This window comes from Mytilus californianus, unplaced genomic scaffold (assembly GCF_021869535.1).
Source record: "Mytilus californianus isolate M0D057914Y unplaced genomic scaffold, xbMytCali1.0.p SCAF_10, whole genome shotgun sequence".
NCBI classification, from domain to species: Eukaryota; Metazoa; Mollusca; class Bivalvia; order Mytilida; family Mytilidae; genus Mytilus; species Mytilus californianus.
In genome coordinates this window covers 73,649,818-74,134,467 of record NW_026262582.1, presented here as the reverse complement: position 1 = coordinate 74,134,467, position 484,650 = coordinate 73,649,818, and the positions used below count along the sequence as shown (strand labels likewise).

The following is a 484,650-nucleotide window of genomic DNA, read 5'->3' as shown; positions in this document are numbered from 1 at the left end:
CTTAAGGAGTTATTGCCCTGAATAGTCAATTTTTAACAATTTTTCGTAAATTTTTGTAATCTTTTACAAAAATCTTCTCCTCTGAAACTACTGGGCCAAATAGAATCAAACTTGGCCACAATCATCATTAGGGTATTTAGTTTTAAAAATGTGTCTGATGACCCCACCTGCCAACAAAGATGGCCAATGTGGCTAAAAATAGAACATATGGGGTAAAACGCAAGTTTTGTCTATAATTTTATTCTGATAACCGTTATGAATAGAGGAAATCTGAACAGGTTAAAATTGTTCAGAATGTTGAGCTCTATCAATTGTCCATTTACGTCAAAACTGTGAGACGATTTTCTGTAGAAGTTATTGCCCTTAAATGACAAATTTTACCACTTTTTATACGACCGCAAAAAATTTTTGCGGTCGTATATTGGTATGACGTTGGCGTCGTCGTCGTCGTCTGGCGTCGTCCGGCGTCGTCCGAAGACACATTGGTTTTCGCACTCTAACTTTAGTTTAAGTAAATAGATCTCTATGAAATTTTACCATAAGGTTCAATACCACAAAAGGAAGGTTGGGATTGATTTTGGGGGTTATGGTACCAACAGTTAAGGAATTAGGGGCCAAAAAGGGGCCAAAAATAAGCATTTTTGTAACTTCCAGACATAACTTGTGTATTAGTGTATGGATCTCTCTGACATTGTACCACAAGGTTCCATATCACACAGGGAATGCTGGGATTAATTTTGGGGGTAATTGCCTCAAAATATTAGGAATTAGGGGCCAAAAAAGGGGCAAAAAACAAGCATTTTTCTAGTTTCATGACAATAACTTGTGTGTAAGTGTATGGATCTTTCTGAAATTGTACTACAAGGTTCCATATCACAAAGGGAAAGCTGGAATTGAGTTTGGGGGTAATTGCCCAAAACGTTTAGGAATAAGGGGCCAAAAAGGGGCCAAAAATAAGCATTTTTCTAGTTTCCAGACAATAACTTGTGTTCAAGTGTATGGATCTCTCTGAAATTGTACCACAAGGTTCCATATCACACAGGGAATGCTGGGATTGATTTTTGGGGTAATTGCCCAAAAACGTTTAGGAATAAGGGGCCAAAAAGGGGCCAAAAATAAGCATTTTTCTAGTTTCCAGACAATAACTTGTGTTCAAGTGTATGGATCTCTCTGAAATTGTACTGCAAGGTACCATACCACAAAGGGAAGGCTGGGATTGAGTTTCGGGGGTGATGAATCATAAGGGGGTTCAAAAAATTTGGGGGGGATTTTTTTTTTTTTCCTTTTTTTTTTCTTTTAAAATTTTCCATTTTAAGTTGGTTATTTCTGTTTTATATTTAAAAGCAAATAATAACGATATGGTAGGAGATATACACCAAACAGGATGTGTAAATTATTATAAAATAAGTGTTGTGCAATAGCAAGAAATTTTCAATTGCACAGTATTGCACAATAGCAAGAAATCTTCAATTGCACAGTATTGCGCAATAGCAAGAAATCTTCAATTGCACAGTATTGTGCAATAGCAAGAAATATCCAATAGCACAATATTGCGCAATAGCAAGAAATTGTCAATTGTACAGTATTGCGCAATAGCAAGAAATATTCAATTGCACAGTATTGTACAAAAGAAGATACTTCGTATAAATTGCTTATTTCTTGACCAATTTCAATGGGGTTTTATTCTTGAATTCTTGGGGTTCTTTAATATGCTGATTCTAACCGTGTATTAAGTTTTTGGATTTTGGGCCCCGTTTTTAAATTGGTCCACATTGAGGTCCAAAGGGTCCAAAATTAAACTTTGTTTGATTTCATCAAAAATTGAATTATTGGGGTTCTTTGATTTTGATTTTAGATTTTGGATATTGGACCATAATAGTTGAATGTCCAATTTAAAATTTTTAAGTTCTTAGACCACATTCATTCTGTGTCAGAAACCTATGCTGTGTCATATATTTAATCACAATCCAAATTCAGAGCTGTATCAAGCTTGAATGTTGTGTCCATACTTGCCCCAACTGTTCAGGGTTCGACCTCTGCGGTCGTATCAAGCTGCGCCCTGCGGAGCATTTTATTTCATTTTTGCCTTTTATCTTGAAAACTATAATAGATAGATAAACTTTAAATTGCAAAAATGATTAGAAGGAAAAGTTCTACAAATAAGTTTTATGGTTGAAATCGGCAGTTGACTCCTTATTGGAGTTATTGCCCTTTGATGACGATTTGTTCATTTTTTTTGTGTTTTTGTCTTATATCTTAAACTTATAATAGATAGAAAGAAACTTAAATAAACAAAAATGATCAACAAGACAAGATCTACAATTAAGACTAATGGCGAAAATTGTCCGAAGAATCATTATTGGAGTTATTGCCCTTAAATGACGATTTTTACCATTTTTTTTTGCGTTTTGCCTTAAACGATAAAAATTATAATAGATAGATAGAAACTTAATTATTAAAAAATGAAAAGCAAGACAAGACCTACTAACAAGTCAAATTTTGCCGATATAATTAGTAGACTGTTACTCTTGATAGTAGGTATTGCCCTTAAATTAGGATTTTTTTTACCCTCTTTTTGTGTTTGGAGCAAAAGCTAAATAAGATAGAGAGAAACTAAACAGACTTCAATGATCAGCAATATAAGATAAAAAAAAAACCAGATTTTTGTCATTAATTCTATTCTCGTCTACAATGATGGAGTGTGTCCTTTGTTGAATATGCATATAGACCAAGGTGAGCGACACAGGCTCTTTAGAGCCTCTAGTTTTTGAATGTGTTAGATACTCTTTTAGATTTTTATGTCTTTTGAATGCAATAATCAGATTTTGGAAACAGTATTTTTGCTTTTCTGTTTTGTTTTGATAAGGTGCCAATGTTTTCTTATAGCTCTGCCGATTGCTTTAAATACCGGATTAAATCTTGTTGCAAAAACGAGTGGTGGAGCCGCTTTCTTATTTTTATAATCATATTTTAAAGATTCTTTTCTTTCTTTCTTTTTTTTTCTTGTTTTTGTTATAATATTGTCGACCTTATTTTCGCAATGTCCTTTTTTAAGTAGTTTAGACATTAAAAATTGCACTTCTTCATAGAATTGTAAGACCTAATAATTTCTCAAGTTATGAAGCTTTGAATACTGACGTATGTCATGTATGTTGGGCTGATGTTCGTTCAAAATATTGAAAATTATCAGTTGATTTTTTATATAGTTTAATGTATTAAATTAGATTTTTTTCAAATCTTTCACCTTTGTCGACAGTTATTATAAAAAAGAAGATCTGGTATAAGTGCCAATGAGGCAACTCTCCATTCAAGTCACAATGTGTAAAAAACAGCAAGCTTGGTGAGTATTTATACACCCCAACACCATAATATTGAATTAACAAATAAAGAACAAAGATATAATAAACATGTGAAAGCTCTCTCACAGGCAAACAACCCATAATTGTAAAATATAAGTTACGTCTAGAAATTTGATAATAACCCCATCCAACTCATTTTTGGAGGACATGAATTTGATATTTGAAATGTACACATTATGACCTTTAGTATTCCCATACGTAAAAATCAAATTCGAACAATTCTTAATATTACAAAAAGGAAAAGATATGATCAGGGATACCTGATGAGATATGCCTAGGTCCATACGACCTTAACAGAAACACATTTTATATAATAAGGAACATATACTCAGCTCTCTGATTCATTTCTAAGAATACAGACACTATTAAAATTACAAGCACGTCAGAGTTTCTTTAAAAGTACACAAATAAATGCTGAAAAAAGTATTCCATAACAATAAATAACCAGTCCCTTGTTTACTAAAAATGAAAAAATCATACTATAACAGTGCAGAAAATTCGATAAGATGAAAAACATTATGTACCATTTAATCCAAATTAATCATCATTTCCTGGAAGTGAATCTTCTGAATTCAAAACTGCATATATCACATACGTACAAAAAACAATATTGGTTAAAATGGGAAAATGTATTAAAGTGAGGTAAATACTCATGAGACAATATACCTCAAGTGAAATGAAACCCATTTCAAACATTTCATAAACATTAATATCTATATATGGTGTAGTTTATATATTATCAAAATATTTGGGAATTTTTTCCTGAAAAAATATGAAAAAAGACGAATTTTGTTAGAATATGCTTAGCTCTGATTTCTTTCCGGATTTTTTTCTGATCTTCAAAGTTTGCTTTAGGTTTTGAACTTTCAAATATGTTCACGTCGAGCATCAATGAAGAGATATGAATTGTCAAAATTTTACTTTGGTACAGTAACATCGTTACCATTGATATTGTTACTTACATCGATGTCGTGTTCGTGTTTGTAGTCTTATGTGCACTCGCCAGGCATTGGAGCCCCAATTTTGCGAATGCATGGTAAATTACTTTTTTCATTCCCCTTTTCCTTCAAGAGATTCTCTCTCTCTATATATATATATATAATCGACTTACAAATAGCGTCATAAGTTTCAAGTATCAATCATTATTTTGGTATCTGTTATGAGCCACTGAACAATGTCTTCTTTGATCTAGGACGCCCGCACGTTTGACATTTTTATTTTTTTTCCCATAGCGGATTATCTGTCAGATAGTCCTTGTTTTTTTCGGGATTGACGTATTCTCAGTTGTCATATGATTTTTCCATGTTATGGTTATAAGTAGGAGATACAGTAAAAATTATCAGTGATGTCATTGCCAATATTGAAGCAGGTCAAACTTCAAACTTCATGTTTGACCATTGTACGACTAACATAAAATCGACACAATAAATTGAGCTAAAAATCAATTATATTTTGAATGCATGTACAAAACTATTGTCCACATATTTGAAATATTAAAAGAACATATCTTTTTATCATTTAAATTTATTAAAATGTATAAATTCACATCCTTCGCTATGAATTAAATGGCAATAAGATAGAAATAGAACACAATGTGACGTAGCAAATCAAAGACCCCCCCTCATCAAATAACATATGACTATCACAATCAGATGAGAATATACACTTGCAAAAGTGTTGTGTGAAATTCATTAACAAAACGAAAAATGCTTAGATTTTACACAATACCTCGAAAATTCAAGATAATCTATTTTAATAATTGATTTAACAACATGTAAAAAAGTTCAGCCGAAAAAATGTGTTCAATGAGTGTCATTGTGCTAAGTATTTAACTCCTGATTTCTGTTGGAGATATAAAAACACAACAAAAAAGTACTAACAATCAGTATATTTCCATGTCGAAATACTTTGCAGATCAATCATCCATGTATCATGTACTTGAAACATTGCGTAGTCAACAGGAAATGACAATAAGTTTACTGACGTCACAACTGAAGCAGAAATTGGAGACAACCATCTCTGAATAATCTGTTTTTTTTTGCTTTATCTGAAGTACATTCTTAGCAATCTTTAGAGAATTGGCTTTCATCTAGTGTGTTACACTATTATATATATATTTCTTTATGTTAGTAATTATTATTCCTTTTACAAAATTTATACTGAACCTAACAACACAAATAGTGCTAAGCCATTAAAGACAACTTCTTGTCAAAATTTTCAGATATCAGATATCTTTTTTTCATCTTTTAAATATGAGCACCATCATGATATTTTATACAATGAAGGATATATATTGTCCTTTTTTCTAGATTTGGATATTTCAGTTTCACATGGGAAATTCCATACAAAAAGTTACGAGAAAAGAGACGACTTTTCGTTCTCGGTTGTTAATTTTCCATTCTTTGGACGGTGGTATTCTTTTGGTCGCTTCTTACGGTGTGTTTATTTCGCACGTGTTCGTTATACCAAAGTCTGTAGTCGCGTTTTAGATGTCAATGAACGTATAATAAGTGTAGAACTGGTTAATAATTAAGACAGGGATTTCGTTACTACAAACTGATTAAAACAGTTACCAGATTCTTTCATAGGATCATATTATTATAAATTTTCACTTCTTCGTACCATGGAAATCAAAATTATTTATTTTGTAAAAATATTTCCTTTCTCCATTTGAACTGTACACGTATACCTAACAACAAAATTATTTTCATTTACCTGTGTTTAAAGTAATTGCAAATGGCTGATATTTTTGTTCAAGCATATTGTTTTTCTTAAATTGTTTAATATTTCACAGCGGTATAACATGTTACTTTAATTATTCTTCCCTTAGTTTATTTATTTTGTATTTACATTGTATCATAGATCAAATTTATTTGTTCAGTGTATGTTCACTGGTGTTAATATGTCTTTTGAGTTAAGCCATTTCAATTGATATTTTATAGTGTGTCTTTCTATGTTGTGATGTTACACTATTGTTTCAGATAAGGGTGAAGGTTTTGGTACCATTAAAACGTTTAAACCCGCTGCAATTGTTTGCACTTATCCTGAGTCAGGAATCTGATGTTCAGTAGTTTGTTGATGTGGTTCATAAGTGTTTCTCGTTTCTCGTTTTTATATAGATTAGACCGTTGGTTTTCCCGTTTGAATGGTTTTACACTAGTAATTTTTGGGGCCCTTTATAGCTTGCTATTCGGTGTGAGCCAAGGCTCCGTGTTGAAGACCGTATTTTGACCTATAATGGTTTACTTTTATAAATTTTGACTTGAATGGAGAGTTGTCTCATTGGCACTCATACCACATCTTCTTATATCTATAGATTCGATAAGAAGTTTGCGATTTTGGCAGATACCATAGTAAAAAGAGAGGAATTGGAGATATTAAAAGAGTTAAACAGGAGATAATATGTTTGCTAAAATATATTGTAGTCTACTAGTTAGATATCTTTACTTAAGTCTTTTAATTGGGAATCATATTGATGATATCATTAAATGTCATGAATATTCTAAGAAGAAAAAAAAACAAAAAAAAATCTAAACCCTATATGAAAATATGTCGTTTAATTGTGTGCATAATAATCCCATCCAAAGGAATCATGGAAACTGTTCATCCATGGAATATAATGAATGCAATACTTAAAAAATATTCATATATCAATGATTTGTAGAATAGTTATCTTGGGTTGATACAGGTCATATTTGACATTTCTGAGTCGACCAAACTTTGGACAAATTATTTAACATGTCGCACAAGTGAAATTACATTGAAAGGACAAGTTAAGTAAAACACAAATGCCGAACCCTAGAATACTTGCATGATCTCTAAACGGTGTTAGACCAGATCGTGTGTGCTAATATGGTTAGCATGTCCTGCCATACATGCGTTAGATATTATAAACAAATGATAACAATGTAAGTGTGCATTGTACGTTTCTTGTATATATAACTATCAATTAGTTAAACTCAACACCAAATGTGAAAGCATGAAAACAAAACGTACCTAAATTGAAAAGCCAAATATAAGTTTGCATAAATTTACACAATGGAGGCCCAACCATAGTATATAGAGATTCAAGGAAGATAACAAAACCAGTAACAGTATCAGATGGACATCATGATCAGTGTGATCTATAAGCATATAGTGTTATAAATTTTATGAGTCTCTAATTTAATATAAAAGACCACATCGAAGACATTTCTTGTAAGTTCAGGAATGCTGAATACTGGGCTAGTGATTCTCTCGAGGACGAAACATCCTCAAGTAATGGAATCGACCCAGCGGTTGTAAAAAGTTATCATAGATATAGCACAAGCTTATAATTTCAGTACGCCAAACGTGCGTTTCGAATGAACATTATATAAATATAAAACAAGATAGCATTAACAAAAAAGTCCAATAATTTATTACACCATTCGTCATTGACATGTTGCTCTCTGGGTTATCTAATATTTTAATCATTTAAAACTACTATAGACTTTGAGTCATAAGATAAATTATTTCATACATTCATTTTAATATCATTATAAAGTTAAGTTTGGAAAAACATGTGTTTAATCAGAGTCATTGTGTTGTTTTCAGTTTTTGTTTTTAACTTCGGATTCCTATTGGAGGACAAAATTCCACAACAAACTAGTACTAGCAATCAGTTTCCTTCTATTTCGAAGTACCTAGCAGATCAAACGTCTATTCACCACGAACTTGAAACATTGCGTAGACATCAAGAAATGGAAATGAGCTTACTAACGTCACAACTTATGCAGAGACTGGCGGAAATGGAAACAAAATGTTCCGAACAATTATCACGAAACGACACATGCAGAGGTTGTTTTGAAGAGTTCGAGCAAAACTTTCAAGACGTTAAACAAACCAACTCTCGTTTGGCTGTTGATCTTGAAGTATTACAGTTCAAATATAATCTCCTTAATAAGGTATTTGAGAACTCAACCACAGAGCTGAAAAGCAGTCTTCAGGAATTAAAAAAGATGAAAAATATTCAACAGCTGCAGTCATTGAACAATTTACAGGAAACAGTACAAAAGATCGATTTGTCCGTTACTACTTTAAAGGGTAACGAACAAGCTCGAAGCCAGGACTTTTTGGCTTTATACAATATAACAATGCGTTCAGAGGTAGCAATTAGTCGTGTTTCTACTATGGTGAACAAATATCAAACAGATTTGCAAAACGTTGACAAAGAAATGAATAATACGAATACAGAACTTCAGCGTGTTTCTATTCAGATGAACCAATATCAAACAGACCTGCAAAACGTTGACAAAGAAATGAATAATACGAATACAGAACTTCAGCGTGTTTCTTGTAAGATGAACCAATATCAAACAGACCTGCAAAACGTTGACAAAGAAATGAATAATACGAATACAGAACTTCAGCGTGTTTCTAGTAAGATGAACCAATATCAAACAGATTTGCAAAACGTTGACAAAGAAATGAATAATACGAATACAAAACTTCAACGTGTTTCTAGTAAGATGAACCAATATCAAACAGACCTGCAAAACGTTGACAAAGAGTTGAACAATACGATTACCGAGCTTCAGCAAAATATTGCAAACAAAGGTATCTTTAGTAAATAATTACATTACATGTATGTTTCACGAGAGTCCGAAAGTTTGATTGGCTAACAACAATCGCGCGTCATTCAAAAATTAACCTTTATATCAAAATGAAATGTTACATTCTTGATGACACGTGCTTCCACATAAAATTGCACAGGTAAATAAAAGAAAAACTTGGTAAAACTTTTTTTCATGCTCTTATTAGCATAAAAATGTAATTATAAAAATGGATGCTTCTTTTTGTAATTTTATTGGGGTGCAAAAGTGTTGATCGTGCACACATTTTTAGAATTAAGCGTTTCCGTGCTTCATACATAATGTGCTTCGGTCACACCCCAATAAAATTACAAAAAGAAGCATTCATTTCTTAAATTAATACAGTATATATGCTACAGTGCATTTGTAAAATTAGGGATTTTGTACATTCTTTGAAATTTCAGAGTTTGTAAAATCACTGAATTGATTAGTGATTTTGTAAAATCCAAGATTTTGACAAGAGAGTTTAGAAGATTTTAGAAAATCCCTGAAATAATTAAAAAAAAAATTGATTCACTGATTTTATTCATCAAAAAAAAGATAAATAGCCTTTAACAGTAACACTGAACAATTTCAATTGGTCCTAGTTAGAATACATGGCGAGCAGTTTTTAAAAGAACTGAGGGTAAATTAAAATGTAATTTTGGAACCGGGATAAGTATGAGGAAATTGTGAAACATACTGCAAAAGACCAACAAAACAGACAAATTTTGTTATCATTGATAACGTAAGTATGAAGTTCTTCGATGTGTGAGATCAGAAAAATAGATGTGCCTGTTGTAAAGCAGAGCAATTAATGTAACAGCAGATGTCACCCAAACTATGTGTAAAAATAAATAAATTATAGTCTTTATATCTGCACATATGCCTTTTTATTCATAGTCATTTAAAAGAGTGCAAACCAGTAATGTCAATTAAATAAATATTTTTTAAAAATAATAGTCTATCTATATTAAGACCAACACATTTCTGATATTAATATAAAAATTAGATGTGGCATGTTTTCCAATGGGACAACTATCTATCAGAGTTCAAATGAAGTGAATGTAAATACTTACAGACAACCGGTCGGCCATCAACAATGAGAAAACCCATACCGCATAGTCGGCTATAAAAAGCCCAGACATGAAAAATGTGAAACAATTCAAACAAGAAAACTAACAAAACTAATTTATAACAAAACAATTTACATAAACAAATACGACACACATGAACCATCCTGACTTGGGACAGGCATATAAAAAAGGTGGCGGTGTCAAGCATATTTGTGAGCCCTAAATCCTTCCCTTAACATGGAACAGTGGTGTAACGTCACAACATAAGAACAAGCTGTAAAAATCAGCAGCAACTGGCTTAACTCAAAAGATCGGTACGAGGCACAAAAAAAACAACTAACATAACAACAGTAGACAAAAAGCACCGAAATAAGAGTACGCGAAGGAGCACCGAAATAAGAGTACGCGAAGGAGCACCGAAATAAGAGTACGCGCAGGCTGTTACTGAAACCTAGTGCAAAGCAAATTACAATTAATAAATAAATCATGTTATCCCATACTAAAGTATCAATGGGTGCATATCCAACGGATTAAGTTAAAGCTTGTTTTTATTGTTCCAGTCTATAATTGAACTGGTATCAATTTTACTCTTTACTTTAAGCGTTTATACTAAATATTTATCTTTTTTTCAGTTGCACTTACTGCATGTGTTGATACTCATATAAACTTTTCTCCCGATCAGGCAATCCAGTTTACAGATGTAAGAACAGCCATAGGATTTGATAGTAATGGTTTTCGGACAACCGGCCAGTTTGTGTGTACTGTTTCTGATCTTTATCATATTTCTGTGGTGTTAATGTCGCTTTCAAAGAACATTCAAATTAAAATCTTAAAAAACAACCAACAAATGGTGACCAGTTGGATAGATAATTATGATACGACAAGCTCAGGCACACATTATTATCGTTCTGCGGTAGCAGTGACAACAACATGGTTACATGTTGGGGATACAGTCAAAGTCACCGGTGATCCCAGTGCTAAGTATGAAGGATTTCAATCTTCATGTTTTACCATTGTACGAATTAGCTAAATTCACCAAAATATTGTTGTTTTTTAAAACTTATGATAGGGTTTAGTCATAAAACCCAATATCAATTAGTCAAAATCTTTTATAACTATATTACAAATCTCTTTTCATTTCATAATGAGCAATGAAGACTAAGAAAGTTTTGTATCTTTAATGAGTTTTGACAATTAACTATCAAATATCATAAAGGCTTAAAATTTGATGTCTTACTAGATTACTCTCAATGGATCTTTATATTTGTACTTCTTTTAGAATAAGAATAAGAAATAGAGATGTGCTGCTTATTATGTTATCAACAGGGTAATTAATTACATATTTATTGTTATCATTATCTTATAAACATTACTTATCAGTGTACTTTATTATTGCGTGTTTATTAGAAAAATAGAGAAAAAAAAATATTGATATTGATTTATTCTGTTCAACTTTAAAAACTACAATTTCATTATGTTTGATTTTTCTGCTCATCCTTGACTATGAGTATGCTTGAAAAAAGTAAATTCTATTATCTCCTCTACAACATGTTGGACTTGGACTATATTCTTTTAAGCACATCCCCGTGTAGTATTATACAGCTGTGAAAAGTTTCATCTATATCGGTCTTGCCGCTTAGGAGGAGTTGTGCTGATAGGCGGACATACAGGTTGTTTCCTATATAAGTGGGTATAAAAAGTCGACAAAATAAGAATAGCTTGAGAAGTTTAAAAAAGATGATAAGATAGAAACAAGAAATTAATAAAAAAAAATCATAGGATTAATTCGTTTTCTTCAAATTTACCACCTTATCCAATTTTCCGTAGGAAAACAGCTGAATTTGGTTTTCCTAAAACTAACGATTTTATGTGTACATATTGTATTTTTAAAAATATATCTTGAAAGTTTAGCACTCTTCCCTTTTTAGATAGTTATATATTGGATTGTTACTTGGTTAAATATTAAAATGTGTATTGTCCCGTTTTAGGCTTAGGGGAAGCGGGTACAATGAATGTTGACTTGGTGGTCTGTATGTTTGCATCGTTGATATGACTCCTTTTACAGTCCAATTAACCTACGGAAACCGGTTATCAACGTTTATCGCACCGCGGGTAAATATTCGGCCTCACCCTCTATGGATTTTACTAACCCTCTATGGATCCGTAGGGGTCAGTAGCGAACCATATAACTTATAGTATTTTCTGTTTCCCGCCGTGCATAGGGGATATGTAAATGATGATGTCCGGCTTAATAACATTGTTTGCGCAAATTCATTTCAAAGGATAATTAGATTAGAAAATCAGGACCAATCGATTATTTTGAGGGAGTTATGTCCCTTTGAAAAGTAAATACTACGAAATTTGACATTGTTAGCGCTCTTGCACATACAGTTCTCTTGTCAAGAGTCAATCAAATTTGTATCAGATGTTTATACGAGCAATTTTTATGATGAGTTCAAAAAACCTGGCTGAGCAATCATTTGGGGGATTATGATACATGTAAATTTTACGGAAATGACATCTTAAGCGCTCTCGTGCCATAATTTTTTTATCTAAGTTAAGTGGAATTCATGTCTTAGGTTAAAATCAGCAATATCTCGAGTGAGTTCTAAAATAAGAGTTCATAGAATATTTTTGGGGGAATTATGCCGCTCATTTTGAAATGGAAATTATGTGGACAATAATAAATATTATTTGTCTCATATTAACTTTTTGGTTAAAGTTAGTTTCTTTTGTTACCTATTCTGACATCGGATTCGGACTTCTTTTGAATTGAGTTTTACTGTGCTATGTGTTTCTTTATTCTACATTGGCTAGAGTTGTAGGGGAGGGTTGAGATCTCATAAAACATGTTTAACCCCGCCGCATTTTTGCGCCTGTCCTAAGTCAGGAGCCTCTGGCCTTTGTTAGTCTTGTATGTTTTTAAATTTTAGTTCATTTATATGTTTTGGAGTTTAGGGTGACGTCCATTTTCACTGAACTAGTACACAATTTTATTTAGGGGCCAGCTGAGGACCACCTCCGGGTGCGGGATTTTCTCGCTGCGTTGAAGACCCATTGGTGGCATTCGGCTATTGTGTGCTCTTTGGTCGGGTTGTTGTCTCTTTGACATATTCCCCATTTCCATTCTCAATTTTATCTTTGATAGTCCTGCTAAGTTGATTCATAACTTGTCTGGACTATGCCGAATTAAAATTTGATACTTTAAAAATAATTATATATATATACATTTGGCGAATTTTATTTTTGTATCTATTTTACAGCATCATGATATTAATGTGTACAAAGAATTTAAGTTTGCTTTGTTTGCTAGGTGAACCTTTGGAACATGAGGTCAATACTAGCTTTTGTTACTAATTAGGACCAACTGATATTATGAATTCAATGGATCACTTAACAAAAAGGCTTGAACTTAAAGTTTATGCTCAAATAACAAAGGAAAAAGTGCTGAGCTGCAAAAGTATAAGTATTTAAGGGTATACAGTTTTTGCTGGGCTGTCCAAGCCAATGTAGACAGGATTCTTGGCATCAGCGATAACTCGTACACCAAGATAGGAAATAAAACCATCGATTGAGAAATTAAGTCCCATAGCATCAACGATCTTCTTGTAGGACTCAGACTCCTTCTCATACTGGGCAATTATGGCCTGTGCTTCAGTCTGTGCTCTGAAACAGAGTAATGTAAATCTATAAAAGCGTGTGTTCTTGAAACAAGGGGAATCTGAAATTTTTCGTATCTCGGGGCGATTTGACACTTGTCTATTATTGAAGCACATGTTGATTTCTAAATATATTTTTTTGGTGTTTTATTGTAATGATCTTTTACGAGGGCGATTTGTGGTTGTCGTTATCTTGATTTTTCGATGACGTCATACGTCTTCTTTTATCGATATAAAAAGGTTAATTTGAGCATCATTACCAATTTATTTTATTTTCTTAATAAAAACAAATGTATGATTGTAAACAAAACAATACTGTCAAATTTTTCTGTACATACTTTTTATTTTATTTCTAAGGTTAGGTTTAAATCAAGAAGACAGACAAATTGTACATATGGTTAAAGTAACGAAACCTACGTTAAGTTGAAGAACCCGGATAAAAACACTGTTCCTTTGCTTTTTTTGTCAGGTATTAATACACCATATCCCTTCAATTTTAACTGTTGCTACAACGCGTTTAGAAATTCAGTATTAACTGATTAACAGGTAAAATAACTCTTGGTAAGATTGAATGAGCGTTAAAAGATTGACAGATTCGAGACATGCATCGTTTTGTTGTACAGAAAATTTTCAATCGGTTACATACGATGATTTTTCGTCTCGTTCAACCTTACCGTAGCGACGAGGTGCGAAAAACACAACCACAATGCGTTCACGCCTGATAATCAATTGACATTTTTAAACGTGAGTCCACCTTAATTTACAAAGATTACCATTTTTCCAGCCGAAGGTCGCCGGATGGTTCTCTCTGGGTACTCCGGCTACCCTACCAATAAAAACTTGACGCTATAATATTGCCAAGGTCGCTGAAAGTGGCGTTAAAACAAACAAACAAAACAAAAAACAAACTCGCCAATGATTACCTTGGAAACAAGTACCGACAAGTTCAACTGCACTTAGTCATCAGTAATAAGATTTTGAGATTCCAATGGTATTTTCAAACGCGTTGTACATCTTACTTGTTAGCTAAAATACGAGCATCCGATTCCGCTTTATCAACAATTATCTTTGCTTGTGTTTCAGCCTCACGTTTCTTTGTATGTGCTTCTGTCAGGAGTCGTGGACGTTCATTGTTCGCTACCTGAATGTCTTCTCTAGCTCTTTCCTTACTCCTTATTGCACTTTCATACTCAGGTGGTCTTGCTATGTTGCTCACCTAAATAAATTAATCAATGCTTATCAATCTAATTAAAATAAGATTCCCAAAAGAAAGAGCGGGAACCTTATTTTAATTAGATTACATTTTATATTCTATGTCTAATTGTATTTGCTTAAGAAATTAATTTAAAATAGAATTTAAAAAATCCTGCGACAGTTGACTCCATGCATTAGAAAAAAGGTGTCTGTTGGTATGATTTTCGTGCTCTCAACACGTATTTTGAAAAAATAAACTAATCAGGTACTTTCGTAACAAAAAGTTCAGAAAGCCAAAAAAAAAAATAAAAACGCTGGAGAGCATAAGAACCGAAAAGGAACACGAGAAAAGCCAGATCGTTCAAAGTCAACTTTGCTTGATGGAGTTAGTTTGGCACATGTTTTAAACAAAAATTTGTTTTGCATTATCTCAAACAAGATATTCTTACTCCTGCATTTGGGTGATTGGTTCCAACTCGCCAACACTATGAATGAATTATTTGCCACTGAACTTTGAATAACACTGATTAGTTGGTCCTAAGTCTCCGGCTTCCGATTCCCCTTGTTTGGTATATTTTACCTTTTGTTAAAGTTCTCTTACCTGTAGGTCAGTAACATCAGCCTCAAGTTCTTTATATCTCTTGATTATTTGTTCTCGGACTTTTTCCTGGAAGATTGCGCGTTCAGCCTGGAACTGTGACGTTTTGAAGAAGCTACAAGCTTCATGTAAAGCTGATCTTCCTAAAAACAAGAATTTCTTGTTTATGGTGAGACAATCTAGTTCTTATTTATTCAATGGTTATTTGCTAATCTCAGAATGTTCAATGGTTCTCTAGGACTAGAAAAGAATTGGGGATGTCGTCGGGAACAAAGACAGCATTTGTCACTCGACGGACAACAATGACTCGGGATGTCGTCGTGAACAAAGACAGCATTTGTCACTCGACGGACAACGACAACAATGACTCGGGATGTCGTCGGGAACAGACAGCATTTGTCACTCGACGGACAACAATGACTCGGGATGTCGTCGTGAACAAAGACAGCATTTGTCACTCGACGGACAACTATGATGTTGTCCTTAACAGCTAATTGGAAATTCAAGTAATAGTTAATAGATATATGAAGATGTGGTATGAGTGCCAATGAGACAACTCTCCATCCAAATTACAGTTTATAAAAGTAAACCATTATAGGTCAAGGTACGGCCTTCAACACGGAGCATTGGTTAACACCGAACAGCAAGCTATAAAGGGCCCCAAAAAAAATTACTAGTGTAAAACCATTCAAACGGAAAAACCAACGGTTTAATCTATATAAACCCTGTTTACGACTTAAATGAAGTTATTCCTCAACCATTAAATTCAAAAGAAATTAAGAAAATCTATGTGTATTTCTCACAATGCAGTGTTTTGTATCCCAATAACGGACTTAATCAGTATTATTATTTTCAAGTCTAACTATAACAAACTTAATTCATTTCTGTTATTGAACATGATTTTAACCCAATATGACCGTTGCAGCATTTGACGATTTTAATCTGATATATATTTTAGTTTGTAAAAAAAAATCAAATTTTATAGTCGATGCCCGGCGAATAATCTTCACTAAACTATATGAAGGGTCGATAAAAACTGAAGGATTAAGACATACCTGCATATTCAAGGACTTTAATGTAGCCAGTTTGGTTCCTGAAGTCTAAAATAATTTTCTTCAGGTTGGCAGATCTGACTTTATATTGGTAGGTAACGTCTAGGGTTATTTTAATGCCATCTTTGTTGTAACACTGGAAGTCAAAGGTCAAAATGAATGTAAATGAATAGAATCAACGCATAACATCTAGCAACAGTTAATATAAAAATAATGAGATGTATTATGATTGCCGATGAGACATCTATCCACAAGAGTCTGTAGGTCAGCAACAAAATGTCACCGAACTGCCTTCAATAATGAGCAAATCCCTTTCCGTATAGTTAGCTTCAAAAGGCCCCGACATGACAATAAATTTAAAAGTTACTACGTATGTGTGAGCTCTGTATGGTCACGTGGTATCTTATTTACGTAAGACGTACCTTATTTTTCAATATGAACTAAATGATGATTTAAGGGCTACATTTGACTTAAGTTCCGATGTGTCCTTAAAAAAAAACGTTTTTTTAAACTGAAATATTTGGTGGGTTTTATTTTGATATAGAATTCATTAACAACATGTGAATGCAAAGTAAAAAAAAATAACACACAACTCATTCTTTAAGACACTGTTGCAGGTTGCAAAAAGTACAATGATGTTCTGTGTCATCGTAAGCTAGATAATTAAGTTTCAATGGTGTATTTATACTGTTTGTAAGTTGAGGGGAAATTAAAAAAAAAACCAATGGAGACAAAATTAAGGAAACTCAGAAAACAGACGTTTGCACTTACTTGTAAGTCGTCGAATGTGATTGATTTGTACACACTTGGAAATATGATAAAATTGTATCCAGGAGGTCCCAAGTGTAAACCTTCTCTGTCAGTGGTATCATATAACTTTTTCTTCAGTGTATCGTACTTTAGACCGACTGTAATAAATAACCCAAATAATATGGCATGTTATTAATATTTTCCCGCGTTTCGATCAGTATAGCGGGAAAATGTTGTATTCTCGGAATGTAATCGTTAATTTTCGGTAGGCCGATGTTGAACTGTCCAATCATTATGCATTGTTGTCATATTTAAGGTGTTTTGTGTAAGGTAGCTTCACTTTCTAGCCGTCGTATTGACTCCATTATTTTAAATGTTTATATATCTATTGTTAGACAAATGTTTTTGCTTATCGTAAACTGTTTGTAACGACGAGGTCCGACGTCATTATCCTGAGATAAGCTCGAGCATTGATTCGGATACAGGTTTCCGTAATGCGGTTTTTCCTGGTCGGCCTTGGCTATCAATGGTCATCAATGAGGGGTAATTTATCAAACGTACAGCTTCCAATATTTTGCTGTGTTTTGTCTACATAATGATATGATTGGTGAATGAAAATGCCAATTGATTACTGATTTATATGTTTATTTGATGATATGTCACGATTATATATTATATACAATTATATCGCGTCCCGGCAGGGGCGGATCCAGCCATTTATAAAAGGGGGAGATCCTAACCAGGCGGGGTGGTTCCAACTATGTGTCCCCATTCAAATACATTGATCGTCAAAAAATAGGGGTTCCAACCCCCGGAACCCCCCTGGATCCGCCACTGCGTCCATCACGTACGACGGGCTGTCGGCAAATTTGAATTTGCGTTTAAGTTTATTTATTTTTCTGCCATGCGTACAAAGTAGGTGTTGTTGGTGTGCTGTCAATGGCAGAAAAGGGTGTCATTTGTGTGTCTGTCGTCTGTAGTATAGAGAATACTAAACGTATTACTGCGTTTACAAATACAAAGTGACCGTGAACTATCTGACGACAAATAAGCACACATCACGTGACTGTATTGTCACTTCTCATTCCAATGAGAAAGATTTATTAACAAGTCTCTATATTGTTTTTGATTGACCGTTTCAGAATCTAAAGGACTGTGGGCCGGTAACAAGAAGCATTCTTATGTCTTGCGAACGTCTAAAGAGCGTCTTAAGATTTAAGAGTGTAACAAGACCCAACCTCAGACCTATCTTAGAATGATTGACAGCCCTTAATGTTTTGAAAAAGTGCATGATTTAAGAACGATTCTTAAGTCTACCTTAAAGCGATCTTACCAATTCTGGTAACACTAAATCATTCTTAAAATTTGGTCAGTTATTAAGTGTTCTTAAAACAAACTTAGCGACTTAGGGGTGTACCAAGAACAACTCGCAATAGCTTCTCTTGATATTTTTTGTAAGAGTGGTCCCGACTACTCTTAGCTGCACATTCACTTGTTTAAAATAATATAATAAAATGGCGTTGCTACTGTTTGTATGTCAAAAAGGCTAAACTAACTTTACTGAAACTTTCTTCGAAAAAAATCACGCGCAATTTTGTGAATGAAAGCGGAAAGAAGATCCTTACGCGGTGCACCCGCGCATGTAAATTGCTTACTGACCCAATAATTTTTTATCACGACCAGTCAACTGATATTGACATTATCAGAAAGTACACATCAAAGGAAAAATGCACAAATTACCGATAAATTGTTATATATGATATTATAGAATTAAATATGTTTTATTACAAAAAATGTGTTCTCAATCTTGTAGACAGATATAACAGGATGTCGTATCAGTACCAAAGATAACTCTCCATCCAAGTCACAATTTGTAAAAGTAAACCATTATAGGTCGAAGTACGGTCTTCAACACGAAGCCTTGGCTCCCACCAAGCAGCAAGCTATATAGTCTATATCAATCATGACAATAAACATAAACAAATAAAAGTATAACAACTATCGCTTACTAATAATCCTGTCTATATGTATAACATGAACTGGTTGCCATCAGAAATGGAAATATAAATATTCCAACTAACAAAAGCATATGCTTACACATGCAACCAAATATAAAGCACTAAATGCTAATACCAATATGAAGCTCTCATCTATAGAACTTACAAAACAAAATGTCAAGATTACAAGCCACAACGTAATATATCAAAAGATATAAGAAGCCAGCTGACAACATGTTCTAGAAAATTATTTGCAATTAATATTTCATTCCAAATCAATTACAACAAAACATTTTCTTACAGTATTACTACATCTGGAAATTAGTAACCTGTACCGTCAAATCTAATTGCTTCTTCTAAGACAAAAAAACCAGATAAGATATTCATCACTTATATACATACAAGATGTAATATTCTTATATTTTAACGGCCTTCTGTAGTAGTCCATTTTGTCAAGCATTAATTCTCAAAAGTAAATAATACGTTTTTCTTATCAAGTTGATTATAGTAACCTCACAAACTATTACATAACTGTCCAGACACAGTATGCATTTTAAAACTACTTCCATTGTCATAAACAGTAAACAATCACATTCCTCAAAACAAAGATAAAAGTGTTTGTATTGCTACTCTAGCTATTATATATATATACTGTCTGAAATGCTGAGAAACTGGGAGAAGTGCTGCAAATGTTGCCTACAGATGCATCACTCATCAACTTTTCACAGTAAGGCAACCGAAAATAACTGTAGGATATTTTGCAATGTTACCTGGAAAAGTATGAATGTTATTTACATTCTAGAATGTTTGTGGCCTCCAATATGTTGGTGAGTCAAATCAGCCTTTCCGCAAACGCCTCAATGGCAATAGTAGTGATATCTCTAAGAAGCCACTTCTTACAGTTTCTCAGCATTTCAGACAGTCGGGTCACAAACATGATGACTTTAACCGCATGAAAATCCTAGTGATTGAACAGAACATTCACTGGAGTGATGCCCAGCGACAGGTTCGGGAAAGCTTTTGGATAAAGGAACTTAATGTACATCATCCAAACGGCATCAAAAAGAAATACTAACAGTTTTATTTTTCACTCATTTTGGGATGTAAATATACTCAGATACGTATATCTGAGTATTGAGTTTTGTTTTATATTATGATGTTCAAGATTTTGGATTAAATCAATAGACCAAAACTTACCTGTATTACTGGGCTATTTTACAAATACAATTAGTATTGTTAAAATTATTGACACTGACGAAGGCTATTTTTCTTTAGCCAATATATTTATCAACACGATTTAATAACAACATGTTTGTGTAATATCATCTTATATTAGTACCGTTGTGCAAATTTTTAGACTTATATACATAAAGTACAATAGTATGCAATTTTATCTGGATATAAATATAAATTATATCATATGAGACTATAATTCCTCCTTCCATCATTACCCTGATCCACCAATACTACAACTAAAAACAAGAACCAGGAGAGATAAAAAAACACTATATATTCATATTGCTTGGAGTGCAAGATTCTAATAAAAAACCTATACCCACAAACCACCGATCTCGACATAATCAGCTAAAATACGGCAAGCTTTTTACAAAAGCTATTACTTGTTAGAATGAACCGTTAGACTTCCTTACGTTAAATTGGTAGTTGATTATTGTGCGCATTTTATCGTTCATTAAAACGTTTGTATGATTCATTTGAGGCGATTCTAATTTCTTTGCGAGGAGCCTAACACGGAGACGCCGGAAAATTATTAAGAATTCGTAACATGAAAACTATTACGATGCAAATTAAGGGGGAAATAAGACCGATCTACGAACAACCTGAGGGAGCTTTGATTTACACTCTTTGAATGATCTTAGGATTATCTTATCTTCCCCTTAATTCAATACTTACGACCTCTCTTTATAAAATTTCTTGTTACCGGCCCCAGAACTTTACCTAATAATGTCATGCAATAAAATCTGTTCAATCTTCTGAAGTCACATCCAAATAGTTGTTCACACCTCACAAACGTATAGTTAAGATTGAACTTTTTTAAGCCGTGCATTGCGTTTTATTATTTTTAGATTTTGAATTTTGTGTTTATATTTAAATTGCAAAGGTATTTTTAAATGCGGTGTTACATGCAATCAATTGTTGATTGATACTTACTTTCCTCAGACGCCAGTTTTTTCAATGAGACAGCTATTAAAACTATACTAATGAAGGCTATAGCTACGACTAAACCACACACACCAAAGCAGATTATACGACCTACACTACCATTTTCACCCATCTTGATCTACAACTAATATTTAAGTTCTTAAAATTTAATAATTTCATAGTTCCCCCGAATAGTACTATCACATATTTTAAGTTTGAACATTACAAAGCGTTTAGTAATACCATTATCTGATCAACAAACCACTACGTGCAGTTGCATTCTGTGCCAGTTGTTATGAAAATATGCGAACCCGATTAATGCAGGACTTCCCCGTGATAGACTCTCCGAGCACACGCACTTGTCTCTGAAAAAATTTACCTTTACACTTTAATTTTTTTTTTTCATTTTCACCTGTTGCTAGGCCGGCGATTTTTTTCGCACAAACCCGAGCGAAAATTCATTTACACTTTTGAAATTTGAAATTGTTCTCGAGATTTTCACGTAAAACTCACGTGAATTAAGATAATGTGAATGTATTGTCTTTAAACAAAATATAATTCTTCTGTTTGAGTATGTCCTTTCAAGGATTTGTATAGAAATCTTTCATCCTTTGATACAAAATTTTACAAAAACAATTTAATATTGTATCAAAACTGTCTTCCGCTAACGTGATAAGTTATTACATTCAAGGACAATATTGTTATTTAATGCGCAATTATGACAATGTGAAGGCGTTGAAGCGAAAAACCATAGACAGTTGCAAAATTTTGCTGTTCCAGGACTGATTTTGCGATTAGATTTCTTTTTTGTAATTTTATCTGGTTTGATATTTAAAAAGTAATTATGTATAAAACTGTACCTGTTATCGGAAAAGGAGAGAATAATAAGACAAGAAGTTGACAGGATATCCCTACTAGTATATGTGACATCATCACGTGTAAACTTGTTGTGCACAAACAAAATTTATATTTTGTAATTCTACGTGTTCAGTTATTTTTTTTATTTTCTTCTAAATTTTATCTATTGTGTCTATCATCATCGTCGTCGTTTTCATCATCATCCTAGTCGTCATCATCCTAGTCGTCCTCATCATCATCGTTTCGTTCAGTATCTTCTCAGTTGTCGTCGTTTGTAATTTTATTAGTACTGAAGATGGCGTTTTATTGTTTTATCACTTGAAGAATTATTTATAACAGATCACAGTAAGATAGTACTGATTGTATTAATTCTAGTACATCAAATTCAACCGTGTAGAATCATGCGGATAGTCTAGAGGCGGATTTAAAGGGGGGAATATGGAGCTACATTATTATTGTCATATATGGTTTATGCAGAGACTTTTCACATCCTAACGTTGCCTTGATGGGTCCCCTATTTTAACATTCTGAATCTGAAACTGTAGAGAGTAATACAAATATATATGGGTTTTCTTATTGTGTCTAGACACTCAACTTGAAAAGGGGGGGGGTTGCACTGACGTAAAATTGGTATATCCCAGCCATATTTCGTGTCTGTACCAAGTAAAGTTATCTGGACTTTGTGTTGTTTTTGTCTACCTTTGGGAAGCGTTTGCATGAGTCGGTTTCACAAAAAACTTTCGACTAAGATTGGTCGTAAATCATGCACATTTCAGTATACTTACGATCAATCTTAGTCGTAATTTTTTTTGTGAAACCAACTCCTGGTGTTAAGTGTGGTCTGTTGTGGTTTGTTTATGGCAATACCTGTTATGTTGTATAAATGCATTAAAAAGGACAAATATTGAAAATAAAACTGTATATCCAATATCAGAGGTCGATTACTAGGAGAAGCGTGCAAATAAACTCGTCATACACTATTGCATACAGTATTAGGAAAACAGACCAAAACACGAAAACTTAACTTTAACCACTGAACCATGAAAATGAGGTCAAGGTCAGATGAAACCTGCCAGACTGAAATGTACCCATAACAATCATTCAATACACCAAATATAGTTGACCTACTGCTTATACATGGGCGGATCCAGGGGGTCATCTGGGGCCCGGCCGCCCCCCCCCCCCTTTCGTGGGAAAAATTTGGTTTGATTATATAGGGAATCACTGAAGCATGACTGGAGCGGGCCCCCCTTTAGGTCAGATAGCGGGCCTCCCCTTATGAAAATTTCTGGATCCGCCACTGTTATATTATTTGAGAAACGGACCTAATCACGTAACTTTAACCTTGATCACTGATCCATGAAATGAGGTTGAGGTCAGGTGAACTATGTTGACGGACATGTAGACGTTGCAAGGAACACATGCACCAAACATAGTTATCCTTTAACTCATAAGTGAGAAATTCACTTGACAAAAAAACTCAAATTTTTTTTCAAGCAGTCGCTGAACCATGAAAATGAGGTCAAGGACAATGGACATATGATTAACGGAAACTTCGTAACATAAGGTATCTACATACAAAATATGAAGCATCTAGTTCTTCTACCTTCTAAAATATAAAGCTTTATACAAATAGTTTACGCCGCCGGATAGTAATACCTATGTCTCTCATACTGCAAAGGTGAGATAAACTAAAGGCTCTAAAGAGCCTGTGTCGCTCACCTTGGTCTATGTGCATATTAAACTAAGGACACAGATGGATTCATGACAAAATTGTGTTTTGGTGATGGTGATGTGTTTGTAGATCTTACTTTACTGAACATTCTTGCTGCTTACAATTATCTCTATCTATAATGAACTTGGCCCAGTAGTTACAGTGGAAAATATTTTGTAAAAATTTACCAAAATTTACAAAATTTATGAAAATTGTAAACAATTGACTTTAAAGGGCAATAACTCCTTAAGGGGTCAATTGACCATTTTGGTCATGTTGACTTATTTGTAGATATTACTTTGCTGTACATTATTGCTGTTTACAGTTTATCTCTATCTATAATAATATTCAAGATAATAACCAAAAGCTTCAAAATTTTCTTAAAATTACCAATTCAGGGGCAGCAACCCAACAACGTGTTGCCTGATTGGTCTGAAAATTTCAGGGCAGATAGATCTTGACCTAATGAACAATTTTATCCTCGTCAGATTTGCTTTAAATGCTTTGGTTTCAGAGAAATGAGCCAAAAACTGCATTTCACGGGTATATCCTATTTTTTAGCCATGTGACCCATGTCGGCCATCTTGGTTCGCGAGAGGGGTCATCGGACACATTTTTTAAACTAGATACCCTAATGATGATTGTGGACAAGTTTGGTTAAATTTGTCTTAGTAGTTTCAGAGGAGAAGATTTTTGTAAAAGATTACAAAAATTTACGAAAAATGGTTAATCAAAGAGCAGAAAGCTCTGAGGAAAAATGACGCCACTGTCTCTAATATTGAGATATTTTTTATGCAAGTCTTGATTTTCACATGTCGTAATAAGTTTCACATTGCAACATGTCTCGTAAGCATATAATTGATATTCGTATATGTGTCTGTTTTTTCAGTACAAAATGAATAGGTCAAGACTACCTGAATGATCTACAGTATCCAATTACTACTGGCTGTTTTTTTGTATAAATAAATAGGTCAAGACTACCGGAATGATCTACAATATCCAATGACTACTGACTGTTCTTTTGTACGAATAAAAAGGTCAAGACTATTTGAATGATCTACAATATCCGATGACTACTGGCTGTTCTTTTGTACATATAAATAAAGACTACCTGAATGATCTAAAGTATTCCAAGTAATGTGAATTTTTTCTTGCAATTACATTTTTCTAAATCAAGAATATAGACTACTAGTATCCTTTTCAAACCAAATGATTATGAAGAGCCTGTTGTTAGCAAGCTCTTATACCCCACATACTCATTAAATAAGCTACTAGTGACCTAGTTATTTCTGTTACTTGAAGCAAATTATATTTATGTATATTTAGACAATTGTATAATATTGTTTAACTAGTTTTATTTCACCTTGAAGATTAGAAAAATAGGGATACTCCTTCGATTTTTTTATTTCATGTCAGTCAGGTCTCTTTATATGAAACTTGAAACCACTTCTCTGCCATATTGTTATTTTATAACAACTCTGCCCTTGACCATGTTGACCCATGTAATTGATATTCATTCTTTAACCATATATCATAGTCAGTTAGTTTTTGATTTTGCACTCCCACACCACCTTTCATGTCTTTCCGGTCAAATGTCTGTCTCCATTTAAGTTAATGACATTGAACAATCATGGTATTAAACACAATTTCAATAGTGATATTGCTGTTCTCGTGGGTCACCATATATTCAACTCGGGTAGCATTCCAGTTATTGAAATTTGTGTCAGATTAGAACAATGATCTAGATCTTTAGGAATGGATCTTATAATTTAATATGGAGCCATAGTATGGGACCCCTACACGGTAACAAAAAAAAAAGCTTGAAAAGATACAATGTCAAGCGGCAAAATCTATCACCAGAGATTACAAGTCAAAAGAGGATAAACGGGATACGTCTCTAAAATGCTTGCTGAACTGGAACTTCAGCAAGATCTCCAGACAAGACGAACAAAGCGTTGAAGCCAGAAGTTAATATTTATGTAAAAAGTAGTTGAGGGGCTGATTCCCGTTATTGAACCATACTGTCATTCTATAATATCATTGCGTAAGTATTTCTGTATTGGTCTTGTTATTGGTCCATGTCTTGGGTGTATTGGTCTGAGGCGAAGTGGAAGGCCAATACTGCTGGCCGAGGACCAATAATAAGGCCAATACAGAAATACACGTAATAGTATCTTTATTAATTAACTACAGTGTTACAATATTTTTTTTATTTCATTTCACAAGAGATAAACATTTTTACTTTGAAGTGGAACTATCCAAATCTCAGTTTCCTTTTATAAGATGCAATATCTAATGATTCGTTGCCGTTTGACTGCTGGCCGAGAACCAATAATAAGGCCAATACAGAAATACACGTAATAGTATCTTTATTAATTAACTATAGTGTTACAATATTTTTTTTATTTCATTAGAGATAAACATTTTTACCTTGAAGTGGAACTATCCAGATCTCAGTTTCTTTTTATAAGATGCAATATCTAATGATTCGGTGCCATTTGAAGTATCTTCAGCCTTTTCTTATCTGATGAATTTTTCTACCCTTTCCAGTCACTATAAAGTGTTACAACTTTAATTTAGACACAACACATAAATAGTTATTGGAAAGGTTCTGCCATTGCATGTGTAATGCAAATATATTTTTAAAAAAAATAATGTAAGAGTTGAAATTGATACAACTATCCATAAGCCAATTGACCAAAGAACGAAGATTTGCACAAATACAGAATGCATATGCCTGGTTCGGGTTTAAAAATAAACGACCGTTTAAATACAAAACATGAGAAGCGACAGTAAACAGTAAAAATCGATTTGTACCATCGACATGATGAAATTATGAGGTCGTCAAGAAATGAACTTTGTGATAATTTACTCGTTCCCCAAATCTGAAATAATCCCATCGTCTACTTTCAAAATGCTTTCTAAATGAATGGGACCGTCTTTAACCTAAAATATATGCCATACTGAACGTTTCAGCTTGTTTATGGTGAGTAAACCTGCGTCTTACAAACAACTGTTTACTTTCAGTTTGAGTTTATCGTGACTTACGATATAAAAACTATAGACGTTCCGAAATCCTGTTTTGTAAACAAAGATTCATACGCACCGCGTGGGTATAACCGTATTACTAATTTCCGATTTTTAAAATCTTCGTAAATCTGGATAAAGACCAGTTTCTATCCAATGGATATCAAAATGATTCCGATTTTCACTTTTTTTAATGATTGTAAAGTTGAAATGGCATGAAAGGCTGACATTATTTAGGAGAACTAGTTTGTCTAGCGATTACTGATCATTGGAGGGTAAAAAGTCCAACACCATAACAAAACGGATCTATTTATCATGTATACATACCGATTGTTTACGATTGTAAGACATGTGCATAAAAGTGAAAGCTCGAATAAATATGAAAAATATAACAAAGGGATGGCTCCAAATACCATTTAATAACAAAAAACATATGGACAGGTCAAGATATCTTTTTGGTAAATAAAATAAAGTATGTAAACTGGTTCCCGTCCGACTACAACACTTTGTTCGTGTGTAGCGTAATACAAGCAGATTCCAGTTAGTATGTAAAATAGTAAATATGAAACCGAGTGCGAAAGGCGGAGGCAATAATCGACTTCCGTAAGTTCTGGTCAATGGTATTGGAAACATGCCGCTGATAGCGTCATTTTCCAAAAATTGACTATAAAGGGCAATAACTATTTAAGGGGTCAACTGACCATTTTGGTCAAGTTGACTAATTTGTAGATCTTACTTTGCTGAACATTATTGCTGTTTACAGTTTATCTCTATCTATAATAATATTCAAGATAATAACCAAATTCGGCAAAATTTCCTTAAAATTACCAATTCAGGGGCAGCAACCCAACAACGGGTTGTCCGATTCATCTGAAAATTTCAGGGCAGATAGATCTTGACCTGATAAACAATTTAACCCCATGTCAGATTTGCTCTGAATGCTTTGGTGTCAGAGATATAAGCCAAAATCTACATTTTACCCCTATGTTCTATTTTTAGCCATGGTGGCCATCTTGGTTGGTTGGCGGGATGGCTGAACACATTTTTTAAACTATATACCCTAATAATGATTGTGGCCAAGTTTGGTCAAATTTGGCCGAGTAGTTTCAGAGGAGAAGATTTTTGTAAAAGTTTACGGACAACGGACGCAGGACGCCGGAAGACGGACGCCATGTGATGAGAAAAGCTCAATTGGACCTTTGGGCCAGGTGAGCTAAAAATGAGAAATTTTGTAACAAGTCACATCTGAGACATAAAATATTGTAAGTATAATAGTCCCAGGTCACATCAAAGATGACTTGCAAATTCAACTGCAAATTAACATTCTACACATGAAATCTTTTTTTATGTACCTGCGATTAATTTTTTTATACTACCAAAATTGAAATGGACAAGGTAATTAAATGATAGGATAAATTCATTAATTATCTGTCTAATATGCATTAAAAAGTGTTGGCCACACAATGTTGATACTATAAAAGAAATACTGAAAGAAGCTCCTCTGAAAACAGTTTGAAGTAATAGGACACAGAGATATTCCTACATAAAAGGTTGCATACTTCTAGTAATGGACCTTCTGCTAATATTAGTGTTAGTTTTATTCACATTTTTTTTCTAAGAGATTGATTATTTGCTGAATGTCCAGTGGCAAACATATCATGCATGTTCAATATATCATGCATGTACAAATTTGAAAAACCATAAAACTGTAAACAGGGTTGACCATGATAAAGGGATGAACAATTGGACTACTTTTTACAGGCACCTGTTTCTGAAATTTGTTTTTACCTAAATACCTTACTGTACATAGGTATTTTGTTTCAGTGATAACTGCCCGTGCTACTTTTGGGAAAAAAGGAAATGTTGGATAATAATTTGGAATTGCAGCAGGCCACCTACGGATCCCTCAATGAATTATTGCAAGGGTTTTAAAATATTATGTATTGTTGATGCGATGTCTTCATTTCGTAGAAGCTCACATCCTGTCGGCAATTTATGTTAGGGTAGGCATGAAAATTTAGGGTAAGAAGGGAGGCAGGAAAACATCTAGTATCAACTCAACACCAGGCCCACTGATGTTTCATTTAATCACCTAACATGTACTCTTTGTAAGATAGTTGTCTCATTTAGTATACAAGTAATTTACAGTACACAACAAGTGAGTCAGTTAAAAACTGTTATACAGAATATTCGTGACAGTGGATGATTCACTCAGAAATTCAGGTGATTGCGATTGATTCACTCAGAAATTCAGGTAAATATGGGTGATTTACTCAGAATTCAGTCGACTGGTTGATTCACTCAGAAATTCAGATGAATATCAGTGATTTACTCAGAATTCAGGCGATTGGTTGAATCACTCAGAAATTCAGATGATTATGGGTGATTTACTCAGAAATTCAGCTGAATATGGGTGATTTGCTCAATATTCAGATGAATATGGGTGATTTACTCAGAAATTCAGCTGAATATGGGTGATTTGCTCAAAATTCAGATGACTGTGGTTGATTCACTCAGAAATTCAGGTAAATATGGGTGATTTACTCAGAATTCATATAATAGTGGTTGTTTCACTCAGAAATTCAGGTGAATACAGGTGATTTACTCAGAATTCAGGCGACTGGTTGATTCACTCAAAAATACAGATGAATATGGGTTATTTACTCAGAAATTCAGGTGAATATGGGTGATTTACTCAGAATTCTGATGACTGGTTGATTCACTCAGAAATTCAGGTGATAGTGGTTGATTCACTCAGAAATTGAGGTGAATATAGGTGATTTACTCAGAATTAAGGCGAGTGGTTGATTCACTCAGAAATTCAGAAGAATAAGGGTGATTTACTCAGAAATTCAGGTGAATTTGGGTGATTTACTCAGAATTCAGATGACTGTGGTTGATTCACTCAGAAATTCAGATGATATGGGTGATTTACTCAGAAATTCAGGTGAATATATGTGATTTACTCAGAATTCAGGTGAATATGGGTGATTTGCTCAGAATTCAGATGACTGTGGTTGATTCACCCAGAAATTCAGGTGAATATAGGTGATTTACTCAGAATTAAGGTGACTGGTTGATTCACTCAGAAATTCAGATGAATAAGGGTGATTTACTCAGAAATTCAGGTGAATATGGGTGATTTACTCAGAATTCGGATGACTGTGGTTGATTCACTCAGAAATTCAGATGATATGGGTGATTTACTCAGAAATTCAGGTGAATATATGTGATTTACTCAGAATTCAGGTGAATATGGGTGATTTGCTCAGAATTCAGATGACTGTGGTTGATTCACTCAGAAATTCAGGTGAATATAGGTGATTTACTCAGAATTAAGGTGACTGGTTGATTCACTCAGAAATTCAGATGAATAAGGGTGATTTACTCAGAAATTCAGGTGAATATGGGTGATTTACTCAGAATTCAGATGACTGGTTGATTCACCCAGAAATTCAGGTGAATATGGGTGATTCACTCAGAAATTCAGGTGAATATGGGTGATTTACTCAGAATTCAGGTGATTGTGGTTGATTCACTCAAACACCATGTATTGATTGATACCACATTTGCATATATCCAAGAAAAGAAACTAACTGCATAATTCATTTATCAATAATATAAATTTAAAATTGTATCCACAAGTACATTATGTGGTGACAACACTTTTGATCTACAAATGTGTAAAATGTATATTTCATAAATTTAATAAATACAACACATTTAAAAATAATCGTCATGCATAAAATTTTAATTAATTATTTCATATAATTGTTAAGGCTATCTGTTTTAAATAACCACCAACCATCAAATTTGATTAAAAGTGCCTTACTTTTTAGTTTTATACAGTGACTGTATAAACAACTTGAAAGCTATCTTGCATCTTCTTTGTTTATCATATCATTATCATTGCACAAATTTTAAGACTTTTATAAACAAAAATTTCTATATAAATTTGTGTAGTATCAAATTTGGTGGTTGGTTGTTTATATAGATTTTTATATATAGATATAGGAAGATGTGGTATGAGTGCCAATGAGACAACTCTCCATCCAAGTAACAATTTATAAAAGTAAACCATTATAGGTCAAGGTACGTATATATATATAAACTATATTAAGGAGATAGGATTTGATGTTTAAATCAATACAATGTAATTATTCATATTGAATACAAGTACACATTTAAGTGCATTTTCAGCCTTCATTTATTTCATTTAACATATATGTTAATAAAAGATTCCATTTGTCAACATGTTCATAATATTGTTTGAATTTCAGAGAAAACACCATTTAATCCAGAACTTTGCTGATTGATTCAAAATAGGGGGGGGGGGGGGGTTGGAGGGGTCCTGATCCCGAAATCCCGGGCTTAAAAACATGGAATCCCGAGGTTCCGAATTTAAAAAAAATTTAAATCCCGACATCCCGAAATTCGAAAAAAGAATTAGCCGGATCCCGAAAGGATCAATCCCGAAATCCTGAGCTTAAAAACACCCAACACCGGAGTCCCGATAAAGTTCCTACCCCCCCCCCCCCCCTCAAAATAGAAATTGTCCATGAAACAATTTCCTAAATTTCATTTTTTTTTAAATTTTGATCAGATGTCACTATAATCATGATACTACTTTATTATTCTTATGAATTGTTGAAAAGTAAGATTCAAACAAAATCATGAAAACTAATCATAAGAAAAAAATAATATTTGTGAGTTTAAGGAAAATTTATAAAAATAGTCTGAAAAATATTGAAAGAATAACTTTTGTCCACTAGCTGTACTTTAGTACATAAATCATTTCAAAATGTAAGTATTCTTCTTATCAAAACATGCAAAAAGCAGGTAATACTGTTATGAATCAAAATTATAATATATAAATAATATACATATGTATAACATCACAAGTGTAAGTAATCAAAAACTAAAACTTATTTTTCCCAGTTTAGTTCACAAGATTAAACTTTAAACTACAATATTAAGACTTAATGTACCCTATAATAAAAACAAATTTATCATATTTTTTAATTATTACTCATAATTTGTATCTATTACTTCAGTTTTTATAACAATATTTAAGTTGTCAAAAGTGTTTGTTTCCTCTGTGGAATCAAAACCAAAGTTTGTCTGATGCACATTTTCCATGATATTAATATCCTGAACTTCATTATATTTAAATGCATTATTTGAACAATCTTGAACTTCATTAAGAAAATTTGGAAAATCTTGAACTTCATCATACTCATTGATAATGTCAGTAGTTTTATTGCTAATATCTTGAATTTCATCAGCTAAATTATCGAAGTCCTCAGTATTTTTGCTTTTATTAGCAAAAATTGGAACTTCTTCACAATTCACTATATATAGGTTAGTCTCCTTTATATTAGAAATTGACTTTGGTTTTCTTTTAGATTTTTTCGTTTTAGTTGAATATTTTCCAGTAGTAGATTTCTTTTTTACTTTTTTATCAGATGAAGTGTTGCTTTTCAAATTCTTTCTCTTGTTGTATCGTCTTTTCTTAGAATGTTCACTTTCTGTCAATTCCTTTGCCTCTGGAGGCCCAGGACAAGGGTGATTTTTTGCATCTTTAACACGTTTGAATCTTTGTCTGCAAACACCACATTTTTTTGGATCTAATTCGCCATTATGGACTCTCATATGACCGCTAAGATTTGAAGTCTGAGCAAACCTCCGACCACAGACTGTACATTCGTATGGTTTCTGGCCACTACAGATTATAATGTGCTTTTCTAAGCTGCTTTTAACAGTAAACTTTTTATCACACATTGTACAAGGGAATGGTCTATAGTTAGTATGTATTCTCAAATGTATTGATAATTTTCGATTTTCAATAAAAGTTTTCCCGCAGTAATTGCAAACAAAAGGACGGTGACTCGAATGTATTTTCTCATGAATTTTCGATTTCCGTAAAGCATGGAAGACCTTTCCACAGTGTTGACAAGGGTACTCTTGAAAGACTAAAATTGGCTTGTAAACTTCTGAATTGGTCAAATATTTTTGACCATCACTGTTCAAATCTTTTTCATTTATTTTACCATTATTTTTCAATAGATTTTCGACCTCAACCATAAAACCAACGTCATCCAGAACTTTTTCACCATGGTTCTTTTCAGTATTAACATTTTTGTCTTTACAACATTCAATCACATCTGCTTTTTTGTTCCTTTTACTTGTGTTTATTGTCATGGTATCATTTGACCTTTGCTCTGATAAGCTGCTGGATTGACTTCCCTTAGTTACACATCTATTACCTAATAAAACTGTCTTTTCATCTTTCTTATTCCTAGAGTTGTCTCCCATACTGATTTTCTTCAATTCAGAAATACCTACATTTTCAGATGCATCTGTATCAGAGTAATCTCCCTTTGAATGTAGTTCTAAATTGTCTTCCTTCTTGGGAACAATAAATTTAGCTTTTGCATTGACATTTCTGGGCCCTGAACAAGCATGCATTTTAGCTTCAATGATTCGTTCAAATCTTACATCACATACTTCACATTTGTACGGATCTTTTTCCCCAGTGTGTATTCTAGAATGACTTTTAAGATTTGTATTTTGAGAAAATCCCCTCCCACATATATTACACACATAAGGTTTTTCCCCGCTATGGATCGTCATGTGTTTGTTTAGGTTACTAATTACGTTAAATCTTTTATCACATAGATCACACTTGTAGGGTTGTTCGCCGGTATGTGTTCTCATGTGTCGTTTCAATTTCCCACTTTCAATGAAACCTTTACCACAAATTGTACACACATGTGGCTTTTCACCTGTGTGTATTCTTTGATGATTTTTTAACTTCGATGTGTCAGGGAAAGTTTTCGAACAAAATTTACATGTATGTGGTCGTTCTCCTGTGTGTATCTTGAGATGGTCCCTGAGGCCTCCACTCCAGGTAAAACTTTTATTACACAGACCACAAGTGTAAGGTCTTATTCCATTGTGCATGCACATGTGTGTTTTTAATTTTGAAGGTGAATAAAATGAAGCATCACAAATATCACATTTGTACGATTTTTCTGTCCGCGCAATTAAGTTGGCATGGCGACGGAAATGGTTTTTCATTTCCTTCTTGCTACTTTTACAAACTCCACATTCTGGACATTCATATTGGTCTTTATAATTATGTGATTTTACATGAGTCATTAGTTTCCATGGTGACCTACAAACTTTTCCACATTCTTTACAAATGTGGAGTTTCATTTTCAGAGTAGATTTGCCACGTTTAGTCAACAAATCGTCAGTTATATCGACTGAACTTATTTCATTATCACTACTCCCACTGTACATAAACATGTTTTTTTTAGTTTGGTTGTCAGAAAATGGTGCAACTGGGTTGTCCGAATTTTCAGACAGTGACTGATTTTCAATGCTATTTTCGACTTCAAAATCACTGCTATCTGAGTCATCATCAATGATTTCAGACTTAACTTGTATACTACGTGTACCAGAATTAGTAGAAGAATTAGTATTCCTTGTACATTCTTCTTGACTGCTGTGCTCAAAACCATTATTACCTTGTGCTTTTGCCCTTTGGTTTTGTTCATGTGCTTCTAAATGACTCACAAAGTCATTATCTAGGACATCTTCTGTGCCTAAAATAAGAATCAGACAAAACGTTTAAAATTAATTGGAGTAGTGCACTCTGAATACTTTCTTCTACAATTAATGTTACACTGACCACCAAATGGGTAAGTATCAATGCATTATATCCTTGGCCAGAATTCCATAAATTGTAAAGATCACATACTAGCACGTAGAGGTTGCATTCAACTTTTTGTAAATTCTTACATAAATGAAAAAAATTCTGAGATTCGGATCTCCGAATGCAGTGGGACTTTTCAAGTCTAAAAAAAAAACGACAAAAAAAGACCCCAAAAAAAAGTATAAAAAACCTACACAGCTACTGTTATCAGCATTTTGAGTTGGCTCATGGATCATCTTGTCACATTTACCTGTTCTTGTCTATTGTTTGTTTTATATGCATGTATAATTCATATATTGTAAATTGTGTTTTTTTTCTTTCATATTGTTATTGTATCTCTATACTGATGTTACATGTATGCATTGGCTGTTTGAGAATAAAGATACATTTATAAATTATATCTAAATAAAACAAGTGTAGATCTGTTTACCTGCAAGGTTGGCAAAAAAGCGGTCAATATCGACCATGGTGGCAGTAAATACCAGTAAATACTGGGAAATACTGATCAATACTGTCAATTGAAATTTTAATAGGATTTTACTATTAAATCCAGTCCATACCTGGTCAATTACTTAGTAAATATAAAAATAAGGAAATGTGGCATGATAACAATACTTATGATAATTCCTACTTTTGGTGGTTTTTTTTGTTCTTTTACACAAGTAGGACAGTTCATTTTAGGCTATGGTGAGACAAATGTTCTAATGGAAAAAAAAATACCACTTCCTCACAGATTCAATTAATCTTCCGGTTATTAAAATAAATTTCCAAAAGAAATGTAAATAAATAACTCTTTCTAATCATATGATGAGAACCTATGATTTCATTTTAATGAAAACTGTAGTTTGTGAAGGTGTCATATAATTTTGGATATGTTCCTTTGAGGATTTTTGATAGAGCTTGTTTGTTTTTTATGTGTGTGTTACATTAAGGTGGTACCCAACACCTTCACTAAAATTAATTTGGCTCGTTTAATTTTCATAAAAATTGACAAAGTATTTACTTTGACCCTTTGACAAAAATATAAAAATTTCAAAAAATTTGAACCAACCAATTTATCAGAAAAATTAGACTGGTTATATAGCAGTTTGACAAACACTAACTTTGATCATTGAGAAGCTTAATATTCCCTGAACAACACAACGTAATTAAAACGTTTAGCTGATTTTACTCCCTTTTACTTGAGTTATCTCCCTGTAGTGTTAGGTACCACCTTAAAGAAAACATATGAGAATATGATGATATTATATGATCTCATATGCTTAAAGTAATTGATAATGTAGGACAATTGCAGGAAAATAACAATCAACAGATTACATTATCATGTCTAAGTTCTGTCAAGCTAGAAAATTAAAGTTATTGCCCTTTGATGAGAATATCAAATGTTGTAATATAGACGTGCCTTTCAGAACTTGATACAGTACTGTAAATTCAGAAATTATTGAATGCGAATAATGAGGGTAGTAATGCCCTTTACCGTCAGGCGCCAAACGGTAATTTTCGGCTATCGTTAGCGTCAAATTGGTTAGAATTTTACCGTGATTCATCAAAATATGCTTATCGGGATTCGTCAGCAGACTCAAATAATTACCGTTACCGTTATTTTTGGAAAAAAATTAACATGATTATTCGTCAAGATCAATCTACTTTTTTATCGTCTAAAAGAAAGGGTACATTTTATCGTCATGCACCAAAAATTACCGTTAACGTCATTTGGCAAGAATTTTTACCGTTATTCGTCATGAAGGTACCCTCATTACTACCCTCAATAATGCGACTGGGTCAGTATTGAAATAATAATAATTCGCATTCTGATATCTGATACTGTTTTACATATATGTGGAATAGGATCCAAGTTACATGATACCAGTCCAGTACCCACAAATGAAGTCCCTTAATAAATCTACCATCTTTTAAATGGGTTATTGTACCGAAATGAAAATAATGTAAAGATGCTTAAATTTGTAGTATATCTAAAGGGTATTCATTAAACTTCAACTTCTGTTAAATTTTCAGTGATTCTGAAATGTATAGGGTGGATGATTGTCTGAGTAAATGGTCCAAATTTTATTTTCGATTTTAACCAGGAAGTTAATAAAATGACCCTATTAATACTCAAAACAGTATTGCTCTCTTAAATGCCGGTCATGACCTTCCAAGATTTCTCCCAGAAACCATGAAGGGGGCTACTAGTATGAGAAAGTAATTTAAATTTTGCAGTCTAATATAGGGAATAAAAAATCTGCCCCTCAATTTGGATAAAATTGCATTGAAGTAATGGGGGAAATAATTGGGACCACGTCCATGTAGGTAAATTTTCCTGAAATCTCAATAATTAATCTCACATTTTTGTTCATTCTTCCAAATCACAATAATAAATTCAAGTAATAACTTCTGAATTTACAGTATCAATTTTCTATCATGGTAGGAGAAGTTATTACCCGATGATGAGAATATCATGAGATTGCAGCTGAAAAACTCCCTTCATTTTCAGAACCATAGCTCCACACTAGTAGTTCTATAATTACCTTTATCACTATCGGTTCCATTGAAGTCTCTGTTTAATTCATAACCAGGAAGACAGTTATTCATAAACTGACCAACATCCCCATACTGCTCTTCAATTAAAGATGTTATTTCTGTGGTGTACAGATCCATTTTATGCTGGAGTAAAGATCTGAACAATTTAACAAACCTGAAGAATAAAAAATGAAACATTTATAAACTTGGTATTATTTAGAATTTCAGTTAATTTCAAAAATCAAATTAAAAAATCTCAAAATCAAGAGCCCTTTAGCATCATGGTAATGTGTTGCTATATTGCTAGAACTGGATGCTATCTGAAATGATTTTCCTATGGAGTGATTGATTGAATGTTGGTGTTTAACCAGACTGTCAGTACTAGTACTATTGGATATATTTTGGCAGAAATGATCCACAACTTATGGCAGAAATGATCCACAACTTATGGCAGAAAAACTACCTAAAGATGTCATGCTTTAATCTATAGAAACAAGTGTTACACTATCCTTACTCAATAAAGGAATCAGATTTAACGTCCCCTATCCTTCCACACAACTTATGGCAGAAAAACTACCTAAAGATGTCATGCTTTAATCTATAGAAACAAGTGTTATACTATCCTTACTCAATAAAGGAATCAGATTTATTGTCCCCTATCCTTCCAGACTAAAGCAGAGATTAAACTGCTGGAATTAGATGATATAATAATAAGAAGATGTGGTATGATTGCCAATGAGACATCGCTCCACCAGAGACCAAATGACATAGTAGTTAACAACTATAGGTGACCCAGTGATCTCCCCTGGCTGTTTCAGCTTCGCTTTAATTTTTGTCTGTGACGCTATAAAAATTTCTGCCACGCTATAATTATTTTTTTTTCTTGTCTCTATACATTGCCGCAAAATAGATGTCCTAATTTGAACTTTCATCTAATTACCGCTTGTGATCATAAAAATTAAATCACCTTTAAATCTAATCCATTGAAGTCGGACAATAGAGGCAATTAGGAGTGATTAAATATGTGTTAATTGCCCATGGATGATAACTGTTTGGATACGTATGGTTAGACAATACTTGGTCATGTTATATGAAGTTTAAAGCCCAAGGCGTAGCTGAGGGTTTTAAACATTCATAAAACATGTATATGTAAGAGAATGATAATCCCTTTCTTCATGATTAAGTACGAGCGTTAGCGAGTACTTATCATGAAGTAAGGGATTTTCATTCTCTTACAAACTTAGAATATTGTAAAGTGCTCAAGGCTCAAATGATCTCTGTCTAGATTAGTCTATGAAAAGGTATATACTATGAAATTTAGAGTGAGGGGCTTGCCCCGAGCTCTTAATTTCATAGTCATATGATAGTATACACCTTTTCATAGACTATCCAATTTAGCACATATTTACAACTCAAGTAATCTTTTAATTTGTCTATTGATAGTTTATTTTGGCTGACTACTTGTATCACAGGTGTTTGTAAAACGGAGCTCATTAACGAAGTTTTGTAAATCTACTCACTAATATCATTGTAAAATATATGATTTCAAAAGGCCCTTGACTCCAGAATGAAAAGATGGTAGCTGCTGGTGTAAGTATGTATATTGATATAAAGCGGTGTTATTCTATACATGTACTTCTTTACATGGTAAGATGGCAAAATAAATTGACCAAAAGCAGGCAATAATGAAATTGCAGTGGAAGCTTAACATGTCTTGAAAACATTTTTAAATTTCACAGTAAAACTAAAGCTATAATAAATTTTGAAACATATAGATAGTATGCAGTGGCGGATCCAGGGAGGGGGTTCCGCCTTTTTTGGACGATCAATGCTTTTGAATGGGGACATATGGTTGGAACCCAACCCTTATCCTGGTTGCAACCCCCCTTTTCAAAATGGCTGGATCCACCCCTGGTATGTCCCCATAGATAGTCTTACTGATAGTCATTAAAAAGCAACTACCAAGAGATCAAAGATACTAGGGTTTATGTTTTTTTTTTATTTCAAAGTAAAAACTTAAAAGATTTATCAGAACATGTATATATAGGTGGCACATTCTCTTCAGACATAATCACGGTTTTTCAATTCATGACATCGTCCTGAACATGCATGAAATATTTGCCACTGGACATTAAGCAACCAATTATCAATCAATCAATCAATTCATGACAAAATAGGCCAAGTTGCCTTAATTTCCCTTCACAAGGTTTCATAGTTCACTCTTTTTTGTGTACAAAGCAATTGCATGGACAATTTTACGATGGCGTTGTTCTCTAAACAAGGTATAAAGAACCATATTTGTTACTCTTTATTTAAATGAAAGAAACTTGCAATCGCCGAAAAAGACTTTTTAGATCCAAAGATTTTTTATAGCAGGATATTTAAAAATCAATGTGAAACCTAATTACAAACTATTTAATTTAATTCGGAGCACAGCATTTTACTTCAAAATAGCCAGTGGCAATTTTTGTTTTAATATCTTGATTACGATATAATGAAATCTTACCCTTGTGGTCATTCATGCGTAGATACTTAGTACATGGAAAAAGTATGTACTATGAAAATTAGAAGGCAAATTCAAGCAATTTGATTGAACGAGAAGTTGTATGTTCTTATGATTGGTTGTATTCAAGAATTAGTTTCATTGTCAGTGTGAATTGAATGTTTATAACTGATGCATGACTTCATTTTTCAGCATTTCATTTACAAAAAATGTATGGGTTAGTTTTAGTGATGTAAAGACTTTCTTTTAATTTGGGAAATATTTTTAAAATGTGTTATAGACATTAGGTGACACAACAGAACAAAGAAAAGGTATGAATTGTATCTGCTTCCTGATTGTGAGTATGAATGTAAATCATGTAATATTTTAGTGAAGAATTATTCTTTTTTTATTTACAGTTTAAATCAATAAATACATTTGAGTTACAACCAATTCTATTTCACAGCCAATATTTTAGTCCAACTTTTTAAATCAAATACTATTTCATTATGTCAGGGAAATGTTGAAATAAAATGCCTTTAATTATTTTAAATATATTCAAAACTTAGATCAAATTCCTGGGTTTTTTTTTATTTCTGTTATCGGAATATTGGAAATAACTATTCTTCCCAATCGCCGGTTCAGTAATCAGAGTTTTGGAAAGCTAAAGATTTAGGTTGTTTCTTATTTTAAAACTTTTTTTTCTCTTTTTTTTTTGCATTGCTTAGATATTGTTTCTTTTTTTTAGTTATTTGAAGTTATTAATATTTTTATGATAACATTAAAGGTACAAATTTTACTGCATCAGTAAACTTCAACTTATATTGATTTTTTTGCTTGTTTCACTGAATACAACTTTTAGTATGTTAGTTAGATTCAATCACTGTGATAAATCCTTTCAATCTGATAAATCTGCTTTGGAGCAGTTGTAACTCATTTATAGAAACTCTTTGTTTTGAACTGTAAATAGAACCAAATAATAGGATAATCCCTTACTAAGAACATGATTTACATTCATTCTTCACAATTAAGAGACATCAAATCCTACAATTTCATTGGTCGAGAGCACTTTGCTATATTCTAAGACCAAGTATTGTCTGACCAATTTAGAACATATTCACTTTCGAGTGACCTTACAAAATTATCCTTTCCCATTGTAATATTTAAACTTTGATAAGAATTCACTTTTTATATTGAAGTGTTAACTAGGTTAATAAAAGGAATGTATAACATAGGTAATGATCATTTCAATGGATGGAATGAGATCGCACTAACATAGTTTTGTGAGGACAAAAAGGATAAATTGTTCAAACATTGAGTTTTTCTTCTGCTTCAGGTAAAATTTAATACTGATGTACCTTAAGGAGGTTCGCTACTCAGTTTCAAAATAACAAGCTTTTTATAACACTAGTATATATTGATAGGGGATTAATAAAGGAACCAAAAAAGCAAAAATAATATATAGGTCAATGTGCTTGTTTTCGAGATATAAGCCATTGAAATTTTGGCGGGAAAATGTTCTCTCTTGATTTTTCATAGCTTTATCATTGACAAGTTTAAGTTCCTAAAAAACATTAAAAAATAACAAAGATTTTATATGACTTTTACAGATGGCTCATAATTATACACGTAAAAGATTTATGAAAAGAAAAATGGGGGTCAATGGGCAAAAATTATAAAGGCATTCAAATGGATAAAACCAGAGGATTCCGAAAATCTGACAAAAATCCCAAAACATGACAAGCGAACATCCTTAAATTTCTTATGCTTTAGCATTTCATATGTAAAGTCCAAAGAGAGTCTGAATGACAATGAACAATGAGTTACATTGATTGAATGGGAAAATTGAGTCTAAAAATAGAAACTCGTAACTCATTAGACATACCTCAAATAACACTTGTTAAGATTTTTTTTCACAGAATTTTTTACAAATTTACTATCTGGATGATAAGTTCTATTCAGACAAAAACTAACAGTTTTTTTTTTAATACTTTTTATAATTAATCATTTACTGCGAGTCTTATATTTCCAATTGGGTGTTGGTAGACGAAATAATTACGGTTGACATACTTGGGTAGGACTACTATGAATGATTCCGACAATATAGGTAGGCGTGTTATACATCATTGTGTAGATAAATCAATAGAGATTTACGGCGTAACAAGTTTTAGTGGGGTTGACAACCAAGAAATCGAAATATAACGGAATTTCGCGACCGGGTGACATTTTTCAATAATGCAAGTTAAGTACCTTGAGTTATATTAAGGTAGATAGGAATTTTTTTTTCTGAGACAAGTGCCTGTGCATTTGAACCATAAACCATGATAAACATGTTTTGGGACAGTGGTGTAACAGGATATAAACAGCACAACATATGAAAAAACTATAATAATCAGTTGACAAGGGCTGAACTCATCAGACCGATAAAAAGCAGAAAAACAAGTAACAAAAACACAGTCCGATTATATCGAGTCTGAAATAGTTTTTGACGCAAAAATGGTGGCCATTTTGAATATTTTGTTGTCAAATAATACACTACCCAAAAATATCTTTTTTTGGTTCACCTTAAATTAATTCTTAAACCAAGGGAATAAATGCCAACAAGGTTTCATCATCGAAATCGTCATATTGGACCACTCAAAATTCCTTCTGTGTTTTTTTCCAAGCAGCTGAGGACTGGAACCTCCTGCATAAAACAGTAAACCAGTTCATATTTACGGATATGTACAGTTCGAATGAACCTCATTGAATATCCATATGGTTAGCTATATCATACATTTTAAAGTTTTTAGGAATTAAAAAGGCAAATTATAGAATTAAAAAGGCAAATTATAGAATTAAATTTATTTTTTGTTATGCCCTAATAATGTTACTTAGTCTTTTAATGAGATGTGAAAATCAGAAATAAAGATCCGCACCGTAAGTGTTTCGACATTTATTTAACAAATGTCACTTCCTGTCACTTTCAATATTTTGTTGCATCTAGTCAAATATTACAAAAAGTTGTAAAGCCTAAAGGTTATTGCAAGGTGATTAACGTTATTGTTTTAAGATATAGAATGTCCACTTCACCAAATAGGTAGTTTAAAAGCTCATGGCATTAGCTTGTTAAAGGGAAATCACACTATTTATACTACTAATAATAATTCATTGAAATTTTGCATGTAGTCTGTAGACAGATCATACTTATTAAGATATTTTAGGCGAAAAAAAAATTGGGGTCACCGATGTTGTTTTCGAGATATGACGTCATCAAAACTTAAAGAATCGCGTTATAACGAAATATAGAAATACCGCTCTAAATTGTTAAAAAAAGACAAACTTATTGAAAAACCATGTTTAACTGGAATAACAAAAACAGTCAAATGTAACTTGTACCTAATGAACATTTATTTGTCTCGGTTTCCTTATTTTTGAAGGCATTTGAACATTTCCCGCCATTTTTAATTGCTATTTATAATAGATTTTTCTTGAAATAAAAAAAATCTAATGTTTTTCCCTTCAAACTTCTCGTAAGTTGCAGCTTCAGGGAAGATTTTAAAAGCATAAATAAAAAAGGGGGGTCACTGATGTTTTAAATCCGCTAAAACGGAAATAACCTTTATTATTGAATTTTGGCGGGAACTATATGTAACCTTTTAACGTTATAGAACGACGTTGCAACGCTTTGGTTGAGTTAAACCTTTTCACTACAAAATATAATATCATTTTTGAAAATTTTTTAAGGTACATGTATTTTGATTATTCATTGATATCTTTATCAATCTATCGAATCCTTAAACATAGATACAATACTGAACAGTTTATTATAAAGTAATAAAGTCATCTCATATTTTAAATTGCATTTGTTGTATGGGGAAAACGAATGTTTGCTTCATGCCGTATTATAGAAATAATTTTCGGCTTCCAGATAAAGAATCTTCTACCTCGGAAGACTGAGGTATCCGGGCTGAAAAGTAACACGTTCCTTTCAGACTGCAGGCAGAATAATTTCGTTACCATAATTTCACTAGCTTGTCCATTCGCACCGGGAAGATAAAACCTGAAATGCCGTGTTAAAAATGCCACAAACTCAGCACTTTAAAAGAAACCTATTTTCGGTAGGAATTTAAAATTGGTTCCGTAATTACACAACGCTTCATAATTTATTCGAACTGTGGAAACCAAATTTTTTTCTGAGTTCTATCATCCCGCACCCATTTTTCATACATCGTTTCATGTTCATTGTACATAATATGTTCAATGTTCATCGCCTGTTTATTAAAACTTTATGTATTACGTATATTTTATTACCGTTCAATTAATCGCTCAACGTTGGTATGTTATGAGAAATACAATGCATCTGATAATTTAGAGTTAATTGACAATGAAATACACATCGCCATATTGAAATCAGGAACATATAATGTTCCCAGTTGATGTATTTAAAAAAATCTTTTAATAATAAACGGATCTAGTTTTTTGTTCTTGTTCTGCTACATCTATCCGTGTTTCTGTGGACATGTCGATATATTTTATCTAACTCTAGTTTTTTGTCGAGCCTTCGACTGAAGTCGAAAAAGCGAAACATAGCGATCCTACATTCCGTCGGCGGCGGAGTCCACAAATATTCACTCTGTTGTTAAAGTTTTTGAAGTTTTAATAACTTTCTTAAACTATCCTGGATTTCTACCAAACTTGGACAGAAGCTTGTTTATGATCACAAGATAGTATCCAGAAGTAAATTTTGTAAAAATAAAATTCCTGTTTTCCATATTTGACTTATAAATGGACTTAGTTTTTCTGCCAGGAAACAATACATTTACTCTGTGGTTAGAGTTTTTAAATTTTTAATAACTTTCTTAAAGTTATATATAAACTATCCTGGATTTGTACCAAACTTTGTCAGAAGCTTGTTTATGATCATAAGATAGTATCCAGAAGTAAATTTTGTAAAAAAAAATCTATTTTTTCCCTTTTTTACTTATAAATTGACTTAGTTTTTCTGCCAGGAAACAATACATTCACTCTGTGGTTAAAGTTTTTAAGATTTCAATAACTTTCTTAAACTATCCTGGATATGTACCAAACTTGGACAGAAGCTTGTTTATGATCAAAAGCTTGTATCTCGAAGGAAATTTTGTCAAAATTTTGTACCTGTTTATCCGTATTTTACTTATAAATGGACTTAGTTTTTCTTCCAGTTAACATTACATACAGTATGCAGTTAAAGTTTTTAAAACATTTATTAGATCCATAAACTATCCTAGATTTATACCAAACTTGGACAGAAGCTTCTTATAATCAAAAGATAATATCGAGAGGAATATTTTAATTGATTTGTTTCCTCATTTTTGTTGAGCCTGCGATTAACAGCAAAAGTAGGCGAGACACTGGGTTCCATGGAACCCTTATGAATTTCTTTATCAGATGACAAATAAGAGTGTGGATAACCTTTGATTTAGAATAAGAGTTCGAGTTCCAGCTAAATTTAGAATTAAAGTTCCAGTTTTATTTTTAGTTTGAATGTTTATTCGAGTAAGAGTTCTAGTTAAAGCTTGAGTTCCACTTAGAAACTTCCGAGTTATACTGTAAGATAGAATAAATTCTGGTAAAAGTTAAAATTTTGAGATCTGAGATCGGATGAAATTAAAAGAAAGATTGCAGTTTCTATTTTCTGTTGGTGCACCTCTCTTTCTTGAGTTGTATATTCTTTTATCACATTTATGTTTCAGTATGGTATAGCCTATATACTTTTTTTTGCCAAAACTGATTAATGATAGGTAATTTGAAAATAACTGATTGATTGTGTGTGCCACTTTCAGCACTCTGCTATATCATGTTGGCCATTTTTTTTTTAAAGAACCAAGGTATCAAGAGTAAATCAGCTACCTTTGTATTAAACAAATGGTTGTCCTTTACAGTCATGATCGTAATCTGACAATCTCCCTATATCACTGTTTGTTGACAGGTAAGTGATCACATTGAGTGATCTGAACACGAACCTACATCTGAATTAATAGTTTTTGTTTTGTTTTTGTTTTCGGTTTTTTTTCTTGATTTTTGCAAAACTTTCAGTGGCAAATATTACATGAATATCAGCACAACATTTTTTTCTATATGAGATGAATACTCTTTCACAAGACGGACCTTAATGTGATGGTTACAGATTAGCAATCTGAAAGACATGTTACTCTACATAAATACATGTGTATGTGTTAAATATTTCTCTTGTTGGAGTCTTGTAAAGCCAAATATACAGTGAGGATTTTTTGTTGTTGTTGTAGGCAGTACGGTCATCAATAGTACAAAAATAACTAGGCATAGTGTTTGATATTCCCAGATTGCTCTGACGTCTAGCGGCCTTATTTTTTAACTTGCTGGTCGTACAGTTCGCTATAATTGACAGTATGAAGAAATACTACAAAATATGATTTTTTTTGGTGCCCAAATTATGTAAGCCTGTACAAAGCATTAAAGGAAGATTGCGTATAATGTACCATATAATACGGTGCTAAATTTTCTTTGATTTCGACAGCCAGCAACCGATGTAAAATTTTGTATGCTTCTTTTACAGTGATGTTTAACTGGCGTTATTCTTAAATAACGTTTGATATTTCAACAAATATGATTACTCTACGAATCACTCGTGTTCATGTGTTTGTGCCCCCATACCCCACTTCCCAAAAAAAAAGAAACAGAGAGAGAGAGAGAGAGAGAGAGAGAGAGAGAGAGAGAGAGAGAGAGAGTTCTTATTTACATCCCTCTGTTGGACAGAAAACTACAAATTCCGGAAGCTGTACGCTTACATGCTGTTACTCCTGGTATATTGTTATTTTTCCCAGTATATTCCAACTTACTGCATCGCGACGATACGCTGCCAACAGTTGGGTTACAGGACAATTGCCCGTATTGACCGGATGCGATAGTTATTTAGTTTAGAATATCTGTGCATTAGTAATTTTGTTACCAATTGATAAGTTACTGATTAAAAAAAAATCATGCATTATACACTACTGTTAGCAAAATACTCATTCCATAAAGTTCATCACATTATACATGTACTTTCAGTCCTCTGACATGTCTGAGATCACAATTATTACACTGACTGGTTCCAACTGACATCCTAATCTTAAACATCCCAATATAGTGACTGGTTTCAACTGACATCCTAATCTTAACATCCCAATATAGAGACTGGTTTCAACTGACATCTGAATCTTAAACATCCCAATATAGTGACTGGTTTCAACTGACATCCTAATCTTAAACATCCCAATATAGTGACTGGTTTCAACTGACATCCTAATCTTAAACATCCCAATATAGAGACTGGTTTCAACTGACATCCTAATCTTAAACATCCCAATATAGAGACTGGTTTCAACTGACATCCTAATCTTAAACATCCCAATGTAGAGACTGGTTTCAACTGACATCCTTATCTTAAACATCCCAATATAGAGACTGGTTTCAACTGATATTCTAATCTTAAACATCCCAATATAGCAATTTGTTTTTAAATACCAGTCCATCTAGAGCAATGTCTAAATCACAGTATTCAGTCATAATCATGATAATGATGAAAATGAGAATGGAAACAGGGAATGTGTCAAAGAGACAACAACCTGGCCAAAGAGCAGAAAACAGCCCACGACCACCAATGGGTCTAAAACACAGTGAGAAAATCCTGCACCCGGAGGTGGGCTTCAGCTGGCCCCTAAACAAAAATGTGTACTAGTTCATAGAAAATGGACGTCAAACTAAACTTGACCTTTCAAGCATGCAAACATGTTTATAAAGCCACATCAACACTGATAAAAATACAAGGGCATTGCTTTAACTATTCTCAAATGTATTTATTCAGACAATTGATGGGCAATAACATCCCAAAATAACCATCTTGGATTGACCATCTTGATTAATATAATGTGGCTAACAAAATTTACCTGATCTCTATTCTGAAATAGAATCGATCAACATATTTGTCACATAAAACAACTAACTAGACAACAAGGATACAGATAATTAATTTTCACACAACGAAAAAATAAATTTTGAATCTGAATAGAACTGCTTGACTCTAAAACTTTAACCTTAAGGAGGCTTGAGGGTACAACAATTTCAGAAAAATTTGAAACATTTTTTTTTCTCTATAAATTTTATTTATTACACTATCAATTGTTACTTTATTAAAAGGTTCAAAAATTAACCAAAAAAAATCGATTCGTTTTGACCCCAGATGACTTTTAAAATGTTTATATCATTGAAAAAGCTCCAAATTATCTCCCTTTGGTGCAAAAATGCCATTTTTTTTGCATTAAAATTGAAATATCTTTTTTAACTCATCGGTGACCTATATATTTATTATTATTTTCAAATAAGCTGTACTTAAACTAAACGATTGTAAAATTTAAGCGATTTCTGTAATTTAGTTCTTTTTTTATTTCGATATTACCTATATTTCTCCTATTACATGTAGTTCAACAGAAAAAAAGTACCTTAACAAAAATGCATGCTTCTTTCGAAGGCAGATTGTGAGCTTAAATGAACGGTGACCCCATTATTTTATTTTATTATTCTATAACATGTATAAGGTATATGATAAAGTTCATTTATAGAAAAAAATAGCGAAATCCTATATTAAAAAAAAAATCAATTTATACCCGAATAAATGAAATCAAAACTATGAAATTTACGTATGACTTATAAGTTCCCTATAAAATTTAATTTAAAATTAATGAAATACTGTCATGAAGTATGAAAAATACTAAATTCAAAGCTAGGCACCAAGTATATAGCACAAGGAAATCCATAATACATATAGCTCACATGTATGACATTTTGTCCTATGTCTAACTTGAAAACCTTCACAATAAATAATTGAGGCAGAGCTTGTATAATTATTAAATTATGTACTTGATCTTGATTTAAGGGAGCTACCATTTGATTTTTAGGGGGGGGGGGATGAAATTTGAAAAAAAGGCAGGACACATGTTTTGAGTAAAAAAAAAGTCAGGATGAGCAACTTAGCAAAAAAATAAAGGCAGGATGACAATTTTTGTAAAAAAAGTCAGGATAAACTAATAAAAAAAAGGTAGGACCGAATAGAGTGAAAAAAAAAAGGCAGGACAGAGATAACAACTGAAAAAAATGCAGGACAAAATTTTTCATCCTAGCCCCCAATAAAAATCAAATGGTAGCTCCCTAAAGTCAAGTAGTTTGTCCTCAAAATGTTCCCTCTCCTATTTCACTAAATTTTACTTTTGAAGTTACAATCTTTAATCTTAACCCTTAAGGTGGTACACAACACTATAGGGAGATAACTCTGTAAAAATCAGCAAAACATTTTAATCACGTTCTATAGTTTAGGAAATATTAAGCTTCTCAATGATCAAAATTAGTGTTTTTCAAACTGCTATATATCCAATGAAATTTTTCCTATAAAGTGTGTGGTTCAAGTTTTTTGAAATTTTTATATTTTTGTCAAAGGGTCAAAGTAAATATTTTGTCAACATTTTATGAAAATTAAACGAGCCAAACTAATTTAGTCAAGGTGCTTGGTACCACCTTAAATCAGATTGATGATTTGCTTTCTAAATTATTCAAAAAGTTTTTAGCAGATGTGTCTCTTTGACACATGCCACCTTTCCATTCTCAATTTTAAATTGTGATATTTAAAGATTTAAAATGGCTAAGAGCCAACCTAAGAATTTCATGTCTTTACAAACTTAATTTTTATGAAGACAAATGTTTTATATACATATATGATGATATATTTTGTAGAGTTTTTTTCAGAGTGAAAAATAAGTTGAGTTATCTCCCATTGAATTGATTGTGAAAGTTTTTATTTCCATCTTACATTATACAAATGTTATCAATGTGGTAGACTTTTTTTTAAGCAGCATGATATAAAAATAGATTTTGATAATGGGAAGCTTAAGGATGCACATTAGATAAATAACTGTTTGGTGAATGTGTTTCTTTAAATTTTTTTCATGGTTTGGGCAGTTAAGAAGTTTTTCCTAACACCCCAAACACTCATACAAATTGAATTTTTGAAGAGCGGTAATTTTGTGTTTTAAAAAAGTTATGATCAAATATGTAAAGTCATGGGTAATACATATATACATATGTTTTTATTTACTGGTACAGGTAAATTACTTTAGAGGTAGAGTTATATCACTTAGATATTAAGATTATTTTTACTTACATGTATACATTGTACATACATGTATATAGCTTTAAAAGTCAGATTTTCTTCTTTTCAAGAATTTCTCTCAACTTCATTGCTCTATAAATAGAGTGTGCCATTTTCTGTCAGTATATTGTATTTGTTTGTGATCTTCAAAATACTGGTCATTTACAAGTCTCCATGGAGCAATTTGTGAAGGCCTTGCATAGTTACTTAACATCTGTGGGCACTAGATTTCTTTGTTTAGTACTTGAGATAAAAAGTTGAAAGTTGATTTAAATAAGAATAATAACAAACCAGAAAAAAATGTTTATTAGTGATTTGACCTCCCAAAACTAGAGAACTGATTTGTTATTAGTCTTGACCACAATATAAAACAAAAAAGTAATCATTTTCTTTTATTACAGAGAATCTATACAAAATTGGAATTGAAGAAGTAAGTTATTCAGATATTGATGCAAACAAGAAAGAAACTAATGCTTGCATGGATTCAAATGAAGAGATGAATATAGTTATAAAGACCGAAAAACAGACGACAGAAAATGAACAAGAATCTTTTGGCACAGAAAGCATGCTTGTTAACAAAAGGGAAATGTTTCCTGCTAAACAAGCATTTGATGATGCAGGAGAAATGTACATTTGCAATACAGAGAGTTTACAATTTCATAAAAATGAAGGGGAGGTAACTGTGGATAAGATATTTTCAGGGGAGACAACTAGTACTCTGCTTAAAACAAATGTGAATAAACTGTCAAATCATAACAGCAACAAACAAAAAGTTAAAACTAACAAATTCATTTGTGACCTGTGTGGTGGAAGTTTCAGTTTTAAAAGTGGTTTATGTCGTCATGTTAGAAACATCCATAGGAGCAAAAATTCAAAAATTGATCAAATAAATTCAGACTTGATTTCAACTAAAAATTTGAATGATCAAGTTAAGAGCAGTGATTCATCTTTAGAATTTTTTCCAGAGAAAAACCACCATCACTTCATAAAAGATTTATCGGATTCTGATATAAAGAGAAAATTAAAAGCAAATGTAACAAAAAATCATGATGTGATTAAATTTCCTTGTGACAAATGTTCGGAAAGTTTTGTCACACAAAAGTTGTTGAAAAGACATGCTAAGTCTCATATTTTTTCATGTGAAGTTTGTAAGGTATCCTTTGCTAGTAAAAAAGAATTGGACCGCCATAGAATTGAATCGAATCACAACCCGACATATGCTTGTTCTGTGTGTTCATCAATCTTTGATACTGAAAAACAAGTCATCAAACATATGAGGCTCCATACAGGAGATTCTCTTATTGAATGTGAATTCTGTCTGAAAATATTTAATCAAAAGCACCATCTTGTTAACCATTTGCGACAACATACTGGAGAAACTCCGTTTGAGTGCCTTCTTTGTGGTAAAAAGTTTCGACGAAAGGCATATCTTCAAATTCACCAAATGTCTCATACTGGGGAAAAATTATTTAATTGTGACATTTGTTCTGTAAGTTTGTCTAGTAAATGGAGTTTACGATGTCATATGAAAACACACAAAGAATATGTCGATAGTCGTGATATTAATGAAGCTCTTCAATATCGGTGTGAAGAATGTGGTATGGCTTTTAAAAGAAACGATGCTCTCACCAATCATAAAATGAAAGTACATACAAATGAACGACCATTCAAATGTATGGTTTGTGGAGTGGGGTTCAGGAAGGGGTCTCATTTAGTTAATCATTCCCGTCTCCATACAGGAGAAAAACCATTTATGTGTGAATTGTGCGGTAAAAAATTCAGAAGACCTTCATACCTAAGGGAACATGCTAGAATGGTACATGGTCAAGAACAACCGTTCAAATGTGAAAAATGTCAGAAGCCTTTTATGACTGAAAACACTCTACAGAAGCATCTCGTTACTTGCTCACCTGGAAAACCAAAAAGGACATATGAATGTCACATTTGTCAGAAAACCTATGTCAATAAAATTTGCTTTACAAACCATTTATCTAGATGTCAGAAAAGTTTAGGGGAAGATTTTTGCAACTGCGGTATAAAAAATTCAGCAGATTTGAAATGTAAAAATGTCACAAAAGTTGAATCTGTTACCATGGTTACTGAAGAAACAAAAATAGTGAATGACAGGAAGTCAGATAAAAGGTCGCAAACCATAAAAAGCGTAAATAACAAAAGACTGAAACTAAATAGCGATACATGTATTGACAATCAAGACATTGAAGATATGAATGAAGCAGATGATGAAATTGATAAAAGTCCCGGGATCTCTGACAGTGATGGAACAAAAATATCTTCTGAAACAATTAAATCATGTGAGGACTATATTTCAAATGGAGTATTGGTAGAAAACAATTTTACATCTGAAACAAATTTGTGTGAAGAAGAAAATTCAACTGAAATACCGATAGACAACTTTCATAGTGCTGAAAATGAAAAGAATGAATTGACACCATCTGACAAGTTTGATGCAAGAGAAGCTGGTGATCATTTTAGCTGTAAAAGGTGTGGGAAGCCATTTATGGTTACTTAAGGACAAATAGTCATGTGGGAAGCACTCAAGGTCAAATATTTATTTGGGAAGCCATTTATGATTACTTAAGGAAAAATAGTCATGTGGGAAGCACTTAAGGTCAAATATTTATGTGGAAAGCCTTTTATGGTTTCTAAAGGTCAAATATTCACATATGATTCATTTATATTTGCTATGGCTCAACGAAACCTGATATTTGGTAAACTTTTAATAACAAATTTCACTAAGACAATAGTCAAGATTCAAGGTATATATGAATAAAAAGAGATGTACATGTAAGGTATAAATATCCTTATTTACATTTTGTTTGTCAAATTTTTTGTAAATATGTTATAATATGACTATAAAGTATTATGTTTTTTGTTATAAATTTTATTGTGTGAAAATGTTTACATGTTAAAGTTAATTGTTTAGTTTATTTGTTCAGATTTTTAATTAGATAAATCTATTGTGATGACTTTCATCTTATATTGTTTTATATTATTCTTCTCTCCTTTCTTTCTTCTAGGGTTGCCATTTTTCCTGCCTAAAGTTGGTGGTTCTCTCAGGGCACTCTGGCTTCCATCATCAATAAAAACTGGCCTTCACAATGTAGCCAATAGTGCTGAAAGTGGCGTTAAACACCAACAATCACTCAATCAATCATCTTTCTTTTTGGTTAATGTTCCCATTTGTCTGAAGAAGCATCCTAACATTCGTAAGTTTGAGTGGTATTGTGAACTTAACATTGGTATTTGCTGCTTCTCTAAGTGGAATTATGAACTTAACATTGGTATTTGCTGCTCCTCCAAGTGGTATTGTGAACTTTAAATTGGTATTTGCTGCTCCTCAAAGTGGAATTGTGAACTTTGAATTGGTATTTTCTGCTCCTCCTAGTCGAATTGTGAACTTAAAATTGGTATTTTCTGCTCCTCCAAGTGGAATTGTGAACTTAAATTGGTATTTTCTGCTCCCCCAAGTGGAATTGTGAACTTAAAATTAGTATTTGCTGCATCTCCAGATAGAATTGTGAACTTAAAATTGGTATTTGCTGCTCCTCCAGATAGAATTGTGAACTTAACATTGGTATTTGCTGCTCCTCCAAGTGGAATTGTGAACTTAACATTGGTATTTGCTGCTCTTCCAAGTGGAATTGTGAACTTAAAATTGGTATTTGCTGCTCCTCCAAGTGGAATTGTGAACTTAAAATTGGTATTTTCTGCTCCTCCAAGTGGAATTGTGAACTTAACATTGGTATTTGCTGCTCCTCCAAGTGGAATTATGAACTTAATATTGGTATTTGCTGCTCCTCCAAGTGGAATTGTGAACTTAACATTGGTATTTGCTGCTTGCTCCTGCAAGTGGAATTGTGAACTTAACATTAGTATTTGCTGCTCCTTTATTGGGTATGCAAAGAAGGAATGACATATCCACTACATTGGGTGGGACAGAAGGAATGACAAGTCCACTACATTATATAGGCACAGAAGGAATGAAAATTCCACTACATTAGGTTGGCACAGAAGGAATGACATGTCCACTTTATTGGTTGGACACAGAAGGAATGACATGTAGTCACAGAAGAAATGACATGTTAACTACATTTGGTTGGCACAGAATGAATGACATGTCCACTTCATTGGGTGGACACTGAAGGAATGACTTGTGCACTTCATTGGGTGGACACTGAAGGAATGACATGTGCACTTCATTGGGTGGACACAGAAGGAATGACATGTCCACTACATTAGATAGGCACAGAAGGAATGACACGTGCACTTCATTGGGTGGACACTGAAGGAATGACGTGCACTTCATTGGGTGAACACAGAAGGAATGACATGTCCACTACATTAGATAGGCACAGAAGAAATTACCTGTCCACTACATTTGGTGGACACAGAATGAATGACATATCCACTTCATTGGGTGGACACTGAAGGAATGACATGTGTACTTCATTGGATGGACTCAGAAGGAATGACATGTGCACTTCATTGGATGGACACAGAAGGAATGACATGTGCACTTCTTTGGATGGACTCAGAAGGAATGACATGTGCACTTCATTGGATGGACTCAGAAGGAATGACATGTGCACTTCATTGGATGGACTCAGAAGGAATGACATGTACACTTCATTGGATGGACTCAGAAGGAATGACATGTGCACTTCATTGGATGGACTCAGAAGGAATGGCATGTGCACTTCATTGGATGGACACAGAAGGAATGACATATCACATTAGATAGGCGCAGAAGAAATGACCTGTCCACTACATTGGGTTCAATGATACCATTGAAAGTTCATTGTCGGATTACGGTAGGTTGAGTTGGACATACAACAGTTAAAGTCATATTAATGAGGGGCATATATTTGGTTCTGCAGAATGTTTAAATATGCAACCATATTTGGCCGGAATTTGACTTTGAAAGCGTAAGTACTAATATTCTAGGTACTCTCTAGCTAGAGTATTAGTACTTGTTCTCTGCACATGAGAGGACATTGCAAGGTCTTACTGGTGTGTCTGTATGTGACCTATTACAAAGGAGAATGTTTAGCCCTCTCAAAATGCCCTCATTTCCAGTTGAAGTTGAGATCCGTGTCCTTCATCCGAGTTGGCCCATTATGCAGTTCCTACCAATTGATTTATTGTCAATTTTTTTTTCGTCCTCAATATGCATGAAGTATTTGTCACTGGACATTAAGGAAACAAAGACTTACACGGTGTTGGCTTAACTGGTTTTTATAGTATCTACTGGTATACGGTATGGGTTTTGCTCATTGTTGAAGGTCGTACGATGATATTCAATTGCTTTAATCCGCGTTTAAGTTTGACTCTGTTGGATAGTTGTATCATTGGCTATCATACCACATCTCCTTTTAAGCTCACCTGCCACAAAGGGCCAAGTGATCTTTTTTCATCACTTGGCGTCCGTTGTTAACTTTTACATAAATCATCTCTGAAACTACTGGGCCAAATTAAACCAAACTCACCAACAACTATTATTATGGTATCTAGTTTAAAAGTGTGTCCGACGACCTCGCATGCCAACCAATATTGCCGACATTGCTAAAAATATAAAAAAGTGGTAAAATGCAAGTTTGCCTATTATCTTCAAAACCGCTATTAATAGAGAAATTCTGACAGGGGGCAGAAATATTCTAAATGATAAGATTTACCTATAACTGTTTTTTTACAACAACAATGTCAGGTGACTTCTCAAAGGAGTTACTGCCCTTAAAAGACACATTTTACCATTTTTAAAAATGTTTGTCTATTATCTTCAAAACTATAACAGATAGAAAGAAACTTTGAATAACAAAATTGATCAAAAGACAAGATCTACAAGTAAGTCAACAAAGTTATTACCCTTAAAGGCGATGTTGACAAATATTTTGCGTTTTTGCTTATCATCTTGAAATCTATAAAAGATAGATAGACACTTTGAATAGCAAACAAGATCAGCAAGACCAGATTTACAACTAAGTCATATTTTGTCAAAGTCGTTAATAGATTCTTTTAAGGAGTGATTGCCCTTACATGACGGATTTTTTTTACCCTTTTTTGTGATTTGGGTAAAAAGTAAAGAAGTTAGAGAAACTGTAAACAGAAAAATGATCAGCAATAAAAGATCAACAAAAGATTGTTGTCATGGATTCTATTCTAGTCCACAATGTTAGAGAGAATCAATGGGTGAGCGACACAGGCTCTTTAGAGCCTTTAATTTTCTATTGTTTTGATCTTTTTTAAGCTCCCCCAAAAAATTCGGGAGCACACAGTCGTCGCTTTGACTTTCCGTCCGCAACATATTCTTTCCTGGTGGCCACTTCAGTTTCCCTTCCTTGATTGATATAAAACTTATACAGACTACTTTTTAAATTTTGGGTCACTAGGTCAAAATTCAAGGTCACTGTTAACTCGTACAAGACTTTTAACAAAAAGGCTTCCTGGTAGGTTACTTGAGTTTTCCTTGCATAAATGGAACGAACATTATACGATGGAAGATAAAGGAAGTGGGAAGAAGCTACTCAAAAACAAAATGTTGGTTTCCGGATGGTAACATGAGTTTTGTATGTTGGTTTAAAATACAACTTGTATAGATGGGAGATATAGCGAAAGGGAATACTAAGAAATATATTGAATATATATAATGTTACATGTAATTGCAATTTGTTGATTCTTGGAGTTCTTAAGGAACACTAGTTTCATTTTAATAAAACTTATACAAGTGGATGAAAGAAGCAAAGGGAGGGAGCCTATCGATTGTAAGCTCAGTTGGTCAAAAGTCAATGCCACAGTTGCTTAGGAAAGCTGTATACTAGTTTCGTATGAAGTTCTTCAAAATTTTGATTTCTAGATGAAATAAAAGCTGTTTAATATGACTTTAAAGTTTTCTGGAATAATTTTATTGGTCATGTACTTACTTATTTGGCGGGTTAGCCAATGTCATTGGAACCCCTGGCTAAAAAGATAAGGACCCGGAAGGTGTTTCTGTATATCAAGAATCTGGATCAAGCATTTATAAAAAACTGTATATTCATTGAATTAAAGTAGTGAATGAGAATTTCTAGGTAAAATCTCTTAAGATATAAGATAACTTTAAAAAAAAGTTCAGGTCTTAAAAGATGGGACGTAATATGGTATACCGATGCCCGTCCGTCCGTATGTCCAGGTCTGTCAGTCGTCAACACTTCAGGCAATACCTCAAAATGCTTTCACCAATTTTCATGAAAGTTTGGTGTATTGTTTATATCTATTGACGTAAGCTCCCTTTCGATTTTTATAAATTTCAGATTTTACGTTTCCGAGTTATCATGGGATTTTATTCATAAAGAAATGGGGGATTTCCAGTTTTTGGGCGCAGTTTTCATGATACTTTGGTGACTTTTTTTTATATATCTTTTGAAGTAGGCTGCACCCTTTTTTTATATATATTTCTGGTATGACATTGCGGAGTTATTGAACTTTATTCGTTGAATACTTGGGAACATTGTTTTTGATGTTCATCACCAGAAGGTTTGTTGTGAACCAGATGGAAATGTATGGGTGAAAAATCAAGGCCACAAACTTACTTAAACTTGAGGTAGTCTTAATAGTACCAAATTGTTCATGTTTTGTGTCAATGGGCACCACTGTGTGCATGTTTTTTTTTATTGGGGAGGGGGGGGGTCTATTTTAGCAGTGCTCACAGTATTTCTACTTGATCAGTCGTATACATTCATTTAATGACAAGACAAAAAGGGTGAAGGGCGCACTGTGCGTTCATGGCGAAGCTCTTTATAAAAAAAAAAATGAATCTCTTGAGATGTATAAATAACTTTGAAATAAAAATTAGCATAAATTTTGGGCATGACTTTCACTTTGATTTTTTTTTTGTTTGAATTAAAAGCAATCACGTCAATTGTGTGAATGGACATTTTTTCTCTTGCTTTTATGGCTTTCGGCAAATATATAAAATTTGCATGTTCCTTTTCCTTTACTTAAAAAATTCGCAGTAGTATTTTGTTAAGATTGGTTTTCTTTATTAATATACAGATTATCCATGTGACATTCAAATGGCCTCTTTTTACTTTTATTTGGTTTGTTTTTGTTTGTTACAAAAATCTCCACAATTATGTGAACGGAATTTTTTCTCCAACTCGACGAATTTTATATTGTTTCAATGTCTTTTCATTACAAAGAACAGTGGCAGATCCAGAGTTGGCGTACGCAAAATAATATCAAAATATCATGTTTCTCGCGATTAATATAATTTTTAGCCTGAAATTGCTAAAAAAAAAATCTTCGATTTTAAAAAATTACGCCCCCTCTTTCATAATGCTGGATCCGCCCCTGATTGGAATAAAGCAAATTACACAGTTGCATTTGCTTGGACAGTTTTCTTTGTATATATATAAATCAACCACTCCACGATTTTTTAAAAATTCGGTCAAAGTATAAATATGAAACGGGGTAACTTCATGTCAACATTTTGATCGTTGAAGCTAATCAATACATTTGATGCGGTTATTGCTTTTTCGAAATAAAGAGAGATTTTGATCAGCTACAATAACTTTTTGTTTAATTATAGCTTGATATTAAATACTCAGTTTTCCTTTTAAACCTATCATCTCGTGTGTGTTGTAATTTAAAATTTTCAACTCAATTCACTTGAACCGTGTTCAAGTATACATTTCGTTTTGATTTACCATGTAGTATGAATAAAAGGTGTCGCGGAGTATATATCTTTTTAGACTAAAAAAAAGGGGGGTTGAATAAAATTGTTTGATTCTTAATTTCCTAAAAATAAATAATTTGTTTCAGAAGGGTAGTCAAAAGATAGTTTTAAAAAAAAGAAACATATCGTTATTGATTTTTTTTTATTCGAAAACAATTTGTAAAGCCAAAGTCGATGTCTAAACCTTTGTTTTCAGTTGAACTCCCCTTTCAAAATTATCAAGGTCCCCGGACTTCCCATTACTTCAGATTCCTCCAAATGTTATACTATTAATATAACACTACGATGCAGAATTTGCATTTTCAAAAACAGAACTTAATTTGAACTAAATTATGTTGAGAACTGCTTTGCTTTATGTTTTTATTTTGAATGTGCAGAAAAATGTACAAAACAGATAATTTATTTGCAGAAAACAGTTATATATATATAGTTTGTATGTTAAATATCGTGGATTCGCCACTGAATATCATCTTCTATTTATAAGGGAGCTGACCATTTGATTTTTATGGGTGGGGGGGGGGGGGGGGGGCTAGGATAAAATTTGAAAAAAATAGGCAGGACCGGAGTTTTGAGTAAAAAAAAAAAGGCAGGATGAGACACTTTGCAAAAAAAAGGCAGGATGACAATTTATGTAAAAAAAAGTCAGGATAAACTAAAAAAAAAAGTGAGGACCGAATAGAGTGAAAAATAAAAAGGCAGGACAGAGATTACAACTAAAAAAAAATGCAGGACAAAATTTTTCATCCTAGCCCCCCATAAAAATCAAATGGCAGCTCCCTAAAACTGTTTAAGGAATTTCCTTCACACACAAAAACAACAGTTTACGACATTTGTCTTAACCTGTCATTAAATGCGAAAGGCTATCAGCAAAACAGAACGGTATATTTGTAACGGTATTGGAGACGTGTAAGCTGTTAGCATGCCAATAAATTTGACGGGTAATACCAACTCAGTGTATATATTCCACGGTACTCTCGTATAGTATTCCACGCATAAATTTTAGTGAAAAGGAAATTAAGCTGTCCAAAGTTTCCGCCATAAATTGTCATGTAACACCAAATTATCGTATGCTTTACTTGTGTCAACCATAACATTGATGATTTGTCGCTTAGCTAATTATTAAAACATGCGAGAAAACCGTTTAAAATATCAGTATAAGATTTTTCTCCTCATCCTATCACGTGACTTCAATCACTTGATGTTTAACTTTACATCATATTTTATAAGGTGTTGCTAGATGGATTGTTTTGTCCCTTAGGGAATTAAGAAATAATTCGGATAAAAACTACAAAATCTTTGACAGAAGGTGAAGATCAAGGTAAATTCATTTTGTCTTCTTACTTGTTTTTTTTTTTTTATTTTTTCACTTTTTATATTTATTTAATTTACAATGTGTTTTATCATTTTTTGTATTTTATTGTATAATTACGTTTTACAGACATGCATCAGTCATTTATCTTATATAGTAAGTAAAATTAGTAACATCGCATTCTCAAATTTCGTATTACAAAGTTATACAACAGTTCAGGGTAATTTGCCTCTTCCAACCGACAATATTTGGAGCGGATATACCTTAATGTTTCTGCTATTTGGATAATTGCATGCCTATGATTGCAGGTCTTTGATAGTACTGTTTAATTAATTAACATATTTCTTTTTATCATGGATGATTTATTTTATGATTTTTAGTGAATAGAAAAATGTGTGAAACTTGCATTTTATTTGCAAAATTCAATGGACAATATATGTTAAATTTCTGGATTCACCCATGAATAGAATTATTTTTTTTATACTACGAAGAAAATTTATTCACACAAACGCAATTAGGAGTTATTTTATTAGAGCTCGTCACATTATTGTTGAAAACTGTTATGTTTACCTCTATAAGTAGTTTGGTTTTTTGTGTCGCTGGGTTTCTGTCCCTTTATAATTCTTTTTCATGCATATAGGATGGCAAATTTTTGTTTCTTTCTTTCACACTTTCAATCCCAAGGATCATTCATGTTGTTTTTATGTTTTCTCTTGAGACGTTCTATACACTTTATTTGATTAAAACAGATAAGGGGACCGTGGCCATTTCATTTGAAAAGGGTTAGTCATTGCACATTTTGGAAATAAATATTCCGACCCCAAAAGTTTGAAATAAATTCAGACCGATCTAGAAAGTAAAAGAAAGTCCCTATTAAATAAAAAAACGTATTGAAAATAAACATATTTCTTTCTGGTAAACAAATTTAAAATTAATATTCTGACCCCTCCAAATTTATGCAAGCCTTTTGCCACCAATATTAAGTGGTCACTCCCTAAGGAAACAAAGAATAGACAAAAAAAGTCTAAAATTCAGAAATGAATGTCTTGCTGTATAAATCCTTGCTCTATGTATTTATGGAATCGTTTTCATTTTGTTTTAGAAAAATACGTCATCGGTTCAAGCTTATAATATTTTATCTAACATTTAACATATTGTATCCCTGAAATAAAAACTCATGCATTTAAAAAAAACTTGAGCGTGGAATACTTCTTTATGGATAATTATGAATAAAAGGAGACGTTGGGTACATGTCAATGATGACAGAATAAAAGCAATGGCTAAATATGGAGTCGTAACTTATAAAACTTTTTCTCATTGTTGAAAGCCGTACGGTTGCCTATAATTGATTGCATCCACTTCATTTGAACTTTTATGGATAGTTGTCTCGTTGGAAATCATACCACATCTCCTTATTTTCATATTATAAAAAGCTTCAGAAGAAGACTTGTGAGCAGATAAAAGTAGCCTAATTTGCATGTCGTAGGAAAAAAACCCACGTGATAAGTCGTATTAATATCTTTGTCCTTCAGGGAAGTTAGGTTTTTGAACAGATCTTTGATAGTCTATCAAATTTATTCACAACTTTGCTAGGCTCGGGGCAATGTAGAGCTTGACAAATTGCTTGTATGGACAAATTTTATTGTGGAAGACGACATTTTGATCTCTAGAGTTTTTTGTGCCGTTGGGTTGCTGTCTCGTTGATGTAAACCACATACATGTAACTCCTTTATTCGTATTTATTAAAATTTTAAGTCCATGCAAATAAATCAAGGCGTTAGTTTTATACGTTTGATTTCGTAAACAGTTCGTCATGTTGGGGACTTTTAACAGCTGATATTACATTATGGGTTTTACTCGTTGTTGAAGGCCGCAAAGTAACATGTACTTGCTTAAATCCACGCTATTTGGACTCTGTTGGATGGTTGTCTCAGTTCCTTATTTTATTTAATAAATATAACTATGTCTTTCTTTCAGAAGATGATCGTACTGAAGGGTTATTTGGTTTACGGGGATATGCTCTTTAATCGATCCTATTTTGTTTCTAAATGAAACATAGCTTCTTCAATTGAAGTAGAAATAGCTAAATAATTTCTTATAGGAATTAAGATTTTCGATTATTTAATCTATTGAATTACTATCGGACTTGTTTATTGTGTCCCGATACCTTCGTCCGTTAATGTCGGCTTCTTAGCTAATGAACGTTCTATATTATTTTGTATTTGATTCGTTGGGTTACTGTCTAACCGAAGTATACCCCATATCTGAGGGTCTGAATTGGGTTTGGAGAATAGAGAATAATGGGCCAAAAAATAAAGATAGAGAAAAACAGGAAAAAAATTAAAACAAATAAAGAATAGAGAATATTAGGGTGTTAAAATACAAAGAATAGAGAATAATGGGCAAAATTTATAAAGAATATAAAGAAATATGGCATACAAAATAAAGGATACAGAAATTAAAACCCCCCTCATCCAGACCTTCATATCTTCTTTTATTCATATCAAATTGACGTTTCGGAATCCCCCCTTTTTCATTCAGCAGTGAGTGTAATGGGCTCATCATGCTCAAACTGATGAAAGACAGAAATGCTTTATACTGAAGAGGGCTATATATTTTAAATCGCATAAATACTGAAGATCCGTTCATTTCAAACTAACTGAAATAGCAGTTGATAATCTATGTTCAATGTTATCACAGTTTTTTTTTTTCGGACTCTGGACTTATAGCTTGACATGCTGTATATAGACACGTGTGTATCGATATCGTTTGTTTTATTGTGTTGTTGGGTTGCTTGCTACCCTCTCATTGATTGATGCATACCCAATAGTTCTATCTTTTACATCGCTTGTTTGTTTGCATGGGAATCTTAAATGTCAAACAATGACACGGTAGCATCCTGGATTCATTGATTGTTGATTACTTAACGTGCAGTGGCAAATATTTCATGCATATTCGGATTTATTGATTGCTGATTGCTAAACATCCAGTGGCAAATATTTCATGCATACTTGGATTGATTGATTGCTGATTGCTTAAAGTCCAGTGGCAAATATTTCATGCATATTCGGCGTGATTGATTGCTGATTGTTTAAAGTCCAGTGGCAAATATTTCATGCATATTTGGATCGATTGATTGCTGATTGCTAAAAGTCCAGGGGCAAATATTTCAAGCATATTTGGATTGATTGATTGCTTATTGCTTAACATCCAGTTGCAAATTTTTCATGCATATTTGGATTGATTGATTGCTGATTGCTTAAAGCCCAGTGGCAAATATCTCATGCATATTTGGATTGATTGATTGTTGATTGCTTAAAGTCCAGTGGCAAATATTTCATGCATATTTGGATTGATTGATTGCTGATTGCTTAAAGTTCAGTGGCAAATATTTCATGCATTTTCGGATTGATTGATTGCTGATTGATTAAAGTCCAGGGGCAAATATTTCATGCATATTCGGATTGATTGATTGCTGATTGCTTAACGTCCATTGGCAAACATTCATCCTGTTCAGAACGAGTATGCATAAAATATGTGTCACTGGACGTTAAGAAATCAGCAATAAGTTCAGAATATGCATCAAATATTTGCCACTGGTGGATGTAAAGCAATAAGGGATCAGTCACTATCTTTCTTGACAGCTTTATCTGATATCAATAATTTTGTCAGGGAACATAAACTAAATTTCCAAAAAAGGGGGGAAAGGTACCAAGGGGCGAAATATGTAAACAGTAACATTTTATATAAAGAAATACATAGTGAGCTACATGAACCCAGTAAATTATCAGGCAGTGAACCAGGGAGTCAACCAGCAAGTGCCCCGGAAGGGTTAGTCTGGAAATAAATAACATAATGAGATTATTGCTATTAGATCAAACACATGTAAAACAGACATGTCTATCTACATGTCTAAACTCGATTAAAAAAAATAAAATTTCTGCTACATGTACTTGAAGAAAAACCGCATATATTGAATTTCAAAAAAGAACTGTGCTGAAATTAGGAAGGGTGGTTAAAAACGGAAATAGAATCTTCACAGTATAGTTAATAATGAAGAGAAATGTACAAGTACTTAGAGCATTTTAAGATTTTTAAGTATGGGACAATTAAAGGTTGAAGAGTTATTTAGTTTTATTAACGAAACAATTCACCATCACTCAAATTATTGCGACAGTGGGTCAACTCAAGGATAGTCATGTTAGAACAGTGTGGCGCAATAATCTGGGTCACTGGCACATGGAGAACGGACCCCTCTTTTTTCTATTTTTTTTTTTTTTTTGTTGTGTTTTAATTTTTTAGTAAATATTCTGTAAAAGTTAACTTTCTTTCACTTATGTAATGTGTTCTTGCTCTTTTCCATACTATATTACAATAGCAGTAGTTAAATTTTGACCCAATTTTATTATTTTCCGTGTGGGCACAAGCAATTCACATGATTTAAAGACCAAAGACCTATTTCAGGCAATCATATACTAGGCTATGATGCGTGCAATGTAAGGAGAAAAATACGGTTTCTATTCTTAACATATAAAAAGTTTGGAAACACTTTGATAAAAATTTCTTCGTAAACATAAAACTGCCATGTATATTATTTAATCACCCCATCATGTCAAAAACATAACATTTTGCTGTCGAAACCAACACACAGGGTTCACATAATTATCTACTAGAATTATTTACTGCACCAGAACAGGGATAATCGTTTTCCTACGTGAAAAATGGCAGTAAATGGTGTATTGAAAAATTTCGATCCTCTTTGAAATGAACATGTTCCTGTCCCTAGTCAGAAGCCTGTAAGAGCCTGTAATCCAGTGGTTGTCGTTTGTTGTTGTATATCATATTTGTTTTTCGTTCATCATTTTGTACATAATCCTTCAAAAAACAATCCTGCTACAGTCAACTCTTTTTAGGACGTACAATAATTCGACGATAGAAGTCATATCTTAAAAAGGTTTTAACCGACATAAAAAATTGACCAATTGTCCCCTTGAAACCTTAACATATTTTCGTTCATTTCTCTCATTTCAAGGAATGTATCAAAATGTTTCAACCTCGAAAAAACAGCGTTTGAAATACCTCAGAAAAATGCATAATACGATAAGAGATCAACATTTCTTTAGTCGTAACAGCGTTAGAGAGAATATAGTAAGGATTTCGCTTTTAAGACCGGTGCTAGGGACATTCTTTGAATTACAGTGAGGTGCTGGTTTTTAGTCCATTTTGAAGGCCCTTAATCTGATTAAAATACAGATTATGTGTCCACGCTTTGCATTTTAGGACGTAAAATTATTTGACGCATAGATCCGTATCTGCAAATGATTTATAATTCGGAGTAACGTGACGGGTGTGAAGGAACTTTTTATTATTCCTGAGTTCATTTCCTGATTTTGGTAAAATCTGATTAAAATACAGGATGTCCAGGTTTTGCTTACAAGCCGTTATACGTTTTGTTTTAAAACTCTTTAGGGATCCTCTGGTTTTGTCTGATTAATAAACACCTTCAAAAATGTAAAGGCTAAAAGTTCATTGGCTGATGTAATAATTTCCAGAACAGAAAGTAAAAAAGTGATGTCAGAATCCGTCTTTTAGTCAGAATGGGTTTTTGGAATGCATGGTTCGTTCTCTGAAGCGTTGAAAGGACTGTTGTGTTTTTGTTTTTCCTTTTTATCTTTTTTCTTCGACTTGCAATTTTGGATTGCGTCCCTTTGTATCCTCATCCTCTTTTGTGCTATCAATGTGTTGAATAATAATCTGATTAGAACCACACTATCGTTCTTTCCCCCTCTTTTGTACTGTTAATGAGGGAATAAGAATCTGATTACACCACAGTATCGTTCTTTTCCCTCACTTTAAGAAAGATCAAGATGTTTCAAACTCGAAACACAGCGTTTAGAAATATCATTGAAAGTTAATCAAATGATACTAATTAAGGAATCAAAATTGCTATATTGTTCTCTCGCAGTCAGATTGAATGAGTTTTATTGTCTGTATATCTGGAGTATGATTGACATGAAGTTGAGCTCTATAGGCCAAATTGCAATCAAATTACCTCATGAGGTTGCATTTTCTGCAATCGTTCTAGATTGATTGAGAAATTTCTTTTCATACAATTGGCGCAGTTTATATAGAAATTGGACAAAATTTTTGGTTGCAGTGCAATGTCATTTATTCATCAATGATTTACAAGTCGAAATATTTTTTGCATATGTAGTTTGGTCACAGTGAATTACCAAAAATGAAAGTCGATCGAATGTCAATCAAAGTACCTCATAATAAGATATAAAAAAGAAGATGTGGAATGATTGCCAATGAAACAACTCTCCACAAGTGACCAAATGACACAGAAATTAACAACTATAGGTCACCGTACGGCCTTCAACAATGAGCAAAGCCCATACCGCACAGTCAGCTATAAAAGACCCCGAAATGACAATGTAAAACAATTCAAAGGAGAAAACTAACGGCCTAATTTATGTACAGAAAATGAACGAAAAACAATGTAACACATAAACAAACGACAACCACTGAATTACAGGCTCCTGACTTGGGACAGGCACACACATACAGAATGTGACGGGGTTAAACATGCTAGCGGGATCCTAACCCTCCCCCTAACCTGGGACTGTGGTGTAACAGTACAACATAAGAACGAACTATAAAACTCAGTTGAAAGAGGCTTAACTCATCAGATGGATAAAAATACAAATACAAGTGGTAGCCCAGAACATACTCTTCTATTGTTACCTTTTTTGAGCGAATCAAAATTTTTTTTTTTAACTTTGAATTAAGCTTATTATGAATTATAGGGGATCAACGAATATGATTTAATTATGAAAGGGTTCAGAAAAATGTTAACATTAGATAAAGTAGGATAACATAATAAATTGTCAATAATAAATCTTTTTTCTAATTTGCAATTCTAGGTAAATATCTATGTTTATTTTCTGTAGGTTTATTCTAGGTAAATATCTATGTTTATTTTCTGTAAGCTTATTCAAATGCACAATGTATTGTATTTTTTATTCAGTCATACTGAACTAATTACATGCATTCGTTTTTCTGACTGTATCTCAGAAAATATTGTTATTCTTTTTTAATTGAAAGCTTTCTTGCAAGGCGTCAAGAATTTGTCTATAGAATAGGAAGTCATAAAATCCTGTTTAGAGCTTGCAGAGACATATAATGGCAGAGATTGCCATCTACGTGTAATGACTATATAATCTATTGAAATATCATACGGCTCTCTCATTATTTTTCAAACTTCTTCAAGTTTCATGTGTAGTGAACAATTTAATTTGTTTATTTTTTCCCTACTTTCAAAATTTTTCCAGCTATGGTTTAAAAGGTTTTGAGAATAAAGATTATCAAACAATCAAATTCAAAAGTTACTGATAATTCAACGATGTAAAAAAAAAGAGTGATGGTATTGGGATACTTGTAGTTGATACTTTATGTTCTGTTTTTGATTATACAATTATAACTTGATAAAAATGTAACAATAAATCATTCGTCACAACTCGGCCGATTCCGTATACGTACCTTCATGATAGAAGAAGGAGAGTAGCGAATTCGCCCGAGGATTGCCGATTGACAATGAATAGAATAAATAGAACAGGGCTATAAAAGGTCTGCCAGTAATAAGTAAATTGATTTATCTGTAGATAATTAAGAAATGTACAATTGGGTTCGATCTAGAAAATCTGTCAATCAAATCCACTGTGTGCAAACCGTCCGGCCAAAAAATAGTTCTTCTCGTAAATATCTGTTATGGAACATCATATTTTCTGCAGTCGTTCTAGATTAATTAAAGAATTTCTTACCAATAAATGGGTGCAGTTTAAAGAGAAATTGGACCAAATTTGTGGTTGCAGAGCATTGTCACTTATTCCTCAATGATTTAGATATTCACGAGTCGAAACATTTTTGCCGGTGTAGTTTGGTAACATTGAATTTTAAAAATGAATGTCGAACAATTTTACCTTCAGAAGGAACGGTCAAAAGTGTAATTTCGAATTCGCTGATCTGTAATCAGAATATGAAATTTCAGTGCTGTTTTAATTCGAGGTGTATTCATTTTATGGTCAACTTCTCCATGGAATAAATTTAACACTAGAAATCAATAACATACATTGAAACCGACGGCAAAAATACACCTATTAGTCCATACATATACTCAGTATACTTAATTTGATGTCTCACTCTAAAAAATAAAAAAATAAAGCACTAAGGCCAATTAAAATTAATTGATAGATTTTCATCCCCGCCCGCCCCTCTGAAATCGTTCCGCCCCAATTTTTTTTATTTTGAAAAATTTACGATTTCCGGATTTTGTTCATTTTTGTTACCGGTAACTGTCGATAATTTCGTTTCATTAATAACATCCTGTTTCAAATTTTGGTTTTTGCATTTCTTTGTATGTTTGATTCGTTATACATGTATATACATGAGAGAACCTTATTATTACACTTGCATATATGAAGAACACGTCACAAGAGCGTTTCATATCTAATAAAAAATAAAAAATAAAATCCTCCCACCCACCCCATTTTTTTCAAAAATTTGGATGAAAATCTACTAATTAAATTTACTTGGCCTAATTTTGAAATATTCCTAATACTTATAAGTAAAGTAGAGTAAAAGTATTTTTTGTTTAATCAATTAAAATTTTACATGCAAATCTTATTGTTACAATAAAAGTAATTGATTTTAAAAACCCAGACATTTATGAAATAAAAATTAGACTGGTAGGCCCTTACATCATTTACAATGACCACCAATTTTTTTCTCAGTCAAAAGAAACATATAACTTTAAAAAATTAGCAACAGCCTTTCATAGCATTAGATTTAAGCGTCAGATAGATGTTGATTTAGTGTCAAGAGAATGTTTGAAATCTCTTTGTTGTTCCATATCTCTTTTCTCCATCAGAAACCAATAGTAAACCCTCGTGGTTATAACTATACGTGTTAACTTATAAATCATATATGACCCGAGGTCACGCTGCGCACTGATATGTGCTGGTCATTCTTCTCCTGTAAATATTAAAACAAACAGCATAAAGGTCAAAGACTTCATATTTCACATCACATTAACTTTTTTACATGAGTAGATCAGCTGTCTAGCGTCGTCTATAGTGGAAATGAAATTTTATTGTCAATGAGTTGAAATTTGCCTTCAATTCTTTTCTCTTTTTTTGGCGAGGTTTTTATTCTTTTACATTTAGCTCAATCTTTAGGGTTTTATGTCGTGTTTTATATTCATACTGTTGTTTATAAAAATAAGAAGATGTGGTATGATTGCCATTGAGACAACGCTCCACATGGACCAAATGACACAGAAATTATAAATTATAGGTCACCGTACGGCCTATTGGTCATTTTTATACCACCGCAAAAAAATTTTTGTGGTCGAATATTGGTATGACGTTGGCGTCGTCGTCGTCGTCGTCGTCGTTGTCGTCGTCGTCCGGCGTCGTCCTGCGTCGTCTGAAGACACGTTGGTTTTCGCACTCTAACTTTAGTTTAAGTGAATGGATCTCTATGAAATTTTACCACAAGGTTCAATACCACAAAAGGAAGGTGTGGATTGATTTTGGGGGTTATGGTACCAACAGTAAAGGAATTAGGGGCCAAAAATAAGCATTTTTGTAACTTCCAGACATAACTTGTGTGTTAGTGTATGGATCTCTCTGACATTGTACCACAAGGTTCCATATCACAAAAGGAATGCTGGGATTGATTTTGGGGGTAACCGCCTCAAAAATTTTAGGATTTAGGGGTCAAAAAAGGGGCAAAAAACAAGCATTTTTCTAGTTTCATGACAATAACTTGTGTGTGAGTGTATGGATCTTTCTGAAATTGTACTACAAGGTTCCATATTACAAAGGGAAAGCTGGAATTGAGTTTGGGGGTAATTGCCGAAACGTTTAGGAATTGGGGGCCAAAAAGGGGCCAAAAATAAGCATTTTTCTAGTTTCCAGACAATAACTTGTGTTCAAGTATATGGATCTCTCTGAAATTGTACTGCAAGGTACCATACCACAAAGGGAATGCTGGGATTGATTTTGTGTGTAATTGCCTCAAAGTTTTAGGAATTAGGGACCAAAAAGGGGCAAAAAACAAGCATTTTTCTAGTTTCAGTACAATAACTTGTGTGTAAGTGTATGGATCTTTCTGAAATTGTACTACAAGGTTTCATATCACAAAGGGAAAGCTGGGTTTGAGTTTGGGGGTAATTGCCCTAAACGTTTAGGAATTTGGGGCCAAAAAGGGGCCAAAAAACACATTTTTCTAGTTTCCAGACAATAACTTGTGTTCAAGTGTATGGATCTCTCTGAAATTGTACTGCAAGGTACCATACCACAAAGGGAAGGCTGGAATTGAGTTTGGGGGTGATGAATCATAAGGGGGTTCAAAAAATTTGGGGGGGGGGGTTCCTTTTTTTTCTTTTTTTCCTTTTTTTTTTCTTTTAAAATTTTCCATTTTAAGTTGGTTATTTCTGATTTATATTTAAAAGCAAATAATAATGATATGGTAGGAGATACACACCAAACAGGATGTGTAAATTATTATATAATAAGTATTGTGCAATAGCAAGAAATTTTCAATTGCACAGTATTGCACAATAGCAAGAAATCTTCAATTGCACAGTATTACGCAATAGCAAGAAATCTTCAATTGCAAAGTATTGCGCAATAGCAAGAAATATCCAATAGCACAATATTGCGCAATAGCAAGAAATTGTCAATTGTACAGTACTGCGCAATAGCAAGAAATATTTAATTTCACAGTATTTTGCAAAAGAAGATACTTCGTATAAATTGCTTATTTCTTGACCAATTTCAATGGGGTTTTATTCTTGAATTCTTGGGGTTCTTTAATATGCTGAATCTAACCGTGTATTTAGTTTTTGGAGTTTGGGCCCCGTTTTTAAATTGGTCCACATTGAGGTCCAAAGGGTCCAAAATTAAACTTTGTTTGATTTCATCAAAAATTGAATTATTGGGATTCTTTGATATGCCGAATCTAACCGTGTATTTAGATTCTTAATTTTTGGTTCCGTTTTCAAATTGGTCTACATTAAGGTCCAAAGGGTCCAAAATTAAACTTAGTTTGATTTTAACAAAAAATGAATTCTTAGGGTTCTTTGATATGCTGAATCTAAACATGTATTTAGATTTTTGATTATGGGCCCAGTTTTCAAGTTGGTCCAAATCGGGGTCCAAAATTAAACTTTGTTTGATTTCAACAAAAATTGAATATATGGGGTTCTTTGATATGCTGAATCTAACCATGTATTTAGATTTTTGATTTTTGGGCCCCGTTATCAACTTTGTCCACATTGAGGTCAAAAGGGTCAAAAATTAAACTTTGTTTGATTTCATCAAAAATTGAATTCTTGAGGTTCTTTGATATGCTGAATCTAACCATGAATTTAGATTTTGGATATTGGACCATAATAGGTGAATGTCCAATTTAAAATTTTTACGTTCTTAGACCACATTCATTCTGTGTTAGAAACCTATGCCGTGTCAAATATTTAATTACAATCCAAATGCAAAGCTGTATCAAGCTTGAATGTTGTGTCCAGACTTGCCCCAACTGTTCAGGGTTCGACCTCTGCGGTCGTATCAAGCTGCGCCCTGCGGAGCATTTTATTTAATATATTTTGCCATGGCGTTGTCAGTTTGTCATTGACTTACGAGCTTGATTATCACTTTGGTATCTTCCGCCTCTCTTTTTAAACTTGACCTTCGCCCTCGCCTTCGCCTTGCCAGAATGTTGAACCCTATTTAATCGATACTTCGGACCTCTATATGATTTTTTCGATTATGTTCTGGGTTAACAGAGATCAAACAAGATGTTCATATCTTTAAAACATTTTATTGTTATTTTTTCCCCACTTTTCTCCTTCCACAAGCAACCCATCGGTGGCAGATGAGATACTGGGGAAAATAGCGCGTCCCTTAAAAACCAAGGTTCAAATTAAACTCCCAATAAGTTTTCGCTTGACGATCCTTTAACTTTCGGCAGATTTGTACTGTTTCTTGTCTATTGGATCTTTTAAACATTCGGAAGTGGGAACAATCGGAATTGTCTGATCTCTCAGCTCTCTATAGTCTTCAAGATGTTCCATCATTCTAACAAATATGATAATTTTATTTAATGCTCTCAGGTCCACTATAAGACTTATTATCATGTTAGAGAAGTCTTAGTTGCTGCAACAGGTAATTAATCAATTGATTGTTTGATGTCCAGTGGCAAATATTTCATGCATATCAAAGACTCAGATAATAAAGATTTACTTATTTAAAGATAGACCCATTGGTGGCCTTCGGCTGTTGTCTGCTCTATGGTCGGGTTGTTGTCTCTTTGACACATTCCCCATTTCCATTCTCAATTTTACTTCAACCATTCATGTTGTTTAGGAATATTTGTATCGGTTTATGCATGCAAGCACTGCATCAGTTAAATAATACATATATATCAATGTTGATGAGTTCGTTCACCAAAACATGTATAGACCATTGTTTTCATTTGATTAATTTGTTATTATCACATTTGACATTAATCATTTAGTTTGCAGAGGCCTATAGGGCACATAAAGTTAAAGTCAAGTGTTCGAGGCTTTCACACCTCTTCATCTGAAGTGTTTATAATGATATTACGCTGAAAATGACCATAGGTTAAAGTTGAACTTTACGACAAAACAATAAATTCGTCTAAGGAGAAGTAGAGCTTGTTCAATTTACGATTCTCTTTGTTTGAGAAATTAGCGCCTCGTTATCGAAATCAACTTCTCACGCATATGATCCATTCATTAAAGTCAATAAAAATAAACTTCTTCCTGTCAACCGTAAAACATTTGAGATCCTACCAGCTGATAAAAGCCCATAGCAAACAAATCTTGGTTTGAAAATGATGAAATGTTTGCCACTAGAAGTCAAGCATCAACCATTCAACAATATTTAAATGTTTTAGCCAATATCGAACCTAATGAATATTATTCCAGAAAGCGCTGCCTACACATTTTGTCAAAAGTAATCTAAAAACCATTGAGGCATCTAGTATATTCGTTTTAACAGATTTTCTGTGCATGAATTTTCCCAATTATATGTATCTTATTGATGTAGTCTAAACATTTTGTCTTGTTAATTAATTGGTAAAAGAAGAGTAAACATATTTGCTCCAGTTAGTTTTCTGTAACATAATGCACTGACATATATATTAAGTCTTTGATGTTTATTGCATGTTTTACTTTTGCGACACATGGAAAGGGCGCGAAAAACTGTGTTAATTAACCCCACATGTTTTGTTTGTTACAAATAAGGACATATGTACCAAGTGTTGTTCGTTTTTGTTTGTCTTAACTTGGATGTCTTTTTTTCTGGAGGAGTCGGGTGATGATGGTGTTTTAGTTAGGTCTTTTGTATTGTCAAATATTTTTTTTTGTAATTCAGGTTACACCTTTTGTTACCTTGCGTTTAAAAACACCGTTGAAAAATAACATTTGATAAAAGATAATAAAGACCTATATGTACTTTGGACTTTTTCTAACCTGGTTCCCGGAAAAAGAATAAACGAGTTTCTTCAGTCGGCTATGGTTTCACAATATAGTCGACCTGGCGGTACGCTGTAAAACAAATCACCAACATACGTTTTTCATTTTGTTACATCGGGGCCTTTCATAGCTGACAATACGGTATGGGGTTTGCTCATTGTAGAAGGCCGTACGGTGACCTAAGTAGCTTAAATCCCAGTCATTTATCTTAAATACAGTAATTCTTCAGTAACCACAAAAGTAAGAAGATTTCTAGTTGTTTCTGCAAAAAACGTTATGTCGTGCTTAGCATACATATTCATATCACTAAACATTTTCTAAACGTCGTCTACACACATTTATATCGACACCGATACCTTCACGGACTAGAAAAATAGATGAACCGTATCAAAATGTCGAAATGTACTGAATGAATGACCTAGTTAAACTTGGTTGGATTCGGCAGAGGTAAAAATATAAATTCTGTAATGCGGCGTTCACACAGTGCCGATTATGGCTCCCGTTTGAGATCAGACCGCGCTAAGACACGAAATGTGAAAAAGTCGGATTATTATCCTCAATGATCTGGAATGTCCTATCATTGTCTGAACGCAGTCGTATACGTTCGTAACAGATTCCTACGGATTGGGAATGGTCCGGAGAGGTCGGCCATTCACCCCGACAGTTAGATGCGTCCCGTAACATTCGGGGAAACTCGGCCGATTTTGTCTAGTCGGATTACAATCGTGACTATGTCGTGACAGATTCTGCTGTATCAGATCAAAATCGTAACAAAGTTCTGTGTTTTCTGGACGGTGTCATGTGGAACGGGCATGATCTGGAGAAATTTGTCATTGCTGTTTTTTTGCCGATTAGGTCCAGATTGCATCCAGGTCTTAGCGAATGCGAACCTTCTTTGTTCCGGAACAGTTCCGTTATTAATACGAAATTCGGCAATTATACCAACGTCGGAGTCCTGACAATTACAGAACACGATACGACGGAGTCCAGACAAAGCCGTTTGCAATGCGGTACAGCAGACAGTACCTGATCATCCCGAATATGGCGATTTTTTTAAAAGACGAGACTATCACAGGAAACCGTTTTCTAACGGATATCTTCCGTCAACGTCGGTTTACTGTCTGGTCACTGCCTGATCTCTGTCAGATCGCATTCGGCAGAATCGGGACGCTGTCGGGACATATTCGGTCGTTATTTACCAAATGAAAGATACAAATTTAATTAGAATCCGATTGAGAACGGGATAATCGGGACAAATCCGGCTGGAAACGGATGAATTTGGACGCTTCCTGAACATTATCTGATTTTTGTTTTTACAAATTTTAATTTAAGTTTGAATTTCCAGCCGCGATTCACCGGATCTTGATCAGACTTTTGACAAATTTTGATCGGAAATGGTCCTATCAAGGACGGCAGTAAAAATCGTGAATGTGTGACCCCGGCTTAATTGGTTTTGTATATTTTCTATTCGGAATAGGAACTAGAAACACTCAGTGAATTTGTTTTCAGATTTGTTTTCTGATTGTTTCGACAAATTCGACTTTCGTTTTTCTATGTTTGAAACCGTTCACGATGAGATTAATGTATGTATCCCAGTTTTTTTTTTTAGAGAAAATAGATCGCTTATTGCATGGACATCAGTCAATGAATTGAGGTATTTTTCGGAAAATAGTCAAAACCACCATTCGCAGTGGGCGCGATTGATGGGACAGCTTCAAAAATATATCGTCTGACAACAGAGCCGCAACAGCAATATATTTCCAGTCACCATCGTTATCACTTGTCATTTTAACCCTTTAAGTGACAAGGTGAAATATATACTATATTCAATATGGTTTCCTTGGACAACAACACGACGCTCAACAGTTTATGCTAATGCGACAAATAGGTCAGGAATTGGCTTTTCGTGATCATTGTTTTTGTTAGCAGACAACATTTATCCTATATAATGACGCCATTTACACGACAGCAAATCACTCAAAAATCTGTCAATCTAAAGGGAAAATGCAGAAAAATTAATATACTTTTAACGGAATGCAGTGTTACGGTAGTACATACAATTGGCGAATTAAAGTACAAAAAAGCATTCGGGACATTGTGGAAACATCCACATCAGTGATGTATTTGTGCAGGCTTAGTTTATCGTCGACGTCAACTGTTCTCGTTAATAAAGTATTCATATAATCTATTTTTTTCACGTTAGGGAGCAAAAATTTAACTTCAAAAGGTGGGGGTGGGGGGGAGTTGTTATGTTTTTTTTCCGAGTCGGAACATTTTAATTTAGTTTTTCGACGCTATTAATCAAATTATTTTTTTCAAAATTTAACACTATAACGTATGGGGAAAATCTGGATTCAGAATATTTTTTTTGTCATCTGCTTGATCAGAATATGTTTTTTTTTTTATCAAATTGGGGATCAGAATATTTTTTTAGGAAAAAACCATAACCACCCCCCCCCCCCCCTTTTGAAGTTGAATGGTCGTTCCCTTATGTTTTACTCTAAAAGAATACTTTACGCGTTCCTAATTCTGTGTAAACTTTAACTATAGTGTTTGATAAGATTTTGTGAGGGAATTCGAAGTCCTCATTCTTTCAAGTTCAAGTCGAACATATTTACTCACTGATTTTTTTATATAATCTAAAAATAATACAGTAATGCTCAGTCTTTAGTTTTGTATGTTGTGTTTCGTGTACTGTTGGTCTTTTTCTTCTTTTTTTTTAGCCATGGCGTTGTCAGTTTATTTTCGACTTATGAGTTTGAATGTTCCTTTGATATATTTCGCCTTTCTCAAACTAGACACTTGATAAGTTCGTGTTATTTTATCAATGAAACAAGCGGTATAAAGGAGTCAATTTGCCAGTTTTTACTCCCCCCCCCCCCCCCCCCCCCCCAAACTTATGTTCGATACAGAGAGTGTTTACAATATTAAAATACGCTATTAGTGCATTCTTCAGAAATTTGATAAACTTTACACATCATGCGTTTTCATTATTTGAATAATTTTGAAGAAAAAAACATTGAAATATATGTTATGCACGTCTACGCAAGGTTAAAATCTTGCATGTCTTAACAGAAAATAACATTTTTCAGTCTAATTCAACCGTTTAATAAAATGAAAATCGTCAGTTAATGAAGTAAAAAAATGATCGATTTGCACATAAAAAGTCAATTGGCCGGATGCGCCATCTTGTTAGGCACTATATAATTTAAACAAAGCCCCCTTTTTTCTTTTATTTTATCAAGTACAATATGAAGATATGTCAATTACCAGCTACTAAACAGAGCCAATAAACTAACAAATCATTGAAAATGAATGTTTTATACATTATTTTAAATGTAAACTAGAAAAATGTTCGTAATACAAAACTTCATTATAGTATAATCTTGTTTGTCTATTCAAATATGCTAATTACTTGTGGCAATTGTACACTTTGAAATGACCCTTCTCAAAAATGTTACCTGTCGTCTTAGTCATAGGTGTAAGCGTCAGTATCGATTAGTTTTCAATAACGTCTAATATTAGGAAGTCGTATCCAGGTGCGGATCCAGCCATTTTCAAAATGGGGGTTTCCAACACTTGCAAGTGAACTAAAAAAGGGGGGGGGGGGGGTTCCAACCGTGCAAATCAGATAAAAAAGGGGGGTTTCCAACTATATGTCCCCATAGAAAAACATTAGTTGTCAAACAAAAGGGGGTCTAACTCCCGGAACACCCCCTGGATCCGCAATTGCTTCAGTGTGTTTCATTACTTCTAAAGTTATTAATCTAACGCGAATAAATGGAGATGTGGGATATATATGAATGCACCAGCAAATAAAAGACATAAAAACAAAAACATGTCAGTAGAGATCAACATACGGTCACAATATTTGCGCCACAACTTTTAGAATGGAAATTAGGGTGTTTTTTTTATATATAATCCTCTTCACATCAGATTTGATTTCTACCCCTGTCTCATTCAAGAGCCTCCTCATGGGGTTTTTGATTATGTGATTACTTGGCCGTTTTTATAGTGATTATTTGATTACCAGACCAAATATTTCATGATTGTTTGATTATTTGATAATCTAGGAATGTATTTTTGATTATTTGATTATTTCTTGTTTAAAAAAATAATTAATGATTATGTGATTATATTGTCAAAAAATTTGTGATTATGTGATTACTTGGACATTCCCATGAGGGGCCTCATTCAATACTATTCCTTACGATAATTGTACAATTTAAGACAAATACTTCACGAAAATATAAATGAGATAATTTTCATCAACCATAAACTTTTGCACGACACCTCATGATATATTTACAAATGTATTTGTCTTTAGCACGATATGACGTTTCAAAGGAGTAGTTTCTTAAGAAGTAACCAGAAATCTGGTAGGAATTACTATATACTTGTTTATAAGTTTGCAGAAAGTTATTTTTAATTGGCTTATATATATCTTTTATGATTCGTCTGCAAGTTTGGAATGTCGTCTGCAAGTTTGGGATGTCGTCTGCAAGACATATATTGTCATAGGTCACATTAATTAGGCATATGATAAGTCTACCGTGAAGTGTCAGCGATGACGTTAGAAATATATCATTTTCAGGATAAAAGTACATCATCAAGGATTCATTCACAATTTTATGTCTTAAATGTCACGAAACAAGAAGAAAATCGGAAAATCCTGTAACAATTTAAATATTTAAGTCGACGAACAAACGAAGTTGAATAACAGTATGGTTGACGAGGGGCGGATACAAGGTCCAAGGAAAGGGAGGGCATAATTGTCAAGAATGGTAAAAAAATTGACGATTTTAGAGTAAGGGTCGTACATTTTTCTCACTGAACAAACATTCATCTTTTTTTTTTGACATTAAGAAAAACAAAAACTAATTTTTTTTCAATAACATACCAAACAGTTTTTTTACCTCCCCCCTTTTTCAAGAAAGTTAGAATCGAACAATTAATTAAAAAAAAAACTTTCTAGGAATATGATTGGTTAAAAGCAACCGCGTGGAGACCGTGTATATTCCATATTGGGTTAGTAGGCGTGGCTTATTTCAATACACGGTTAGTAGTGGTGTTACGTCCCTTTATAAAACAACACGATGTTGATGAAAAATCTTAAAGGTTTCAACAGACGAAGAAATTGACAATGAACGATTGAAATAAATTCATAAAACACATTTAAAGCTAACAAATTGTTATTGTTGGCATTTGTTTTTGTATAGACCAAAATTAATGGAAGTAGGTTCTTAATAACGGTATTGAAGACTTGATCACTTTTATAGGCCGCTAGTCTAAATACCACATGTTAAGATAGTCGGTAAGATAAATTCGTTACATAGTGTGCTAGTGACCTAATACGATATATATGGGGTCAGTAAATTCCATATGGGGATTCGAGCTTCGCTCTCACCCCATATGGAATTTACTGACCCCATATATATCGTATTAGGTCACTAGCGCACTATGTAACTAATATTTTACCCTTTTTAGTAGCCACCATCCCAGTAGACTGTGATGCCGTTCACTTTTATCTTCATATATATATTTGTATAAAACTTGTTTAAGTAATAAAGTCCGTGGAATGCTACTACACGTATTCAAATCGTGACTTGCAAAATTTCGATATAGAATTTTCACATTGACATAATTAAGAAAAATGAGAAACTAATTAGCTAGCCACTTGTTATATTCCATTCATGATACACGAAGCCACTTTGATACGCCTTGATTTTGCACACTTAAATAACGGGTACATTTTATTTTAAAAGATGAAAGAACTTGCAACTTTTTACGAGCAGTTCAGACTAAATTTATTTAAACTAGAACGTTTATTGCTCAATAGGAAAGTAATGTTTCATATTCAAAACGGATAAAAACAATATATGTGCATTGTCGGAAAATATAAAAATTATTTGTACTCGCTGCGAAACAGGAGAAAAGCTCGGCGAACCTCGCTTTTCGTCCTGTTTCTAAAGCTCATACAAATAAATTTTATATTTTCCGACAATGTACATATATTGTATATTTCTGTATTCGGCACCAAACTGGGGAAGGTTAAACCTCGCCCATCCCCAGTTTCCCAGCCTCATACAAAAAGTTTATATAAATTTTTCTGACATTGACCTAATATTGTATACTAGTATTTATCCTGAAATTTACACCCAACACTTGAAACTTTAGTTGTTAAAATCTAATTCATTGTCAATAATTTTTCAAAGAAATCAACATAGTTTGAACGCGGACCGCGAAAAGGACACCAAAATGAACTGGTACGCAAAAAGAAATATCCACATTACCGTTTGCTCAACATGGAAGAGGGGTAACAGGAGACTTTATTTGTACAAGTACAAATAAAGCAAAAATTTATTTGTGTACCTGTAATTTGTACAATAGTTGGCTGATTGCAGGATAAAAGACATTATGGTTTATTTTCGTGTTGCTCAATCTGCTCTACCTTGTCTGCGCATATCGGCTGACATGAAGGGTATGAATTTATACTGCCATCAGAGAAGGGTATGTTGAATTAGGACAGAAATTGCTGCTTGAAACATCTTTAGCTTTATTTTCCGTTTAATATTAAATGGTTAAATGCCAACTCGTCCTGAATAAGTATGAAATATATGCTTGAACGGATAAATTAGGCCGCTGGTTTCCTCAGTTGAATTGTTTCATATTTTTCATGACGGGGCCTTTTATAGCCGACTATACGGTATGGTTTTTTTTCTCATTGTTGAAGGCCGTACGGTTGCCTTTAATTGTTTACATCCACTTTATTCGAACTTTGGTGGATATTTGTCTCATTGGCAATCATACCTCATCTCCTTATTCTTATAGAGAGCGCGACACTTTTATATATCACATAAGGAATTGGTCGTACAACTCCATTCCGACCGGACTTCATATATTCCGCACAGCCGAGCGAATTGTTTCTCGTCATGTATTTCATTGCCAGATTGCATGGAATCATACATGTATTTTTAAACCCTAATCATCCTTTTGTGTAAATTATTACAATGAGTTCAAGGGAAACATTTAACCTTACTTAGTACAAATGTTTAGTACTTTTTTCTTGTGGATGCTGCAGTAATTGTATATGTAATTAATGATTTTGTGGTTATAGTGTACCAAATGTACATCATTAATCTTCACACAAACGAGGTTAACAATCTTCTCTTTTCTTTGTGGTAAATTATTTTAGCTTGTAGCACATGGTTAATTATTTTTTATGCGTAATATGGAAAAGTAAACGCACTGAAATAAAACTTCACTAAATTTCTTGTGGTTTTAACTCGAATCATACAGCGCCCTGTTGCGGTCAGTGCCCTCCAGATTGTGTAGTGGTCGTAGTGATCGGAATATAACGACTGGATTATTCGGCTAAATGTGGATTGATAGTCGTCTGCAATCGAATACAGTTTAATAGTCAAACTTGCCAAATTTTGTAAAATTGCTCTGTCTGTTATAAATTAGATTTGCCTTCCACTGCAAATTCCATAAGACATGTAATTTATACCATTGAATATGTAACCATCTCATTCCATTCCTTCCATTGTCATTGTTTTGTATATACCGTATAGCGGGTTATTTTCGCGGGGTGTAAATTTTCGCTTATTTTCGCGGATAGAACAAAATCGCCAAAATAAATTCCGCCAATTTAATAGTGCACATGCAAAGGTATAGATAAAAACATTGATTCCGCCAAAAAAATAACCGCCAAAATATTTCGTATACCTTATTCAATGAAAATCGCGAAATTTCACACCCGCGAAAATAACCCGCTATACGGTATGTTATTATTTTTATTACTGTTTATATTCACATACCCATCTTGAGCAATAAAAGTTTCAAGTCCACGGTGGGAGTGGACACAAAAGGGACAACAACTCTGGAAATTCCCCTATACCATTTCCTTTATTTTATCATTATCATAATTGTTAAAATCAATGAAGTATTTTGAAATAAATCTATTGTCAAATTTGGGCTGACAGAAGTTGGACAGCTTTAATTTAGATTGTCACAAATCTTAAGCTCTCTATGTGATGTTAAATGGTCCACGCATTTGGCATTAATATGCACGAACTATTTGCCACTGAACGTTAAGCAAGCCACATCACTCCAATGTTAATATATATCATTTTATTCTGGTATCACCTAAGTTGAACAAAGGTATACAGAAAAACATATATATTAATCTAACTCTTCTTTTCAATCTTGCATTCTAAGAAATATTCTATAAATGCTTCATTTGAGTACGTTTGTGTTTATTTATACAAAGTGTTTCACCAGCTGAATCACCAAATAATCGAACTGTCCTTTTTTACCCATCATTCTCAGCATTTCTCCCAATTGTCTTTGATTGCTCTTTGCTTTAATGTGCGTACGTTTGTGTTTGTTGTACAAAATGTGTCACCAGTTGAATCACCTAATCAGTTATTACTAAATACCTATATAATAATGTCAATCCATCAAAATGCCTCTCGACATTTTCGTTATATTGATCATCTTGTACATTGAATAAAAGAAGACTTTAACCCAAGTGTACTATGAATAAAAGACAACCTTTAACCCCAGTGTCGCACAGCCTCTGGACATATTCACGTCTTATTATCTTTGATGTACACTTGTGCAACATATTTGCACAATCATATACATCAAGTATAAAAGCACACCTTACAATTCAGTGTCTGATACTACATCAGCACACGTAGTAGTTTTTTGCCACTTTGGTATTATTCCCTAGTTTAACCCACTTAAAGATTTAATACAGGTATTTTGTTTGTTTTATCCTCGAGTACGGGAGGTCTTGGGTTCGATCCCTGGTCGGGCCAAACCAAAGACTTGAGAAAATAGTATTTGCTTCTTCTCCGCTAAGCATACGGCACTTTAAAATCAAAGATTGGTAGGCATGGAGTTAGAAAAAATGTTTCCGTGCATGTTGTCGGTCTATTTACAAAGCACTATTCATTTTCATATCATATTGACATGTTTCCGTCCTGATATGCATGTAATATTTGCCACTTGACGTTCTTGTTTAGGGGCCAGCTGAAGCCCGCCTCCGGGTGCGGGATTTTCTCGCTATGTTGAAGACCCATTGGAGGCCTTGGGCTGTTTTCTGCTCTTTGGTCGAGTTGTTGTCTCTTTGACACATTCCCCATTTCCATTCTCAATTTTAACGTATTGCGGAATAAATATTCAATTGGATATATCATTGCAGTGCTTTATAATAAACATAAAATCCCGAGATTTTATCACACTATATAAGAATGCAAAATTGCACATAATTTTTAAAAAGTTATACCTTTTCAAACAAACAATCACTTGATTTCATCACACTATGTATACACATAGTTATTGTAATAAATTATACCTTTTGCCATATTCAAATAATAAAAAAAGCCAAATGTCAATGGACAACTAACAACGGCACAAATAACAAACAGACATCGTGAGAGCATCACACAGTCTTGGACAATAGCTAGGCATCTTAACAATGTACTTTTTTGCGGCCTTTTTAACTTTTTATAGGTTTGAGCATCACTGATGGACGAAACGAGCGTCAGGTGTACATATCTTTAATCCTGGTATCTATGATGAGTTTATAACAGACACCAACATATAAAGATAAAGAACTTTTAAACTGCTTAGCTTTTAACGATTATCTCGATTATCGAAACTTAATCGATTATCAGGAACTTCTTGCTTTCAAAGATAGATTATCGATCGACGGAGATATACGCATCAAGCGGAATACTTTAAAACATCATAGGTCTAAAATTTCCTAAATGGAATAACATGCATGTCAAGTCTGAGCGATAAACAGGTTTAAATGAGACAGGCTACTTCCTGTTCTGTGGTCTTCAAAGCAAAAAAATAAAAAAACAACAACAAAAAAACGATGAAAGTCCACATTCAAGTACGTCATGAAAGCATGCTTAAAAATCTATTTCTAATTACCAGAAGGTAAAGGGTACAAGCTAAACAGCTGCATGTTCCATAGTAAAGAGATATAATTATTTGTTTAATTCTAGATCAAATTTTTCTGATACATAGATATTTTTCTGCGATCTTTGAAGGATACCCACATCAAAGTAGCTAATACTTTTATCACCTTTTTAACTCTCCTTGTAATTGATCTATACATAATGTTTTCTTTTTTTCTCGGTTATATACTTAACATTATTTTTTGTGCTGATGAAGGGGAATATTTCTGTGTCACTGGAAATTTACATCTGTTGAATAATACTTAATTTCTGGAACGAGAAAATTGAAGATGTGTATGGGTTGGATCGATACGGCAAATCTTTCTGATTTGCATCTACGCCAAACAAATTCGGTCATTTTTTGGTGTGTGTTTAATCATGCTGTTACTATCATAGTTTCATTTTTTCATCTTCCCTCGATTACAATTCTTTTTGAACATACGTTTTACATTTAAAAGAGAATCGTAAGGGAGACGATTATATATTTTTTCTTGTTTCCGAATCCCTTTTCATTTTCATTTTCAGTTGTATACTTACTAGTATTTGTCATTTGTGCACTTTGAAAAATTAAATATTGTTTAAACTAAACACGTACGCTCAATTGAATTTGAAATCCTTTAATTAACGAATTAACCTTGAATATCGAATAAGCACAAATTATGGTTGGTTTATGATAGATTGTATTACCTCGCACCTTTAATTATTTGGACCTCAAAACCAATAATATACGTACACTGTATAATTTCGTACGAATGCATTTAAATAAACTACAAAAACAATGCAGTTTCATCTTACAAAAAGACTAAGTTTCCCGATATGGATTACTCGTCAGAAATGTTGAACAGTTGTGTCCTTAAAAAACCAAACTTAAATATATTTTGTTTACAGATAGCAATGTCATATTAGAACTTAAATATTAGTCTGCATTTATCTTCAACCTTGAATATTTGATGATTTGCCTTGGTCTCTGACGGAGAAGAATGTCATTTGCCTTTTTGTTACGTAACTAGAATTATATCATATTATTCCTTCAGGAATTAAATGTGCATTTAGATAAAGATTGATAATTCTCATACTGATCTTAAGAAACGAATTTTGAAAAACCAACTTTGGAATCAATAGTAAAAGTCATATATGATTCTGAGAGAGATAGAGAGAAAGAGAGATATATAAAGAAAGGTTCCTTTTTTTGTAGCTTTGTGCCTACGTAACACTGATTTGATACCACCACACTTTGTGCTTGTACCAAGTTGGCCCATCTGGACCATTGTTGTTCGTTACTTTTTATTTGCAAGTATACGATTCGGTTGTTGGTGGTTTGTGCTGACCGATATTTTTAATAATTTCTATCATCGTTTGCATGTGTGACATGCAATATTCATTTTGAAACTTATGAAACGACTTCTATAACAAAAGGGAAATATTCCACCGAAGTTATTGAGTGACGTATCGTTACGTTTGCAAATTCATATATAATTGTTACAGATTCCACTAGAGCAATCAGTCGAAAAGATAAATATGATATAATAGGTTTACCAAAAAAAAAAAAAATGATAAGCAAGAACACAATTTACATTATCGCAAATATGCCGACTCAGCAAAATTGCCGTCAAATAAATGATTCGTTGAACCCCTTGGTGCATAATTAAAACAAGATTTACGAATGATTGTCTTTATTTGCAAATTGATAACTTTAGCAGGAGTTTTAACGCTGTCATGGGGTGATCTTTAATCATAAGAGATGCTTCAATGGTTTGGTGATCACAAATTGGCAGCCATCGACATCAAAAATACTAAAATTGCAATGCAACGTGTTTTACGATATGTTAACCAATTAGACACTAATAAAAGGAAATGTAGAGATTGCGTCATTGAGACAGCAACCGACAATCAGAAAAAAGATGTCTAGGTCAAATTAAACGATTTATGATTTGCACAGATTTTCTACGCGAATTCTACGGTAGCGGGTTAGTTTCAGTGTGCAGTGTTTATTTAAAGTCGTTATAACAAGTTAGCTAAGTTGTTATAACGAGTTGTCAAGTCCGTATAGCGAGGAAGCTTAGTCGTTATAACGAGGTACTGAGTGTTCCGGCTTCCGTAGAAATCGAACTCGATCAAACTTCTGTAAAATAATAATTGACAATAGAAAGTTCTATCTTAGATTAAGACAGATACACCCACGCGTTGAACTGAAATCAAGCAATATACTTTCAGATGTATTCTACATTCATAGCTTATAGTTTTTATATCATTTAAGAAGTAAATATATCGTACTTTATTTGGCCTTTTTAACTTTTTTTATTCGAGCGTCACTGATGAGTCTTTTGTAGACGGAACGCGCGTCTGGCGTACACATTTAAATCCTGGTATCTATGATGAGTTTTTCATATTTTTGTAGATTTGCATCACATTCCAAGGTTTTTAGTATACACAGATAAGGATAATACGACATGTATACAGCAACCCAACAACACAAAAAACAAACGTTTTGTTCAACTATAGAAAAGTGTATACACAATATATATATCCTCTAAATCGTACTGAGTCTTTAAAAGTTGCGTATAAAAATAGAGACTTCTGTCGCAAACATCAAATTCCCTGTGGATGACAAACTATTAAGAATTATTATACTTATTTTCTTTGGTTAAAATGAATTATTTCGGGAAAAAAGTACCGATACAGCTGTTGTTAATAATCTTTGTTCACGTGATTATTGACTACGCGAAACACAATATTTTTTTTTATAAATAAGTTAACAATTCGATTCAATTCAAATCTTTATTGTCGTTACACTACATTTAAAGCATGTGACACAACATAACAAAATAAAAACGAACAATACCAACAAGATCATTTATTTATAATACAATATAAGTAAGGTAAATATTTCAAGAGTCCTCAGTTCTAAAGACTGTTTTAAAAAGGATCCAAGCTTATTTATCTTGGGTTTAGGATATATGTAATTTTATCTATATCATTTAAATTCATAAATTGTGTGTTTTCATTTATCAAAAAATTAAAATAAACGTTTCTAATATTACTTTTAATATCTCAATATAAAAAGAAATGAATTTCATCTTCAATCATTTTGCTGTTCTTGCATAATCTTTCTTCTCTTGGTATTTTAAGATATCTTCCCTTTTCTATTAACCGCTATATAGATGATGTTCTCTCACTAAATAATTCTTAATTAGTTAAGTCTGCCTCTTATCTTAACATACATCTAAAAACTGACAATAAGGGTCGGTTGAAAACAAAATTTTACGACAAAAGAGATGATTTCAATTTCCTAATTGTGAACTTTCCATTTCAATGTAGCAACATTCCAGCAGCGCCTGCATACGGAGTATATATCTCCCAGTTGATACGATATTCCAGGACTTGTATTTACTATCATGATTTCCTTGATAGAGGGTTGCAGCTCACAAGGAAGCTTTTAAACCAAGAGTTCTAAGTGGTGAAGTTGAAACCATCCTTTCGTAAATTTTACGGATGCCATCACGAATTGGTTGACCGTTATGGATTATCATATTCACATATGATATAAGCGGATATGTTCCAAATGTCGTAACTACAATCCCGTCCCCCTTTCCCCGAATGTGACCTACCGAATTAGACATATCACCGGTTTTGTGCTCACCTGTACAACACGACGGTTGCCACATGTGGAGCAGGATCTGCTAACCCTTCCGGAGCACCTGAGATCACCCCCAGTTTTTGGTGGGGTTCCATTAGCCCAGTCTTTAGTTTTCTATGTTGTGTTTTGTGTACTATTGTTTGTCTTTTGGTCTTTTTCTTTTTCAGCCATGGCGTTGTCATTTTATTTTCAACTTATGAGTTTGAATGTCTCTTTGGTATCTTTCGCCTCTCTATTAACAAATTGTGGTTGCTTTTTCTTATTTTTGTTATCAGTTTTCTAAATTCAAATATTTTTCTTCTGTATTATTTTGGTTTACATGTTTATAAATAGTAAGTTTGATGTTGTTCTTTATATCTATTATTTTATCATTTATCTATCAATTTCATAAAGAGCTTTAATTTCAATTTTATATCATCAGCTGTAACTCGAATAATTCAATCCCTCTCCGTGTCCGATTTTCCCCAACGCGAGGCAGCCATCGTAGATCAGCGGAATATAACGACTGAATTTTTCGGGCTACATCGGCTGTGGATCTTCAGGTTGAAATTAAGACAGTAAAAATACTAATATACTCAGACAGTATGAACATTATGACATTACACATTCGTTATAAATTATACTCAATTTGTGGTACCAATTTTTCTCACGAATGCTTCATGTCACGATGTGTTTTCCACTTTTTTTCATTTCTTACTCACAGACAAATAATGTTGGATTTATTATCATGCTTTGTTTCAGACACCTATAGTGGTAATAAACAATGACGTGTTATGTTTTATAATTTACAAAAAGCTTAGGGTCAACAAACGCAATATTGCAATAGAAGAGGCATGAAAACACAATTATAAAAATACATCATGATGAATGTGAGAATATTTCTGAAGCTGTGTAATTGCAAATAGTTGAATGATTTGTTACAACATTTAGCTTTAAAATTCTAAGAATAGAGGAAACAATGTTTAAAGGACATTACCCTGTGATTTTCTAAAAATAAAATGAAGTGAAAAAAGCAGACAAAGAAACAATCGAACTACCCCTAAGAAACAAGACATCATAAAAACAACAACAGAAAAGAGAAAGAAAACTAAAACTAAACAATAGGCAAGCAATCAATAATTGTAATGTTTTGTGGACGATGATTTGTATTTTCGTCATTTTCAGCTCACCTGGGCCGATATGACCGTGTGAGCTATTGTCATTACTTGGCGTCCGTCGCCATTTGTCGTCGTTAACTTTTTAGGATCTTCTCCTCTGAAACTAAACCAATTTCAACCAAACTTGGGGTAAAGGGTATCCAGTGTAGAATTTATGTTTTTCCCGGCCACCCAGCAAACATGGCCGTCATGGCTAAACATAGAATATAAGGGTAAAATACCTTAACTGTCTTATATCTTGAAAACTATAATTGATAGAGAAAACCTGTCAAGTTCTACCAACCTCAAATTTTCACCAAATAATCTTGTTGCATTGGACCCATTTTGTTGGCAAAAATGCCAGATGAGCGATACAGGCTCCCTGGAGCCTCTTGTTCTTTTTGCTATGGTGATGTCCTCCCCCCTCCTTTAGGTAATTTTTTCCCTTTAATAATGAACTTTTAATTTCAAAAGTATACCTAAACACGATGTAAAACTTTAACTTGCAAATTAAAATAATTATAATGAGGTACAAATGGAATCAAAATTTAAAAGGGGCCTTGGTAAAAAGAACTGATTCTAAAAGGTAACCAATTCAGCATTGTAATTACATCTTTGAATATTGTTTTTATTGGTAAAAATATTGATTTTGTTGTATCAGTGAATTAAAACCATATTAAATATAATTTTTATACACAGATTTCACGGTACTACAATTTGTCGATACCTGTATTTTTGCATTGCACAAAGTCATATTTTTCTCTGACTGTTAATGAATACTTAACACTAAATCCAATGAATGTTGGATGTGTACTGAATGACATTTTAGTCTTATAGATACATGATTTTTATTAGTTGTTATTGGCTTTGAACTAGCTGTCAGTAACTGCGAGTACTCTCAGATCTTGGCTTAGTGTCGTTTTTGTTGTGGGATGTATAGATACGCTGCTACGCCCGCTCTGTGTTTTCGTTGGATGTTTTCTGCTTTGTATTGATCTGATGAGTTAAGCCCCTTTCAACTGATTTTTATAGTTTGTTCTTATGTTGTACTGTTACACCACTGTCCCAGGTTAGGGGAGGGTTTGGCGCCAGCAAACTAGTTTAACCCCGCCACATTCTATATGTGCCTGTCCCAAGTCACGAGCCTGTAGTTCAGTGTTGTCGTTGGTTCATGTCTGTCATATTTGTTTTCAGTAAATTGTATTGTTATAAGTTAGACTTTCTGAATCGATTTTTTTTCACATATTTCATATCGGGGCCTTTTATAGCCGACTATACGTATGGGTTTTTCTAATAAAATTGAGAATGGAAATGGGGAATGTGTCAAAGAGACAACAACCCGACCATAGAACAGACAACAGCAGAAGGTCACCAACAGACTTTTTTCATATTACCGACTTTTGACTCCGGATTATATAATTTGTCGACTGGCTACCTTGGATATCATGGTACCAAGTCAGGTAAGAGCAAGCTAAAGAAGTAAAACCAAGCTTTCAATCGGTACAATTTTGGGGGAAAATTACCTGGTTAATATTTTTTTTTCACTACAAAATCATCGGAAAACAGTAAACCTTCCCCTCAAATTACACCGATTATATGTTTGATTTTACTTATTGTGGTTGCTCTTACTTGACTGAGTACCATGATGTCCAAGGTAACCAGTCGACAAATTATATAATCCGGAGTCAAAAGTCGGTAATATGAAGATGGTCTATTGCTGAAGGCCGTATGATTGACTACAATTGCTTACATCCACTTTATTTGAACTTTGGGGGATAGTTGTCTTCTCATTTGGCGATTATACCTCATCTCCTTATGTTTATATACGAATTGACAAATGCAAATAATCTTCTGTAATAATAACTAGTAAAACTTATGATAAGAGCTATATCATATTTAAACCCCTTGCAAATAACTTCTCCGGAAATACACAAATTGAAGTACGTCATATTATAAAGTATCAAATTCCTTAGTAATCATTATAAGAACTCAAATAGCACAAGTGTCCTCATATTTTCAAGGTATTACATTTAAAGTACGTTTAAAATTATATATCGTCATAAACTCCTTGACATTGAATTGAATTAATGTCTGAGTGCATGAAGCTTGACCATTCGTTTTTTGTGGAGGTGGGGGTTGTTAAATGAATTATTTGATTCTAGATTTCTTGAGAAATATATTTTGTTTTAGAAGGGAGATGAAAAAACAGCTTTTCTAATAAGCTCCCTTAGATTATTTGCCTGTACCAAGTCAAGCTATATATGGACCATGTATTGTTCGTTGTTGTTTGTCTTTTTTTGTACCTCTATTTTCTCGGAGAATTCGGTTGTTGGTAGTTGGTGTGATCTCTTGTACTGTTCAATATTTCTAGTAAATCATGTTATCCTTTTTATGTATAACCTCAATGGTCATGAGTTGTTGCGGATTTCTATGCTTCTATTATATATATTGTATGACATTTAAATGCATGTTCCTCGTCATTGAAAACTGGTTTCCAGTCATCTGTATTTCATGTGACCGAATAAAATTAGGGTACAAGATCATACGAAAAATGTGAAACAAAGACAATAAATAAATAAGAAAATAAAAGAGACAAAAAAAAAAAAGACAGTACAACAAGTTAGATCTTGTTAAAGTGATTTCGAAAACTACTATAAGATATAATTAATTACTTATTCACAAGACCGACCAAAAAAAATCTTAAATTTTGGTTTGTTATTTTCAGGTTTCCTCCCAAAGCATTAAAACAGACGAGCGATACTATTATTTTAGTTTTTTCCTGGTTTTTACAACCAATTTTGTCTTCATCTTGAGGACTTTCTGCATTCACCTTTTTAATTAGAAAAGTATAAATTAGATAAAAAAAATAAAAAAAATTAAAGGACTTTGAATCGATAAGTTGGGGTCATCTTTTGTTGTTGAAATTTCAATATTAAGATATTTAAGTAGCCAAGGAGTCCGAAAAACTAAAACCAATTCGGCGTGGTCATAGGAAATGATCAAGATAAATACAGTTTTAACGATGTAAATTAAATAAGTCTAAAGTTTTCGACATTTACACATACGAACAGTGCATTTGGTCTTGAACTAGAACCTTGAGATGAGTGTCATTCGCAACAAAAATAAATGTTTTGATTAAAATACTTAAGCTAAATTATAGCTTACTAAAATTTCACCAAGAGATGATCTATGAGAATGACGTCTTATTATGACACTTAGAAAGTCCTTCAATATTAACTAATAATGTAATTGACGTATCTCTAAATATATATTTACTTCTTTTCTAGCAATGAAGTTAATTTTGTTACGAAAATAAAGACAGAACAGTTCTAGGACATACTTATATTAATATAAGTACTTGGAATTAATTTACAAAGTATTAGTGGTAAAAGTGGGGAAGATACTACGGTGTTGATAATTGTTATCCATATATTAAGTTATTTCATGTATATATTTTTCTTGTCAAGTTACCATATTGTTTTCTGTCCCTCGTCGATTTATGAGTGTTGATTGTCACTATGTAACTTTTTTCAAGACAGACACAAAACAGACTTACATATTACCGACTTTTGACTCCGAGTTATAAAAACATTTCGACAGTTTGTGGTTCGACATTCTAGTACTCGGTCAAGTAAGAGCAACAAAAAGAAGTAGAATCAAGCTTACAATGGGGGCAATTCTTTTTTGAGGGGGGATAATTGTTTTATGTTTTTTATACACGACAAAATCATCGGAAAACAATTATTTTTTTCCACAAATTGCATCGGTTGTAAGCTTGATTTTACTTCTTTTAGTTGCTCTTACTAGACCGATTACCAGATTGTCCTACCACATAGAAGGTAACCTGTCGTTAAATTATATACTAGTACTATGGAGTCAAAAGTCGGTAATACGAAAAAAGTCTAATTTTAAACCATGAGTCGAAGAAAGACATTTAGTCTTTTCGTTGTTTTTATTTTTGGCCATGATGTTGTCTGTTTTTATTGGACATATGCATTTCAACCGTCCTTTTTATGTCTTTTTCCGCTTTTTGGACTTATGATTTTCTATCGCCCTCTCAAGTTGTGTCTTTTTACCGCCTTTTGGACTTATAATAAATGAATTTCAATCGCCCTCTTTGTGTCTTTTCCCGCCTTTTGGACTTATGAATTTTTATCGCCCTCTTTGTGTTTTTTCCCGCCTTTTGGACTTATGAATATCTACCGCCTCTTTGCACCTTTTCTCGCTTTTCCCGCTTATTGAATGACAGATTACACCATGGTCAAAACTCTTCCGGTGCACCTAGTTCATCCCCGGTATTTCTTGGTGGGGTTTGTGTTGTGCAATATCTAATTTGCTATAATTTCATTATGTGGTGGACTGTTGTCTGTTTATCGTTTGTCTTTTTCATTGGTGGACTATTGTTACGTATGTACCAAGTACCTCCCTGATATTTTGGTGGGGTTCGTGGTGCGTACATATAATTATTATTTAGTAGACTGTTTATTTGTCTTTTCCTTTTTATTGACCATGGTGTTGACTATTGTATGTACCAATTTCCTCCCAAGTATTTTGGTGGGGTTCGTGGGGCGTACATAATCTTAAGTTTTTATTTATTATTTGGTCTACTGTTGTTTGGGTCTTTTTCATTGAATAGGTGGTGGGGTTCATGATGCGTACGCAATCCTGAGAATTCTATTTATTATTGGTGGACATTTGTTTGTTCGTCTTTGATTTTTTTTCATTGGCCATGTTGTTAACTGTTGGGTGGGGTTCGTGATGCGTACGCAATCTTAAGGTTTCTATTTATTATTTGTGGGCAGTTGTTTGTTCGTCTTTGTTCTTTTTCATTGGCCATGTTGTTAACTGTTGTGTTTACCGAGTTCCTCCCTGATATTTTGGTTGGGTTCGTGATGCGTACGCAATCTTTAAGATTTCGATATTATTTAGTCTATTGGTGTTTGGGTCTTTTTTATTGACCATGATGTTGACTATTGTATGTACTAAGTGCTTCACTGATATTTTTGGTGGGGTTCATGGTGCGTATATAACCTTAAGATTTATATTCATTATTTGGTGGACTATTGTTTGTTTGTCTTTTTTCTTTTCTAGTTACCATATTGTTTTATGTCCATCGTCGATTTGTGAGTTTTGATTGTCACTTTGTATAACTTTTTTCAAGACAGCTACAAAAAAGGTTTATTAAAGATCATCTCATTAGTCTTTTTTTACTCTTGTAGGAAGTGTTTCTCTGATTGGCAGACATCTGCAAAGTCGGGGTGAGTAACTACAACATTTTAGATGATCTGAATGGGGAAAGGGGGTGGGGTGTAGAAAAATGAGCCAAATAATATTAAAATGGAGAATGATTAGAGAAAATATAGAAAGAGAATAATTAGGTGCTAAAATGTAATAACATAGAGGAAACTGGGTAAAATAAAGAAAAGAGAAAATGGCCTCGAAAATGAGACAATACAGAAATGGAGAACTCCATCCAATGTTGTCTGAGTGTTCTCTCTGGATCAAAATTTTGTCCTGAATATCCATGCAGTACTCAGGTGATGTCCATTGTACTTGAATCAATGTCTAACCAGAAGAAAATCGTCTTAATCCGGAATTTATTCCGTTTTAATGCATAATTGTTCACAAATAATCGAGGGAAAATTCACCCTAGATTGTCAAGTTTAACAGCACTGCACTTCATAAATATGTTGTGTTTTTGTGTTCGTTAAGTTGTATTCCCTGCTTGACCAATATGGATGTACTTGTAATAAATTGATAACTCAAAATCATATCACAAAATTACGTCTTTTTTTCTTTCTTGCGAATAAGGGCAACGGAACAAACCAAACATGTCGTATTATTATTAATTGGTGTCATTTTGGGTTTCCTTGAAAACTATAGATTTTCTTTGGTGCAAATCAACCTGTAGTACGCCTGATAAGTGTCTGTTAAATATTATGACGTCAAAGAAAATTTTGAAGTATCTCAAGGGAGGCCTTGAATTCATTGAAACAAAAAGAATTAAGCCAAAATTTAAGAAAAACAAACCTTGAAGAATGGGAAAGGCGTATAAAATAACACAACTACAAGTCATTGCTTTTTTGATTTATTTATTTTCTCTGTGTTGACATGCAATCTCATTGACATACTCATATTCAGAAATAAACTGTTGACTATTTACAAAACTTTGAATTGTTCAAAATACTAAGGATATTATACCCTAGGAATAGATTCCCTTAGCTGTATTTGGCAATATTTTCTAGATTTAGAGTCCCTAATGCTCTTCAACTTCGTTCTTGATTTGGCCTTTTCTCTTTTTTATTCGAGCATCGCTGTTGAGTCGCACTGAAGAAACGCGTGTCTGGCGTACACAATTACAAGTGACAAACAGGCTGTTATCCAGTCTGATGATTGTTTCCTAATTGTCTAATGAATTCATCATTTATTTAAGAATAAAACTGCGTTGACAAACATTTGTGACGGTCAGACGGGCGATGGAAAGACAGATAGAAAAAAAACATTTCCTCTCCAAAATTAACAGTATTCAGTGAATATTTAGTACATATTTATCCGCATTTTTGTAAACAAGCCAGAGTTAACCGGATAACAAATTGTGCATGGGTACAATGTACAGACATCATAACTCGCACCTGCTTAATTGATATACAATTTAGTTATTGTTTTTTTTTTCTGTAAAATTGGCAAGTTATATGCAATATAGCTGAATTTCAGTTTTATCTATAAAATTATTATGTGTAATATTTATGTTGGCAGTTTCGTTTTTTAAGTGTGCTTTACTTATACGACACATGGTCGAAATAGCTGAAGGGGGTGTGTTGCGTTCCTAAAACTGGTTTAATCCCGCCACATTTTGTTCATGTTTTAGTTCATGTGTTAGTTGTTGTTGTCTGTCTATTTTCTAGGAGGAGCCTGGTGTTGATTGTTGGTATGGTCGGTTGCACTGTCTATTATATATGTTCATTCCTTTTATCCTGTTCATAATAGAAAAGAAAGGATATGGGATATTCATGATCAATGACACAAAATCAGTACATGCACAGCAAAAAAACACAAAAACAAAGGAACAGCGCTTTCATTGCAGTTCTTCATCTCAAACTCACAGTGTATTACCGGGTAAAAAGTCAGTGTTTCAATCAATCTAAATTACAATAAAGCATTAGTTTAAAAAGTTAAGTAACACTAGCTCTCAAAGGTACACCATTCACTTTTGACTCACTTGCTGTCAAAGAAATCTATCTTGTACGAGCATATATCTCTGATCTCTCTCTCTCTCTGATATTAGCGGCAATACACATTCGTCCAATGTTATCTATAAATGACATGGATCAAAAGACAAGGTTTCAGTATAACGAGATTACAATATAATTATGGACTTACTTTTTTCCAATGGTATTTTACAATTCAGTGTATATTTATGAAAAACAAAGATGTGGGATATACGTCAATGAGACAACATCATAGAAGCACAAGTTTTAACATAAAAGGAAAATACCAAAATCTAACGAGAAACAGAAAATTGAAACACAGTCTCTTAACTTATGCACGCTGGGTACCGGCTGGATAGTAACTACGGTACCAGCAGGGATACTGACACATAAAAACATGTCATGATACATTGTGAACTTAGACAATAAATACTTGCATTACATGTTTAGTTCTAAACGTGTTTAGGATTATGTCCATTTCTAAGTAAGCACATTAAATGTACTCATATCTTCAATATTATACTTTTAAATGTGGTTTTAGGACTAAAACAGTAATTTCTATGCTAAACACGATCCCTAAAAACAACCCAGAACACATTGTCAACCTAGAACAGAGACAGGTTTAGACCTACATGTGTAAAAAAAAGTCCACAAAAAGTGTGTTTAGAATTGTGTTTATGATCTAAATATAAATAAGAAGATGTGGTATGAGTGCCAATGAGACAACTCTCCATCCAAGTCACAATGTATAAAAAAGTTAACAATTATAGGTCAAAACACGGCCTTCAACACGGAGCCTTGGCTCACACCGAACAGCAAGCTATAAAGGGCCCCAACATGACTAATGTAAAACAATTCAAACAGGAAAACCAACGGTCTAATCTATATAAAAAACGAGAAACGAGAACACCTATGAACCACACCAACAAACGACAACCACTGAACAACAGGCTCCTGACTTAGGACAACACCATATTTACAATGTACGGTATTTTGATTTACATAATCTCTTTACTTTAAAATTAAGTTCAGTTCTTACATGAATTGCAATAGAAAAGTTATATAAATTGGTGCCAACAAGTAACATGTTGTTTCGTCAGAATTTATAGACTTTTTATCATTATGAGAACATTAAAACGCCCAGTTCGACATTCTATAAACTTTTACGACACTCATCTGATTGTTTAAATCTATAAGCTTTTATGACTCTCATCTGATTGTTTAAATCTATAAGCTTTTACGACACTCATCTGATTGTTTAAATCTATAAGCTTTTACGCCACTCATCTGATTGTTTAAATCTATAAGCTTTTATGACTCTCATCTGATTGTTTAAATCTATAAGCTTTTACAACTATCATCTGATTGTTTAAATCTATAAGTTTTTAAAATAAGTTAAGACCCAATATGAATTGCTTTAGAACAATATAAGATGGTGCCATTAAGGACTATGTTTTTGTCTTGTAAACAAAAATATATCGTTTTTTTATCATTAAAACTCCCTGACGACACCCATTTTAAATAAATGATAACTTCTGTTGCAGACGTTTCACTCAAACTGAATTATTATATAATTCCTTTGCGTATCAATACAGACCATGTTTGTTAAGTGAATGTTTTATGTGTTGTTATAACTAGTCTAGTATACATCTTATTGTTTTAAAATGCAGAGGAAGTCAGCAAATATCTTCCTTACTAGTATCAATAACAGGTTAAAAATTTGTTTTGAATCAAGTACTTTTAAATAGATGGTAACTTTTCCTTCAGAATAGACCTGTTTGTTGCAATATTCGTCACTCTTTACACTTTGTAAATGAATACCAATCAAAAAATTTACATAACTATTACCTAGATTCAAATGGTTTTAGTCTTAGATACATGATTTTTTTATTAGTTGTTATTGGATTAATTTGAACTAAGTAACTGCGAGTACTCTCAGATCTGTATTTAGTGTCCTTTTTGTTGTTAGGGATGAGGAATGGATAAATACCCTACCACGTCCGGTCTGTGTTTATGGTTGATGTTTTTCTTCTTTGTATCGATCTGATGAGTTAATAGATAAAAGAAGATGTGGTATATATGAGTGCATACGAGTGAAATGAATATTCATTACAAAATAAGGAGATGTGGTATGGTTGCCAATGAGAAAACTATCTATCACAGATCAAATGACGTAGATGTACGTAAATATAGGTCACCGTACGGCCTTCAACAATGAGCAAAATCCATTCACATTGAAAGTCCTCGACATGACAAAATTTTAAGCAGTTCAAACGAGGGGAAAAACAGCGGCATGATTTATATAAAAAATCACAAAAAAAAACCAAATATGATATACACGATACAACAACAAACTACAACCACTGAATTGCAAGTTCCTGACTTGGGACAGGCACACAGAGAATGTGGGAAAGGTGGTTTAAACATGTTTGCTTGATTCCAACCCTCCACCTAACCTGTGACAGTGGTGTAATAGCACAACATAAGAAGAAACTATCAATCAGTTGAAAATGTCTTGACTCATCAGATCGATACAAAGAAAAAAAACGGCAATGAGAAAAACTCAATCCGTAAAGTAAGTTTAAAAAGGCCTCCAGGATAACAAATTAGATATGAAATTATACAACAGAAAGAACTTTCATTGAATTATACAATGACAGACGACCGTAACCTCTACAGGCTCCTACTCTCAATATGGCTTACTAGATAGTTTCATGGGTATCTCTTATAATTTAGTGAACATGCACTTGTCTTGTCTTCATTTCTTATTACAAAAGGTAGCAAAATAATTAATTATCGTTTCCAAATAGGTGGCGCCGTAGTAGCCAGTCCTGTGTACCTGACGGTTTCATGCAATATGTACATTGACATTGACAAATTTACATTGTATAGCAATTCTTCCCTCAATTTTTATATATAGCTTTGACGTTGTTTTTTCATCCCTAAATAATGTTGCAGACACATTATATTTTTATAATTGCTAATCATAAGTACTTTTATGGCTATTAATATAAATAACTTCATTGAACTAAATGAACCGTTTGATATAAGAAAACTTAAAATTAATGATTATTTACACATTTAGAGTCAGCATGACAGAATTCGGTGAAGTTATTGATAATGAGAATGTTTAACACGAGATTGCATTTTTTTTGTTGTTGGGCTAATCGGTATTTCTGGCTCACGCTGAAGTTTCTTAAATATTTCTTGCAACGTGACATGTATGTATCTAGTTGTTTCTTTTCATGATTTAATATATGTTCATAAGTAAGTACTAAGAGCATAGATGTATCTATGCTAAGAGGGAGTGAGGATTTAAATGTTAAATATGACTGAGGTTAGGTACAATTAAGTTGATCTGAAATTCTGTTAAATACGAAACCAAAGGGTAAAAGCCAGTTTCCCTCGAATTTAATTAGCACCAGGTAGAATTGTTTTTCTCTCAAATTCATCCGATAGATAATTCATTGTAAGTCATAAGGAATTCGATGTATAATAGATTACTTTTAATTTCGATCGTAATTTTGTTTTTTTGCGGAAGGATTAGACATTCCAGTCTTTGAATTCGTATGAATGGAGGACACACGTTTATTTATGTCGCATGTACATGTGTATTTAGCCACATGTATTGTTTGGCTTTAGTACTAATACATTTCTTAAAATCTTGCAACCTTATATTTAATTTGAAAATGATAACATTTTGTTCAGATTCTATTGAGATTTACAAAGTATGTTTTATCATTTGTTTTGGAAATACACATAACGTGGCCATTGCACTCTCTTAAATGCCTCGTTTGATTGGTTGACAGTATGTTTTGGTCATTGCTCTCTCTATAACATCGTGTGTGATTGGTTAATATTATATCATTTTTATTACTGACTGCATTACCCATTGATTATGATTATATGCTATAACCTGGTCAACGAACTAATATCACAGGAAAAGAAACATACTTCAAACAATGAATAAATATCAGCAGTGTAGTAAACAACTCATCATAGATACTAGGATTAAACTGTGTACGCCAGACGCGCGTTTCGTCTACAAAAAACTCAGCATGCAGTGACGCTCAAATGAAAAAAAAAGCTAAAAAGGCCAAATAAAGTACGAAGTTGAATAGCATTGAGGACCCAAAGTCCGGAAGGTTTTGCCAAATACGGCAAAGGTAATCTATTCCTGGGGTAGAAAGTCCTTGGTTTTTCGAAAAATTCAAAGTTTTGTAAACAGTGTGAAAATAGTGTAGTAAAGACTGGGAAAAAAATCTCATCCGCCCTTCGTCCACAGTGCATGTTCAAAACAGAGATATCAAATAGAACAAAACCGAGACGTCAAACGCATCCTTTGAATAGTCAAAGAATAAAACATTAGCCATATACATGCATTGTATGTTATTTCGTAATCATTCACAGCATTTGCACACAAAAAAAGAACGAAAAATTACCTCATACAATGCATCGAATTTAATTACGGACAAAGTTATAATTTTGTATATTAACTCTCTGCCGAAATTTTTCGTATGAAAAGTATTGGACAAAATGAATGTTAAAGGGATTGGAAGGGGTTTATACAAAATAGAGAATAATGGGGAAAAGTGCAGAATAAGAAGAAAAAAAAGAATAATTGAGAATAATGGGGTGCTAAAATACAAAGAATAGAGAAAAATGGTAAAAAATTAAAGAATACAGAAATAAAGGAGTTCCAGACCCTCATTAAACTGAATAGAAAATTTATTTATAAGAAATAACAAGAATCCAAAATATTTTACTTAAAGTGTATTTTGTTGTATGTTTGGGTAATATAAAAATTGCTTACTGGCAACAATGTTCAATACATAGCGTAGAAAAAACACCGATTAATTACGAAGTATATACTAGGAAAAAGTTGATAACATAAAAGACGAACATTCAATCAAATCACCGAATAGATTCTATATAGCTGTTATAATTGTACTGATATATAACAAAATATTATTGTACTTTCTTATATGAATTCATGTACCTTTGTTATTTTTTGTTTGAATTTTAAAGGCAGATGGTTTAACTATTGCTTATTGTCGATATCCAATGTTAGTTGGAACAGTTATTATAAATTAGGCTGTTAGTTTTCTCAATTAAATTGTTTCATATTTTTCATGTCGGGGCCTTTTATAGCCGACTATACGGTATGGGGTTTTCTCATTGTTGAAGGCCGTACGGTTGCCTTCTCCCCCTTCAAAATCCTACACTCGCATCTGCTTGTGTTTTTGTGCAGATGAGTGGTAGTCTCTGTTAAATTTGTTCACTATTTATTCATTAATATGTTTTTTTTTTACTGTAATAGCTTTGCATATTGTACAGAAACTGTTGACGTCAAGCTGTCGTCCATGTTTTATTGTGGTGTTGGGTTACTGTCTCATTGACATTTACCCTGCATCTCCTTGTATTCATATTTGCATCTCTAACAAGACAAATCATGCATCGATGTTCTGTGTTCTGTTATTGCAATTTCAAGTAAAGCCATTTAAAATATTTGATCTTGAATTATACTTAAACCGAATTCTGTGACGTCATTGGCATATCTTGAATGATGGATGCTAACGATTCATAATTGTGTGAAGAAGGTAAATGGACCATTTAACAGCGTAATCAAATGATAATTCGTTCCTCAACACATGTTAAAGTTGGTTAAGTGATAACAATATTTTTTTTTCATTCTTGAACATTCTAGTATTGTATTGCAAATTGTTTTTTTATGATTTGTAATTTTGGTAGTTCTTATCAATGCCAAATTTCAAGTTAAGAACAATTAAGTAAGAAAAGAAGGGAAGTACCTTCTACCGAATTGTTTCCATTTCTTCACGATGTTATTTTACTAAACCGTTAAATTGATATTGAACCTTGCACGTGGTGATATTGAACCTTGCACGTGGCAGGTGCATTCGACACCAGTCTTAATTAACTAGGATTGCCAGTTTTCCTGCCGAAGGTCGATGGTTCTCTCCGGGGGGGGGGGGGGGGGGGGGGGGGGGGGGGGGGGGGGGGGGGGGTATTGTGGCATCTTCCACTTATAAAAACTGACCGCCACGAAATAGCCAATAGTGCTTAAAGTGGCACTAAACACCAACCAATCAATGAATCAATTCAATTAAATTGCTATTTCCATATAATTGAGAATAAGATGACCAGTTCATTCCCGTCAAGTTGTAGTAATTCAGTTCTAATTTTTATAGTTTGTTATTTTCAAATAATGAAATTAGTAGCAATGTAATCATAACAGCAAATAAGAATAAATCCCAAGATATCCCACCCAGTTAATTGTAATATACTGCTATATGTTTGATTACACAGCAGTAACCGCTATAGCACATACTGCTACAGTTTTTCCAGTCTCTACATCCACAGAGAATTTGTCGTTGACCATTGCTTTTTCTGTCCTTCGGTTTTAGATTTTCAGTTTGATTCTCCTTTGAAAATTTCTTATTTTTCTTCCTAAATTCAACTCTAGACTCAAGCTGGCAGCCACTTTTAGCAGCCAATCAAGATAGCAGCCACTTTTTTCCAGCAGCCAATTTTGATGATATGTCTAAAAACCTCAAAACTACAACAGACTCGAACGTTCCAAAAATCTCAAAATCTAAGTTAAATGTAATTTAAGAGCGGAATTCGACAATTTCACGACTTGTAGTGATTCTCAAAGGATTTTTTCGTTTTAAATACCAATAATGATAGCAGCCACTTCTTTTTCGAAATTCTTGCTACCAATACGATAAATGTATTATTTTTTAACGTCTAAATGACCACAGATGTTCAGCCTTAGAAGTGAACGTTGAACAAACCAACACAAATGACGTCAGTAACTGAAAGCACTCACTAGCTTGCTTTCTAAATCCGGCATATTGGTGTCAATGTGTATAGAAATATCTAGTTTCTACATAACTAATATATGTGCAGTTAGTCGCCGGTTCGATATTCTATATCCAACTAGCTGTGAGCAGTCGGTTCAATATTCAAACTTATTTGAAAATCATAAATATTGAGAGTTAAAAGGAGTGAAAAAGTACGTAGGAAATCGTTTTATGACCCCTTCAAGCTGTCGTAAATTCTCGTTGTCCTCGAATATAATCCCTTATGTAAGTTGCATAATTGTCTTTATGTAAAATATAGTTTTTATCAATTAAACAACATTAAAGATGTATTTTATATACAATATTTCTTAAAACAATAGAAATATAACCTAAACACTAGAAACATTTAAAAAATATCAATAGAAATATTTATGGAAAGCCCCCACCTGTCTCGAAAAATGTATGGTAAAAACCTACAAAATTTGAACCCCAACAATTTCCGAATGGGCCTAACTCCCAAAAATTCATTTCAGTGTGGCCTTCCCCAAGTTATTACCTTTCATTTGAGCCATGTCCGGTGGCGAACTTTACCGTACAGCGCTGGCGAGGCTTACCGAAAGAATATAGAGTGTATACATATTTTTTTCCTTAACAGCAACTTTGAACCCCAACAATTTCCGAATGGGCCTAACTCCCAAAAATTCATTTCAGTGTGGCCTTCCCCAAGTTATTACCTTTCATTTGAGCTATGTCCGGTGGCGAACTTTACCGTACAGCGCTGGCAAGGCTTACCGAAAGACTATAGAGTGTATACATATTTTTTTCCTTAACAGCAACTTTGAACCCCAACAATTTCCGAATGGGCCTAACTCCCAAAAATTCATTTCAGTGTGGCCTTCCCCAAGTTATTACCTTTCATTTGAGCTATGTCCGGTGGCGAACTTTACCGTACAGCGCTGGCAAGGCTTACCGAAAGACTATAGAGTGTATACATATTTTTTTCCTTAACAGCAACTTTGAACCCCAACAATTTCCGAATGGGCCTAACTCCCAAAAATTCATTTCAGTGTGGCCTTCCCCAAGTTATTACCTTTCATTTGAGCCATGTCCGGTGGCGAACTTTACCGTACAGCGCTGGCGAGGCTTACCGAAAGAATATAGAGTGTATACATATTTTTTAAGCAGTTAAGCTGCTTTATGCGAGCACCCTAGATTTGTGTTCTACCCAATAAATGCTGAAATATGTGCCATTGTTATTATCTGGCTGGCTATTATGTTATTTATAACTAATTGAACACTTTTTTCATACTTTTAATTCTGGAATACAAAAAATATGACCAGAAAAACCTTAAATGATCGTCGAACCACCCAAAAGTTTTGAAGTTGCACATAGGAAGTAGTGCTCAATAGAAATCCTTATGTAGTTTATTATCCCCTGTGCTTTTGGCCAAGATGTCAAAGAACAATTGCATGAATTATTTCATCGCCGAAAATCTCTAATTACAAGTCGTTTACAGTTGCCAAATGGCACAAAGCGCAGGAATATTGTATAACGGCTGTGACTAATATGACACGGAGTTAAAGTCTCAGTTGGCGGTAATTTTAACTTCATCGACAAAACGTAAATCAAGGACGTTTTAAATTTGGTGATTTCTGATAATAATCATTTTGTTCAACCGCTAGCTTTATACCGAAAATCGCCAACATGTTATGTGTAAATCCGAGTAAATCGTATCTGACTGACAAAAACAACATTGAAAAACAATGGATGCCATAAACCGGAAATGAAGACAATTATAATACCGGATCTAATTCCGGGGGCGGATAAGGGTAATTCCGGGTTTGCCGATCAAATACAATAAAAATATAATAATTCCAGGCATGAGACAAAATACATCTATCATGATGAAATATAAACTCTAGAATTGAAAACCAAAGATATATTGAAAAGAAAGAAAAAGCAGGAAATATTTTATACAGAAACTCAAAATTACTTTTAGTTCACAAATTTTCATGTCAAAAACCAATAAAATGTGACAGTATTTTCCTTATCATTAATAAATATTGATATTACATGTAGATGTTTTTATTGTTTTAACATATTACTACAATTCCATGAGGTAATTTCTTCTCAATTTTGAAGGGCTTATACAAATCTGGAAGTTTCTTACTTTATTTTCACAGAGGAACTAGCTAATATAATATATAGTGCAACTAGATATGATACACTTAAACAGTTTTGAATTTGAACTGTTCAATATAATGGTATAATTAGTAATAAATAATCAATTGTTGAGACAACACACCCACCCACAGTGATACCCTCAGCCTCCCTCAGCCTTCCTAATACAAAAAAAAAGATTATTTGAATTCATAAATTAATATACAAGACAATTACATTTATTATTAAACATGTTAAACGACAGTGACACTGACAATGAAACAAGCTAACTTAACACCAAAAGCACATTAAATTATCTTACTGAGTTATGAACTATTTCAAGTAAAAGCAGGACCTGGAATTTAGGTTGTGGACCTTTCAGTTTGGAGTGTCAAAGGTCCTGGACTGTCCAGTACCAAATGTTAATTTTAACCCCTGCATTCACAGTAAAGCGATTTTGACGTGTATTGCAATTCCAAGTAGAATTTACTTTTGGACATTAAACGTTTCGAATGCGTATTAAACTAATTCAAATCAGTTAATAATGTGAATCGAATTCGAATTATGTGTGAACGCAGCATTGATATTTCTAAGAAATGAAGAATATTAAAAAGATGGACAAAATATTTGTATTAAATTTGTTGCAATTTTTGTCTTGCCTTGACAGAGTCAAAAAGTGAGACATATATATATATATAGGCATGCTGTTTTGGCGGAATCAACAATGTATTAGTTTGTGATTTTGTGATAAGGTCTGGTTTCTGGTAGGTCAATGACATTTTGTAAGTAGTTGTGTTAGCATAGGCACATCTCATTACCATAGAGAATATTTGGCCCCACCCCCTTAGTCATGGTCTATTGACTTTGAAACTTTGCATAGTTTACATGTATATGTTTGTGATTAGGTCAGTTTAGGGGGAACCACTAGTGGTAGGTCAATGATATTTGGTGTGCAGTTGTATAAACTTTTTCATTTCTAATTTCCATTGAGATTATTTGGCCCCGCCCCCTCAATCATGCTCTTTTTACTTGGAAACTTATGTTACTTTGAAATTTCATTTATTAGTTTTCGATTAGGTTAGTATTAGGGAAACCAATAGTGGTAGGTCAATGATAATTTGGCATGTAGGTGTAGAAGCATTAGTACGTCTCATTTCCATAGAGGATATTTGGTCCTCACCCCTCAGTCATATGCATGATCTATTGACTTTGAAACTTTTACTTAGTTTACATGAATGAGGTTGTGATTATTATGATTATGTCAGTTTAAAATTACCAGTAATCTTAAGTCAAAGCTATTTGGTATGCGAACGTATTGGTATTCAAAAGTTTCATTTCCATGGATATTATATAACCCCACCCCCTCATTATGGTTCATTGACTTAGAAATTGAATTTGTGTTAAGGTTTGTTTAAAGGGAACGACTTATGAAAAGTCAATGGTATTTGGTTTGCAGTTGAACAAGCATTGGCACCTTTCATTTCCATAGAGATTGTTTAGCCTTGTACCTTCAGTCATGGTTCATTGACTTTGAATATCACTTACATGTTAAAGTATTACTATTTTAAGTGTAACATTTGCATTATCAAAATAACAAATAGGCAAAACATTACGTTGTGTTAATAGCTTATTATAGATTAGACATGTGTAATTATTATAAAAATAAGGAGATGTGGTATGATTGCCAATGAGACAACTATCCACCAAAATTCAAATGAAGTGGATGTAAGCAATTACAGGCAACTGTACAGCCTTCAAAAATATATGTTGCATCATTGCTAGGCCATTATAACAACATCAGCATTTCTTGTAATACTAGTATACAAGAAAATTACAACATTTCAGATAGTTTCAGGTATGATTTGATAATTGTGCATAGTGGCACCAGCTGATCCAACTAAAAGCGCTAATATGGCATATTCAAACTCTAGTACATAGTGGAATTAAACCATACACCACTGTTGGACACCATAATTGAAATTATTATTCTGAAAAGAATATTCCTCCATGCAGCCTGCACAATTAGCAAAACCTATACTGCATAGTAAGATATAAACGACCACGAAATGACAAATGTAAAACAATAAAACTAAAGCAGCCTGATTTATGTACAAAACAAGTATGAAAAATAAATATGATATACAGCAACAATCAACAATCACCAAATTACTGGGTCCTCACTATGGACAGGTACATACAGAATGTGGCGGGTTAAACATGTTAGCTGGCACAAAACTCTCCCCTAACATGGGACAGTGTATGTGCATAATCTCAGACATTAAATCTTTAAAAAATAAATTGGAAATAACTTTTGAAAGTGGTAGGATTGGATAGCAGAAACATTACGGTACAAACATTATTTGATACTTGAGAAATAGCTGAGATATATAGATTCTACCACTGCATCGAGTGTGATACGATATTTATCCACTCGAGACAGTTAAATTTTCAAATTTAAAACGCGAGGCTCGCCGAGCGTTTTAAATATTTAAAATTTAACTGTCGAGAGTGGATAAATATCGTATTACACGAGATTTGGTGGTGGAATCTGTTTCTCTTATGATTTTCAAACAATATGCAGGCAAACTTATTCCGTCTTTTCGAATGATCTGTAAAAAGATGTGTTCTTTCTATGTGACGTCATCAGGCATGGTCGCCTTTTTTCATGCCGTCACAATAGGAAATTCAGAGGAAAGCAAGTAAATTCGACGTCATAATCGGATTTTAACCAATGAAGAACTGAGATCAAATGAACCACACGTTGATTAAATTTTTTTTATACAATGGGTGCAGAAAGGGATAAATTGACGAAGAATTAGAGAAAAATATTTTCATCCATTCTTCCACTATATTCATCTTAACTTCTGCCAAGTTTACATTTGATTTTTTTAATTAACTGCCTATAGCGCCTTTGGTGCTTTGATTTCCTTAACAGCAACTTTGAACCCCAACAATTTCCGAATGGGCCTAACTCCCAAAAATTCATTTCAGTGTGGCCTTCCCCAAGTTATTACCTTTCATTTGAGCTATGTCCGGTGGCGAACTTTACCGTACAGCGCTGGCAAGGCTTACCGAAAGACTATAGAGTGTATACATATTTTTTTCCTTAACAGCAACTTTGAACCCCAACAATTTCCGAATGGGCCTAACTCCCAAAAATTCATTTCAGTGTGGCCTTCCCCAAGTTATTACCTTTCATTTGAGCTATGTCCGGTGGCGAACTTTACCGTACAGCGCTGGCAAGGCTTACCGAAAGACTATAGAGTGTATACATATTTTTTTCCTTAACAGCAACTTTGAACCCCAACAATTTCCGAATGGGCCTAACTCCCAAAAATTCATTTCAGTGTGGCCTTCCCCAAGTTATTACCTTTCATTTGAGCCATGTCCGGTGGCGAACTTTACCGTACAGCGCTGGCGAGGCTTACCGAAAGAATATAGAGTGTATACATATTTTTTTCCTTAACAGCAACTTTGAACCCCAACAATTTCCGAATGGGCCTAACTCCCAAAAATTCATTTCAGTGTGGCCTTTCCCAAGTTATTACCTTTCATTTGAGCTATGTCCGGTGGCGAACTTTACCGTACAGCGCTGGCAAGGCTTACCGAAAGACTATAGAGTGTATACATATTTTTTTCCTTAACAGCAACTTTGAACCCCAACAATTTCCGAATGGGCCTAACTCCCAAAAATTCATTTCAGTGTGGCCTTCCCCAAGTTATTACCTTTCATTTGAGCTATGTCCGGTGGCGAACTTTACCGTACAGCGCTGGCAAGGCTTACCGAAAGACTATAGAGTGTATACATATTTTTTTCCTTAACAGCAACTTTGAACCCAAACAATTTCCGAATGGGCCTAACTCCCAAAAATTCATTTCAGTGTGGCCTTCCCCAAGTTATTACCTTTCATTTGAGCCATGTCCGGTGGCGAACTTTACCGTACAGCGCTGGCGAGGCTTACCGAAAGAATATAGAGTGTATACATATTTTTTTCCTTAACAGCAACTTTGAACCCCAACAATTTCCGAATGGGCCTAACTCCCAAAAATTCATTTCAGTGTGGCCTTCCCCAAGTTATTACCTTTCATTTGAGCTATGTCCGGTGGCGAACTTTACCGTACAGCGCTGGCAAGGCTTACCGAAAGACTATAGAGTGTATACATATTTTTTTCCTTAACAGCAACTTTGAACCCCAACAATTTCCGAATGGGCCTAACTCCCAAAAATTCATTTCAGTGTGGCCTTCCCCAAGTTATTACCTTTCATTTGAGCTATGTCCGGTGGCGAACTTTACCGTACAGCGCTGGCAAGGCTTTCCGAAAGACTATAGAGTGTATACATATTTTTTTCCTTAACAGCAACTTTGAACCCCAACAATTTCCGAATGGGCCTAACTCCCAAAAATTCATTTCAGTGTGGCCTTCCCCAAGTTATTACCTTTCATTTGAGCCATGTCCGGTGGCGAACTTTACCGTACAGCGCTGGCGAGGCTTACCGAAAGAATATAGAGTGTATACATATTTTTTTCCTTAACAGCAACTTTGAACCCCAACAATTTCCGAATGGGCCTAACTCCCAAAAATTCATTTCAGTGTGGCCTTCCCCAAGTTATTACCTTTCATTTGAGCTATGTCCGGTGGCGAACTTTACCGTACAGCGCTGGCAAGGCTTACCGAAAGACTATAGAGTGTATACATATTTTTTTCCTTAACAGCAACTTTGAACCCCAACAATTTCCGAATGGGCCTAACTCCCAAAAATTCATTTCAGTGTGGCCTTCCCCAAGTTATTACCTTTCATTTGAGCTATGTCCGGTGGCGAACTTTACCGTACAGCGCTGGCAAGGCTTACCGAAAGACTATAGAGTGTATACATATTTTTTTCCTTAACAGCAACTTTGAACCCCAACAATTTCCGAATGGGCCTAACTCCCAAAAATTCATTTCAGTGTGGCCTTCCCCAAGTTATTACCTTTCATTTGAGCCATGTCCGGTGGCGAACTTTACCGTACAGCGCTGGCGAGGCTTACCGAAAGAATATAGAGTGTATACATATTTTTTTCCTTAACAGCAACTTTGAACCCCAACAATTTCCGAATGGGCCTAACTCCCAAAAATTCATTTCAGTGTGGCCTTCCCCAAGTTATTACCTTTCATTTGAGCTATGTCCGGTGGCGAACTTTACCGTACAGCGCTGGCAAGGCTTACCGAAAGACTATAGAGTGTATACATATTTTTTTCCTTAACAGCAACTTTGAACCCCAACAATTTCCGAATGGGCCTAACTCCCAAAAATTCATTTCAGTGTGGCCTTCCCCAAGTTATTACCTTTCATTTGAGCTATGTCCGGTGGCGAACTTTACCGTACAGCGCTGGCAAGGCTTACCGAAAGACTATAGAGTGTATACATATTTTTTTCCTTAACAGCAACTTTGAACCCCAACAATTTCCGAATGGGCCTAACTCCCAAAAATTCATTTCAGTGTGGCCTTCCCCAAGTTATTACCTTTCATTTGAGCCATGTCCGGTGGCGAACTTTACCGTACAGCGCTGGCGAGGCTTACCGAAAGAATATAGAGTGTATACATATTTTTTTCCTTAACAGCAACTTTGAACCCCAACAATTTCCGAATGGGCCTAACTCCCAAAAATTCATTTCAGTGTGGCCTTCCCCAAGTTATTACCTTTCATTTGAGCTATGTCCGGTGGCGAACTTTACCGTACAGCGCTGGCAAGGCTTACCGAAAGACTATAGAGTGTATACATATTTTTTTCCTTAACAGCAACTTTGAACCCCAACAATTTCCGAATGGGCCTAACTCCCAAAAATTCATTTCAGTGTGGCCTTCCCCAAGTTATTACCTTTCATTTGAGCTATGTCCGGTGGCGAACTTTACCGTACAGCGCTGGCAAGGCTTACCGAAAGACTATAGAGTGTATACATATTTTTTTCCTTAACAGCAACTTTGAACCCCAACAATTTCCGAATGGGCCTAACTCCCAAAAATTCATTTCAGTGTGGCCTTCCCCAAGTTATTACCTTTCATTTGAGCTATGTCCGGTGGCGAACTTTACCGTACAGCGCTGGCAAGGCTTACCGAAAGACTATAGAGTGTATACATATTTTTTTCCTTAACAGCAACTTTGAACCCCAACAATTTCCGAATGGGCCTAACTCCCAAAAATTCATTTCAGTGTGGCCTTCCCCAAGTTATTACCTTTCATTTGAGCCATGTCCGGTGGCGAACTTTACCGTACAGCGCTGGCGAGGCTTACCGAAAGAATATAGAGTGTATACATATTTTTTTCCTTAACAGCAACTTTGAACCCCAACAATTTCCGAATGGGCCTAACTACCAAAAATTCATTTCAGTGTGACCTTCCCCAAGTTATTACCTTTCATTTGAGCCATGTCCGGTGGCGAACTTTACCGTACAGCGCTGACGAGGCTTACCGAAAGAATATAGAGTGTATACATATTTTTTTCCTTAACAGCAACTTTGAACCCCAACAATTTCCGAATGGGCCTAACTCCCAAAAATTCATTTCAGTGTGGCCTTCCCCAAGTTATTACCTTTCGTTTGAGCTATGTCCGGTGGCGAACTTTACCGTACAGCGCTGTCGAGGCTGACCGAAAGAATGTAGGGTGTATACGAATTTTCTTCTTCTTAAAAGCAACTTTGAACCCCAAGACACAATTGAACAGTTATGTACGGCAAAAGTCGCAACAGGACATGGCACAATTGAAAGGTCATACATCAGAGCAAGGTGCAAGGAAATATACGTTTGGGGGTTAGAACCTTCTGGGGATTGAGGTTCAAAGTTACTGTTAAATTATTTGTGTACGTGTCTACCGTTCATTATTTAGGAAATCCTCAAAAGGAAATAAATGATACGAAATCAGTACAGATCTAATGAATTATTTTTCGTGGGTTTGAACCTGAAACTACTGTAAAAAGGCGACCGACAGAAGAACTGTAACAAGATGTTGCTGAACTGAAATCTTTAACGGAGCTTATCAAAACAAATCAAAAGACATTATCTGATCCTAATGAAAAGACAATCGAAATTATTGAACAACAAGAAGAAATCGACGAAGACATTAAAGAAGTTGACAGATACGATTTAGAGATACAGATTGCTATCACGAAAATTGAGAAATACTCTCAAAGAAGTACGTCTGTCAAAAATCAATCCGCATTAAACAGTCAAGCACCATATTTCATATATACACTAACCCCAGCGTAGAAGAACATACAAATCCGATAAATTTCAACTCAAAACAAACGAGCGTAAGCCAATCAGACATGTCAAATCATGACAACAAATTGCCTAAACCCAACCTACCCACTTACCCACTTTGGCGGAAATGTACTAGAATTGTCAACCTTATGGGATACATATTATTCTGTCGTACATGAAAATCCTTCATTGAGTGGCGTACAAATATTGCGCTATCGGAAATTGCAACTTTACGGAGAAACTATCCACTGTATATCGGGAATGCAAATTACAAGTACAAATTATAACCAAGCAATACATTTTCTACACGAGAGAATTGGCCAACAACACAAAATTGTACACGCATATACATGCAAAACTTGCTAAATTTGCCGGCACCATAGCACATAATTAAAGGACTAAAATTGTTCAGTGACACGATAGAAAGTTATAAACGTGAACTATGAGGAATTGCCGATATCAAGAATAGTACGGATGCCAATTGATACCAATAATACTGAAAAAAATTCAATGTTTGGTCAGAAAAAAACATTACTCAAGTCACGGTGATGATGATATCTCAAGATTACACAAAGCAGTAAAGAAAGAAATTTGTATACGAGAGGCCACTAATGCCAATCCTGTTGAAACCGACATTATCTCAACAGCATTGTTGGTAACAGGAAATCAAACACAAGATGAAGGTCAACAGGGTCTAAAGAAAGTACCAGCATTTGCCGTAATAATTTACAAAATAGAAATTCCACTTCGAATGAAGATAAAACCTAATCAAACCTAACATAACCGGCGAATGGAGATTTTCTAAGTACAGAAACAAAGAGCATCGCTATTCATTCTGCTCTAACAGCACCTACCAAAGTCTATCAAAATTTGCCGTAGCGCCGGAGTGATACCATTACGAAAGTGGTTTGACTAACATATCATACTTGAATGAAGGCACACAAAACTCATTTATTTCACAATAAGTGGTGAAATGGTATAGTAAGTAATCCAATTTCTGCATTTCTTCAGGAAAGAAAATTAGGTATGCAACCTGGAGAAAGCGACAATATCAGTTGAGATCGAAAGAAAAGAAAAAATTCCAATGGAAGTAATAATTGTTCCAAAAACTGCCCTACCAATACATTTGAAGAAACGTGTAAATATCAACAACTTGACCTATTTACGAGGATTACAATTTTACCACCCAGTCACAAGCGAAAAAAAGTACAATATATCTTGCTTTTCCTCTAATGTATCAAGAATTGTTCCCAACTCGTCCTTTTCCGGTTTTTCTTCTGATTCACTCTTCTCGTCAAATCTTCTTAAAATGATAGAAACTGCGCTTCTGTGTCCCGCTCGAATAGATTTAAGCTTTGTACTCATCTTCTTCTGGTCACGGTACCAATATCGTAAAGTGGTTTTACTAAAACTGCATTTGTAATAAGAAAGACGTCTAAACTGTATGAATTTGTATTGATGACTAAAGAACAAGATAACGTCATAAGTTAACGACGTTGGATATACAATAATGCCGCGTTACGTTCACGTTTTCTTCTGTGCGTGATTTCCAAAATTCTCCGGCCCATGAAAAGTGAAAATTCTTAAATTTAGAAAATAATCATAGTCTCTCCCTTTAAATAAAAAACATGAAATTAACTTTAAAGTCCATCATTAACACAGTTAGCACAGTTTTTTATAGTACGGTGTCACATTTATTTCACTTTCTTTTTTTCTGGTAAGTTTCTCCCTGTAATCCAATTCCTGATATAACGTAAGCTGTTTGAACGGAGATTTTGATATTCTCATGCCTTGTAAATCATCGTAAAAGTATTTGTTTTGGTTAGTGTCTCTTGTCCACATTAAATCTGATTTGTCTGTTTCATTTACTGTCAACGGACCAGTGGTTCTTTGTTTTGTCCTTGAAGTGTCCATAATTCTAGAAATATGTTCAATGTTAATAGTATTCCTCTCTATTTTATCCTCGGTATTGTGCGTCTCTTCTTTTTCTCCTAAATTTGTAGCACGAACGTGTGCTTTGTTGATTGAACTGGTTCTTTTGAGTGGCCCTGAGAGCAGGTATCCTAGTTTGGACTTTACTGCTGTTTGCCCCTCGCCCCTTACGATTTCATCCTCGACCATATCCCAGTATTGGTCAGCTCTAACATACAGTCCAATTTCAAATGATGTATCCTCAGTTACAGCGTGTGCTAATCTTAAGTTTTGCAAATACGGCAACTATTTTTGCATTTTCAATATCAGCCTTAAATGGTGCGGCGATTTTCGGTACAATCAAAACATCGACTGGTATTTCTAAGCCATAGATAGTTTGTATCTTCACTGTTGCTTTATTTAGCTGTTCAGTAGAGTTGTTCTCATTATCGTCTCCAAATCTAGATAGGGTAATTGCTTCACTTCCTGTGGTTCTTAACTCCTTTTCTCTGCTAAATGTCTTGTATACGTAATAAATGACCTTGTGGCGATTCGTCAAAAAGGATCTTTGCATCAATCGATTGTTCTTTGTAGTTTAGTGGTGCTATTGCGGTCTTCAACAAAACATTAGGGCGATCACAGTTTAAAGATGAATAAAATTGTATCAGCTTCCTCCGCGTTGTGTGTTTTTACTGTATATGTACTACTTGTACTTAAAGTTTCCTTATCATGTTCTTTGCTGCATAGGCTTGTGTGGTGACGTCTATCACATTTCTTGCAGTTTGATTTAGATTTGCAATATACTACGCGGTGTCGCCTTAAGCAATTAAATCACAATCTATCTTCTTTTAGAATTTTAATGCGGTCGTTGTGGTCTGTATATTTGGTACATTCACACGAAAAGTGGGGTTCCTTGCAGTATGCGCAGCTTATTTGATAAGATTTCTGTGGTGAATTGGTATTTGGCCAGATTTCGCGCGATTTTGAGTTTGTGTAGAAAGTACATGTAGCTGTTTCAAATGTTTCTGTACTTCTACCAGACTCTTAAATTGCTAGCTCCTTAAAAATAGATCTCCTAAGATCACCGATAAACCAATCCGTCGAACCATGTTCACGAGTCAAGTATTTGCGTATTTCACTGGGCATTTTGTTGAGAATGACTGGTACTAATAACGAGCCGTACGAGTCTTGAGCTTGTTCGAGAGATTCTAGTCCACGTATGTATGTTTCTGTCCTGTCGTAGTAACCTCTTAGATGTGTAAGCATATTCTTTGGTGTGGGTATGTCTAGTAGTGCTTGCATGTACGATTGAATTATCTTATGCTTTTGTTCGAATCTTTCATGTATAAGTTCAATAGCTTTGTTGTAGTTTCTGTGCGTTAGAGCAAATCCGGCAATGGTGTATGACGCTTCTCCTTTTAGTAAAGAATTTAGGTAGTTGAATTTTTGATCAACGGTTAGTGTGTTGTTGTTGTGAATTGCTGAATCAAATGAATCCCAAAAAAATTGCCATTCAAGTACGTTTCCATCAAATGTAGGTAAGTTCAATTTCGGTAGTTTAGTAAAGTTGCTGATATTGACACTTGAATTTGAACGTAAAGACGTGAAGTTGAGGCCAGTATTTTGTGAGTCATCTCTAAAGTTATATGCGGGGCCAACATTTTGAATGGGTTGCAGTGTCTCATTTTGTGGCAAAAACTTCTAGCGGCTGCATTTAAATCAGATGTTTGAACGTGAATGAATTTACGAATTTGCGTATTTTCGTCTCTAAGTTAAATTTATACTCATCTGTGTCAAGTTTCTCTTGCTCTATATCCTCCTCCTGTGCACTTTCTAAAATGTTTTAATCCAAATCCTTAAGAATATCTTGCTTTTCCTTTAATGTATCAAGAATTGTTTCCAACTCGTCCTCTTCCGGTTTTTCTTCTGATTCACTCTTCTCGTCAACTCTTCTTAAAATTGTAGAAACAACGCTTCTGTGTCCCGCTCGAATAGATTTAAGCTTTGTAGTCATCTTCTTCTGGTCACAGTACCAATATCGTAAAGTGGTTTTACTAAAACTGCATATGTAATAAGAAAGAGGTCTAAACTGTATGAATTTGTATTGATGATTGAAGTACAAGATAACGTCATAAGTTTACGACGTTGGATATACAATAATGCCACGTTACGTTAACGATCTCTTCTGTGCGTGATTTCCAACAATATCACTACTCATTGGAGCAGATTACTGGTCTTTCGTATGAGATGAAATTATTCGAGGTGACGGACCAACAGCGGAATCCAGCAGTTTAACTCACTCGAGGACTGACTGCGGAACAGTTTTTCAGAACTCACTCTGGTTTAACGGATCCGAATGGCTAACCGATAAGGAAAAGGGCCGACATGAATTTAAACGCTCACAGATAGTACCGTATTATCATCATTCGTAGAACACGAAAACAACGACGACCCAACAACGAAAGAAGTAAGTAACAGACTAAATGAAGAAGGAATTGACATTTTTATGGATAATACTCGGTTAAACACTTTATTCAAAATAATCGGAGTTATCGCCTTTATTCTAAGGTTTGTAGCCCAATGTGAAATTCCAAAATCACAGAGAAAACCCGACTAACTTATAACAAGTAAATCACAACATGCCATGGAACTATGGATAATGAACTGTCAGCAGGACAATACTCGGAAGAAATTGGCAAGCTTGAAGTCACAGACCAGCAAAAGATTGTCGCTCGTGAACAGTTAAGACTATTTCTTGATACAACTGGAACTATTCGTTGCGGATGGGGGATTCTCAAGGCTTCATAAACAGACTGCTAGATTCTCTTATTTATAAACAATGAGGCCACCAACTTACTCGATTGTTTGTTCTGGGTGGACATGAAATATCAGATAAGACAAACATACTGTATATCGTGCATTCGCCTGTACGCGGAGAAGGTTCTACACAAATGTATAACTTGTCAAAAAGTCAGCTAACCATACATAGCACCTAATCGAACGCCATTACCGAAAATCAGATTGACAGAAGCTCCGCCTTTTACAGACAATGGAATCGACTTTCCAGGACCAATGCACACTACGAAAAGACATTGAAATGAGAAATAAGTATGGATTTTCCTGTTTACGTGTGCTTTAAAACGTGCCTTTCATCTTGATGTAGTACCTGACCTTACAGAAGAATTATTTGTACAGTCATTTAGAAGATTTACAAGCCTTAAATCTCTTCCTCGTACAGTGATTCCCGATAATGCGTCAACATACCTAGCAGCATCCGACACAATAGAGAAACTTACAAATTCATCATTTTTGAAGGACAGGCTTGAAAAAAAACGGAACCTCATTGAAGTTCAAACCACGACGCGCACATTGGTATGGAGCATTTTAAGAGCGCTATACTGTAAACCAACCTATTTTCGCGGTTACCTTATTTCGCGTAAAGTACTTCCTAGCCCATTTCGCGGCGATTTAATTTCGCGATTTTCAAATTTAGTAGATGTAGTTAAATACAGAAAGATCCAAGTTTTAAATATTCGCGACAATTTATATTCGCGTTATTTTTCTACTCGCGAAAGTCGCGAAAATAAATCGCTCGCGAAAATATGTTGGTTTACAGTATTTGTTTGACAAAACGTGTTTGAGAAGGACACTTGGTAGGTCATACGTCACTATGGAGACATTTCAAACCTATCAACACACAAATTGAAGTGATTATCAATGACCGACCAATGACATAAGTTTATTTCAGAGAAACATACTAGTACTTGACAATTTTAGAACCCTTGGAAAAGGAATATCTCTAGTCATTACAAGAATTTCATCGGACTACAGGAAAAAACGAGTGACCAATCAAGACTGGTGATGTCGTGCATATTCATAATGACAAGTTTTAAGAAACAGATGGAAACTAGCAATTGTCGAGGAACTGGTGACGGAAAACGATGGACACGTCAGATCTGCCGTAGTGCGAACTAGAACAGGACATACAAAGCGACCCATTGTTCAACTCTATCCAATTGAAGTGGATGGAAAAACTGACTTTGTACTAACTAACGATTCTATCGATCACGATAATTTTGAAAAAAAGCACATGTCGTACTTTATCAGAAAAAGAAGCATCAGTAAGGGCGAATGAAAGAATTCACAAGAGGATAAATGGGCAATATAACTTGTGAAAGTTACGTAAAATTTCAGTGATATAGTATTGAGGAGTTTAAAGTTATTGTCACTTTTAACCGCAACTACACATGGACAATGTTAAAAATTATTTCATTTTTAAAAGTAATTAAGTGGTAACTGGAAAATTGATTTTTTAATTATTAGAATTATTTTCTTTTGCGCGCCCAAAGAATAACGTGAATATAGCGCGAATTACTTTCCTATGTTAATGTACTTTTGTTTGTCTTCTTGGGAACGTCAATGACGTCGGTATGGGCGGAAGTCGAAACTATATGTTATTAAATTGTTGACTAGAACGGCTGTATTTCTATGTATTTCCTATCGCCACTACACAACTCTACAAGAAGACTTATATTTTGATAATGGACTTACTAGCATGGACTCCGAATAAGCAGCAGTTAAATAGAACCATTTTCATGACAGCGTGGACATGACTATTTCTTGGCGCGCTCAGGTTATCAATTGACTGGGTCAGATTAGGTGAACGTTCGACTGTAACGCCCAGTTGTCATACCGTACATGTTACTAGTATACACATTTAAACTATGGGGTCGCCAGAAATTCTATACGCCTAATCAAATATAACAAATAACTAGAGGACTAAATCGTGTGTGCGGATTTGAATGTTAAACTTCTTTTTTTTCCTCTCGTGCACCTGCATGTACTTTATTCTTTTATTCTGTTTACATCCCCACTGTAAGGCCTCTGACGGACTGAGTAAGCGTAGTATCACTGTTATTGATAGCCAATGCTACAAGTTTAAAGTAAATGATTCAGTTTTATTACCAACATAAGTATTGCAGTTGTCCACACTGATTCTACTTCAATGAATCGAGAGAATTACATAAAAAGGGAGGCTTTAACTTACGGCCATGGATGTCAAACAGCAAAAAGCTCGGATATTTTGCCGGAACTGAAAAGTACTAGATACAGACAAGTATGCAATGGAATACAGAATCAGATACACTCAATGCTGCCGAAACGAAACAATTAAACAAAAACACACAAACGACAAAACGTATACTTTTGCGTGATCCGTTAGGACTACTCGTATCGATCACTATTAAAGCAAACATACTTATTCCAAAAATTGGGGAAAATGATAAGCATGGGACGAGACACTACCGAAAGAAATTGAAAACTCATAGATGATGTGAAGAATGACATCTTATAGATTACTTTGAACCCTAAATGACAGAGATACTATTTTGCAAACCATGACGAGGAAACTAGCGAAATTATTCTTCACATTTTTGTTGATGCAAATTAGAAAGCATATGGAGCTTCTGTTTACTTGAGTAAAGGGACAGTGTCGACAATTGTTATCGCAAAGGACCGTGCTGCGCCTCGCCTTTGAAATTAATAACGTTACCGAATTGGAACTAATGGCTGCAGTGATCAAAACACGACCCTCAAAAGATGTAATCGAAAACATAGGAATAACAAGACCAGTATTTAAGAGCGATAGTAAAAGAGTTCTACATTGGCTTATCTCATCAAAACCGTAAAAGAAGTTTCTTAAAATCGTGTAAGTGAAATTAAAGATATAACTGAAAATTACGAATGGAAATATGAACCCACACAAATGAACCAGGCTGAACAAAAAAAAAAAAGGCGGAATAACTGTATCGCAATATAAAGATTCGATATTATGGATAAATGGACACCTTTGATACACTACAGCACCAATCGCTTAGCCTCATGTCCAGCGCTGATATATATATATATATATATATGCAAGTCTTAATTAAAAACTTCGTTCAAATCTATGATTGCGTTGGATAAAAACCGCAATTTTTATACGTGTGCATGTAAAACAAATTTCGTTGTAGAAGGGTCTAAATACAGCACAGACAACATTTTCCAAAAGACAAAAAAAGTGAAAAAGTATATTTTAACAAAACGCATTTGACTAATAGTATATAATAGTATATATATCTTCAGACAAAAGATATCCCCATTGACGGCATCTCATCTTTTACATGAAAGTATAATTTCGAAAACAGAGATGCACATCGACATTCACAACGCGAATATTCAAGAACTTGACACGATCACAGAAAACAAACTACAATGTATTTGAAAGAAAAAGACTTTTACTGAGTATTGGACAATTTTGGAAAACGTTGGTCTAACGAATATCCTTCCGAATTACGTGAATACCTTTGAGCCTCCGGAAAACTTAATGGTTAAGTTAACATCGGTGATGTAGTTCAACTAGAAAATGAACCACCACAACTTTAATGATACAATTGAAGATTTCATTAAAGGAGGAGATGGACTTATTCGTGCGGCAAAAGTAAAGACTTCTAGATCACTAGTTACCACATGCACACAATTGTGGAGTGATATCCAATAGAGCTATAGTACTAGTAACTGTTAGGGTTGAACAAACACAATCCTTTTCAGAAATGTAGATAGTTATATACTAGTATGCCATACAAAAAAGATTCTTTGATTAATATTGCTGTATCTTAAAGTGTACTCGTACCCAACTGTTACTGTTTGAACATAATATGTTTATTGTATTATATTTTTCATATTGTACTGAATTATACAATTGCTATCATCTTGAAATTTTGTATATTATTATATTATTTTAAGTTTTTATAACTTGTATCCGATCCTATTGTATATTTAGACAATGAAATTTGTTTAAACTAACTGTTAAATGAATTTTGTGAAGAAAGTTAACGTACTATTAAATTTTACAAAAAAAAAAAATCCATTGTTATCTTTTTTATAGAACTTTAATAGTTTTAATAATGTATCACTTTAAAATAAGCTAATGTGTTTTGAATTTTGAAGCCCCCAGAATGTCGGCAATACTGGCAAAAAGACTTAAGAACAATATGTCATTTAATTGTTCCCGTACTTTCGCGTATACTATTGTAAGTCCACACTAAAATTATTTTTTGGGTAAGCCTCGCCAGCGCTGTACGGTAAAGTTCGCCACCGGACATGGCTCAAATGAAAGGTAATACCTTGGGGAAGGCCACACTGAAATGAATTTTTGGGAGTTAGGCCAATTCGGAAATTGTTGGGGTTCAAAGTTGCTGTTAAGGAAAAAAAAATGTATACACCCTATATTCTTTCGGTTAACCTCGCCAGCGCTGTACGGTAAAGTTCGCCACCGGACATGGCTCAAATGAAAGGTAATAACTTGGGGAAGACCACACTGAAATGAATTTTTGGGAGTTAGGCCCATTCGGAAATAGTTGGGGTTCAAAGTTGCTGTTAAGGAAAAAAAATGTATACACCCTATATTCTTTCGGTTAACTTCGCCAGCGCTGTACGGTAAAGTTCGCCACCGGACATGGCTCAAATGAAAGGTAATAACTTGGGGAAGGCCACACTGAAATGAATTTTTGGGAGTTAGGCCCATTCGGAAATTGTGGCGGTTCAAATTTGCTGTTAAGGAAAAAAATATGTATACACCCTATATTCTGTCGGTTAACCTCGCCAGCGCTGTACGGTAAAGTTCGCCACCGGACATGGCTCAAATGAAAGGTAATAACTTGGGGAAGACCACACTGAAATGAATTTTTGGGAGTTAGGCCCATTCGGAAATTGTTGGGGTTCAAAGTTGCTGTTAAGGAAAAAAAATGTATACACCCTATATTCTTTCGGTTAACCTCGCCAGCGCTGTACGGTAAAGTTCGCCACCGGACCTGGCTCAAATGAAAGGTAATAACTTGGGGAAGGCCACACTGAAATGAATTTTTGGGAGTTAGGCCCATTCGGAAATTGATGGGGTTCAAAGTTGGTAGGTTTTTACTATACATTTTTGGGACAGGTGGGGGGCTTTCCATAAATATTTCTATTGATATTTTTTAAATGTTTCTAGTGTTAAGGTTATATTTCTATTGTTTTAAGAAATATTGTATATAAAATATATCTTTAATGTAGTTTTATCGATAAAAACTATATTTTACATAAAGACAATTATGCAACTTACATAAGGGATTATATTCAAATAAGTTTGAATATTGAACCGACTGCTCACAGCTAGTTGGATATAGAATATCGAACCGGCGGCTAACTGCACATATATTAGTTATGTAGAAACTAGATATTTCTATACACATTGACACCAATATGCCGGATTTAGAAATCAAGCTAGTGAGTGCTTTCAGTTACTGACGTCATTTGTGTTGGTTTGTTCGACGTTCACTTCTAAGGCTGAACATCTGTGGTCATTTAGACGTTAAAAAATAATACATATATCGTATTGGTAGCTAGAATTTCGAAAAAAAAATGGCTGCTATCATTATTGGTATTTAAAACGAAAAAATCCTTTAAGAATCACTACAAGCCGTGAAATTGTCGAATTCCGCTTTTAAATTACGTTTAACTTAGATTTTGAGATTTTTGGAACGTTCGAGTCTGTTATAGTTTTTGGGTTTTTAGACATATCATCAAAATTGGCTGCTGGAAAAAAGTGGCTGCTATCTTGATTGGCTGTTAAAAGTGGCTGCCAGCTTGAGTCTAGTCTAAATTCATTGAAATTTTAGGTTATTCAGAGCTAGTTTTTTATTCGCTGCCTTTGAGTTGAACAGTTTGGTTTGTTGCCTCTGGTACGGAATAATCGTCAAGAGAAAAGTTTAGAATTAAATGAATTCTTTAAAAATGAAATCTTTTGAACCTGAATGAAACTTTCATATTGATAAAAATAAATATCAAATACAACTGACAAGTTTAATACAACAAAGAAATATGTTTATGCGCCTGTCCTAAGTCAGAAACCCCGACAGTGGTTGTCTTTTATAAAGTGTTTGTCCTTGAGGGATTTTAGTGTTATTAGTTTATTTTGATAATCTGTAAAATTGATCAACAGCATTTTTAGACACCTGTTGAAAACCGTATGCCGATCTTCCAATATCTTTTGTGCTTTTACGTAGCTGGGTTGCTATTTTAATGACGAATATTCCGCATCTACCTTAAAGTTTATTCTTATTGTGTAAGAAGTTTGCAGAGAGATCCGAAAAAAAACTTTTTCGCCTCATATGAAATGCTTTCATTTTCACGATGCATATTAACCGGCGTCTACTGTTTCTATCTTTAAAATAATAAAAGACAAATTCTTGAAAAAGTCATTGTTTTATAGCTAGCTAAAACTCTCACTTGTATGACAGTCGCATAGAATGCCATTGTATTCACAACAATGTGTGAACAAAACAAACAGACATAATAGGTAAAAATGTCAAAAATTGGGGAACAGCAGTCAACATTGTGTTATAATCTAGATCCCTGTAAAACAAATAACTATTTCATCAAAGAAAAACAAAATGGCATATAGACACTCTATATAGACAAAGTACAAATGATCATAGTACAATAACACAATGGCGGGAAAAACGCCATTCTAATTATTCAGTGAACGCTATCCTGTTGCATTTACGTAATATCATTTGTGTGAATTATATAAACCCCATCAAACTAACGCCCTCAAAAGTATATCTCATACTTTGCAATGTATAACATTTCCCTTTTTACCTATTTAAGATATTTTTGGTAAGAGCACCTGTCGTTTTTTATTGATAGGTTGATTAAGATCAGATACACATCTCTTCTTTAATTTGATAAATATCTGCCATGTTTTGCTACCGAAGGAATTTTGTTTGCAATTAACATTTTATTGTATTTTGATACCTTTCTTTATATTATTAGTTATAAGACTGAAAACATTGGGTGTGGACGGTATTCCCTCTGTGTTTGTGCGTCTGCTGTTGATATAAATATGTTTGTTCAAGAAGAGCACTTAATTTTTAAATATAGGTATTACAGATAACAAAACCACAAAATAATATACAATATCATAAAACAGTTACTAAAAAGCAAACTCAACTTAGTTAACCTGCTGATAAACATTTCATGCCGTCCTTGATTTTGTCAGGATTTATGGATTTCCAAGATTTTTGAATTTTACTTGAAGTTCGGTATTTTTGTTAATACTTTTATACTCTTATTCCGTTTGACGTACTTTATAGATTTCATACAACAACGTCATTAACAGTGTACAGGAAACAACAAGTTGTGTAATGGCCAGAAAATTTTACAAAAAAAAAAGAGTATTGTTTCAAACTCTTAATTCATGATTAAATGTCTATCTTAAAAGAAGAAGAAAACAGCCGCAGTGACTGACTGTAACCTATATCAATCAGCCCTGTTAACCAAAGAGAAGGGTTTGTAGGACAATTCATAGCTTAGTTAGTTTTATTAACAATATTACCATAAAACTCAAGATGCGATATACCAATTTTTATTAAATTCATACAGGTGGAATCAAGCTGCTTGAGTTTTGGTTGATTTTTAAAAAAAACTTTACATTTTGATGTTTTAAACAAAACCGTGAATTATTTGAGACGTTGCTAATATTCTTTGGATTTCTTCTACTTAATTCTAGCCAACGTATGAACAGTGACGAAACATTTGAAGACAAACAATAATATATTTTTTATTGAGTCCCATTCGTAAAACGGTTTTATTGATGTTTAAGTAATGTTCAGTGACAAATATTTCATGTATATTCAGACGGATGGGAAAAAGAAGTCAACTTGGAGTAATGCATTTTATTGAGTCCTATCCCATTAAAATAGTAAACGGTTATATTGTTGTTCGCTTTATGACAAGAGACAAATATTTCATGCATATTTAAAACAATGGGAAAAACGGTGTTTATATATTTGAATGAGTCCCATACCAGTTACCTTGCCCTTTCCCATCCCAAGCATGTGTAATGTAAATTTATTATTCCCTTAGTGTCTATTATTGCCGCACCTGCCATTCTAGTCTATGTTACACGTCTTACAAACGTTTTACAGAATAAAGATGTTAATCTTTTGCTATAGTTTAACAGATCTCTATTATTCTACACTTATCAGACAACAAATCTGCTGTAACTACACTAATCTTCATTGTTTACGAGGAGAATGTGACCCTTTATCTGTGTAAAGATTACGTGATATTGCAGGATAGGCAATCTTAGACGTTAAGCTGCGTGTATCGAGGTTGACTATGTAACATAATTCTGATATAAGTAAGAGAACAAATATTTAACTTTAGGGGGTATGTTATTGTTGATGTGATTTTTTGTTTGTTCCATGTAATATCTGTTGCTCGATTTTAATGGAAATCGTAGCTTGAAAGGCGCGAAAAGGCATAATCGATGAATAATCGGAATGCGTGGACGATACATCTTAATCTCTGAATGACGATTTAGACAGACGATTATGTTTATACATCTATGTTAAGATGTAAAGTTGTAATAACGTACCATTCTTTTCCTTGCATATCACAGACATACTGTCTCATGTACAGCTGCCAATTGTCCTTTGGATGTTTCCATGTCGTAATGGCACATATTGATTAATAGGTTAAGAGTTCGAACCCTTTTCGTGGCGAGGTGTGTTCGAATCCGTTCTTAATTGACAATGGAGTTGAAGGTCGGTGGTTCTCTCCGGGTACTCCGGCTTCCTCCACCAATACCAATAAAAACTGGCCAGCAAAAAATAGACAAAGGCGCTGATGGTGGCGTTAAACAACAACAAACACACAAACAATTAGCATCAAACTAGAAAAACACGCAAGAGTATAATTGTGCATGTGTCACAAGAGAGATTTTCCTGACATCAGCAGATCCACGTAGTCAAAAGTTAACACAAGAGTACAAAGGGATTATCAAGTTGTTTTGAAGAAGAGCATGCACACACTGTCTATTAGTCACGATCTTCAAGTCTTACATGGATTTAATTGTTAAAAGATATTCTAATTTAATTCTAATTGTGGCCAAATTCAGCAACGTTGCAAGGTTGAAGAAGTTTACATATCGATGAATAAAAAAACCCAGTATAAGGAATTGTTGTCATTGTTTGCGGTCTGCCATTAGGCTACCCTTAAAAAATTCTTTTGTTTGATGTTGCCTGCCCGTGCCTTATATGGTTGGGTAGGAAGGTAAGGATTTGTTTTTGCCAACAACATAAGTTACATGTTTTAGACAAGAATTCGACGTTAGAGCATGAAAAAAACTTTAAAACAAAATTTTTTTGAAACGATTTGTGTCATAAATTGCAGCCTTGCTTTTTAGCTTGGTAGGTAGTCAACATCAAACAATTCTAATTTTATTTTTGGCCTAATTGTTTGTTTTGTTTGTTTTGTTTTGTTTGTTTTGTTTGTTTTGTTTGTTTATTGTTGTAGTATAAATCAGGCCGTTGGTTTTGCTCATCATTGAAGGCTGTAATGTAACCTGTAATTGTTCACATTTCATTCCTCTGGTCTTAAATGTATAGTTGTCTCATTGACAATCAAACTTTGTTCTTATGTTGTGCTGTTCAATCACTTTCCCAGGTTATGAGAGGGTTGGGCGCCCGCAAACATGTTTAACCCTGCCACATTATGTATGTCCCTGTCCCAAGTCAGGAGCCTGTAATTCAAAGGATGTCGTGTGTATGCTGTTTTTCGTTTATTGTTTTGTACATAAATCAGGCCGTTATTTTTCTCGTTTGAATTGTTTTACTTTGTCATTTCGGTGCCTTTTTATAGCTAGCTATTCGGTATGGGTTTTGTTCAATATTGAAATCAATACGGTGATCAATAGTTCTACGTCGTTTATTCTCATTGGCAATCATACATGTACCACATCTTCTATTTTCATATTCACATTTGCTACTTATTTAGACTTATATATTTGGAATATCTCAGTTTTACATCAAATAAAGAATGTCAATGAAACGTCTGACAAACTTTTTTCTTATGTGACGTTTACATTTTCTGACGTCAGACACGCGAAGCAATGAATGTGGTTTTTAATTTGATAGATGCTTTTGTGCTTTTTTTGTAAATAATTGTTTGTTTTGATATTGTAACACAGTGATGACTGCTGTACCCATATTTTGACTATTTTATTTATAATGTCTGTTTTGTTCACGCATCGTTGTAAATATAACGGAATTTGATAAGACTGTCGTACAAGTGAGAGGTTTAGCGCTATAAAACCAGGTTCAATCCATCATTTTCTACATTTGAAAATGCCTGTACCAAGTCAGGAATATGACAGTTGTTGTCCATTCGTTTGATGTGTTTTGTCATTTGATTTTGCCATGTAAATTAGGGACTTTCCGATTGAATTTTCCTCGGAGTTCAATATTTTTGTGATTTTACTTTTTATCCATCATTTTGTAGCTGTTTAAATGTAAATGACTAAAAACATGCTTTACTTTATTCTATGTGATCTTTGTAGTTGTAATACAGGTAACAAGACATTAAGTATGATGGATTACGTAATTAGAGCAAATCGTTCGTAGGGTATTACATAATATTTAGACATTTGCGAAAAGGAATGCAACAGCAAAAATCTCAAAGTATTCCAACAGCTGACTCTAAATAGGAATTCAAATTGTTATCATTTTCAAAAGTATTGAAGATAAACAAAAGTAAGAAGATACCAAAGGACAATGAAAAAACCCGAGAGTTTATGAAACAGATAACTTATTATGTTTTTCTCGAAAAAGCACAGATATTCAATGATGTTTTGCTCGAAAAAAACACAGATATCCAATGATGTTTTCCTGAAAAACACAGATATCCAATGATGTTTTGCTGGAAAAACACAGATATCCAATGATGTTTTGCACGAAAAACACAGATATCCCATGATGTTTTGCTCGAAAAACACAGATATCCATGATGTTTTGCTCGTAAAACACAGATATCCCATGATGCATTCCACTTCTTTGTCCCAATTCAGTTTTCCTTTATTCGATTGTCATATCACCAAATGTTACTTATTACCGAATTTTTACTTCCTATGAGCAACATGACGGATGCACCTTGTAGAGTAGAAACTGCGCACCTTCCATAGCACCTGAGTTTACCGTCGGCTTTTGATGGTGTTCGATAATTTCGATACATCCCGTTATTGTGACTGTTATTGTGCTATGGTAAATTTTTGTATTCTTGTCTTTCATTTTTGCTTATGTGCTTGATCTTTATGCCTTTTTGTTTTTCTTTGTTGACATATTTGTTTGTATTTATAGTGATTAAGATTATAACACAATGGTGACTGTTGTACCCCTATTTTTGACATTTTTACCTATTACACAGCTACTTTTGCATAGGTACTATTTCTGTACTAAAATCTGTAGTACTGGAAATTTACTTTTAATATTAAGTACTATTTCTTTACTTTAAAATTCTTGTAATATTTAGGTACCTGTATTTTACAGTACTCGACTTGTACTTGAAATTTTTGGTACAGAAGTAATACCAACAGTGATAACAATATTCCATGTTTGAAAATCATAACTTTAAGAGATTTGAATTAGACAAACTTTCAAAATGCTGAAAATGTAACGGTGTAACCAAAATTTTGTAGTACTTAAATTTCAAGTACATATCAAGTACTGTAAAATACCGGTACCTAAATATTACAATAATTTTAAAGTAACAAAATAGTACTGAATATTAAAAGTAAATTTACAGTACTATAGATTTTTGGTACAGAAATAGTACCTATGCAAAAGTAGCTGTGATATGTCTGTTTCATGTTTTGTTCACACATTGATGTCAGTATAATGGAATTTTATGCGACTGTCATACAAGTGATAGGTTTAGCTAGCTATAAAACTAGGTTTAATCCACCATTTTCTATATAAGGAAATGCCCGTACCAAGTCAGGAATATGACAGTTGTTTTTCATTCGTTTGACCTTTTGATTTTGCCATTTGATAAGGGACTTTCCGTTTTGAATTTTCCTTGGAGTTCGGTATTTTTGTTATTTTACCTTTTCCTTGTAGTGTTTTGTAGACTTTTCATCGTTTTTATTTTTAGTCATTGTATTGTCTGTTTTTCATCGACTTCTGGTTTTTGATTGTGCCCTTGGTTATCTTCTCTCTCTTTCAATTAAAATCTACAACTGGGACGTAAATATTAAACAATCTGGTCTGTACCTATTAAACTCATTACCAATTACCGAATTTACAACTTATTGCATAATCTCTTCTTAATATAACGTTGTTTACTTTTGTTGATTTGAAAGTAATATGTGTCTTGTTCGTGTAAATCTTTCCGTTCGTGATCATTTGTACGTCTGTGATTTGGTATATATCTCACTCGTATACACACACTTGGTTAAACAAAGGCATCATCATATTCAAATTAAGGAGCGTGGTGATGGTTATTTTTTTAGCCTTTTTCCTACCTCAAGTTTACCCTAACGATTTTCTATGATCTAATATGATGCAAATTAACATAAAACAATCTATCTCTCTTGATACACAAAGTTTAAAAATACTATTGAATTTGATTATCTGATTGTAGATTAATAGAAATAAATTGTCGTCTTGGTTACTTGTACTCTTAGTTAGATTGAACGATTTATGTAATTTACGATAATTTTCACGCAATGTCACGTGACCATCGATCATTTACCATCGAATAAAAATTAAAAAACAAGCTTTGATATTACGACTAAATGTGCTGGACATGATTGTGCTGGCCTGTAATCGGATAATGACTTTTCAATGGTATTTTGAACGTAGTGTAACGTATGTGATCTTCAAAATCTGCCAGGAAATCACTTTCAATTGCGCAACAGTTAGTTGTTATAAATTGGTGAACATCTATTACCACAGCCATCTTAAAACAACATTATAAACAGCCTTGTCTTGTTATTAAGTTAAAACCAATTTCAATTAACATCATCAGTTGCATAATTTTGACAGCTTTACTTTCTTCTTATCAAAAGAAACATGATCATTGGCACTGCTACAAAAGGATTTTTATGTTAACTCGTTCTACATTCAGATGAGCGATCGTGATGAAGGTTAATATAGAAACATCAGCACAATAAATATCAATGAATCAACTTTGTCGTTATCTTTCTCGAAACACCAGCATTGTCATTGAATGTAACATTATTTTTTGTCGTTATCGTGCTCGAAACACCAGCATTGTCATTGAATGTAACATTATTTTTTGTCGTTATCTTGCTCGAAACACCAGCATTGTCATTGAATGTTACATTATTTTTTTGTCGTTATCGTGCTCGAAACACCAGCATTGTCATTGAATGTTACATTATTTTTTGTCGTTATCGTGTTCGAAACAACAGCATTGTTATTGAATGTTACATTATTTTTTGTCGTTATCGTGCTGGAAACACCAGCATTGTCATTGAATGTTACATTATTTTTTGTCGTTATCGTGCTCGAAACACCATGCAGCATTGTCATTGAATGTTACATTATTTTTGTTGTTATCGTGCTCGAAACACCAGCATTGTCATTGAATGTTACATTATTTTTTTCGTTATCGTGCTCGAAACACTAGCATTGTCATTGAATGTTACATAATTTTTGTCGTTATCGTGCTCGAATCACCAGCATTGTCATTGAATGTTACAATCTGTTGGTATGGGACTGTTTACCTGAGAATCTAATTTCGTTACTCTTTCCACCGACTTCCTTTTTCCCATGATACACACTTTTTAAAGGGGTTTTTCAAAAGAATAAAAAATAAAGCGATCATTGTTATTTTAAAGTTCACGTTTCACCATTGAAGATGTTCTATCACTGAATAATTTAAAGTTGTGTGGCTTTGATGATCGTATCTATCCTATTGATCGCCTTGAAAATGCATGGAATATTTGTTACTTGACACTAAGCAGGCAGCAATCACCAATCTTTCTCATTGAAATAAATTGTCCACGGAGATAATTCAGTTTATTTTATATCTTACAACATTCCGGCAGCATCTACATACGAAATATATATATATAATATATATCTCCAAATTGATGCGATATTCCAAGACCTAATATAACATCTAAACACACTTAAAACACATGTCTTATGTCTTTCTCCAGATTCGCCTTACGTGACAAGGTAACAAACACTACGACTATTGAAGTTATATTTTTATATAGCGGATGTGGTCGAGTGGTCTAGAGCGATGGACATGAGGCTCAGCGATTTTGGTGCTGTAGTGTATCAAAGGTGTAAGTTCCCGTTGAGGGACAAAAAGTTGACGGGTTTAATTTTCAGACTTAGATAAGAAGACGTGGTATGATTAGACATCTATCCAACAGGGTCCAAATAAAGTGGATTTACGTAACTATATGTCTTCTTACGACCTTCAACAATGAACAAAATCCATACCGTATCAGCTATAAAATACCCTGACATGACAAAATATGAAACAATTCAAACGACAAAAATTACGGCCTGATTTATGACAAACCAATAAACAAAAAAGAAATATAACAGACAGGAACCAACGACAACTACCGAATAACAGACTCCTGATTTTGGACAAGGAATATAGAATATGCTGAGTTTAACATGTTAACGAGCGCTCAACCCCCCTAACATTGGACAGTCATGTAACATCATAACATAAGAACAAACTGTTAAAATCAGTTGGAAATGGCTTGACTCATTAGATCGACACGAAGCACAAAAATATCTAACATGAAGACGAAAGACACACAAAGCTGATCTAAGAGTACTCCTTATTTTTATGTTGTTCATTGTGAACTTTATTGGCTGTTTCAATTAAAGATATAAATATTTTTGAGGTGCAATCATTACATAATTATTTATAGCTGAGAAACGCCTTGCTTTGATCTCTCCCTCATTAAATCACATTGAACCACTTCAGACTCGCCTTTCTCATTAGAACTTTCTAAATCTTCTAATTTAATAGGGATTGCATGCAGGCATCACAACCTAAAACCTTCATCTTCTTAGAGATTTTGCAAATGCACATTCATTACACAATTGTGTTTAATTGTACTATTTAACCGCATAGTTGTTGATTTCAATGCATGCGCATACGCAATAATCTGGCGACGCGTCAGGAAAAATATATTTGAAACAATATTTCTGAAACTAGGCGTCGACAAATTTAAAAGCAAATGCTTTGCAGCCATATATTGCAAATCTGCAATTCCCTGACTTGAAAAGTTCGAAAATTGTTGAATATGTACATTTTTTTCAAGTGGTCATGTAAGATTCCGATTTTTGATACGGCGATGATAAAGTTCTGCTTATGATGTGTGCCTGGAGAAAAGTAAACAGGACCCGATTGGGAGAGCAGGGGGTCTGGCGTCTTCCTAAGGAACGCAAGTTTTTGTTTTTAGTACAATTTTTCTGATTGTTGTCTGTCAGGCCCTTATCTTTTCAAAGAGCCCAGTCAGACAACAAAAAATCCAAGATCCGCAACTGTGTATTACATTTTTTAAAATTTTTTTTATATAAACATACGCAAATAAAAAAAAACAGATACGTATAACTCCATTTGCAGAGTAGAAAGAGAGAATTCTGCAACGTACAACTTAAAATGAGTTAATCGTCGGTATCTAAATTGTTGCATGGTAGAACGTCGATTTAGTGCGATTCTCACAATAAGTTGAAAGATGTTATTGAACTGAGAATCATAGACATTAAAAAACAATTTGGTGGTTTGGATCGAAACCTGTAGGATGTAGTTGCAATGGTGTCAACAATGTAGTTGCCTTAACACTTATTATCGAAGTGTATTATCACCATCCTATAACAGTATCGAAGGACTAGCTACTGGTAAGATGATAACAGCGATATTAGGGGTAATACCACCATTGGTCACCCTAGTGATATTCGGGGTAATACCAATATTGTTTTCGCTAGCGATATTAGGGGTAATACCACCATTGTTTTCCCTAGCGATATTAGGGTAATGCCACCATTGTTTTCCCTAGCGATATTAGGGGTAATACCACCATTGTTTTCCCTAGCGATATTAGGGTAATGCCACCATTGTTTTCCTTAGCGATATTTGGGATAATACCACCATTGTTTTCCCTAGCGATATTAAGGGTAATACCACCATTGTTTTTCCGTATTAGTCTATTTTGAACTGGCATTTTTCAAAAAAAAAATGTGCAGAACTTATTTTGTTTCAAATAAAGAAATACTTAACAAGAGTAAAGTTTTATCCTGTCCAGTACTACAGCGAAAATTTTACACAACATTTCATTGCATATAAGAAAATAACCATCACCGGAAGTAAACCAAGCAACTTTTCATGCCTTTTCTCCCATTTTTACAAGCTTTAGTAACCATGTCTCCCCAAGTTTCCCAAAATATCTTATTGGAACGCCTAATAAAAAAGAGCGGTTGTTTGAAACATTCAAGATATATGTTTAGGACACAGAATTTTTTTTCTGCAATGAAATACCTGGTTAATTTCCTTCAACTGTCAAGTTCAAGGGACTATTTTTGTTCGACTCTTTTTAACCTACTATTGTAAATAACTTTTTGACAGACCATGATTATAAATATTATCATTGCATGTATTATGCTTATCGTCGCTTTCTGTACAGGTTTTACCTATACCGACTGTGAGAAAAGGCGAGGCTTTTCCAAAATTAATTTTGATAAAATTCTTCACTACAAGTACTTAATTTTAATGTCTAATAATCGTTATAAAGCGATTTATTTATACTATTTTATTATTACATAATTTCATGACTTACAAAACTAATTTTAACACCCTTATTTATTATTATAAATATCATTGATAATATTCTAAATGGGAACATAAAATCAAACACAGACACATTATTTAATCTTGTATGTAAATAATCTTTATTATGACTGTTATTTTATTTTTGTTATGCAACTCAACGCATCTACATTCTTTAAGCACCTGCATGTGGAAGATTTTCTTTTAAAAAGTACGCTTTACATTGATTATAAGTTCTAATGAATAACTACGTCAGATTTCTAACTCTGCAAGTCTTTAACATTTCTACCCTCCATCACCCGAAGTGTTTTTTTTTTTGCAGCTCAACGCATCTACATTCTTTAAGCACCTGTATGTAAACCAAGCAACTTTTCATGCCTTTTCTCCCATTTTTACAAGCTTTAGTAACCATGTCTCCCCAATTTTCCCAAAATATCTTATTGGAACACATAATAAAAAAGAGCGGTTGTTTGAAACATTCAAGATATATGTTTAGGACACAGAATTTTTTTCTGCAATGATGGAAGATTTTCTTTTAAAAAGTACGCTTTACATTATAAGTTCTTATGAATAACTACGTCAGATTTCTAATTCTGCAAGTCTGTTAACTTTCTAACGCCCCTTCCATCACCCGAAGTGGTATTTTTTTTTGCAGCTCACCGCATTTACATTGTTTCAGCACCTGTGTGTGGAAGATTTTTTTTTTAAAAGGTACTCTTTACATTACATGTTCTTATAGATAACTACGTCATATTTCCGACTCTGCAAGTCTTTTAATTTTCTCGCCCCCCCCTCCACCACACAAAGTGTTTTTTTCTGCAAATCAACGCATTTACATTGTTTCAGCATCTGCATGTGGAAGGTTTTTTTTTTTTGACAGTACGATTTACATATGTTCTCATGGATGTTAACGTCATTTTTCTTTCTCTGCAAGTATTTGAATTTTCTACCGCCCCGTCCCCCACACAAAGTGTTTTGTTTTTTGCAAATCAGCGCATTTACATTGTTTCAGTCCCTGCATGTGGAAGTTTTTTATTTAAAGTACGCTTTACATTATAAGTTCTAATGGATAACTACGTCATATTTCCGACTCTGCAAGTCTTTTAATTTTCTACCGCCCCCTCCCCCCACACAAAGTGTTGTTTTTTTTACAAATCAACGCATTTACATTGTTTCAGCATCTGCATGTGGAAGATTTTACATCATTTGTTATCATGGATGATAACGTCATTTTTCTACGTTTGCAAGTATTTAAATTTTTCTACCGCCCCCTTCCTCACCCAAAGCTTTTTTTACAGTTCAACAGATTTGCATACTATCAGCACCTGCGTGTAGAAGATTGTGTTAATTTGAAAGTACACTTACTGGTTAACATTATCTATTGTCTGTTGATTTCTAACTCTGCAAGTATTTATTTTTTTTACCGCCCACTCCCTCTGCCCCACCCAAGGTATTTTTTGTAGCACAGGTGCTTTGCACTCTTTCTTCAAGGAATGGCAATCGTTTTTTTGTCTATATTTTCTTCTTCAATATTGTTTACTTGTTTATGTTATCTTTTTTCAAAACCAGCCGGAATTAATCTTAACGGTGTCATTTGATCACCATTTAACAGTAGGCTTCTACTTTAGCAGCAAAAAGTCAATTTATAAAATTATTATAATCTGTATTGTCGTAAAGCACAGGTAAAGCTTGTGAAAGAGAAATGTTATAATCTGTATTGTCGTAAAGCACAGGTAAATTAAATTTAAAAAATTGTGCCAAACAAATGACAAACTACATGAAATATATTTTAAACAAATTTTACAACAATCAGTTATTCGATAATCCCGGCTTGTCCTCATGCAGTTCCGAATTTAACTGATTTTAGTTTCCCACCCAGCATTCAAAATCGGGATAAAACGTCAAAACCCGATGACGTATGTCAACCAAAAAAGTTACAAATATTCGATTTTCTCTGTTATTAGAGGGAATATAAATTTAAAACTTTGTGAATGTGTTTTTCATATTATAATGAACATATTTATATGATAAATAAAATATCGCGAATTATCCCTTTAAAGACTCTGTGCCTGTTTCAAATTTGTTTGATCAAGTATATAGTGTAGCTTATTTGTAATCGAAACACATACAGTGAAAGACCAGTTCAGACATGTTATTGTTTCTAACATTTTGTTTCCTTCGCAATGAAAGAGGAAATGAAATTCACCCTTTATGTCACAATGAAGTCAGAATGTTATATAATAGATTAAATCAGATGATGTGTAAATACATGTACTTTACCATTTGTGTTATTAAGAAAAGTATTTCAATTATCACATATTTGAGTTTTGTGATTGCTTAACGTTCATTGGCTAATCCGTTTTTGACAATATAAAATGAAACGAATTTCATGCTTTCTTTTTTCTATCAATAAATTGTGATAACTCATTCTAATGTTTGTAGTATTATTTTTTATCAAAAGAGTTAAGTAAGTTTCCATTCCTAAATTTTGCTTCACGTATGCATTTTTGTGGAGATGAAATATTGAGAAGTGTTAACTCCTTAAATACTTTATGTATACAAGAAGTTTTAAATTAAACAAGTAATTGAAACCACTTAGGAAATACGTACTTTACAGGTATCTAAACTCATAAAATAACTTTATTGCGTGACGAAAAGAAGAAAATGTCTATATTTCTTATATGTAATGCTAATTGATCAAAATTTTGGATAGGACCACATTCTCGTTTTTAACAGGGTCATTTTGTTTAATCCTTAGTCTGATAAATAAAACAATAAGTTGACGTGTTTTCAATAAAAATGAAGACGCTAAGATTTCAACAGATTTTTTTAAAATTTTGAGATTTATCTAAAAAAAAAGAATTCAAAGAAATTCTCAATCCAAATCGAAAATTCTGCAATATAAATACATCAATTAGTATTATTCTTCTAATAGATATAAGAAGATGTGGTATGAGTGCCAATGAGACAACTCTCCATCCAAGTCAAAATTTATAAAAGTAAACCATTATAGGTCTTAAGTACGGTCTTCAACACGGAGCATTGGCTCACACCGAACAGCAAGCTATAAAGTGCCCCAAAAATTACTAGTGTAAAAGCATTCAAACGGGAAAACCAACGGTCTTATCTATATAAAAAACGAGAAACGAGAAACACTTATGAACCACATCAACAAACGACAACTACTGAACATCAGATTCCTGACTTAGGACAGGTGCAAACAAATGCAGCGGGTTTAAACGTTTTAATGGTACCAAACCTTCACCCCTTTTCTAAGACTGTTCACACAATTTTTGATCGGGATACTTTGAACGCCGTTCAAAGTCATATTTTCTGTATAACTATACTAGGGATAGGGTTTAACGCTTGCAATATAAAGATAAGGAGATGTGGTATGATTGCCAATGAGACAATAATCCACCAAAAATCAAATGAAGTGGATGTAAGCAATTATAGGCAACCGTAAGGCCTTCAACAATGAGAAAAACTCATACCGTATAGTCGGCTATAAAAGGCTTCGACATGAAAAATATGAAACATTTCAATTCAGAAAACTAACGGCCTTATTTACATGTTTAACCCCGCCACATTCTTCCTCTGCCTGACCCACGTAAAGAGCCTGTAGTTCAGTGGTAGTTGACGTTAGTTTCTGTCAGTTATATTTGTTATTTTCGTTTGTTGTTTCTCGTCTTTTATTGTCTTTTCAATATCTTAATCTATTTAGAAAGTTGGTGCTAATAGTATATCAATAAATGACCTATGATTAATGTACTGATATTTCTAACTTCTTTAGACTCGGGGCGATTCACAGCTTGGAATATAGTATATAGAAAATTAAATAAAGTCTGAATTGAAAACAACGTTCAAACCTATATTTGCGTTGGATAAAAACCGCAATTTTTATACTTGTGCATGCAAAACAAATTTCTTGGTAGAGGGGTCTAAATACAGCACAAACAACATTTTCCAAAAGACCAAAAAAGTGAAAAAGTATATTTAAACAAAAGGCATTTGACTAACAGGTCGAACAACGGATGTTCTTAAACCCTGCTGACTGCCATTGGCGATTGCCAAATAAACGGATCACCAGATGTAATAAAATGGATCTTAGCTATTAATTTAATACCAAACAGAAAACAATAAACTTGTTTAAATAAAACAACTTTATTTATATAAAATGTATATATATATATATAGAGTATAGACAACTGTCTTTTGTTGGGGACTATACGTTACTCTCTTGCTTGTTTGTGTCACTTGAATACTCATTTCCAAAATCCGCCTTTTTGTAATCCCCCTTCCCGATTACCCCTTTCACCCACTATATCCAACATCACAATTTTTAAAACCCTATATCCCACATCCCCATTTTAAACCCCTATCCCAAAAGTGTGTCACCACCTTCATTAATTAATGGTATGTTTTTAATGAAGCAGTTAAAAGCTTCGCCAACATTTTATTGTAATCTTGTTGAAGAGGAAAAGCAATATAAAGATTTGCAATAACCAACTCTGATGTTTTTATGTTTGTGAATAACTACGTAGTGCATTTTATTGTGTGATACATGCAAGCATAAAATAGAAACAGGGAATGTTGCTGCAACTGACTTCATCCGACATCAAATTAGTTAAAATTGTACTAAATGTGTTAAGAATAAACGTTCTGTTCCTGTGTTTTGTCAGGAAAGGAGTAGGTTCTCAAATTATCAATATTGACATTAGAATACATAAAAATAAACTAAACTAATTTTGCTAATGATTTTATGAACACGATATGTAAAAATATCTGACCAATGCAAAACCAACAAGCTCTGGTGCATTTCACTAGAAAGGATGTTATTATAACGCTCGGGGTGGGGGGGGGGGGGGGGGACTCTTCCTTTATACAAGGTGATAGGACGTGCCGCTGAAATAGATTACATTTCCAGCTTGAAAATATGTGAATAAGTGGGGAAAATTTTCAGAAATATATGATAAGGGTAAACATTTTTAAAATCTAGATTATATGAAAAGGGTGGGGTAACAGAACCCCAGCGGCACCCCATATCAATTAAGTATTGAAGTGCCCCCCCCCCCCCCCCCCCTTTCGAGTTATAAAGTCAATTATGAAAATCATAATATGACAAATATTTTCCCGCTTTTTTCCGCTTCTGACGACGTTGGCCACATGTATTGATCGCCTAAATTATAGGAATTAAGATTGTCAATATTTACTTACACTGTACATAGTTTCCGTTCAGAATGTGTTGCATCTTTGAAATGAAAACTGATTTACTTCTTTTTTTATATATTTCAATAAACTGAAAACAAAATGGAATTTTGGTGTGAAAAAAATTCTTATGTAACATCTATAAGACAAATGAATGTAAATCAATACGTAAAATATATGAGGCATAACAAGAATTTCAAAATATTGTACTAGAAGTGCAATGTAGGGGTTTATAAATATTTAGAGATAAAGAGGATTTCTGGCAAATTGTTTAAATGTTTAAAGGAGGGTCTGGATTTGGGTTTTACAGAACAGAGAATAATGGTCAAAAAGTGCAGAATAAAGGGCAACAAAAAATAAAGAATAGAGAAAAATAGGCAAACAGATAAATAAATAAAGAATAGTGAATGATGGGGTGCTCAATTATAAAGAATAGAGAAAAATGGTGTAAAAACTACAAAATAAAAGAAATTAATGACCCCATACAGATCCTCAGATAGTAATGGAATAATCCAGATGAGTTACAAAACATTTAGGCAAAGTTTAAAACATGAGCAACTCGCATTCTGAAATGACAATGTTGCTATCTTCAAATGAGAACAAAAGTTTCATTGGTGTTTATAAAACTGGCAAATGTCAATAGTGCATAGATCAGAGCAGAAACTACTTACCTTCCGGAGGACCTGAACTTAGTCTCGTGTTTTTGGTAGGATTCGTGTTTCTCAATATTTAGTTTTCTGTGCACACAGTGTATTTTTAACTGTAGTTGTTTATCTTATATTTTTTCTTTTTTATCATGAAATTTTATGCTTTCCTTCGACCTATGGTTGTTGATTGCCCTTCTTTTTTAACAATGATATTGAATAAGGATCATTTGTTGGACTCTTATTCATGTGTCCACAATTTCTCCGTTATTCGGAGCACCCTCGAGAGTTGCGAGGCTAGTAATATCCGTAGAGTTACCCTCCCTATCAGTATGACAGTAACATGTGCACAACCAATCACCAATCTATAATCTATAATAATTTTGAGATTGAAGCAATCATGTCGAAGGTGCATTGTTAGCTTAACGTCCAGTGACAAAGATATGCATGAATATGCAGAATTAAAACATATAAATAATATATTCAATCTCAATTTCTTACGGTTCAAGTGAATTCACTTTCACTTATCTTCAATTGATAAGTTTGATTTCTTTCTTGGCATAAATGAAATTAGGTTCTTCAGACATATATCAATCAACACATCATTTCATTTCGCCGTTCTTAATAATTGATCTATAATTATCAAGCAACCTGACTGAATTCTGTAACAAGCATTGACACAATGCCCGATATTCCTAAATGAAAAATAGAACAGCTCTATCAAAATTGTAAGTAGTGGCCAATAGAAAAATCGTGCAGCGGTGTAACCCGAATAATCCGGTCGTTTTATTACACTCACTATCGATCACTATATGAACACTCGTGAGGACACTGACCGATAGAGGGCACATCATCACATCATTCGAGTTAGCAACGGTTTCATTGTTAGACAACTAAAAGTTAATATACTTACACCAATAGATGAGCTGTTTCCTTATTTTTTGGTTTTGTCATGTGCGTGCAGGACTTTTGTTTTTTGTGTTTCAGAATTTATAAAATTAGATCAGAGAATCGTTTTATGGTGAATAAGTTTTTGAAAAAAAATATGCCGCGGAACATAATATCAATCATCGACAGTATGCTAATAAGAAGATATGTTATGATTGCCAATAAGACAACTGTCCACCAAAGTTCATAGCCCAATTAGACCGATTTTGGTATCAACATCTTAATAAGCAAATACAGTTGTGTATGCATTTTAATTTCCATCTTTGATCCAGTCGTATATACTCGTTTTGCTTTAAGCTGCTTTAAAGCCGGTCAACTGCTAGGACTTACCGGGTCTTAGCCCGATCTCAATTGAATAAAGCAGACCCTATATAGCTAATATACGATCATAAATTAAGGAGGTTACTGTACAGGAGACTACAAATATCTGAGTAACGATGCTGTTGTGGGTTTTTCTCATCTTTTACTGGTACTTGTTGCTATACACAGGGACATTTCACTCACATCAATTTCACGTGAATTTATGGAAATTTCACTCTCATGTAAATCTCACGTGAATTTCACATCAAACGAGCTTATACTTGAAACTCACGTGCACGTAATTTATCGATGTATTACATGAGGGTCGTTCTTTTTGTATTGTTTACACTGTTTTTCTCCATTCTTTGTTTATTCTGTCAATTTTCTCTATTCTTTATTCTTTAGAAAACAGTAACGGTATTTTTAAGAGCACTGTACATACAAAACAATTGTAACTAAGCAAAGTGTGTATACATGTGTCAAAACAAAATGCGTAATTTGTAATGAACTTGAATTATAACACGCTTAAAAATACCATTTGCATGTCACTATCTCACTCAGAAATCACTATAACTCCATTTTACTCTTGACCAATAGTTCTTATTAATTTGTGTTTGAAATAGCAGATAACGGATTTTTGGCGGTATTTTTAAATGTGATGTACTTACAAAACAATTGTAACTAAGAAATGTGTGTGTGTGTATATGTCACAACAGAATAATTCATTCGTATTGAACTTGAATTTAAACACGTTTATATAAGAATACCATTAGCGTGTCACTATTTTACTGAAACATAAACAACTGCTCTTGACCAGTAGTGTTGGATGTGTACTGATTGATATTTTAGTCTAAGATACATATTTTTTTATTAGTTGTTATTGGTTTTGAACTAGCAGTCAGTAACTGCGAGTACTCTCAGATCTGTACTTAGTGTCTTTTTGTTGTGGGGATGTAAAAGTACCCGGCCACGTCCACTGAATTAGGCCTTTTCAACTGAATTTTATAGTTTGTTCTTATGTTGTACTGTTACACCACTGTCCCAGGTTAGGGGAGGGTTTGCGCGCCTTCAAACTAGTTTAACCCCGCCACATTCTGTATGTGCCTGTACCAAGTCAGGAGCCTGTAATTCAGTGGTTGTCGTTTGTTACTGTATATCATATTTGTTTTTTGTTCATTATTTTGTACACAAATCAGGCCGTTAGTTTTCTCGTTTGAATTGTTTTACATTTGTCATGTCGGGGCCTTTTATAGCTGACTATGCGGTATGGGTTTTACTCATTGTTGAAGGCCGTACGGTGACCTATAGTTGTTAACTTCTATGTCATTTGGTCTCTGGTGGAGAGTTGTCTCATTGGCATTCATACCACATCTTCTTATTCTTATATCATAAACTATGTTGAAATAAGCAGATAACGGATTTTCAATGGTATTTTCAAATGCAGTGTTCATACAAAACATTAGTTTAACGGAGTTTGTTTCTCGTGCTGTGTGGAAGCCGTAGAAAGTTTCCCTATGCTTGATATGTATGCTTTTCTGTATTTTTAAAGTTATGGTGTATTTATTCTTGTGATACAATGTGACTTTGAGATGAAGAACAGCAATACAAGCGCTGTTTGTTTTCTTTTTGTGTGTTTTTTTGCTGTGCATGGACTGATTTTGTGTCATGGCTAGATACCCCATATCCTTTGTTTTTCTATTAGTAACTACATAAAGTTTATACACATTTCACAACAAAACACTAATAACTGTCATATTTATGGCATTCTTGACTAATTTTGTACACGGTTTACGTAAGAGCAGAAGATTTTCTGTAAGTGTTACTATAATGGCACGTGACAAACTAGAATGCAATGTATATAAAGTCACCATATGCTTGTAATACTCTAGTTAACAGACTTGTCAAGGCTGTACTATTGGGTAATTTATTTCAATGATAGATAGATGCAGATATGTAGATCTAGATGTGTGCATTGACCGCAGTAGGCGATTATATTTTCCAGTCAAAGCTGGAATTAGACTTTTGTTTTGTTTTTTCCTAGTTTATATACTCTCAAACGTTGTTAAATTTTATGTCGCACAGTTACTTACAGTTTCTTCCATTCACATTATTTGGACTATGGTGGGTAGTTTTCTTATTTTCAATCATACCACATCTCTTTATTGCGTATAAATAGAGTGTTTTGAAACTAGGTATGATTGTTTTAAACTTTAGGTTCATATCAGATAGAGTGTTTATAAACAGGGGAGTATTATGAAACTCATAAAACGGCAGGGAAGTCTTTCATATTAAATATTTTCAAGAAAAAAAATGACAAAGTAATTGTTTAAAATAACTGTTTTTTTTAAATTCTCATTTGTAACTTTCACAGAGTTCTTCTACAAAAAAATGATATAACAAACTTTAAGCTGTATCACAATGACGATATTGCAAGATTTTATCTATTTAATTTAGCTTTTTTCAACTTTAAGTCACGAAACTGAATTATCTAAGTTTTTTGTCTGAATTTTTACAAAACACTTGCAAAACAAGATATTAGATGAAAGGGACGTTTTTTACAATGCTATTGATAACATTTGTCGTCTCCAATAAAATTAGCAGACTTATCATGGTATCCAGGGCATAAAATATACATATAGTGTTCCGGATAAGATTAATGTACATCAAAAATGCATAATGGCTTTCGTTTGTGCTAAAATAGGATTAATACGTCTGTTTTCTAGATTATTGCAGCCTTGAAAAAACAACGTGCTGGTTTTATTGTCTATCAAAATATACTTTGGAATGAAATTGTTTCCATTGCGATCTATTTTGTAATATATATCTTATCTTGACGTGCGTACTCGTTTTAGTTTTTTAAAAAGCTAAATAACACAGTAGATTGATCCTCAGAATGAATACATCTTTGGGATTTTCTCAAAGTTTTTACAATGAATTATCAAGTTTAGTCGTCATTGCTAACTCACCGTTTCAAAATCTAATGCATTCTAAGTAATATTTTCTATAGTGTACACCAAAACGTTGTGATTGGTTAAAACGTCCTAACCTTGGAAATTCAACCAATGACTTGACGTTATTTTGTTGGGTACAACCGATGAATACAGAATTGGTTGATCGTTAAAGTATATCACGAAGTTTTTAAATACAAATATCAGCTTGCATGCCCGTAGAAAACAAATGGATTCTTTTTAAAATTGTACGTACAGTCGTAGTAAATTCAGGGGCGGATTCAGGCGGGGGCATGGCGGGTGTGCGCTTCCCCCCTAAAATTTGCAAAGCATGGGTTGTCCTCAGCTTTATAAAGAATATTTCGATAATTTTACCTCAAGAAAATATAAGTTTGCGCCCCCTAACCTAAAAGCCTGGATCCGCCCCAGTAACAGTTTGTAACATAAAGAACTTAACAGTTAGCTTAAGGCACTTGTATTGTGCATATGATAGTTGAGCAACTAAAATTGGTAAAATCATTTAAAGCACCAAAAAGCTTATTAGCAAGTATACATCACAAAAGCAAATACAATTCAAATGAGTAATATAAAAAAGGCAGAAGAAACCACAAGGACAGTCAAAAATCAAAGATCTAAAATGAACGGTGGAAAATAAGGTCATGTTGGATAGGGGCAGACATTTGACAAGTTTCCACATACGGACTCCTCAACAAAGTAGTGCACCAGTGCTTTAGTGCTTTAGTGCAAAAGGCTTGACACTTTCTCCAAAGGACGCATCGATTGAATGTATCCATTCCGACCGGGCTTGACTGCGTATTTAAACATCCACCATAGCCAGGCGAACGGCACCTAGTGGAGGATTCCTTCTAACCATTTTCTATATGCCGGGGTACGCTAGGGTGGTATAGTGGATAATGTTTTTTTAATGATACTTCAAGTAACTGGCTTTGACGAATATTTCTGAACTATATATACGTTTTCATCAAATTTCAATTTTTAGAAAAAAAATCAAGTTGAAAAAAAGAATAAAAAAAAACCATTTATCACGATCTCTTCTTGTAATATTAAAAATAATGTCTTCAATTTAAAATATATTTTAGTCATATCGCATCATTCGATAAAGTATCTATTATTAGGTATTATATTTATTTAATAAACGATAAAAACACTAAATGAGTTCTAAAACATTTTTCTAGGTCTGTATTCAGCGGTACCTGCCGCGAATTTCATACGCTTCTATTGTCAGAGCACACGTGCTTTCAAGTGCTGTAAAATTTCCCATCAATCTGTGGTTTTTTTTTTCATGTTGCGTGCAAGACATCAAAACCATTACTATCTATCTCCATTCTGTTATAAGAATTCTGTATGATAGGATGTGTGAGTTATGAACTATAATTGATATGATTAGTATTTTTGGAAATTAATTAAGATATATAGATACATTTACAATAAAACGGTAAGTACAAGTTTATAACTAATTATAATTATAATGAGGTCAAAGTCAAAGTCAAAGATTTTCATTGATATAAAATCCAAAATCTGGATTATAATAAGATTATGTTTTTTTTTTAATTTACCACATGATATTATGGCTTATTTAAAAGGAAAGATTTTAATAATTTTAGAGGGGGTATTTCAGCTATTTTACATAATTTTAAAGTAAAACATGATAAATGCAAGATATTAAGGTACTGTTATTGGCATCATGGTTTGAATTCAAATAATTTATGAGAAATGGAATGATCAATGTTTCCATAGATGTATAAACATGGGTTTATACATCAAGCCACTACATTATATTTGCTTATTTAAATCTTCAATCTCTACACGTGGCTTGGTAACATTGTTTTTGAATTATTACAGTAAGATTATATTCAAATATAAGACAAAGAATGGTCAATAATGGAATAAAGGATCAAGTCGAAAATGTACCAAAGCCACGTGTTAAGATTGCACGCAGATTTGAATAAACAAATATATGGCAGTGTAAAGACATAGGCTATTTATGTGGCAGAATTTAGCAGACACGCTTAAGAAAAAGTAAATTTAAAGATTGCAGATTTAAATAAACAAACTTTAAGGCAGCGAATAGTCATTTAAATCAGCTGTTAAGATTTAGTAGAGGAAATTATTTAGTCTACTCGTTAAAAACTTGGAAACCCTGCCAATTAAAACTCAATCAAGTTTTGACTTCGATATTTATTTTACAATCCAAGCATTTAAAATTTTATTTTTCTTGTTGTACATAATAAGAAAACAAAAAGAAAGATGTAAGACCAGCTTCCACTGAATTTGTTTTACTGACGGGGTCAAAATTCGAAACGTTGTGGAATTTCATAGTATGGATATTAAAAGCTTAAATAACATACTAACTCTGGGAGAAAATGTTTTATTCATTAGTTGTTTTGAACACACCATGTTTCAGTAACTGCGAATACTCTTAGATCGGCACTTTGTGTCTTTTGTCTTTATGTTAAAAGTTGTCTGTTGTGCCGATTTGATTAGTTAAGCTGTTTTCCAACTGATTTTTACAGTTTGTATTTATGTTGTGTTGTTACACCACTGTCCTACAGTAGGTTATAGACGGAGGGTTGAGAGCTCACATATATGTTTTATCTGTTGGAATCTGCTGAATTTGTCTCATTGGCAATGATATCACATCTTTTTATATTTATCACCAGCTACGAAGAGTTATTTTCATATTCATAACAATTTCAATCTTTTTGAATTACATACATGTATACACGCATCAACCAGCCACCGAATTCTATAACCGTTCATTACGGGTTAAGGTTCTTGGATTGAAATATGAATTTCCTGTTTTTAATTCGATAAAGCTAGGTACTTCCGTCTGTCCCATTAGTATTGACTAATCAGTGTAGTATTAACCCATTCTTTACAACATGAGATCCATCTTTTATTTATTCGGTGAGAAAGAGATGGGTTTTGTCTAATGATAAAAACAATTTGTATAAAGCTTTGTCATCTCTAGTAAAAAATAGTTTGTTGTCAGCAGTACGCTGCCATTGCGTAATGAAAAGATTCTTACGAATTCCAGACTGCCAAGGATTCAAGATTATTTTCGTATTTTTTATGTGTAACGTCCTTGCCAAAAAGTAGGTATGAAATTATTTATGACTTAAAATCCAACAGAAAGGATCGTATTACGCGGCATATTTGGCATTTAAAAAAAAAATGAATGTGCACATTTGATAGTAGGTGATGTTTTTGATTGCTTTGAGATAGAATTTTGAAATAAAATATGAGAAGATAGGTTTTAAAATTTGCTTTAAGTAAATAAAAAGAAAAAATAGTGTCATCGACCTTGTTTTTCTGCTACAAGTAAAATAAAAAAAATTCTCTATCATTCCTTTATAAAAATGTTATTATTGGAGTTATCTCCCCTTAAATGGCTAAGTTGACAATTTGATTCGAACAAACACAAATATTTGGTATTTGATAAATCAGTCTAAATAATGCAATAAATCACTTATTTTTGTCTTCATTCCAATTAACAGTCTAACCCATAAATTGCCAATATGTCTCAAAACTTGCAGATTTAAGCAAAGAACTAGACCTATCGTGGACTGCTATTTTAGAATCCAAGATGGCGGTATACACTTAATCTACCTTAAGATTTCAGTTTTTTGGCGAATTTCAAAATCTAAATGCTAATAAAGCAAAGAAAACGTTACTGTAGTTAGTTGACTGAGATAAAGCAACCATGTGAACTTGGACCACATTTGCACTTTTCATTGAATGAAAAAAGAAAAAAAGTTATGTTGGAAAAGGACAAACATGACTTTAAACGCCCACGGACCCACATAAAGAGTACATTGGAAGGGTTCTTTTAAAGTGCCAGTCTTTGTAAGAATCAGGCAATTTTGAAAAAAAAAAAAAAAAAACAGAAAAAAAAAAAAAAAAAAAATACCGACCTAACCATCGTACTTTGAAGTTACCCACACCCTGGGTTAGAATGGTAGGTCTTTCATTTCTGCGTGTCTGGTAACTCGAGAAATCTCTAGATAACTTTTGGTTAGAATGATATCAAATTACGGAGTTAGCTCCCCTTAGTTGTTAATGTCTAGTGCATTTCAACCAAATTATATCTTGAAGTTTCCAGAACAGGTAAAGGAAACGAATGTTATATTCGTGCACCATTATACATTTTGAACATAAATTAATGTCAACACGAGTGGGTTTTTGTTTGTCATGTTTTTACCACTGCCTCATTCTTTTCTAATACAGACACCAGATTTTTTGAAACTGTTCGAAAACTGTGTCCATGGTTCGCTAATTCGAAGTCGAACACAAAATAATCAGTTGCAAGATTTTCTGATTTGCTTTTAATCACTTAACGGACAGCAATATGTTCAATTGTAACTTAAGTAATAATGTGCTGTAACTTATGTTATTGTGCTGTTACTTATGTAATTGTGCTGTAACTTATGTAATTGTGCTGTAACTCATGTAATTGTGCTGTAACTTGTGTAATTTTCAATTAATGAATGGTACTGGTAAATGTGCTAAAATATAATATATTTTTTTAATTATTTTTGGTAAAATACAAATGTGCTGAAATTAATGATTTTTTTTTATTTTTCTATTTAATGGTTCTTCGTGTTTCAATAATTTTCTAAGATTTATATGCCAGGATATTTTCAAATAAAATATAATAACCTTCATTGAGATTGACCCTTCATCTAATTCAAAGCTTAAGTGGAAACATTTTATTCCCATTCGGCGTCAGTAAGATGTGTTTAGAGTAGGAAGTCCACCGACTCAAAAGAAAAACTATTTCAATGATCAAATATACTACATTTTTTATATCTAATTAATACACCAATTGGTACTATATGAAACAATTTCCAAAATGTTTAAGGGTGCACTTGAATAGCTGAATAGGAACAAAGAATAAAATCCTGCTTACGTACTGTTATCTAAATCAATGATTAGAACTTTGTCAAAGTTTCGCTACAAAAACAACGATATTGTACTTAAATGTAACATTTTTGCAGTGTACTTCAAAGGAATCAGCAAGTGTTTGGCCTGTCCATCTAGAGAACCCCGCACCTGTCCACTCGAGTAAACCTCAGAATTTTGTTAAAATATATAATGAAAAAATGGAATAATTTCCACCCGGTATTGAATTTAAATTCTTGTGACGTGGCATGTCTACTCAATATGGTAGGTGAAAGGGACAATTTAGAAGTATTCCCATTCATGTTCACTCTTATAACGGACATTTGAAACGGACAGCACCGTCACACCAACCTGGGTTACAGTGTATTTGCACACTCTTCATGGAGTCATCTGCACAAGATACTTTGTTCCTGTCAAATATACATTTCAAATTGAAAAAAAAAAACAGTGTAGAAATTTCTACTTTAATCAGTCTTATGAGTTCTGGTATCTTTCGCCTCTCTTTTAATAATATGGAAGGCACCACGAAATCTGCCAATAGTTTGCAACCGGCAATTGCCATTAGTTGGCAAAAACACAACCGAGAATGTTTAAGAATTGATTGCTTTTTTTCTGTAATTTTATTGGTGTGTTGACAGAAGCACGATCAACTCTTTTACAAGCCTGTAAAATTACAAAAATAATCATACATTTCTTATGATTACATCTTTATGCAACAACCATGAAATTACGAGTTGTATCATGTTTTTGTTTGTTTTTCTATGCTTTGTTGTGACATTGTCACGGGAAGCACATGCTGTCAGGAATGTTGCATGCCATTGGGAAATAAAATTTTAATTTTGGAATGTTCCTCGAATGTTGTCACTGAGTCAATCAAAAGTACGGATTCTTGTGAAACATTCATGTAATGTAATTAATCGAAACAGAAGCTTTGGTATACTCAAATTTGCCTTTGAAAATGCATGAGTTAAAGAATTTTCTGGTTTTCATTTTTCATTATGAAGTCGAATCACATGCGTTCTCTTCATTTCCCCCCATCCCTGTGGTACAGTGCAACAGCTTGTTTTTGTCGCGATTCTGTGGATGTTTTTTTTTTTAATTCTAAGTTCAGTCTGGAGATAAACTGTTATGTAAAATAAATGCGATAATCGCACCTGTTATTACACTAGCGATCTTCACACAGACACGGTTTCTTTTAGTTGGTCAACCACAGACCTGAGTAACGCTGTAATCATTACACGCCAGACAGATCAAATATGGTTAAGAATTATGTCCAAATCGTTCAGCGGTCACAAACATATTTTTTGCTGTACATGTACTGATTATGTGTCATGGATGGATACTCCATATCCTTTGTTTTTCTTTTAACGTCCGCACATTCTTGGTGTGCCTGTCCCAAGTCAGAAGCCTGATATTCAGTGGTTGTCATTGGTTCATGTCTGTCATATGAGTTTTTTTGTAGATTAGTCCGTTAGTTTTCTCGTTTCAATTGTTTCACATGTTCTTGTCGGGGCATTTATATAGATGGTGTAGGTTTTCACTCTTTGTTAAAGATCCTACGGTGGCCAATAGTTGCTTACTATCACATCTTTTGTTCTCTGGTGGATAATTGTATCATTGGTAATCATACCACATCTCATTATTTTTTGAAAAATGACACCAAACATCTATACTGTAAATAGGGGATGACGAATTTGGTAGTTGAGGATGACAAACTATTTCTGCTTATCCGTTCTGGGTTTAATATCGATAAATTGCTCATAGTAATCATGTATTAAGACAAACGCCTTTAGTATCATACCTGCACACCCTTATTTAATGAGATTAGGATCTGATGTTGATTGGTGCATTTGAATTATAAGAGGTGTAGGAAAATATCTATTAAGTTATAAAAGCAACCACATTATTTATCAAATTATATTGACACAGCCTGAATAATTAAAATATTTAGCTTTGGAAATAATTAACCATTTTATGAGGGTGTGGATGGGGGTTTACAGAATAGAGAATAATGGGCAAAAAGTATAAAAAATAAAGAAAAATGGTCTCAAAAATTAAAGAATACAGAAATGATGGACCCCCCATCCAGACCCTCTTTTATCTTTTCACTTTGCAAATATATATTTTTTTTTATATTTTTCTCATTTATTTGTTTATTATAAAAAGTGTTATTACAATTTCTTTGGTGTTTTGAATGTAAGTGATACGCAAAAACATTAAATTCACGCGAGACCTCCTCTTTGAATAATCATAGGCTTCCTGGTCAATTACACGTTTATTTTACTTAGCTGTCAGTATCAATTATGGAACATGACTGAGACGTAGACTTGTGTTATCAAATAAAATTGATCAAAGAACATTTAGGTATACCGTTTTTTCTAAGTGCTAAATATACGATGATCTTTATGAAGTCATAAATAATGCATTATGCATGAAATGTGAAATATGCATCTTGCATCTGAAAAATAATTATGATGATAAGTTATGATGTAATCTATATTGTTCAACTGCAGAGAAGTAATTTAAGCAAAAACTATCATTTCGAAGATAAGATGTAGGAAAATTATTGAAAATCCACCACAAACCAGTAAAAGTCTGAAATGGGCAGTAATTCTACCTGATTGTTCTGATTCTTACTCGTGGTTCAGACATTGAAAACAGGTGAATAATGGATTAAGACTGTTTCAGACTGGTCGAGTACTAGTTCATACTTTAAAGTATGGTTAGGATTAGGGTAGGGTACAAATCAGTGTAGTTGAGTATGGCTAAGATTAGGGCCAAGTAATTGAAAAAAATCAAACTTAGTCAGAATGGTCGAGTTAGAAGCAGTACAGTTGAGTACAAATACTGCTCATTTCAGACTTTTACTGGCTTGTAGTGAGCTCTATACACTTGTTTTTTACCTATAGTCTTGAATCCTGACCTACATTTCCCTACCGATACTAAATAAAGACTGACCGGGATGGCAGGGCAGTTTTACCTTCATAATTTGAAACCCCTCTGTCTATTTCTTGAGACTAGCATAAACATGTTTTTGACAACTAGCCTAACATTTAATATAATATTTAGAATTCACACATTTTTACCATAATCTTGTAAAATTCCTTCAAAATCTGTTTATATCTATAATCGTCTACATTCTACAGTTTAACGTTAATTTAGAGATACTTATATCATTCTTAAACAATGTATGCTTATATCTCAGAACCTAATATAACCTATCTTTATTTTCCATATTGTTTTTCTAGATGATATAATATCTATTCAAAGAAAGAGTTGTTTGTTAAATGTTTTTTTTTAATGGCTGTTACTCAATTTAGAACTATTAGTTCTAGCAACCATGCACTGGTAAATGTAACTTAAAGCCAAACTACATGGGAAACTAAATATAGTATTGAAGAGATATTAAGTGCCAGCTTCGTAAGAATCAGGCAATTTTGAAAAAAAATCAAAACCTGGCCGAAAAAAAAAACACCGACCTTACCATAATCTTGTAAAATTTTTGAAGTTATCCTCATGCTGAGTTAGAAATGGTAGGTCTTTCGTTTTTGCGTGTCTGGTAACTCGAGAAATCTCTAGATAACTTTTAGTTAGAATTATAGCAAATTACAGAGTTAGCTCCCCTTTATTGTGAATTTCTAGTGCATTTCAACCAAATTATATCTTGAATTACCAGAACAGGAAGAGGAAGAGGAAACGAATGTTATATTCGTGCTCCATTATACATTTTGAGCATAAATTAAAGTATACTTGAGTGGGGTTTTGTATGTCATGTTTTCACCACTGCCTGATTCTTAGGCAGATAGGCACTTAAAACGTATACATATGTAATCTTTGTATACTTTTTTTATTTTATCACGTGTTTTAGATTAGCTGTTACTCAAAATTTTTATACTTTATACTTATTTCACAAGTTGTTTTTAGTGACCTTTGAATTCGTCGTCAGGTTATAGGACAAACTACAATTTTCGCAGCAGAACTGCTAATGAATTAAAAAAAAACGAATTAATGGGAAAGAAAGTAAAAAAGAACAGAGTAAAGTAGAATAACAAAAATACCGAATTCCCAAAAATTCAAAACGGAAAGTCCTTTAACAAATGACAAAATCAAAAGCCCAAACACATCATACGAATGGAAAACAACTGTCATATTCCTGACTTGATATCGTGTTTACTGAATGTGGTGCGGACTAGTAAAAACGCCAAACAGAAAGTAGAAAAAAGTAGTTTTGACTAAAGGGTTTCATAACTTTTTATTCTTCCTGGTATGAGGCACTTTTACTACATACATGGTATGTACATGAACATATTTTTCTATGCAGCATTTTATTCAAAAAAAATAATTAAAGATCAGCTGTTTTGCATTTAAGCCTACGGAGCAGTCAATTACAAGACTGCAACCTATAATCTGAGAGTTGGAAACAGACAAAGAAACACATTCTACGGGTAGAACAAAGTTATCTTAGGGTCTGGGTTTAGCGAATAGAGAATGATGGGAGAAAAGTATAAAGAATAGGGAAAAATGGACAAAAAAAAAAGAATAGAGAGTAAAGGAGTGCTAAAATATAAAGAATAGAGAATAAAGGAGTGCTAAAATATAAAGAATAGAGAATAAAGGAGTGCTAAAATATAAAGAATAGAGAATAAAGGAGTGCTAAAATATAACAAATAGAGAATAAAGGAGTGCTAAAATATAAAGAATAGAGAAAAATGGTCCAAAATGTAAAATATAGAAAAAAGGAACTAAAAATTAAAGAATACAGAAATGAAGGACATACCATCCAGACCCTCTTATCTGACATCAGCAATTTTTTCAGTAATAGCTACCAAAAACCCACATCAATAAATCCCCGCAAGACTGGCAAAACCAAACAACCACGCATGTGTCGGACAGACGCAACAATTAAAATACTCGATTATCATTCATTAGTTACATAAATCCTACTTTCTTACATACTGACATATTTTTTTCTAATCAACAGTATTAGTGTTGACGTGCCCTTTGATCTGATTTATCGGCACGTGATCTAATTTATCGACACGCGTCAGTTGTTGTCGGTGTAGGCCTGTCAAAGTAAAACTTTAATTAATTGCAAGGCTGTATACACCCATAGCTAAACTGTAATAAAATAGTTGTTGTGTCTATGAGGCGTTACAAAGCATTTGTTAAAAGAAATATATATAGATTACACAATATATTGAACTGATAAATCATGTTCAGAAAGGGGGTTTGCCAAAAAAAAAATACCAGTCGAGAGAAGGTAAAATTCCCTAGAAGATATAATTATTAAGAAATGTTCGAAATTTAAAGTGAGACTTTAGGGATGTTCGCCTCTCTTGTTTTTGAATTTTTGTCAGATATTCGGAATTCTCTGGTTTTACCCATGTATTGTCATTAATTTTTTTTGCCCACTAAGCCCTACTTTTCTTTTCATAATCTTATTACATATAGTTTCTAAAGCCATATTTGAAAATTTTATAAAATCCTTGTTATTTTTTCATTGTTTTTAAAAGAAAAAAGCTGCCAATGTTAACTGTATGAAAAATCTAGAGAGAATCATTTCCCGCCAAATTTTCAATGGCTTATATCTCAAAAACTAGCACACGGACCAATCATTATTTTCTTCATTTTCAGTTCCGTTATTTATATTCTATCAATTTATAACAGTCTTCTAAAAAGCTTGTTATTTTGAAACAGAGTAGCAAATATCCTTAAATGAAATATTGAATCGGAATCCTCCAATTTATTCTTATGCTATAAAGGCGTTAGAAACAGTCATATTTAAGAGGGTGGTAAAGGGTTATTTTCGTGCAACGTGATCGCCGTTTTTTATTTCACGTTCAACGTGTTTTTACTTTTTTATTTAACGTTCAGTCGTGCAAGACAGGTGACTCGTTCAACGTGTTCTGCTTATTTAATTTTACGTGCATCGTGATTTTCAAATGCTTATTTTGCGTGCTCGGTATTTTTCAAATAAAATTGGCATAAAATTTTAAATACTTGGCAGGGATCGTCAAGAAATACTTTTTTAAAAGCCGTAAACCATTTACATCATAAATGTGTATACTAAATCGGGAATAACAAGTAAAACAGAGAGTTTATATATACAAGAAGACAGTGACTCAGTCACAAAAGGTTCACAACAGTCTTTTATTTTTCGTGCAACGTTCATGACAGAAATTATTTCACGTTCAACGTGAAATTATGTCTTATTTCACGTTTTTTCCGTGCAAGCACCCCCCTTTACCACCCTCATTTAACTGAAACTCTTTTGTGGCTGAAGTGGAATTTGTCTTTTCCGTCTACCCATCGTAGGAAGCTAACTCCTACCCAGTCAAATTCAATTCATATTGAATACAAACGCTTAACTTATTTTGAAAGGTATTATGGGTAAATTTACATTATAAAAGAAGACAGGTGGCACATATTGACAAGGGAAATCAATAAGTCCAATCGAACATTTCGAAAATGTCTAGAAGGGGTTATGAACCGAAGACTTTTTGTTTATATTTCATTAAAATTAAGCATCAAAAAGTTCGCAGATAAAATCATATGTAAACAAAGCACATTCTTTGCAAATAAAATTTAAAGTTTATTTTTAAAGATATTTTTAAAAATATTTTTAACTCTGCAATACTTTGACTATTTATTTAAAGTGCATCTGTATGAACATAATTTCAGAACATCAAAAGTTTTAGTTATGCCTTACAAAACAGTTCCTCGGCCATGATGTTTTTAGTAAATCTCACAATTATGCCAAGAAACAGTTCCACAGGCTCTTTAAACCGAGAATACATCTGTAAACAATGACATACAATTTCTAAAATGGCCTTCAATGTATCTTTTAATGCTGTTAAGGTGTAATACCACCATTGATTTTCCCCAATGTCTTTGATAAATTTGCACTTTTCAAAAAATTGTACAGAATTTATCTTTGTTTCAAATTAAGAAATACTTTGCATGAGTAAAGTTTTATCCTGTCCAGTACTATAGACAAAATTTCACATAACATTTCATTGCATATAAGAAAATAACCATCACTGGAAGTGAACCAATCAAATGTCACCCCTTTCTTCCTGTGTACACGCTTTAGTAACCATGTAACCTCAAGTTTCCAAAATATTCTATAGAAACACCAAATAAAAAAATAATGGTGCTTTGAAACACCCAAGATATATGTTTATGACTCAGAAATTTTTTACTGCAATGAAATGTAGGATTGATTTCCTACAACTGTCAATTTCAAGGGAATATTTTTTATCGACCCTTTTTCGAATGCAACCGGATGTGACGTACTATGATTTGGTGGTATTACACCTTAAATGGTATTTTTGTTCCTCATTTTTGGGCATTCAGCCCATTGACATAGAAACCTTATCAATGCACCATTTCAGTAAATAACAGCTATTTCTGTTTGTATGGGTCTTTAGAATTATTTCCCCCATTTTCTATTACATTAGATGAGAAATCAACCCAACGACACAAATAAACAAAAGATATATACAGGCCAACACATAGTCTTCAGGAACCTGTTGTTCAGTGGTTGTCGTTTGTTGATGTAGTTCATAAGTGTTTCTCGTTTCTGGTTTTAATATAGATTAGACCGTTGGTTTTCCTGTTTGAATGGTTTTACACTAGTCATTTTAGGGCCCTTTATAGCTTGCTGTTCGGTGTGAGCCAAAGCTCCGTCTTGACCGCCGTACTTTGACCTATAATGGTTTACTTTTACAAATTGTGACTTGGATGGAGAGTTGTCTCATTGGCACTCATACCACATCTTCTTATATCTATTCAAAAATCGGCAGGTATCTACATAATATGTCTAGCTTTAAACAGCCTCGGGTTGAAAATAGTTGTGAATAAATTAAACACTGACTATCAGAAGATTAACTTCTCAAAATAACAAAAACATTTAACGATGACAAAGACAACAAACCAGAGCCCTGAGATAGGACATGCAAACACACTAGTTTTATGACATTCAACGAACTATCTTTCTGATATTCTTTGACAAACCACTTCTGATAAAGGAAAAAATGTCTTGCTGCTCTCTGAGCGCCCATTGACAACTATTTTGCAAACACAAAGAGTAGATCAAATTAAACAATACGCGAATTAGGGATGTTCTGCTACGTGTGCTGACCTACGGGATAATGGACAATAGTTAAATGCAAAGCTTACTGAGATTTCAGTCAAATATTGCCGCATGCCTTTATATAGTAGTTAACGCACGGTACTCTTCAACACGGACCGACACTCACAAAGATGTTTATCCCCGCCAAATTCTTTATATATGTCTGTCCCAAGTCAGGAGTCTATAAATTCAATAGTTGTCGTTGGTAGGTGTCTGTAATATTTGGTTTTTGTTGATTGTATTGTCATACTTATTGAACTAGGCCGTTGGTTTTCTAGTTGAATTGATCTACAATTGGCCATTTCGTGGCCTTTTATAGCTTTCTATACGGTATGCGGTTTTCCCATGGTTGAAAGCCGTACGGTGACCTATAGTTGCTTACATGCTCGCCAGTTGGACTCTGGATAATAGTTCTCTCATTGGCAATCATATCACCTTATTTGTTTCATATCGACGGGTTTATAGGGGCAGCGGTGCTCGAGTGGATTAAGTAGTTCAACTTCTGTCTCACATGTCTGTCACACTGAGGTTGTGAGTTTGAACCCTTCACCTGCCATGTGCATTTGACTCTAATTGTAATTGACTAGGACTGTCAGTTTTCCTACCGAAGGTCGTTGGTTCTTTCCAGGAACTCCGGCTTCCTCCACCAATAAAAACTGACCACAAAAAAATAATCAATAATTGCTTAAAGTGGCGTTAAACACCAATCAATCAATCAATCGACAGGTTTAATTTACCTCCATATTCCAAACATGCGCACTTACTGACGTCCAGATGACGATTCTATATCTACGTTGCCCTTGACAATACTTATCAGATTGTAGAGCATATATCTCGTCTTAAACTTGCATGAAATATTTGCCACTGGACGTTAAGCAACCAAAAATTAATCCAACTCATACTTTATGGCTAAATCTTGATATTTTTTTTTCCCCATATCAAAAAGCATCAAGAAGTTCAATTGCTTTTTTTAGGAAACGCAGCGTAGACAGATTCTGAACAATTTTACAAGATCAGTAAATCAACATCTGATACAATCATTAAGATTACGCCACGATGAAGACAGAGATTTTAGGAAGTATTAATGGCAATGTCTTGATTTTATAATTCCCCACTGAATTATCGTACGATAAAACACTTACATGATTAAGATAAGTGTGCCAGTATACTGATAAAACATCTGTTTTATACGAACATTGAATGGTTTAGAGACTTAGAGGTGATCGAAAAAGTATCATGTATCCATTTATATTTTTGACATTTTTATTTTATAATGAAATAAGTAATTTCTTCATTTTTAAAATTGATTCTTTCCTGTCAAATGATATCGATCGGTGGAAGGAAGCCATGTTTTCAGTTGGGACGATTTGGTTTTAGACTAGTTTATGCAAGAGAGAGGCAGTTGAGTATAAGCATGGACGAAAATGAAATTGATGTGTTATTTCACGACGAACCATGAGTATCGTCTATATGAATGAAACGGGAAGAATAACGGTATATTAGCCCAAAAAGACATGAAATAAAAACTGCAGTGAAAAAACGAGTTGTATCAAATTTTTCGTTTGTTTTCCTATGCATTGTTGTGACGTTGTCACGGAAAACACGTGATGTCAGGAATGTTGTATTTTATTGGATAATAAAATGTAATTTGGAATGCCTCTAGACTGTTGTCAGCCAATCAGAAAGTACGGATTCTTATGAAACATACATATAATGTAATTATAACCCTTTATTACTCTCTATTGATGCAGTCATGTATTGCTGTAGATTCCTATGAAATGACTACTGTGAAAGGAATGACAAACTGTCGAAAGACATTGATTAGACAATCAACCAACACGTTGTCTGGTACCCCTTTGCAACAAACGGGTAACTAGAGCTAGGGTCAAACAAATTAAAGGACAAGCTATCAGTCTAAACAACAACTAAACAAAGTGATGTCTCCGCACTCTAATCTGAACTGTATTATAACAAAGTCAATGCTATTATAACAAAGTCAATGCAGGACTTTCTTTGAGATATCATTGTGTCTGGGATGCAAGTGTTATTTTTAAATACATAAAGTTGAGCATGGGTGCACATAGGTCTAGTGTTCACATCTGATTCAGAAATTTAATAACACTTTTAGATATTTAGATGATATATTGGCTCTCAATAATGACGACTTCAGTATGTACACTAAAGAGATTTATCCTGCCGAACTGACTTTGAATAAAGCTAATACTAACAATGAACACTGCCCTTTCCTGAATCTTGATATCTTTATCTTTATCGGGAAGCTTAATACCAAAATTTATGATAAAAGAGATGATTTTTCATTTCCTATTGTTAATTATCCATTTTTAGATGGTGACGTTCCCTTGTCGCCATCTTATGGTGTTTATATATCTCAACTTGTTCGATTCGCTCGTATATGTAAAAACGTATTTGATTTCAACGAAAGAAATCTATTTATTACTGAAAAATTATTACACCAGGGTTTTCGATATCACAAACTAGTCAAAACATTTACTAAATTTTATTCTAAAACCAGTTGTTGGCATGCTACGGGTTATGTTCTTCTCATATATTTTATGATGGTATGATACTAAACCCCTAACGGGAGGGATTGTACTTTATTTTCATATGATGAAGACATAATCTTTCAATCAGTTTAATTGAGGTCTGGAGCTGGCATGCCATTAACTGCTAGTAGTACTTTGTTCATTTATGTAACATTGTCATTTTGCTTAGTTTCTTTTGTTACCTATTCTGACATCGGACTCGGACTTCATTTAAACTGAGTTTTACTGTGCGTATTGCTATATGTTTCTTTATTCTACATTGGCTAGAGGTATAGGGGGAGGGTTGAGATCTCACAAAACATGTTTAACCCCGCCGCATGTTTGCGCCTGTCCCAAGTCAGGAGCCTCTGGCCTTTGTTTGTCTAGTATGTTTTTTAATTTTAGTTCATTTATATGTTTTGGAGTTTAGTGTGACGTCTATTTTCACTGAACTAGCACACAATTTAAGTTAGGGGCCAACTGAGGACCACCTCCGGGTGCGGGATTTTCTCGCTGCATTGAAGACCCATTGGTGTTCTTCGGCTGTTGTCTGCTCTTTGGTCGGGTTGTTGTCTCTTTGACATATTCCCCATTTCCATTCTTAATTTTATACTGTAGGAGGAGTTATCCGAAAACGCTATGCACCTCTTATGCAAGTATATACTCAAAAAATGACAAAGTTTAACTATCTCCCAAAAGAGCAAATATTAATAAAAATCAAAACCCTGACCACATGTACACCTTCAATATATGAACAAACAGCCAGCAAAGCGAAAACTTCCTAGCATTCAAACTGTAGGAGAAGTTATCCGGAAAAGCTATGCACCTCTTATGCAAGTAAATACTGCAAAAAATGACAAAGTTCAACTATCTCCCAAAAGAGCAAATATTAATAAAAATCAAAACCCTGACCACATGTACACCTTCAATATATGAACAAACAGCCAGCAAAGCGAAAACTTCCTAGCATTCAAACTGTAGGAGAAGTTATCCGGAAAAGCTACGCATCTTTTATGCAAGTAAATACTCCAAAAAATGACAAAGTTCAACTATCTCCCAAAAGAGCAAATAATAAAAACCAAAACCCTGACCACATGCACACCTTCAATATATGTACAAACAGCCTGCTAAGTGAAAACTTCAGAACATTCAAACTGTAGGAGGAGTTATCTGGAATAGCTATATACCCATAATGGGACAGACGGACGGGCGGACAGGGGTAAAACAATATGCCCCCAACTTTCAGTTGCGGGGGCATAAAAAGACAAAGGCCACATCATAAATCACAAAATGCGGTTCTATTTGTTCGAACTTGAAATAAGATGGGTTATTGTAGTTCCTTATTGTTGATTTATACATGATTAATTTAATTTTGGATGTAACGCGTCTTCTGATTGGCTGACGTTGTTTTGTTTATCAGCTCATAGACATAATTTTGTCATGTGACCGTGACGTCATCAACGTTTTTTCATGGTTTACTCCGGTTTAAAATGGAATTTAGAACTAAATTATAAGAAATGACTGTAATATTTTTTCTGTCTATTCGAAATAACATAAAAAATGTGGTGCACACTTTAAAATAACCCGCTACGCGGGTTATTCAGTGTGCACCACATTTTTGATGTTATTTCTTCATAGACAGAAAAAATATTACAGTCATTCCTTAATTCAAAAAATCTGGTGTTTCAATCCCCAACCTACCACACACACGGGGATGTCCATATATAAACAACGGGTAACACTAAAAACTTAAGCTCTGCCAAATGACAGCACACAATTAGTGTTGCCGTCGAGTCAATAACTTTTGGTGCCATATGGAACTATTTCCATTTTCGGTCTCTAAATTGTAAACGTTTTAATTTGAGTGAAATATATGATTGCGTTTACGTATTAATGGTAAAACTATTAATTTAATGATTTTGTTTTCAAACATAAGAAGCGATATTTTGAAGGTAAAATCTTAAAGCAAATATAATAGCGTTAATACTTCTTCAAAGGTATCGTAGAGGTCGCATAAAAGATCAAAAGACAACAAATTCTAGAGATTACCAAGTCTTAGTTTATATAAATTAGACGTTAGCAAACTGAGATTTTGTATAATTATGTTTCCTCTAAAAATATTGAAACGTAGAAATGATTACTTTGAAGTGCGGGTCAGGTATAATTTTACCAAAGTCATTCAAAGTTCAGTCGTAAGTCCAGATAGGTTAGCTTGAAGCCTTCACTTTATTTTACTACAATCAACGAGTCGATGTGGCGAGAAAGAAGTGATCAGTGTAAAAAGGAAGAAAGCGAGAATGAGAGAGGAGAAAATTGGGATCACTTTGGAAAAGTAGGCGCGAGGTACTGTGTTGTTACTTTCCAACCCTTTTCGATATACATTAATTCTTGCACCAAAGAATAGAAGTACATTTCGGTGTGAAAACCTAAAACAAATAAGATTGTATAGAAAAAATCGTGCTTATTATCATGGATTTTCTATTGTGGCTTTTAAAATTTAAATTTGAGCTAAAATAAGAAATCTTGTTTAACAAATGCACGATAACGTGCCAGAGTTTAAACAAACACTTATAGAATGCAGCAGTTGTATCAACATTATATAATTTGAATTTCAAATGTGCAGATGCAGTTTGAAATTTTTTTTATATGAAACATTATTTTAGTTTAAACAGTATTAATTATAGAAAAATTATAACAATATAATAGCACAAATTTACATACAGTCAAATATGGGAATCGGAAACAAGTTTATACATTTTCTATAAATCCTTCGTAAAACTGCTGCATCACATATATAAATTAAGGAGATTTGGTATTTGTGCTAATGAGACAATCATCCAACAGTGTCCAGATAATGGATTTTACCAATTATAAGTCACCATACGACCTTCAACAACGAGCAAAGCCCGCACCGTTTAGTCATCTGGTGCCGTTTGTTGTTCTTCGGCTTAAAGCTTTTACTTGCCGTCTTGTTATGTTCTCTTTTTTTGTCTCCGTCTCCACATGTCGAGCAGGAACTGCTCACCCTTCCAGAGCACCTGAGATAACCGCCGTTTACTGCTTACCCTTCCAGAGAACCTGAGATAACCCCTATTAACTGCTTACTCTTCCAGAGAACCTGAGATAACCCCCGTTAACTGCTTACTCTTCCAGAGAATCTAAGATAACCCCCGTTTACTGCTTACCCTTCCAGAGAACCTGAGATAACCCCTGTTAACTGCTTACCCTTCCAGAGAACCTGAGATAACCCCCGTTAACTGCTTACTCTTCCAGAGAACCTGAGATAACCCCCGTTAACTGCTTACCCTTCCAGAGCACCTGAGATATCCCCCATTAACTGCTTACCCTTCCATAGAACCTGAGATAACCCCCGTTAACTGCTTACCCTTCCAGAGAACTTGAGATAACCCCAGTTAACTGCTAACTCTTCCAGAGCACCTGAAATAACCCCTGATAACTGCTTACCCTTCTAGAGCACCTGAGATAACCCCCGTCAACTGCTTAACCTTCCAGAGAACCTGAGATAACTCCCGTTAACTGCTTACCCTTCCAGAGAACCTGAGATAACCCCTGTTAACTGCTTACCCTTCCAGAGCACCTGAGATAACCCCGTTAACTGCTTACCCTTCCAGAGAACCTGAGATAACCCCCGTTAACTGCTTACCCTTCCAGAGAACTTGAGATAACCCCCGTTAACTGCTAACTCTTCCAGAGCACCTGAAATAACCCCCGATAACTACTTACCCTTCTAGAGCACCTGAGATAACCCCCGTCAACTGCTCACCCTTCCAGAGCACATTGGATAACCCCCGTTAACTGCTTACCCTTCCAGAACACCTGAGATCAGCCCCGTTTACTGCTTACCCTTCCAGAGAACCTGAGATAACCCCCGTTAACTGCTTACCCTTCCAGAGCACCTGAGATAACCCCCGTCAACTGCTTAACCTTCCAGAGAACCTGAGATAACACCCGTTAACTGCTTACACTTCCAGAGAACCTGAGATAACCCTTGTTAACTGCTTACCCTTCCAGAGAACCTGAGATAACCCCCGTTAACCGCTTACCCTTCCAGTGAACCTAAGATAACCCCCGTTAACTACTTACCCTTCCAGAGCACCTGAAATAACCCCGTTAACTGCTTACCCTTCCAGAGAATCTGAGATAACCCCGTTAACTGCTTACCCTTCCAGAGAACCTGAGATAACCGCCGTTAACTGCTTACCCTTCGAGAGCACCTGAGTTAAACCCCGTTAACTGCTTATCCTTCCAGGGAACCTGAGATAACCCCCGTTAACTACTTACCCTACCAGAGAATCTGAGATAACCCCCGTTAACTGCTTATCCTTCCAGAGCATCTGAGTTAACCCCGTTAACTGCTTACCCTTCCAGAGATCCTGAGATAACCCCCGTTAACTGCTTATCCTTCCAGAGCACCTGAGATAATCCCGTTAACTGCTTACCCTTCCAGAGCACCTGAGATAACCCCCGTTAACTGCTCACCCTTCCAGAGCACATTGGATAACCCCCGTTAACTGCTTACCCTTCCAGAGCACCTGAGATCAGCCCCGTTTACTGCTTACCCTTCCAGAGAACCTGAGATAACCCCCGTTAACTGCTTACCCTTCCAGAGCACCTGAGATCACCCCCGTTAACTGCTTACCATTCCAGAGAACCTGAGATAACCCCCGTTAACTGCTTACCCTTCCAGAGAACCTGAGATAACCCCCGTTAACTGCTTACCCTTCCAGAGCACCTGAGTTAACCCCGTTAACTGCTTACCCTTTCAGAGAACCTGAGATAACCCCCGTTAACTGATTACTCTTCCAGAGCACCTGAGATAACCCCCGTTAACTGCTTACCCTTCCAGAGCACCTGAGATCACCCCCGTTTACTGCTTACCCTTCCAGAGAACCTGAGATAACCCCCGTTAACTGTTTACCCTTCCAGAGCACCTGAGATAACCCCCGTTAACTGCTTACCCTTCCAGAGCACATAAGATAACCCCCGTTAACTGCTTACCCGCCCATAGCACCTGAGATAACCCCCGTTAACTGCTTACCCTTCCAGAGAACCTGAGATAACCCCCTGTTAACTACTTACCCTTCTGAAGAACCTAAGATAACCCCCGTTAACCGCTTCACCTTCCCGAGGACCTCAGATAACGCCCGTTAACTGCATACCCTTTCAGAGCACCTGAGATAACCCCCGTTTTGGTTTGGGTTCGTGTTGTCTAGTCTTAAGTTTTCTATGTAGTGTTTTGTGGACTTGTTCGTCTCTTCGTCGTCCATGGTCTTCTCAGTTTGTCTTCGACTAATTAGATTTGACGGTTCCCTTTGTATCTTTTTTAGGCAGGACTCGATCCGGTTTTAATTTGAATGTTATTTGCCAATAACATTGTTGAAAACATCAACATTAAAATGTATCCATATTTAGCTAATGTCTTTGTTTTTTGTCGTTTTTTGTCGTGTATTTTAACAGTTTTTAATCTTAGAATGTAACATTCGGAACTCCTAACACATCCTTTAAATTAGGTATAGTCATATGCATAACAATAAGACACAGATTACAAACATGGATAGAATTACCAGGAAAACTTTCTTATAAAATATTTCTTACAGATTTTAAAGGAAATCAGCACGACTGATATCCTTTTAGCATAATCTGTTACCTTTTTCATTCGAGGCCATCAAGTATCCGCAAACATGTTTAACCACATTCTGTTGTTGGTGCCTGTAACCTATTAGTTGCTAGCATCTGCGTTTTTTTGGTCTCTGGTGGATAGTTGCTTCATTGGCAATCAAACCACGACTCCTTATCAAAGTTTCATCTAAAGAGTTTTAAAATTTCTTTTAAACGTTTTTCATTTACCAACATTGCACTCAAATGTATGCATTTGTTGCAAAGTTGCAGACGTAGTAAAGAGATGTTTTATTACCAGACGAGAAACGTGTTTTCTGCTGTGTAATTGTTTTAAACTTGGATATCTTTCAGATATATTTCATGATCAATTTATTGCTTCTAAATAACTCTACTTCAAATGATACTAATTTTTTAATTGCTTCGAAAAGAGAAATTTAAAATGAAGCTGACTGTTTTATGATGTAGATTGTTTTTACTGCAATAACAATTTAAGGATTATGTATTGCCAGTTGGAGGTGCACCTGTTAAACGTTGTACACAGATGAACATTCAGATTAGATACATGGAAAACCTTACATCTTTACTTTAGTGTGTTAAGAAACCAATGAAGTTGACTGCTTTATATAGATATAAGAAGATGTGGTATGAGTACCAATGAGACAACTTTCCAACCAAGTCACAATTTGTAAAAGTAAACCATTATAGGTCAAAGTACGGCCTTAACGCAACTTTGCTTATTTGCCATGTTGACCATGAACAATTTAAGAATGATGTTGAGGCAGTTGGATGTGTACCTGTTAAACGATGAACACATATAACATTCAGATTGTATACATGGAAACATTTAGAGCTACTTAACCTGAGTGTGTTAAAATAATGTTTTTATAAAAAATAAAACATTGGAAAGAAGTTAACTTTGCTTATTTGCCTTGCGGAAGCATACCCCCGCTAAAGCTAGCTCTAACTAGTAGAATAATTAAAACAAGTCAACTTTTTAATTATCAAAACACCCTCCAAATACAGCTTGCCTCTTTTATTTTATTCATACTTATTTATTTATAAGTTTGTTAAATAATTCAAAAAAACCTCTATATGGACTTGTGTTGATTTTTCAAATGTAACTATGGACTAATTAACTTTACACATGATATTGATATATATATATTTGCTAATTAACACATTACAAAAAAAAAAAAAAAACTCAATGAACTTAACTTTGCTTATTTGCTATGTGGACCATGAACAATTTAATAATGATGCTGAGGCAGCTGAATGTTCATCTGTTCAACGATATACACAAATACTTGCAGATGTCATGCATGGAAATGCTTACTTGCTACTTCTTTATTTTAACACTGTTGGATAGTTTTCTCATCGTTTTCTCATTGTCATTATAGTTTGTTCTTATGTTGTGCTATTACACCACTGTCCCAGGTAAGGGAGATAGTTGGGTGCCTGCAAACATGTTTAACCTCGTCACATTATATATGATGTTGAAGGTCGTACGGAGATCTGTAGTTTCTAAAATATACGTTTTTTTGTCTCTAGTGGATAGTTGCCTCATTGGCAATCATACCACACTCTAAACGTAAGATAACTTGCGGTTTCCTCATTGATAAACCGATTTTTCCTGGTTCACCTAGCAGACAAGCAAAGCTAACTTTTATATTTGAAAATACATCATAAGAAAAATCAGATGAAAGGGATGAAGCGATGGGGTTAGGGGGAGTGTATGTTGTATCCTTAATATTGCAACCAAAATATAAATTGATTAAATTGGCGTTAAATAAACCAGAAAATGCAGTGTCTTTGTGGTTATTGTTTTTGTTGGGTTGCTGTCTCATTGAAGTTTTCCCCACCTCTACGTTTATTCATAGAAATGTTTGGGTAGCAATCTTTTATACTGAAGGCCAGTATTGATGATTTTGTTAAGATATTTCAATGAAAACAAGCACTTTTTGTACTCATGCCAGTGAACGAAAATCTGATTGCATAACGGTATAAATTTTATAATGTTTCGTCATTAGTTGACTAATGATCTTATTAGTAACGGTATATTAACTGCATACCAGCACATATAATAAATGGTCGTTCAATGTTCTACAAATTTTTGATTTTTTTATGTCTCTGCTTGACTGGATGTGTGTCTTCCAATTTTGATGTAAACAATATGTCATTGTCAAAGTATGAAGAAATCTGCAAACAATCATGTACAAAACAAAATATTTTTTTTTCATGTTTGCCTATTAAAATCTATTTTTGATATCACACTTATAGCGCCTTGTGACATATACTATACTGGTTGAAAACAATATAAAATATCTGAAATTATATAAAAAACAAACAAAACAAAGGACAATTAATATTTTCATTTTCATTTATTTCTACAAATATACTTATTTTTTCCCGCAAAATTTTCATCCTGTCTTGGGCAATTTTTTTCCATAAGCTCCTACGTATACCAGGGCAGGATATTCCTTTCAAAATCATCCTACCTCACACCGAAAATCAAAAATCAAAATGTCGCCTTCTCTCGGGTAGACAGTGAAACAAAACATTTTGTCAGATGTAGTTTTGAACATGAACAAAACAAAATAACGGATTCTTATGAAACACCCAGTATGTAATGCAAATTATTGAGATTTTCTGTTGTCCGTATTTGTTCGACATATATAATATCGACTTTGATTTCACATGGAACATCGGTTGATCAGTTGAAACTGAAAATGGCAGCAATCTAAATTTTAGACATATTGTTTAGACACCTGCATGTTGGTCTCTAAATGTTGTTTATTTTGTTATTTGTTTCGTTTGGTTGCTGTAAGCTCATAGACATATACATTACATATAATGATCATATTGTATATAACTTTCTCCCAAGTGTATGCTTTTTAATAAGTTGCATTTGGAAGATCTTCAAGTTCATGAGAAACAAAAACAACAAAAACAGCTATGTATGGCTTTTATGAAGGAGATTTTTGCACATTTCATTGAGAAATATGCACTTTTAGAAAGATAAGTTATCTAAAATGACACATACTTGATGTGAAGCCGGAACGCGACGTGACAGCTAAGTACAAAAAATCTCCTATATCTATTGAAGGTTTTATATTGCAGAATTTTGATGTGGTATTTTCAAAATTACTTGAACTGTATGAGGTGTAAAAATCCTTCTTTTGATGTTAATAAAAAATTAATAGTCCAAGGTTAACGTTGAAGATAAACATGTACTTTGTCATAACTACAAGAGTAAATTAAACATAATTTGATCTGCTTTTGTTGGCGTCTTTTTTTAGAGCTGCCATCTACCTAGATTTACACATAAAGCAGACGATATCTTGACTATCAAGGAAACAAGCGAGTGTGTAACTGGCCCGCTGAAAGTTACACAAAATTTGGAGAGTAAGAGACAATTGAAATTTGTTTTCTGAACTCCCGTAGGAAAGCTCATTCATTCCCGCGCCAGAGAATGAGTTACTTGAGACACATCGCAAGTCAACATCGACCCTTCAACAGTCGAGCTTCTTAAAAATATCACCAAATTGAATTGCATATATAACGCGTTAAAAATGAAATTGAAAAGTAATTATATGTCATAAGAGATCAGCAATACAACCGTATTTTTCACGACTTGTTCCAATATCAACAAGTATCTATCGCCTGTGAATATTAGATATTTTTGCTGTTCAGTTCCAATTTCTTGTGGAACGGAACATGGAATAATAAACTTTCAGGCAAAAAATTAAAAGCTCAAACACATCAAATGAATGGAAAACAACTGTCATATTCCTGACTTGGTACAGGCATTTCCTTATGTAGAAAATGATGGATTAAATCTGGTTTTATAGCTAGCTAAACATCTTAAATACATAGAAACGTAAGAAGCTTTTTCAATAATAGACCCACAGAAGAGTAGCCAATTCAATTTGAGATAAACTTTGCCTGATGTGGTTGGAACCTTAGTTTCTGAATAATTTCTTTATTGATCAACGGCGAATTTTACAACATTATATTTAAAACCATGCCAGTGTCGTATTACTTACTACTGAGCTTATATACCACTGGGAACTTACAATCCACCAGCAGAGGTATTGACCTAGTGCTAGAAATGGAAAATAAAACTTAATGAATTTTTTTAAATTCGAAGCGCTTATCTTGATTTATTTTTAACAGAACACTCAAACCAAAACAATAGAAAGCCAGGAATGTATAAGTAATTAGGCCCGAAATAACAAAAAAAAAAAAAGGACCTAAAAAGAATAGCCAAATTCATCTGATGTCAACTTTGCCTAAAGGAGTTTGAACTTTATTTTCTGAATAATTTCTTGATTTACTAACGGGGAGTTTTACAACATTATGTCATAAATGTATCCTTTCTATTTTTTTTAAAAGTATTTTGATATCAATAGAGTAATTGTGAAATGCGCGTCTGGTGTAGAAAATTATAAGCTTGGTATCTTCGATGAGTTTTGTGTGTTTCATAATTTCATTGTCATTGATAATAACATTTCGAAGGAAATAAGCAACGTCTAATGAGATAAAAATTAAATGTACATTCTCACCTCACACTTTAGTATTACTTTGTTTTTTTTTAGAAAGATGGCGACGAACGCCATGTCATTGTACATGGTACTGATGTTATCAATATGGGACCAAATTTCTGCACAGGGAGGTAAGTGTAGCTTTACTGATCAATTCTTAAAACGCCGACTTCTCTCGTTACTGGAATTAAAGCCTCTGATTAATTGTTCAAAATGTTGCATTTTACCTTTGCGTTGCTAATATTTATGGAAATTTAGTAAAATGTCGTATACAACGTTCGATTAATTTTCAAAAGTATGTGTAATGACAATCATTTAGCGTCAATAGGAATCGGAAGATTCATTATAAATTTGATAAAAAAATCAAATGAGTCTTATGATGATAGACCTAGTTTAAGTCATCATAACTTATTTTTGTTATTTGGGGTCACGAAGAGTTATTACCCTTTTGAATAAGTATTCTTATATAGCATTTATATTATCTGTTTTTTATTTTAATCAAATCATTTTTAGTAACCTCAATTCAATAGACACAAGGAATATTTATTTACTTGATAATAATATTAACATTTTTCACACATGCTTCAGAATATTTGAATATTTGTATTTGTAATTATATTTGATAGAATTTTCCAGTATAGATATATAAAAATTATCTTCGAGAAAGTATGAGATCTCTTATCAATTTAGATGAAGACTACTTTTTGAATTGCGAAAATATGGAAAACTTTAACACATATTGTGCTAACTGTTGCTTTTATTTATATGAAAAAATATCATCTTTTGCACATTTTATTGTTGTTTTTTTCTATTCATGCACTTTTATTTTGACCAGCTACAGCCGTTTAGATATTTTTGCTGCACAGTTCGGACTCTTATTCCGTACTTTGTTTTATTTTCTATGTATTTATTGTTCCAGTTATTATGTACGTTCACACTTAACTTTGTTCAATAATTGTTAACTTTCATTATCTGTATAAATAATACTGTATCTACATTACCATGTTCTATCTAACTGTACTCTATAAAAACCCATAACTGATCTAGTATTGGGTACATGAGATTTATTATAGAATAGAAAATTCGTTCGCCCCATCCAAAATTATATCAGACAATGAATGCACCAAATGTAAGAACGGATAAGAGTTCGAATTCAGATGACAACCTCTTGATTCTAGTACAAATTGCATTTCAAAAGCGCTAAATATTACCATTGCCGGTTTACAGCTAGCGTTGTTATTTCTACCTTTTGCTGCTTGCTACCCTAGTCGCCCTTTTGCTTTCCGCTTTTTCCTTCTTTGTATACAACATTGCCTTAAGGAGTCTAGATTTGCAACCAAACATCAGCTATTACGCTATTGATTGCCGAGTGGTTAATTTTAACTTTTGCTTATCCATTCATTATTAATTTTCAAAGTCATTTTTTATCTTATATCTCTGCATTAATAACAAGACGCTTAAATGATTTAAAAAGGAGTTTTAATCGGTTATATATATGAAAATAAACAAAAAGTAGGAAAAGTTTCATGATACATTATACTACTTAGGACACAGATAATATGTATCAAAGAAACTGCCATGGAACCTAAATGAACAACGACAGTTCCTTAAGACTCTGTACCTACTCTCTGTCAACTTCCGAAGCAAGATCGTCGTTCTCCGACCTTTTCCGAAGTCCTACTTTTAACGAGCTTCGGTCCTTGCTTGGAAGTTGGCTCTCTGCATGTATTCTATATCCATCCGACTTCGCTTTTTGTCATCTGACATGCACGCGGTTTACATAGAAGATTTATGAGAGGAGCTTCTTCATAAATATGCATGAGATAGCCATAGATGATGACGTAGGATAAAACAGCTATTTAGCAGTTTCAAAAAACTCTCACGTGTCCTATTTCAGTTTGTTTGGACGAGCGGATGGATTTAGTAATTATAGTAGATTCCTCAAGTACTTTAGGAGAGGAAAACTTTGAACTTGTGCTTGGTCTTGCTGAGACAATAGTAGACGATATTGATATCGATTCAGGGAATGTTCACGTTGGTTTTATGACTTTTGGTACTTCGTCAGAAATACGGTTTGAGCTTAATGAATATGATACTAAGGTTAGCGTCATTGATGCTATATATAGCGTTGAGTATAGTGGTGGCGGCTCAAATACTGCTGACGCTTTATCAGCGGCAAGAAGTAAAGTATTTAGCACAAGAGCAGACAGACCAGATGCGCAAAACGTTATTATCTTGATAACTGACGGATATTCAGATATCAATGCGGATCGTACTGAACGAGAAGCAGAACTTGCACGCCAAAATGGCATAAAAATATATGCTGTTGGAGTTGGATTACAAGATACCAGTGAACTCGACTTGATTGCGTCACAACCTCTTGATATATTCAGGCATACGGCAGAAGATTGGTATGAACCAGTTGAATTGAAGACCCGGATGTTCCCAGCCGCTCGTTGTGACGGTACGTCTGCATGGCTTTATCGTCTGTCAATTGCATGATCTGGGATTATTTTTTTTTCGATGTGGAAAAAGGTTGCAAGTGTACTATCCATGAAAATTGACGGGTGTTTCAGTTTTGAATAAAATAACTTTTCAGTTAATTATCATATATTGAATAAGTTACACTTTCTCATCTTATTAAATGTTTGTTAAAGTTATACCTCGTAATGCAAATATTATTTCATTTATATTTTGAAACATTGCTTTCTAATACATAACGTTTTTTTCTCTAATTTTTGACCTATCAACCATTAAAGATTAGAGCAAGTAGTTGCCGTCCCTTCGCGGAGAAAACTTCAGCTACATTATACATTTACTACTGCAAAAAAGGCATGTGTTCTAGCTAACAATTCACTATGACAGTATAAAATCATTGGTTAAAATGATGAAACTCCCCTTTTTCTCTGAATTTACGAAAAGCCTTTTCAACAATTTTCTGGTTAAAAAGAGAGATGAAAGGTACCACGGAAAATTTAAGCGTATAAGTTTAAAACAAACTGAAAACGACGAAAAGGCGAACAAAAGTCTACAAAACACAACATAGCAAACTAAAGACGAAGCGACACGAACTCCACCAAATACCCATGTGATTTCTGGTAATCCGAAAGGGAAAGCAGATTCTTCCCCACATGTAGTGAAGTTCTAACCAATTTACATCATACATTATCATAAGCTAAAACATATGGTTCCAGATTACAAAAAATAAAAATAAAAAACAAAACAAAACAAAGGCTCTTAAAGTTAACCATGCACAATACTTGGTTTTAGAGCCTTGTAATGGTACAACGATACATTCATTCATCGTTAGCACACCAATTATCTCTATTCCCGTTTGAATATGCCTTTGGTATCTATCGTCCATTGATGTAAACATTTATTAAACAACCTTGTCACAAAAATACGCAGTATTGTAAAATTTGTTGCAAAAAAATAGCAGGAAAAATCGATTAAATTTCTGTGATTAAAATATTATTTGCCTTTTAATGCAGAAAATATCCAATTATTTTGTAATTGAATAACTATCTGCGATTAAATGAAGTTGAATGAAGTCTCATAGCAATCGTTGTTGACAGATTATCAAAAAAACGCAGATTAGTAAACAAATTTTGGAAATGTTTTTACGACTCTTTCTTAGTCTTTAGTTTTAATGAAGTGTGTTGGAGACTGTTGGTTGTCTTTTCATCCTATCTCGCTTTTGCTCAGATTGTATAGGTCTCTGTTTTGCTCATGAGTTATTTATTCTCTCTTTGGTATCATCCGTCTGTCTTTTTTGTTTCGATCTAAACCGATATAAAAAAAATTATATTAAGACGTTTGTTGGTGTGGTTCATAGGTGTTTCTCGTTTCTTGTTTTTTATATAGATTAGACCGTTGGTTTTCCTGTTTGAATTGTTTTACACTAGTCATTGTGGGGCCCTTTAAAGATTGCTGTTCGGTGTGACCCAAGTCTCCGTGTTGAAGGCCGTACTTTGACCTATAAATGTTTACTTTTTACACATTGTGACTTGAATGGAGAGTTGTCTCATTGGCACTCGTAACACATCTTCTTATTTCTATTAAAATTGAATCATACGCCAGTGATGAGTCTTATGTAGACGAAACGCACGTCTGGCGTATCAAATTACAAGTCTGGTATATCAAATTATACGTCTGGTGTATCAAATTATACGTCTGGCGTATCAAATTATAAGTCTGGCGTATCAAATTACAAGTCTGGTGTATCAAATTATACGTCTGGTGTATCAAATTATACGTCTGGTGTATTAAATTATACGTCTGGCGTATCAAATTATAAGTCTGGCGTATCAAATTACAAGTCTGGTGTATCAAATTATACGTCTGACGTATCAAATTATACGTCTGGCGTATCAAATTATACGTCTGACGTATCAAATTATACGTCTGGCGTATCAAATTATAAGTCTGGCGTATCAAATTATACGTCTGGCGTATCAAATTATACGTCTGGCGTATCAAATCATGTGTGGTATCTTTGATGAGTTTTGTTAGACGGTTTTACTGTCGTATGCTCAGTACTGTTTAGATATGTTCAGTATCTTTTATTTAAACGGTATGTACTGAACGACTGTATAGAAGAAGCTGATCACTGTTTTTTATTATGTTAGAACGTGGCGTGTATATTACTTTTTAGAACTAGAACTGTTTATGTGCAGACAGTTCAGATCGTGTTTAGATTAAAATGCCAGTCAAGACTGAAAATACTATTAGTAGAACTAAGCAATATTACAGATTTTACCCCGTAAAAATGTTTGATTACAGAATTTGGCAAACGGATAGTTTATATCATATTTGAAACTTCCGTATCAACAATATTTTCTCAAAGTTTATATCACCATTTAATGGCACATTTCACCCATATGGATAAAGCAAAAAATCAAAACATAGTCCACTAATATTTCAGAAAAAAGATTTAAAACATCAAATATATACCATTACTATACTCTTTTAGATAGAAATGCACCTCATTTTCATACCTATAAAAATGTCTTTATGTAGTCACCGATTGCTAACAAAAGTTTAAATTCATAATTTGAAATGTATTTAAAATTGGAAGTTGGTTTCCATTATGTATAATGAGATTTTATATGTTTGATTGAAAAAAAAAACGATCTCAGTTTGCAACCAAGAAAAACGTAGTATTCATCATCCAGTTTATTACAACATTTAAAAAGTCTTTGATCCCTGAGTATGTTTTCACATCTCCCCATTTAAATTCCCAAGCCAAGTAATTCAAAGGATGTTACCTTAAATATCAAAGATCGTACATATCTAAACATATGAAAAGAATCTGTGTTTAACTGGACTGTATTCATGACTAAATCTGCATTTTTCCATACATAGGGTTTTTTCTTATGTTAAGGAAAATAGCAGTTCTCATGAATGTCATGATAACAACTTTTGTAGCTAGCTATAAAACCAGGTTTAACCCAACATTTTCTACATAAGGAAATGCCTGTACCAAGTCAGAAAAAGGACAGTTGTTTTCCATTCGTTTGATGTGTTTAAGCTTTTGATTTTGCCATTTGGGACTTTCCGTTTTGAATTTTCCTTAGAGTTCGGTATTTTTGTTATTTTACTTTTTTGTATCGTGAAAAGACAGTAAGAAAAACACCAAGGGGGCAATCGAATTCAAGACCAACAATAACGTGGTTGATAAAACAAAACATGAAGACAGACATCAGTTCATACAAGAACACTACATGGGAAACTGAAAATTAATCGACTAGCGAACTCTAGCAAAAAACTAAAATAAACTATGTGTTCAAGAGGAGTCAGTAGTTCTTGCTTCTCTAAGAAACTATAAAGGTATTGAAATTTCATGATATTCGTAGCAAAATTGTATGTTATAGGATTTGACTATATTTAGGTCCATTTTTGTTTTATCAGCCATTCAATTTTTGCTTTAGGTTTTGGATTTTCAAGTATGTTGGTCTTGAGTATCACCGAAGAGACATTAATCGTCGCAATGCGCATATGGTGCAGTAAGATTGATACCGTTAATGTTATTTATTTTCCACTGACGTTAAGCAAGCAATAATTCAATCATCAATGTTTCTCTGTCTTTATCACAGGTGAACTCCCTCCTCTAGTTGAAGAAACAAATCTTGATCGCCCGTTAATATTAGGTAAGTACTTATAAGGTTTTAGACTATAATATTAGTTCCTAGTGATATTCTATTGAAGATGAGACCCATTTCACAGTAAGTTGTCCTTTATATAACGAACAGAGAAAATTATTATGGGATAAAGTAAACAGTTTTTGTAATAATTTTAAAGAATTACCCAAGGATAAAAAATATTTCTGGCTGTTCACAAATGAGCATTTACCAACTCTTATGTGCCTAGGCAATTATATAATTAAGTGTTTAGAAATAAGATCCAGGTGGATACAAAATATATAAAATTATTATGCAATTATTGTTAATGTTATGTAAGACACATGATGTGTTAGGCTCTGATCCTGTCCAATATATGATAGTATTATATTAGGATATAGTTTTTCTTTTTTCCAATCATATTGTGCTTAATATTGTTGTAAATGATGCCCTTTATGGGTTCTTGATTAGATTAATAAAATTCTTATTCTTATTCTTATTTTTATTGTATTCATATCTATTTGTGACTTTAATATGATAGGTTTCACGCAATTGAGTATTTTTTAGTGTTTCAATTTCAATACGAAAACAGTATGCGGCTGTTTGTTTTTTTTCGTTTTATTAGCATCAAGTCAAATTTTCAAACTTACAGGCGAAGAATCCAGGTAGAAACCCACTCTCTGATAAAAAAAATAGCCATAAACTAAACATTCCATAGAGTCTGAAGCCATTTTATAACATTATACACACCAGGAATCCAGGAAGAAAAACACTCTCTGACAAAAATGAAAAAAAGCCATAAACTAAACATTCCATAAAGTTTGAAGCCATTTTGAATTGTAAACCTGGTGTCTATGTGTCTCACTTAAGTCCAGATTTCCCCTGAATAATCTGAAGTTCCTTCTGATGTTTGAAAGATTCTATTTCATGTACATGACGTATGGTATTTTTAGTATAAACGTAGTATACCTATGTCAATTCCAATATCATAAACTGACAAGCGTGTGCTATTAATATCTCTTTTTTTCTATGATTTGATTCATTGCTTTGCCATAAATGATATCTACATCAAAAATAAAGTTCTTACATCGTTGGACATCATTTCTCCTACTGAAGTCTGGTTATCCAAAAGCTCTTATACCCATGTAGTTGAAATACAATATAAACTGATTTATATATTGATTTTTATTAAGTTATTCTAAAAGAAATGTATGTCCTATTTTCAGCGATAAATGGGTTGAACTATGCGAGGAACTATGTTTATTCATATAATTGCTATTGTTGTTTTACAATCTGACAATGTATATATAATGTTCATATTATATCTATGACATATACAATAATTTGAAAACCCAGTTGAGAAAAATCTTTTGATAAAATGATTGATTGCTGGTAGAGGCAAACATTTCATACATGTTCAGGACGATAAGAAATTAACAAAAGGTAGGTCCTGTAATAGAGGCCGTCCGGGATAAAGGTCGGGGAAATTTGAACTGCCTTTGGAAAAGGAAAATTGGATAGGGACAAAAATTTGTCTTTACAACTGACCCCCTACGGACCCCTCAAAGAGTTGTTTGCAAGGATTCTTAACGTAACGAGAGGATTGCATTGTCTTAACACGAGGCATTGAATGTAACGTCCCCATCCTGCCCGGACGTTGCAGCGTACTTGTATACCCTGCACAGCCAAACGGACGCCCCACTTTGACAAAAGTTTTACTGTCCATCGAAAGAAGACAATATTGACCATAGTTTTATACCTCAGTCTTCATGGCTGGAAAAGGGGGGGATTGAGGGGTTGTGCGTTTGCTATTAAGTCTTTGGTCAACTTGTTTAAAGGAGTTTCAACGTCAGTTTACTGCATTTCATAGCTTATAAACTGAAATTCTGAAGCAATACATCTCATTAAATTCTTCTTTGTACCAACAATGCAAACTAAAATTCCATAATTCCTTAGTAGGTTTTATGGTGGTACATTAAACGCACGCCACTGATTTCTTGGCGCAAGAAAAATAATTGCTTGGTAAAACAGTCAACTGAGTACAAATGATTTAAACATGCATATGTGAATTGGTTCGGTGTTTAAAATCATCAATTTTATACAATAATGTTCCTGCATGTTTGATTTTGCATGATTTTATTGTAGGATGTGACTCTAAACCCATGGATTTAGTCTTCCTTTTAGATACATCAGTTAATAGTTCTAGTGATTATTTAGAAATGCAAAATTTCTTGCTAGACTTCGTTCAATTCGTTGACATTGACTCAGGAGCGGTTCGTGTTGCTATGGTTACATTTAGCACAGGCGCAAATGTGCAGTTCCTTCTTAACAAATATAAAACCATGGTTGAAATTCAGCAAGGTATTCGCAATGCATATTATTACCCTGGTGACAGAAACACGGCAGATGCCTTTGACATACTCAGACGCAGGGTATTCTTTGAAGCGTACGGAGACAGAACAGATGCTCCGGATATTCTCCTACTTCTTACCACTGGGAAGCCAAATAGAAATGTACAGCGAATACAACAAGAGGCTGACGCTCTTCATCAATTTGAAATTAATGTAGTGACTGTTGCAATTGGAGAATTCGATTCCAGTTATTTGGAAAACATTGCCAGCCAGCCAGCTGAAAAATATTCTCTCAAGTTAAACAAAATGAAAGATCTTCTAGTGGTTAAGAATAAGGTTTTGAACCAAATATGTCGCTGTGAGTCTGAAGCTTTTCTAATGATTAAATTTTTATTACAACATTCATGTTAATGTTAATGTGTAAAGGAAATAATGTAAAACATGTTTTATGGATATTGTTTCATACTGATTTAAAAAAAAAATTCATCACATTTTTCAAAAAGATTTTTTTTAAATCTTGTATTAAGTTTTATATTTCTAAATATCCATTCAAATAAAAAAGAAAATAAGATTTAAAATTTTTTTTTTATAAATTACGTTGTTTTATTTATAAATTTTACAATATTCATTAACTGCTACTGAGTTGAATATTGAAAGTAAATCAAGTAAAACGACTGTTTTATTTCAGTGTCCTCCGCAGCCTTTTTAACACCCATAGAAGGTTAGTTCGGTATGACGTCAGTAATGTGGTGTACATTTTACGTCATAATCACGTCAATTCACGTTTTTGTGCTATTATACTCATTCCTGCTATGTGTAATTTAATTCCATGTTTCGTTTTTTTTTTCTATATTTCACTTACTGTATAATGTATTTAAGACTAACAAAATATTTTTATTTTTGTAATGTTAAAATTAATATACAGTAACGGTCTAGCAAGATACTTAGTATCACCAAATTGAGACCATCCTTCTTATAATATAATAGTTCGTCTCTTTGTAAGCAAAGATCGAACAGATATATATCTGTTACCCATCGTGTTTTCAAAGGGAAATCAAAATTCCAGTGCATTCGTTTATACCATTAGCGAGTTAAAGAGAACAGGATTATGGCCACGGCAGATATGACTTAACTTCAACAAAATCATGATTGTGTGATTAAAATCCTCAAACAGATGATATTAACCTCACCATTAAGAATCAATGGTCCAAAATCCCTGTTAGAAGCGAAAATCTGTCAAGGAAATCATGATAAGAAACGTAATTCCTGGAATGTCATATCAACTAACAGATATATACTCTATCTGCAGATGTTGATTGACTGTTGGTTTACAGAAAAATAGAGAGTAAAACATTTGGAAAGTTGAAGTAATATCTTAAGCTCAGTATCCAGTACCTTGGTACTTTCATGAAAATACGGTTATTGTATGATTGAAATTTTCTGTTTAAAAATTTGGAAATCATTTCTTTGATGAAGAATATAACTCCCTAACGCAAAGCTCTGATTTCTTGTCCAGATTTGACTATCCTATAGGTCTTTTTGGATTAGTTTTTGGATTTTCAACATATTGGCCTCGACATCACTGAAGAGATATTAGTTGTCAAAATGAGCACCAGGTGCAGTAAAGTTAGTACCGTTAATGTTATAATTACCACTGGTTTGATACCACTTCTGTGTATGACTTACCCAATGTTTCTGTTGTTCCGCTTTGTTTCCTCTAATAGTTGATGTGTTTCCCTCAGTTTTGGTTTGTGACCCGGATTTGTTTCAGTTAAATCGATTTATGACTATTGAACAGCAGTATACTACTACTAGTATTGCCTTTATTTACCCATCAGCCGGTACTTTGGAACTTGAATAAAATGAATGAATATGTTTGATTAAAATTTGCTGTTATAAAATATGGAAATCATTTTGAATTTAAGAATATATCTCCATATCGCAAAGCTCTCATTCCTTGCCCAAGTTTGGCTTTACTTTAGATATGTCTTTTGTTTGTTTTATCAGGTTGTCAACGTTTTACTCATTTTAAAAAAGCCGTATGGAGACCTATATTTGATAGGAATAGAGAAATAGATGCTGTATTTGGCAGAACATTTCGGAATTTTGGGACCTTAATGTTCTTCTTACAATATTTGGCTTTTTCATTTTGTTTGATTCATGCATGACTGATGAGTCTTTTGTAGACAAAACGCGCATCTGGCGTGCATACTTACTACCTTGGTATCTTTGATGAGTTTTCTTTCCACCCACATCATTTTGGAATAGTTGTTTTATTGACTTTCATACCACATCCTCCTTATTTGTATATATAAAAAAAAGCTGCAAAAATTTCCTCATCTCATGATATTCCAATCAATTATTATTTGAACACAAGCACGATCTTATCAAAATCGCTATTTCACTATTATATGTTTTATAAAAAGAGATAAATTGGAGTAAAAAATCTTTTTTTTGTAAAATCCGTGGATAAAATAATCTTTACCATTACCAAAAGTCATTTGAAGTAAAGAAATTATCTTTTTCGTGCATAGCTCTGATTCCTTGATCAAGTTTTAATATACTTTTGGTGTTTTTCAATAGTATCAGCATTCTAAAATTTTTATTAGGGTTTAGTTTTCAAACATTTTAACCTCCAGTATCACGGAAGGTACATTAATTGTAGAAATGCACAAGTGTTGAAATAAATTGGCACCTTTTAGATGTGATTCTAGTTATTCTCTTACATTGCATTAAACTTCGTTATGTTACTGATTTCATTTAAGATCACTGTATACCATTTAATATACATTCATTAACATCTTGGAATCAGTTGTCTTCAGTTGTTTTCACTGTGTCATGTCTCTTTATGTACGGCTCCACCCATACTGATACCCTACTGTAGATACATGTACACGTATATAACTACACAATACTAAACGGATATTATTACACGTTACAACACTATTACTAAACGGATATATTTCACATGTATATAACTACAAAAATACTAAACGGATATTTGTTACGTGTAACTTCACAACTACTAAACAGATATTTTTATTTACAGATTGAAATGGCCACTCAAACTTATTTGCGGTTTTACTTACATAATGTACATTTTTTCTTCAGCTGAAATAATACTTGTGTTTTTTAAACAAAAATTGAATCAGCATGATTTCTAAAAACTGTTTATGTCAGTCAAATACTTGTAAAAAGTGATCTCTAATTTGGCTCTTTCCCATGTAAGACTTTTCCCATTTGGCATATGATGATTGTTGACTGATAGAGATGGGGATTTTAGTCATACAATACATATTTACAATTCATACTGAAAACAAAAGTTACTTATATATAATCATGTACATAATTTTATTTCATAATATTAAGAATCAGTGCAGTCTAGGTAATACATAGTCAGACTCTGGTGAAAAAAGACAAAACAAAGTTCATTTCTGCTAGCGAGCGAGCGTTACATTACAGAACGATAACACTTGACAACCCCTAACGATGGTCGACATTTTATCTGCTAATGAAATACAAGATAGGCAACATTTGACCCCCCTGCTAGCCAAGGTTAGCCACTTGTCCGCGAATGAGATACTATAAAGGATAAAAAATGACGTTGCAAGCGTAGCTCAAACGATGGTCGGCGAAAAAAACAACAGAATGATAACATTTGCCCTGCTAGCTAGCAATGATCGACCGCATGTCAGTTATTGACTATGATGTTAACAGATGGATGATGAAACTCCTTCAAAAACGATGGTTGACTCATCGATTCCTCAATCGAGTACCGAAAGATTTACCATCCGAAGTTTTAACGGTTTTTTAATGGACTATACTGTTAATTTTTTAATACAGTAACCATACATAGTAATCCTCTTCAGTTCCTTTATGATTTTTGTACTTTTTTTCGACATTTACCTTCTTTGTATTGCTATCAAGTAGAACCATATTGTATTGCTATCTAGTAGAACCATATACGTATATATTATATATAAATATACATATATTTCCAGATACTTTCTGAATTGCTTATATTAAAATTGTTCATTTTCTTATTAATTGAAATTACATTTTGTGCATTTTTAGTAGGAACTGATGCTCGAATTATCGATATTCAACAAATATTTTGTAAATGATGTAGGATTTAAAAAAAACAATAATAATTTATGATAATTTATTAATAAATATATTTGCAGATAGTGACGAACAAGATTTGGTTTTCCTTCTTCATTTTTCCAATGATATGTACCAGGCAGAATTTAAGAAAATATTGAACTTTATGACGTCACTCATAGAAAGGGCAGATATCGATTCTGGATTAGTGCGTGTTGGAGCCGCACTATATCGTGAATCCGGCGTAGTAATATTTGACTTAAAAGCATATCGTACAAAGAAGGAGGTTGTTGAAGCAATTGAAAAAATTCCTTTTAATTTTAAATCGAACCGAGCCAATCTTGGGGCTGGAATAAATGTTGTCAGGGATCAGATGTTAGCGGATTCAGCAGGCGATAGACAAGACATTCCGAATGGAGTTGTAGTTATTACTGATTCCAATTCCAATATAAACGTTGATGGCATTGATGAATCAAGTAACGAATTGAAAGATGCTGGAGCTACTATTTTTACAATTGGGATTGGCCTCGAAAATCCGAACGAGATTGTTTCTGTCGCTTCTAATCAGGAATTCAGTTACATTTTAAATGACGTAGCTCAACTTCCAGCGTTGACAACTAGATTGCAAGACCGGGTTCCATCTTGTATGTTTAGATAAGATAAATGTGTATGTCTAAAAATACACCTCAACTGAAAATACCATTTAAAGTTCACTTTCTGATTGCTAATGATGGTGTGTAGTTTTACTTTTCGCTATTTGCTATCAAGGGAGAATTGATCGAAATGTATTGTCATTTATTAATTGACAAATGTTCTATGTTCTTTATTCAATATGAACAACGGAAACTCATCAGAACGACATGTATGGAGTACAAGCTTCATAAAATCATCAACAATTAGAAAATGAACTTGCTATGGTATATTTAGAGTTGCAAGAAATCTTGGTTTGTATTCGGTGCCCCGAATGCTTAAAAAGCCACAGTAGGGATTAAGGGTTTGCCTAAAAAAGATAAACTGCAAACTTGTATGCACTTGGAAATTCCCAGAAATATATCCATCCATTTGCAACTTCGTAACTGCAATATGCCTGCGCGGCAGCACAGCGGAGGTATGCAGCAAAGGTAGAAATAACCAAGCTCTTCCAATTGGTGCTTTTTCCTAGAGAAAAATTTACTTCACATAGCAAATATCTTCAAGTCACAATATCTAAAGACGCGTTTCCCCCAAATGACCCTGGTCAACCAATCAGTTCATTCATAAAGCCATGTGTTTTTTTGTTTTGTTTTTCACAGACTTTCATACCATAATCACATCATGACTTTCAATTTGTAATAAGGGGGTACATAACACTACATGGAGATAACTCTGTAAAAATCAGCTGAACGTTTTAATCACGTTCTATTGTTAAGGAAATATTAAGCTTCTCAATGATCAAAATTAGTGTTTGTCAAACTGCTATATATCCAATGAAATTTGTCCGATAAAGTGTGTAGTTCAAGTTTTTGAAACTTTTATATTTTTGTCAAAGGGTCAAAGTAAAATATTTTGTCAAAATTTTATGAAAATTAAACTAGCCAAATTAATTTTAGTGTGGTACCACCATTTCATTATGGCTGTATTTTTGAAATTCATCTGTATTCATTTTGTTATCTTGGATTTTTGAGTTAGAGTTTTAAGTAAGTAGAAAAGATAAAACAAGAAATTACAATTTAATAAAAAGACATTCATTTCTTTGTTTTTACATTTGAAATTTACATTTATACTTTTCTATTATATGGTTGTCATTGCTGCATACTGTATTCGGAACATAATCATTGACCACGTGGTATTCCAAAAGGATCATAGTTCCTACGGGAGCTCCTACTCTTGCGAACGTAATATTTGTTTAAAATGATGTTAATTACTTACCATTCAATTGATTTACTCATAAATATTTAATCACTATTTTGTTTTTCAAGCGTTTGATTTTGTCAGGTTTTATGGACTTTCCTCTTTTTAGATTTACATTGACGTTCGTTTTTTTTTGTAATGCTTTTTTGATTATGGTCTGGATACCTTTAAGTGACAGTCACTTCACCTAAATTTAATACTGAGTGATGCCAGTGTTTCCTGTTTAGGAAATGTCAATGTTTGATTCCATAGCTACATTATTATAAAGTATTTCCCTTGTTTGTTTTCAGTAAGTAAATTGGACTTAAGACCCGTTCTTGAAGAAACCATTGATTCCTTAGGTTTCACAACAGGTAAGTTTATTTAAGCAACATAGTGTAATTATGTTTGTTACCATATTTCAGTACTTGTCTTCGTTTTTGACTTGGTCTTCCAAACTTTTTTTGATTCGAGCGCCACTGACGAGCCTTATGTAGACGAAAATCGTGCCAAATCATACGCCTGGTTTCTTTGATGAGTTTTTGTCTAAAGTCAAAATCAAGAGAATAAAAAAGACTTAAATACCAGAAGTAAATTTTTATTTTCTGTCCTGTTTATTAAAGAAAAAAGTGAGAACTAAATGTCAGCAGTTGGTGTAAAGAAAGGCAGGACTTTATGCTAATTCTCTTTATGATCTGTACATTAAATTATTCAAGCTGTGTTCTTTATCTATAAAATTTGGAGAAGAACATAATAACTGATTATTTAAATGAATTGCCATTTATAAATGCAAATTACATGCCGGAACAAAATTTTTTTCCAGATTATTCTCATGCGGGAATTATGAAGAATTTTTTTTTTTTAACAAAATGAAAGAAACGATAGAATAGAAATAAAATCAGGTGTATACAAATCATCTGTACTCACTAAACTGATTCGTTAAGTTCAATTAATATGTTTTATTGTTTTTCTTATAATTTTAGGATCTAAATTGAAAAGTAAGTATGTGTGCATGCTATGTTTTTTACGTGTTCATGAATTTGTGGTTGTCCTATTTGTCGTAAGATCTGAGAATGTCAAATTTATTATAAGATAAACAAAATGATTTACTCTTCAGTGAGATACTATAGCCCTATCCAGAAACTCATTTCCGGAATCATTAATGTGTTCTAAAATTATAATTTGAAGACAGTTTGTTCCCTTGTATGTAAGTAAACTACCTCGCGACAATTAAGTGTAGTATTGCGGAGCATGTAAGGAACGGACATAAACTCTGCGCCGGAGATTGATGAAGCACAACAAAGAATCAACGATTAGCGGTGTTCAACCCCTGTTGGTTTAATACTATTTGGTTGACATATATATAACAGGTCTTTTGGCCTGCATCGTTCTTCAAATTTAACATAATTATGAATCTGGAAACGTTGGAAAATTAAAGAAACAAATTGTTTTTATTTCACTTTTCACCATTGCATTCCTCTGCTGCGAACCACGTTCCGGTAAACTTCCTTTACTAGGGAAACACATCGTATTTAACTGAAATTTTAAAATCAGATTTGTGATTTCGGAAGTGAGATTCTCGAAAGTCCTGTATATATAGCGTTTGTGGAATATGTTAATTCTTTTACTGCTTATCTAATAAAAAAAAACCGAGTTATTACATATAGTCTTCTGGATCACAAAAATAAAATTTCATCTGATATTTATCGAGAACAGCACTTTGTAAAGATTTAATAGTGAAAATAAATTTTTGGCGTTTAAAACTACGATAAAAGGTTGTTAAAAGACGCTTTCGATGATATTTTAAAAAGGTGTAAATATTATTAGTGGTACAGGAATATATGAATTATCTTAAAATGAAAAAAACAAATGGAAATCAATATATAAAGGGTGGACAACCATGGATCATAGATATACTATCTTACACAAGCACGCATGCGCTATTTATGTATGCATGCTTCCCTTTGTCTTTCTTTGTGTCGTTCATACAAAAGTGTTGTCATGTGACAGATTATGTGTGTGTTTTCTTGTAAGTCTCGTAGTAGCATCAAATAAAGGTTCTAAGCACAAAAGTGTTGTCATGTGTGTGTTTTCTTTTAAGTCTCATCAAATAAAGGTTCTTAGCAACAACTTATGCTAAGAATAACTATTTTTGTAATGAAACTTCTGCAGTTTTAGCATCAAATAAAAGTTCTAAGCACAACTTATGCTGAGAATAACTCTTTTTGTTATAGAAACGTCTGCAGTTTTAGCATCAAATAAAGGATATAAGCACAAATTATACTGAGAATAACTCTTTTCGTTATAGGAACGTCTGATGTTTTTTTCTTGAGCGAGTTAATTTCATCCATGAATAAAACAAAAAACTTTATTTACTTAGAACCTTAATTATCCCTGTCCTATATGTGTTAGTTAATTTGTTATTGTTGACTTGCGTGTGGATGTATTACAACCGACAGATTAGTAAGACTAACTGAATGAAGAAAACCAATGATTTGCTCGGTGTGTGTGTGTATGTGTGTATGGAGTGAGAGAGTGAGAGTGAGAACGAATATGTATGAGTTTTCGGATATTATAAATAAAGTTGAGCATATTTCTAAACCTTTTACATATATATAAACACCACGTTAAAAATAATCTGTATAAAGTTTATTATCTGACGAAAGTTAATGCACAAGTTTAACTTGTCCTCTAATAATAGAATATTGTCCATTATTGATTTTGCGGAACCCCATGCAATCGAACTTGATACACTTTATTGTTACACATAATAGAAACTCGGTCACCTTATCAAATTATACTATCGCCGCCATATAGCCTTTTTGTGCTTAGGCGGCGTAAAGCAAACACCAATCAATTAATCAAAGCATACTTGCCAATATGTATTCAGATGATTACTCTTATATTGGTCTGGTAAACTCAATATTACGTATATTACTTGACACAAAGGGAGATTGCAGCACTTTTATTTATCCCTCTGCAGTACTTTGTTTCTACTTGCACGAAGTAGAGTAGATGATTGCAGTTATTCACTTTTGCATGTTGAAAGTGCACTATATGTGTTGACTGGAAGAGCTATCTCTTTAACTTTATAATGAAGATTAGCGATAAAAAAAAAAAAATCTTTTTTTTTCTTCTGTTTTTGCAAGTGTCCGTAGGGATTTTGTTTAAATTAATACATCACGTCCTTTCTTTTTCATCGAGTTCTTGAAAATTCCAGCCTTTTAAAAAGAAACCATTATCATTTGTTTTCACTTCAACTTATTTACTCATTTCATGAAAAGCACCCGTGTATACAAGTCAAAATTAGAAACCAATCGACATGAGATTTGTTTTCCGAAAGAAAAGAATGTTGCGCATTATTTCGAAATTTGCTTAAATATTAATCAGAATGAATGAAAACTTTGGAAACGTTCTAAAAAGTGTATTTTATGCACCATTTCAAAATATCAATATGTAAATAAAAACATATATAAATTAACATTATTTCATTATACAATTTTCTTCTTAATTTAGATTGCCCAATAGGTCACAACTACTACATGTTATCTTTTCTGTTAAATTGCATTCCAAAATAAAGAGTATATCCAAACCGGTAATATGTTTACATGCATTTTAATTAATTTTGTATATAGTATACCATTCCAAAATAAAATTGATGGATTCAGACCCCGATAAGACAATTCAGTCATTTTCCAGTCAGCATATTCGATTTGCCTTGAACTTTTTCACTTTTGCTATCATCACTTAGCTACACCGAGCACTTTTCATACGTGACTTGTTTGCACCACAGCATGGGATCTTTATGTAACCAAGAGAAGGAAACTTACTGCAGGTAAGACCCATATATATTATATCTAATAATCTTGATATTCCATATACAATTCATTTCAATATACATAGTACTCTCATTAAATACGTATATCCAATTTCAAGTATGTGCTTATTGGCGATTATTTTTCCGAAATATGTTTTAAAAAGCATTGTGAACATTTGATACCGTTGAGATGCAAGACAAATAAATAAAACTGAATATTATTATTTACTACTTTTGAAGGGTATAAATGGTAGTTGTCGGAAATGTCTATAATAAAGGACATCACTACTTTATGACATCACGTGTGCTTTCACCGATCAAATCTGATTTTGACGAAGATTTGACTTGTCTTTATATAGAAATAAGAAGACGTGGTATGAGTGCCAATGAGACAACTCTCCATCCAAGTCACAATGTGTTAAAAGTAAACAATTATAGGTGAAAGTTCGGCCTTCAACACGAAACCTTGGCTCACACCGAACACCAAGCTATAAAGGGCCCCAAAATGACTAGTGTAAAACAATTCAAACAGGAAAACCAACGGTCTTATCTATATAAAAAACAAGAAACGAGAAACACTTAGGAACCACATCAACAAAAGACAACCACTGAAACAGGTTCCTGATTTAGGCCAGGTGCAAACAAATACAGCGGGTTTTAACAGGCGCCAACCTTCACCCTAACATGAAATAATAGTGTAACATTACAACATAGAAAGAGACAATATAAATATCAATTGAAATGGCTTAACGCAATCAAAATGACATATTAACATAAACAAGTAAACATACAAACAACGAATAAATTTGATCTATTACACAATGTCAAAAAGGCAATTTATACCCTAATAACCAAATAGATTGCGTGTTTATTTTTTTTGTAATTTGCAATACCTAGCAATGATTCTAAGAAATACTAAGAAAGAGTCTCAGTTTGATGAAAAATTTAAATTAGCATATAATATTGAATTCTTAAATAAAACAAAGAAATAACAATATGACATTGAAAATAATGAAAAGTTCAAATCTTTTTGAACAAAACTATTGTCGTATTTTACCGTTCTTTAATTAGATTGTTCACAATTGACATTGTAGATACTTAAACAAAGTGGATTCGATTTAAATTTCAAATAAAAAGCAAATAAATTCACAATTGTACAATCTTTATAGATCTATTTTTTTCATCATTTCTACGTTTTGCTTCATTAAGCTTTATACCTGTCCGGGTTCAGTGTCAAACGCTTTTATTATTATCGCTATTTTCTTTAACCTTTCTGTATGATAATTTTCCTCCTCACTCGTTCGAGTGATTTTTTCTTCAGTCGAGTAAAAAAAGTGCATGACGTGATAAGCCTATGTCATTGAGGTTTGTTAGGAAATTGGCGATACACAGATTATTTATGGTCTTTAAGAACACGAGAAAGTTCCTCTGTAACATCTCATCTCGGGATTATTGCCCTTCGATGAAATTTTAGCCGCGAAATCCCCTCTCATCAAGAATCATCGATAATCTATATTGTAATTTCTGATTTAAGAGAAATTTGGCCGCAACGGTATTAGAGTGAACGTGGCATTTTTATTTTTTAAGTTTTGTGTAAAAGATTTAAGAAAACCTCTTCAATCTGTATTTTCTGACCTTATGTCTGTTATTATGACGTCATAATGTTATTTGTTCGAATCTTTAGGATCCAAGTATATAAGTAGAAATGACATACGTCCGACGCCCTTTTCTGAATAAATCTTAATTTTTTTGTAATTATTCATTTGTTTGTTTGAATTGTTTCTTATATCTCGACAAGGGACATAAATGTCTATACCGCAGTCAGAGGATTAATTTATGCTGTTCATGTTTAACTTGGTAATTTTGTCTTTTTAGGTAGCGAGAGTGCGGATGTCGTCATTCTGTTCCACGCTGGACACAAACTTAAATCCAAGGAATTTAATAAAGGACTGAAGTTGTTTATTTCGAGACTTTTCGAAAAAGCCCAAGTAGATTCAGGTTCTGCGAGGGGAGCTGTTATAAATTATGGTGCAGCAGTAAAGGAGGTTTTTGGATTGAATAAATACAATAAGAAATCACTATTGAGAAAAGCTATTCAAAAATGGAAACCAAAGCCTTTCAGGAATAGTAAAGCTGATTTAACAGCTGCCCTTCGGCTACTTAGAACAAAGACTTTATCGAAAACAGGTGGCGCTAGAATGTCTGAAGGGGTTCCGACAGCTGTCGTCATAGTAACCGATATGGGTAGCACGTCTGATTCGAATGCCGCTTCACAGGAAATAAATAATCTAAAAAATATGGGAGTTACGATATTCACTGTCGGTGTCGCAAAAGCCAACAATAATGAATTATTGTCGATGGTCAGCCAACCACGAGATACTTATCATCAAAGTGCAAAATCTTACTTTGATTTAGTAAAAGGAGATTCTCATGTTCATAAGATTACAAATGAGATTCGAGCATGTAAGTAGAAAGTGGGAACATTGTTCGTTTTAAGGTAAAAAAATGAAAGTATAAACTCTGATTTTAGATTTTAAGCTTTCGACAAAAGTTACTCCCAGTTTAAAATACGACGAAAATTCATTATTGTACTAACGATAAACATAACTAGATACGACATTTTTGCATTCATTCTACTCATTTTCGAGGTTATATTGAATTTTTCAATTGTTCATTAGATGTCCAACTTTACTTGAATTTAATGAAATATCTATGAAACACAAACAGAAATTACAAACTGGATGAAAAGTAAAATCCCACCTTTAAATCGAAGTTGTGAAAACACAAACAACTTGCACTTAACTGTAATTAGATAATGAACTGTTAATATTAAAGTCTATATAACACGCATTAAGGTGGTACCTAACACTACAGGGAGATAACTCTGTTAAAATCAGCTAAACGTTTTAATTACGTTGTATTGTTAAGGAAATATTAAGCTTCTCAATGATCAAAATTAGTGTTTGTCAAACTGCTATATAACCAATGAAATTTTTCTGATAAAGTGGTTGGTTCAAATTTTTTGAAATTTTTATATTTTTGTCAAAGGGTCAATGTAAACATTTTGTCAAAATTTTATGAAAATTAAACGAGCCAAATTAATATTAGTCAAGGTGTTGGGTACCACCTTAAAAGTGAAACAGTGGGTTAACGTTTCTTTAACTACTTTTATTTTAAAACATTTAATCGTTATGTTAATGAAATCCAATTCTCGCATAGCTAAATGAACATCGAAGTCGATTTATACTTAAGAGAATGTATTTTGCAAAAGTGACATAAGTATTAAAAATCTGTGTTACATTTTGTGTCAATCATAATAATAAAGATGTTTTAAGCTTTTAGGTGACACAGAGTACCATAAATTATTTCAATTTCTGTTTCAATTGAACGTACAAGAAACACTAAATAAACGGACTATTTCAAAAGTATAAGGAATTTAAAGAATTGTCTCCCCTTATCTAGCACCTTAACCAGAATCGCATCGAAACCAAAAATCAATTTGAATTAGTATCTGAACAGAATAATGGAATTTGCTACAAGAATTATGCTCCAACCTATTCAATGAAAAAATACCCGGGCTTGCCTACTCGCTTTATCTATCAAGTTTGTAATTCAAAGAGACATATCAGAAATTTAAAGGATTGTCTACCCTAATCTTACATCTTAACAAGAACCAAACTTGTCTTCTCATCGAAGCAAAAAATCGATTTGAATTAGTATCTGAACAGAATAATGGAATTTGATGAAAGAATCATACTCCAACATATCCAATGAAAAAATAAATGAGCTTGCCTACTCGCTTTATATATCAACTCTGTAAATGATCTTAAAAATTTAACATGATGAAAAAGTTCAATCTTATATTATGTTCTTAATTATTAAATTCAAACCATTTTTAAAATAAAGCATTTAGTTTTAAAAAAAGTTAAAGCAACAACATGAGTTTGAGAATTCGTAAGAAATGTATATAATACATTTTGTTTATTTTTTTGAATGAAAATGTTTTGCAACAATAACGTAAATATTGAACTAATTTGTTTAGTACAGAAGAAATCTGCCCGACCACCCGCAACACGTGCACCAGTGACAACACGTGCCCCTGTTATTATCCGTTCTACAACAGCTGGTAAGTCATGCATGATAACAATTACATAGGGTTTAAATTGATTCCGAGCAGTAGTTTATGCTTATTATCAATAAAAACATGAGACATGAATACAACAATACAGTACCGCTAAAAAGAAATATTAGATGAATGTAGAGAACTCAACCATTTTATCGAGATTTAAATCTGTGCTAAAATTTAAACTGCGGCCAAATATAAATGTTTTTATTAATACATGTACTAGTTCAAACCTTGAATTGGACAAGAAAATCAAGATATTTGTAAATAAAACTGTGGTAATCAATGTCCTGAATTCTTTAAACGTTAACCAGGGCATTTTATGACTCGAGACTAAACCGAAGTGATTATCAATACTCCTATGTAAGTGAAATGTTGCACAGTTTTAATATAAGTTGACAATGGGTTGTCTGGTGACTTTTATTGATAAGCAGAGCATAAACTTTTCAAGTCAATTTAAACATACTAATATATACCTCGAGAGTTTTTCGTATTGCGATTTTTTTGCATGATAACCGTACAAGAAGATGTAAAACATATTGAAGAAAATCATACACAGACTTTTGATAAGGTATGTATTTCTTTGTGTTATCATTATATATTTCCTAAAGAGCATAAATAATCATTACAGAATACTTTACTGGTCTTCTGTGGTTTTTTTTTCAAAATCATAATAATTGTTTTTATAACAGTCCAAACTTTCAAAAAATGAAAATTGTGCAGTAATGCTTAATAATATGAATGACAGTGTTTAATTTCATAAGAGTTCGATTATTACGTCACCTATGCAAAAATTACAGTACTTTGAGATATCAAAATGTGCATTTATTATTGCGAATAAAACACGAAAATAATTATTTCAATATCTAAGGATGTTCTACCTACTACAAATGCATTTACATTGATATTCTGATTTAAATTATTGCAATATCCATTTCATCGCTTTTTGCAATCAAGAAAACATGGAAATATACAATATATGTAAATTGTCGGAAAATATATAATTCATTTGTATGAGCTTTAGAAACAGGACGAAAAGCGAGGCTCGTCTTACTTTTCTCCTGTTTTGCAGCGAGTACAAATAAATTATATATTTTCCGACAATGTACATATATTGTTTTTATCCTGAAATTTATACCCAACACTTGAAACTTTAGTTGTTAAAATCTAAATCATTGTCTCTAATTTTTCAAAGAAATCGACATAGTTTAAACGCGGACTGCGAAGAGGACCCCAAAATTGGTACACAAAAAGAAATATCCACATTACCGATTGCTCAACATGGAAGATGGGTACAGGAGACTTTATTGCTACAAGTACAAATAAAGCAAAAATTTATTTGTGTACCTGTTATTCGTATAATAGTTGGCTGATTGCAGTATAAATGGTTTTTAAATGTTCATACAGCTTTTGCCCATAATACAGATACATATGATAAGAAAAAAGTTCGTCTTAATTTGATTAACATTATTTCAAAAGTGAGTTATTTCCATGATTTTACCAGAGTTATCTTACTTGATGACATGTTAAATGTAAAATGTGACCATCTTATGTAAAAGACAAAATGATATGAAGGAAGCAAGTTGTCAAATAAATTCATTGCAATAAATTTGCAGTACGCTTTCAGAACTAATTGATAAAAAACAAAAAACAAAAAAAACTTAAATCTTAAAAATTTTCCGTAACTGCCAAAGCGAGGGATAATTATTTTAAAATGATTAATACAGGACATCATCGTTTTATTTTATTTATCTTCTTTTTGTATTTATATCTCATTCATCTGATTACAACACTATTGACCATTATTTTCGTTATTTATTTCAGCATTGAACGTAGATCATACAAAACATCTTATAATCGTTTTTCAATCATCAAGTTCAACATCACCAAAAGATTTTAAGACTCTTGTCAAATTTTTACACTCATTAACCACTTATACTGGTATTTCAAGAGACACAGACTTGTCTGTTGTTAGTTTCGGTAAATTTTCCCAGATTCTTGTCAAATCCACCGATATAACCACGGCTGGCAATTCTATTTTGACTCTTGATAAAAAGTTACGAAGCAAGATGGCCGACTTGGGTGGTGCATTCTTGACGATTTTGAAATATGTTCTTAAGAAAGGATCACATTTCCAAAATACACATATCATTATTATAATGGATAAAACTGTCGACAAAAAAGGTGTTGATTATACTATAACAGCGAAAAAATTGCGAGAGAAAGGTGTCGTCATTCATGGGATATCTGTTACTGACAAACCGCACCCTGATTTGGAACAGGTGGTAACTTATTCAGATTCAAAGGCTTTTCTACATACGGTAAAATCGTATGCTGAGTTGGAGAAGGGACCCATATTGCAAAGCGTAGTATTGGATCTACAATACGGTGAGTAGTTAGATAAAAGAACAGGCTGTGGATACCATAGTGATATTCAAACTCATAAGTCAAAGACAAACTGACAAAACCACGGAATAAAATAAAACGTCGGCTAAAAGAAAAACTACGGTTTACAAAACAAAGAATAAAAAACTGAAGATTGAGCAACATGAACCCTTAGAAAACCGGAGGATGTGTCCTGAGAGGTTAAACAGATCATACACCATAGAAAGCATAAAGCAAGTAGGATTAATAAAAAAATGACAGATAATACCATTACAAACAAGACAAAAGGTTAATAATTTACAAGAAACTACCGATGAACGGTCTATTGTAAGAAACGAAACCTCACTTATATACCAGTCAACTGACCACGAATTTTTCGGATTTAACCTTGACCCAGATGTTACTATAACTTGCTCGAGTCTTGAAATAACCCTGGATTGCAGTAGGTGAACCATTTTTAATTTCAAATATGTTGTATTCGAACATCACTGAAGAGACAATAATTATCGAAATATGCATCTGGTGCAGTAAAATGTCAACGTTAATGTACTGTAAACCAACTTATTTTCGCGTATATTTTATTTCGATTAGTCCTTGCTAGTCCACTTCATGGCGATTTAATTTCGCGATTTTCAAATATATTTGATGTAGTTAAATAGGAAAGATCCAAGTTTTACGATTTCGCGGCGATTTATATTCACGTTATTTTTCTCCTCGCGAAAGTCGCGAAAATAAATTGGTTTACAGTATCCACTCGTAGTAAAGCATGATATTTTTGGTGTTTTTTCTATTTATATACTCTAAAATTTACGATTTCCTTGGGCAAGAAGTTTAACCTTTTGACCATAAGCTATATACATCGCTTTCCATGCACTATGAAATGGTAAACATTAATGATTTTTCATTGCATATCAATTATTATTATATATAGTGAATCCATGATTGCTGCACAGTTGTGTAATCAAATTGTTCAAGTATGTTAAAATGTTCAGCGTCTATAAAAAATGTTTAAGTACATATTTGATAGTAAGCTGTGAAACTCATTACAGGACTAGCATGGAATTGGTGTTCTACATTACTTGCTATGTCAATAATAAGTTTTGCTGGAGTATTATGTCTATATCAATTAAATGATAATTGTGATTTTTATGTTTCATATATATGGTAAATGTACAGTCCATCCTACAACAAAGCAGCCACCAGTGACCATAGCACAATCGACTCAAAATATTACTTTGAAAGGTATTATCATTTTTGTTATTATCTGTTTTTTTTTTTATATAAAGAATTGTGAAACGAAATGATTAAAATTGAGAATGGAAATGGGGAATATGTCAAAGAGACAACAACCCGACCAAAGAGCAGACAACAGCCGAAGGCCACCAATGGGTCTTCAATGCAGCGAGAAAATCCCGCACCCGGAGGTGGTCCTCACCTGGCCCCTAACTAAAATTGTGTGCTAGTTCAGTGAAAATGGACGTCACACTAAACTCCAAAACATATAAATAAACTAAAATTAAAAAACATACTAGACTAACAAAGGCCATAGGCTCCTGACTTGGGACAGGCGCAAAAATGCGGCGGGGTTAAACATGTTTAGTGAGATCTCAATCCTATACATGCATAGCAAGACATGCAACCGGTCTCGTTCCTTTTGGAGTATATGTGATTCCAGCAATTTTTGGTTGTTACCTTGATATATCTCATTTCAACCTATTTACGAGATTTGACCATCGGTGAATTACTGTCGCTTCCCTTACCTTTATAGGGCTTTAATATGGGCATTGTTTTAATACATTTTAGATGAATACACACAGTTTAAATATGTATATCATATGAACACGGATACTTATAGAAATAATTTGTTGATTGTCGATCTATTATATTCAAAACTTTATACGATATATCTGGTTTACAGTTTGATTCAGAAGAAACACCGACATAGCTGGATAATACAATTAATTATCTAATTACTACCACAATTTGATATTAATAAGTATTGTAATTTTCATTGCTATTAATAAATGTAATGTCAGTATTACAAATCTAATCTTGAATCAATCCTAATTCTATCTTATTTTTGGGAAATATTTTTACAAATTCAAATGTGACGTCACTTTGTGCGTTGATGCTTTGGCTAACTCGGCTGTGTATTTTTATATGTTGGATTAAGTTGTTTTATGTAATGTATCCGTTTTTATTCTGTAGTTAGTCCCCACTTCGGTTTTATCATGTATATCTATTATATAGTCATTTTATAAAATTTACTGTTTGCAAAATTATAAATTATTCTAAATAATAAGGATGTTCTTGTCCCTGGCAGAAAACCCTGGCTGTGTTAGGCTCAACATTTTGGAAGTTTTGGTCCTCGGTGCTCTTCGGCTTTGTACTTGTTTTGGCTTTCAAGCTTTGTTCACCTGAGCGTCACTGGATGGTCTTGTGTGAACGAGACGCACGTCTGGCGTATTGAATTTTAAGCCTAGTACCTTTTGTTAGCTATTATTCGTATGTTTCTTTGTCCTATATGTTCTCCCATTTATTTGTATTGTGGTCCTGTCATGTGATGTTGTCGTTTGACGTTGCCATTAAAGCGGGAGGTTTGGCATGCCACAAATCAGGTTCAACACACCATTTTTTTTCTTAAAATGTCCTGTTCCAAGTCAGGAAAATGGCCATATTTATATTATAGTTCGTTTCTGTGTGTGTTACATTTGAATGTTGAGTTTTTGTTGTGTCGTTGTTCTCCTCTTATATTTGATGCGTTTCCCTCAGTTTTAGTTTGTAACCCGGATTTGTTTTTATCTTTATCGATTTATGAGTTTCGAACAGCGGTATACTACTGTTGCTTTTATTTGATCCGATGTGCCTATGAAGAACCTATAACAGAGAAAAATACCAATCTATTTTTGTTGGCACTACTGTGGAAATTCCGTCTTGTTTAATCGTTATATTCTGATACTCTTTGGTAACTGACATATAACCCGAATTCATCAACTTATCACCAAATGTTTACTTGTCATGAGCAATACGGGTGACGCTAGTGTACCAACATCTTTCTACCGTTCGTGGCCAAGATTTGAAAAATAAGAAAATGTGTTATGATTGCTAATGAGACAACTCTCCACAAGATGCCAAATGACATAGAAGTTTACCTCTAGTTCTTGCAAGGGCTCAATTTACTCAATCTTTCCTTTTGTGTAGTTTTTTGAGGACTTGTTGGCTTCTCGACCATGGTAGTGTCTGTTTTTCTACGACTTACAGTTTTGTATTGCTCATATGGTATCTTCTCCCTCTATTTACAGCCTTTTCTCCAAACGTATTAACTAAATCAGGAGATCGACTCTTACAATAAATTTAAATTTCATAACTTGAAGAACGTTTTCTTGGTTTGTGACTAAAACTGGTTAGCGGCAAAGACGTGTCAATGGTAAGCAGTTTTTTAAAATCTATATTTTTATACTTATAATATAAATTTGGAACTTCCAGCTAGATTTTTATTGCTGCAGAACATATTTGTAATCAAAGTCACTTAAAAATGCATATAATAAATAAAAGTAGATGCGGAGTAAATTACAAAAAGACAGCAACCAAGCGACATATGTACCAAAAAGACATCTAGGAGTCACAGTACGGTCTTATCAATCAACAGGTGCCTTTACAATGAGTATATGTAACTCATTTATATCTTTATTTACTTTTCTTTATATGTCCGTACTCACAGTTTATTTATTTATTAAAATGTATACTTTTTTTTATTTTAGACAAGAAATACGCTGATGTTGTTGTTGCCTTCCACGCATCAACTTCGGTGACGAAAAAGGTCTTCAAAAAGAGGCTGTTAAAATTTATTTTAAATTTAGTGAAAAAGTCATCAACTGAGAATGGTAAAGTGAGAATTGGGCTAACTAGTTTCGGAACTAAATTTCAGATCGTATTTGATTTGGGACAGTACGTAAAAATTAAAGATATAAAGAGAGCGGTAAAGAAGACCCCCAAAAAATATAAATCTAACGATGTTGACCTTGCCTCGGCCTTAGCGAATATTAGAACCAAGATGTTTGCTCATCAAAAAGACAGGGTGGATGTACGAAATTATTTAATAATTATTTCTGACAAACCCAATGAGGGTGATATTCAAAGTGTTATTCACCAGCGGAAGTTGATGTCAGATTTTATTATTCACGGAATATCAATAGGAAAAGAAGATAAACAATTACAAAATATTGTAAATGACCCTAAAAAGAAATTCTATCAAGTGTTTTCTGGATTAGAGGATTTGGCAAAATTTAAAAAAGCAGGCAAAATGACTTTGAAAAATATTCCAGCACGTAAGTTTTATTTTAGTATTATTTGTTGTTTAATATGCCATGTTTGTCAATAAGAACTCGAAAACATTGATCTTTTACTGATATGAATATAGTGTAGAGTATATGTCAATCAATCTCCGGAGCAGGGATCATATCCGTTCCGTTCAATAATACGTAACACTACTACAGGGAAAACGGTACTATTACATTTTCCCAGCATTAGGTTGGCCTTTTGTGTACCCAAGGCAGGTGAAGGAAGTCAACTTAGGAGCACTGTGATTGGATGTTAGGGTAAAATATATTTTTTTATTTATCTATGAATAACTGCAGTGTGTATATTTACAATATAAATTTTGAAACCTATTGAAATATTTTCTAGAGAATTATTTGAAAAGACTTCAAAAATTTCATAAATTTGGCGTAAAATGACGGTGCGCATAGATAACATTAACAAGCTCCGTTGGAAGTTGGTCATGATACTATTTGGCTTCAATTTTTAAAACAAAATAATAAAGTACTTACACCACACATAATTGTTTTATCCGGGTTTTCTATTATAAAAAGTGGTAAATTTAGAAAATGTTAGTATTGTCACCTAAGGCAGAATAAATAGTACCGTTTTCCCTACACTCAATATGATAATAAGTGTAGTATTGCGGAGCATGTACGGAACGGATATGGACTCTGCGCCGGAGATTGTTTGTTAATGAGACTACAATCCAATGACACAGTTAAACAAATATATCTAGAGGTAAAGATTAAGGCTTCAACAAAAGATAGGTATTTATGTGTTACAGTTAATGTGTATAATTAGGGATTATGTATAATCACGGGTCAATTTAGTGAGTAATGAACCTGATGTTCAGTGGTTGTCGTTTGTTGATGTGGTTCATAAGTGTTTCTCGTTTCTCGTATAGATTAGATCGTTTGTTTTCCTGTTTGAATGGTTTTACACTAGTCATGTTTGGGTCCCTTTATAGCTTGCTGTTCGGTGTGAGCCAAGGCTCTGTGTTGAAGGCCATAGTTTGACTCATAATGGTTTACTTTTACAAATTGTGACTTCGATGGAGAGTTGTCTCATTAGCTATCATACCACATCTTCTTATATCTTTATAATTGAGCTGCGTCGGATAGAAATCGACCATATGCAAGTGCATCTATTCCATGTACATGTATAAGACTTTAATTGATTTTGGAACATTCAAATACGAAATAAAAGAGGAATCTTGGTCTGTTTTATAGGGTTCTTATATCAACTCAATTTTCAAACAGTCACAGACATTGCATAGATATTTTTTCAGGTGTATTGATATTCCTTTGCATAAGGTCGATTTCTATCCGACGCAGCTCATATATTAAGCCTAACCCTAAAATTTTCAGGAAATATGCATAATCACTAGAAAACAAATGACAGGGATTATATATAATAACTGGAATGAAATGACAATGGATAAAAGTTATATTTATTCTATAAAATAATATGTAAACATCTCTAGAAACATAAATATTAAAATGTTCAGCAAAATTCTCTGATACAAAACATTTATTTCTACAAACTGCGTTGTAAATTTTGATAACATTTACAATTGCAAATTTATCAATCGACCATTTGCAAGCCCACCTTTTCGCTTTTTTTTCAACAACATTCATTTAAAAAAACACTTTGTCCTTCACATATTGAAATGTGATTTTACCGCACGTTGTAGCGAAAAGAGTGTGCATCAGAAACATCTGAAGGTACCCAAAAAATGAATCTGTCTGTTCAAGTTAATTTCTTGCGTAGGATCAAAGCAAAATGTAATGTTTCTTAGCCAGGCACTATCCTTTTCGGTCCTTTCATGAACAATGGCCATTATATATTTTTTGGGGGTATCCCTTTCCTCGATCAACATGCAGTATCGGCATTAAAGCATAACAGCCAATGTTTGCCTCCTGCTAAATTGTGTTCAGTCTGCCAAGCAAACGTTCTGTCTGTTTTTCAGTAAGTTTAGTTGCATAAGTTTGATAAGTTTGAATTCCTTGTTCATTGATACATAGAAAACATACAACAGATTTTCAATATCATTCATCACCATTTGTTATACAGCAAATTACATGCACTGTGACTTCACATTTAGAACATGAATGTGCATTTGACGCTGTTTTGGGCAAATAATAAATTCATGTACAGATTTCACTATCATTGAGAATGTTGGTATTACTAATTTCAATTCAAAATACTTTTTGTTTATGAGTTAATGTGCTTAATGCACTCAACACAGTTTAGTTTTATATCACTGTAAAAGTCCATTATTACATTTTGTTATTCAAATTAAATTTGATAAATGGACAGGAAATGAAAATTGTCCACTAAAACCTTGAAAAAGTAAGAAATAACGATGATTTATTTGTCTTTTTTTGATTTATTTATTTTACACAAAGGATTTTTGTAGTATTGTAATATAGATAATCCCTGAAATAATATCATGGAAGTTTTTGAATAATTTTTAAAATTTTCAGTGATTATGTAAATTCACTGGTCAATTTAAGGGAGTATATATAATCAACAATAATGTAAGTGATTATGCAAAATCCCAGAAAAATCAGGGATTCTACATAATCCCGAATTATACAAATACATATAAACATATAAGAGGATGTGATATGATTGCCAATGAAACAACTCTGTACAAAATGACGTTAACAACTTATATCAGTATGTCAAGCTAAATATTACCAAGAGTGTACAAGTTGTGAGTATATATATTCAAAGAGTGTACAAGTTGTGAGTATATATTCAACAGACATTGTCAAAATCAGACATCGACACGATGCAGTTCCCTCAACGAGAAAAAAATATCTGACATCGACACCAGTTCTCTCAACGAGAAAAAAAGCCTCGCCTTTAAACAGGACAAAAAAAAACCACCTAAAATCAAAATAGAAATGTAATCATGAAATCTATTTTTTTTTAAATTTTGTAACAGATAATGACAACTGTTTTTGTTTGTATAGGAATTTCATGCGTCCGAAGCGCTTTTCTGGATTTATCTTCATCAGGAACGCTCAAAGCCGAATATTTGAAAGCCAAGGATGTACAAGGACGGAACACGTTGAAGAGCTATACACCAAAAAGGACCCCAAAAAAAAAATTGCCAAATCCATCTAAGGCCAACTTTGCCTGAGGGATTTGAAACCTAGGTTTCTGTAAAATTTATAAATTTATAAACAAACAATTTTAGATAGTTAGTTATAAATAATGTCAGTACCGAAGTACTGAATACTGAGCTGATGATACCCTCGGGGATTGATCGTCCACCAGCAGAGGTATCGAATCAGTGCTGTAAAAAATGAAAACAACAAAATTATATGACTAGTGTTCACTTTATCATTATCTCTTATCTGCAAACATTCAAACTCCTTAGTCGAAAGTAAATTGAGAACGTCATGGCAAAAAAAAAAAAAAGAAAAAGACATAAACAGTACACTAAGCACAACATCGAAAACTGAAGACTGAGCAACAGGAACCCAACCAAAAACTGGGGGGTGATCTCGGGTGCTCCGTAAGGGTAGGACCATCTTGCTCCTAATGTTGCATCCGTCGTGCAAGCGTTAATATGATGTAGCTAGGCTACTCCAGAAGTACCAGATACGTGAGAATCATTGTCGTTACAATAGTAGTAAAGGTATATATTTATCTAAGCTATAATCTTTTGTAGTAAAAAGTGGTAAGAAAAGAAAAGGCAAAAAGAAAAGGAAAGGCAAAAAGAAAAGGAAGGGCAAAAAGAAGAAGAAAGACAAAAAAGATAAGAAAGCTAAACCTACAAAACCTACAAAGAAAACTGTCACTTCATCAACACCATTGAAAGAATCATCTTCAGCTAAAATGAGGCTGAGTCTGTCCTCAACAACAGCACCCAGAACAACTGCCTCATCTATAACATATAAAAAAGCCTCAACTACTTTTCAAACGATGAATGTTCAGCCAAAATCTACTATTCAGAAAACAGAAGAAATAACATCTTTTGACACTACTAGGAGATCAATAAAACAAAAGCCAACAACACCGGTGATTTTCCTTACAGACGAACGAAGCACAGTAAAACTTCCTCTGAAATCAACTGTTAACAACGCAACGTATACCAGGAAAACCACATATCCATGGCATACAATCAAACCAAATATGACAGAATTGGCTATTACACAAACAACGAATGTTATTTCAATATATCCAACTGATAAGCCTGTATCCGAATCATCTAAGGACACAACCTTATATTCTGTTTCTTACAAAGATAAGAATACAACAACCAAACATTATCAACCAACAACAAAATTGGCAACCGTCGACGAAGAACTAAAACTAACGACGGATTATTCTACCGATGATCGGTCTTCTGCCAAATATTTATCAAAAGAAACCATGGGGCCATCAACGGAATATTTTTTAAATGCAATCACAGAACCATCTAAAAAGAATTTACCAAAAGCAGCAAAAACACCCTCTATAAAATATACGCCTAAAGCGACAACACAGGCGTCTTCAAAATATTTACCAAAAATAACTACCAAGCTCTCTACAAAATATTTACCCATAACGACCACAAAGCCTTCTTTAGAATATGAACCAGAGGTAACCAAGAAGTCTTTAACAACATATCAACCCACAACAGCAATGGAAAAGACTCATTTTTTTTCTGTGAAAGGCACTCAAGATCGGTCTACAACGCCGCCAAGGATATTGAATGAAATTCCTACGGATATTCTTCCAGACCCAGTGAGCGTTTCACTTAATCCAATTCAGACAAAAGACACACTCGGAACATCTTTGAAAAGTGAGCAACTTTCAACTTTAAATTATTCATCTGTAAATGGACTAGTTACCCAAGCATCGACACAATCGGCAATGCCCAAGCATCCACAGACCTATTTCGATAAAACATATGACACAAAACGAATTTCTAAATCTACAGTTGCAGAAAAGAAGCATACAACTCAACATCCGAGGCCTATATCCTCGATCGAGAACGAAATACCTACAGATGTTGTAACATATAAAACAACTAAATCTACAGGGGTAGAAAGGAAATCTACAACTATACATCATAGGTCCACATCCTGGATTGAGAACGAAAAACCAACAGATATTGTAAAATATAAAATCGACAAACGAAATGAATTTACAACTTTAAAGCCGTTCGATCCACTCAAAAAAGGTGAACTCAAAACAGGCGAGATAGGTACCAGAGGACCCGGTATGTTTCCGTTCATGATTGCATGGACTTCTTGTAGCATAATCAAAGTAAAACCATCTACGATCTACAATTCCTTTCTATGACAAACTCCTGAACTTTCTTCCAACCATCTGCTGTTCTGTTGCTACTGACCAATGACAATGATTCTTACATATCGTCATGTCATGGAATGAGATGTGACGAATCTGAAAATTTTGATGCACACGCTGAATCTTTTATTCCTGACAATTCTTAAACATTGGTGTAATTTTGCTGTCTTCCGTTTTCTATTTGGTGTTAAGAAAATAATAAAATTATTTCAAGCTATCCTTAGTCAGTATCATTTATAGTAACAATATAGTTTGTAACTTTAAACCCTTAGCAACGATGTGGTTAAATAAATTTATATCACTTATTGTAACTTTAGTAATTATCTAAACACTTACAATATATATCCTATAAATCATTATAGTGACTTGAAATTGTGTAAATTTGACAAAACCAAATATTTTCTTAACGCAGTAGAAATCCTCAATCTATTCGCTTAATAGTACAAATATTTTGAACGCTGTAGAAATTCGCAATATATGCGCTACATTCTCTTTACCAACCCAATACAAATGTGCATGATGACAATTCCATTTAACCCTTTCACTCTCTGGTAATCAGTTCACAGAACTCTACAACCCAAACCTCCCACTACTCCTTTTCCAAAAAAAAAAAAAGAGGATGCACAATCACATAATTTCATCCTTCATTTTAAGCATACTTATTTATCTATAATTAGATTTAGAGTTATTTTCACCTAATTTTTAGAAGAACCGATATGCCTGTTTAGTACCTACCCTTTTGTGAATAGTTTTAAAATGTTGCTTCTTGTTCCGAAATCGACTGATTATGTGCAATATATGAAACAAATTAAGTAACCGATGGCATAAGAGCTTTGGAGAAGAAACCTGCATGTCCGAATTAATAATCTAAATATTAAAATATTATAAGCTAAATTAAAAGAGTATTCTTTTAGAATTATATTTCCTCGTATATAAAGGTCCTTCTTTGCAATCTGAATATCTTTGGAGAAACTTGTTCCGTAGAATTAACCAAGCAATTTCGTTAAATGAAGAATCAAATGTTCAGTTATTACTAAGAAGGATTGCCAATAGATGTATGCATGGAACGAAAACTAAAAAGAACACACATAATGGCAAAATTGACACTAAGGTATGGTGAAAATTAAAAATAACATTTAGTTATAAGATGTATAAGATGAGTATAAAAACCACTTGATATTAGATTATTACCGTTTTAAAAGTTTTTTTATACAATAATTTCATATAAATATCTAATTATCTCTATATTAAATCAGAAAACGGGTAGTCGATCTCAAATTGATATGAAAGAAATACCCTATAGTTCAGTGTTTTAACTACATTGATATCCGAGAACTGTGTTGATATTATTTATGTACGGTTAAAAATTAAAACGGGTATTACTACAGGTCCCGATGGGGTTTATAGAAAAGAAAATAATGGACCAATACTACAGAGAAGTTGGCCAAAAAAAAAAAAGAATAGAGAGAAATATACCAAACATGAAGAATAGAGAATGATATGGTGTTAAAATACTAAGAATAGAGAATAAAAGGCAAAACATATAAAGAATAGAGAAAAAAGGCTGGAAAAAAAAACAGAATTGAGGGATCTCCATCCTGACCCTCATTACTTTATGCTAGAACTCATACAGTACATTTACTTTATTGGTTATGTTTAATATCTTTCCTTGTCAGTTTTATTGTGTAAATAGTGTATACTACATATAAAAGGTATATGGACATTTTGTCCCTCGATACTTTATAACAAATCAAGTCACACTTAATCCGAATAATCACAAAAGTGATTAGTGTTAAATTGTAAATTGATGTATTTTTGTGGACCTGACCATTGAAATTCTAAATGTACTTTATATATCAAGTCACATTTACTAGTATACAGACTGACATGGCATAATATGTTTTAACATATAAAAATAATTAACTAAAAGTGGACCTCATCTTTAAAATTATAGATATGCTTTAAATGGTCAACCATAATAGGCAAAATTTCTTATTAAGAAATGTGGACAATCTTTAGTAATGAGATTGGGTCAAGATGGCCGAAATTAAGATGACTTTTTAATTCATAAATTAATTCAAATATATATCTATATCCATAAGTAAGTATATATGATACATATCAATGCAGAACTACATTTGTTGTATTGAAAAATACACTGAAACAATTTGTCTTTAAATTATGTAGCAAAAAAAAAAAATGATAATTGTGTGTGGTTTATTTGTACATGTATATCTGTTGTTTTATGTTACCTACTGTATATATTAACATGTTTTAATTGTAGTAATTAATGTGTGACGGTCTATTACAATAAAACACAGATATTTATTGTAATATTTCGTTTTATATGTTTGTTTCGTATTTACAGCAACGCAACCTCCTAAAAAGTACACACCACCTCTTCGTGGTATGTATCGACTACAGTGTATCAAACGTGGTTCATGTCTAAATCACTCTTGATAGTGTTTAAAAGTATTAAGTTCATACAGTGTATCAAACGTGGTTCATGTCAAAATCACTGTTGACCGTAGATCAAGTGGCAAATATTTTACGCATGTTCAGGATGATCTTGATAGTAGAAGAAATAAAAGTAGCATATAGAGTATCAAATATGATTTTATTATTCAATCATCTTGCGTAGTATACATTTTTTCATGCTTACATAAATAATTCCAAGTTAATCTGTAATACAAGATAAATTGATTATCATTTATAATCAAAATTTGCAGAATAGCCATAAATTTAAAAAATACATTCAGAGTGATTTGTGATAGAACCAAAATTTAGTTGTATATACGTTGCTTAAAATTCCTTGCTTTATTTCTTAATTTTACATGACATTTATATTTTATCATTGCTTGGTAGGAATTGTATTGCTTCGAATCGGAGGTATTTTATAATCATATTGGTACTACATGTATTTAGTATATATTTAGACAGCATAAATTGAAAACAGCATTATTAAACAAATATTTACTTATCTATTGTATCAACTTTACTTTTAACTTGTCAACCATTTTTATAGGTATAGCAAAACAGATCATCTAATTTCATTTCGAGTAACAGTTAAAAAGTATTGATGACATTAGCTATTAGAAACGCATGACTGAGAATTGAAATAATGGAGAATGAGGAATAATTTTATTATGAGATATATACTTCGTCATATCTATATAACTGCCATTTTTGTAAATCTATATTTATAATGGAAATGTAAAGCCTAGAATGAAAAGTTTCATTTATTTTTCGAGGAATGTATCCAAAACATTGCAACGAAAGGATAAAAACAAGTTCAACTGATTTTTACAATGAATTAAAAATTTTGTTCATGAGTAAATCCCGTTATTTTCTAATGTATTTTTTTTTATTTTAAGATTTATATCTTCTTATATTAAATGAATCTTTTGCGCATTCTCGCAGATAGCGATAAAGCAGATATGGTCCTCGCCTTCCATGTATCATCATCAACGTCTAGAAACGATTTCCAAAGAATGCTTACCTTTGTAAAAGATCTGGTTTCCAGAGCCGATTTTGATGGTGGAAGAGCTCGGTTAGGTGTTATGGCGTATGGAGAAAATCCGTCTGTTCAATTTAATCTGAATGAGTAAGTTCTAAATTTGTCTGTATATTTTTTTTCTTTGAAATGATGTATACCGAAATAAGAGGATACTAAGGGCTAAAAAGTAATAAGTCATAAATCAAAGAATGTTCAGCAAACATTTTGGACGATACAATACAAAATTTATCAAAATGAACCCCATTGAAACCATGTGTTAACGCACGAGTTACGGAAAGGTAAGCAGTGCCTGGTTCACCTGTAGCAATCATCGTGTCGATAATAACAGAATGAATTAAAAAAATAAGTCATATTCCGTAATAAATCAATTGAGTAAAGGTGTTGTTTCGACAAACGATAGACCTTCTTTTTGTTCTAAGAGCGACTTAACGCTTACACACCTTTCTATATTTGAAGACCAAATGATGATAATGTAAACAACCAGAGGTCACATTACGACCTTCAACAATGAGAAAATCGCATACCGTATAGGAAGCTATAAAAAGCCCCGAAAATGTGAAACAATTCAAAAGAGAAAACCAATGTCTTAGTTAATGGTTAAAATAATGAATGGAAAAACATATGACAGACAGCAACCAACGACAACTACTGAACCACCGAATTTTCTTGACTTTGAACAGCCACACATAGATATTTTTAGATTTTTCGGTCTTTGAGTTTTTTTCCCACCGTACCCACATCTTTTTCCGTTCATGAAAGGAATATAACCGTTGTTATCACTGACATCTGAATTCCATATCAGCTCCTTTTTGTTTTATAATTTTCAGGCATACAACATGGAGGGATGTTTCAAACGCTATCTCCAGCATCAATGACAATGTTAGGAGCAATATTGTTGACACATCCGGGGCACTTATTGAGGCTCTTATTATGTTTGATGTTCAGTATGCAAGAGCTGACGTTCCAAAAGCTGTTTTCCTTATCACAGACTCTGCATCAACAGTCAACTCTGATTTCCTCTCTGACCAAACGATGGTCATGCAAAGTGAAGGTATTGAAGTTTTCCCGATCGGGATTGGAGTTCGGGATAAATCCGAATTGGAAACCATTGCTACCAATCCGAGAAATGTTCACACAGTTTCACGTTACTCCGATTTGTCAACGCTAGCGAATTTATTAAGAAGAGATATTCGATCATGTAAGTAGTAATCTTTGCCTTTCTAACAAACAAAAAAAAAAACCCATCATCTTGGTATTAAAACAAATATTTTCATTCTCTTTAACAGGTAAAAAAACGAACTTAATATCAAATATTTTTATTTCAAAATATTTAAGTTGAGTTCTAGAAAAAAAAAGTGTAACACAAATGTTCTCTAAATGACAAGCCCCATATTCCTTATTTCCAAAAGCTGTTATCCTTTATTGATCATTCCTTTTACATGTATTAATGTTCGACCATTTAATAAATGTAAGGCAGATATTAAAGTATTAATATGAAACATTAGAAAACATAAACAATATATATGCTAAGTTCCCTCTTTATTTTTGGCAGAAGTTTTGGATTTTCGATTTTCTTTAACTCTTAAACATTATGTTGACTCCCAGTGTAGCATTTGCGGGCTTTAATGATTTGACTCAAATTAAATGGAAATTAAGGTGGTTCCCAACACCTTGACTAATATTAATTTGGCTCGTTTAATTTTCATAAAATTTTGACAAAATGTTTGCTTTGACCCTTTGACAGAAATATAAAAATTTCAAAAAATTTGAACCAACCACTTTATCAGAAAATTTCATTGGTTATATAGCAGTTTGACAAACACTTATTTTGATCATGGAGAAGCTTAATATTTCCTTAACAATACAACGTAATTAAAACGTTTAGCTGATTTTTACAGAGTTATCTCCCTGTAGTGTTAGGTACCACCTTAATTATTACTTATTTGAAAGGCGCATATTGAACATATGAAAAAAATGAAGAATGCGTGATACTTTTGTACTATTTTGCAGTAAATGTACACGGTGAACGTCAGACAGTGCCTACCATCCCCATTGGATTCCCTGGAGGTACATGTAGTGCATATGTTTTGTATAATTTGTAATGAGGGTGGTAAAGGGTTATTTTCGTGCAACGTGATCGCCGTTTTTTTTTCACGTTCAACGTGTTTTTACTTTTTTATTTAACGTTCAGTCGTGCAAGACAGGTGCCTCGTTCAACGAATTCTGCTTATTTAAGTTTACGTGCATCGTGATTTTCAAATGCTTATTTTGCGTGCTCGGTATTTTTCAAATAAAATTCAAATACTTGGCAGGGATCGTCAAGAAATACTTTTTTAAAAGCCGTAAACCATTTACATCATAAATGTGTATACTAAATCGGGAATAACAAGTAAAACAGAGAGTTTATATATACAAGAAGACAGTGACTCAGTCACAAAAGGTTCACAACAGTCTTTTATTTTTCGTGCAACGTTCATGACAGAAATTATTTCACGTTCAACGTGAAATTATGTCTTATTTCACGTTTTTTCCGTGCAAGCACCCCCCCCCCCCCCCCCCCCCCTTTTACCACCCTCTGTAATGAGTAGGAATTATATGTATGACACTAGGAAACATACAATGTTTTAGTGTTAACAATTTATATGTTCATGTGGACAACAGTCTGGATAGAAAAAAGTAAAACAACAAAAACTCCAAGGAAAATTCAAAACGGAAAGTCCTTTATCAAATGGCAAAATCAAAAGCTCAAACACATCAAACAAATGGAAAACAACTGTCATATTCCTGACTTGGTACAGGCATTTCCTTATGGAGGAAATGGTGGATTAAACCTGGTTTTATAACTATTTAAACCTCTCACTTGTATAACAGTCGCATATAATTCCGTTATATTGACAACAATGTGTGAACAAAACAAAGAGATGTAATAGGAAAAAACGTCAAAAATAGGGGTGCAGCAGTCAACATTGTGTTATAATCTTAATCACTATAAAAACAAACAAATATGTCAACAAAGAAAATCAAAATAGCAGATGGACAAAGTACATAAGCAAAAATGAATTAGAAGAATACTAAAAATGACCATAGCACAATAACACAATAGAAGTAAAAGCACGGTAATATATATGATTGTGTTTTCTTATTTATGAATTGTATCTTTTATTTGATTGCCAATGAACAAAAATCCTACAAAATTCAACTGTAGACAACTATTGGATATCATCATCACATCATCTGCAATACAGTGGTAGGATACCTAAACATTTACAATAATAAGATACATGTAGATGTCATAAAATTTCTGTTCATATTGTAAGATATTTTTTTGTATTTGTGCGTAATGTGTTTATGTATTAGATTACATGATTACATCTTTTTACAATCTTTACAGTAAAAGATTATCGGCGTTTAAGGTTACTCTTATTTATAAAATAATTAGTTTTATGACCGAAAATATGAACAAAAGAACATGAGTAAATAAATCTAGTTCGAAATATGTTATACAATAAATAAAGAGATTGCAAATGAGACAACTGTCCAAATGAAGAGGATATAAGCAAATATAGGTTACCGTACTGTCTTCAACAATGTGGAAAACCCATTCTCTGCATGTTCGAAACAAAATATACTTTTTTTGCAACCTAGAAGATAGCAAAATTACATTCTGAATTCATAATCTATCTTTCAAATTTTAAGTTTCACCAGTGACACCTGTCGGACCAGTATTTCAAAGAACAACTGGTAAGTACTTTGGACAGTCTTGCATACATATTTTATAAATCTTTGACTACTTGACACGTATAAATGTATCGAAATCATGATAAAATCAAGGATTTTGTGCCTCTAACATATCCTAGGTTTTGGACTAGACCAACTCTCACCAAAAGCCTGAGAACATCAGGTGTTCAGAGAAATCCATATAAAAAGAGGGACGAAAGATACCAGAGGGACAGTCAAACTCATAGATCGAAAACAAACTGACAACGTCATGGCCAAAAATAAAAAGACAAACAGACAAATAATAGTACAGATGACACAACATAGAAAACTAAAGACTAAGCAACACGAACCCCACCAAAAACTGGGGGTGATCTCAGGTTCTCCGGAAGGGTAAGCAGATCCTGCTCCACATGTGGCACCCGTCGTGTTGCTTATGTTATTAGAAATCCGGTAAATAGTCTAATTCGGTAAGTCACATTCGTGAAAAGGGAAGGGTATTGTAGTTACGACATAAGGAACATATCCGATATCATCTGTGAAACGGTTATTCCATAACGGTCAACCAACTCGTGATGGCGTCCGTAAAATTTACGAAGGGATGACTTCAACTTCACCATTTGAAACTCTTGGTTTAATAGCTTCCTTGTGAGCAGCAATCCTCTATCAAGGAAATCATGATAGGAAACACAAGCCCGGGAAAATCGTATCAATTGGGAGACATTTACTCCGTATGTAGGCGCTGCTGGAATGTTGCTACATAGAACTGGAAAGTTCCCAATTGGGAAGCTGAAATCATCTCTTTTGTCGTAAAGTTTTGTTTTCAACCGACCCTCATTGTCAATTTCTAGATGTAAGTCAAGATATGAGGCAGACTTAACTGTATCTGTAGTATCCTTTATCTCTAGTTCGATGGGATAGATTCGTTCAACATAGTCACCAAATTTTGTATTATTTAGTGAGAGAACATCATCTATATAGCGGAACGTAGAGTTAAAGGATATAATCTGCTTCACATGTCACACCTGTTGTAATACCTAGAGAATAACTTGGCAATTTGGTATGAGTCAAAATAGAGGAAAGTGGGTTTCCACTATTTTGTAGCAGGTTTAGTTATTTTATAATATTGACATTGCAGAAAGTTCGACTCCGATCTTAATTGAGAAGAATTGTCAGTTTTCCTGTCGAAGGTCAGTGGTTTCTCCGGGCATTCCGGCTTCCTTTTGCTATAAAAACTGACTGCTAGTGTTGAAAGTACGATAAAACACCAACAATCAATCAGTCAATCAATCAATCAATCAACTTTGGACAGGTTATATTGGGGAAACTTGGACTAATGTATGAGATATTTTTTTAGATATTAATAACTATTGTTATTTGTGTTGCATGAACTGGGTTTTATATTATTTAATATGAATAAGATTTAACAAAATTGAATTAATGGCATTTGTGTCAATTGCAGCTCCTCCGATAGCAATTACATTCCCACCACCAAAAACAGGTAAGTCTTTGCTATGTATTTCATGAAATTAAGTATTGTGTCGTCTTGTTCTTCGTTGCATCAAACCAGTTTTACTCTCGTATTAAATCAAAATTAATTTTAGAGTCATTTGAAATGGGCAGGGTTTGATGATTGAGTTTGACAAATAGTTCCTCTAAAAGGGAAAAGTAATTGATATAGTAAAATTCAATATATGTTTCTAATGCCAGATGGGTTTAGAGGAAAATAATATAATCTTAGTTTGAAGACATAGATGAATTAAGATATGTCATAGTTGTATTCTTAATGCCATAACAGACTTTACATCGTTGTACTTTTTTAAATTTAAGGAAAAATTTAATTGAATCTTCTGCTCCTAGTCAACACTTTCTGATATTTTTTTATTGAAAAAATATGACATGTAAAAATATACATTTTAAAGTGATGTAGATAAAAGATTAACTAATTTAGTTTATTTCAGAATTTATGTTGAATGATAGAGGTTTTAGAGGTAAAAATATACTGTAATATCAATATGATCCCCCGAAATGACTGTACCTCCCAGAGGCAGTCATTTTCTGTTCAAGAATAACTGTTCACAACTATAAACGCATCCCTACAATTTAGGACAAAGGTATCAAATGTATCATATTCTTATAGTCTTCTCAACGAATACACTAACCGTCAAAGACTGAACATACCGCATTGATTTGCAGAGCACATTCATTGACAGTCTCCGAAAGTGTACATGATGTGTAAAGTTTCAAAAGTCTATCGATACAGTTGTGAACAGTTATTCTGTGACAGAAAATGATTTTTATGTGACGGACAGTCATATTGTTTAGTTCATATTGAATACAAATGGGAAACGGTTGCTTTATATGTTATACTATTAATTTTGTATTGACGATAAATCAAATATATGTAGTTATTTGGTGGTAAATATATTGTATTTATATTTCAACTTTTGATTTGTGGAGTTCTGATTTTTTTATTCTAACGTTTGTTGACAAATACAAATTAAGTGTTTTTAATTTTTGGAATCAGGAAGTTTACTTAAAATTAAGATTTATGTGATTAGCTTCTTTAAACAAAAGGTACATAGATCATATAAGTGTGTGTATTAATGCTAAACTAGAATATAAATATAAAAATGAAAATATACTTATTCTGTCAGCAAATGGATAATCATTGGTTTGTTTCGTATAAATTCATCGTCAACAGAAAAGTGATGTCTTCTTGTAATTATCCAAAGGATGCTTTGCTTAAAACATCGCACACATTTATTGCCATTCGTTAACAACTCGACCGATACAGTGCCTCCGTCTGAAGGAGAGCAACTAGTTCGGCCGAGGTTTGCCGTTTGAGTCATTGATAAACTTGACAAATTTGCGCGTGTTTGATAGATAATGTCATAACTATTTACAGGTTCATTGATAGATGGAGAGTTAGGTATTTATTTTACAATGTTGTGATGTCTCTATATGTAAAATTAATATTCACGTACAGTAAATAAAGCTAGGATTTCATCGTTGTGTAGTCTGGCTAAAAATCCTTTTTTTTTTTACCAATGATGAATTTGATTTGTTTGACGCGTTCATAGACAGGACAATATAAGAGAACATTTAATATCCCTCGCTTTTTTAATCATTCTAAAGATTTGAGATAAGGTACATAGCTGACGAAAGTTTACCAATAATTGACGTAAGTGAGATGAATTGAGAGTCCATTTTTCATTCGTGTTTAATGAATCCCGACTCATTGTCAATAAAAAACAATCGAAAGATAATGAATTCGCTCCCATATACAGAATAAGACATTCATAGCAAAAGTTATTGATAGGTCCAGTGTACCTTGGACACTAAAAACCGATAAGCATAGCGGTGAAGATCCAAGCTACATTTACCTCACTAATAGTGTGTAAAAATAACACTGGCAATATATCATGGGATAATATTTTGGGAAATAAAAATATTCTATTCTATTTTATTCTATATATACTTGTGTATTTATCAAAATTTTGTATTAAGTTAACAATAGAAAAATGTTCAGAAGTCATTTTTTTTTATATTTTAGTATCGCAAAGGCAACTGTTAATCAAAATATGCATTCGTTTGTTGTTTTTTTTTAAACGTTTGGCAAAGCAAATCTTACAAAATAAAACAAAACAAAAATCTTTCAATGTGGTATTTAGGAATAAAACCAAAACCTTTTGGAAAGACAACTTTTATATATTGAAGCTATAATAGCTTTAAAAAATGCTTTTTATACTAATTTACGATTACAACAAATAATGTTGTTAATTTGTAACCAGCAGCGTTCGCCTTCTATGGTATTAATCGTTAACATTTGATGTAAGTTCTCCCCACTATTTGTTGTTTCATTTTCAATATTGCTGCTTTACATGTCTACTTTGTGAACGCTTTTATTCGTAATGAAATGTACAGTAAACATCAATAAAACATTAATATATTCATATTAATAGAGAATAACTTTTGTTGACGCATATTTATATCATATATAATTCATTCATGTATATATATATATACATATAAATGTATCCGTTTGTAACACTCGAGGTACCAGTAAATTCTGTTATTATTATATAATTGAAGTTAGAATATTAGAATAAGTATCAGATGACTACATCTGATTTACATAGAAGTAATAAATACTGATTTTTTCTTTTCACTTGTTTTAAAAAGGGCTATTAGTTTTGATAAAACCTGAAAAATGTCATTATCTCAAATTTCCAGATGCAAATACACTTTTAGAAGATGTTTTATATTTATGGATTTGGAATGAAATCTTATTTGCATCTGTTTATCTGTCATAAAATTGATACCTTATCACTGCTTTTGTATGGCAATATGAATCGATGTACTATATTTTATTTTTCTGGTTTAATTGCCAAAAACGTTTTGCTGATAAATGATAACACTTCTATTTAAATTAACAAATCTTTCTGGAAAAAAATAAGGAAACAGCGATATATCTTTTTGTTTAATTTTAGAATCTTTTAGAATTTACTGTTACCTTGTATGAAGGTCTGGAAGGGGTGTAGTCTTCATTTCTGTGGGTTTTGTTATTAATTCCATGATCTGTAAACCTCATCCAGACCCTCTTGTCTTTGTTTGCTTTCTATGTTGTGTATATTGTATACTGTGGACTGTGACGTACTCCTCAAATTGTTGTAGTTTGAATAATTGACGTTTCTACACACTTGGTGAGTATGTTGATTAATAAAGATTTTATATTAAGGATGTTCGCTACTCTGTTTCAAAATAACAAGCTTTTTAAAAGACTGTTATAAACTGATCGTATATAAATGAAGGAACTAAAAAAGCAGAAAAAAATGAGGGGTCCTTGTGCTTGTTTTCGAGATATAAGCCGGGAAATGATTCTCTCTAGATTTTTCATACATTTAACATTGGCACCTTTTTTCTTTCAAAATCAATGAAAAAATAACAAGGATTCTATAAGATTTTCAGATATGGCTTTTTAAACTATATGTAATAAAATTGTGAAAAGAAAAGTATGGGTTAGTGGGCAAAATATTTAATGGCACTACATGGATAAAACCATTGGATTCCGAATATCTGGCAAAAAAATCTAAAACAAAAGGAGCGAACATCCTTAAAACAATGGTACATATAAACGATGTTTTACAATAAGAACACACACACAAAAACACAAACGATAACTTTCTACAGAGATAAAGTAACGTACAACTGAACATTGTGACATGAATGGGTCTTTCGTGTATTTTGCGCGATTTATTGTCACACTTAGATAAATGCTAGACTAGTTTGCCTTCACTATATATTACAAGAAATTTTAGCAAAACCAAACAATACATACTTTTATAGCTTATGCAACTTTTTTTCTTTTTTTCCCTTTGTCCTTTTCATTCAAAATTGACATGTTGTCAAGTAATGATTGTCCTGTGGGATTCTCGTCCTGAATAGCATGAAATATTTGCAGCTGGACGTTATACAACTAATAATCAATCAATCAATCAATCATGAGAGATTTGTAAATAGAATCAAATAAAAAAAGTCTCATCCTTGATATTAAATACAAAATTTACTGTTTCAACGTAACTGTAGAATGTTAATCCAGAAAAGCGCTTCGGACGCATAAAATTTTTAAAGTGTTATTTTCATTTATCCCATTAATATACATTCTTTAAATTATTTTACCACTTATAGGATGCTCTGCTGAAGTTGATCTCGTAATCATCCTGGATTCTTCTACAAGTGTCGGGGACGATAATTTTGAAAAAATGAAAAACTTTGTAAAAGAACTGCTCCGAAATGCCGACATTGATAATGACCGTGCTAGAGTTGGTATAGTGACTTATAGCACGCGAGTAAATGTAGAATTCCAACTGAATACGTATAAAACAAGCGCAGACGTTGATAAAGCTGTTGGTGATATTAAATATACGTATGGTAGCACCAATACAGCAGACGCCATTGCCAAAATGAGAGAAATGTTTTCTCAAAGAAATGGCGACAGACCAGGAGTTCCAAACGTCGGAATAATAATCACTGATGGTGTATCTAACATAAACTCCCGTCGTACCATACCAGAGGCAGTAGCTGCAAGGGATCGAGACAATATCCATGTATACGCCATAGGTATTGGTCTAGCTGATACGAGGGAGTTAGATAGAATGGCTTCCTTACCGATTGACGAAAACAGGTTTACAGTTCAGTCATTTGATGAACTGAGGGGATTCGACAGAAAAATATTTCAAGCTATTTGCAAGGGTAAGTATTCTTTTTATTCTTTTCATTTTCTGTTTCCCCCCTGTCGTTTTCTTATTCTTCGATTTCATATACTCCTATTAAAATCTGATGAAGAAAGTTATCGGCGTCGCATAAAAGTGGATTCTTAAATGTCTGTTGTCTAAGCTTTAGTAATTACCAAATTTATAAATTATTTATTCCTAAAATATGACAAAAGCCACATTATTATTTTCAACATTTTTTTACCTTATTTTAAATGGTAAATAAAACATCTATTTATAATTTGTTTATCTGTAAACTAAATTTTGATATTTTTCATAGATTGAAATAATTTGATAATATACTGATAATATACTGCAAGTAAATCAGATCACTTCAAAAAAATCTTAGAGACAACATTAAACATTTCGTTGCTTATGTCGTCAGTTCTAATGACTGCTTCAAAAACTTGAGGAGCCGATTTAATTTAGTTTCACGTGTTCTATTAATAAAGTTTATCATAATCAAATATTTTTTATAAAAATTGATAATGAATAATGAATAATACTGAACAGTAAAACAAGAAGTCAAGAACAAGAACAAGAAAAAGAAAGAAAGAAAAAGAAACTTTCGGGATTCTTAAATATTATTATGATGGTCAGTCACCTTGTGCAAGTCGAACATTCATGTTACGATGACCATGTCCATGTTAAAACGGTAGACAGTCATAATTAATGCTCTTATATATTCATTTGTTTTAATCAAACACAGTGGTACCAACTCAACCTCCCGTTCCAGTCAAAGGTAAATAGGTTGACCAATAGCACGTCCCCTTTTATCAGTAGTGTGACCAATCGCATGTCCCCTTTCATCAGTAGTGTGACCAATCGCATGAGGCGTAAATAAGTTTTGTTAACCAGTACCCATTTTGTCCAATTACAGTAGTTTTAACAAAATGCATGATTTAAAAAATTAGTTTATTAGCGTTAATTTAATAGTCTTAGTAAATGATTTCCAGAACTTTAGTTCTGTAGCACGTTTTTTTACTCTTAAAACATTGTGTAGTCTGACATATTTCTGTAATAATTATACCCCCGCTTTAAAAAAGTGGGGGTTTACTGTTTTACCTCTTTCTGTCCGTTAGTCCATCCGTCAGTCCGTCTGTCAGTCCATTCATTAGTCCGTCCGTCCGTCCAATGAATACTTTTCGTCGCGTCTTTTTCAGGAACTACATCATAAGGATTTCTGAAATTTGGTTTCAGGGTTTATATAAGTCAGCTATACCGCGTGATGCGTTTTCAGATTCATCACTCAACAACTTCCTGTTTACCGAACACTTGTTTCATTTTACACATGATAGACAAGTTGAAAATTTTTGTCACATTTTTCTCAGGAAGTCCAAAGAGCTATACTTGGTGCGAAGACAGGGGAAGTGTCTCCTGCTATGCACGAGTCACCCGCCATACAAATCCATCTAGAGTTAGACTTAGTAAAAATTTTACGATAGGAATTTGAGACAAGGTCTGACCAGATAAAATTTAATGAAAACAAGTGAAACTGCAAGCTACTGCTCACTGATGATACCCCCGCCCGAATATTTCGGAAAACAGGAAGTTGTTGAGTGATGAATCTGAAAACGCATCACACGGTGTAGCCGACTTATATAAACACTGAAACCAAATTTCAGAAATCCTTGTATTGTAGTTCATGTTATTCGTTTTTGTGGGTTTCTTTCTCAGTGTCTGTTTATTCAGCTGTATATACAGGTTATGAACATCTATTTATAAACCACTAATTACATTTTGACTACTTTGATATGGTTTGTTTGATCATGATTTGTGTGATTTGTGTGTTCATGATTTGTGTGATTTGTTTGTTTGCTACCTAAAATCCTGTCGACGTACCAGATGATAGTTATTCAAGACTAGACAAAGTGATGCCTCCGCACTCCACTCTGAAGTAACCGTATTATAACAAAGTCAATGTAGGACTTTCTTTAAGATATTATTGTGTCTGGGAGACACAAATGATGCCCCCGCAATAGCAAAGTGTTATTTTGAAATACAAAAAAATGACAAAGTTCAACTGTCTCCCAAAAGAACAAATATTAATAAAAATCAAAATCCTGACCACATGCACACCTTCAATATATGTACAAACAGCCAGCAAAGTGAAATCTTCCTAGCATTCAAACTGTAGGAGGTGTTATGTGGAATAACTATATACCCATAATTGGAGGGACGGACGGACGGACGGACAGGAGTAAAACAATATGCCCCGAACGTTTAGTTGCGAGGGCATAAAAATGCATGTTGTCTGCAGTAAAATAATATACGAAGTCATGATATCCACGAGAATTTACGCACTAACTTTTTTTGTATTTTAAATCACCTTTAAACTGAGAAAACATGGAACCTTACCTTTGCGCAAACTTTTATATTACTATCACTTTGTAGGTTCCGTTTTTTTCTGCAAGACCTTGCGAGCCAGATAAAAATACTAAATTCATTACAGTAGTTTTCAGATGTTCAAAAGTCGTAATATAAATCCATTTCATATATAATTCTTCCAAAAATATTAGTAACGAAAGTCGCAGTATGCGAGACAGGTATTACAATCCAGTGGCGACGGCGACGGCGTAAACTATTTGATTAAAGCTTTATATTTCAGAAGGTCAGGATCTGGTAGTTCAGTAGTTGTCATTCATGTCTGTCATATTTGTTAATCGTAAATTGCTTTTTTATAAATTAGGCCGTTAGTTTTCTCAATTGAATTGTTTCGTGTTTTCATGTCGGGACCTTTTACAGCCGACTCTACGGTATGGGTTTTTCTCGTTGTTGAAGGCCGAACGGTTGCAAATAATTGCTTACATCCTCATCATTTGAACTTTCATGGATAGTTGTCTCATTGGCAATCATACCACATCTCCTTATTTTTATGTATTCAATAAAGAGACCTAATGGGCATTTTTTTTGATAATTCGTAAACATTTCTGGGAAAACTTGCCAGAATTCGTAAAGACAGTAAGAACTTGAACAATAAAACTCTGGCCTCCGGGGGTGGGGGTCCTAATTTTTTGAGATATATTCATCCCTGCTTCAGCCATCATAACTAACGAGTGTGGCGTGTACGGAATTAGCTTATTATTTATTTTTAACAACGTGCTACATGTATAGAGAATATAGAGAATCATAAATGGGCAAAGACTGAAAAATTGACATGAAACATAACAAAAAACCCAGAGAATTATGGACAAACAAATAAAGAATAGAGAAAAATGGCAAAAAGATTTAAAGAATACAAATATGAAGAGACCCTATCCAGACACTCATAACTGATTATTTGTTCTCCGACTTATTCTAACTCTTAAAGTGTTTAAAACAAAACAGGAGGGTTTATAATTTTCATCATGCCGGGCAATATGAAATTGTGTGCTTGAAATACCATATGTCTCTAATATATTTACATTTGTAAATGAAATGTATAATCTACATTAGTTTCTTATTCTATTTTTAGTTCCTGTAACTCTACCTCCTTCAACATCAAGTAAGTATATATTATAATCTTTAAGGCCCGTATCTCAGTAATGGACTTATCTGGTCGGGCTTAGGTCACCCGGGGGTGGGGTTCTCTTCCTATATAAAGGTATACAGAGACGAGCCGCTGGTATGGGTAATTTTTTTGAATGTCAAATGTATCAATGGACTGTAATTTCACGGCGGTAATATAACAATGGTTAGAAATTTATATGTCAATTGTACCTAAATCTTCCGTCTTCTGGTAACATGCCTGCAAATACTGTGTATTGATCTTTTTGTCTAATAAAATGAATGATCACACGTGGTTTACATCTAAAGATGACAAATATTGTAGTTCTGATAGCGGTGAAAGCATATCAGCGGATTATGATTTTCATATGAAATATCTGTATGAACAGATGAATGGGGATGGTTTTTAAACTCCAGCCGGACGTCTATACCCAAATTTGTATGTTGAGCGGACATCCCTTGGCTTAGCTGCTTCACAAATAATGCGGAATTTATGCTTTGAACAAAAGGTTTCATCGTTAACTTAAAAGCAAATGATTTCAGAAGGAACGTGAAAAAGTAGTTTGTTAAAAAGAGTAAAAATTAAAAAAAAAAACATTGATTTCTCTGTCGGTGTACGTGACATATTTTGAATATTTTTAAATTTGAAAAAAAAAATTTGTTCCGACCAAATTTCGCCAACTTTAAAACGATTTCAATGTGAATGCAACAAATCCTCAAAATAAAGATTTGTTTGCACGACAGTGAACTAAATTTAATAAAATCCGGAAACATACGTCTCATGTCCGGGATGAATAAAAAAAATATTTATTTTTGCGCGCGAGTTGCAGACGAAAAACAGATGATCGAGCTGCAAACTTCTTGTTGCTGTTCACCCCTCCCTTTACAATTACTCATTTGATCTTGGATGCAAACTTTTAATGGAGATTCAATCTCTACTTATCATATTTTCTTTAAGAGTCATAAAAAGGGGATTGCACCAAAGTGCCATTGGGGTGAACGAACATCCAGTTTATGAGTTATCAAGGCACACATTATATATGTCACATACACATCATCATCACATCGTCATCGAAAATTTTACAATGGAATCTCAAAGAAAGGTACATAAAAATCATTCAATACGCAAAAACACAACATCCCACAAACATTTAGCAACCATTCATCCATATTGCTACATTAATTAATTGGATAAGAACCATGGTGTTAAAAAATGAAAGAAATGGAAGCATTTGGATGGTATTATATGTCCTTTCGCCTACATGTTTGCACTGGCCATGGGTCTGTTCGCCCTATTAAACAATATATGTTTATTGATATTAATGGTTTTTGTCTCGCCTAGACGGAGTCAAAAAGCGAGACATAGGTATGCTGTTTCCGGCTGCGTCTACAATGTATTAGTTTGTGATTAAAGGTCTAGTTTATGGTGAACCACAAGTGGTAGGTCAATGATATTTTGTATGCAGTTGTATAAGCATTGGCACATCTCATTTCCATGGAGATTAGTTGGCCCTGCCCCCTCAGTCATGGTCTCTCATGTCTATTGACTTTGAAACTTTTGCTTAGTTTACATGTATAAGTTTGCGATTAGGTCAGTTTATGGGGAACCACTAGTGGTAGGTCAATGATATTTGGTATGCAGTTGTATAAGCATTGGCACATCTCATTTCCATGGAGATTATTTGGCCCTGCCCCCTCAGTCATGGTCTCTCATGTCTATTGACTTTGAAACTTTTGCTTAGTTTACATGTATAAGTTTGTGATTAGGTCAGTTTATGGGGAACCACTAGTGGTAGGTCAATGATATTTGGTATGCAGTTGTATAAGCATTGGCATATATCTCATTTCCATGGAGAATATTTGGTATTTGGCCCCTCCATCTCAGTCATGGTATTTGACTTTGAAACATTTGCTTAGTTTATATGTATTAGTTTGTGATTAGATCATTTTAAGATGAACTGCTAATGTTATGTCAATGATATTTGGTATGCAAATTTATTGGCATTTGCAAGTCTTATTTCCATGGAGATTATATAGCCGTAACCCCTCATCATGGTTCATTGACTTTGAAACTTTTACATAGTTTACAAGTTAATGTTTGTGTTTAGGTTTGTTTAAAGGGAACGACTTATGATTAGTCAATGGTATTTGGTATGCAGTTGTATTAACATTGGCACATCTCATTTCCATGGAGATTGTTCAGCCATGTACCTTCAGTCATGGTTCATCGACTTCGAATATTTGCATAACTTACATGTTAAAATATTGCTATTTTGATTTCAACATTTGCATTATCAAAATTACAAAAAGGCGAGACATAACTCTGTGATAACAGTTTATTAGGTTTTTGTATACCTATGCCAATATTTATTTGGTAAAATGTTTAAGAAAATGCATATATATCTTAAAATCATGAAAAAATCATGGAAATATTTTAAAAATTAATTACTTGTTTTCAAGCAATGATTGGCTTTATTGTAACATTATATAGTAATTATTTGATTGGCTAATACAGAATCACGTGTCATAGTTGAAGTTCGATGTTTTTCCAGAAATTGGCAGGAGTGCGGTGAATAACCTCGAAAAATTGAAGCCTCCATCGAACAACCCTATTATTCCCTGGTGAATACTCTTTTCAGCCCCTTGGTTTTTGCATGAGTTATCTCCCATAAAAGATGATGTCATTGAACTGTAAACAAAATGGCAACGGCCAGGTAAAAAGCCCATCAAGTAAAGAAGAAACAAGATCAAACAGGGCTTGGAAATTCATCTCGTTCCGAGGATATCTCTTGTAAACAGTCCTTTTCAGTGCCATCAATATTTTACAGAAAGAGTCTACCTTTGTGTACATACCAGAAATGCACCGTTTTGAAGGCCGTACTTTGACCTATAATGGTTTACTTTTTCAAATTGTGATTTGGATGGTGAGTTGTCTCATTGGCACTCATTATCATACCACATCTTCTTATATCTATTAGACACAAAATAATTTTCTAATTTAGAGTTTTGAAAATCTTTTTTACTCACGTAAGGCAATACTTTACACTTAATTGTTTATTCTAAATAATATACAGTTATGGCCCATTAAGTCAGTGAATATCCAAAATTGTCAACCTCAGTAAGGGTTATTCACCTTGGGCTAAAGCCCTCATGGAATACCCTTACTCCGGTTGACAATTTTGAATATTCACCTCCTCAACGGGCCATAACTGTATATTATTTAGAATAAACAATAACACACATGTGACTGAATTGAAGTACCTGATGATTCATCCGGTCGGGCGGGGAACTTGTTATTTATTGGTAATATTAATTATGTGGAAAACAAAAGGGCCTGGAATGGTGTAATTTTTAATCAACACTATTGTCCTGTATTAGTTATATATAAAGTTGAATACTTTGATTCATCGTTTTTACATCGTTCCGGCTGACAAATTGGACCTCGTTATTTTAGTACTATAGATTGTAATGACTTAATTATTTTGCAAATGAGATATAATTATGGTGTCTTTGATCTAACCGATTGTTATACTGTCTTCAACGGTTCAATTATGAAAATAACATTTAAAAAAAAAATAAAATAGTCAGCTTTGAATGAGTAAAAAGCATGTATGAATTGTAAGGGAATTTATTTTTACAGCTTGGCTCCTTTTATATTTTCAGTAACTAGTTTGTTATATAAGTGGCAGAATAATGGAATCAATTCATTCTTCCTTAAACTATATATATACAGATAACTTGACTAAACATATAAAAGGAAAAGAAAGAAGAAAAAAAAAGAAAACAGATAACTTGTTTTTTGTTTGTTTTTATATTATATACCTTGTACAAGGTTTTTCTGTGCTCTTCAGTGCTTATCAAAGGACAACAATTATGTGATAGCAGCAATGCCATAAAAATATTTGATGACATTTTCAACACACACTTTAACAAATAATATATCATACAATTATAAAACAAGACAACAAAATAAAATTAAGTAATTGACCCAGTGTGAACAGGTATTATGGCAAGTAGACCTAGTGTTAACAGGTATTAGAGCGAACAGGTACTAAGATGACGGTGAATCAGGTTGAACCGAGCAAGATTCCTTTTGTATATCCTGTATTTTGTTGTATACCTTGAGATATAAAGGTTGTGGTCAATAAATTTGAAGCTTTTGAATAGTTTACATGTTAAAGATTATGATTAGGTCAGTTTGAATAAGGGGAACATTGTATTAACATTGGCATACAATTGTATCTTATTTTCACAGAAATTATTTGGTCTTGTACCTATAGTCTGACATAGCATATTTTTACAATGCTTTTCTAATTTCAATACTTACATTTTACTAACAAAATTATATACAGGCGAGACGTATCTGTTTGAACAGTGCTATTTTTATGAAACTTAATTATGACTCAACCTGCTGAATTTTCAAAATAATAAGATCATTGCAAAAGTTTCTGATTTAAAATAAAAAAAAAAAAATTGCATAATGACAGAAATTGCAAAACTACAATATGCATCTTATTAAAACAAACAGTGTAGTGTTATCAGGCCATTAGTTTTCTAGTCTGTTTTTACTTCTATGTCCTTTAGTGTCTGGTGGAGAGTTGTATCATTGGCAATGATACCACATCTTCTTTCAAATGTATTTTGATATGAAGGTACAATAACAAAGCTATTTATTTATGTTTTAGATTGTGCTGGTGCTAAAATTGATCTGGTTATTATACTGGACTCATCAACAAGTGTCGGAGATGCCAATTATAAAAAAATGCTGAAATTTTGTAAAGATTTTCTAACCAATGCAGACATAGATTCAGGAAATGTCAAAGTCGGTATATTATCGTACAGCACAGGAGTTAATGTTGAGTTTCATCTCAATAGTCATTCGACCAAACAAGACATATTTAATGCCATTGACAATATTCCGTATAGATATGGAAGCACAAATACAGCTGATGGGTTGAAAACAATGCGTACAAATCTATACACCTCAGGGAATGGTGACAGAGACAATGTCCCTAATGTGGTGATCATATTGACTGATGGTGTGTCCAATATCAATTCAAGAAGAACCATTCCAGAAGCAGTACTAGCGCGAGATGACGGCATTCATATTTATGCCGTTGGTATTGGTTTACGGGATACAAGAGAATTGGATGCCATTGCTACACCCCCTGCATCAGAAAACAGTTTTAATGTACAAAGTTTTGATGAATTAACAGCTTTAAGTGATAGAGTTTTCCAAGCTTTCTGTCCAGGTATTTAAAGTACTTAAATGAAAGTTTCATAGTTGACAAAAAATAGATTGCAATTAATTGTAAATAAACTTGAATTTTCTACTTGAATTATCATGATTATCTGGGTCATGTGATATGTACAGATGTCCGTCCCCTTTAAATAACTTGTTGACAGGTACTTAAGTTTGAAACCCGACTATCATGCAAATGAGACTACTATAACTACTCTCAGCATGCAATAATTATGTCATAATAAAAGATAATTTTGGCCATGGATTAATGTAGAACAGACATTGTGAATTTTGATAATCGTATATTTCTGACAAGGAAAACTTGTTCTACGTGCTTCATAAAGAACTGAAAAATGTATAATTGTCAATTATCTGTAATGAGCCAACAATTTAATATGTACAAAAATGTTCCATCCTGTGTACAACTATCGGCACTGTTTGTGTACAAAGTATTTGCCGACTTGTCACAGGTCAGCGCTTGGGGGTGAGTGAATCCATAAAATAGTTATCTGTGATCATAAAGTTATGATCTCTTAATTAAAACACAAAAGAATCATGTTACAAGTGTTAATTACATCGATTAAATCCATTCAACAAGGTTAACTTAATAAGGTAAATCGATCATGTGGTGTAAACAATCTGGTTTGAACTGATCAAATTTCACTTGGAATTTTATACCGCACGGAAAAGGTTTAACAAGTCTTTTAAAACTTTACCGATTTACGATTTTTTAACTGAAAATTTTAGCACCACGGACAAAAATTATACATCGTGGTAAGACCAATAGAACCACACTAAAAAATTATACATCGCTGGCCCGTGGTCTTTTAAGGGCCTGGGGAGAACACTGGTTGTTTTGTTTAGGTATTCACAGTAAAGGAATTATTTAGGCCTAAAAAAATACATGTTCCTGCTAAATTTACCTAATCATAATTTTAAGTGCCTAATCTGAATTGTTTTTAGTCATATTGAACAAGCAGTATTGAAGTCACATGATATCTCTTGTTTAAACATTTCATTGTGAAAAAATACCATTATTTGCCTGCCTTCTTACCCTTTAGCTTCAAAAAAGGGCTTTTCTCATCACTTTGTGTCTGTCATACATTTTCGTCATCATTCGTTAACTTTTAAAATCTTCTCTGAAACTACAGGGCCAAATTTAAACGAACTTGTCCACAATCATTATTGGGGTATTAATTTAAAAAATATGTCAGATGACTCCGCCTGCCACTTTACATGGCCTATATTACTAGATATAGAACATAAGTGTAAAATGCAAGTTTTGTCTGTTATCTTGAAAACTGCTATATTGAGAAATCATGACAGAAATGGAAATGTTCAAAATGTTGAGATCTACCTACTGTGTATTAAGGTGGTACCTAACACTACAGGGAGATAACTCTGTAAAAATCAGCTAAACGTTTTAATTACGTTGTATTGTTAAGGAAATATTAAGCTTCTCAATGATCAAAATTAGTGTTTGTCAAACTGCTATATAACCAATGAAATTTTTCTGATAAAGTGGTTGGTTCAAATTTTTTGAAATTTTTATATTTTTGTCAAAGGGTCAAAGTAAACATTTTGTCAAATTTTTATGAAAATTAAACGAGCTAAATTAATATTAGTCAAGGTGTTGGGTACCACCTTAACATCTAAATTGTCAGACAACTTTTTATAGGAGTTATTGCCCACAAAAGATGCATTTTACCGATTTTTGTTCTCAATTTTGCCTGTTATCATGATAGATAGAGAGAAAGTTTTTACAGCAAATATGATCAGCAAAATAAAATCTGAAAAATAAGGAAACATTGCGGAAATTGTCACTTGACTCCTTATTGATGTTTTTGCTCTTTAATGATGATAGTACTATTTTTTTGGGGTTTTTGGTTATTATTTTGAAACTGTAGCAGATAAAGAGAAACTTTAAACAGCGAAAATGATTTGCAAGGCAAGATCTACAAGTAATTCAATGTTGCTGAAATCCTTGGTCATTTCTTTAAAGTATTTAGTGTCCTTATAGACAATTTTTATACGCCCTTTTGCGACTGTATTATGGTATACCGTTGTCCGTCCGTTGTCAACATGTCTGACAATAACTCAAAAATGCTTTAACCAATTTTCATGAAACTTTGGTGAATTGTTTATATCTATTGACGTAAGCTCCCTTTTGATTATTATAAATTTTAGATATTAAGATTCCCAGTTATAGGATTTTATTCATAAAAAAGGGGGAGATTTCCCAGTTTGCCATGATTAATATTCTAACATGCACATAAACCTAGGTGATAAACACAGACTCTTTTAACTTTAGAGCCTCTATTTTCACCATGTTGTCACCAGTTTTAATAGGTTTATAATAAATATCAATTATTTTTAAAAGTTCTATCTCTTTCATTATTTTGTGGATATTTGTTTTCATGGTTCGGCTTAATTCTGGATTCATTACTTGTGTACTTTGTTAAACATTTGAAATTTGTGGTTTTCTTATACCCATGGATGCCTCAAAATAAGTCATTCTTTTTGTTACATATACCATGAACGTTTTTTATGAAAATAAAGTAGAAAATACAAGAACTCTGAACTTTATTTTTTTCTACGCATTCTCTAATCGTTTTGATGTAACACCATCAATAATTTCTTGACAACACCCATGGTTGTATGCATATGACATAAGAGGAGTGAAATTATGTGATTTCATTATTTACTGAGATATCACATTACTGTAAATTCAGAAATTATTGCTTGCATTTATTATTGTGATTATTCAAGAAAAGACGAAAATGCGAGTTTTAATTATTGCAATTTTTGCGATTTTCGAAAAAAATCTGCATAAAGGTCTATGTTTCAGTTATCAGAATGCGAGTTCTTATTATTGAGATACTCAGCCAGAAGCATTATTCGCATTATTAAAAACCTCGCAATAATTTCTGAATTTACAGTATTTCATTGCAACCAACATGACCAATGTAATATTATATTTTATACTTTCAGTGGCAACAACACATGAGCCTGTTAAAGAACTGCATGGTTATGACATTGTAATTATAGTCGATTCATCAGTTGACACAACACAGTTTGCATCCTTCCAGAAGTTTGCACGTAGATTTGTTAGACAGGCTAGAATAGAAGACGGGGAATACAGAGTAGGTCTGTTACGGTATAGTACAGATGCTGACATTCAATTTGATTTGAATTCGTATGACACAACAAGAGATGCTAGATTTAAAGTGGACTCCATGACACACAAAGCTGGTGAGCCCAACACCGCAAATGCAATAGATGTTGCCACAAGACAGATGTTCCGAACAGATAAAGGGGATCGTGCATATGCAAGAAATTATATAATTTTATTGACTGGCCAGGATCGTAGTCTGAGTACAAATGAGGCCTGGGCTGCAGCAGAGCGAGCCGAGGATGATGGGATACAGTTGTATGTTGTAGGATTAGAAATAGATGACACAACAGAGTTAGATGAGACGCCATCACACCCGCTGTCTACTTATCAATATCTAACAAGAACAGAAAGAGAGATACTTGAAGTTCCTGATAAAATTAGAGAAACATTGCCTCCAAGTAAGTTATAGTTGCTCACTTTTTGAAACTAAGGATCCTGACAGAACAGATACATGGTTCCAGGGATATATAAAAATTGTATAGGAATGCGAAAATTTGGAAAATTTTATGCCAAAAAAAATTAAATTTCTGATTGAAGGAAGGGGAGTAATTTTTATACGACTGCAAAATTTTTGCCTTTGTTTAATGTTATGGTGATGTCTGCGTCCTCATCCAAACACATTTGTCGTTCAAAAACATTTTGGTTCGTAGACAATAACTTTAGTATTAGTGTATGGATCTCTATGAAATTTTAGCACAAGGTTCCATACCACAATAGGAAGGTTGGGATTGATTTTGGGGGTTATTGTCTTAGCTGTTAAGTAATAATGGGCCAAAAAGAGGCCAAAGACAAATATTTTTCTGGTTCCCAGACAATAACTTGAGTATAAGTGTATGGATCTCTATGAAGGTTTTGCACAAGGAAGGTTGGGATTGATGTTTGGGTTTATTGTGGTAGCTGTTTAGTAATTAGGGGCCAAAAACAAGCATTTTTCTTGTTTAAGACAATAACTTGTGTATAAGTGTATGGATCTCTTTGAAATGTAACCACAGGGTTCCATACCTCAGAAGAAAGGTTGGAATTAATTTTGGGGGTCATGGCCCAAACTGTTTAGGAATTAGGGGTCGAAAAGGATTTTCTGGTTTCTGGACAATAACTTGAGTACAAGTCTATGAATTGCTATTTAATTGAGGCATAAGGTTTTATACCATAAAAGAAAGGTTGGGATTGATTTTGGGGGTTATGACCTTAACAGTTAAGGAAAAAGGGGTCAAAAACAATACTTTTGTAATACTTTGTCTTTGTAAATATTTAAATTGCTTATTTCTTGACCAGTTTAGATGGGGTTTAATTCAGTCTTGAATTCATGTGGTTCTTTAATATGCTGTATCTAACCGTGTATTTAGATATAAGATTTTCGGCCCCCATATTTGAAGTGGTCCAAGGATTCAAAATTAAACTTTATTTGATTTCATCAAATATTGAATAATTGGTGTTCTTTGATATGCTGAATCTAATCGTGTATTTAGTTTTTAATTTTTTAGGCCTGTCTTCAAAATTGGTCCACATTAAGGTCCAAAGGGTCCAAAATTAAACTTTTTTGTTTGATTTAAAAAAAAAGATTCTTGGGGTTCTTTGATACATGTACGTATGCTGAATCTAAGTGGGTACATGTAGATAGATTTTTGATATTGGGCACAGTTTTCAAGTTGGTCCAAATTGGGGTCCAAAATTTAACTTTGTTAGTTTACATCAAAAATTGAATTATGAGTGTTCTTTGATATGCTGAATCTAACCGTGTATTCAGATTTTTAATTTTGAGACCTATTTTCAAATTGGTCCACATTAAGGTCCAAACAGTCCAAAATTAAAACTTTTTTTTGAATTTATGGGGTTCTTTAATATGCTGAATCTTAGAGCATATATTTAGATTTTTGATTTTTTAACACAGTTTTCAAGTTTGTCCAAAATTAAACTTTGCATGGATTTCAACAAAAACTGAATTAAAATTGAATATGCGGGGTTCTTTTATATGCTGAATCTTACTGTATTTAGATTTTAGATTTTGGGTCCCGTTATCAAATTGGTCCACATTGAGGTCCAAAGGGTCCAAACTCAAACTTTGTTTGATTTCTTCAAAAATTTAATTTTTTGGGTTCTTTGATATGCTGATTCCAACCATGTATTTAGAATTTGAATATTGGACCATAATTGGTAACTGTCCAATTTTAAATTACTTCAGTACTTAGACCACATTCATTCTGTATCAGAAACAATGCAAAGTCTTTTTTATTAATGAGGAATAATATTTGGAATTGTTTTTAATCTTTTTTTTTACAATACTTTTCTTATACTTTTTATAAATTGCTTATTTCTTGATCAATTTCAATTTGGTTTAATTCAAAGTCTTGAATTCATGTGGTTCTTTAATATGCTGTATCTAACCGTGTATTTAGATTTAAGATTTTGGGCCCCATATTTGAAGTGGTCAAAGGGTCCAAAATTAAATTTTGTTTGATTTCATCAAATATTGAACAATTGGTGTTCTTTGATATGCTGAATCTAACCATGTATTTAGATTTTTACATTTTTGGACCCTCTTTCAAATTTGTTCACTTTAAGGCCAAAAGGGTCCAAAATTAAACTTTGTTTGTTTAATTTGAAAAAAAATATGAATTCTTGGGGTTCTTTGATATGCTGAATCAAACTGTATTTAGATTTTTGATTTTGGGACCAGTTTTCATTTGGTCCACAAAGTCCAAAATTAAACTTTTTTTGATTTTATCATAAAATAAGTTCAAGGGGTTCTTTGATATTCTAAATCTATACATGTATTTAGATTTTTGATTTTGGTCCAAGTTTTCAAGTTGGTCTAAATCCGGGTCCAAAATAAAACTTTTGTTTGATTTCAACAAAAATTGAACATATGGGGTTCTTTGATATTCTGAATCTAAGTGCGTATTTAGATTTTGCAGGGTTTGAAATTAGCAGGGGCCTACTCGCCAATGGCCCCTCAAATTTGGTGTGGGCTACTTAAATTTCTGCTTTTCTTGTATAGGACTGTATATGTGGGCTACAAAATTAAAGCTGTGGGCTACCATGCCAAAATTTTAACTTCAATCCCTGTTTTGGATATAGGACCGTAATAGGTAAAAGTCCAATTTCAAAACTTTCAGCTCTTTGACCACATTCATTCTTTGTCAGAAACTTATGCTATGTCAAATATTTATTCACAATCCAAATCCAGAGCTGTATCAAACTTTAATGTTGTGTCCATACTTGCCCTAACTGTTCAGGGTTCGACCTCTGCTGTCGAATCAAGCTGCATGGAGCATTTTACATGTTTTATTGACCAATGGTATAAAAAATGCTGAAAATCATCAAAGAAAGTGGTTATACACCAAGGATCCGAAAATTTTTCCAGACAATTTCGGTCATTTTGAGATGTTTGAAAAGTTGGTGCCCCTTTTCAAATTGTCGATATCAACTTGACTATATTCATAGCATCAACGAACATAACGAACTTGTATTGCTGTTTCATCGCATTTACTAAGTAAATGTCTTACCATTACCATGAAGGACAGTTTAGGGAAGGCAACAGTCTAAAATTGAAATGATTTTAATGACTCAAGATGGTTAATTTCTCAAAAACAAAAACAAGTGATCACAAGTGCAAAATGGCGATTACGAAATCCGATTTCAAACATTGAGTCAATGAAATGACCGAAATTACTTCTGTAAAAAAATAAAATTTGTCCTAAATCCCAATTACTCGTTTAGGACAAATAGTTTCATCTTAGGACATGACTGGCAAATATGACCGTTTCCGGACCCTTGTTATACACCCTCTAAGCCTCACGTCAATCTGCAACTGCTTGATCCCTCAATGGAGGTCACTCTTTTGTACATGTTGTATGTGTACATATGTATCAAAGATTTTGTCAGTTTGACTATTTCTACAGGTATTTACAATATATCAAATTTAAAACCAGAAGTAAACATACTAAACTTAAGATTGATTGATTGATTGTGTTAAGGACCACTTTTAATACACTTGGCTGTATAATGGAACCCTTCAGATAACATTAACATTCAGCAGGAAATCGGGCAACTGGTCCTGGTCAATTAATGTCTGAGTATGACCCACCTTGCCATAAGCTAGGTCAAAACACACAACCTCAGGGGAAATTATCAATAATATGTTTGCTGACTTTGCACTAGTAATTTTTCATTATTTTTCTTTTGATACATATTGTTCAGCTAACAACAAAATCTTAATATTCATTTATTTCAAATTTAAATATGTTTTATATCCCAAATCTCCATTTAATCATATAAAAATATGGAGATGTGGCCATGGTATGATTGCCAATGAGACAACTATCCACCAGAGTTCAAATGAAGTGGATGTAAGTAATTTTAGGCAACAGTTAGGCCTTCAATAATGAGAAAAACACATACCGTATAGTCGGCTATAAAAGACCCGCCATGAAAAATATGAAACAATTCAATTGAGAAAACTAATGGCCTAATTTATAACAAAACAATTTACGAAAAACAAATAGGACAGACATGAACCAATGACAACCATTGAACTGTAGGCTCCTGACATGGGCAAGGCACATAAAAAGAATGTGGCGGGGTTAAACATGTTTGTGTGCACTCAACCATCCCCTAACCTGGGACAGAGGTGTTACAACACAACATAAGAACAAACTATAAAAATCAGTTGAAAAGTGCTTAACTAATCAGATCGATTCAAAGCAGAAAAACATCTAAACAAAAACACAGACCGGACGTGGCAGGGTATAAAAATTCCTAACAAGAAAAAAGACACATTGTACATGAGGTGATGCAAAATCACCATACTGAGTTAAGAATGACATTTCACCTGGCTAGCAAATATTTAAAAATGGCCCAGAACATACATACATTACACTGAAAGACATTTATATCTATCAATCTTTAAATGTTGTTTTTTATGTAGATACATATTGTCTAGCTAAAAGCAATATCTTTATTTATTATTATCAAATTTACATAGTTTCATATCCCAAATCTTCTTTTAATGGTATGTACATATACACTACACAGAGTTATGAATGACATTTTAGTTGCCTCTTTTTCTTTTCAGTGCCAAAAACTCCTCCACCTATGAGACCAAGGCCAAGATTATCTGCACCCAGTAAGTACTATTATTCAAAGTATGTATAGTCCTGAACATATAATAAATTACATTGGAAGACAAATCTATCAATGTTTTATGCTGTTTTTTCTGAGTAAACAATTTGATTTGACCTATCTGATGAGTTCTCAAGAAATACAACACAACAATTGCTCATAATATGATCTTTCAGCTTTGTATCAAAATATAGCATCAATTGTTTCAACAATTTTCTCAATATGGGATGGAAGTGACTATGTGCCTAAACGCACATTCAATAAAACTAAATTTTTTTGTGGAATAGCAAGGATCTCTGAAATGCAGCGGTGTTACTTTTTGTCTTGCCTTTCGGCGCAGTATTCAAGACATAGATATTACTATCCAGCGGCGTAAACTATTTGTATAAAGCTTTATATTTCAGAAGGTAGAAGACATGGATGCTTCATATCTTGTCTGCAGATACCTTATGTTATGAAGTTTCTGTCTGTCATATTTCCAATGTCCTTGACCTCATTTTCATGGTTCAACGACTGCTTGTTTCTCAAATACTATAAGCAGCAGGTCAACTCTATGTGGTGTATGGAATGACTGTAATGGGTACTTTTAGTGTATAAATTGAATGATTGTAAGGTGTTGCCATGTACATGTCTGTCTGGCAGGTATCATCTGACCTTGACCTCATTTTCATGGTTCATTGGTCAATGTTAAGTTTTGGTGGTTTGGTCTGTTTTTCAAGTACTGTTAGCAAAAGACAACTATATTTGGTGTATGGAATGACTAATGGGTTCATGTCAGTCTGGCAGGTATCATCTGACCTTGACCTCATTTTCGTGGTTCATTGGTCAATGTTAAGTTTGGTGGTTTGGTCTGTTTTTCTTAAACTATAAGCAATAGGTCAACTGTATTTGGTGTATGGAAGCTTAAGGATTGTAACGTGTACATGTCTGTCTGGCAGGTATCATCTGACATTGACGTCATTTTCATGGTTCATTGGTCAATGTTAAGTTGTTTGTGTTTTGGTCTGTTTTTCGAGTACTATAAACCATAGGTCAACTATATTTGATGTATGGAATGATTGTAAGGTGTTTATTTGGCTGTCTGGCAGCTGATATCCTCTGACCTTGACCTCATTTTCATGGTTCATAGGTCAATGTTTAGTTTGTTTTTTTTCTTTTTCAATTATCATAAGCAATAGGTCAAATATATTTTGTATATAAAAAAAATGTAAGGTGTATATGTCTGTCTGACAACATAATCTGACCTGAATTTCTGTGATGCTTTTAGTTAAACCTTAATCTTTAAGACTTTCAACATAAAATCAATGGTCAGTAAAGCAGGCATTTCAGCGTGTGAACTCTTGTTAATTTTCTTTTTACTATTTTTGATTTAAAAAAAGGATGGTCTTTATCTTCCTAATATTTAGATGTAATACCACTAAATCACAGTACATCACGTCTAGTTTGATATGAAAAGGGTAAAAAAAAATATTCCCTTGCATTTGACAGTTGTATGAAGTTAACTCTGCATTTCATTGCAGAAAAAAATGTTATGTGAAATTTTGTCTGTAGTACAGGACAGGATTAGACTTTACTCATGCCAAGTATTTCCTTATTTGAAACAAAGATAATTTTTGCACAATTTTTTGAAAAAGTGCCAATTGAACAAAGACTAATGGGGGGGGGGGGGGGGGGGGGGGAAACAATGGTGGTATTACTCCTATTTAGGCCAAAAAAAAATATATGTCTGTTTAAGGTTACATACTTTAAAAAAATAGGGTAGGTAGGTCGGTATTTCCATTTTATTTTATTTTTTCATTTTATTTTTTGTGACATAATTTTGAGTCATGCGGTCTCGTCTTGTCGTGGTCCGAGTTGATCATGGGCCGAGTTTACCCGTATATTTAATGATTGGATTATTTCCCTTAGTTATTGGTAAGAAAAAAATGGCGGCAAGGTGTTTATTTCATCACACGAGTCGCGATTTTCCTTAAAACAGCTATCATATTCACAATTGTGAGCATTGGGATGTATCAGGCAATTGATTTATATTATTGGCAACACTAACTTCACTTTTTGACACGAGTTCAGTTTATTTTTCACTTTACAACGGAAATAAAATGACTTAGGGTCGGCGCTCAAAAGTAGGGTCGGTTGGGTAACCGTAAACAGACATATATTTTTTTTATTTGCCTTAATAGATGTATTTTTTATGTGATTAACATTTCAGGCATAATGTTGATACCAGTAAGTTTTATAAACTTGTCTTTATTTATCTATTTTCAGTTCCTATTACATTACCAACAACACCTGCCGGTAAGATTTGTTTAAATAATTTTTTAATTCATTAAGAATGAAAAAAAGTATATTCACACATTATTGTCTGGGTTGTAACAACAATATTTGCAAATGGACTGAATTTCACAAAACAAATATATATGCAAGTTTCCTTAAGCTTCCTTCTATTATAGGCAATGATAGGTCAGAATATAAATTTTCTCCAGAAAAAAAAAATTGCTTGTTTTCTAAAATTTTCATTTTTTATAACATTATTAAGAAGCTTAGACCAAAATACCTTTTTTCTCAAAATCTATCCTTTTTTAGCTGACCTGGCCTTTTGACCAGGTAAGCATTTCTCATCACTTTGCGTATGTCGTATGTTTACTTTTACAAAAATCTCTGAAACTACTGGGACAAATTTAACCAAACTTGGCCACAAAGAACAATATGCCTTTAAAGTTTTGCCTTTAATTTTTAAAAACCACTTTAGAAAGAGAAATTCTGATATGAGCAAAAATTTTCAGAATGTTAAATTCTACCTATTGTTTCTGTTCGTCAAAACTGTCAGACGACTTCTTATAGGAATTATTGCCCTTAAATGACGAATTTCACCATTTTTTGGCATTTTTGCCTAATATCTTAAAATCTATAATAGGTAGATAGAAACAATACTAAGCAAAAATGATCAACATAACAAGATCTACAAATTAGTCAACATGTCCAAAAACGTTGCCTCCTTATAGGAGTTATTGCCTTGATGATTTTTCCCATTATTGCCTATTATCTTGAAAACTGTAATAGCTAGGTAAAAACTTTTAATAGCACAAATGATCAGCAAGTCAAGATCTACAAATGAGCTATAATGGCCGAAATCTTCAGTCGACTCGTTTTGGAGTTATTGCCCTTTAATGATAATTTCTTGCATGTTTTTGGTATTTTTTGCCTATCATCTTGAAAACTATTATAGATAAATAGAAACTTTAAAAAGGAAAAATTATCAGCAGGATAAGATCTATAGATATGTCAAACAATACTGAAATTGTCAATTAACTCTTAATAGAGTTGTTTCCCTGTAATGCTGATCTTTAATTAAAATGGCCTTGGTTGAAGATGCAGGTGAGCGACATAGGCTCTTTAGAGCCTCTAGTCTTTGTCGAGCCTGCGACTTTTGTCGCAGAAAGCTCGACATAGGGATAGTGATCCGGTGGTGGCGGCAGCGGCGGCGGCAGCGTTAGCTAACTTCTTAGAAGCTTTATATTTTAGAAGGTGGAAGATCTGGATGCTTCATACTTTGTATATGGATGCCTCATGTTACAAAGTTTCCGTCAGTCACATGTCCAATGTCCTTGACCTCATTTTCATGGTTCAGTGACTACTTGAATAAAAAGTTAAGATTTTTTGTAATGTTAAATTCTCTCTTCTTATAAGTAATAGAATAACTATATTTGGTATGTGTGTATCTTGCAAGGTCCTCATGCCCGTCAGACAGTTTTCACTTGACCTTGACCTCATTTCATGGATCAGTGAACAAGGTCAAAATTTCGTGGTCAAGTCTATATCTCAGATACTATAAGCAATAGGTCTAGTATATTCAGTGTATGGAAGGACTGTAAGGTGTACATGTCCAACTGGCAGGTGTCATCTGACCTTGACCTCATTTTCATGGTTCAGTGGTTATAGTTAGGTTTTTGTGTGATAGTCTGTTTTTCTTATACTGTATGCAATAGGTCTACTATATTTGGTGTTTGGAATGATTATAAGGTGTACATGTCTAGCTGGCAGGTGTCATCTGACCGTGACCTCATTTTCATGGTTCAGTGGTCAAAGTTAAGTTTTTGAGTTTTAGACTTTTTTTCTAATACTATATGCAATAGTTCAACTATAGTTGGTGTATGGAAATATTTTATGATCTATATGTCAGTCACACAGGTTTTATTTGACCTTGACCTCATTTTCAAGGTTCATTGCTCAGTGTTAAGTTTTTGTGTTTTGGTCTGTTTTTCTTAAACTGTAAGCAATAGGTCAACTATATTTGTTGTATGGAAGAATTGTTAGCTGTACATGCCTGCCTAGCATGGTTTATCTGACCTTTACCTCATTTTCATGGTTCATTGGTCAATGTTTAGTTTACTTGGTTAATGTTAAGTTTATGTGACAGTTGTAATAAAGCTTTATATTTAGGACTATCAACATAATATCAATGATTAGTAAAGAAGGCGAGACATTTCAGCGTGTGCACTCTTGTTAAATACAAGGATTTTCTTTCACCCAATTTTGTTTTGAATAGGCTGAGTATTTAATTTATTTATCTTTTATATTTCAAGATGTGCAGGCATTAAGGACTCACATGACCAGGTAGGGTGACATGTCTTTCTGACTGTCACCTTGTAAACTAGCATGTTAAAAATACATCTTAGCCTGTCAGTCTAGTACAAAGTTAAATAAAAAAAATACTGAACTCCGAGGAAAATCCAAAACGGAAAGTCCCTAATCAAAAGCACAAACACATCAAATGAATGGACAACAACTGTCATATTCCTGACTTGGTACAGACATTTTCTTATGTAGAAAATGGTGGATTAAACCTGATTTTATAGCGCCAAACCTCTCACCTGTATGACAGTGTTCATATTTATATCACACTAACATGTTCTTGTCCTTAGTATACTTTTTATTTGCCACTAGACTTTAAACAGCCATGCAGATGTACACATAGTTATAATTCTTTGACATTTAATGCCAAAATCCATCTTTTATACTCAGATTTTCATTTACACAATGTGTGTCTATATTTCAGGAGGATGTGCATTAGCTAAAGTAGATATGGTTATTATTCTTGATTCTTCAACCAGTGTAGGAAGTGCTAACTACGATAAAATGAAAGATTTCTGCAAAGACTTCCTCAGAAATGCTGACCTTGATTCCGGTAATGTGCGTGTTGGTATATTATCATACAGTACATCTGTTAAAGTTGAATTCTACCTCAATAGCTTCTCTACCTCCCAAGAAATACTTGACGCAATCGATAACATTCCTTATCGTTATGGCAGCACGAACACAGCTGATAGTTTACAAAGAATGAGAGAAGAAATGTTTTCTGTTGGAAATGGCGACCGTCTAGGTGTTCCAGACATTTGTTTAATTCTGACTGATGGTGTATCCAATATTAATTCCAGAAGGACCATTCCAGAGGCAGAGAAGTCCAGAGAAGCTGGTATCCATATATATGCTATTGGTATTGGATTACGAGATACAAGGGAGTTGGATAGAATAGCTTCAGTACCTTCAAGTGAAAACAGCTTTAATGTACAAAGTTTTGATGAATTGTCTGTTTTGAGTGAACGAGTGTTTGAAGCATTTTGTCCAGGTAATGCAACTTAATGTTTAAGAAAGTTAGTTTGTGGTTTAAAAAACAAGATTCCAATGTAGTTCATGAAGTTATTAAATATATTGAAAGAAAGTTGACAAAGAAGAAAATTTTAGCAAAAGAAAAAAAAAAACCCAACATATATCTGTGTGCTGGTTTTTGAGGTGTTAGTGTTTATAAATTTCCCAGGAACTGAAGTTCTCTTGATTTTAAATGTTTTTGTAAAGGAGGTTTAAGAAATAGCAAGGATTTGACCAGTTTTTGCAAGGATGTAGTTTGAGATTGATGGGCACAATTTTCAGAAAATGCTATCAAACAAAAAAATTCAGTCTATGGCTTAGTTACCTTTACGTGAAAAAAGCACAGGTGTACTGTACATATCATTTGTCCCCCTAAAAAATATAAATAAATTTTGAAACCATTGGAGTCTTCACCACAAATTCAATTTCTTCGTTGACTGTAATTGTTGATAAAGGCTGAGAAAATTTACTTTTTTAATCATGATAGTACATTTGTTTCTAATGTGACCATAACATGCATAGGATTCCTCAATTGACATATATAGTTGAAATCATAAAATTATTATTTATATCATGAGTTAATGATTGACTGGCATAAAAAAAATTATGATTTTCTGCAAAATAAATTTGTAACTACATTAGAAAGTTATAAAAATTGCCTTTTAGTTAATACTTCATCCATTTTTTTTCATTAAGAACGTCACATTCCTTTCCAAATCGCTTGTTAAACATTATTTATTTCTGTAAATTTTTCCTTGTTTGCCATTGTAATATTTTATGCGAAACATGGATGGGTTACGGACCAACTATGACTGAAATCTGTATTCTTGGATAAAAACTACGAACGCACGAATAGACACAGCTGACAGAAGAATAATGATCCCATAAGAGAAAAATATACATTAACTGACATTTGGTTAAAGTCTAACTACTTCTCCCTAAAGATCAGTTTCAAAAAGAAAAGCGTGTGCCCTGAAAAGTACTTAATAATATTCCTGAAAATGTTCTTTGAAACAGACTGAAAACTATCTAACTCAGATTTTAAAAATTATTTTTATTACAGTTGCCACAACAGAAAAACCAAGAGAAACTGGATATGATTTGGTGGTTATCCTTGATTCTTCTGTTTCTCAAGAATACTTTGATTGGATGACAACATTTACTAAAAATCTGGCAGATACAATTAGTATAGATAATGAAGAATTCAGAATAGGTGTCTTGAGATATAGCACAGATTCTAATGTTCAATTCAATCTCAAGGACTATCAATCCAGTGGTGATGTCAAAAATGCTGTTGATCAGGTCAGATACAGAGGTGGAATAACAAACACAGCACAAGCCATAGATACTGCTAGAACCCAGATGTTCAGACCTGACCAAGGTGATCGTGACTATGCCAGAAACTTTATATTGTTGATAACTGGTCAGGATAAGAGTTTGAGTACAAATGATGCTTGGCGAGCGGCAGAGAGAGCGGAGACAGACGGAATCCAGTTATATGTTGTTGGTTTAAATGTTAACGATCGCATAGAACTTGATGAGACTTCATCTCATCCACTAAGGACTTACCAGTATTTGACACGGAGTGAGAGGGAACTGGCGGAAGTTCCTCCCCAGATTTATGCAGATCTCTTAGGAAGTAAGTAACACAAGCTACATATAGGATAATGGCATTTTCTTTTATAAGAGTGAATTTTTCGGCGAGAATATTAAGCAAACCCACAAGGGCAAGCTATTGTTTGAGCTGATAAATCAGCATAAAAATATGCCATATTTCTATGTACCTGCATTTTGACTGAACTATATGTTTTTAGGGATTGCTTTTCAGGTGATGGCTACAGCATCGAAGGCATCGACAATTGTTAAGTTTTCTGCTTCAGTTAGTTTAATAAGAACTTCTTGTGATAGATCAATGATTATTTTGTATGAAATTGCATTACTATCAATACATATTAGTTTGACAACTATTTTGATATATACCGTATGTACAAATTTTTTCAACATATTCATTTTTAAGAAAAAACTATATATATGCATTATTTTTAGAGATTTGATGTTTTTCAGAGAAATTTCAGATTATTTCTTAGATTTTATGATCTTCCTATAAACAGGTTGACTTATATTGAAAGAATTCATTCTGGTATACATATATCTAAAAAAAAATAAGAGATAGATGCATTATTTTTTTTTTCAATTTTCTTTTTACATTAACATACTGCAGCTGAATGCAAAATTTGACAGCAATCTGACCCATTTACTGTAACTTGACAATAACAGTATCACCAGAGAGTGCCAGACTGGGACTTGTCCCCTTTGCACTGCAAAACCTTAACAGTATTACCAGAAAGAGTCCGAAGATGGGAAATCTCAGACTTTTCAGATTTAAACATACAGTATCTGACTCTGCTTGTTCAGTCTCTAACTCGGTTAGTCTAATCAAAATCTGATGCAGATGATATGAGATTAACAAGTAATGCATATTCTAGCTGGAATTTAATTCTTTTTATCACCCATAAACACTCAAGAGGAATAAAAGAATTAATTTAAAGGTTATCATTGTTATCTCTCAGAATGTGTTAATATTATTGTGAGGTGCTTTTATCCAGTGTTTTACATAAACGTGTCCTTAACTCCAGTGTATCCCAATCTCTGTCTGACCAACAAAATGTCAGACAAAAAGTCATTCAGTCGGACAGAAATTTTCAGATTTTTTAGTTGAAAATATAGTATAAAAACTTCAAATTTCTTTTTCGGTCAGACAAACCCTAAAACAGTTTGGCACAGACTGTAGCTCTCAAGGCCACTTGTACTAACAGGTTTTATTACCAAAGAGAAGTCCAGCATTTAATTATATTTTTTTATTTCAGTGGCAAAGAACCCTCCACCCATGAGACCAAGGCCCAGTAAGTATTTTTTAAAGTTATGATGGTTATGCACTAGATTCCTTTTATACATGTGCAAATTATACAATTATCAGGAATGTGCAATAAAAAAAAGAAAAAATCCATATAACTGATTGATTATTGCTTGCTTAAGGTGGTACCTAACACTACAGGGAGATAACTCTGTAAAAATAAACTAAAAGTTTTAATCACGTTGTACTGTTATGGAAATATTAAGCTTCTCAATGATCAAAATTAGTGTTTGTCAAACTGCTATATAACCAGTGAAATTTTTCTGATAAAGTGGTTGGTTCAAATTATTTGAAATTTTTATATTTTTGTCAAAGGGTCAAAGTAAACATTTTGTCAAAATTTTAGGAAAATTAAACGAGCCAAATTAATATTAGTCAAGGTGTTGGGTACCACCTTAATGCCCAGTGAGAATTATTTCATGTATACTGTACAGACATTTTTTGGTGCATTTATTATTGTGATTTTTGAAAAAAAAGACAAAAATGCAAGAATAATTATTGCGATTTACCCAAATATTGCATACAAATGATGCTGTCAGAAGTTGAAATGCAATTTTATATTTTTACGATTCCTCTTCCATCTCAGTTTTCAAAATAATTAGAACATTGCAAAAATTTCTGAATTTACAATATTTAGGTTTATTTCTTTGATGGTGAGTTTCTGTCTCATTGTTGTATACACAACCACATCTCACACAGTTATTTAGGTTTATATCTTTGATGGTGAGTTTCTGTCTCATTGCTGTATACACAACCACTTCTCTAATTTTTGTGCTTTTTTCACATTTCCTGACCGGTGTGAGAAAAATATTTCTCCTCACTAGTGAAAAATCTGTTCTCTGCAAATGATTGGTTGAAATTTAATTGTGACGTTAAATTTTCTTGTTTTCTTCTGAATTATCTTATTGTGACGTCATGAAAAAAGGCGACCATGCCTGATGACGTCACATCTAAAGTACACAACTTTCCTCAAATCTTTGTAAAGGAAGGATAAAAATCATTAGAGAATCAGATTCCTCCACTGTAACTCGTCTATTACGATATTTCTCCACTCTCAACAGATAAATCTTAATTATTTAAAAAGCTCGGCAAGCCTCGCGCTTTAAATATTAAAATTTAACTGTCTCGAGTGGAGAAATATCGTAATACACTTGTTGCAGTTGTGGAATCTATATATCTCACACAAGTAGTGATAACTGTACAATCAGAAATTATTGTGATGTTTCAATTAATGCAAAATTATTCCAGTAATTAGATGTTGCATTTCTTCAGTGATTCTTAATAATGAATGCACAAATTAATTTCCGAATTCACATTATCTGATGACCTTTGCAGAAATTAACCTCTATAACCTAATAACCTGTCTAATAAAAACTAAATCTTCTTAAAGCAATTTGGTAAATAGTGAAGATATATAGATTCCACCACTGCAACAAGTGTGTTTCGATATTTCTCCACTCGAGACAGTTAAATTTCAATATTTAAAGCGTGAGGCTTGCCAAGCTTTTTAAATAATTAAAATTTAACTTTGAGAGTGGAGAAATATCCTAATACACGAGTTATAGTGGTGAAATCTGTTTACCTAATGACTTTTATCCTTCCTGTTCAAAGATTTACAGAAAGTTTGTGTTCTTTATATGTGACGCCATCAGGCATAGTCGCCTTTTTTTCATGGCGTTACAATAGGAAATTCAGAAGAAACCACAAGAAAATTTGACGTCATAATTAAATTTTGACCAATCATTTGCCGAGAACAGTTTTTTCACTAGTGAGGAGAACAATTTTTCACAATCGTGTGGGAAATGTGAAAATAGTGAAAAAATAGAGAAATACATTTCAACTAGCTAGAATTGCCATATCATATTAACATGATTACCGAAAATTCAGAAAATTTAAGAATTTATTATTGGGATTGTTTAACAACGGACACAAACGGGAGATTAATTTTATTTCTGAAAATAATGCATACAAATAATGCTATCAAAATTCAAATTTGAAGTATTATTTATTTTTGCAAAACCTATTCTATCTAATTTTTATGCAAGAATAACAGTAACGCAAAATTTTCTGTATTTACTTAAAATTTGATTTATTCACTTTAGCTATACCTACTGTCAGAGTATTGTCACCCAGATACCCTGTTAAATATGGAACGTCTGTGACATTGGATTGTGATGTGGACTCAAATCCCCCTCACACAAAGGTCACATGGTACAAAGTATCCAATGGAGGTAGAACTGAACTGGAGATGGATGCTGACTACAGTGGATCTACTGTTAATGCACCATCTCTCATGATAAACAGGGCTGACTTTAATGACAATGGGAATTATGTATGTACCGCTGAAAATGCTGCTGGTGTTGGTTCCAGTGAAGAGACTAGAGTTATTGTCTCTGGGGGTAAGTGTTTTAGGACATACAAGTTTAATGAGTTTTTCTAAGAAGTATCAAATAGAAATTGCGTCCTGTTATCCAAAGTATTTTTTGGAAGATTTTCATGAAGATCTTCTAAACTGGTGTTAGTGTTAAAGACAATCTTGGTCTGATGGTAAGGTGCTTGCTCCTTTTTGTTGGACTGAAAAATTTATATGTGTTATTTCTCCTCTAAACACAGCATTTTTTAATGTGGACTGTTATTATAGGAGCTAGCTCATTATTTATTATTAGTCATTTGAAACTTGCAGTGAGGTGTTGAGTTCTGATTGTGAATTACATGATGTAAAATTGGGATTTTGTTTTATAAATTAAAAAACCATATCCTTTCTTTTGCATAACAATAAAAGAGGATTTTTAAATTGCTGAAAATAGATTTTAGAAAAATAAAATAATATCCCATCTTGTTAAACACCTGCTGATATACAATAGCTGAAAATCGTTAAGAACCATCTGAATCTGAATTTCAAAATCAAGTTTTATATAAATTAAAGAAGACACCAATATGACAGCAACCCAGTTTAAAAAATAACAAAAGTCATCTAGAGGGCAATATATACATTATTCAACAACACAGGTGTCAATACATAAAAAGTAAAATAACAAAAATACTGAACTCCAAGGAAAATTCAAAACGGAAAATCCATTTAAGGAATGACTGTAATATTTTTTCTGTCTATGAAGAAATAACATCAAAAATGTGATGCACACTGAATAACCCGCGTAGCGGATTATTTTAAAGTGTGCACCACATTTTTTATGTTATTTCGAATAGACAGAAAAAATATTACAGTCATTTCTTATAATTTAATTCTTAATTCCATTTTAAACCGGAGTAAACCATGAAAAAACGTTGATGACGTCACGGTCACATGACAAAATTATGTCTATGAGCTGATAAACAAAACAACGTCAGCCAATCAGAAGACGCGTTACATCCAAAATTAAATTATTAACAAATGGCAAAATCAAAAGCTCAAACACATCAAACGATTGATAAGAACCTGATTTGGTACAGCTGTTTCATTATGTAGAAGATGTTCGATATAAAAGTGTGAATAAATGTAATAGAAAAATCTAAATGTAGTAATAAATTGATATTCTGTTAAATGACAATTTCTTGTCACTAACTTTTCTTCTAAAACAGGGGTTCCTTTAGAGATTAAAAATGAGTTTTATTTTTCTGTTAATTTTTTATATGACAATAATAAACACTTTTTAACTGCATTTTAAACACAATATTAGGACCCGGAAAAGGGGATTTGAATTTGCCTCTTTTGATGGGTGTGAAATATTATGCATTCAGGTCTTTAAAATTATTTATAAGGATGGGAATGTTATTTTCAAAGAGCATTGGGTAGCATGTATGTTTTACAGGAACAGTCATTAGAACATTGTCAGAAAAATGTCAATTGTTTTGTATTAGGCATAAAACAGTTAATGTGCTTTCTAGCTTTTGCCCTTCCCTTTTTTAGCTCACCTGGCCCAAAGGGCCAAGTGAGCTTTTCTCATCACTTGGCGTCCGTCGTCGGTCGTCGTCGTTGTCCGTCATCGTTAACTTTTACAAAAATCTTCTCCTCTGAAACTACTCGGCCAAATTAAACCAAACTTGGCCACAATCATTATTGGGGTATCTAGTTAAAAAAATGTGTCCGGTGACCTGCCCAACCAACCAAGATGGCCGCCATGGCTAAAAATAGAACATAGGGGTAAAATGTAGATTTTGGCTTATATCTCTGAAACCAAAGCATTTAGAGCAAATCTGACATGGGGATAAAATTGTTCATCAGGTCAAGATCTATCTGCCCTAAAATTTTCAGATGAATCGGACAACCTGTTGTTGGGTTACTGCCCCTGAATTGGTAATTTTAAGGAAATTTTGCCGTTTTTGGTTATTATCTTGAATATGATAATAGATAGAGATAAACTGTAAACAGCAATAATGTTGAGATCTACAAGTAAGATCTACAAATAAGTCAACTTGACCAAAATGGTCAGTTGACCCCTTAAGGAGTTATTGCCCTTTATAGTCAATTTTTAACCATTTTTCGTAAATTTTTGTAATCTTTTACAAAAATCTTCTCCTCTGAAACTACTAAGACAAATTTAACCAAACTTGTCCACAATCATCATTAGGGTATCTAGTTTAAAAAATGTGTCCGATAACCCCGCCCACGAACCAAGATGGCCGACATGGCTAAAAAATAGTACATAGGGTAAAATGCAGTTTTTGGCTCATATCTCTGAAACCAAAGCATTTAGAGCAAATCTGACGGGGATAAAATTGTTCATTACGTCAAGATCTATCTTCCCTGAAATTTTCAGATGAATCAGGCAACACATTGTTGGGTTGCTGCCCCTGAATTGGTAATTTTAAGAAAATTTTGCAGCTTTTGGTTATTATCTTTAATATTATTATAGATAGAGATAAACTGTAAACAGCAATAATGTACAGCAAATTAAGATCTACAAATAAGTCAACATGATCAAAATTGTCAATTGACCCCTTAAGGAGTTATTGCCCTTTATAGTCAATTTTTTACAATTTTAATAAATTTTGTAAATTTTTAAAAAATTTTACAAAATATTTTCCACTGTAATTACTGGGCCAAGTTCATTATAGATAGAGATAATTGTAAGCAGCAAGAATGTTCAGTAAAGTAAGATCTACAAACACATCACCATCACCAAAACACAATTTTGTCATGAATCCATCTGTGTCCTTTGTTTAATATGCACATAAACCAAGGTGAGCGACACAGGCTCTTTAGAGCCTCTAGTTTCAAAGCCTCATACAAAAAAGTTGATATTTTTCTGACATTGACCTAACATTGGATTCATGGGGTATTCGTTTTTTTTCTTTGCATTTTTGAGTTAGATTATCTTGGTCTCCATTTATTTTTTCTTGGGTGATGTATTTTAGTTTTTTCTATAAGATTAATGTTAATTCCATGATCTGTTAACATACATGAGTTTAATTTTTTTTCTCACGTGTCATATTTTTAGCTCACCTGGCCCAAAGGGCCAAGTGAGCTTTTCTCATCACTTGGCGTCCGTCGTCGTCGTTGTCCGTCGTCGTTAACTTTTACAAAAATCTTCTCCTCTAAAACTACTGGGTCAAATTTGACCAAACTTGGCAACAATCATCATTGCGGTATCTAGTTTAAAAAATGTGTCCTGTGACCCAGTCAACCAACCAAGATGGCCGCCATGGCTAAAAATAGAACATAGGGGTAAAATGAAGATTTTGGCTTATATCTCTGAAACCAAAGCATTTAAAGCAAATCTGACGGGGTAAATTTGTTTATCAGGTCAAGATCTATCTGCCCTGAAATTTTCAGATGAATCGGACAACCTGTTGTTGGGTTGCTGCCCCTGAATTGATAATTTTAAGGAAATTTTGCCGTTTTTGGTTATTATCTTGAATATTACTATAGATAGAGATAAACTGTAAACAGCAATAATGTTCAGCAAAGTAAGATCTACAAATAAGTCAACTTGACCAAAATGGTCAGTTGACCCCTTAAGGAGTTATTGCCCTTTATAGTCAATTTTTAACCATTTTTCGTAAATTTTTGTAATTTTTTACAATTCTTCTCCTCTGAAACTACTAAGACAAATTTAACCAAACTTGTCCACAATCATCATTAGGGTATCTAGTTTAAAAAATGTGTCCGATGACCCTGCCTGCGAACCAAGATGACCGCCATTGCTAAAAAATAGTACATAGGGTAAAATGCAGTTTTTGGCTCATATCTCTGAAACCAAAGCATTTAGAGCAAATCTGATGAGGATAAAATTGTTCATTTGGTCAAGTTCTATCTGCCCTGAAATTTTCAGACCAATCAGGTAACACGTTGTTGGGTTGCTGCCCCTGAATTGGTATTTTTAAGAAAATTTTGCAGCTTTTGGTTATTATCTTGAATATTATTATAGATAAAGATAAACTGTTAATGTACAGCAAAGTTAGATCTACAAATAAGGCAACATGACCAAAATTGTCAATTGACCCCTTAAGGAGTTATTGCCCTTTATAGTCAATTTTTTACAATTTTCATAAATTTTGTAAATTTTTGTAAATTTTTACAAAGTATTTTCCACTGTAACTACCGGGCCAAGTTCATTATAGATAGAGATAATTGTAAGCAGCAAGAATGTTCAGTAAAGTAAGATCTACAAACACATCACCATCACCAAAACACAATTTTGTCATGAATCCATCTGTGTCCTTTGTTTAATATGCACATAGACCAAGGTGAGTGACACAGGCTCTTTAGAGCCTCTAGTTTTTTATCTATCTATTAAACTGTTAATTTTTTAGTTAACATGCATGACATGGATCTTTTTTCTTGTTTCTTACAGAACCTCCAGTGGTGAAGATAAGAGAGGATGAGTACCTGAGTGAGTTAGGACGTGATGTTACTCTAGAATGTGATGTGATAGCAGACCCACGTGAAACAACCATCTACTGGAGGAGAGAGGTCAGAGGGGAGATGGTTGATGTCGACACCACTTCCTCACGTTACTCTCGTATATCGCCCAGCTCACCATCTCTGACTATTAGAAATTTGGATACCTCAGATACAGGAATGTATCAATGTTTTGCTGATAATCCTGTTGGAACTGGACAAAGTAGACAAGCTTCTCTCAGAGTACTTTGTAAGTACATGCTGTTATTCATTATATTCTACTGTAATTATTTTTTTCATGATTTAAGAAACAGTCATTTAGACTTGCCAACTTTCCCTATTGATGTCGAATTTCATCTGCCAAAAATTAGTTTCATAAGAACTGAATTTCCATTTTATGTAGTCTTGAATAATCTGGAGTGTCTATCGAAATCTCCAAATATGATTTTTCTTATTTTTCAGTGCCAATCACTCTTCCAACAACTGATAAACGTAAGTAAAAGTAAAAATAAGCATCCAGCCATCAATCTGTAATATGAATAATATTTGTTTTAAGAAATGTGCCTTTTAAGTCTGATGAAAAATCATTTAGATTTTAACATAAATTGTTTCAATTGACTTGTTTTAGATCTGTATAAAGATATGTTCAGTATACCGTCAAACCTGTATTAAGCAGTCACTCTTAGGAAGTATCAGAAGTAACCCCTCAAGAGAGGTGACCTTTTAAAACTAGATTCCGAATTATTCCATTTCCGACATTGAATGGATCGGTACAAAGTGTTTAAGGGTTTTCAATCGGTAGAGTTATCTTTCTTGCAGCAGTGGAATAAAAAATTGGTGTTATCGAGTGCTGTAAATTTGAAGAAAACATTCATTATATGTTTTTGTTTATGGAGAAATAACTCGATGATATAGTTTTTAGTGGAAGCGGAGACGTGTGGAACACTAGGAATTTCACTAAGGCATATCCCATTGCGTGATCTCTGTTGCAAATGGGTTCCTATCTTCATTTTGTCTTTTTTCTAGGAGTTATGCCCCGTTGAACTTATAACTTTGGCCTATATCTACTACTGCAACAGTTTGTCATCAAAATTCCTCTTAATCCACACAACAGAATTTCATGAAACTTTATAGATATTGAGGACATAATATTTGAATGTGCATATCCACAAGATTTTTTTATCGGTTGTCTTTTGTAGGAGAAATGAGTTTTTGAGTTTTTGAACTTAAGAATCTAGTGATATTTTGTTTTTCCAGTGACAATGTGGGGCATGGGGTATGTGAGTGTGCTCACAAAGGTTCTTTAATTGAATAAGATGTCACAGTTGTATGTCTGACAGTTAGGATAACAGATATATATATACAAGTCTAAATTGAAAACAATGTTCAAACCTATGATTGCGTTGGATAAAAAACCGCAATTTTTATACGTGTGCATGCAAAATATATATTTATGAGTAGGGAATTTTGCAAAAATCAATCTTTGAATGTGGTTAAACCCCAGCCAGACTACGTACTGTACCCACATTTGCAAGTTTATACTCCTCCTTGCTGTTTTTGATATACTATTGCATATACAATACCTTTAGAATGCTTATTATAATTATTACTTTCACAGCATGTGGTCAAGCTAAAGTTGATATTGTTATTATTTTGGACTCCTCAACCAGTGTGGGTGATGCTAACTACCAGAAAATGAAGAATTTCTGTAAAGATTTCTTAAAGAATGCTGATTTGGATTCTGGTAATATACAGGTGGGAATTGTTTCATACAGTACTGGCGTTCATATTGAATTCCAAATGAATGATTTCAGCTCCTCACAAGACATAATGGAAGCTATTGACGCCATTCCATATAGATATGGAAGTACAAACACTGCTGATGGTTTGAGAACAATGCGTTCACAAATGTTCACAGCTGCCAATGGAGATCGTGATGGTGTGCCTAATGTAGTACTTATATTAACTGATGGTGTGTCAAATATAAATTCACGAAGAACCATTCCTGAGGCAGAGAAGGCTCGCGCAGAAGGAATTCATATCTATGCTGTTGGTATTGGTTTAAGAGATACCCGTGAATTGGATGCCATGGCCTCTGAACCGTCCTCTGAAAACAGCTTCAATGTACAAAGCTTTGATGAATTGGCAGTTTTGAGTGACCAAGTCTTCCAAGCTTTCTGTCCAGGTAAGCTATGATAAATATTTTAACAGTTGTTTGACCAACACAGTCATCTCAGGGTTTGAAGATAGTCTCTAGTAAGTATTTGCTACTTGTCATCTAGTCAAAGCAAAGGCAATTAATCTTAAAGCCAGAATAATATGCCTCTTTATGGTAACATTTCATCATTTTATACTAACTTTTATTGTTTTCAACCAGAACATTAAAGATATAGAAAGCACATCTGTCTATAAAAGGAATTGTAAATTTTTTATATTATTTTAACATCAGTTTATTGATTGTTGGTGTTTAATGCATATGCCTTTTCAGCAAACTTCCTTATATCACAGAGGCCATTTTTGTCGAGCCTTCGGCTTTTAATGAAAAAGCGAGACATAGCGATCCTACATTCTGTCGGCGTCGGCGGCGGCGTCCACAAATATTCACTCTGTGGTTAAAGTTTTTGAAATTTTAATAACTTTCTTAAACTATCCTGGATTTCTACCAAACTTGGACAGAAGCTTGTTTATGATCATAAGATAGTATCCAGAAGTAAATTTTGTACAAAAAAAATTCCTGTTTTTCCGTATTTTACTCATAAATGTACCATGTCAAAGTGGAGTTCCAATTCACAAACTTATTGTTGTTAGGCCAGTGATTACTATAGATGAACTACTTAGATGACAAGGCCACTGTGGCCCTTGATTTTAGCATGTTATCATTCTAATAAATATGCATATTATATTTGCCACTTTATGTTATCCATTCAATTTTATAGCTGAGGTAATTGTTTGAGATCTTTCACAATTAATTCAACATATCACCATTACAATTAAAACATAACATTTTTTCTATGCCTAATTATAGTATGCTCAAATTCAGTGGAATAGTTATTTCTATTGCAGTTGCCACAACAGTAAAACCACAGGAAACTGGTTATGATTTGGTCATTATCCTTGATTCTTCTGTTTCTCAAGAATATTTTGATTGGATGACAACATTTACTAGAAATCTGGCAGATACAGTAAGTATCGATGATGACGAATTTAGAGTTGGTTTGTTGAGATATAGCACAGATTCAAATGTTCAATTCAATCTCAAGGACTATCAGTCCAGTGGTGATGTTAAAAATGCTGTTGACCAAGTCAGATACAGGGGTGGAATAACAAACACAGCACAAGCCATAGATACTGCTAGAACCCAGATGTTCAGACCTGACCAAGGTGATCGTGACTATGCCAGAAACTTTATATTGTTGATAACTGGTCAGGATAAGAGTTTGAGTACAAATGATGCTTGGCGAGCGGCAGAGAGAGCAGAGACAGACGGAATCCAGTTATATGTTATGGGCTTAAATATTAATGATCGTGAGGAGCTGGATGAGACATCTTCCCATCCTTTAAACACCTATCAATATTTAACAAGGAGTGAGAGGGAATTGGCTGAAGTTCCTCCCCAGATATATGCTGATCTTCTTGGTAGTAAGTAGCACAAGTTTATTTTATATGATAATCACTTACCAAAGTAAATCCTTTTGGCTCCCCTGCAACAAAAGTTGCTAGGTGTAACTTAAAATTGGCTTCATAAACATTTATGTTCAGTCTTTAGTTATAGTTTTTTTATTTTTTAATTATAACTTTGTCAAACTTTCATGGTTTAAAAAAAACAATTGGGACAGAAGCTTCTTCATGAACAAAAGAAAATATTCAGAGCATGCATAAATCTGTGATTAAACTTTCAAGTCATTGCATCCTTTTAAGTTACTTCCAATACACTGAATACGTTTGTTTTTTCTTAGAACAGCCACCTAAACCTTCTTGATAAAAAAGAAAAAAAAATTAAACTTCTAACTATAAAACATGCACCAGTTTAATCGCTACCCAATTCTCAATACTTTGAAACTATGCAATTCCCTTATATACCGACCACCAAACCAAATAACAACAATTGTTACACAATCTATTTAAACAAAATCATAGTGCAATCTTTTAAACTCATTCTGCATATCGTACAAAAATTAATTTACTGTATCAACATGTAGGAAAAGTTGTTTTTATTTTTCAGTGGGAAAAAATCCTCCTCCAATGAGACCAAGACCAGGTTAGTAACTTATCAATGTTTTAGAGTCATACATAGAAATTTCATACTCAAGGATCATAATTTCTCAGTACACATTTCAAACAAGAAGATGGTTTGGAATATCAAAAGGTAAAATCACAAAACTTCTGAACTCTGAGAAAAATTCAAAACGGAAAGTCCCTAATCAAATGGCAAAATCAAAAGCTCAAACACATCAAACAAATGGATAACAACTGTCATATTCTTGACTTGGTTGGCCAAGCAAGCCATACTCAGTGTTTTGGGGAGTTTTTTCTTTTTCTCCTTATTTCCTATATTTTGCTATAAAAAGAAATTCCTAAGTTATACTTAACGAAATAAACAGTTATAATTATTTTTGAAGCAGTAACAACAAATTATTCTCTAAAAGGAAAGTATTTTATGTCCCTCTTTGAAGTGCGGAATAAACTTAAGTTTTACGTAAGGACTTGCTTATAGAAACCTCCATGAAGTCAGTAAAACTTTTATATGGATAGTTGATTCAGCTTGAACGCTTCAATTCCTCATTTATAATCACAGTTCTCTTCATAAATGTGTGAAAGTTACCCCAAAATTTTGATTTATTGGCATAAAAAGTTCAAATTTTGAGGAAATGAGAGGTATAAATGGACCAAAAGGGACCTTATAATGAAGACAGAGAGGTCCATTAGTGGTATTTATCATCTTAGAGTCATCTTTTGTATCATATTCAACTGTTTGTATGCTGATAAGATGAATATTTGATTATTATTGGTCCACACTATATTCTATCATGATGCGGCATGATTTGAATTTTTCTAAGAAATTTTGCTCAAATCACTATAGATGTCGTTTTACATTATACTTGATTTCTCTCAAACTATTGAACTGATTATGACAAAACTTGACAGTAATGCTTGAAATAAACAGTATTATAAGGCCAGACTTAAAAATATTTCTGTTTGCCCAAACCCTACCCACCAGTCTCAGGTGTAGGTAGGTAGGTAGGGAAATTCTTTTTTTTTTTTATACTTTTAGAGAAAAATAGGGGAAAAAATTATTTTACCTTGTAAACAACTTTTAAAATGAAAGACTATTATAGAGTTTTGTATAAATTGTCAGACACATATATGCCAGGATCTATATGTACTATAAAGATCTTTTCTATTAACAGTTTTTTTTTTCAGCATTCAACCTCAATGTTCTTACTTTTTTCTGAATGTTTACATTGTAAATACAGACAAACATTTCAAATGAGTTTATACTCAGTACTACGTGAGAAAAATATTTCCCTGAAATAAGAAAAAAGATCACTGATAAAATCACACCAACAAAATGGAACTGCATCTTTACGAACAAAACTGCGATAGTACAATTGCTTATAGACTGTTCAAAATATAAGGTGCTGTTTGATAACTGTGAAAAATTCAAGGAAAATATTGAAAACATAACCAGAAATATGTTATTCCAAATGCATATAGAAAGATTTAAAATTATGGACAACAAATAGCTAGACATATATTGCATATACGTATATATATATACATATATCTCAAAATGGAGGAAATGACAAACAAATGAAAATAGTGATTATCATAAGTGACATATATATACCAACACAGAGTCTGTCATATAACAATTGTAAGAAATGTAAAGAAGCTCTGGACAAATATTAAAAGCTATGAAAATGAAATTAAATAATTAATAAAAAGGTCCCTGTTTAGTATATGCCATACATGATACTTTTATTGTTTTATATTTATATGTGCTGTACATATGTTGGAAAAAACATTTTTGTTTTATTCTTTAAAATTTTAAAGTTAAGGAAAAACTCCATATATATTTGGAGGTTCTCCTAATTAAAGGAGGCTCATACTAAGAAGAAGAAGTTTATTTGAATACAAAATTAAAATAAAAAACACTTGAACAAAACACTGTTGACAGAACTTCTGTCAGAATAATATCAATCAAATTCCTTAACAACTTGGATACACCTGTTTTTGCGTTTTCAAAACGATAGAATTTGTTGGAAACTACGGGTTTTGATTTTAATCCAACCTTTATTTGTACTAGACGGTACCATGATGTTTTTCATCCATATCAATTGGAGGCTTTAATACATAACACAAATTGTCCTGTGATTAAGCACGGTCAGATTGGATCAGGTTATTCTCTGCAACAAACTCAAGAGGGATACGGATATGACAAAACTCCGCAACAAAAAAAACCATCGCGAATTTTGAATGAAAAAAGATTTTGACTAGGGTGCTTTTTTATTGGTCGGTCGGGTTAGGGCAAACCAACCTATTCTTTTTTATGGCCTAAAGGAAAAAAATCACATTTAGTTCATTCAACAAATACCATCAAATCATAGTTCGTCACATCTGCTTTATACCAAGAAGGGTAAAAAAAAATATTCCCTTGAATTTGACAGTTGTAGGAAATAAATCCTACATTTCATTGCAGAAAAAAATTTCTGAGTCATAAACATACATCTTGGGTGTTTCAAAGCACCATTCTTTTTTTATTTGGTGATTCTATAAAATATTTTGGAAACTTGAGGCTACATGGTTACTAAAGCTTGTAAACACGAAAAAAGGGAGAAAATTTGATAGGTTAACTTCCAGTGATGGTTATTATCTTGAATGTAATGAAATGTTATGTGAAATTTTGTTTGTAATACTGGACAGGATAAAACTTTACTCATGCCAAGTATTTCTTTATTTCAAACAAAGATAAATTCTGCACAATATTTTGAAAAGTGCCAATTTAACAAAGACTAATAGGGAAAAAAACAATTGTGGTATTACTCCTTTAGATCTATCCATACACATGTTAAGCATTTTTTTACGACCGCAAAAAATTTTTTGGGATCGTGTATGATGTCTGCTGTGTCATCGTCTGTGTCATCGTCCACATTGGTTTCCGGACAATAACTTTAGTTTAAGTGAATGGATCTCTATGAAATTTTTTAAGAAGGTTCAATACCACAAAAGGAAGATTGGGATTGATTTTGGGGATGATGGTCCCAACCGTTTAGGAATTAGGGGCCCAAAACAAGCATTTTTCTAGTTTCAGGATAATAACTTGTGTATAAGTATTTCCATTGCTCTGAAATTGTAAGACAATGTTTAATACCACAAGTAGAAGGTTGGGATTTATTTTAGGGGTTATGGGGCCAACAGTTTAGGAATTAAAGGCCAAAAAGGGGCCAAAAACAAGCATTTTTCTAGTTTCCAGACAATAACTTGTGTGTAAGTGTATGGATCTCTCTAACATTGTACCACAAGGTTCCATATCACAAAGGGAAGGCTAGGATTGAGTTTGGGGTTAATTGCCCAAATATGTAGGAATTAGGGGCCAAAAAAGGGCCAAAATCAAGCATTTTTCTAGTTTCCTGACAATAACTTGTGTTTAAGTGTATTGATCTCACTGAAATTGTACTACAAGGTTCCATACTACAAAGGAAAGGCTGGGATCGAGTTTTGGGGTTATTGCTCCTAGGGGGGTTTCAAAAAATTGGGGGGGGGGGGGGGGGGGGATTTTTTTTTTCAAATTTTTTTCGAGGATTAATATTTTTTTTTCAAAATTTTTCAAATTTTGAATTTTTGAAAAGTTTCAAGAAGAAATCCTCAATTGCACAGTAATTGGCAATAGATTTGTAAGATCTTTGACCACATTTATTTTGTGTCAGAAATCTATATTATGTCAAAAATTTGATCACAATCCAAATTCAGACAGTATCAAGGTTGAATATTGTGTCCAAATTTGTACCAACTGTACAGGGTTCGACCTTTGTGGTCGTATCAGGCTGCGCTCAGCGAAGCATTTTATATAATTTAATAAAGAATAATATATACTCAGATATTTAAGTAACATAAAAAGTTAAATAACAGAAAATACCGAACTCCATGTTAAATTCAAAAAGGGGAAGTCCCTTATCAAATGGAAAAATCAAAAGAATGGAAAATAACTATAATATTCCTGATTTCATACAGGCATTTCCAACATTATCTATATGATTGTCTGATCCACAAAACAAGTTTTATTTAAAAAGTTGCAGAAAGTAATGCATGGGTTATGAATCTATCTGTGCTACCTGTAATCTATGGACAAAAGGATGTAGTTCTATTATGAAAAATGTGTAAATACTTTTGCTTAAAACACTGCAATGTTAAGATTAAAATTAAAAAGGTAAAATAAGAGCAATCTGAGAAACCCCTCTACTCTTAAGCACTTTAGTTGTCCCCCGCACACTCCACAGGGGATACAATAAGGTCTATGTATTCCTGTTAAACATATCCATACTCAAGAGACATTTAAACAAATTGCTTGCATATTTTGTGGAATTATTTATTGAAGATGCTTTAATGCCATTCTGATTTGACCATTTGTACAATATTTTTTAGACTTTGTCCATTTTTTTAAATCATATTTCAACAATGACACCTTGTTAAAGTGACTCCTGAGACCAACTTCAGTTTTCAAGCTCTCTTACTTGGTTGTATTGTTTTCTATCACATACAGTTGACCATATTATACCATAATTTTGGTATGACCATTTCTACAGAAGTTATGGGACTTTTTTTAAAATCCTACCATTATGACACCTCCTGAATGCAACTCCTCTCTGATTCCCTTCAACAGAAAGCTCTCATACTGAGTATGATTGTTTATGATGATCATGTTATGTGAAATTGACCATATCAAACCATCATTATAATAATCCCAGAGATGCAGCTTGTCGGACGGGATGGACATAGGGGCAGAATTTTAGAGGGTCTGGCAATTGACGTCTTTGTGTCAGGCCCAATAATATATTTTTACTGTTTGGGCCGTCAAAATTGAAATTAATGGATAGTTGTCTTATTGGCAAGTGTAGTCCATCATTCTCATTTATTTATTTGATGTTGTAAGATAATTTAAATATAATGTGGTCTCAGTCATTAAACCATCCCATGGTCATATCCTTATTTAACCTGGTCGTTTTAATCAAGGTTTTAAGGCGTATCTTAATCCAACTGGAAACTAATTATTATTTTAAAAAAATAGTAGGTCTGGCAAACAGTTGATAGGACTGGCAACTGTCTTACAAGCAGGACCCAATGTCTGATAGGATATTTTTATTATCTGCATCTCTGTCCATGATTTTATTGAGAAATGGGACTTTGACTATTTTTTGGACTGTTCATATAATGACACCATGTATATATTCTGTCTATTGGATAATAGTAACAAATGCACAGCTAGAAATACACTTTATTTATTAATCTATGTCCCTGTCCTATAATTCTATACTGTACACACAATTTTATTTCTTATTTACACACAAGATGACATATCACTTCTTGGTAGCTATCTTATTTCTCTTGTAGTGAAACCTGAAGTAGATATTAAACCATACAGAAGCACTGTACTTTACGGAGGACCTGTGACAATAGAATGTACAGTGAAGTCTGATATTCCTGTCAAGGAAGTCACATGGTATCGTGTCCAAGGGGATTCACGGACGCCAGTAGTAGTAGATGGTAGGAAATACAGTGGCTCTACAGTACGTGTGCCATCTCTAACAATAAACAGTGCAAAATTTCAAGATGAAGGTACCTACGTATGTACTGCAAAGAATGCTGCTGGTGTTGGATCAAGTACTAATGGTGATGTTGATGTTACTGGAGGTTAGTGTAGTTGAATAAAAAGATATTTAAGATATATGCCTAACTATTCTAACAGGTGACAACCATACAATAGTAGAATCAAGAATTCAGAATAAGGTGATCAGAGTTTTCAAAGTTTGATTTAACTCTCTAGATCTGGATTAAAAGAAATGACCTAAAATTTTCCTGCATTTCTCTGATTTTATAAGAGTTTCCTTATATATGTTATTCATTACTCCCCAACATCCTGTTTACTGAATACTTGAAGGGGGTATCATAAATGATGAAATTAACAGCTATAGCTCACAGTTGTATTGGTTGTGTTCTTTTCTAGTTTTGTACTTAAATCAGGCTATTGGTTTTCTCATTTGAATTGTTTTACATTTTGTCAAGTCTGGACTTTTATTACTTTTTATGTAGTATGAGTTTTGCTCATTGTTGTAGGCTATACATTGACCTATAAGTGCTAACCTCTTTTTAAAGTCATTTGGTCTTAGTTGAATAGTTTTCTCATTGGTAATCACATCATATCTCCTTATTTTATATAGACATGTTATACAGTATTCTTTAAACTTAAATCTCTCACTTTGTATTTGTTTCTTCTAGCGATTCCTGTTATCACAGTTCCAAAGAGAGAATATACAGGAGATTTGGGTACAGAGGTTACTCTAGAATGTGATGTTGTGGCCAATCCACCTGAAACAATTGTCAACTGGAGGAGAGAGGACAGAGGAGAGATGGTTGATGTTGACACCAGGACCTCTCGTTACTCTCGTGTCTCTCCCAGCTCACCATCTCTGACTATCACAAATTTGGATACCTCAGATACAGGAATGTATCAGTGTTTTGCTGATAATCCTGTTGGAACTGGACAAAGTCAACAAACTTCTCTCAGAGTTCTGTGTAAGTACATGATTTAATTAAGTCTCCCAAACGAAGTTTGGGAAGACTTATTGTTTTTGCTCAGTTCTTATTATTATTATTATTATTCTTCTTCTTCTTCTTCCTCTTCCGCCGCTTTTAAATTTGAACTTGTCTGCACCCGTTCTCCAAAACCGCTTGTCAGATTAACTTAGGGTTTCACAATATGTTAGACTAACATGTCTAGTGGTTCAATCAGGGTTTTGTTTGTGCAATGGGGTTTATAAAGGGGTACTTTGAGGGGCAAAAAGAAAAGAGGGTTTTACTATAGAACCCTATGGGATTTTATTTTTAAAAATTTTCAAATGATTATAAATTGAAAACCGTTTGTGGTAGACACAATCTTTTAAATTGAAAATGTTTTAAATGATAAAGCCCATTAAATGAAATACAGGGTTAGTCCCCAGGGGTCACCCCCACCCCCTGCCATTTAAGAAAGTTCAAATACCTTGTAAGTGGTCAAGATCCCCACCCCTAAACCATATATATTTTGGTTAGTCATGCTAAGATGGTTTGAATGATATACAGGGTTAGTCCCCAGGGGTCATCCCGACCCCCTGCCATTTGAGAAAGTTCTAATATCTTGTAAATGGTCGAGATCCCCATCCCTAAACCATATATATTCTGGTTTGTCATGATAAGGCACATCAAATGAAATACAGGGTTAGTCCCTAGGGGTCACCCCAACCCCTGCCATTTAAGAAAGTTATAATATCTTGTAAGTGGTCAAGATCCCCACCCCTAAACCATATATATTCTGGTTTGTCATGCTAAGATGGTTTGAATGATATACAGGGTTAGTCCCCAGGGGTCATCCCGACCTCCTGCCATTTGAGAAAGTTCTAATATCTTGTAATTGGTCGAGATCCCCACCCCTAAACCATATATATTCTGGTTTGTCATGATAAAGCACATCAAATGAAATACAGGGTTAGTCCCCAGGGGTCACCCCCACCCCTGCCATTTAAGAAAGTTCTAATATCTTGTAAGTGGTCAAGATCCCCACCCCTAAACCATTTATATTATGGTTTGTCATGCGAAGATGGTTTGAATGATATACAGGGTTAGTCCCCAGGGGTCATCCCGACCCCCTGCCATTTGAGAAAGTTCTAATATCTTGTAAATGGTTGAGATCCCCACCCCTATACCATATATATTCCTATTTGTCATGTCTGGAACATTTGAATGACGTATATGGTCAGTCCCCAGGGGTTCCCCCCACCCCCAATGTTCTAGTATCTTGTAAATGGTCGAGATCCCACCCCTAAACCATATATATTCTGGTTTGTCATGCCAAGATGATTTGAATGATATACAAGGTTAATCCCCAGGCATCACTAATGCATATAACTTTACTGGACCAAACCAATTTTCACTGGACGTTGCCTAATGTCAGGCGACCCTTGGAATTACGAATTATGGGAGCTTCGTTTGGGAGACTTCGTAACAGCATCCTGTTACAATCATTTCTTGTTCATTTTATTCTTCTGTAATTATTTTTTTTTTGTCACGTTATTATCCTTTAAAACAAATTTGGCACAAAACACACAAAATATAAATATATAGTTCAAATTATTTTTAGGAAAAGCAGACTTTTGATTGAGTTAAGCCATTTCAATTGATATTTTATAGTGTGTTTTTCTATGTTGTGATGTTACACTATTGTTTCACATAAGGGTGAAGGTTTGGTTCCATTAAAACGTTTAAACCCGCTGCAATTGTTTGCACCTGTCCTAAGTCAGGAATCTGATGTTCAGTAGTTGTTGTTTGTTGATGTGGTTCATAAGTGTTTCTCGTTTCTCGTTTTTTATATAGATTAGACTGTTGGTTTTCCCGTTTGACTGGTTTTACACTAGTAATTTTTGGGGCCCTTTATAGCTTGCTGTTCGGTGTGAGCCAAGGCTCTGTGTTGAAGACCGTACTTTGACCTATAATGGTTTACTTTTATAAATTTGGAGGGTTGTCTCATTGGCACTCTTACCACATCTTCTTATATCTATTTACATTATATATGTTTTCATGAATTTGGAAGCAAATATTGCCTCTTTCTTAATATAAAAAGTAAAATGACAAAAAAACCTAACTCCAATTGAAATTAAAAATAGAAAGTCCTTTATCAAATGGCAAAATCAAAAGCTCAAACACATCAAACGAATGGAAAACAACTGTCATATTCCTGACTTGGTACAGACATGTCCTTATGTAGAAAATGGTGGATTAAACCTGGTTTTATAGCTAGCTAAACCTTTTACTTGTATGACATTTACATAGAATTTCATTATATTGACAACAATGTGTAAGAAAGGCAAACCGACATACTAGGTAACAATGTCAAAAATTGGGGTGCAGCAGTGAACATTGAAATATAATTTTAATCACTGTAGAAAGAAATAACTATTTCAACAAAGAAAAACAAAATGGCATATAGACACTCTATAGACAAAATACATAAGCATAAATGAAAGACAAGAATGCAAAATTTACCATAGCACAATAACGCAATTGCTGGGTGTACAAGTACCAAGCCATGCCAAAAGTATATTACCTAAAATAGACTAAACAGTAAAGTTTAAAAATGTACAAGGACAAATAAATAATTAAAGTCCTTCGTCTTTACTCAAAAGATGTGAGAAAAAAAATTAAACTTTAATTATTTGCAGTCTTGAATAATCTAAAGTGTCTATGGTTATACATGTATATTTCAAAAATGTTTTCTCTTAAATTTTATAACTGCTATTTTCCAGTGCCAATCACTCTTCCAACAACTGATAAACGTAAGTAAAAGTAAAAATAAGCATCCAGCCTTCAATCTGTTAATTTTTAATGTTTTTTTGGTAAAGATAGCATGAAATGCAATCAAAACCTTATGGTACTGACTTGATATCTATATCTTCCAAGGTTTATCACTACATTTGATAGTTCAAACAAAATAGTGCAGTGAAGGGATCATTTTTTAGAGGTAAGTATATCAAAAATAAAGCATCCAGTCATTTATAGAAAAGAATGGATATTGGGTGTCCATCCATGACACATAATCAGCAGGTGCACAGGAAGAAATGCAAAAAGCAAAGGAACAGTGCTTTTTTTTGCTGTTCTTCAACTTAAAGTCACAGTGAGGCCTTCAATATTGAGCAAAAAAAACCCAAAACTTCTCACCACACTGCAAGTTTAAGACAGCCCCTAGGATCGGTTTGAGCAGAATATTTTGCAAACTGACGACCACACCACCTCTGTGAAATGAAGAACTAAGCCAAGGAGTGATATCATTAAGATAAATCTGGCAATGAAATACAACATGTACTGTCATCATTTAGCTGAACAATCACACTGAAGCGTGCAAAAAACGATACAAACATTTAGACAACCATGGGGCACATCAGGATATATGTTTGATAACTTGTCAGGAAATAACGTATGTATCTGGCAAATAATTCGAGTAAACTATGTAAGATGTAACACCACCAACTTAGGCCCGGTCAAAAAGAACTTTATCTGTTCTTATAATTACTATTCTTGTTGATAAACAAATGTGCATTTTAGTCAAAAAAAAAATTTCAGGTGGAAGAATCCTTGAGATTATAACATATAAAGTTACTGTTTTTACAGCTTACTCTAATATGTAATTTTACACTACTGTCCAAAGCCAGTCAGAGCTGTCTTTTCTATTTTACCCCAATCTGCATGAAATTTGAAATATTTGAATTGATTATTTCCAATAATTCTTAATACTACCACCATCAGATTTAAAAAGAAATATATTCTTGGTATGTTTGGTGTATTAAATTCAAAATACAACTGAGCTCATGTGCTTGTTCAATAGAAGTGTAAACTAATTCCACATTTCTTCCAGCCTAGATATTTTATTGTACATGCAATACATTCAGAATGCTTTATTTTTTGCAGCATGTGGTCAAGCCAAAGTTGATATTGTTATTATTTTGGACTCCTCAACCAGTGTGGGTGATGCTAATTACCAGAAAATGAAGAATTTCTGTAAAGATTTCTTGAAGAATGCTGATTTAGATTCTGGTAATATACAGGTGGGAATTGTTTCATACAGTACTGGTGTTCATATTGAATTCCAAATGAATGATTTCAGCTCCTCACAAGACATAATGGAAGCTATTGACGCCATTCCATATAGATATGGAAGTACAAACACTGCTGATGGTTTGAGAACAATGCGTTCACAAATGTTCACGGCTGCCAATGGGGATCGTGATGGTGTGCCTAATGTGGTACTTATATTAACTGATGGTGTGTCAAATATAAATTCAAGAAGAACCATTCCTGAGGCAGAGAAGGCTCGTGCAGAAGGAATTCATATCTATGCTGTTGGTATTGGTTTAAGAGATACCCGTGAATTGGATGCCATGGCCTCTGAACCTTCCTCAGAAAACAGCTTCAATGTACAAAGCTTTGATGAATTAGCAGTTTTGAGTGACCAAGTCTTCCAAGCTTTCTGTCCAGGTAAGCTATGATAAATATTATAACAGTTGTTTGACCAATATAGTGGTCTCAGGGTTTGATAATAGTTTCTATAGAACCAAGGACATTAGATTTGCATCTTGTCTTCTAGTCAAAGCAAAGACGAATAATCTTAAAGCCAGAAAAATATGCCTGTTTATGATAACATTTTATCATTTTATACTGAATATTATTGTTTTCATTCAGGCACATCTGTCTATTAAAAGGCAAGGTAAATTATTTATATGATTTAAACATCAATTTATTGATAGTTGGTGTTTAATGCCTTCTCAGCCAAATCGTATGTCAATTCTGGTCTGTATGTCTGATGTTTTCACCATCTGGTTTCTATGAATTTTTACTGTATTTTAAAATGCATGTGCAAATCGATAGAAATGAAAACGTCTGGATAAAATGTTTACTCTGGAGTACGTTCAAGGGGCTATCCTCGTTAAAATGTTTACTCTGAAGTATGTTCAACAGGCTATCCCCGGGCTCTCGGTCATAAAACTTTACTCAGTACTCGGAGTACAAAATTTGTGCTCGAAACACTAAATCCAGTGTTTTGATTGGTTGGTTTCTGAGTCTGAGTACGAGAATCATACTCCAAAGTTTTATGATCGCAAGGCCCGGTTAAATGTTTACTCTGAAGTACAGTCCGTGTAACGTAAAAGTTAACAATACGAACGATGCCCGAATCATGTACGGACGATGCCCGAACGATGTACGTACGCTTCCCGAACGGTGTACGAATGCAAACGAAACGCTGACCGAACGTTGTACGGACGCTGAACGAATGATGTACGAACGAAACCATATACCATAAACCATACCATAAACGATAACATAAGCGCCCTTTTATCGTACATCGCATGGTTTTGCGTACATCGTTTCATTAAGCGTATACCGTATCGTTTAGCGTATTAGCGTACATCGTTTCGTTTAGCGTATATCGTATCGTTTAGCGTACATCGTTTCTTGGCGTGCATAGTTTCGTTTAGCGTATATGGGTTTTTTTTTAAATATGAATCATGAATGGTGTTCTGTTATATCTTTTTATATAGGTGATAATAGGCGTAAAATTTAGATTGGATGCATGTTTCAGTTTTTAATTAATAATTTAATAAATTATAATTTGATCTGACTCGATGTTGATCCAAAATTATTTACATAAAAAGTTTGAAAACAAACACTGAAATAAATTTAAACAAATTAAAAGATACGATTATGAATTTAGTTAGCCGTAGAAATGCGTACTTGGTGAATGTGCGAGTAAACTGCAGTCTGCAGGGTATTCAGTCAACAATTTTTGAAAATAGTCTAAGGTATTAACATTTTTTTTTACCTAAATGAACAATTGATTTAAGATGGAATTCGAAATTAATCTTATGTTCTTACAAAAGTATATTCGGGGTCTTAAGGTTGACTTTTTGTCCAAAAGGTTTGTTAAATATTTTTATGTATTCTCTTTTATCGCATGTATTTTAAAATCGACTGAATAGCAGTTGTATCCATATATCGTAATTAAACCATTTTTTTTTAGATTATAGATTTTTTTTATTCATCTATCAAATCAGTCGAAAAAAAACAAATATTCGAGAAATTTCAAACAAAAACAATTACTCGTTATGTGCCTCATCAACCCTAAACATAAATCCCTACCAATGTACATACGATTGTGTATTATTTTAACTATAAATGCACTTGACTTTAAACTATCATCAACAATTGTCCGGCAAAAAAACTAGACCCTCTATTCTTTAATTTTTTTATACCATTTGCCTCTGTTCTTTATTTTTCCCGTTATACTCTATTCTAATTTTATATTTTTTTTCTTTATTTTCCTGTATCTATACCTCCTTTATTCGGAGCAACCCCACCCTAAATATACGTATGATACACACGGTCTATAGGTCATCGCTTGTGCCGTGATACACATGTTTGCATAACAAAGGATGTCCTTGTTCATATTGATAACATTTTAAATGTCCTCCTAATAATACATATAATAGTTGCCACTGGACATTAAACAGCTAACTCTAAATTCATCCGTCATATTCTTAGTTTTGTTATAATGTGTAAATCACACAACATGATGAACAAATAATTATTGCAGATTTTCACTGCCGAAATAATAATAAGTAAACAAAACCACTCAATCACATCCCTACGCCACAAAGTCTAGCCTTTTCACATAAATCTATTTCAAAATAATTTTAAACAATTTTAAATCAAACGGTCATTTTTCTTTTTCTTATTTGCCAAAAAAAACAACAACACCAAACAGTTATTTTCATTTCTTATTTTAAACAGATCGATTGTTTTCAATGGTCGGTGCCTGACAGCATCTATAAAATCTATCACCATGTTTGCCAATAAGAAAGCTACATAGAACAGGAAAACAACAATGTCTTAGAAATACTTCCACGCCCTATTTTCCAATTTCTGTTGTAATGTGGTTTAATGCAAAAAAGGTAACTCCTGAATACTGATTTGTACCCATCAAGCATTTGGGGTTAATAACAAATCTATGGTAGTCTCTTTTTCTTTACTCGCAAAGTATTCGACTAAATCATGTTTTATTTATGAAAATTGTTCATTACTGACGAATGTTAAATATTGATCCCTAGATTTTCAATTGTTTACTGGTTAGGTTACTGTCTAATCTCGCAAACCTGACATTTTATGGTCATTATTTGTTGCATCCAATTGCACCAATTTATTAAAAAGATATTAACGCGACACCGTACGAGAGTCGTTACTTTACATAAACTACTAGTATTTTTTTTTCTATAACGAAATACGAAACCACTTCTCGCAATTCGCTTTGGGGTAATTATGCTTCTCTTTTGACAAAAAATCTAAATTTCATAAATTGTTGTTGAGATTGTTTCATAAAATATCTATTGAACATTTTTACTGATATTGAACTGAAATATTTTACGTTTTTATTTACCGTTATAACTTTGATAACCATTTCAATGCAAAATATATGTGAACAGAACGTGTATATTGTTTTGTAAAGTCATTGTTTATTTCTCGATTTGAGGAGAATTCGTTTGAACTTTACCTTGCAGCAATTTATCCTCAGGCTTACACAGTTGTGAATTCAAGCGTACACAGGTGTGTATGTTGTCTTTTGAATGGATTAACAGAAAGAGTATAGCGTGTTTAATACACCAAGATAAAATATCCGATGACAATAGAGAAACAATAATTTAATTGTTTAAATTAATTGAAAATAAACATTCAATCTTTGTCAATTCCGAAATTGTATACAATATCACAGTGGAACAATTTTCGATTACGTTCTATGCAATTTGCATAAAATTAAAATATGAAGTTAAAAGAATAGTACTGTTAATCTTAAAAATTAAATGTTTCATTTCCCAATTAATAATAATTGCACATCTGTTTAATTTACTTTACCGGAATTCTTTAACTTGTATTTAAATCTGGCGATGTTAAAATGCTAACAATCGTAAAACTATCTTTATTTTTAAGTTTTTAATTGAAAAAAAAAAATACAACAGTACAACATGCGTGATTTTTTTAAATTTTCTTTTTAACATTTCATTCTTTCATAATCAAATTAATCTGCCAATCACTTAAACGAATTATTTGTAAAAAATATCGTTTATTTCATTAATGGATAAACATACATTATAAATCTAAGCTAATCCATTATTTTGCTTGAGGATTTTTTTTAACAAGTTTTTTTTTATATTCTTTGATAATTTTGTGCAATGCTGAACAGGATAGCCGTCATTAATCCAAATTAGTTATACAGTAGTTGTAATAAAAGGCATATCTTAGTAATGTATAACTGATATTGACGATTTTAGAACAGTTCATCCCAACCTCGTTGTTCTTGAAACAATCTTTACTAGTAGACTTGTAAGTTTCCTGACGTATTAGCGCCATTGAGGATGAGCGCCAAAGGTTCTTTCTAACAGACAAAGCAGACTAGTAGCGTTTCGTTAGTTTGTTTTTGGGGCAGTAGAGCCCAACCACTGGTACAGATAAACAAAATCACCATACAAGCTTATGTTGTCAACACTATCAGAAAAGGGTTCCCATCGTCGGATGGGGTATATGAAGGCCAAGAATGTACAAGTGACATGTCTGACTCTGAACAGGTAGTAAACCGACTTAACAATGATCTATAGACATCGACCGCTTGTTCTTGATATTTGAAACTGCATGCATATATATACGTTTATGAGAGTGATTATTTATCTTGTGTCTGACGAAAACTAAATGCCTGCATGGTTAAATCTTGCCATTTCGTAATGGTTTGATGGGTGTCACTCAAAATCGTTATTCAAAAATTGTGTTTGTGAGATGTAGATTCACTTTAATAACGAATTTCGTCTATATATTTCACAAGTGTATACCATGGAGAAGCTCTAAAGGTATATTACTCCCATTTTGTTTGGGTGTGAACCATCGATGTTTACAGCAATATTTAATGAATAAGATGATGATGGTAGAAAGAAATATGAGTGTCATGTGGCAAATATTACATGAATGTCGGATCATGAGTTATCTATCTGTATGAAAAGATTTCCAATACAACCATATTGAGTAGGAATTTTTACATGCTATACTCCAGTCGTACTAGTATTACAGGCTTCTCATGTCGTTTGAATCAGACTGACACATCTTTTACTTTAGGATGTATGAAAGGTTCTATATACATATTAAATGTAACAATGATCAAACGCCTGTAGGCAATAACTAAACGGGTATGAAGTTTTTATACAGATTTATTCTTATTTACATAATCATTAACAAACTAAATAAATTGAACAAAGAAACACAGTGACACTACGATATAACGAATGGGATACTTATTTATTTTTAACCATGCTATGCATCAATTAAGTTATCGAACGTGAATACCAATTTGGAACACGATGTGTGATTTTGTATAACTAAAAATGTCAAACGAGCAGTAACTTTGTCTTGCAAACATTTTTTTTTACTATGCCTCTCTTTATCTCTTTTCCTTTACAATTACTATTACCCTTTTCGTCGATAATTCTCCATATAGTATATTGTTCTCTATTCTAATCTTTTTTCACGATGCCACTCTATCTCCGCTCCTTTACAATGACTATTTCCACTGTCGTTCTAATCCTTATAAAGATAGGGACATTGGACATAGAAGGAGCTCTCTTATCTTTCATAAATAAATATTGATACCGACTATGAGTGCTGCATTACTTTACATCTGCATGTTTGCCATTCGTCAAAAGCTTGTATTTCCGTGAAGAATTTTTTTTTTAAAAGAAGGGTCCAGAATCATGACAAAACAGTATTTATTTCACAAAAAATAGGGTCATGTTTATAAAATTTTAAAACTTATTATCAGCAAAAATAGTGGATAATATTATTATCAGAACATCATTCATTAACAGGTGGAATTATAATTTCAAACACGCACAAGATAAACAACGTCGAACACAAATATATGTGGTTCAATAAATGTTACCTGTGCACGCCGGGTACCTCAATACAGAAGCCATGCATGAACCTGTATTATATAATTGTGTAATACGAATTTTTAGTCGACAGGATGTCACTGGAGTACACAAGGACGTGTATCTAATATAGTATACGTTCTTGGGATAACTAACTGAATGTGTCGCTCTGACACGACATCTATCAATAATTCTGACATACCTATTATCAATTCGGGAGGAAGCCAAATTATATATATATATATAATAAGATAACGTAGATAAGATTTAAAAAGAAAAAAAAAACTATACATTTGTTACCAAACATACCAGATAGGGTCACACATTTAACTGTAAAGTGTCTTTATAAGTGACTGTTCCGAATTGATCCCGTATCAATTTGATAAAGTTTAAAGATTAGTTAAAAAACACTTTTAATAAAAAATTGAGATGTCCAATTTTTCGATATTTACATTTCTATAACCTGGGAATATTATCATACCTGCCAACTGTCACTATTTGTGGGGGATTTCCCCCATGGAGGCTCCCAAATGGAAATTTTGAATAAGCAATTTTGTCCACAATTTTAAACAAAACAATTAATTTTACAATGGCTATAGGTTTGTAAAAGTACGAAGAAGCCATAAAACAACATTAAAAGACATTTGAAGGCCCCCATGAAGGTTTTGTAGGACTACAAGAGCCATCTTGCATGTAAAACCCCCATGGGCATTTTGAAAAGTTGGTAGGTATGTATTATACTATATCAACATATTTTATCTTAGCTAAAACCTTTTCCTAACATTGCTCCTTGTCAATAGCCGTTAAATATCATAATTTAAAAAATGTTATTTATCGTATAACTTTATTAATTTGAAAAATTATCTTGTCTAAATACGGAACTATTCTTTATATAAATCAATGCACTTTATATAAAAGAGGCATACTAAAGAATCTTTTGTAAATCAGTGATTGTTACAAGAATACTGCATTTTTCTTTCTTATAATTGAAACTTTTCTTCCTCATCAAATCTATTTTTTTTAATCAACGAGATCTTATCATATAAGGATTTGATAACTATTATAACTATCAGAACTGCTAGGTTATTATGTTATTAAAAAAGGATAATTACCACCAAATCTCCCTCGAAACAAGATTTTTCAAAATGGTCTTCATACATCAACTTGTGCTTGCTATAGATGTAACTATTTGCTGTTAGTTTAAGGTTGTACAAACATGTCTGATACAATTCTTTCTTTTTTTTTGTGGATTTGGGAAAACTATTTAGACTTTTGTCATAACCTTGTCGGACAGAACAGCCGTACGCTAGACAAGACATTTTCACACTGAATGATCGTCTACGGTAATCCCCGATTGATGATGGGAGTTTTTAACGCACGGTCAATAAATCCCTGATTCATTTTGGTCTTTGAGGTTTTTAGATATCACGTGACTTTTTAGATCGAACATGCCGACAAGATGGCGATATGTCGAGAACTGATAGTGAATTTCAAAAATCGATTTTGATCTCTTTTCATAGAGAATAAAAGTTTTGTTATTTATGAACATGTGGTTTTTTATACTTAAAGAACAAAATATCAATTTTTCATTTTTTCGCGGAGTTTCCCTTGTAGAGTTGGGAAGTAGGAATTCCGAGTTTTAATTGAATGTTCTAAATCTTTGTGTTTTCTGATATATGATTGTACAGACTCAAAAATGTCTTTGTTTTGCTGAAATGAAAGGTCACCGTTACCAGCCAATAGAAGAAAAATGGATATAGTAGATCTTTCTAATTTTGAAAACAATATTTCTCTTGCTTCGTTGATAAAAGCAGAGACATATAATACAAGAGATTCGCAACTCGGCGAAATCCCGTAATAACACGCGGCCACTAATTAAACCTCGCGAGATCTCCTTAGGTAATAAAGTCATTAATAAAAGCAGAGACATATAATACAAGAGATTCGCAACTCTAGTAGAGTCTATATAACAGCCAATGAAATGACGTGGCCACCGGAAAGCCGATTAATCCGATGGATTTATGGGTAATAACCCGTATTGTTGTGTAAAAGGTTCTACGCCTCACGATTTTTCTAATGGATAATGCCGATACCTTTCACAGCTAAAGCATGCAAGTATATTTAAAAGTGACAAAAAACTAATTCTAATAATTTGTTATTGATAAAATGTGTTCTAATGATGAGATTAATCAAATACAAACAAAGTTAAAACTCGGCCCATTTCACTTCACCTATTGCCGTAGAAACCATTTGATCTCCCAATTTTTTTCTTAAAACTTGAAAATATGCTAATAAATATATAATTTTATGGGCCAATAGTACTCCCAAATGTTGTTTCGTGAAAATAAGACTATTTTCGTACAATTTGATCCAACAATGTGGCGATTTTTTCTGATTGATACCCGAAATTTTTTATTAAACTGGCTAAATATTGAAATTGTTCATGGACAAATTTCCTTAAACCAGTCCTTCTTTTTTGTGCACTATGAAATTTATAGCCTGCATTTTGTTAGACATTTTATTCATTTTTCATTCTGTTTATAGCAAAGTTGTTTATTTTCTCCTATTCTGAAGTCATTGTTTTCTTCTTCTTTTTAGGGTGCCAAAGATGAACGAATGCAGTAAATTTACAAAAGGAGTAAAATTTTCCTAGTAAAGGAAACCTTCTGCTGGTCGTAATATTATGAATGAGCTTCATATGCATCTGTTGTCGTTTCAGACTACGCCTCTCGTTCAAAACATGAACCTAATTCATTTTTAAATTAAAATCGTATTGAGGACATTTCAATGGTGACTGCAAAAGATATATATATATATATATAAGTCTAGAGATTTGCACAACGATACTAATATAAGATGGTATTATACGAAGATGTTGTTAATAAATCGTGTTGACAAATATTTCGGCTTAACAAATAGCCTTCTTCGGTGTCAATTATTTTAACAATACAAATTTTAAAATAATTGACACCGAAGAAGGCTATTTGTTAAGCCGAAATATTTGTCAACACGATTTATTAACAACATCTTCGTATAATACCATCTTATATTAGTATCGTTGTGCAAATCTCTAGACTTATATAATTTTTTCCTTATCTGCACAGTATCGTCTATTCTAGACGATCCGGTACATAGTAAATTTGCTGGTTGGTCCTTTTTATAGACTTCTATATATATATATATATATATACATGTCTTAATTGAAAACGATCGACATTCAAACCTATGATTGCATTGGATAAAAACCGCAATTTTTATACGTGTGCATGCAAAACAAATTTCTTGGTAGAGGGGTCTAAATACAGCACAAACAACATTTTCCAAAAGACCAAAAAAGTGAAAAAGTATATTTTAACAAAACGCATTAGACTAACAGGTCGAACAACTGATGTTCTTAAACCCTGCTGACTGCCATTGGCGATTGCCAAATAAACGGATCACAAGATGTAACAAAATGGATCTTTAAAAATTAATATCTAATACCAAACAGAAAACAATAAACTTGCGGAAAAGATGGTATACCGCAAACAAAAGGTGCAAAAATTAGTACACCATATCCGGATTTATATATATATATATATTTGATAATAAAAGATTTTATTTACACCAATGATTTGTATATGTATACACATAAACAATCTTACTTTTAAATTGCCATCTCTTTACCCCAGAATAAAAAGACAAAAACCGCTACAAATGATTAAAAGACAAAAACCACTACAAATGATTGTCTCGTGGAAACAAGGTTATAAAATAATTTTTAAATAGTGTCTTCCGTGTTGCTTTGATGTATGACCTGTGTCTTTTTTTTAGATTTTTTGTTGCTTCGAGGACACACATATCCATCTATGTATGCAGTATTGTCAATTGTTTTTGTTGGTGGGTCTCTCGCTTATGTTTTCGTCCTTTTCACTATCAACAAAGAGTTCGTTATCAGTTTATTCAACTAGGAGTATATCTAAGTCGTAACTATTAAGATTGTCATCCCACGAAATAAAATCGGAATTTTCCATATTGCGTGCACATGAATGAAGCTTTATTCAAATGAGAAATTAATTGTAATTTTCTTAAATATTAATTCTCAATACACACTTCGAAAACATGAAGAAACCATAAATTTACCGACAATCATTTAAAAAAACAACTCAATGCAAGCCTATATGATAAAACTGTCAAACAACACTTAGAAATCAAACATTTACCGACAATCCTACAGAAAAAAACTCAATGAAAGCCCAATAAATGAGGAATATAAAAATAAATAAAATTTTAATAATTTATAAATATCAAGAATAAAAAACAAAGCTTATCATGATTAACAATTAATTAACAAATAAATTAAGTTTTTTTCCATATTAATTAATTATACATTTTGTGACTTGTATTTTTGGAAAGAGTGTGGATACCTGTGGTGTGACAACTTCTTGTTTACAAGGTGTCAATTAAAACTCATTATTTATAACATGTTCGTGATTTACCTGGTCATCGAATAAATCAAACCTAATATACATGTCACACTGTGAAATTATGTCTCCGAGACAGGTGTATATTCAATAGAAACCCATTATGTAACTATCAAATAAAATGAACTCTGACACAATTTATCAAGTGTTAATTATTTAATATCAGTTTTTTTTTTATACAATATCAAATTATGTCTCTTTTTCAATAATACAAATCTAAAATCAAAATAACATTAAAATAAATAATTATAAATATACTCAAATTATATTTAATTAATTATGATAAATTTAACACTGAAACAGTTTATGTTATGCTTAAACATTCGTCTTTACTTCGAGTACTTTTAATACTTTTATTAATGACTTTATTACCTAAGGAGATCTCGCGAGGTTTAATTAGTGGCCGCGTGTTATTACGGGATTTCGCCGAGTTGCGAATCTCTTGTATTATATGTCTCTGATAAAAGTATTAAAAGTACTCGAAGTAAAGACGAATGTTTAAGCATAACATAAACTGTTTCAGTGTTAAATTTATCATAATTAATTAAATATAATTTGAGTATATTTATAATTATTTATTTTAATGTTATTTTGATTTTAGATTTGTATTATTGAAAAAGAGACATAATTTGATATTGTATAAAAAAAAAACTGATATTAAATAATTAACACTTGATAAATTGTGTCAGAGTTCATTTTATTTGATAGTTACATAATGGGTTTCTATTGAATATACACCTGTCTCGGAGACATAATTTCACAGTGTGACATGTATATTAGGTTTGATTTATTCGATGACCAGGTAAATCACGAACATGTTATAAATAATGAGTTTTAATTGACACCTTGTAAACAAGAAGTTGTCACACCACAGGTATCCACACTCTTTCCAAAAATACAAGTCACAAAATGTATAATTAATTAATATGGAAAAAAACTTAATTTATTTGTTAATTAATTGTTAATCATGATAAGCTTTGTTTTTTATTCTTGATATTTATAAATTATTAAAATTTTATTTATTTTTATATTCCTCATTTATTGGGCTTTCATTGAGTTTTTTTCTGTAGGATTGTCGGTAAATGTTTGATTTCTAAGTGTTGTTTGACAGTTTTATCATATAGGCTTGCATTGAGTTGTTTTTTTAAATGATTGTCGGTAAATTTATGGTTTCTTCATGTTCGAAGTGTGTATTGAGAATTAATATTTAAGAAAATTACAATTAATTTCTCATTTGAATAAAGCTTCATTCATGTGCACGCAATATGGAAAATTCCGATTTTATTTCGTGGGATGACAATCTTAATAGTTACGACTTAGATATACTCCTAGTTGAATAAACTGATAACGAACTCTTTGTTGATAGTGAAAAGGACGAAAACATAAGCGAGAGACCCACCAACAAAAACAATTGACAATACTGCATACATAGATGGATATGTGTGTCCTCGAAGCAACAAAAAATCTAAAAAAAAGACACAGGTCATACATCAAAGCAACACGGAAGACACTATTTAAAAATTATTTTATAACCTTGTTTCCACGAGACAATCATTTGTAGTGGTTTTTGTCTTTTAATCATTTGTAGCGGTTTTTGTCTTTTTATTCTGGGGTAAAGAGATGGCAATTTAAAAGTAAGATTGTTTATGTGTATACATATACAAATCATTGGTGTAAATAAAATCTTTTATTATCAAATATATATATATATATAAATCCGGATATGGTGTACTAATTTTTGCACCTTTTGTTTGCGGTATACCATCTTTTCCGCAAGTTTATTGTTTTCTGTTTGGTATTAGATATTAATTTTTAAAGATCCATTTTGTTACATCTTGTGATCCGTTTATTTGGCAATCGCCAATGGCAGTCAGCAGGGTTTAAGAACATCAGTTGTTCGACCTGTTAGTCTAATGCGTTTTGTTAAAATATACTTTTTCACTTTTTTGGTCTTTTGGAAAATGTTGTTTGTGCTGTATTTAGACCCCTCTACCAAGAAATTTGTTTTGCATGCACACGTATAAAAATTGCGGTTTTTATCCAACGCAATCATAGGTTTGAACGTCGATCGTTTTCAATTAAGACATGTATATATATATATATATATATAGAAGTCTATAAAAAGGACCAACCAGCAAATTTACTATGTACCGGATCGTCTAGAATAGACGATACTGTGCAGATAAGGAAAAAATTATATAAGTCTAGAGATTTGCACAACGATACTAATATAAGATGGTATTATACGAAGATGTTGTTAATAAATCGTGTTGACAAATATTTCGGCTTAACAAATAGCCTTCTTCGGTGTCAATTATTTTAAAATTTGTATTGTTAAAATAATTGACACCGAAGAAGGCTATTTGTTAAGCCGAAATATTTGTCAACACGATTTATTAACAACATCTTCGTATAATACCATCTTATATTAGTATCGTTGTGCAAATCTCTAGACTTATATATATATATATATATCTTTTGCAGTCACCATTGAAATGTCCTCAATACGATTTTAATTTAAAAATGAATTAGGTTCATGTTTTGAACGAGAGGCGTAGTCTGAAACGACAACAGATGCATATGAAGCTCATTCATAATATTACGACCAGCAGAAGGTTTCCTTTACTAGGAAAATTTTACTCCTTTTGTAAATTTACTGCATTCGTTCATCTTTGGCACCCTAAAAAGAAGAAGAAAACAATGACTTCAGAATAGGAGAAAATAAACAACTTTGCTATAAACAGAATGAAAAATGAATAAAATGTCTAACAAAATGCAGGCTATAAATTTCATAGTGCACAAAAAAGAAGGACTGGTTTAAGGAAATTTGTCCATGAACAATTTCAATATTTAGCCAGTTTAATAAAAAATTTCGGGTATCAATCAGAAAAAATCGCCACATTGTTGGATCAAATTGTACGAAAATAGTCTTATTTTCACGAAACAACATTTGGGAGTACTATTGGCCCATAAAATTATATATTTATTAGCATATTTTCAAGTTTTAAGAAAAAAATTGGGAGATCAAATGGTTTCTACGGCAATAGGTGAAGTGAAATGGGCCGAGTTTTAACTTTGTTTGTATTTGATTAATCTCATCATTAGAACACATTTTATCAATAACAAATTATTAGAATTAGTTTTTTGTCACTTTTAAATATACTTGCATGCTTTAGCTGTGAAAGGTATCGGCATTATCCATTAGAAAAATCGTGAGGCGTAGAACCTTTTACACAACAATACGGGTTATTACCCATAAATCCATCGGATTAATCGGCTTTCCGGTGGCCACGTCATTTCATTGGCTGTTATATAGACTCTACTAGAGTTGCGAATCTCTTGTATTATATGTCTCTGATAAAAGGGCACTTAAAAAATAATGAATACTACCCTCAAGAGGATGACCAGTGACAGCTGGCGGCCATGCGGGATTGGGTTTAATATTAATAAGGTTAAAATCTGCATTTGAAGAACTGCACCATATTTCTCAACTGTATATCAATGATATTAAGATATCTATCACCACAACTAAACTAGGAAGTGCGTACTGTGAATAAATTATTATACTCAGTTTACTATTGTTTACAACAATTTATCACATATAATACCACGTTAACAATTAGGTACAAATGTACTATTGTTTACCTTTTTTAACTGGACCAAATCACTCCTTAACATAAAGATTCAGCACCCAAATTGTTTTAACATGTAATTTCATCCCCCTTCTTAATATTTCATGCATTAAATTTCAAGAAATAAATTGGGAAAGTATATCAAAAAAAATAAAATAAAAAAAAACCGTATATATACGTAAAAATAAATAATTAATAAACACGGAGCCACCAGAAGTAGGAACAGGAGGAAAGCTAGGACAAGCAAACAGCAGTGAACAGCAGCAACGTTGTCCTGGTACACCAGCAGCCAAGTAAAGAGCGGAAAATTTTGATATGCCAGATTGTGTATGTGAATTTATTTGCCAAATATTTTGTATAAACCGAAAGATGCCTAAATTTGTGTATGCCAGTTTTGCAAAAATAATTAGTAAGATGTTTTGTATGTACTATAAAAAAAAAGAGAATTAAGTACAATAAAAATAAAAAACCGAAGGGTGTATGTGTAATTTTGACTGCTTTGTGCTAGTGCTACTTATATTGATCGAGACTTTATAGTGCTAGTGCACTGGAACGCTGCCCGCAGGAAGACAGCGCCCGACGCTAACTAAAACTGGGTTAGCGCAAACCAGAACTTGGGAAGTACCATTTTTTAAGTCTTAGATTTGACTTGCGGCTTAATGATATGGAAAATTTATATAAGGACCAAAAGTTGACACAAAAATAATTTTGATGCCGCGAATTTGTAAAAAAAAAGCCAAAGATTATCGTGAGTTACTGCTTAGTTAGCATAATTTCAATAGTTTAATTTACTTAGCACTACATATATTTTGACTAATGTTAAATATGTTTAATTATTTCAAACATTTTTTTAGATTATAAATTTATTTCGATTTTAATTCGTCTTGAAGAGCTTGCTGTACTGCCGGTTACAGCCTGACTTCATTTCTGAGTCACTGACCCGGATAACTCTTGCAGTGTAGTTCATCTTCTTAACGATGTTTTGTTGAGCCGTCTTGAAGAGCCTGCTGTACTGCCGGTTACGACCTGACTCCATTTCTGAGTCACTGACCCGGATAACTCTTGCAGTGCAGTTGGTCTTGTTACCGATGTGTTGTTAAGCCGTCTTGAAGAGTCTGCTGTACTGCCGGTTACGGCCTGTCTACATTTCTGAGTCACTGACCCGGTTAACTCTTGCAGTGCAGTTGGTCTTCTTACCGATGTGTTGTTAAGCCGTCTTGAAGAGCCTGCTGTACTGCCGGTTACGGCCTGACTCCATTTCTGAGTCACTGACCCGGATAACTCTTGCAGTGTATTTTATTTATTTTATTTATATTACTTTTATTTTTTTTAATACTTATATAAATTTATGGTAATCAATTTCTGTTAAATATTGAACCAAGCACGACCAGACATATTGTTGTTTATCTTTAGGAGGATCTAGCAATATTTTGGTATTAACATTTTGTATTTGAACCTTATCCAAGTTTGATTGTAAATTTTGTCTGGCTTGTGAGTGATAAATACAGTTAACTAGTACGTGTTCTGTATACTCTTTAATGCCGCATGTATTGCATATTGGAGATACATTGCGGATGTACTGGCCTAGCTGACCAGGTAATAAAGTAGTACCCAACCTAAGTCTAGTTATTGTTTTTGCATGATATCGAATACCTTGATAAAAAGTGGGTTTTTTATGTACTGTATTATTTATAGAACGACTCCATAGGGAGCATGTGTTATCCCATCTAGCTTGCCACTTTTTCTCACATAATGCTGTTGTTATTGCAATGAATTCGTTTGCACTAAGACTCAGGTTAAGGTCAATTTTATCATTACTTAGCGCTCATTTAGCTAGTTTGTCAACCTGTTCATTACCTAGGATACCAACATGCGCTGGTATCCATTCTATGGTTACTTCTATATTTTTTTTGTTTTAGACGGCAAGCTAGTATTTGAATTGGTTCTAGGATGTCGGGTCTACTTGATACAATATTTTGTATAGATTGGATTGCACTATATGAATCAGTGAGAATAACAACAGTAAGATACTTTTTGCCCTGGCTGTTGATTGGAAAATAGCCACTCTAATGATTGATAAATGGCTGTCATTTCTGTTGTGTACACGGAAAGATTGTCCGACGTTCGTTTATAGCTTGCAATCAACTTTGATGGTACAAGAAAGGCGTATCCAGTTTTACCCGAAGCTGGGTCTTTTGGGCCATCGGTGTAAATTTTTAAATGATTTTTATAAGCATTGTCAATGTACTCTAACGCTTTAGCCTTAATGATATGCGGATTTTCTTTTTTACTGATGCTGTCTTTTATGTTACTAGATTTTTTTGCTTGACCTATATTCCATGGTGGTGGATCTTGAATATTTTTAGTTACCAACTTTATTTTGTCTAGGTCGTTATCTTTAAGTAGATTTTGGACTCTGAATCCATAGGGTATGTTATGGTAATTCCATTTATGATTATAAATTTGATATTCAATACAGTCATCTACTAATTGATTGGCTGGATTTGATGGATTTTGTTTAGTACGAGCATAATATTTAATATTTGGGAAAAGGTTATCATTTATGAGGATATGAATGGGGTCAGAGACATATAATATATGTCTGTGATGGGGTTTAAAGAACAGAGAATCATGGGACCAATAGATATAAATAAATATAGATAACAGAATAAAGAGGTGATTGTTTGTTGCTTAACGTCCAGTGGCAAATAATACATGCATGCTTAGGACAATTATTATACAGATTAATTGGCAGAAGAATAAAGAAAACAGTGAAATGGTAAAAAAATAAAAGATATAGAACTATAGAAACGATGATCTGACTCCCCATACCATTACCACCCACACTCGCATATATACACCTCTCTCTAAATAAATATTTAATTTTGATCTCATGCCCCCCCCCAGACATCAAGGTTCTGGATCCACCCCTAATGGGGATGTACACGACTTCCCAAATTTAATCTAAAATTCAACTACGTTAAACAACATTTTAAATATTGAAACAATACGAGATATCAATAATTTTTATTTATCAAATTCGAATACTGGGAGCTATCTGAAGTCAGTACATAGGACCTCAGTTTTAATATAGGCGTGGCAATCCATCACATTTATCCAATCAACTGTCCTTAATAATAAAGATTGGCGTGCAATTGTGTCTGTATCAAGTTAGAAAAATATAATCATATTTCTGGACGTACATACATATGTCTGGGTTTAGACTATTTCATTCGATAGTAGTAGATGGAAAAAAAAAGAATTTTCTGGTTATATTTATTCATAACTGAAAAAAAATGGCATTAAATCGTAGAGGCAGTCCCACTTTATGTGAAGAATAGAACATATTGAGCTTTCTGGATTTTCTTCTGTCCACTAGCAAATGTGGGCCTGTACCACTGAAAATATATAACTTCCGGACTAGCAAACACGGGCAACCCAGCTACTAATCTCCCTGCTTCTGACTAAACGTCATGTTCTAGATTGTCGGAATCTTGTTGAGTACAACCATCCCCATAACTCACGTGCATTTCCATAATTGGTCTTATAAGTGTTAAGTTTATACGAGTAAGATAATTTCTAGTCAATACATATTTCAATTCTTTTTAGAAATTTAATCTTGTGCTTGCACAATTTAAAACGTTTTCTATATGTGTATAGAATTTACCATTGGAATCAAAAGTTATCCCTAAGTGTTTATGACAGGAGACAATTCTACTACTTGATTTTGAAGTTCTATTTTAATATCATCTGGGGAAGAATTACAAGAGAATAGCATAGTAATTGTCTTGTTAGGATTGAAATCAATAAGCCAATCTTTAGACCATGCTGAAATTTGTTCTAAATCGCTAGTAAAGACATCCTCTATTGTGTAAGGACTATAATACTTAAATTAGAAAGTGATGTTTCATCAGCACACAATCGAGTTAGACTTATCAAATTACCAGCTATCTCATATACATAAATAAGGAATAGTAGGGAACCTAATACAGAGCCTTGTGGAACTCCTGCATTAGTATTCTAAAAAGGCGAATATGAACTTGAAACAAAAACGCTTTCTTGTATATTTGAAATATAACTAATTAAGTGATTAAATACATTTTAAATACAATTTTTTCAAATACTTTTCCCACTGTTGATAATAATGAGATTGGTCTATAATTTGAAATCAGTGATTTGAAGCACAAATAAATTTACATAAATTGTCTTAAAAACCCCAGTCCAGAGATACCGTATATATTCGACTGAATATACCAAATCGATAATTTTACCTTCGTACTTGTTACGTAATAAGATCTGTGTACAGGTAAAAAGAACCAGCAGGTGGTATAATCTTAAGTGTTTATCACCTTCCATTATACATCTGACGATGACATTTAGCTTTAGGGCCATTTTGTTTTCGCAACGAAAAACAAAAAAAAATAATATTTTATATAAATAACATTCTGTTGAAAAATCATTTTAAAGGTAAACTGATAAGCATAACGTCCTCGCAATTTCTTGTTCAGATCCAGGGACACAGACGTCAGAATGAATAAGAAAACACTAAATTCTTAAATAATATATTGTAAAATGGACAGCAAGCACATTTTGATAGACTAGTGTACTAATAGATTTTCTTGTGTATTTTCTATGTTCTGGAAACTTCAACATCCCATCAAAAATACTTAAATTAAAGTCTTAAGTTTTATAAATTAAATGTTTTTTTTTAAATATTATTTGCAAGGCTGCATGAACATTGCACCTATCGTTTTCGTATATTTCTTTTCCGCCATGCATAAGTTTAATGTTTACTGTGACTTCTATAATGCTTAAAAAATGATGCAATTATATTATCAATCTAAAAATATTAATCGTGAACAACAACAAAAATAAATTATATATTAAATGACTGAAGCAATTTAAAATTCTAAAGGATATTGTTACAATATTACCGAAAACTGAGAATACTATAACTGTTATAGTAGTCTCAGCCGAAAACAATACGAAATTGATAAGCAAGTATGACAAACCAATCAAAAAATTTGTTGTTTGGGATTATTCATGGTTGACTAGTTCTATATTAACCAGTGGCACGTGTCCTAATTATTAAGAAAAGGGACAGAAAAGTATTAAACAGAAATAACTGGTTTTTCAAAACCATATTTTCAAAATTCACTGCATGATTTAAACAGCTTAAAAGTGTTTCATTTATTTTATCTTTGTGCGTATACGAAAAATTGTTAGCAAGTTAAACTTCAATGTACATGACTTACAAGTATTAGATTTCTTGTGAAATTGATCGATGAGCGGCTTTTTACAAATATTGGAAAAAAGAATACGGCGTAAACGTCAATTAATGGACAAGCAACCCAACGAGAAAAATAAAATTTAAGAGGCATCTATAACTAGTTTTGAGTTGGAGAAATCATTCAATGCCATATGATTCTATTTAGGTTTCTGCGTTTTTCGATTTACGAATAAGTCAATTAGAAAAAAAATAAGTAATTGAAGCCACAAAAGAAGACAAAAAAGATACACGAAATAAAGTAATACCATAAGTTTACAAATACGTACCTAGGTGCATTTAATAAAGCAACATTTGAACTTATTATAGAAAAAGGAGAAATTAAATGGAAACATAATGCGCGCTGTTAAATCATACTTTGCAAGGCTGTTTACAGATGACTCGTGCACAATCATTTTGAATGGTGAATAAGATCACATACATGCATTAAGCACTCAGAAACTAGCCCGTAAATAGGAAAAAAAGGACACTAAAACGATGTTTTAAGACCACAAAGAACATGGATAAAAGAAGATATGAGTATATAACTTATAAATATAAAGTTTGGTGTGAATAGATTTTATTATTTTGAAGTTAAATGACTTTGTAATCAGCGCGTGCCACTGGTACAAATCCAAATACATTTAGATATAAAACGTGTATCTCATATAAAGCCTCATTTATAGAACATTATATATCATTTATTGTTTCAAGGAAATATTTGGTGGAGGAGAGAGAGAGAAAGAGAGAGACTTATTTCGCGGTATTTCAAATTGGTCTCATGTTATTCATGTCAAAATGTGATGTAAGGAAATGTTTCCCCTTCGTTTTATATAGCAGGGTATTCTATAATGATATTAGTTGCAGATTTTTTTTCTATCGGTAAGAAATGGTTTACAGTTCGAAATCTACGTTAAGTTATAGTACATTTAAAGTAAGTTTATTGCATTGCTAAACGTTTCTTAATCAAGATAAAACGTTTACAACCAATACTATTTTTACGACTAAATATGTTTTATGTAAATAAATAGTTCACGTTTCAATTAACTAAGGGTATTGTTTATGTTAGTTTTTTTTTTTTTAACATTTTATAAGATCGAATTTGAAATGATTCAAAATTACAAAAAGACATCAAGAACTACGCAATTAGTATGAAACAAAATACATAATAAATAAGATAACTTATTTGCTTTAATTAACATGTGAAATGTTTCCAATCCAATCTTTCCAATCTAATATAGTCCAAAGGGTGACAAAAGGATATAAATATGATCACCAAAGATTTTCTTACGGCTGGCAGTAAAAAAAACTTGCCAAAGTGGGGGCATCCGTTTGGTTGTTTGGGATATACAAGTACGCAACCAACTTTCAATCAATCCAAACTAATAATTGTTTTTTTTTATCCCGCATCTTTTTATTAATTTATTTTAACTCAAAATAATAATTGAAATAACTTTCTGAAATTAAAGCCTAACATATATCAGACGCTTAACAAAACGATATACCATACGATAGATGAAACGCTTAACGATATCATATACCATACGATAAACGAAACGCTAAACGCTAAACCATACCATGTACCATACGACAAATAAAACGCTTAACGATACCATGAACCATACGATACACAAAACCCTAAACGATGACATTTACCATACGATGAACGAACGCTGACCGAACGTTGTACGGACGCTATACGAATGATGTACGAACGATGACCGAACTCTATACGAACGATTCCCGAACGCTGTACGTACGATTCCCGAATGAAAAAAGTGTTAACTTTTACGTTACAGGGACTGTATGTTCAAGGGGCTATCCCCAGTAAAATTTATCAACTGCTTTCCTGAAATGCAATATTTACCATGAATATCATCATGAAACAACACAGTACAGTACGTTTAAAAACATAAACAACACATTAAGCTTTATTGATTGATTTGACAGACAAAAATTTGTTCGGTCAGACAAAACCTACAACACTGTCTGTCTGAATGTCAAGACAGAAACAGAAAGAGTTTGCCACAGACTGTTGTCGATTAAGGTTGAAGTCAAAACCACCTTGTCAAAGTATGGTTTCAATACACAAACTCAGTGTTCTTAACCTAGTGATTATTGTTAATGAACTACTTAGATCACAAGGTCACCATGGCCCCTTGATTTTAGCATGATGTCAATTTAATAAATATGCATATAATATTCAGCACTTTATGTTATCCAATCAATTTTATAGTTCAGGTAATTGGTTGAGATCTATTACAATTGATTCAACATATCACCATTAAAACCAAAAACATAACATTTTTTCTATGTCTAATATGCTCAGAATCAGTAGAATAGTTATTTCTATTGCAGTTGCCACGACAGAAAAACCACAGGAAACTGGTTATGATTTGGTCGTTATACTTGATTCTTCTGTTTCTCAAGAATATTTTGATTGGATGACAACATTTACTAGAAATCTAGCAGATACAGTTAGTATTGATGATGAAGAATTCAGAGTTGGTTTGTTGAGATATAGCACAGATTCAAATGTTCAATTCAATCTCAAGGACTATCAGTCCAGCGGTGATGTCAAAAATGCAGTTGATCAGGTCAGATACAGAGGTGGAATAACAAACACAGCACAAGCCATAGATACTGCTAGAACCCAGATGTTCAGACCTGACCAAGGTGATCGTGACTATGCCAGAAACTTTATATTGTTGATAACTGGTCAGGATAAGAGTTTGAGTACAAACGATGCTTGGCGAGCAGCAGAGAGAGCAGAGACAGACGGAATCCAGTTATATGTTATGGGCTTGAATATTAATGATCGTGAGGAGCTGGATGAGACGTCTTCTCATCCTTTGAACACCTACCAATATTTAACAAGGAGTGAGAGAGAACTAGCTGAGGTTCCTCCCCAGATTTATGCTGATCTTCTTGGTAGTAAGTAACAAAAGCTACATTTGTATAATAATCACTTGCCAAAGTTAATCCTTTTTGCTCCCCTGGTACAAATGTTGATAATAAACTCATCATAGATACCAGGATTAAAATTTTGTACACCAGATGTGTGTTTTGTCTGAAGTGAAATTTAGAAATCCTACTTTGGTTTCATCAATGTTTAGGTGCAGTCTTTAGTTGTAGTTCATTTAGATGTAAATTATAACTTTGTCAAACAGTCATGGATTTTTACACTACTTGGGACAGAAGTTTCTTCATGAACAAAGAAAGCATTCAGAAATAATTGACCTCAAGTGAATGGTCTGAACAGTACTGAATTTTCATACTGTCCTGGATAAACCTACAAATTGACTGAAAAACTGAAAACAACTTTTAAGAGATGTTCATATCATAATGACCCTTTCAGACTAGATATTATTTATTAGTGAAAGTTATTTCAGTTTTGATACAAAGTGAAAAATATTGAATATTTGAGAGCTTTTGAAAAACATGAAAAGTCCAAGGTGATTAGGTAAAGCCATCTTAGAAGACTTGAGGGCATGACAACTGTACAAGTACAATCACTGATTTATTGAACTGGAAATAACAAACAAAATGGAGAAGTTACTTTATGCTACACTAATGGAATGTCTACTAGGCATATATTAATTGTACCTACGAGGCTTAAAAGAAAAAAAGCCAAAGGTGATCAGCCAAAAGCATCTAAGACTGAAAGCATTTCAATCATACATAATTTTTTTACTTGAAATTACAAGCAAAATGGATAAAACTATTCATGCTAGATTAAAGGAACATCTACTTGGCAGATGTTACCTACAAGGGTTAAACAAAAAAGCCAAAGGTGATCAGCAGAAGACTTCTTATATAAAAATAAGTAGATGTGGTATGATTTCCAACGAGACAACTATCCACCAAAGTTCAAATAAAGTGCATGTGATCAGAAAAAAGCATCGGAGACTGAAAGCATTACAATCATACAAACCTTTTGTATTGAAAAGTACAAACCAAACATATAAGTTTAACCTGCCAGAACCAAATCACTGGCTTTTGGGCATATGTTACCTACCAGACTATTAGTCTACTGGAATCTCTACAAATTGAGTTGCAGTACTCTTAGAACATGAACTTGGAAATTTGCACCAGGTACAAAAACTGAGGATAGCCAGATGTAAGTTATCTGATATCCTCAGTGCACAAAAGGAAAATTTAAGACTTCAAAAAAACCAAGAGTTAACTGTATCAACATGTAGAAAAAGTTGTTTTATTTTTCAGTGGGAAAAAATCCTCCTCCAATGAGACCCAGACCAGGTTAGTAACTTATCAATAGTTTAGAACCATGCAAAGATATTTTATGCTTTATGCTCATAAACTATCCATCAACATATTTCGAACCAGAAGATGGTTAGTCCACATTTACAGTGAATCTATCATTGCAAAAGAAATGAAACGTGTTCACAAAATCATTTGCAGTTTATCTATCTATTTAATTTTTTGATTGTTCACTAGTCCCGTTTAATTAATTCATAATTGTACCATATTGTACCATCTTTTTAATGCCATGACTATTTTTTAAACTGTTGTACTACAATATATTCTGCCTGTTGAATAACTTGAAGAAATGCAAAAGGTTGAAATACAATATAATTTAATCTATGTTCCTGTTATTCCATTTTATACTGTACACACAATTGTATTCCTCTTTTACACGGTGCACTGAACATTTGGCTACATTGTAGCAATCTTGTTTTCTCTTATAGTGAAACCTGATGTAGGCATTAAACCATACAGAAGCACTGTACTTTATGGAGGACCAGTGACAATAGAATGTACTGTGAAGTCTGATATACCTGTCAAGGAAGTCACATGGTATCGAGTGCAAGGAGATTCAAGGACACCAGTTGTAGTAGATGGTAGAAAATACAGTGGTTCTTCAGTACGTGTGCCCTCTCTTACAATAAACAGTGCAAACTTTAAAGATGAAGGTACCTACGTATGTACTGCAGAGAATGCTGCTGGTGTTGGATCCAGTACTAATGGTGATGTTGATGTTACTGGAGGTTAGTAAAGTAGAATAAAGGGATTAAGGATATATGCATAACAGGTAACAACCCTACAACACTAAAATCTAGAATTCAGAGTTTTCCAAGTTTGATTTGATGTTGAAGATACCTAAGTGATATTCAAATTCATAAGTCGAAAATAATGATAACCATGCCATGGCAAAAGACAAACAAGTCTTTATAACACAACATTGAAAACTAAAGACTGAGCAGCACAAACCCCACCAAAAACTGTGGGTAATCACAGGTGCTCAGGAAGGGTAAACAGGTCCTGCTGCACATGTGACACTCATTTTATCTTAAAAAAGAATGCTCAGAATATTAGGGCAGCCGAATAAATACATTTCTCTCTTTCTCAATCTGTTATTGAATACTTTCCTCATGTAATTTATTATTTTCTATTTTCAACATGTGGTTTGCTCAATCATATTTAACTAGTCCTAACAAAACTCAATTATGACGTCAAACTTTCTTGCCTTTCTCTGATTTTATAAGAGTTTCCTGAAATTGTTATAATGCTTTATGTGAATTTGCTTAGACTTGTCTGGTATGGTTTCAGATTCACCACTCCTCATCTTCCTGCCAACAGAATACATGTAGAGGGTTATCATAAATAATGAAAATAACAACAATATCTCACAGTTCTTGTTATTTTTCTTATGTAGTATGGGTTTTGCCCATTGAAAGCTATACAGTGACCTATGAATACTTACATCTTTTTAACATCATATGGTTTCTGATGGATTGTTCAAGTTGTCTCATTGGCAAACATACCACATCTCCTTATTTTTAAAGACATGTTATTTACAAGGTTCTTTATACTTAGATCTCTCACCCTGCATATGTTTCTTCTAGCACTTCCTGTTGTCACAGTTCCAAAGAGAGAATACACTGGAGATATGGGTACAGAGGTTACTCTAGAATGTGATGTTGTGGCAAATCCACCTGAAACCACTGTCTACTGGAGGAGAGAGGACAGAGGAGAGATGGTTGATGTTGACACCACTTCATCACGTTACTCTCGTGTCTCACCCATCTCACCATCTCTGACCCTCACAAATTTGGATACTTCAGATACAGGAATGTATCAGTGTTATGCTGATAATCCAGTAGGAACTGCACAAAGTCAACAGACTTCTCTCAGAGTTCTTTGTAAGTACATGATGTTATTCACTTATGGAAAAAAACCAACTAATAAGTTGGAAACAGAAATAAGAAATCAGAAACTAGATTAGTGGAACATCTATACATATAATTGTTGCTACTACTATTATCACAAAACATAGAATATATGAACACAGTACAATTTAAGTTTTTTTAAGGAAAAGCAGACATGCATCATTGCTCTGTTGTCAAATTTATAGATTCTTTCATTTCTTGTTTATTGCCATATAATTCTTACCATATTTTTTTTTTTAAATTTCATAAATGTTATTTTTGTTATTTTTCAGTACCAATCACTCTTCCAACAACTGATAAACGTAAGTAAAAGTAAAAATAAGCATCCAGCCATCTATCTATTATGTAAATTTTTATTGTTTTTGTTGATTAAGAAATATGCCTTTTAAGTATAAAGAAAATTTTTAGTGGAAGAATCCCTATGATTGTTACTTATATAGTAACTGTTTTTACAGTTTGCTCTAATGGTGCAATTTCACACTACTGTCCAAAGTCAGTTATTTTACCCACCATCATACCTGTCAACAGTCTGGATTTTGCGGTTCACACGCAGGAATTTAAGAGCTCACCTAGACCTGTTTTCACCCATTTTTAAGTATGAAATGATAGATAAATGGTAGATTTCATAAGTGATTTTCCTTTGAAATACCGGTAAATTCATAATTCTTCCTGGACAGGAAGTTCAACTAGCTGTGTAACTGTCAAATTAATTGACCCATTAAGTGCCATAGCCTAAGGCCATCAATAATTTGTGTATTTCAAAGATGTTTGACAAAAAAATTACTTCCCCTTTTTTGCAACTGTGAAATCTAAAGCAAATTGAATGCAAAGATATATAAGAATATTACTTTAAGTGATTTTTACTTTCTTCGGATAATTAAAAAATTGATTTTTGATGCCCCACCTACAATAGTAGAGGTGCATTATGATTTTCGGTCTGTGGGTCTGTTCGTTCATCTGTTCGTTTGTCCATCCGTTCTTCCGTCTGTCCCACTTCAGGTTAAAGTTTTTGGTCAAGGTAGTTTTTGATGAAGTTGAAATCCAATCAACTTGAAACTTAGTACACATGTTCCCTATGATATGATCTTTCTAATTTTAATGCCAAATTTAGATTTTTGACCCCAATTTTACGTTCCACTGAACATAGAAAATGATAGTGCGAGTGGGGCAACCATGTACTATGGACACATTCTTGTTTTCATCTCTTACTGCCTTTAAATGATTAAATTTTGAATTATATCATTATATCATCTAATATAAATATGTTTTCAACAACCTTGCAAGGTCTTAACAGTTAAACAATCCAAGGTCGTCAAAAAACCACCCTAGTAGAAAATATGTTTTAAATTGAAAGATAGATTAAAACTGCATATAGTGTGTGGTTTGGACTAAAACTTTGTGAATGAAACAAACAGAGGGGGGTAAGGCTTGAATTGTTATAGTATAATTAATAAAAATAGCAATGGTTAATAAATGTAATGAAAGAATAAAATTGAAGTTTTAAATTATTTTCAGTTAATACTTAACCATGTGAACATGTTTTAGAAACACTTCTATTTAAAATATAAAAAAAGTCCCATAATCACTGAAATTCATTGTTTTTACACCTACTAAGCTAACTACGTGTATTTCACTTTACACCAAAGCTAGTTATAACAGCTAGTGATGGCCAATCCCATTAAAAATATAATCGATTATCGGAAATAATCAGAGCATAATCGATTAATAATCGATTATAATTGTCTGTTTTGTATCAATTATAATAAAATAAAACTATTTAATAGTGTTGATGTGTTTCTGTTATTTATATATATTTATATACATTATGATTTCTAATATATGTTGATGAATGAAGATCATATTTTACATGTGAATTTTTGTCATGTGTCCATAAACAAAATACAAATATACCTACTCTGTATTAAGTTACTCAAATCAGTCATCTGAAATAATGGTGATAGAACTATATGGACTATGGTGAAGTAAAACTACTGTCAGTGATATAGTTTGCCTCAAATTGCATCCGAAATTCGGCTTTTCCCCCTTGAGGAAATTCCTAATTACTAAAAAAAATGGCTTAAAATTCCTCCCAATAAGTTTTACATTTTTCCCAAAAGTGATCCCTTGGTATCAGTAGTAATGAATGGTAAATTTCGTTTTCATGTTATTATTTTGATATTATGAAAGTGCTTTTGAGATCCAGGTTTCTGATCAGATTCATCACGGTGTTTGTAATACATGTGGTTTTCAATGCATTAAGTACCATGAATATTGTTTCCGTCCCTTTCCCCTCCCCAAAAAGTACCATTTAGGTTAAAAATGTCTGACAATCAAAATATACGTGACAAAACTGTGCCAAAAAGACAGCAAAGTTTAACAAATAAATTTTCAGCAATGTCGCCGATTTTGATTTTCGTCATCGATTAGTAGCATCGCTGTCCTTTAAACGGCCACTAATCGATTGTCGGCGATAATCGTTTCATCACTAATAACAGCTGTTATGATTTCAAACACATTACAATAATACACCAAATAAGCTTTGTAAATACAATTAAAAGTAATCATAAATAATTAATATTTAATAATTATTCATCTAATCACCCAAAAAATTATTTCATAAAAAAAATTCACGATTTTTTATTCATGAAAATATAAATATTCTGATATATATACATCTGAAAATACAAATGCACATTTTATAATTCAAATAAAAATAAGGTTTGAACGTAAAGGGTGCAAACGTGTGGGGTGTGAATGTATTGGGTACAAATGTGTTTCGGGAACGAATGGATCCAATACCAACTGTAATGCCCCCTCCACATCAGTGGGCGGTCTCACTAACTAGCAACAAGAAGCGTCAAGAAGAAAAAAATTAGCAACAAGAATAAAGAGTTAGTGACAAGAAGACAAATTTAGCGACAAGACAGTTTATATACTATCAAAACAATAAATTAATAGAAAAAGTCAATTAATTACAGCTGATTATTTGTTGTTAAATAAAGTTTCAAATTTTGTTTCATTTAGGAGCACTACAGTTTTGTAATGAATTTTTTGTGAAAAAGAAATTTCAATATTTTAAAATAAAAATTCACAGAATATTGTTATATATAAATATATATATATATATATATATATGGTCCTTTTGAGTCCTACGGACTCTACATAGTACTGTAATGAAAATACACTTATATTAAAAAAAAACACCGTTTAATGCATGTTTCTATATCTATTTATTTTAAATGATTAATATTAATATTTCTTAGCGCTAAATTAGTCTTGTTGTTGCTTATTTATTCATCTTGTTGCTAATTAGTGAGACCCCATGGCGGGGCATTAAAAATTAAAAGGAATCCACCCAGCACTAGAGACAAAATCTGTTAATATCATCAATACCCAGTATAATTAAAAGAATATATAAGGTGTACACGTATTAATTCATGAAAAAATGTAATAACCACAATATTCACTGTAAGGGCAATTGTACATTTTTTTACTCCACAGATGGACTCTAAGAAGTGCATTTCATTACCACGTTCTCTAGAAGAATTACTGTTGTTTGTCTCTAGTTTTGTTTGTTGATATTTCAGCATTGATTTTTATCCTTGACATTTTCCTTGGAGTTTGTTACTTTTTTTTAATGTGCTTCATGAATTATCTTTTGTTGCAACATATATATGTTAAAAGTTAAATCTTGTAAAGAGCAAACAAATTGCCGTTGCTATGGGCAAAGATTTATTGCTAGCGGGAATTTACAATGAGTTTGCCAAGAAATGTGGATTACATTGTGTTACATTTAAACAGTGTATAAATATATTATTCACTGCATGTGAAACAGGTTTGAATTCAAATATAAATTGATTTAAGCTAAATATTTAGCATATTCAATGAGTTTATCTCCACCATTATACTGGTTGCTAGGCAACAGAATAAAAGAGAAAGACCCAAAATGCCATTTTTAGAAGGTTGTGGTGTAGAATTACAACATGACAAATTAAATGAAATTTGGGGGTGTGGCCTAAAATGGCCCTTATCACCCCTTGTCCTTTGTATGCTTTATGACCTGAGATTTTTTACTTCAATGCATGTCAATTCTTAAGGCTATCTTTCTTTAATAATCACTACAGGTCCAGTCATAATTATACCCCACGCAACGAGTTACGGAGGGTATAATGTTTTTGACCCGTCTGTCCGTCAGTCCATCAGTCCTGTTTCTTGTCATCGCAACTCCTCTCAAATCACAAACAGAATTTCAAGAAACCTTTTTAGATAATAAGGACATGCTATGTAGTTGTGCATATCGACAGGAAATTGCGATTCAATTTTTTTTCTAGGATTTACGCCCCTTTGAACTTATTTACTTTAATGTACTACTGCAACAGTTTGTCATCGCAACTCCTTTGATACCACACAACAGAATTTCATGAAACCTTTTTAGATAATAAGGACATACTATGTAGATGTGCATATCGACAGGAAATTACGGTTCAATTTTTTTTCTAGCAGTTACGCCCCTTTGAACTTATTTGCTTCAATGTACTATGCAACAGTTTGTCATCGCAACTCCTCTGATACCACACGACAGAATTTCATGAAATTTTTTAGATAATAAGGACATACTATGTAGATGTGCATATTGACAGGGAATTACGGTTCAATTTTTTTTCTATGAGTTACGCCCCTTTGAACTTATTTGCTTCAATGTACTATGTAACAGTTTGTCATCGCAACTCCTCTGATACCACACAACAGAATTTCATGAAACCTTTTTAGATAATAAGGACATACTATGTAGATGTGCATATCGACAGGAATTTACGTTTCAATTTTTTTTCTAGGAGTTACGCCCCTTTGAACTTATTTGTTTCAATGTACTACTGCAACAGTTTGTCATCGCATCTCCTCTGAAACCACACAACAGAATTTCATGAAACTTTGTAGATAATAAGGACATACTATGTAGATGTGCATATCGACAGGAAATTATGATTCAATTTTTTTTTCTTATACAATTTTTTTTCTTACACATATTTTATTTCTCCAATGACAATGTGAGGACGTGGGGTATGTGAGCGCGCTCACTAAGGTTCTTTAATATTTTAAAAGAAATACCTTCAGAGAAGGCTCATGCAATCGTTTTAGAGAGCCCCTATCAACAAATCTTTCCCAATTTGTAATGAAATGGAAAATACAACTGAGCTCAAGTGCTTGTTCTATAAAAGTGTTAACTAATTCCACGTTTCTTCCAGTCTAGATATTCTATTGTATATGTAATACATTCAGCATATATTTTTTTTCACAGCATGTGGTCAAGCCAAAGTTGATATTGTCATTATTTTGGACTCCTCAACCAGTGTGGGTGATGCTAACTATCAGAAAATGAAGAATTTCTGTAAAGATTTCTTAAAGAATGCTGATTTAGATTCTGGTAATATCCAAGTTGGAATTGTTTCATACAGTACTGGTGTCCATATTGAATTCCAAATGAATGACTTCAGTAGCTCACAAGACATAATGGAAGCTATTGATGCCATTCCATATAGATATGGAAGTACAAACACAGCTGATGGTTTGAGAACTATGCGTTCACAAATGTTCACAACTGCCAATGGGGATCGTGATGGTGTGCCTAATGTAGTACTTATATTAACTGATGGTGTGTCAAATATAAATTCAAGAAGAACCATTCCTGAGGCAGAGAAGGCTCGTGCAGAAGGAATTCATATCTATGCTGTTGGTATTGGTTTAAGAGATACCCGTGAATTGGATGCCATGGCCTCTGAACCGTCCTCAGAAAACAGCTTCAATGTACAAAGCTTTGATGAATTGGCAGTTTTGAGTGACCAAGTCTTCCAAGCTTTCTGTCCAGGTAAGCTATGATAAATATTTAAACAGTTGTTTGTCCAGCTCAGTGGTCTCATGGTTGGACAGTTGTCTCTGTTGTTGTTTAATGCAAGGAATAGTTCAACCAAAGAAGTTAGAATTACTATTAGTTTCTTCACATTTCTAAGAAAAGCGAAGACTTGTTGTTTTGAAGCTAGAATAATTTGCCTGTGTAGGGTATCACTTCATCATTTCTTTGATAGTTTGTTTGATTATAATTCCATTGTCAGCACACTTATCTATTTCATGGAGGCCATTTTTCTTTAGTGGAGACAACCAGAGTACCAAGAGAGAACTACTAATCATGGGTAGGAAAACTGGCAATCCTATTCAAATAAGATTGGTGTTTAAAGCATCTTTCCAAAGCATGGTTCTAATTCACAACCTCTGTGTTGTTAGGCTAGTGGGTAATATAAATTAACTAGTTAGACCACTTGGCCACCATATTATATCTGCCACTTTATGTTATCCATTTAATTTTATAGTTGAGGTAATTGATTGAGATCTTTTACTTTTGATACAACATATCACCATCATAATAACCATAGAACGCTTCTAGCTTAAAGGCCATGTGAGCTATTGCCAATACTTGGCATTCCTCGTCATTGTAATCGAATGTTGTACATTTTTGGCAAATTCTCCTCCTGCAATTATATGACCTGACAGGGGGTAAAATTGATCAGCAGGCCATTTTCTATCTGTTATGAAATTTCTAGATGAATCAGACATCCCATTTTGAGATTATTTTTCTTGAAATGTAAATATTTGGGAAATTTCAGTTTTTGATTATTATCTTAAATATTGTTATAGATAGAGAAAAAATGTAACAGCCAATGTGCTCTGCAAAGGAAAATTATCAAATATTTTGATGTTTTCAAGAACTGTATTAGATAGAGAGAAACATTGAATGTGAAACTGTGAACAGCAAAAATGATCACCATTACAAGAGCTACAAACCTGCATATTCAACTCAAACTATTGGATGGCTCCTTTGTAAAACGTCACCAGTGTCTGAGCAGAAAGTTGATGAACCAGGGGTATGTCAAAGAACGTCTCGTCCTTTTTCTAAAAAAGTTCATCGGAAGGTACCAAGACCTTGTTGATAAATATTCCGTATCAACTTCACAAACAATACATGATGGTCTTGAAGTATAGATTCTGCATACTGACGTTGTTTATCATCTTAACAACGTGTAATATTGTTCTTTCATTTGTCTTTGTTCTATTATTAATATTACTTTTACTGTTTGGTTTGTTTTCTGTGATATCCATTTGACGTGGCTAGGTACTTATACATCCCGTCAATGTGTTTGTATTATCTTTAATTTTTACTGGTGTGTTTTGTATATGCGACTTTTTGTGTTTCTGTGGTTCTTATAACGTGACTCTGTACTTTAAAAGATCCCGTCATTATGTTATTGTTCTATTATATGTCATTATGTTATTGTTCTATTATAAATTTGAAAATACTTTGAACGACAAACGACAAATTTATTTTACTCGCGTAGTGGTATTTACCATATGTGGATTCTTAAGGGTTCTGAAGAACTTCTGGACAATTATAAATCTCGGTCTATTTCTGAAATTAATTCTAACATAACTTTTGATTTTTTAACCCTGTATACCAACATTCCCCATGTGAAATTATAAAATTGTTTTGAATAGACATTGAATGACAAACTTTTTTCTTATGTGACGTTTACATTTTCTGACGTCAGACACGCGAAGCAATGAATGTGGGTCTTAATTTGATAGATGCTTTTGTGCTTTTTTTGTAAATAATTGTTTGTTTTGATATTGTAACACAGTGATGACTGCTGTACCCATATTTTGACTATTTTATTTATAATGTCTGTTTTGTTCACGCATCGTTGTAAATATAACGAAATTTGATAAGACTGTCGTACAAGTGAGAGGTTTAGCGCTATAAAACCAGGTTCAATCCACCATTTTCTACATTTGAAAATGCCTGTACCAAGTCAGGAATATGACAGTTGTTGTCCATTCGTTTGATGTGTTTTGTCATTTGATTTTGCCATGTGATTAGGGACTTTCCGATTGAATTTTCCTCGGAGTTCAGTATTTTTGTGATTTTACTTTTTCCTTTAGGAGTTATTACCCTTAAATGACTATTTTGACTATTTTCCATATTATCAACTAAAAATGGTTCTATAACAGATAGGTAAAACTGTTAACTGCTAAAATGATCAGCAATAAATCTGCAAAATTGCCAATATCAAAGGCGAATTTAGAGGTAGGCACAGGGGTTTTATTCCCCCGATAAAGCTACATATATAGTTAAGCCCAACTCCTTATGTTGCCTTGGTTACCACCTACCTTTTTTTAATCCTGGATCCACAACTGAATAGGATCAAAACTATTGAATGTCTGGAGTTCTTGCCCTTTAACAATAAGAAAAGGATTTATTGATATATATATATTGATATATATATTCTTAAAAACAATAATTGATAGAGAGCAACTGTAATTAAAACTATTCAAATAGCAAACTAAGAAGTTAAAATTAGTTAATTGATTAAAAATTGATATTGTGATTACTGTTAAGGGAAGGGCCATTTGATTTTTGGTGTTTGACATGGCAGGTTTAAGAAATAAATATCAGTTTGTTAAATTTAGCCAGGTGAGCAATTCATGGACCTATGATCTTGTTTCTATGCCTAATGTATATACTAAGAATAAGGACACCAATTATTTCTATTACAGTTGCCACAACTGTAAAACCACAGGAAACTGGTTATGATTTGGTTGTTATCCTTGATTCTTCTGTTTCGCAAGAATATTTTGATTGGATGACAACATTTACTAAAAATCTCGCTGATACAGTTAGTATCGATGATGAAGAATTTAGAGTTGGTTTGTTGAGATATAGCACAGATTCTAATGTTCAGTTCAATCTCAAGGACTATCAATCCAGCAGTGATGTACAAAATGCTGTTGACCAGGTCAGATACAGGGGTGGAATAACAAACACAGCACAAGCCATAGATACTGCTAGAACCCAGATGTTCAGACCTGACCAAGGTGATCGTGACTATGCCAGAAACTTTATATTGTTGATAACTGGTCAAGATAAGAGTTTGAGTACAAATGATGCTTGGCGAGCGGCAGAGAGAGCAGAGACAGACGGAATCCAGTTATATGTTATGGGATTGAATATTAATGATCGTGAGGAGCTGGATGAGACCTCTTCCCATCCTTTGAACACCTATCAATATTTAACAAGGAGTGAGAGAGAACTAGCTGAAGTTCCTCCCCAGATATATGCTGATCTTCTTGGTAGTAAGTAACACAAGCTACATTTGTATAATAATCACTTACCAAAGTAAATAATTTTGGCTCCCCTGCAACAAAAGTTGTGAAAATATCAGGAGCATCATCAACTTTTATGTGCAGTCTCAGGTTATAGTTCTAGTTATAAGGAGTTATTGGGGAACTTGCTGAAGTACCTCCTCAAATTTATGCTGATCTTCTTGGTAGTAAGTAACTCGAGCTACATTTGTATGATAATTTATTACTGAAGTAGTTATATATATAAAAATAAGGAGTTGAGGTATGATTGCCAATGAGACAACTATCCACTTAAGTTCAAATAAAGTGGATGTAAGCAATTACAGGCAGCCGTACGGCCTTCAAAAATGAGAAAAACTCTTACCCTATAGTCGGCTATAAATAAAAAGGCCCTGACATTAAAAATATGTCTGTCTTGCAACAAAAGTTGCAAAAGAGATCTAGAAATATAGCCATCACAGTCACATTTGTCAATGTTAAGGTTCAGTGTGTGGTTGGCAAAAGTATTTTTTAAGACATTAATGACTAGGCATTGTCAAAACTTCATGGATTTTTACAAAACTTGGAACAGAAGCTCCTTAGAACAAAAGACCAGACTCTTGAAATAATTTAAGTTTTGTTATGATTTGATTCAATCTTGCAAAAATAAAAAGTAAAATATCAAAAATACCGAACTCCAAGGAAATTCAAAACGTAAAGTCCCTTATCGAATGGCAAAATCAAAAGCTCAAAACACATCAAAGGAATGAAAAACAACTGTCATATTCCTGACTTGAAATAATTTAATAGATGTACCTAAAAAAAAATTCAAGTTGAGATAATTTTTTGCAAATAATTAGTAAAAGCTTCAACTTGTTAAAGGTCATAAATAATGTCAATTTTGATAGAAATCTAAAAAATAGACAATATTTGAGAGCTTGAAACAAAACAAGCCTAGGGGATTAGGAAAAGTAATTGACGGTGTTGCAACCATAAGACAAGTTCAATAACATAATTAATGCACTAGAAATTACAAACAAAATAGATAAGTTTATCATGACAGACCATAGGACCCGCTCCTGGGAAGATGTTACCTTAGGAAATAGTAGTCTACTTGCAGCTGTAGTGACTCTGACCAAGTCATAGTACACTAAAATGCACTTGACGTGTCTCTTGATTAATTTCCACTTTAATGCTTTAAATGAAATTTTTTACCACATGCAGAAAGTTTAATGTATCAATATGTAGAAAAAGTTGTTTTTATTATTTTTTTCAGTGTCAAAGAATCCCCCTCCAATGAGACAAAGACCAGGTAAGTAACTTATCAATTATTATTATATTTTAGAGCCATGTACAGAAAGAGTCAAATTTGAAACTGGTATAAAGGCTTATTATCGCAATGAATCATAGTTTAAGCAATGACTAGATAGAAAATATGTCTTTTTTGAAAAATTTACACATCAGTCTCCTTTTTATGATGTTTCAATCAGCATCAATTTCAAGTTTCCATTGAATTAACTGAAAACAGGCTAATTTCCATTGCTTTTTGGGAACAAAATCTTAAAAGCACATGTTTTGTCAAAAGAGATCTTGTAACGTTATATGTTTAAATAATAAATGAGATATCTGACTTGAATACTTAGTTTGTCAAACCCGGCGAACTATGATGCCTAATACTAAGTTATATTGAAATAATGGAAATTTTATCGTCTGACAATTCTAACCAGTGTTACACCAATTTAATGGATGTCAAAGGCTAAACTAGGACATAATTCCGGTGTAAAGAAATCCAAATTTAAGAAGATAAGTCGAGTAATCCCACTTGGAACACATTTTACTGCGTTTACATCACACAACATCAATAATGAAGTTCTTTAAAGCTGGGCAATGAAAAGTGTCACCTGGTGCAGTTATAAAAAGTTGACCCAATTAAGACACCATGCTATACAATGCAATGTTAAATTTTGAATTTACAAGTGAAAGGAGAGCAATCATTTCCAAACAGTAATCACAAGCTTTTTATGTTTCTCTTATAGTGAAACCTGATGTAGATATTAAACCATACAGAAGCACTGTACTTTACGGAGGACCTGTGACAATACAGTGTACAGTCAATTCTGACATACCTGTCAAGGAGGTCACATGGTATCGTGTCCGAGGTGATTCACGGACACCAGTTGTAGTAGATGGTAGAAAATACAGTGGTTCTTCAGTACGTGTGCCCTCTCTTACAATAAACAGTGCAAACTTTAAAGATGAAGGTACATATGTATGTACTGCAGAGAATGCTGCTGGTGTTGGATCCAGTACTAATGGTGACGTTGATGTTACTGGAGGTAAGTGTACATAAAATCTAGAAGTCCATGTATCATACTATAGCACTAAGGAATGCTGAGTTTGATCTGACTTTGTGGATTATACTTTGTCAGGAATTCTGGGAATCAAAATGAGGGCAACAAAAGTGTTACAGCTTTTCCATAAAAGCATGCAAAGCAAACCTTTAATCAACTTGCTTGCTATGTTTGTTTGGATGTTTGTAAACAACAAGTTGGTAGTCTTATTTCAGTCTGTTTACTATATACTGGAATTTGATTGGACCAAAAACATTAACTTCATTTAAATGTTAAATTTCACGTTGTATGTCAATTTTTATTGTCCAATCAAATACCAGTATATATAATACAGACTGAAACTCCGCCTACCCTTTTGTTTACAAACATCCAAGCAAACATAGCAAGCAAGTCGATCAAAGGTTTGCTTTGCATGCTTTTATAGAAAAGATGTATCAATAATATTATCTCAGGAGTAAGTAACTTAAATGTCTAAAGCTTTCAAGGTTTCTAAGGCCTTCTGAATATTAGACATATTTTAGCTTATTTTTAATCATGTGTGTAGTATATTTGAATCCTTTGAATTTTTTTTTGCATTTAGATTTCATGGAAAGTTTTGCATAATTTTAAGATAATGCTATGTTCAGCTGTCATACTTTTGATAAATTGACTTAGATCTCTAACTCCATAAATGTTATTTTCTAGCTCTTCCTGTTGTCACAGTTCCAAAGAGGGAATACACTGGAGATTTGGGAACAGAGGTAACACTGGAATGTGATGTTGTGGCCAATCCTCCTGAAACCACTGTCTCCTGGAGGAGAGAGGAGCGAGGAGAGATGGTTGATGTTGACACCAGGTCCTCTCGTTACTCTCGTGTCTCTCCCAGCTCACCATCTCTGACTATTAGAAATTTGGATACTTCAGATACAGGAATGTATCAATGTTTTGCTGATAATCCTGTTGGAACTGCACAAAGTCAACAGACTTCTCTCAGAGTTATTTGTAAGTACATGGTGTAATTCATTTTAGGAAGAAAAACGATCACAAGTTGAAAGATAGATAAGAAATCAGAAACTTATTGGAAAATTCATACATATATTTGTTACTTCATCTATTATCACAAAACATAAAATATATGCACAGTACAATTTAAGTTTTTTTTAGGAAAAGGAGACATGCATAATTGCACTGTTGTCAAATTGAAATTTTTTTTCAATTGTTCTTTGATGCCCTTGCTCCTTCTATAGTCTTGGGAATAGGAGTCTGTAGGGACCTTCTTATCTTTTCATGAATTTGGAGGCAAACAATGCATCAAGATCTTTCTAAAAATGTAGTTTTGTGATTCCACCATTTCAGTAAAAAAAAAATGAATGAAAGTGAGGAGCATGAGGAGAAATTATTTCTAATCTCAATTATTTCCAGTCTGGAAAAATCTAAGCGACTGTGGATATACATGTGTATTTCATAATTTTTTTTATGCCCCCGCCGTAGCGGAGGGGGCATTAGGTTTTACCCTTGTCTGTCTGTACATCCCAAAATTGGTTTCCATTATCTAACTTTAGTTTGCCTCAACCAAATGTTATGAAACTTATACACAATGCTTATTACCACAAAACACAGATCAAGTTTGAATTTTGGTGTCGTCACTTCTATTGTTCTAGAGTTATGCCTCTTTACAAATGGAAAAATTGCTGAATATTTTGTTTCCGTTCTCTGACTTTAGTTTGCCTAAACAAAATATGAATCTTATACACAATGCTTATTATTATAAAACACAGATCAAGTTTGAATTTTTTTATTTCATAATTGTAATTTTTCTTATTTTTCAGTGCCAATCACTCTTCCAACAACTGATAAACGTAAGTAAAAGTGAAAATAAGCATCCAGCCATCAATCTGTAAATTTTTATTGTTTTTTGTCGAGCCTGCAACTTCTGTCGCAGAAAGCCAGACATAGGGATAGTGATCCGGCGGCCGCGGCTATGATGTAGACGTTAACAAACTACTTAAAAGCTTTATATTTCAGAAGGTAGAAGACTTGGCTGCTTATACTTTGTATATAGATGCATTGTATTATGAAGTTTTCATCTGTCATATGTCTGTTGTCCTTGACCTGATTTTCTAGGTTCAGTGACTACTTTAAAAAAAAGTTTGCAAGATCCTCATGCCTGTCAGACAGTTTTCACTTGAGCTCGACCTTAATGGATCAGTGAACAAGGTTAAGTTTTCTTATATGTCTGCCTGGCAGTTATCATTTGACCTTGATTTCATTTTCATGGTTCATTGGTCAATGTTAAGTTTTTCTGGTTAAGTTTGTTTCTTAGTATACTATATGCAATAGGTCAGCTATATTTAAAACATTGAATCTTTGTAAGGTGTACATGACTGTCTGGCAGGTTTCATCTGACCTTGACCTCATTTTCATAGTTCATTGGTCAGTATAAAGTTTTCATGGTTTGGCCTGTTTCCTTTATGCTATAAGCAATAGGTCAGCTATATTTGGTGTATGGAATGGTTGTAAGGTGTACATGTATTTCTGGCTTAGTTTATCCCGCCTTGGCCACATTTTTTTTTATCTTGTTAAGTTTATGTGATTTTTGTCGAGCCTGCGGCTTTTGTCGCTGTAAGCTCGACATAGGGATAGTGATCTGCCGGCGTCGGCGGCGTTAGCTAACTTCTTAAAAGCTTTATATTTTAGAAGGTGGAAGATCTGGATGCTTCATACTTTGTATCAGAATGCCTCATGTTACGAAGTTTCCGTCAGTCACATGTCCAATGTTCGTGACCTCATTTTCATGGTTCAGTGATTACTTGAAAAAAAAGTTAAGATTTTTTGTAATGTTAAATTCTCTCTTATTATAAGTAATATGATAACTATATTTGGTAAGTGCATACCTTGCAAGGTCCTCATGCCCGTCAGGCAGTTTTCACTTGACCTCGACCTCATTTCATGGATCAGTGAACAAGGTTAAGTTTTCGTGGTCAAGTCCATATCTCAGATACTATAAGCAATAGGTCTAGTATATTCGGTGTATGGAAGGACTTTAAGGTGTACATGTCCAACTGGCAGGTGTCATCTGACCTTGACCTCATTTTCATGGTTCAGTGGTTATAGTTAAGTTTTTGTGTTTTGGTCTATTTTTCTTATACTGTATGCAATAGGTCTACTATATTTGGTGTATGGAATGATTGTAAGGTGTACATGTCTAGCTGGCAGGTGTCATCTGACCTTGACCTCATTTTCATGGTTCAGTGGTCAAAGTTAAGTTTTTGAGTTTTGGTCTTTTTTTCTAATACTATATGCAATAGTTCAACTATATTTGGTGTATGGAAATATTTTATGATCTTTATGTCAGTCACGCAGGTTTTAATTGACCTTGACCTCATTTTCAAGGTGCATTGCTCAGTGTTAAGTTTTTGTGTTTTGATCTGTTTTTCTTAAACTATAAGCAATAGGACAATTATATTTGTTGTATGGAAGAATTGTTAGCTGTACATGCCTGCCTAGCATGGTTCATCTGACCTTGACCTCATTTTCATGGTTCATTGGTCAATGTTTAGTTTACTTGGTTAATGTTAAGTTTATGTGACAGTTGTAATAAAGCTTTATATTTAGGACTATCAACATAATATCAATGATTAGTAAAGAAGGCGAGACATTTCAGCGTGTGCACTCTTGTTGTATTTGAACTTTTATTAAGGACTATCAACATAAAATCAATGATCAGTAAAGCAGGTGAGACATTTCAGCAGGTACATTCTTGTGTTGATTTAGAAATAAGCCTTTTAAGTACAAAGAAAATTTTCTAGTGGAAGAATCCCTTAGATTGTAACATATTTACAGACTGCTGTAATGTTGTAATTTTACACTTCTGTCCAAAGTCAGTCAGAACCATCTTTTATATCTTACCCCATCATGCATACAATTTTAATTTATTATTACCTTTAACTCTTAATGTTATCTTTCTTAAATAATCACCACAAGTCCAATCATCAAATTTGAAAAGATATACCCCATGCAATAATTTTAGAGAGACACCATCAACAAATCTTTTCCAATTTGTAAAGAAATTGAAAAAACAACTGAACTCATGTGCTTGTTCCATATGGAAGTGTCAACTCATTCCATGTTTTTGTCATTTTTGATACTCTATTGTACATACAATACAATCAGAATGCTTATTTTAAATATTTTTTTCACAGCATGTGGTCAAGCAAAGGTTGATATTGTTATTATTTTGGACTCCTCAACCAGTGTGGGTGATGCTAACTACCAGAAAATGAAAAATTTCTGTAAAGATTTCTTAAAGAATGCTGATTTAGATTCCGGTAATATACAGGCGGGAATTGTTTCATATAGTACTGGTGTCCATATTGAATTCCAAATGAATGACTACAGTAGCTCACAAGACATAATGGAAGCTATTGATGCCATTCCATATAGATATGGAAGTACAAACACTGCTGATGGTTTGAGAACAATGCGTTCACAAATGTTCACGGCTTCCAATGGGGATCGTGATGGTGTGCCTAATGTAGTACTTATATTAACTGATGGTGTGTCAAATATAAATTCAAGAAGAACCATTCCTGAGGCAGAGAAGGCTCGAGAAGAAGGAATTCATATCTATGCTGTTGGTATTGGTTTAAGAGATACCCGTGAGTTGGATGCCATGGCCTCTGAACCAGCTTCAGAAAACAGCTTCAATGTTCAAAGCTTTGATGAATTGGCAGTTTTGAGTGACCAAGTTTTCCAAGCTTTCTGTCCAGGTAAGCTATGATAAATATTCGAACAGTTGTTTGACCAACCCTGTGGTCAAAGGATTGGATGGTAGGTTCTAGAACCAAGGACATTAAAGTATTTGCATCTTGTCTTCTAGTCAAAGCAAAGGCGAACAATCTTAAGGCCAAAATTATATGCCTGTTTAGGGTAACATTTCATAATTTTATACTTACTGTTATTTTTTTCAGCCAGCACATAAAAAATATAGAAAGTATATCTGTCTATTAAAAGGCAAAGGAAATTTTTGATTTTAGTAACAATTTTTTTGTACTTGGCTTTAATGCCTTTTTAAGCACATTTCTCCATATCGTGGAGGTCAGGTTTTTTTTAAGGAAGAAGACAAATTACTTTGAGAAGACAACTCACCATAGGCATGAGATCAGTGTCAAAAGCACCTTTCCAAGAAGAATTCTAATGCACAAACTCAGTCTTTTCAGGCTAGTTATCACTATAGACAAACTACTTAGACCACTGGGCCACCTAAGCCCCCTGATTTTAGCATGTTTTCATCCTAATGAATATGTATAAGTTGAGGTAACCATTATTCAGTATATCACCATTACAACCAAGAACATAAATTTTTTATGCCTAATATGCTCAGAATCAGTAGACCAATTATTTCTGTTACAGTTGCCACAACAGTAAAACCACAGGAAACTGGTTATGATTTGGTTGTTATACTTGATTCTTCTGTTTCTCAAGAATATTTTGATTGGATGACAACATTTACCAGAAATCTTGCAGATACAGTAAGTATCGATGATGATGAATTTAGAGTTGGTTTGTTGAGATATAGCACAGATTCAAATGTTCAATTCAATCTCAAGGACTATCAGTCTAGTGGTGATGTCAAAAATGCTGTTGATCAGGTCAGATACAGAGGTGGAATAACAAACACAGCACAAGCCATAGATACTGCTAGAACCCAGATGTTCAGACCTGACCAAGGTGATCGTGACTATGCCAGAAACTTTATATTGTTGATAACTGGTCAGGATAAGAGTTTGAGTACAAATGATGCTTGGCGAGCGGCAGAGAGAGCAGAGACAGACGGAATCCAGTTATATGTTATGGGCTTGAATATTACTGATCGTGAGGAACTAGATGAGACGTCTTCTCATCCTTTGAACACCTACCAATATTTAACAAGGAGTGAGAGAGAACTAGCTGATGTTCCTACCCAGATATATGCTGATCTTCTTGGTAGTAAGTAACACAATCTACATTTGTATAATAATCACTTACCAAAGTAAATCATTTTGACTCCCCTGGTACAGAAGTTGTGAAAATATCAGGATCCTACTTTGGCTTGATCAAGCTACATTTGTATGATAATCATTTACTTTTGAACCCTTTGGGTCCCTTATGACAAAAAATGCAAAAGTGCAACATAGTGATCCTGCATTGGCCTTATCAATATTTAGGTTCAGTTTTTGATTATAGATTTTAGAAGTTGATTATAATGTTGTCAAACACTCCTGTATTTTTAGAAAACTTGGGGTAGGAGCTTTTTAATGAACAAATTACTGAGTTTTCAGAGCATGTTTAAATCTGTGATTAAACTTTCAAATGCATGCATCCTTTGAAATTATTTCTAATACAATGTAATTTAGTTTGTTGTACTTTCAACATGTTTTACAACCTTTATAAAAATTGAAAAAAAGAAAAATATTCTATTTTTTTTTATGATTGGATTAAATCTGGAGAAAAAAAATTGAATTTAAAAGAAATAAAATCCAAGTTTTCTGCATGAGTGGCCAAAAATTATTTCAGCTATGATAGAAGCCAAAAATATGAGGCATTTGAGATCTTAAAAAAAAGTCCTATGTGATCAGGTAGAGACATCTAAGAGTTCAAGGATTAAAATTTTGTACACCACATGCATGTTTTGGTCTAAAGTAAGATTAAGCAATCCTACTTTGGCTTTGTCAATATTTAGGTGCAGTCTTAAGTTATAGTTCTTTTATATGTAAATTATAATAGTTATGGATTTTTACAAAACTTGGGACAGAAGCTTTTTCATGAACAAAAGAAAGTATTCAGAATTAATCTACTTCCAAGTGAATGATGTAAACAGTACTGAATTTTAATACTGTACTGGATTAGTCTGAAAATTGACTGAAATGCTGAAAACCACTTTTCATAGATGTTCATTTTAAAATGACTTTTTCAGACTAAAAATTGTTTACTAGTGAAAGTAATTTCAGTTTTGATACAAAGTCAAAAACATAAAAAAAAGAGAGGTAATCTGGTAAAACCATGTTAGAAGACTTGAGGGCATTGCAACCATATAAGTACAATTAGTTATTTATTGAACTGGAAATAACAAATGGATATGTTCAATCATATGCTAGACCAAAGGAATATCTACTAGGCAGATGTTACCTTAAAAAAAACAAAAAAGCATAAGGTTAGAATTTTGGACTGGAAATTTCAAACAAAATGAATAGGTTAAATCCTGCTAGAACCAAAGTACTGGCTAATGGGAATATGTTACCGACGGGATTAGAAGTGTATTGGCATATCTATAAACTGAATCATTTCAAAGTACTTTAGAAAATGTACTTGAAAATTTCCACCAGTTACAATTCAGACAAAAAACAAACGAAAGCCAGAAGTAAATTATTTCCAAAATGCCAAAAAAAACAGAGAATTTACTGTATCAACATGTAGAAAAAGTTGTTTTTATTTTTCAGTGGGAAAAAATCCTCCTCCAATGAGACCAAGACCAGGTAAGTAACTTATTAATAGTTTAGAACCAGGAAAAGATATTTTATTCTCTAGGATCATAAACTGTTCGTCAAAATTTCAAACAGGAAGATGGTTATACCATATTTATAGTGATTCTATAAAACAATTCAGGGATTGGCTTCTCCAGTGTCCCAAAAATCTATTTTCAATTTCATCTGGGAAAAAGAAACAGCCCCATGTTAAAATGTTCGTTCCTGATTGAGCAGGAATGAAAATGTTCATGCTTGACTGTGCAGGTATGAGAATTGATAGAAACCAATGCTGGTAAGTTCTGCTGTCTGCTAGCACAAATCAGTAACCTGAACAGTTTAATTTTACTTTTGGCATTAATTTTATATGATTGTTAAACAATTGAATTATTGCTGATGGACATTAATGGATGTGTAAACCATATACCTGCCAACCCTCCCGTTTTGAGTGGGTGTCTCCCGCGAAAAGGACAAAATTCCGGAAATCTCTCGCTTGCCGGTCCACTCCCGTGCAGGAGAATAGTATCTCCCGCTTTCGGATATGTTTACCTGAAATGACCCGCATTTGTAATTCTCTGGCTTTTTCATTCCAGTCAATAGAAATAAATAAACAATCGGCGATCATTTGAAAACTTTGGTCAGAAGTTTTTATGTTCGATTTATAAGTAATCGAAATTCATTTCTGCTATGTCAACTCCTACAAGATAGAGGACTTTGTCTGGACCAAGCTGCAGTGTAAAAAAGAGGAAATAGATAACTGTAAATAGAAATGTCAAGCATATTGAATGAAAGATTTTCAATTTTTACTTGGCAATAAATCTTCATTTTGCACACCATGTTCAATCAACTTTTCGGTTTCTTCTTGTGGTCTGTACGACGTTTGAAAGCATTCTTAGTGTGAGATTCACAACAAAATAAAAATATGGAATGTTATGAATTATGAGACTCAGAGGTATTGAAAAATGCAAAAAAAAAAAATACCTTGTATATATTATTACCGTGGATTGAAGAAATAAAGTATATTTATTAACTCTTGTTAGTGTTTTGTAGATAAATAAGTAAACAAGTCATATATTTAACTTGAAAATGTTGTTTGTGCAAAATCTAACCCTCTTTGAAGCTTAAGGTTTCAGAGGTTGGCAGGTATGTGTTAACAAAATTGATATCAACTGTTTTTTCAAAACTTGCCCCGTTGATAATGTGGTCAAATGACCCTCTTAAGACAATTGAAAGTAATTACTTTAAAATCAAATGAGGTTATAGTTTTATATTCTTCTGGGGACGATTTTTGGGGCCAGCACAGTCATGAAATCCTGGGTTAATGATATAAAAAAATGGTATAAAGACTTCTAGTAAATACAACATAGTCAAGTGAGCATTTTTTAGATCCTATCCATACCAATTTCCAGCAACTTATAATTTATTAATGAATAATTTATACTCCTATATTCAAGTTACAAGGATGTTACTCATCTGGTCAACAAAATAATTTTATTAAAACTTGCAGAAAGTAATGCATGGCTTATGAATCTTTCTGCTGTACAACCTATAATTATATAGCGTATATCAAAACATTCTGAATTTTTAGCAAAATAAGTTTGTTACTTCTTTAGAACTTGATAAAATTGCCTGTAGTTAATTTTTCATCAATTTATTGCATATTCCTTTCCGAATTGCTTGTCAAACATTGTTTAATTTCGTAAGTAATCCTCTTTTTCGGAGGCATGTTTATTAGCTTCTCATCACTTCGCGTCCGTCGTCGTCTTCCATTAACTTTTACAAAAATCTTCTCTGAAACTACAGGGCCAAATTTAACCAAACTTGGCCACAATCATTATTGGGGTATCTAGTTTTAAAAATGTGTCCGATGACCCTGTCTGCCAACCAACATGGCCGCCATTGCTAAAAATAGAACATAGGGGTAAAATGCAGTTTTTGGCTTTTATCTCTGAAACTTAAGCATTTAGAGCAAATCTGGCGCTGAGTAAAAATGTTCATCAGGTTAGGATCTATATGCACTGAAATTTTCAGACAAATCAGACAACCCGTTGTTGTGTTGCTGCCCCTGAATTGATAATTTTAAGGAAATTTTGCAGTTTTTGTCGAGCCTGTGACTTTTGTCGCAGAAAGCTCGACTTAGGGAAAGTGATCCGGCGGCGGCGTTAGCTTACTTTTTAAAAGCTTTATATTTTAGAAGCTAGAAGACCTGGATGCTTCATACTTTGTATATAGATGCCTCATGTTACGAAGTTTCCGTCAGTCACATGTCCAATGTCCTTGACCTCATTTTCATGGTTCAGTGACTACTTGAAAAAAAAGTTCAGATTTTTTGTTACGTTTAATTCTCTCTTATTATAAGTAATAGGATAACTATATTTGGTATGTGCGTACCTTACAAGGTCCTCATCCCAGTCAGACAGTTTTCACTTGACCTCGACCTCATTTCATGGATCAGTGAACAAGGTTAAGTTTTGGTGGTCAAGTCCATATCTCAGATACTATAAGCAATAGGTCTTGTATATTCGGTGTATGGAAGGACTATAAGGTGTACATGTCCAACTGGCAGGTGTCATCTGACCTTGACCTCATTTTCATGGTTCAGTGGTTATAGTTAAGTTTTTGTGTTTTGGTCTGTTTTTCTTATACTGTATGCAATAGGTCTACTATATTTGGTGTATGGAATGATTGTAAGGTGAACATGTCTAGCTGGCAGGTGTCATCTGACCTTGACCTCATTTTCATGGTTCAGTGGTCAAAGTTAAGTTTTTGAGTTTTGATCTTTTTTTCTAATACTATATGCAATATTTCAACTATATTTAGTGTATGGAAATATTTTATGATCTATATGTCAGTCACCCAGGTGTCATCTGACCTTTACCTCATTTTCATGGTTCAGTGGTCAAAGTTAAGTTTTTGTGTTTTGATCTGTTTTTCTTAAACTATAAGGAATTGGTCAACTATATTTGTTGTATGGAAAAATTGTTAGCTGTACATGCCTGCCTAGCATGGTTCATCTGACATTGACCTCATTTTCATGGTTCATTACTCAATGTTTAGTTTACTTGGTTAATGTTAAGTTTATGTGACAGTTGTAATAAAGCTTTATATTTAGGACTATCAACATAATATCAATGATAAGTAAAGAAGGCGAGACATTTCAGCGTGTGCACTCTTGTTGTAATCTTTTACAAAAATCGTCTCCACTTAATCTACTGGGCCAAATAGAATTAAACTTAGCCATAATTTTCAATAGGGTATCTTTATTGAAAAAAATATCCAATGACCCTGCCATCCAACCAACATGGCCATCATGGCTAAAAATAGAACATAGGGGTTTATTATAGTAGTCTATGGGAAAATTGTAAAATAAACAATTTCAAATGGTCACAACTTGAAAACTAATTTAAATAATGATAAAGGGTTTTCAGTAACTATTGTAAGACTACAATGGGATGATCTGCTTTTAATTTAACTACTGGGCCAAGTTAAACCAAACTAAGCCTCAATCATTATTGGGGTATCTTATACTATTTATTATGATTTTAACCTTATTTTACATGATTTCTAAAACCAAAGTAGAAACAGGTGAGCAACACAGGCTCTTGAGAGCCTCTAGTTTACAAAGGAAGCTTCATTTGAGGAAATAATAAAACACAGAATTTTATTAATTCTTAATGAATTGTAGAATATAAACTTGCATAACAGTGAGTTATTTTGGTTTTAAATTTGATTTAAGAAAATTTCCAGGACAATTGTGGAATATCTTTTAAACTAGTTATACTCAAAATCTTTATAAATTATATTGATTAGAAAATCGGAACCGTACTCTGAAAAAGAAAACATGAATTTAGACTTTAAAATCAATCAGAACTACTCAGCCTTTCTCGTTGCACACACAAAAGAAGCTGAGCAGTTCTGATTGACCCTTTTTAACATCAAAAACAAAATGTACCTTGAAGACATGTTTGACAAATGTTTGAGAGGCAGTCGCACTTGACAGACTTTTTGTGTGGCATTTCAGAAAATTAAGTAAACGCACTGCAACTTTGAAAGAGCTGCATTTGAAGTATATAATGCATCGATTCCACGATTCTGTGTTCACAAGAACAACCCCAGATTCTGCTTGTTTAATAACTGGAAGAAATGCAAAAGCTTGAAATACACTATATAATGTTATCAATATTCCTGTTCTTCAATTTTATTTGTCATTTACATGGCAAAGTGAACATTTGGCTACATTGTAGCAATCTTGTTACTCTTGTAGTGAAACCTGATGTAGATATTAAACCATACAGAAGCACTGTACTTTATGGAGGACCTGTGACAATAGAATGTACAGTGAAGTCTGATATACCTGTCAAGAAAGTCACATGGTATCGTGTCCAAGGTGATTCAAGGACACCAGTAGTAGTAGATGGTAGAAAATATAGTGGTTCTACAGTACGTGTGCCCTCTCTTACAATAGATAGTGCAAACTTTCAAGATGAAGGTTCCTATGTGTGTACTGCAGAGAACGCTGCTGGTGTTGGATCCAGTACTAATGGTGATGTTGATGTTACTGGAGGTTGGTGTATTTGAATAAAAAATGATTAAGAATACATTTGACTAACAGGTAACAACTCTACAACACTAGAAAGTAGAATTCAGAATGTTCAAAGTTTGATTTGACTTTCTTGATCAAACGAGAGAATGAAGATACCCAAGTGATAGTTAATAAGTCGAAAATAAACTGACCATGCCATGGCAAAAGACAAACAAGTCCTCAGAATACAAGATTGAAAACTTAAGAAGGAACAGCATGAACCCCACTAAAAAACCCGATGGTGATCTTAGGTGCTCAGGAAGGGTAGGCAGATCTTGCTCCACATGTCACACTTGTTTCAACTAGACCAGGAATGCGAAAAATCAAAATTGGTGCAGGAGAAGAAATCAATTTCTCTAACTCTTTACCTAATAATACTTTCCTCAAATTTTTGATTATTTTCTATAAGCAACATGTGGTTTGCGTGGTATTTGTTATATAGTGCTCACAAAATTCAATTATGATTTCAAATTTTCTTGCCTTCATTTGATTTTATAAGAGTTTCCTGAAATTGTTATAAGGCTTAATGTGAATATGCTATACTGTTGGGTATGGTATGGTTTCAAATTCATCACGCCTCAACTTCTTACTAACACAATACTTGAAGGAGGTTATCATAAATAATAATGAAAACAACAGCTACAGCTCACAGTTCTACTTATTGTTTCTATAATCTAGCTCTGTACATATGGCCTTTAATTGCTTGATATATAGTATGGGTTTTTGCTCATTGTTGTAGGCTATATAGTTATCATGACATATAAGTGTTAACATATTTTAATGTATTTGGTTTCTTGTGGATTGTTGTCTCATTGGCAGATATACCACATCTCCTTATTTTATAAAAACATGTTATTTACAAGGTTCTTTATACTTAGATCTTTCACCCTGCATATGTTTCTTCTAGCACTTCCTGTTGTCACAGTTCCAAAGAGAGAATACACTGGAGATTTGGGTACAGAGGTTACTCTAGAATGTGATGTTGTGGCTAATCCATCTGAAACAACCTTGTACTGGAGGAGAGAGGACAGAGGAGAGATGGTTGATGTTGACACCAGGTCCTCTCGTTACTCTCGTGTCTCTCCCAGCTCACCATCTCTGACTATTAGAAATTTGGATACTTCAGATACAGGAATGTATCAATGTTTTGCTGATAATCCTGTTGGAACTGCACAAAGTCAACAAACTTCTCTCAGAGTTATTTGTAAGTACATGATGTAATTCACTTAAAGCAATAAAAACAAATCATAAGTTGGAAACAGAAATAAGAATCAGAAACTAAATTACTAAGGGAACATCAATACATATAATTGTTGCTACTACTATTATCACAAAACATGAAACATATGCACACAGTACTATTTAATTTTTTAAGGAAAAGCAGACATGCATCATTGGTCTGTTGTCAAATTTATAGATTTTTTCATTTCTGACCTTGGTTATGCCAGTTGGGAATAGGGATTTTTTTCCCTGAGAGTCTGAAGGGACCATTTATCTTTTCATGAATTTGGAGGCAAACAATACCTCAAATTAAAAAAAAAAAATATAGTAAGATTCCATCATTTCTACAAAAAAAAAGTGAATGTGAGAAGACTTATTTTTTTATTTCAATTATTTGTAGTCTTGAATAATCTAAAGTGTCTATGGTTATACATTTGTATTAAATAAATGTGTTTTTATTTTTTATAAATGTAATTTTTGTTTTATTTCAGTACCAATAACTCTTCCAACAACTGATAAACGTAAGTAAAAGTAAAAATAAGCATCCAGCTTTCAACATGTTAATTTTAATGTTTTTGGGTAAAGATTGCATGAAATGCAGTAAAAACCTTATGGTAGTGACTTGATATCTATACCATCCATGGTTTGTCACTACCTTTGATAGTTCAAACAAAATAATCCAGTGAAGTGATCATTATTTAGATCCTATCCAGTCAATGCCATGCAATTTATTGATGATATGTTATACTTCGATGTTTAAGTTACAATATGATGAATATTTGAACTACAGTACTTGTGAAGACATTTTTTTTTAATTAAAAAATACATAAGTAATGCATTGTGTATGAATCTGTTTTCAAAGTAGGTTCAATTGCAAATGTGCAATCATGAAAAAAGGAAGATAAACTCCAACTCGAATATTTAATTTGCCTAGCAAAATAAAATTCAATGTTTTATTTCAAATTTTCACAAAATACATTTCAAAATGAATTCAATTATTACCCTTCAAGGCTCACAAGCACTTTGATTGTTGATTTAGAAATATGCCTTTTAAGTATGAAGAAGATTTTCTAGTAGAAGAATCCCTTAGATTGTAGCATATCAACCATTTTTAAAGTTTACTCTAATGGTGAAATTTATACTACTTTCCAAAGTCAGTCAGAGCATACTTTTTTACTTTACCCCATCATGCATTCAATTTTAATTACTAATCATTCTAAAGGATATCTTTCTTAAATAATCACCACGTGTCAAATCATAAGATTTTAAAAGAAATACCTTCATACTCAGGCTCATGCAATCATTTTAGAGAGCCCTCATCAACAAATCTTTCCCAATTTGTAAAGAAATTGAAAATATAACTGAGCTCATGTGCTTGTTCTATGGAAATGTCAATTAATTCCATGTTTCTGGCATTTTTGATACTCTATTGTACACACTATACATTCAGAATGCTTATTTTGATTTTTTTTTTCACAGCATGTGGTCAAGCCAAAGTTGATATTGTTATTATTTTGGACTCTTCAACCAGTGTGGGTGATGCTAACTACCAGAAAATGAAGAATTTCTGTAAAGATTTCTTAAAGAATGCTGATTTAGATTCCGGTAATATACAGGCTGGAATTGTTTCATATAGTACTGGTGTCCATATTGAATTCCAAATGAATGACTACAGTAGCTCACAAGACATAATGGAAGCTATTGATGCCATTCCATATAGATATGGAAGTACAAACACTGCAGATGGTTTGAGAACAATGCGTTCACAAATGTTCACGGCTTCCAATGGGGATCGTGATGGTGTGCCTAATGTAGTACTTATATTAACTGATGGTGTGTCAAATATAAATTCACGAAGAACCATTCCTGAGGCAGAGCAGGCTCGTGCAGAAGGAATTCATATCTATGCTGTTGGTATTGGTTTAAGAGATACCCGTGAATTGGATGCCATGGCCTCTGAACCAGCTTCGGAAAACAGTTTCAATGTACAAAGCTTTGATGAATTAGCAGTTTTGAGTGACCAAGTCTTCCAAGCCTTCTGTCCAGGTAAGCTATGATAAATATTTGAACAGTTGTTTGACCAACCCAGTGGTCTCAGGGTTTGATGCTAGAGTCTATAAGCAAGAATATTTAAGTAAGTATATGCATCATGTCTTCTATATATTCAAGGCAAAGGTGAATGATATGCCTATCTAGATAACATATTATAAGTTTGTACTGACTGTTAATGTTATCAGCCAGCACATGAAATATAGAAAACATATATGTCTATTAAAAGGCAAGGTAAATTATTGATTTTAACATCCGTTTTTTTATAGTGTTTAATGCCTTTTAAGCACACTTCCCTGTATCATAGAGACCAGTTTTTTAGAAAGAGAAAGACAAAGTACACTGAGTCAAAAGCCCATTGCCAAAGAAGAGTTCCAATTCATAAACTAAGTCTTTTTAGGCTAGTCATCACTATAGAGGAACTACTTAGATCACTTGGCAACCCAGGCCCCCTGATTTTAGAATGTTATCATTCTTATAAATAAGTATATACTATTTACTACTTAATATTATCCAATCAATGTTTAAAGTTGATGTAATTGGATGAGATCCATATACAATTTATTCAATATATCATCATAATGACCAAAAACATAAGGATTTTATGCCTAGGCCCCCTGATTTTAGAATGTTATCATATTTATAAATAAGCATATACTATTTGTTACTAAATATTATCCAACCAATTTTAAAGTTGATGTAGTTGGATGAGATCCATATACAATTTATTCAACATATCACCATTACGACCAAAAACAATGTTTTATGCCTTATATGCTCAGAATCTGGAGACTTATTTCTGTTACAGTTGCCACAACAGTAAAACCACAGGAAACTGGTTATGATTTGGTCGTTATCCTTGATTCTTCTGTTTCTCAAGAATATTTTGATTGGATGACAACATTTACCAGAAATCTCGCAGATACAGTTAGTATTGATGATGAAGAATTTAGAGTTGGTTTGTTGAGATATAGCACAGATTCAAATGTTCAATTCAATCTCAAGGACTATCAGTCTAGTGGTGATGTCAAAAATGCTGTGGACCAGGTCAGATACAGAGGTGGAATAACAAACACAGCACAAGCCATTGATACTGCTAGAACCCAGATGTTCAGACCTGACCAAGGTGATCGTGATTATGCCAGAAACTTTATATTGTTGATAACTGGTCAGGATAAGAGTTTGAGCACAAATGATGCTTGGCGAGCGGCAGAGAGAGCAGAGACAGACGGAATCCAGTTATATGTTATGGGCTTGAATATTACTGATCGAGAGGAACTGGATGAGACCTCTTCCCATCCTTTGAGCACCTATCAATATTTAACAAGGAGTGAGAGGGAACTGGCTGAAGTTCCTCCACAGATTTATGCTGATCTTCTTGGTAGTAAGTAACACAAATATTGAAAACCACTTACAATAGTTATTTTTCTTTAAGTATTTGGGCATTACTTTTTCTGTGCTGTGCTTCTGTTCATTTGTCCTATCTGTAGCAAATTTGAAATTATGGTTTAAGAAAAGATCCAGTTTTGGTTATTTTGGGGGTAAAGATGGCATTCATGCAATCAATCTTATACGTGGCTTGCTTGAAAGTTATCTATTTTACAGACTTTATCAATAATTTTGAGATTAAAAAAAACAGTGCATTGTAACATTATATATATCCTATCCATGAACAGGAACAGACCAGCCAAATCCATTTAAGGTGATTGTTGACTAAGGGATTTGCATCTGTACTTAAATGACATCATTAATGAACTTGATATTTACAAACAGAAGATATCAGTATTTGCATGGCTGAACTAAAGCCTACTGAGAGATGTACCAACTGAGTGATAATTTACAAAAAGATGTAGTTGACATATGTCTGGAATAATTTCTTACAGGTACACTTTAGACAAAATCTTTTGAATGCGAGGAATAAATACTTATATCCTTAGGGTGTAAAAGTAAATTCTTAGACTAATTAAACAATTGCAGTTTTCAGAAATTTTGTTTTTATTTTTCAGTGGCAAAGAATCCACCTCCAATGAGACCAAGACCAGGTAAGAAGCTTATTAATGTTATCCTCCTCCGATGAGACAAGACCAGGTACATAGCTTATTAAGATAAATCTACCTCCAATGAGACCAAAACCAGTGAGTCAACATTGTATTCTATTCTAGGGATCAGATATGCATCTTTGATCATCTTATCATTCAGTTTCCTGTAATTAAAACACAGGTGTCACAAAAGATCCTCTCAAATACGAAGCCTGACGACCAGAGCTATTGATTTTTCATAAGTTTCTTGTCTTCCTACTTCAACTTAATTTTATCACTACTTGCTTGACGTTTATGAAGAGGATCTCTACTTGGTGGTTCCATTGCTAGAATGGCTTCTTTTTATTTGATACTATGCATACCAATTGTTGTTTTTCCAAGCTCTCCTATGGGATCATAGGAAGTATCTTTATACTTTAACAGAATTTCATGAAACTTCTCGCTTTCACTTTTGGTAATGTATTATCTCTACCATTTTTGTACCTGTTCTTCATATACTGTTGAATTTGTTGGAAAACTGTGTTATTCTCCTGAACATGACAAACAGCCCCTTTCTTCCATAAATGCATGGTTCTTACTGATTGTCTGAGCTGGAACAACTAGATATCATTGAGATTAGAGCCATCTCTGTGGGCCCAGTTGTGAATAATGTGTGGTAAAAAATTTGTATCTTTATCATTGCACTTGGGGATGTCAACTGAAACCGAAGTTTATTACCTTGACCTTTGACCTAGGAAGTTGTACATAAACTATGACACACCCTCTAGTGTTGGTTTATATACATGTCAAGTATAAACTTTGAAATCATAACCGTTCTCAAGATATAGAGCGGACACGATCTTTACCATAGGACATGGGGTTGTCAACTCAAACCAAAGTTTTTGACCTTGACCTTTGACCTAGGAAGTTGTACATACATTATGACACACCATCTGGTGTTTGTTTATATACATGTTAAGTATAAACTTTGAAATCATAACGGTTCTCAAGATATAGAGCGGACACGATTTGTACCATAGGACATGGGGTTATCAACTAAAACCAAAGTTTTTGACCTTGACCTTTAACCTAGGAAGTTGTTCATACATTATGACACACCCTCTGGTGTTGGTTAATATACATGTCAAGTATAAACTTTGAAATCATAAAGGTTCTCAAGATATAGAGCAGATACAATTTGTTATGGACGGACGGACGGACAGACAGACAGACAAACAGAAGTCCGTCATTCGGCGGGGCCCGAATTCATCCAATATGAGTTCATTCAAAAGAATAATATCACAAGGGTTTAGGAATCTCGAATAAATATTGGTATGTGATGCATTCACTAGAAACCTTCCAATAGATAATCCATACTTCTTAGAGGAATAATTAGGTTTCCATTACTTTAACAGGAATATATTGAACATTAAAACATTTTTGGCCAGGGGGAGTTCTGATTCTATTCATATCTAGGGATTGTGAATGAAAATTGTCCTGACTGATATTTTGAAGTAAAGTCTTCATCGAATAAATAGACTGAGTTCCATTCCTCACATTTAAATTGGGAATGCAACAAAAATGAATATTCATTACAGCTATTCCCCAAATTTTCAGTGTACTTCCATCAACAGATTCAAATTGTCTAAAAGAAAAACACTGCACTTTAAACTATTTATAGAACTTGTGCAACACATGCTTCATAGAAAACAAGTATGAAATCGTCTCCCCTGGAGGGATTAGCAGTTAATGTTTCACTAAAATTATTCTACTACACATGTGGGGTCTGATATTTGTAGGTATTTGTAGTATACCCCTTCTAAGGAGGTGGGGTACTTGAATTGTTTTTTTTTATGGCCCCGCAGACTTAGGTCAGGGCCACATAGTATTACCATTATCCATCAATTGATCATTACCTCATTCTGCTACGAACAATTATACGGGCTTTTTTTTTTAACTCACCTGGCCAGAAGGGCAAGTGAACTTCTCTCATCACTTGCCGTCATTGTAGTCATTGGCATCCGTAAACTTTTACAAAAATCTTCTCTGCTGAAAATACTAGACCAAATTTGATCAAACTTGGCCACAATCATCATTGGGGTATTTAGTTTAAAAAATATGTCCTATGACCCTGCCCACCAATCAAGATGGCCTACATGGCGAAAAAATAGAACATAGGGGTAAAATGCAAGTTTTGTCTTGTTTTGAAAACTGTTATAAACAGAGAAATTCTGACAATGGCAAAATTGTTCAGAATGTTGACCTCTTCCTAATGTCAGGTGTCAGGCGACTTCAAATAGGAGTTATTGCCCTGAAATGACAAATTTTACCTTTTTTTTCATTTTTATACTACCGCAAAAAATTTTTGCGGTCGTATATTGGTATGACGTTGGCGTCATCGTCGTTGTCGTCGTCGTCCAGCACCGTCCGAAGACACACTGGTTTTCGCACTCTAACTTTAGTTTAAGTGAATGGATCTCTATAAAATTTTACCATAAGGTTCAATACCACAAAAGGAAGGTTGGAATTGATTTTGGGGGTTATGGAACCAACAGTTAAGGAATAAGGGGCCAAAAATAAGCATTTTTGTAACTTCCAGACATAACTTGTGTGTTAGTGTATGGATCTCTCTGACATTGAACCACAAGGTTCCATATCACACAGGGCATGCTTGGATTGATTTTGGGGGTTATTGCCTCAAAATATTAGAAATTAGGGGCCAAAAAAGGGGCAAAAAACAAGCATTTTCTAGTTTCATGACAATAACTTGTGTGTAAGTGTTTGGATCTTTCTGAAATTGAACTACAAGGTTCCATATCACAAAGGGAAAGCTGGAATTGAGTTTGGGGGTAATTGCCCAAAACGTGTAGGAAAAAGGGGCCAAAAATAAGCATTTTTCTAGTTTCCAGACAATAACTTGTGTTCAAGTGTATGGATGTCTCTGAAATTGTACCACAAGGTTCCATATCACACAGGGAATGCTGGGATTGAGTTTGGGGGTGATGAATCATAAGGGGGTTCATAAAATTTGGGGGGGGGGATTTTTTTTTTTTCCTTTTTTTTTTCTTTTAAAATTTTCCATTTTAAGTTGGTTATTTCTGTTTTATATTTAAAAGCAAATAATAATGATATGGTAGGAGATACACACCAAACAGGATGTGTAAATTATCATATAATAAGTATTGTGCAATAGCAAGAAATTTTCAATTGTACAGTATTGCACAATAGCAAGAAATCTTCAATTGCACAGTATTGTGCAATAGCAAGAAATATCCAATAGCACAATATTGCGCAATAGCAAGAAATTGTCAATTGTACAGTATTGTGCAATAGCAAGAAATATTCAATTGCACAGTATTGTGCAAAAGAAGATACTTCGTATAAATTGCTTATTTCTTGACCAATTTCAATGGGTTTTTATTCTTGAATTCTTGGGGTTCTTTAATATGCTGATTCTAACCGTGTATTAAGTTTTTAGATTTTGGGCCCCGTTTTTAAATTGGTCCACATTGAGGTCCAAAGGGTCCAAAATTAAACTTTTGTTTGATTTCATCAAAAACTGAATTATTGGGGTTCTTTGATATGCCGAATCTAACCGTGTATTTAGATTCTTTGGTTCCGTTTTCAAATTGGTCTACATTAAGGTCCAAAGGGTCAAAAATTAAACTTAGTTTGATTTTAACAAAAATTGAATTCTTAGGGTTCTTTGATATGCTGAATCTAAACATGTATTTAGATTTTTGATTATGGGCCCAGTTTTCAAGTTGGTCCAAATCGGGGTCCAAAATTAAACTTTGTTTGATTTCAACAAAAATTGAATATATGGGGTTCTTTGATATGCTGAATCTAACCATGTATTTAGATTTTTGATTTTTGGGCCCCATTATCAACTTTGTCCACATTGAGATCAAAAGGGTCCAAAATTAAACTTTGTTTGATTTCATCAAAAATTGAATTCTTGGGGTTCTTTGATATGCTGAATCTAACCATGTATTTAGATTTTGGATATTTGACCATAATAGGTGATTGTCCAATTAAAATTTTTTAAGTTCTTAGACCACATTCATTCTGTGTCAGAAACCTATGCTGTGTCAAATATTTAATCACAATCCAAATTCAGAGCTGTATCAAGCTTGAATGTTGTGTCCATACTTGCCCCAACTGTTCAGGGTTCGACCTCTGCGATCGTATCAAGCTGCGCCCTGTGGAGCATTTTATTGCCTTTTATCTTGAAAACTATAATAGACAGAGAAACTTTTAAGTTGCAAAAATGATCAGCTAGACAAGAACTAGGAATAAGTATGCAAGGTAGAAATCGTCATGTGATTTCTAATTGGAGTTATTGCCCTTTGATGACAATTTTTACCTTTTTTTTTTTAGTATTTGCCTTATATGTTAAAATCTTAAAAACTATAAAAGGTAAATAGAAACTTTAGAATAAGAACAAATAAGATCAACAAGGCAAGATCCACAAACAAGTCAATGTTTGCCAATATAGTTACTAGACTCACTCTTCATAGGAGAGATTGCCCCTAAATGAGGAATTTTTTACCATTTTTTTGTTTTGAGCAAAAATTAAACAAGATAGAGAGAAAATAAACAGACAAAAGGATCAGCAATACAAGATCAACAAAAAATAGATTTTTGTCATGAATTCTATTCTTGTCTACAATGTTGAGTCCATTGTTGATTATGCACATAGCTGAGCTACACAGGCTCTTTAGAGCCTTTAGTTTCTAAGACCTTCACATATTAAGCTGATTTATAATATGTGAGTCTACTATGATGAGTTACAGATTGAGTGTACGTTTGGTTCTGCTGTGCTAATATTGCCAAAATTACAGGCTTTGGACTTTAAAAATTTCCACTCCTAGAAATAGCTTCAAGCTTGTTTTGCTAGCAGGGCTATTTGTGTCGTTCCGACACATCTAGTTTTAATTTGCAGAGTACCAATTTCTGTAAGTTTCAGTTAACCTGTTATCTAAATGTATAATGATCTATAATTTTTTTAAAGACTTCTATGCAGATTAAGCAAATCCATGAAAATCAAATTCTCACAAAAAAGCATTTGTTTCCATAAAACTTGGACACCCCAAAAAAACTGCATCCACAGAATACTGTTTTACCCCTGTCTGAAGGTCCTTATGTCTGTCTGTCCTATTACAATTTCCATTACATATTTCTCAGGAACTTACTTCCGGAAATTTTGGTTTCAGGCTTCATATGAGCATTCTATACTGTGTAATGTGTAATTTGTTTCATGTGTATAGTTTATCAACTTTCTGCTTACCAAATACTTTAATTTATTTTTTACACAAAATGGCCATGAATGAAAATTTCCTAACATTTTCTCAGGAACTTCACAACAAAATTTTCTGAAATTTGTAATTAATGTTCATGTGAGCATGCTATACAGAGTGGTGCAATTTCAAATTCATTATTTATTAGATTATTCAAAAGTTAATCAACTTCTTGTTTCTGGAATTTTTATATATTTTTACACATAGTGTAAACAGTATTAACATAAATGAAGAATTCATCACATATTTCTATGGACCAACCAGAGCACCATGAAATTTGGTTCACCTGATCCTGTTCTACCATGTGAATTATTGTTACACTTTTTGCTCATTAACAGTTTACCAAATACTTAAAGTAGGGGCATCATTATTGTATCATTACAGTTCAACATGTTTTCTCTTGTAGTGAAACCTGATGTAGATATTAAACCATACAGAAGCACTGTACTTTATGGAGGACCTGTGACAATACAGTGTACAGTAAGTTCTGACATACCTGTCAAGGAGGTCACATGGTATCGTGTCCAAGGTGATTCAAGGACACCAGTTGTAGTAGATGGTAGAAAATACAGTGGTTCTACAGTACGTGTGCCCTCTCTTACAATAAACAGTGCAAACTTTCAAGATGAAGGTACATATGTTTGTACTGCAGAGAATGCTGCTGGTGTTGGATCCAGTACTAATGGTGATGTTGATGTAACTGGAGGTTAGTGTAGCCACCAAGGCCCAAAAATTGTACAAGAGTTAAAGTTGAAAATCAATACTGTGATTAAACATTTATGAGATTAAACATTTATGAGATGTGGACAAAAGTTTTGATACTGAATATAATGCATTCTTAAATGTCTCAGTTTTGATAGTATTCTTATGAAGGTAATTCCCCTTGAGTATATAAATGAGCCATAGTAAATTGATTTATTAAGATATGGATATGTTTTTTATAGCTGTTCCTGTTGTGACAGTTCCAAGGAGAGAATACAGCAGAGATTTGGGTAGAGAGGTTACTCTTGAATGTGACGTTGTGGCTAATCCACCTGAAACGACTGTCTACTGGAGGAGAGAGGACAGAGGAGAGATGGTTGATGTTGACACCAGGTCCTCTCGTTACTCTCGTGTCTCTCCCAGCTCACCATCTCTGACTATCACAAATTTGGATACTTCAGATACAGGAATGTATCAATGTTTTGCTGATAATCCTGTTGGAACTGGACAAAGTCAACAGACTTCTCTCAGAGTACTTTGTGAGTATGATATCAGTAATGAGTGATTCCTTCTTCTATGGTAACATAACTGTGTATCCTATAAGAAGAAAGATGAAGAATGCACATTAGGCGCCATTGTCATAAAATACATAAATATATAAAAAAAAACATATAAACGTAAATAACTGCTGTTCTTGACAGTATCTTTAAGATCTTTAGTGACGAAATTAAGAGCTCATACCTAATGAAGGATTAAGATTGCTATTAAGTCCAGATAATTTTTGAATAGATTCAAATGAGACTATCAAAGCTTTGTTTTAAAATTAATGAATTGTTACAAAATATTTACATAATGGAACCTTGTTAAGATTTATGAATCTTTGTAAGTTTGATGATCTTAAAATGGTTATTCTATTTTTTTAATCACTGCCCAAATAAAAAAAGAGAAGGATTTAATGGTTCATATCTGTCCTTCTGTTTGTTTCAATATTTAGAATAGTATGAGTTGTTGTAAGTGGAATGTCAACTATTTACTCAACAACATTAAGCATTCAATCAACTATATTCAGTCTATAGAATATATCTAAGGTGTACATGTATTTTTGACAAGGGTCATCAGACCATGACTTATTTTTTAGTCATAAGATTTGGGCTTTTTTGGCAGATCTGTCAGATACTTTAAATTTTTCAATAGGTTGATTAACTTCAAAATTTTTGTCTCACATTCCTCCCAGGTTGATGAACAGAATGACATCATTTTTGGTTATCAGGTTTGAATGATAAGTTACAATATAATATGTGAGGACTTTTTGTATCCATCAGACTTTTACTTTCCATTTGCAAGTACTTTGAATTACGAGTTGGGATATGATTAACATAACAATTTGTGCCTTCTTAATTTTATTGATTATATTATTGTGGTAAAGCTTTTATTATATTGATCTCATTGTTTTTTCAGTGCCAATCACTATTCCTGCAACTGCAAAGCGTAAGTATTTAACATTTTTTATTGTAAAATATACAAACTGACCTAATTTTTTTAATGACGCAGGTCAAAAAGTTTTTTTTTCCTGAATCTAAGAATTCACAACAAACATTTTTGTCAAACTCTGAATAACTTCATTTTTTCATTTTTTTGGATGTGTTAAAGTCCGTTAGTTTCTTTCAGAACAAGGACAACTCCTTGTTAACCTTACACTTATAGTTTGGTATCATAAGTTCAACTTATGTCTTCTTTTTGTTCTCGTATAACCTTGTTGGGCTGTCTGTGCAAAAACTTTTTATTTTTCAAAATTGAATACGATTTTTGTAAGATGGTGAATTATAATAAGATGTTCTGTTTCTTATCATCAGAATGAAAATATTAGATTTTTTAGACATTTTGTTGTCCAGAACATTTTTGTTTTAACCTTTGACATACAGGTATGATATTTGGCACATGGTTGCATTACTTCAAGACAATTTACCCTTTACCATGGAAGATGACCTTGACCTTTTTTAAATTTATGTATTTTCGATGAAGACAAATATTAATGAGATATAAGACAGATTTAAAAAAAAAAATCACATTTATGAATATAAGGAAGAAGCCAGAATATATTGTTACCTCCTTTTATTTAAGAAATTAAATTCTATACATTAATTTAAGAAAAAAAAACAAAGTGAGATAAAAAATGTTTTATTCTTTGATTTTTTTTTACATAGCTTGTGGTCAGGCTAAAGTTGATATTGTGATCATATTGGACTCCTCTACCAGTGTTGGTGATGACAATTACCAGAAAATGAAGAATTTCTGTAAGGATTTCTTAAAGAATGCTGATTTGGATTCAGGCAATATTCGTGCAGGAATTGTGTCCTACAGTACTGGTGTCCATGTTGAATTCCAGATGAATGACTACAGCTCCTCACAAGACATAATGGAAGCTATAGATGCCATTCCATATAGATATGGAAGTACAAACACTGCTGATGGTTTGAGAACAGTGCGTTCAGAAATGTTCACGGCTGCCAATGGAGATCGCGATGGTGTGCCTAATGTAGTACTTATATTAACTGATGGTGTGTCAAATATAAACTCAAGAAGAACCATTCCTGAAGCAGAGCAGGCTCGTGCTGCAGGAATTCATATATATGCTGTTGGTATTGGTTTAAGGGACACCCGGGAGTTGGATGCCATGGCCTCTGAACCAGCCTCAGAAAACAGCTTCAATGTACAAAGCTTTGATGAATTGGCAGTTTTGAGTGACCAAGTCTTCCAAGCTTTCTGTCCAGGTTTGTTTTTATATTCCACTCCTACACTTTATTAATTATTACAGGCATTAGACAATCCTTAGAAGTATGTTTTTTTTCCACACATGACTCTCATTTTCCATTAAAGTTGGTTTGTAGGATTTTTAAATGAGAAAACTTGCACAGTGTAAATAGCCTTTTATTTTTCACCAATGGAATATCTAACAAACAATTGTAATAAATATTTATTGTCTTTAGAAAAGTCCATGGGTTGACTTTGAAAATATCTTTTCCATTCTCCACCAATTTTTGTAATAAATATATGTTTTTTTTTATATAGCAACAGAAGTTGATAAGGGTAACAACTGCACTTTGAAGACTTCAGTCAGGAACAATATGTGGAAGGGTTATTTTCCTGTTGGTTTCAAGATAAAAGTTGATTCCCAATAACATAAAAAGTTTTAGTCACAACATTTTTTGAAGATCAATTAGGTATTTGAAACAAAACCTTTTTGAATTTTTGTCTAACATCTGTCGCAGGTTAAATGAATTATTTTCATTATAAATCAGTAATCATCATAAACTACATTGTACACTTGATTAAGGTAATTTTCAATAAGGTCAGAATTTTTTGTGTGTTTATAATTGGGATTTTTGTTCAACAGACCATTACTTATTATTGAGATTTCAGGAAATACTATTCACAAGTAATGATGTCAAAATTCAAAATTTGAGTGTTTAATTGTGCTTAACCTATCTTATGAAAACATTGAAAAAATTTCTGAATTTAAATAACTAATGTTTCTGCATACTGTCTTCATGTTAAGATAATAATTGTTTACTTTTGTTATTTGTGCCTTTGTTAGCTGTATTATTCCTGGTATTTCAGGCAAGCCAATCACAGCACCACCTTCCAATGGTTATGACATTGATGTTGTAACGATTAATTCTGTGTATTTCAGTATGAACAACTGCAGTATCACCTCCCTATTGTTATGACATAGTTGTAATTGTTTTTACCTTACATTTCAGGAGCGACAACTGCAGTGCCACTTCCCAGTGGTTATGACATTGTTATTGCAATGGATTCATCAGTCCAACAAGATCAGTTTGATGGATGGATGAAAAATTATGCCAAGAGCTTTGTCAACCAAATTAGTCTTGATGACGACGAATATCGGTTAGGCCTGGTACGGTTTGATTCTAATGCTGATGTGCAGTTCAATTTGAAAGATTATGGAACAAAACAGGATGTGTTGAATGCTGTTGACAATGTTCAGTACAAGGCTGGTGGAACAACTAATGTGGCCGGAGCTTTTGATGTAGTCAGAAAGAGGATGTTTAAAAACGATAAGGGTGATCGTGACTTTGCCCGTAATTATATATTATTGCTGACCGGCAATGAAAGAAGTGATGACACTAACGAAGCTTGGGCTGCTGCTGAACGAGCGGAGGATGATGGGATTGGAATTTACGTTGTTGGTGTTGGCATTAACGACAGAACTGAATTGGATGAGACCTCTTCACATCCACTCGACACATTCCAGTATGTTGTTGGAGATGAGAGAGAATTGCAAGATGTTCCTGTTAAGATAGAAGATGCTGTCAAAGGCTGTAAGTTTTAATTCTAAGTAGTGGTACATCTATTGATTGCACAGATGTCCATAGTAAAAAGTTCTTCAAATGTTTCAAACCATATGTTTTTCATTTAAATATATTGTATAAATTAAAGAAAACTTCTATATTTTTCATTACCTTTTTTTAGCTCACTAGGCCCTCTGGGCCAAGTGAGCTTTTCTCATCACTTGGCTTTCGTCGTCCTTCGTCTTCCGTTGTTAACTTTTACAAAAATCTTCTCCTCTGAAAGTATTGGGCCAATTGTAACCAAACTTGGCCACAATCATCATTAAGGTATTTAGTTTAAAAAATGTTTCCAGCCAACCAACATGGCTGACATGGCTAAAAATAGAACATAGGGGTAAAATGCAGTTTTTGGCTTATATCTGACACTAAAGCATTAAGAGCAAATCTGACATGGGGGTTAAAATATTCATTAGGTTAAGATCTATCTGCCCTGAAATTTTCAGACAAATCAGACAACCCGTTGTTGAGTTGCTGCCCCTGAATTGGTAATTTAAAGGAAATTTTGCAGTTTTAGATAATTATCTTGAATATTATTATAGATAGAGATAAACTGTAAATAGCAATAATGTTCAGCAAAGTAAGATATACAAATAAGTCAACATGACCACAATTGTCACTTGACACCTTAAGGAGTTATTGCCCTTTATAGTCAATTTTTAACTATTTTTCGTAAATTTTTACAAAAATCTTCTCCACTGAAACTACTGAGACAAATTCAACCAAAATTGGCCACAATCATCATTAGGGTATTTAGTTTGAAAAAATATATCCAATGACCTTGCCTGCCAATCAACATGGCCAACATGGCTAAAAATAGAACATAGGGATAAAATGCAGTTTTTGGCTTAAACTGAAACTAAAGGATATAGAGCAAATCTGATGTGGTGTAAAAATGTTCACCCGGTTTAGATATATCTGCCTCGAAATTTTCAGACGAATGAGACAACCCAGGGTTGGGTTGCTGCCACTGAATTGGTAACTTTAAGGAAATTTTGTAGTTTTTGGTTATTACCTTAAATATTATTATAGATAGAGATAAACTGTAAACCACAATGATGTTCAGCAAAGTACGATCTACAAATAAGTCAATATGACCAAAATTGTCAATTGACCCCTTAAGGAGTAATTGCACTTTATAGTAAATTTTTAACAATTTTCGTAAATTTTTGTAATCTTATACAAAAATCTTCACTTAATCTACTGGGCCAAATAGAATTATACTTAGCCACAATTTTCAATAGGGTGTCTTCATTGAAAAATGTAACTGATGACCTCAGTCCCTGCCATCCAACCAACATGGCCGCCATGGCTAAACATAGAACATAGGGGTTTACTATAGAAGTCGAAGGGAAAATTTAAAAAAACAATTTCAAAAATGGTCACAACTTGAAAACTAATTTGAATAATGATAAGGGGTCTTCAGTAACTATTATAAGACTACAATTGGATGTCCTGCTTTTGATTTAACTACTGGGCCAAATTTAACCAAACTTGGCCTCAATCATTATTAGGTATCTTAATACTATTTATTATGATTTTAACTGTATTTAACATGATTTCCAAAATCATAGTAGATACAGGTGAGCGACACAGGCTCTTAAGAGCCTTTACTTTCATTTAGTTGGAGCAATCTTCTCCCATCAAACCCCCGAATTTCAATTTTTTTTGGTACTCAAAATCTTGACTGGGAATGAGCAATATACTTTTTCCCAGTATTTATCATTTTCAGAAGGTGTGGTTGACTAATATGGAGATTAAGTTTCATGAAATTTTTATTCCAAGAATAGATTGTAATGCAGGAATACTCAAAATGACCTTTGGACCTTTGTATTCACATTTTAATTGAAAAGGCCTGAACACTTCGAAATAATATATAAATTGTTTATAATTGCAGTACCTCAGGTAGCTCCTCCAATGAGACCAAGACCAAGACTGAGAGGTCAGTATTTTAAAGATGCTAAAGTATTTATCAAAACATGAAGACAATTGTTTAAAAAAAAAACAAATGCTGACACAGTTAGTTTATACACAACAGGTGGATATTGCCATTTTCTTCTCATCCACATGGGATTTGGACAAAATTTCTCCTATATCCACCATTTAGATTGGACATGACGACTCTTCAAGCTCAAATTTATTTAAGATAGTGATATCAAAAGCTGAACTCATTTTTTTCAAAATAAATATTGAACATGCTGTATTTTGAAAAAGAAGAGTTTAGCTTTTTTGTAAAATTTTAGGTTTAAGAATAGGGACTATCCATAAGAAGTGCAGATAGAAATATGAAAGAATCTATATAAGCTATAGTGTTATAGTAGCTGATTGTGTAAAGAATGCATGATACAGATTCCACGAATAGGACATTAATATTTGAATGTTTACTTTAATAAACAGACATTTTATTGCCACATAAAAAGTTCATCCGATAAGTTTAGTCTAAAACAAACTTCAATAAAGTGAAAGGCATGTAATGCACCAAAGAATAAAACACAATCACTACAGAGAAGATAGTTCACAAGGACTGAAAGGATACTTTGATGTTTTTGTAAGAAATAAGTGAAAAAGAAACAAGAATGAAAAAAAAAGATGAAAAAGAAAATAACTTATAAAGTTCTATCTTGCTTGTCTAAAGAATTCAGATTCCTGAATTTTGACTGCATCAATGCAAGAGAAAAATTTGAATATACCATAGTGATAATCATTATATTTAGGATGGACTGACAAAACATTGCCCAATTAAAAAAAGGAAAAAAAGCAAACAAAAGACCAATACCACCACGAGTATCACAAAGAAAACTAAAGATTTAAAGAAACAAAGATGCTCTGGAGGGGAGCAGTTGTACTTCCTTCATGCAAACACATTGCTAAAACACTTCAAAAACCCATCTGAAATGAATGGTTACTGTAATTACAGATTGCAAGTGTTTTGCTTTATGTTTTGTACCCATATTTGTTTTAATATGTATATTTCTGTACACTAACCATTTTAGCTGTAGATAATCTGTGTTTTCTGGCTATTCACGGAATAGGAGGATGAAAGACAGAAGAAAAGAAAAAAAGAAGGAAGCTACCATATTGTGTTATGTCTTTTTATTTCGTTATGTCTTTTTATTTTTCTGCGTTTCTGTATTATGTCTTTTGTATGTTTTTTTTACATGTGTTGTCAAAGTCAACTCTGGATTAATTTTGATGTGTGGATACCAATATTCATAATTTCATGTTTGATATCTTTTTGACTACCTAACACCAAGAAATGAATACATAACAAATAAGTATCCATGAAAAGTCATGAATTCACTGTATAGAAATGTCTTTAGTTGTATTAAATATTTTAAGGATCTTAACAATTTCAATAATTTTGTAATATTGCATTTGATTTGTCTACAAAATTTCCTTTTCAAGTGTTAAGGGGAGAAAACTATGTACTGTATCCATTAGTTAATTTAGTCAAGTAAGACAACTCCTCCAGGTAACTAAGATCTGATGTGTTTTCCAAATTTATCTGGCATTAGAAACATATATGTTAACTTTGATGTGAATTTTGACAGACACTACAACTCCAGCTTCAGGTAGGATAATGATCAGTGATTTTCCTATGAATTTAAACACAATTTTCTTGTGTTTTTAAAAAAAAATATTTTCAAGTAAAAAAAATAATGTACTCCTTGAAGCTAATTTTCACATTTTATAATGATGTTTGCTTGACCGAACACATTTTGTGAATTATGTCTTTGAACATGTTTAATTGCTCTTTATTTCCAAATTTGGCAACAACAAAATTTGAAAAATGAGGCAAACCCCAAATAATAAAAAAAAATTACTACAGAGATAATTGCAAGTTAGATTATTTTTGGAACTCTAAATTAGAGATATAATAATAGAAAGACGAGATATATTTGATGTGCCATTATTGTTTGGTTGCGATTTGTTTTCACAAATGAAATATTTCTAACAGATTGACTTCTAAAGCAAAAGGAATAAAAATGAAAGATCTTTCTTGTTAGATTCAAAGGAAAATCACTCTTGTGTGTTGTAACTAAACAAAGTGAATGATATACAGCTATATAAAATAATTTTTAAGTAAATATACTTGAAGAGGTAAATTTGTCAAGTGAAGTATCCAATTAGTATGTTCCTTTGTATATTTTTCTTCAATGCTGTGTACGCAGAAAAGAGTCATTCTAAACCAACTTGTTGAAGGATGTAGGGTGACCTATAGTTGGTAACTTCTACATCACTTTGTATCTGGTGGAGAGTTGTCTCTTTGGCAATCATACCACATCTCCTTATTGTTATATTTAAGAATGGAATTGATACTAAAATGTTGAAAATCTTTCAATTAATATTTTGAACAAGGATGATTCAATAATTAAGAAAAAAATAATAATTTTATTTCTCTGGTTGTTGATCTTGCAGCTATTCAGTGCTGCTGTTAAAACTTGTCTCAAAATGAAAAAAAAAAGTTGTAAATTTGAAGTTTTTGGCATGAAAATTGGAAAATATTCCTGAATTATAGGTCCACTGAGATTTTTAGAATTTAAGCCCAAAATTCAATAGTTTTTTGATACATTGCTTACTTTGTTGACAGTTTACCTCTTCAATGCTTACATGTATTTAAGTATTAACAATTGATAAGGTTTGAGGTATAAATAATTTATGTAGATAAGGTTATTCATTAAACATGTGAGGAACCCAGAGAAGGTAGTTAAAAAGATTTACAGTTTTTTTTTAGGCTTTTCTGAATGTAATATGTTGGATAATCATCTGTAAGAAAAGCAACCCATCAACACATATTAAACAAAATAGAAATGATGTCATGGTAGGTCTTCAACAATACATATATTCAAACTATCGCAATGACCAGATTATACAGTGTGATTCATTTAAAAATTCGCTTCTAATTGGGAATTTTTTGTTACATGATGAATATGGGTGATTTACACAAAAACATTTTGTGTATTCACACAAAAACATTTTGTGTATTCACACAAAAACATTTTGTGTATAACATAGAAGTATGAAAAATGTATCAACAAAATGGCCAAACTCCAACATAAATTTAAAAGGGGGAAGTCCATAAAACCTGACAAAGCCAAATGCTTGGCTCTATCAGCCAATGGAACCACTGTTTTGCCATAATTCTGATTTGGTACAGGCATTTTCTAAAGGAAATGGTTGGTTAAATCGGGTTTTATAGCTAGCTAAACCTTCTACTTGTTTGACTGCTGTTATATTGACAAAATTGTGTGAGCACCGTGAACAGACATAATAGGTTAATATGAAGGGTAACTATGTCTTGTATAGCTATCATCTACAAATTCTTATATTGTAACCTTCTGTGGATTCCTTTCATGTTTTCATGGAACAGCAACTGGGTTCCGAAAACACATTATTTGATAAATCACATAACAATGGCAATATCAATGAACTCCATGTACTGTTAATTTGGCTATTGTATGTACAACTAAATTTGCATGGAAATATATCTTTTATTAACAAGAATGACATAATTTTAAACACATTACCCTAACCATATGTGTTCTGTTATTTGATGGGATTAGTAATATTTTTGCCACAGATTGTTTTCCCTTATGTGATTAAGTTACTTCCTGCTGAACCCACTGGTCTATATACAAAACATCGGCCAAGAAATCATTAAGAACAGCTTGGGTTAATCACCATTTTGGACAAAACTCTGACCCCTTTTTTGGCCAAGCATTTTCGCATAATAATTAAGGGCTATTTTTTTATTCACCCTTTTCTGTAATAACTTATAATAATGTCCATAAAAAAAATTTGGTTTTTACATCTTTTGTGACATAATTCTTTTTTAAAACCAAAATTTGGAAATAATTTTATAATGATTAAGATTAATTGTGATTCTAAATTTTCAAGATATGTGTATGTATAATACATATATATTTTTGCATAAAAGGACATGTCTAGACAGTTTAATTTTGTCTTTCCAAAACAGATTGTGGCCTGTCTAAGACTGATTTGGTGATTGTATTGGATGCTTCTACAAGTGTGGGAGAGGATAATTTTAAAAAGATGCTAGAGTTCTGTAAAGATTTCTTGGCCAATGCTGATATCGACTCTGGCAATGTCCATGCTGGAATCTTAAGTTACAGTACCAGTGTCAAGATAGAGTTCCAGATTGGTGCCCATACAACAACTGCAGATATCAGAAATGCAATTGATGGAATTAAATATGCGTACGGCAGTACCAACACTGCTGATGCTATTGAAACAATGGCTTCAAAAATGTTTGGTACATCAGCAGATCGTTCAGATGCTCCCAACATTGGTATAATTGTGACTGATGGTGTGTCTAATATAAACTCTAGAAGGACCATTCCCGAAGCTGAGGAGGCTAGAAGAAAAGGAATTCATATTTACTCTATTGGTATTGGGTTGACAGACACTAAAGAGGTCTTTGCTATAGCCACACCACCACATGAGGAGAACAGCTTTAATGTACAGAGTTTTGATGAATTACGTGGACTCGATCAGAAGATTTTCTCCTCAATTTGCCCAGGTAGGTAGAAGTTGATTTTAGGTATTTTGTGTTAGACACTAAATTCACAATATTATTGCACTTCACTATAACATCATACATTATTTTAATAAATCATTCACCTTATTAAAAAATACCATTGAAAGACTATTATTATTAACTGACTTAGATCAGCAAATGTGATGGTATTGTCAACATTAGTTTTCAAGCTAAACTAGAAGAAATATTTGTTGTACATAATCATCACTTTAATCATAACTTTGACATTTTTGGTAATTGATAATAAATTATGGACAACTGTAAACTCGTGGTCATATTTTAGAACAAATAGCTAAGAATACAATGTATTTATGGTGATCATCAATTACAAAATGTATGTGTTTAAGAGGGTTTGGATGTGATTTACAGAATAGAGAATAAAGGGCAAAAAAAAAATACAGAATAGAGAATGATAGGCAAAAATAATTAAAGAATGGAGAATAATTGGGTTCATAAATATAAAGAATAGAGAATATTTGGCAAAAAAAAAGAGAGAATAGAGAAAAATTGCGTAAAAAATTGAAGAATACAGAAATGAAGATCACCAATCCAGATCCTTGTTTAAGGTTCCTTCCTTTAAATTAAAGGATTGTTTAGTCGAATATTTTTAGATTAAATCTTAAAAAATATTTTATTTTCACTAAGTCTGGTTTATGTATTAAACAAACATCTTTACTGGAAGACTCTGGCATTTGCATTTTTTTTATCAAATAGATTATGTTTTACATGTTTTAATCACTTCTGTATTTTGATGATATTTGTAATTTATATGTTGGTGAAAAGTTTTAATTAGAAATCATCATAAAAACGTTAGGTTAGTGCCCAAAAATTAGGGGTGGTCATGAAACCCTTAACACATATCAAAGGATTAGGAAATTTCCATGGTATTTTTTAACATCATGATGCAAATACAGTGATAATGGTGCAAGGGCTTTTAATGTTTATATGTATCCTATATATCTGCAGGACATTTATAAAATTAACAGTCAACATATATGTAAAATTATCTACATTAAAATAATTAACACCTTTTATATTTATGTTGGCAAATGGTGTATATATTACACGTATTATATATATATACATGTGAGCAGTGAGTACATAATGAAAATTAAGTTTGGTTTCCACTTTCGTTTTAAGACCCTTAGAAGGAGAAAATTTTGAGGTTTTTTATAAATTTTATATTTTTTTTTAAATTTTGAGTTATATAAATACTTTTAATATGTTTAAGCTTAAGACTGTCAGGTATCAAATCAACCAAATGAAAATAAGAGCTAAAATTTGTTTTAAAATTTGAATCTGATCTGGCAATTTTTTGAAATTGGATATGATCATAGAAATTTGTCCTAATCACAATATCGATTCTGCTTTCTGTCTAAGACATTTTTTTGTTGACAATGTTTTGATTCTGCATATTTCATAAGAAAGGGAAACTAACATTTTTTTCATTGTGGCCTTGCTATGACAATTCAACCTAATAAGCATCCTTCCTCAGTGTTCAGTAAGATAGATTGTCTCCTCCCCCAAAATTTTTATTTCATTGCAATTTAAGGAATAATTTCTATTTTAGGTAACTATATTGTTATACTGTTTGGTTGTTCTTACATCTACTTGTTAAACAGTATTTAATTAAGATTAATAAACAAATCTGATTTTTTTTTTTAGAGTGTAGTGATATCTATTGTAGTTCATGGATTATTGGACTACTACCCCTGGTCAATTATCCTAGGAGTCCAATACTGTATTACACTAGAGTTACTTAGTAGAGTACATAACATAAACAGTAACAATAGCACACCATTTGTTTTAGCTATTTAAATCTGGAAAATTTTTAGATGAGCTTTTTTATAATATGAATATTCCAAAGATGCTTATTAGGTTTAATGAATTTTATAGATATATAAAGCTCTGTCAAGGAACTCATTTCTGGACACCAGAGTCTGACACTTAATTAATTTTCCCTTCTTGGAAGTAGTATTAGTACACTGTGTTTATACCTTATCTCCTTATTAGTATATCAAGTTAATAGAAGTAAAAAAAATGATATGTAAACAAACATTTCAAGTATTGGAAATATGTAAAGAAAGCTAACCCTTGAATTTTATTCCCCAGAATGCCTGTTGCATTACTGTGTTCACTAATTGATATTTAGGCCTAATGTTGACAGATTGACCTATATATATTCTTATTGAAATCAGATCTTTTACTTTGCTGTGCTTCATTTGTTTTACACAAATTATGTAGTGCAAAGTTAAAGATCTGATTTTAATCAGAATAACCTAACTATTAAACACTGTCTGTAACTATATGAAGATTAATTACAAGTTTGTTAGAAGCAAAATCAAAAGATGTCATGAATAGTTAAGAATATTTTATAAACCAAAAAGAAGGGTTCATATATATCAGAACTGACATTAAGCTGGCCAGTACAGCCAGTCGAAGTGAATATCTTAATGTCCATCTAAAATGTGCCTGCTCTTTATGTAGTACTACAAAATCTAATTCTAAATTTACTGGTCCATTTGGCCAGGATTTAAATAGCTTTCACTTGCCCACCTAAAAATTATTAGCTAGTGCTTAAATCGACCCTTGCACATATTTGATATAAATATAAATTTCTGTCTGTTCATTTGGCCAGGGTTTTTAATTTGTTGATTTACGGGTCTGCCGACCCAATATTTTTGATTTTCAGAATTTTTTTTTTAGAAAAATTGACATTTAATGCTTTTTTTATTCCTGCTGACCATAGCAAACACAATGTTGTTTGCACAAATAATTATGCAGAACGAACCCTATTTTAAAAACCAATTTGGATTTAAAACGGGATTGCCTGAAAAAGGATGAAACCGATATCTTCGTCTTTAAGGTGAACAGGTCAGGTCTACTTCATTTGTGACTGAGATGGTAGTGTTATTTTTGCCATGGTGAAAAGTTTATATATTTCACATGTTTTTGTGCTTGAAGTTTGTTGTTCAGAAGTTTTCTAAAAGTTGATAAAAAGCAACATGTAAGGTATTTTTTTTTTCGACCCGACCGACCCAATTTTTTCCCATAAAAAATCCTGAAAACAACAAATAAAAAAATTCCTGGTCTTGCTGTGAACCTGTACTACTTCCTTGCAAGCAAGCAAAAACCCTGTATTAAATTGCTATTAAAGTAAGACTGGTGATTCTAGAATTGAGATTTTGGGTAAAGAGCTATGGTGGGTATACTATGGTGTAAATATATTATGTGTTTGTTGTCTAATGTCTTGTTTTTTGTCTATATGTTATCACATAGGCAGGTCTACTGCTGCTGCTCTTACTACAACAAAAGTAACACCTAGACCAGAGAGAGGTTTGTATTTCTGTTTGAGAAAAATGTTTTAGTGGTATGGTTTTTTGTTTGACAATGCTATGTTCTAGTTTTCTGTTTTGAACCATTTAAGGGACATTGTATGAGCCTATTTTACCTAAGTTTTTATTGAATTTTAGACTTTTGGATTAAGATTTCCATTTATGTCTCTGTTTTAAACTTGAGGTAAAACAAAATTGAAAACAGGTAGTTTCCAACCAAGGACATCACAATAAATGCAGTTTTGAATTCATGGAAAAACCTATGTAGAAAAATTGGAATTATGCTATCTTTCAACATGTTCAACCATCAAATCACTGAACATTCATAATTTTCAAAGATCGTACAAATATAAACTTTGCTCAAACTTAAAGTAACTATACATGAATATTTAAGACATAAACTGGAACAACTGTTACTTTTATCGTAATCTCAGGTATGAATTGAACAATATGTAGAATAATTATATGAATAGAATATGGCCCTTTACATTATTGTAAAAACCAAACATTTTGGTGTCGCGAACGAACAAGCACTTCTATTTTGAGTCTCACCACTTCTTCCTATCAGTTTCAAAAAGAGAAGTCACTTCTAGAAGTGAGAACACTAGACATAGACACATTTGCACACGTATAACATATACATAGATTAACAGGTATATTACAAAAAGGAAAGACAACACCTTTATAACGTGACAAATGACATTGAAAAAAATACTATTTATTTTTTTTTACACCAAATGTGATGCTGTCCGAAATTTCTGGGGAGAACACTGATTAAAAAGTCTTGTAGATTATATTTGCAAAAAAAATACCTTGATTTTGTAGTACTTCTGTTTTCTAAATTAAATTTAGCTCCTAGCGCAACTCTTCTTTTGATCTTCAATTTTTGAAGATGTAACCAGCAATCCTTGTCAATTGAGATCATAGTTGAATGCACTATACAACAAGAAGGGTTGGAATTTCTCACAACTTCAGTATTGACAGGGTAGTGTTCACTGAAGGTGAACTTCTTGAACCTTTCGTCCAGTGAGGTCCTATACAGTTAGAAATATATTGGCATTAGACTTCTTTAATAAAACATGTGTTGCATGCAGGTTTATTGTCTTCAAAATGATTAAATAATAAAGAACATTGGTTTGATATTGTGTGTGTGTGTGTTTTGACAATAATTAGGGCCCCGCCGAATGGCGCACGACCTATAGTGATCAGTCTGTCCGTCCGTCCTTAACAAATTGTGCCCACTCTATATCTAGAGAACTGTTATGATTTCAAAGTTTATACTTAACATGTATATTAACCAACACCAGAGGGTGTGTCATAATGTATGTACAACTTCCTAGGTCAAAGGTCAAGGTCAAAAACTTTGGTTTTAGTTGACAACCCCATGTCCTATGGTAAAGATGGTGTCCGCTCTACATCTAGAGAACCGTTATGATTTCAAAGTTTATACTTGAAATGTATATTAACCAACACCAGAGGGTGTGTCATAATGTATGTACAACTTCCTAGGTCAAAGGTCAAGGTCAAAAACTTTGGTTTTAGTTGACAACTCTATGTCCTATGGTAAAGATCGTGTCCGGTCTATATCTTGAGAACCGTTATGATTTTAATGTTTATACTTGACATGTATATAAACCAACACCAGAGGGTGTGTCATAATTTATGTACAACTTCCGAGGTCACAGGTCAAGGTCATAAACTTCGGTTTCAATTGACAACCCCATATCCAATGATAAAGATACAAATTTTTTACCACACATTATTCACAGCGGGGCCCACAGAGTTGGCTCCCATCTCAATGATATCTAGTTTCTTTTTGATGGCAGAATTAGAGGAGTTGATATGAGGAAAAACATTTCTAACAGTTTGCATGATATTTTCTGTTATTGCTCTTGAGTAATTATATAACATAGAGGTTCTTTTCAGCTTTTCATTTTGAGCTTAGAAGAGGATAACTTACTAAAAATATTATGTCCCAGGTTTAAGATGAAAAAATGGGAAGATAAATTATGAAAAGTTTGTTTTGTTTATTTTTGAAAACATTTATTTTGACTAATCAAATAAAAACAGTTCAATTAAAAATTGTTCAGAAGAGAAGTCTAACGGCCATTATAATAAGTTGTTTTTTTAATTGATTTACAAAGAAACATGTGCACAGTGACCTAAGAAATGTTGGCCAAAGGAAAATAACTTTTACTTAAATTAAGTCAATAGGGTTATTATTTTTGTAAATGTTCAATTTTCTAGTTGTTTATATAGTATGTACTGTTATTTGCTGCAAATTGACTACATATTTTATAATAAACATTAAAATCATTCAGAGTAAAATGAAATAAAGTAATGACTAGAATGAAAAACCATAGAAATTGGCCAAATTATATATTACATTTTATAACTTTAATAATTCTCTTTCTTCTGCAGTTACTACTGCTGTCCCAATCAACATATTTCCAACAACTGAGGGTAAGTTATTTCTTGTTTGAAGTTTTTGTACTAGAATAGAAGTGTATTGAACAAAAAGTGAACAAGTATGCATATTGTTATTTCTGTTTTCTGTTTTCTGTTTCTTCATTTTTCATTTCTGTTTAGCAGTAAGATAGTTGGAAAAAGTGAAAGATTTGAAATGTGAACGTGTTTTTGAAAAATTACATAAGAAGATATGAAAATAAAAAGATGTGGTAAAAATACTAAGCTTCTTAGTTAACTTTGTAAACCAACTTTTTTTATACCTTTAGCTTTTTCTACCCAACATCATGGCAAATTTTTGTCATGTAGATAATTTTGTAATTTTGTACAAGTATTACAGAGAAGATCCTATTACGAAGAAGATCCAAGTTAAAAATATTAGCAATGGTATACTGTGGATTCATTTATTTTTCGTGGATTGAGGAACAAATTGTATTTTTTCATAGATATTTGATTTCGTGGTTTTGTTAAAGTCTGTACACAATTTAAACTTATAGAAAATTTGTATTTTTGTTGCTCACTTGAAGATACCAATGAAATGCACAAAAACTGGTCTTCTACAAATAATAATGGTCCACATTATATAAGTACAATAACTGTAAATGTAGTACAATTGCATAAATAAATAGATTTTATCTTTTAACAGGATGTGGTCTGGCTAAGGTTGACTTAGTTATAATCCTGGATTCCTCCACCAGTGTGGGAGAAGGAAATTACGACAAGATGCTACAATTCACCAAAGATCTCCTGGCTAACTCTGATATCGATAATGGAAATGTACGCGTTGGAGTGGTCAGTTATAGTACAGCAGTCTCGGTACATTTCCAGTTGAAAGATTATAGAACCAAAAATGATGTATTTAATGCTATTGACAAAATCAATTATATATATGGTAGCACAAATACAGCCGATGCTATCCGTTCGATGCGAGCCGATATGTTCACTGTAGGAAATGGGGATAGATCAGATGTGAAGAACATCGGTATAATTATCACTGATGGTGTTTCCAATATCAATTCACGAAGGACAATACCTGAAGCAGAGAAAGCAAGAGATGAGGGAATTCAAATCTATGCCATTGGTATTGGTTTGTCTGATGTAAGGGAGTTGAATGCTATGGCTTCTGTACCAGCTAAAGATAATACATTCAATGTCAAGAGCTTTGATGAATTGAAAGGTCTTGACCAGAAAATATTCTCATCAATATGTCCAGGTATGTAAAAACGTAGATTTAGGATTTTAAAAAATATCGGGGGAGACTACTCAGTAGATTTGGTCATTTCCACTTGTACACAGTAGAGAAAGCACTGTGAGGGCAAACCTTCTACAAGTTTCCCTGTGCTTATTTTTTAGATTGGACATACAATTTCTTTTTTTCATCATAAGAATTGAACCTTATAAAATACATAGGAAAATTAGGTTAAGGATGTACTTAGGTCAGGTTTTGGAATTTTTGTCAGATGTTTTGGACTCCTTGGTTTTTTCCCTTCGATACAGGGTAAAAAAATTACCCCATAACACCCATTTTCCTTTTCATATAAGACTTCAATATAGCTCATAATAGGTCATTTACCAAAATTTAAGCAGATTCTAGATTTCTGTTCTTTCGATTTGAGACCCAAATAATACCAGTGCAAATATAAGGTAAAAGTCAGAGTCAGCCTTTTCCTGCAATTTTAAAAAAAGTAAATATCTCGAAAAGGAGCTCCATAACCTATCAATATTTTTTTAGCTTATTTCGTTCCTTAACTAATGCTCTTCTGACTTATAGTATCAATTTTAAATTCTAGATATTTTTAATTTCACCTAAGTACATCCTTAAGCTTTTGATTTAAATGTTCTTAATAAATCAGGGAAGATTACTCATGAAAATTTTGCACAGTGAGTGCAAATTTTCTAGAAAGTCCCATGTACCTAGTCTCTACATTGAATATGTCATTTCTTTTTCATAATAAGAATTGAACCTTATGAAATACATAGGAAAATTAAAGTATTACCTATTGATTGAAATATTCTTAAATAAATTTATTATTATGTTGAGCTGGCAGAAGTGGGCTGCACAGGTAGAAATCTGCATGAGCTGAGATGTACTTTAATTTGTCTTCAGCTATATAAATTGCCACTACCCCATCCATTTACAAAAACAATTGACAAAAGCATAAAACTTATTTATTTTATCATATATTAAATTCCATATAACTAAAAAGAAACTTTCTACTAATTAAGTGGGCAGCTTATTTGTTATATATATATATGCATACTTGCTCATCATATAAGTATATTGTATTAATTTATATATTCTTGCTGTTATTGGTTAAGAATCCAAGGTAATTTTTTTAAGTTTTTTTGGCGATTATATACTTGCAAACATTACAATCAGATTTTGATATGAGATCCACAATTTCTTTTTCTATTGCTACTTCAAAATAGTTGCCAATTAGGAGATAACTGTGTTGTATTTTAAGCCTTAGATGGCATCAATTGGTGATTTGATGGTGGCAAATTAAGTTTACTGGTATTTGCCACCATCAAATCACCAATTGATGCCGTCGGAGCTTAAAATACAATACAGTTATCTCCATTCTAATGAAACTGACAGAAAAACAACATCAAATCATACATTGAGAATCTGTCATACGTCGTCTACGCTTGCGCATACATTTCGTATCAATTGTGAATTAATGCCATGAAAATTGGTGATGTTATCCAATCAAAATGAACGTTACAAACTTATGTTGCATTAGAATGTATGTTTGTATGTTGTAAGCAGCAGGTGCCATAAGTGAAGCCTCCTTGCTGCCACTTTTTGTGGTGTTCATGCTGCTATGTCTTAAATTTAAATGTGTATGCATTGGTGTCTCATGTTTGTCTTTTATGCTTTTGCTAAATTTGAAATCTGTCCTTTGACTCTTTATTACCATCATGATATCTTATTCATTATATGACATGTAAAACAATTTACTATTAGATCCAATAACAACATAAATATTTTATTTATATACAAAGAGTTGCGTAAAGGGGGGTATCTACACGGAAGAACGCGAAATAAAATTGCCATTTCACGATGAACCAACAATTAAAAATTTCTTGCACGTTGATCTTTTTACCGATTTCACGAAACACAGTGAATAATGAACCTTTCCCTTTACCACCCTCTACAAATAAGGAGATTGTAACCAATATAAATGTTTACATGATATATTTTTACTCTTTATGTCAAGAGTTGGATTACATATTGTCATTTATTATAATCATGCTGTGCTTTTTATGTTTCAATATATATGCTGTCTGTTGATCATTGCATTGTTCTGTCTATATGTGTATATTCTGTGTGGACAGGGGATTTACCAACAAGACGACCAAGAACTACTCCTAGCCCTACAACAACTACAGGTAAATCACTAAGCTAGAAACGTTTGATAGCATAAACCAAATCCTTATGGATGATTGCCAGTAAACCATTTTCAAGTTTTTGAACTTGAAAAGCATTAACTTTTTTACACATGGCCTTTTCATGTCAAATCATTGCTTTGTATGTATCAATATATATATTCTTTCATGTGTTCTGTCTATATGTGTATATTCTGTGTGGGATAGGATTACTAAAAGAGCAACCAAGAAATACCACTCTCACCACAAACACTACTGGTAATTCATCAAACTAGAAACCTGAAAAATGGAAGTCCAACCACAATATTGACCTTGCGATTGAAATGATAAAGTAAGAAATTATAGTATGATTGCCAGTGAAACAACTTTCTTCTAAAAGACTAAAAGAAAAGTATGAAATTTAAAAACTATAGGAACTGCAGGAGCCGATCCCACCCTTCCAAAGAAGCAATACATACTTTTAGCTAATATCAATGATTTAAAAGAAAAAATTATGTTGCACCCACAGACTACCACTGGACTACAGACTCCTGGCTTGGGATATGCATGTAAATATTGTGACTGGCCAAAACATGATTCAGCTGGCTCATCACCCCCTCACTTGGTCTCCATGTCAAAAGCTATGTAGTATATTGTCATTTAATAATCATTGCTTTATATATATCAATATATATGCTTTTCTGTAAATGTATTGTATTGTATTGTCTATATGAATATATTCTGTGTGGATAGGGGTTCCACGACCAAGACCACCAAGAACTACTCCTAGCACTACAACAAGAGGTAAATCCCAACCATAATATTAATAATGAATGATTGCAAGTATAGTTTGATAACCTGAAAAACAACACAATTTTTTCTTGGCCTTTACATATCAAAAGCTATAATACATTGTCATTTATTAATCATTGCTTTGTGTGTTTCAATATATATCCTTCCTTTTGTTCTGTCTGTATGTGTATATTCTGTGTGGGATGAGGTTACTGATAAAGCGACTAAGAAAAATCACACACTACAACTACAGGTTAATCAACAATCTCAAAACTTGAAAAATGATGTTGAACCACAATATTTACCTTGCAATTGCAATATAGAAGTTAAAGTATTCACCAAAAGACCAAAGGAAAAGTATTGAACTTAAAACGTATAGGATCTACAATTAGCAAAATAACTTTTATATCATTAATTTAAGAAAATTCATTTGGCACCTAAAGACTACCTCTGGACTATAGGGTCCTGGTTTAGGACATGCATGTAAAGATTGTGACTGGCTAAAGTTTCAGCTGACTCTACCCCCTCTCTTGGTTTCCATGTCAAAAGCTATGTAGTATAATTATCCGTTGCTAATCATTGCTTTATATGTAACACTATGTATGCTTGTCTGTTAATGTATTGTATTGTATTGTCTATATGTGTATATTATGTGTGGATAGGGGTTCCACGACCAAGACTACCAAGAACTACTCCTAGCACTACAACAAGAGGTAAATCCTTAAACTACAAACCTGAAAAATTAATTCCTACCACAATATTTACCTTCTGATTGCAATACAAAAGTAAGGGGTAATATTATGATTGCTGAGGAAACAACTATCAAACAAAAGACCAAAGTTAAAAATTAAGCTCAGCGTTCTCAAAATCTTGTTTATTATGGTGGTTATTCATATCACCAAGACTACAAATCTGGTGATCCTGTATTTGCAGTTAAATTCTGGCTTTCAATTATCTCCATACATATGGGTATTTTTCTTATACTGTACTGCAAAACCACTATCCCAGGTGAGGGGGAGGGTTTGGCGTCATCAAACTAGTTTAACCCCGCCACATTCTGTATGTGCCTGTCCCAAGTCAGGAGTCTGTAATTCAGTGGTTGTCGGTTGTTGCTGTATATCATTTTTTTGTTTGTTCATTGTTTTGTACATAAATCAAGCCGTAAGCTTTCTTGTTTAAATTGTTTACTTTTGTCCTTTCGGGTCTCTTATAGCTGACTATGAGGGTTGGGTTTTGCTCATTGTTGAAGGCTGTACGGTGACCTATGATTGTAAATTTCTATGTCCTTTGGTCTATGAAAAAGATTAGGCCAATTTGCACAATAGTTATATGGTTGAATATCAAATATTGAAATAATAGTACCTTTAAATTAAAAACTTCACTAAATACAGGACAGCCTATAAAGAAATACCACTTTAAACTTTTAGTTGGACATCAGGACCATTACTTCACTCAATATTGGCTGACCTACCAGATATTTGGTGGTGGGGACTGCCAATTTTCCAGAACACTGTATAACTACATGTCACTATAAGGTCTTCAGCCATAATAAAAACGCTTCCCTATATACAGAAAGCACTATATACATTAAGCTTATACCATCAAACAAATTTATCTATTTCAAAAGCTATGTAATATATTGTCTACTATAAATAGTCATTGCTTTATATGTATCAATATATACGCTTGTCTGTTAATGTCTTGTATTGTATTGTCTATATGTGTATATTATGTGTGGATAGGGGTTCCACGACCAAGACCACCAAGAACTACTCCTAGCACTACAACAAGAGGTAAATCATTAAATAACACACCTGAAAAATTAATTCCTACCACAATATTTACCTTCTGATTGCAATACAAGAGTGAGGGGTGATATTATGATTGCTGAGGAAACAATTATCAAACAAAAGACCAAAGATAAAAATTAAGCTCAGAGTTCTCAAAATCTTCTTTGGTCTGGTGGTTATTAGGATCACCAAGACTACAAATCTGGTGATCCTGTATGTGCAGTAAAATTCTTGCTATCTATAATTTACATATAAAAATAAGGAGATTTGGTATGAATGCCAAATTAGACAACTATCCATATAAGTTCAAATAAAGTGAATGTAGCAATTATAGGCACTAATACGGCCTTCAACAATGCGAAAAACCCATACCGTATAGTCGGCTATAAAAGGCGTCGTCATACATGTCGGTATGAATAAGATAAGACCAATTTGCAAAATACTTATATGGTTTAATATCAAATATTGAAATACTAGTACCTTTTAATCAAAAACTCCACTAAATACAGGACAGCCTATCAAAAAATACCCACTTTAAACTTTTAGTTGGACATAAGAACCACTACTTCACTCAATATTGGCTGACCTACCAGATTTTTGGAGGTGGGGACAGCCAATTTTTGAGAACACTGTATAACTATATGTCACTATATGGTCTTCAACCATAGTATAAACGCTTCCCTAAAGAAAGCACTATATACTTTAAGCTTATGACCTCAAACAAATATATCTATTTCAAAAGCTATGTAATAAATTGTAAATTAATAGCCATTGCTTTATATGTATCAATATATATGCTTGTCTGTTAATGTATTGTATTGTATTGTCTATATATGTATATTATGTGTGGACAGGGGTTCCACGACCAAGACCACCAAGAACTACTCCTAGCACTACAACAAGAGGTAAATCATTATACTACAAACTTTTGAAACACCTAATCCCAACCATAATGGATGATTGCAAGTATAGTTTTATCAAGTTTTGTAACCTGAATATTTTTTTCTTGGCCTGCTATATAACATATCAAGACTTCAACAAAATTTAAGGAAGTAAGATATATTGATTGCACATGTGGGTCTCTAACATTTAGGTTTTTCAATAGTAAGAATTCTTAAATATCAATAATTTTGTCAAACATGAGAGGAATTTTATTAATCTGAGACATAATTGACAAGATATTTCATGATCAAAAGACAGTACATATCAAGCCAAATTTTTCAACAACAAAATATTTTTCATATTCTACTGATAAATGATAGGGCTTAATGTTTTTGTGTAATAATGAATTTTCCAGACCACTCAATTTTATGAAACTTTTGAAAGCTTTTTAATCATTGAGCAATGAAATACATTTGTTTTTTTCTTCTATCATTTTTCAGTATTTTACTGATGAATAGACTTGTTTTTTTTAGCAGTGAACATTAGGTACTGGCTGGGGTTAAAAAAATATATATCAATAACTTTGTTAAACCTTAATATAATGTTATGAAACTTGGACAAAGGCTAATGTTCAAGATCAAGAAATAGAATCTGAAAAAAGGTTTAAAAAAAAAATTCATGTGTTACTAATATATATGGACTTATAATTAGTTGACACTAAGGTTTTGCATTGACAGCAGCTATTGCATGGGAGACAACAGGTTCAATGGAACCATTTACAGTTTTTTTAATCATTGCTTTTCATATTTCAATATATACGCTGTCTGTTGGTCATTGTTGATGTATTGTATTGTTCTGTCTAAATATATATATTCTGTTGTCAACAAGACAACTCAAGAACAACTCCATGAACTTCACAATTTGTTTTTGAAAAAATGAAGTTCGTCCAGAATATATCTACCGGCGTACTATACACAGCTAAATACGGTATACCTTGTGATTGCAATATAAAAGAGGAAATATCTGGTATGATTGCCTATGAAACATCCACTAAAAGTAGAAATGAAAAGCATTTAACAATTACATGTGCCTTCAACCATGTGCAAAACCTATAACCATAAAAGAAGTTACAATTTATGCTAATAATGAAAAACAATCCGTACAGAAGGCAACCAACAACCACTGGACCACAGTGTCCTAACTTAGTTGAGGCACATTTTTGGTAGTGTTGGTCATCAATTCTTCTGTAATTTTGGTCCTCATTTCAAAAGCTATATATAACATCATCAACACATTTACAAGGATGATTTTTCTCAGTTGTCTAACTTATTTCAGTTATTATTAGTCTTGAAATAAACAAAAATCTGTACTTTGTAAGATCTTTTTGAAAGTGGGGTGGAAGTGTTTTCAGATAAATTTCAAAAACTTTCAATTAATTTTATTTGAGCAAAATCATCCCTGTAGTTTTATAATCATTGCTTTTATATGTAACACTGTATGTGCTTTCCTGTTAATGTACTGTATTGTATTGTAATATATATGCTTATCTGTTACTGTATTGTATTGTATTGTCTATATGAATATATTCTGTGTGGATAGGGGTTCCACGACCAAGACCACCAAGAACTACACCTAGCCCAACAATAACTACAGGTAAATCACACAAACTATTATAAATAACTTGTGAAAAATGGAGTTTGATTGAAATATCAAATTTAAATATCGCATCATTGTGAGGTCAATAATAAAAAAATCGTCTTTGAAACAATTATATCTCATTAACATGGACCAATCTGTATTTTTTTTCATTGACTTGGTGTTTTTAATATGTCTCATTAAATTTTGATTAATTTTATATGAAAAAGTAAATATTTTAAGCATACATTCTTAAGAATATTTCTACACTGCTACTCTTTTGTCTTTTCTCATTGAGTGACCCACACATCCTTTTTCAAACCAAAACCTTGTGACTGTTTATATGTTTGCTAAATAGTAGTTACCCCATTAAAGTCTTTTTATGATAGTAGTGCAGGCATTATGTTTTCTGGAATGTGTGTCCGTTCATTTGTTTGTTCGTTTGTCCTTTCGTTTGTCCTTTTGTTCGTCTGTCCGTTCGTCCGTCTGTCCCGTGTCAGGTTAAAGTTTTTGGTCAAGGTAGTTTATGAAGAAGTTATAGTTGCATTCACTGGTAACTTTGCATACATAGTCAATATGATTGGGACTTTCTAAAAAGTATGGCAAATTTGGGTTTTGGTCCAAATTTTACGGTTCATTGAACATAAAAATGGGATTGTGTGAAACAGCTTTTTTTTATGAAGTTGAAGTCCAATCAACTTAAAACTTAGTACACATGTTTTCTATGATATGATCTTTCTAATTTAAATGCCAAATTAGAGTTTTTACCCCAATTTCACGGTCCACTGAACATAGAAAATGATAGTGCGAGTGGGGCATCCATGTACTATGAACACATTCTTGTCTAAATTTCATTTTGCTGTATAACCAACTCAAATTACCCACAATCCTTTAGGTTCTGTAAATGTCTTACCTGAAGGGAGATAACTCTTGGAAATTCAATAAGTGATGGACAAAGTCTGAAGAAAATATCATTTCTGAGTGTGGATGTGTTCCTCATATTATGATTGTCTTCTTATGTCTTACATGTATTGTAAATATCTGTTCCTTTATCTTTACAGCTGCCCTTACTGCACCCCTCAAATACATTGTAAATATCTGTTCCTTTGTCTTTACAGCTGACATTACAACACCCCCTATAACTGTACCAATGTATTGTAAATATCTGTTCCTTTATCTTTACAGCTGCCCTTACTGCACCCCTCAAATACATTGTAAATATCTGTTCCTTTGTCTTTACAGCTGACATTACAACACCCCCTATAACTGTACCAATGTATTGTAAATATCTGTTCCTTTATCTTTACAGCTGCCCTTACTGCACCCCTCAAATACATTGTAAATATCTGTTCCTTTGTCTTTACAGCTGACATTACAACACCCCTGTAACTATACCAATATATTGTAAATATCTGTTCCTTTTATTCAAAGCTGCCCTTACTACATCCCCTGTAACTTTACCAATGTATTGTAAATATCTGTTCCTTTTATCTTTATATCTACCCTTACTGCACCCCTGTAACTTTACCAATTTATTGTGAAATCTTTACAGCTGCACTTACTGCACCCCTTTAATTATACAAATATATTGTAAATATCTGTTCCTTTTATCTTTATATCTGCCCTTACTGCACCCCTGTAACTTTACCAATTTATTGTGAAATCTTTACAGCTGCTCTTACTGTACCCCTATTATTATACAAATATATTGTAAATATCTGTTCCTTTTATCTTTATACAACTGTCCTTACTACATCCCCTGTAACTATAACAATGTATTGTTAATATCTTCCTTTATCTATACAGATGCCATAATTACATCCCTTATAACTGCCAATGTATTGTAAATTTTTGTTCATTTTTCTTTACAACTTTCCTAATTACACCCCCTTGAACTACACCAATGTGATTGTAAATTTCTGTTCCTTTATCTTTACAGAAGCCATAACTAGACCCGTGGTTACAATACCAACAACCACTGAAGCACCCCATGGATACGATTTGGTTGTTGTCATGGATTCTTCTGTGTCGCAGCAACATTTTGGATGGTTTAAGAATTTCGCCAAAACTTTACCAGACCAACTGGATGTTGATGGGGGAGAATATAGAATTGGACTGATGCGGTACAGTACAACAGGTGACGTCCAGTTCAATCTACAAACTTATGCCAATAACGGCGCTGGATTTAAACGTGCGGTAGACAGGGTGTCATACAGAGGAGGGGAGACCAATACAGATAAGGCCATTGATAAAGCCAGAAAACTTATGTTTAAAAAGAGACGGGGTGATAGAGACTATGCCAGGAACTTTATCTTGTTGTTGACAGATAATGACAAGAGTGCAGGTAATATGTAACAAGCTTTCTAGAATATTTTGTAAATCCTCTGGCATAATTTTCATGAATATAAGGGCTGTTCCATAAAAACATACATGGGACCCAGGGAAGGCACTTCCAAATCTCAACTATGGGTGGGTGTCATCTTTGTTTATGCATAGTGGAAATATAAATGAAATTCTAATTTGCCTCTATAGGTGGTTACCCCATTTTTGAAGTGCCTTCCCTGGGTACCATTTATGTTTTAATGGAACAGCCCTACTCTTTTTATTTAGAGATACTTCTAGAATACACATTTCAATTAAATTTCTTATTTTTAATGCCCAGCTAGTATTTATTCAAATGAACTTATTGCAAAATTCTCTGATCTGTTTTTATTTTGCTGTTGTCCTTTTATACTGCAGTGGATCACTTCCTGTGTGATTTTTGTACAATACTAGGAAATACCAGTTTCAGTGGATTATTGGGTAAAGGAGAACGATGAATTTCAATTTTGAACCAATTACAAATTTTCTTTAGGCTTGTATGCACACTTTTGCAAAACCAATATATTGCTGTTGTATGTTAAATTTACAGCTGGAACACTTCCTGATGTATTTATTTCCTAAGTGATTTTTATTCCCCTGTCGCAGAGGGAGAGTGTTATCTTTGTCCGTCTGTATGTCTGTCCCTACGTACATACCTCCTGAATTTTTTTGTTTTTTGTTCTCTAACTCAAGTTTGCCTGAAACCAATGCTATGAAACTTATACACTATGTTTATTACCACAAAACTCAAATCTAGATCTTCTTTGGGTGGCATCACTTTTACCGTTCTTGAGTTATGTCCTTTATAACGTTTTATACAAGTGGAGGCATCATCTGTGTCTCATGGACACATTCTACATTTATTTGTATTATAAGGAGATTTGGTATTATTGCAGATAAGACAACTGTATATTGATCAGTCACATTCAATGTCAATTTCACTATACATCAATCACTATTCTTCATGACCATGCACAGGCTTGTTTATGGATGGGAAAACTTGATAGTCTTGTTTACAATTTAATGGCTATAATTGTAGCAAAATTAAGCTATATTAACTTAGCCCTTCATCAGTTTCTAAGTGCCATCTAAAAATGTTGATATTCGATGTTTTTCTGACACTGACGTAATATTTTATTTGTTTATCTAAGCAACTCTAGACATAATGTTTATTCCCCCAGCCGCAGCATCCTTAAGTACATCCCAAAATTGGTTTCCATTCTGTAACTTTAGTTTGCCTCATTCAAATGTTATGAAACTTGTACACTTTGCTTATTATCACTAAACACAGATCAAGTTCGGGTTGCCTCACTTTTACCGTTCTTGAGTTATGTCCCTTTATAACTTTATATGCAAGTGGGGCATCATCTGTGTCCCATGGACACCTTCTTCATTTATTTTCTTTTTAAAATAGACTAATATTGTATATGTTTATCTTAGCAACTCTTGAGACATTTTCTCTATCTATGTAGATACCAACAGAGTCTGGGAAGCAGCTGAGAAGGCAGAAGATGAAGAAATCTTTATCTACACTGTTGGACTGGACATTGGAGACCGTACAGAGATTGATGAGACGTCATCACATCCACTCAGCACTTACGAATATTTGGTTAGAAGGGAGAGTGATTTGTATGAACTTCCAGGTCAACTCAAATATGCATTAAGAGATGGTAAATAACTATTTAGATCTCTAATAAAAAATAAATGTTAAACAATATTATGAATTAACCTTTTTATACCTCCGTTTACGGGACGTATTATAGTATACGGTTGTCTGTCCATCCTCAACATGTCGGACAATTACTCAAATACGCTTAAACAAATTTGCATGGAACTTTGGTAAATTGTTTATATCTATTGACGTGAGCTCCCTTTCGATTTTCATAATTTTTAGATTTTATGTTTTTCGAGTTATGAATTTTATTCATAAAAAGGGACGATTCTCCAGTTTTCGGACAATAGCTCAGAAGTGCCAACCAAATATTTTTAAAAGAGTAATGCCCTTTGGAAACATTAATTATATTTGAAATTGCATTGCACTAGCTCTCAATAAAATTGAGAATGGAAATGGGGAATATGTCAAAGCTTTCATTTCTCCAAATTATTTATAAAAATTTTTTTTTTAAGTTATTGGGCTTGGACAGATAAAATATGTGCAACGCAGGGGATATTGGAACTCATCATGCTCTTATAAAATAAGTCTGTTTTTATTCATCATGCTCTTATAAGTCAAATCAAGTAAAATAAGTCTGCTTTTATCCATCATGCTCTTATAAGTCAAATCAAGTAAAATAAGTCTGCTTTTATCCATCATGCTCTTATAAGTTTGAAGGAAGAACATTCTGATAACTGATTATCATCTCTATTTTCACAGAACCATTGAAAGCTCCACCAATGAGGCGACGTCCTCGGCTGACTACAACAACAACAACAACAAGTATGTGTAATTGGCTTTTAACCTGACAATGAAATATTTGCCACTGGACATAAAGAAACAACAAATAAAACTGCATTGCATCCAGTATTTTATTTGGTTTTTAACCCAACAATGAAATATTTGCCACTGGACGTTAAAGAAATAACTAATAAACAAGCCCTGCATCCAGATTTTTATAAAGAAGATCAAGCTTTTCAATAATTGTTGTAAAAATGAGTTCTGTGGCAGGACATGTTATTTTTGCAAATCTATACTATTATTGGTAGCTGCTAAGGACGACAAAATTAAAAGAAATTAAACATAGAAAGGACTCTTAATCTAATTCACTAACCACATTTATGTTAAAATACATTTTTTCCAGTTTATTTTTAATTTTTTCCAGTTTATTTTTAATGTGTAAAGTGCACCAATTTGTTTACAAACTAATATAAGAAAAGTTTGTGCTTTAATCAGTCAAGCTTAATCTCTATAATTCTTAAATTTTATTATCATTTATTTTTTAAAAATTTCCTTTGCAGATCCCCTTTATATACCATACACTAGTTTGAATTTAGTGTTTTGTTTAAGTTATCTGATAAACCCTATAAAAGATTGTCAAATATCTTGTACAAGGATAAGACTATCCAAATAATGCTTTGACAGTTTCAAAATATTGATTCACCTATCATACTGAAGCCTGTAGTTTTCTTAAGGGATGGTTAGAATATCAAAATTATAACGGAATTTCAGTTAAGGATGTTCGCTACTCTGTTTCAAAATAACAAGCTTTTTAAAAGACTGTTATAAGTTGATAGTAAATAAATAAAGGAACTTAAAAAGCAGAAAAAAATGAAGAGTCCGTGTGCTTGTTTTCGAAATATAAGCCATTGAAAATTTGGCGGGAAATGATTCTCTCTAGATTTTTCATACATTTAACATTGGCATCTTTTTTCTTTAAAAAAACTATGAAAAAAATAAAGATTTTATAGGATTTTCAAATATGGGTATCTAAACTATATGTGATAAAATTATGAAAAGAAAAGCAGGAGTTAGCGGGCAAAATTTGTAATGACTATTCATGGATAAAACCAGAGGATTCTGAATATCTGGCAAAAATTATAAAAACAAGAGGAGCGAACATCCTTTAAATGAGTCTCATTGTGAATGGATTTTCCGGAGAATTTATAACATTGCATTACTGTAAGGGGTTGGAACGTTTTCTTACCTCAAATTATTTTTTCTTAACTTTTTTTTTTCAATTTTATTTCACAGCGACAACCACAACTCCTCGACCAACGACAACACCAAAAAGAGACTCTGGATATGATTTAGTTATTGTCCTTGACTCATCAGTTAAACCAGAACATTTCCGCTGGATGAAGAGTTTTAGTAAAGCTTTATCCCGACAACTCAGTGTTGATAATGGTGAAACTAGAATTGGTGTAATGAGATATAGCACATATGCTGATAGACAGTTTGATCTGAATCGATATACCACCAGTGATGATCTTGTGAGGGGTATTGACAGGATATCCTACCGTCCTGGATCCACCAACACAGCAAAAGCCTTAGATACTGTAAGAACAAGCATGTTAAGATCTTCTAAGGGAGACAGAGACTATGCTAGGAACTTTGTGTTGTTGTTGACGGGACAGGACAAGAGCTTGAGCACTAACAATGCATGGAGAGCTGCTGAAAGGCTTGAAGACACTGGTGCTGGTCTTTATGTGATTGGTTTAGACATACAAGATGAAACAGAGTTGGATGAGCTAGCATCACATCCACTATCTACGTACCAGTTCTTAACCAGGAGTCAGTCAGAACTACTAGAACTCCCAGGACAGATAGACTCTGGATTGAAAGGAAGTGAGTAAAACAAATTATGGAATAGTATTTACACCAGTATATTATTGCCATTTAAGTAATGAGACGTGGTGTAATTGTCAATGAGACACTTACAAAACTTTAAATTGTTCAAAATACTTAGGATTTTGCAACCCAGGAATAGATTATCTGAGCTGTATTTGGCAAAATTTTTGGAATTTTAGGTCCTCAATGCTCTTCAACTTACTTTATTTACTTTTTTTAACTCTAGCTTCACTGATGAGTCTTTCATAGACAAAACGTGCATCTGGCGTACAAAACTATAAGCCTAGTATCTTTGTTGAGTGTTTAGACTACTAGTTTCCACCAAAGACCATAGGATAAGAATTTGAACAACTACTGGTGACTGATTGGTCTTTAGCAGTGAGAAATATCCCATACTAAATATAGTTAATGAAGAACAGCAATAAAAGGGCTGTTCATTTGCTTTTCATGTGTTTTTTTCTACCCCCGCTTTAAAAAAGTGGGGGTATACTGTTTTACCTCTGTCTGTCCATCCATCTGTCCATCCGTCAGTCCGTCCATCCATCCCATGAATATTTTTGTCACATCTTTCTCATCAGGAACTACATCATAAGGATTTCTGAAATTTTAGCTTCAGGGTTTATATAAGTCAGCTATACTGTATGATGCGTTTTCAGATTCATCACTCAACAACTTCCTGTTTACCGAACACTTACATCATTTCACACATAACATCCAAGTTGAAAATTTTCGTCATATTTTTCTCAGGATCTACATTACAAGGATTTCTGAAATTTGGTTTCAGGGTTTATATTAGTCAGCTATACTGTGTGATGCGTTTTCAGATTCATCACTCAACAACTTCCTGTTTACCGTCAAGTATTTAGGCAGGGGTATCATCAGTGAGCAGTAGCTCGCAGTTTCACTTGTTTTCTGTGCATATACTGATTTTGTGTCATGGATAGATATCCTTTGTTTTTCTGTTGTATATTATTTATCATGTTTATGTTGTATAATATTTTACTTTTGTTGTAGTGTCTAAAATTCCAAACTGGCCACCATTCAGGCGAAGACCATATATTACAACTACGTTACCCCCTACAACAACATACCGACCACGCCCACCAGGATGTAAGTATACACCTACTAGGATATAAGTACAGGCCTATCAGGATATTAGTACATACCCCCATAGGATGTAATTGCAGGCCTGCCAGGTTATTAATTCAAGCCCCATTAGGATGTAAGTACATGCCTATCAGGATTTTAGTACATGCCCCATTAAAGACGTGAGTACATATGCCCATCAGGATATTAGTACATGCCCCATTAGGATATAAGTATATGCCTATCAGGACGTGAGTACATGCCCCATTAGGATGTAAGTACATGCCCATGGGGATATTAGTACATGCCCCATTTAATCTGATATAAATACAGGCCTATCAGGATGTTAGTACACAAGAAGCTACTGCTGTGTCTGTATTAAAGGTCTAAACAAAATATTACATGGTTTTGATTAATTAAAACAACATTTTTGATTGCATGGAATATTATTTTATTATGCAAATAAACATTGTTTTTACATCACAATAAATATTACTAGAACTACTGAAAGGGTGAAAAGAGTTTGGTTTCTTTGTTGAAGAGGGAGAATACATGTATAACTCTCTCAAAGGGGTCCAAAGGTGGAGATTTCATGTTTTTTATGGAAAAAGAGGGAATCTCCATTCTATATAACTAGTGTTGGGCAGGTATGTCAAACTTTGCTTATATCTACCAATGTTTATAGATGGTGTTCTTTTTTTACAGCATGTACTTCAGAAGCAGATGTGATTTTTGTCCTGGATTCATCTGGTAGTGTTGGGCAGTATAACTTTTATAATGTTCTCAATTTTACCAACAATGTTGTGAATGATCTGGAAATTGACAGCGGTAACTTCAGGGTGGGAGCTGTCACTTTTAGTGATAATGCAAGACAAGAATTTTACCTGAACTCTTATAACAAAAGACAAGACATAGAGAGAGCTCTGTCTAGGATTCGTTACGTCTATGGTTCGACTCATACAGCTGCTGCTCTACGAATGGTCAGAGAGACAATGCTGACAACAACACATGGAGACAGACCTGGTATGATTTACTTAGTTAAAATCGTTAGTGGACTTGAGGATGTTCGCTTCTCTTGTTTTTGAATTTTTGCCAGATATTCAGAATCCTCTGGTTTTATCCATGTAGTGCTATTAAAACTTTTGCCCACTAACCCCTACTTTTCTTTCCATAATTTGATTACATATAGTTTAAAATGTCGTCTTTAAAAATCTTTTAAAATCCTTGTTATTTTTCATCATTTTTGAAAGAAAAAAGGTACCTATGTTAAATGTATGAAAAGTTTAGAGAGAATTATTTCCTGCCAAATTTTCAATGGCTTATATCTCGAAAAAAACAAGCACATAGACCCGTTATTTTTTTCTGCTTTTTTAGTTTCTTTATTTATATGCTATCAATTTATGACAGTCTTTTAAAAAGCTTGTTATATTGAAACAGAGTAGCGAACATCCTTAACACTTCTATAGTAACATTAATTTTCGTGGTGTTAAACTTGAACTTCATGATGTTGTCTCTTAGTTTTATTTCATGGGGATATATTTTTATAGTTTTATGTTTGTGAAATGTAGGTTTTAATTTCATGGATATTATCTATCTGCCGAATAATACACCAACAATAATTTCTGCTTTTTCAGCGTATATCTCTTGAATATTATATTCATTTCATCTGCCCATTACTTTTGCTAGCAAAAATTCAACCATACATATGTCATCAACAAAACAAGTATTGGGACTTTATTCATAAAAAGTTTCCAGTTTTCAGATAACTCAAAAACACTTTGAGCAGTTTTCATGTAACTTTGGTGACTTGTTTATATCTATTGAAATAAGGTCTCTTTTGTTTTTCATAAATTTCTGGTATGACATTGCAGAGTTATGAAAAGACTTTGGTTGGCACATGTCAAAATTGAATAACAGATGCTCGTAGTAATTTCTGGATTTACAGTAATGTGTCTTCCAATGACTTCAATACCTTGTATTGTGAAATAGCACACTAAAAGTCAGGCTCAGCATGTCTGTCTCAATAGTTCTAAAAGTAGGAACCATACCATTGCAAATAAACAGATTGCATAGAATTATGCATCTAATGACTTTAACAGCAATAGTCTTAGTATCAATTTTATTAGATTTATAATTATAGTATTTACATATTCAGGAGTACCAAATGTGGTTGTTATAGTAACAGATGGAGAATCCAATATCCGGCACACTGAGACTTTACCAGAAGCTAAATTACTGAAAAACATGGGTGCAACCTTGATCACTGTAGCTGTTGGCTTTGATCAAATGACTCCAGAGTTGACTGGATTGACATCTGAGCCTGTGCAAGATAATTTGATACAAGTCACAAATTATGATGCACTTTCACAGTTGAGAGAAAAACTGGTGGAGCCTTTATGCAAAGGTAATTTTGAAAAATTAAAAACTTATCTCTGATGAACAACTCAGACTTTTCTATGCCCCTACCAAAGTGGGCAATAATGTTTACCCTTGTCGTTTTGTATGTCCGTCCATACATCCAATCTCTAACTTTAGTTTGCCTCAACTAACTGTTATAAAACTTATTCATGTTGCTTGTAACCATCAAACACAGATAAAAAATTTGGGTGTTGTCACATTTACCTTTCTTGAGTTATGTCCCTTTATAAATGGAAACATTGCTTAATTTGCCAATTCTGCACTTTAAAAAAAATAGGCAAAGGATACCAAAAGGACATTCATACATCATAAGTGGAAAATAAACTGACAACACCATGTCTAAAAAAGACAAACAGACAAACAGACGAAAAACAGTACACAAAACACAACATAGAAAACCAAAGACTGAGCAACTTAACTTTACTCTGCCTGTTACCACCAAACACAGATCAAGTTTGACTTTGTTTGAATTAGTACATGGACTCTTGCATATTTAGGTGTAATACCACCATTGATTTTCCCCTATTAGTCTTTGTTAAATTTGCACTTTTCAAAAAATTGTGCAGAATTTATCTTTGTTTCAAATAAAGAAATACTTGGCATGAGTAAAGTTCTATCCTGTCCAGTACTATGAGAAAATAACCGTCACTGGAAGTTAACCAATCAAATTTTCCCCCTTTTTTAACCTGTGTACATACAAGCTTTAGTAACCATGTAACCTCAAGTTTCCAAAATATTCTATAGAAACCCCAAATAAAAAAATAATGGTGCTTTGAAATACCCAAGATATATGTTTATGACTCTGAAATGTTTTACTGCAATGAAATGTAGGATCAATTACCTACAACTGTCAAATTCAAGGGAATATTTTTTTTCGAACTCCTTTCGTATGCAACCGGATGTGGCGTACTATGATTTGGTGGTATTACACCTTTACAGTGGCATGATAAATTTGAGCCTTTGCCAATTCTGCTCTATAATCTGCACCCCTGCCTAGCAATTTTAATTTTGGAGTAAATGATCACAGATAATACATGACTTAATTTGGTACCTAATTAACATTAGGTCTGACAGAAAACCATCAATAAATGCAATGCAATAAAACGCACACTCACTTCATTTTCTCATCCTTAAAATAAGCATAAGTGCAAAAACAATGCCAGTTAAAAATAAGTAACAGCTTAAGGATGCTACACAAATGCCTTCATGTCACCTTAACAAAAATAATTAACACACATCTTCACAAGTATAAAAATATAAAAAAGAAGATATGGTATGACTGCCAATGAGACAACTCTCCACAAGAGACCAATAATAATGATAATGAAATATGTAGACAGCTCTCTCACAAGCAAAAAACCCCTAACTGTAAAAATATAAGTATAAAATTGAGAATGGAAATGGGGAATGTGTCAAAGAGACAACAACCCGACCATAGAGCAGACAACAGCCGAAGGCCACCAATGGGTCTTCAATGCAGCGAGAAACTCCCGCACCCGGAGGCGTCCTTCAGCTGGATCCTAAACAAATATGTATACTAGTTCAGTGATAATGGACGTCATACTAAACTCAAAATTATACACAAGAAACTAAAATTAAAAATGATACAAGACTAACAAAGGCCAGAGGCTCCTGACTTGGGACAGGCGCAAAAATGTGGCGTATATTTCATCCTTTAAAATTAATTGTGCAACAGTTTCTGTCTTTATCTTCAAAACTTATATATTTTGGAATTATATTTTTTTTCAGATATTAATTTATGTAGTAAGAATCCTTGTAAGAACAATGCTGAGTGTATTGATGGCTTGAGGAGTTATAGGTGTAACTGTCCTGATGGATACTTTGGTGCAAATTGTGAAAAGGGTGAGTTGTTGTTAATTGAGCTAGTATCCTATTGATTAATTCATTGGTGATTTAGGTCACTTTCTGTGCTATTGGCTACTTTGTGGCAGTCAGTTCTGACTGAACCATTATCTTAAATTTTTTATTGGATATTATACAGATTTTAAGTTTTTTTTCTCTCTTTTCATTTTTTGTTTTTTTGTAGCGGGGGAAAAGGGGGGTTAATATCCAATTTTACTTGTGAATTTTTAGATCAGAATACTCAGTTTGTGTCAAGGAAAATTTTTTTTTGATTTTTTTGCCAAAATTTTCTAATTTAATTGATTTGATTTTAATACACAGATGATGACTCTAAAATCTAAACCAAGAATTCCAAACATGGTACCTATTTTAAAGTATTTGCATTAAAAAGTTATTGCACAGGAAACAATTCAGATGTTGACAAATTTTTGTGTTAGTCAATTCTAATGTATTTATAAGGGTTCACTTGGAACATGTATATCTGTGCTGTCTTTGCAAACTGATAACCAAATAATGGTGTTGAGTTTTCTGTTTTAATCACTTATTTTTATATCAAATAGTCAGATTTTGCCTAATTACACTATTTTACTGAGTTTTCTGTCAATTTATGGCTATATACATGTAAAATTCATGGATTCAACATTTGTATGAAATATATTTTAATTTAGGGGCAAATTAAGCCCCAACTTGTTCCTTCTTTTCAAATTACTGATAATAATGAGTGATCCTGAAATCACTTGTTTAGGTAGTGCATATGATTGGTAAAAAAGTATAAATAGCATGGTTTTGTTTTATTTTTAGCCTGCTCTGGACAAGCTGATGTTGTATTCATGTTGGACTCTTCCACCGCTGTAGGCCGTCCTACTTTCGAAAGAATGAAAAGGTATTCTGAAACCCTCGTCACTGAGATGAATGTAGAAGACTGTGGCGTTAGGGTAGGATTCATGAAGTACAGTTCTGCACCAATGATCCAGTTCAATATGAACCGATACACTGATACCGATACAATCAACCGGGCGGTGGATAGTATCCATTACACCAGTGGACGTGCAAACATGGCTGACGCTTTCAGAGAAGTTAGAACAAGGATGTTTAACAACGCAGGGGATCGTGCAGATGTCAAAAATGTTGTTTTCTTACTGTCAGATGGGTCGACAGACATTAAAAAAGAGGATACAATGATGGAAGCGGAAATGACAATAAATGCTGGCATTAGTATTATTCCAATTGGTGTACAACTTAGACACAGGGAAGAGCTAGAAAATATTGCTACTGCTCAAGGTGTTAATGTTGAAGTTATCAACGATGACAATGATCTTCTGGGTCTGAGTGATCAGGTTCTAAGACCAGTCATGGAGTGTATGTTATTAATTATATATAATATTTATAGTCTTCACAATAAACAATAAGCATTATGGCCCAGGCCAGTAAAATTTTTCTGAAAAAAGACCTGACAAGCCATAACAATTTGAAGAAATTTATAAAAGACTGAGTTTCAGACTTCTAAGTCAAAACTTTTTATTTGGCCTAAGTGTAGGGGGTTGGGGTTGGAACAAGTTGCAAGGTCAAAATCAAAAACTTTGACAAATATTTTATTGGCTGTTTTTGCGGTAAATACTCGCCATTTAGGACTAAGAGCAGAGATAATTAGCTATAAATCAGCAAGAAATGTGACATGTCTTCTGTGGACTTATTTTGTTAACTAAACCTGGTAATGTCCTTTACATTTTTTGTTCTGATATTGTAATGTTCTCCACTGTACATTTTAAGCTAATTCATCCATCAATCAATAGTTTATACTGACTGGTAAGAAACAAGTTTTGGTATTTACTTATACTTTCTTATTTATTTAAATATAACATGCACATAACATAAAATTTGTGAGGTTTTCTCTAATACTGGCTACTAGTTTAATATTTGTAAGTTTTGAAGGAGGTAGAAGCTATATAAGAATCTCCATTTCTGGCCGTCAATCTGCTTGTTCCACTTATATGCCTTGCAAATGCAAAATCCAAAACAATTAGATGGAATAATAATGTATCTTAACACAGTTTGAAAACACTACCTTGGGATGTGCATTAAGGAATCTTATGCAAGGGGAGATAACTGAATATATTTTCTTCAATAAACCATAAGTACCATGTGTGTGGGGAGTGGGGTTTCTATAAATAATTAATTATTTTCACAGTGTTACAATTATTTAGCACCTTTATCATTGCAGTAAAAGATTATTGTGATGGAAACCCATGTGAACATGGAGGTAGTTGCCAAAGTGATGCCCTGGGTTACAGATGTGACTGTGTTCCTGGATACACAGGAGAGAATTGTAACAGAAGTAAGTTCAAATCCATATACTGTAAATTCTGAAATTATTGTGTGCATTTATTATTGCGATTTTTAAAGAATGGACAAAACTACGGGATTTATTTTTGCAATTTTAGGAAAATCTGCATTCAGATATATGTATCAAGATCAGAATGCAAGTTCTAATTATACCCCCGCTTTAAAAAAGTGGGGGTATACTGTTTTACCTCTGTCTGTCCGTCTGCCCCATGAATATTTTTCGGCCTATTTTTCTAAGGAACTACATCATGAGGATTTCTGAAATTTGGTTTTAGGGTTTATATAAGTCAGCTATACCGTGTGATGCATTTTCAGATTCATCACTCGACAACTTCCTGTTTACCGTCAAGTATTGGGGCGGGGGTATCATCAGTTTCACTTGTTATTACTATACTTGCCTGGTCTCATTATTGGTATTAATAAAAACCTTGCAGTAATCTCTGAATAAATAGAGAATATCATATGGCTTTTTCAATATCACATCCGTATCAACCCGAGACACCAATATAATCCCAAGAGCTCTGCTCGAGGGATTATATTGGTTGAGGGTTGATACGGTGTGTGATATTGAAAAAGCCATATGATATACACTTTATTATATACATATACCTCACGTAGATGTTTTTTTATGTGACATGACGTCATACAGGTAAGGAGGTTTGAAATGACGTCATACAGATTATAGGTTTGACATGACGTCATACAGATTAGGGGTTTGATAAAGCCTTTGCAACAGTGACTGTAATCGATGATGTGACGTCATACAGATTAAAGGTGTGATAAAGCCTTTGCAACCGTGCTGATATCGATATCATCACGGGTGGCTGATACAGCACGCTTGCCAATGATTGTATTACACATACAATTTATCTGTATTTACTACTAAGTATATAATAAACAGTAATTACATTGCTTGAATGTTTCTTACTTAAGAATCTATACTTTAAATTAGATGACAAAGATGGAGAGGCATTCTCAAATTAAATTTTATTTCCCAATAAAATTCAACATTCATAATAGCACATGCTTCCCATGACAACTTCACAACAATTGATAGGTAAAACAAACGAAAAATTTGTTATAACAAATTATTTCATGTGGTTGTAGCATAAAAATGTAATTGTATGAACTGAACGCTTCTATTTGTAAGTTTATAGGGTTTTAAAAGCATTGATCATGCACACATATTTAGTATGAAGTGCTTGATGAATAAAATTACAAAAAGAAGCATTTAATTCTAAATCAAATATGTAGAAATGGTATGAATGCCAATGAGACAACAATCTAAAAGAGTCCAAATGAAGCTGATTTATGCAACTACAAGGTACTGTACAGCCTTCAACAATGAGTAATTTTGTCGGCTTTAAAGGCCACGATATGACATTTTTTCTCAGAATCAAAAAGCGAGACATACTAAGGTATGCTGTTTTTGGCGTTGGTTGCGGCAGTGGCAATGTCAACAATGTTTGTGATTAGGTCTAGTTTATGATGAACCACTAGTGGTATGTCAATGATATTTGATATGCAGTTGTACTAGCATTGGCTCATCTCATTTCCATGGAGATTATTTGGTCTTGCCCCCTCGGTCATGGTCTTTTGACTTTGAAACTTTTGCTTAGTTTACATGTATTAAATTTTGTTATTAGGTCAGTCTAAGATGAACCACTAATGCTAAGTCAATGATATTTGGTATGCAAACGTATAAGCATTTGCAAGTCTCATTTCCATGGAGATTATATAGCCCCACCCCCTCATCATGATTCATTGACTTTGAAACTTTTACATAGTTTACAAGTTAATATTTGTGTTAAGGTTTGTCAAAGGTATTTGGTATGCAGTTGTATTAGTATTGGCACATCTCATTTCCATAGAGATTGTTCAGCCCTGTACCTTCAGTCATGGTTCATTGACTTTGAATATATGCATTACTTACATGTTAAAGTATTGCTGTTTTAATTTCAACATTTGCATTATCAAAATAACAAAAAGGTGAGACATATCTCTGTGTTAACAGTTCATGAAGTTTTCCTTAAAAACTACAAATTAGTTCTTTCTAAAATTCTGCATCAAGCTTCATGTGAGTATGTTATACCTTGTGGTGCATTTTATTATCATCCCTCATCAACTTCCTGTTTATTGAAATTGTATTTGTTCTTGCATGTAATGACCATGTATGAAATTTTTATCACATATTTTAAATTGCTTAGAGCATCCTGAAATTTGACCATGCTATACCATGTTATGCATTTTCACTTCTATTGCTCATCAACGTCCTGTTGACTTTATACTTGTAGTACTCCTAAGGGTATAATTGGTGAGCAAGAGCTGACAGTTCAACTTGTTTGGAGCTATTTTCCTAATGCTAGTAGTTTAAAGGTTTGGTTGACTTGCTCCCTTTGTATAATGTATACAAGCTGAAGCACCACCCATCTATTGTACAAGCTGAAACCCAGTCTATCTATTGATTGCACATGTCAATCTTAATTACAGTGCTTGAGCAAACATTTATACTAACAAACAAAGCAAGCAAGTCAACCAAACCTTTAAACTACAAGCAAATAGCTCTAAAATAATTTCTGTTACAGTGGTAATAAAGGTAGATACAATGAATCAATATTTGATAAATCTTCAATTAGATAGAATCCTTCAAGTGGATATTTTGGGTAGAATGGTTGTTATAATGAAACACATAAATGTAAAGACTCTTATAACAACAACACTTTAGGGATTGCTGCAATATGTTAATGAGATCCACATATTTCATGGCCATTGTGACATGTGAATTATTATTTCCTGATTTTGTACTTGAGCACAATGTTCTGTATTGTTTTTATCCTGAATTCTGCTACAGTCGTGCAATTACAAATACTTCTCCTTATCCACGATTTTCTGCATTGTTTTTATCCTGATGACATTGCTGGCTATAAGAGTCCTTGAATATGTATAATTGTAGGATGTCAAACTATGTTTATATTGTGATTTGGAATAACTTTAATTACAAAATTTTTATAATTGTAGGGTGTCAAGCCAGGGCTGATATTGTATTTGCTGTCGATACTTCAAGATATGTATCCAAACCACAGCTACGTCAAGTGAGAAGGTTTATCAAATCTATGGTCAAGAGGATGTCATTCAAGAGCAGGATGAATGCTGGAATTGTACAATTTGGACGTGCTTCTGATGTTAAATTAACGTTCAGGGAAAGTCTCAAGAAGAGGAATGTGCTTAATGCTGTATCATCTATCAGGTATTGTGAATTAGGGACCAGCTCAAAATATAATGCCTGTGCTATCAGGTATTGTGAATTAGGGACCAGCTCAAAATATAATGCCTGTGCTATTAGGTAATGTGAATTAGGGACCAGCTTAGGGACCAGCTCAAAATATAATGCCTGTGCTATCAGGTATTGTGAATTAGGGACCAGCTCAAAATATAATGCCTGTGCTATCAGGTATTGTGAATTAGGGACCAGCTCAAAATATAATGCCTGTGCTATCAGGTATTGTGAATTAGGGACCAGCTTAGGGACCAGCTCAAAATATAATGCCTGTGCTATCAGGTATTGTGAATTAGGGACCAGCTCAAAATGTAATGCCTGTCCTATCAGGTATTTTCAATTAGGGACCAACTCAAAATATAATGCCTGTCATATCAGGTATTGTGAATTAGGGATCAACTCAAAATGTAATGCCTATGCTATCAGGTATTGTAAATTAGGGACCAACTCAAAATATAATGCCTGTGCTATAAGGTATTGTGAATTATGAAGAAACTATTTTAAAATATGTTGTCTCTGCTGCTAGGTATTGTAGATTTCTAGGGATCCTCTCAAGACATGTTGTCTCTGCTGTTAGGTATTGTAGATTACTACACTACAAAAGTCTAAAAGTCTGAAAAGACCAGTTTTTGTCTTAATTTGCATGAACTTTTTCTCGACATTCTCCAAAAGTATGACTTGTGTCTTAATTTTTCTTGACAAATTCTCATTTATATTAAATTTGTATGAAATTTACTCGACATATTCTCGACATTCTGAATATGGTCTTAAAATTTCTAGACAAATTCTTGACATTTGAATACTGTCTTGAAATTTCTCGACATATTCTCGACATTCTTATTTTTTCTCAGTATGGCTTGACATATTTTGAATCGTGTCTTAAATTTACTTGACAGTTCTGAGTTTTACAAATCATGACCAATATTCATGATATAACTTTAATCTTTATTTCTCTTTATATGATATACTGTTGTTTCAAGTTACACTTCTTTACAACGAGAATAAAAGTTGGGCATGTAAAATAATTGAAAATTTGGGTATATAAATATTTTTACAAATGCAAATATGGCTATGAAATCTAAAGTATAAAATAATTCAAATGTGGGTGTGTTGATATAAAATATATTTTTTCTGGGTATGAATTAAGTTTTATGATAAACTTGATGAAATTTTGATACTACAGAATCATATTTGGGACAAACTAGAATTAAAATTGGCATTGAACTTTTGTTTCAAATTCGAAATTTTGACAAATCAAATCTTATGGAAACATCGAATTTTCAACTTTTCAAATCTCGAAATTTTGACTTTAATTGGAAATTTTAGCTATTAGAAATTTTGAAATTTCGGCTTTTAGAAAGTTGAAAGTTTTGACTTTTTGAAAAGTCGAAATTTCAGCTTTATAAAGTCAAGATTTAGACTTTAAACTCAAAATTTCAAGTTTTAGAATCTGGAAATTTCAACTTCTCAGTATTTATATGTTTATATGTTTTAAAACTAGAAAACTGAGGAGCTCATGAGTCGTCCTGAATATGCATGGCATATTTTGCCACTTGATTTACCATTGTTTCAACAAGGCAAAGTCGTTGACCTGCTTTTGGGATACCGAACAGGACTTTTAACCCAATCATAAAACATAGGATGCAAAATGTCCTTAGATGTGACGACCCTATGACAGTCGTGGACACTAAAACATGGAATATGGGAAAATAACATTTTTTTTTCTGTCAACACGCATGCTCCTTCCGAATTAAACTCTTCAATCTTAAATGTTAATCCATATCATTATTAAAGAGAACAAAACTATTTCTGAATATAAATTGACAAAATGTTTGGATGACGCTTTATTTATTTATTTGCGTCCATGTCATCTCCTTCTAAAATTGTAATAGCTGTGTTTGAATACTTATATTAAAGTTGTAATACTTTTTAAAAAAGTCGATATTTCAAGATTTCAAAAGTCAAAATTTCAGATTACAGTCAAAATTTAGAGATTTGAAAAGTCAAAAATTTGAGTTAAAGTCGAAATTTTTAGGTTTGATATTAAGTTCGACTTCGAAACAAATATGCCCATTTTATTTTTTACTATGTCCCTATGTTTTTCTTATTGTTGATGGACGAACAGTTGTCTATAATTGCTTACACCCAATTCATTTGAACTTTGGTGGAATAGTTGTCTTATTGGCAATCATATGTAGGACTCTAAAGTGCGATGGTACTCTAAAGTGCGATGGTCACGCTAAAGTACGATGGTCTACGCTAAAGTGCGATGGTGTCAGACGCTAAAGTGCGATGGTTGTTTTTTTTAAGTGCGATCAGATATCACGCTAAAGTGCGATGGTATGACACACTAAAGTCCGATGGTGTAACGGGAATGTGGTTCAGGCAATGGTTTTCGTTTGTTGCTAAGTTCCTATTACATTTTCGTTTATTGTTTTATTTATATATCAAGCCGTAGTCTTTCTCTTTTGAATTGTTTTACACTGGTCATTTTATAACCCTATATAGCTTGTTATGCGGCATGGGCCAAGGCTTTACGTTGACGGCCGTATGATTATTAGTTGCATACATGAACGACATTTGGAGTTGGATTGATAGTTTATACTACATCTTTTTATTTTTATTTAAAGTACGATAGTTGTCCAAAAAGTGTAATGGTTAAACTGCAGTATAGTTAGTATATCCGGAATTTAGTAGAAGTCGTTTTTTAATAAAAAATAATATGTTGTGCAAGACAATGCTCCGCGTTAAAGTTCATACCTAAAGTTGCATACATCAATGACATTAGGTCGTGGATAGAGAGTTGTCGTATTGGCAATCATATTTCATAATGATACTACACATCTGTTCGTCAGGTTGCTGTCTAGATGAAGTATATTCATTATTTAACAGAAATAACAAACCATATTGTAATTTTTTTTTATAGAATTATTCAGTTAGAAAGTAACTGTTTTGGTTAAAGCTCTTTTTACAATTTTACAAATTAAGTTAACCTCTTCCAGCAACGACCAAAATAGTTCCAGATTGTGATCATTTGTTTCTCTCTACTTTCTTTTCTTGTGTAATAAAAATCCTTAATCTGGACAAACAATCTCGTCATAATGCCGTCGAACGTTGCTAACGTCAATACTTTTGCGGAAAAACGCACTTTAGCGTGTTCAAATGATTAGCACAGACCATCGCACTTTAGCGTATCAAACCATCGCACTTTAGCGTAGGCCATCGCAATTTAGCTTGACCATCGCGTTTTAGCGTCCCCATCGCACTTTAGAGTCCTACATTACCACATAACACCTCCTTATTCTTTATATTGCTATAAAGAAATATCGTGTCACTGTACTACTAGTTTAACCTAAACACGTTTCAAATTTTTGACAGAAGAAACAAGTTAACTGTATGCATGGGACTAATAGTTTGTATGTTTGCTTAGTCCAGACTCCAGGTTACGGAAATCGTATTACAGATATTTGAAATGTAAAAAGTGGAAGGGTTGAAATTCCGTGTCCTATTTGACTAACAAAAAAATACCTACAAATCGCTTATGTTGGCCCAGGTAAATAAATCGATCGAGAATTTAGTCAGTGGTAAACATGAATGTGACACTATGTTTTGATTTTTTCATGAACTTAAATATTGATATGAATAGATCTTTTCAAAGCTCTGATAGGGACAATGCAGAATATTTAACCACGTGGCTATCACCAGAAGAGTAAAAAATTTACATTCAGAGTGGTACACTGAATAAATTCCACAACGGCTTGCCATACGAAAGAGTTGCTTAGTCTATATGTTTGCCAAATATTGGTCAATGCTAATTTGTTTTGTTCCTAATACGCTTCCGTAGGATTGAGTCCATTCAGATGAATCAAATTATAATTTGAAATTATTTTAGCAAATTTAATGCACGATTTTAAAAGAAAATTTAATTCAAAATTCAATATTTAATGGTTTATAATCATTTTTTGACAGAAGAAACAAGTTAACTGTATGCATGGGACTAATAGTTTGTATGTTTGCTTAGTCCAGACTCCAGACTCCAGGTTACGGAAATCGTATTACAGATATTTGAAATGTAAAAAATGGAAGGGTTGAAATTCCGTGTCCTATTTGACTAACAAAAAAATACCTACAAATCGCTTATGTTGGCCCAGGTAAATAAATCGATCGAGAATTTAGTCAGTGGTAAACATGAATGTGACACTATGTTTTGATTTTTTCATGAACTTAAATATTGATATGAATAGATCTTTTCAAAGCTCTGATAGGGACAATGCAGAATATTTAACCACGTGGCTATCACCAGAAGAGTAAAAAATTTACATTCAGAGTGGTACACTGAATAAATTCCACAACGGCTTGCCATACGAAAGAGTTGCTTAGTCTATATGTTTGCCAAATATTGGTCAATGCTAATTTGTTTTGTTCCTAATACGCTTCCGTAGGATTGAGTCCATTCACATGAATCAAATTATAATTTGAAATTATTTTAGCAAATTTAATGCACGATTTTAAAAGAAAATTTAATTCAAAATTCAATATTTAATGGTTTATAATCATTAAATAGTTCGAACTTTCCTTAATTACTTGTCTGGGTCGATATAAGATGGTCCGAGTTGACTTAACATAGTTGGTCCAAAATTTCTCCGGACCGTTTATGGCTAAACTAAACTTTGAAGAATCAAGGATTAATTTGGTATAGTAAGATACTCTTTTGGTGCAACTAAGTTGGAATACCCTGAATAATCCCCCATGTAGTTTAATTTTGATTTATTTTTATTAAATATAAATTAAAATTAAACTACATGGGGGATTATTCAGGGTATTCCAACTTAGTTGCACCAAAAGGGTATCTTACTATACCAAATTAATCCTTGATTCTTCAAAGTTTAGTTTAGCCATAATAAAAACTAGTATATAACAGCAATAGAATGTCATAAACAGTGCAGAATAAGTCTGTTCACATTTCAGGCGAAATTTATACTGTTGAGATAGTGTCAAGACATATTTAAGACTGTCTAGAATGTGTCGAGACATATTCAGACATTATTTAGAATGTCAAGAATATGTCGGGACATATTCAGACATTATTAAGAATGTCAAGAATATGTCAAGACAGATCGAGACAAATTTAAGACAGTCAAGAATTGGTCAAGACTAATCCAGACTCTTATCAGATGATACAGGAAGTGTCGAGAAATTTTAAGACAATGTTCATACTGTCAAGACACTTGTCAAGAAAAATCAAGAACCTTATTAGACAAATTCATACTATCTCAAGAATTTTTAAAAAGAGTAAGTTAGGTATTGTAGATTTCTAGGGATCCTCTAGAGATATGTTGTCTCTGCTGTTAGGTAGTGTAGATTTCTAGGGATCCTCTCCAGACATGTTGTCTCTGCTGTTAGGTATTGTAGATTTCTAGGGATCCTCTCAAGATATGTTGTCTCTGCTGTTAGGTATTGTAGATTTCTAGGGATCCTCTAGAGATATGTTGTCTCTGCTGTTAGGTAGTGTAGATTTCTAGGGATCCTCTCAAGACATGTTGTCTCTGCTGTTAGGTATTGTAGATTTCTAGGGATCCTCTGAAGATATGTTGTCTCTGCTGTTAGGTATTGTAGATTTCTAGGGATCCTCTAGAGATATGTTGTCTCTGCTGTTAGGTATTGTAGATTTCTAGGGATCCTCTGAAGATATGTTGTCTCTGCTGTTAGGTATTGTAGATTTCTAGGGATCCTCTGAAGATATGTTGTCTCTGCTGTTAGGTATTGTAGATTTCTAGGGATCCTCTAGAGATATGTTGTCTCTGCTGTTAGGTATTGTAGATTTCTAGGGATCCTCTGAAGATATGTTGTCTCTGCTGTTAGGTATTGTAGATTTCTAGGGATCCTCTAGAGATATGTTGTCTCTGCTGTTAGGTATTGTAGATTTCTAGGGATCCTCTGAAGATATGTTGTCTCTGCTGTTAGGTATTGTAGATTTCTAGGGATCCTCTGAAGATATGTTGTCTCTGCTGTTAGGTATTGTAGATTTCTAGGGATCCTCTAGAGATATGTTGTCTCTGCTGTTAGGTATTGTAGATTTCTAGGGATCCTCTGAAGATATGTTGTCTCTGCTGTTAGGTATTGTAGATTTCTAGGGATCCTCTAGAGATATGTTGTCTCTGCTGTTAGGTATTGTAGATTTCTAGGGATCCTCTGAAGATATGTTGTCTCTGCTGTTAGGTATTGTAGATTTCTAGGGATCCTCTAGAGATATGTTGTCTCTGCTGTTAGGTATTGTAGATTTCTAGGGATCCTCTGAAGATATGTTGTCTCTGCTGTTAGGTATTGTAGATTTCTAGGGATCCTCTAGAGATATGTTGTCTCTGCTGTTAGGTATTGTAGATTTCTAGGGATCCTCTGAAGATATGTTGTCTCTGCTGTTAGGTATTGTAGATTTCTAGGGATCCTCTAGAGATATGTTGTCTCTGCTGTTAGGTATTGTAGATTTCTAGGGATCCTCTGAAGATATGTTGTCTCTGCTGTTAGGTATTGTTGGAAAAATATTTTGTGTATTTAGTGATCCTCTCAAAATACAATGCCTTTGCTGTCAGGTATTGTTGTGATTTTCTGATGACCTCGCCTGCGAACCAAGATATCTGACATGGCCGAAAATAGACAATAGGGGTAAAATGCAAGTTTTGTCTATTATTTTGAAAACCATTATAAACAGACAAAGTCTGACAGGGCAAACATGTTCAGAATGTTGAGGTCTACCAATTGTTCATTGACGTCAAATCTGTCAGGCGACTTTTAATAGGAGTTATTGCCTTTAAATGATAAATTTTACCATTTTTCTTTGTTGCCTATTATCTTGAAAACTATAATAGATAGAAAGAAACTTTAAATTGCTAAAATGAACAGTAAGACAAGATCTAGGAATAATTTTTGCATGGTCGAAATCATCAGTCGACTACTGATTAGAGTTATAAGAGCTCCAGATAAGCTGCGTATTTGCGTGATCACGCAATAAAAATAATTAAAAACCCAATGCAATTGCCCATTGCAGGGTTCAATAACTCAATTAAGTAAAAGGAAAACCTAATTATATGCCAAAAACATGGGTTCTTAATGCTTTTATTCGCTATCGTTTGCGTTATTTACCCTTACTTGATTACAGTCGTCGCGTAAATCTATTTTTATAATATTTATAATTGGAAATGTCCTTTCGTTCTAAAAATAGAGCCCTGCATCAAGTAGCTGTAATGGGTCCCTGTTGGAATTTTCCGTTGCTCAAAAGGTACAAGTGTTTATGAAAACATTTCGATCTTCGCGGCGTTTATCCAATTAGCGTGTGACATGCTGTCATATTTTTTTCCAATTGCTCGGAATTTATCATAACATACAATGAATTAAAACGAAAGTAAATGTCCAGTAAAAATATTGAATAGAAGCATGTTTTCGGCTTCTTTTTGATAGCTGAGGGAAAGTTATGATGATAACAAGACTCAGCTAGTGATTTTAGGAAGCGGCCATTGAACGCACGGGCGTGTTTGCGTACCATAACGAGAACATTGCTAGAGCGATAAACACGGGGTTCCGTCAAAAACGAAATCAGTTGGAAAAAGTGAAAGGCCAAATCAATTATGACATGATATGTAGTTTGAAAGCATCGGAAACCAAAAGTTCTCATAAGGGACAACTTAACCCAGATTTATGTAAATTGAATTAAACGAAAACAGTTTATATATTATTTTTTTCATTTTAGTTGATGAGTGAATACACATATCCGTTTTTTTATGTCAATGCAGCTTGACACTTTCTTTGTTTTGGTCTAATTGTTCTAGATGCTTAAGATAGTTGTCTTATTGGCAAGTGCAGTATAACATTGTCATTTATTTACTTGATGTTGCAGAATTATTTGTAAATTTAAGTTGAATGTGGTCTCCGTCATTATAAACCACCCTATAAAACTCAAGGTTTTGGGGGTATATCTTAAATCTGGAAACTACTTTTTGTTTTTATTAAAAAGTAGATCTGGCAAATAGGTGAAAGGACTGGCAAAACTTTCTTGCAGCACCTAAATTTCACATATATTACACAAAAATCTAAACACTTAGCCACACCTACCCCAACTATAATTAAACTGTAGGGTGATCATATGGGATCTAGAAAGGCAATTAGTTCCTGTCCAACTAGTGACACCAGCTGCAGTTTACATAAGTTTTGAGAAAATACAAAACTGACAGAACGTTTAAAACGGGACACAAATTAAATGTACAATTGCTCGTCAGTGAATAAACCAAATAAAACAGCTAGCACATATTCTACAAAGAAAGAAACACATTTAAGATGGAAACACATCTGGGGTTGATATAATGTGATTATAACATGCCTAAATATTCAATATTGTGTTGATTAAAAAACCCAATACATTAAGGAGCTTGGTGGTGAAAAACCCAATTTGATATTTGCTTGAGGGGTGAATTGGAATTGATAATGCAATTAAAAAACTTTATCACCCAATTACATAAAAAAATGGTGGGTAAAAACCCCAATTTGTGAATTCTTATCTGGAGCTCTGGAGTTATTGCCCTTTGAAGACGATTTTTACCATTTTTTTTGCGATTTTGCCTAATATCTATATAAACTTTTAAATAATCACAAAAGATCAAGAAGACAAGATTTACATTTAAGACAATATGGAGGAAATTTTTCTGACAACTCTATTGCCCTTTAATGACGATTTTGACGAATTTTTTGGCATTTTGCCTTATATGATAAAAATTATAATTGATAAATAGAAACTTTAAATAATAGAACTGACCAACAAGGAAAGATTCGCAAACAAATCAAAACTTTTAGTAAGTAGACTGTCACTCTTCTTAGGAGTGACTGCCCTTAAATGAGGATTTTTTTTACCATCTTTTATGTTTTGAGGAAAAACTAAAGAAAATAGAGAGAAACTGACCAGACAAAATGATCAGCTTTACAAGATCAACAAAAATGAGATTTTTGTCATGAATTCTATTCTTGTCTACAATGTTGGAGAGAGTCCATTGTTGAATATGCACAAAGACATAGGTGAGCAACACATGATCTTTAGAGCCTCTAGTTATATATGGTCTTTTGGTCAAAGATCAAGATATAGATTGCCTTATCTGTATACAAATTTTTTAAACTTTATAAGGCAAATTTTTATATTGTAGCATACTAAATGTTCTAAAGGGCCTGGGCTTCTGGTCCCACTACAAGTTGAGGGTTCTTAGCCACTCTGCCATTGATCCAAACCCCCAGATGTATTTGTCTTTAAAAGTACATTTTATGTTTTTTTTCAAATTTTTTAATGCAATTAAAAGTATTTTTTGTATTTTCAATTTATTCAGTTAGAAGAAATTTTTTATATAGGAGCAGAAAAATATTTTTTTGTTTTAAAATTCCATGTAAATAATAGGTATGTAATTATTAAAGCAGAGTCCACTGTATAAAAACTTGAGCTAACTATTTATTATTTTTTTTTGCAGGAGAATGCCAGGTAATCCCAATCCAGCAGAAGCCTTACGTAAGTCTAGGATCAGTGTATTGAACGGTGGTGGAGAACGTGGTGATGTTCCTAACATAGTTGTCCTGATAACAACTAGCACTAGACAAGAAGATGAGGTCATTGAAGAGGCAAATAAGCTGAAACAGAAAGGAACAAAAGTTATTGTTGTTGGTAAGAGCTTTTTCATTAAAATTAAAGGGGAGGTTTTACTGTAAATTCAGTAATTTTTGCATGCATTTATTATTGTGGGAAAAAGGTGTGAGTCAGATTAAGTAATTTAAAGATTAGAGAAATGTGCAATTTAAAGTGAAAAGTAACTTTTTATAGATTTGGCCAGTCCAAAGCACTTTCTAGATTTAACTTTATCAGGAACCAAGGATGTATAATAACCTGAATTCCCAAGTTACCTAAAAGTATTGTTAAATTTATCTAAGATCAACTTTGCCTGAGAGTGATGGTACCTTAGTCTCTTAATAATTTCTAAATTTATCAATACAGACTGTTGGAAAAATATAAAATAATTTCATATTTAAATAAGGAGATGTGGTATGATTGCCAATGAGACAACTATCCACCAAAAGTTCAAATGAAGTGGATGTAAGCAGTTGTAGGCAACCATACAGCCTTCAACAATGAGAAAAGCCCATACCGTATGGTTGGCTATAAAAGGCTCTGACATGAAAATATGAAACAATTCAATTGAAAAAAACTAACAGCCTAATTGAACTCTGTTGGATAGTTGTCTCATTGGTAATCATATCACATCTCCTTACTTTTATAGTAAAACAATGATGGAAAACTTAAAATGTAAACTCTGATTATGGTACTGTAAATTCATGTCAGTTAACTTCTATGTTGATGATACCTTTTGGGATTAGAACACAATAACATAACAATTATATATTTTATCAGGAATTGGGTTGTCAGCATCAGACGAAGAATTTATGATGGCAGCAGTTAGCTCCCCTGTTAGCAAATATTTGTACCAGTCCAAAGATGTTAATGGATTAACTGACATTTCTGACAACATTATGGCTTATCTTTGTAATGGTATGTATAAATATGAAAAAAAAGATTGTTTTCTCTGCTTAATTTTGCCTGTATTGTTCAAATAGATTTGGATAAAATGACCTGATGTTTCTGTTATTGTAAAGTCATCTACATGTTCAATGTTGGGAAGTTTTCCCCCTTGTATATAATTTATCTCCATTTTTAAATCAACAACAACTTCTTATTGTAGAGAAAGATATGTGTGCGACAAATCCATGTCAAAATGGTGGCTATTGTGTTAGTGAACGCAATAGTTACTTTTGTGAATGCAGAGAAGGTTTTGCTGGACAGAACTGTGATCAAGGTGAGTTATCTCCCCTCTGTGTATACTAAATCAAGGTGAGTAATCTCTTCTCTGTGTCAGGGTACACAAATCAAAATGAGTCGTAACCCGGGAGGGTCTAAAACGCAGAAGTTGGAAAACACAGAAGTGTAAAATTGACATATTTTAAGTAATTTTTCTGCAACATCTTGATAAAAAAAGATTAAACACATTATTTTGATTTTGAAATGCGTTTTAACAAAAAAGTTGACTGGAAGCTTTTTTCAACAAATAAAATGCATGGAACTTTAAAGTCCTATAGCAAGATTGTATCTGCATATCACCCTTTCATTAGAGTTCCAAATCAAATCAAAAAAGATTTTGTCATGCAAATACTGTAAACCAACTAATTATACCCCACGAAACGAGTTGCGGAGGGTATAATGTTTTTGACCTGTCCGTCCGTCAGTCCGTCAGTCCTGTTTCTTGTCATCTCAACTCCTCTCAAACCACACAACAGAATTTCACGAAACCTTTTTAGATAAAAAGGACATATTATGTAGTTGTGCATATCGACAGGAAATTACGATTCAATTTTTTTTCTAGGAGTTGCGCTCCTTTGAACTTATTTGCTTCAATGTACTACTGCAACAGTTTGTCATCGCAACTCCTCTGAAACCACACATCAGAATTTCATGAAACCTTTTTAGATAATAAGGACATACTATGTAGATGTGCATATAGACAGGAAATTATGATTCAATTTTTTTCTAGGAGTTACGCCCCTTTGAACTTATTTACTTTAATGTACTACTGCAACAGTTTTTCATCTCAACTCCTCTGAAACCACACAACAGAATTTCATGAAACTTTGTAGATAATAAGAACATATATACTACGTAGATGTGCATATCGACAGAAAATTACGATTCATTTTTTTTTCTAGAAGTTATACCCCTTTGAACTTATTTGCTTCAATGTACTTCTGCAACAGTTTGTCATCTCCACTCTTCTGAAACCACACAACAGAATTTCATGAAATTTTGTAGATAAGAAGGACATACTATGTAGATGTGCATATTGACAGGAAACTATTATTCAATATTTTTTCTTATACAATTTTTTTTTGTTACACTTATTTAATTTCTCCAATGAAAATGTGGGGACGTGGGGTATGTGAGCGTGCTCACTAAGGTTCTTTAATTTTCGCGATATTCGCGAATTGAAAAATAACACGATTATAAGTCGTAGCGAATATGTAAAATTGGGATCTTTCCTTATTTAACTGCGTTAAGTTAATTTGAAAATCGTGAAATTAAATCGCCGCGAAATTGACTAGAAAGGGTTAAACGCGAAATTAAGTATCCATGAATATAAGTTGGTTTACAGTATATAATTTCAATACATGAAAATATATACCAAGTGAGGCTTATGATGATGATTTTCCGATTATTCCACTTGTATGAATGAAAGGAGACAATTAAATCAGCTATGAGCCTCAAAAAAGTGTGAATAAATTTAACAGAAGTTGTTATTATCGTGAAATTACGTTAGGATAGGTTTTGCAAAAATAAAAACTTGACTTTAGGTTGTGATAGCATTAAAGCTTTCCTAAATTTGCAATAATTAATCTTGAAGTTGAATTTGAATTTACAGTACCATTATCACAGTTTACAATTCAAGTTTTTCCATCATTGAACTACTATAAAAGTATTGAAGGAGATGTGATATGATTGCCCATGAGTCAACTATCCAACAGAGTTCAAATGACAAAGATGAAAGCAATTTAAGGTCACTGTACAGCCTTTAACAATGAGAAAAACTCATACCATATAGTCAGCCATAAAAGGCCCAGACATATGAAAAAATGTGAAACATTTCAAATGAGAAAACCACCAGCCTTAGTTTATATAATACAAAAGTATCAATCAGTACACATCCAACAGATTTAGTTTAAAGACATCATTAACAGTTTGTATATTTTTTTCTCTCCAGCTTGTGACGCTAAGGCAGATGTTGCCTTCCTCATTGATTCCTCTGGTAGCATCGGTCAACATAACTTCCGACTGGTCAAAGACTTTATTTACAGAGTCGTAGAGGAACTGACCATTGGGAAGCGACACACACGTATAGGATTGGTCTCATACAGTACATCGGCCAGAATGGGATTCCATCTCGATGATTATATTACTAAATCTGGTGTAGAAGATGCTATTTCCAGTGTTGGTTATGTTTATGGTAACACAAACACAGCTGCTGGAATAAAGATGGTGAGACGAAGTGTATTTAACCCATCTAGAGGTGACCGACCTGATGCACAAAATTTCTGTAAGTAAACCTATAAATTGTGATATAGTGTAGTACTTATCTGAAGGCCTCACTAAATATCTCTTTTAGGAATGGGGTCTGGCACACATTTTTTATTGCATTTTACTTTGCATACATAACCACGCAATTTGAGCTTCTTGACCTGCCCCCACCCATACAAAAAAAAATCAAGTGCCATCCAACCACCTCCCCTCCTCTCTCTCCATATATATTTTTTTCTGGGATAGCCCTGGGTAGAACACATCTCTTTATAATACTACAATTTACATTTTCCCTGATTAGGGGTTGCAGCCTAAGATATTTAAATGAATTCTTTAAAATTATGCAAATTAAGAAACAAACTGAATTTATAACATGAATAATGCATAATTTATAGGTCACAACTTCAAATTTATAATTTGATATGTAATAATAATAATTTATTTTATTAAATATATATATATATATGCCAGAAAGACTTTATTAGGGCCACCGAATGGCAGACGCCCTATAGTGATCAGTCTGTCCGTCCATCCGTAACAAATTGTGTCCGCTCTATATCTAGAGAACCGTTATGATTGCAAAGTTTATACTTGACATGTATATTAACCAACACCAGAGGGTGTGTCATAATTTATGTACAACTTCCTAGGTCAAAGTTTAAGGTCAAAAACTTTGGTTTCAGTTGACAACCCCATGTCTAATGATAAAGATACAAATTTTTTACCACACATTATTCACAGCGGGGCCCACAGAGATGGCTCCCATCTCAATGATATCTAGTTTTGTATTGATTTAACAAGTTATGTCACAACCATTTTTGTGTGAATTTATAGTATTTTAGATTAAAAATTATCAAATATTTGATTCTTTTGTGAACTTACTGCTTTAACAATTGACACTTAAAAAAAATCATGGCAATTATGAAGAAGCACGTTTGTTGAAGGCATGTACAGTACTTAATACATAGTGGATTGAGCATTTTCTATGGCAAGCCGTCTTCTAAAGTTTATAAGATATCTAATAAAGTATATAAGATATCTTATGAAAAAAATTACATGAGATATCTTATAAATTATATATGAGATATCTTTTAAACTATATAAAATATCTTATAAATTATATAACATATCTTATAAACAATATAAGATATCTTATAAACTATATAAAATATCTTATAAACTATATAAGATATCTTATAAACAATATAAGATATCTTATAAACTATATGAGATATCTTATAAAGTTTATTAGATGTCTTGAAGTTAGAATAGATAATCAAATGGCTTGCCATAATTTTCTATTACTGTGGATTATGGTTATTCGTGGGATACCATATTTCATGGAATTTGTAGTTAACAGTAAAACCATAAATTTAAATATTCCAACTAAGTAGAATTTTTCTATATACTTATATGCAAACCTTGGCAAAAAATATAAAATCAGATATTCATAAAAAGAATAATTCTCAATCAACAAAAAATTTATACCCATTATATCAAAAATAAATTAATCCAAGGTAATTGAAGGCTGTACAGTTGCCTATAATTGCTTGCATCAACTTTATTTTAACTTTGGTGGATAATTGTCTCATTTGCAATCGTACCTCATCTCCTTATTTTTATAATGTAAGTTAAACTTTTCCACTATTTGTCATATTGATAGGCTAGTAGTAGGTAGTGTTGTGACTTAGTTGGAAAATTATAATCTATTAATCAGAATAATCGGAAAGAAAGATACATCTTGATTTTTGATTTTAGTAGGTTTATAATTAATATGCAAATAATGTAAGAATTTAGTAACAAGAAACGTACTTATCCTTATGTAATAAATGTGCATGACATATATAGATGAAATATCCAAGTTCAGAGTGTACTGGAAGGTGTCAAAAGGTTTACTTAATAAAAAAAAATAATAAAATTGTAAAATATAATATTTTCATTGATGGATGGATTCTTGATTATAATCTATAACCAGAACATCACTGATAGCAGGTCATTGTGGAATGAATAGGATTTTCCAATGTAATGCTTGTCTTGATATATAGTGACCTGCCCAATAAATATAGTTGCAAATGGTGAACATGCATTTATTTTAGTGGCTTCTACAAAACATCATGGCAATTTATTTATCCTTCATTTACAGTGATAATAATAACTGATGGTGTATCTAATGTAAAGGCAGAGAGCACAATACCTGAGGCCCAGAAAGCCAAAGAGGAAGGAGTACATGTTATAACTATTGGTGTCGGAACTTTTGATCGTGCAGAGTTACGAGCTATGGCCAGTGAACCAACTGATAATAATGTGAAAATAATTGATGACTTCAATGCATTGGCTAGTTTGACAACTGACTTGGTTAAAGCCACTTGTAGAGGTAATTTAATATATGAAGATGGTTGTAAGGGGATTGATTGGGTTAGGTTGGGGGGGGGGGGGGGGGGGGGGAGTGTGTCATGTGCAAGTTTGAAAACAGGAAATAAAATGGCTATTTCACCATGAATGAAAAACATAAAAAATAGCATGCACATTGCTTTTTAACCAATTGCAAGAACCACTTTGAACAAAGAACTTCAAGCACAAAATAGTGAAAAAAAAGAGATCCTTGTGTATGTCCCCACACAGTGGTGGAATTAATTTGAACGATATTCCATAAATAAAAGAATGTACATGAATAATACACTAGCTGCATGTATCTACCAATCAAAATTTTAAAAAAAATGATGAATACCTCCTTAATAAGACGTTGGTTGATACACTGAGTTTTTCTTATACATTCTTCACTATTGAAAGAGTATTCCCTAAGGGACGACATCAAAAGATCAATGTAGGATAAAAAACTTAAATCAAATAGTTTGGGGGTGGGGGGTTAAAATTGCTGCAAGTTTTGTTTATCCAAAATCGATTTTACATATATCCATATTGGTCAATCAATTTTTCCCAAATTAAGTTAAGAGGGGGGGGGGGGGGTTTCAGTGAAAAAACTATGTGAATTAAGTTTTTTATCCTACATTTAACTTTTGATGTCGTCCTTAAGAGATCAACTTTTTCTTACAGCAATTTTATTAAAAAAAAAGTATAAAAACTTTCAAAAGTTTTATTTGCTATGTATTAAACAACAGCAAAATTTTGTTTACCTTGCTTAAAAATTATTCGATGGAATTTTTTTTTTTATAAATTGTATGTTTTTTAAGAAAATAATTTTCCAATATAAAGAAGGGGAGACAACTTTGAAATCATTACAAAAAGGGAGATTATCGGATAACCAGATTCTACTGTTATTTTACAGATGAATCAATATGTAATGAGAATCCTTGTTTGAATGGAGGTGTCTGCAGTGTTGGGGTCAATACATTTCAATGTAAATGTCCAACAGGATACTCAGGCCATAGGTGTGAGAAAGGTATGTATCAATATATATGAATGTTAATGGCTGAAAAGGGTTCTTTAGACAAGACTTCATTGTTTCACCTGCAAAATCATATAAAACTAATGTTCAAATATTTTAAACCTAATTATTTTAGTTTCATATTTTAATTTACATTTTCAAATAGTTTTGCCAATAACTTTGACCTCATTTACATGATTAAACAAAAAGTTCAAGGAAAAGAAGTTTCCAATCCTTCTGACTCAACCGAGGATTCCAAAAATAATTTAAGGCTTCCCAACCTTTTCCTATCAATTCCGTTTTTTAATCATTTTATTCTTTTTACCAAAAGGTAATTAATGTAATAATAACTTGGGAAATCATGGACAATGATTAACAAGAAAATTTTGTACTTTTGATATTGATTCTGTGAACTGACATGAACTTGTACATTGGTAGTTCTAGATCTGTTTATCAACAGAATATTGTTTGAAGTATGCCACATTAGCAGAATTACATGTTTGAAGTATGCCACATTAGCAGAATTACGTGTTTGAAGTATGCCACATTATCTGAATTACATGTCCGCTATATTCAGTTCTGCCAACTTTTAATAATGCAAATGCGTGAGATTTGGCCAAAATCTTAAAGATCAAAGAGAAAAAAACAATAGATCAAAGGAAAATGGCGCCAAATAAGCATGAAAATGCGAGAGGCTCACGCTAAATGCGTGAGACTTGGCAGCCCTGTATATTCTTTATTAATGCAATAACAAACTGATATGAAACTTCACTTTTGATTTTTAAAAAGCACTTATTTTCTTATACTGGATGTTTACTTGACAGATATAATGGAACAGAGACAGAATAACTTAAATCCATTTACTTTTGTCTAGCATCTTTAAGGATGTACTTAGGTGAAATTAAGAAAATCTAGAATTTAAATTTGATACTATAAGTCAGAAGAGCAGTAGCTAAGGAACAAAATAAGCTAAAAATATTGATAGGCTATGGAGCTCCTTTTCGAGATATTTAATATTTAAAAAATGGCAGGAAAAGGCTTACTTGGACTTTTACCTTATATTTGCATTGGTATTATTTGGGTCTCAAATTGAAAGAAAAGAAATCTAGAATCTGCTTTGATTTTGGTAAATGACCTTTTATGAACTATTGAAGTCTTATATGAAAAGAAAAATGGGTGTTATGGGGCAAAATATTTCATCCTGTATTGGTAGGAAAAAATAACCAAGGAGTCATAACATCTGATACAAATTCCTAAACCTGACCTAAGTATATCCTTAATTTAAATAATTCTTTCCATGTTATTTCTTCAAGTAAATACTTTAGATGATCATACAAAAAAGTGTAAATGATATTTACATCATTTTGAAAGATTTACGACACATAATTCATTTCACACTTATGCGCATGTGTACACTAAAAGTCTTGTATTGTGTAAAAACATGGTTCAATTTCCACGCAAAATCTTTTTTAAACAGCTTTATCCATTGGATGTTGGATGTGCACTGATTGATATTTTAGTTTAAGATACGTTATTATTTGTTATTGGCCTTGAACTATAGCTAGATGTCAGTAACTGCAAGTACTCTCAGATCTGTCTTTTTTGTTGTTAGGGATGAGGGATGAATAAATACCTGCCAGTCTGTTTTTGTTTGATATTTTCTGTTTTGTATTGATCTGATGAGTTGATCGTTTTTCAACTGATTTTTGTCGAGCCTGCGACTTTTGTCGCAGAAAGCTCGACTTAGGGATAGTGATCTGGCGGCAGCAGCGGCGTTAGCTAATTTCTTAAAAGCTTTATATTTTAGAAGCTAGAAGACCTGGATGCTTCATAATTTGTATATAGATGCCTTATGTTACGAAGTTTCCGTCTGTCATATGTCCTTTGTCCTTGACCTCATTTTCATGGTTCAGTGACTACTCGAAAAAAAAGTCAACATTTTTTGTAATGTTAATTTCTTTCTTATTATGAGTAATAGGATAACTATATTTAGTATGTGCGTACCTTGCAAGGTCCTCATGCCCGTCAGACAATTTTCATTTGACCTTGACCTCATTTCATGGATCAGTGAACAAGGTTAAGTTTTTGTGGTCAAGTCCATATATCAGATACTATAAGCAGTAGGTCTACTATATTTGGTATATTGAATGATTGTAAGGTGTACATGTCCAACTGGTAGGTGTATTCTGACCTTGACCTCATTTTTATTGTTCAGTGGTCAAAGTTAAGTTTTTGAGTTTTGGTCTTTTTTCTAATACTATATGCAATAGGTCAACTATAAATGGTGTATGGAAATATTTTATGATGTACATGTCAGTCTCACAGGTTTTATTTGACCTTGACCTCATTTTCACTGTTTATTTCTCAGTGTTAAGTTTTTGTGTTTTGGTCTGTTTTTCTTCAATTATAAGCAATAGATCAACTATATTTGATGTATGGAAGGATTGTAAGGTGTATATGTCTGTCTGGCAGGTATCATCTGACCTTGACCTCATTTTCATGGTTCATTGGTCAATGTTAAGTTTTCATGGTTAAGTTTGTTTCTTAGATACTATAAGCAATAGGTCAACTATATTTAATGTCTAAATTGATTGTAAGGTGTACATGCCTGTCTGGCATGGTTCATCTGACCTTGACCTCATTTTCATGGTTCATTGGTCAATGTTAAGTTTTCTTGATTGAGACTGTTTCTTAGAAACAATTAGCAATAGGTCAACTATGTTTGGTTTATTGAATGATTGTAAGGTGTACATGTATTTCTCATTTGGTTTATCTGACCTTGACCTCATTTTCTTGGATCATGTTAAGTTTATGTGTTACTTGTAGTAAAGCTTTGTATTTAGGACTATCAACATAAAATCAATGGTTAGTAAAGAAGGCGAGACATTTCAGCGTGTGCACTCTTGTTATAGTTTGTTCTTATGTTGTGCTGTTACACCACTGTCCTAGGTTAGGGGAGGGTTGAGCGCTCACAAACTTTTTTTAACCCCGCCACATTCTTTAAGTGCCTGTCCCAAGTCAGGAGCCTGTTGTTTAGTGGTTGTCGTTGGTTCATTTCTGTCATATTAGTTTTTTCGTATATTGTTTTGTTATAAATTAGGATGTTAGTTTTCTCAAGTCTATTGTTTCATATTTTTCATGTAGGGGCCTTTTATAGCCGACTATACGGTTTGGGTTTTTCTCATTGTCAAAGGCCGTACAGTTGCCTATAATTGCTTACATCCACTTCATTTGAACTTTGGTGGTTAGTTGTGTCATTGGCAATCATACCATATCTATGGTGGATAGTTGTGTCATTAGCAATCATTATAACCACATCTTTGGTGGATAGTTGTGTCATTGGCAATCATACCACATCTCTGTCGGATAGATGTGTCATTGGCAATCATACGACATATCCTGATTTTTATATTAGTTGTACACAAGCAACACACTGCAGCTGGATGAATGGTCTCTGTCTAGATCTGCCACTGGATTTTATATGATGTCTTTTAATTTTAAGGTTGCATTCAATATAAAACATATTTCATCTTTTTTTCCAGTTACTAATTCAAATGTTCCTCTCTTCATCCAAGTCTAATCACTTTGCAACACCTATATAATATTTTTCAGTCTTGGATTTATTGTAACTTGTTTTTGCCCTTAATATGCATGAAATATTTGCCATAGATGTTAAGGAAGCAGTAATCAATCATAACCTTTATGTTATTTGACCATAATGATTCCGTCTTTCCTTTATTTGTAGCCTGTATAGACAGAAAGGATATTGTGTTTGTACTGGATTCATCATCGAGTGTCGGCAAAGATAATTTCCAATATATGTTAGATTTCGTGAGAGCATTAGTAGAAGAAATTGGTGGCACTTCAAACGAACACAGGTTTGCCCTTATAACATACAGTACAAGAGTCAACCTGGTTTTCAGCCTGGGAAGATATTCTAATGGTAATGTAGCTAAGGTAATTTCTACAACACGTTATAAAGCCGGCTCAACAAATACTGCTGGAGGTCTACGCACTGCAGCAGATGTGTTGAAAATGAGCGGTGGCAGAAGTTCCGCGGAGGACATAGTAATTCTGTTGACTGATGGACAGTCTAACCTCAATTCCAGGGATACCATACCATCAGCGGAAGCATTGAAACAGAAAGGTGTTAAAGTTATAACTATTGGTATTAAGATTTCTGATACGGACGAAATTAAGGCTATAGCTTCTAGTGAAAAGGAGGTTTTCATAGCTAAAGACTTTCAATCTCTTACAGACATTAAACAGGAAATATCTGAAAATTCATGTCAAGGCAATGGAAGTTAGTTTAGTGTGTAATAGTTCTATTTCTAACATTTAATGAAATTTTTATAACATTTTTTAATCTATTGTGTAAATTAAAAATTCTACAGAGCTTGTGTTACTTGTATTCATATATGTTTATAATAAATTGAGCATCTACGCCTATATTTTTTGTCTATCTATCTATTAAGATTATCATTAACATTGACATGATGTTCAATTCTTTCTTTGGACTTATCAATTTTTTATATAGAATTTGCTTATCCATTTGGATTAAAAACATGTAAAAATCTGATCAAATTGATTATGAATAATAAATATGAAACACACACAGTACAACAATCTGAATTCAAGGGAACAGATGCAGTTGACAAAATAGAAAAAAAAACAGTTGTGCTCTGCTGCTAAGTCTAATTTGTGGATGGAGTTATTGTAATTAATATAATGAATGAAATAATTATTATTAGCGATTACTAAATAACCTTTGTTTGCTTATATACTAATGAAGAATATAACAACCTGTTAACTCTTGTGTAATGTTTATTTTAAGGCTACATTAAATTCATTTGTTGTTTTTATCTTGCTGTAACCCTGATGAAAATAGGTGCAAGGGAGAAAAAAAATTTCCAGATTAAAATAATTATTGGATTTATTTTTTTCGTTTTTTTCCTAGGATTTTTCTTTTGAATTAAAAATGGCAGAATGATTTAGTGTGGCCTTATAGAAAATTTCATCATTTCACCTGTATCTTTTCATTAAACTGTGATGTATAATTGTCATGAAATTATAATATATATAATGTTATGCATATGCTTATCATCTACTTAAATGATATATTGAATGGAAAGTATTTAATTTCAAAACCTTACTTAACTGATTTTTTTTTTAATTAGAACTTTTAAAATTTGTACATTATCTCAGACTCCTATCAAAAATCTTTGGCAATTTATTTACAAAATATTTTTGTTATATACAAGGTACAGTCATATCTGTCCCATTTAAAAAAAAAAAGATTATTAAGCATGTAATAGTTAATTTTAAAAGAAACATGAATACTGTATTGTATATTTTCAGCTGTTCTTAGTGCAGTATTTTCACCCCTCTTAATTTTGTAGTGTCAGAAGATATACAAAATTTTCTTTGTTTTTCCTTTGTTTTTTGTATCATTTTATGCATATGCTATTTATCACATGATTGTCATGTGACATGTTGCATTGAAATATTTTATGATGTATGTATTTGTTTACCAATCATTTTTAATAAATTTTACAAAAATTGTGAGTTAGTTCATTCAAAGATGCCTCAGTGACAAAGGTAACAAGCTTTGGTGAGGGCTATTCCATTAAAATGTATGTGGGAGGGTAGCAAGGGAAGTTTAATTATTGAATGTGGGTCGTGTCATCATGGGTCTTTTTTCAGTATGCATCTTTTACAATTATGCAAAATTATCTAAAAAATTGTTCTTGGTTGTAGGGATATTTTGAAAGTCCCTTCCTACCCTCCCACATACATTTTAATGGAATAGCCCTGATTGTACACTGATTGTATACAGTATGTGATTTGCCTACTGTTGAAGGTTGTTAGGTGATCAATAGTTTCTTACATTCACTTCAATTGGACAATTGAATAGTTGCTTCATTAGCAATAAAACCAAATGTTCTTATTTTTAACTGAAGGGGTGACTGAAGCCATATTAATTACATGTAATTGAGTAGATGTTCCACCAGAGATGAAGTTCAATAGGATATTTCCCCAACAAGGTTATTTTAGAACCAATGATGAAAATGAATTAAATGTGGGGACCTGCAATCGAGGAACTTTTTATGGTATTTTTGAAACTACAATTGTAATTTAAATGTTTAAACAACCAAAAACATCTGTAATTCTGGAGAGATAGGGTAATGTTTTATCCAGCCAATATAAAAATAAGGAGATAGGTATGATTGCCAATTAGACAACTATCCACCAAAGTTCAAATAAAGTGGGTGAAGCAATTATAGGCAACCGTACGGCCATCAACAATGAGAAAAAAAGGCCCTGACATGAAAAATATGAAACAATTCAATTGAGAAAACTAACGGTCTAATTTATAACAAAACAATTAATGAAAAACAATATGACAGACATGAACCAAGGACAACTACTGAATTACAGGCTCCTGACTTGGGACAGGCACATAAAAAATATGGCAGGGTTAAACATGTTTGTGAGCACTCAACCCTCCCCCTAACCAGGGACAGTGGTGTACCAGCACAACATAATAACAAACTATAAAAATCAGTTGAAAAAGGCTTAACTCATCAGATCAATACAAGATTCCTTCAGATTTAAAGATATTTCACATCAACTTGAAACATATTCATCAAGTTCAATCAACTTCAATGTGAGGTGAACACTCAAAATATTTGACAAATTAGGATTTTGACCAAATTCACGGTTCACTGAACATTGACATAGGATAGTGTGAATGGGGCATTATGTCCTATGGTCACATATTTTTGCTTATTGCCTGTAATGAAAAAGTAGGTTATTACAACAGAAAATCAAGCTCTGTAGAAGATTTGTTCAACAGTTGAAACTCTTTTTTAATTGCAGTTATTGCCCTTTAATGACGATTTTTACAATTGTTTTACATTTTGCCTTATATGATAAGAATCTTAATAGATAAATAGAAACTTTGAATAACAAAAATGATCAGCAAGGCAAGATCCACAAACAAATCAAATTTATAGTTAGTAGACTGTAACTCTTCATAGGAGTGATTGCCCTTAATGAAGATTTTTTTTACCCTAGCGCTCTTTTGTGTTTCGAGCAAAAGAGAATAACTAAACAGACAAAATGATCACCAATACAAGATCAACAAAAAAGAAATTGTTGATCTTGTATTGGTGAATTGTAATGAACTTTATTCTTGTCTACAATGTTGGAGAGAGTCCGTTGTTGATTATGCATATAGACCTAGGTGAGCGACACAGGCTCTTTAGAGGCTCTAGTTGTAAGATGTTCGGATTGCTTGGGTTTTTTCCGATGATACAGGGTAAAATATTTGCCCCATATCACACACTTTTAATTTCATAGGAGACTTCAATTGCTCATAAAAGATCATCACCAAAATTTAAGCCGATTCTAGATTTCTTTTCTTACGATTTGAGACCCAAATAATGCCAATGCTAAATATAAGGTAAAAACCCGAGTCAGTCTTTTTCCCGCCATTAAAAATCACTAGAACAAACTAAACATCAGTTGGAAAGAGCTCAACTGGTCATTACTGTACTTAACACAAAAACAAAAGACACAAAGTATCGATCTAAGAGGACTTTGAGATACAAAACACAGGACAAAAACAAAAGACACAAAGTATCGATCTCAGGGGACTTTGAGATGCAAAACACAGGACTGGTAAAACATTGTAAGGGAGCGGGCATTATCGTTTAACTTCACTTTCTGTTATATAGATAACATCTTTATATCGAACAATCGAAATTCTGATGACTGTTAAATGCATCTTCCCCCAATGAATTTGAAAAGAAAACCACAGATACAATTAAGTCTGCTTCATATCTTGACTTGCATCCAGAAATTGACAATGAGTGTCATTTGAAAAACTAACTTCATAACACAAATGATTATGATTAAATTTCTCATTGTGAACTTTCAATTTCTGTGTAGCAGCATTCCAGCAGTGCCTACATATGGAGAATGTATCATATTTAAGATATTCCAGGCCTTTCATTTCCTATCATGATTGCTCCATAGAGAGTGATTGGTAACAAGCATCAATGGTTTCAAAAGGTAAGGTAGAGATCATTCCTTCGAAAGTGTAACGGACACAATATTAATCACGATATAGTTAACCGTTATGGAATATATGTGGATATGTTCTAATTGTAACCACAATCACAAGATTTTCAATTGCATGATAAATACGCCGGATCCACCAATGAAACAGGAATATCTTACATTTTGGAGCACCTGCGTTCGTCCCTGATTTTGGTGGGGTTGCGTTGCTTAAGGATGTTCGCTCCTCTGTTTAAAAATAACAAGATTTTTAAATGATTGTTATAAATTGATAGTATATAAATAACAGAAATTAAAAAGCAGAAAAAAATGATAGGTCCGTGACCTTGTTTTCGAGATATAATCAATTCTCAGATCTGGACATCCTGGCATTTACATTTTTCAAGGGGTGATGCCAATAGGAATCCTCTAGATTTTTCATCTATTTGAAGGTGATTACTGATTATTTATATTGCCGATTATTTTTTAACCAGAGGATATAGTATGATAAAAATAAAAATGGAGATATTATATAGTGTCTTTAACAATATTAAAAGAGTAAAATTACTATATTCAACTGGTGTCGATATATATCAATTAAATTAATTTGCATTGAAGTATATGGAAAATCTAGAGGATTTTTATTGGCATCACCTCTCAACATTGTTTACATAACACAAATGCTAATCATTGATTGGTCAGTTACATGTTGTGATGTCACTGCAGATCTGAGAATTGAAAATTTGGCGGGAAATGATTCTCTCTAGATGTTTCATACATTTAACATTGGCACCTTTTTTCTTTCAAAAACTATGAAAAAATAACAAGGATTTTATAAGATTTTCATAAATGGCTTGTCAAACTACATGTAAAATTATGGACAGAAAAGTAGGGGTTAGCGGGAATTTTTTTTATTGGCAATACATGGATAAAACTAGAGGATTCCGAATATCTGACAAAAAAGTCAAAAACAAGAGTAGCAAACATCCTTAAACTATTTTTTGATAGGTTTTGTTATTATTTGTCTTCGACATTATTTTGATTGGCCATAGTGTTGTCTTTATTTATCAGACATGGAAAAGCATATTACAAACCTGAAGTACAGACAAGTTGTGTCAAATGCGGCTATTAGAAAACCAATCTATCCTTTGGAGAAGAAAAAAATCTTAGTGTTTCGAATAACAAACATTTTATAACAGAAAATCAAATGAAGATGAACATATCAATGATTTTTCATTTCAACCTAACAGTTCTAATTGCTTTAACACAAATTTGACAAATGTTAAGAATCAAATGACTTTCAAATTATCTCAAGTTCACAACCTACAATAGCGATTAAACAAGTTCATCTGCTTATCATGTAATGAAAGTAAGGATACATTTGCTCCATTTCCTTTAGACTTATCTATCATGACATAATTATGCCAGTCACATAAGAACGATAATGGATTTTCGCATGGTTTTATTTGTTGGATTTTGTAAGTATATTCTGTAGAAAATAACAAGAGATGTAAAAGAGAAAATGATGAAGTTACTGATTTGGAATAGTGCGGGGTTAGACAATTTATTTAATATCGAATCCTTTTGTTTTCAATCTTAGGAATAGAATACTAATAGTATATGGAAGAACGCACAATAGAAATTAGTTTCTTGACCCCAATCCTATCCAAACTCGACTATACTGCTTTGTACTCGACCCTTATCTGGACTATACTTAAAAGTCCGAACTAGAAGTACTCGACCAGTCTGAAACAGTCTTAAACCAATCTAGACCTGTACTTAACCTGTTAACCTGTTTTAACCATGCTCGACCAACAGTCTGTACTGTATTCGACTATATCTTAATAACACTCAACCATTTTATTTCTATTTTATCAATCTTAATTTTGTGACCTACTATTATTCATGTTATTTAAACATACCCAATATATATATACCGATAACTATGTCGAAAAATATTGGCGGGTATACAAAAACAAATGTTAAAATGTTTGTAATAACATGTTTTTGTAAAGTTAAAATTTCAATATTGATTTTTTTTCAATGCCCGGATTTTGCTGATAACTATTTTTTTCACTTCACACTTGAAATAATTTATTTTTTAGCAAGAAATTGATAAATCAAACATATCAGAATATCAACGAATAAAAATAACAGAAACAACACAAATTGTACATGAAAAATACAAGATGTATAAAAATACATGCGATACTTCCAAACACATCCTTCATTTTGAAAAGTCCTGAAATAAATCACTTTGAGTTTGTAAATTGATGTTGGACGTAATTTGACATCGATTTAAATTATTTTGTCCCTATTTTAAGTTCATTATTTCGACAGATATATGTTTTAATATTCTCAATCGAGTTGCAAAGTATTACAGTAACTTTTATTTACGGAATTTGTGAATTTGATGTACAAGTAGACATGGGGTCGCTAGATTTACCATTGAGTCAACGGGGAAATGACGAGAAAAAGTACGATTTTTACGAATCTCCAGGGACGTAATTTAATCAAAAATTAAACTGTCAGAACCAACATTTTTAGGTAGAATTATGTTCGAATACCAAGGATATAGTTGCAAAAGTTAGAAAACGGGTCATTAATGAGAAAATTGAACTTTATTGAAGCACCTATGCATTTTATATGGGACAAAATGACACAAAATGGCGGCACGTTACCAAAGTCACGTGATGTCTTACTTAGTTGGATATGACTATATGCAATACTTGTCTCTGTGTTCTTATCAGTTTACTAAAAAAACATGCAATTAAAACTTGAATTGATCATGTCGAAGAAAAATTAAAAATATATGCACTATTACATTTATAATTAAAAAAGAAATGAATAATTGAACTAATAAATCTAGAATATTGCAACAACATGCGTGACATTATGGGAAGCATATTTTCAAATTTAAAACAAATCCATTAGTATCAATAATTATTATTGATATATGTGTGCGCAAATGTACGTGTCGGACATCATGCAACACAAACCATTACTACTGAAAATTAAACCATTGCATCATGAGATGCAGAGTTATTCGGAAGAAAAGGAGGTAAAAAACTTATTGGGATCAATTTGGCACAACTTTTTGGAATTTTGGGTCCCCAATGCTCTTCAACTTTGTACTTGTTTGGCCTTATAACTATTTTGATCTGAGCGTCACTGATGAGTCTTATGTAGACGAAACGCGAGTCTGGCGTATTAAATCATAATCCTGGTACCTTTGATAACTATTAACTACTATTACTTTTTGTACTGAGAAAGTTGAAATGTAAAAGCTCTATACAAATAAAGCAATTTACCATCCCCAAAAAAGAATAGTAAAAAGTGAAACATAAAAGTTGGCATTATGAATTCCAATAAAAATGACAGCAACTATAGGTATGTTATTTTCACTAGTTATAACTTGTATACAGTCGGAATGTCGGAGAGGATGGTTTCATTATGGAAATTCTTGCTACTTCATTAGTCACACACTAAAAACATGGGTTGATGCCGCTGTGAGTATATCCTATATATTTTTGTGTTATCATGAGATATATCTTCAGATTATTTAGAATTTGATTCAAGAAATGTACTGTTATTTAATGGTTTAATTTATTAACCTATAGCTGTACAATGGAACCTATGGGAATGCAACCAGAGTATAAATCTCAATAACCGAAAATTATACCATAGCTATCTATTGTATAATTTTCGCAATTATACCATGGTTTTGTTGTATATGGTATTCGAAAAGAAAAAGAAAGATAGCAAGACCTGGCCGCAGCCGCCTGATTTTTTTGACAGGAACAACAGAGTCAGTGTGGCTAGATTCCACCCCTTTATATTGTTATTACTTAAGTAATCTCGTTAAATAAAATTGAGAATGGAAATGGGGAATGTGTCAAAGAGACAACAACCCGCTGTTTCTGAAGCCCGTGCTTGTTTTAGAGAGTAGAAGAAGCTTTATGTGTAAGGTCCGAAAATGGTAATATAACTGCATGATTCTTATCAAAATTATTTTTAAAGTAAACAAACAAAAATATATGAAATACACAATTTTAAACAGCGAAAGATGCAAAAGGTTAAAACAGATATTCAATAGTTTTTGGATAATGTTTCGGTGTATCGTAAATTATACCATAGTTTTTTTGTTGAAACCCCTCGGCAACCTCACTCGACGAATATGAAACACCGCAAAACTATCCAAAAAATACGAGATATCTATAACTTAGTTCATTTAATGATAACTGATTTAAAGGTACAAATATCTTGGACGTCAATCCATTTAGGTCTAGTTGTAATATGCTTTCAATGGTTTTTTTTACGTTTCCTATTTTTTTTTTTTGCAATCGTTACTAATGAATATTCCAAAGCACAAATGATGTGCGCAATGAATTCCAAGATCATAGTTTTCCCACTTTTACAGTGCAAAAAGTATTACACATTCCTCTGATATTTATTCTTGTGTTTGTCGTTTAGTAAATTTGATTGCTGATCTTAAAACGTTTCTGGTAAATACATCACTTTCACTCTTGGTTGATTAGAATTTGGTCTCTTGTGGAGAGTTGTCGCATTAGCATTCATACCACATCTTCTTATTTTTATATTGTATAGACATCATTTTTAAATTAAAGAAGACCGAATGTGGAAACTATTTTTGTCAATTGTTGAAGTTGTGTTTGATTGCTGTGTCCTTTATGAGTACTCTTAATATTCTGTTATTAGTATATCTGGCATTTTATGTTTGCTGTAATAAGAATACATTTGTTTTCTAAAAGGTAAAAATCAAACTACAAAAAGAATCTAAAAAAGATTTAGAAAGGTCTCTTTTTTTCACTTAACAATAGTTTTTATTATCTGACATGACGATTACTGACTTTGATTTAAAAAAGTTTAAAATGTAATGCAAATTATCATCGTATTTTTATATTTTCATATTCTTTAGAGCTCACTCAAAGTTGTTGGTAAGGTTTGTTTTGCTCATCTTATATAGTGTAGTTGTATTATTGTTGTTTGACGTTCGTTGATTTCTTTTAGGTCATGGTGTTGTGTGTTATTATTGGACTTCTGATTTGTGAATACCCTCTTGGTATCTTATCTCTCTTTTTAATGTCATTTTTTAACCCAAAATACATTTAAATGAGAGTATAATTACTCTAACCAAAAAACATGACAAACCACGTAAACTTACAAACATTAGCCAACATTAATGACTAGAATAGTAGCAGCAACACCCCCCAAAACAAATTTCATTACTTAATTGTAGACTTGAAAAAATGTAATCCTAAAATTATACCATCGAATCGTTTCAGGGTTTTTGCAGAACGTTTAATTCATATCTAGCAACAATTGAAACAGGAGGAGAAAATTCCTTTTTAGCGGACACTATTGAACTTCTCAAAAATGGAATCGGAAAAAGAGACATCGATGATAGTATGTTTATACTCTTTATATCGCATCACATATTTCCCTCTGATAATGTGATATTGAAATATATTTGATCTTATTAAAGGGCATCCATTTCCTAATTGTATGATGATTTATAGGTTTGATGAACCTTTACCTTAATAAAAAGTCGCATTCTATAATGACAAAATAGATATTACCATTTGTATTGAATATAAAACATGTAAAACACTATTTGAAATGTTCAATTGTCATAGTTATTTCCTTTATGTAAACTAAATGCATTTGACACTGTGGTCGGTTTTATCATGTGTTCACTCTGTACCAGAGTGTAAACACTTGTTTATGTTTATTGCAATAAAACACATACAGAGCAAAGCTACAGGTTGCTTCAAACGAATAGCCAGTTTTGAGTGCAGGTAAAATTCCTTTCTGTCGTATAAATTTCAATAAACAACAAAGAAGACAAACCCAGAAAACCTCGTTCCACCAGCAACATAGACTCATGCAAACAATTTTCCTTGAATTTCGACTAATTGCATCGGTTGATATTGTCGAGCTTATGATTTTGTCACGTTTTATGGATCTGGCAGTTACTTATTTTTGTTGATAATGTTTTCATGACATATAAAGAAAGTGAATAATGTTTTGTATTATTTAGGAGACTTTTGGTTAGGGGGAACAGACGAGGTTATTGAGGGTGCATGGGTATGGACAGCAACAGGAAAACAGTTCACCTACACCAACTGGTTTCCAGGGAATCCAGATAACTGGAAAACTGGTGAAAACTGTTTGGAGTTGACTTGGTCTCATGATATACCTGGAAAATGGAATGACCAAGACTGTTCCTTTGTCTCACACTTCATCTGTGAAATGGAGTAAGTAATTTTGATTAATTCTTAATTATTTCTTTCAAGCTATTCCCCTTAGTAATATTTCTTATATGAATCTGTTCATGTAATTGCTGAAGCTGTTGAATATGAGTGAGTTGTTGTAATTAATGTTAGCATACAACAAAGGGACGGGAGTCACAGTAAAACATCAGGGACGGCAATGCTACCATACCTCTAGGAAGAAATACGAAATGCAAACAGCAGTCAACAAGGCATTTCAAAAATGTCAAACAGTAAAGAAGATAGCAAGTGTACACTTAGATACCATAAGCAAACGAAAACACAGGACTTCATGTTCAAAACAAACACAGATGACAATTTTCAATTTCGAATAAGCGGGAGGTTTGGCTAGCCATAAAACCAGTTTTAACCCACCATTTTTCTTAACACGTCCTGTACCAAGTCAGGAATATTGTAGTTATTATCAAATAGTCCGTTTCATATTTTGGCGTTTGTTTTTGTTGCAGTTCAGTGTTTCTGTTGTTTTCCTCTTGTACTTGATGTGTTTCCCTCGGTTTTGGTTTGTGACCCGGATTTGTTTTTGCTTAATCGATTTATAACTATTGAATAGCGGTATACTACTGTTGCCTTTATTCAAGCTTAAAACAGCCACAAAAACAGTTAATATTGGGAACATGAAATGCAAACATCTAGGATGCATTCAAATGATTCGGGCGTCTAAGTCATTCTTGCCCCACAGATGAAAACTTTGAGACAGACTATTAAATGTCTCTTGTCTAGCCTTATGACCTCACCAAATTCATTGACCATTGATAAATGTCAGTTCAGACTAACACATGACCTAATACAACAGTTTGGAATGAAAATACGGTTTTCAGGTAATCAATAATCAGACTTGAAAAATAAAATAGCACATAACAAGAACTTCACTAATAAAAATAGTGCACTTTAGCTAAATTCTAAACGATAAATAAGAGGCAAAAGTAATTTATAGATGTTCAATTATAATACATTTTTTTTATAACATACAAAGCAAATTAAAACACTAAGCAATAGGGAATCACAAGAACTTCTGAAGAAGCAGACGGATTCGGTTGACAGGATTAGCATCGTAAAAATGTAAAATAACAAAAATACCGAACTCCAAGGAAAATTCAAATCGAAAAGTCCCTTATCAAAAGGCAAAATCAAAAGCTGAAACACATCAAACGAATGAAAAACAATTGTTATATTCCTGACTTGGTACAGGCATTTACTTATTTAGAAAATGGTGGATTAAGCCGTTCTTTTACCATTTGTGGCATATGTTTAGTTGCGGGATAGCGTTTTTGGGATATTACATTCTTCATAAAAAAATCAGGATTTATTTTACGAAATTTAGAACATATACGTTGTAATCTCTGATAAACACAACGCAGTCTTTCGAAGTATTTATGAAATTTTATTTGCAGTATAGTACAATATGTCCTTAATTCTAACTTCTTAGTTTCATTCAAATACTGTTTTTTTTTTACATTAATATATATATTTTTCATATCAAACATAACTCACCAACATGGTGACTAGGAAATAGATGTATTATCACTTCTGGTTTTCTTCCGACCGGCAGTAAAACGCTTGCTAAAGTAGGCATCCGTTTGGTATTCCGGGATGTAAAAATACTCAGCCACGTCCGGTCAGAATGGGAATGTTTGAAAATAATTTTGTTTAAATGCAAATATTTCTAAAGGAGATTGTATGAAAAGGTTCTTTTTTTTAGCATACTTGAGTTCGGAAAGCAAAACATTCATAAATCTATATTGTAACATTTTTTTTATATATTTGTAAGACCTAAGTCTGTCAGACATCAGTAGTCATGTGTTGTTTTTAATTTTGTCTCACATGTTTGCATCAAAGCTTTACACTTCTTGAATTAAGTGCTAAAATAATTATGTATGTAAAAAAAAACTGTCTAAATTGCCTGATTTTCATGATCCTTATCATTAATATCAAGATTTTAGCAAGGTTTACCCATGGATGTATTTTGCTACAAGTTGTATTTTAAAAAGAAGTGTATGTGTGTAAAATATCTTTTTATTTTAAATATGGTTCATATCTATTTTGTCTAAAAAATGGGTGTAAAATTCAAATATAAATGTCGATAAGCTTATGACACCATAGGGAACGACGGGTGTCTGTACTAAAGAACTCATAACATACCTGCTTATATATCAATTGAAATCAACGTAAACGAAAGGCTTGCAGGGATTTGAATTTTTCGAAATGTTAAGGATTTTCTACCCCAGGAATATATTACCTGAGCTGTATTTGGCTAAACCTGTTGGAATTTTGGGTAAATACTCTTCAACTTCGTATTTAATTTAGCCTATTAAACTTTTTTGATTCGAGCGTCACTGGTGAGTCTTTTGTAGAAACGTTCGTCTGATGTACATAATTTTGAATAATTGTATCTATGATGAGTTTATGTGCTATTATGCAATGTTATGGCTTACTGATGGATCTTATCAAACCTGGAAAATCTACTGACTACTTGGTTAACTGTACCTTACGGTACAAGTTGCAAGAGTGAATTGTCCATAATGTATGAAAGAACTCGATATAATGAAGGTATAAAAAGCAAAAACATGATATTAAAACTCATAAACGGTACCAGGCTTATAACTTTATACACCAGAAGCTAGTTGTCTACATAAGAATCAGCAGTGGTACACGAATCAAAACAAATTACAAATCCAAGTTAAATAGTTGTAGAGCGTTAAAACCAAAAATTCGAAAAGTTGTTCAACATACAAATAAAACAATATATTCTTGGTGATACAAAAACGGTTTTGGTTTTGTACAGTGCTGAAGACCTTTTGGTATCCAATTGTTGCTCACATCCATGTTATTTGGTCTTTGCTGAAAAGTCGTACCCTAAGCTTGCGCCCACATTTGTATACAACAAGTGTAAAATAAAACCGAGAAGCCTACTTACAAGAATCATTTTACTGCTTTATTAAAAGACATCTCGGAGCTTGACATCAAAGATTTTTAAGAATGAAAGAGAGGCGAAAGATACAAAAGGGGAATTCAAACTCTAAGTCGAAAACAAACTGACACTGCCATGGCAAAAAAAAACGACGAAAAGACAAACAACAGTACACAAAACATCACATAGAAGGTGAAGATTAAGCAACATGACCCCCATCAAAAACTGGGGAGATTGGGGCTCTCAGGTTCCCCGGATAGGAAAGCAAATCCTTCAATTTTGGCTGCTAAATCTCAATATTAGTCACATAAACCTATTATGTCTGTTTTTGTTGCTCACCCAATGTTGTCAATATAACGGGATTCTAAACTCGTATCATACAAGTGGAAGGTTTAGCTAGCTATACAACCAGGTTTAAACCCACCATTTTCATTGTACAATGCCTGTTACAAGTCTGGAATATAACTGTTGTTTTTCATTCGTTCCGTTGGTTGATCAAGTCTAACGTTTAATTTGGTCAGTTTTTATCGACTTCCTCCTATTTGAATTTACCTTGGAGTTCGGTATTTTTATTTTACTTTCATACACATAATGTAGCTTGCATTCAAAGTCGAAATCATACAAAATGACTCACGTGCTCAACAACAATGTACTCACGTGGTCGGAAATAATGTACTCACGTTACTTGGATTTTTAAGATTGTCCTAACTATGTTTTCTTGGCAAAATCTTGGAAAATGTACAAAATGTATATTACTGGTAAATTAAGATTAATTTTTACATTTTTATACATTTTCAGATTCCCAGCCACAGGAAGCATAATTGGATAAATATTTAATCAATAAATGTACAGATTTTTTCTTCGACCAATAAGTTTGACTTTCTTTTTGGTATCTACCAGCTCTGTTTAAGTTGGTAACAGTTATTCTCCTTGACTTCGTGCGAATGCATTAAAAACCTTAGCGAAATATTCAAATTGTTAATTTTAATTTTGCTGGACTAATGCTGGTGAATGCAAGGACTATTTTGTATTTGAAAATATCATTTTTAATTATAAGACACAAAAAAAAAAAACGTTTACACAAAAGAAAATACAAAAAAGACAAAACAACAAAACAAAACAAAACAAAACAACAAAACAAAACAATCAAACAATTTAAAAAAACTAACAAAACAAGCAATCAAAACAAATTTTTGGTAAACAGAAACATTAAGTGATTTCGGAAACTATTCAGACATTTTCTCTTGTGGAGAGTTTTTTGTTGGTTAGCATTCCTCACCTTCTTATCTTTAATAGAATTGAGAATGGAAATGGGGAATGTGTCAAAGAGACAATAATGCCCTTTTTGTATTTTTTGTTGATATATTTGGTTTGTTTTTAAAGTAATAAAGATTATAACACAATGTTGACCGCTGTACCCCTATTTTTTGAATTTTTACCTATTATTTCTGTTTGTTTTGTTCACACATTGTTATTAATATAATGGAATTTTATACGACTGTTATACAAGTGAGAGGTTTAGCAAGCTATAAAACCAGGCTTAATCCACCAGTTTCTACACACAAAAAAGTGCCTGTACCAAGTCAGGAATATGACAGTTGTTTTCCATTCGTTTGATGTGTTTGAGCTTTTGATTTTGCCATTTGATTAGGGACTTTCCGTTTTGAATTTTCATCGAGTTAGGTATTTTTTTATTTTACCTTTTATATAAATTTCATAATATTAAACATTATAAAAGGGTGCAGCATAAATTCAATGTAGAAAACTACTGAGCATTGACCCTGTGTTCATAAATATATCAACAGTTATTTCAAAACGACCTACCACGATACACAGATCGTTGAAATTTTAATTGAGTCCAAAGCAATCCAAGGGATCTTGAGGTGACCTATTTGACTAATTTGAAAGAAAAATAAATTTTGAATTCATAAAGGTTTTCTGAAGTAAAAAAAAATCTTTGGGTTACACGGGTTTAACAATCAAAAGAAACTATGATAAATCAACCAAATAAAATTCTTCAAAAATAAAAAGAATATCTTAAATCTGTCAGATAGCAGTTTATAAGTTTTTGGTTTTTTTTAACATATTTGCATTATGGGTTCATATTTTGTATAATTATTAGCAACTGCAAAAATAGTTACTTTCAATATAGCTTTATTTCGATGTTTTGTCATTAATACTTATATTAAAGCTAATGCTATACCCAACACGATATATTTGCTACAGGATGGGTTTTACAAATATGATAATGTGTGTAAATTATCTTTACTGTTAAAGCCTTGACTAATGTCTATTTTGTCAAGTTTTATGTGTAAATTGGCAATTTTAAATAAAATTTATCAATTTCTCTATATTCATGACATCATAAAAACTTCATAGCCGATCCTCATGTACTGATGTGTCCAGTTGTATTATCTTTTTATGTAAAAAGTTAATATTATTTTGAAAGGGTTGAATAGTTGTACTCTATTTCCCTTTAGGTTCTTATATAATTGCTCTCAACGAACCCTCTCTTGTAATAAGTTCCCTAAAGATCTACTCAATGAACGGGGCTAAAATGGGAAAATCAATTATAATTTTTAATACATTTTCATTTTCAAAGGCATAACTCCCAAAGACATATTCGATCAGTTTTGATTTCAAATTATTCCTAGATATTACTTATGTTAATTCTTAACATCAATTTCAATTGAACTTAAAAAGGAAATAATGACAAGTGAGCAAATAATGACGAAAGAACAAATAGTGACCAGAGAGCACTTACGGTGTCATATTCCGTATGATTTATATTGAAAAGAGCGTAACTGTCTCAAACATAGTCGATCGGCTCTGATTTTCGAACTGGTCTGAGGTATCGTAAACCTTTGATATATATTGTAATCTGATGAGATGTGTGCGTTTGAGAACACTTCTAAACGCAATTTTTATATTATTAATGTATACAAGAGGGGCGAAAGATACCAGAGGGACAGTCAAACTCATAGATCGAAAACAAACTGACAACGCCAATAAGTTTCTCCATCAGTCGATTCAATTAGTTTATGTAAAAGATTTGAACTGATTTGGTCATTAAATACGCTCAAATTCAATGCTCTTAAACTTCTAAATTAATTTGGCAATTCGTTTTGTTGTATTCGAGCGTCACTGATGAGTCTTTCGTAGACGAAACCCGCGTCTGGCGTACATAATTGTATAAGCCTGGTATCTTTGTTGGGTTTTAACACAAATGGACACGTTTAATCGTTCATATTGCTTATTTGGCAGACACGTTTAGGAGATGTACTTGAACGTTTCCCCTGTGGTAAATAGTGCCTATTGATAAACATGATACAGGTTATCATTTGATGTATGGCATTTTTATTTAGTAATACTACTTTATTCCGGAAGTAAATGAATCTCAAAGCTAGGATACATACATATAATGATGGTGATTTTATATGCACCAGTAATAAGAACTTTTACAAAATAGACTTCAGGCTACACAATTTTTTCAGATAAAAGTGTACAGGAAATACAGTTGATACATGATCTAAAATATGAGCGGAGAATGATATACTTGAATAAATACAATATGTGAGAACATAATTATATACGTAATACAAGCAACTAATTTTAACTTTAATGCTGATTTTTTAATTATTCATAATTGTTTTTTTATTCTTAAATATTTCTGACAGATAACAACAGAATTAGTTTGTAAGCAGATAGATTTCTCCAATAATAAACATCAATTCACTAATTTACAATTTTAAAATCTCACACACAGAATTTTATGTTTTGTTTTTCTGTACAGTTTGTTTTGGCAGAGCTGTCCACGATGTTTTTGTATAAATATTTTATAATCTTTCATACATTGTCCTGTAGTTAATAATACATTCAATATAATTCATATATCCTTTGACCACACATATTTTCTAAAAATCCCTGTGATATTTTTTATTGGTGTACATTTTACATTCCAAAAACTGATGATAACATAACATATTCTGTAATGTAAAGACAAATAATATATACATAAAACAAAATATCGGACCACGAAAACCAAACTAAAGACACACACACACACACACAAAACGACCGTACATACGAAAGGTATCAATAAAATCAAAAGTTTTGAACTGAAAAGAGAACATAAATCTAAAAATATTTAAAGAAAAAAGCTAAAAGCGTTTTTTTTTTATTCAATGAAGTTTTGTATTCATTTCGTAAACCGTGCATATAGGATGTATCAAACAGGAAAAAAAGTAGTTTTTCAGGGCATTTACTTTCAATCAATAAAACTATCAATACAAAACAAATCAACTATCAAACGATTGATTTTTGGATATTTTTTTTTTCATTGTTCACAAATATATGCATGCGTACTCGCAGAAGAATTATCACAATATAGATCGTTGAGATTGTAATGAAGATGAGGATCAAAACCCATACATTCCTGTGGGTTTTCGGGTGTCCCATTGGGCTGCCCTTTAGGAAAAATGAAGTAGGTCATCTTCAACATTTCCCCTTTCTTTATCCACCTCCAATCACCTTTAGGATTGTTCCTGTTGAGGTTACGACCACCAACATAGTAGTATAGACCTACCAATACAAAACCGTATATAATATCAGCAAAGTCTATCTATCAAACCACGGAATTTTATGTCATTAATTGTGTTATCAGGAAATTAAACTGTAACGAAATACGTATTGCTATACAGCTATTGACATTTACGGTCCTAAATTCTGTCGATACTTATATTTTGACAAATAACAAAGCATGTTTTTCGCAGACTGATTATGACGTCTTCAAACTAAATCCATTCCGTAATTACGAGAACTCTCTGATAATTGGTGCTATGTGTGTTTGTTCTTTCTACTGATCTGTTGAGTCAAGCGCTTTTCAACTGATTTTACAGGTTGGTCTCATGTTACAACACTATCCTTAGTTAAGTAGGATGGGGTCGCACACAAAATTGTTTAATTCTGCCACATTGTCCTAAGTCAGGTTGTTAGTTTTTTTGAAAATCAAATGCGTACTTCAGTTACTGTTTTGTACATTAATCAGGCCGTTGGTTTCCCATTTTTACCAATTTCCCAGATTGGGGCCTTTTAAAGCTTGCTATCCTGTATGAGAAAAAAATGAAATAACAAAAATACCGAATTCCTCGGAAAATTCAAAACGAATAGTCCCTTATCAAATTTCAAAATCAAAAGCACAAACACATCAAACGAATGGAAACCAACTATCATATTCCTGACTTGAAACAGGCAATTCCTTATGTAGAAAATGGTGCGTTTTGCTTATTTTTGAAGGCCGTACAGTGATTTATATCTGCGTTTGTTAATCTCTCTTGGATAATTGTCTCTTATTTTCATATTTGCATATGATAAGTCATAATTTCTTTATAAAACTATTCCAAGACAAATAATCACATATAAGTCCTAACAATAAGCACATGCAACGTTTTGTACTTTTAGCATACCTTTATTCCTTCTAAGAAGCTCATTTTTCACTAACATTGCTTCTTCCAGAGTTTCAAAGATGGCTAGATATCCCCCACGCTCCACGCAGCCAGCCTGCATTAATTACCGAACAATTTACAAGTGTATTAAACAATGTATGTGTTTGTAAATAGATTTCTTTCTGGTGGGGTTCTTGTTATTCACTCTTTATTTTTCTGTGTTATTATTAGAATTATACAATGTTTTATATCTCTAAAACTCTGCTTTTAAATAAATGTAAAATTTCGTAAAGACAATTTTAGTTTTCATGATTTACAGATTGCAGATTTTAGATAATCTTATTTGCAATGTAAACTCTTAAATACCAGCGAAACTGTAAGTTTTCTTCATCGTGTCACGTGAAACGCTTTTATAATATTGCAGCTGATAAAAATCAGTTTGATTTATAAATAACGCATTCAACATTTGTTGCCATTTATTCGACATTAAATATAAGAAATTAGCAATTCCTCATATGTCTCAATATTACTCAGGTTTTCATTGAAATATATTTTTCACACAATAGGTGTTATTCAATTACATGTATTTAATCACGCTCAATATGCGAAACATGAACAAGCTGGTATATTAGAAAAATATAAATTATGTTTTCAAATTAGTGTAATATTTGTAGCGAGAGCAGTGTATGTGTGAACAAGTAATCGATTAGAAGATCGAGATAGAATGAAGCTACCTTTTTTATGGAAAAAGAAATTTGCTTGTGGCTTTTACAAATAGTTTTGTCATTTAATTCCATTCCTAGATTTTTCCTTTGTCCTCGTGCTTTTTTGGATCGTCAGTTTTATATTAGACTCTTCAAGCAAGGTATTGCTATTCCTTACTTTAATGCATTAAAAGTACATACATATGCAGCAGAATCTCTGGCCACATTTTCTGTACTGAAGTAATAACAGCCATCTGCTATTCACTGGTAGGGTGCCTTGCAAGTATCTGTTGAATACAATATAATATGCTTATTTGTTTACAACTGCAACATAACCTGTTATTTTTTAACAACTGCAACGAAATATTTCACTTTTAAATGTGCAATATTGTCTATATTGTGAAATAGCAAACTTTTTTCTAAAAATTGCAATATCGTAATATGAATATTGTCCAGAGTAAATATTTATACTGCACAAGCTTTTGTTGCATAACAAATTTTTTTTAAATTATTTTAGAAATATTTTTGTCACTTATGACGTCGAATTTGAAGCTATATTTGCACAAGTGCAATAAAATAGAATACTGCTTCCTTAATTTTCTTTCTCTAATTCTTGCACGATTTATCCTTTTCCTGACCTGTTGATTATTTTCATTTAATCAACGTGTGATTCGTTATATCTCAGTTCTTCATTGGTCAGAATTCGATTATGACGTCAAATTTTCTTGCTTTCCTCTGAATTTCCTATTGTGACGTCATAAAAAAAGGCGACCATGTCACATAGAAAGAACACATCTTTTTGCAGATCATTCAAACAGTTTAAACAGTATTTTATTCAAATGAATTGAATTGGATTGGGCAACAGTCAAAGCCTATGTAAGCCCTCTCCATAGAAAAGAAGGATTGAGTTTGTCTGCATATCGTTTAAAAATCATTAGAGAAACAGATTATACCACCAAATCTTATGCTTTACGATATTTATCCACTCTTGAAGTTAAATTTTAAATATTTAAAACGCTCGGCGAGCCTCGCGTTTTAAATCTTAAACTTTAACTGTCTCGAGTGGATAAATATCGTATCACACTCGATAGAGTGGTAGAATCTATCTTTCCGTCTATGGTAATTATTATGTTGCTTTACAAAAATGATATGTTTGTATCAGTTACAATATCAATATAACGTTTCAACAATTTTCTTTATAACATTTAACTTTTACACAAATTCCCAATATGGCACGTACTTTTTAACAACTGAAGTATATCAAGATACGTTTTAACAGTTGAAGTATAACATTTATTTTTTCGTTTGGGCTTGTATTATATTTGCCTTCGGTTTTATATGATCCGTTCATCCTATTTCGACTCTTCAAAATTCAAGAGTCTGTCCTAAATTGAGGTATATCATATTTCTTCCAAATACCGTTTCGATTCCTAACATCACTGAAGAGACATTAATTGTCGAAATCCGGATATTGTGTACAAATTTTTGCACCTCATGTTTGCGGTATACCATCTTTTCCGCAAGTTTATTGTTTTCTTTTTGGTATTAAATTAATAATAAAAATCCATTTTGTTACATCTTGTGATCCGTTTATTTGGCAATCGCCAACGGCAGTCAACAGGGTTAAAGAAATCCGTTGTTCAACCTGTTAGTCAAATGCGTATTGTTAAAATATACTTTTTCCCTTTTTTGGTCTTTTGGAAAATTTTGTTTGTGCTGTATTTAGACCCCTCTACCAAGAGAAATTTGTGTTGCATGCACACGTATAAAAATTGCGGTTTTTATCCAACGCAATCATAGGTTTGAACGTTGTTTTCAATTTAGACTTATTTACCTATATTTAAATATATACACCTTTTTACAATTTAACAATTGTAATATAGCAAGTTACTTTTAAACAATTGCAATATTAACATGTCAATTTCTAACAATTTCAATTTGACTGGGTTTTTTTCAACAATTATACTATGACATAATATTTTTTTGAAAACAGCTTTATATAATATATTTCTTTATTAACTACTACTTTAATAATATAATGGAATTTGATGCGATTGTCATACAAGTGAGAGGTTTAGCTAGCTATAAAACCAGGTTCAATCCACCATTTTCTACATAGGAAAATGCCTGTACCAAGTCAGGAATATGACAGTTGTTATCCATTCGTTTGATGTGTTTGGTTTTTTTTTTATTTTGCCATTTGGTTGGGGACTTTCCTTTTTGAGTTTTCCTCGGAGTTCAGTATTTTTGTGAGTTTACTTTTTACTTTTGTTTTAAATTGCAATGTAACATTTTACTTCTTTCTACATTTTCAATATACTTGATAAATTGCATGCATATATTGGTGATTTTGAATCTGTTCAAAGTTTTGATTTTTCTACCCTATATACCACTTTGCCTCATATTCTTATTAAGAAAAAATTCACACACCTAATTCAATGGGCATTTAAAAAGTCATATGTTCTAACTCTTTTAGGTCATTTTTTAGTAGCAACAAACAAAAGAGCTATGCCAATTGGACATGCTTTGATACTATATCTGCCCTTGAATTTTTACTTGATAACATTTTTGTTCGCTTTGGAGATTCCGTATATCGTCAACTTATCGGAATTCTAATGGGGACTAACTGTGCACCACTTATTGCGGACCTGTTTTTTGTATTGTTATGAGTTACAATTTATGACTAAAATCAGCAAAGACCCATCGAAACAACATCTGATACAAAAATTTAACAATACTTTTAGATATTTGGATGATATATTGGCTCTCAATAATGACAACTTCAGTATGTATACTAAAGAAATGTATCCTGTTGAACTTACTTTAAATAAAGCTAATACTAACAATGACCACTGTCTTTTCCTCGATCTTGATATCTTTATCATTAACGGGAAGCTTAATACAAAAATTTATGATAAAAGAGATGATTTTTCATTTCTTATCGTTAATTATCCATTTTTAGATGGTGACATTCCCTTGTCACCATCTTATGGTGTTTATATATCTCAACGTGTACGATTCACTCGTGTATGTAACAACGTATTAGATTTTAGCGAGAGAAATTTATATATTACTGAAAAATTATTACACCAGGGTTTTCGATATCATAAACTAGTCAAAACATTTACTAAATTTTATCATCGGTATAAGGACATCATTCGTAAATATAACTCAACATGAAGACATCTTATACGTTCGGGTATTTCACATCCAATCTTTTATGGTAATATTCTTTACAAAGCACAAAAATGTCAGTATTCAACTCAAAAGCTAATAAAATCTTTAAACAGACTTATTAAGAAGGAATATAGTTACGATACTGTTGTCAGGTCATTAAAGATTGCATATTTTGGCTTTAATATTGATTCACCTATAGGGTCTTTGCATCGGAATTAAACATATTAATTCTAAAACCAGTTGTTGGCATGACACGGGTTATGTTCTTCTCATATATTTTATGACGGTATAATACTAAACCCCTAACAGGAGGGATTGTGCCTGATATTCATATGATGAAGACATAATATTTCAATCAGTTTAATTGAGGTCTGGAGCTGGCATGTCAGTAACTGCTAGTAGTCTGTTGTTATTTATGTATTATTGTTATTTTGTTTATTTTCTTTTGTTTCCTATTCTGACATCGGACTCGGACTTCTCTTAAACTGAGTTTTACTGTGCGTACTGTTGTACGTTTGTTTTTCTACACTAGGTAGAGGTATAGGGGGAGGGTTGAGATCTCAAAAAACATGTTTAACCCCGCCGCATTTTGCGCCTGTCCCAAGTCAGGAGCCTCTGGCCTTTGTTAGTCTTGTATCATTTTTAATTTTAGTTTCTTGTGTATAATTTGGAGTTTAGTATGACGTCCATTATCACTGAACTAGAATACATATTTGTTAAGGGGCCAGCTGAAGGACGCCTCCGGGTGCGGGAGTTTCTCACTGCATTGAAGACCTATTGGTGGCATTCAGTTGTTGTCTGCTCTATGTTCGGGTTGTTGTCTCTTTGACACATTCCCCATTTCCATTCTCAATTTTATTTTTTTAGCATTTTTAATTTAGTAATTTAGCATTTTGTTTGAATGATTTTTGCAATATAGCATATTCATCATTTCAGCAATCACTTAATAACATTTTACGTATGTATCAATCTTAACCTTCGAACCATTTCAATATAACTTGTTAACTTTAATTATTTTTCAATAAAACATGTTCCCTTTGGAACATCATCAACGGACGTATTTTATCATAAAAAATAGTTATATATATATAAAAAAAACACTATATATAAATGGAGAACGCAAAAATTAGCAATTTTTATTGTCAGATATTTTGTTTGCGATTTTCTTTGGCAGTATGTTGGATTTCAGCTTCAGATATACTTTTGTTCATGACAGTTGTTCGGTAATATAATCTATTCAATATTTGTATGTTTTATTTGAAAATTCGTTTCATTTATGCAGCACTGTGTGTGTGTTACAACAATTTATTCAAATTTTGAACAAAATATGATATGGGGTAAGTTGTTTAAAATATATACGATTTATTGCTTGAAACATGGTATTGGTATAATGAAACGCCTTACCTTGATATTCATTGCTTAATACCACGATACATAGAGCCAAAATAGCAAAAATAGTCATTACTTCTATTGAGTTGGCCTCTTGTCAGGGAATATCACTAAAGTTATTAATATACACATTAGAAGGTAGTTATTTAGTTATATCTTCACTAGTGCAACTCAAAAGTTTATCAGGCACATTTCTATTATTCAAATGCGTGTGTTTATCAAAATGTGTATTTCTAACCGCTCTTCTACTGAGTTGCTCATTCATTTTCATGAGTAAATATTCAACTACATAGCAAACGACCATTTTTTTTTTACGCAAAACGTAATGTATCCAAAACCTGCCCTGTATTTAAAAATTGTGTATATAGGCACTAATAAAACCAGTCTCATTTGATATACGGGAAACCACATATATCCTTGTATGTGTTCTTCGTCAATTTTAACTCCATAAATCAATTGGCTATAACTTTTAAGTGTGTGTAAATGTTTGAACATATGCGATTTAACCCGATCTAAATAATTAAAGTGTGCAGTACGTTTTTATTTTTGTAGTTTTATTGACAAGTTATTGTTTTCAAATTGAAGCGACAAAAACCTAAGATTGTCGCACAATCTTGCAATTACATGCTTTTCCGATCACTAAGTATTTAATACTTTCAAACAGTTTCATGTTTCATTGGTTAGTCTACTCTCTCTCTCTTTCTCTCTCTCTCTCTCTCTCTCTCTCTCTCTCTCTCTCTCTCTCTCTCTCTCTCTCTCTCCCTCTCTCTCTCTCTCTCTCTCAAGCATAACACTAAAGAACATAGATTGGACAAACTAACACCAATAATACCTGGGTGTAACACAAGTGTACCGGAAGAGTCATCAGTATATGCTTCCCTAGCGACAAGAAATAGATAAAAACACAAACTATCAAAATAAGAATACACATGCAATAATAATTCCATCAATAAACTATGGATAAACTCCAATGCCTTTTACGGTTACGAATTTCCTACAAAACTAATAGCACCTCTAATGATGGTAATGTACTGTTACATCACATCCAAGGTTAGTGAGACGGTTTGACGCAAACAACTATTCAAGTAACTATTTTCACCCCGCCATATTCCGTATGTGTCTGTCCCAAGTCAGGAGCCTGTAATTCAGTGGTTGTCGTTTGTTGCTGTGTATCATATTTGCTTTTTGTTCATTGTTTTGTTTATAAATCAGGTTGTTAGTTTTCTCGTTTGAATTGTCCTTTCGGGGCCTTTTATAGCTGACCATGCAGTTCGTGTTTTGCTCATTGTTGAAACTGAATGGTGACCTATAGTTGTTAACTTTTATGTCATTTGGTCTCAGGATGAGACGTGTCATATAACATCTTCTTATTTTTATATGACATTACAATTGGATGATGCGTCGCATTCGGTCAAAACAGTAAGATGTTCCAATATGGCAATCAACAACATTTGTTCGAAATCAAACCTTCTTGTCAGAACCAAAATAAAAATTAAAACAACACTTTATAGATTTCATACGTCTACAGCGCTATTCTGGACAAACCTTCATGAAGAACGCTCAAAGACGAATATTTGAAAGCCAAGAACCAAAACAGTTCAAACTATATTACTAAAATGGACTAAAAATAGTAGCCAATATAAATAAGAAGATGTGGTATGAGTGCCATTGAGACAACTATCCACCCAAGTCACAATGTGTAAAAGTAAACAATTATAGGTCAAAGTACGGCCTTCAACACGGAGCCTTGGTTCACACCGAATAGCAAGCTTTAAAGGGCCCCAAAAGACTAGTGTAAAACAATTCAAACAGGAAAACCAACGGTCTTATCTATATAAAAAACGAGAAACGAGAAACACTTATGAACCACACCAACAAACAACAACCACTGAACAACAGTCTCCTGACTTAGGACAGGTGCATAAAAATGCAGTGGGTTTATACGTTTTAACGTTTTAACAGGTGCTAACCTTCACCCTAACCTGAAACAGTGGTATAACATTACGACATAAAAAGACACACAATAACATATCAATTGAAATGGCTTAACTGGATCAAACAAACAATACACAAAAACAAGTAAATATACACTAAACGAATAAGTTTGAACTATGACACAAATCCACATAAGGTCAACTTTGCATGATAGAGTGAAAAGTTTTTTAAAAGTTTCTTTATCTACAAACGGGCAATTTAAGAAAGGTTTGCTATAAATTATGTATCTGAGCTGAAGACATCCTCGGGCACTGGTAGTCCACCAGCATCGGTATCGACCATTTGCTTTAAAAAATGAAAATAACACTTAACAATTTCATGTGTCCGAAGCGTTTTTGCATAAGAGGAACAATCCACATTACATTTAGCCGAAAACGAACCAATTGAACAGCGCAAACCTAGCCTTAAACTGGAATGAATGTATGTCCTTCAGACGGATAATTAGTTTTTATAGTTTTTATATAATTGATGTGTGCAAGTCACTTGTTTTGGGTTAGATTGTAATTATGGGGAAACACATCACCAAAACTGAAATAAATAAAATGAAAATTTTTAAGCTTCTTATCCTCTATAGTTTTTTTAATAAATAACACTTTGAGCTCAATCTTGCATTCTTGGCACTCAGTTTCCTACATGAAAACAGTTAAAAATGAGGCGGGGTTAAACATGCTTTTAAAGATCTCAACCCTCCCCCTATACCTTTAGCCAATGTAGAAAAAAAACGTACAACAGTACGCACAGTAAAACTCAGTTTAAGAGAAGTCCGAGTCCGATGTCAGAATAGTAAACAAAAGAAAATAAACAAAATAACAATAATACATAAATAACAACAGACTACTAGCAGTTACTGACATGTCAGCTCCAGACCTCAATTAAACTGATTGAAAGATTATGTCTTCATCATATGAATATCAGGCACAATCCCTCCTGTTATAGGTTTAGTATTATACCGTCATAAAATATATGAGAAGAAAAGAACGGAAATCTGAATAACGCATCATTTTATGGAATATTCTAAATGTTCTTGTAATTTACAGCCCCAATTTTTTGAGGGACAAGTCATATCAGTGTTGCTTAATCATTCGTTCTACCATTTTTTACATAAGGAAATGTATGTACCAAGTCAGGAATATGACAGTTGCTTTCCATTCGGTTGTTGTGTTTAAGCTTTTGATTTTGCCATTTGATAAGGGACTTTCCGATTTGAATAATCCTTGGAGTTCGGTATTTTTGTAATTTAACTTTTTATATGTAGATTCTTGTTATGTGTTGATTGGGAGTTCCTTTTTTCTTTCTTTTGATCACGGTTTAAGTTTTATTAAAGGACGGTAATACTTTGGAGACCAGTAATATTTAAAATCACGTGACTGTCTGAAAAAAATCAATATAAACTGAATTAGTTAATTAATTAAGGATGTTCGCTACTATGTTTCGAAATTACACGAAAGATTTTTTTTAAATAGCTTTTTGAAATATATGTATTCAAATTGTGAAAAGAAAAGTAGAGTTAGGCGGTCAAAATATTTAACGCCACTACATGGATAAAACCAGAGGATTTTGAATATCGTCAAAATGAAGAGATGCGAATATCCTTAACTTGGCATTCGTTAACTTATGATTTTTGATTTCCCCAAAGTATCTTATAATTTTTTTTTGAAAAGTGATCCGGATGTCGTTTCCGTAATTTTTGAATTTGCAAAAAGATATATTGATGAATCAATGCATGCAATGTTAACATGACATGCGATTGCTCTCTACAGAGATATGACCTCCTATTGCTGTACGCTTTAATTGTTTCGTTCATTGGATTACAAATTTTCTGGTGATTTAACCTCTTCAAAAAGTTACAAATAATGTCGAACAAAGTATACCTCACACATTATTCAGTTGACCATTGAGAATCATCTGTTTCCCAGATGACACGGATCAGGTCCAATTGTCGTTGAAACATTTCCATCCTCTTTTTGTGCAATCGTGATAATACCCTTTTTTATTTCGGCAATAGTGTTGTCTGTGTTCCTGGACATATGACTTTGATTGACCCTTGTTATCTTAGACATTATTTCTCACCAGTTTTACAAAACGTTGACAAAAATGTATGCTCAGTTGGTAAAGAAAATCAATGTATGGCTATACTGGATGTTCAAATCAATCTAATAAAGTCTAAGACCAAATATCACATTATTTATTAATGCATAAGCTGAGAAACATGTATTACAAAATTAAATGCTCAGATACTATAGTAAAAATTTAGCAAAATCGTCAATAGAAATCCCTCTTTTGGTACAACTCATAATCATAGAAAAGCCGAGTTATAAGTAGCAAAAATTAGGGATAGACGAACGGACAACCGTCTTCCCATGCAGTGTTGGTATGAAAAGTATATTTAATATATGTTCAAGTTTTTTTTCTTAACATTTTCCAAAATATTCATGATATGAAAATGATATTCATCCGATACATACTATGTTGATAGCAATTTTGATAAAAAAAAATTTGCAACATTTGTACTATTTGTAAAAATTAACTTAAAAGTTCACCAGTAACGGAGTATTAAGAGAGGTACTAATGTAGGTCTGCATGAAGGGAATTAAATCTTTATAAATCAAAAAAGTATATATATATATATATATATATATATATATATATATATATATACATATATAATGAACTGTTTCGTCACTGATTTATAAGCATTCATGTGCAGCAGAATTAAATTATTCAGTGTTACTTAAAAGCTTACAAACCATTTTTGAAAGTTTTTGAAAATGGTTGATATAAACGTACCACTGATTTAAGAGAGTTTGTTTTCCATTAACGTAGTTTTATGTCCTTATAAATCAATCCATTGATACATTTTGATAGATTTTGGTTTATTTAATATCTTATATCAACTCTTAATCGAAATTCAACCTTTTCACCATTTTTTACGCTTTTTATTGGTTACGGAAATACAACGAAATGCTGATGGAACCCTTAAGTACTAACAAAAAGCAGCAGTAATTATGAAATGTCAGCAATGAAATATCCTATTTAAGGCATCTCTTAGTTTCGCACTCATGATTATGTATATCACAAAGTTTGAAGCGCAACCAATTATCATTGACAGTTTTAAAATTTCAATCAGAAGTTTAACGTTTGTCACGCTAATATCTAAATGTCCCCATGTAATGTTTATAATATAGTTTAATGGTTCAGTGAAGGGGGAATGTCCTAATAACCACGAAGACAAACTACCTATAAACGTTGAATACGTATCACATGAAATAATATGTCTCTTAAAGGACGAATCTAATTCACTGAACAAAACATGTTCATTGATTCCTTGTTCACAGTATAAAAGGCTGAAATAATTATTCAGTTTCTGCCTGTCTGAGGAGGAGGTTAAACTCCCAACGTTCAAGTAAGTATCTGCGTAGTTGATGTAATCTGGCCGGATCTTTCCCCATAATTGAGAAATTGGTTGTTCATAAAAATGATTACGAAAAAAGTAGGAAGTTGACATTGCTATTCTCATTCTCCAGTCCAATGTCATGTTTGAATTTTCCTTTGATAAACAAGAATGATTCTTTTGTATGTCCCAAACCAATTCTATGTTATATTTAGCATCATCAATTACATCATTCAGACAGGATGAAGTTCGTTTTCTGACCTCAGTTTTAAGCTTGTTTGAAGCAATGTCTCCTTTTTCTGAAGATGGATTGTATGTACTGACCAATGTGACGTTGATATAGAGACGCGGAACTTCAGAGAGTAAAAAGATAATCATAACACATAATATGAGAAAACACGATTTCTTTTCTGATCTTGAAGATACAATATGGCCTCGAATGAACTTTCGGCGACATAGAACAAATATAATAAAACACGTAGAGATCACCATAGCTAGTACGGCTAATGCTAAAACTATAGAGAACAAAAGGGGATAGAACGTAAGAACATACTTTTGTAATGTTTCTTGTGGATTTGACATAATACATGAATACCCTTCACCAGAACTTAGTTTAACAACAAACATTCTTGGTGAGTTAATAGCAATAGAAAGCATAACACATATTCCTAAAACTAATAAAGATTTTCTTTTAGTGTTGTTTGTATGGCTCCATATTGGGAAGAGCAAAACCACAATTTTCTGTAATCCAAGAGACGCTGTCAGTAATACAGATATAAGGTGAAATAGTTCTGCCAAGTTTGTAATTATATAATGGAACAAACAAAGAGGAAACTTTAAATCGACTAAACTGTTCGTTTCCTCTACAGAAACATTTAAACCACTTATTTCAATAAAATTTGATGAACCTCGAATTCCGATTTCATTATAATGCTGTGCGAACACTGGTTCAAACCCATATGTAAATAATGAAGTCAAACCATCCGCCACTGCAAGTCCTTGGAGAAGAACTGTTGACGGAGTTCGTATTTGTTTGTCGAATAAAGCAACACATATAAGAATGTTCATTATTATGGATATATACGAAACAGTTGGACCAGTCACAATATTAATCCAATAAGGAGTTCTTGCAAACAGTGTAAACAGCATCTTTGCTCAACTATGATATAGAATTAATGATTTTCCAATTTGATCATCGGAAGTCATCTGTTTTTTTTTATTCTTGTTGAGCCAACATAGTTAACAAATGTAGATTATTTATGAAGCATTTAATTGGTTTTCCATCAAATTTCTACAAATTTATCAGACGATGGTCCTGGCGGAATAAACTTTTTAAATGATTAATTTATTGATATGAGCTCGAATTTCTCTCATTACATTTCCTTATTTAAACAATAAAATAAAAATGGTAGTGAAAATTCTTACTATTGCGGAAATCGGATTTCTACATCACGTATAGCTGTTTTAATTAAACTTTTCATTGATTTTGTCTTTTATCTTTCATATTTCAATCAACAACTATTTTAAAAATGCAACGACCATAAAAACTGCTAAACTCAATGAATGATTACCAACATGACAACCATCCACCAGAGACCAAAAGACGAAGATGTAAGCAATTTATTAGAATGATTGTTTCTGCATTGTTGGCAAGTAGGCTTTTATTTAATGAACACTCTCTGATAAAGAGTTAGCAAATTGTTAATTGAGTAGAAACTAACCAAACAAAAGTTGTAATGTTTAGAAAAAATATTTATACATGTACTGTATGTGTGTTACCTTGTTACAATAACATAAATGGTACCAATGTTAATGCACCAGATACGCATTTCGACAATCAATGTTTTCTCAGTGATGCTCGAGGCCAAAATATTTGAAAATCCAAAATCTAATACAAATGTTGAAGAGCAGATCCAACCAAAAAGGACCTAAATTATAGCCAAATCTGGACAAGTAATCAGAGCTTTGCATGAGGGAGATATATTCCTTAATTTAAAAATAATCTAAAAGTTAACAGCAAATTTCATCCTTAACATATCCGTATTTTCGGTAGTACGTACCGAAGCACTGGCTACTCGTCTGGTGATACCCTCGTGAACTAACAGTCCACCAACAGAGGTAACGACCCCGTGGTAGTAATAACATAAACGGTACCAATTTATATTCGATCTAGATCACAATATTGGTCTTGAGATATTTGGTTGTAGGGTTTTTTTTGCAAAGATTTTTAAAAATATTTTAAAAACTTATATATATTGAATACATTTAAAGTAAAATCAAGAGTTATATAATTTTGACAGAGAAACATGGTATCAAAGGGATTTCAAAATTTACTAGAGTCATGGCACTAAAAAATGTATATCCTTTTATGATATAAGATAAATATATATTTGTAAACAAATATATTTTTATGGTTCAAATTTGTTTAACCTCCATTCAGTAAAGCGAATGAACATTTGCCATAACTGTAAAATGAAATGATTTAAAACGACTGAAAAAATATTTATTTTGAATTTCTGTCCTGTCAATTTTATTCAATATTCAAATCGTAGTTAACTAGAATATGCACAAGCCTGTCAACGCTTAGATTTTGAGATAGATCCAATCTTAATGGACTAGTATTGTCAGTTTTCCTGACAAATGTCGATTGTCTCTATGGCTTTTTCTCACAAGACAAACTAGCTTCACAATATTGCAGATAATGCAGAAACAATTACGATCAATCAATCAATCAATCAATCAATCAATCAATCAATCAATCAATCGTAATTTTCAATGAAACGATTTGTTTCTGATCGAGTAATTAATTTAGCTATTATTCATTTCGATATTATCAATAAATTTTAATTTTAGCTAAAATTATGCGTTATAATACGGTCGTGTCAATCAATCCTTCTCCTTTTGAATGGTACGACAGATACATTTCAGAGAAAAATGTTTCGACTTTGAAAAGAAAACTTGTTCGTTTTACTCAGTCGGTACTTTACGGAAGCCGGTTAGTGTCTGGGAGAATTGTGTTTTTTTTTTTTTTTTTTTTTTTATCTGTTTTCACTCTATCTATTAGCTAACTCGTTTAAACGACTTAGCTAAAATAAATGAAATAAAAAACAATTCCCCATGAAACTAACCGGCTTTCGTAATTGTTTTCTATAAAAAGTAAAATAACAAACATACCGAACTCCAAGGGAAATTCAAAACGGAAAGTCCCTTATCAAAATGCAAGATCAAAAGCTCAAACACATCAAACGAATGGAAAACAACTGTCATATTCCTGACTTGGTACAGGCATTTCCTTATGTAGAAAGGATTTAACCTGGTTTTATAGCTAGCTAAATCTCTCACTTGTATGACATTCGCATAAAATTCCATTATATTGACAACAAAGTGTGAACAAAGCACAATGCTGTGTTTTGAATGCTGTTGTTTGTCTCTTTGTCATAATTCGGTCCAGTATTCCTCAATTATTTATTCTGTATTGTAGAAAAAAAAAGAGGGACGAAAGATACCAGAGGGACAGTCAAACTCATAGATCGAAAACAAACTGACAACGTCATGGCCAAAAATAAAAAATTAAATAAATCAAGAATCTAAAATTGATACTTTAAGCTGGAAGAGTATTCGTTAAGGATCAAAATAAGCTAAAAATATTGATAGGTCATGGAGCTCCTTTTCGAGATATTTGATTTATAAAATATGGCGGGAAAAGGCTGACTCTGACTTTTACCTTATTATTGCATTGGTATTATTTGGGTCTCAAATCAAAGAAAGAAAATCAAGAATCTGCTTAACTTTTGTCAAATGACCTTTTATGAGCTATTAAGTCTTATATTAAAAGATAAATAGGTGTTATGGGGCAAAATATTTTACCTTGTATGGTATGGAAAAACACCAAGGAGTCCGAACATCTGACAAATTCCAAAACCTCACCTAAGTACATCCTTAAGGTAGATAGGGTGTCTTCCTCCATCTTGGATTTTGTAATACCTGAAAACAATCGGTCTAGATCTTAAATAGAATGTGCAAATTTTGAGAGTAGTAGGTAATTCATGTGTAAGAATTTTCATTTCAATATAGAAAATGACATGTTTTATCATATTTATGGTTGTATTTTACAAAAAACAGAAAACTTTTGTTTGATTCAATTTTTTCCAACTTTGCCACATAAGGGGAGGCAACTCAAATGTAAGGGCAGATAATTCAGATAAAGGTACTTTTACAATAGAATGTGTTAGGAATTTACCTATTTTATTATGTAGAGGATTGGATTGATGTTATTTCTAACGAATTTGTTTTTTACACATTTTTCATCTGTTTAGTTTGAAAAAAGAAAAACAAATATCAGACGAAAGAACAAACAGCAACACATTAAACTCTGAACAGTGACAATGAAGATTGAGAACACGAACCATACCACCCCAGGGGAAGTCAATAAAAGGGGGATGTATTTATACTACGACATTATTTAAGTATGCGAATTTAAAACATTCTAATCTTTTGACCTTTTTATTAGAATCCGCATATGATGCACCACCTGTCATGTTGAAGTATTTGTAGATCTTCCTTTACTGCTCATTTTTCTTGTTTACAATTTTTATCTTGCTATTAGAGTTTTAAAGATAATATGCAAAAACATGTTAAACAAAACAACAGTTAAGGGCAATCACTCTTAAAAGGAATTGGCTGACGATTTGGACCATGTTGACTTATTTTTAGATCCTCTCTTGCTGATCATTCAATCTATTCAGATTTCTATCCATCTATTATAGTTTTCATTATAAAGGGACAATTACTGCTATGAAGAGTCGACCAACCATTACAGCATTATCGACAGATTTGTAGATCTTGTTTTGCTGTTTAAAGTGACATTTCATGGATTATACTTTCAAAATTATAGGCAAAAGCACATTAAATTGGTACAAAACCATCATTCGGGTCAAATGAGCTAAAAAGGAAAACCAAATCAAACAAAAACGCTATCAAAATTACAACTGTTACATTACCTAAATACCAAAACTGTTTTATTTCATTATAAGTACTACTAGTACTGCTTTGTTTTTTATAATTCTAAAATGTTCCTTAGATGCAGCAACTTCAGACCTGAAAATAAAATAAAATAATTAAAATATAAAAAATACTTAATTAAATCTTTTCTTGAATTCTTCGTTGATAAATTAAGAAATTATTAAGAAAGTAAGGTTCAACCTCCCTCACGCAAACCTGATTTGACTATTCTTTTAAGATCGAATTTTGGTCATATAGCTCCACAAGTATTCAAGAACTTGTACATTCTTGGCTTTCAAATAATCGGGTTTACGCTACTTGATGACGGTCAATCTTGAAAAACGCTTCGAACGCACTAAATCTATATAGTTTTATTTTCATACTCTTCGTTGTATTTGTATTTGTTTAAGATCTTGTTTTAAATTGGTCATATAGCTCCACAAGTATTCAAGAACTTATACATTATTGGCTTTCAAATGTTTGGGTTAACGCTACATGATGAAGGTCAATCTTGAAAAACACTTCAAACTTAATCTATATAGTTTTATTTTCATACTCTTCGTTGTACTTGTATTTTAGTTTGCATTCCGGTGACATCTACGGAAAAACAAAAACACATCCACGGAAATTTTTAATAGGAGAAGGCATACATATTAGAAATTGTTTGGACAATTGTATCCGATGGTTTTCTGAAGGCAGTAAAGTGCGTTTTGGTGCGAGAGAGCATAATTGATATTAACCATTGATTATATAATTTATGAAAGAAGTTCGTTCGTCAATGAACATGGAACTACCTATGAGAGAATTGGTCTTTGTATTTGTTGGGGCTAGTGATACCGTCTTTTCAATGTGTGCCTTCCATACACGTTATTATTTGCCTAAAGCCTAACTAATGATATTTATTCCCGAAACTCTTATCGTTCTAAGTAAAATCAATAGCATACATTCTTGTGTTAAAGTTGCCTCAGCCTCGACTTATCAGAACCTCCGAGACAATGAATTTTGTAAATGCAACATAATTTTTTGATAATTTTTTTTTATACAATTAAGGATGTTCGTTACTCTGGATTTTTGAATTTTTGTCAGATGTTCGGAATCCTCTAGTTTTATCCATGTAGTGCCATTAAAAAAATTGGCCCATTAACCGCTACCTTTCTTTCCATAATTTGATTACATATAGTTTAATATGTCATCTTTGAAAATCTTATAAAATCCTTGTTATTTTTTCATCGTTTTTGAAAAAGGTACCAATGTTAAATGTATAAAAAATCTAGAGAGATTTATTTCCCGCTAAATTTTCAATGGTTTATATCTCTAAAACAAGCATACGGACCCTTCATTTTTTTCTGCTTATTTAGTTTCTTTATTTATATACTAATAATTTATAACAGTCTTTTAAAAAGCTTGTTATTTTGAAAAAGAGTAGCGAACATCCTTGAAGGTGAATAATAGCAATCTATGCCTGCACAATTTTATGATGTATTACTGACATACTAAGTTAGTATGTATTTCCTACGTTGAGCTATATTAAGACATACAAGTTTGTATTACAGCCCTAAACATAATTACGTTCTAAATGTAATTCCGCATGCACATATATCTTGCATATTTGACATTCAAGATGATTCTTTGCATGTTTGAAAGTAAGGGCCGAGAATGCTGTTCCTCCTTTAAATTTCTAGTCACTAAAGGTACACTGCAACTGAATTCAGTCATACTTACTGTAGCTTTGAATAAAAAGGAAGGTCTGATTATTATTTCAAAAGGCCATTCTCGTGAGCTGTCAAATAGGAATAGAAGCTTTCAAATTTAGTCCGATGTTCAAATCTCGAAATTAGATAAAGAAGAGACAAATCAAGGCAACAAACAATCGGTGAGGGAATCGTATGAACTCCAAGATACCGAGTATGTCGGCAAGGTAAGCATCTCCTACTATGCATGCATCACGCAAAATACGAATTCACACTAGTTAAAATGGCACAATAAGAAAACTTACAACCTCAAGTATCTGTTTATAATAGGATTTTATATGTGTGTGTAAAATGCACATATTCAAGCAAACAAATTACATATAATTCAGAGTTTTGTATAAAGTCTTTGCAAACATTATTTATTTTGACTTTTATATAAAGACTGTAAAAGGATTGGGTACGTCTTCGAAATGCACCTTTCTTATACATATTTTACAATTCGTTTTATCCACTAATAATTGTTTACCCTTTTGTATAGAATGCTAAAATGTTGACCTATTTAACATAAATGTCATTTTGTTTACATTTGTTAAAAAAGTAGTCTAAATAAAAGCAGCAGTAGTATATCGCTGTTCGAAATTCATAAATCGATTGAGAAAAAACAAATCCGGGTTACAAACTAAAACTGAGGGACACACATCAATTATAAGAGGAGAACAAAGATACAACAGAAACACTAAAATGCAACACACACAGAAACTAACTTAAAGGTAACTATAGCCATTTATATTAGTGGATTTGGTCCTTTGTGGTGGAAATAGTCCCATGAACATGTAGCAGGTCTCACTGGACAGGAACTGAAAAATTACATTTTCAATATCATTATGGCCACTTCGAATCAAAAATCAAAACTTATTATAAATCTATTTAAAGACATCGTTAAAATAAAAAAAGAAAGTAGTCTCTCATAGATCAGAATATTATTTTTGCAATGTGTGGCACGTATTTGCGTTAACGCTTAAATATGTTTTTTTTTTTCATTTAATTCAAAGCTTTAAAAATTCATTATCTTTTTACGTTATTATAAGTATGAACATTCATTTTTTGCAATGTGTGGCACATATTTGCGTTAACGCTTAAATATGTTTTTTTTCCATTTAATTCAAAGCTTAAAAAATTCATGATCTTTTTACGTTATTATAAGTATGAACATTCATTATTTGCAATGTGTGGCACGTATTTGCGTTCACGCTTAAATATGTTTTTTCATTTAATTCAAAGCTTTAAAAATTCATGATCTTTTTACGTTATTATAAGTATTTTGTAAAGTTCATTTGGCATAATGTACATTAATATTTTTCTAATGCATATTTACCTTGCTTTGTGATTGGGTCGTGTAGGTGGATTTACACCAAATCCAACCACAAAGCTCCTTCCAGTGTCACCTAACGCATATCCAATCTGACTTTCTGCCCATTTTCTATTTTCTGTTGGATGCAACCCTGTCTCAGCAGCCAAAAGTGCCATAAATGCCATATTTGCTTTATGAAAATGTATCAGAAAATAAAAATATTATAAAATTATAATGGTCGCTACTGACTTGAAAAACTTAACTGCATACACGTAACTTAAAGTTTTATATGTCAAAGTAACAATTAAAACATGGAAAAATACATCGTTTCCCTAACAAAAAGTATTCATGTAATGAATTATCTTTCAAGTGAATAAAATTGAACAAACAATATTTATTTCGCTCTTTATTAAATCAATAAAGAAAAGAAAAAGTTTTGAAAAATGGATACTAAAATAATGTTTATATAACCTATTCCAAGTCAAAACATCGTCAGTGGTTCATTTAATGATCTTCAAATATATTTACAATTTTGTATTACTTTTGGAGAATGTGAAATTGATGGCAGATCTTTGTCCATTTGAATTTGTTAAGAACTTTTCATGACTCGGTACGGTTTAGGGCTTGACAGCATACACTAGAAACCTTGTTGAGTTAACATCTGGACGAATGTCTTTCATTGCAACCGTTGTTATATCAAAATACATCTCACTACACCTTAAAGTGTGATGTTTCAATTTAAATTTGCAATCTTTTTTTTATCAATTTGTTTAAACCTATACTGATGTTTTTTTTTTTATTTTCTAGATTGATATAGTGATGCACTAGAATTGTATATATTCAAAAATGTTTCAATAAATTTAGTTATTTAAAAGTAACCGTGCCCATTTGGGAATTCGATGGACGTTACTCGCTGTGAGTATGTTTATAATGATTTTTCTTAAATGACTTGAAATTGCCTTCAAATTCAGTACATATGTGACGTAATGTTTAGGACCCTTTTTTAAATATTATTAGAAAACAACGACAGTTTTAACTGTTCCAGTTCATGCTGTGTAGATCACATACAAAAACGGTTGGCCTTGTAAACACCTCTGTTCTGTGGGTAAAAAAATGTGTCATGAAACTAGCACAGTCTAGACAATTTTTTATTTATGTAATGTGACAACACGGCATGAAACTTATTACCGAATTTGAACAAATATGAGCAGCACGACGGGTGCCACATGTTCATCAGGTTCTGCCTATCTTCTGGGACACCTTAGGTCAATGTCGTTTTTTTTAGCCAGGGATCAGGAGTCCTGCTGTTCAGTCTTAAGTTTTCTATGTTGTTGTTTTTTCTTTGCCTTGACTTTTAGTTTGAATTGCTCTTCGATATCTTCCGTTTCCGTTTCGGCTTTAAAGTGTTTACAGAATACTTGAATTCGCAAAAGAAGTTAAAATAATAAGAAACAATCACAACTTATAACAGCTTGAAGGATTACCATATTTCCTGTATTTAGTTCATCCCATGATTGACCCCATGCTGGTCCTGGGACATGGAAAGTCTCTGCATCAGTCAGGTATTCAGACATATTAATTGCCATGTAAAACCAAACAGCTCCCCAAGGCAGTTCTTCACCATAGTAATAAGAACAAAAATGGAATGTATTCTAAACAAGAGATAACCAAAAAGTACAGGAAAAAATGCACCACTAAGCAAAATCTGTATCCTTCTCTAAAAACAACTTTATACCAGGGGAAGTGTTGAGCACTTATAAAAATGTAAAACTCCGCCAATTTTTGTTTGTTTTTGTCCAAGTCAGGAGCCTGCAATTCAGATGTCGTTCATTGCTGTTTGCCAAATTTTTTTTTCGATAATGATTTTTTTAGCAGAAATCAGGTTGTTGTATTTCTGTTTTGAATTGTTTTACATTTTGTTATACTGGTTCCTTTTGGTAGCTTTCTGTTGTATGTGTTCAACTCATTGCTATAAGATAAATGTTTAGAATGCTACACTCACTAATACAATACCCTAATGCCAGAGGTATGATACCAATCATAAAAACTTTTTCTAAGTTTACAGTGATAAATCCGGAGTTTACAAAAGTCTCTTGAAAAGTTTTGTACAAACATCATGTTCTTTATATCAATCACATTTTCGATTATGAATATATTATCACTAACTTGTAATAAGCAGCTGCTTCCGGGACGCTTTCACTGTATTTCCCTTTGTGATCTTTTGTAAATTTATATATTTGTTTTGCGTGTGTCAAGAGTTCTGCAGAAAAAGCAGGATCTGTAATAAAAGATATTTGATTTAATAAAATTAGTTTTATCTTTTTTTTTCACAAGGAAACTTTTGGAGGAAAGAGCCAAAAAGATATAGGAGACACCGATGATATTTTCAGTTAATAAAATTTCATCTGAATAAAACACCTCTTCATTATATAAAGAAGCAACTTGTTTTTAAGGTTTAAATTTTCTGTGGTTTTTTGTCAAATAAATCTAAACCTCTTTATTGGTTTTAGAAACGGAGAGGCGGAAGATAAAAAGAGGTCAAAACTGAAAACGCCATGGCAATAATAAACGAAAACGACGAAAATAGGAACAAGTCCACAAGACACTACATAAAACCTAAAGACTTTAAAGGACAAACCGTACTAAAATCCCGTGGTAGTATCAGGTGATTCAGAAGGGAAAGGTTTTTGCTCCACATATTTATATGCATTTTGAGCGTTGAGATATGGTACTAAAAAAACCCAAAGAGTTTGAATAATAAAAACTATAACAAACAATCTAACCTGTAACCTTAAACATTTAAAAAGAAACCAATTTTAATGCGGCAGATATGCATTGCAATTACATATTGTCTCCTTAGTGGTACACCAAACCAAAATATTTGTAAATCAAAAACATAACACACGATGACGAAGACCTAATCTGAATTAGTATACCAAACACGAAAAATGAATTATGAGGAATATACATTCCTTAATTCAAACTGATTTCCTATGTTTCTTTTTTTTTCATTTTGACTAAGTGTGAATTCGTATCAACTTCACAAATAATACATGATAGTCTTGAAATATAGATTCTGCATACTGACGTTGTTTATCATCTTAACAACGTGTAATATTGTTCTTTCATTTGTCTTTGTTCTATTATTAATATTACTTTTACTGTTTGGTTTGTTTTCTGTGATATCCATTTGACGTGGCTAGGTACTTATACATCCCGTCAATGTGTTTGTATTATCTTTTATTTTTGCTGGTGTGTTTTGTATATGCGACTTTTTGTGTTTCTGTGGTTCTTATAACGTGACTCTGTACTTTAAAAGATCCCGGCATTATGTTATTGTTCTATTATATGTCATTATGTTATTGTTCTATTATATGTCATTATGTTATTGTTCTATTATAAATTTGAAAATACTTTGAACGACAAACGACAAATTTATTTTACTCGCGTAGTGGTATTAACCATATGTGGATTCTTAAAAATTCTAAAGAACTTCTGGACAATTTTAAATCTCGGTCTATTTCTGAAATTAATTCTAACATAACTTTTGATTTTTTAACCCTGTATACCAACATTCCCCATTGAATGACAAACTTTTTTCTTATGTGACGTTTACATTTTCTGACGTCAGACACGCGAAGCAATGAATGTGGTTTTTAATTTGATAGATGCTTTTGTGCTTTTTTGTAAATAATTGTTTGTTTAACAGTGATGACTGCTGTACCCATATTTTGACTATTTTATTTATAATGTCTGTTTTGTTCACGCATCGTTGTAAATATAACGGAATTTGATAAGACTGTCGTACAAGTGAGAGGTTTAGCGCTATAAAACCAGGTTCAATCCACCATTTTCTACATTTGAAAATGCCTGTACCAAGTCAGGAATATGACAGTTGTTGTCCATTCGTTTGATGTGTTTTGTCATTTGATTTTGCCATGTGATTAGGGACTTTCCGATTGAATTTTCCTCGGAGTTCAGTATTTTTGTGATTTTACTTTTTTCGTATAACGCCTTCCCTGTCGACGCACCGCTGTATTGCTCTTTTCAGTGTTTATGCGATTCCCCCAGTTGTTGCTCGTTCTCTTTATTTGTCTCTTCAAAATCAATTTACGAGATTTAGACATCGGTAAATTCCTATCGCTTTAATTCATCACTGAACATTTTATACATTACAGCCACAGTAGTTAATAGTTATCTATGACAAACGAGACGACTTTAATTTAGAAATAATACATTTCCCCCACCTTAGCAGCAATATACGAACTCCACCTGCAAATGGGATATACATTTCCGAACTGATTCTTGTATTGAAGAGCCTGTAGCTGCTACTCAGACTTTATAAAACGTCAACAACGTCTGAGCAGAACGTTGACTAGCGTTATGTCAAAGAACGTCTCGTCTTTTTTTTTAAAAAGATACCAAGACATTGTTGATAAATATTCCGTATCAACTTCACAAATAATACATGATGGTCTTGAAGTATAGATTCTATGTATTGACGTTGCTTATCATCTTAACTACGTCGACTGCTGTACCCCAATTTTTGACATTTTTACCTATTATGCCTGTTTGTTTTTGCTCACACATTGTTATTAGTATAATGTAATTCTATGCGACTGTCATACAAGTATGAGGCTTAGCAGGTGATAAAACCAGGTTCAATCCTACATGTTCTTCATAAGAAAATGTCTGTACCAAGTCAGGAATATGACAGTTGTTTTCCATTTGTTTGATGTGTTTGAGCTTTCCATTATTATATTTGTTATTTTACTTTTTACCGATGCTAAATCTTGAAAACGAAAAACCAATTAAACACACCAAAACTGAGAATATCGCATCAAATGCATAAGGACCGAGACAGGGTTCGTTGACAGGAAAAGCTTCTACTGATTTTTGTGCATCACCCGTCGTGCGACATAAAACAATATGAGTATTTTCAAACCAGTATCGATGTACTGATTTACTGGGAAGGTAATACACTTACTATCATGATTCAAATATATATATTTTTTAAAATGGTAAATGCAAAAATTGCATTTGTTAGAGTCCAGAAAAAAAGGAATCAAGTTAGGGTTTTTTGTTTGTTTTATTCGTTTTTTCCTTCTGTTTAGATGTTTGTTTTTGTCGTATTTTCTTTATTTCAAAAATGTCTAGAAAATTTGATTACGGTAGATAGTATTAAGCTTAAGCACAATATTAATAATAACCTTTGTCTTTGAATACCATAGATCCAACAGCCATAGCCGCGGCATATTCTCCAGCTACGTCAATTCCTGGTTTTCTTGCATTGATTTTAAAAGCTTTTCTATCCATTGTCATATCTTCGGGTCTCTTTCAAACGTAGTGGTCCTTTGTGCCTTCTCCTACCTTAATATTCAATATAAACGCAGTAAAAAAAACGAATAAAAGTTATTAAAGTAAAGAGTAAGCCTTGCTTTTCTTTAAATGAGAGAAAAAAAATAAATTCGTCAGTTTCATCAATGCTTTGAAGTGAAACAGAATAAAAAAATCTGTGTTTCTAAGAAGCTTAAATGTCATTTATGAAAATGCTGACACAAACACTCATACAGAAAGTTTTAGTAACATTTTATATAAGTTCATTTGCCCACATTAAACAAGAAACAAAACTAAATACTGTTTTCGTGGATTTCGTAGAATAACCATGAATTTAAATGTTTAACTACATGAACTACACATTATATATAGGATTGTTTGCAGACTTTGCGAAAAACCACGAAATAAAATATCCACGGAAATGCAATTTTTTCTCAAATAACGACTGATTCATTGGTTGATTAGTGTTTAACGCCAATAAAATGACTTCCTAATCTATGAAGAATGGAGTCGAGCGCACCTGCCACGTGCGGGTTTCGAACTCACAACCTCAGTGTTGACAGACTAGTGACACAGTATTTGCACTACTTAAATCACTCGGCCACCGAGGCCTCTCAAACCAAGAAAATTGGTATTCACGAAAAAATATGAATTTATAGTATGCTCTTTTCGTATTGCTATCAATTTAAAAAAAAACTGGTTTCCGGCATACATAAAAACAAAAGGCCAAAACAAAGCTATAAACGGCCCCCGGATGAAACAAATAGAAAACCAAAGACCTGATGGAACTCTAGAAAGGATATAAGAATAAAAAGATGCGGAAAGATTGCCAATTCGAACACTATCCACAAGAGACCAAATGACGTAGAACTATAGGTGACCGGACGACCTTCAATGATGAGCAAAACTCATACCGCATAGGAAGCTATAAAAGGTCCCGACATAACAAATTGAAGTGATGAATTACACAAGCTGAAATAATTGACAATTGATCAACAAAACATTTGTTTTAGATTTAATGGTCAGTATACCAATGTGCTTCAAGTTGATTCATGGATGGATTTGTACACGTCACCCTCCAACATGATGTCAAAGGGAAATAACTCTGACTGATATTTTGCAAATGGAACGTGAATCGATAATTTGATGGTGAAATGTCTCATTCGTTCTTATTTTAAGCACTCGCTTACAAATATCGTTCTACATTTTAAAACTACTTTACCTGAACATAAAGCTCGTTCACTTCTGTGTGACATTTAATCAGCCATTCAAGTGGCCATCTTATACAGTCGTACATAGCGTCAAGTTGTCCTCTGGCTTGTTAAGAATCTCTGTAATGTAGAAGACTCCATGATAGCAATGCGGTTGATGCCGCCATGGGAAATCCAAATTTAACATAGTCCCCAGTTGAAAATATATTATTTCAGTGAGACGTTTGCATGTTTTGTCTATAATTATTGAATCTATAGAAGACCTCTAGATGTTTTGTCGATCACTGTAATTTATGGTTGCTATTTCAATGATGTCAATTCCTGATCACAGTTTGTTAGATCATTTTAGCTATTCTCATAACTTCCGATTGTTGTCGTCCATGTTAACCTTATTATTATAGGAGTCTTGATAATAATTGACAACGTTTACCCATTTTTCTTTTCTGCTATAACCTTGCAAAGTAAAAAGATTTATAAAGCAAACATGAAAAGCTGGACAGGATCTTCTAACAGGACTCAATTTTCAGTCTACTATTTTGGGGGTAGTTGCTCTCCCAGACGATTCCCAGCCGATTCATCTTACCAATGTGAGTGATTATACTTACATTTTTAAAACTATTATAGCTCGTCTGAAACTTAGTACAGTATAAATGAACAGCAACACAAATTTTACAAAAATGTTTATAGAATTGAAATCATCAATTGATACCTAACATGAGTTGTTGCAACCAAATAATACAAAAAAGTAAATAATCAAAAAATACCGAACTCTAAGAAAAATTTAAAACGGAAAAGTCCCTTATCAAATGGCAAAATCAAAAGCTCAAACACATCAAACGAATAGAAAACAACTGTCACATTCCTGACTTGGTATAACCAATGCCTTATGTAGAAAACAGTGGAATTAACCTGGTTTTATAGCTAACTAAAGCTCTCACTTGTTTGATAGTCGCATATAATTCCAATTTTTGCAAAAATGCCAATTGAGCAATACAGGCTCCTGTGAGCCTCTAGTTCATAAATGAAAAATAGTATTAAATAAATGAATTAATCAATTAACTAGATGGTGTTAGCTATCCTTTAAATGTCCCTCTTTAGGCATACAGCTCAGCAAGCATTTTTACATATTTTGCTTTCATTTTTTTTTTTGGTTTTGACCGTTCATGGGGAATATAACCCCAGGAAAGCGCTTTGGATGCACCAAATTCATAAAGTATTATATATTGTTATGATTATATCCCACATCTCCCTCTTTCATACATAAGAAAAAAAAGAAAGAAATTCATAATTCAAATGAGAATACCATAATACAATCCACCAGTTAAATCTTCTCTTTTGTTTCCCCTGTCTTGTAAAGCTGAATCACTTCGCCATGGTATCGGATTATCTGCTTGAAGTCTAACAGATATTTGCGCGACATAGAATAGAATTGATTTCCAGATAATTGTAGGGAGTTCCGTCACCTGATATGAGGTAACAAAATGTAAAATAAAAAATTGAAAAAGTAAAAGAGAGGTGAAAGTTACCAAAGGGACATTCAAACTCATAAGTCGAAAAGAACCTGATAATGCCACAGCAAATGAAGAGTAAAGTATACAATATAAATCACGGCTATTCTTTTTCATTGTAAGTAAAATTAATTAAATTTTGTTCTTTTTAACTTCTACGACCTATTCGATGATAAGATACATGCAATATCTATACTACCTGTTCAATTCTATTCTGCTCCCTCCCCCTCCCTCCAACCCCCCAAAAATTTTCCTGTACATTGACAGTTAGATAATGGTGGTAAGGTGAGACCATCAGTTCCCATATTCTTCAAAATTGCCATTGCAGTAGGCGCATTACCACCGGAAGTAGCACCTCTAATTGTAATATCAAAAGTAGTTCCAGCATGTTGGATTCCGTTGTAGTCTTGGTTAACTATGCAATAGACTTTGTTGTCAGCTGAATGACGAACTACAGTTCCCATCCATTACTAAAATGTAAAATAATCTTGAGAAAAATGTAAAATAACTGGAAAATTTATTATTTTTTGTGCCGAATTTAAACTAAATTTATCATCGATGAAAATCTTAAACGATAGCGTTTGGTATCGTCTACTTCGGGTGCACTATACTCATTACATTTTCACAAAAGTTCGCCAAAACATACTTTTTGTTACTACAAATGTATTGTTGTCCTGCGTTGTGGTGGTTTTTAATTTTGATTTTGTTATCAATAGATTTACACAAAATGTTATTGTTACTCAGCTGCGAACATTTACTCTCCTACATTTTGTCGATACCTACAGTTTGGCATTTCACAAGAATATGTCTTCCCTGACCGTTTTTTTACGACTTTACACTAAATCTATTGAATGTGTACTGGTTGATATTTAAGTATTGGATGCATGTTTTTTATAAATGATTATCGGCTTTGAACTAGCTTTCAATAAAGGTGAGTACTTTCAGTTCTTAACTTTGAGTAAAACATGACGGATTCGGGATCTACCAAAGGGTTCTGCCCCTGGTTTTTGATGAACGATATTTCCCTTTCTGGAAGATGATTTTGACAGGCTCTCAAAATCAAATATTGAAAATTTTAAATACACACTAGAACACATGTCGCGGGTCCATGACTGGATTAAAGTACCTTATTGTTACCTTGATTTTTAATATTCGCATTGTCATCTGATAAAGTCATGCTGATTGTAAAGTGTACAGTTTTCTCTGCTTTCAAAATCTTTCTGTTTGAACCCGTCCTGGTTTTCGTAATAGAATAAACTTACTATTAACTAAATTCAATTTTAAAACTAATTAACTAAAATCAATTGAAGTGGAAGAAAACTGACTTGTTAAATAGTGTACTATAGTAGAACATAGATATAAAACAACTACTGGAAAAATTCCAGATTCTCCTGATAGAGAAGGGATTTACAGAAGTAACAGGTAACTACCGGAAACTACATGTGACATTCACTATTGGTATCGGTATTGGATTCGACCCGGAACTTATTAATTATTAATAATATTGATTATGTGGAAATTAAAAACAAAAGGGCCTAGAATTGTGTAATTTTTAAACAACACCATTGTACTATTTTGATTATATATAAAGTTGAACTCTTTGAGTCGTCGTTTTAACATCATGCCGGCTAACAAATTGGACTTAGTAATTTTAGTGGTATAGATGTGTTGAATGGCAGTAAACCATAATAGAATTAACATCGTCATTGATATCAATGAACAAAACCTCCAGATGTAAATTTATAGATTTCATCCTACTGCTTTCAAAGAAGATACAAATACTTTTAGACAAACAATTGGACAAGTAATATGTGACCGAAAAAAAGGTAATACTTACAGAAAGATATGTTACCGGAGAAGAAAATGTAGTTGTTACTTCCCATCCCACTATTTCTTCTGTGAGGTCAAACACCAAGTGACCTTCGAAATGTCCATTGCCTTTGTCTTACACTTTAGTCATAGATACTGATAAGTTGGAAGCCATGGCAACAGCCGGCAAAATTATCAGTAATGAAAGTAGCTCTAGCATTGTGATAGTGAATATCTATCAACGAAATTTACTCTAAATTTAACAACGAAATATACTCTAAATTGCAGCACTATTTTTTTATCAATTTTTGTCTGTTTGAGTTGCTCACCCTATTTTGTCAATAGAACGGAACTATAAACAACTGTCATACCAGTGGAAGTTTAGGCTAGATATAAAACCAGGTTTTACCCATCATTTTATTCGGAAAATGCCTGTACTACGTCAGGAATATGGCAGTAAGTAATTTGGTTAAACATGTTTCCCCTATATATTAAGAGATATACGTTGTCGATGTGAGAAGCAAAAAAGCATGATAACTACGATTACTAGTTCCGTTTGTTGATAACGTTTGTTTTTGTGAATTTTTATTTTGGACTTTGGACCTCTCCTTTTTGACCTTGGAGTTTGGTATTTTTGTTATACTTTTCTACTAGTAGTCTGTAAATTAGGAAATATTTTTTTGATGAAATTATTGTTTATTATTTTTTCATTCTTTTTTTTTTTTTTTAATACTTTTATGTGGTTTTATTCGATGACGTTGTAAATACTTACGTTTTTTTCTTTTATTTCTTTGAACTCGAAACGTAAAACAACAAATTGTTTACAAAGTAATGAAAACATAGAGTGTCACTGATGAGTCTTTTAAAGACGAAACGCGCGTCTGACGTACAAAATTTTAATCCTGGTATCTATGATGAGTTTATATATAGACCAAAGATGTTTAATCGTTTGTTTTTGGTACGCATGCTGAATATAAAGAGATTGTATATCTTTTACCCTCTAAGTGGTATATATGGAACACCACAGCTGCATTATGATCCCTTATGATGACGATAATAATATCATTAAGGGTTGAGAAATAACATTAAGCAAATTTTTCTTTACTTTTACGACATTTGACTTGACTACTCTGTCGATTTGCTATATCACTAAGATAAATTTATATACTATACAGACGTTTTGATATAACATGGAGCTACCTTTTCATACTATTCTGTCAATTTACTTTGTCATGAAGACATTCTTTCATACTATGATGACATCTTGATATAACATGGAACGACTTTTTCATACTATTTTGTCATTTTACTATACTATTATGTGATATTGCTATATCATACAGATACATTTCATACTATAAAGACATCTTTATATAACATTGAGCAACTTTTTCATAATATTTTGTCACCTCACTATACTATTATGTCATGTTACTATCTTATTACGATACATTTGTATACTATACAATCATCTCGAAATAACATAGAACAACGTTTTCATGCTACTCTGTCATATTACTATCTTATGAAGACATATCTTAATACCGCGAGGTGTTTTTTATATACAAGTAGACTATTTGACTACAGTACAATAAAATTGAGAATGGAAATGGGGAATGTGTCAAAGAGACAACAACCCGACCATAGAACAGACAACAGCAGAAGGTCACCAACAGGTCTTCAATGTAGCGAGAAATTCCCGCACCCGGAGGCGTCCTTCAGCTGGCCCCTAAACAAATATATATACTAGTTCAGTGATAATGAACGCCATACTAAACTCCAAATTGTACACAAGAAACTAAACTGAAAAATAATACAAGACTGACAAAGGCTAGAGGTTCCTGACTTGGGACAGGCGCAAAAATGCGGCGGGGTTAAACATGTTTATGAGATCTCAACCCTCCCCCTATACCTCTAGCCAATGTAGAAAAGTAAACGCATAACAATCTTGCTCGGATTCACACTCCATAATCTAGTATATTATAAGAGCATAAACCTGAAGACCGTTTCATCGTACTTTCAGAAGACAATTCTATTTTGTCTTTATTTCAAAGTTATTTCAAGTTAATTTATAGATGATCATCCATCTGTTTTATACAAGTGGGAAAATTCTATTAATTTTTAATTCTTATCAATCTCTAGGAAATTCATATTATTTCTCCAGAAAAACAAATTAAAAAATTGAAGAAACTGTTCATGGGACACAGATGCCCCCGCTTCCACATAAGTTCTAAAGGGGCATAACTCTTGAACGGTAACAGTTACACCTAAATTCGAAATTGATTTGTATATTGTGGTTGTAAGCATTGTGTATAAGTTTTAAATCATTTGGCCAAGCCAAACTAAAGTTCAAGCGCAGAAACCAATGGATGGATAAGGTTAACACTCAATGCCCCCTTCGCCTAGCGACAAGGGCATATAAATAATATTTACTCTAAACAAAGTTGAGCGGTTTAAGATGCATGGGCGTCGAGAAGGCTATCAATCAAAGCATCATGGATGTTTTGATCCAGCCAATTTTGTAGCTAGTCTGATATTTTTTCTGACCATATTTTCAATATTACTTTTGTTATTCTTATATCCATAATCTCACTGTTAAATTTTTATTCCAGTTCCCAAAGATGGAGAATTTTGTAATATTGATGCAAATTATTTTGGTATTTCAATTGAAGACACTGTCAGATTTTTTTACATCTTTTTTTTTAGAAACATTTGAAATTCAATGATTTTGACAAGAATGTTAAATAAAATCTTCAAACGTGTAGCATATTTTCATATGCTTTTAATAATAATTGGCTTAATAATTTCCTAAAGAGGCATTCTCAACAACACCAAAAAAAAATATATAACTTTTTTTTATCTAAATTGGTGTTCATGCATTAATAATGTTAAGGAAAAAATACATTTCCTGTATTCAAATATACATGTACAAAAACCTAATGCTGAGTTAAATCGAATTACTGTTAAATAGCAATATAATAGGGAATATACAAATAAATTTATTGCAGAAAATGTTTAGATAAGAGTCATGCAATTGTGTTTATTGTTTCAACCAAATTACTGATAATTGTAGCTTAAATTGACCTTAATTATTAACTTATGTCAGCATGTTCAGATGATTATGACACTGATTTACAAGTGAAATAAAATCTGGTTGCATTTTTTATACATATTTTATTTTTAGTCTTTTCTTTGAAAAAAAAAAAAATCTTATTAATCAGTCAGCATTTTACACAAAATTAACAGAATAATTCAATGTGTTGATCAAAATAAATAAGAAGTACATTATTGAGGTCAAGATTTTGTTTATTCAGTTAGATGTGTAATAGATTGAATACACAAATTCTTGACCTCAATACCAGTATGATTATTTATTGTCATGATATTGATATATTAACTGTGGTCAATTACAGCTGCAGTTGAGTGGAGTTGAAACCAATTAATACTTACACCTTGGGTGTAATTGTTTGAAAATAGTGACCTTTGTCTATCATACTTGTATTGTATCAATAATCTTATTTGCCTAATGGAAGAATTGGAATTATAGCATTTCAAAAAAAAAGTGTGGGAATCTACTCTGATATCAATACACATCTTGAACCAACTTTTATTCAATGGCTTACAGGAACATAAGATATTGATAAAACACTTTCGTTATCCTTATCAACTGCTTAAATTTGATAAATCACAAACGAAAATGTCTTGCTTATTTTTGTTACAATTAATTATCTAATTTGATATTAATAAGTATTGTAATTTTCATTGTTATTAATAAATGTAATGTCAGTATTACAAATCTAATCTTGAATCAATCCTAATCCTATCTTATTTTTGGGAAATATTTTTACAAATTCAAACGTGACGTCACTTTGTGTGTTTTTTTAGAATTTCAAATGTGACGTCACTTTGTGCGTTGAGGCTTTAGCTAACACAGCTGTGTATTTTTAAGTGTTGGATTAAGTTGTTTTCTGTAATGTATCCGTTTTTATTCTGTAGTTAGTCCCCACCTCGGTTTTATCATGTATTTCTATTATATAGTCATTCTATAAAATTTACTGCTTGCAAAATTATAAATTATTCTAAATAATAAGGATGTTCTTGTCCCAGGCAGAAAACCCTGGCCGTGTTAGGCACAACTTTTTGGAAGTTTTAGTCCTCGGTGCTCTTCAGCTTTGTACTTGTTTTGGCTTTCAAACTTTTTTCATCTGAGCGTCACTGGTAATTCTTGTGTGGACGAGACGCACGTCTGGCGTATTGAATATTAAGCCTAGTACCTTTTGTTAGCTATTATTCGTGTGTGTCTTTGTCCTATATGTTCTCTCATTTATTTGTATTGTGGTCCTGTCATGTGATGTTGTCATTTTGGTGTTGTGTTTGACGTTGCCATAAAAGCGGGAGGTTTGGCATGCCACAAAACCAGGTTCAACCCACCATTTTTTTCTTAAAATGTCCTGTACCAAGTCAGGAAAATGGCCATTGTTATATTATAGTTCGTTTCTGTGTGTGTTACATTTTAATGTTGTGTCTTTGTTGTATCGTTGTTCTCCTCTTATATTTGATGCGTTTCCCTCAGTTTTAGTTTGTAATCCGGATTTGTTTTTATCTCTATCGATTTATGAGTTTCGAACAGCGGTATACTACTGTTGCCTTTATTTATCGTTCAAGAGTTATGCCCCTTTAGAACTTATGTGGAAGCGAAGGCATCTGTGTCCCATGAACACTTTCTTCCATTTTTTAATTTGTATTTGGAGATATAATGTAAATTTCCTAGAGATTGATAAGAATAAAAAAATAATAGAATTCTCCCACCTACCCCACTTGCTTAAAACAGGTGGATGATCATCTACAAATTAACTTTATGTGGCCATACTGAAACTTACTGAAATCACAGAATAAAACAAAATAAATGAAAAATATGAAATATAATATTTTCGACGCTATTTATAGAACTGTCTTCTAATATTATAGTATGATGAAATGGTCTTGTAGTGTAATCAAATAGTCTATTTGTATATAACACCTCATGGTATAAGAAATTGGTAGCTTGATACTAAAATATGTCTTTATAAGATAGTAATATGACAGAATAGTATAGTGAAATAACAGAATAGTATGAAAGAGGGTCGAAAGATACCAGAGGGACAGTCAAACTCATAGATCGAAAACAAACTGACAACACCATGACCAAAAATAAAGAGACAAACAGAGAAATAATAGTACAGATGACACAACATAGAAAACTAAAGACTAAGCAACACGAACCCCACTAAAAACTGGGGGTGATCTCAGGTGCTCCGGAAGGGTAAGCAGATCCTGCTTCTCATGTGGCATCCGTCGTATTGCTTATGTAATTACAAATCCGGTAAATAGTCTAATTCGGTAGGTCACATTCGTGAAAAGGGAAGGGTATTGTAGTTACGACATAAGGAACATATCCGATATCATCTGTGAAACGGTTATTCCATAACGGTCAACCAACTCGTGATGGCGTCCGTAAAATTTACGAAGGGATGATTTCAACTTCACCATTTCGAACTCTTGGTTTAATAGCTTCCTTGTGAGCAGCAATCCTCTATCAAGGAAATCTTGATAGGAAAATAATATCGTATCAATTGGGAGATATATACTCCGTATGCAGGCGGTAGCTCCATATTATATCAAGATGTCTTCATAGTATAAAGAAATGTCTGCATGACAAAGTTAACCGACAGATTAGTATGAAAAGGTAGCTCCATGTTATATCAAAACGTCTTCATAGTATATAAATTTATCTTAGTGAGATAGCAATTCGACAGAGTAGTATAGTCAAATGTCTTTATAGTATAGAAAATTTGCTTCATGCTATATCTCAACCCTTATTGATATGATTATCGTTATCATCATGATCATAAGTCAGCTGTGGCGTTCCATAGGTATACGTCAATTAGACAAAAAAAAAGGACTAACATAACCAAAATATATCTAGAGGGAAGAGAACAGACTTAGAAAACAAAAAGATCTGCCTTCAACATCAGATTTCAAGAAAAGCAAAAATGAAAATTAAAAAATAAAACCAGAACAGAAAATACCTTAAACTCTAAGATACCTGTATCATAGCAAACAAGAATACAAAACAATTTACAAACTATACCCCAATGACGAATATTCACATTTACTGAAAGCAAGCTTAAAGAACTTAACCTGTTGATAGAATTTGTCCGTCCTACACACAATATATTGGTCGGTGACCTTATGTTTATACTCAAAACATATATATGGTATAGTTATAAACATACCAATTATCATATAAAACCAAACAAAAGGTTATGTTTTGGTGACCTAGGGTCAAAAACAAACGCAACACATTCTTGTCAAAAAAGAAAAAAATCATGGACATCGAAGTTTTATAGTTTGTATTGTATTTATTGTTTTGTTTTCAGACAATGACTCACGCTTTTAAGCATGTTTAGTTTATAATCATTATTGATGTGTATTATTTATTATCCCTTGTACATATGTAGTTGATTGGTAGGCTTTACAATTTGAACTTTACCAAAATAAACTTAGTTAACAACAACGCGTAACTAAGTTAAATAGATAAATTGATAAATAACTTTTGAATAAGTTTTTTTTATTACAAATGTAAAAAATATTAACATTTACTCACAAGATGCAAAACAATATTTTTTAAATGAGAAATACGTCGAATTATTTTACAAGTTTACATGAAAAAGATATATATATATATTTCCTTCCTAAATATGTATCTGTTTTACCAATCAGATTTTGTTTTGTTTCATTGTTATAAAACAACGTATACTATCAAGATATTTTGTCACAAATTATATTAACATATCGATACAATTTTGAATTAGTTAATCAAATATTTGAATTTTTCAAATTCATATGTAATAAATATTGTAATGCACGACACATTGTAAAGATAATCTCTTTTTCTAATGAATTTAGTTAATGTGGACGTGATCTTGGACGTTACTTTTAAAACAATTGTTCTTTGTATCACACGTTATCACATGTGGTTGACCTTTTTTCATGACATAACAAAAGCAATAAGATAGCATGTACATGAAGTAAAAGCAAAAAAGATTAACTTCTGCTTCATAATTGATTTTTTACCAATGTAGAATAAAAAAAACCAAACACACTACTTGATTTCTAGATGTGTTTTAAAGGATAAAACTTTTTGTAGACTTTAGAATAAAAGATACTGTTTACCTTATAATTATAAAATGTAAAAACGAAGTGAAAACTTTTGAATGAAAACATTCCTCCGAAATGCAAGATATTCAATTTTCATGCCATAATGCATAATTTACTATTCCAACCCTAGACAAAGCCAACTAGGAAATGCATTGGTCAACTAATGATTTCAACACTTAAAAATGAAAAATAACAAAAATACTGAACTCTAAGGGAAATTCAAAACGGAAAGTCCTTTATAAAATGGCAAAATTAAAAGCTCAAACACATCTAAGGAATGGAAAACAACTGTCATATTCCTGACTTGGTACAGGCATTTCCTTATGAAGAAAATGGTGGATTAAACCCGGTTTTATAGCCAGCTAAACATCTCACTTGTATGACAGCCACAAAGAATTCCATTATATTGACAACAATGTGTGAGCAAAACAAACAGACATAATAGGTAAACACGTCAAAAATTGTGATGCTAGTATGCAGAAAATGATTGATTTTGTATAATTTATTATATCACAACTATTTTTATGTAAAGTTTGTAGTATTTATAGCTTTATTAACAAACATTTTTCAATTCTTTAACCCATTGTGAAAATTGTCTATTGCTATAGCGGATTATCTAAAGCCTTACCATTGTTGGGCTAAATTGCTGAAAAAGTGTATATGCATGTTACTTATGTGGTTAGTCCTGTATAACCATAGATCATCCGATTAGAGTGTCTGTTGTAAAGTTGTCACATATTTAGAAGCTATTGCTAAAATGATATTGATGTGACTGCATGATTAGTATTATCATCGATTATACTTGACAGCAGTCACCTTGTCATAATACATTATGTACTGTGAAACAACCTAAGATAAAACCTGATAGGAAAGTCATTGCTGAACTAACGAAATCTAACTTCTGATTAAACTAGTTAACCGATTAGTCCATGGAAGTAATCCATGCTCATGGTGTTGTCTCGATGTCAAAGCATGGACTTAAATTCCGTTGGGAAAAAAACAAATTTTACTACCTCAAATTAACGGATCTACCATAGTTGGGTTTAATTTCAGGAGATGCACACGTAAATTATTTAATCAGCCCTGTATAGCAGTAAGTTAGTTATCCGATGTAGAGCATCTGTCGTAAACGTTTTCACATATTAAGTACGTATAAATATACAGTTAACTTTTAACAACACATATAGATGTCATATATCAAATCAATTTATTAAATATAAGTTGTGTTTACAGGAACTAAATCGATTATTACTATCTATAACGCTTATTTATGTATATTTTTAATCCAGTAATGTGTTCTGGAGCAGAAACTTAACACTTAAAATATTGAATTGATTGAAAATAACACTTTACTGGTTTTTCATTCACCTTAAACAGTTATCTTTTTTTTTCTCAAACGGAACTTGTTGCTAGAGGAAAGGTATTAAAAAACGTGAACACAGGAACATCTAAAGGCTAATCTCCGATTGAATTATGACTGAGTGTGAATTTGCTTGGCGGGCGATGCATGCATAGCAGGATACGAGTATCCTGTTTACGCTTCCGGTCTCGCTTAGTTTGGAATTTATGTGAATCCCACAGGTTTAGTTTGTTAATTTCTCTCTTCCAAATCGTTTTACCAGGTTGAACATCGGTAAATTACTATCGCCTGGATTAATCACAGAGTTATTTTAATAATATTTTATGTAATGTTTTTACATTATCTGCAGTGTGTTAGTCCTGGTCGATTTGGTAGTCAAACTCATCAGTAAAAGACAAACTGACGCCTTAACAAAAAACAAAAATCGACGAAAAGAAAAGCTAAATTCTGTAAATCATAACATAAAAAACTTAAGACTGACAAGCACGAGTACAGCTTTGTTTTGAATTTACCGGACATAGGCGTTCTTTGTCATAAATCTATTACTGAGAGTTTGACTTTGTTATCATTAATTCTAAAATATGTTATTAATGAATAATGTATTTCTTTTATCTAACAACTTTTTAACATTGTTTGATTGGTTTGAATAATAAAAGCTAGTTCCCAATTTGTTTTCGTCTGACCAAAATCGTCAATATGTAACTTATAATGTGAGAAATGTTTATGATATGTTTGCAATTTTTCCAACCTTTGTTTTAGTTACTATAAACTTGATTAATAACAGAATAACTAAAAATGAATTCAATTATAGAACTAGATTCAACTAATGACCGAACATCATATTTATTCACGGATGTGCGCAGCGCATGCATTAATTATCAGGTTTTTTTTTCTATATTTGAATGCATTGATTAGTTATTCATTTGATTAAATTGACAATGGGCTTTTTAATGGAAATGAAGTAGAAAATGCAAGGATCTTTTTCAACGCATTCGGAGTCTGTTTTGATTCTACGTCATCGACAACGTCTGGACAACACATATTGTTGTATGACGTCAGAGGAGTGAAGTAATCGAGTTTATTTCACATGTGAAATTATCTTTTTTATTTTCCTTGGAAATCAAGGTAGTTCATTGCAACCCATGTAATAAACTGTATTATTTTCATAACTGCATAAGCAAAGTAGGTTATATTTAACAAAAAGGAGATTTCAAAGATATAAAAAATGTTTACGTCAAAAATCTTAAAATGCAAATTCTAAAGGATGAATGTTCATTTAAAAAGCTTTGAAACAACCCATTATTAAAATCTGATATCTTTTATTTTTTCCCTTTAAATGATAACCTGTTTGTAAAATATGAACTTTTGAAATATTTATCGTTAAATGTAAAGTTATGTATACATTACAATTACGACTAATGGACTCATTACTATGTTTAATAGACCCATGGTAAACATGTGTCTTTGTAAAGGAAAAATTAAAACTGATTCTGTTTCTTTATATGTTAAAAAAAAAGAGGCGAGATATGTCAAAGGGATAATCAAACTCAAAAATCGAAAACGAACTGACAATGTCATGGCAAAAACAAACAAAAAACGGCTAAAAGACAAACATCAATATACAAAACACAACATACAAAAATAAGACTGAGCAACACAAATCATTAACTAGTATACAGGGGAATTATAAAAATAAGAAGATGTGGTATAAGTTATATAGATACAATGGATAAGCGTGGATTCTTGAAAAAGAAACCATGAGCCCGGAGGGCGAATGGTTTGTTTTTCATTAATCTACGCTTATCCATTGTATCTATAACTTAAACTATTGTGTTAATTTCTTTTCAAAATTAAAGCCTTTTCTTAATTATAAGGTATTGTAAGTGAGTTTAAATAACCATGTTATCGTGTCCAATGATGCATTGATAAATCTCAGATCACAATTAATTGGTAAACAAAATACAAATATAACACCTATACCTTTAAAGATCTTTATATTACTAGGCATATGAATGTTATCTGTTTATACAAAATAAGACATATTCGAAATTATTTCTAATAAAATTGAAAATGGAAATGGGGAACGTGTCAAAGAGACAATAACCCGACCAAAAAGCATGTATAAAGTATATATAATAAGTATGTTATCGAAATTTTTCTAGCACTCTAGGCACATCAAGATTTTCTCGCATAGGAATTTGCGAACAAACCTTTGTAAAATTATGTAGTAAAACAGATGAAATCATACTATATTTATAAAACAAAAATTGACAAATAGAATATAATCATTTTTGTTTCAAACATGTGAAATAGCCAATAATAATAAAAAAAACCCGATAAACTCGCTATTATTACAAAAATATCCACTATAACATGCAAAATTTGAAAAAAAACAGGATAACTTAAGAATTGGAACAACAGAGAGAATACAGGGATTCGAACCTAAACCGACAAATCCCTATCTTTAACTCATTGATTTTTACCATGCTAACCTCGCGGCTACCAACTCATACTATACGACTGCCTATTGTGTTTATATAAAGGTACAAGCCCTGTGTGTCCGATGAACCGATGTATATCAGATGTTCATTCAAATATATAAAATAGACATCTATAGTGTAACCCATTGGTAGCCGAGAGGTTTCGTCGATGTGTTGATGTCAGTCACACATAACAGATTTCAAGGAAGGGTTCGATCCCCAGTGAAGGCATATAAAAAATACAAAAATAAAAGGTAAGTTTTTAAATTAATTCCATTAGTGAACAGAAATCAGTTAATCAGCCAATTCAAACTTAATGAAATTAGGCACACAAAGGAAACAATAGAATATAATTTGGTGAGCCAATTTCAGCGGCAGATTTAGGAAGCGTTGATTCTAGAAAAAGAATCCACGGTAAATGAATAGGCTGACGTCACCACAATGGTTTAATTGCCAATGAGACAACTCTCCACAAGGGATCAAATGACACAGAAATTAACAACTACAGGTCACCGTACGGTCTTCAACAATGAGAAATGCCCATACCACATAGTCAGCTATAAAAGACCTCGAAATGACAAATGTAAAACAATTCAAACGAGAAAATTAAAAACCTAATTTATGTACAAAATTATATACGAAAAACAAAAATGTTACACATTAACCAACGCCAACTAGTGAATTGCAGGCTCCTGACTTGTGACAGGCACATGCAGAATATGGCGGGGTTAAACTAGTTTGATGGCGCCAACCCTCCCCTGACTTGGGACAGTGGTGTAAAAGATGGACGAAAGATACCAGAGGGACAGTCAAACTCATAGATCGAAAACAAACTGACAACGTCATGGCCAAAAATAAAAAGACAATCAGACAAATAATAGTACAGATGACACAACATGGGGGTGATCTCAGGTGCTCCGGAAGGGTAAGCAGATCCTGCTCCACATGTGGCACTCGTCGAGTTGCTTATGTTATTACAAATCCGGTAAATAATCTAATTCGGTAAGTCACATTCGTGAAAAGGGAAAAAGTGTTTACAGGAACTAAATCGATTATTACTATCTATAACGCTTATTTATGTATATTTTTAATCCAGTAATGTGTTCTGGAGCAGAAACTTAACACTTAAAATATTGAATTGATTGAAAATAACACTTTACTGGTTTTTCATTCACCTTAAACAGTTACCTTTTTTTTTCTCAAACGGAACTTGTTGCTAGAGGAAAGGTATTAAAAAACGTGAACACAGGAACATCTAAAGGCTAATCTCAGATTGAATTATGACTGAGTGTGAATTTGCTTGGCGGGCGATGCATGCATAGCAGGATACGAGTATCCTGTTTACGCTTCCGGTCTCGCTTAGTTTGGAATTTATGTGAATCCCACAGGTTTAGTTTGTTACTTTCTCTCTTCCAAATCGTTTTACCAGGTTGAACATCGGTAAATTACTATCGCCTGGATTAATCACAGAGTTATTTTAATAATATTTTATGTAATGTTTTTACATTGTCTGCAGTGTGTTAGTCCTGGTCGATTTGGTAGTCAAACTCATCAGTAAAAGACAAACTGACGCCTTAACAAAAAACAAAAATCGACGAAAAGAAAAGCTAAATTCTGTAAATCATAACATAAAAAACTTAAGACTGACAAGCACGAGTACAGCTTTGTTTTGAATTTACCGGACATAGGCGTTCTTTGTCATAAATCTATTACTGAGAGTTTGACTTTGTTATCATTAATTCTAAAATATGTTATTAATGAATAATGAATTTCTTTTATCTAACAACTTTTTAACATTGTTTGATTGGTTTGAATAATAAAAGCTAGTTCCCAATTTGTTTTCGTCTGACCAAAATCGTCAATATGTAACTTATAATATGAGAAATGTTTATGATATGTTTGCAATTTTTCCAACCTTTGTTTTAGTTACTATAAACTTGATTAATAACAGAATAACTAAAAATGAATTCAATTATAGAACTAGATTCAACTAATGACCGAACATCATATTTATTCACGGATGTGCGCAGCGCATGCATTAATTATCAGGTTTTTTTTTCTATATTTGAATGCATTGATTAGTTATTCATTTGATTAAATTGACAATGGGCTTTTTAATGGAGTTGAAGTAGAAAATGCAAGGATCTTTTTCAACGCATTCGGAGTCTGTTTTGATTCTACGTCATCGACAACGTCTGGACAACACATATTGTTGTATGACGTCAGAGGAGTGAAGTAATCGAGTTTATTTCACATGTGAAATTATCTTTTTTATTTTCCTTGGAAATCAAGGTAGTTCATTGCAACCCATGTAATAAACTGTATTATTTTCATAACTGCATAAGCAAAGTAGGTTATATTTAACAAAAAGGAGATTTCAAAGATATAAAAAATGTTTACGTCAAAAATCTTAAAATGCAAATTCTAAAGGATGAATGTTCTTTTAAAAAGCTTTGAAACAACCCATTATTAAAATCTGATATCTTTTATTTTTTCCCTTTAAATGATAACCTGTTTGTAAAATATGAACTTTTGAAATATTTATCGTTAAATGTAAAGTTATGTATACATTACAATTACGACTAATGGACTCATTACTATGTTTAATAGACCCATGGTAAACATGTGTCTTTGTAAAGGAAAAATTAAAACTGATTCTGTTTCTTTATATGTTAAAAAAAAAGAGGCGAGATATGTCAAAGGGATAATCAAACTCAAAAATCGAAAACGAACTGACAATGTCATGGCAAAAACAAACAAAAAACGGCTATAAGACAAACATCAATATACAAAACACAACATACAAAAATAAGACTGAGCAACACAAATCATTAACTAGTATACAGGGGAATTATAAAAATAAGAAGATGTGGTATAAGTTATATAGATACAATGGATAAGCGTGGATTCTTGAAAAAGAAACCATGAGCCCGGAGGGCGAATGGTTTGTTTTTCATTAATCTACGCTTATCCATTGTATCTATAACTTAAACTATTGTGTTAATTTCTTTTCAAAATTAAAGCCTTTTCTTAATTATAAGGTATTGTAAGTGAGTTTAAATAACCATGTTATCGTGTCCAATGATGCATTGATAAATCTCAGATCACAATTAATTGGTAAACAAAATACAAATATAACACCTATACCTTTAAAGATCTTTATATTACTAGGCATATGAATGTTATTTGTTTATACAAAATAAGACATATTCGAAATTATTTCTAATAAAATTGAAAATGGAAATGGGGAACGTGTCAAAGAGACAATAACCCGACCAAAAAGTATATGTATATGTATAAAGTATATATAATAAGTATGTTATCGAAATTTTTGTAGCACTCTAGGCACATCAAGATTTTCTCGCATAGGAATTTGCGAACAAACCTTTGTAAAATTATGTAGTAAAACAGATGAAATCATACTATATTTATAAAACAAAAATTGACAAATAGAATATAATCATTTTTGTTTCAAACATGTGAAATAGCCAATAATAATAAAAAAAAACCGGTAAACTCGCCATTATTACAAAAATATCCACTATAACATGCAAAATTAGAAAAAAAACAGGATAACTTAAGAATTGGAACAACAGAGAGAATACAGGAATTCGAACCTAAACCGACAAATCCCTATCTTTAACTCATTGATTTTTACCATGCTAACCTCGCGGCTACCAACTCATACTATACGACTGCCTATTGTGTTTATATAAAGGTACAAGCCCTGTGTGTCCGATGAACCGATGTATATCAGATGTTCATTTAAATATATAAAATAGACATCTATAGTGTAACCCATTGGTAGCCGAGAGGTTTCGTCGATGTGTTGATGTCAGTCACACATAACAGATTTCAAGGAAGGGTTCGATCCCCAGTGAAGGCATATAAAAAATACAAAAATAAAAGGTAAGTTTTTAAATTAATTCCATTAGTGAACAGAAATCAGTTAATCAGCCAATTCAAACTTAATGAAATTAGGCACACAAAGGAAACAATAGAATATAATTTGGTGAGCCAATTTCAGCGGCAGATTTAGGAAGCGTTGATTCTAGAAAAAGAATCCACGGTAAATGAATAGGCTGACGTCACCACAATGGTTTAATTGCCAATGAGACAACTCTCCACAAGGGACCAAATGACACAGAAATTAACAACTACAGGTCACCGTACGGTCTTCAACAATGAGAAATGCCAATACCACATAGTCAGCTATAAAAGACCTTGAAATGACAAATGTAAAACAATTCAAACGAGAAAATTAAAAACCTAATTTATGTACAAAATTATATACGAAAAACAAAAATGTTACACATTAACCAACGCCAACTAGTGAATTGCAGGCTCCTGACTTGTGACAGGCACATGCAGAATATGGCGGGGTTAAACTAGTTTGATGGCGCCAACCCTCCCCTGACTTGGGACAGTGGTGTAAAAGATGGACGAAAGATACCAGAGGGACAGTCAAACTCATAGATCGAAAACAAACTGACAACGTCATGGCCAAAAATAAAAAGACAATCAGACAAATAATAGTACAGATGACACAACATGGGGGTGATCTCAGGTGCTCCGGAAGGGTAAGCAGATCCTGCTCCACATGTGGCACTCGTCGAGTTGCTTATGTTATTACAAATCCGGTAAATAATCTAATTCGGTAAGTCACATTCGTGAAAAGGGAAGGGTATTGTAGTTACGACATAAGGAACATATCCGATATCATCTGTGAAACGGAAACTGTGTAACAGTACAATATAAGAATAAACTATAAAAATCAGTTGAAAAAGGCTTTGCTCATCAGACGGATACAAACAGAAATATATCTAACAAAAATACAGAGTGAACGTGGAAGGATAATAATACAAAATATAACACAACAAAGACACTAATCACCCCCAGTTTTTGGTGGGGTTCGTGTTGCTTAGTCTTTAGTTTTCTATGTTGTGTCATCTATACTATTATTTGTCTGTTTGTCTTTTTATTTTTGGCCATTGCGTTGTCAGTTTGTTTTCGATCTATGAGTTTGACTGTCCCTCTGGTATCTTTCGTCCCTCTTTTAAGTACAGATTTGAGAGTACTAGCACTACTGACAGCTAGGTCAAAGCCAATAACAACTAATAAAAACAAATCGTGCATCTAAGACTAAAATATCAATCACTACACATCCAACATCCAATGGCTTTAGTGTAAAGACGTCATTAACAGTCAGAGAAAAACATGATCTTATGCAATGCCAAAATACAGGTATCGACAGATTGTAGATCCATAAATGTGCATATGTATATAACAATAATATTAAGTTAGATTTTAATTCACTGATAACAAAATCAATATTGATACCAATAAAAACAATATTAAAAGATCTAATTACAGTGTTGAATTGGCAACCTTTTAGAATAAGTTTATTTAAAGGATCGATAAGTTTACCCGGATCATATTTAAATTTCCGGGCTAGGTAAACAATATCTCCGTAAAAAATAGGATGTGCTATGATGATCCCGTTTGAAAGTTTCAAAACCAATTCTGTATATCTATGGAAGAATTTAGTAAATGTTTTAAGTAATTTGTGGTAACGAAATCCCTGACTTAAAAATTTACCAGTAATACATAGATAACATTCATCGAAATCCAAAACGTCACAACAGACACGGGCATAGCGAACGAGTTGTGATATATAAACACCGTAAGATGGTGCCAAAGGCAAAGGAAAATCACCGTCCAAAACAGGAAAATTAACAATATGGTACGAAAAATCGTACCTTTGGTCGTTAATTTTAGTGTCGAGTTTCCCGTGTAAAACTGAAATATCTAAATCTAGGAAAGTACAGTTAGTTTCTTTATTCGTCTTTGAATTGTTTAAAGTGTTAAACGTTAGACACTTTAGTCTGTGTTCATGTTAAATGCTGGTCTCAAATATATATATAAACTTATCATAGATACCAGAGTTGTACGCCGGACTTTCGTGTACAAAAGTCTCATCAGTGACGATCAAATAGATAAAAAAGAAAATAATAATAATGATGTCCTATCATTTCAAAAAGCAAATAAAAAAGTTAAATAATTTTTATTAATAAAGAATTTGACCAAACCGTCAACTAGATCAAATAGAGTTTACTTGTTTTCTTTTAAATATTTTTTTGTTTGATAAATGTCAAACTAGTAATTGTACATTACTTCAATTTCACTATATACCTTTGATGGCATAATGTAGGACAAATGGATCACCTTCCTCAATGAAAAGACCCATGACGAAACATGTGACTTAGTCGAATAAAGATCATTTATTGTGACGATGTTTTGTAACCTTTACATGTCAATAATTTTAATATATAAATTGGGATTTTATTTCCATTTCACATCCTGGAATTACTAAAGTTGTAAGGTAACTATAACGTATTGCGTTCATTTTTTTTTGTCTGATACAGTTAATACATATATACAACAAGTTTTTTTGTTTTGTGTAACTTATGATTTAAAAATTTTAATATAAAGGAAACTTTCCCTATATCACACACACCCATAAATGATACTATTATTAATAGTAAACACAATGCAATGAACAATATCTTTCAATTATTTTTTTTTTTTTTTTGGTTTAAAGAAAAAAGCATTAAATATTTTGAATAATTTAAATGCCACACATTAATTAAAATGGAATTTAATTCTCAAGAATAACCATGGAAAAATAAAAAGATGAAAATATGATTACCAATGAGACAACTATCCGCCTGAGACCGAATGGCTTGGTTGTTAGCTATATAAATAAGAAGATGTGGTATGAGTGCCAATGAGACAACTTTCATCCAAATCACAATCTTTATAAAGTTAACAATTATAGGTCAAAGTACGGCCTTCAACACCAAACAGCAAGCTATTAAGGTCCCCAAAATAACTAATGTAAAACAATTCAAACAGGAAAACCAACGGTCTCATCTATATAAAAAAAAAGAGAAACGATAAACACCGATGAACCACACCAACAAACGACAACCACTGAACAACAGGCTCTTGATTTAGGACAGGTGCATAAAAATGCAGCGGGTTTTAACAGTGGCCAACCTTCACCCTAACCGGAGACAATACTATAACATTACAACATAAAAAGAAACACTATAAAATATCAATTGAAATGGCTTAATTTGATCAAAACGACATTTAAACAAAAACAAGGAAACATACACTGAACGAATACGTTTGAATAAGTATTGATCACTGTAAGGACTTCAACAATCAGAAAAAACAAACCGTAAAGTAAGCTATAAAGGAATCAATACACTATTTCATGGCGCTATTGTTTTTATTGATTCATGGATCAGCTTCCAGCAGTCACGACCGTTTTTGTTCATACGTTTGCATAACGTGATAGTACTTCTTGCCATATCATATTCCTTAGCCTGATTCCTACTGAAAACGTTAACATACTTTTAATTGCTCATTGGTTCCCGAAAGTCCAAAAGAACAAAAAACAAGCACTTCTGATCTGAGAAACAGACACAATTTGCATTGCTACGTTCATATAATACAACTTTCTTTTATTCCAAAGAAATATTCTACCAAAATAAAATAAATATTTTTGCTTTACTTAATTTCATTATATAATAAATTTCTAGCAATAAAATCCTCAAGAAGCTTTATACGAGACACTTTTTTACTGATATCAAGCTAAAACTGTGCTGGTAGTTTATATGGGTAATACAAAGCAAAATGCAAAAATTTGAAATATTTCCAGTTGTTGTTTGTGAATAATTTTTAAAATTTTCAATTTTCATATCTAGCAGCTTAAAAATTTGCTATACTATTAAAATTGCATTTAACTTGTTTGAAGGAACGAGTATACACATTGTACCAAATGACAAAGTCATAATATGACCTCAATATTTTTTCTAATATGAATAAGTCAGTATATATATTTTCATTGATTTCAATCCTAAAAAATGCAAAAACTAAAATTCCATGTTTTGTTCAATTATATGCATGGCAAATGGCCATAACAGGCTGAATACAATATTTTAGCAATTGAACGGCTATAAATTTGGTACCAATGGGATTTTGCAGCAAAGAAAGTTGAACTTAAACCGATTACTTACATAAAATGTGATCATTTTTTGAATGAAGAGTATATATTCTGATATTTAAATTTCTCAAGATTTTCAATAATAAAACCAATTCAGAGTGACATTCTTTTCAAGTCAAAACTATAACTTACCATGGCTTGTGGTGATCAATCCAACATACACAGGCAAAATTTGCTCACGTGAAAATTTTCATGTGAATTTCACGTGAATTGAGATTCACAAGAATTTCATGTGAAATTTCTCATGTGAATTTCATGTGAATTTTACAAAAAAAAAATTGGTATTTTTCATGATTTCAAATAAATTTGAAAATTTTTAGATGTTATTTGAATTACTTTATATTAAAAAAATCACATGAATTTCACGTGAAAGAAATTCATGTGATTTTTACGTGAAATTCGAGCGAGTTTCAAATGAGATTCACGTGAAACTCTCATGAACTGATTTCACGTGAGTTTCACTTATAAGCTCGTTTGAGGTAAAATTCACATAAGATTCACATGAATTTCAATAAGCGTGAAAATGATGTCAGTGAAATTTCCCTGTGTATAAGTGTGTTTTAATTGCATATATGAGAGCACTGGTTTCCAGATGTCCTAAAGTACAAAAACGGGTTCTTCTGATCTGAGTAACATGCAATATTCAATTTCAAACAACTTTTCTTAAAATAAAAATAGAATTTCGACAGCTCGACAGTGATCCAATGTCCTAACCCTTTCATTTCGGAGGAGCTGTTTTGTGGCGTGAAATACCTACTAAACTATATGTTCTCCCTGATAGGGTCTGATTTCCTTTGTTTGTGTTTGTTACCTTGATTTAACTTGAATTATCGATTTATGAGATTTGAACATGGGTAAACAACTGTTGCTTTAGATAAACTCATCATAGATACCAATATTGAAATTTTGTATTTGCGCCAAATGCGAGTTTCGTCTACAAAAGACTCATCAGTGACGCTCGAATAAAAAAACGAGTATTGCTTTCTTGTTTCTTAAAAAAGCAATTGAAAAATTACTTAGTTGGTAAATCAAATTTCAATTTCACTTTACTTATATTATAACTTATAGTAGGACTAATGAATCCTCTCCTGGATGATTAGACACATAATGAACTTGTTATGTAGGTCGTGTCCACTGGTTATTCGTTTTATGTAATAAAAACTGTGATAACATTGAATTGTTCTCACTGTTTTAATAACCTGTACATGAGATTTGTTCACACGAGTAACCAACGTGTAGGAATAATGTAAATATAAACATAAGGAACTGTGGTATGATTGCCAAAGTTTAAATGAAGTGCATGTAAGCCATTAAAGGCAACTAAATGTTCATTACGTAGAATTGAATTGAAAATGTCTCTGTTACGTACCGTTATAGCAGTTAGACGGAATTCATCTTTGGTGTGTGTGTGTGTGTGTGTGTGTGTGTGTGTAAAGGTGAAAAGGGGGGGGGTGAGAGGTCATGAAATAGAAGTTCCTTTATAATATAAGATCCAAATGTAAGAATCATTTTGTAATATTTTTCCTCTGGAACAAATATTCCAGTATATGTTTCTTACGGAATGATGATTATAGAATATTTATTCCTACCGGTATGAGAAACAGGAAAAATATGCCAGGAATTATTTTTTTCAAACAACTTTTTAATTGTTCAAAATAAACATTCAACAAGGACGCGGTAGTGAATCTTGTTCCTCTTGGTTTGGTTTTTTTAATACAGGAAATACCCTAATGTTTTACATACTAGAATTTTTTAAAGTAACAGATATGCAGAAGGAAATGTTTAATTCGAAATGTGTATTATTTCCTTATATTGTCTTCATGACCGTACTATAATAATATGTAAGATTATTTCCTACCGACAATTTTAAATGCAAATTCAAATGATTGGTTCTCATCGATAAAACAATGGAACAAACTGTAATTAAAATCGAGAATAGTGTACATGTTTTCTTCAAAATGAATTTTAGGAGTACAAAATTGTAGTTAGATATATTTTTACTTCACTAAACGTCTTTTATTACAAAAAGTAGGACAACTTCATCCTCTTCCTGGGTGATTAGACCCATGACGAACGTGACTCAATAGAATGAAAATCATTTATTGTGACGTTGTTTTTGTTCAACTTAAGTACATGTACATACAATGGGTTTTAACTTCCATTATTCAGCTTGAATTTATAAAATATGCAGGTATAATTTATATATTGTATAATTTGATATATAGTTCATAAAAGCCATTTATTTCCCTCTTTTGCATACCATAAATGTTTAATTTGAAATAATTGTAAGATGTCATTCATATCATTTTTATCTATCTTGAATGTTAAATATTAAACTGTTACATTCAGAATGACCATTTCTACTTTAATGCCACATTATTAAAAATGGAGCGAAAAGCGACAACCACTATATGACATAAAAGGGTATCAATGTTCTGCACAAGATGCGCATTTCGACAATAAATGTTATCACTGATGCTCGAAGCTAAATTATTTTAAAATCCAAAGATTATAAAAACAAAAACAAAAGAATAACAAAATAACTAAATAACTGGATCCTAATTTAGGATAAATTTATATAGAAAATGCCGCAAGGTCAAACATTGTCTCGAACACCCAACACTCCCCTAACTGTGACAGTTGTGGTAATGGTTAACATAAGAACAAACTGTAAAAATCAGTAAAAAAGACAAAACGACATAAAGAGCCGTTCTTAAAGTACTCGTAATTTCTAAAATGCTATATCGAACCCAATATCAACTGATAAATAAATCCCAGACTCAAGTTTGCTCATTTTCGGAGGAGTCAGATTTTGATAGTTGATGCTGTTGATTGGGCTCATGGTGATACTTGTATCATTGAAAATCATGCCACATCTCCTAATTCTAAATAGAAATATACATAAATTTTCAAGTAGTAGGTACATTAAGAATTCGTCATGACATGAACAGTTATTTGGAGTTTAATGTGACTAAAACAATAGTTTCTTTCAGATTTGTTTGTTAGTTAACTTTCTCATAAATGAACATGATGAATACTTTTGGTTTTTTTTAATTTCTACATTATATCGGTCAAGACAGTTACCATTCAATACCAACATATCACTTTTAATTGAAAATGCCAAGTGAGCGATACAGACTTAAGGTTTCTATCATGTGTATTAGTTCATACACAAAATTGTGAATAAATATATTGATTATTACTATTATTGAATATAACAGTTGAGTTAACTTACCGCTGAAAATTTATATCAAAAATTTCTTTTTTTTTATTTAGAATGAATGCATGGAGCCTAAATAGTGCAAAAAGTATGGATACTATCGATTTTTACAAAGTTTAAACGACGTTAACTGGCAAAACATAAGCTATAAACACCCAATAAAAAATGGCCGATAACACCACTTCTGACATAGAAGAGAGCTCTTTTGCACCACCAGAATTGGAACAACAAATTGCTGAAATACAAGCAAATAGTATGTTAAGCAACGGTAAGATAACTAACTCAAGAAATTAGTTTTATCAACTTTGTCAATTTAACATTTATAATGAACGATAGTTTAAGATTTCGGTGGGATAAGAGTCAATTATCAATGCGCTATTGTGTGATACCTAATCATTTGATATAAAATATTTTCGTATATATATAGGAGTTACACAAGAGGGGGTCAAATATGGAGCAGCATTTACTAACCCTTCCGGAGCACCTTAGAACACCACTGAGTTTTAGGAGATCGTGTTGCTAAGTCTTTAGTTTTCTATGTTGTTTTTTGTATACTACTGTATGTCTTTGGGTCTATATTTTTATTTGTCATGCCGTTGTTATATTAATTTTTCATTGACTCATGAGTTTAAAGTGCCCTTTGGTATCTTCCACCTCTCTTTGATAATTGGTTTTAATCAAAAGTTTATTCTAATTATTATTAGTACGATAAATGTTGAATAATGTGGACATTTGAACTTGCACCACAAGTGAGAAATCAATAAACGACAAGTGATATTTATAAACAAAATGATAAAAAAAAACAAAAAGAATTGTCCGAAGAGTTTCCACTAGAAAACCAATTTTGACAAGAAACAGTTATTTTGATCTGAACAGCTTTTAAAAGACAAACAAATATTTAGCCATGTTCCGTCTTACCGTAAAGGGGCAGACAGTACTGTTAATAGAATCGCTTGCAGCCAATTAAGATCTATTCAGTCTATGTTCATACTGTTCAGTAATAGTTGTTTTCCTGTACAAAACGACAACACGATGAAAAGCTTCTGAAAAGCTACCGAAAGAGGGACTAAAGATACCAGAGGGACAGTCAAACTCATAGATCGAAAACAAACTGACAACGCCATGGCCAAAAATAAATAGACAAACAGACAAATAATAGTACAGATGACACAACATAGAAAACTAAAGACTAAGCAACACGAACCCCACCAAAAACTGGGAGTGATCTTAGGTGCTCCGGAAGGGAAAGCAGATCCTGCTCCACATGTGGCTCCCGTTGTGTTGCTTATGTTATTACAAATCCGGTAAATAGTCTAATTCAGTAGATCACATTCGTGAAAAGGGAAGGGTATTCTAGTTACGACATAAGGAACATATCCGATATCATCTGTGAAACGGTTATTCCATAACGGTCAACCAACTCGTGATGGCGTCCGTAAAATTTACGAAGGGATGATTTCAACTTCACCATTTGGAACTCTTGGTTTAATAGCTTTCATGTGAGTAGCAATCCTCTATCAAGGAAATCATGATAGGAAATACAAGCCCGGGAATATCGTATCAATTGGGAGATATATACTCCGTATGCAGGGGCTGCTGGAATGTTGCTACATAGAAATGGAAAGTTCACAATTGGGAAGCTGAAATCATCTCTTTTGTCGTAAAGTTTTGTTTTCAACCGACCCTCATTGTCAATTTCTAGATGTAAGTCAAGATATGAGGCAGACTTAACTGTATCTGTAGTATCTTTTATCTCTAGTTCGATGGGATAGATTCGTTCAATATAGTCACCAAATTTTGTATTATTAAGTGAGAGAACATCATCTATATATCGAAACGTAAAGTTAAAGGATATTGCTAACTTCTTATCTTTCTTCCTAAGAAGTTTCTGTATGAAGTCAGCCTCGTAATAATAAAGAAACAAGTCGACAAGAAGAGGGGCACAATTAGTTCCCATTGGAATTCCGACAGTCTGTTGAAAAACACGTCCTCCAAACGTAAAAAATATGTTGTCAATAAAAAAATCAAGCATCTTGATAATGTCAGTTTCAGAGAATTTTTTATTTGAATCAGAGTGATTCTTTACAAAGTAGGATTTATCCCTCCCCAAGACAAGACACTTGTATCTACGTTCGCCATTCTTTTTAATGAAACAAAGTGATACCAACTCTTTCAATTTGTCTTTTAGTTTGGAAATGGGGAATACTTGTGTTAAGTGTAGAAAAGTCAAATGTTTTAATACTATTGAAAAGCTACTGAACAGTACTGAATTGACTGCAAGCCAACTGTCTGAACAGTTTTGAATTTACAGCAAGACAATAACTGAAATATAAAGTTAAGACTATATGTTTAAGGGTTCAGACTTTTCAGATGTCCTTAAATTTAAAATAACTCCTTCAGACTAAAATTCGTTCTCTCGTGCCAGTGCCCTTCCAGCACATCCCTTCAGTGGTCTATGAAATATAAGCAAAACTAAATTTGGATATACATAGATATAAGAAGATGTGGTATGAGTGCTAATGAGACAACTCTCCATCCAAGTCAAAATTTATAAAATTAAACCATTATAGGTCAAAGTACGGTCTTCATCACGGAGCCTTAGCTCACACCGAACAGTAAGCTATAAAGGGCCCCAAAAATGACTAGTGTAAAACCATTCAAACGGGAAAACCAACGGTCTAATCTATATAAAAAACAAGAAACGAGAAACTTAAAAGTCACGTGATAAGGAACATCAGTAATAAGTTAATTATTATTTGAATACAACTTCGTGTTAATTAAGCTTCACCAAAACATTAACTTAACTCTTTTCCAAAACGTTAGCCTGGTACGGGACGGTAGGTTAGTTGGATGAACCTAAAGAACAGATAACATAATGTCAATATACAATCGTAGGTGGTTCACAGTCATATTGATTATTTCGTCTTTTGGTACGTGAATTTTAATGGACATCATTGTTAATCATTAGATATAAAAAGAGGATTAGGTATGTTTGGCAACGAGACAACTTACCACAGAGACCTAATGAAATCGATTTAGGCAACTATATGTTTCGAGTATATCTATATCTATAACATGTTTGATTAATTCATTATATTATTTCCTTATTATTAATAATCATGATAATGATCGCAAACCACGAAGATAACAAACGTATTATTTATGTTAGAGTAATAAATAGTATACATTTTTTTTGTTTCCATGCATTAACTATTTCAAAATATTTAGAAACGAAATATTCGTTATTCTTATGTTATTTTCGTTAACACTAAGATTGTTTTACTGGTGTCTGTATTGCCCAATCATTGCTCAAATCTCTTGTTGTATCTCAAATGGCGAAACACTTGAATATTCTTGATAAGAGACATTAGTCATGATCGTCTTATGTAACAGGTCAGGAATATGACAGTTGTTTTCAATTCGTTCCGTTTGCTGATGAAGTCTAACGTTTGCATTTTGTCAATTTTTATTGACTCCCATTTTCTTTAATTTACCTTGGAGTTGGATATTTTAGTTACTTCTTTTTTAGTATATGTAAGTGCGAATATTTTGGACACAATTTACATTTTTGTATAACACAATGCTGTTTTGTAGGTCCTGTTCATGATTTGGATGAGCATCAGAAAATATGGCTGGTCATTGGTATATGTCTACACAATATTATCACGCCTATTTTAAGGAAGTATGTTGAATCCGTCATGACGTCACTTTACACCTCACTGGTCAAATTAGACCAGATCAATACACAGACCTATCCACGACATCTTAGGGGTCATCCTCGCCAAGGAGTTCATATCTATTATCTGAACTACGACTGCATTAATAACAATAAAGCGCTCGGTCGACAAAACCATTTGTATGACTACAAAGTTCAGAATGCTATAGATTTATCGAAATTATTTTTGCTTTCAAATATGACACAGTATAATGGTTTTGACGATACATGCGATGCCTCAGTGTTACTTGGAATTGTCAAAAATGTAGACGGATTTCATTCTGGAGTCAAGGCTACTGCAGCAAGGGTAAGTCTAATTGCAACAAAATCAAACTTTAATTAAGACGAAATATGTAGTTTTAAAAGTTTCTTTGACATAAGCCTGATTCATCAACTTTCAGCGTAGACACTGGTGACGTTTTATAAAGTCTGAGTAGTATCTGCAAGCTCTTGAATATCAAATGATTTGGAAAATGTCTATCCCATATGCAGGTGAAGTTGGTATATTGCTGCTGAGGTGGGCGAAATTTGTAATTTCAAAAATAAAATGAATTTTAGTCTAGATCTGAAACGGTATTTTTTATCTCAACAGCTCTTAAAAAGTTAAATAAAAAAAATACTGAGCTCCGAGGAAAATCCAAAAAAGTCCCTGATCAAATGGCAAAATCAAAAGCACAAACACATCAAACGAATGGCCAACAACTGTCATATTCCTGACTTGGTACAGGCATTTTCTTATGTAGAAAATGGTGGATTGAACCTGGTTTTATAGCGCTAAACCTCTCACTTGTATAACAGTCGCATCAAATTTCATTATATTGACAACGATGCGTGAACAAAATATCACAAATAGGGGTACAACAACAACACGAACTCCACCAAAAATGGGGTTGATTTCAGGTGATCCGGAATGGTAAGCAGATCCTTCTCCACATGTGGCACCCGTCGTCGTAAAGATAGATTAATAACTATTCAGTTTTTAAGACTTATTAACTGTGGTAAATTCAGTTCTGTTCAGTCCTTTCGCGTGCAGTCAACTAAGATATGTTCAGTCTATATTCCAAATGTTCAGTAGTTTTTATTTACCAGTACAGACAAACAACATACTGAACCGTCTGAAAAATTCCTGAACAGAACTGTATTGACTGCAAGCAAATTGTTTGAACCGTACTGAATTAATCGTATTTTATTAACAGAAAATTTACTAAAAATGTTAACATGAATTAATAATGTATTGTTTAGTCCTTTCAGACGATGTTAAGATCAAAACGACAGTTTCAGACTAAAAATTTTTGACAAGTTATCGACAGTAAAAAGCGCCATTTTAATGAGATACTATCTGAATTTGAAGCGTTCAAGTAACGAAATAAACTCAAGTTTGATTTTGTTATTTCGATTGACGTAATTTTTTGGGGAATTTTCAGTATATCATACGAATTTTGTAATTACAGATAAGATCTGAAATCAGAAATCCCTGGGCACATTGTGATTTTACACAATGGAATGCTACGAGATATTCACTGTCATTCAAGTTGATGGAAAACCTAATTACAAATTTGGGCCTGAGTTCTTCCGACGAAAAGCAGACGTTGGACCAACTTATCATATGGAAAACAAATGGTAATATGTTAAGTAGTTTATGATATCTATTGTCATATGGTGATTTGTCAGATTTCGGATCACCTTTTTATTTTGTTTTGTTTAACTTGAATATAACTTAGAATATAATGAAGATCAGATGAAAATTATAAAAGCAAATATCAAATATTGTTTTTGAAGATTTCTATAAACGCAAAGTATCTAATTGTGAAATAAGGACTTTTTCTATAAAAAAAAAACAAAAAAAAACAGAAAATTATGCTCCAATTAGTTTTGCTCATCATTGAAGGTGAATACCATCGTTGTTTTCCCCTATTAGTCTTTGTTAAATTGGCACTTTTCAAAAAATTGTGCAGTATTTATCTTTGTTTCAAATAAAGAAATACTTGGTATGAGTAAACTTTTATCCTGTCCAGTACTACAGACAAAATTTCACATAACATTTCATTGCATATAAGATAATAATCATCACTGGAAATTAACCAATCAAATTTTCACCCCTATTTTTCCTGTGTTCAAGCTTAAGTAATCATGTAACCTCAAGTTTCCAAAATATTCTATAGAAACACCACAGAAAAAAGAATGGTGTTTTGAAACACCCAATATATATGTTTATGACTCAGAAATGTTTGACTTTGAAATGTATGATTAATTTTCTACAACTGTCAAATTCAAGGGAAAATTTTTTGGACCCTCTTTTGTATGCAACCGGATGTGACGTACATGTACTACGATTAGGTGGTATTACACCTGAATGCTGCCGTACAGTGGCCTATAATATTTTAAATCTTCTTCTTGTAATTTTTGGCAGATAGTTGTCTCATTTATTTACCACAAATCTTTATTCTTATATCAATATTTGTTTTTTAACAGCCCCATTTAACAGGTACGTAAAGGTAATTTTTCTATATATGGTGCAGTATGACAGTTTATCATAGTTCCGTTATATTGACAAAATTGGGTGAGCAACCTTAACAGAAATAATAGGTAAATGTGACTTATATACCTACATGGAGTTTTTCTCTTTCAGAACGATAGGTCTTTCTTTTGAAGAATCAACCCAGACGGTACCAAGTTTCAATGAAATTTGCTTCAAGGCATAAAATAATGACCTTTATAAGGTCATTATTTTCCTGATTTAAAAAATACTATAGTTTACTTAAACATTTAATTCGTTTGATAGTGTGTTGTTGCCAATATGGGCTTTAACTTTTTAATATCCATCTTTGGTAGGTTTAAGGTAGAAACAATCCTTTCCTCCGTTTATTGGACTGAAATTCTAAAAATCGTCGTTGACGCACATTTTAACTTTCGAAACAAAAATGTAAAGTTTTGTTTATTTATCGCTAAAATAAAGGGACATTATGTGAGATAAATTTAATAACATAACATTTTTTATAACACTTTAAAACAAGCCAGATTTAACACATTCGTGTGTAGGATTTTGAAAATTTTATTGATTCAGACTGTATTGGAAATTATACTTTGACCTATTGATACTCGTTTTTCGTATTACATGTACATGTATCACGATTTCGTGCTCTCTTTATGACATTTCTTATTTTTTTACATTCTATATATACCTTTTACTCTATCTAATGATTAAATGACCGAATATTCTTATTTTCTATAGAATAACACCCACGTATTTTAAAATTGGGGAGGGGGTATAATATTTAATCCTGATTCTGAGTTTTAAAAAAAAGTTGTATTGCCAGACAAAAGAGAGAAAACAATTATTCTGAATAGTTTATTAGAAAAATTGTTGAAAAATCAATCTGCTTTTCCGCGATAAAACTGACATAAAAAACCTACTAATCCCCTTTCATAAACAAAATTGATACAACAAAAAAATACTTACAAAGTGACTTGTATTTTTCATACACCGTAACAATTCATTTGTGTCTTGCTTCATGCAGTTATAGTAACAAAATTTCTAAAGTCTATATCTAGATTAATTGGTGAGTTTTATTTAACATTATAAATGAGCCGCAGGCCGTATTACAACCTAACATATCAGAAAAGAATATTCCACTTTAATGTAGTCGGTAAAATAGGATAGAAATAATGCAAGTCTTTGTAGAAAATAATATTATTAATTCGTATATTTTAACTAATTTGATTCGTTCAGGGATAGTCACATGTTAAACTATATTTTCGAAGGTAGAGAGAAAACGGCGGATAGCAAAAAGCATATTGCACGGTTATTTTTAGAATATCTAAAAACCGATATACTTTGTGACGTCATGTTATGAATTTCATGATATTGTTAAAAGTTTTATAAAAAAAATATCTATGATCGATTATTTGAAGAAAAAAAATCTTCAAATACATAACATGTAAAAAAAAACATCAAAAAAGTAAATGAAATAACAACTAATCTGTTGTTATTGTCTAGAAGACAATATGATATCTATAGAATTACAACAAAATCAAATGACGATTTTGATACAAATATGGTCGGAAATTAATAATATAACAATTATAGCCTATTTATGAGGTCAATACAGGATATATCGACCCAAAGAAGTATATCGACCTCGGACTTCGTCCTCAGTCAATATACTTCTTTCAGGTCAATATATCCTTGTATCGACCTCCTACAAAGGCTATAATTGTATAATATTTTTTGACGGTTTATAAGTCAGATAATGCATATTTTAAGGTGTTTCTTGTCGTATAACACACCTCGGTCGGTCGGTCTTTTATTTGGTCAATCCTGACACCCCTCGGTGTTTTATACGGCAAGAAAAACCTTAAAATATGCATTATCTATAACATAATTTGGATCCTTGTTTTTGTTGGAAATATAATATGTTTACATTACAAAGCGAAAGAAAAATGTATTTGTATCATAGAAAAACACATGTATATTGTATATTTATATCAAAACTTGTATTTATCTTATTGTTTTAGGAGTAAGCTTTTTGTCAGGAACAACTCTCGGTTTGGAACATGTCAAAGACATTCATGAACAAACATGTGTTCTAGCTAAACATGCACAAGTATTGTCAGTGCAGTGTAAAGAAATCGATATGCATTGTCATGAAATTGATATGCAAATTGTTGATGTAAACAATACTCTAGATGAATGGGAAAACGTACTCCAGGTGTTAACCCACATGAAGACCAAATTTGAAGACAAAATCAACATCTTGGAAAAACATGTTTTTGAAATGAATTCTGTAAGTTACACTGGTAAAATGTTTACACCAATAACAAGGCGTACGTAGCTTTGACTTCCAATTTTACCTCGGAAAGTTGTGAAACGACACAACAAATGAAACACTGTTAAAATCAGTTGGAAAGGACTTGAGTTATCCGATCGGTACTAAGCACGAAAACATACAACTAAAAGATAGAGGTCATAAAGTACTGATCTTGATTTTACGAAAGTTGATTCAGAATCAATTTTAAACACTTGAATAAACCATTTCCCCGAGAATAAATGTATAAATGGTACACCTCCGACCAATTAAGTGTAAAGACGTCGTAAAGATTCTGAGTAAATAACATAACCAATTACATACCAAAATATTAAGATCGACAGGATGTAGTACAATAAATGGTCATTCCTAGGTTGAAGTACATGTTAAGTTAGTCATTTAATTATTTAAAATAAAATCAAAAGAATAGCAGATAAAGAGAGTATTCAAAGATTTTATTACAATGCTAAATTGATAAGCTTAAGAATGATTTAATGTTGTTTAAAACAATCATAAAAATTAGTTCATACCTTAGTTTGCTACTTTTACAAACAATTTAAATGTAAAACTAAAGATTTTTGGACACTTTCCTTTAGTATCTTTACAGGAACATCCAAACTTCCGACTTCCGAATCAGATATTTTTATCAATGAAAAAAAAAAGATTTAATGTAATTTGTGGAGATAAAATCCCTGACTTAATCATATATATGCGAGAAGAGGAAGATAAAAAAGTGATATTCGAACTCACAAGCCAATGGCATGCTGACATGTAAAACGTCAAGGGAACAAAAATTACGTTAATTACAATCTAAAGCATTCCTGTCGACTCGGGCTTAGCAAACGATTCGATTTGAGGACGTTTACTTATCTCAGTTCATATGCTCGTGCATGTTTATACTTTATGTACTTCATTAACAGGGGTGTTCCTTATATAAATAAACTCATCATAGATGTCAACAAAACTCCTTCCGTAATTAGACTTGCGAACTCAATTGAATTAACCTTATCCTGCATTTCAACTGGTATTTTCCTGAGCTATGGCAAGCAAATACAGCGTGACCTCACGAGTCCATTACAATTATTTGACTTGAGATCACATACCGGATTTTGTTGAAGGTCGTGTTGCTTTGTATTCAGCTTTCTGTGCTGTGATTTGTGGACTGTTGTTTGTTATTTGATCTTTCGTTGGTTTTTCGTTGTTTTTCATGACGTTGCCAGTTTATTTTCGACTTATGAGTTTGAATATCCCTCTGATTATATGTGGCCTCAAATTGATGTAACACATGACCGAATACACTTTTTTCATCCCTGCCAATTTCAAGGATATAACGCCTACTAATTAAGTTGTATATAGGACTTATTTCTTCTTCCGTTTTCTTTTAATATGTCAAAAACATATTTTCAATGTTTGAGTGAGTACTCATATAATAACATTGGGATAATCAATGCATGTGAATAAATCGGTTAAAGACATAGCACTAACCAAAAAACTATGACATTTTTATTCAAAACAGAAGGCAATGTTTTAGTATCAGGCAAGGAACACTTCTCCGAAACAGTAATCTTCTTTTTGCCATAATCAATTAAAATATTTATAATTAAAGAAAATGCTCTCAGGCAGTATAGTAATAAAATTTGAATAATCCCTGATTTCATAGTAGTATACAGTTTAAAGAACTTGTTTTTGGTCTATTATTTATATGAATAGATGTACTTTCAAAATACGCTTCGTGACTGTTGTCTTTTGTTAAAGTGTATTTCTGTTCTGTTCCGTCGGTCTTTTAGTGAGAACGATATCATACAAAACAATATTTCTTTTTCTTTCAGCAAATAGAACAACAAAATAAAAGAATGAAAGAAATTGGTGAGTAACATGACAATAGTGTTAAAGGGGCATTAGCTACGAGATATGAAAAAATAGAATATGATTAAGTGTAGTTCAATCATTGATAAAAGCGAAATAATGAAATAATAATTCGCTTTTAGCAGCCTATTTGGTTCAATCTTGAAAGTGAATAATACGACCTCATTGGATACGTATTCGTGTGACCTTCAATTTAACCCACTAACTAGAGATTGGTTACACATGTCTTAGTCGTGTTCAGCCAGTAAAAGGAAAAGGATATCAACATAGAAAGTGAAACAAAGGTGAACCATTTCTTTGACTGATTCGATCCACATAAAAATCATTCTTATACAAGGAAAAACGATAATTAACTTAGTGCTTTAACCTATAAAATGAAATCAAACAGACATAGAAAAATCAAATTGCACGAGGTCGCTATCTATTTATATTTATGTTTATATTTATATCGGGTTATGTGATCGTCGGTATGTTAAACACATCCAAAATTATTTTTTTTAAATATCAAATAGGTACATGTATGTAAGGATTTTAAAAAGTGCTGCTGGTTAGTATAAAAAGTGGCTTGCAAGATATACAAACATTGAAAAGCAAATACACAGATCGTACAGATGTAGTTTCATTTACTCATGACAACCTTCCTTTTTGTAGTGTTTAAAAAGAATCGTATTTTATATAAAATAATGAATATACAATTCTGGTGCTTTCTATGAATAATTTATAACTAAACTATATCATCGAAGAATATTTTTTTTTTTTTATCTCATGATGAGTTTTCAGTAAGGGAGTGTGTTTTCTATTATTATAAATCTTGTATCAATCTGAACTGAGGCGACAATAGTTTACCAATGTTCAGGTCTCGTAAATCGATTAGAAAGAGGCAATGCAAGGAAACAAAAAAAAGCTAAAGGAATCGCATGAACTCCAAAAGGAGCGAAACCGAGTGCGTCGACATCAGCTATGAGTGCATCCCCCATGTGAATTTACAACCAGTCAAAATGTCACAATCGGGAATAGGATATAATCGATAAAATTATAGATCAGATGACTATACTTCTATATCTATAAATCAATTCGCGATAGTCAAACTGATTTAGCGTCGATTTCAATCCTTCTTCTTCATAACTATGTTTGAGCAGTTTTTGCATAAGGAGCACAACCCTATTAATGAAGTACGCAACGTGTGAAACATGCATGCGTGTAATGTATTAACTGTGGCATGTGAACGTCATTCGTTGGAACAGAAAGGATGTTACTGCTTCGAAATGGGAAGCTGACAATTAGAAAGTTGAAAGCATCACGTTTGTCATAGATTCTAGTTATAATTTGTCCATCTGTGTTACTTTCTGTAATATCCTTTATATCAGTTTACAAGGAGATATGAGATGTAAGCACCTATGAAAATGTGCATTATTGAACGACAGGACATCATCAGTATACTGAAAGTCTTTGAGAAGGTTCTGTTGAAATGAGCTTCCATTAATAAAAAAAAATCAAGGTCTAGCAGTTTGATGAAATAATCTTCAGTGTACTTTTGTCATAACAGAACAGTTATGTTGTTATTAAACATGTACCTCAGGGTATTCCTCAGTTTCTTACATTTCGAATGTTCATGCATTCAGTTAGCACGCAAGCATTTACATATCATATTGGAAACATGTAGCAATTCAAATAAGGAGTGTACCTATAGCATAGCCGTCACACTCGCCAGTACTTTAAAACTGGTATGAACATGAGGGGGTTCTATTGAAATTTACTATCATAAAGATTTGGAAATAGTTTTTAATTAAATGAATATTTATCTCTCATGCATATTTTTTTTATTATTTTTTTCCTTTTTTTGGTTTTGTTTGATTTCTATGTAATATCAGCTCTTGGACGAAAGGGCCTACGGAAAAATGTATTTGACACAATAGCTCAACGATAATGTTTGTAACAATAGTTAAAAGGACTTATTTAAGCATTTTTTATAATTTGTGTTTTGCTAAATAACTTTTGCCAGAGGATGATATCCAAAACAGTTTTATAAGCATAGCTGAAATGATAGGCCCAAATCATTGTGTATGACCTGGTATCTGATTCCTCACTGTAACTTTTATTTGTATTCTAAATCATAATAATGTTAACGATGTCCCAACAGTAACGTTTCAGTACCACTTAATTTGGTTTTCTTTACAGAAAAAAACATGGAACATTGCATGGACTTCTCTCGTGAAGTACAGGCATTCTCATTAGCAATGCAAGCTCAATTGTTGGAGATTGGTGATAGAAAGGTTTCTTTGTTAACAGAACAGAAAGAATGTATTCCTGAGAATATAAGAGGTATATAACTTTTTAAAAAAATGATTTTATTGTCTTGCTTACGACGAAAGTGTCAGAATGCGAGACATAGGGATCACAATCTGGCGTCATCGACCGCTGGGGTGGTGTAAACTCTTTGTATTAAGCTTTTTATTTCAGAGTGTAGAGGACCTAAAGGCTTCAAATTTTGAATACAGAGGCCTCATGTTACAAAGTTTGCGTCTGACATTAGTCCGTTGCCCTTGACCTCATTTTCATGGTTCAGCTACTGCTCGAATAAAACGTTTATTTTTTTTATGAATTTCTCACCTATTATGAGTAAACATGGTAAAGGGATAACTATATTTGGTATATACGTTCCTTATAAGGTCTAAATGTCCACAAGATAGTGCTTATCGGACCTCGACCTCATTTCATTCACCAGTGATCAAGGTTAAAGTTACATGATTAGGTCAGTTTATCGGATACTGCAAGCAGAAGCTCAACTAAATTTGGTGTATGGAATGATTAAAAAGTGTGCATATCAGTCTGGCAATAGCAATTGGTCTAATAAATTTGGTGTATGGAATGATTGTTAGGTGTACATGTCCAACTGCAGTTGTCATCTAACCTTGGCCTCATTTTCATGGTTCAGTGGTTAAAGTTAAGTTTTTGTGTTTTTGTCTTTTTTTCGCATACCATATGCAATGGGTCAACTATATTTGGTGTATGGAAATATTTTATGATGTACATGTCAGTCTGGCAGGTTTTATTTGACCTTGACCTCATTTTCACGGTTTATTGCTCAGTGTTAAGTTTTTATGTTTTGGTATTTTTTTCTTAAGGTGTATATGTCTGTTTAACATAGTTCATCTGACCTTGACCTCATTTTCATGGTTCATTGGTCAATGATAAATTTTTCTGGTTAAGTTTGTTTCTAAGAAACTACAAATGTATAAGCAATAATTCAACTATATTTGTTGTATGAATGATTGTAAGGTAAACATGTACTTCCGGTTTGGTTAATATGACCTTGACCTCATTTTCTTGGATCTTGTTAAGATTATATGATACTTGAAGTAAAGCTTCATATTTAAGACTTTCAATATAAAAGCAATGGTCAGTAAAGAAGGCGAGACATTTCAGCGTGTGCACTCTTGTTGTGTTTTTGTCTGCTTTTCTAATACTATATGCAATAGGACAAAATATATATGTGGTGTATGGACTATTTGTAAAGTGTACATGGCAGTCTGGCAGGTTTTATCTGACCTTGACCTCATTTTCATGGTTCACTGATCAATGTTAAGTTTTTGTGTTTTGTTATGTTTTTCTAATGCTATAAGCAATAGGTGAACTATATTTGTTGAAAGGAATATTGTAAGGTGTGAATGTCTATCTGGCTTGGTTAATCTGTCCTTTATCTTATTTTCATAAATCATTGATAATGTTCAGTTTATGTGATACTTGTAGTTAAATCATATTATAATGAATATCAACATAAAATATATCATGATTAGTAAAGCAGACGAGACATTTTAGCGTGTGCACTCTTGTTTCATACTTTAATTGTTTGATATTTTTTTTATACCACAAAGGTGCCTCGGTGGTCAGGTTGTGTAAGTAGTCGAGCTACTGTTTCTCTAACCTGTCAACGCTTAAGTTTTAAGTTTGAATCCCGCATCTGACAGGTGCGCTTGAATTCAATCTTAGTTGATCAGGACGCCAGTATTCCTATCGAAGGTCGGTGGTTCTCTCCGGTCATTCCGGCTTTCGCCACAAATATAAACTGTCCTTCACGAAATAGCACAATAGTGCTGAAATTGGCGTAAAAGATCAATCAATCAATCAATTCATAACCACATTTTTTTCATAAAACAATTGTTTGGATTGAAAATGCAGTTAAGATTTTGTTATCTTTTCCTTTGTTGACATTTCAAACTTTCTGAAATTCTATAGATAAAATATTGTTTCCATATATCCTATTTTACTTCATCGGTAAATTCTTAAAGCAGGTCAGAATTCGTTTAACCCTACCAGATATACACCTTCAGTCTTGTTTTAATTCATTTAATAACAAATCATTATTAGTACTGCTAAAAACAAAATTTAAATAAATTAGTACAATCTCATTCTGCTTACGTACCTTATCGAATAAGTTTTGAAAGGATCGATTTATTTACATGGATCGTATCTAATGTTGTTTGCTTTATAAACAGCATCATCGTAAAGATGAGGGTATGATATCTCGTTTTCTAGAGAAAACGTCAGGAAAATGGCAGTTATTTTTCACTTCTCCGTTGATTTTTAGCGCTTGATTTTGTCAGTTTTTATAAATTTTCCCTAAACGAATTTGCCATGGAGTTCATTGAAACTATAACGTCAATACAGACACGGCTATTTTCAAAGACTTGGTATATACAAACGTTAACACGGTAATCGGGCCAAGGGAAAACTAAAATGAGTCATAACCTTCCCTTTGTTGTATTGAGTTCCCCTTTGTATCTTAAGTATCTAGATCCAGGAAAGGACAGTTATTGCTGTGTATAGATAATTTAGTCATAATTAGATAGTTAAACGGATTTCTGTGTAGTTTAGATTGCCAATACATAGTACGGACATTCAAATGTTCCAAGGACACCTCAGAATAACTCATCAAAGATAACAGGATTATAAATGTATACATACATGTATCATACCTGATGTGTGGTAATCATCTGATTGTTTACCACTACGTACCGTACTGAAGCCAATTGGTTGAAATCTACTCTTTGTTTTGGTGAGGTTTGTTTTCTCAGTCCTTAGTTTTCTATGTTGTGTTTTGTGTACTGTTGTTTGTCTTATGATCGTTATTTGTTTTTGAAATGGCATTGTTAGTTTGTTTACGACTTATGAGTTTGAGTTTCCATTGGTATCATTAACTTCTACTTTTTGATTCTGTATGGAGGGCACGGACCTGACTGCTCATTCTTTAGAACTTCCGTGTAGTATGGGCTTTATACTGACACTACATTGTTGACTACTCTGTCGGCCGATACGAACACAAATCGATTTGCGAGTATCTAATAAATATAAGTTTGTGTTTAATGCTAGTCTTTATTTCATCTTAGAATATCATCGATTATTCACAATATAAATAATTTTATTCAAATACGAATCAAGTGATTTTCTTAATCTGATTTCTCACTTTTACACCAATTTTTACAATAGGTTGAAATCATCCCTTCGTAAATTTTACGGACGCCATCACGAGTTGGTTGACCGTTATGGAATAACCGTTTCATAGATGATATCGGATATGTTCCTTTTGTCGTAACTACAATACCCTTCCCTTTTCACGAATGTGACCTACCGAATTAGACTATTTATCGGATTTGGAGTAACATAAGCAACACGACGGGTGCAACATGTGGAGCAGGATCTGCTTACCCTTCTGGAGCAACTGAGATCACCCCAAGTTTGTGTTGGGGTTCGTGTAGCTAATTCTTTAGTTTTCTATGTTGTGTCATCTGTACTATTATTTGTCTGTTTGTCTTTTTTTTTTGGCCATGGCGTTGTCAGTTTGTTTTCGATCTATGAGTTTGACTGTCCCTCTAATATCGTTCGTCCCTCTTGAGAGAGTGTCTGTATTTACCTGACGACACTGTTCCCAACTAATTTTCTATTGGAGACGATATTTAGTCCTTATTTCAGAAATTTCGCTACCTCTTGGTCTTTCATAAGTTTGAAATAACGTTTTCATAACATAGCCATATGACTTGTATCTAAATTCGGTGTTTCACTGCTGCTGTTGAAAGAGAATTATTGTATATACTGAAGTCAGGTGTAACTAAAAAATAATTACAAATTAAACGTCTAATGGTTTTTATTGTATTTATACAAATTGATAGGTAGTTCTATGATCTCTAAATAGGGAGAAGCAAAGGTTTGATTTGAAGGGCATTCCAATTATTTGAAATATATACTAAAAGTCCAATCATTTGAAATATATATTAAAATCCTTTTTTAAGACATTGAAAATAAGAACATTCAGTAAAAAGTAAAATAACAAAAATACCGAACTCCAAGGGAAATTCAAAAGGGAGAGTCCTTTATAACATGACAAAATCAAAAGCAATAACACCTGCATCATGATTTGTTGACAATTTTATTTAGTAATATAGGTCAAAGTTCTTTGTAGGTATCTTTTTAACTCGTTTTGATTCTAGCGCCACTATTGATTCTTATGTAGATAAAATGGACGTTTAGATTATCAAATTAGAGGCCTGGGGTAATACATTGACACATTTGTTCACATTTTTTTGTAGCTCAACATGACCAATACCTCAAGGAGTGGATAAAGGACGATGCATTATTTGTAAATACCAGGGCAGCTAGATATACGCTATCATCTCTGCAATCCAATAATTGTCTTCTTGTAACTGGTAGCTCAGGGACAGGAAAATCATTCATTGTTCACCATATTGCGTTACATCTGTTTCAAAAGGACGGATATGAAATAATACCGTTTGTAACCGGACCATCAGACATAATACACTATTATGATCCTAAAAGGAAACAGGTATTTGTTGTTGACGATATATGTGGTAAAGAATCTATAAACATACAGATGATTGAGCTTTGGAAATCTTACTATTCAAATTTAGAAAAAATATTTTTACCAAGTAGTAAAAACTCACGAAGCAAAGGTGTATTTCAAGGTACAAAATTGTTAATTTCGTGCAGACTTCTTATCGCTAAGGATAAACAATTTCGAAACATCGAGCTGTTCACAAGAAATGAATGTAACTTGCTATCGTCTAATATGTGTCTCTTGCCACAGGAAAGATTGCAAATGATACAGCAATATCTCCCGGAAGAAATGATCCATTACGTCAAAAGTATGTTGGAAAATTATGATTTCTTTCCTCTTCTGTGTTGTCTTTCTAAAAACAAGACGTCTGAGGAACTTGTTAAGCTATTTTCATCTCCGATCGAAATTATCAAAAGTGATGTAAATAACATACATTTGCAAAATAAATTCCAGTTCTGCGCATTGGTTCTATGTGTATTGTTCAGGGAAGGTTTTAGCGAAAAGTGGGTACAATCAAAATCGATGCCCGAAGAAAATAAATTTAAGATCTATGAAATAATAAAACAACTGAGTATAGACTTAACTATTGAATCGTCAAGGAAGTCTTTAGTTGAAGGGTTTACAATCTTGGAAGGTACATATTTGAAAAAAAGAGGTACAAGCTATAGAATTATTCATGATAAAGTATACACTTTTATATCAGTAATTTGTGGTAAGCATTTGACAAGTTGTTTCTTGAGATATGCTCCTAGCTCATTTGTGCGTGATTATTTCCTATTTACATGTTGTCATACAAAGCATACAGACATTTTCATCTTACTCGATGAAGACATGGAGGGAGAATATTTTAACAGACTGTATGATGATTTAAAGAATAGAAATTTGGACAGTACATTTCATAACAAACTTTTGAAATATACATCATTCAGAAATAAGTTATTAGAATATTTGAGGCAAAATGAAGAAGCAATGGGTTTGTTGAAAGATATGAATAGAAACGGTTTTGAAGTAGCCAAAGCAAGCCTAATTAAATATAATTATTTTCGGAATTTTACAAACCCGATGATAGAAGCAGCAGCAAAAGGTTTCCCAGATATATTAAAATTCTTAATAGATATAGAATTTGGTGAGGACTATATAGACACAAGTATATACATTTTATATGCAGCATGTCGCGCAGGGAATGTTAACATTGTCAAACTTTTATTAAATGACAACACTGATATACGGTTTGCATGTACAAGTGTTATCGCATTGGATCCGACGGTTGGCCTCCCACTGCTGCTTGTGTCTTGTATAGAAGGTCACACGACTGTAGTTAAACTTTTACTCGATGGCATAGCTGATCTTATTCAGTGTATTCAAAGAGGCGAGGAGTCCCGTGTACACAGTGCTAATGAAGTTGGATATACAGACCTAGATAATTTATTCTACATGTCTCAAGGTATTGATTTACCCGAGTTTTGCATGCATGGAAAATCGCCAATATATATGGCATGTTATAAAGGACATTTTGACATAGTGAAAGTACTACTTGATAATGATGCTCATACTTCAATTCTGTGTGACAGGTTATTGTTTGCGAAGGCTTGCAAGGACGGATATGCAAAGATACTGAAACTTTTAATAAAGAATTATAAACCAACTATTAATCTCGATGGAAATACACTTTTGGTAGAAGCTTGCATGAGAGGGCATACTGAAATAGTGGAAGTTTTATTAGACAATTACACTGATGAATTTCAATATGAATTTAATCGTAGACTACCGTTACTCATAGCTTGTCAGAAAGGACACTCAGACATAGTTAGATTGCTATTGAGGTACAGTGGTTATGGTTCTCGATGTCATTCAGATGGACGTGCAGCACGTGCACTGCTAATTGCCAGCGAAATGGAATACGAAGATATAGAGAAAATGGTATCTGAATATAACTCGCATGCAAAATTATATGGATATTCAAATTTATGTATTGCCGGTTATATAGAAGAAGAAAACAAGTTATCATTCAAAATCAAAATTGGCTTTTACAGCAAGTATGCAAAATTACTATTACAAATGGCATGTTATCTTGGACATCTAGGAACAGTAAGAGTCTTACTTGAGAACAGTTTTAACGTAAATCAATGTAACAGTTATGGGGTATCATCTTTGTACGCTGCATGCGTGAAAGGACATACGAATATAGTTTATCTATTATTGGAAGAAAATGCTGATGTTTTCAGATGTGATAAATTTGGAAAATCCCCACTATTTGTAGCCTGTGAGAACGGACATGTTGATACTGTAAAACTGTTACTTGAACATAATGCTGAACTTTCTCCATGTGGGAAGAGTAAAAAGTCGCCATTTTTTGTGGCTTGTGAAAAAGGACATGCAGATATTGTCCATATTCTAATGACAACCAACAGAAACATCCATCAGAGTGACAGATTTGGGCGATCGCCATTGTATATTGCATGTAAAGAGGGACATGCTAAAATAGTGAATATCTTATTATCAAACAATTCAATTCTTTCTTTCCATAATAGGTACGGAAAATCCCCAATGTGCGTTGCTTGTGAAAATGGACATTTGCATATAGTAAACCTTTTGCTGAAAAAAAATATTGATTTCTCTCATTGTGTTTCTGGGGAGTTCTCATTAATAATAACAGCTCTTGGAAGAGGGCACGTAGATATAGCAAACATGTTGGTGCAGAATAAAGAAGGTCAATGTCAGTGTGATTGGTTTAATCGAACGCAATGTCTTGCTGTTTGTGAAAAGCAAAATATAAAAATTTTGAAATTATTGGAAGAGTTCAGCAGGAAAAATTCAATGCTATGTGCTGATGATACTGATGTAGAAGAAATATATTTATACACACATCCAGATGGACCACATAATTTATTGCGTGTCTGTATACCTCGTCAGCGTTTATATACCGATATAGTCAATCTCTTTATCGAAATTAAAACGAAAACTTGAACAACAATCAAAGTAATAAAAAATAAATGCTTATTAAAACAAAACTATAAATGAAAAATAACTGAAATCTTATATTATCGTACGTTTCTTCATCTCCATCACCTTACTCAGTCGTTCAATAAATCACGTTTCATAGATTGGAACAGAACATATAAGCGAGGACAAAATACGAAAGTAGAACATATCAAACGTACTTCGGGTAGTACAACCATGAGTTAAAATTTAAAAACAATAATTAGTACAATAAATACATAACAAGACAATGTTATCTTTTATTTTTTCTTGAAGACGGTAGGTTATATATAGCTTCTACTACTGCGTCCATTGGGATACGATATTAATCCACTCGAGACAGTAAAATTTCAAAATTAAAATCGCGAGTCTCGGCGATCGTTTTTAAAATTTAAAACTTAACTGTCGGGAGTGGAAAAATATCGTATTGCACGAGATTCGAATTCGGTGCATTTATCTGTTTCTCTAATAATTTTTAGACAATATACAGACAATCTCTATCTATCTTTTCGAATCATCTGTAAAAAGATGTGTTCTTTTCATGTGACGTCATCAGGCATGGTCGCATTTTTTCGTGACGTCACAATAGGAAATTCAGAGGAAAGTAAGAAAATTTGACGTCATAAGTTGATTAGCTAAAAATGATCAACAGCTTAGGAAAGGGATAAATCAGTTAAGAACTAGAGAAATGTTATCATATATGAATGATACCGATATGATAATTATTGTAATATAATTTTGTGTACAGCCTCATTGAGGTTATCCTCTTTTAATAAAGATTATTCAAATATATATATATATGTTTTATTTATCTATCATTTCTTTGCTATAGTTTACATTATTGTTTAGTTAATTACAATGGCCGCTTTTGTTTACATTTATGTTCTTTGGTATTTAGTGGATGTTTGTCTCTATGGCAATGATACGAAATCTCCTTATTCATTTCCTTATTGTTTTGTTCATTTATTTTCCATTTTATATTATTATCATTGTTATGTGATTTACAATCTACAAATACTTGAAAGTGATTGGATCGTTGGATTATTTCCCTGATTACCATTTCGATAGACAAATTGAGAACTAGGTAACAACCCTGCAGTTATGAGAAGGAATGATATAGAGGCTACAGAAGGGTATCTATGTTCCAAAAACCGTAATGCAACAGATTTTGGTTAATTAAGGCACAGATAGTTACCGATGTTCAATTTTCATAAATCGATGTAAATGTAACAAACAAAAAACAGAGGCAAATATTGCATGCATGTTCAGGACGACAACAATTGACCATCAATACAATAGGCAGGTCCTGTAATAGAAAACATCCGGGATAAATATCATGAAACATTTAACTGCCACTGGCAAATGATGGTATTTTGAATAGGCACATAATTATCAACAGGCCATCTATGGAATCCACAAAGAGTTGTTGCATGGGTTCCTAACTTGCAGAGACCGTGGCACTCTCTTTATGTGTAATACCACCATTGATTTTCCCCTATTAGTCTTTGATAAATTTGCACTTTTCAAAAAATTGTGCAGAAATTATCTTTGTTTCAAATACAGAAATACTTGGCATGAGTAAAGTTATATCCTGTCCAGTACTATAGAAAAAATTTCACATAACATTTCATTGCATATAAGAAAATAACCATCACTGGAAGTTAACCAATCAAATTTCCCCCTTTTATTAACCTGTGTACAAGCTTTAGTAACCATGTAACCTCAATTTCCAAAATACTCTAAAGAAACCCAAAATAAAAAAATAATGGTGCTTTTAAATACCCAAGATATATGTTTATGACCCAGAAATGTTTTACTGCAATGAAATGTAGGATTAATTACCTACAACTGTCAAATTCAAGGAAATATTTTTTTCGACCTATTTTCATATGCAACCGGATGTGACGTACTATGATTTTGTGGTATTACACCTTTACACGAGAAATCGGATCCATCGTTCTCATTATGACCGGAAATGGTTGCGTACTTGTACATCCGACACAGCTAAATGTACGTCCCACTTTGAGTTTGACTGCCGCTTGAAAAAGACCTGTGTGACCATATTTCGAATCCTTGGTCACCTTTTAGGTTAAGCGCCTCCTGCTATACATCCATCACCAACCGTGTGAATCAACATTCAGTGAACATGTCATAATTGATCGAATTAGACAACCATTATAGTGTATAAAGATATAAAATTGTGAAATCATGTCACTCACTATTGAGTTAAGGTATCGATATGTTGTATACTTCAAGAGTAAATTAAGAAATAAACTGTCCAGCGTCAATTTACAGAATCCCTTCAAAAATGAAAAAAACATTTTTAAATGTTATGTGTCCGTAGCGCAATAATATACATCTTTCATTAAGAACGCTCAAAACAAAATATTTGAAAGCCAATGATGTAAAAGAAGCGAAACAGGTAAAACAAAAGTTACCAAAAAAAAAAATAGCCAAATCCATCTAAGTTTTTGTTCACACAAATTTAAAAACCGATAGTAACTCACTAAATCAAATGAAATTTAAGACAGTTATTCAAATTTTAACTGTCGAATTTTAACTTAAAATGTCATAAAATATTTTGCTTATGTTATTGAATTATTTCAAATAAATAAACTTAAAAAATCTAATTTCTCAAAAAAGAAAAAAAACAGATTTCAATAAACTTTTTTCTATGCCACAATATAAAGGATTGAGCGGTTGTTGATGTATAAACTCACAAACTGTATAAAAGTCCAAAATTAATTCAGTTTGTTAGTTAATCGGCCCAGTTTACTCATATATAGCAATAATCCTAAAACAAAATATGTGCTATCTTATAATAATTGCGTATAGACAACATAAATTTGATATCTGAGATCTGAGAAAAAAATGTACATACAATCGTATTTTCAACGATGAGGATAAATCCATATATATACAAGTTTGAGCTTCCTAAAAAGCTGTGGACTGCTTCGCTATATACTAATTTAAGGTAATATGTGTGCATGTGGTTGTTGATTTAGTATTGGAAATGTGGTATTCTAAGATATTGATTGATATAAAATGAATGTCTAAGACTTGGAATATCAATTTTTGTATATATATTAAGATGATTTTTCTGAAATTTTAAACTGGCTGTTCAGTGTTTAGTTGTCAATGTGTTTTTGTGGAGTGTGGTTTTCTAGTTCTTTCAGCTGGTCATTGACTTGCGATTTTGATTGCTAGTTCTGTATATGATTTATTTAGATATATATGAATGTTTAGGTATGTTGATTAAGAGTAACATGATTTCGAGTGATGAAGACAATAACAATCAAAACCAAGGTATTTACAAATAGACACGATTCTGGAGGTGTGCCTCACTGCAGGTGTGCCTAGATTGGCAGAAGTTATAAAATACAGATAGTGCATTTTTGTAAACATTGTATAGGAACATTGTTTAGCAAAACAAATCGTGCATATTTCAGATTAACAAAGCAAATAAACACGTATTAACAATTGATATTTCAATATTGAATTTCAGTGTGAAATATATGCATAATAAAACGAACATGAATTAATGACAGTTGATCAGAACTGAAATACATATAGTTATTTTTCCGGCATTTGATGTCTTATCCTGAGACGAGTAAGGTCTGTAATTCTTTATCTCATTTAAGCCAATAGCTGTTGCTGTGTCTCAGCCGCATCATAAAGCAACCAATCAGAATCTATATGTAAGTAATTATTTCAAGATGGCGTGTATATCGATTGAAACTAATAGCTCCGCACCGTGATGCGAAGCAAAAACTATAAAACGTGTCTGTATAACAGAATGTTAAAAAACAGAGAAACTTATAAGGGACGTCAAAATACGAAAGTAGAACATATCAAACGTACTTCTGGTAGTACAACCATGAGTTAAAATTTTAAAACAACAATTGGCACTATAAACTCATTATCAAGTGAAAGGTTTAGCTAGCTATAAAACCAGATTTAATCCACCATTTTCTACATAAGAAATGCCTTTACCAAGTCAGAATATGAAAGCAGTTTTCCATTCGTTTGGTGTGTTTGAGCTTTTGATTTTGACATTTGATAATTGACTTTCCGTTTTGAATTTTCCTTGGAGTTCGGTATTTTTGTTATTTTACTTTAATCAATGACTTGGTATACACTGCACAATAAAAAATCAGTTAACGCAGACAGTGATTAAAAACAAACACTGGCGTACGACAACCACATAGCGAACATGTTTGTGAACGCCCAATCCTCCTCTTTACCTGGGAAAATGATATAACAACACAACAGCAAAACTGTAAAATTGGTTGGATATAGGCTTGTCTCGTTAGATCGACAAAACCCAAATAACAGAAAATTATTTATAATAAATGGTCTTACATGTATCATATACTTAAAGTAAATAACTTATAAGTTTTACAGTATGATAATAGCATTAAATTTACGTAATATTTTCCGAAATGGTGCTTAGCGGTCTGATATGAAAAATTTATCAACTACTTCCGGCTATTATCGCATGCCTTTCCGTAACGTTATCACATGGCATTCCGGCGTTACTCGGCAAATCCCGAAAAATACATCTCAATGGTACGTTTTCAGTGAAAAACATAACAATGTAGGATACAAAACAAATATTAGGAAACAGGAAAATATATTATGTAAAATTGAAAATGTAAATGGGGAATTTGTCAAAGAGACAACACCCCGACCAAAGAGCAGAAAACACCACAAGGCCACCAAAGGGTCTTCAACACAGCGAGAAAATCCCGCACCCGGAGGGGGGCTTCAACTGGCCCCTAAACAAAAATGTGTACTAGTTCAGTGAAAACGGACGTCACACTAAACTCCGAAACATATAAATGAACTAAAATCAAAAAAACATATAAGACTAACAAAGGCCAGAGGCTCCTGACTTGGGACAGGCGCAAAAATGCAGCGGGGTTAAACATGTTTTGTGAGATTTCAACCCTCCCTGTATACCTTTAGCCAATGAAAGAAGTCCGAGTCCGAGGTCAGAATAGGTAACAGAAGAGATTAGGCAAAATGACAATGATACATAAATTAACAAAGGACTACTATCAGTTACTGACATCCCAGCTCCAAACCTCATTTAAACTGATTGAAAGATTATGTCTTCATCATATGAAAGTCAAGCACAATTCCTCCCATTAGAGTTTAAGTATCATACCATCATAAAATATATGAGAAGAACATAACAAGTATCATGCCAACAGCTGGTTTTAGATTGATTGATTGTTGGTTGCTTAACGTCCAGTGGCAAATATTTCATGCATGTTCAGGACGACTGGTTTTAGAATACATGTGTTTCCGATGCAAAGACCCTATAAGTGAATCAATATTAATTCCAAAATATGCCATCTTTAACGACCTGACAACAGTATCGTAACTATATCCCTTCTGAATAAGTTTTTTAAAGGTTTGGTTAGCTTTTGAGGTGAATGACGAACGTATAAGATGTCTGCATCTTGATTTATATTTTCGAATGATGTCCTTGTACCGATGATAAAATTTAGTAAATGTTTTGACTAGTTTGTGATATCGAAAACCCAGGTAATTTTTCAGTAATACGAAGATTTCTTTCGTTAAAATCAAATACGTTGTTACATACACGAGCGAATCGAACAAGTTGAGGTATATAAACAACATGAGATTATGACAAGGGAACGTCACCATCTAAAAATGGATAATTAACAATAGGAAATGAAAAATCGTCTCTTTTATCATAATTTTTGGTATTAAGCTTCCCGTTAAAGATATAGATATCAAGATCCAGGAAAGGACAGTGTTCATTGTTAGTATTAGCTTTATTTAAAGTCAGTTCAGCAGGATAAATCTCTTTAGTGTACATACTGAAGTCGTCATTATGTAAAATGCATTTAGCAAATGATACAATAAATGTATTTTTCAAAGTTTCCAATATAATTTAGAAAGTAACTTTACAAATGTTGATTTTACCAAACAGTGTTCATTCTGTTTTATTGATTTTTTTTATCATGAATATAAAAATATATTATACTGTTGTTTTTCTCCTCTGTTGAGGCATATGATAGAAAGATTTCATATCGGATGTATTAGTACATTTGGCGTCCGTCGTCCGTAAACTTTTCACATTTTTGAACTTCTACTCGAGAACCACATAAAAGAATCAATATATTAAACTGTTATTTCTCACCATTGTTGAAGAATATGATAAAAAGATCATAACATGTCATTTTGCATATTAGATGTATTATCAGCCCTCGGTCAATATCAGCCCTCGGTCAATATCAGCCCTCGAGCCTTCGTCTCTTGGGCTGATAATACATCTGATATGAAAAATGCCATGTAATAATCTGATAATACCAACGTTATTGGTCGAAATTCATTGAGAGGTGCCCCTTCAACTTTCATTACACGTCCGTGTATTTTGGTCAATGGTGAATAATTTTTTTATTGAAAATCATACCATAACTAATTATTGTATACCAATTTATGTTACAAGAATTACAAATGGGTCAATATCCTTAATGTGGTACCAAACACCTTGACTAAAATTAATTTGGCTCGTTTAATTTTCATAAGATTTTGACAAAATATTTACTTTGACCCTTTGACAAAAATATAAAAATTTCAAAAAACTTAAACCACACACTTTATCGGAAAAATTTCATTGGATATATATAGCAGTTCGACAAACGCTAATTTTGATCATTGAGAAGCTTAATATTTCCTTAACAATAGAACGTGATTAAAACGTTCAGCTGTTTTTTACAGAGTTATCTCCCTGTAGTGTTATGTACCACCTTAATCCGC

The 484,650-nt window shown here is 32.9% G+C and overlaps 7 protein-coding genes and 1 long non-coding RNA gene across 19 annotated transcripts; 4 read left to right on the top strand and 4 right to left on the bottom strand.

Moving 5' to 3' along the window:
• Positions 1–11,450: 11,450 nt before the first annotated feature.
• On the bottom strand, positions 11,451–22,353 carry LOC127718519 (uncharacterized). Its single transcript, XM_052224592.1, has 7 exons — positions 22,297–22,353; positions 21,446–21,581; positions 17,301–17,437; positions 16,533–16,665; positions 15,481–15,620; positions 14,705–14,901; positions 11,451–13,692 (listed from the first exon to the last, which is right to left on the bottom strand). Exons 2-7 carry the CDS (start codon positions 21,567–21,569, stop codon positions 13,497–13,499), a joined length of 927 nt encoding a protein of 308 aa, XP_052080552.1. The 5' UTR covers positions 21,570–21,581; positions 22,297–22,353; the 3' UTR covers positions 11,451–13,496.
• Positions 22,354–30,764: 8,411 nt separating this feature from the next.
• On the bottom strand, positions 30,765–42,341 carry LOC127718516 (zinc finger protein 665-like). Its single transcript, XM_052224588.1, has 3 exons — positions 42,322–42,341; positions 37,284–37,450; positions 30,765–34,645 (listed from the first exon to the last, which is right to left on the bottom strand). Exons 2-3 carry the CDS (start codon positions 37,411–37,413, stop codon positions 32,061–32,063), a joined length of 2,715 nt encoding a protein of 904 aa, XP_052080548.1. The 5' UTR covers positions 37,414–37,450; positions 42,322–42,341; the 3' UTR covers positions 30,765–32,060.
• A 374-nt stretch (positions 42,342–42,715) lies between these two features.
• On the top strand, positions 42,716–52,925 carry LOC127718517 (zinc finger protein 737-like). The gene is made up of 2 exons (XM_052224589.1): positions 42,716–42,786; positions 50,339–52,925. Exon 2 carries the CDS (start codon positions 50,416–50,418, stop codon positions 52,465–52,467), a length of 2,052 nt encoding a protein of 683 aa, XP_052080549.1. The 5' UTR covers positions 42,716–42,786; positions 50,339–50,415; the 3' UTR covers positions 52,468–52,925.
• A 6,914-nt stretch (positions 52,926–59,839) lies between these two features.
• Positions 59,840–236,840, top strand: LOC127719167 (uncharacterized). Its single transcript, XM_052225190.1, has 29 exons — positions 59,840–59,986; positions 93,508–93,546; positions 169,198–169,274; positions 171,041–171,607; positions 175,239–175,292; positions 181,798–182,358; positions 183,895–183,957; positions 184,567–184,581; positions 189,276–189,863; positions 191,443–191,526; positions 193,348–193,911; positions 195,085–195,150; positions 197,670–198,236; positions 201,914–203,449; positions 205,907–205,945; positions 206,959–207,142; positions 207,883–208,253; positions 209,066–209,122; positions 210,752–210,796; positions 212,235–212,273; positions 213,681–213,704; positions 216,464–217,027; positions 217,757–217,789; positions 220,502–220,531; positions 225,219–225,785; positions 228,767–229,348; positions 234,025–234,075; positions 236,337–236,366; positions 236,821–236,840. Exons 3-29 carry the CDS (start codon positions 169,202–169,204, stop codon positions 236,838–236,840), a joined length of 7,374 nt encoding a protein of 2,457 aa, XP_052081150.1. The 5' UTR covers positions 59,840–59,986; positions 93,508–93,546; positions 169,198–169,201.
• A 2,290-nt stretch (positions 236,841–239,130) lies between these two features.
• LOC127718513 (uncharacterized) lies at positions 239,131–389,250 on the top strand. 12 transcript variants are annotated; one of them, XM_052224563.1, is made up of 62 exons: positions 239,131–239,697; positions 240,781–241,356; positions 242,585–242,620; positions 244,734–245,030; positions 249,426–249,722; positions 249,935–249,964; positions 251,091–251,657; positions 252,536–253,111; positions 253,695–253,730; positions 259,082–259,381; positions 259,967–260,263; positions 263,026–263,055; positions 264,185–264,751; positions 285,954–286,529; positions 287,820–287,855; positions 288,305–288,604; positions 289,463–289,759; positions 290,059–290,088; positions 295,086–295,652; positions 298,391–298,966; positions 308,763–308,798; positions 313,051–313,350; positions 314,276–314,572; positions 315,081–315,110; positions 316,069–316,635; positions 317,447–318,022; positions 318,645–318,680; positions 324,363–324,662; positions 324,901–325,197; positions 326,117–326,146; positions 326,863–327,429; positions 328,420–329,001; positions 330,926–330,970; positions 332,580–332,600; positions 335,006–335,569; positions 338,867–338,923; positions 341,344–341,385; positions 342,035–342,601; positions 344,728–344,781; positions 345,511–345,561; positions 346,212–346,262; positions 347,292–347,342; positions 348,194–348,244; positions 349,821–349,874; positions 351,796–352,200; positions 353,690–353,887; positions 354,592–354,654; positions 355,906–356,499; positions 357,517–357,612; positions 358,294–358,611; positions 359,744–359,992; positions 361,756–361,869; positions 362,671–363,228; positions 364,091–364,204; positions 367,231–367,459; positions 376,990–377,180; positions 377,922–378,059; positions 378,250–378,363; positions 380,317–380,649; positions 382,774–383,004; positions 383,917–384,030; positions 387,761–389,250. In XM_052224563.1, the coding sequence occupies exons 1-62, from the start codon at positions 239,154–239,156 to the stop codon at positions 388,321–388,323; spliced, it is 16,383 nt and encodes a 5,460-aa protein (XP_052080523.1). In that variant the 5' UTR covers positions 239,131–239,153; the 3' UTR covers positions 388,324–389,250. The 12 variants fall into 12 exon arrangements, with proteins under 12 accessions (XP_052080523.1, XP_052080530.1, XP_052080531.1 ...); XM_052224570.1 differs by lacking the exons at positions 253,695–253,730; positions 259,082–259,381; positions 259,967–260,263; positions 263,026–263,055; positions 264,185–264,751 and having other exon boundaries at positions 252,536–253,077; positions 286,496–286,529; XM_052224571.1 differs by lacking the exons at positions 249,935–249,964; positions 251,091–251,657; positions 252,536–253,111; ... (1 more) ...; positions 259,082–259,381; positions 259,967–260,263.
• A 15,382-nt stretch (positions 389,251–404,632) lies between these two features.
• Positions 404,633–407,729, bottom strand: LOC127718511 (uncharacterized). The gene is made up of 3 exons (XR_007989866.1): positions 407,648–407,729; positions 406,764–406,857; positions 404,633–405,879 (listed from the first exon to the last, which is right to left on the bottom strand). It is a non-coding gene; the product is annotated as an uncharacterized LOC127718511 (long non-coding RNA).
• A 14,760-nt stretch (positions 407,730–422,489) lies between these two features.
• Positions 422,490–433,885, bottom strand: LOC127719166 (uncharacterized). The gene is given in 7 exon segments (XM_052225188.1): positions 422,490–422,495; positions 426,926–427,066; positions 427,598–427,719; positions 430,652–430,811; positions 432,001–432,185; positions 433,293–433,452; positions 433,838–433,885. Coding segments are annotated over 7 exon segments (822 nt in total).
• Positions 433,886–452,646: 18,761 nt separating this feature from the next.
• Positions 452,647–478,638, top strand: LOC127718495 (uncharacterized). Its single transcript, XM_052224544.1, has 8 exons — positions 452,647–452,728; positions 457,697–457,908; positions 461,235–461,662; positions 462,807–462,975; positions 465,871–466,139; positions 467,990–468,026; positions 470,205–470,348; positions 474,611–478,638. Exons 2-8 carry the CDS (start codon positions 457,806–457,808, stop codon positions 477,841–477,843), a joined length of 4,383 nt encoding a protein of 1,460 aa, XP_052080504.1. The 5' UTR covers positions 452,647–452,728; positions 457,697–457,805; the 3' UTR covers positions 477,844–478,638.
• Positions 478,639–484,650: the final 6,012 nt, after the last annotated feature.

Coding starts and splice junctions, on each gene's coding strand:
- LOC127718519 (XM_052224592.1), bottom strand. CDS start 21,569: ATGGGTGAAAATGGTAGTGTAGGTCGTATAATCTGCTTTGGTGTGTGT. Junction 17,438..21,445: donor AAAACTGGCGTCTGAGGAAA/GTAAGTATCAAT, acceptor TATTTATTACAG/TCGGTCTAAAGTACGATACA. Junction 14,902..15,480: donor CTGATGTTACTGACCTACAG/GTAAGAGAACTT, acceptor TAATTTATTTAG/GTGAGCAACATAGCAAGACC.
- LOC127718516 (XM_052224588.1), bottom strand. CDS start 37,413: ATGGATCTGTACACCACAGAAATAACATCTTTAATTGAAGAGCAGTAT. Junction 34,646..37,283: donor TGGAACCGATAGTGATAAAG/GTAATTATAGAA, acceptor TTCTTATTTTAG/GCACAGAAGATGTCCTAGAT.
- LOC127718513 (XM_052224563.1), top strand. CDS start 239,154: ATGGTTATTATTCTTGATTCTTCAACCAGTGTAGGAAGTGCTAACTAC. Junction 314,573..315,080: donor AACTTCTCTCAGAGTTATTT/GTAAGTACATGA, acceptor GTTTTATTTCAG/TACCAATAACTCTTCCAACA. Junction 318,681..324,362: donor TCCAATGAGACCAAGACCAG/GTAAGAAGCTTA, acceptor TTTCTCTTGTAG/TGAAACCTGATGTAGATATT.
- LOC127719167 (XM_052225190.1), top strand. CDS start 169,202: ATGGCGACGAACGCCATGTCATTGTACATGGTACTGATGTTATCAATA. Junction 191,527..193,347: donor TATCCGTTCTACAACAGCTG/GTAAGTCATGCA, acceptor TATTTATTTCAG/CATTGAACGTAGATCATACA. Junction 210,797..212,234: donor AGTATTTCAAAGAACAACTG/GTAAGTACTTTG, acceptor TGTCAATTGCAG/CTCCTCCGATAGCAATTACA.
- LOC127718517 (XM_052224589.1), top strand. CDS start 50,416: ATGGATTCAAATGAAGAGATGAATATAGTTATAAAGACCGAAAAACAG.
- LOC127718495 (XM_052224544.1), top strand. CDS start 457,806: ATGGCCGATAACACCACTTCTGACATAGAAGAGAGCTCTTTTGCACCA. Junction 466,140..467,989: donor ATGTTTTTGAAATGAATTCT/GTAAGTTACACT, acceptor TTTTTCTTTCAG/CAAATAGAACAACAAAATAA. Junction 470,349..474,610: donor TATTCCTGAGAATATAAGAG/GTATATAACTTT, acceptor ATTTTTTTGTAG/CTCAACATGACCAATACCTC.